The 507036-nt window shown below is 40.0% G+C and overlaps 10 protein-coding genes across 17 annotated transcripts; 8 read left to right on the forward strand and 2 right to left on the reverse strand.

The window, feature by feature from the left end:
• The first annotated feature begins 27099 nt into the window (after nucleotides 1-27099).
• Nucleotides 27100-31775, forward strand: commd3 (COMM domain containing 3). Its single transcript, XM_071485416.1, has 8 exons — nucleotides 27100-27277; nucleotides 28197-28308; nucleotides 29372-29435; nucleotides 29558-29592; nucleotides 30402-30462; nucleotides 30556-30612; nucleotides 30719-30772; nucleotides 31566-31775. Exons 1-8 carry the CDS (start codon nucleotides 27139-27141, stop codon nucleotides 31623-31625), a joined length of 582 nt encoding a protein of 193 aa, XP_071341517.1. The 5' UTR covers nucleotides 27100-27138; the 3' UTR covers nucleotides 31626-31775.
• Nucleotides 31776-32241: 466 nt separating this feature from the next.
• bmi1a (bmi1 polycomb ring finger oncogene 1a) lies at nucleotides 32242-43048 on the forward strand. Of its 2 annotated transcripts, none has more exons than XM_071485415.1 (10): nucleotides 32242-32528; nucleotides 37319-37453; nucleotides 37617-37713; nucleotides 38340-38395; nucleotides 39129-39176; nucleotides 39405-39513; nucleotides 40387-40426; nucleotides 40745-40843; nucleotides 41015-41095; nucleotides 41729-43048. In XM_071485415.1, the coding sequence occupies exons 2-10, from the start codon at nucleotides 37342-37344 to the stop codon at nucleotides 42071-42073; spliced, it is 987 nt and encodes a 328-aa protein (XP_071341516.1). In that variant the 5' UTR covers nucleotides 32242-32528; nucleotides 37319-37341; the 3' UTR covers nucleotides 42074-43048. The 2 variants fall into 2 exon arrangements, with proteins under 2 accessions (XP_071341516.1, XP_071341515.1); XM_071485414.1 differs by lacking the exon at nucleotides 32242-32528 and adding an exon at nucleotides 33124-33491.
• A 1958-nt stretch (nucleotides 43049-45006) lies between these two features.
• On the forward strand, nucleotides 45007-50505 carry spag6 (sperm associated antigen 6). Its single transcript, XM_071485420.1, has 11 exons — nucleotides 45007-45202; nucleotides 45291-45386; nucleotides 45464-45630; nucleotides 46545-46728; nucleotides 46862-47067; nucleotides 48285-48458; nucleotides 48561-48713; nucleotides 48852-49043; nucleotides 49423-49539; nucleotides 49680-49825; nucleotides 50358-50505. The coding sequence occupies exons 1-11, from the start codon at nucleotides 45178-45180 to the stop codon at nucleotides 50419-50421; spliced, it is 1524 nt and encodes a 507-aa protein (XP_071341521.1). The 5' UTR covers nucleotides 45007-45177; the 3' UTR covers nucleotides 50422-50505.
• A 2472-nt stretch (nucleotides 50506-52977) lies between these two features.
• On the reverse strand, nucleotides 52978-84302 carry pip4k2aa (phosphatidylinositol-5-phosphate 4-kinase, type II, alpha a). Of its 3 annotated transcripts, XM_071485422.1 has the most exons (12): nucleotides 83683-84302; nucleotides 83240-83587; nucleotides 70018-70115; nucleotides 69700-69796; nucleotides 67996-68148; nucleotides 67383-67529; nucleotides 66325-66363; nucleotides 62207-62323; nucleotides 58697-58810; nucleotides 57997-58237; nucleotides 57600-57703; nucleotides 52978-57485 (listed from the first exon to the last, which is right to left on the reverse strand). In XM_071485422.1, the coding sequence occupies exons 2-12, from the start codon at nucleotides 83378-83380 to the stop codon at nucleotides 57405-57407; spliced, it is 1332 nt and encodes a 443-aa protein (XP_071341523.1). In that variant the 5' UTR covers nucleotides 83381-83587; nucleotides 83683-84302; the 3' UTR covers nucleotides 52978-57404. The 3 variants fall into 3 exon arrangements, with proteins under 3 accessions (XP_071341523.1, XP_071341522.1, XP_071341524.1); XM_071485421.1 differs by having other exon boundaries at nucleotides 83240-84302; XM_071485423.1 differs by lacking the exon at nucleotides 62207-62323 and having other exon boundaries at nucleotides 83240-84300.
• Nucleotides 84303-85400: 1098 nt separating this feature from the next.
• armc3 (armadillo repeat containing 3) lies at nucleotides 85401-94556 on the forward strand. 2 transcript variants are annotated; one of them, XM_071485417.1, is made up of 18 exons: nucleotides 85401-85554; nucleotides 85784-85840; nucleotides 86024-86141; nucleotides 86587-86712; nucleotides 86905-86973; nucleotides 87179-87354; nucleotides 87576-87770; nucleotides 88594-88777; nucleotides 88938-89090; nucleotides 89176-89284; nucleotides 89983-90232; nucleotides 90494-90630; nucleotides 90862-91030; nucleotides 91298-91392; nucleotides 92713-92796; nucleotides 93036-93203; nucleotides 93531-93693; nucleotides 93973-94556. In XM_071485417.1, exons 2-18 carry the CDS (start codon nucleotides 85793-85795, stop codon nucleotides 94177-94179), a joined length of 2451 nt encoding a protein of 816 aa, XP_071341518.1. In that variant the 5' UTR covers nucleotides 85401-85554; nucleotides 85784-85792; the 3' UTR covers nucleotides 94180-94556. The 2 variants fall into 2 exon arrangements, with proteins under 2 accessions (XP_071341518.1, XP_071341519.1); XM_071485418.1 differs by lacking the exons at nucleotides 85401-85554; nucleotides 85784-85840 and having other exon boundaries at nucleotides 86119-86141; nucleotides 86587-86785.
• A 226-nt stretch (nucleotides 94557-94782) lies between these two features.
• Nucleotides 94783-97626, forward strand: msrb2 (methionine sulfoxide reductase B2). 2 transcript variants are annotated; one of them, XM_071485425.1, is made up of 5 exons: nucleotides 94783-95057; nucleotides 95692-95789; nucleotides 96269-96345; nucleotides 96606-96753; nucleotides 96984-97626. In XM_071485425.1, the coding sequence occupies exons 1-5, from the start codon at nucleotides 94934-94936 to the stop codon at nucleotides 97113-97115; spliced, it is 579 nt and encodes a 192-aa protein (XP_071341526.1). In that variant the 5' UTR covers nucleotides 94783-94933; the 3' UTR covers nucleotides 97116-97626. The 2 variants fall into 2 exon arrangements, with proteins under 2 accessions (XP_071341526.1, XP_071341527.1); XM_071485426.1 differs by having other exon boundaries at nucleotides 94785-95048.
• Nucleotides 97627-97919: 293 nt separating this feature from the next.
• c8g (complement component 8, gamma polypeptide) lies at nucleotides 97920-102573 on the forward strand. The gene is made up of 7 exons (XM_071485424.1): nucleotides 97920-98242; nucleotides 99358-99503; nucleotides 100084-100154; nucleotides 100235-100342; nucleotides 100505-100609; nucleotides 100958-100993; nucleotides 102352-102573. Exons 1-7 carry the CDS (start codon nucleotides 98060-98062, stop codon nucleotides 102369-102371), a joined length of 669 nt encoding a protein of 222 aa, XP_071341525.1. The 5' UTR covers nucleotides 97920-98059; the 3' UTR covers nucleotides 102372-102573.
• A 1310-nt stretch (nucleotides 102574-103883) lies between these two features.
• On the forward strand, nucleotides 103884-105586 carry LOC139625449 (lipocalin-like). Its single transcript, XM_071485427.1, has 6 exons — nucleotides 103884-104045; nucleotides 104307-104446; nucleotides 104554-104633; nucleotides 104724-104837; nucleotides 104939-105040; nucleotides 105155-105586. Exons 1-6 carry the CDS (start codon nucleotides 103950-103952, stop codon nucleotides 105172-105174), a joined length of 552 nt encoding a protein of 183 aa, XP_071341528.1. The 5' UTR covers nucleotides 103884-103949; the 3' UTR covers nucleotides 105175-105586.
• Nucleotides 105587-106936: 1350 nt separating this feature from the next.
• cntnap2a (contactin associated protein 2a) lies at nucleotides 106937-445334 on the reverse strand. 3 transcript variants are annotated; one of them, XM_071485431.1, is made up of 31 exons: nucleotides 444776-445334; nucleotides 441917-441983; nucleotides 440086-440174; nucleotides 437376-437516; nucleotides 430536-430638; nucleotides 296964-297074; nucleotides 275300-275493; nucleotides 258122-258269; nucleotides 249778-249830; nucleotides 249316-249466; nucleotides 247342-247526; nucleotides 243923-244066; nucleotides 242582-242843; nucleotides 228630-228779; nucleotides 219366-219528; nucleotides 211522-211628; nucleotides 208374-208493; nucleotides 207335-207450; nucleotides 205421-205505; nucleotides 165634-165790; nucleotides 162480-162607; nucleotides 150136-150306; nucleotides 142707-142925; nucleotides 139547-139576; nucleotides 136535-136771; nucleotides 132214-132447; nucleotides 131339-131472; nucleotides 124241-124334; nucleotides 112775-113059; nucleotides 110303-110374; nucleotides 106937-109446 (listed from the first exon to the last, which is right to left on the reverse strand). In XM_071485431.1, the coding sequence occupies exons 3-31, from the start codon at nucleotides 440101-440103 to the stop codon at nucleotides 109247-109249; spliced, it is 4212 nt and encodes a 1403-aa protein (XP_071341532.1). In that variant the 5' UTR covers nucleotides 440104-440174; nucleotides 441917-441983; nucleotides 444776-445334; the 3' UTR covers nucleotides 106937-109246. The 3 variants fall into 3 exon arrangements, with proteins under 3 accessions (XP_071341532.1, XP_071341530.1, XP_071341531.1); XM_071485429.1 differs by lacking the exon at nucleotides 440086-440174 and having other exon boundaries at nucleotides 444776-445330; XM_071485430.1 differs by lacking the exons at nucleotides 139547-139576; nucleotides 440086-440174 and having other exon boundaries at nucleotides 444776-445329.
• LOC139625732 (complement C1q tumor necrosis factor-related protein 3-like) lies at nucleotides 231809-233107 on the forward strand. Its single transcript, XM_071485911.1, has 3 exons — nucleotides 231809-232157; nucleotides 232353-232448; nucleotides 232531-233107. Exons 1-3 carry the CDS (start codon nucleotides 231899-231901, stop codon nucleotides 232806-232808), a joined length of 633 nt encoding a protein of 210 aa, XP_071342012.1. The 5' UTR covers nucleotides 231809-231898; the 3' UTR covers nucleotides 232809-233107.
• Nucleotides 445335-507036: the final 61702 nt, after the last annotated feature.

The following is a 507036-nucleotide window of genomic DNA, read 5'->3' on the forward strand; positions in this document are numbered from 1 at the left end:
GTGACAGGGAATGTGATTTTTAATAAATTTTGAAGTAATAATTCCAATATTGATGTTAAATACAATTAACAGACCATTTAAGAAATGTACAAAGACATCATACATTTATTTCATTAGTTTACCCGACAGGGGAAATGGTCATTGATCAACTGAAAAAAAAAAAACAGTAAATTTGCCAGATTTAGCCTGGAAGGCTAATTTTCATCTGGACAGATGTCAGAAAGATGCATGAAAATAGAACAAAATAATTTTCAAATTCATATACACAACATTAAATCAATCAGATAATAGTGCAGAACACATCCAGCAATAAAAATGCTGCGTGTATAACATGAAGTTAGCTATAATATATATAATATGTAAGTTTATATAAAGTACATACTATAAAGCTGAATCAAGCGGTGTTTTTCTGATCAGGTGTTTGTTGGGACACATTAGCTGATTGGTTGAAAAATAGGTTAGTTTTGTTAATATAAGCAGAGAAATGAGAAAAGAAATTGCCAGTTAAATGGCTGTTTCCAGTTATAAAGTTGGCAATAAAGATGTTATTAAATTGTTTGGTGAAAAGAGTGAACTGACTTACCTGGTTTGTTTTATATGGCATTAATTACACTGAAAATAATGGGAGATATGGCAGCAGCAGGATGTGATTTATTCAGCAATGAGGGGGAGGAAAATGAATAATCATCAAGCTAAGCAGCGCCAATAGAAGCTGAACATCTTTAAATTTAAACAATGTGCTTCAAGGCTCCTGTCCCAACAAATATGCACACACCCCCCAAAGCTGATGACTTCCAGCTGCCAAGAAACACCAGTGAGTGAGTGTGTGTGTGTGTGTGTGTGTGTGTTTGGAGGTGGGGGCACGATTCGGCTACATCTGCTTCTGTCCTGGTAATTAAAAGCTCACTTTCCTCCTGCACCCCTGCTCCCCGAAAAATACACCCACCTCACCCCCTTCAGGAGTTTTCAGTCCCTCACACACACACACACACACACACAATCTAACCTGCATTCAACAACACAACCCCCCCCCTTTTCTTTACCCAAGCACTTGCTCACTCACCCCTCCCACCTCCAATCCCCCAACCCCTCCACTCACTATCAGCCCTGTCAATCAAAGCCAGGCTGTTTAAACACCATACACCCCTCCACCACCACCACCTCCTCCACCACCCAGGACCCTCTCTTTCATAAGCCTCCACCATCAGAGCCACCCATAATAACAGCACTACCCATGCACACACACACACACACACACACACACACACACAGAGCAGAGCTGCTGTGTCCATCATCGATCACCCTCCCCATAGAAACCCTCCCTGGGGCTGGGAGGGCTCACCAGCTGATGGAGGACCCCTGTGTGCTGCCCGACCAGGTGCCTGATCGCAAAGTCAAAACATTACTAAGCCCTGGTGTTAGGAGACAGGAGATCTCTCTCTCTCTCTCTCTCACACACACACACACACACACACAAACACACACACGGAGCAGATAGTGGGCCAGCAGGAGGGTTAAGCCCTGGATGATTAGACAAATGTAGGGCAGATATCTGTGGCCTCAGAGGCGAGCTGCGCTGCTGTCACTGAGGAATGCAGTGCAGCTGCATGGATACCTGCCTCTGACTGGGCAGGCATGGTAACTTTCAGTTTCTGCTTTCCAGTGATTTTTCCTCTGCTTCAAAATGAGGCATTTTAATTTAATTTATTTTTCTTTGCATTTTACAGACACATCAGACAAAGCAACAAGGCTGCAGAGCACAACTGCAATCAAGAAAGCTTGAAACAAAGGGAAACGTGGAGGTGGGAAAAAAAAGGGCTTGATTTGACTCTGGATTTTATTTGTTTTGTCCTGATTGCATCCATAGTTACCAAATGACACATCTTGAAATGATTTGACTGAAGAAATTTTACAACTGCACTGTACACACACATTTTTATTACATTCACAATTTAGGTAAAACAACCTAAGTTATGAGAGTAGTTTGCCACAAATAAAAATGTTTAGATCTGCCTTGCTGAAAGGCAGAACTTGACTAGTGTGTAGATCCAAAAGACCACGTAAATCAAACACATTAAAAACAGGATTTTGCCTAAATAAAATAGTTGATGTAATTAGGATGAACCTAGTGTTTAGGAGTTCTCAGCTATATCAACAACTGCTTCCTCCACGACCCACAATTAAAGCCACACCTTTACAAGTGTCTCATGCAGTCCGCACAGCTACAGGGGCAGGATGCCTCTAATTCATCACAGTCCAATGAAAACCACATGTCTCCAAATTTTACATTTTTCAGACAAACTGCTCCTCAGTGAATGAAAAAAAAATCCTTCTATTTTGTTACATTAAATAAACCATTAAAAACAACAACAACAAAAAAAAAACAAACCCAAAAACGCCACAAAGCTGAAAGGAAGGCTGTTTTACTTATATTCTGAACAGTTGAAAGTTTGGAGATGCACAGTTTTTCACAGAACATTAAATTTCATATACTCACAGTATTTGTTCCCATCATCTTTCCCCATCTTGCAGTGCAGTGCAGACGCCACATCCCAGCCGAGCAGAAATGAACGCAAAACCATAAAACAAGTTCACCAAGTGCCATGAGTAATTCCTACACAGGTTTCGGCATATGTTTGGTAATTCAGTTAAATTATTTAATTAGACCTCAGCCTCAAAGAGAGAGAGAGCAAAGAGCAATAAAGCTGAGAGAGGCTCCGGTGTAATAAACCATTAGCAGGAGGAGGCAGCCGCTGGTGTGTACAGTAATGCAGTGTAAATCATCACAGAGTGGCTGCTATTAGGAGGCTTAATCCTGGCCAGAAACCTGCAGTCAGCTGCCAGGGGCCCTGATCCGGTGCCGAGTGGAACCAGATCTGGCAAACAGAGGTGTTTAGGGTTGGTGTAGGAGGAAGAGGAGGAGGAGGAGGAGGAAGGGTACAAGGAGAGTGCAGGGGGAACAGCTGAGGAGATTCCCAGGGTACATGTGTGCGGATGGATTTATTTGTATGTGTGTGTGTGTGTGTGTGTGTGTGTGTGTGTGTGCTTGCCCCCCACAGGTCTCTCTCCTGTTGGATAATGGTGGCGAGGAGAAGCAGCAGGATTCAGCCTCATCCCTCTTCATTCTTAGACAGCTCGTATTCTTCTGCTAAGTGACTCTCAGTGCCACCCCCCTGATATGAATACACACACACACACACACACACACACACGCATCCACATCCCTCCCCGGACCCTCTCTCTGCCTCTGCCTCCCAGCTGAATGACACCTAGCAGAGTTTCCTTGAAACTCCTTAATGCCTCAACAAAACATATGTAATGTTGGGGGATGAACACAAAACTGAACAAATTACAGTAAAAACTGTATAAGTAAACTTTTATTTTGAAAGTCAAGTCAGTTTTGTTTATATAGCTCACAAAATGAAAAAGTCTCAGGAGGCTTTACAATCTGTACAACACCGTCTATCCTAAGACCCTTCCTCATTATGGACAAGAAAAACCTCAATGTTTGAGTCCCACTGTACAACATACTATAACTATAACTATGACTATAACTATAACTAAAACTATAACAACTATAATACTACATACAATACTTTCAGTTTAGATCATTAAAATCAAACTGTGTTACAATCACCATCAACACTAACTCACCATAGAATACACAAGGAACCATACAGTTAATGTTGTCAGCGATGAATAGTAGCAGCTGAGAAACAATTACGAAAAGAATAATCTTTAGAATTATTTGATATATAAATATCAAATAATTATAAAGTGGACAAGGCTACAGGAATTTATGAAAAAAGTGATTACAAATATAATACATTTTATATGAATGGATTGAAAGTCGTTGTAAATTTAAACAACTAAGCTAAATATTTGCAGAATAAAAAACAGAAAAAGTATATTTGGATGAAAGGTCATTGGCTATAAAAAAAAACAAATGTATGTTGTTAAAATGAATAACAGAATATTTAGAATGATGAAGATATTTGTGACTGTGGCTCGGGAGAAACAGAACTGGAAAAACCAAATCTCTCTTTTCTATTCAGCAACTGAGCCTTTTATCCCTGTTCTCACTGACCACACAGTCCCCAGTCTGTGTGTGTGTGTGTGTGTGTGTGAGAGAGAGAGAGAGAGAGAGAGATAGATAGAGCTCTATCTATCTCTCTCTCTCTCTCTCTCTATCTATCTATCTATCTATCTATCTATCTATCTATCTATCTCTCTATCTATCTATCTATCTATCTAGTTTAAATATTCATTTGTTCATCTTTGTCTTTTTGGCTATAACATCAAAGCCATATTGCAAAATAAATAAATAAAGTTGTTTTTTCTTTCTTTTTTTTTTTTAAATTACGTACATAATATAAGTGTAACTCTACTGTTCATGTAGGCTATGTTTTGATTATATAGGCTATATTTAACAAAACTTTTATTTTGAAGGTTTGAAAGACTTTGGTCCGGTGCAAACAACTGGACAAATAAATGAATAATACAAAAATAATAATGGTCTATTAAAATCTAGTCTTGGTATAATATAGCCAACTATATCCTACAAATAAGTTTAGATAATATGAAACAAATTCAGTTGTGTGGTATGTTCTGTCCAAATGAGGGAAGCATGGAGAGAGGAACAGTGTCGGAGAGCTGCGGGTCCCCGGGACTCAGCGGCGCCTGCTTCGCTCGCCTGCCGCACGGAGTGACGCGCTGCCCGGTCAGAGAGCTGTCCCCGCCACGCTGCTAGCGGCTCCCACTACCGGCGAGGAGAAAGGAGCATCCGAAAACCGCAAGGAGGATAACTTCGGTGTGCACTAATGAGCATGTTCACTCAGCGGTAAAAGGGGCTGATTTGAATAAGCGATTTTTCTGTTGCCTGCTATTCCCCTTTGAAAGGGGAAATGCAGCTCTGCAGCAGAGATCGCGTCTGCCGAGGGAAGAGTTCACAGCAGCAGCAGCAGCAGCAGCTCTGCAGCCCAGTGAAACGTCTGTGCCGTGTGGGGAGACTCCCCGTTATATTGACGCACATAACCTACGATTTACAGCAAATCCAAAACCTTGCTAAATGTTGGACGAAGCTACAGAATCATCCACCCACTCCCCGAAATTATTGTTGCAGAAAAAAAACATTACGTTCATTTACTAGGACGCGATTAGACTCCACTGGATTTGGCGAGTGTTGTGATGTTTTCCATCTATTATAGCAAACATGTAATGTGCATTCAGCATCATGTTCTTTTATAATGAACCATCACGGCCTTTAGAGAGGGTCTAGTGGGGTTATGATGTAATCTGGGCGTTACTTATGTCAGCTTATGATTTAGTTTGTATCACTTTATTAAAATCATATTTTATCAATTTTCCTAAATGGAGTTGCCATGAGCTTTTGGTGATATTGTGTTACTTTAATTAATTATCCTACCATGCTATCCATTATATTATTACTACAGTATATTCCAGTAGGATCAGATAGCCCAGATGATCGTTTTGCTGTGTTGTTTGTCTAGTTGTAAAAGGTACAGCCTCTTGTGTGTTATGATGACCTCCAGTCTGTTGCTTTGAAGACCATCGACCAGAGCAACCGACTGCAGGGAAGCCACATGACCCTCACAGAAATGCACTAAATTATGTATAAATTCACTTAAACTCATTTAGAATTGGCATTTTCCTTTGGCTTCCATGTGTCATGTTGTTTTAAAAGTGTAATATGTCTATCTAACTGTGGTAGTGTGGGAGAAATTTTGTGTACCTATTTATATATTAATTTATATTTATTTACAAAAAATCACAAGTTAACATAGCCTGGTGGTTTTACATTATACGCTGTTTGAAACAAAATGGAAACAGAATAAATAAAAATAATAATTAAGGGATAAAGGAAATTCATAATACACACAGAACTCAAGTGTAGACTAAAGACACACAAACACACACAGAAACAGTGCATTTTCCCTGAAAATACTTATATCCTGCCTACATTGTATTTCCCCTGTATTTCCTATATTTACCATCAGGATGAATGGGGCTCTGGGTGAAGAATGAAACACCATTACAAGGACAGGTGGTGCTGGCAGAGATGAATGCAATCTTGTGGGGTAATAATGAATGTGACGGGATATAGATCTGAGATGAGATCTGGTTTGATCATCAGGTAAAAATAGATCAGTCACTGGCAGATCATTACTGATAATTACTTTCGAATGGTTGGCTCTGTGAGAGGTCTATATCATTAAATAATTCCAGCCTTGGTTAGTGATGGCAGGTTGAAGGAATTTCATGTGTGTGTGTGTTCATGTATAATTACATAAAAATGATAGAGTAGAAGAGAGGTGTATTATTAATTATTCCCTCTTTTGTACATGTTGTCAACTGAGAAATTTGATTTTAGTATTCATTAAGCATTTGTAGTTTTCATGGACGACAAATTATCAACCTGAGGAAATCAAATCCTCAGATATTTATCCCTCTGCCCCGGTATGTGCGCATTTTTATGATTAGCTAATAAACACCAGGGGAAAACTGCAGAAAGAGGCATGGTTTCACACTTACAAACACTTAGGGGCTGCCCTGAGCAGTTCAGGGATAAGTGCCTTGCTCAAGGACACTGCCGTGTATTAAAAGGTGTACATCCCTGTGGAGACTGGAGCTAATTTCTAGTATTGAAATCTGGACATCAGGATTGAAGAGGAATCAAACCACTGCTACCATCAGGATAAATGAGCGAACAACAAGCATGTAAAGAGACCTCGGATTTCTCCAACGGCAACAGCTGTTAAATGGTATATACCCAGGCTGCATAATGGTACAGGCTGATTTCAGTGTGTGTGTGTGTGTGTGTGTGTGTGTGTGTGAGAGAGAGAGAGAGCCCTCCCCCTCCCCTGTGCCTCCACCTATCAACAAGCCTCATTTATTATGCAGACTGGAGACCCCTGGGCTGGAAGGGAAGGCTAGTGTGTGTGTTTTGGAAGTGGGAGTGTGTGTGTGTGTGTAAAACGGGGGGGGGGGGGGGGGGGGGGGGGGGGGGGTTACATTTGATGCCCACAAGAGCAGGCGCACATACAGAAACACACACAGCTGATTCAGTTTCCTTGCTCACAAATACATGCGGTGGGAGTGAGGGGCTGAGAGAGGTACAAGGCTGCAAAGAGAGAGAGAGAGAGAGAGAGAGAGAGATTTGTGTGTGCAAATAATTGTGTACGTGTGTGACTTGTTGCATCAACTCTTATGACTTTTCAAAAATTAGTACAATTAGTCATATGGCTGTGAAGTTTTTCAGGATTCATAACAGGTAAGAGTGTGTGTAATGTTTGATCCTATATGCACACAGACCTCGAACAGCACACACACACACACAAAAGACCTGGTGTGTGTCTCTCTGCTTGTGTCTCTGTTGTTTCCCCGTTAACAGAGAACACAGACGGCCACACCTGGTGAACTCTAAATACACCTCGCTTTAGCCAATACAAAATGTTAAATTAATTTTTCACAGCAATTAGACCTTAAAAACAGTTGTGGTGTGTTGATTGTATGTGAGGTTTATTTAAGCAGGCAAATAAACATTTTTATCACTAAAGACGGGGAAATATGATCCATTAATTGGCAAAAAAAAAAAATCTTAAATGTTTTTTCTCAAAGGGCATTTAGACCTTAATACTATCAGAAGCGACACACACATGTTGTAGTGTAAGCTTTACAATTCCCCAGCAAGGTAAAGCAGAACTGCTCATGTAAAATCCTTTTAAGTGGGGGAAACTACATTTAGTCAGGTACTTGGTCCTTTACTTAAAAAATATTGTACTTTTACCACACTGCATTTATTTGACATTTATAGTCACTGCTTTACTTTAAAATTAACATTGCACATAAAACCATGAGCTCATAAAATACAGTACATTATTAAAGAATAAAGCAGTGATTTCCAAGCTTTTTGGCTCAGAAGAAAAATAGCATCTGGTTGGGACACATGTCACATTTCAGATGTTTATGAACTGCTAGGTCCACTAAAGAGGCATTTACCCTCCAGACGTCTCCGGTAGTTTCATTTAAATAAATGAATAATAATAATACATATACAGTTTTCATAGAGAACATAAACAAACCAAATAATAAAAAGAGAGAGAGAGAGAGAGAAAAGTTCACATGTGGATACAGATATATGTTGCATAACTTTCTTTTTTCCAACTCCATTAAACATCTCACGACCCCTCATAATTTATCTGTTGAACCTTGGGTTCAGCTCTAGGTTGAGAAACACTGGACTAAACTGCCTGACTGTATATGTTGTAGATAAAGGTGAGCGGTGCCACTTTGCTGTATGATACCAGTTGTAGGGGTTCATTTATTTTAATACATATTCTTGATAATACTTCTACATTTTTACTTAGGTAGAATTTTTTATGAAGGACTTATACTTGTAATGGAGTATTTTTAAATACTTTAATTGTACTTTTACTTGAGTAAAGGATCTAAATAATTCTTCCACCTCTTAAAGTGTCTCAGGTACAAAGAACATAATCAGAAAAAGTATGTGTAAGTTTGCTCCAGCACCAACTTTATTACTGATCAACAAGCGACAGTTTCTCTACTCCTTCAGTTTGGTCTCCTGATGCTGTTATAGTAATACACTGTTATACCAAAGGCACTATGTAACTGAACACATGCATATCTGTTTATCACTGGCTGAGTTACATACAGACAGAGCTCAATAATTCGACACACTATACATGATTATATAAGGGTATAAAATAACTAGGAAGTGTATTCCCATAACCGGAAGGTATTTTTTTGATATTAAAAAGTTGTATTCTCCATTAGTCTCCCTCATTCCAAGCTGTTGACAAGCATTAGTGGCACATTTATAAAAGCTGTGGTCTAATCTTTTAAAAGTCCCAGGGTAATGTTGGAAATGGCCAGAGGAGAAGGGGAGAGGGGGATGGAAGAGGGATAAAGGGAGAAAGGGGAGGAGAGAAACTCAATCTAAAGCACCAGGTGCACCTTTTGTCGACATAATCTCCCAACCCTTGAGACCGCGCACACACTGGCCAACATATACAGCCTTTCATACGTACACACGCTGCTTTTTTGACCAGGGGATTTGGATCCTGCTTTGGCTCTGGTCATATGTAATAAGGACACTCAGGTCACTGGTTTGGTCCATTGTGATTTAACCACACTGAGGTAAAAGCAATGGGAGAAAGCCGTTAACTTTGCATTGCAGTGATGATATGGATTTATCACGACAAGTTGACAAATTGTACAAACTGAAGTTAAAAGGATTCCTACAAGATGAACAGGAATCAAATGTCTTGAGTGAAAATGCTGTCACATGTAAAAACCCACATGTGAATTTAGGGCACATCTGTTACTTGAATTGTTTTCATGTGTGAACCTGTTATCACACTGTACTCTGACATTGAATATTTCTGCCTGGATAGAAATAAAAACTGTTCTTAATATTGTTGTTCATGCAAACTTTAGTTTTGGAAACATGTTATTTTAACCCACATTTTATGAAGCAGTATATGAACTATTAATCAATGGTTTGTATAACACTATTTTATATAACACCATTTATAATGTAGTGTTTATTCCAACTATAACTCCTCATATGAAGCATGAATCTTTGATAAAATATAATATTGTTTTAATCATATGCACATTTATTAAAGGTTTTAAACATGACTGTGAGTTATAGATGTGTATAAACTGTTAGTAAATGATGTTTATTTACTAAATTTACTCATGTGTGTTAATATATATCATTACATATGTTTAAATGTTGTCCAGCATTCGTTACCTGTTTCTGCACAGGTTCTCAGTATTTCATATCATGTTATTATGTTCAGTATTCATACTTCACATGAGAAGTTACAGATACATAAACACTTAAAGTGACAATGTGTCACTTTTAAGAGAAGAAAAAAAAAGCTCTGTTCCTTTCGCAAATAAAGAGTGGAATTTATACGCAATAAAACTCAGCCTTACTCAACTGACACCACTCGGCCTGACTTGGTCTGGTACAGCCGACGGATCATAATGGCTAACGTTATAGCTCACTTCAGATATAGCAAAGTTCACAATGTGTTTGCTAACTCTACGTGTGCTACTGTTACACTGTTTTATTGTTACTTGTGACCACAGTCTCAGTCTCACGTTAACATATCCTTATATTTGCTTACAACTACATTACACTGTATTATAGTATCTTACAAACTACATTATACTATAATACTACTATACTACTATAATACTAAAAGTACCTGTGACTATTTTTCATGAAACATTAGCAGATGCAGATAAAAACAATTTCTTTAACAGAAGGAAATACAGAGCAACAGTGGGATGAATAAACTGCGTGTGTGTGTGTGTGTGTGTGAGTGTACAGGTATTACTCATGTTGTGGGTATGTAAAATCTGGTTCACATTGTGGGGACCTGACCCCATAATGTAAAGCATTAAAATTTTAGTTTAAGTTAAGTTAAGGGTTGGAGTTAGGAAAGTAGTGGTTATGGTTAGGGCTGGGGTAGTCATTAATAAAAAAAAATGTCCTCTAAAGTCATAGAAACACGACTGTGTGTGTTAGTGTGTGTGTGTGTTGAAAGGTACAAGACCCGAGCTCGCCCATTGTGAGCCTACAGTCATGTATTGATGCCTGTCAATCAGTCCACAGGGAGGCAAATCAAATATCTGTCATTAGAAAAAAAATGTTGTTTTTGTTGTTTTGCAGCCAAAAGCTTGAAATTTGAAAACCTTTGATTGTGCAAAAACACAAAAACACACCTTTGAATAACGTTACAGGCCACGTTAATCAATGGCTCTTACCACAGTGGATTTAAGCAGACTGGGCGCCCCTTGTCCACAATCCCTCACCCGTCATCCTTTAAGCTCGACCCCTAAACTCCTGTAAAGCCTCAAGTGGGGACAAAGCCAAGGACGTAGCAGGCTGCTCATTGTGATTTAATCTCTCTCTGCCTCTCTCTCAACTGCCAGAACAAACATCAAACATGGCCTCCTTATCAGGGCAGCCCTGCTCTATCTATCTATCACCAATCAATATCTCCTGTTCTGTGTGTGCAGGCGTGTACGTGTTTCTGTTTGTGTGAAACTGGTCTCGAGGGCTGCGCTAACTAAGGTCAAAGATCAGGTATAACCCTCCAGCGTGGAATGACAGATGTGGCCCGAGGAGAACAAGATAAAAGAAAGGGAGGGAAAAAAAGCAAGAGGGGGGAGATTTATACCAGTTGCGTGTGTTCTACACAACAGATCATAAACAACATGAAGTGTTGTTATTATTGCTCCTGTTATTTCTGCAGCAGGTATAACTTTGCCTGAGGCAGCAGGCAGACACCAGATCAGCTTACCTGAGCGAATGTCAGCCTTTAACAATGGAGTGGAGGCTGTGTCACTGTCCAACTAAATCACCAGTGAAAGTATATCATCACACAGTAGCACTTTATTAAACACTTCCGTCAGTCGCAGGGAATAAGAATGATTATCAAAAGGCGTTGGCTTCATGTGCTTCCTGTTTGCGGCGAGAACCAAATGTTATGCTGAAGTCTTTGACCACACACACACACACACACACACACACACACACACACCAGAGCTAGTATAGATGCATGAGAGCCATTTTCTCCCCTGCACAGACGTGAATTAATATGGGGGGGGGGGGAATAAAGTAAGTGTATGCATATGCATTGAGGGGGGCTGCTGAGGTGATGTGACACTCTGTCTGTGCTTCTATTCACCATGAAACAGCTCCATAAAGCTGCAAAATGATGCCAGAGCTGCAGCCCGCTGCAATGGCTGTTAGAGATAGATGGAGAGAGAGAGAGAAAGAGGGAGAGAAGGGGGGGGGGGGGGTCAATCCTTTGTTCTGTCAAGGACTTAACACAATCAGAGTGTACAGTGTGTCAGGAGCGCACAGGCATATATCAACTTCAATCTCTTTTTAATGAAAAATCCTGCCCTCTCTAATATGTGCAAATTAACCTCTTCTCCTCCCTTCCTCGCTCCCTCCTCCCCTCCTGAAATTTCCCGTCCCCTCTCCCTCTCCCTTACAGGGGCCCCTCAGCTCTCGCTCTCTTCTCCACCCTCTTTTCTGTCCCTCTTCTTCCTCCCTTTCTGCAGCTCCTCTCTCTACATGCTCCACTTTGGCCAGTTTTTCCATCTCTGAGGTGAAGGCAAGAGCAGGGAAATATTGGAAGAGACAGAGGCTCCTGCTTCCGATTAGCTTGTTGCTTTAGCCACCCAACCCCCACGGCCATTATCTAGATCAGTTAGTTGTAAAAAAAAAAAAAAAAAAAAAAAAAAAAAAGGATTAAAAAAAAAAAAACAAAGCAGAAAAAAACATCCTAAAGTCAGTGTCCAGCAGAAGCAGCATTAAAATTCACCCTCCATCCTCCTCTGCTCTCTTTGGTTTTCATCTCTTCGCCGAATCATGCTATTACCCTGATTATCCTGATGAGTTGGTCAGATCCTCGCCTTCTCATTCTGCCCATGCTGATCGTAATTTAGAAATTACACCTAATGAGGAATTTTTAAAAACATGGCGGCCGCTCTGTGCTGCCAGCTCCACACCGTTCCCTGCCCTAATGGATTTCCTGGTATGGAATCCATTTTTCCCCCCTTTCTGCCCTGCAGGGGGTCCGGCTAGCCAGGCCCTCCCTCCCTCCCTCCTCCGCTCTCACCCCCTCCCATATCCCCTACCCTCCACCCCCTCCCCTATTCCACTAATTGGGGGCGACTGGTTTTGGTGAAAAGAAGTCATAATCATTGTTTCTGCTGCTAATTTAAGTGGTTAAGTGTACGGGATCAGCTCGCAGAACGAGGAAATGAGTATGATTAAATTTACATTTTTTAATCTTAACAGCTAAAGTGCCAATTTCCTTTTTATGGTTTTGCTGGAGGTTTTTGAAAGTTAAACTCCATATGGCAGTTTGCACAAGATAAATGCACATGTTGGTGTTTTTGCAGCATGTCGTGTTTTTTTGGTTTTGTTTGGTTGAGTTTCTTACATATATTTAAGCAAAAACACTTAAAAGCAACAGTTATGATGCCAAAAACAACTACTTTTGTAGATCATGCCCTGATCTTCTGCCATAAATGAAGAGAAAGGTTAAAGACAGACAATCAAAGCTTTTTCACATTTCTGTTTATTCTATGGAGGAATTTAATCTGTCAAATTATTGTGGATTATAGTTTTCATCTGTCTGAGCACTCTCACAAACACCTGTACGTGTGTGTTTGTGTGTTGGGTTTAGGGGGTATTTCGTAGAAATGGGGGGAAGACACACACACTCACACAGGCACGCATGCAAATCAAAGCCATCAACAGCTTGTGATGAAGTGAGACATCGTGGCATAAACAGAGTGTGCCGTTACCATGGAAGCCACTTTCACCTCACAGGCCGAGAGACAGAAAAACACAAAGAACCAACGAGACGGGGAGGGAGTGACAGAAAAACAGTAACAGACAGACAGACAGTGTGTTACGAGCTCTCCTCCAGCAACATTTAATAGCTTTTCAAACCCTTCTGAGCTTTTCACTAGTTTCCTTTCCCTGGGAAACAACCACTGCATGTGTACAGTAAGTGTTCCAGAGGAAAGGAGAAGTTCATTGAAATGTTGTTTAATAGCTCGGTGAACACTCACAACTTTAATGAGCATATCACAGAGCTACAGAAGCAGACATACAGCGCATGTTGGAGGGTTTTTGTGGTCTTGGAGTCAATCCTGCCACATTTTGGTCCCTTTTTACTTAATTTTTGATGCCACTGCAGGTGTCAGCTTTGTTTACGATAAGTTTTAACACATTATATGTAAAAAAAAACAACAAAAAAAACCAAAAAACCAAAAAAAACCAATTTGATTTATTCTTCCTTTTCTCAGGCGCTGGTTTGAAAATTCACGGGCAAATTTTCTACCATTGAATAAACATTTTACTTTATGACAAGAGAGATAAACAAGATTTCAAATTCACTCAGCTAGAACTGGAACAAATAAGTGTGCCTGCATTTTCTGCATAGCACTGAATGTCCACTTCACTCACCAGTTTATAATAATCAAGTCTGTTGCAGGAAATTGAACATAGTGACCTGGTCACAGGACATCAAACAGGCCGTCTGAGCCGGGAATCACAAGCAAGGAGTACTCCAGATATCTCCCTTCATTTGGCAGAGACACTAATGACAAATTTCCTTCCTTTATACTTTATAAATGATTCATCTTAGCCAAATGGAAACCTTTATCCAGTTAATCCAGCTCATTTTCTCTCTCAGAGCTGTAACAGCAGGTTACATAACTTCTACAAAGGGCAGGACAGAGATTGCAGAAGACGAAATTAGCTTAGACCTGCCTTTAAAATGTTCCACCATTGTTGAAAATTCAAAGTAAAGAGAAAAATGTTCATTTCTGCTTATGACGACATGGTTTGCTTTAGGTCCAAAGTCCATCATGTCACTTTGTTTGCTTGCCATTTCCTTGCAATCAGTAATTTAGCATGTTGGGATTTTTTTTAAAAGATCCTCAGTGCTTTGTCCACCTCAAAGCCTGATTGCTGCCGAGTGAAAGAAGCAACTAGACTCCATACCTTTTCCGCAAAGGTCGGATGAGCAAGGCCGCTGTAGCGATGCTAGCTTTGAAGGTTTGCCAGAGAGGCTACAGGAGGTAATCAGAGGAAAATATGTCCTCTCCTCCTCCTCTTCTTTTAGACCTCCATTAGACCAGCCTGCCTCTGTCTGGGAAAATTGATTTTCTCCCTCCCCTCCTCCTCTCCTCTCCTCTCCTCTTTTTTTCTTCTCAGGTTCCATTTGAGGCTTGTTCATCTACTCTCAAGAGCAGTTCTGCGAGACAGAGAGAGAGAAAAGAAAATAGTTAGGCCACGACAGGTTGTTCACACATATAGTTACCCACCCCCAAAAGCAGCCACCGGGGCTCGAGACTCATCTCTGTCATCTGCAGACACACAGGGGCCTTCAGTGGGTTGAACCCATTTCTTTCCCCTTTTTCTCTCTACTGATCCTCATCTGCCTAATCCTTTCCTTCCTCCGCTTTTCATTCTCCATTTCTTCTTCTTTCTGTTGCTCTTCCACCACTCTTCACACTTGCATCCTACCCCCCCTCTCAGAGCCAAGTCTAGGATCAATGCACCATTGATTTTCCTATCAATGAACATTAGTATGGATCAGACTGCTACTTGCACTGCCCTGCCCTGAAAACTACACACACACACACACACACACACACACACACACAGACATGCACACACACACACACAGACATGCACACACACACACACACAGACATGCACACTCATGCACATACATGCATGCACACAAATCGCCTGTTGCCACAGGGACTCCAGATTTCATCACTGCTCAGCTATGAGCACAAAAAAGGACAAGCTGGATGCTGTGGACAAAGGAAAAACAGCAAGGAAAGACAGCAATAGAAATGAAGGCGGGAGGGATTGATAAAAGAGAGGTTCTAGTTGAAAGCACAGGAGCCAATCAATGAAAGGAGCGACAGAATGGGTAGGAAATGAAATCAGACTGAGCAGAGTTAGTGTTTGTTTCTGCGCAAAGGAAACAGTCATTGGTCAACTGCCTGCTAGTCGATTCACTGCAGAATAATTCAGTCTGATTGGCAACCAGCTTGGGCTGCTGATAATGGCTGCTAATCATGACGGTGAATGGATGCGTGCACTTTATACATCTTTGGGTGTCTACCTCTCCAACATAGACAAGCACGAACACACACATCTCTGTCTCCTCACCCAATAATGGGCTCTGAGTCAGGTGGAGATTGACACTTTTCTTTCTGCTGTGCTCCTTTTGTGTCCAACATTGTATTCATTCCGCACAAACCAATGGCGGCCTCTCCAAGAGCGCATTTCTGCGCACATCAGCTACATTTTGTATCACCAAACAATGAATCTGTGCTTACACTCAGCATCTTCATCTTCAATTAACTCTGCATTTAGGGAAAAGTGGAGGGAAGAGAAACAGGACATATTGTCTATTTATTATGTGACCAAAGTAGCCAATTGCACTGGTACACTGTCAGTCAGTCTACACTGTAACTGTATAAATGATGTTTATAATCAATTGTCCTCTCTCTCACAGTGTGAGAGGCCTTGTGTGTCTGCAGTATGTGACGTGTGTAAAGGATCTTGCATGTTTCATGATCACATTTCCTCATATCATCTCTCCCTCTTGTCAGTGACAGAGAAAGAAGCTGTGTAGACTGGTCTTGATACAACAAAGAAACATCCGTCTTTGGGAGTGCTTGCATGAAAGTTGATCCTCCGCTAAGACCCCCTGTGTGAGGAAACTGAGAAGCCTCAGGGCCGTCCTTCACCCTGCCTGATTATAAAGCGTTTTAATTTGGGCTGCAGTGGACGGCTGCCTGTCTCTATGTCTGTCTCTCTGATTGTTTTTGTTATTGCCCTGTCTGAAAGCCTGCTCAGACATCAGGTATATGTACAATATTTAATAAATTTATCTTTAGAAACACTGGTAAACTTAATTTTTGTTATTATTTATTCATTTTGCATAATAAGTCATCCGGCAGTGTATATTTAATTAATCAATAAGTCATTATTATGTATGCATCTATGTATCTATCTATCTATCTATCTATCTATCTATCTATAATTATAATTCTAAAACATTGATAGTATCAGCATTGGAGTCGTCCCTATAGGGGCTCTGCTGCATGAGTGCCAAATATGAATTAGCATAGCATAGCAATGTTGACCATACTGTTTTTTAATCTATTACTGGCACTGAATGGAGGTAAACATGTTGGTTTTCCTACATAATGTCTGATATTCACTGATATTTTAGTAAACATGACTTGATTCAAGCCTGATGGGAAATGTAGTTTTCAGGACATAGACGCTTGTATTTGGACAGGCAGAGGTTGGTGATCGGTAGCCACTCAAATGTGCAAACAGCCTTCAGAAATAAGAAGGCTCTGTGAGCTGACTTTCACATCATGTCAGCGCCGTTTCAGAGCATCACAAAACATTCTTTTACAGATCTTTCACAACAATGTCATACAAAATCTGCAAAAGCCTTTTAAGCCCAGTTGTTATCATTTATGCCTGTTGCAGCTATCAGACTGACCTTGAGTTTAAATGTCTGCATTTCCCACAGACTATAGCAGAAGTGGGCTGAAAGAAAACAATTATATTTTTTCTTGTGTAACAACTGTACTTTGGGCTTCAAAGCCTACACCCCCCCCTTTCATTCCTCCTGGAGCCAACGCAAATGACCAAAAATGAGAGTGAACTGTGGACCTTTAGAAAAAGAAGGAGAAAGGAGGAATATCATTACTGGATCAATGACATTTCTACACCTATTGCAGAATCTCTGCTCTTCATTGACTGCAAGCCTCACCGACACACACACACAGAGGGGGAGAGGGGTGGGGTGGGGGGCAAACAGTAAACTTGTGGGAGCTGAAGAACACAGGGTAGCCCGCAGATTTTTCTGGCAACATGTCAGCCCAGACCATAACCTCTCTGACCACAAAGTTCAATTACTCACTTAGCTGACTTTGATCCAGACCTCCGCCCCTGATTGAGGCTTTTACATGTGGACTGAGTAAAATGAGCCTTCATCAAGCTCGGTCCTGAATAAACCACTCAGCAGCAACACGCAGTCGTAGCGTTGGCAAATCCTTGTCTGATGGGCGCATCGTGAGGAAAATCTACGACTTTCAAACCAACAGCAACAATGTTTAAAAAAAAAAAAAAAAACAACCAACAGGGCAGTGATTAACTTCAGAGCTTTTATAATGATGAAAAACAGACGTGAGGCTTGTTTTTAGGTTAAGATGCATTTGTAGAACATACCAGTGATTTTAATTTAGGCACAAGTGCAGCAGTGCGTTGCCAAATATGTGAAACTGTAAATGACCCAAACTGCCTGCCGTCACCGGCAGGATAAACATGGCGGGTCCATCGTGAGAATGTGTCTGAAAATAAGCAACAACAACAACAACCGTGTGTCGTTATTTGTATGTAGTTCATACATTTTGAGTCAGCGAATCGCTAAACTACTTCCTCGATTTGTACGACTTACCCGTCGTGCTCAGTTCGTCGCCGCGCTCCCGGTGAGCCGAGCACGGGGTGAGGGGAAATCAGGCTCCTGCCAGCGGCCGCAGCAGCGGCAGCAGCCGGCAGGAAGCTGCTTTTCACCGGCAGGCAGGAGGAGGAACAGCTGCCCCTGTGTGCCAAGGGAAACACCGGCTCTCTCGTCGTTTATGTAGCCTGGAAAATAAAATATGGCTTCTAAAATAAAAATAACATTTTAAATAAATGATGGTATGAATAGTTTGCTATTCTGGCCAACAATTTAAAGGTTAAGCTACAGACACTATAAGATATTTATTTTTTTATTATTTTTTAAAACGGTCCACCGAAATTAGCTGAATAGAAATTTCTGTAAAAATGTAGTTTCTGTAATAATAATAATAACAATAATAATAATAATAATAATAATAATTTCTGGGTCACCTAATGAGCTGGATTTTTTTTTAATTTGTGAGTGCTTTATAGTGCTGTGGCATTACATAATCTTTAATATAACTAATAACAACGACGCCAAATATATTTTCAAAATTGTGTGTTGTAGGCTATATTTACTACCAGATTAGCCTATTGTTATATTAGTATATTAGATGGTATATTTTAATATATTTTTAATTCGCAGTCACAGTGCGCCCTTGAATGAGCCCTTTTATTGAATTTTACATCAGGTGATATTTGCATTTAATATCCCTCCGCCACAAGTTGCCCCTGCCATATTGTAGCAGTGATAGACAGGCTTAAAGGACTGTAATTGCAATCACACTGAACCCCAAAAGAAAGCTTTTATTGTCAGAGTAGCCTATGAGCAGGCACACACACACACACACACACACACACACACACACACACACACCATGGGTAACCAAGATGTATTATTTTAGGCTATAGATGTAACATATACTTCTATACAGCATGGAGCTCTAATACATCTGTCACCTTTAGGGTTCCTGCTTCTAACCAGTGACACTGACTGGTGCGCACCCTCATATGGTGATGCTGGTGGTGATGGTGGTGCTGGTGCTGGTGGTGGTAGTGATGGTGCTGGTGGTGAGGGTGATAGGCTATTGAGATGGTGCTGGTGGTGATGGTGCTGGTGGTGAGGGTGATGGCTATAGAGATGGTGGTGGTGGTGATGGTGCTGGTGATGGCTATAGAGATGGTGGTGGTGATGGTGCTGGTGGTGAGGGTGATGGCTATAGAGATGGTGGTGGTGGTGATGGTGGTGGTGGTGCTGGCTATAGAGATGGTGCTGGTGGTGATGGTGGTGGTGGTAGTGGTGGTGGTGCTGGCTATAGAGATGGTGCTGGCCATAGAGATGGTGGTGGTGGTGGTGATGGTGGTGGTGATGGTGGTGGTGATGGTGGTGCTGGTGGTGATGGTAGTGGTGGTGATGGTGCTGGCTATAGAAATGGTGGTGGTGGTGGTGGTGGTGGTGGTGGTGGTGCTGGCTATAGAGATGGTGCTGGCCATAGAGATGGTGGTGGTGGTGATGGTGGTGGTGATGGTGGTGCTGGTGGTGATGGTAGTGGTGGTGATGGTGCTGGCTATAGAAATGGTGGTGGTGGTGGTGGTGGTGGTGCTGGCTATAGAGATGGTGGTGATGGTGGTGATGGTGCTGGTGATGCTGGTGGTGCTGGCTATAGAGATGGTGAATTAGAGCGAGCATGCGCACTTTAGTAGAGGTGACTGAGCCATTTAAATTTCCATATATGTCCTGTCACAAGGGAGACCCCCCCCACCCCCTTCTTTTCCTCACATACCCCCTCACACCCCCTCACACACACACACACACACACACACACACACACACACACACATACCCCCTCACACACACACACACACACACACTCACACACACACACACACACACACACACACACACATACCCCCTCACACACACACACTCACACACACACAGCCCCCCCCCCCCCCCCCTTTCTTTGTTCCCCTCCGATGGCTCCCTCTCCGAGCCCCCCACGGGACGCGGACACGCACAGACACCACTCCACTGCCACCCAGCGGCCGCGGGGGCGCGCGTGACCGTGCGCGTGTGCTCTTTGTTCGCCCCGACCCCACGTGGATTTTCCATCACTCGCTATTAAACAAAACAAACAACAACAACAACAACAAACAAACAAAAAAAAAAAACACGTCAGCGTCTTTTCAACTTCGTGACATTTCTGCAAACGCGTTCACGTAAAACGCCGCTGAATCCCGCCATCTTGCATTCAGGGTGTCGGCTGCAGCTGCGCCGCAGCTCAACCATGAGCCCTGCTGAAGTGTCCTTGAGCAAGACACTGACCCCAGGCTGACCGAGCAGGCGGTTGGGGGGTGGGGTGGGTGGGGTGGGGGGGTCTGTCCTCCTCAGATTATCATATTATCATCAGAAGGATGCATCCCCGCTTCATCCTTGGCATCATTTCTTGTCACCGCCGTTTCTGAGTGGCTACGCATCAAAATGATTCAATAAAGAGGGGATATAGGCTCTGCAGGACAATAATTTAATTAGCTCTATATATAACCTAGTTAATGAGGTACTTAACAAGGAGACGTTAATTACAGATTCTATAAGGCCCTGCTTATTTCTGCAGGGCATCCTCTCTTCTCGGCGCCTGTAAGTGGGATTAATCAATTATCATTTTGCACATTCTGATTCATCCGCGCCAGTCTGCTGATACAACCAGGTTCATATATTTCTCATTGACTTATTTTTTTCATTTATAATCTTTGATTCCATAATTTGTGATTTATGCAGACGGTTCCATCACAAAAGATCAAGTAGTAATCTAACAAAATGCCACATGTGACCAACACGCGCGTCAGGAAGTGTGCCATGGGATATGATGATCGGTCTGTCAGTTAAAAATAATAAGTAATTAAAAAAAAAAAAAAAACAACAACAACAACAACAGCCTGAGCATTCAAGGGAGAGGAAGGGAAGGTTTTCTTTTCCAACAGGGGGCAGAATCACTCTGCAAAAACCTCCCTGGTTCTCTCTTTCTCTCTCCCTCTATCACACACACGTATGCTCAGGCGCAAGCACATGCAAACACACACGCTTGCACACTGCAGGCATTGCTCAAGAGCTGTTGTTTTTCTCGGCAAGCAATTTTCACCTCCTACCCAGCTGCCTTAAAAATTACCTTTAAATAGCCTTATACAAATGTGAGCCCAGCATGTGTGCCCTTTGTTTGTTTAACAAATAAACTTTTGAACCAGATCAGGTACGTGTTGATTGGTTTCAGGGTTTGTAACATATTTTAGGTAATGAAGCTGAAAGGCTGGTGCCTGGGACATCCACATTTTTAAAAAAGTGCTAAAATGGTTAAACACAGTTGATGTTTGACAAAGTGCAAAGGCAAATTTTCTTTCCTCCCCGGAGATGAAATTAAGTTCTCTTCTCAGGTTCCTGTTTGAAATTAGTTTAAAGTTTCAAAATAATGACCTGATATGAATCACAGTGAATTAAGTTTTTTTTTCCTTCCTAGGGGCCTCACTGTTACATCAAGGTCCTGACCCCAGAGCTGCTTACTTGAGAGTTGTGGTTTCATGCTCCTCCATGCTTAATTAAGGTTTAATTAAAGCAAAATCAGGATGTTTGGAGCTTACAAATAGTGGAAGAAAACATGACAGGACAAATGTATAAAGGGGAAAACATTTTGCATCATTGCATTTGTTTCTGTTTTATGCAATTGATAAATGGTTCAGACAATAACTGTACAGATTTCAAATAGGTGTAATATGTCTACAACAAATTTTCCACATTCGTTTTTTGATGATTTGTGGACTGAGTGCAGGTCTCCTTCACTGCACTGCCAAACAATCAACAGCTAGCTTTGGTTTCTGTGATGGGACTTGTTATGTTTCTAACAATGTGTAGATTTTTTTTTTTTGGTTTAAAAAACGGTTTGGTTAAATTCAGTAAAAATGTCAGTGCTCGGTGTAAGTCACAGTCATTTTATAAGGAGCAGCCAGGACCAGAGATGGCAGGGTGGTTTGTTGGATCTCCAGGCTGGGCAGACACAATCTGATCTGTTCCAGATATCATGGATCTTTCAGGACTTCTTGTCCTTTTGAGTCTCTCAGATATGCAACAGGTCGATTATCAGAGTCACTATAGGCCAGACCTTTCTTTTGAATTACATTAGAAGAGTTTGGGACCACATGTCATACAAAACAGTTTTATTGAAGGTAATGTGATTTGGCAGACATGGATCAGAAAGAAGAGCAGGCTATAGATTTTATTTCATTTTTCCTTCCAGAATATTTGCCCATAACAAGTAAAACGTGATTAATGTATGTTTAGACAAGAATTAAGAACACACTTTTGCTCAGCATGGCATTTGCTAATAATCATAATTTCTAGGAGAAAGTCAAAGGAGGAACTGATGATAAATGGATGAACAAACCCTTAACTCATCTTTTTCTAAAGGTAGAATTAAGTGGATTTTTCCTTGGATGTCAGGGTCTTGAATCAGACGGACAAATTAAAAAATTCAAAATTTCCACCTCATAAAATTCGACATTGAATTGATTTATCTCACCAAACTAACACCAACCAACTAACTTCTTAAAAAAATATATTTATCTATATACATGGCACCATTTCCTTATTCACTCGACCTTACTGAGAGTTAGGCCACTAAAATTTACGAGACTACAAACTGAACTGATTTTTTTTTTTTTTCACACTTTCGTGTCTATCCACAAACGTGGAATTATCACGCAATTTTGCTGTAACCACATTTTTGTCACAGGCAGCTTCTGCTCTCAGAAATTTGAGCCATGAGCTCAGCTCTCTGCATGAGGCTTGTAACTAATTGTATTTCCACTGTACGTGTACACTGTAGATGCTGTGCAGCGTTAATGGCATCAAATATAATTAGGGCTAAGGTGGGTCCATTTGCTGGGTCATCCGTGGGAAAGAGACCAGTCGGCTCCTCTGTTTTCATGTTGCTCTGTCACAGAGAGGGAGATTATTACAGGGGGACAGTGCAATAGACTGCAACAATGCAATGCAGCAAAGGCCAGTTACAGCTCGTGATTGCCACAGACCGACAACATGCTCTGCAGGTAGCCGGAGCCTCTTGGATCTTTCATGTTAAACATGAATCCATCCGCACGGAAGTCACTGATGCTTTGGTTGAAATACGCGGAATTTACTGTCATCTTCAGCTGTGGGGGAAAAAACAAACAAACAAACAAAAAAAACAAAAAAAAACCAGAATCAACAGAAACAAACTTAAAGTTGCATCCATTTTACCAACCCTGGCTCCGTATTGAAATGATATTCACTTTTTAAATATATTGTTTTGGAAGTAGAAACAAATCAATCGATGAAGCCTGGTGATAAGCTCTTGCTTATCCTGTATCCTTATGATCCTCAGTGCAATAAATCGAACCTCAGTCCTTTCAACAAGTAAGGTAAACCAGGGCCGTTGTTGGCATCTGTTCGTCGTACTTATTGCTTTTGAAAATGTGTTCCCTCACAACGCACACATTTCCCAAGGTCATATTACTGCACCGTCTTCTTAAAGGGAATGATCAGTCAGACAGTAGAGGGACATTACCATCCAGAATAAGTGACGTCTCTATTTACGTTCAGCCAACAGTAAAAAGAAAAGTAGGATATGATCAAGTAGAACATATTTTGGTAGAGATGCAGAACAGCGTTTCTAACTGTGAAACTTTATTGAAATCAGCGTTTCTAACTGTGAAACTTTATTGAAATCAGCGTTTCTAACTGTGCTACAACTTCTGCTGTAGCACTTCAGTGCACTTCAGTGCCACAACAGAAGTTGTCAATATTTTCTTCATTTCATGTGACTTTTAAATTTAACTTTGCGCAACTAAAACATTTTTGTGTTTTGGACTTTAGGGTGAAAGGTGAAAGGTTAAAGGTTATCCAGTTATTGGATTGGATAATGTCAGCTGACTGCTTTTGGCTTTAATATGATACCTTTGACAGTTTCACGAGATGACAGGTTAATAAGTCTATAACATCTGGGCAAATCATTCATCTTTCAATAATAAAGAAATTATTGAAAGATTTCTTTGTCCGTCTGCGCCAGAATATATTAAAAAGGGTAAAAAAAAAAAAAAAAAAAAAAAAAAAAAGTGAATGTGGCTTCACCAGCAGTGGCAAAGCAGCCTGACTTTCATTCTGACAACAGGAAAACATGCGTTTTGATCCGTAAATAGGAAAGAAGCAACATAATAATGACAACAACGGTTGACCTGAAGCCAGCTGTTCAGTAAATAAGCTGAGACACCGAAACAGGAGCGTTAGGCTGAATAGAAAGCGTTCATTTGTGTGTCTGCCCTGTCTTTTTTTTTTTTTTTAAACAAAGTTATTCGCATCGTCAGCTTCTAACTGAGCTGAGTTTTATTTTGAAGGAATCAGATAAGCCCATAACGAGGCTGCATATGTTAGTAGCCTACATCAGGCTTATGTAGACGGCAGAGTCCATAAGAAGAATGTGGAGGCATCTCGGATTCCTACAGTCGGTGTGAACGGGACAAACTCTGCGAATCAGGTTTGACGACGCAGGTTTACGCTGAAAAATATGATGATGTAATATGATGCAAGAGAAAAGGGAGGTGGGAAATAAACGCCGCGGTGGTGGTGGTGGTGGGATGCAGGTCGCGATAAGAGACATATCTCGGAGGAAAAACGAAACAGCAGCGAGAGAGTGAAGGGTGATCTATTTCCCAACCCGACCTGGAGCCGGAATGGACTTTGGACAAAGCGCGGAGTCAGAGGTCACTCCGATAGCTGCAGCGTGTGTGGCCGCCTTCTCGTTTCTGGATAATGAACGACGGGCTGCCGGCGAGCTCACTGGACGCAGCCTGAAATGAATTCAACAATTTATAAAAGTGATGCACGGCGCATCCACAGGCAACACTTGAAAATAATAAAGGAGTTTAACCCATTCACTGCGCCTGGTGGACAATGAAAAAAAAAAATGATAATAATAAAAAAAAAAAAGGACAGTGCAAAAGCTTATAGAGCCAGATTAAACAGGACAGGGTTGTTAACTGCACCGAAGAGTTACAATGTATGTGTGGGGAAATACAACAGGATAAAAAGAAACAATTGCTGAACAATTTTCTGAAACATTTGGTACAGAGGGGGGCTTTGTGCCCATGCCCCACCCTTCTCCAGATATTTATTCTAAAGTGCCCATATAAGCCACATGATAACAGCCTGAACTAAAGCATCAGTGTTTCTAACAGTTTGGCTGCACACTGAAGAGCAGTATACACCACTCCAGCACATCTACATGCAATACAATGCTACACCTTATAATGCAGTTATGGTTTTCCATGCAAAAAAGGAATTTCCTGTCTTTGTAGAGCTAGTTGTCATGGCGTTCCAAGTCTAGACTGCTTTACACACTGATTGCACATATTTTACCCTGACATAATGGAAATTTAAAAGTGACCTACTCTGCTCACTAACACTCTACCTCATGACTGCCTCAAGACTGTAGCTGGGAAGTTCCCTGCATGAAAAACAACAGCAGAGGCACGTGTAATAGAAGTTAAATGTAACAGAGTTAACACCGTTGCAGGTTTCAGTCGGCTCTGGAGGTGTCTTCATTAGTTAGTGCAGAAAACTGCAGGGACAAGGTATTTGAGGTCAGACCGGAAAAGGATCAGTGGTGCCTTCAGTTTCCTCAAGTCAAATGCACAAAATTACACATCTCAACTGTCTTAAAATCCTTTATTTCAACTGCTTATCTTGATCTGTGTTTTAAAAAGTGGAGACATTTGGTTTTTACTGGTTTTAACTCTTCAGTGTACTTAATTAAAAGAGCAGCTGAAACTTATATCAACATAAGGACTGAGTTACACTGTTTTGACAGGAGCTGTGGTATAGCCATCATTAGCAAAACTGTAGGAAAACAACACTTTTGAAATGAAGCTGTAAACGGGCCAGTGCCGCCTTCACTTTAGACAAGCAGTGTGCAGTACAAATTATAAGATGTTGCACATCCTTTCACACAACACACATCTCAACTGTCTTAAAAATCCTCCATCTGTTTAGCTGAATCTTTAACAGGAAACCCTAATGTGACACATTAGGTTTGCACAGGTTTCAACTCTTCCGGCTACCTAATAAAAACATGAAGTCAACATCATGTCTGTGCTAAACTGTAACAGGTTTCAAGAGGAAATGAATAACAATGATTTGTGCAGCGAAACTGTACAGACAAAACTTTGGCAATTACAACACAGAGGGACGGAGGCTGCCTCAAGAGGAATAAGCAGCAAATGTACAAAACACCTGGATGATGTATGTTGTTTTACACACATAACTGTCTCAATTAAAAACCCGTCATTAAAAAATCCTTCCCTCTGTCTTTCCATCTCCTATGTGTTCAGTATATGGTACAGCTATATTTGAGGGTAGAGAATGTAGGTTTTAGCTGGTTTCATTGAACTTAATGAGAGAAAATCTGCCCAAAGTTGTACATTCAGTGTATCCTCTGCTTTATTTGACGGGAGGCAGCGTCCCATAAACCAAATATCCAAATATCATTATAGGGTAATCCAAGATTTTCTATACAGAGGTGAGTGTGTGATTACTTGTGTGAATGATAGACAGATAGATCCTTGTTATAGTCTTATGTCTTATATAGATGTCAATAAGACTTCAGTGGAATACAATCTGTGGGGAATATTTCTGCTTTAGTTTAGGATGAAGTGAACAGAAAAATCTCACACGCTTTAATCAATTTATTTACTTATTCATGAATTAAATGATAGTGGGTATCATTTCAGTGACCTCTTTCATGAGCCCACTTTGAAAGAGTTTGTCTTTAGCCTCTGTGCTGCTAAGTGCACTGGCGCTAAAGCAGCAAGTGATCCCATCCCGACAGTGATGAAGCCCCAGTGCTCCCCTGGATGTCCTTCCTGAGATCTCCTGTCTCGGCTCCTCGGCTCCTCGGCTGCTCGGCTCAGCCTCTGCTGCTCCACACGCAACATCAGCTGATCCGTCACGTGATCTCGTGTCGTGGGTCACCCTTTGCAAAATGGAGTTGTCTGAGTCTGTGCAGAGAGGGCTGCAGTCTCTGGCCGACCTGCCGTCCTTCGACCAGAGCGGCTTCCAGGCGCTGCTGGACGCGTCTTTCCGGAGCCTGCTCTCCTCTCACGCAGACCCCGGGGTCCTCGGTGAGCTGCCGCCTCTCCCCGCCGCCGCTGCCGCTTTTGTCTCCGCCGCTGCTTCCGGTTTCTCTCCGTGTGGATGTTTGGAGGAGCTGCCTCGATGTTGGCGGATTTGAACCGCTCTGCTCTTTCTCTCTCTCTCTCCCTCTCTCTCTCTCTGCGAGTCGCTCGCCGTCGGGTTCCCGGTGTTTATATTAGGATCTGTAACGAGGCGAGGTGGCTCGGCGGCGCACGGGCGCCTATCAGCAGCGGTCCTAGCTCTCTCTGCTGCCTGTTTAACATTCAGCGGCAGTCACACAATCACACGGCCACTCGGGATGCCCTTTGTCATTATAACTGGCATCAGGTCTACTCAGCATATTAGAAAGACTATGTTAGACCATTTAAACCACCGTCAGTCAGAAGTGATAATGGATACACAGCCGATTGTCCGCCTGGAGAGCGACAGTGCTCTGCGCGTTGTTGTGCCCGGCGCTCGGCTTTGGATGGAAGCGGTAAACACAAGTCTGAATGATGCAAAGATGACAACAGACTTTGGTCGGCTGTCTCATGCCCACAGCTCCTTCTCTGTCGTGGCTGCTCCGGTTGTTTTCACACACCATGTGTCCAGCTTCTGCGGCATCACAGCTCATTTTAATGGTAGAATTATTTAGAAAGTGAAATGTTCACCATACAAACAAACAAAGGACCCCCCCTCCCCCCCCTCCCTCCCTCCTCCCCGGCTGATGCAGCTGAGGGGCCCCATTCACATGCAAATCATCATTGATTTCCATTCCACACGTCAATCTGGAGGACCCAAGTATGGATCGCAAACTTGCATCATTTCTACCAATCAAACGCGTCTGTTCTGTCCATGGAGAGAGCAAGGCTGCAGAGTGGCATCACACATTTTTCTTTTTTTTCTTTTCTTTTTTTGTGGTTTCAGATCAGCCCGAACTGAAGCGGATCGACCAGATCCTTGTGAAACGGAGTCACACTGCGGCGACCACCTTCATACTGGAGGCGGTCAAACAAAACGCAGACAAGTCAACGATGAGGTAGGTGACACCAGGCAGAGCAGAGCTTCCTGTAACGTGTGTGCCGCTGAAACCCCTGCACATGCTGGTGGCGAATCTCTAAAAATAGGCTTATTGGCTGTCAGTGCATGGCTATGAAAAGTGTGCTCATATTACACCGTTTGGCAGGAAATATGTTGCACTATCATGCTGTTTGTTGCTAACCATATCACATGTAGGGACACCGTTATGTTATCTGCCATTTGCATCTCCCAAGAGACAGTGAAGCTGATTGCTGCAGGAAATTAAATTCATTAAATACGTTAAAACAACAAAATGCTGCACATGTGCATTTCAAATGCTGCGAAGCGATTTGATTCACTGGAGGTTACTGCGCTGACATGAGTGAATGAAATGCTGTTGTGCTCTTAATGTGTGGCCTGTGTGTCCCTGATGGGATGCCCTGCTTGTGTAACAGCACCAGTCTTCCCACAGTTAAACAATGGAGTTAGTCTAATTAAGATTATTAAACAACTTAGAAATTGCCTGTGATGCAGCATTGTCTGTAGGTTTTATGGAAAAGCAGATGCATGCAAATCAGTTTAAATCAGTCTCTCACAGTTGTCCATCCCCATCGCCTTCACATTTTGCTTTTCTGCAGTTGTCTTTGGTTGTTTATAATTAGAGAAAGGAAAGTGTTATTTGTTCAGAAAGTAAAGGATAAACCTTCTTATGGGTATGATCACCAACAAACAAGCACCAGTATACAGCGAGGATCCTTTACACTTCCAAGAATTTCCTTTTCCTTCTTGTTTTCCTTTTTACTTTATTAAAAAACAAAAAACAACACATGCTTTTAGGTTGTTGTGTTTTTCTCCATGTTAAGACTGCACTTGATGTGTGATTGCAAAACCTGCATTTACTTGGACAACGCAGACATCAACATTCAACCTACATAGGATTTAAATAGAACTGACATGTTTGTTTCTTTAAAAGGGGAAAAAAATGACATGGGTTCCAATGAAAATATGTGAAAGAGAAAGTGTGATGTAAATGCAGTTTTGAGACATTAACTACTAAATAAAGTGTTGTTTTGTTCTTGCAGCTCCTGCCTTGAAGAGCTTACATTCAGTGCAGAGAGAATAGAAATATTCTATAGTGCATATCAGGTACATTTCAAACAATGTTGCGCATATTAAATCTTTTTTCTTTTTTTTCTCATTATTTTCATGTGGTCTTCTAGTTGTGGCAGATTCACCCACAACACAATGATGCTTCTTTTATTTTGCAGAAACATAAAAAAGAACTGGAACGTCTGTTAGCAAGGTAAGCCTGAGATGCTTTGGAGCTGTCAGTGGGACAGAGATTTGTGGAGGTGATGTTATTTCTAAGGTGAAGAGGTTGTTTTACTCAGATGTTTTAAAGCTAGAGGTTTAACACTGTGGAGTTATTAACTAAACGATTTTGCAGATTCATGGCTTACTGATGATTTCAAGCTGGAGGTCAATTTTTATTCGACTCTACAAAACCATTCATGACATTAGATGTGCGGAGGGAAAAAAAAATCCCCGCATGGGTCAACATTAATAAATAGATTTTGACCCGATGTTAAAAAAAAAAAAAAAAAAAAATCTGGGTAGGAGCAAGCAGCCCAGTAACAAACAGAGAGGGTCTTTCTGAATTTGCGTGTCAGGTCGAAAAAAAGTGAAGGAGCAGGATTTAATGCAACGTAAATGCTGCTTTACTGATGCTCCATTAACAAAGCTTCTCTGTGTCTCCAGACTGGTTTAAAAACAGTTGCGGGCAAATAGTGTAATTATATAAAACAGAGAAAGCCTCCCGATCACTCACAATTATTTTAGCAGACACACAACTTTGGAACATGTGCGTAAATAATCCAAAATCGCCGGTTTATTAGGCAACTGTTAAAACGCTGAGGAGACGCAGTTACATCCCTGCTTGTCCTTCATCAGTTGGATCTTTAGATTGCCTCTGCCATAAAGCGAGGATTTTAGATCGACGCCAATAAAGTGATATATCTTGTATATGAATTTACCTTCCTGTGCCCGGGCTCATTTTCCGTACAATCCTTGAAGATCACAGAGGCAACAATGTGTTTTCTCTTCCTCCTGCAGCATAGGCAGGCGGGCACCTCAGGTGAACGACGCGTCGTGGCGTCTACAGTATCACATGAAGGTATATCAGACCCGCTCTGGAGCATGTCGTTTGATAACATGTCACAAAAAAAAAAAAAAAACAAAGTTTATGAAAGTGTTGTTCTTTCGACAGAACGGACAGGTCGATAAGGTCAACGAGCCTTTCTACTTGATTTCACTGAACACGGAGGTAACACTCAAATCCAGCTGCATACACCTCCACCTTCATGGCTTTCCCTGAATGTCCGGTGTGTTTCTGGGGGGTGAAACAATGATCGTGTTTGTCCCTTTGTTAGAATGAAGGATCCTCGGAAGATATCAACTTCACTTGCACAGTGGAGCAGCTGCAGGTAGGGGAAATTATTGTGCACACTTGCTTGTTTGCGGCTCTTGATCTGTTGGTGTGTTTCCTCACTCGCAAACGAGCCTTTACGCACCACATCCAGCCTCATTATCAGCAAACCAATAAAAAAAAAAAAAAAAAAAGATAGAGGGAGACTTGTTGAGCTGGTTGCTGTGGGGAAGTTTTTCTCCTCTTCAAACAGGGAATCTCCCAAAGAAATTACACGTGTTACGTTTTATCAGTGTGTCTGCGAGTTCCACATAATAAATGAAAAGGACTTTCAGGGGGATTTCTGCAAATAAAAGGCAGTTTCATTCCTGCGTCATCGCAGCGCTCCATCTCTTTGGATTTGGTCACGTTGCTGCACCAAAAATAAATAACAGGCTCCAATAAATGGGTTTTACAGACGCTGAGAGGTTGAACTAATGATGATGAGTTAAGATGACCTATGAAGAAATGTTACTTCATTATGTAACATGCCTGATGCCTTTAGAAAAGCTCCCTTCATCCGCCTGATGTGAGGGTTGAGCCCTCTGTAAATCGTGCGGGCTGCAGTCAGATTCGCGATGCAAAATAGTTGGTGAATTCATCTTCAGGCTCTTGTGACTCTCAGTCTGTCCAGACTCAATGTAAAATTCTGAACGCAAGCTAATTTGCTCCAAATCTTATTTGTGGTAAGTGTCATTCATAGCGTGAATATTTTTTTTTTTTTTTCCTGTTATTATTTTAGGTTGTCTCTGCCGGAAACGCTGCTGCGTTTTTATTCCCAGTGAATATGATCAGTGCTTTCTTGTTTTCAGGACTTGGTGGGGAAGTTGAAAGACGCTGCCAAAAGTGTGGAGAAAGCCAGTCAGATGTGACGTCGGTGTCCGGTTTCCTCGCCCTGAACTTCACCGGTCTCCAGCGGCTTTGCTCTTCTCTGTCTGACTTCTTTTGTACCTGAGATTGATAATGACGTGTGTGAGACAATAATTGTTCCAATTTGTGTTTGAATTAAAACAGAAAAATAACCTCCTGCCTGTGCTTTGATTTCACATCTGGACGCGTCCACACACAAAGGAAAACTGTTGCTGGTCTTTTTAAGAAACGTCCTTTTGGTGGGAGAGTGTTTTTAAATCAACTGACCTGACGGCTGTTGTCATACTGTAGATGGGTGAGAGAGATGTTTGAATACGGAGTCAGTGAAGTAACTGGTAGGCATGTGTTTCCTCAGCACTTAACCAGCCTGAATAGGATTTTTGCCATAGTTGCGTGACAGCAGTGGAGTCTATTTTGTGTCCTGCAGCATTTGTTGCAACAAGAGGCTCAGTCCAGCTTTTTCCGGAGGACTCGGGCTGATGGGAGCTATTTTTTACAAGACTATAAATATAGGTCTTTAACTTTGTTTACTAATTTGTTGTATAAAATATATATATATATATACATACTTCCCCCTTTTTTTAGACTTTCTCCTGCTGTCTTCATCCACCTCAGCTGAGAGTTTGAAGCTCCTGAGCAGAAGCGCCACAGCGGCTCAGATTCCATAAACATCCGCGGTGCCTTCATTTTCCGCGGCGCTGGCTGAGGGATAAGGGCTCCAATTCATCTAGTGGAAGTTTTTTTATTTTTTATTTTTTTTATTTTGCAGATGTCAGGACAGCCCGTGACAAAGGTTTGACACCAGAGCCATTTGTCACATGGACGTAAGTGCGTGGGGTTCTTGAAAGCAACGATCTGCAGAGATTAATCAGACCCGCTGCTGCTCCGGTAGACTTCACGCTGAAGTGAGTGCATTGAGGAATTTCCACGGTCAAAACGACACGGACGTGTGTGAACGTGTGCGTGTGCTGCCGTTATTTTTAACATCAGAGAGAGAGGGAGAGAGAGAGAGAGAGAGAGAGAGGCGAGGGCACACTCATCAGCCGCCTGGTCTACTTTCTTACATGGAGCTGCTGAGGCGAGAGAGAAAAGACAGATCGGTGCCTGGATTGCGGTTTTACCTGACGAAAAGTGAAACAAACTATATGAATGTGTGGCATGGCTTAATTTAAAATCGTGCGTCATACACCAGAGACAGCTAGAATACACCGACAGGACTTTTTAGGCGCCTTTAAGCAGCCGCCTGGTGTCATTTCAGCCCGAGCGAAGCGCAGACTGCTGCGCGCTTTACGGGATTTCGTCGGTAAAAAAAAAACAACAAAAAAACAAAAACATCCTCCATGTGTACATGCGTGTGTTTTGCGTGTTATTTTACATGGTGCGCAGTAGATCTGGGGGGAGGGGGGGGGGGCAACAGCGTACACCGACAGTAATTCCTAGGCACCCTTAAGCAACGAGACCACGTGACCAAAGCGGGGCGGTCGAACTACAAGCCATTTTGGGGACGGTGTCAGTTTCCACCGAGCACACACACACTGCTGCATATTACTGGGGGTGAAGCGAATGTTTTGGAGGCAAAGTTATCGGTGCCGAAGTGGGAACCTTTCCGAGCCGAGGCCGGGGGAGCGGGCTCTTGTGAAGCCGCACGTCGGATCCGCACACGGCGCGTACGCGGGGAGGAAAAGAGGGAGTTTTTTATTCGCACATCTGAAAATGCGCTCTGGTCCGCCGTGCGCTCTCCGCCACTGACAGCGTCTGCAGCCTGCTTCAAGATGGCGGCTCGGCTCCTATTCATTTTCTGCTGATCGCCTCCCAACTTTCATTGTCTATCCGCCTCAAGACCCACCGATTCCCAGCCCAGCCTCCAGGTATGTCTTATTCGATATCGTCCCTAACTAACGGGGGCGGAAGGGGAGGTTTCGGGGTTTGTGCTTTTGTGTTTTTCTACGCACCGATCCAGCGGTGGATGTGGAGCTTTCAACGGTGGCTGCGGCGATCACCGACGTGGAGCTCCGTGTGTGTCTGCGCACCACTTTTTTTTTTTGCAAAAGATGTTCCCCGCTCGGGCACAAACGTGAATTAAGGTTCCCGCACACCCGGTCCCGCATGATCTACTCCTCAGTGACGTGTCCGTATAAGTTGGTAGCGGTTGGCTTTTGCATTGCGTCGTTTGGATTTAGGTAAAGTGGGAGATCTCAGGCGAACCAGGCTGGGTTGGCTGAGATGTTAACAGTAGCAAGTGCTCCAAACGGTCCTTGTGTGCTCCTGTGTCCATACAGCGTGCCCATCTTATAGAGTTGGGATGTTTGGGGTGTTACCAACTGGGTGTTGTGTTGGTTTTCGGCGTATGTGAGCAAATGTTGGATTTATTAACTTAACTTGGATTGCTCCCACGGACGTGACAGGGAGGGCGAACCATTTCAATTGTGCATAAATGTTTCACGGCTGCTTCTGAGGAATCTCTGGACCGCCGCTGAACACGCACGGCGGCTGTTTGTGTCCTGCTGTGTGGATTGCGTGGATTAAGAAGGGTGCTTGAGTTTTTGAGAAATTTTTAAAAAGTAGCCTGCATGGGCGACTCGTCGGCCAGGATACAAAGAGGTGGCTGTGTCTCAGCGAGCAGCCACGGCACCGGTAATTTCACTTAAATTCACCCGAGCTGTGTCCAGCGCAGGCTGTGGGTTGACATTAAAGCTCTTCATGGATTTCCACATTTTCTCCTCCTTATATTGGACGCTGGTGCGTTGTGTGAGTCTGGCGACACACGACTGACAGACATGAGCCAGGGCTTCTCCCTCATGGGGGGGGGGGGGGAATAAAAAAAAAAAAAATTATCATTTTCCTCATGAATGCTGTTGGGGACCCTGTGTGTGGTTAATGGTTTAAAATGAATGTATTTGCCCCCCACCCCACCCCCTCACCCCCTCAGCCGGGACTGCAGGTTGACAGCCTCGCAGGTCTGTGAATAGAAGTGATAATGGACTGGATGGGTTACAGTGTGTAATGAGAACCATTCAGCAAACAGAATAAAAGTTATTCCTTTGTATTGACTCTCACGAGTTTCAGTCATGGGGGGCGATTAGGAATCTCCTCTTATTTAATTCACGCTTTTCTTAAATTCACTGACAGCGGTTTAAAATGGGCTCTTGGTTTTTCCCCATTGCCGATTTTAATTGGGTTATTTCCAGCTGCTGTTGATTTAAGCGTAAGGGGAACCTTTACAAGAGGAACTGGTCTCGTTTGGGAATAAATGAGGTGGGCAGGACTGTGGGTCACTGCAAGAGCAGAGACAAATCTCTACATTTGCTGATGCTTTATAGAGAGAATGAAATGTTCAGTAGCTGCTGTGAATTAATTGTCATCACCACGGAGCCCTTAATTAAACGTAGCTATCCGTTTAAGAGGAAGCCGTGGGGTGTGTGGCTCACGTCTCCTGCGTGAGATCGAGGTTCGTGTATTGATAAATCCACGATGGGAATCTGCACTGTTTGTTGGCTGATGCAGCAGCAGCAGCAGCAGCCATTCCTTCCCAACACGCATGAACTTATTGGGCTGTGGATTTATGGAGTGATTGGCCTGAAGTCTTATAAAGTGAGCACCCAGCTCCCCCAGGACAGAAGGAGAGCAGTTGTCCAAACACCAGTCAATCGATTAATGGCGCAACAGGCTCCCTGCATATATGTGGACATGATCCATCATCATCCATGTGTGAGGCATCCTTTGAACTGAGTCTCTGTCCAAACTTGCCCGCAGTGGTCTGTTCAGAGGCGGCCAGGAGAGGTCGGTTGGAGCATTGAGACCGGCCGGGACTCGGGCATGGTGCCGGCTGTGGCTCCATAAAGTAACAGTGCGGGTTCCGAGCTGGGCTGCCTGGCTGTCATCCAGCGTTTAAAGAGGGTCAGCTCCTCATGTCCAGTCTTTAGGCTGCATTTAGACTTTTAATGGCTGCGCTTTTATTTCTCCAAATGACAGCAACGGGCGCCCCGATAGCTGTTGCAGCACATGCCTTTATTATTAAGCTCCGACTCGGATTATTGTTTTCTAAGCATCCAAGATAAATTTGCCTCATGGCTCATAAATATCGGAGGAAATGAGAAACCGATGATGCTTTGGCTCTGGTGACTTATTTCTCTGTTTGGAGCTTCTTTTTTTTTTTTTGTGGCTCAACACGATCAGGTTTGTAAAGTTAGCCGCCCCACAGGCAGAAAGACGTCTGATAAAGCCTCTGTGCGGGACTTTAGCTGACCATGGCGCGGAATAAATAAGTGCGATCCAGTGTGCGCTTCAACTTCGGCGCAGTCGCAGCTGTCTGGCCATGTTGGCGCTGGTTGCTGCGCACACGCCATCAAGAAAAAAAAAAAAAAAAACACGGCGCAAAGCGAACAAGAATGAAGCTGAGATTATTCCCAGAGTTGGACACACGCACACACACACACACACACACACATAGGCTACACACACTCTCTCCTCTTTGTGGTCCATAAAGATTTGGGGAGCGGGTATATACGCGCCGGATGGTGGGTTTATTTGCCCCCTTTCGAAGGAATCCCCGCAGCCCGTTGAACCGATACGGGCTTTTTTTCCTCCACAAAATGGCAGCCGTGCTGTCGGCAGCCTGGCAGTCCAGCCGCTGTCTGTGTGTGCGCCTCCGGTCCCCGCTTGTTCCCGCTCTGCAGCACCGGCAGCTCGCCGTGTTGTTGTTTTGGTTTGACATCCTGCCTTGTTCTGGTCACTGGCGATCAGCCATGTGGGCTAAAAAGCAAAAGGAGTTGCCATAGAAACGCTCAGGTCCCCCACCCCCCCCACCCCCACTGCCTGTGTGGCACACCTGACGCAGTGAACTGGTGTCTCCTATCACCCCCCCCCCTCCCCTCCTCACCCCCTCTCACCCTCACTCAGCCCGGAGCGCCACAGTCCATGTTCCTTGGATTATTTTCCGCCAAAATTTCCCCATTTTCGGCCAAAAACAAAAAAAAAAAGAAAAAAGGTTTGAATAAAACTGGAGCGGTCACCAACAAAATCCACCAGTGTTTGGATGGTGTCATATCACCTCCACGGTCTTGATGCTGAATTGTTGTGCTCTGTTTTATTTTCAGTAGCTATCTTCTCCCGGGTTTCTGCCGCGCTCCGAGTTAGAACCGGAGCTGGGCTCAGGCAGGTCAAAGCGCCGCGCCGCGCATTTAAACCCCAAACTATCAAACCCTTCCGATGCAGAATGACTTGTGAGTTATGAAACCCGAGATTTTTTTTTTTTTTTTCTGTGCCACATTACTCATTTTTGGAACAGAAACGCTTTGATCGAAGCCCGTTTGATGCTGATTGTCAGACCTGACGCTGATTTCAGCTGAAGCGAAGGAGAGCAGCTCCGGAGCTCCATCGATCCATCGATCCCTCGGTAGAAGTGATTGATTTATGATTATTCGCCGCGGCTCGGTCAGGTGACTCCGCGGAGCTGCCGCCTATCAATCTGCCACCGAGCACCTTCCCCTTTGGTTGTTATTGGATTAGCATAAAAGATGATGTTGCTTTAACGCAGTCAAACAAACAGCAGCCTTTTTTTTTCCCTCCTCCAAATGGTCAGACCTGCGCTGCGAAAGAAACCTGCAGCTCCTCTGATGCCTCCTCGCTTCCTCCTTCACGCATTGTTTTGACCTGTTGTGTTTTCTTTTCTTTCTTCCCCCCCCCCCCCACGCAGGATTGTTGTTCCTTTCTCTCGCCATGCATCGAACCACCAGGATAAAGATTACTGAGCTCAACCCTCACCTCATGTGTGTCCTGTGTGGAGGATATTTCATAGACGCAACCACCATAATCGAATGTCTTCACTCATGTAAGCAAGCCCGCAAAAATGATAACCACTCCTCTCTGGGTGTGGAAGGAAAATGATGCCATGGAAATGTAACGTTTGATAGAAAGTGTTGCAGTTCAGATTCAGGATATCCTCTTAGATGAAATCTGATATTGACTCCCCCCCTTTTGTCTATGGTTTGCAGTCTGCAAGATGTGCATTGTGCGCTACCTGGAAACCAGCAAATACTGTCCCATCTGTGATGTACAAGTGCATAAAACCAAGCCTCTGCTCAACATTAGGTGAGAACTGTGGTGATTGAATTCTCTGCCAGATCCAGCATCTTTTTGTTTTTCTCATCCCCCCCCCGTATTTTATCTGTTGTTTGGGAAAATGAATCTTTTGTCACTGTTGTGGACTCAACAAACTTTTGTTTCCTCCTGCGCCTCTTCTTGGGTTGAATTGATGCAGGTTTGACAGCTTTTTAAAAATGTTCTCTCTCATATATAAAGAATTAATTTTTATGCATTTGCAGTGTTAAGCAGCCGTGGCAATAGTTTGAACATTATTTGTTTCCTGTTTTCTCACCCTTTGTGGTTTCCCCCTTTGTTGAACTGCTGGATCAGCCAGCAATTGGTTTGAAATATTCAGACACTTGCAGACCACCTGTATAATATATGAGAGATTTCCCACAGTCTTTAACGGCAGCCGTTGTCTGCGTGCTATAATGCAACAGATTGTGTGTTAAGGAGTATATATCTTAAAGCACAGCATTTACAAACATAAGCTGTCATTTGTCTTCTTATCCAAACGATAACCCAATAGGAAAAAATCAACCATCTAAATCAGTTTTCTTTGCAGTTTTAACTGAAAATGTTGACATGTCCGGTACCTCAGTGATGTGACTGAAGTTTCTCTTCCTCTCTAGGTCTGACAAAACTCTACAGGACATTGTGTACAAGCTGGTCCCAGGCCTCTTCAAAAGTAAGAGCATGACTGTGGAGCAGCCTCTGCGTCTCGCTTGTTGCCTTTACTTTCATTCTGACTCCGTATTTGCAAATATTCTCTAGATTTTTCTGATTAGCTGTTTCATTCATAGTCATCCAGCAGCACTAGTCCACTACAGTAACTGTATTGAACTGTAAGTTAAATACAGTCCTCATCAGTTTACCCCTCAAAATACGTACAGAAATATTAAAATATGCTTTGGTATGGATGCACTATACTGTTTGAGGCTTTGTACTGAAAACGTATGATGTTTTTCAGTCTGGTGTGTGTTTTAAAGATGTTATTAAACTGATGGTGATACTTTGTAAAGGACTGCCTTTGTTTTGGGTTGCACTGTAAATGCTGTTGATGAAACCTGTCAAACTAGGTCAGGCTAAACTCCTCTTGTCTCATTGCCAACTCTTATATGTTGATTCCACACCCTGACGGTGATAAAACTGAAGCGGAGGTGGCAGGTTTGGAGGCAAAGGCTATTTTTTTTGTTTGAAATGAACCATAATGTAATGTTATCAAATATGTTGAATCAAAACATTCATTTTGTCAGTCCCTGCCTCTACACTGATCATGTTGTGTTGAACAAATGTGTTCAGATTTATTGCTGCAAATCACATGGAGAGAAAACAGAGCACCATCAGATGTCGGTTCATTCAGTATTTGTAACCTGAAAACGGACAAACTTGTAATAGCTTGCCTTTCTGAATGTCCTCAGATGAAATGAAGAGGAGGAGAGACTTTTATGCGGAGCATCCTGTAGATGGTGAGTTAGAGAGCATGGTACTGATGATCTAATTCCTGTTTGGTCACCACAGTGAAGATGGAAACACTTTTTTTTTTTCTCCCCCCCCTTTGGATGAGAGGATGGTGTTAATTTCCACAAAACATTTTTGCTTTATTGCAAAAGTAGTTCTCTAAAAATATGTGTTCATGTTATAAACCTGAGTTTCTGTGTAGTCACAAGCCCATCCACATGTGTGTTTTTCCACAGCTTCTAACGGATCAAATGAGGATCGAGGAGAGGTGGCGGACGAGGAGAAGAGAATTATTACGGATGATGAGATCATCAGCCTCTCTATTGAGTTCTTTGATCAGAGCAGGTAGGCTTGCCTCGCCAGTATGTATGTGTATTAAAGCAAGTGATTATTTGTTATAGTCGTACTGATGCAGCGTTGCTTTTAATTCTATATATATATATGTGGAAATGCTTTTTCTTAACAGGCTAAAAAACATAACATTTAATTCAGTCACAGAGGTTCTTTTTATGAAACGTCCTGTTAATAGACTTAAAAAACATGAGTTACACAGTAGTGGTTGTTGAGTAATGTCACATGTTCCATTGCATTGTATTTGCATATTAGAGAGTCATTCTCTTAGACAAAATATAGCATTCAACTGATTACATCCAGCCAGAATGATGGCGTTATTGAGTGTTTATGGACCCATCCCTTCCTGTGGATCAAAGTGTCCAGTTCACTAGTCACCAGTTCATTACTGTTTTCCAAGATAAAAAAATTGGCTGTGTTTTTTTTCGGTTTGTTTTTGGTTCTGTTTGCCTGTGTATGTACCCTCCCATCCCACCTTTATGCAACCACGCCAAGAGATTATTCATTATTTTACTTTGTTTTTTGCATTTGTCAGATACTGACAATAGCATCCTTGCAATACTATATGAACATCGTAACAGCTGTTGACATGAGTAATAAGCAACAGCTAATTTATGTGTTGCATAATGTTTGAAGGAAAAAAGTAATATGAGTGGGAAGAGAAAAAAAGAATAAAGCAATTAAGTGTCCTTTTCTGATTCCGTAGATTATGTGAGGTCCACAAAATATATATTTTTGATTTTAAAATGTTTTTAAAAATAGTACTTCAGTTTTGTTATTGCATTTATGTATGACACTGAGACATGAAAAACATGAATATTGCAGACTTGTAAAGGTCTTAATATTTTTGCCTTTAACTCTGTGCAGACTCGGAGGTGTAATGGAGGACAAACAGTCTAAAGATCAGGTACTGCAAGTTGATTTTAGCCACATTCTCTCTCATCATTATTTTTTTTTACATCCTTTTTAACCAAGTAAAGATGAAACATGCTGCGGCTCCTTCTCATTCAGCAGCTAATGAATATTTACTTTGCCAACTCTGCTGAAATCTGTTGCCAGTGTGACTTTCTCCTGAGAAACAGTGAGATGGTTTTTGTAAAGCAAACTCTTCTCCTGATTTTAAGGTGGACCAGCCTGTAAAGATTGTAACACTTTAAATGACATCAATGTAGATTTATACAGATGTACTGCAAATGTATGTATAATTTTGGATGTACATCTGCAGGTGGCTAACAAGAGGTACCTGCAGTGTCCAGCAGCCATGACAGTCATGCATCTGAGGAAGTTTCTGCGCAGCAAAATGGACATCCCAAATACCTACCAGGTCTCTTTTTTATTGTTATATATTTATTGATAAGATTTTTAAATGTAAACCTGTCTTTTCAAGAAAATGATGATATCAGGGTTAAATCTTAGGTATCTTACTTAACTGCAGGTATATTTACTCTTTATTTCTGTTTTTTTTTTTTTTGTTTGTTTTTTTTGTTTACTCCAGGTTGAAGTCATGTATGAAGACGAACCTCTGAAAGATTACTACACATTAATGGATATAGCATATATCTACACTTGGAGAAGGGTAAGACTTTTCTGGACAATAGAAAGACTTGATTTCAGTCAGTTTATTCAAACTGCTGCTGAGTCTTACATCCTAAATGTCCTTATATTACCCATTTATTAAAATGTATTGCAGATTTGATTCATCTTGTTTTGTCAGATAGGTTTTGTTAGAATCATGTCCATCTGGATATACTGTAATATCTTGTGAGTTAGAATTCAAAATACTGTTAGTATTTAAAAAAAAAAAAAAAAACAAGGCTAACTCCATTTTCTTTACCACTAAAGTAGTTACTGTCCAGACTTGAAATTACAGTGTTGATCATGCAGTTAGGTTGTATTTAGATTAATGTGGACTAAGTGTTTTACCAGGTGGAGCTCCTATAGGCTATTTCATTTCATTTTATTGGCACCAATTGCAGCAGTTTGGATAAAGCATATTAAGTGTTTTTTTTTTTTTTTTTTTTTGGTCAAATATGGGTTTACTCCTCTTTGTCCCACCCGGTGTTATACACCAGACATTAATGTGTTCAATTTAAAAATATTCTTATTTTTTACATTATTATTTCCGTGAAACACAGACAGGGGTGGGTGTATGTATCCTAGTGAAACTGTCATTTAATATAATGTAATAGCTTTACTATCGCCACCACAGAATGGCCCCCTGCCCCTTAAATACCGAGTCAACTGTAAGAAGATGAAGGTGAGCCACACGCAGCAGGAAGGCCAGAACAGTGCGAGCAGATCCGGACCAGAGAGCGACTCTGCCAGCGACAAAGCGGGGAGTCCCGTCGGGGCTCCGTCCACGTCCTCGTCGCTTCCCAGCCCCGGCACACCTGCTCAGTCCCCGCACCCGCAGCTCCCGCACGGCCCCAGTAACGTCAACGGGACCCCAGCCGCCGCCCCTCCGACCCCCAGCCGGTCCTTCACCCAGTTCGGCAGCGGCGGCACCAAACCCCGGAAGGTCTCCCTGAACGGGTCGTCGACCTCCTCCGGATGACGCGGGGCTCCGGACCGGACCGGACCAGCCAACGCCAGACTCCCGCTCAGCTAATACTGTTTTCATGCCAATGTAGTTCCATTGTGTAGACAATGTTATCTCTCTTTCTCTCTCCATTTGTTGTTATAAATATTATGGCATCATATGTAAGTTTAAACGTAGTGGAATCGGAGACATTTCAAAATAAAAGAATGAGGAGGTTGGGTGGCGTGGGAATTTTAATGAGAAAGCAAATTTTGATGTTGGGGGGGGGAGGAAAAAAAGAGCGTTGGAAAGCAGAAGGCCAGGCATTTACCCCCTTTTGGAAGCTACATCTTTATTTTACAGAAGCGACTGAAAATAGTCTTTTATATTTTCTTTAACGTTTTTCAAATTCAGCGTGTTTATCATGAATATTTCATGTGTGTTGGGATATTTTGAAGCTGTCAGTTTGAACATGCATGCTCATGAGAACACTTTTCCTTTAAGAGAGAGGATCCTGCGTGTTTATCTCACCAGTTGGACGGGTTTGTTTTTTTTTTGTTTTTTGGGAGCTTTTCAGGCATGGATCTTGTTCCAATGAAAGTTATAGGCTAAATACATTTGTATAGCGCTGTTGGCTTCACGGAAAATGCCTATGGAAGAAAACTTTACAACTTTTACTTTGCCTTTTACTGGAAAAAAACAACTTTCTTGTAGCTGCAGTGGAATCGAATTGCTTATTTCCCACGTCGTTAGCACGGTGTAAGCAGTTTTAGAGAATCCACGTGTAAATAGAAACAAAATGCATATTTAATCAGCGATCCCCCCCCCCCCCCCCCCTTTTGTTCTGAAGGAATGACTTGGGCTCCTGTTCAGCTCCATTTCATGCTCAGTTGACAGATGTTTTGATGTCTCCCGTGTTTTCCGTATTTGTATCGCTCGATTGTATGGACAACTTATTGTATTGTTACTGTTGCACAGTATAAAACATCTAAATAAAACATTTTACACTTATGGAAGAAGTCAGCTCGATTTTGTTTTTGTTTTTTTGTTGTTTTTTTTTTTTTTTTTTTTTTTTTTTTTTTTTGCGACGGAAGCCCATCGGTCAGTCTGACGTGTTGTGCGTGAGATGAATGAAGGACTAATTGAAGGGTGCAGACGGTGCGCAGCGCCAGATGTCTGTCTGAATCCGCGGCGGAGGATAACCGAGTTAAACAGGCAGCTCCGAGCAGTCAGGAGGAGGAGATCTGGCCCGTGATCAAATCATGTTCCTGAAGGGGCTACATTCAATTAAGACAGAAGCCTTTATCATTGTTTTTTTTGTATTGATGATTTATCACACAAGTAACTGCATTTCACTGCACCGCAATGAAGCGGTTTTAATGGAATTTTTAAAAAAATAAATAATAATAATAATAAAAAAAAAACTAAACTTCCAGCCAATTTGTCTACGAGTCCACGACTGATTGCTGTTTTTTTTTTATTTTGTAGGAATTCATTTTGATTCTTAGGGAAAGTTGTCATTTGCTTTGGGTGAAATCATTAGGCTACGATTTGAGGGATTTTATGATTACGCGAGATGCTAAAAGTAGACGATTTTTAACGAATAACATTTTTATAATTATTTCAATTTTCTTTTTTTTTCAATTTTTTTTTGAAGGGGGGGGGGTGTATTGAACTAGTCTAATTGTAAAATAAAATAAATCTAGAAATACACACAGTTGTGATGTTTAAACCACCTATCTGGACGACTCTAAAAGATGTGTTAATCAAATCTAGCTTTCCAACAAAACCAGATTGAACCTGAATTGGTAAATCAGGCGGGGGTGGGAACATAAGAAAATCATACTGTGGTCAACAGATGTAAGAAGAACCCGTATTACGTTATTAGTGTATTAACATATTTTATTTCGCAAACAAGGTTTTACAGAGCAGCTCCATTACTTCATGAGAGACAGAAATAAAACGAAAAATAATGCTTATTTTTGATTTAAGACATGGAAGCATCTGCCCTGTTGGGGCTCAGCTTCCTGGATGATAACCAAGCTCATTCTATGATGCCCAATCTGATACTTACCTCTCCGTAAAATCAGCAGCATCCCGCATTTACCTTTAGCGTTAATACACAAAATTAGGAAAATGAACTGGAAAATAAACACAATCTGAGGGTGATCCGATCTCACACAAAGAGCCCGAGCCTAGGTGCTGGTGGGTTTGATATTTCTTTTGAGTGACATACAAAAATGTTGCTGGGACGTCAGGCAGTGGGCTGTGAAAAAACCTCGTCACCTAATCGGCCACTCATATATCTCTGTGCCTGATTGGACCTGCTTTTGTTCATCATTTTAAAATAAGCCATTTGCACATAGGCTATAGGTGAATGTCGTCATTTCTTTTATCTTCCTTTATTCGGGCTACTTTCCTCTTCTTACACAGTGGGGCACAGCATAATAAAGGCTACAATGCCAGCGGAAAGAGAATATATCATGTTTCGATCCATCGCATTTCAGTGACATTTTATAATTTTTATCATAACAATGATAAAGTCGACTCAATCCATATCACTTCTTTTAAACCGGGTTTACAGAATGCTTTACGAAAATGAGAGGACTGCTCCAGGCAGGTCATTTGAGGACACGCTCCTCCAGCAGCCGAGGCGAGCAAACCTGCGCTGAAAAAAAAATCCTCCTGAAAAACTCTGCATCGGCTCATATGTTGAACTGTAGTCGGCGTTTGCTGTTTCACTCTGAATCGTGATGATCGATGATGTTGTGAAAGTGTGAGACATACCCGCGGTTGTCTTTTAGCGGGAACAAAGAGCTGCTCTAACTGATTTGAGGAAGCGGACAGAGCTCTCACTCTGGACAGATTCCCGGCCGCAAAACACGAATGTGGGGATCAGAGAACAGCGGAGTGATCCCTCTCCACAATAGACAACCTTCGTTAGGCGCTGCAGAACATTCTACTTCCTGTCTGTTGCCACGGCAACTCTTAACAACAACACCACCTAACCTGGATACTGCTTGGGGGGAAACGCTGCACTGAATCCTGTGATAAATTTACTGTTTCTCCTGGGTCGCAAAAGCGATTCAAAGGCGTGAAGAAGTCTTTGAAAAGAGGCCTTTTTTTTCATCAGAGCGACAATGAGTCAAAGACAGATTATTCAAGGTGAGATTCATGAGCTGTTTTGATTCATAAAAATGAGAGTGACCTGGTGTTTCACGCTGTGAAATCCTGTCCTGTTTGTGCTTTGCAGTTTTCGAGCAGTATCAGAAAGCAAGGATGCAGTTTGTGCAAACCATCGCTGATCTGGCAACCAGACCACAAAACATAGAAATCCTCCAAAATGCTGGTAAGAAACAGAATTGATACCACTAAAATTTGTTTGCTTCAGCTGCTGTTTCCAGTGTCTCCTCTCTGCTCCTCCAGGTGTGATGTCCATGCTGCGTCCTCTGATGTTGGACGTGGTCCCCAGCATCCAGCAGACGGCAGCTTTGGCTCTCGGCCGCCTGGCGGAACACAGTGATGACCTGGCCGAGGCTGTGGTGAAGGAAGACATCCTGCCCCAGCTGGTCAACTCACTGGCCTCGCAGAACGTCAGTATCTCACCCTTTATCTCTGGGACATACCCTGACTGCTGGTTTGTTGCTCCTGGATATCTGGAGCTGGTGGCAGCTTGTCTCCACCCCGAAGAGGCTGGTGTTAGAGAGGGGAGAGGGAGACAAACAGAGGCCGTCACCCTGCGGGGACTCAGGGTCAACCTCCTGAATGTGAGAGTGTGTTTTGGGCCAACTTGGCAGTTCGCTCGGGGGCTACTTCAAAACCTAAGAGCCCTTTACCATGAGAGCAACCAGGCCTTTGTTTTCTTTCTCTTTCTCTCTCTCGGCCCACTCAGAGGCTGAGAATGGAGGGAGACAAAGTTTAGTTCTTGTTATTAATGGGGCATTGCCGTGTCAGGTAATAATCTTGAAATCTGACAAGAATTCAGTGTTTACTGCTGAGTTGAATTCACCTCCAGTGCAACATGTAGAAAACACTAAAAAAAGGAATATATGTTTAATTATAGACCTAGATTTATAATTATAGAATATAAAACACGTACAAACATTTTCATTATTTGCTGTAACAACAAATGTAAAAGCCATTTTATGTTTAAAAGCAATTAGCAATTACTCTCTACATACAGAGTGTTATGTTGGTTCTGTGAGACCCTAAGCAGTGAGAGATTACAAACAATATCAACAAAACAAGGTTAAACGGTCTCAGGGAAACTCTAGAGTACATTAAGTGCTTAAAGAATTTAGTTTTAAAAAATGAACAATTAAAGAAATATAAAAATAAAGCATATTGAGCATATTGTTTTTCATGTAGTAGAAAAATATAACTGTCCTGTATCTCATTTGTAATAAAAGTCTAGTGTGGTTAAAATCCTCCATTTGTTATCAAACTAAATGAGGTTTCTGCGGGGCCATGACAGCTGATGTGTGTGTCTGTGTGTGTTTGTGTGCAGAGGTTTTATAAGAAAGCAGCAGCCTTTGTGCTGCGTGCAGTGGCCAAACACTCCCCTGAGCTGTCCCAAGCTGTGGTGGCCTGTGGGGGGGTGGATGCCCTGGTTCTCTGCCTGGAGGAGTTTGACCCCGGGGTGAAGGAGGCCGCAGCCTGGGCTCTGGGCTACATCGCACGACACAATGCACGTAAGGAGGACACACTGATGTGTTTGGAATGCCATGATTTTTTCAGTGTATCTCAGTGTTTTGGTTTGAAAATATGTTCTTATTTCATGTATGTTTATTTTCCTGTTTTCCACCTCTTTCCATGACCGTGCAGCGTTGTCACAGTCCATTGTGGATGCAGGCGCTGTCCCCCTGCTGGTGTTGTGTCTCCGGGAGCCCGAGATGGCCCTCAAACGCATCGCAGCCTCCACCCTCAGTGACATCTCCAAACACACACCAGAGCTGGCCCAGACTGTGGTGGACACTGGTGCCATCGCACACCTCGCACAGATGATCCTCAACCCAGACGCAAAACTCAAGGTAGGCCAGCTCAAAGAAACATTTCAGCCAGCAGCTGCTGCTTTAACTCACATCATGATGCATGATGGTGTAAATGAAAGGAACAATTTTATGAAATTACAGAAAATGTTTTTAAATTTTTCTTTTCTCTGTAAAATGTTTATAAGCTTTATAACAATGTTTACCAGATGAAAATAATTAATACCTAAGACATGCTAAATATGTAAATATGTTAACTTCTGTGCCTTCTTTTGTTTTGATTACTGAAACCTTTAAATAATAATAAGTGAAATACTTTTCTTTTTGTATATAATTTCTCTGGCAAATTACAGTAGGTTACTGTTATGTTATCATATAATGTCAATGAATGATTTTAACAGAACATTCTACATCATATTTTTTGGAAATATTACTATTTTATGAAATACAACAAAAGAAATTATGTATATGATAGATAATATTTGTGGTTTCTATTGGGCTGTATCTCATATTTATATATTATTATCTATTTTATTTCTCCATCTTTTTGTCCCTTTTGCTCACTATTTAAACAAACCTCTTGCCTTGTCTGCTTTCTATGTGATACATGATGATTTGTGAATTAATCAAAGTGATTTAGAAAAAATTGTCTGGCTTAATTTAACACAAAAATACAGAGCTGAAATATTCTGTCATGAATAAGAAACATTTTTCACTAGGCATGTTAAAATCTAAAATATTCTTTTGCATTTTGAATAACATTAAGTGAAAATTACCGTTGTAGTAACTATGGTAATTTTAAGTAAACATAGGCTATCATTGTTAATAAAACCTGCCAAGATGGAATAGAATAACAAAACTGTGTTGACACTTTACGAATCTTTCAAGCAACACAATCATACAGAAGTCAGGTTTCTATCAGTCTTCAAAAAACCTAAAAATGTGGTGAAATTTGAACTAGTGGGCACCCAGTCTTGAAGGAAATTCTATTAGATTTAAAGAAATGTTTTGCCAACCAATCCAAATGTTAAACATTAACATTTACTGATGGTAGATTTTATCCTTTTAAAAAAACAATTGAAATGTTCAATTTAACTAAATCAAAAAAGCTTAAAGTGTAGCTAGCTAATGTGCTCGGTGAAAAACTGTGACATTTCAACATATTTGCTGGACAACCTTTGGCATTAACTCCATTTATTTTCCAAAAATGTGATTCCTTACTTCTGGAGATATTCAGACATGTTTTTGTCTCCATCCAGAGGCAGGTGTTCTCAGCCCTCAGCCAGATCAGCAAGCACTCGGTCAGCCTGGCAGAGATGGTGATAGAGGCTGAGATCTTCCCTGCAGCAGTGGCCTGCCTCAGAGATCCCGACGAATACGTCAGGAAGAATGTCACTACTCTGATGAGGGAGGTGGTGAAACACACACCAGAGGTACTACACAGGCACACACACACACACACACACACACACACACATTTGTAGGCACAGTCATCACTGGCAGAAACAAAGTAATGTGTCTGCGTGTGTTTCCAGCTGTCCAAGGTGATTGTGAACTGTGGTGGTATGGCAGCAGTGATCGATTATCTGGGCGATTGCCATGGCAACCTGCGGCTGCCAGGGATCATGATGCTGGGATATGTGGCCGCTCACAGTGAGAACCTCGCCATGGCTGTCATTCTCTCCAAGGTGTGTGTGTATTTGGTGGATCTCTCTTCATGTGGCAGCTAAAACCCACCTCTAAATCCAGAGACATTCCTCCAGGTCCAGTATCTAGGTCATATTGACTGAACCAGTCCTGTTGTGCTGTGTCCTCCTGTCCTGCAGGGGGTGCCCCAGCTGGCCCTGTGTCTGTCTGAGGAACCTGAGCACCACATCAAGGCGGCCACAGCCTGGTCCATCGGGCAGATAGGACACCACACGCCTGAGCACGCAAAGGCGGTGGCCACAGCTAACCTGCTGCCTAAACTGCTGCAACTCTACATGGACGCCAGCAGCTCAGAGGACCTGCAGCTGAAAGTACGAGCTGCTGCTCTGCAGGCCGCTCTGCACTGAGGCTGTACAATGAGACTTTAAGCAGAGCTGAATCACAACTGAAATCAAAGTCAAACTGTTTGCTCATGCTTTGCTTCTCAAAAAAAGAAAGATTTTTGATTTCCTTTTTTTTTTTATTTTGGCTGTTGAATTTTTTAATAAAATATATACCAGCTTCTGTTTATAGCAATGAGAGAGGATAAGACAAACTCTTTTTTAAAGCCATACATGGAGATGTTTGAGCCACAGGTCAAATGGGGTTAAAGGTTATTGTAAAGGTCTAAAAAGTGGAGAGAAAGGGAAAAGGTTTACAAGATTTTACAAAGAATACATTTCATTCCTCTTGTGTCCTTTTTCTTTTCAGAGTAAGAAGGCTCTGAAGAGCATTCTGCAGAAGTGCACCTACCTGCCTGCCCTGGAGCCCCTCCTCTACGATGCCCCGAGCAACATCCTCAAACATGTGGCATGTCAGTTCAGCAAGGTGAGTGAGTCCACGACCGGTATCACAACCCGCATCAGTAATCTGCATTTTCAATCTAGATAAATGTCAGTGTTCTAAATGTTGGTGATCCAGATCATGAAGACCTACACACACCTTGTTCTCCCATCCTCCCATCAAAGGTGCTGCCTCATGACAGTAAGGCTCGGCGTTTGTTTGTGACCAGCGGGGGTCTGAAGAAAGTGCAAGAGATCGAGGCCGAGCCTGGCTCTCCTCTACAGGAGTACATCAACGCCATCAACAGCTGTTTCCCTGAAGAGATAGTCAGGTACACACAGGCACGCTACAACACATACTTTGTCGACATCTACACCCTGTGTGTGTGTGTGTGTGTGTGTGTGTGTGTGTGAAACAGTGAGAGCCGTAAACAGTAATCTAGGACTGACTCATCCGATCACATGATCATATAGACTGTCATTTCAGAGATTTCGGAGCTGTGTGCTGACTCAGTTGGAACTACTTACTTTCTCTATCTGAGCTTTCCTTCCACTATCAGCTAAAATCATAATAAACTTTATTCTTTAGCGTTTTTCAGGATAACAAGATGCTTCAGTTCCATAATGATCACAAATAAAATGAACATCAAAAATACTATTATTAGTTAGAATTAAAATCAAGGTTACATGTGTATAAACTCAACAGACACAAATAAATAGTTTAAATGAGGTTTTGAAAAAAGTGGATCATAGAAAAGTGAATTCGAGAAGCAAAATTCAGCACTAGCTGAATAATAATTTACTTTAAAAAGACAATTTTAAATAGAAAACTTTTTAAATTGCGTGTGTGTTTTGTTATTTCAGGTACTATTCCCCTGGATACTCCGAGGTCTTGTTGGAGAGGTTAGAGACCTACCAGCCGGCCTGAAGTCAGGTCACAATACACACCCTGTTGTTTGAACATGCACTGTACAAAACGCTGACAGTAAATTCAAGATGTTTTATCAATTAACAGTTTTTCCATCTTTTATATTGTACTGAGGTTAAGCTTTTTTTTTTTTTTTTTTGCACCTTTAAATGCATGTTGGCAGCTTACATCAGGCCTGAGTAGGATACACACCAGTGTCATTACCAGATGTTGTGCAGGAGACCGGAGATAAAATAAAAATCAGCATCCAAATGAAGCGTCACTTTTACTTGAGGTGAAGAACTTTATTATCCTATTCCAACAACTTCTGCACTTTCACAGCCAGTGTGACATTTTGTGGCGTTTCCTGGAAGCACATTTCTTATGCCCGCTAGAGAGGTCAAAGGTCAGGTTCATTGACAGAACAGCAACCCTGGAGGTGGTAGGGAATTTGGTGCGTTGCAGGCTGAATACCGACACATGGATCGGTGGATTCTCCTTGTTTGAGACCAGCTCCCCTCACAGATGGGCATATAGACCGTGGACGTCGGTTTTCAGTGCAGGCCCGACTGGTGTGTTCTCCCGGTGTTTCATGCAGGAAAACCCAACAGTCTTGTATAAAACGTTTTCCAACAGTGAAAATAAAACATTAAAAAAAATATAGACAAACTAAACAGAATAAAATACGGCGTAGACTCTACCTGGGATAATGATATGCTGTCCGTCTCTGCTGTGGTTTGCAGGGGTCAGACTGCCCCCTGGCGGCCGTGACCTCTCACTGTGGCTCAGCTGCGTGTGTGCGTGTGTGTGCGTGTGTGTGTGTGTGTGTGTGTGTGTGTGTGTGTGTGTGCAGCAGCAGCTGCAGCACACGTTGCGAGCAGCTCTTTTGTTTGTTGTCCCCGCTCGTCCTCCACATTGTACTGACGGTGCACGGCAGCCTCCGCCCCCTCACCGCGGCGGGGACGTGGACACGCAGCTGCCGCCAACTCCTCCTCTTTAGAAGATCGGATTTTATGTCCATATAGGAATAATTCCCTTTTTCTCTCGCTGTCTGTGGTGTGTCATTCTGAAATACTTCATGGTCAATTTCACAAGCTGCAGAAAAGCAGGGCGGCTTTTCTTTTTTTTTTTGTTCGCGTGTTCTAAATAAATCAGATATCAATTATCAATCAAATCAGTTTATTTCCGCATGTACCGTGGTGCAGAACAAAATGCACAGGTTATATTTAATATTTAACATCTAAACAAAGCAACGTGATCGAAACCTAGCCCATGTATTTTTCCTTATTTCATTCTGTGGGATACAAACAACAGACAGTGTTTTGTGTAACGACGCTTCCTGTCAGACTTTATTCTTTATTCTCATGTGTTGATGTCGAATGGATAGACGTGAACAATTCGTTAAAATCAAAATACTGACACTATAACAGACCAAACGAAAATGGGACTTGTTGGGATAAATCCAAATAGCCCACTTTAAATATATGCGACACCATGAAATGACACACCCCGCGACCCAGTCTAAGGTTGAAGTGCTTCGAGATGTTTTCCACTCTAGAAAATAAATCTAATTTCTTTTTTTTTTTAAATTTATTTATTTATTTTTGAAGCGCTGAGTGACGGGCAGGAAAAAAACAAAAAACCTCTCGTACCCATCATAACAGTGGACCTTTTGTTTGAAATGAGCAAAGAAAACAGTGGATATTCCTGAGTAGCAATAACAAACACTGTCATGGATAAATATGCTGTCGTGCTCTCGGGCTAATACAGTTAAATGTGGGAGATATGTTGCGTGTGCTGGACACAGTCACTGTCTGGCGTTGAGTCTCTTGAGTGGAAAGACTTTGGGTCACATGAGGAAACATTTCCATCTCATTGATGTATGAAATCAGACTGAAGATGAGGCTGTTAGAAGCGTGTCGCTGTAGTGTAATTTTACCACAAAATTATCGGATTGTTTTACGATCTCACGCTTTCATTAACTAACAATCGCCTTTTTTTTTGGGGGGGGGGGATTTGCTGCCACTCCAGTAATTTCTGCCACAAGTTTTAATACAGAACATATTTGCGCGCTTTTTGCTCTTACAGGCTACGAGCTATTCATTCGCCTCATTCATAAAAACAAAACAAGGATAGATAAATAAATACATAAAATTAATCACCCCGACATTCATCGCTATTTAAATCTAATTAATTGCAACATATAATAATAACTTGCACAAATTCATATCCTCAACTATCAGCTACAGATATTGATGAAATGCATTATACTACATTGTGTCAGCAATAACTGGGGTGAGACTGATGCACAAAATTTTTAGGCAAAAATAAAAAAAATGTAAAACAGAGGAATGATTAAATGAGGCCAGTTAAACCGTCTAAAGCTCTTTTCCTTTCACTGCTCATGTGAGTCATTTTTTCCTCTCTCTTTGTAGACACTAGTTGTTAAAACCACTGTGAAATATATCTTCTCAAACATACAGTTGTGATGTAGTACACAAAGAAAATTAAACAATGAAGGAATAAATTTAGGACACGGGGTTGTAAACAACAAAGGACAAACCATCAGAGGTAAACTTTGAGTTAAGCAGAACAAGTGCTTTAATTGGTTTGAGTGAACGCTTATGGAATGGAGTGTATTATTATCATCAACATCATTAAATGTGAAGAACAATAAACATACAACATCATTTTGGCCTTTCTGCCACTGAAAGGGAACCAACCATTGTCAGACAGCAATAAACACACACACTCACATACACACACAATAATGCTTTAACCAATGCTTAAGTCTTTTAGATGGAGTCTAAAAGTACTTGGGGCTGTTGTGAGGCCAAAGCACATTCTGCAGGGAAGAGATTTCCTGGTCTGGCGTGTGTTGACTTGACTTCTGCATGCAAATTCACCAGGTTCAACTATTTTTAAGCACTTCCAAAAAATATTGTCGTCCACAAAGGTTTGCTGAATTTTAATTTTAAAGCCAAAAGGAAATTTCCCCAACTCTGCAGATGTTGCCTGGCCTCCCGTCATTTGCATTTGTAATTGAATTTTCCCGTAACACTTGATAAACCACATGAACACAGGGCTGTTTCCCACAACTGTGGACATGTTCACATATGAGCGATGCATATCTCGCTCCATCTCCAGGTAAGGAAAAAAACAAACAAACAGACAAAAACAAATTCAGTTCAAACAGATACATTATAAGATACACAATGTTCTTCAAGCTCATGTGGGGTAGTTCTGACTGCTGGAAGATGCTTTTGGCAAGTTAACGCTGGCAGCAGGTTGACTGGTGGGTGGGGTTAATGGGTGAAGGAGCTCATTCATGAGAGAAGTCATTAAAGCAAGGACTTATTCATTTCAAGGTACAGCAGCAGGCCACATGTTATTATTGTCTTTCATTTGCATCTGTTAAAAGCCTGGCATTGCTTTCCTTATATGACATCCAGAGTTATTATTCCAAAAACAAAACAGAAAAAACCCACTCTCCCAGCATGCACTGCTCTGTTTCTGTGTTGACATTTGCTAATGTTGGACTAAAGCAAGCTTCCAGGGCCAAACAGAGCAAATCAGACTAGAAGATGATTGTGTTCCCTCGTTCTGTTTTCCTTATAACACAACCTATGTACATTAATAACAAAACAGCCCAGTTATAGTGAAAGAACATAGAAATATCGACTAACTGCTGACTCAAGATGAACTATCAACTGATAATCTCCCCAGTAACAAGCAGGTGGTCTGGGTTACACAAAAAAAATGGAGGTAAGGAAGTAAGAGAACATAAACCAGTTTCAGAAATGAATGGGAGTTGTACATTGCAGCTAAGTGAAATTCTGGACAAAAACAGTTAAAAATATCACATTCCTGAAATGTGACTGCATCTGTGGTTAGTGAGTAAATGTGATGAAGATGCTGACAGGCTCCTGAGGTGGAGGGGAAGCTGCCAGTTAGCGAGGACAAGCGTGACAAAAGCACAATCACAACACACATACTCCACAATGCACTTCCACACACAAACGTTCTTTATAAAGGCAGGACCAGCGTGACCGAAGAAGGGATTAATATCAGCACACCACCTCCAGTCTGGAGGAGAGGGATAAGGATGCCTGTACACACTGAATAATCTGAATGGTGGATCTGAATTTACAGAACGGAAACAGATCCAACATCTATAAATTTAAGACAGCTATTCACTTTTTTTTTGTCAGTTAAAACACAATCATTACAAAGGTTTTGTTTAACTGACTGAACAAAAACTAAACACGGGGTTTAGTGGAAGATGGTTGAGCAGGGGGTTGAAAATAAAGTTGGAAACAATGCATGTCAAAGTAAACACCCTATTATTAAAATAACCTTTTACCTTTGTTTTAAAAAAAGATTACAAAATATAAAATTAAATAATTTTGGAGTATAAAGGCACACATCTTGCACAGTGTATACAATGAAGAACAGTTATTTAAAGCATGGTAGGGAGTATTTTACGCTGAACAGCTCACAAATGTGGTTAAAGTGGAGGGACACAAAGAGAACCCGAACAGCCAGCAACACAGACTATAGAGGGCGAAGGAAACTTAGTCCTGTGACATGCAAATTTTTTTTTTTTTATGACTTTTTCTTTTTTTTTTTTTTTTTTTTTTTAAGTACATACATACATACATATATATACATACATACACTATATATATATATATATATATATATATATATACTAAGCATTGTATCAATTCAAGCAGTATCATTCTTCATTTACCACAGCACCATCATTCATTCCCACGGGTGGCTCCTTTTTAAATACAACTATATTTCATGACTAAAATCCAATGTAAAAATATAAATGTGAATATAATCTATGATATCTAAACAAACATATTGTGATGGAAGCTTTTTGCATGGGTAAGAATAGTCAAGGAGGACGACTTTACTTGTTTTAGTTGGTTATCCAGAGAACGTCACACGCACAACAACTTTTCTCACTTACATACATGTATATTGCATTTCCCTTATTAAGACCATGTCAACTAATTGGGATCATATTCGTAACATTTGGTTCCTTTCCTCTTGTGCAAAATATACAAAAAAAAATAAAAATAAAAAAAATAAAAAATCCTCAAACAAAAACAAGAAATTCTTACCACATCAATTCAGAAAACCGCCAAATTCAAACACAGATAAACCACCTTTAAAAATGTCAACAATAATAACAAACAACAACGAATAACAGACTCACAGCTGAGGTTAGAGAAGAGAGCGATGCTGTTGGTGTAAATGACTTAACAACATGTATCTTTACATATGCAGCTACTCTTCCCAACCTCCCTCCTCCCTGTTCTCCCCCCCCCCCCTTTACAATTTTTGAACACTGACACACACACACCGTTCGCCATCACTGGGTGTGTGCTGGTACGATGCTGGAGGTAAACCGTCTTCTGTTTGCCCTGAACGCATGAGCACAGTCACACTGTTGCCTGGTCCCAAAGCCCACCACGACAACACTACAGAGCAGTTCTATAAGGATCGGAAAGGTGAGTTCACAAAAGCCCTGTGAACAGAACTTGTCTCACTTTCCCTGTCTAACAATGCAGTAAGTTCTTCCCAAACAGTCCCTGTAAGTAGGACGCACGGGTGAGAACTGACGGAGGAGACAGGATTTGAGATCAGGCTTCTAAGATTCAATTCTGAGAGAGCTGAGTTCCTTTTCCTCTTTGTTGCAGCGCATGTAACAGAACAAGAGCTCCTAACCTCGAACAACAAATAAAAGTGCAACATTTTTGTTTATTTTACTCATAAGGTGCTGATGGCAACAGAAAGTGAAGGGCTGCTGATGTTTCAATCTGACACCCTATATGAATTATAACAAGGAGCGACTTATTCTTAATCGCTATAGCCACACAAAACTTCTGGGTCATTTCCTGTTACAGGAACAGAAACCATAACTAACTAACAATGCCCGATATATTCAGAGTGAATGCAAGTAAATGACACTAAAGAGAAGCTGTTAACTCAAATCCCTCTTCTTCTCATTTTGAGGTACATATTCTTACCTCAGTCGTTCTTAATCACATCTCAACAAAGCAAAAGGGACAAAGCACTGAGAGACACTATAGTGCAACTAGTGCTGATACAAGCATTATAATTTATTGCAACAAGGGAATTCATCTCAGCTAATGAGAAGTGTGGTTTGAATGTGTGGCAAGAGGATAACCCAGAAGCTCAATTCATTAACTGCACATGAAGGACCGGGAGGGGAGGGTGAGGTGTCTAAAGGGAGGGTGATGGAGGAGGAACCAAAACAGGAAGATTTGTTTGGCTGAGTACTTGTATAGCGTTTGGTGGGGGTCTGGCTGTTGGCCTATTGGAAGACTGCTTCCTACTTCCTGAAATGAAGCAATTGCATTAGGCGAGGCTCAACATAAACTTCCTCTTTACATCCCACTCAAGCCTTTACTTTGCAAGAGGGACCTTGTGCTGTAATCTGATCTCTGCATTCCCCATGACCTCACACTATACCACTTCATACCCTCCCCAGTCTCCCCCTGAACGTCATAAGGGAAAGACAAATACAAACATCAAAAATAAAGAAATACATGGTGCTGGATGTTATGTTAGAGGCAATAAAAAAAGCCATATTCCCACATAAACAACCACACAGACAAATTATATTAAAAAAACGTAATGACTACAACACTTTCAACTTTCAACACCCTTATCATCCAAAGTATCACATGAACAAAACTCAACAGAGGAGAGGTTAAATGTAAACGAATGATGTTTTTTTTGTTTTTTTTTTTAGCTGCAGAGCGTGGCACCCCACTGAAAGAGAAAGAGGAAAAAACAGGGAGGAATGAGGAAAATGGATGAGGGAGAGTGATACAAAGCCATCACAGCACCTTATTAATTCAGCCTCTCGATGGTTTGTCTCTCCGTCACTTTTCTTCTCCGCCCTACTCCCCACTTGCCCTCCCTTTCCCATGTGCCTCTGTGCCCCCTGTTGCTCCTGGAGGCTATGACAGGATAGTGGTGATGAAATCATAAAACCTCTTGGAGTACTGCTCTGGATTCACCGTGGAGATCTCCGCTCCGGCCTGCAGAGGGACACAGAGACAGATGACATTCACTGTACATAGTATATTTGTCTATAGTGTGGCATTATTTTTTGAACAGAACCACTTAAATAGTTCTTGTATGCAACTACACACCCCATGTTTGACTGTCTTGGCGGCGTGGGCAGCTTTCTTCTTGGCATCATAATGCTGCAGGATGTCTATGACAGCCATGAAGTAAACCTCCTTCCTGGGAGCACCTGAAGTTTAAAACAAATGCACTGAAAATGAGAATCTACATATCTGCACAACAGAAAGGAACAAATAAAAAAAGAAAAAAGAAATCAGCTACTGTTAAATCTGACAAACTAAATCCTTAAGATGCTTTTGACAACAGCAGGTCTGATAACTAGAATAAAAAGCCACATCACCAGTAGGGGGAGCTCTCAGTACTGTATTTATTATTGAACTGTTGGATACAACCCTCAAAAGGCAGAGGTTGTATTTAACATTGTGCTGTAAGCCTGAAAAGCACATACACTCGGCTACTCACTATCATTGCTTTTGATGGCATAGACGTCAATGGAAGGATCAAACTCTCCAGGTGACAGAGGCTTGGTGCTGTCCAGGGTGTTGCTGGGGCTGTCAGGGGGCGTCCCAATGCCCCCTCCGTCACTCTCCCCCTCCTCCTCCGCCTCATTGTCCTCGCTCTCCACCTCCTCCTGCTCCGATCGCTCCACGTCGTGGATCCCCACCAGTAGACTGTAGTCCATGAGCTTCAGCTGGGCCAGGAACTGAGGATGATGGAAGGAGGTAAGAGTAAGATTAAGATTACGATTAAGATATCCTATATTAGTCCCACAGCGGGGAAATTTGCAGCATTACAGTGGACAGTGCCTAAGAAAAAACTGCAAATGTCAGTAGGACAGCAGAGGAAATGAAAGCATGTGTGAAGATGGAAGGAGAAAAGATAGCAAAGAGTAGAATAGAGAGAGAGATGAAAGAGTGGAGCCAGAGAAAGAGGAAATGCATGAACTCTGACAGAGAGAGATTACACTGTAGGACGGGCGCCCTTTACAGCAAGATTTCGTGCCTCAAAACATTTAAACAGATACATCTTGCTACATTAAATGCATTAAAGCTATTGACAACAACGTAAAATGCTAAGCTGCAAGTCACCTAAATTTTGATGATGTTCTCACTGAGTTGACAGAAAACCATATTTTCAGCCATATTTCATTGTTGATACATACCTCCACATCTTTCCTGAGCTTCTCCAGGAACATTTTCTTGTTCTCCTCGTTAATGTAGATCTTCTGCCCGTCATTGATGAAGTCATTGTCCTTGTACGTGGGCAGCTCCTTGGCCTGCCCATTAGTATTGGAGATTAGCGACCAAACAAAAAACAGTCAAAACCACAAGACCAGCTGTTCAAACCTGAGAGGCATGGCACTGTAGCTAGCAGACCTGGGCAAAAATGTGTCAGAATTCTGGTGCTTGAATCAAGTGTCAATTTTTGTTTTAGAGGATGAATAACAAACATCAGTTCATCCAATCACACAGTTAGAATCCTTAAATATATTTCAATATTGGTCAGGATATTCGACAAAAAGGTCTAAATCTGAATAATAAGACAAGATTTAGTAAAATTAGTAACACTAGCATCAGTGTTCTTCATCCTTTTTCCCCAGAGTACTTAAACAACATTTTAATATACTGTGTTATTCAATAGATAAGATCAGGGGGTATTTCAAAATGCACAATGACAAAGATGAATTCTGATCCTAGAAGTGAGTCATGTCAACACTGTGTTTAAATGCATCTTCCTGACAAGACCATCCTGCATGTTGAAATACTCCACTGACATAATGAGGCTTTGAGCCTGTGGTTTGTTAGATAAGCCTGTCTGATTCAGCCAAATGCAACATATATCACTGGTAAAATGACTTGGCCAACAAAATACAGGCAGTCTGTCCAAACCAAGGCTGACCTCTTTTCAGGCTAAATGATCTGACTGTATAAAACAGTACATGCAACATGCTCACAGCAGGGCACAGATCCATCTGATGCACTGGTTTTCATATTTTCCATATTGTTTATAGTTTTTTATAGTTTATATATAACTGCATTGACTTCTCAGCACCATGAAACACAGGGCACTCAGCATTTTTGTGACACAGGTTTGGACATTTTTGCATTAAAAATGCATCTGGTAGATCCATACTCTGTCTGAAAAACAAAAAACCAAAAACTTGTTGGACGTCCAACTCAAAGCCATGAAACGTCCTTATTCACACTCGACTGGACACCGAAAAGCATCCATTTTATTAGTTTGATAAAAGAGTATATTCTCCCGTAGACAAATGATACTAACCTTGTTCATCTATGATGCTTTTCGGAAACCAGACAGTGGTTTGCAGCTAATTCAAACTGTGTCTTATTGCTCTGTAAAGCCAGCATATCTTTCTGACGGATTCCCACTATTCAGCCTACCACCACGATGAAGCAGTTTCCTATTTAAGTGTCTTTCTACTGGGATTAACGGTCTTCTAAACCAGGCTGCAAAACTGCCAGCAGCCTGTAGGGGGAAGAGGTGTTATGTGAAGGGGGGAAAGGGCCTAGCTCTGAGTCACTGAGAAAAGAAGAGAGCAGGAAATGAGGTAACAGGGCAGCAGCAGCGGTTTAGTTACTACAGTGTTTCTATGGCAGCAGGAGAAGAGCAGCAACACATAACAGCACTTGATAGCACTAGAATGGGCTTGGACTGCACACACTGACACACATACAGTGCATACACATAGAGAATACACCTTTACACAGATGAACACAGGAATACATCTCACAAAATAGGACATTTGAGCATATATATACAGACATAGACCTCCAATTTGCAATAAATATGGGATGAACAACTTGCTAGACTGAATATAGATGCGACATAAAAAGTAAATGGAGGACGCAACGCAAGGCTGACTGCAGAGTGAACATGACCTGAAAGCATTGTACAGGCCTGTCACCTAAACTGACACCTCAGCCCGCACATCCACCCATCTGTCTACGAATCCATTTTCAACTGCTGTTCATTTCAACGCAATAGTCGTTTTACCTGGTTTACTGCAGCTTACACTTTCTTCCAGTCACGCAGAGGATTTTATCTGTTGGCCTGCTACTGAATTTCTCGATTACAATGACTGCAATGAAACGTGTCTGACTCTTGAGTGATGCACGACATTTAGGTAGGTAGAAGAACAGAAATGTACATTAGAGGCAGGAGGAAAGAGTGGGTTGTTGATGAGCCTTACAAAGCTGTGTGACAGGGGAATTCCCCTCCGGTTTTAAAGAGCAAAATCTAATTTCTTTTCTTTCATTTTTTATCTCCAATCAGCTGGTTGGAAAATGATTCTTGGCCTTTGACAATGTTGTTATCTCAGAGGAACAAAGCCGTGCTTTTCTGTAGGATTTGTTCTGTACAAACATTGGGGTGCTCCTCAACCGTTGTATCCAGTTTCTGCATACTACTGCTGCTGTCAGGTGCAGATTACCATCCACCATCAGGTCTGTTAAAACTTTCTTTTTGTGGAATACTTTGATCACTTACTAACAAATCAGCAGATTCATATAAACCACGTAGACATGCAAGGCAACAAGAACCAAGCACTCTATGTGTTTATTCAGCACTGTTAAACATACGGTCTGAGCTGTGTGGATCATTTTTGTAGAACTGTTTGGGTGTGTACGAGTACGAATTGTTCTGTAAAAGAAAACAGTTCTGGAGAATGTAATCCAAACATGAACAATAAATCAAATGTGCTTCTAGTAGTTTGAACCTAAATGTGTTTGTCAGATGTTCCCTTTAATGACCAAAGTGTTGCTACATTAAAAGCAGAATTTCTGAAGCCACTGTGGGCGTCAAATGCTGGACCCCTGAAACTAGAAACAAACTGAGAACACAGGTAGAAACTTTATTCACTCAAGGATACAAACAATACTTAACTTTGAAGGCTGTGGATATTAAAAAAAATTACAGAATTACAGCTTCCTACCACCTCCATCCCTTAAACAAATCTGACTCATCTCTTAGACTAGCTTTTAACGAATGCCCTGAGGCACCTGCTCACCCACTTGCTAAACAAAGTGCAGCAGGGAGCAGGACATGGAGCCAGGAAATCATTTCTTCTTTACTGGTTTAAAGGACAAATCTTAATATGAGTTCTGTCTTTATTACTGCTCTTGTTAGCACGGGTTGGTTAATGTCATTTTCTTTTCAAGTTGTACTGTAGAATATTTTATGATATTATGTGACTCACTAGTTAGTTTCGGTTTTTAACCAACAAAAGCAAAAAATTCTCCCCCTGACATTTATCATCTTTCCAGCAGTGTAAGTTTGCATTTCCTCTTTTCGTCTCTGGTTTCTGATTGTTTTTTTTGTTTTTTGTTATTTGTTTTTTTGCGTCCCTCCCATTAATGCCGCCAACTTAGTCTTCCACTTCTTGCTCTCCAGTGTTTCAGATACATGTAGGTGCCGTTGAGTGAATGGTGAGAACAAAAATGAACTGTCTGGCAAAACTAAAACTGAATTTGCTGACAAGTTGAGCAAAAGGTGAATGCAAATGGATGAAATGTGTGCAAAATATGGCCTTGAAATAACTGTATCAGCTGGAGAAGATCGAGGAAACGAAAATGCTCGGCCGTACAAAACAATAACAATAAAATAAGATTGGTTTAATAGATCATGCCTGGTATATGAGCCCTGGTTCTCTTACATCTCTTACGTGTTTCATGGCGCAGTAAAAGCGCGTGGCAATCCGCAGTGTTTGCAGCCTTTGCTGAACGTTACCAGATTTGGGCCGCGGGGGCACATCCTCTGGTGGGGGCGGCTGCTAGAAAAGGGGGAGCGAGGGAGGGACGGTAGGGGGAGAGGAGAGGAGAGAAGAAAGGAGAGAGGAAGGGAGGAAGGAAGTTGGAAGTAAAGGCAAAGTGTTTAAAATGTAACAGAACACAATTGTTTTTTCAAATTGGTAGAGGGTTGGAAAGGGCATCAACGCGAAAGATCCGTATGACCCGTCTAGATGTTTATAATCCTTGGATAACTTTCCAATGACTGGGTAAAGAAAGTGTATGTCTGTGTCCAACAGGTTTTTAATGTAAAAATAAATATAATTTTTGCAATTTCATGTATCAATAGGATTTTAGACTCTGTCCCAAAAAATATGGACTAAATGTCAAAATTTAAGACTTGTAATGTATGTATGCATGACTCTGGTCGGCCTACACTGGTATTATGACTGCTAGAGAAAGGAAACAGCCTGGTAGTGGTACTCTAAAGGATACTAGGAGCTGGAGGTGAGCAGAGCGAGGAAACAACTGTAAACTACTTTGCATTCTACGAACCTGTGTTCTCAAACATCTATTCAGGTGTGGTACCATTTTTACTGGCTTACAATACTGGAAAAGGGACCATTAATAAAATATCAAGGCACTTCACACTCAGTCATACCGACACATTAAAGCCATGTGCCCCCAACGGAGATACCAGCCGGTGCTGGTGTGAGGAGAGAGAGGAGAGTAAACAAAAACAACAAACAACTGCAGCGGAATGCTACTGAGCACAGACCTAGAGGAGACACAGGAGATATTCCACAAACCAAGAACCAGTAGCTATTTAATATCATACAAACACAACATCTAGATTTTCCAGGTCACGAAAAAAATAAAAATAAAAAATACTGCGAACGCACAAATCACCCACACCAGTGTTGGCTAAATTGTGGGTCCTAAATGGGTCATTGACAGGTTTTTATAGTTAATCACAAATAAAATAAACTTGTATAATCTGATGGGCCTAAATAAGACCAAATTTACCTAGCTTCGGCTCTAGTTAAGATCATTAGAGAGTAAAAGAAACTAAAATAAAAACCCACTGATCATTTGCTGGAAAGCCACTTGTTGTTGTTTATTTGCCAAAACCCTGGGGCTGCAGCTACAAGAACTGCAAAATGTATTTTACTAAAAGAAAAATACATGTATATGTGGGTAGAAAAGAACATGTCCACAATATGCAACAGAATGGGGGCTGGTGTTCATACACATTGGACTGTGTTAGAAATAATGTAACTTCAAAATAGATGCAGAACAACATTGTATACCATGCAGATGCATGCATGAAAGGGAGAGGGTCATGCAGTCAGGAGAGAACCCTGCCATGCTTGTTGTTTGTGTGTGTGAAGCAAATTGAATACACACACACACACACACTAAACCGTCTTAACAAAACACATTATTTTTCTCTTTCATTTGGCTTCATGAACCCTCTTCTCTTGGCCAGCTGCAGTGTGTGTGAGTGTTCACACTAGTGGGAACTAGTGATGGTGTAATGTTAGATGCACATACTGAACTTTAACAACAGAAGAATTCTTTGAAGGAAACATTTATTCATAGCCACTGAGCACCTTTACAGGGTAACTGGAGGTTAATTTAAGCATGTCAGTATGTAAAAACCTGTTTCATGTGGAGAGACCAGCATGTCTCTTGTCAGATCCTTGTCTTTAATGTCTGAGCCTTGTTGCGACTCTGAGACCTGTTGTAAGTCAGGTGTGAACGTGTGTGCACATTCAAAAGTATTTGTGTGATCACCTTGTGTATTCTGCATTCTGCATGCGTGTAAAAAAAGTAAAGACTTCACCTATGGAGGTGATTCCTGTGTCATGCTTATTAAGCTGCATTTCATTTAAGGTCAAACAGCCAAAGAAATCACCCTACACTAACAGCAACAACTTGTCTTAATATGTGAGTTAAGGTAAGAGACAGAGGTAGTTAGTGTTGGAAAATAACATCTTCATTCAGGCAAATGTATTTGCTTCTTAATATGTGTTGCTAGACTATAAATGGTGTTTCACACACAGCTGAGCCGCAGACAAAAACAGGTCACACAGCAGGCTCACATGTGTTAAATCCTCAGCTGCTTTGTTCTTCCACTCATCTGTTAACCCCAATAATGTTTTGTGTCTTCTTCCACTTACAGTGTGCTATTTTTAGTTTGGGGATTCCCTAAAGTCCGCCATGCCTCACTGCATGGTGCCACATGATTAAGCCCCTGTAAAACCTGGTGGAAAGTTCAAACCCCTCTGGGTCAAAACTGTGGAACTCTCATGTACCTTTTTAATGGTCAGATAAATCTTTGCAGTGTGACGTGTGGAGACATGCAATGAAAAAAAAAATCCCTTTGGACAGCCATCCGCTTCCAATAATGCAGAGCTAACAGGTCAGAAGAACAGCACTCCAAAGTCACAGTATTCAAAGATGCTCTATCAGCTACAACAGGTCAAAGCATTCATCTAAAAGAAAATATTGACTGTATCTATGAAAATATCAATTTCTATTGTTAGCTGATACAATTTTAACAGGAAGCAGAGTGAACCATCAGGTCCTTCACAATTTCAGTGACGATTCGTTTTTCACAGCTGACTCCTCCCAAGCAGAGCGACAAACTCAAAACAGCCAGTTTCTCGCACCAAACAGCAACATTTCCATCACTATCAAACACACAAAATCTCTTGCTCATATATACTGCTCACACACACACACACACACACACACACACACACACCAGTCAGTCAGATATACAGGTGTATAGGAAACACACCAAACACAGGACTACTCTAAATCTTGAGACAACATCTGATTGAATAAAACTCTAAACCCAACACATCCCCAGACAGACACAGACACACACACACACAACTCTGAATCTTTCGCACACAGACAGCAAGCAGGAGAACTGATGGAACAGCAGAAGCGAGGTTAGAGGGGATGAAGCAAATTAAAGAAAAACAAAGAGCGTGCAGGGGCTAGAGGGGAATGGGGTGATGAAGCAGGTGCTAACTGAAGGAGATGGATATTGGCTACTGTCATCCCCACCCAAAGAGAATTAAAAGCAGACGCCAAAATTGTGTTAGCTGGGTCATTTGGGTGATGACAGTAGGCCTGGAATTGTTTGAAGCTGTGTTGGCTATTGAAACCACTGGAAACACAGTCTGTTCTCTCTCTCATTCTCTAAATGTCCACATGGCTTTTAATGGACATGGAGTTCAAGTAGAATAACTGACTCAGTTTTAGTACATTATGTCAGTGTGTAAATTACCTTAAATGTTTCATGTTTAGTGTACTTGTAAAACAATGTTCCCCAGTTCCTTAACACTTTTTAATTGCCCTTGTTCCTTCCACAAAAATAACATCAGAATTGAGATGTCAGCGGTGCGCAAGTGCCCATCTGTTCAATCTACACATGACTCTGACTTTCATTGTCACCAGAACCAGCTGTCCTTTCAGCAACATGCCTCCTGATGTGCTGAAAGGGCAGTGGTCTGTTCAACAGTCAAAAACAGTAGTAAGCTATGTGAGTGAGGGAGTAAGCTATGCTTACTGATTCTCTTGTTTTATTTACTCCACAACATTAAGAAAGTGAGAGATAGCTTCACTGAGTGCACAAGAAAGAGTTTGCATATTGACATTCAACAATGTGTGTGGTGTGGATTGATACACTTGTAAAAGATCAGTTCTGAGAGCCAGGTGAGGAACGAACACCTAAAATATTCCAGACACGCATTCAAAACAGGCTGGCGGTGTGGATTGTCTTGTTTCGTTTGATTTGTTTGTAAATTTATGACATGTCTCTAACTGTTGCTGTGTTAGTTTGATGCACCTTTAAATTGTAGCACTCTGGTTTCATTCTTTTTTTTACAGTCTTTATAATTATAATGTCGATAAAAATTAGTATTATTGTTATCTATTTGAAGTATATGGTCTGACTATGTTTAAGTTTAAACTCGTGTGGTTATGTACTGTATAACAGTGGATCACGGATCACGACAGGTGTCTGTACCTTCTCCTTGTCACTGGCCTCTCTTGCCACAGTGGAACCCTAGAAAAAACAAAAAAGGAAATTACTTACCACAACCCAGTTGCAAATAGAAGCACTGGAAAGTCTTGCTTTAGTCTTTCCCTTACCACCCTTCTGACACTCATTCCTGCAGATACTCATAACCCTTGTGCATGCCTGAACACAGAGGTCCACCCAGTGAGGCATGCAAGGTGCAATGGCTTAAAATGGCTTTACTCTGTTGTGAGACAGGTTACCTTTCAGCCTGACACTCTAAACCCTGTTTTAGAACATTTATTACCCAATGGCTAGTGTCTGTTATATTAAACATGCAACCAAACCTCATTTGACTTATTATGGGTAAATTAACAGATGATTGTCATGTTGTATATGAACTTTACTAGTTGAAATACAAACAGGCCTTTTTGTGATTTTTGGAAGGACAAAAAATTACAACCAATCAGAATGCAGCATTAGATCGACCAATCAGAAGCCATCTTTGAAAAAATTCGACCAATCAGAAGCCAGCTTTAAATCGACCAATCAGAATGCAGCTTCGAAAAAACTCGACCAATCAGAAGCCAGCTTCAAATTGATCAATCAGAAGCAGGCTACGATAAAAATTCGACCAATCAGAACACAGCTTTAAATCGACCAATCAGAACACAGCTTCGAAAAAAAAAAAACGACCACTCAGAACGCAGCTTTAAATCGACCAATCAGAAGCCAGCTTTTAAAAAAATCTACCAATCAGAAGCCAGCTTCGAAAAAATTTGACCAATCAGAAGCCAGCTTTAAATCGACCAATCAGAAGCCAGCTTTAAATCAACCAATCAGAGTGCAGGTTCGGAAAAAAATCTACCAATCAGAATGCAGCTTTAAATCAACCAATCAGAAGCCAGCTTTGAAAAAATTCAACCAATCAGAAGCCAGCTTTGAAAAATAATAAAAAATATAGATTAGATTTTTATAATGTCTTCTCATATTTGTGCCTATCTGACCACTTTTCCTTTCCCTGCTTCTTTTTTTCCTTGCCCTGTTCTCCCATCCTCCTCTTTTACCTTGAGATCATATTTTTTGTAGACAGAAAGGCGGTGGGAGAAGACATTGCGTGTAACAATCATGTAGGTCTCATCTCCATCCACAGTGAGCCGGTACATCCCCAGAAACTGAGGCAGAAGCGTGTTGCCATGGCACTCCACAATGAACTACCAAAAGAGAATGAGGAATATTAATTTATCGCCATTTTATAGCTGTTCACAGTCTGCAATAGAAGGGAGACTGTAAGAAAAAGAAAAAAGGTTTTTAAAACACAGCACGATGACTTAGTGTTCTTCTGCGATAAACTCTACGGTGATAAATAAACAAGTGGCCTCTAACCAACTATAACAGCTGTCTCGGGAAATTACATGAATCTGTGCATTTTTGCCTTTATCATAGCTGTGAGTGAGAGAGAGAGACAGGATCATTAAAGTGGACACTGTGCAACCAGGCAGATGGTTTGAAAAGTAGTTATCTGAGGTCTCACCGAAGAGACTGGCATTTAAGGGATTTAATACAGTCAAATTCTGAGATATTTTGAGTTTCCTTAAGACACACAATTTTTGAAAGCCTATCTTATCAAAGGATCAAGGCTTGAATTTTTTAAATTACTGTAATATAGGCTGTTATCACCTGATGGTATTTCTTTAGAATGTTATGCATTTCGGCCACATCCTCGCTGCTGATGGTCTTGATAACGTAGCGTTTGTCGTAAGAAGTGTGGAAGCGCGCCCCACTCCGTCCCTGGGCCTCACTGTTCAAGGGAGCACTACGTGTCAGAGAGTTCTGTGAACATACAGAGCAAAGACAGAAAGGTAACAATAACTACGTTTATCAGGATGTACACAATGAAATATCAGCAGTTTATCTTATTTGCTTTTTGACAACCCTTGCTCATGCATTATCTGCACTGTCTTTAGAGAACTGAGATAATGTCTTATTTACTTGTATTTAAATGTTTTGAATGTTCCACCTGACAAAATACAGAAAAAGAAATTACATTTTCTCATTTACTTGAACAGATAACAGAGCCTCTCTTCCAATGTATTTGGATGAAGCTCACAGTAAAGCATATCCTAGCGCTGCCTTCTTTGTGCCTGACCAGCTCCCAGTCTCCACTCTGAACATATGGGATTCTGACCCCTATGCCTGATGCCTGTCCAAAGCTACACACAGACACAAACAGCTGCTGCCCAGACTTTGGAGCTCAAAAGTAACATGATCCAGCACCCCTGGCTCAATGCCTCATTCTCCAAGAATTCCTGATGTCCTCTGCCCTTAGTTCCCTCTCCACTCTTCAACTCTTAGCATCAATTGCCTGTAGACCCAAAAAAAATTGTTGCACTAAGCACTAATCAGGAACACTAAGAAGCCCACCTATAGTCCAGGTCCTGGTGGAACACTGCAGTGGTTTGTGTCACAGGCTGAAAATTTTTAAGAGGCTCTTTGCCTGAGGCTGGCACAGATGAAAAGCTCTCAAATAATACGAATGTTTTTGTTTTAGTTGGTCATTTACCCCATCATGAGTTTATTATAAAGTGGGGAAAAAGTTTAATCTGTTTGCACTTCAGTTACCCTACCAAAACTGAATTTTATACTGCAAGCACTGCTCATTAAAATTAACGATTACTGCTGCATCTCATCAAAAGAGCAGCCTTGCAGCTGGTGGTGCCCATTGACTATAATAAGGAATATTACCAGTGTAATTAGAAATAATGCCAAAAGGCTGGTTTTAGAGCAAGGTCAAAAAGAAAAAAATGGACAAACCGATAAACCTTTTGACCACAATATGACTAGTGCATCGTGTAATAAAGTAGTTTAAGGTTGAGAATGTTGCAACATTCCTTTGCACTGGCCAGTGTCTTAACACCCCTGACTGCCCACTCACTGCAGCCATTCGAACCCCAATGTAAACATGTGAGAAGGACAGCTGCACTGAGCTGGGACACAATGACCTCCAAATGCTGCCAACTCACTGCCTGCACTGGGAATGGGGATTTACTAGGAAAGAGTGGAAAATAAAGGCAGACATGGAGTGGGCTGAAACAAAAGAGGGAAAGGAAAAAGCGCAGTAGAGCAACACTTTCCTAGTTAAGACTGATCAAATTTGTAAGGGTTAGGGTTAGGGTTAGAGAATAGTTACATGTGTGCTTGCAGTACCGTGTGGCTGCGTTCATTAGGTACAGCAGTGCATTATGTGCCTGTCTATAGTAGCTGGCACTCTCTTGTCTTGCAGTTCACACCAATTAAATTGTACAAAGTTGACAAAAGAAACAAGGCACTTGACCCAGAAGTGGTAATAATATCGCTGAACATTTGTGATACTATCTTTCATACCAAGAAGTCCTGATCATCAATGCCAAACCTCTCTCTGAGGTTTCGAAACACCAGAGGGCAGTACTCCTTGAACTTGAAATGGCTGGGCATGTTCTCCCTGTGGACGGACACACACACACACACACACACACACACACACACACACACACACACACACACACACACACACACACACACACGACAATACAAGTGACATATTTTGAGAGATGCTGTGACGACTAAAGAATATTTCAAGAAATTGTGAAGATGAAATATATTCTACAGTGTCAAAAGTTTTGTGAAATATCATGATTATAAAATATACTCAAAAGACCTTACTTGTTGAAGAGGTGGTTGTCCACTTTGATCTTAGAGTAGGCTTTGAAGTCATCTGGCATGAGCATGATGGGAATCTGAACATGGCTTAATTCATTTATCTGGGCAGAAAAAAACATAGGAATGACGGAGAGATCAGTGATTCATCTAGGAGGACAAATCAGTCCAAAATATGTCAGTAAAATCACATCACATTAGAAATGCTAGAAGTTTGGAATCAAACAGCCGTAAGACAGGAAAAAATTAATATTTCACCAAGGGAACAAGGACAAAACATGGATAAAGATCATTACTGCTGACAAATATAATTTGAAGATTGGTGGGATCAACATTGAAAGGAGTCCCTGCAAATGCAGTGGCTGAGCAAAAGTGGAAAAAACATTAACTTCATCTGGATAGCATCTGATGCAAGTCTGGCAGTGAAGCTGTGCAACCAATTCTCAACACTGCTACTTTGATCAAAATACCACTTTTCTTTTTAATATTTCCTATGACATGTTACTGGAGCATCTCAAAAATGTCAACACAAATATCAACCACATGTTAGCTGTGTGCTTCACAGCTCAACTCATTTAACTTTTTTCACAATGCAATATTATCCAACTCAATAAAGTGCATTTCTCCCCACATACAGGCACAAAGGTCAGCTATCACAGAACTTCACGTGAATACTCAGATGACTATGTCGTATTTCTGAAGTCAGTTAAGAGAATGGACACGTGTACTTGGTTCTGGTGTTGGGAAAAGGGTGAAGCAGTTGGCCAAGATGACAGTGGGTGCATGTTAAACTTCACCACCTTGCTGCACAAAAGCTTCTCACATTATTAATGTTGTTTTTCGCCTGTTAACCATCTCAGATAACTGAGTAAAATGTGGTGTGTTCCTTTACAAAACAAAAATGCAAATATATACAGTGCAAAGATAAACTTGCACTGTATTTTTTCCCTAATCAAAGCAATCTGTTATCAGGACTAATTTATGATTCAGGCCAAGAGTTCTGGTGCAGGCTATTACTCAATACCGATCTTCAGCATGGATCACCTTGTGATGTGACCAGTTTACAGATGAGCTTTTCAGGATGATGCTGTCGACAGGGCTGAAGGATAACTGTAGGGGAAAGGCAAGTGGAAATGTTGCCAGAAGTGCTGAAGCTTCAAGGTGCTTTCAAAGTGCAGACAAGATGCGACTGTAAGAAACACTGAAGAGTACTTTCTGAGTTTCAACAGTGCTCATATTTTCAGTATGTCATGTGGCATATTTGAATCTTATGTATGATGATAATTAAACTATAATAACCAACTAATTTTGACTGCACATTTCCAGCAATGATAGCCATTCAACAAAATGCTAAATTACCGGAGGCTTGAATAAACCTTGAACAATGAATAAACAGTGGGGCTTCAAACACATAAGGTACATTGCAGGAGTTTCCATTTGGAGCTGGCCATGCATCACATCGCTGTAATACATAGACCTGACATTTGTTATGACTCAGGCACAGCTTGATACGCATATGATGGGTGTGTGTGTGCTTACGTATTTATTGTTGGCCCAAGGCAGGGCTGCTGGCAGGTTGCTTGAATCTATTAATAGTCTGTCATTCCACCAATCACAGTTGTAATCTAGGTACAGTGAATAAACACAAATACTGTGAATGACGCTAACATTAATCACAAAAACGTATGTGTCTCTCTCCACAGTACAGTCCCAAATGTACTATAAGCTTCCTACGTTGCTCGGATTGTGCAGACAAAGAAGAGGTGGTGTCATATCACTATTTTAGATGCTGTCTTAGAAGAGCTAGCCCATATTTTGACCATTGGGGATTGTCTTTAGCCCTGTTATGCTGTACAAGTGTTACAGCAGATGGTGGAGAGAATGGCCTCAGCATGACTGACCCATGAAAGCATTTGGCATACTTCAGGTTTGTGTGTGTAAGAAGTGTGCTTTTTAAGATACTATGCCTTAAATATGTCAACCAACTTGTATTAGGTTATAGTATAACACAAGATACAGCAACAGGATCAATACAAAGATACATCTTTAAAGCAAACAAACAAGCTGATGATTTTGTTTTGGACCAATACCATTAAATTGCATTTAGTAAAGCTTTAAATTGGATGTTCACAATCTTTACAGCCAGCCACATTTGACAGTGGTTCAGTCTAGCATATCTGTTTGTCTGATAGGAGATTTTCAGCTAAACACTATTACCAACATAAGGGCTGCATGCTGCCAGCTCCTGTCTTAGGTATTGAGTGTGTTTAATTGTTTGTGCTTTTAAAAGTGAGCCAGATCAATCTGCTTTACTTCCAGGCTGTCAACAAACAGTTCCTATAGTACAGGATTGATACTATTTTTAACACAACATGCTATCATCTCCACAATGTGGTAAAAAACAGACAATCAATGTTACTAATTTCATAATTATTTCTGTAGTAATTATACATCTCTGCTGCCTTCTCCACTGCTGTCTGTCCTGGGTACCACAGCACAAAAATCACATCAATCATGAGAGTGGGCCAGTGGCAAAATGTAGAAGGCATAGATCACACACTCGACCAATGGGAGAGAGTTCAGCCCAAAGGCTGTTTGGGGAACTAGTCCTGGATCTCTGACGAGTTCACTCACTTAAGTCGAAGTCTTATGGCTTATTATACAATCCTTAAAGTTAAAACTAGGTTTAAATGCAGTGTTTGAGTCATAGATACTGACTAATTTAAGAGGGCATTAGATTGAGTAGATAGTCTTCCAAGGTCAACCTATTGTAATAGTAATGCTTAGATTATTTCAATCCCTTTTGTTAATTCAGTGAATACAATGAGCATAAAAAAGAACTCTGACCTACTGGCTTGACTGGTCAAGTGTAAAACAAACCTTACTGCTAGACTCTGCAAAAGCTTGTTCAATGATGTGCAAAGGTCTGCCTTTGTACACTATTCCGACTTTGCATTTAACAAGCTCAGCAAATGTGTACTCGTTGAGCGCAGCAGCATTTCAAGGCTGTTTCCTTTGGCTATACCACTATAATGCTGTCTTACTACAGGGCAGAGCCACAATACAAACTGTACTCAAAGTATTCTCCAGGATTAGTGTAAGATTTCAAGCAATTGAAAGAAATAGAAAGAATAGAAGAAAAGAAATAGGAGGATGAGAACATAGCATTACTGTGCATCAGAAGTAGGATTAATAACAAAAGAGAATTTTTAGGAAGGAAACCTTGGAGATAAAGACAGAGAAAAAAACATGTCTAAAAAAAGAGAAGAAAGTGTGTCTGAAAAGGGAAGAAGGCATGGAAAAAGTGTTTAGCAAGACAGAGCAAGCAAAGGATCCAAGTCCACAGATGCCATATCCGAGTATGTTTAAGTGCCCTGGTGTGACAGGCACCAACGTCACAGTGATGCTATAGCACAGATGCACTCTGGGTACTCAGTGGGGAGATGTCGCCTCATTAACAAAGCTGTGTTTCACACAAGGGCAGAGACAATGCTAAAGACACACACACTGTGAGGTAACTAGTGTACTGGTTGTAAATGCAAGTCACAGCAACAAAATTATTAACACACATGCATGCACACATAAACATGTGGTAAAAATATGTTTGATAAAAACAATTATAATAGATTCCTTCAGTAGGCCAAGTAAACAATTTGCATCAGCCTGAAATATTCCAACACTCCACTCCTGCACCCATTTTTGTATTGCTACTGTTTTAGTGGCAAATGTTCTTTCTCCTGCAGTGAAATGCACGCTATGGTAAAAACTGTAAAAGAGAGAATGAGCGCCTGTGTCAGAATGAGTACATCAGCCTATTTTCACAAATAGTTTTTTTGACAGTCAGTATTATGTACCCATTTTTGGTTTGGATAGTAGGCAGAGCTTTGATTTTTAACATGGTACCGTCGCCCTGCAGCCAAATATTTTTGCTGGTGCCTACGCAGAGGTGTGGCTAATCTGGTATATCGACCTGACCATCCCTTTTAGCGCCTAATCCACATTACAACATGCGTAGTGTTTCTATTTTATCTTCTAGGGCTCTTGTCATAATTTCTATCCTGAGCATAGTTATGCTTTTAGGTTTTGTTTAATCAGATGCAGCATATCTGCTTATCTTCCTGGAGCTATCAAACTTGCAGACAAATTTCACACCACCGCTTCCTGTTTGTCTCCATGGTGATGAAGACTGGTTTTCCGGCCCACTGTGAAGCAAGTGTGTGCTGTTGCTCCGTTGGACAGGAAGTTGGTGAAGAGAGCGTGCTCTGTCAGCAGCATGGCATAGCGTTATCTCTCTGAACAATTACAGATGGATGACTTGCACTTAGCAGATGACAGCAGCGTTGACAGCACAGAGATTCTAACACCTTTAACACTTGTTACAAAAAAATTAGCTTAACAACACAAAGGAATTGGGTTATTTCTTAAGTGCAAGATATGGAGGGGTAATGAAAATATTAGAGTGGAGAGAGGCTTCACCTGGAGTTAAAAATGAAGAAGCAAGACTAATCAGGCATGCTATCAGGATATGCAGCCTGGAGGGAGACATTTAACAATGAACAGGAAATCTATGCCTGTCATCTGTTTTATCTTTTTTGACTTCTGATAACTCAGTTAATGACTATTAAGCTACGACTAGAATGTGTTCCTCATGTAAAACGTCTTACTGCGATGTGGCAATTCTGTCAAGTTCCTCTTGAAATGTACTTTTATTAGTAAAGGTCAAAGATCACATATTTTTACACCCATTCCAAACAGTTCCTCAATAGCAATATCTTCAGACACTGCCCAATCCAATCTTTATTTACACGCAATTTTTTCTCCTATACAGTTCAGCTGCAGAGACCCCACTTGGACTACAGTAAGCACTGATTGTCTTCATAAAATTATTGAAATATATGATTAAGAACATTTAATTACTGATGGCTAAAACAGTAGTTCCAGCCTGCTTTACATTGCTCCTTAGTTTCCTAACAAATAGTAGTTTCCATAAGTTTTAATAAATAATGGTTTCCTGAACAATAGTGTCACATGGTATTTGACAAAATATCTCTGAGAAAAGAACGTCAATATTGAGTGTGGCAAAAAGGTATAGACAGTATTTGGTAGTTGTTCCGATTCCAACACTAACATCAGAAATGCCTCCGATACTGCCTAGAACACTGGAACAAGAATCCAGTGGGTCTATGCACAGACACAATACCACATAAAGGACTAATAAATTTTGCAGTTTCACACCCAGATAAAATGGCAGTTTCCCCAGAAGTCAATTCTCTACGTTGCTCTAAAACAGTAGCCTACACAGGAAGTTGTGCTGTGTAGCCACTGGCAGCTACTGTTATAGAGCAGCAAAGAAGAATTGATATCTGGTAAACAGTTGTCAAGTATGAAAAGACACAAAATGAACACTGTAAGCTGACTACTTGATCACTCTAAGCAAATTATTTAAACAGCATTTGAATAGGAATGATTCTGTCCCAAGCTTTTTGATCCATATAAGCCGTTGATCACTGTAGTAGTTTCCACTTTAAAAAGAGGTTCTATGGCATTCATGTATTTGTTCTTTTTTACAAATGTTTTAACCTCAGTCATGCCATATAATAATGACAGCAATCATCACATTCATACAGGGTTAGTAGTATACAGCTGTTAAAATATTTTTTAATGCTTGTCTATCGGATCGGTACTAGGTATTAGCCAAAACATGAGTTGATGTATCACAATTGGAATCAGTAAGGAATGGGATCAGAACATCTCTAGCATTGGGACTGTCTCTGATTACATCCTCAGATAGGGTTAGGGTTATGTTCAGTTTATGTTCAGTTTTAAACCAAGCACAAAGTGACCAGATTTAAACCCAATTCAGCAAGGCCTGCTGACATATAACTGCTGTTTACATTGTGCCCTTCATGCTTCATATATTGTGCACTCCATGTTTCACTTGTTCACGGTGCAATGGTCTTTGCAAGTTGTAATTCCACAACATTACATTGCAGCCACAACCTCAAAAAACCCCAGAATCTATCACAAATCAATAGGTGATTTAACTCACTTTGAGATAGCATTCTATATTCTAAAATCCTCTAGTATAATATAAGCACAGAACAAAAACCCTGTTCTCTACCCATTCTAACATTCCCATATCTTACTTTTGGGTCCTAATCTAGACTTAAAAAAACAAACAAACAAAAAAAAAAACAAACAAAAACACACACACATTGATATACTTAGTTCGGACTCAGGTCTGATCTCGAGATGTTTGCCACCCTCTCGAGCTTTTGGTTTTATTTTGAATTGGACTGACTCTGTTTTTGCCATTGGTGTTGCCCAATTCAATCTTGTAAAAAATAGCTCAAGGTTCCCTTCTGCTCTTGCAATTCTGCCATGAAGAGTCAGGGAAGTAAACAAATCCAGACCAATCTGGAAAAATAACATCGGACAAAGAGCTGTCTTTTTAAGACAAGTGAGACAAATCAGAACTGTAAAAATAAACAGGAGAGTTGAGCAAATTTTGTAAAAGGTCACAGCCACAGAGAGAGAGAGAGGAGAGAGAGTGTGAGAGAGAGAGAGGGAGAACAGCATCATTATGTGCTATTGTATATTTTCCGTTGAAATCATCTTAGAGCATGCCCAATGTTATAGTGTGAAGCTGTCAATTCTATGGGTGAAATGGGACAAGTTCTAAAGAAGCGACTCCTAGGCTGAATGGCACACTACCATGCACTTCCTCTAAGCCTATTTACAACATGTTAGAGTGTAAGTGGCTCTAATTAAAATGTTATCAAGACTGACTGATCATGCAATTAACCAATATGTTGGAGTGTAAATACACTAGACAGGAATGTGGTTTTGCAATCTGGCAAAAGCTATACTGTAATCAATTCAGTGCAGCTGTTTTTGTGGTATTTTTATACAGCGACAGCTTCCAAACTCATCAACGTGCTCATCAAAATGTTATCCCAAGTAGCACACACACACATCAAGCACCAACAACATCAACAGTCAATTTAGGAAATGAAAAACAAACCACTGAACCTTAATCAACTTGTCCATATGTCTGGCATACTTCCTGACCACAACATGACAGAAAATATTTGTACAGCACAAAGATATTCATATACGGTGTAGATACACCCAGCTAGATGGACATTTGCCCTTTAACAGTCAGATAGTGGGCATCAAAGGTCACATATAGCTGTAGTAGATTGTACCAAGTGTGGACTTGACCTTTCACTGACCACTTAACAAGGCTATTGCATCATTAGGTGACCTATTATAAATCACAGAATTATTCTTAGCATGTAGCAATTTTAACAATATCCACATAAAGACAAAAACAGCTTATCCCAGAAACCAGCTGTAGCCCTAAACACAGCACAACAATGATATCTGGGTGTGTGTTATCAGGGGTTCATTGGCTATGCCATAAAAAGGAATGAATATATAATAGGACAGGTAGGAAAAACAGTAGAGACTAGGAAATCCAACATTATCAGTGCTTTATCAATAAATGTAGATTGTCAAGGAAAATCCTTTTAAATCACATCTAAATAATAGCTGATCAAAGCATGTTGTTCAAGGTATTTTAAATGCCTTAATCGTACTTATATTATGTACAACTCATTTTATAACTGGTGTAGTAGTACACTCGGAAAATGTTTTTATGAAACTCTAAGAAAAGGTGAGCACATCTTCTGCTTTAAACCACAATGATCAGCCCTGACCGTGACAATCTGTATGTGACCTAATTCTGTGGAGCACCTTTGACAACTTCAGTGTCAGGGTGTGTTCCATGTTCCTCCCGCTCACAGCCACAGCAGAGGGGTCAGCCATAATGAGGACACACTGACAAAAAAGTGAAACAGTGGTGAGGTAAATCAACTGCTGCATTTGTGTATGTGCAAGTGAGAGAGACAGAGACACTGAGAGAGAAACAGGGCCTTGGACATAAGCAACCAACTACCTGAGTAAGACACCTTCAGCATAATTAAAAGCTTAAGGAAGGTAGTTATCCCTTGAATTGTTAGATGTCAGCATTCACATCAGACACCAACAGGTCATTCAAGTCTATTTTAGTCAGTGTCAGTCACTCAATCACACTCACTCAAGTGCTGAAGGAAGGAAAAATGTGTATTACCAATTCTAAACAGTGTATAATTAAGATAAATATCATTCAATGCCTGCAGCTCCTGAGGGGCTAACTTCTTTTGCACCAGACATGCTCCTATCCATGTTGAAACAGTAAATGACAAATGACTAAGGTGGAAATAGGCAACACGGAAATTATCGTTCTCATCAACATATACGCACATACTTAAGACACACACGCACGCACGCACACACACACACACACACACAGACACACACAGACACACACAGACACACACAGCTCAGCAGGTCTACTGTTAAGTCAGTTTTGCAACAGGCCAGCTATTAAAGGATACAGTCATTTAGACTGACTGTGCAACAAACAGGCTTATGATATAGGGCTTGTCCTGCTGAGTGAATCAAACTACTCAGCAATACGTCGCATCACATTCTGCCAAGTAGCGTGCCACAGCAGGGCCTGTGGTGAGGGGGACAGACACACACACGCACGCACACACAAAAGCAAGCATGTGCATATTCATCTGCATTAATGCAGGAGTGAACACAAAAGAAAAAGTTGTGCTTGTTTCTGGAGACACACACTGGAACAAACCACAAGACGCTTCCACAAGTTCCTCTATCTGTCACTGCCTGAGGGTGCCAGGATGTAAGGCTCCAGCTTTTCTGTTTTCCTCAACCATAATAATCACACATATTAGCTGTAGGTCATTCCTGCAGATATTTATAGAAATCCCATCTTATGCAATCCACAGAACCAGACTCAGCTACTCTGAGTCAGACAGAGAGGCAGGACAGAACAAAGAAATGGGAGAGAGAGGGGCATGGAATGAAAGTGAGCCAGATAGACAGACACAAAAAAGGGGCTATGACAAAAATAGTGAATGAACCTGCAGGATGGGGAGAGTTAATGGAGGTACAGAAATAAAGGAGTGGCACTAAGAAAAACTAAAGTAAAACCTAAGGAAGCACAAAATGCAATGGAAAGAAAAGACTTAAAATTTAGATCTGAATAAGATTTTAGTCTTTTAGGAAAATAAAGATTTTTTTTTTTTTTCCATTTCCTAATTGTATGCTAAAGAGGGAAACTGAAGCTGACTACGAACTCACCCTTTTCAGCCTGAACTGCTACCATATAATGAATGGCCTGATTTTTCTTGAAATGTCAGTTAAGTGGCATCATACTTTAAAACAAAGGGTAAATATTTATAACAAATCAACTCAACTCAGCTCAACTGTCCTCTTTACTTCAAAAGGACAGGTGCCTTAAACTGTGCCAATGCTGCTTTCCAAATGGTGACAAATCTACACAAAAGCCAGCAGTGGAATACAATCTGACATATTTCTATTCCAGCAGTGCACTTAGATATCACAAGGACTTGTGCGGTAGAATTGCTGTAATATAGATGTGTATCACTGTTCAACTGGCTTTTGTAATAACTCATAAGGAGTGTTTCTTTATTAATCATAATTTGTGATCTCAGTACAAGAAAATAGGGCCTAAAGAGACCAGACCTATTCTTTATTTCCAAATGTCATGTAGACTTATAACCAGGAAATGCTTTCATGATGATGACTTTGAGATTGATCTTGTAGGCTCTAGTCTGAGATTTTGCACCCACTAAGCTTCAAGGGTGCTTACAACTGAGATTTCCACTGAAAAAAAAAAAACTTTTTAGCTTTGGCCTCAATCCATTTCTGTAAAACCATGAGCTGTTTAACCTATTTAGGCTCCGACAGCTGCAAGTAAAATTTCAAAGTATTAGGATTAAAATAAGTGTCAAAGAAGGTTATTTAAGGCAAGTGGCCACACACCTTTGGCCATATAAAGAAATTTCAAGATACATAATCCTGACTTTTCTCTGACATTACACAAAAATTATTCAGATAACATTCAGGAAGTCATGGGCCGTAAACATCTCATTCATTTCTATGCTTTTCGATACGAATTTTTACTCATTCTACATTACACCCTTGCTTCACTGGACCAGTAGAGCAGAGTATGTGTGGCTCTCCTGCATTGTCCAGAGTAACTAACTGCCCAGTCTCCCTTCTTAGCAGTTTCAGTTGTTTCACCACTGTGTTCCTACAAGAACCAACACTGTAATAAGTCTTGTTTTTGAGAAGTCAAAGATGGGTTTGACTAACAGGCTACAGTGGATATAGGGTGTGGGGGTTACATTTTGCAGCACCTGTGGGTGTGTGCATGTGCTTGCATATTGCCTCTGCAGTCTGGTTGCATTCTCAGGCTTCCCCCTTTATTCATTCCTTCCCTTTAAATCATTCAAGATTTATATATCAAAGGTTATTTTTGAAAACCGTATGTTGTTAAGTAACCTTACATTAACACTTACAAACTGCAGCTTAAAGCCCCCAGCCCAGCCCCCCTCCCCAGCAGTAACTCAGTTTCTCAATCTGGTGACCTGGCATGGAATGTCATTTTTATGTTGCCGATGGTATGAGAAAAAGAATACCTTATTAAATGATGAGAAAAACAGCAGGAGAGTTAGCCTAAGGCATAAGAAGGAAATGTGCTGGCGGCAGCCCTGCTCTGTGTTATGCAATCCAAGAGAACAGTTTGAACATGTAGATCCTCCAAAACATGTAAATTTTTTTTTGGTTGAGAGACAGTTACCTATTAGTCCACAGTTTTGACACACATAAATCAGACGGAGGAAGTTTATGGACATCCATGGACAAACTTAGATAGGTGATATAAATGATGCCAATCAATTAAACTTTGAATTCTAGTTTTAATTTTGTGTCAAATTCAAAATGAAACATTGTTAGAGTCTTGAAAGACACTGCATGATATAATTATAATAATAACCTATGTTTCACTAGCTTCTGTGACTCAGAGCAATCTCTCACTCAGCATTTCATTTAACAGTCTTTCTGAAAGAAAAGTGTGTTCCTGTGACAAATCTGCATCCACTACAGCAGTTCCTACAAGAAATTGAAACCTTTGTGATTTTAACAAAATTAAACAATCTTTACTTTGTGAGAAGTGAAAAAAAACCACAGTTCCTGTAAGAAACTACAAGCAGGAGTACTTAAGTCATAATAACTTGCTTTCATCAATATCTATAAAACTCACCAATGATCTCTTCTATAGTCCATTTTTCAGCTTTTAAGTTGTAATCTCAGCTGTCTAGAAACGTCTAAAGCACTCTGTCTCTCTGTCCTGCTGTTATTACAGACATGTCTGAGCTGGCTGTGACCCCTTGACTCACTCAGGGACTCGGCTCTTCTGTCCAGCAGTGATGTTTAGCCCGTGAACATTTAGGGTGTATGGGAAATGGTAAAAGGTTTGAAAATGATTGTGCCAAGGACATTTACAAATGTAAGTGGGATTATAAATTATATGGGTTTCTTTCCACAAATTTCAGTTTCACTTTGGGTCTCTATAGGAAAGGATTTTTTTGTGTTTACTTGGATGACAGTCTAGCTAATAATAAGGCTGATGTCATATATAATGTTGATCTTTCTTGGGCATTTTAAGTGACATTTGTGTGTACCTTATTTTACCCCACAGTGTTAACACCACAGCCAGGTGACTGTAATCCAACTACAGAGGACATCTTAGATACAGAATAACAGCTTTGAATCTTTAGCTGTCTTGGCCTCACATACACCAGGCTATCTAGAGGCTGTACAATCCATACCAAACTGCCACCTAAACAGTAAGCCAAAAATCAAATGTTGCTGTTTAAACTGACAAAGCCGACAAAGCCAACATGCTCAATAACGATAAACTAAGTCTTAGAAAATGAATCATAGTTCAAATACTGTTAACATGTTAAAAAGAGGTGTGATCGTGATTGCGTCAGTATGAGTTTTTCGTCAGACATAGTATACAGTATGTAGAAAGGTAAACTTTTGTAGTGATATTTACAGTGGTCATTTAGTTACAACGTGTTTATGCTCAATCAACCCCATTAAATCTGACCTATTAACTTCATATCAAATAAATATTAATGTTCTTGTGACACCTATTGTGAAACTAGTCCAAAATATTTATATTCCTACTGAGATTAATTAATTCTTTATTAATTTTCTAAAGCAGCCATTCTAGCTGTACTCTTTCATACTATCTGCTGGCCACTTCCACATGCAACAAAATCAAGCAGAACAACCACAGGCAGATATGTTTTATATAAACTATACCGTTGTCATCCTTGATACCATGAGCCCCACTGAAACAATTTCATACAAACCTATAAATAGAAAAGTTTGTGGTGAATGCATAAATGAGTGCTGCTGCTCACTTACTGCTCATCCCGTTTGTTTACATGTTGGAAAGCAGTTCTGCTCAATCTAAAATACCACATTAAAGGTTGAGTACACAGGCTGGCTTTACTGTAATAACTACGTTATGATTATCAGACAGGCTGAGTGAATGGTGAAGGAGAATGTAAGAATTAAGGAATCTAAAGAACTATGGATTATATAGCCTTGGTCTATTGATAAAGCACCATCTTTGAGTGTTATTATAATATGTATAAAACATTTGTAAAAGGATTAATACTTAATATATAAAGAATATTTGTATGTCCCCTGCGTGCTCAAGTTTGCTCTCTCTCCAACACATGAGTATTGGCCCAGTGCAAATATTCAGTAAAGGAAGAGAAAGAGAGCAGAGAGCAGAGATAAGCTGTCCTGCATGGGAAGATCTGCGCTCTCATGACACAGAGCCCTAGGAGCTTATCCTACATGTACACAACAGGAAGCCAAAGAAGAGTTCACTGCTCAATCACACACACACACACACACACACACACACACACACACACACACACACACACACACACACACACACACACACACTTACTTTAGTGCATACAACAAAATCAGGCAATACTAATATCATGGCACAAAACTTAGCAAAGAAAACAACTCATGATTTACTGTACGAATCCAGCACACTTGGAGCCAGTCACACACTTGCGGTGACAGCACTATAGCCAACTGCTGGACAGCTGTCATCTCGTACTTGTCAATCATTTGCTGTAACACAAAGGCTGACATTTGACAGCAAGTAACTGAGGCTCAATGTGGCACATCAAAAGGGACGAGGGAGACATAACTGGGAATCATGATATGAGGATTAGATGGTCTGACTCACCGAATGGTTGACTCCCCACATAAGCACGCTGAGCAGAGGGTCGCTGGCACGGAAGAGCTTTACTTTCTGAGCAACGAAGTGTTTTTTCTTGGTCTTCGTCTTACTCGCAATAGATGCGGCAATGCTGCTCGCCGAAGCCATCTTTAAGCAAACTGACTGGTTAATGCAGTCTGTACGATAATCTCGACAGTGTCTTCTCTTGAAGCTGGCACAGCGGCCACCGGCTCACGATTCAGTAACACCAATACTGCTCATTTAGCCAGCTCGCAAATCAAAGTGCCCCAATTCTTTTCTTCATCCAACGTCCCACACAGCTTCACCGACGATATGGCCCTTTCTCAACAAGGACTGATATGGAAAAAAATACGATGTGTTTAAGTTAATACTGCTGCTCTCCTTCGCCTAACAGTCCTCCGCTTCCCTTAGCCCACATCACAAGTCACCTCTCTTCCTTCCTCGACTCGCCTGGAGCTCTCCGCACCCCTGCGATGTAAGGTCTCACTGAGCTGGCGTTAGCATAGCCGAATAGCTTGCTAGCTAGCGAACACCAAAGATAAATTCTGTAAAATTAATAAACGTACAAAACGGGGGGGGGGGGGGGGGGGGGGGACGTTAAGCCCCGTGACAGCGGAGAAATGACAGCGCAGCCTTAAAACAAACAGTTAAAATGACACTTTAATAATGCTGAAGAGCTAACTAAACGATCCTGTCTATCGGCTACCGTTGGTTCCTCCGACCTTCCTAGCGAGCCAGCTTTGTCAGGTTAGCCAACCGACGGCACAAAGCGGAACGGGATTCCGCTCAGCAGCTAGCTACCGTTAGCCTGCAAGCTAACTACTAACACTTAGATAGCAGCCCGCAGCTAGCAAGCGGCTCGGCTATCCTCCTACGCGTTTGTGGTCAGTCCGCAGAGACGGCTGAGGTGTATCCTGTCATGTCCTTGCCCCGTTTGAATTAAAACGCCGAGGGGCAGATATTTAAATGTGCAATCAACGGGTGGTCAACTCAGTCTGCGGCACTGAGGTTCATGTGTGCCGCTGTCAAATGACAGCTCGACAGAGGGGAGGTGACAGCCTGCGCTTTGCAGTGTCTGCTGCGCTGATTCGCTGCAACCCTCCCTTCACCGGGCCTATGCTACTTTTCTGTATTTTTTTTTTTTTTTTTTTTAACAGCCTTTTAATATCAGTCTAAATGTGAATTTACCAATTTCATATTGACACTCGAAACGTCATGAATTAATCAAAAATCTCTACAGCATTAACTGTGCATGTGGGAGCGTACATGCATGAGAGCAGGTCTTTGCTTTTTTGCCTATTTTGCAGGTCGTGTAATAATGCATCGGAAAGAATAACGTGCACGTCAACCCAGAAATCCCCCATCCTTGGCTCGCTTAGCTGGGATTAATCAGAGGCTCGTTTCAGGAAGCGGAGTGATAAGGTCCCACACCACCAGAGGTGATGTCTTTAGAGGACATTTGATTTTCTGGTGCATACTGTGCTGTTTCCATTGGCACACTGCTGTGTCAGTGCCTCTCTAAGAGCAGGAGGCTTCAGCATGCTGATGCTGTATAGAGCTCATTTGTTTTATGACTCATTCTTCACAGCAGCACTTTTACCTCAATACTGTTCCTATGACCTACACAGGGCAACACACACACACACACACACAATGCACTCACTCACACGATGTCCTAAAAAAAATTCCCTTTTGATTTTTCAAGATGTCCCCTATTTATTTATTTTTGATTCCCATCTGTTTATGCAAATGTGAGTTACATGATTATTGTTTGATCAGCACACAAACTCAGTTAGAGAATTGATTTCAGTCTATTTCTAAAGGATTCATATTTTTCTTTTTTTGCTGTCTTTTGAACCGTTTTGTAATTCAGCATAGACTATCACTGTGCGTTTTACTGTAAACTGCAGTTTGCATTTTCACTGCTGTGTGCATGTATCGAATAAAATCCTCAAGTAAACGTAATTACAAGTCCCGACTACATTTTCATCAATGTCAGTCCTGCCAAAAACATGCATGTCAGTCAGCTCTGTCCAATCCAGAAAATAAAGTCAATAACGTCTTATGTATATTTATTGCACATAAACCATCTTGCCAATACAATAATAACGCAATCTATAACTAACAGGTTCAAAATGATAAATGTTCAAACCCTTATATAGCCCAACGTGGCACCCGTTGCCTAGCAACGCAGTGTCACCTTCCTTTTCCACAACACTAAACTCACAGTGTGGTTCTTCTGGTCGGCTGGCATGATAATTATAAACCTTGAGCTTGTCCCTTAGTTTGGAAAAATATAGGTAAGTCGTAGCGACTGCTGAGACATTGAACTACAAGCGTGTTTGTATTGTAAGCGTCATTTTTGAACAGTGTTACTAGCCAAGCCAAGCTGAGTAGCTGGCTAAGCTGTTTGGTTAGCTTTGTAGTTTCAGTTGCTAGGTCATGACTGCATTTATATTTCCCTACTTACCTGTGTCTAGTGTTACCCCTAACACTAGACACGTTTAGTTAAAAATCAGTTCTCTCTAGGAACCCAGAATGGGAAAGAAAGCGAAGAAGGAGAGCGAAACTCCATGCAAGGAAACGGTGAGACATTAATGTGATTAAAGCCTTGTCCTCTTTAGCCTTTGAGAAAGCCTAGCTAACGCGTTTCTGAAAGGCACACAATTTTGTGTCTACTGAAACAGGCGCACATACCCTGAAAACATATACCGTGCATCTCAGGGACAGGATTAAAAAGCATTTACATCTCTCTATCACTCCTCACAGTTTGAGGCACTACCTGTTGAGGGTAAAACCCCAGCCACAGTAGTCCTGCTGCTGAGCTCACCAGAAGAGGACATCCTAATTAAAGCCTGTGAAGCAATCCACATATTTGCAGAGAAAGGTAAAGTTGGCTACCACTGCTAACCCGCACATACATGCATTTTTTTTTGATTAATGAGCAACCCTGCAGCTGAAAATCACAAATTTTACCACTTGTCTGATCTTATTTCGAGACGTTTATTGTGGGTTCTACACTATCATCTGATATGTTTTCACTCTACCCACATTAAAACATTTGTATACTTTTGTACATCAAGAGCAGCTGGCATGTTTAAAACTATGAACATGCTCTTTGTGATAAAAAGTCTTTTAACCTTAAAAGAAAACTTTTTAAATGATGTATATTATCATTTTGAATGTTGTCTAATTTTAGCTTTAGGCCCCACATGAGCTATATTCCTTTAAACCTTGCTCACATTGTCACTAATAATAAATCCATACTGACACTCAAGTTCTGTCTGGCACCGTGCTTAAGTTTCCTGTTCACTGTCTCCCCCTGTTGCTAGGAGATGAGAACAAGGTTTCTCTGCTGGAACTTGGGGCATTGAAGCCTCTCTGTCAGCTCATCGCTCACAACAACAAGCTGGTCAGACGCAACGCCTTCATGGCTCTGGGCATCATGGCCATCAATGGTGTGTCAGACAACACACGTCATCAATGAAGACTTGCCTACGCAGGGATTTGATGGTTTACAATGCAACTCATGTAACTAGTGGCTAACTGACATGATGATTTTAGTTAGGTTAACAGACTGAATGACTGGCTGATGGGTTGGCTCACTGAATAACTGAGAGGTTAACTTTGTCTTTTGTTTTCTTTGAAAGCTGATGTTAAGAAGGCTCTGAAAAAAATGGATGTCATTCCACTGATTATAGATAAACTGTCGCTTGAAGGTGGGTAATTTTGATTGTAAGATGAATAGGCTCCAATATATATATATATTTACTTTTCTTTCTTTCTTTTCCTTTTTCCTTTTCTCAGACACTCAGACACATATTTGTTACATGCAGTCATTATATACCACATGCCTGCTTATGCATTTATATTTCTTTATGTTTCTGATTTTTTACATGTATTATCTTTTCTCTTCTATTCAAGAGGATATAGTTGTCCATGAGTTTGCAACACTGTGCCTTGCCTCACTGTCACTGGATTTCATCTGTAAGGTCCAGATCTTTGACAACAAGGGCTTGCCACCTCTAATTCAGCTTCTATCCAGTCCTGACCCAGATGTTAAGAAGAACTCACTAGAGATCATCTTCAACCTGGTTCAGGTTACTCAAAGTCATTAGTCTGAAGGAAGGTTACAGGAATAATATGTTTATAGGGCTTTTTTATTGTAGACAAGTATAAGTTGCATTTATCTGTATCTCAAAAGTCACTAAATACAAATTTTTTTAATAAGATATAGTCTTGGAATTGGATTGGAATCAAATGGAATGGTTCCAAATTCTCATTATCCTCTTGTTCACTATGTTGCTCTGTATGTGTGAAGGACTACCAATGTCGTGTGGCGGTTCACGAGTTGGGCGGGATCCCTCCACTTCTGGAACTGTTGAACTCAGACTTCCCTGTCATTCAGCATTTGGCTTTAGAGACACTGCAGAATGTTACCATTGATAAAGATACACGCAACACCTTCAGGGACGACCAGGGATTTGAGAAGCTCATGGATATCCTTAATAACACGGTAGGTGTGTGTGAGTGAGACAGAAACATGCTTTTGTGTGGGGTGTAATAACTAATAATAACTGCCTACCAACTGCATTTTTAACTACTGCTCACAGGTGGTATCAACTTCCTGATGATCTCAAATGCAGCCCAAATCTAGGCACTTTCAAATCTAAAGTAAACACTCCGCTGTTCTCTTATGTCTTTGGTTTCTCTTCTGCATTTTAATTTCGTTTGCTGCACTCGGGTGGTAGCTTACAGTACAAGTTACTACTGCAGTATGACTGTGCTTCTGATCCATTACTGTTTTTGTCTATTTCTATTTTATTTCATTCTACATGTTTCATTTCTTTTTTATCTAATTCTACCTTAATTGGTCTTTCATTGTGTTTTGTCTTTGAATGTCATTCTGTAGCTTTTCCTTGCCTTTGGAAAGCACTTTGAATTGCCTCAGTGTTTGTAATGTGCTATATACACTGATAAGACACAACATTAAATCTGGTAACTGGTTTTAATATTATGACTGATGAGTGAATTTTTGACTAAGTCAAGCCATGAAGCCATGGAAAAAAACAAATCTACAAAAAAAAATCAAAATCTCATTAAAAATAGTTTAGTATGAACTCTTTCAAAACAGGAGTTACATTTATCAGCTAGAACATTAAAACACTCACCTGTTTAATTGAAACACTCACCTGTTTTAATGTTGTGGCTGATTGGTCGTAAATAAACTGCCTTGCCTTGTCTTGCCTATGAATTCATTTTATGTTTGCACAATTAGCTGGACATAAAAATCTAAACTATTAACACTGTTTCTATCCCTGTATTTTTAAATCTTACAGGACTTCAGCGACCTTCATGCTGCTGTGTTATGCGTAGTGGCTAACTGTTTGAGTGACAGTGAGAGTGTACAGCTGATCCACAAGGATGGAGGACTGATGAGGCTGATGGATTTTCTTCACACCACCAACAAGCCTGAAATCCAGTCCAGTGCTGTAAAATGCATTGCCCGGGTTGCTCAGAGCTGTAAGCTAGAGGGAGACAAGAGATAATACATTTCTTTTAACTTTTCACCAATAGGTTTGAAAGTCACGAGGGGTATATGTAACACCTACTTTAGCTGTATGTGTTTTTTGTTTATGTTGCTGTGTGTGTGCATGTATATGGATGCATGTCGTGTGTTTAGCTGAAAATCGCAAACTGCTCCATGAGCTTAATGTGGAGAAGGTTCTGGTAGAGCTTCTGTCTGTGGCGGACGTTGCCGTGAAAACATCTACCTTCCAAGCTGTGGCTGCCATGAGCTTCCACCTAGCCAGTAAAGACCGCTTCAGAGACCTGGGTAAACAGACATTCACATAAGCACCATATCATCAATGCCCTGACCACAGTGAAGTGTGAATGTGTTGCTTTTTTGTGTGTTTCAGGTGGTGTCCCTGCGGTAGTACAGGGGCTGAGCAGTGAGAGTCTGAAGCTGAGAGAGGCAGCAACTCAGGCCCTCTCTAACCTCACACGTAGCAACTGTCTCAACACATTGTGAGTGACTGACCACCTGAATTTATATTCACACCACTATTCTTTTGAAGCAAGTATTTTGGTCCTATTACATAAAGTAAATGTCATTGCCACAGTAAGTTATAGAAAAAAGAACTAGAAAACTTAATGGTACTTAAGAGGGTGCATGCTACAAAATATTGATATTATAGCTTATTGTCAAATGTGTGAAACAGTCAGTATAAGTTTGCAATCTCTAAAACTGAGGTTTGAAGGAAAATGTACTTTATAGTTGAGTGGTATAACCTCCTCTCCACTATTTCACAAATGATTTAATGCTTCATCTGTCTCCTCATAGTTCACTCTCACTGAAAATCTCTTTACCTCTCTGCACTCCCCTTGTCTCTTCCACATTTTTATTCTCCAGACAAATCCTCTCCGCACCCATCCTCTCTCACTGTCTGACTTCATATTTCAATATTACTGTCTCCTTCAGTTCTCAGGACACTACCAGTTACCTCTACCTCCCATGCAGCATTCCTTCACTATCCCTGCTCCTAATGTTTGTTTTCTCCTATACACTACTTATCAGTCAGATGTATGATTCTCTTGTCCCATACTCATTACATAAACACCATGTTACCATATGCATGTATGCACACATGAATGTGAGAGACTGCATGTATAGACAAATCTGTGTTTACAGTAAATCTCCTATCCATTTCTATGGTATCTTCCAGTGCAGTGTATGAGGCAGGAGGCCACGAGATCCTTGTTCAGCTGCTCCATGGAAGCTGTCCCAGTACGATAGCCAATGCTGCTGCCACGCTTGGCAACATGGCAGGACAGGAAGTTATCCGCTGCAGCATCTTTTCACATGGAGCTATACAAGCTCTGGTAGAGCCCTTAAAGTCCACAGATACACAGGTCTTGGTCAACACCACACAGTGTTTGGCAGTGCTAGCTTGTGACACAGAAGCTAGAGCAGAGGTTGGTGTTTGTATGTGTCTAATTACTGCTGCCTTGTTCTCATGATTGCCAATACAAAAGTATAATGAAATTATGAGATTTTGTTGTTTTGCATAAAGGAAATATCAGTTAGCTTTACTAATACAGTTTTAATTTTTAACCCACAACAAAAATCTGTGAAACAAAAAATGTTCATTGTAAGCAATAGTTTCTTATAAATTTTCCTATGGTATTTAATATGCTTTCCCTGAGTAACTAAAATTCGCCTTCTGTCCCACATAGCTTCAAAGTGCTGGAGGCCTTCATCCACTGGTGGATTTGCTGCAATCCTATCACAAGGAGGTGTTGCACAGTGCATGCTGGGCCATTAATGTCTGTGCCAGTGATGAGCCCAATGCTGTAGAGATGTGCAAATTTGGGTAAGACACTGGATGTCATTGCTGAGTAGTTTAAAGCACTACAATTGTTGTACAAGTGTTGGAGCAAGTAATCTCTTGAATAGCCAGTAGATGGCAGTATAGGACAGGATTAAGTGTGGTTATGTGATTAAGTATGGGTCATTTTGTCCATTTGTTCATTTTGCTTATACATGCTTTTTATATTTATCATAAATTATCTGTATGTGCTTGCTGTGTTTATGCGTATCTTAGAGCCCTAGAAATGCTCCAGGAAATCAACCAGTCAGTGAATCGTAGCAGCAGTTTCAGCAAGATGGCCATGATCAGCCTGCTCAATTCCAACTTGTCTGTGAAATACAGCCTGACAGGTCATTTGGCCTCCACTGACATTATTAGTGATGGCTTCTACGATGCCGGGAAGGTGTGTGCACTATTGCAGTTTATGTGCTGTAGAAGGCAATTTGAGGAATGTAAATTAAATTGGAATAAACAGGTGTTTCAACTCCATTATTTTTAGAACTTAAACTTGCTGTTAAGGTTTCAGCAATGTGATCACAGTAACAGGAAATTTGATTTCTTTGCTTCACAAAGAACAGATGAAATTTTAGCATTTTAGATGGTTAGCATATGAGGCTCATTATTTCATGAGATAACATGGTCTTTCTCTCTCTCTCACTCTCTCTTTTAGGTTCCTGCAGGTCACAGGATTCTGACTCTAGAGGAACTGTCTAGGCAGCCAGTCAACCAGCACCGGCCCATCATTGTTGTCAACCCAACAGCAGAGTATGAGTCCAATATCACAACATATGGATTAAAAACATTGTCTTAAAATTACATACATTGAAATATCAAATGCATTTCTTATCATGGCTTTCCACACATCCCTTGGTTCTTTGGTTTTACATTTCAGAAAGCAACTCCAAACTATTACAACTCACTTAATCCCTTACACTAAACATAGAGCAGGAAATTAACCAGAGCAACCACACAGATAGTAGTGGACCATTACGTTCCTGCACTACCAGCCACATCATGTTGGTTGTTGATACAATTTATTGTGGCTGTTAGATCACCCTCCCCTTGTCTGCTCCAATCCAGTGCTTCACTTTCCTTCCTTTCTCTTCTCTTTTTTTCTCCCTTTCCCCTGTTGCCTTCATTGTACCCTATTAGTGTGGCCTCACAGGGTAAATGATCCCTTTTTTTTAAAGATGGCAACACACGCAGAATAAAAGAGCCTTTGTGTTTAGATGAATTGACTTTAGAACTTACACACACAACCATATGCATGCATGCCCATGAAGATGCAACTCAAGATGCTTTTACATAATACCCCTCCATGTGGACTGAGACTAACACAAACACACACACAATAAAAAACACACTATATGTTTTAAAGGCTGTACATACACGCACACACTAACGCTTTCAGCATTTTGATGAATCAACATTGCCAAGGAGTGGAGTACCCCCTTATGGGACCTCAGGTCCACCTCATTTCCACTGTGCCCCCCTTCATCAAGCATACACATGCAACATCTCAGGCATTCTTAAGCAGGGTGTTATGTAATCCATCCACGGGCTTATCCATGGCTTAGTACGAGACAAGTTCAAATTTTCAAAGCAAAATTCCTCATACTAGAATTACTTAAAGATGTTTTCCCCTCTTTTGTCTCCTGAGCAAACATGGTGATGGTTTTCATCATATTTAAAAAGCAGAGGAAAGTACTTGATTGTAAATCCTATTTGTTTGATTGTGAGTTTAATTGTAATGTACAGTACGTAGTACAGTAATACTGTGTTTGGATACATTGTCAAATTGAAGAATCATTAAGTTTTAGATGTTGGGTCATTGGCCACCCTTACATACACGCACAGTCCACACAGACAGTACACTAAAACACACACCATGGTCTCAAGTAAACATCAACACAAACTGTACTTCGATATGATCATACAGTTGGGAGTACTAATAATAATATTTAACCATTGTATGTTGAAGTTGCTCATAACATGCTTTCTTTTTGAATTTAAAAAAGAACAAAACACAACAACACTGTTGTGTTCATTTATATAAACCATTTCTTTCTTGTCCCTCTGTGGCAGAGAGACAGTGGATGTGCCAGAAGAGAGGCAGAGCAACCCATCAGAACCAGACACCAGCAGCAAGGGAGAACGCAGAGTCTCTGAGTAGATTATTATACTGTACTACACTAATATTTTACTGAAATGTATGTTTTATCCAAGAAAATGCACAATGCGCAATGTATAACTTGTAACTAAGATATATATATATATATATATATATAGAGAGAGAGAGAGAGAGAGAGAGAGAGGGTTCTGTGTAATTTATACACACATTCATACTAATATAGAATCTGAAGTAAAATCACCATTGGTATTTTTAAATATACTGTCTCTCTCTACAGGAAGAAGAAAGACGGTGACAAACAGAAAGATGAGAGCCAGCCTGCGTCTCCTACAGAAAAACCATGGAAGATGATGGATGATGTCTCATTGCAGGATCTACTAAAAGAAGCCAAAAAATCCATCCTCCCACTGAATGATGAACGAGAGCAATATGCTGCCTTGGCCAGGTGATAGATTAATGCAGGCAGGATATAACCAACAGGCAGAGATGTCACTAGGAATAGAGAAGAAAATCATGTCATATTAAATGATTGGCAGTAATTGTTATCTAAATCTCCAGAAAACTTAATCAACACACCTTTAAAACTGTTTTTGCACACAAACACAAAAATGACACAAGAGGCATGAAACAGCATCAAGCAGATCCAGATACATGGTTGACACACAATAGATAACATACCACTGTGATATATCAGGATACAAAACAAACCCTTGACAAATGTTGAGGGTTTCTGCATTGTAACTGGTTTTGTGTGCATGGATTTGGGTGTCAGGCTGGTGAGTGAGGCCATGGGTGGAGCAGTGGAGATGGAAAAGTTAACTGAATTCCCATGGGTGCTGCACCTCAGCGAGCTCAAGTTTCAGCTTCAGTCTAATGTTATTCCCATTGGGATGATCCGCAGGGGAATCTACTGTCATAGGGCTCTTCTCTTCAAGGTAACACTGACCTACCTACCACACAGCATGATCAGCTTTTTTTTTTCCACTGTGCCAATCTTTTACCTCTTTACTTAATCACTAATCTTTTCCTCCTATCTTCCCTTCCTTTGCCGGCCTTACATTTCACCAGCATCTTTTGACATCTCTTTGAGCTCTAAGTGTTCCCCATCCTCCACTTAAAGTACTTCTTTCCCTGTTTTCTCTTCCACTCCAGTTTCTCTTGTTTCCACATACCGTAATTACATCCCAACCTGTCTCCTCTCTCTAACTTTTCAGTGTCTGGCTGACTGCATCGGAATAAGCAGCACACTTGTTAGGGGCGAATACAACCGGGCTTGGAACGAGGTACTCCTCTTCAGTGGGAATCCTTCCAGCAAAGGGCGGTCTTCACAGCCCTGCCGCTTCATAGTAGACCTTATGCACCAGCCTGGAAACCTGTTGGCAGCCAATACCCCCGCTGCTGTGCAGTATCAGACGATATAGACCAACACTGCTGTGTAGAAATACGATAGTATTCAGTATAATGCTGTCCCCTGTGTGTATTTGTTGGTGCACCACAAAGTAAATGGACAATTAATCAAATCATGAGTTGATTCTTTTGGTGCATGCACAAGCCAAAAAGAAGAATGTTGTGTGTCTATGAATGAGGTTTCTCTAGTAAATGCACTGACTTAACCTTTGGCTCTTCCACAGGGCAGTCACAGTGTTGTAACTACAGGTTAAGCAATGGCTCAACAGGGTCAAACTTAAGCAAGTTGTTCAGCAGGTGGTTTTTACCTGATGTTTCTGCCCAAACTGATGTCAGAAATTACATTTTGTATCATTTATTTTGCAGGAGACATATTGCATGTTAAGATTACTCAAAATCTCATTATGCTTAATCGTGACTTCACTGTTCACTAATAGGTTTGTTGAAAAATGTGTAACATCTTAATATTTACCACTGGCCTGATTTATTTTGCCATAATTAAAGCTCACTCCTTAGCATTATGATGCTCTTTGCACAGAGCCTAGCAATAAAAAGGCAACGAACTCAGTCCACTTTGACCTATATTGCTTGAAGTGTGATTTTTGACCCGGTCACCCTGCTAACAGTCTGGATCAGCCGAGGGAAGACCAGCGCGAACTTGCCGCGGCGCAAACAATCCAGACGCAGCGAGCGCACTTGCGTGGCACTGAGTCCTGCTCTTGACTGAGGCCACACAGACTCAACACAGCAGCGGCTGCAGCAGCGAGCATGTCTCGATTCGTCGCCCGTCTCTTCGTTGTGGTTTCTCGGCGCGCTCCAGCCAGAGCCGCGGTGTTTCCGAGGAGGACCCCGGTATTCATCCGCCCCGTTTCCACGTCTCAAGGTACAGGGGGTGCGTTTGGTTTCCTTATTTGGTGCTTGGTGTGTCGGGTACACAGTATCCCAACTTAAAGCTGCCAATCCCCGCAGGTGCGCCATGCTGTAGCTTTCTCACGGATGTTGGATATGAGGGTGTTTCAGTTTGTTGGAAGAGGCAGTTTGGTAAAGCTGCGATAAGAAACAGGTGGCAACAGGTTGTTGCTTGTGCAAAGAGGACTGTTAACAACAATGGTGTCTGTTTTTCTCACAACTTATGCTTAATCGTTAATTTCACTGTTTACTGACAGTTTTTGTTACATCTTACTATTTACTATAGGATACTTTATCAGCTGGGTTTGGCAATAAATTGGGGATTAGTTGAGTTTTATAGTTACTTTAGGACTTTTTTGTTGTCACCTTCTTCACTGGCAGCCTCCTTACCTCAAACAATGTGTGTTCCAAGTCATGTGATAAACATTTTACCAATCTGGTTACAAAGTCCACAGGGTCTGTGGTCTAATGTTCTGTGGAGGTGTGTCATAGATGATCTGCTCCCAGCTTAATAAGTTACGTGCTTGTTTGAGTGACCTACCTCTTGTATAGTATCTTAAATGGACATGATGCCAACTCCTATATGACCTCCTCAGTGTAACCTGTGCTCTCCGCAGGCCTGCAGTCTCTCACACGGTATGATGAGACCACCGACTGGCAAAAGAAACTCACCCCAGAGCAGTATGTAGTCACCAGAGAGAAAGGAACTGAGGTGGTAAGTTTCATATGTGAACAAATACAATAATGTACCTTAATGCAAATGTAACGTTATGTTCTGCATTAATAAATGGAAATGCAAACATGCACATCAGCACAGGGATTTGTGTCAAACCAACACTAACTCACTCTGTCTAGACTGACATACATTCTGTCTCAGAAACGTCAGCACAGTTCCAGGTGGACTTTGATCATCACTGTATCGTTAACCTAAGACAGGAGTAATCTGCTCAGCTACAAGCCTGTGGTATATTATGAATTAAAAAGCTGCTTGATAAACAGCTGAACTTGAAGCACAAAGTGATTCTACATGTAATAATAATAAGAATTAGGACAAGTCACTGTATTGCACTCACAAAAACACGAGCTTAAGGACGCAAAACTATTATCATGCTGATACTCAACTATTAGTCTTGTGCTTCTGCTCCTAACACTGTGTTTTGGCGTGTGTTTGTGTGTATTTGTGGCTGCTCTCAGCCCTTTAGTGGGATCTACCTCAACCATTATGAAGTGGGGATGTACCACTGTGTCTGCTGTGACGCTCCACTCTTCAGGTAACAGTTTGCAACAAAGCATTATAGGGATATTTCATACACACATTCACACACACACACACACACACACTTATTTTTTACATGAGTTTTAATTTTTGTATAGGCTTGATTATCTGTATAAAAAGGTCAGACCACAATCTTTAACAGAAAATACTGCCATTTCTGGCACAATGATGTTTAGATGGAGACTCACTCCACCCACTTTTGTTAGTTGTTTATTTAAAAAATGTATTAACAAATGTTGCTTCCTCTCTTGATAGTTCAGAGGCTAAGTATGACTCAGGGACAGGCTGGCCGGCATTCAAAGAGGCTCATGGGACATGGGAGCGGGATGAAAGCCACGCCTCCATCATTCGTCGCCCTGACAACAGCCTGGGTAGTGCTGGGACAGAGGTCCTTTGTAAAAATGTGAGTTGTGTTCTGAGCTATGAAGCTCAAGTTCACTTTGCTTACCATAGCTGCTATAGCTAATATAACATTTTCTGCAGTTTTTTATAAAGGAGTATAGGTTGGAATTAAAAATGTGGATCTCATTCAGAATTTTTCATTCAGAATTTCATTCAAAATTCTCTAAAAATACAGCCATCATTTTTGTATTTTTGGTTGGTTTATGATGTTTGTTTGTGTGTGTTGTACAGTGTGATTCCCATCTTGGACATGTGTTTGATGACGGACCAGACCCAACAGGTCAGCGGTTCTGCATCAACAGTGTGGCCCTCACGTTTAAACCCAGAGGAAATGACAAACCTGAAAAGCCTGAGGAAAACTGATGAACATGAACTCATCTAAACCACTGAAAACACACTTGCTGTATGTTTCTCTGTAGGCTGGTCCTTTTTACAAGGCAAAATGAAGGTCCAGAGTCAATGCATTCATATCATGGTTTTGACCAACACAGGTCTGGAAGTGAGAGGCTTTGTGTGGCACAAAGTATTTTAATGTTTAAATTTTGGTGTAAATTGAGAGAAACTCTTGTACAAAAAAACATTGGTTATATGCACTGGAGAGAAGACTACAAATCTGCTAATTCACACAAACCCAAACACAAAGTGTCACGTCAAGTACTTAATGAAGAACATACTCCCTACCTTATTCATGCTATTGTTAAGTAGAACATTTTGTTAACTGAATGATCTTTAAAAGAATGACTTGAAACTTTATTTTGGGACATAGTAGCTAACCCCAAAAAATAAACTGTCTTTAACACTGTATGTTGTTGTCTTCATGTCTGAACAATGTAAAAATACACTGGCCCCAAATAAAGAAGAATACTTTCTTTAATGTATGACATTACTGCCTCTTGAGTTTTCTGTTTGGTGCCACATGTACAAATGGCTTGTCTGTTTTAGTAATTGAACATACCTGACAGATAATTTGTCAATAAATGCATATTTTATTTTATAACTCAGATTTATAACTCAGCACTAGATGAGTATTAAATGCTGCCCTCTATAGTTCAGGTGTACATACTACAATACTGCAGTATGGCCCAATATCTGCCAGTAAACCAAGTTAATATGTAACATTAAAGGCCATCCTCTGTTTCACATTGTTTGTCTCCCACTCTCTGTTTGTTTATGCAAGTCTTCTGTGTCTGTGTGTCTGAGTGAAGGGGTAGAGATCAGACAGAGACAAGAGACAGAAAACCCAAAAGATAATCAGGAGAAGGATACAGGAAGCTGAGCAGTCAGTGTGTTGTATTGTCAGAGCCAGGATGGCTGGAGTGTGGCGATGCATGCTGGCAATGATGGTGTTGATGTGTTTGTGTCTGTGGGGTTACAGTGAGGCTGTAGGGGGGGCTAAGAGTCGACCGCGACCCCAAAGACGACCTCCCAAGAAGCCGAAGGTTGAGCCCATTGACGGGACCCCACCAGCACAGAACATAGACATACAGCGGGTAAGAAACTGATGGGAGAGGCAGAGCATATAAACTACTTTATGTGTGTTTGACTGTGTATTATTACTTTATTATTTCCATATCTGTGTATTAAGTGCTGCTTTGAATAATAATTTCTAAGTTGCCCGGGTTGCATTTGAACTTCTACTCAATATTAATTGTGACAAGGCCAGAGAAGGTCTCATTTAACAGTTTGGTGAATTAGTGGAAGCCTGTTTTCAGGCAGTGATTGCAGCTGCAGCCTGAGTGCCCCACACTAAAGAGTTCACTGTGCTGTTACCTGACCTTTGCACACTGACAGTTTGATTTTGTTTCTCACTTGTTTGAACCACAATAGCACAATCTTACATACAAATAGGACAATGGAAACCATATATTAACACAACAGACCATCCAAAAAGGTGTTTATTTCTTTGAGGAGAATGTGAGAACATGGCAAGTGAACTTTGTGGATCAAGGACATTTTATACCACTTTCCATACACTGGCTAATCCAGCAAATTTTTGTCCTGAGTTAACATATTATGAAATGTGAAAAGACACAAAAACAGCTAAGAGTTCAGTGTTATCTCAGGGGGTTGACTTGAAACATTCTGTCCATGTACACATAGTAAAAAGAGAAATGTTTTGGCAAATAAACATATTTTTCAAGAGCTTCAAACATAAAAACATATGAGTCTGCTTGGTCATGGGTTAGTGTGGGGGCTGGTGATGTGGACATGCTTGTGTAATTAAATCAGCATCGTGTTTAAGGCAATAAGGGGGATTTTCAGGGAGATGGAATTTTAACAGAATCAAAGATAATAGAGCAGGACATTTGAAACAGATCTCTTTTCAATAACAGAGCAGAGAAAGCTTCAGGTATTACCCTAAATATTCCTGGTGATACCCTGCTAAAGTAGGGTATCATGATCATGATCATTTGGTCAGTCTCCACAAAAAAAAAAAAAAAACCCAAAAAACTTGCTTTAGTGAGAGATGTAGCAAATCCAAAAGCTTTCTCCCTAACTTCTTTTCTGTTTGCAAATGTTATGACTGAGGCTCAAGAGATATGTGTAAATGTTGCTCATGTTTCCCGTCTCTGTCCACTGTGCCTGATCCTTGTGGGTGTTGCAGATGACAGGAAGATGGTATCTACTGAACACTGCCTCCAAATGCTCCTACCTGATAAATCATGGCACCAGCGTGGAGCCCACTGTCATGAACATCGCATCTTCCCCTGCCTCTGACGGAACACTGCTCATCACCACAAAGACACGACAGTGAGTCCCACGGTCTACATACGTGAGCGCGTACTGTGCATGTAACGCTCACTGGCACTTTTCAGTACTGTCATTCACCAGTTGAGGGGGTAAATGAGCCACAAATCCACACCTCCACTCACTCATGTCCTGCTGACTTCATGCTCTAACCACATGTGCTTGATTTTATTTGCGTGTCCAAAAACAGGAAGAAGGAGGCAGAACAGTTAAGTCCATCAGCTTTCCATTGTCATTTTAAAAACTTTTAGGTCAACTTGACCTGGCTTTTGTGGAAAGACAGGGAGTGCAATTCAAAAATTGAATGGGAAAAAAATGTTGTTTTTGTGGGGCATTCTGTGAGATCTTTGTTGTGATGTGTGGGTTATGAATAGTGTTGGCAAAAGCAGAGGAAACATTTGCTGTTTTTGCTCTTTTTAGCATGCAACATTTGAAAGCTTGCTCAATCACAGGCCTGAAACAGAGACAGGACATTAGGTTACAGAAACCTGCACACCAGAAAATACAAAACTTCTCTTCTCTTCTCTTCTCTTCTCTTCTCTTCTCTTCTCTTCTCTTCTCTTCTCTTCTCTTCTCTTCTCAGTAATCACCAGTGTTGGGAGATACGACAGGTCTACTATCTCACCCCAACCCCAGGGCGACTAACACTTAAAGGTCAGTCCTCCTACGTTATTACTTATTAAGCATGATAGTAATTCACTCTGTCTGACCATACTTTCTGTTGTTTCCCCCAGGAGCTCGTCCAGAACTGAACACAGAGATAGTGATTGGAGAGACGGACTATAACTCGTATGCAATCATGTACTATCAGAAGCAGGGCAAGATAACCATTAAGCTCTATGGTGGGCTCCTCAGTCATGTGATCTTTGTTTGGTATTTTAGATCTGAAAGCCAGTTGGTGGTTGTGGATAGTCTTGTTTTACATTGGTAAACTGAGACTGCACTGTGTGTTAAAAAAAGGCTTTTGTGATGTCATAATGTTTGCTTCTGTGCTTTGTATGCAGCCAGGTCTGTAGACGAGCTAGACGAGCCATTGTTGACCAAGTTTGAGGAGCTTGCTGAAAAACAGAAATTGGGACTGGCATACCTCTTCCCTTTCCCCACATACAGTACGTCCACATCCATCAGAAAAAACAAACTGAATAAATATTAATAACAGTAATATTTTTATGTAAGCTGGTATAATAAGCCTCAGGGTCCAGAGTACAGTTCAAACATGTCTTCAGTATTCAGCATATTTGTAAAAAAGTGGTTTGGATATATTGTGCTACTTGTCAAAATAAGATTAAAAAAATCTGAAAATATTGCATAACAATGTGATACAACACTACAGCTATGCTTACTGAGTTTTTTCAGTTTGAGGTGGACTGTCACTAATGTAAAGGACTGAAATGTAGTCATATAGTAAAGCACTTGCTTCCTCAGCTCCTTTAAATAACTGTGTGTTTTCTCTCTAGGTCACTGTGGTGATGTGGACCAGGATCATATAATCAGTAAGTTAACTGTGATTTTTTTTTAATAAATATGAAAGAAAAACATTCAAATTAAGAAGCAGCAGAAATTATTTACTAGAGAGAAAAAGCTCATAACTATGAAACAGATTATTTATTTAATTACCATGACATGTCGACATGTGTAAAATGCCATTTCCTAATTCTGAAGAAGGTCCTCTAGAAAGTGTGTTATATTTGTCAATGTAGATTACAGCCTTAATGTATACTGAGTATTTTCACAGGTCATTGCTGTAGATTGAGAAACATATTCATACTATGTTGTTCTCCAGACTTATTTCATGCATTTCCTCATGTTTGATCATGACTGTGAGGAAGCTCACACTGCATGTTGATCACCACTCTGTGTGCTTGTGGCTGAATGAGAAACTATGTATTATCCTGCCCTGTTCATTCATATTATATGTATATTATGCTCTGTAATTATTAAGTTATTACTGTGTGTTATCTAAGTTATGGTCACGTTCCTGCAGCGATGCCAATGAGTCAGATTACACGACAGTAATTGTATGTAAATTAAGAAGTCTAATGGAATTGATAAGATCTATTGTGTATGAACAAGCTCTTGGCCACTGGATTATAAAATGTTATTGCTTTATTACTGATGTTGTAAAAGATGACATCAAAAGATGTTGAATATTAGCTCATTACAAAGTTGATATTTTGGAGTTGGGAATAAACAGTAGATGATTAAGAAAGGAATAGAATCAGAATCAGAATCAGAATCAGAATCAGAATCAGGTTTATTGCCAAGTATGTTTTCACGTACAAGGAATTTGTTCTAGTGAATGGTGCAGAGCGCACCAAAACACCGAGGCAGCCATCTGCGGCGCAGATACAATGTGGGATTCGGGAAAAATTAAGAGGTCACCTTTTACCTCTCACATATAATGATAACATTTCAAAATGTGATAGCATATATTATATATTGTACATTATATATGTTAAATACTTTTATTTGCTATTATTTATATTATAAATAGAAACACTTTGTTGGTATGTAGATGGGTGTTTACAATCGGCACTGTAATATTTATGTAATGATACTATGATTTAATTAAAAAAGGCTGAGTGCACCAAAATTATTTGAACAGGCTCTTATATCATGCGAAAGAGAGAGAGAGAGAGAGAGAGAGAGAGAGAGAGAGAGAGAGAGAGTGCTCTGAACTTACCAAACACTGTTCACGTTTGCTCCTCCAGGCTGTGCATGTGTTGGTCTCAGCTTGTGTAACAGTCAGTTTTTTAAACTTTGTCAGCTACATTTTATCCAATCTCTACTGACTGATGAGAACATTAGCACAGCCTTTATGCAATTAAAGCTGTCAACCTTTGTCTTCCAGACTGTGTCCCCACATGTTGAAGAACCAGAGCTATGCAACCAACAGATCCAGTGCTCAGCAGTTCTAACAACTAAAGTACATCTATCAACTGTATCATTTAAAAATGTGAATATCAGCAAGAAAAGTTGTTCAGAGACTGCACTGAAGTCTTCAAATTGTGAAACTGTCAACTGTAAATGTTTCCAGTTACTGATAAATAAAACTAAATGGTGCAAAAAACAATCTTTTCAGTTTTAAAAAACCCACAATGAGCCTGATCTGCCACCAACTGTCTCTATGGTGAGATGCCACTATCATGCAGTTATCATTATCATGTTAAATCCATCCTATCTTTTATTCTGAGATTTAACATTCAATGTGTCTGTGTGTGTGTGTGTGTGTGTGTGTGTGTATGCATGCTTTTGGGTTGTGTGTGGGGAGTCAAAAGAGGGGGGTTGGGGTGCAGTTAATGAATCCCAGATGTGGATCCCAAAAGGGGTTGAGAGAGTTTGGTTACAAAACTAGGTTACCAAATGTGCTTCCTACTGCTGCCCCTTGCTCCACCCAGCACTGTGTGTGTTTTTGTGTATGTATGTGTGTGTGTGTGTGTGTGTGTGTTTGTTACACAACCAGCTGATTGCAAGTCAGTGCCTGTCTTGCCTCCAAACAAAGGGAGCATTGAGGAGTTCATCAATATATTTAAGTAAATGAAGAATTCACAGGTGATCAGCACTTTATGTAACGCACAACGATTATTTAACACAAAACTGAGATAATGCAGCATTGAATAATAATAATCAAATAAATGAATCCAATTCAGGTTAATTTAGTTGTTAGAAAACTGAGAAAAACAAGTGAAACATACTGTGTCTCCCTTTAATGCTTCATGTGTTTATGAACCTATTAACAGTGAAAACAAACTCACTGTGATCTGGGTGACGGCCTGCAAGAACAACTCAATCATTCTATGCAACACTGGCAGAGCTTTTAATGAGAAACTGACTGTGAAGTTCTTAAATACCACTGCCTCGGAGCTGCTAGCAATGCAATAAATATTTACTACAATTGGTTTATTATATCCAGCAAATTGTAGTATGTGCTGAAATCTTATACCAAGTGGAATTTATTGACTCGCACATTTGATCTGATGCTTTTTTGTCTCTAAAGTTTAGCTAAAGTGCACCTGATCTCTTGTTTCTGGCTGTGTGAGTGTGTGTTTGGGGGCTTTCATGTGCCATATGGTGAAAAAATTTGCACTCTTACTAAATAGCTGTTTTGATAGTCCAGGCATGCCTGAGCATTTGTGATGAAGGAGAGGGAAGGAGGAGGAGGAGGAGGGGTGTTAAAAGAGCCCTATTATGTACCCACTCTCCCTTTTCCTACCCCCGCTTGCATCCACACGTGCCAGTTGTGTAACTGTGGTGATTTGCAAGCCAGTGGGTGAGGGCCAAAGAGTTTTTTGTAATGCAAAAGGAAGGAGGCGGAGACAGTAGGAGGGGAGTAGGGGATGGGGAGAAGGACTCTGCAGGATATAAGGAGCCTCCACTCGCCTTTATTCCTTTACATCCCACTGACACTTCACTCACCGCTGGAGAAGCTCAGAACACAAAGGAGAAACCATGAACAACTCACTGCTGAGAATGCTGGGCACCTTGATGTGTGTCCTGGCTGCCTGCGCCGACGTCGTCCCTGTTAAAGACTTCAGCCTGGAGAAGGTAAGAGACAGAGGAAGAAGTATCACAACTTCAACAGCACAGTGATTTGTCTGTACTGTCCAAAATAACTCTACTAATGTAGCCTCTGTCAGAAAGGAAGGGTTCAGGATATGTAGTTGCTGGATATCTTTTGTGCATTTGCTCATTTTTAAGAATATGTTATGTAACAGATAAGAGTAATACAGGTGCTGCACTTTGTAATCTCTTGAGCTCAGTGCTTTGATTCTCCTTAATTCTTTTTCCTCCTCTTCTGTCTTTTAGATGGCAGGCAAGTGGTACATTGTTGGCTTTGCAACCAACGCTCAGTGGTTTGTAAACCACAAGGCCAATATGAAGGTGGGAACTGCTGTAGTAGTGCCAACTTCTGGAGGAGACCTGGATCTCTCTTATGCCAACCTGAAGTAAGTGATTAATGTGTAATCAGATTTTCAAATTAAAACATCCCGATGATTCTCTTGTGGGGAAAAAAAGGAGAAATAAACTAACCTGATGCTCTTGCTTTTGTTAGTGCTGATGGCACCTGCTGGAGAATGACTCATCTTGCTAGGAAAACCGACACTCCTGGACGCTTCACCTTCCACAGCCAGAGTGAGTAGAGTCCACACAAACCCGCACATACAGGAGAGACATTAACATATACTTCCAACGGCCTGACCTGTGTGTTTCTGCTTTAATCAGTTTGGAACAATGACAACGACATGCGCATTGTTGACGTCCTGTATGATGAGTACGCACTGGTCCACACCATCAAGACAAAGGATGGAGTGTCCGAGGTCCTCAATAAGCTTTACAGTAAGTCTGGGTCAATCACAGCTCAGCGGGATTCTGGGAAAACATTGCGTGTTGAATTTCGGATTTGTTGAAGATTAAAGCAATTGTTTCTGTGTTTGCAGGTCGTACTCAAGACGCCAGTGCTAACCTGCAGCAGAAGTTCACACAGTTCGCCATGGAGACCGGGATCCTCCCAGAAAACATTGTTATCCTGCCTAAAAACGGTAGGACATTAATATAGCACAATACATAGAACCTTTCTTTATAAATGTATTGCGGCTGTTGGTGTAAATAGTTCAGACCTTTGCTCACTGGCCTCCTCTTGTGTGTTGCTACAGGTGAATGTCCCGAGGTCTGAGGAGTCCCCTGCCCCCCCTCCTTCCTTCATCTCTTGCTGTCTATCCAGTCCCAGGCTTTCATCTCACAAGAGCCTTACACCCCACCCCCTCACTGTGACGTCTGCATAAAGCTGCACCTGAGACAGTGACACTACAGCATTTTACTCCTGTCCAGTTCCTGCTGCATACCAAAGACCTGATCCTGATCCTAATTCAGACCTCATTCTCTGCAACCTGCGCATTAACTGTGGCATTAGAGAGGAACAATAAAGGGCTGATAGTGAGACAGGGAAGGAATCTACAAATGATTGTGAAATGCCAGTTTACTTTTTATACATGATTGTCTTTTGTAACTTCTGATTTGTTTTGATGTGTTTTATGTTTTTGTTGAAATGAACTCAAAGCCAATAAAAATAACAATAAGTGACAATATATCACAGTTAAGGGTGATTTCTTTTTTTCTTCTTTTTTTTTTAATATATTTGACCACATGTAAACCTACTGTCTACTGCCCCCTAGTGGCAGGCATAAAACTTCACTCCCTGAAATGTTTATCAGAGAGATTTGTTTAAAAAAATATGAGATAAAGTCCGCATTTAAGAGCCAAGCACAATTCTTGTTTTTAGAAAAGTGTACTTATGTTTGAGCATCTATAACCCTATATAAGAAGTAAAAGATCATATGCCTTTGGAGGTTGACTGTGGGCCCTCTAGTTACTATAATGAAGACAATAAATGGAAATATGACCCTTGAAAATGCCTTGGTTCTACAAAGGAAACAAGAAAGCTGTGTTTTATAATGGGCCAGAACACCATGGAGCTCTATAGTATATGCAGGAACACAATGTGACAACCAGAAATGTATTTGTCAAATGCCAGTGATGAGAAGAGGTCAGCAAACACAGCTGAGTGCTCATACTTAGGTCTTATTTTGCTGATCAAGTTATCCAAAACAACAACGCAGGGAATGAGTGAAACACACACCGACCACTGAGCAGCTGGAGGACCAACAGTACTATTGAATTTATTAATTTATTTGGTGAGCTGCTGCTTACAATTGTCCTGACAAGGATAAATAAAGTTTTATTGAATTGAGTTACAGTAAATTGATGCTTTTTTTTTTTTTAAACTTAATGTCTGTATAAAGCTGCACCATCTGACCACAAGGGGGCAGCCTATGACCTGTCTCAGTCAACCCCTCACACTGAAATGTTCATCTAAGGCCAAAAAACAGATTAAAAAGCTAAAAAGAAATATAATAATAACAATTTGTTTAGAAAATAACTGCGTCTCATAGGCCTATAGATAGATTAAATAGTTTTTTGGTCATTTCTCTTTCAGTATGTGATAAATAGAGCAAGGTCTGGTATTAAATTGCTTTCTAAGTAACCCAGTTAGAGAGTCTACGCAGTCATGACTCATCCCTTTAGACTCTGTGTCCTTCTTATTCTCACTCCTCCCTCTTTAATCTCCTGGATTTATATAGACTTATTCTTTAATGAATGTGCTTCTTAATGATCTTTTTTAAATTCATTGCATTTTCACCTCATTTGGGTGAAATGGGGCAAGACAGAAAAGAGTCGTGGTGACATGCAGCTGTAGGTCATGAGTCAGCCTCACAGCCTCAGTATCATCAGGATTATATGGCTCAAGCTGCAAAATGTCCCATGAATATTCTCTGCCACTTGTGTGTGACTTGTGCTCCATAATGCTTTCTCTGTCTGAAGATGTCTGCACGCCAACTTGTGCTAACATGAAAGAGACACACAGATAGAGACTCATATTAAAGATCAAACACTCTTTATTGAACTCAATAGAACTGAAAGCAAAACATATGGGTTATGATTTTGTTTCCGGAGCTGATAATCCGTTATCATCGTCGTTATGTTCAAACCACATATCAAGGGCATGTGTGCGTATTTATGTATAGTCTGAGTAATATAATTATATTAAAAAAGGAAAGTAGTGTCACTCATGTGCCTTCGTGGAGTGATGGATGGAGGTCTTCTTTGAGGCTGCAGTAGAAGGCAGGTGGAGCTGACTAGCTGTCTCTGTCTCTGAGTGACGCACAGCTAGCACTCAACCAGGAGGCGATGATGATAATGTACAAAATCATTCATGTAACACGGTGCCATGGCAGCAGTTTGACCAAACAGACATTGAAGTAAGACAATGAAATAGCAAAGTTGGCAGCTGGTTTTAACTGTAATCCACTGTACTGTAAATGCTATGGTAAGGAAAACAGGTAAACATAACTGACAGGAAAAATATATGGTTAGAAAATATAATGTACATGTACATTTATATGATATACATCTTCTGAATGTATATTGGACAGCAGTGGCACTGTTAGAGTGCAGCTCAAGTCATGGCTCACAAAGTCTCCTCATTGTGAACACGCTGCTCTTGCGATTGAATGAACCACCTTGATTCATGGCTCTATCAAACATGCATGTTTATGCGTAGGCGTGTTACAGTAGGTAGGTGTAAACCTCATGTATATTGTGTGGTGTGCAGCTCTTCTGTACATCAGTGTAGCTGCTCCTGCTGCAGAAAAACCAACACAGCTTGCCATGGTCAATGTTTTATGGGATTTAAGAGAACTTTGCTGGATTTTTGGCCCAAACATTCTCTATTCAAAATCAAGCTTTGATTGAGATTCACAGGAACAAAGTGCCATTCAGATTAGGACACATGGAAACACATGAAAACTCTGTTCAATGAGAATTCATGCAGCAGTAGTCAAGTTTTTGTAGTAAGCCTGTATTAAGTAGTCCGGGGCAAGGCGAAATGGCTCAACACCTTGAAGGCACATTGAACTAATAAGCCAATTATCATATTAACCTCGTCCCAGATCTTGAAACAAATATTAGCATTCAATGTTTTTTTTTTTTTTTTTATGCTGCTTCAACCACCTAATGCATCAATACAACTCATTTAACGTCAGGCAAGTTGTTCGATCGTTTTTTTCTGGCAGTCATTTTGTCCAGTATAATAAATCCTGTTCTTCTGACCAACACAGATACCCACAGATTCCTGCATGCACTGTCAGTCTAAGATGTAAATTATACTTAGAAATTCCTTAACTCAAAGTCAAACACGCAAACATCTGAGACGACTGGTGAATGACGTAAGACTCAAGTGTTTGGCAAAGAAACAAACCGACCTCTCAAGTCTGAATGAGTAAAGGCTCATGGTTTCACCGATTCCAAACGAATAGAAAGCTGCCATGCTGAGCTAAACCAACCATGGAGTGTCATGATTTCCCATCATGCTCTGAGAAACCCCTCTCTGCCCTTCTTCAGAAAGGAATGTCCCATACAATCGAATGTCATACGATTTAAACATAAAACTCTATATTTCACACATATATAATGGACAGACTTATGATATCATTGTAATATAGATATGAAATTTCTCATTAGTGTTTATGTACTGGACTCTGAATAAATCTTTTGAGAAAAAGAAAAAAATAACACAAAATATTGTATTTACAAAGGGACTTTTGGCATCCATATTCAACTCTATATTACCACACTAATCATGGCATGTCATTTGACAGGTATGAGTGTTGACAGGCTGGTGCAACCATAGCCTGATAAATTAAAAAAAAAGGGGTTTGGCATGTTGATTTGATCATTTTTGATATAAGATTTTTGTTAAAAAATAAAATCAAAATGCAACAGAGACTGGAAATAAATCTGTGCTATCACACCACCCAGTAAGTATAATTATTTGTCATATACAGTATTCAAAGAACTCCCAAAAACTCCCAAGCACGATACAAAGAAGGACAAGCCGGTTAGTATATACATGTACAGTCTCTTATAGCCGTGCTCCGCTGAGTAACTGTCCGTCTTCTCTGTCTAATACTCTGGATATATAAAAAAACAAAACAAAACAAAACAAACAAACAAAAAAGATTCCTGTACATGTCTTTCCCACTTCCCCACCCACTGGGAGATTATTGTCCTGTTGAACGGTTGTTCCACCATCTCTCCCGTGACTGGTCATTGAGTTACACCTCCTCCATTTCTGCGGCAACTGGTGGTCTGACGAGTCACTTCCTCTCTCAAAGTCCTGTCATTGGCTGTTAGATGAACCACTCCTTCTTTGATTCGTCAATGGTTTCTGGGTTATCGGTGCCAATGATGGCCGTGTCCGCTGATTCTCCAGCTGACTCCCCGCTGCCCTTGGCCTCGTTGGTGTGGTAGGTGCCTTTGTGACGGAACATGTAGCGGATCAGGAACACCAGGGTACATAATATGGTGAAGATCACCACCGCAATGATACCTGCAGAGGAGAAACACATCATGTGTGCAATAATAAGGGGGCATTAGTTTTAATCACAGGATTACTGATGATACTTTGCTCTTAACTTTGGTGCAGGGTTTTTTCAGTGTACAGCTGAAAGGATTTTCAACTGTTCTAATAATCGTTTAATTTCTGCAGTCATCTTTTAAAGCAGGCCTGAGGCCTTTCTGTGTAGAGTTTGGATGTTCTCGCTGTGGCTGCGTGGGTTCCCTCCAGGTACTCCGGCTTCCTCCCACAGTCCACAGACATGCACATTAGGTTAATTGGTGACTCTAAATTGCTCGTAGGAGTGAATGGTTGTTTGTCTCTATATGTCAGCTCTGTGATAGACTGGTGTCCTGTCCAGGGTGTACCCCGCCCTCACCCAGTGTCAGCTGGGTTTGGCTCCACACAACCTTGTACGGATAAGAGGTACAGATAATAGATGGATGGATCTTTCAAATATTACAAACTTTCTCTCCTCAAATGTGAGAATTTGTTGCTTTTCTGTGTCATATATGTTGGCAAATGGAATAACTTGTTTTTTTTTCCTCGGACAAAAACAATGAATTTGAATACTATTCAGTATTTAGCCAGTGGTAGTCCACAGGGAATACAATACCACTTCCCAACGATGAAATGACAATGATATCTATATCCTTTTTGCAATAGATAGATTTTTGCCATGGCAGCGGAGGATCAGGTAGACTACTTTTGAAAACAACACATCTGTGCTCTGTACTGATCCACAAGCTGATATTCATGTTATTTTTGAGCATGTACTGTTGTTGCCTCTTGACAGCTCATATACAAATCTGACAAATGCTACTTTCACAAATGTGACAACATTGTGTACCTCCGATGATTGCTGAGTCCCTGTTGACTCCATCAGGAATCACCCTCTCCTCATTAAAGGGGAACTCAGCATCTGGATGCAGAGGGAGAAGAAGGAAGAAAGTCAAACCATACATACTTACATAAAAATGTAAACAGAATAAAGAAATGTTCAACTTATTTTATGTAGCCAGAAGAGCTACACTAGACCAATTTGCACACATTAAAATACCAGACAGATAAATGCATTCCAAGGTCAGGAAAATAACACCATGTCACGCTGCTCTTTTGCACCGGCCTAAAAATAGAGGCTTTGGTGATTTTTCCAAAGTAGAAAGTCACAAGGAATAATTTCATGCAAAACTTTTACTGAATTATAACATCAAAGTTTTGCTGTTTAACACTGAAACAAAAGCAGAACGCACTGTGATGTACTATTGAGGAGCACTGGGACATCACTTGTTTGCTTCTATACTGGCTCCAGCTTTGCTAAATACACACATTAGTCAGTCAACTAAACGTACACATTAGTGTTATCTATAGGGATTGACTAGTGTTGTTTATTTAATGCGTGGCAGCAGTGTTTTAAATATTTCATTAAAGATCCATGACAGGTTAAGAGGTTAATGACAGCTGCTGCTTTGCCCGTCCACTATAGTTCTCTGTCAGCAGCAATTATCTAATTGCTCGGATTCTCCCTGAATAGACTAAAGTGGAGAGTGAATGAGTGAAGAGAGAGATGACAGGTTGAGATGAGTGGAGGAGGTGGTGAAAGATAAAGAGAAGAATTACAAGGAGAAAGATGATATTGTTGAGATGTCTGTCTTATTCCTACTGAGGAGCAGACGTAAACTCTCAGAGTGCATAATCTAAAAATGCGCACAAACAACCTGCACATACACACACACACTCTGACTGCTTTACCCTGCAATGAGCTGTCAGCTATTTCTGCTGCTGAGTGCATAGTCCTCCAGAGGAGGAGGCTGAGAAGGGAAAAGGCGGTGAAAATAGAAAGCAATAGAGGACAGAAGAGCAATAGAGGACTCATTATAGTCTGTCTGTCTGTCTTTAGTCTGCCTGGATGTGTTTGGATATCCTCACACATGAAACAATCAGAGACAAGGGCGGAAAGACGAGAGGAGAGGACCAATAAATTAAAAACTTGAAATGGAAAAACTGAAAGCTAGGAGGATGGGAACTGAAAATCAATGAGGAGTCAGACAGTGGATTATTATAGATGATATCTATAGAAAATGTAAAGCAGAATAAATATTGATCCTTCCTGTGGAAGGATGGCGGAGAGCTGACTGTGAGTTTGGACCTGGAGTCCAGATCAATGGTCTGGATCGATCTCAGAGAGCTCAGCACTCCCAAAGGCACAGTTGGCACTAAGCCTGAGGAAAACGGCTGCATTCAGAATGACACCCTGTAACACTAAACTGCTGTGGAATCTAACATTAGACACAAGAGCACAGAGGTCTGTGTGTGTGTGTGTGTGTGTGTGCGTGTGTGTACATGATCATGTAAGTCCAAAATAGAGCTGGAGTGTGTCACTGGGTATGGGATCAATTACTGTTTGTGTATGTCCACATATGTGTAACAGTGTGCATCTGTATGTCCCTAAATGTGCCAACTTGAGCTGATTCAAACAGAATTAATTTGCAAGTGTCAACTGTGTGTAGTAACTGTAGGATGTCATTAGTTGGGTGCTCATTATTAAATGACTTGTGATTTCCCAGCAGAATGCTGAATGAATACATATTTTACATTCAGTGCCTTAGACGCTGCTGTGTCCCAGTGCTGCCTCTGGCACTGATCATAATTCTAATGTGGAGATACGTGTGGAGCAACGAGGCTGTGAGGCTGTATTCAGGCACAGTGGTGCTTTGAAGTAGATGCTAACATTAGCATGCTAACATGCTCAGTGACAATGTAAACAGGTATAGTGTTTGCAACGGTCACTGTTTTAGTGTGCTGGCATGCTAACATTTGCTAATTGGTGCTAAAATGCAAAGTACAGCATGGGCTAATTTCATGGTAATCTGTCCAATAATGTTTCACTCAAATATTAACCTCATGGTGGTGCTACAGGACAAGTCAGGGGATGACCAAAGTGATTAGGATACATTGTCTATAAACAATAAATGTCTGAATATCCACAAGCTGCTGAGATGTTTCAGTCTGGACCAAAGTGGCAGAGTGATGTTGTAATCCATGCTGCTAGTATGGCCAACAATGCAAACACATACTGTAAAAAGGTCACACTGTGTTATGGCTGGTTGTTTCTCAGTTTGCAGTGTTGTTAATTTGTGTTAAGCTGTGGTTATCAATTTTTTTCTGCCACACAAAAGGGCAGAGTGACACTTAGTGGGTCTGAATTTGACTTTTTCACATAAATGTCAGTCTTTTCTTTCATAAGCATTTTGCATATTATTGGTGAGGAAGAAGGAGTGACTGACAGCAACATCTGAAGTATGTTTAAGGTCATTCTCACCTGTGTTGTCCAGATGCCAGGGATCTGTTGCAGCAGACATTGGTGGGATGGTGAGAGGTGACGCCCCACAGTTGGACTCCACCAATTTTCCTTGGTAAGACACTGGTGATGCGCCTGCAAGTTGTCTGTCCGACTGACTGGCTGTCGGTGTGGCCTGAGCCTGTGTGGCTGTTCTCAGAGCAGACTTGAGCGGGGCGACTCCGTTGAACTGTACTCGTGACAAGCACCCGATGAAGCCTGGGGTGTTGTAACGCTCGATGAGGACCGGGTCTATGTGTCCGGTTTCTGTACAAAGACAGATGCTGGAATCACTGGGTTGTTTTAATGAACACATCCTGTTTGATGAGACTGTCAAACCAGTCTAAGATGACGTTAACTTATGAGGAACCTTGGCCATAGGTTCAGTTGACATTGCAAAGAGTTGGGGAGACAGAGACAAAGAAAGCAGAGAACAGACCAAAGCAACAGGACTTATTACCCGAAACACAAATATATACAAAAGATAAACACACACAGCGTACTCTCTCTGAATGCTCAAGCTTCTACGTGAACGCACATTCACAAACCAAGGTTACACTCTGGTACTGGTAGGCACAAATTTTGCTGATGCACAGACACAGGAAACCAATACCCTGCAAACCTAAAGCTACTGGAGAGAATGTGAATCCGCACAAATGAGGAGTGGACAGAGAGAACGAAGATGAGGAAGATGGAGAGAGCAGAGGAGAAACTTACTCTGACCTCTAATATCAAATCAAAGGATGAATAATGAATTAACACCCCCACAGTGTCTCTGTCTCTCCATCCCTGTTTCACTCTATTCATTCTCCTATTCATTGGATGCTTTAGTAGCATAGGGTTTCATGCAGTATGTTTCTAAAGCAGAAAGCAGCAACATGAGTCTCAGTCTCTGTGGTACAAAGAGAGGAAGACAAGATCAGGCTTCTATAATAGTACTCCATATTCACTGTGGTTTCAATCAACACATGTTGCTTGTTTCTCCCTTTCAGGCTATGGTCGTAATAAGACGAGTCTTTATCATGCCTTTGTCAATACATACGGATGATTCAAGCCCACACAAGATTTTATTTTATACTCTATTTACCAGAGTGACCAACGTGACAAAATGTCCCTTATTTTCCTCTCATGCTTTCAGTAGCTGTTACTCATGTGTCTAATCCATATCTAATACTGATATGAAGTGAAGAAACTATCATCAAATTACTAACAAAAACAAAAGTCAAACAAACAACTAAGTTGAAAAATCGGCTAGGCTGCTTCTAGTTGTCTGCTGTGCTAACACCTGACAGGAGAGTAGGTGAATTACCTGACGTCCGCTTACTGCCACAGCAATCCAGACAAAGTCAGATGTGTCTGTTCAGATTCAGTGATTTTCTGCACCTTTATCTCAATCTCACTGTCTGTTTGTCTGACTCCTTTGATTGCCATCTCTTTATTTTTCAGAGGAAACACAAACACACTCTCACACATTAACCAACGTCTAAACTGCGGCTGGCCCACTAAGCTCAGTCCAGCTGGTGCTATATCCCTGTTCAGTCTGTCAATCACTGTATATTGGCTGCTTGTAGGTTAGACCCAGTATATTTTCCATTGTTGACAAAGACAGTTATTTGGAGCTGATATGGCCTAGGGTATTACTTCTAACCAATTTAAAAGAAGTGTTCAAACATTTTTTGTCTTATTTAAGATCATGTTCAATCATCAAAAATCATTGCTCTGCTAAACATGAAAAACATTGTCTTACATCTCTGAATAAGAGCAGTCTAAAGATGAATTACGCTGGTTTAAGCATTGCAGTTCACAAACACAAAGCACACAAACGCACATAACTGCAGAGGAGATATGAGAGACGTGAAACAGCAGGCAGCAAACAAGATGATAAAAAAATCTCTCCAACACAAACTGCTCAGTCAAGACAGACACACAAACAAACATCTTCAGACACGCTCCACTCTGGCACAAACCTGGACTAAATTCAAATCAGCCAAACGGTCTTCAACACTTGTGCAGGGCTGCAAAAATATCCTACTCCTTCATATGAACTGTGGCTGCGTGAGCAGACACAGCCTGGTTTTAATTTTTACATGCCTGGCTGCTCTGCTGCTACATGACTGCGCCACACCCAGAAGGGACTTTTTGGACAATCCTGCAGCAAAATATGAACAAGGGAGATCTAACTAGAGTACTGCTGTGTGTGTATGTGTGTGTGTGTTTACTTAATGAATCATGTTATGTTAGATGATGGGGTTCTGAGTATCTGGACATGGCTTATAATGTAATTCTCTCTCTTTATTCCATTTTGATGGGTCCAATACAAGTGTGTGTATGTGTGTGTGTGTGTGTTTTTGCACACTATTGATTGTGATGCCAGGAATAGAGCTCAGCGCTGGTCCTTCAATGTATTCATCATCTGACCAGACCTCCTACAGACACTTACATTGTGTGTGTATACTGTGTCTGTGTGTGATGAAAACAATCATTTTGCAGACACCTGATACAGGTTCTGCTGCTTAGTTCTCAGCCAGCACCGCTTTAGTTTCAAGATGAGGTATAAACGCTGCGTTATATTAAAACCCAAATGTGGCTCAGCATCACACCTCTGATGAGGCACGGGCCAACTCCTACAGAAACAAGAAAACTGTGCCTGCTGACCAACACTTCACCACCATGTGCATAACGTGTATATGCAAGTGTACATGAATCATGCATGCACAAGCATATACGTGTGGGTGTGCAGTATACGTGGAGAGGCAGACACACTCAGACAGGAAGGAAAGAAGTGCCTCACAGCTTTACAGTGAGCCCAGTGAGCAGAATTCTGAATACAGCCTTGAATACAGAGTATGAGTATGAATATAAGTCCTCTCTCTCCTGTACGCCTGAACCACTGCTGATCACTGCAGAGGCCTGTGTGTGAATACTAATGGGCTTTCTGTGAGGAGTATAACAAGCTGCTTTGCATACAATGCCAGTGCAGAGACAATCGCCAACAAGCTTCCCTTGTTTCTGATTGTTTTGGGGCCAGTGATTTCACAAGGGAGTGTTCATTACAAACCAGATGATTCCAGTTAAAATAACACCCACGTTCCTCATAAACATCACACACATAATATATAAACTGAGGGCCAGGTTGTCACTGATAAGAGGCCTCAATGGATTTAATGGCATAATATCATTTAGTACTAATGGAAGCACAAGAGGTTGACACAATAACACAGTTGCTATTACTGTCTAATAAAAGTCCATGTATAAGCCCAATTTGTGAATGTTTAATTTATATGAGACTGTATTAGACAGGTGTTGGTTCAGCTTTATGAAATCTTATATGCCATACAGGAAGAAAGGAAGTAATGCTTAAAATAAAATGCAATGGAATACAAGCACAGCACGAGAAGGGCCTAAAATAACTTCAATCAACATGTCTGTTATGGTCTCTCGACAAAAAACTGAACGTTATAAGGTTCATGAGGTGACAAGACCAGTTTTGCAGTTTTCATGGAGAGTGTGGCCAAAAGAACCTGAAATATCACCTTGTTAGAGCCAGTGATCGGATGCTGATCTAAAGGCTTGTTCTTTTACCTGCTCTGGTGGCTTCTAAAGGGGCTTTTCAGACTAATCAATAAAACATGGACAAGTACACACAAACCAACAGCTCTCCATACACTAGAACAGAGACTAATCCATCTGGCTTGAGACTGCAATAATGAAATGTACCATTACATATGATTACAACTAGGCTCTATATTGTGACACACCATGTGCCATATGTGACATCTACAACACACACACACACACTCACACGCAGCAGCGACAAGGTCAGCATGTTGATCAGAAGATTGCACCTCCTGATGGTGTGTCACCAGGGTGACCAATGACATCCCATGAATAATTCAAAAAGTGAGGTAGCACACAAAACTGTGAGGAGAGGTGTGGTGCGAGCAGAGTGGGTAGGGGTGTATTTTGGAGAGGGGTCAGAGGGGGGAGAATTGAAAATTGAAAAAGATGGAGAGAACTGCAGAACTAGTGGGGAGGGAGGGTGTGACTGCCTCACCAAAAAGGACTGGTGGTGGTGGTGGTGGGGGGGGGGTGGGAGGGTGGGGGTGGGGGGGGCACGTGAGAGGAGGACGAGCAGGAGAAAAGACAGAGCAGAGTGTCTCTGTTGTGTGTGTGTGTTTGTGTCTGGGCAAAAAAAAAAAAAAGAGTGGGAAAGAAATGGGGTGACAAGAAGGGTGCTCAAATGGAGGGGCAGAGTAGAGGAGATCAAACACAGTTGCCATGGCAACAAATGGAAGCTGATGTAGGGGGAGGGGGGTGTTAATGAAAGTAAGATGCATTTGAGACACATCAAAAGAATATTAATGTGAAGCCACCTACCACACCCTTTGTACCAGAAAAACAAATGATACATGTTGTAACACACACACACACACACACACACACACACACAGGCATGCATAAATACACATTGGTCACTGGCTGATGTATAACAGAGAGGAACAGAATAAAGGAAAGAGAGAGAGGCAAGCAGAAATTCAAAAAGAAAAAATGAAAGAAAGCAGAAAAACAGATTAAAGAGAAACATAAATAAAAATTAAGTGAGAAAGAGAAAAACTGTGAGTGGATGTGAGACAGACATTTTTCCTGATGCTCCTATACTCTGTGGATTTATTTGTGTTATCTGTATATTTATTATTACAAATGACATTCTTAATGGTTTCCTCTTGAACAATATTGACATTCATGATTTTCATGGTGCAAATATCTTCTTCTTTGCTCATGTCCAGTGTAAAGTTTCATGACAAACCAAAACACTGATGGACCCAACTCCTCCTCCTCTTTGGTCTTTGCTCCTCATACACTTATCAAATAGCATTTTGCTGTAAATGTGGTGATCTCCTCTAAACTGGTGGTAGGACTGTTTTGAATGCATATGAAGGGAACCAAACTGATAATGTACTGCCGTGAACAGAAACATGTAGAGAGCAGGTATGGGGTGGAGAAACAGAGAGTGATGAATTAAGAAAAAGACGGTGAGGGAGGTGGAGAGACATGACAGATAAATGAGATAAGAGCTGCAGCAGATGTGTGACTGTTAGTTTTAGACATGGAAAATAAACCTGCAGTTGCAACACCTACCCATACTTTACACAACACATGCACACACGCAGGTGTTTTCATCACTGCCGCCTCTAGCTTCCTCCAGACTTAACAGAGATGCAGCAACAAGCAGACCAATTACTAATAACACACTATCTGTGAAGGCTCATTTTTCCTGCTGACTCAGATAAACACCAGGTTTCTGTGCAGTTTGCCTGTAATCCAATTAATCATGGGGTTAAATTGAACATCAACAAATGTGACTTCATGATGAAGATGAAAGGCTCTGTTTCTTGAGTTTAGCTGCAAATCCAATTTACATTTTACGATAAAAACCTTGGCATAGTCATGCATATGCAATAACACATACAGATGAAGACACAGGTACCCACACACACACACACATACGTGCACACACGCACACACACACATACAACTGTAGTTACCTATGTGAAGTTTGCGTTAGTGTCTGTGAACAGTTTGGGAGCCAAACCAGCTTCCTCTCTTCTTCCACTCGTTCTTCCTCTCTGCTACGTGAAATCTCTTAACGCGGCACCACATTGGCAAGCATCTCTCTCCCTCTCTTTCTGTCTCTACCTCCCTCCATCCCTCTCGCTCTCTTTCTGCAGTGCAGTCCCACCCCCACTCTGGCACAGCAGCTGGAGAAAACCAGGATCCCGGATCCACACTGGCGTGGATCAGGACTGACCAGTCTAAAGTACAACTAGTGGTAATAGGCAGGGAGGATAGTATGATGTCATCCTTAAACACAGAGACCCAGGCACGTACAGGTGCGGTCATATCGATTAAGAAGACATACTGAGGTCATAGAGATTATACAATTACCACACAGAGATACAGTGCTCTGAGACAGATAAGACAGAAAACTCCTCTGTGCTTTCAGCCTCATTTAACATCATCAGTGCTTTAATCAGAGTCAAGATGTCTGGTGGCACAAAAGACAGGCATCGAACCAGTGACTGCCTGGAAAGAAGGAGACTGATATAACTTCATCCTGACATGCTTCAGACAGTGGTCAGGCAGTGGACTCATCTCTGCTACGTAAAGCTGAGTTTTCAAAAGCAGCAACCCCAAAAGGCATCAGCACCAGGACAGCAGCCTAACAAAATGATTTATTAATGCACTGATGTTTCATGCAATCGCCTCCCTCAGCATACCAAGTGGCATCTGTTCCAGTTGATGTAGAACGGTGAAATGTCGGGTAGTAACAGGCTGTTTAATTGGAGTGAAGTCATGCTCATCATTTTTTAAATAATTAAAAACAGGCAACACATTTCAGGTATGTAGACCCTCTGACAAACTATATGTTAACCATTCAAACTATACACTGTATTTCAAACATGCTTATGTTCAGTTAAAAAAAAAAATGTTCTGGATGAAAGTGGGGAGAGACAAATTGTTCAGTGGACAGATCAAGACATGAAATGACGACATTCATTACTTGTGTGCAGGAAAAACTTTACTTGTACAGGCAGACTGAGAGTTAATGGTTGTTAAAACACAGTAAAAAACTAATTATCTTAATTCATAGGGCTGTTTTCTGTAAGTCTGCAAAGTACTCTACCAAAAAGTTGGGTCACATCATGCCCTGGTGAAAATGACTCCTCACCACATTTGAGAGCCACCGTGTGTTTGAAGAGAGAAAAAAAGCCCAATTTCAAATAAAAGCACATGAAAGTGCACAACCTGAGAGAAGACCACTGAATACAAATAACAGCCTTAAAGCCTGTGTAAAATAATTGGCAGCACCCACAGGGAGTGACATGTTCAAGAGAGGCTAGGGGAATAAAAAATACAAGAGAGAACTCAGAATTTTAGTGAGGTACTGACGCACATGTCCTTTATAACCAACCCTCTGGGCTATAATCATCTGTCTCTGATAGCACTTTCACAGTGTCACTATTTCTATTACTCTCTCTCTGCCTTTGGCTCTGAATCTATTCCGTTAGATAGACACACTCATGTACAGTCCAAGCACACACACACACACACACACACACACACACACACACACACACACACACACACAGAGGCAGATTTGTAGCACTGAGAACTGGGTTGGGAGTGTGCCTGCTGCTCTGGCTGATGTATGACTCATCTCCCCCATCTATTCCACCGGGACACAGAGATCTAAGGAGGACAGACCCATACGCAATACATCAACTCACCCACCCACACACACACTCACACACACACACACACACACACACACACACACACACACGCACACACACACACACACATATGCACGGATGCATGCATGCATGCATGCATAAAAAAAATTAGGACTTTACGTGCATCCCTACATGTATTAATATGGTTTTGTTAAGTACTGATGTAAGGACACAGTTATCTTCAAGCACACACTGCACACTGTTACATTAAGGATCAGACTACAGCAGCATATTAGAATGTGCTGAATCATCCTTGTGCTTCATGATCAATACCAATTTAATACAACTACCCGGGAGCAAACACTGCAAATCTCATGACCCTGAATCTGAGATAGACACTGACAGCTACAACCAGCAGTAACCTGAAAAATGAAGCTAACACAACATTAACAGTACCAAAAGCTGCAGTTCACATGTTTACATCCTGGTAAAATAGCCTCTATAGCTAATTATCACCTTCATGACAACTGTATGAGGGTGAACTTATATAACTTACCTATTTAAATTTTATTAAGGCATAAAGTTATCCATAACTGAGGACATGGTGGTTTTGAGTGACAGGTGGGTGCTGTCACAGTTGGCTAAGGTCTGTGATTAGTTGCTAGCTGCCTGCTCAGCATCACTTTAGCTAATTTGAGTCACTGAATGTGACCTCTCCGCCATGTTTGTGGTGTTGGTGCTTTTTGGAGGATTTCTCATGCAAATATTTGACAAATAAATGTGTTGTTGTGCAGTTAATTGACCAACAGAACGTGAGGAACTCTGTGCACGTGTATTTTGAGGTCAGTGAAATTCTAGCATTGTTTTTTTTATGTTAGCACTAAATAGCAGGTGATGTCTATGCTCACAATACCTGGCTTATTTGCTTAGCATGTTAACTAGCTTATTAGCCAGCAAATGAATGTGTCTCAGGTTAGCCTTCTTGCCACAAATATTAAACAGGCTCTACTCGCACCCCACTCGTTGCCCATTTTTGGATTAGCAAGGAATGAGGTGGAGTCAGGCACCGCCAAGGTGGTGATGACGGAGCAGCCCACTCCGAGCCATCTTTATATATAGTCTATGGCTACAACAAATGAGCTGAATATTGAACATTATACACATATAAAAAACCAAACTGGCATATGTTGACCCCAACATTGTAGTCGGTTCTTATTTTACAAACATTCAACCTTCCCTGATTAGAATTCACCTCAATCTGTATTACAAGTCTTAGGTTTGGCAGGTGTATAAAGGAGGGATGTTACTGTAACAGTTATTTTCATGATCAATGAATCTGATAATTATTTCCTTGATTAATTATTTGGTCTATACAATATCAAAAATAGATGAAAATACCACAGTGAGGTTGCAAATGATCATATTGGAGAATTATAGTGTGTTTGTAGTTTTCCTTTCAAAAATGAATTTCAATAATTAATCAATTATCAAAATAGTTGCTGATAATCCTGTTGATGGTGGGCTTAAATTGGAGAGAAAAATCTCAATACAGATCTGGCTCTTGGGTGACGTTGAGGAAGACACAAGTTTCATGCAGATAGAGGAAGAGTGCACCAAAACTTACACGTATTAGTTATTTTTCCTGCTATACCCCTGTGTGACCTGGACTCTATTGTTTCCTGTTTTATTTTGAAACCATTTTACCTAGGTGTCTGCTATTGCTTTACTTCCTGCCCCAGTGTATTTTCCATTTCTGTGATTACCTGCTCTCTCCAAATGTGTTGGACCTGTGTCTTGTTACTTCTACCCCTGAATTAATGTTGATAAATAGTTGCTATTTGTAACTCCAAGTAGCCTACACCCATGGATGGATGATGAGACAAAGGATCCCCCACTCAGAAAGACACCCAGACAGAAAGAGGATGTAGAAAGACCGCAAACGATGATGGCATTGCATCATTTGTGTCTTTTTTAATTGTTTTAAATCTGGATTTGTATATTTGTGGTCATTTTGCATCTTGTTTTAGTTATTTTACGTCTCATTTTGAATCCTGTTCTGCTTGTCTTTGTGGTTTTTTATCATCACTTTATCAATGCTTTGCGTCTCTGTAGGATTGTTTGATTGAATCACCTACAAAAAATTTAGGAAGCCATTCATCAAGCTAAAAAGCCAACTATCTATTACCTTCTGACTCTGATAGGTGTGGGGCACCAAGGGTGGCCAATCAGGTTTCATCCTCAGCCATCTTTCTGGCATCACCCCTGCTAACAATCAGCAGACTGTTAGGTGATAGAGGAGATGTCACTGTGATCTGTGTGTGTGTGTGTGTGTGTGTGTGTGTTGGTGTTTGCTGTATCAAACACAGAGTCTCTGTCTCCCAGAAATAGAGAATCTGATAGCTCAGCTGTCTGACAGCCTCTCTTGTCTCTGTGGTCCCGACACTGAAGTGGAACAGATCTGATGAGATGAGCAAAATCCAATTTTTTTCCCCCTCTTTTTTCCTCTTTCTCTTTAAAACCCATTATATAATTATCCTTGCTCTGCCCAATTCTTTTATGATGTTTATTACAATATAGAGACTTAATAGTTGAGTCTGTTGATGTGTAAAGTGGAGGGCCACATATGAGGGGATGCCAATATGAGTTGGTTCTGTTTTGCCCTATGACGTGACTTTGTCCTGTGTGCCCTTAAAGTATCCAAACTGTGTTAGTTTGGCAAAGCTAGATGACTGTGTTCTGTGTGTATACATGCATTCCCAGGGGGTCTTGTGGTGTGTGTAGCAGTCGATACTTCTGGCTGGTAAGTGAAGTCAGCCATTACTTCAACCTCACTGACTTTCACAGTACTTGAGGTAGAGGACAAAAGAGAGAGGAGAGGAAGGGAAGAGAAAATAAGAATAGGATGGAACAGAAAAACAGCAAGGTGCAGCAAGGTGCAAGTTAATGAGATGGATTCTTTCACAGGTAAATTATAAGTAATCAAAGAAGCTAATAAAACCGACCAAAATCGAGCCATAAACCACTGCTACCACTTAGGAGAAGCTAAATAGGTTAAGGTAATTGGCTACTGATAATTAGGGTAATTATGGTGATCAAATGCTAAGGTACTGGGGAAAATTATGTGGGGATTTCTTAAGACCTACAGCCTTAATAAGTCCAGAGGTAAAAATACTGATGCACAGGATTATGAGTCACAATTTAATCAATGTCAGCACTGCGGTGCCAGTATTTCCTTTGCGTAATGTGTCAAAATAGTGGCTTACTAACATCAAAAGGTTTGGTGTGATGATCAAATACTGTGGGAAATCTGGAGAGTTTAATACTCAGCAACCAAATACCAAGGTCATTTTAATGATATAAGAGACAGTTTCCACCCCAGATTTCATAACCTTATCAGCCACAAATGTGCATGGACATCCATATAGGTAGAGATGGATGCAGCTGGGATTAGTTTCTGCACCAATAACCTTTAGCAGTCCTCTGGCATTCTCTAGTGGACTTCATGTGTAATTACAGCCTCTAATCTACTGAGCAGCAGAGGGGGAGATGGTCTTTGTGTGTATCTGGATATCTGTGAATTAATTAAACTCCTGATGTGCTTTAACCGTTAATTAATGTTCATACATATATGTTTGTGTTTTAAGGACCCATTGAAAAATGAGACGGTTTATCTTTGCAGGAAATAACAGAAATAGAATAGATTATAATGGTCACATACAAAGAATATACAGCTCAACACATACATACAGAACAGAAAAATGTTTACAGCTGAATAGCTGGTCCAGGCTTTTACTTCTGGACAGGAGCAATGAAAACCAACATGACCCTGTGATAGAGGGACTTGTTTCACCCAAGTGGATTAATTTGTAGCACCAGTTGTTATATTAATAAAATACCTAATAAATAAAATACATATTTAACTTTCCTGAAAGCAATAGCATCTGTCAGACTCTTATTATTAATAATAATTAAATAATTCACAGTTAAAATGATCACCAGAAAGATCAGACATAAACAGTCAAAGAGCTTCTAAAAAGAATGATGATAGACTGGGGTCGGATTGGTATGAGCTGATTTACAAAAAGATAAATGTGGCAGAAAATATATATGATCACAATATTTGCACATAGTGACTATTTGTGCAGTTTGAAAGTGGTTGAAAAAGTGTAAATTCCTACAGAGCTGTGAGAAGAAATGATTCAGACACACTTACCATAGACTTTACCCAAGAACAGTGTCTTGACCAGGTTGAACTGTGTGTCTGAGGCGTCTGGGAGGGTGTAGCTGACTGGGGGGTAGTGATCCAACTGAAACAGTGGGAGAGAGAGAAAATCTATTAGAATCTGCATTTTAAAAAGAGTCAGAGCCTAAAACTAATGTTAACAGCATTGTAAAAAGACCCAGACTAGCACATTAGGCAGAGTATAGAAGAAGATGATGAAGAAGAATTGGTAATTCATTGCTGCCAAGGATTGCAAAACTATTACACAGCTTAAGCAAAAGCTCAATGGCTCCCTCTTGTGGTTTTAAAATGCCCAGAACGCTCCAAATAACCACTCACTTAACAAACCCTCATCACTCCCATGAATCATGATCAAAGACAGTTCATATGAATTTACTTTTATCATCTCTTTCTTACGACAGTCTTTCTTACAATCATTTCACATGTGAGTGATACTAAATGTGTTTTAAGAAATGAAGAAATGTTTTATAACAAAAGTTTTTCACAGTTTACATTGTGTCCAGAGGGTTGAAGTTGTATGGAAAAACGCTACAAACAATAAACTGAAAATCTAGTTTGAAAATCAAGTTTTAAAATGTGCCATTTAAATTATTATCTTTCTCTGATCATTCTCTATAAACTTTGAGAAAAGGCATGAAAATCCTCATACTAAGTGGTGTTTATCAAATCTCCCGATTCAAAATATCAACCAGAAAATCCTGAATATAGGACAACTGCTCCGAAAGCACATTTGACACTATCATGGTTGCTCATAGAAATCACAGCAGACCAAACGATTAAAACCTTTTGTTCATAAAGCTGTTAATTCTTTTTTTCCTTTTAGTTTAGTCAAGCTAGTCAGAGCTGAATGTAACCTGAAAAGTGATCTTCCATAATGATCCTGTACACAAACAGCTCTTCGCCACGACTAGAGATAAATGATCACACATTAATTAACAATATGCCATTCCTGAAGTCTGTGGTGGGTTCAAAGCCCAGACAACTTAACAGAAAAAGAGAACCAGCAGCATGTTTACAAAGAACATCAGTGGAAGCTTGAGAGCAGAGAGGGTGATGGAGGCAGGGAATACATGACTTTAATATCCCTGCAACATAATTAACTTGTTATTGCTGTTTCACTGAAGTTTCTAATTAGCTTGAAGGCTGCAGTTGGCGCTACTGAAGAGAAGCGTTTCGACCCCACAAATTAGTTTCTGTGTGTTCCAGATATAAAAGATCTTCCTTCCTTCCCTCTCTCTGCACACAGGAGAACTGGATCTCAGCATACATCAGTCTGCAGAACGCACACCAACTGCCCCAGCCAGAGAAAGGGAGGTTGATTGAAAACAATGACTTTTGGTACTGCGTGTTTTACTGGAAATTTGTTCCACTGATGTGCTGAATAGCTGTCGTGGCCTGTTAGCTGGGAGCTGAGCTGGACTGTCACTAAAGGGCTGAGAGCTATTTGTATGTGTGTGTAGTTGTTCTTGTTTACAGGTTTGAATCAGTAGAGTCCTCTCATATAGAAAATTCTCTCTACCCCTCCAGAGTATTTTCTCCCTCTCGCTCTCTACACACATGCAAACACACACGCAGCGTATCCTAATTTGATTCATTCCTAAAGCCTGGTCTCAGTGGAGCATTGTGTGGGTTTTGTTTTCCACAGTGACTGGAGGGTGGGATAATGGGGAACAATTAAATTGCGCTCAGCTTATTTACTTTTATCTGAGAAAACAAATTGGCTGCACAGCCAGGGAGGGCGGTCTGAGTCTCGAAACCCCACAAAAAGGTCCGCAGAGGCAGACAACCGGGGAAGAAACCTCATTTTACCAAACTTTGTCAATTACAACTGCAATTATTGGGATCCTTTCCCTTTACACTGAGCCATTTAGACAACACAATTTTCTCCTCGAAGCGCTATTGGCGCCTCTTAGGTTACATAAAACTTACATAAGCAAAGTAATCAGGGGTTAGATAAAGAGAAACTTAACAATGGGTGAAATCTATTTCCCTGACTATATGCTCAAAAAGAATCTAATTTAGCCAATGTGCTGTATATATTCAAAGTCATTTACACTACACTGAGAACTTTTTGCTTTAGTGGCGACTCTGTTCCCTTAATGATATCTGGAGGAGGAGCAAAGTGCAAACAAATGCTAATTTCCTTTGTTCGCTTGAATAAATAGTTTAACATTATTATCAAGTGAATTACTGAATGACTGTCTTGTCCCATTGGCCAGCCATTCACACCACTATTACCAACCACAGAAGCACCTATCAGTGAAGAGGAGAGGAGAGAGGAGAGACGTGTGATGCCTGAGGGGACTCCTCACTTTCATCTCTAAACCCTCACACTGTGCGAGAGGTTGAGAGAAAGCAAAAGTCAGAGATAGAGAGATGGGAACTTATTTTGATCTTGCCTTGGTATGCCTTTGATAGTGGGTTTTCCTGACGAGACACTTACACACTCCTTAAAAATCAAACACTTGCTTCTTGCACTGCACTCTGTATGCCTGCACATAGATTTCAGCAGGTATTTGTGTGCACATGTAAATCCACAGCTTGAAGAAAGCCCCAGGATTATAAAGGGGTTAGATAAGATAAATACACAAAAGTGATATTTGTTATCATATTTTCTCGGTCCTTTTTTAAAAAAATCTGGAGACGACATCTGTTTTCTTTCAACCTTCTCCTCGCTCTGACTCATATTCTGTCTTTTTCTTTTGTTCTCCATTTCTCTCCTGTTCCCTTTTCACTCAGATTCCCATTACTTCATGCCTATTTGTCTTCTCACTTGTTCTCTGCCATGTCTTTAAACTAAACAGTCGCTTGTCTAAATGCCTTTAAGATTTGCAGCCTGATAGCAGAGAAGTGAGACCTCCGCAGCCTCAGGTAAACACTCGACTCCCTCTTTTACCCTGGAAATTGAATTTGATCCACTGGCGGGCTGACTTTTATTGCATCTGACTCATATCACTGCCTCTCACTCATGTTGTTATATCTCAGATGAAAGCAGCTGCAACAAGGCCTCTGATGAGCATGTAAGCAAAATAATAATGGGGTGGTTAAATTACAAATGCTGATGGAAGGTTGTAACAAAATTGGCATTTTAGGCTTTAATGCATAATGCAATAATGTCCAATCCAGTTTCAAATGGAGTGTACACTTTATCTTAGATATTTCCTTTTGAACATTCAAAATACATTATTTAAACACTTCAGCATTCAGGTAAAGTTCTGACTTTGTAAATGATGTTATACTGAAGCTCTGGCTAATGGTCACATTATAGAAAAGGTCTGGAGAACCATGCAGATGTTTTGGAATATCATTTAAACCTGCACTAAATTTTCGGCTATTTAAAGACAGCAGAAATAAGTTGCACCCACAAAACTGGCATATTACAACCCTTTAAGTTAATATAGTGAACCTGTCAGATATCAAGCAACATTAGCAGTAATTTGGAGTAGTGTTGGGTGCTGACGTACATGGGGTGTATCACCGTGGACTTTTTCTGTCTCAAGCCACACCTCAGGCTGGGTATCATTTTCAATGTCAGTACTGATACCGATACTTCCATATGTAGGATTGAGACTGAGGGATGTGGGATTCCACAAATTGGGATTGAGAATGTGTAGTTTGTGTCCACCTGATCTGAACTGCAGAGTCGAGTGATGATTCTCAACCCCTTAATATACAAGCAGTGATTATAGCTACTTTACTATTTTTGAATTAGCACATCGTGTGGCAGACAGAGGTGCTCAGTACATATACAAACAAATCTCTGACAGCGAATCTTGGAACTGAACTGACTTTACCAAATCACCATTGATACTGAATGAATCAGTAGCTTTTAGCAGCAGAGCTCGTCATTCCTGAGAGCGTGCTGTTATCAGCTCAGCCATAATCCACGGTACGTTACTTCCCTGTTGCAAACCTATTAAAAGACCACGAAACTGGCAGAAATAGTGATAATCTGATAACTAGTTTTGTATTGAACTGAATGTTATAGCTTGGACTGGCAACAGACTGAATTGATCCTGAACAGTGTGATCACAATGATTGATTTGTGCCTTTGACCACTGATGCATTCATTTACTGATGTAAGTACTGAGGTGCATTTGAACAGTGATGTGACTGTTTAACTTGTGAAAAGAACTACGTTGTCAGTGACTGTGAATTTTTGAATTAAACAGAATGACATGATTCAAATTGATAAGGTGATTTGTGATTTCTAGCTTGAGTGGCAGAACATGCCCTTTCTTCCTGAATCTAGGCCTGTTGGTACACAATAAAATTATTATTTTTTTTATTAATATGGTTCAGCTACCTGTGGTATGTTGCTTTATTCGTGACTCATGGCGTTGTGTCATGATAAAAGGCTGTTTGATAATTAGCATCTTTTTTTATGCAATATTTGCAGCTGATAACACCTGTTGGTGCTGCCCACTCACTGCTGAGACCTGCTCAGTGTTTCTGTTGTTGTTGTCCAAAGCAGAATTAATCCTGTTTCTCGTGTCTCATTAATGTGAGTGTGAGTATAGTGGTTGCCTGCTCAAAATAAATAAACTATTACTAAAAGCCCTCAGGGATGTGTGAGAAGTTAGATGGTGGGAGGTATGAAGAGAAGTGGGGTGGACAGATGAATTTAAATAATTTTTGTAGTGTAGCAGTGTGAAGCCTGTGCAGTGAGTTGACCTGACAAAATCTCATTTGTGCATGCATGTCTGTTGGTATGCATGTCCACATCTGTTTATGGGTGGATATTAAGTGCATGTTTGTACCTTGAAAAAAACCCCGAGGCAGTCAAGCAACATGAAAAAGTTTTACTCATCAAAGTTATCTTCATTAGCACACCTTCAGGCTTTACTTTTCATGCCCTATCTATAAACATCATCTATTTTCACTCTGTATCCTCCCCCACAGTTCCCTTACTGATTTCTTTTATTCTTAAATCCAAATTACCACATCATGTCCATCAGTGCTCCTCTTAATTCTCTTAACGCTCTCTAATGTGTAAGTGCTGTGCGTATCATTGTGTGACAAAGAGATTCAAAGGATTGTTATTTAGAGTACAGCTTGGGCACATGGGGAGTGGGAAATTGGGGATATGCATTTGATAGTTAATAGTTCAGTCACACACTGCACACTGGGCTGAACGTCGATATCTCCAACCTAGACATAACTAAGCTGCAATCAAGTATGTGTGTGAGTGATGAGCGAAGAATCTTGCAGTTGCTCCAATCACTTTCTGTGCCAGTAAAAAGGGATGTGTTATGTTCAAGTGCTCCCAGCGGAGTGATCAGCAGCTGCAGGTCGTGATTTGTTCAGAAAATGAGAATGATTTCCATTGGATGTTTTAGTTTAATTTTCTTGCTGTCAGAATTTTTCACTGTAGTGTGTGAATGTAGGTAATGAGATTCCAGTATGGATGAGGTTATTGCTCCATGTACATTTGGTGAGAGAGAGAGAGAAATAAAAACTTACAGTATGTAGAAGAGGAGGTGCAATGATTATTTGGTTTGCTAGTATAGTGTGATTCATTCTGGGCGACATTTTATTGCACCTTAATGAAAGGAACAGTAAAGGGGCTTTAATGGACCTGTACTTATCACGTTAGGGAGTCACATCTTGATCACACAACCAATAAAATATTCACTGTCTATTATGCATTATATGCATTAATTTCATCTTATGTCCTAAGACGAATGCAAACAGAATTTATATTCTTTATATGCATACTTTCTAATGTGGACATATAGTGATTGGTTGTTTTTTTATTCTTGTTTATTTAATTGTTCCTTTATATTCCTTTTTCATGTTACATGCTGTTGAAACATTCTGTTTTCTCATTTATATCTCTTAAAAAAAATAAAGAATTCTTTATTTTAAAGTTTTAAGGTGCCCCCTTTTCTCTGCCAGGATTCTTAAAATAGAGGTGATGAAGAACTGGACCAAATTGTGGCTACAAATAACCATAAGTGTCACCATAATATACCATGAATAAGATGATAGTGCAGATAAGATGAAATTTCATCGATGCCAACAGGGAAATTACTGGTTGTGTCAGTGTAAGTATTACAATCCTTAGAGAATAAATAGTGCAGAATGTAAGCAAATAGTTGGAATATTAATAACAAGTTTATACAAAATTATACAAATGAAGCTCTCCACACAGTTCAGCAGTTTTTGTAAGTGTGCAGAAATAATACACATTACATGATCTGCAACCATGGCATTCAAAGTATAAATTCTACAGGAGGACATGCATAAGCAAACTGTTTATAATTTTTCTGTTTGATTGTCATTGCAGAGGGCAACACATTTCTTGGCAAAACATAAACTGCCCATGCAAATACAAATTTATTGTGATCTGGATGCAACCAATAACTGGGTTTTATAGGCAGCTACCATCCACTTAGATTCCTCCTGAAATTGCAGCATGCAGTGAAATCTGGGCATTTTACCACAGAACAAAGCATTTAATAGTTTAGCGGAATTCTCTCTCCATCCTTGACAGCTACTGACTGAGGCTTGGCCGTATTGATCTGCACTAAGCTGTTTAGCTGCACAAAAATCAAGAGCACATGAACAAACACACACAGATACACACAAATATACTGTATATAAACAAACACACTGTCATGCACGGGCGCATGCACAAATATGCACACTACCGCTCTGTCTCACACACTTGCACACACTTAAATACCAGCACAAGCAACGCCTTGCGCTCATACAAACACACACAGATCGATGCACTCTCTCTGTTGCTATACTTAGGCTGTCTACTGGAAGTGGATTAACAGTGGCAAAGGACAAGCCGTTTCATCACAGCAGAAGACAGAACAGGACATTGCACTCCCCTCTGACTTATTGCAAACCATCTGGTCTTGTGTGATTGTGTACTTGTGGGTGAGTATGTGTATGTTATGTTTTTGTGTGGATGTTGCTAGATGGCAATCCCCTGCACTCCATGGTCGTAAGTAGGATTTTGAAATTGACACTTACGTCTTTGGGCTTCTAAGCATAAACTAAAAGCCTAACGTGTGTGTGTGTGTGTGTATATGTGTGTATGTGTGTGTTCTGTACCTGGATGGTGATGCTTCTGTTGACACGGGACATGTTAAAGCTATGAGGCTGTCCATTGGCCAGGTTCCGCTGGTCCACATCAATTGTAAATGGCTCCTTCAGACCTCCCAGGTTATACCGCACTTGCATTGAACCTGAAGACACACAGGGGATATTTTGGTCTGGTTGCATGAAACCTCATAAATGCAACAATTTCTTTCCACTCCTCTATAATGATTTAAGCATGAGTCATCAATAAATACCTGATTAAATAAAATGAAGTTTCTAGACATTTCTCAAGCAGTGGCTGTAAGAACAAGATTGCTGACGAGTTCATGGGTAGTGCATTATTACTTGATGACACATACAACATTTTTACATTCATTTCCTCATTAAAATCAGTTGTTTTCTTCCAAAATCATTTTCATTAAAGTGAACATTTAAGCCCAAAATAAAGTTTTCTTTTCGAAGTGATGGTGCAAGAAGGGGCGAGAAGTAGTGGGGGAAACACTGAATGATTCAGAAGACCCACAGCTTGACAGGGGATTATATATTTACTGTCTCCGGGCGCTGCGTTAGCAGGAAGGCCAAGAATTTCTAGCAGCACCCCTGAGCAATGTGATTATTTTGCGGTTTTATTTGTGCACATCAATTGCTGAAACGCTAGATGGCACTGTCAAATTTTTATTACTTCTATTTTATCAAAGCACTTCGCTGCCTGTCAGCTGCTCAGTGGGAGGCTGCTAACTGAAAAGGATTTTTGGAGATTATACAGCTTTCCAAACTGTGCTGCAAGGGCACCCTTTAAAATGTACTTTGCAGCACTAACAAGCATTACTCCAAGCAGACTTCTCGCTTGTGATCATCCGCAAACTGCATGTGTGTGTGGATCTTACCATTCTGCCTTAACACTACAGCCAGAAAGTCCTGCGTCTTGGAGCTGACATACATCAGAACAGCTGGAGCGCTGGATGTGCTGAAACTAAAAGCTACTTCCTCCTTTGTCAGATTTACTTCATGTGGCGTCAGCTGGTGCGTCGTAACCTTTGCGTCTCTACTGGCTCCTGCGACTGCTTCGGGCATGAAGTTGTACTTGATCAACGTTCCTGCCTCAAAGAAACCCCCAACATCTGCGTGGGATAACAGAAGAAATGAGAAAGAATTTGAAACACACACACATATAATTCAAGCAGGTGAACACAAACAAATACAGAGAGAGAGAAAGAACGAAAGAAAGAAAGGAATAAAGAAGGACACCTTCAATCGAAACGAAGCCATGGGGAGGTGCTCAGAAACTCACACATGCCAAGACACAACAGGGTAGATGTATCATATTGCCAGAGAGAAATAAACACACAAATAAATATGGCTGTGTTCAGGAGATGTAGTAAAGTGGGTGTTAAATTGCTGTGCTCCAGCATCTGAAACCAAACAATACATTGTTTACCAGTACATTAACAGACCTAATGGCATATTCCAGCCATTCCAGGGGGCTTATTGATTCTCGTCATCAAGTGTTGAGAAGAAAGGGCCTTATTTTTCTATACGTCTGTTATGCTGTTTGTTTCTGTTTGTATGTGTGTATGTGGATGCATGCACGATGTCCGCGTGTCAGTTACAGAGGAGATAAAAGACACAATATGCGTGAAATTAAAGAGAATAGTTACAGGGAAAGCCGAGAGCCTAGGGTTGTGTGCTTTTGGGTCTGTGTGTGTGTGTGTGTGTGTGTGTGTGTGTGTAAATGCCATGGAATATGCCTTGACATGTTTGCCTTCCCTCAGTGGCAGCAGTGAAAATATATAACTACACCCCTTATGAGAGTAGAATACTAAGTGAACACATTTATGCATCTTATTTTAAGGCTTCACTTCACCCATCGTCTCCCACCGGACACAGTACAATAAATACTTCAAGCTACATTACTTAAATTTAATAGAAGGCTTATTACTAGAAAATGGGCAAGTTCTCTGACTGGTATTGGTGTATAGGCAAATCCTCGCCTCCATTCAGCTAGACCCTAATTTTATCCTCCATTCTTCTGTGTACTGATGTAGTTTCAAGCTTTGGAAGTCTGGAGAGACCCATTTTACCAATTGTTTTGTGTTAACCAGGCAGAGAGCTTGTGAAGTTTTCAAATAGCTGACTGTCTGTCGAGATTCCTGCTGCTGAGTATTAACTGAATCAGACTCAAATTCGACAAAGTGCAGTATCTCCGTCAGAGCAGCAACATGCTTGATTGAATTCCTCACATCAGTTACAAAACACTCTGTGAATAAACAAACATTGTGACAAGCTTCAATACAGCGTACCATGGACCAGGGACATCACAACTAAAGTAAAGTTCTTCTTACCTCAGCTAAATACACCAGTATTGACTTTATTGGTTTTTTTCCACTTAGCTTGTTTTATTCATAGCAATGTAACTTTATTTATGTATCATGTATAGAAAACTAGTTGAAAATGCTGATCTGGAACTTTTACACAGCTTCTTAATTATGTCTGTAAACCATTTAGAAGAAATGTTTAAAACTGTGAATTATTTATATATTCATTCATTTTCAAACATGCATACTCTTTCAATGAAAATAGCACAAAACAAGCTGGAATAAAATCAGTGGACATGTAAATAAACTGTATACTTGTTTTATTTCTTACATTTTTCTGCTTTATTTGTGTTCCACAGTAATATTTTGAATGATTATCACATAGCATTTGTATTTTTTTCTTCTGTGTAATTTTTCTTATATTTTGGGCACCTGGCAACTTTATAGTTTGTTAGACGGACAAAAGTTACATCATAATGAAAGTAAGTCATAATAACAAGCTAATGTTAGCTTTGTTTGGTTCAGTTAGCTAACTACCAGAAGAGCTTGTGCAACGGGCTTCTTGACTAAAAACACTTTTAATTTTATCTTTTATTTTAAACTGTAGATTATGTGAGACCTATATGTAGCCTGTGTCGGCCTTCTCTGTCCTGCTGAGATAAAAGGAATTTGTGTGAGCATTCAAACCTCTACAGGTAACAAGTATGTGTGTGTTTTTGTGAGTTTGTGCGTGTGTGTCCACTTGTGTATGTACATGTGCACACTGGCTTCATGTGACCCTCGAAGGCAGAAAAGCTGAAGAATGAGAGTGTATAATAATAATACAGCGGGGTCCCCAGAGCAGTGTGTAAATATGGATACAATGGAAATGCACTATGCAATTATGGCTGGCTTCATGTATTTTTCACTCACTGGGAGGATGGGGAGAGAGGGGGAGATTGCAGGGAGACAAAGGGAGGGATTCAGAATAGGAGAGAAAGAAAGGTGAAAACAGAAGTGGTGAAGAAGAAATAGCAGTTGGGGGGGGGGGGGGCACAGAGGAGAGGCAGAGCAGCAGGTATAAATGGATAAAAAAGGGATCAAAGAGGGGGAAGAGAAGAGGCAGAGAATGAGAGGAGGGAGAAACCACAAGTAAAGAAAAACATGAGAAAAGAGGAAGAGGAGAGAGTAAAATGAGGAAAATAGAGAGTGGAAAAAAAAGAAGAGAAGGAGGAGTAGATTCAGAGATGGAGAAGTGGAAATAGAGGAGAGGAATAGGCAAAGGTGATGAAGGAAAGTGGCAGAGGAGGAGAAGAAACAAGCAAACATGGAGATGACAAAAGAAGAGAAGACTTAGGAAAAGCAGGGGAGTAGCACATAGAGAGGCAACAAGATGAAGGGATGGAACTTAGATAAAAAGAAGAGGAGATAAAGGATATGAAGAAAAAAAGGAAGGAAGGAAGGATGTGTGAAGAGTGAGGGATACAACGACACATGGAGGAGAGACGGGCAAACAAAGACGAGTGAAAAGGAAGAAGAGACAGAGGAGGAAGAGGAGCGTCACATGCTATGCACAAAAACAAACAGACACAAGGGTGTGCTCTCTCCCTGTGTTTGCCCCTCTCTTTTTCTTACATACACACAGACAGACACATAAACACACAGACACACAGACACACACACACACACACACTCTCACACAGACAGTAATCTCTATTCTCTAAATCCTGAAATGCCTGATTGGTTATGACAGAATTCAGAGGAAGTCTTTTCATGTCTTACACTAGCATATCACCACACACTGTCACCCTCTTCCACACCACATACACACACACACTGACACACACACTCTGCTTTTCTGTCATCTTGTCACCCCCCTGCCAAGTGCACAGGGAAAAAACACTATTCGGCTTTAGGAAACAAATTAATTCACGTGTCGGGGATCAACTCTGACTGGGAGCTAGCAGAAAGCCTCTGACAGCACTGCTGCTCTCCTCCCCTGGGCATTTTATAAAAACTTGTTTTGGGAAGTAGAACTTTAATAGTGTATCTAATGAATCCCTATGAAACAAATATGATGTATTAGTAATACGCAACAGTGCAGAAGCAGAGTTACAGTGTGACATTTCTCATCTCTGAACTTCAAAAATCTACCTTTTTGCTTAGTGAAGTGACTTGCATTTTATTTTTCTAGTTTGATCTCTCAGCTCTGCATCTGCACAGTATTAGCATTCAGTAAGTGCACTCTAAAGTCAGGGAGAATTGGTGGGTAAGCATAATATCACTCGCAATCGATGCCTTTTATCATAAGCCCAAACACTTTCAACACGACAGCTCCAAACTGAATGGGAAGTGAGGACAATCACAGAGCACAGCAAAAATCACAGTGAGTTGTCAGACAATGACGCTCATTGAAATATGACTGCTACAGCAGTAACCCTGGTGATACTTGACACCAGCATTGTGAACTAAAGATAACACCCTTTTACAAAAATGCCTGTTAAAGTTCTTTGAAAGATGTTAGCTGAGAGATTATGACTCATCCTAAATTTCTGAGCAGAGAGGTCATTTGTCAGCTTTGATGAAGGGAATACAAACACACACACACACACACACACAGCCATGCTCCGAAGCCTCATCTTGGCAGTGCCCTCTCCATATGAACTCTCTGCCAATTTGATTCTATCTCTCCTTCCTCACATCTCCATTATAGTGTGGAGTCACTGCTGCCAAAAAGGAAACAAATTCCGACATGAAAAAAAAAAACCCCAAAAAAACAAAAAAACAGAAAGTTGACAATAGTTGAAGTTTTGAAAATGAAGAGCAGTGTAATGCACTTTCGGAGGCCTCAATAGTCCAATGATCCACCTATTCAATTAGAGACTGATATAATCTTACCTAAAAAGCCTCTTACCTCTGGTGCAGAATGGGCCGTCGTAGGCGGTGGAGGTGCAGTCACACAAGTAGCCGTTGTACCGCTCCACACACTTCCCTCCATTCCTGCAATACATCCCAAAACTGGTGCAGTGGCCTTGGCAACCAGGCTTGACCCCAGGCGTGACCTTGGCCCTCTCTTCCAGGTCCAGGGTGACGCCGTTCATCCGTAGGGCTCGGATACAGCCCAGGAACCCCCTCTGTCCCCCTGCAGCACCTGTGAAGCAGGGGAGAGAAGGGAAGGAGGGAAAACACAGCAGGAGAGGGAGGTGTCGTCAGTGTAGCAAGGATATGCAGCATTGGGAAAATAAGTGGAAAAGGAGAGAAAACAAATAAAGAGAAGGAAGGGAGGACAAATGGAAGTCAGAGTCACAGAAGTCATTTTGAATGCAAGAGGCTCTGTTTTAATCTCTTTTGGAAACGTTAATATCCTAACGCCTGGAGGAAGCCACTGATGTCACGTTAATCGTTCCGGCTGTGACGCTGCTCTTGAAACAACCTTCAACTCGTTTGATTTCTTCACTAATTAGAACAGCCTAATGAACACTGTGTCTTAATGAATATCTCACGAGCAAACACGAGCAAATAGATGCATGAATGCATGTGAACTACATACTACAGCCCAACACACACATTTAAAACAGACCACACGCAGCGTACCTGATTTGAATGAGTCAATATGAGCATTAATGCTTAGCCTTAGGGTGTCGATAGCCATTCCTCTAAAGTGCTTCCATCGTCATTCTGGCCTTGCACCATTACAGTCTAACTACCCATTAACTTGGACAGAGTGGGGGTGTTAAATAGATTAATGTGCACCTAAATGACTATGGCAATAAACACACTCATAAACATACACCCACAGGTATAGATTCAAACGTATACAAGTGCACCCACAGAGGATGGTTACACTGCCTGGATAAACACACAAGTATGTATGCACGCTCATGCACACTATCATTAACAAGAGCCGGGGGGCTTTTTAGTTATTAAAACCTCTCAATTGCATCTTTTGGATTACAGAAAAGTATCCATTCAAGAAGACATGTTAAGGAGATTTGAGCATAGACTCTCGCTCACGCAGTTTCCGCCCTCAGCAGCACTCTCACACACAAATCTGCTAGCTTAGCCACACAGGTGTAAAACACACACACACACACACACACACACACACACACACACACACACACGCATAATAAGATTACTAATACATATACATTCTCTCCAGCCAATACATTATTCACAGATCAGGGCTTTCACATGCTTTCTCCACTTTCCAGTCCCACGAAGGATTTGACTTTTAGTAGACCTGTTAATTAATCTATGTTGTACCACTGATTGGCTGGAGGTTTCTGCCACCTGTTTACCCAGGTCTAAATCAGCCTGATTGAAAGGACAGCAGGCTCTGAGGCCTGTGGAGACCAGGGCAGACATGTACACATACACACACAGACAGACAGACAGATGCACACACACACACACACAGCTTTTCTCTATGACTCACAGAGGGTGTGTAACAGAGCCTGACTGATACTGACTTGCGTCAATATAGGCTTATCACAGATAAAATTCATTTTGGTGAATATGGTGTCAGATGCAAATTAAACAGGTTGTGCAGAAAATTGCAACAATTGATATTTTCTTGATGTTGTTACATATTGTGTGATGTAATCATTATCCACGTCAGTATCTTTTATTTTGTTTATTTTACCTTTTACTGTATAGTCAGTTGTAAAATACCCTTGTTACAACCAAATTTGAGGGAAAATTCTTTTGTTTATTAGATGATATGTCATAATAAGATTATTAGTATTTGAATCAAAAATCAAATATCGGTCAGTCTCTAGAATATACACACATACACAAGTACATGACTGCACAGGAACATTGACATGAATGCAGAAATTCAGACACATAAGCAGTAACAGCAGTGAAACACACACAAACACGCACACATTTGCATTTATTTATTTAGAGGTGTGATGTGTTAGGCTCAAGGGTAAATTATTCTTTAATTTCTAAGTGCTATATGAAGGCAACTGTACTTGCTTGAGGTTCTTGGAGGGGTTTGACCTCTCATCTGAATGCTTTCTTCAGTTTCGCTTCTTCAGTAGGACTAAAGTTATGTAGAACTGAAAAAGGCTTTCAGATGAGAGGACCTGGATGGCTGAGAATCTTCACAGTCTATAATGATGTGCTAATGAGGAAACATTTCATATTCATTAGGATATATATAGTGCACACAAGCACACGCATATACACACAATTTGCAACTGTCAAATTCCTAATTAGTGATAAAAGTCATAAAATGTGATCTTTTGACCTTCACTTTGTGTGTGGATGTGTTGGTGTGGATTCTGCATCACTGAATAATGAAGAACTAATGAATAAACTCACAGTATGCATTTAGATGCTGCATATAGTTAAGGGAATAGACATAAGGTATTCAAGTACACAAGTGTGTATGCGGACTGCTCTTTTGAAAGCTGATCCAACCATGCAGATAAATTCCCTATTTATGCCAACAGGCTGCACATCTGCTGCACTGCTGTTCTTCCCGTTTTTCCATTACCATCATTTAAGTGGGTTAATAGAATGGTGGTTTGTCCTATTTCTTTCTGTTCACAGTTCAACACTGAAGAAATCCTGAACCCACTCCTTGTTTAATGGGAGATTTGTATCGGCTTTAGATGAATATTTTGATTCATCTGGTCTAAATATCCTTTCATAATTCCTCACACCTTTGTCTTAATGTACTATATGAATAAAAACATAGCAGCTCAAGAGCATGAGCAGTTATATTTTAGAAAATTAATTCTGGCTCAACTTTTAATCACCACTAGTGTGGAGCTGCAGCTGAATTTGATGGTGGTTTGAACATTAAGTTAAGTTCTTGTCCTCTCACATGTTTTGGTGTTTACTGTAAAAAATTAACAGCTGTTACAGAATCAATGTCACAGACATTTCACTGTACTCATTAAATGTTACCTACTGTCTTGGCAGGTGAGTGAGGCCGGTTTCCCTGTGACAGGAGTCACACACATGCAGTGAGCAGCAACAAGCAAGATGTCGATCCATGATGACAGAGGCAAGGAAAAGAAAGACCAAAGCAGAAAAGAAAGACAAAACAATGCGACCATGAGAGAACTGAGCAAAAGCATGCAAAATCATAAAAAAATGTGTGATCGTGAGCCTTAATCAAGAGGGAAATCAAAAGAACAGATGGTTACATTAAATGAATAAAATGTGGCAAGATTTATAGTTATGTGGATGTATGAAGTGAATTGCAGAACTAAAAGTTAACAGTGTGAAGTAAATGACAGCAGGCTGATGGTATAACATTTACTCTCGAGGCCATTAGAGCAAATGAGCCACCATGCAGTAAACACTAAAGCAATCAAAAGCTTGATGAGGAGCATATTGATTGAGAAAGAGAGAAGGAGATGATACAGAGACAGATATGAGACCCAGGTGAGAAAATAAAGCTCCCTGTAGCAGGGGCGCACTGAAAGAATAATTCAGGCTGGGAGTTTTACTCTATCCCAGACCACCCTGTTCACTCAAATTACCAGACCACTAATTTTGTATGCTAACCCTATTTGTTGACGTAACGGCCTACCAGACTTACGACATTTGGCCACTACATTAATTTTGGAGGGAAGTTACCCAGATTACAAAATACAAACATTTGTGACTGACCAACAAATATGAAAAAAAAGTTTAATAAATATCTATATTTATTGTTGGTTTGTTTTAGCTAGATAGATTTAGACTGCATGTCATTAAAGGATAAAGGGAAGGCAACATGCTATATAGTCACAGCAGAAACCCAGTGTAATCTATAATCCAATTATGTCAACTAGTTGACAGAACATCAAGTGGTGTGGTAGTTTTCATGTGAGCTCTTTGTCTCTGAATGAGGGTAAACAAAAATAAAACATTCTATCAAACAATCAAGCATTCTATTTATGATGGCCATCATCTAAGGCAAACTCAGTGTTATATAGCTATAGACATGGCTGGCAGGAACAGCTCTGCAGCAGCAATGCTGGCAGTGTGGACACACACTGGCGTGCCAGCCGCAGCTGTTCAGCGAGGTAGCTGTCATACACAGGTGAGGTATAAGCAGTGTGACCCAGGCGTGAGAATTGTGCCCGAGGTCCATCAGCTCATTCCTGGTTGTTGTATTATTGCTGGTCAAGTTGACAGTTCACAGCAGCACAATGACCCAGGCCACCCACTGCTCCTGACAGGCTGTCTGCCACTGCCCTCAGGTAGTTCTTCCCTGTGTGCTTATGTAGACACATTCAAACAGATCATTTCTGGGGCTAGCCTCTTTATTTATCATTTATTTGTTATTCCCAGTTGTATTCTTTTTAGGTTTCTGGCTTGCATTGCTTTTTTCTACCTACCTACTACCTTCAAACAGCCACACAAATATCAATCAGGCACAATGTGTGAAGTGGCAGGATGTTCGATCTAAAAAGGAAGCAGGCAAGTTGAAACAAAATCTGGATGCCTGAAGCCCCCCCCCCCCCCCCCCCCCCCCCCGCCCCCTACTCTTTCCTGGTGTCAGAGGCCACATCTAAACCACTTCCCTTTAGTGGCTGTTCCCCTTCCTGTGTGTCACACTGCAACTTCCCCAAGCAATCCTCAAATAAGGATTAACCAGGGATTAGAAATCAGATATGGGGAAAGTGCTGTCACCTCTGTGGCTGTTATTACATAAAACTATTCCCCTGCTCTATCTCTATAACCTCCACTATTTTTTGTGTTTCTAGAATTGTATCCTGCTCAAGCCGTCTCCTGCCTTCCTTTGGCAGAAAAGCCAGAATACACACATGCAAACGAGATGATTGCCGAGGTGCTATCTGGAAGCTATTATATTCCCGGTTTCATAGCCTCAAGTTGCACAGTGACTAAACCTTTCGTGTCCCTTTCCATTTCGCTAAATGAAAGTACAAATACACCGAGAGGCAAATTGAGACATGATAGGGTGAGAATGTTTCAGCAGCGGTCGAATCAGCAGAAGTGATGAGACGATGAAATTATATTATAAGCGGGGATCAGGGGGTTAAGGCTATCACATCGGGATGCCTGATTGGAATTTGTAACAATCTCCTTTGGGCAGAACTTTTTCCATGAGATAGTAGGAACTCTGTGATCCGTCTCAGCACTTTTCCTTGTATCCGCAAATCCCTAAAACTATTTTAGCCCCAGAGTTTGGTTTATAGTGCATTGACAGCTCAGCACAAAAGGTATAAGGAACAGAGAACTGAAAGCACAGGAAGAAAACTGGCCAGATCTTCTGCCATTTGAACTCCTGATGAGCTTCAGAGACGCTGTGTGAAGTAGTAGATTAAGTCATCAAGAACAAACTAGACCCATTTAACAAAATGTAGGCATAAATGGTGTGATAATAAGGGCTTGATCTGTCTAATAGCTGAAACAGAATGTGTGTGTGAGAGAGTGAGAAAGGCAGGGGATTGATATCTTCTTTGTGCTGTAATAGTTTCTTAATCCAAAGTAATATAAATGCTGAGTCAAAGTATCAAAGAAATGACCTCTGTAAGTGAATTAAGTTTTAGTCACATGGCCTCACAGCCAGCACAGAGGCTCAGTTTTGACTTTAATAAAAATATGATCACTTACAGAGATGAATTTTCGAGGACATGCGTGTGTCCTTGTGTGTGCATATTGTAAAATGTGAGCTGGCTCTATGTATCTATGTGTGTGTGCACAAGATGGATTAACATTAACTTAATAAACAGTGGCTGCGGCTAAGCTGGACTGAAGCCTCTCCAGAAAGAACACAATGATTTCCAGTAAAGGCTGGTACATCTTTAACTCATGAAACAATCAGACATCCTCACAGTGGGTGTCAGTATCTGAGGGCAGTGTTACTGAAAATGCAGACAGCAAAGAAAGTTTTTTAATTAACAGTTCAATCCAATTATGATTACAGGGAATGATGTGTACTTTTGCTTTCCACACATCAAACTTCATAATTATGGTGTGTTTGTCTCTGTGAGTATCGCACCTCCACAAAGCAGATATTAAATGTTGTAATCAAATGTGTGTATGTGAGGTATTTTTACACATGAGAGCTGTTATTTGTTTGGATTATGTGGGAGTATATGTGTGCGTCTTACCCACGTAGAGCTGGCTGAACAGCTCTAGCCGTGTGTGCCCCTGTGCAGGAGCGAGCTGAGATGCCCGATAGGTCTGATCCAACTGAAGGACTGCCTCTTTCACGTTTCGCTCAGCCATCACGCGATGCCATTGGTCATCATTGAGGGGCATGGCTGCATGCACCGTTAACTCCACAGGTCCGTTTCCAACATCGAAGGAGAAGGAGACCACCTTAGGAGCTGCAGAAAGAGTGTGAGGGAAAGAGATCTTAGTTATTGAAGAAATGTATAAAACCACATGAAACAAACAACTTTCCAAATCCCATAACTCCTTGTTCTGTCATAGTCCACGCTGCAGGTAAATGTGTGTTCAATTTCTAATCTAATGGCTCATTTGTTTCAAGGCCATTCATTTGGCTTGTATAGATTTCAGCTTTGCAATACGCGACTGCTCACAGCTTTGGACAGGACTAATCTCACAGGGAGTCGATATATGCCAGGAACTGTTGACTTTGCATGACATAAAGTTGTATCGCAGCAGTTTCTATGTGTGTTAAGCTGTTTTTTAACTTAGAGAAGTTTGCTTAGTTTCGTTTAAGAAAGAAGCCAAAAGCCAAAGAGAGAGAGGAAACAGACATGAGTTGAAAATAAATTAGATTGTGTAAAGAAGAAGATGAAATAGGGAAAGATGGCCTTGTTTTTCTGCATGATTAATCTTCATTATCTTAACATGAGTGGATTTGAGTGTGTAGGCTGTTGAAACATCATAAAGCCATAAAGTTTTTTGTTGCTCCGTATTTCAGTAGCCTGATTTTTCAAATAACCAACAGGGGGCACTGTGATACTGTTGCACCTTTCAACTATGACTGGTCAAATGTTCACTGATATTTCTGAAATACTGTGCATGTGTGTGTTATGACAGAAAAGGATTTGAAAAAAGATGCTGAGAATCTGTATGTATGTGTGTGTATGTGTGAGTGAATGTGTTCTTATCTCCAACTCTATTTGATTTAGTCAGGTAAATAATCTCTCTCTCTCTTTTTTTTTATTGTTTGCTGCCATTTTTTTGCTATAGTTTTGCCGTCTGTGTGTGCACATACTGGACTTGTCTATGACTGTTTGTGAGCAGCCACCATGGATATATTTTTCGTGGTTACACTCTTTATAAGTTTATGACTTAATGGCTTCATCATGCTCAGAGCTATCAACCTCAAGCATGCCATTTGGCAATCCGAACCGAGTGGACAAGCAGATGGATCCACTTTTTGTTCACGATTTAAAGGTGGAAATATTTAGGCACAAGGGATCGGGTCAAAAATTACTCCACTAAAGTGAGGAAAGTGAGGGAAAAGAGGAGGCATCCACCAGAGATTGAAATATCATAATTTGCGGCACATCCCGCTTCCCCCTGTAATCCTTGCAAATGTTCAAAATGATGTTAACTGTTTTATAAATCTTTTATTGAATCTGTCCTTACATTCTGTATGATTGCCTGGTCTGGTAATTTGAAGATGACAGACAAAAAACATCTGAGCCAGATTGTAAAGGTGGCTGCTAAGGTGACAGGTGTCCCACTGACCCCACCCAGAAATGAGATAGAGCCATTTGACCGGTCTGCGCGGCAGCTGGCAGCTCAGCTCACTGTTTGAATCTGGGCACTGGCAACTGTCTAAAAGTCATGCAAAACAGTGCAGCATCAAGTATAAAGATATAAATGCTTAAACTTCTGTCAATATTGACATTCAATTATTCATTGGCTCAGATAGATTCTCTACAATTCAATTGTTCAGTTCATTTTACAGAAACCATGGGTGTAATAAATTGTAAGAAATTCAGATTTATCACCATTGTAAAAGGGCAAGACAGCAAAACAGTGGCGACTCCCTACCTTTGAAGCGGCTGTTAAGTCCAATTGTCTGTCTATTCCTTAATTATTTATATTCCTTTAGCCCTTGATTCAATCAAAAGAATCAATATGTTTTTTCATAAAAGTTTTCTAAGTTGTGAAGTTCACTGCAGACTCTTCTTCTACAACTTCTCCACTTCTTTCAACATGAAAACAAATTTTTCAAATTCTGGTTGGGGGGCCTTTGGGTATCCTTGTTTTTGTCCTATTTGCCATTTGTGCTGTGACTGCAGTCTGGCTGGCTGACTGAAGTTGCTGATCTGGTAGATTAAACCTCTGGACAGAAAAAGGTAAACCCTGTGAGATAACTTTGGCCCTATGCCTTTGAAAGGCCTGGGGCAATGATTTTTGGTCCCACCCACTTTAAGTCAAAATGTGAAATCAAAAATCCACTTTCTAAACAAACACATGTGGCTATGGGGGTTTCTGTCCCAATCCTAACCAGTGGTTGAGCCAGCTAACCCTTGGATAACTCTACTGTCATGGTTTTAGGGCAGTAACCCTTTCATATCTGAAGCAAACAAGACAGCGAATGATCCTAAAGTTAGAATTAGAGAGAGAATTATATCACAATAGTTGCTAAATGAAAGAAATATAATTTTTAAACATTTAACATGCTGATATGGTTGGCCTTCTCTGAAGGCCTGTAGATAATAAACAATTGTATGAGTACATGAATAATGAATATATTTTCCAACTCAGTGGTAGGTTTTTCATCATTTCTAATTGCAAGACATTGATTATTTGGACTCACAATTTTCTGTGTCAGTATATTCACTGTGCTTGGATGGGAGATGTTCACTGAATGCTTGTAAGTTCAATGTTTCTGACCTATGAAGGGAATGAAGCAACAATGACGCAACAATGAGGGAATTATTTTTGCTGCTAGAAAGACGATTTGCGGTTGTCAAATTAAAACTCAATTTGACTGCCTTCTTAATGTTTGGTACTACTGTGAGACTGCTGTATAAAAGCTATATATTCTGGGTGGTGCCATATGGTGGTTATTGGCACTAGTGTGCTGCAGTCATAGAGATGATAAATAAACACTTCATAGCTCTGTATGTTACTGCATCATTATAGTTTCATTAGGCTCAAATATTAGAGTGGATAAATTTATGTAGTCATCAATTGGGAAATGCACTTTCTCCTTTCTGTTGCCCAATCAATATGCTATTTCTTCTTTTCCCATTGCTTTCATCTAATTATCTTCTTTCACTCCACCTATTCTTCCATTCTATGCTGTTACAATACGCACAGTTCCTCTGTTTCGTTATTACCTTTTTCCAGTGAGTTTATCCCTTCATTTTTTCTTTCATTTTGAGCTCTTTGTTCGTTTGTTTGCTTGTACTTTCATTTCTCTCCTCCTTTTATCCACCCCCACCATCCCTTGAGTCAACCTCCCTTCCATGTGTATTCCTTTCTTAATACTTTTATTTCTTCATTGTTTGTTCATTTGTTCCTTCATTTACTGCTTGCTTTCTCCTGCCTGTCACTTTATCCTCCCTCCCATCCATCATTAATTCCTTCTCCACTCTCTTCCTTGATTCTGTTCTTGTAGACATTATACCTTCCTCTAAGATGAGATGCAAAGACGCTAGAAATTATCTCAGCAAAAGCCTGTCTGAATGTGCTGAGAGCATTAGCCTAACCTATAAAATAAATATGAAAAAATGCTTGAACATCCAACTACCCACAACAAACAACTCAAACAGACAAACAGATTCATGAATGCATAGAGAGACACAGAGTATAAGCCCTCTGACAGTCTTTAGTACACTGAATTAATGATGTCTGTATGCACAGATCAGGTCTGCAGAGTAAAGAGCAACATCAGTTATTTTAAATGCTGAGAGAAAGCCAGATATATATCAAAATACCCCAATAGAAAAAAAGCTACAGAAATGTTGTTATAGCAATGGTAAATGGCATGTGAGTGTGTGTGTGTGTGCGCGTGTGTGTGGTTATTTGTGTGTTGTTTTCGTGAAACTGCAAACTGCAAAGCAGGATGGATGCCCAACAACTTTTTTTTAATATTCCATCCACAGGCAGGATTGAAACCTAAAGTCCCCTCTGAGCACAGAGCTTGCCTTGTGTATTTGCATAGCTGTGATGGATGTCGTAAGGGTAAACATGTGCGTGAATGTAATTTAGTGTGTGTGTGTTTATACTAGCATGTTAGCCTGGAGAAAACCCAGTAAAGCTTTTTATTTTTGCGATTTATTTTTCTATTAATCTTTTAATATGGAGGCTGAAAGAGCCAAGTTCTAAATTATGCGTCAGCACAGCACAACCAAACGATGATAAATAGTGAAAAATATTATGTATTTCTTGGTGGGAATGATCACTGCTTGTGTGGATGTGCATATGTGTGCGTGAGTTTGTGTGTATTAGCTCTTCAGTGTCTTTTCTGTTATACTTGCCAATTTTTTTTTTTCTGTTTGTCTCATTTGCTTTGTTAGCCTTTTGCTTTGTGTTTTTTTACCTTTGGGTTGGCTGGAACAGTCTGGGCCCTTGAAGGAGGGAAACTCAATTTAAATGCCAGTGAAATTAAAATTGCCACAGCAAACCTGCTGCTGTTGACACGGAAACAAGATTTAAAGCAACTTCTTAAAAGCTAAGCATCTCTGTATGATAAAAGGGCTCTTCAAATAAAACTTTTTCATGCTTATCAGCTTGCATGCTCACAACGCAAAGAATCCTGTGTATTTATTAGTGTGTACATAGACCACAAATAGAGTGAGATAAAGATAAACTTCTGTCAGTTTTTTGAAGACGAAACTGAATAAAAACTTTCTGACATCCTGTTGCTTTTCTCCTTAGTAGATAACTAGATATTGTTTTAACAAGCCAGACATCTGGAAACTTAAAAAAGCAAGAGCTGCTAAACTTTAGATTTAAACTTTCTGTCTGTCGGGCTTTCTCATAAAAAAGGGCTATAACACAGTTTTATAAGCCGAGGTCTCCACGGGGAAAGTACACTTCTTAGCTGGATACCAAACTGAAAATATTTATAACCTTTCGGCAAGACTATCACTGAAACTGCAGCGTCTTAAGGACTCAAAACATGGCACATACTTTCCACTGATCCACAGAGCACCCCAGAAGTCAAGCATTCCTGTATTTAAGGACATTTCTATCGGCCCTAAATCCAGTTACCAGTCCAGTACACATGGTTCTGAATACATCTTTAATGCTGCCTCTCAATATGTCTATGCCTACTTCTTTCCATTAAGATTCAAAGAGGAGTAGTGGTCACCTGATGACTTTGAGTCTGCTGAGGTCACAGTAATGTGTGTTTTGTACAAAGTCACGTGTGTGTATCTGTGAGTGTGTGTTTATGTGCTTTGAGCTCCTGCAATGGCACAACTATGCTACTCTGGCTTAATGCTAGTCATTTCATGCCCTGACTGGATTGCAGCAGATACAGTTTTTGCACCAGCAATAGGGCAGAGATTATGTGTGTGTTTATGTGTATGAGCGTGTGTGTGTGTGAGTGCATGCGAGTCGTTTTGTGATTGTGTGTCTAAATGTGTGCTGTGGGGCAAAATGCAAGATGATAGCAAAGGAGAGGGGAGAGGAAATCGATGTGGGGGCATTTTGAAAGCCTCCGGAGACACACACACACACACACACACACACACACACACACACACACACAATTCCTATCTCCTCTAGCCTGCTGTGCAACCGTGACAGACTAGATACATACTATATCTTTGTGTGTATGTGTTTTTTTTGCGCACATTTGCAAGATTCTTCTTTTTTTTTTTTTTTCTTCACAAGAGTGTGTGTATGTATAGGTGTGTATCTGACTACCTCTGAAAACCCAGTTTACCACGAAGAGAAAATGAAAATAAATAAATAAAAGTAAAAAGCTTATGGAGCTTTTAGGGCCACATACCAGCTGACATAATGTCACTCAGAGCAACGGCTTTAAAAAGCACTTTGGCTTTAAAATCATCTGTCAACTTTGTTGTCCATTCACCGCTTGGCATTTTGAAATGGCAGGTGAGGCGCATCAGCAGGAAACGGTCAGCTAGCACCTTTGACACTAATTGGTCAAAATTCCTTTGAATCCCAATGACATGCAATTACTCATCTATTGGTGGCCATGCTGTGCCAGAAACCCCCTTCACAATGCAGGTTGGCAATTAAACTGAGGCCACAGATTTTAACATTCTGGATAAGAGCAGCTCCACTTTTGGCATGTTAATTTCAGCTGCTGGAACATGATCACAGAAACCTGCTGTATGACTTGTCAATCAGAAGTCTCAGAGAGAACCTAGAGAATGTGGTGCAAAGCTGTTTGCACTGTTTGGTATTTCAAATGTTTTGTTCTCCTCTCCTCTGTCGCCACTTCATCCATTTTTCTGTTACACTTGACATTTTAAAAAAAAAAAGCCTTTACACATGACATTGTATAGTGAAAGCATGTACAGTATATACTCAAGGGTTGATTCAGATAGCTACTTCCATTTCATCCAGTTGATAAAACAGCTGGATGGGAGATAAACTAAATGAATATTTTGTTTGTCATACAGGTAGTAGTCTCATAACATTTAGCTGGAGTTGACTGTTGCTTTTGCAGGTTAAAATGACAAACACAGCTGCAGATTACATCTTGTGTATCTTATTAACATTAAAATGAAACTCTTGGCTCTGAACTAGTGACTGTGCTTTCTGCAAGCCGGTGTCTGTGGTCTGCCAAAGATCGCTCCCTCTCTAGAACCACTCTATGATTATGAGTTGACTGGGTGTTTTGACAGTTCATCTGAGTCCTCTCTGCCAATGAGCTAGAGGATGTGAGGCCCTGTTCAGACCTGGCTTTAACATCTGTGTCAGGTGGTCTGATCACAAGTGGACAAGTACAGGTATAAACGCCACCAAGACACATTTGAGATCCGTTCACTCAGACCACATTCAGAGGCAGTGGTTTACCAAAGCTTAAAGTTAGTTGATTTTACTTTTTAAATGCAACACATACTGCATATATTTTTGTGTGTGCACGCACAAGCATATTCACAGTTTACTTATTTCACTGTCAGTGTTGTGTGACCCTGTGTGCAAGAATGATTTTTAGAAAAAGAGAGAGAGAGGGGAGAGAGAGAGAGGCTGTGTGTGTGTGTGTATGTGTGGGGGTGTGTGTCTGTGTGTCTGAGAGAGGTTGTGTTTTGTCATCCCTGAAAATGGGTGATTTGGTTAAAGAGAGGTTCATAATGGACATAATTATTGCACACACCAATTACCTTAAATAAATAATTGCTCTCTCTTGCAATCACACAAAGTAGTGTGCCATAATCAGGACGGCAAATGGCTGCTGCTGATGTGTGTGTGTCTGCATCCGACTGTGTGTCTATGTGATTCTGTGTGTGTGTGTGTGTGTACGGGGTTACAGGCTGGACCCAGCACTATCAGACTGACTGCTGGATTAAACCTCAAACAAGGCCAGATAAAAAGCCAGAGTGAGACAGAGAATAAGAGACACAAACACAGCAGGAAATGACTCTAGTGTACACTCAGAATCACTCAGATGACTCTTACATTTTAGTTCCAAGCGAATGAAGTCAGTGTTGCCCAGGTTTTCCAGGAAGACGCCGTAGGGTGCGCTGGTCTTGAAATAGAAGGAGATGTCAGCACTGGTCTCACCCTGGAAGGTGGCAAAGTGCAGGTAGGATGATGGGGTGGTGAAAGATGCAGCGTTCCAGTAGTTATCTGTTAAAAGAAAAAACTGAATTACAACTTTGAACCAACTCATCTCTCTAGCACTTACTGTACCCTCATTTACCACTGTGGTAAACACTATAACCCGTTCAGATCTGATAAGCTGCTGAACAAATTCATTGCAGAAACGGTTTCATTTGAAATGGCTCTGCAGCCATTTTCATTTCATTCCAATGAGCAATCAAACTATTCTGGATAAAACACTTATGTCACATCCATTGTTTAAATAGGTTTATTTAATATCTCCTCAGTGAAAGTGATTTCATCACAAGCTCTATTTTTATGCAGAGACCTTAACCTGCAATTTCCTGCAACTTCCATAATATTCAATAGAAAGTTGTTCATATCAAAATAACAGAGCAAGACCATTTTTCCTTCTAAATGAAAACCTGAGAAGAGGATGAGAGAACATGGAGAAAACGTTGCAGGATTTTTGATAACATTTTTTCTAATGACTTTTGAACGAAGCGAAACCAGCGACGGTTAATGAAGACAAAGTAGCAGCACGCTAAACAGCTGCTGATGAATTATCAGACTGTGGCTGATGAAGTGACTTCTCTGCTGCCTCCTATCCCCTCGCCATGTCTGTGTATCACTCTTATCACTCAAGGAAGACAAAGGGTAGGGGCGAAGAAGAGGAGAGGAGAGCGTGGAGAGGACAGCTGGGGAGAGAAGAAGGAAAAAGAGGAAGGGGGATTGAAGAAGTGATAGAAAAGAGGAGAATAAAGTAATGTAGAGAGCAGATGACAGGAGAGGAGGAGGAGCTGGGGGCCTTATGGAGGGCAGGAGGAAGAGGAGGAGAGTGAAGGCTAATGTGCTAATGTGGTATCAGCTGTGTGAGATCTCCTTGATGCCTCAGAGGATTGGTCGCACCCCCTCCACCATAACCCTGGAGAACAGGAACAGTGGAGCAGAAGGGAGGAGTGCACGTGTTACGACTGCAACTAATGATTAATGTAACTATCGAGGAATCTTTCCATGATTTTAGTGACCTGACATGTATCTATACATGTGCAAATGTTGTGAAAAACATAAAAAAATATGTATCCTGATTTCTCTAAACCCAAGATGACGTCTTCAAACTACTTATGTTGTTCAACCAACACTCCTAAACCCAAAGATGTTCAATTTCTCATCATAAAAAACAAAGAAAAGTGGCAAATCCTCATAATTGAGATGCTGGATCCAGGGAATGTGTGTCATTTTTTTCAAGATAAGTTCATGTTTATCCCTAATAAAAAAAAATGCTGCTGATTAATTTTCTGTCAAACAACTAATCAGGTAATTGACTTATCATTTCAGCACCAGTGTGCTTCCTTTCAGTGTGAGCTGGTACTCAATTATATGTGCAAATGCGTTCACATGTACGTGTTTGTGTTAGTGTATCAGCTAAGTGTAGGTTTGTACCAGTGTCCATGCATCTCTGTGTTTGTGTGTCTCATAGTTCAGCACGATAAGCATTCCCCAGTGACATGGCTGAGCTCACCACCTAGAGATGCCGTGTTTGTGATTAGGTATTAGGTGATAATTTGGAATACTGTTGGCACATCCAGTCACTAAACGGGTTGATTCTGGAGTTTATGATATTTCATATTCATCATTCATTCATTCATCATTACATTATGATGATTACAAAGATGATTTTTGTTTTGCTTTGATGACTGTAGCATATGCAGGGGCCTAAGACACGGAGACACAAAGTGTCTTCGCAGTTTGTCAGCCCTCACAGTACAAATATGTTATAACCTCAAAAATACATGACATAACAGGTCTTATTTGGTATGATATCTGTTTTTATGCACTGAATGAGACCTTAAGAGCTTCAAGGAAAAGAGAGAAAACAAGGCTGACAAAGACATAGAAGCAAGAAGGACACAAGAATATAGAAATATATCTGGGAGGTGAGTCACGCTTCACAAGTAGGGAGAGAGAACAAGAGGGAGAGAGGGAAATGGAAGGTTATAGACAAGGAGCTCAAAAGGGATCCATGGTGTGAGAAGCAAAGGAGAACAAGAAATAAGAGGGTTGACAGAAATGGAGTGCTGGAGAGACAACATTGTTTTGGAAGCCAAATCATAAACCACTGATTTACCCTTGTGCCAGATTCACAGATGCAACTGGTTGGCAAGGCTCTGTGGCACATTTATCACTCCCATATTGAAATATTTATCAAACAAATGTTTTGAAAAACTGTTCCAGCACATGAATGTCTTTCCTGACTAAGACATGACAAATATTAGACTGTAAGCCATAATGCCTAATAACTTGATGTTTGAAGGCAAGGCAAATTAGGGTAACGCCAAACCTTTAAATAAATCTGCCATGAACAGCCAACTGGCACACAGGGAGAAGGAACTGTACAACACAAATCGTCACTCCCAGCTCGTCACATATGGATGCTTGGTCAGGGCCCCTTGGCATCACTTTTTAATGCACTGGGTTGAATGAAGTGCCACAGTCATTAACAGCAGTGGAGTCACCAGGGGGGTGGATGGAGAGTGCACAACAAAAGCGCTTTGGTTAAGGTTAAGGAAAGTTTGTGTTGTGGCTTAATACAGAAAATAATTTACTGAGACTTCAGAGCAATAATGCGCTCTCGCTCCAGAGAACAGGCTGTGGCCTGCTTGACTCACGCGCTAATGCAGCAGAGAACAATGGAAGTCTACTGGATTATCCTGCATGTTGAAAAATGATGCTAAAGGGGTACCCAGTGTGTTTAAAAGTGATGCCAAAGGCTCCTGACCAGAAGTCTGTATGTGAGAAGATGGGAGTGAGACTGCCCTGAACTATAAACTCCTTTGTGCATTCACGCATTTTCCCTTATGCTTAAGACTTATGGTGCATAAAAACAAGAAAGTCTTTTTGGAACTATGTTCATGGCTAGGGATGGGTGCTTTTAAAACAGGCGTTGCTCAAATAGAAACATGGTAAATATAATAGGTGGATAATATCAGCGTTTAAACATCATTGTTATGAACATTTAGCATGCTGCTGTCAGCCGTTTAGCTGAATGCACTGCTGTGCCTAGGCACAACCCCACGGAGACGCTAGTATGGCTATAGAGCCGCTGCCTTGTTAAACTGGCAGTCAGCAGAAAAGCTGAAAAATCTGACGTTGTTGGGGTTTTTCTCCTGCTTTTCTCATCCTGCATTGTTGGATTGTATTGTCAATTCAAACACAGTGGAGGGGTTTCACTGCACCTAAAGTAAGGAAGTAAATCGACACATTCAAGCAGACACACCAACACTAACTCCCCTGCAGATCCATCAATTAATTTAACTGAAAAATAGTTTTCCATGTATCACTAAAAGCAGCTGTCGACCTCTGGATTTGGCCACAGCTGTGTAAAAAAAAACCAAACCTATGAACAAAAAAATCAGTGCCACTGACCTGTTGAGGCTGACATGATGTTAGGTACAGTGTGAGGTGAAGTTTGGGTCTGGAGCCAACTAGATGATTCATTTGTCTATAGTTGACCAGATGGGTTATATGCCAGCACCAGCAGATGGTAGGGATGACTGACTGCCCTGTCTCTGGTCATTAACATGGACATTTTCAGCTACACACACACACACACACACACACACACACACACACACACACATATCCTTGTTTTACTAGATTTGTGGGGAACTGTTATTGAAATAATGATTTGCCTAAGCCCTAACCATCACAATTCTAACCTGAAGTCTTGATTATCAAATGGCCATTTATACGTGTGGGGTCCAGCATCTTGGTCCCCATAAAACTGTCAGAACCCTTGAGTTTAATGAGCTCCCGGTTTTCAGACCCCATGAATACAGTAAAACAAACACACATTCAAATTCATGTACACTCCTTGCTGCAGGCAGAGTAGACAACACTTATACTACCACAATAGCTCATATTAATTAGCTCATCCCCACACATATTGCATGTACAGACAGTGCGAGGCGTAATATCACAGTAGAATAGTGAGATTTAGGATCTCAGGCCTGATACACCACTTTTCTGGACCAAATACACGCCATGCCATCTCATGTAACTTTTTCATTTGCTACTTATTCTGCTATATACTTCAGGTGCAAAGTGGTTTTTCATCAAAGGACTAAGAATAGCCCTTCTCATCTAACAGCAGAAACAGCACCTGTCGTGGAAGGTAATGCCTCTGACTAAGAAAGTGCCCCTGAGGGCATGGTTCTGATAGCATTGTTCAAAACACTTGAACCTACATATATAGCTCTGCAACACGTTGAACTGTGGCACATCACACATATATTTCTGTCCATTGAGGCTTGTCTTTCATCTCATCTGTGTGTAATTGAGCCCTCAGTGCCATGTAATTTTATGGTCTCAGTATTGTATATTCACAGTAAATGTAGCATTTGAATCTTAAGGTAATTAGTTTATGGCTGTCATCTGAGACCTGCGAAACCTTCAGTCTCACTTTGTAATTAATTTGCTTGTCATACATTTTTAGCACTAAACTGTCAGAGCCCAGAACTACACTAAGTTGGCAGTTTATTAGGAACAACGAGCTAAAACTAATGCAGTCTAATATAACAATCCTGCAATAAATCCTCCTTTCATGACGATCATAATGCCCAGTGTTCAGTTTTAGAGAAAGACGAATGAAAATGAAAAATTAGGAGAAAAAAACAAATGGATTGCTGATTATATACCCTACATGAAAAAGTTTAAATCATCAGACCTTCAATGTTAGAAAGACATCAGTGAGAATATGACAATTATATGTGGGCATATGAACAGTGACAAATGGATACAAACCAATTAATTTGTTTTGAAATATCATAGGTGACCCACGAAGAGTTTCATTTGTGGCCAGTCATGAGGCCAAACATGCCTCATACCAAATGCACTACATTATAACAATAGAATATATGGTGCTTTGCTTCATCTGCTGTCATTTATTTTCATTCCCTTCTATTAAAATGTCCAAACCCTTTTAACATCTATAAATGAGACTAATTCCTCTCTGTCTGCCTGTGACTGTATAGGCTGCCATGAAAGTAGCCATGGAAATGTGCTTCATTAATGTCAGGACACGTATGTACACACACACACACACACACACACACACACACACACACACACACACACGCACACACACACACACACACACTCATATTTGCTCTTGTACCCACCAGAGAAAGAGACAGTAATACACATACAGGAGCATGCACATTCACAGACACATAAGTACCTCCCTACTAAAACTTTCCCTGACTGACTAAGACATTAGTCATTTGCCTATGAAAACCCATTATATGGCCGCCGATCATCATTGCTCTTACTGAGACAGAGCTCCATACGAAGTATGAGATGCATCAATCATGCACGTTGTACCTATTCACGTGTGAAATTTTTAATATATGTTTAATATGCCTTAATGGGCAAATTTATAATGTATGCACTATGGCGAACATACCTCAAATTCATCTTTATTTTAAAGTTAGTTTGTTAATTTGGTCACTCAATAAAAAAAAGAGTCTCACACACACTCAGTCACACAAAGTGGATAATAGAGTAAGACAAAGAGAATATGACTCCCTCCGATTGACAGAAGGATCCATCTTCAGTAATTGTGCCTGCCATACTGTGACATGATAGACCCACACACACAAACAGATGTGATGTCATGGGTCATTAAATCATGGTTTGTTTGTATGTTGGCAGCTTTGTGATGAAGGGACGTTAGTGAGAGCGGCACCAGATTGTTGATGAGGGGACCCTAATGAGTGTGACACGAGTGAGGAGAAAGGGTAGGGTTTCTGTCATGTAATGCACTTCCTGTCTGACCAGACGAATGGACAGACAGACTGAGGGTAAACATTATAGTGCACGAGAGATGTATAAGCATTCTTTTGTAGATTTAAATCCAGCACTTTCTCTCTCTTAAACATGCAGAGTATACATATCTGCACTTACAGTCTGCTGAGATTGCACAGCTACACTCTATTATTCCCTTTAGTATGAAAAATGAGCAGTCAATAGATAATATATGAAGTATTATCATCATAATGATCGTGTCGCCTTGCACTTAAGATGAAATCCATGTTTGCTTTCCCTTTCCACAGGATATTACTTTCCACAAAACCTCTCTGGTACTTTGTTACATCACACAGCAGATACCAACATTACTTTTGCTCTATGATGTTTTAATCTATTTTTTCATAGGAGATAAAAATAAACAAAGAGAGAGGCAAGGGGAAATCTCAAAAGACAAAATCATTTAATAGAAGAATGTATATTGTTCTGTTCTGAATCTGTTAATGGTTAATGCTTTTGGGAAGTCAGAATCAGACTGCGGTTGCTTTCATACCTGCGGTTTGGTTCATTTGCTCTGGACTACAGAAGAAATGATACATTGCCTTTTACTGTAGTTCTACTCTGCATCTTGTTTAGGTCACAATCAGGAGGGAGAGAATCATAGCTGGTCTGAGGCAAATTAAGCAAATAAAGCAGCTTCTTGGCTCCTGCAGCCTCCAGGGTGCCTCCAAACAGATTGTACTTGGGGTCGCAGAAAGGCTTTATTTGACAAGGGTCAACTGACACCAATAGCACACACCAGACATAGGTCTAGTAACCTGGATGGGCTGATCTGAGGGAGCAAACGTTATGAAATTTCTGCTTTTCTGAAGAATAGACCTGCATGGTGATGTATCCTGACATGTCAGCATCAAGTATTTTGATGTGAACTGCATGTCGCTGGGGTGCTACCCTTTAATCCAGCCCTGCAGCTACTGAATGGCCCCTTGTAAATCAAGCTTTTCCTTATGGTTGTGTGGTTTTACATCATTAGAATAAAGTTTCCATTATCCAATTGACTTTCATGAGTTTGCCCGAAAGCCCACTCAAATTCAGAATGAGAAATGTTTCATTTAGTGTAAGTTTCATCAGGTATAACAGATGCATCAGGAATGCGATGCAGTTAATCCATGCCAACCTGACAGAAACACGATACAATCTGCAGGACTGACACGCTGCAGGTAGATTCAGCACAAAGTGAATAGACCAGGCTCATGAGTTGTGGAGAAAGAGAGGATGTCAATATGATAGAGCTTCAGAATCTGTGTGTCTTCCAGTTGACCCGATGTCCCACAGAGAGCAGTGTGCCAACAATGATTAGAGGAACAGACAGGAAAAGAAACAGCAAGGATTAAACTGCCTCTTAGTGTATGTATGTTTGTGTTTCTGCAGTATCCGATAGCTGTTGTTTGCCTGAGAAACAACCAAAACTACAGGGAGTAGTTGGTAGAGAATAAAAGGATGAGAGGATGAGTTTTTAAATGGAAAGTCTCTGAATGGTGTTCAGATGCTGCTTTATGCACTATTTTGTCTAGCCACACAAGCATACATTAGCAGAAATGCTAGTGCCTACACACAAGGAGACACACATGTACAAGTGCACAAACATATACATAGTTATTTTCCACAGCGGAATAGTCAAGATAAGAAAACCTTTTCTCTGAATGATTGCCATGTGAATATTCGAAATGTGTTATTTTCACACAGGCCTCAAGTGCAGCTCCAGAATAACAATGTGCTCCATTGTACTCTGCTACGCATGAAGTGTTTTCTTTTGTTCTCTCTCACGATAGTTTTTAATTAAGACCCCATCCAAACCACCAACAGAACATTCTTACAGTCAAAAGAGGTTTTTACTTTCCAAAAAGTTTGGCTAACAATGTCTGATTGTATTGTACAGTCTAAGACATACTGATAATGCTTCATTTCCACTGGGATTAAAGAAGAAGAAAGACAACATTTTCCTCCACATGTGGAGAGTAAAGATAATTAAGACCAAAGCACTCCCTCTCTTGCTCTCTTTTTTTTTTTTGATATTACAGAAGGCTGGTTTCAGGCTGGTTTCAGACCTCTGAAATGCTGACCACATCTGATTCCACATCTGATCTAACATGAACACGATATCAGACTTAATAACAAAAACACAAGTCAGTCCAATTATCAGGTAATGGCAATGCAGAAGTCCATTGTACGTGTAAAAAAAACATTAATTAGTCACATTTTTATCTGCTACTATTCTAAACACCTGTAAATAGTTGTTGATAGTTGTTGATACTAAGAGCCATTTTTCCTCAAATCTTTTAAATGAGTATTGTGAACAATAAACGGCGTCATATCCAAGATGTCAGAATGAACTGGTCTCTGACTTGACAGACGAGACATGAACAATAACAAGAACATGAACCAGCTCTCACTTTCATCAGGAACTGATGAAAGTGAGTAACCTATGGGCTGCTGTGTGACTACACCACAGTGACACTTTTTTATTTTCTTTTTGGTTTTGCAATAAACTCAAAGATTTTAATTATTGTCAACTCCTCACTGATCTATAGAATTATTTTCTTTACAGAATGTGCCAGAAAACCTGTGGATGTCCATGACTGACTGACTCCACACTGCTGACAGGCAGAACAGGCACAACAGTAAACCATGTATCCTTGACTGCAGTCAGAGGTTTCCTAACTAACTGGTTCAGAGATGTAACCTAGCAAATAGAGTGACAATCATCTTATTGTTAACCATTTTGTGTAAATTGTTGCTTGAAATGCAAATGTTTTAGCAGGTAGATAGCGTCTAGGTTTTCTGTGTTTCGCTGCCTTTGCAGCTGTAGTGAACTGCACGCAATGCAGCTGTCACTTAAAATGGCCAATTCAAGTAGTAATTTAAATGTGAGTGTATGAACGTCGCCAGCTATCGCTCTAAGATGCCTTGGACTTTGCTCACCAGAATTACAAAATCCTTACAGTTTCCCTCTGTTACATTTCTGAATACATCAATAGTAATGGAGACCAGTGACATTTACTTGGTTTTTATGAGTTATTTTCACTCAGTACAGAAAATGCATTATGAAGGGTTGAGTCAAGCAGACTGTGAGGAGATTAAAGAGAAGCAGAAGCCACACAACTTTTACAAGGGTACAGTGCATTGTCCAACAACCTTGAAAATGATCTCTTACATTAACTTGCTGACTTTCAGATAAGAAAATGTATCTTATGGGACCCAGTACGTCTTATGCACAGAAGGTCATGAGTCAAAAGTTTTTGGTTTTGGATATTCTCACTGTTAATTTATTCAGTTTTAATTGAATTTTGGAAACACTCCAATCTGGTTTTAGGCTGCTTCCCTGTGTAAGAGGCAGTGCTTCTAAAGGTCACAAATGGCCTTATTGGCACAAAAGATATGATATTATATATTATTTAAGATCTTTTATTCCATTGTCCATATTGTTTTAGCATTTCAGAAACACTACAATGGTTGAACAGGCATAACAGAGCAGTCATAACATAACATATCACAAACAATACCCTTGAAGTGGACTATTTATTGCCAACAAAGAAAACTGTCCTCACAACACAACAGTACAGAATGAAAAAACAGAACAAGAAGAGAGTTGATCCTTCAGAGTTCAGCCTTCCTGATATTCCTACGAGGATTAACACTGGGTCAGGTTCTATCTCCACCCCCAATAGCTTCCAAAATAATCTGAATATCCCCTCAAAAATATGGCAAATCGGGACACAGGGCATAACTGTAATAAGGTGGCTTCTGTCGAGACACATTTATAAGATTGGTGAGATTTCCGGAAACATTCAATTTTGTCTTTGAATAGTGCAATCTGTGCAATAATTACATTAAACAGTGTTGTGCATTAATCGAACATGTACTGTATGTATATATTTCAGGCTTTAGCTCCAAATATTCTGTGACAACTATTCACCCAGCTCTGCCCCCATCTGCCTTAATGATGTTAGTTATAATTGGGGCTATACTCTGTAATGTTCTGTGCAGACAAGAAATGATATTTTCAGACCCAGTGAGATGTTTCAGACAACCATCCAATTTATCTGGCCCTGCGCTCTCAAAGTCAGGAAAGTGTGATCTCACTCCTAACATGGAAATATTTAAGGATATCCTGTTGTGGAAGAGCTTATTTTTCTTGGAGCTGCTGGATGGATGCAAATGCCCCTTCCAGGTACAGAACGCCAACACTTGACATTCCCATCTCGCTCCATGCAAGAAAAACAGCATCTGGATTGGAAGGAGCAAATGAGGGATTGCACAGAGAGGATAATAAGAAGGACAATGTCCTGTCTTGTAATTTGTTTCCAAATGCTTATGGTGTTAGAAATGATTGGGTTGTTACTTTGCTTAGTGGCACAGGCGATGAAATGACTGCCCAGACAGTGAAAGGTAAACTGTCCTCCATCTCCAACCCGTCAGATAGCACTACCATACCATCCAACCAGTGGGCAATGGAGCGGATGTTGGCAGCCCAGTAATAAATGTGAAATTTGGCAGAACCAGCCCGCCTCTTGTCTTAGATTTACTAAAATGGGCTTTCCCCATTCTGTGTGTTTTATAATCCCACACAAATGGAAGACTAATGGAGTCTAAGATCCGGAGACAATATAATAGCTGTGGGAGAAATATCATCTTAATAGCCTTTGTTCTGCCTAATAAAGAGATTGTCAACCTGATCCTTTTTTTTTTTTTACAAAGTAGTTTAAACTTTAGCTTTAGTTAACTGTACTAGTTTTCTCCCTTAGGTAGATTTGCTGTAGGTCAACTTCTTCCAGTGTAAAGTCATTGATAGCTTACAAAGCTATGGTTTCAAAGAAACCTCCTATCTACCTTTCATGAGCATTTTGAAAGTCTGCTCAAGTACCATTAAGTGCTTGTCCAGGAATTTCCCACAACTTAACATCAAATTAAAAAAGGCCCCTTTTGCTTCCCCTGACTGTTTAAAAACTACACACAATGTCAACTGGGGATTTTTAATAAGGACCATAGTCAAGAGACTGGAGGTGTTCTCTTGATTCAACCTTTGATGAGCCTTTCACAAAGGTTATGCAGTCATGCCTCTACAACAAGCTGAGAATTATTCGAAAATGAAACCCATCCTCTCAACAGCTAAGTTGGAGAAGGTCATTAACGCAGATATTTCCTCTTAATAACCCGCAGCTCTCCTTCCTCACTCAAAGGTCCTTTTTACACCTGCAGCTAATCCGAAATGTGGAAACCAGTTTTCATCCTCTTGTGCAGACTCCCTGTAAAGTTTGAACTTCTTTTTAAGATCTTACTGGTAACTCTAAAGCGCAGTGTGATTTGGCTCCTGTGTGCATTACTGACCTTTTAACTTCTTTTGAATCAGAGCACACCTTGATATCCACGTGTGGAGCTGTGTCGTTCCTCACTCTCGACTCACAGGGACCAAGTCTCCATTGGGGTTCCAATATTATGGATGATCTTACATTAGCTGAGTGAGCTCAGTTCAATGTATACAGATCTATATAAGTATTAGATAAATGCTATTGTTACCGTGTAATACGTAGTACTGTTATGTAATGTCTTCATACTAAATCTTCCAAAAAATTATTATTAACAGCAAAGAACACATTCTTAACCAAATTTATTGTATGCACTGATTGTATAAGGACTATAATTAATTATTAATTATTTTCAGTATCAGGTCATTTACAGATTTTTTTTTTAATTTACTGACTAAGCAGCTGGTTTATAAAATAGAGAAAATAGTGAAAAAAAGCCCTTAGTGACATCTTCTAATTGATTTCTTTTAGGTCTGATTAACCAATTTAAATTCAAATCATTACATTCGAAATACTGGAGCCACCCATTCATTCAACGTAATGCTTATCCTTTGAGGGTCGCTGGAGCCAGTCACAGCGGGCATTGGGCAGGAGGCAGGATACACCCTGAAGAGGTCATCAGTCTATCACAGGGCTGACATATAGAGACAAACAACCAGCCACACCTAAGGGCAATTTAGAATCGCCAATTAGCCTGCATGTCTTCAGACTGTGGCAGGAAGCCAGAGTGCCTCTGGGAAACACATGCAAGCACGTAGCCAGCTCAACTCATTGATCAATCACCTACCATCCTAACTGAGTTTCCAGTGCCTTGTAGCTCAAATAACCCTCAAATACACCACTGAGTCAAGCACTTATCTCAACAATCATCTTCACCATAATGTCTGTTCAGTTTTTCGTCCAAGTGAATCCTGACTCTGGATGTTGATGTGGTTGCATTATATTTACCAAGCTGCCCATTAATCAAAATAATATAGAGAGCTGCAATTTCATATTACAGTACGTATGTATCCTCGGCATAACACTTACTGTCTCCCTGGCAACGGAGCGGTCCAACTGTCAGCTTGGCCAAAGATCCCGGTCTGTTAGTGTCACCCACGGCAACCTGGCTGACTGGCAGGTGTTCCTTATATACCAGGAGACCAGAATCTTCTCTCCTGTAAGATGATGAAAGACACATGCAGAAAGAGGTAAAAACAAAATCCATGTTAACGCTGTTTAGTCTCTTCACTTAGTTTTTTCATCTGTAATTTCTGTGTGAAACACTGAGTAAGGCAGTTTCATGTTATAGATCTTTCTTCCAGGGCTGTTCGGTGGACTCAGGACGTCTTGGAGGGGCTGCGAGCTGCTGTTAACCTTTGCTCAGCTTATTTTTCTGATAACTTATGATCCAGACGTCCGATAACCAAAGTCCTTCATCCAGTTAAAACTTACAAAAGTCAATTTTGACTGCAATGCTGATGCATGTATATAGAGGAAAATTACACTGAAACCGTTACCATTGTTAAAAATCACAGATTTCTCTTGGTTTGCTGGAAACATTTGGGTTTATGTAAGTACACAACTCTACAAAGTATAATGGTCTAGTTGTTTTTAGACATTTTAATGCAGAAAAGTTACATATTAACACTTTTAAATCAATGTATGATATGAGAACAAGAGTGAGTCTACAAAATTAATCAATCAAAAAATTATATTAATACAAGGATACATAGATAATATAATTCTTTACCTTCTCTTGCTATCACATTAACTAGTCCACTGACAACATCAAAACAGACAAGAGTAGAAATATTAAATATGTAAATCATAGCCTTCAAAGTGGTAATGAGTTTGAGTTTGACATGTTTTAAATTATTCACAGAACTATTTGATTTTAATTATTTTTCATTCGATACAATTTGGAAAAGAAACAGTGACAGAACTAATTTGTGGTTGTGTGTATGCATGTGTGTATGAGTGAGCATGTGAGCAAGCATACATGTGCTGTGTGTGTATTTGTGTGTGTGTGTGTTTCTACATGTGCTGCCAAAAATAAGGGTAATGAGTGGAAATACAGTTATATGGGTAATATTTCAAAAACTCACTCAACCAAACAATGAGAAATTAATGCATACAATATTAATGGAGAGAACCAGACAGAGTAAGGCTTATTTGTAATCTCGTCCGTTTTAGAGATGAGGCAGGAGACATGAAAGCAAATGAAATCTCTCCCACTTGCTAACACACAGTAATTACTCACATACAGTTTGCACAGGCACACGCATGCATGCACACACCCACAGACAACGATGCAGTTGGTTTAATGAGAATATCCATCAGCTAGCTAAAAGAGCTGTGAAACACAAACTGTTGGTTCTGGAGGCAAACTTCCCTCTTAAATAAATGCATAATTGATGGTGGCATTCATCATTCAGCCCCTTCTGCCTTTGAACTTAGACATCTCATCATACTGTCCAGCAGAGGCAGATTCTGAGCTTGCAGATCAATGCACACATTAGCATTAGCAGTGGTGACAATTTCAGTTTCAGCACGGTGAAATTGTGTATCAACTGCCATGAGTATGACATTTCACTTTTGAGTTCAGTTGATATAGCAATACAATCTTCTTGCTTTCTGGCTAGATGTTCTGTTATGCAGTTAAGTCCCTTGAGGCAAATTTGTGGGTTGAGATATTGGGCTGTATAAATAAAACTTGACTTCTTTGAGGGGGCTTTGCAGGGATTCATATGTATTTGTGAATGTCAACTAAAATTAATATATCTGTGATAGAACATGTACTTATGAAGTCTAATAGGCATAGTGACCTTTACAATCTCATTTTAAACTTAGAATATTTTAGAAACAGCCGCATGTCTGAATGACAATACTTAGTTAATATTGTGAAAGTGAAACATAAGTTCAACCAGTTCCTCTGATCAGCTGAGAAAATCTGTGAGTGCATATTCACCATTCTAAATTCATGGTAATATCTTTAACAGGAGGTTCCTGATTTCATATGTAGTTAAAAGCAGACTGGCATTTCTAGCCAGCAAGAGTCAAGTTGGCCTGCTGAAATGAGAACTTTTGTTAGCAAGTTTAATCAGCTGTAGCTAATGAACTAATTAAGTTAATTAAGTTAATTAATTTTAATTTTGTGAGATGGTTGAAAACTCAGTCTATGCTCTTGATTGCCACATGCAGGATATCGTACTGAAAGGACAAGGCTATGAGAAAAAAAGTCTGCTTTCCCAACAGCTGATGACTTACACACAAGACATGGATATAAAGCAGTGTTATTGTTCTCACAGGGTAGAAGCAAGAACAAGCCAAGTATGGTATTATGAAAAAAAACAACAGACTGTTATTTTATTCTACCATAACCCTTTCTGAGTGCTTAGCTTACTATATTAAAACACTTAGTACTTGGATAAGTGATACATAAATTACAATTATGCATTATTGTTTGTATTTTCAAACAATATGTTTCACTATGTTTTACCAGACAGGTTTTTTTTTTTAATGTAATCTGTAATCGCACACAATGTGGTGATATAATACTTACTCTAACTCTTAGCCTTTGATGTAACACTAACTTCCTACTAGTAACCTAGTTACCCCAAGTTAGCCAGGCAGGCTAATCTTTGTTATGTGTGTTAAGGAGACATACACACATCCTTTTGGATTTAGAAGGGATTAAAAGACCCTGCTCTCCAAACTCTTTGACTCTGCCAGGCTTAGCTATGAATGGATAAAAAGGAGTTTAGCACACAGTCAATTGTCATTGCAAATATTTTGTATTGTAACATTTTTGAAGGAGAAACAGACACCATTTCTATAAGCATGATTATTCAACAGTATATGTGCTATAGCACCTCGGATCAACCAGAAGTACTGTGGCATTATTGATGGAACAAAAAGTAAAACTAAATTAAACTGGATACAGCTGGATACTCAATGGAGCATGAAGCCAAATGCACATCAGAATGACATGAAGAAATAGATGTGCTGACTTAGCTCTATGAATGTCCCTGTGTAACCTGCTACGCTCCACTGCGGTGGGTGGACTTGGTGTGACTGAAAATCTTTTATTGCCAGCTGTTTCTGCAGACTTAAGTGCAAAGCTGACACTGAGAAGAAGTTCATCAATACATTACAAGTTGTTTGTGCGTCTGCTGAATGTGTAGATGACACACGGACTTACAATTGTGTGAGGTCGGCGTCACAGTTGCAGTCGTATTTGGGGTCAGTGCAGTTCCTGTCGATGCCACAGGCACATTTCTGGATGCCGGGTCCTGAGCCGCCCCAGTAGAAGTGCTTCTCGCTGCCCCGGCCCACCCACCATGTGTAGGGGGTCCCATCTGGGGACCAAACACAGAGAGGCACAAACAAAAAAAAACTTGTGAGTCCCTGTCAAGAAAGAAAACAATTGTGACCCTACTGTTTTTTTGGTGAACTATAACGCTCACTGTGTCCCTCACAGAAACATAAAGCAGAAACAAAAAAACAAACTTTTGTGAAGGATATAAAGTTGTGCTGCAAAATAGACCAAACTCTTTCCAATTACAAGCGATTAATTGTTGAGTCACTGACTGTTTGAGGCTTTTGTCACATTAATGTGATTTATATGGACAACTAGCAGCTGCATGTTGAATGTAACTCACTCGCACAACGTTTAACATGTACTGGATGGCAAATGCTTCTGACACAGGCAGGCACACTTAGTCACAGATCACACCTCTGATTTTAGTGATCTATTGAAAACAGCTTCATCTTTGGCAATATTGTGTGTGAGTCTGCGTGAATGTGTGTGTGAATATCATACCTTTGTGTCTGTATGTGTGCGCGTTTCAATGAATGGATAAAAGGTGAAGGATCGTCGTTTTTCAATAAGAAATGTAATATTGTTTTCTTTGCCTTGGATAACGTATTCTGGCATGGGACAGTAACTAGGCAGAGAGATGGGTGTAAATATTTTGGTGGCTGGCAATATATCACAATAACAGCAAGAGAGAATGAAACAATATTACGCTTCCCTCTTTATTCTCTGAATATAAGCTGCATTGTCAATATCACTTTGTCAAATTCCATCAGAGACAATGAAATCTCTGGAGCCACATTTTTTACAGGAGAGGACTGAAGCAGACTTTTGATGCAGCACAATTGCACTGAGGTGTGATATACTGTATTATTATACTTTTGATCTTCTGGACTGGGGCTAAACTGTAGGAGGAAGCTACAGATGTGTCTGTGTGTGTTTAAATATATATATATATATATAGTGTGTGTGTGTGTGCATGTGCGCATGTGTGTTTGGCCTTAGTGACCTGTGGGTTTATTGTCCTCATAAAGAGAATTAGCCTCATCTCTCTTCAGGCCACTGTTCAGACAAGCCATTGTCGATAGGATTACCACTGTCTCCTCAAGAGACTTCACAGTTCTCTCCCTTTGAGTGTACATGTATGTGTGTATGTGTGTGTGTGTGTGTGTGTGTGTGTGTGTTTATGTTGTTGTACTTCAATACAAGTGTGAACCAAGTTTCATTTTGAGACCTTCACAGTTAGGTCAGTGAGGTCCCCAATCACAGCCAACCTAGCTAAGCCCCCAGCTGACCAGAACGCCATCCATTTTGTCCCCAACCGAATTAGTGAGTTTCATGCCATCGTCCTTGAAGCTGCTCCGTAGCCACTTTGAACAACTACACCCACTTGCCATTCACTTAAGTGGGTATAGTTATATATGTAGTTATGTGATGTCTTAGCCTAGTGACGAGAAAAGCAACAGAGAGCAACAGAGTAATGAGAGAAAATATCCCTGCATCAAACGTCTCCAAATCCACAACCCTCTTTCTACAGCAAACAAAGACACTATAGAACAAAAGCAACATGTGCTCCATCATTTGCCTGCTGCAGGCCATAGCTCTATTGATGGAAAACATGCATTAGATAAATAAATAATGGGCTGCCTTGTACTAAGAAAAAAGTTTCAAAAAGGGTGGTCAGGCTCACATTAAAAAGACAAGAGTCACCCTGTCTTGTGTCTGAGGGGCTACCAACCAAGTAAACAAAAACATACAGCATGCAACAATGAGTTAATGCCCCTGAAGCCCTAATTTTCAGTTTCTGCTCGGCCTCTCGCTAACCCTGCTATGTCACAACAAAAAAAAAAAATCAAATTAATCCTTTTCTCTAGTTGTTTTTCAGGATGAGTAATCAAAGAAGACAGAGGGGAGAAGGGGAAAGGAGAGGAGGGCATCAGGTGGAATGGGAGCTATGTATTGTGCCAGTTTAAGTCTCCTGTGTGATTCGGTTAAAGCTCTGCCAAAACAAACAACTGAGGAGTGGAGGAGTGGAGAGAGAGAGAGAGGAAGATGGTGGAGGGGGAGATGAGAGAACGACAGCATGGATGGATGGAGATGTGAGGAAGGAGAGATAGAATCATATTGGCAGAGAGTTCATATGGAGAGGCCATTGCCAAGATGAGACTCAGGAGCATGGTTGTGTGTGTGTGTGTGTGTGTGTGTGTGTGAGCGCGTGTTTGTGTGTCTCGAGAAGGACAGTGTGTGTGTGAGTGAGAGAGAGATACAAGTCAGATTTTTTTCATTGGAATATTTTAAGACAAGTATAATAATTTTATAACCCTTTATTACTTCATATTCATTCAGTTTCTGTTTCATACCATCAACATCATCTGACAGTTTTCACATGCACACTAGTACCTGTCACATATTATCATTTTTAAAACCCTTTTTAAGACATAATATGGAGCATAACCTGATTATTCATATCTCAACATGGTAGGGATTTGTTGCAGGGATTTTGTGGAACTCCTATTCCCAGATCTCGGTAATTACTTTGATGAATTAAATGTTATAATAGCCGGTAGAAACAAAGTTGTAATAAACTAGAATTATCCATTAAACATCAAAGGAGGAATACATAAACAAACATTCCAAGCTAAAATATCTTGTCTTAATCTTCTTTATAATCTTACTCTTTGCAGTGCATCCATCTTTACCCCTTCCTTTCTCTCTCTCAGCCAAATTCCCAGCAAACATGCAAAATGTTCTCAGGAGAGGAGAAAACAGACATGGCAGATTGATAAGGCCTGGGGTTGTGTTCCTCTTCTGTCCTCAGGGACAACCGCACAACTCTACTTATTGTGATGGCTTTATCTATCTGTTATTTCAGCAACACACACAAACACACACCTATTTATCTCCCTTCTTATCGAGAGAGGTTAATGTCTGCATCTTCATCATGTCCGCTGCGTTTTGTACGAAGATTCCCCAAGCAAAGACAGATAGAGCAGGAGAGGGAAAGACACAGACACGCAGAAGGAGAGAGACAGTAAGAGGGAGATAGGGGTTGTGAGATAAGAATGACAGCAACAAAAGACAGCAATAAAAAAAAAGAGTGTGAGAGAAAGAGTGCGATCACTGTCTTCATTGTGATAAGAGTCCTGACAGTTTCATCCGTCTGTCATAACGATTAATGCTATAGCCAGACAATTAGATCCAAAATTGCACCCACAATACTCATATTAGTGTCAGAAAGATGACAGCCTTTCACTCTGCAGGATGGCTACTGAACCAATTGTCATCCATATTGCTCATATTAAGCCTAAGCTGTGTAGAGTATTGGTCCCTGGAGTCCACACCTTAAGACAAGGGTTGGGCGAGATGATGGTATATACTGTGCAGGGAAGATTTGGAAACACTGTTTCCACTGTGGTATCCAGCCCTTAGTGTTTCTGTGATGTATTTGAGGCAGCCAATGATCTCACCAATCCAGCTGCCTCACAAGGTAATGTGATTTGGGAGGAAGGACTGCTTACCATGTTCTCACGTGATGTAAGAAAGACAATTGGTGGCGGTAATGCACTACTAAGTTGGCTTGCTACTGCCGCAGAGGAGATGGAGAAGAAAAATGGAAGAAGTTACTGTACGGTATGGTTATTTTAAACCAGGCATGGAGTAGCTAATCGGGAGCCACAGGAAGATTCCTGGTGAGCTTGTTGTTGGGCCACAGGGGTTGACAGGGTTGGTAAAATCAATAATTTCAAAACTGGGTCAAGTAGGCTGTCGCATTAGGTTCTTTAAATAAACTCTGACAACTACTGCAAGTTCATTTCAAACTTTTATTCAGCATCAATTCCCCTTACAGCTTTTAGCAGCAGGCTAATGGGTCGGTGGCTCGATGTGAAGACTGATAAATGAAGAGAGAGAGAGAGGGAGGAAGCTAGAAGGAGAGAGATCAATAGCACAGAGTGTGGTCATCAGCCCAGGAAGCAGGCTGCAAGGCTCACTGTGGTTTTGTGTGGTCGTCATCTATACAGGCTGCATGTGATGGTGTCTCCGGATGGGTTTTGGGGGACCAGTCCAAGTCAGAAGTTCCAGGTTGATCTCTGTTCCTACTCTGACCCTCTTTCAAACCACTTCTTAACAGAATTTACAGAACAATTACATATCGTGATGTACACCATTACCATGATATAAAATTACATATACCGCAATGTAAGATTTTGGCCACATTACCCACCTCTACTCAAGACCATGTCCAGATGTAAAGGAAAATAAGAATGCATACATACAGTATCAGTCAAAAGTTTGTACACACTTTCGCATTCAAATGTGTCCAAACCTTTGGCTGGTACTCTATGTCTACAAGAGCTACATCAAATCTGTATCTTGTGGCCTGTTACTGTGTTTCAAAAATTAGCTAATGAAAAATACAGAGAATAAAATACCTAATATAGAATTTTTAACGGTTCATCTGGATCTGCACGGCAGCTACTTAATCATGATGGATGGATGATATGGCAGATGATTAAACTGCATCATTATTGCACTGAATCATTTTTTTTTTTTCCAAGAGAGGAAGTAAGGTTGGTAGGTTACTTCAAACTTATCACAGATTGGTCTGCAGTACACAGAAAGTTGTATCCATAAAATTCATATTATCTTTTACAAGTACTTGTACATGAGCCACACTTCATATCAAGAGGTCACACCCCTGCCAGTCAGAGCGTGAACTGAAAGGTCAGCGGATCCAAAGTGGCACTCGACATGCTCAGCCACTCATATTTTTAGTCTGAGAGATGATGACTTTTAGGACATGCGGTCAGTTGGAGCTGAAATTGCAGAATGGCAGTCATAACCCTTTGATGTGGGTTTCTCATAAACCTTTCCCAGACATCACCTTTTAGTTTGCACCTTCCCTTGAGTCATTACACCTAAAATAGTGGTCATTATTGACTCCCATTTACACCGAAATCCTCCTCTGCCCCCGCTGGGTGACAGTTGTCAGAGGGCAAAAGCACAGTATAGGTGCAAACACGCATTATGCAGGCGTGTGTAGCATGTACACAGTTCCCCTGCTCTCTACACTGATCTCTAAGGACTGTGAGAGTGAATGAATACTCTTCCTCTCTCGCCTCTAACAAGAGCAACTACTTTATTTATTTATTTTTAAAAAAAAAAAAAGGCAAGAATAAGTCTTACACACAATGCCAACCCCTTGTCTTTGCTAAAAAAACACCCATCAGGAGACACAACAAGAAAGTTCACACCCATTGGTACACACTTATGCCCTTGCTCTCACTCTGAAGGCTCCTGGACAAAGACAAGACTATCAAACAACACACTCACGCACACACATATTCTCAGTCTCGGAGAGTTTTTATACAAAGTCGTGGATCAATTGGTCTGTGTCAGGGCAGTGTTGGTTTCTGCTCTTTGTTGTTGTCATTTGCTTGCCTTCCTGTTTGTTGTGCAGAAAGCCTGATGTCTCCACTCTGCACCCGCTGGTCTTTGTTAGCCTCCTATCCTCTTAACATCTCTGTTTTTGTAGGGAGACTTTAGGGAGGCGTATTAGCCATGCCCCGGGATCTCTCCCAAGAGCTACAGATAATGCAGTGTGTTTATTGTGTGTGTGTGTGTGAGTGTGTGTGTGTGTGTGGCTATGAGAAAAATAGATAGAGAGCATTTGTGTGGCTCTGTCTTTGTCTCAGTCCTTTTGTTTATCTATACGAGTCCAAGTGTGTCTGTGTATTCTCCTCTCTGCTCCTTTTAATCTGTCTCTGAGACTTTGTCTGGCCCCCCTGTCTCTTTCTATTGTCTCTGTCTCTCTCCTCCCGTAGACCACCTATCCATCAATTTACTCTGAGAACCCCTCCTACCTTCAGGCTGTTCCACCATTTTCATTTTGGCCTTTTCTACTTTGTGCTCCCCACCATTTCTTTGCTCTCTCATATCACCTGGTCTCAGAGGCCTCTTTCTCCCTATCTCTCTTCCTGTTATGCCTTTCTACCTTCTCTTTGCACTCCTTTACTCTTCTCCCCTCCTTCTCTCTCATATCGGCTCCGCACACCTTTTCCTTGCATTCTAATATCAGCTGGCCTCAGTGGCCTTCCTCTCTTTCTCCATGCCCCATATCTGTTTATCTACCCCATGTCTCTGTGACTCTTTCCTGGCATCTAATCTCTTTATGTTCTCATTAGTCCCGCTCTAATCTGCCCTTTAATCCATGCTAATTGCAAACTCCTCTCGCTCTGATCCTGATCTGACGTTGTATTTGAAACACATCCCGTCCTCCCTGTCTGTCCCATATGGTTTGATCAGTGAGGGGCTACAATGCATACCAAAATATAAAATGCCTGTGCTGCGTGAGTCCTTGTAATTCTTCACCCTTGGTTGAGTATATGTGGGTGAAATGAAGGTCTGAATATTCTGAGGTAATTTAAAGGTACTCTGTTGAGTTTTGTTGACCCAAGAAAACTGCACAATTCATTGTCTGTGCATGGTTTGCATCAGGTTTTGCAAAAAAACGTGGTTTCACTCTATTCCACTCAACAGTTGGTGGAAAATAAGTGTCCAAGAAATGTAGCAACACACTAACGAAGGCAAGAAAGAAGAAAACTGCTTGCAAACAAACAGGATGTGAACAATGTGCGTTTTTAATTCTTAAAAAAATCTGCTCTGCAAATGTTTTATGAAGAAGGAAAAGCATTCAGCATGTTCGATACGCCTTAAGCCTTTTGGTCAGAAACCCTGAATGCAAACATAACTTAATTTCTAAAGCACTGCACATGGAACCTTTAAGTATGTCAGAGGATTCAAAATGATGTGTGTTGGTTGGTATCTTGTATTGTAAAAAAAAAAAAAAAAAAAAAAAAAAAAAAAAAAAAATCAAGCAGCCCATTAATCATTAAATCAAGCAATTGCTATACTCATTTCACAGGTACAGTTGTGTCCTTTAGACAAGCCTTACATTATCTTTAGTACTGTACCACTAAAGGACCTTTTCAATCTGAAATGCAGGGAAATGAAAATAAATGGGAAAACATGGCTTTCTTATGCTATCGGATGTTTTTGTTGTTGTGTCCTCTGTTGCAAAAAGCGAATTCAAATTCTATAAACCCTGCATTTTCATGGTGGAGGGAGGAGGTTAAAGAGGAACAGTGCAGAAATGAGTTTGCTGTTGCCTGCAGTGCAAGCAGTGCCAGATGAGACATCTCCGTTGTCTACATCAGAACGCACAGCAGACACGCCGGGGAAGGATAATGAGTTATTTCAACAGTTTCTACCTGAGAGCACCCATAACGGGATCCACCTCCCTGACAGTTCTGAGGCCAAGCCTCCTTCCCCCACCCGCTCTTCAGCACAACGTTATGCTCTAGTAAATTCACTCTGCATAACTCTGCAGCCATCTACAACTCTTCACAGGTCATCACCAAGTGTATCCGGCCATTAAATGAAAAACACCTCGGAAAGGGGAGACAGTGGGAGGATGGGAAAATTAATATCAATGGTTGTGCCCCTAATTGGCTTGTCTGCTTGATAAAGGACACAATAACCTGACTCTGCTGCAATTACCCCCCCCCCCCCCCCCCCCCGACTCCTAAAGTAAGCACTAGAGCTGGCATGTCCATACACAAACAAAGGCACAAAATGAAGAGAATGTGTGCACACAAAACACACACATCTGGCAGCCATTGTAACTGACAAAAGTGTAAGCTGAAGACCATAAACAACCATAATCATCATTACTGCAGGGTAATCTCAATCAGTGTGTGCGTGTGTGTGTGTGTTTATGACTATAAGTCAGATTTAGTGTCGTGTCCCCTCAGGTCAAGGCTGATGGACAGATGTGTCATGGGGAAAATGACTCCTGCCAAGACACTTTCGTTTTTCTCTGTTTTTTTACTCACACCATCCATCTCCCTGCATATCCGTTAGGCTCATCATATGGATGGGGATACAGTGAACAACACTCATAATGACAGAGGAGGATGAACAGGGCATAAACAACTCCATAGAGGAAGAGAGCAAGAGGGAGAGGAAAAGTGAATCAGAGAGAGAGAGCCTGGTGGAAAGGAGGGGGGAGTTCAGAAAACATGCAGTTAGAAAAGAGAAAAAAGACAGAACCGTCAATAGGACAAAAAAGAAAGGAAATATTCACAAGATGAGGATGTGACAAATGAGAAGGGAGAGGTGAAGAACTGGTCATGGCAGAGATGTTTTGAGGGATTGTGGGTGACAGAGAGAAAACAAGTGCAACTTCTTCACGGTCTCTCAGTGACATATCGCTATATTAGAATATGATGAGAACTGTAGGAGTCATGAGAAAATTCACAGCTAAGGTGTGAGGATTCACGCCATAGTTATACATAAACTGTCAGCTTCCAACTTTGACTAAACTTTATCAATTAGACACTATTCAATCAAGATGAGAAAAAGTGTGGCTCCGATAATTATTTAACTTCATGAGGTAATTTCACAATGACTTCATTTACAATGTATTTAATTACATTTAACCAATACCATGATCTTTCCCTAACCTAAACCAAAGTGCTTTTGTTGCCACAGATGGGACTCTCAATGTGAACCCTGGTCTCTGGTGTGACAGTTGTGTGCTCTAAACACCCAGCATCTACCCCAACCAACCCACAGCCACTCTCCGGCTGTTAATAAATGAAGCGCTTCATTCATTCGAAAAATATGTTGCCTCTGAACATAATGCAGCCAGCAATTTCCTACAAGACATATTTGCTGTTGCGGTTTATTTGTATAGAAATGCAATTTCCAGCAGACAAAGGTTGGCACAGGACAAATAGACTGAAGAAAAACACGGATATAGCCTCTGTGATGTCATCCACAGGGTTTTAGCTCAGATTTCAGTTTATCAGACTCTGCCAAAGCAAACATGATAAGCATACATATCCCTCTTGAGCGTTAATATTTATTAAGAGGAATAATTTTTGAAAATTGTCATCAAAGCACATAACAAGATGTTCAACATTCAGCGGTGGTGTTTGCGCCTTGGAAAAGACAAACTCAAGAGGATTAGGATTATGGAAAGCACAAAGATGAAATGGCATTTTATAGCACTGTCATGCACGAAAAAATCGAGTTGGATCCACTTTCCAGTTTTAAGATACAATGTTGATTCCATTAAATTAATTCAGAATAAACTAATCTTCAGTTACAGACCTGATCACAAATATCTCAGACATCATAGAGAGCACTGAGGTGCATACAAGCTATAAACTGAATGCACTTGTGTATATGTGCCCACGCACTTAAACCATACAAGCAGGCACCCACGCACCCATGACAAAAGTCTAAATTTCTTTCATGTTGCTGTGACACAAAACAACAGAAACAAGTCTCTCTAGTGTCTATCAATTGTCAAAGAAGCTCTTGCTGGATTTTGGCTTTGTATTACTCATGAAGGGGATGCGCATCCTGCTGACAACTGGGTGCTATGTTCATCTCTGCACCACTTTGTTGTCACAAGCATGATGGATTTCAGGCTTTTATCCTTAAAGATGTTTTTTTTTTCTGAAATCCAGACTCACTTTTTTTTTTTCCCTTCTCGCTTTTATGATCCAGCTGTGCTGCTATCCAAACAACTGCTACTCCATTTCCATTTACTTTTTTGTCGTACTCTCACGTGGTGTGATCAAACAATATCGAGTCACATCCTGGGCAAAATTTATTTAAGCGAGGAAAGAAGACTGTGAAAAAAAATAGATGGAGACAGATGTGTTGTCAACATTCATCAAGGAGGACTGACTCCTGCTTGTGTTTATGTGACTCTGTCTTTTGCTTCATTCCTGCCAATACTGGTTTGATGGTGTTACGGAGATGTAGCCTTGCTTGTGGCTTAGCCCTGGTGATTTGTGACTGTATGTCTGAATGAGAATCATTGACACTGGAATATCAAAATGTTCTGGGCCTGAAAATCTCAAGTATACAGTACAGTTCTGCTGGTTGTTAGCAAACGGTATTATGTTTGGAAGTTTTCATCATTGCATCAGCCTTGAGAATCTCTTGCAGGCATTTATTATCGTCTTAGATGCCAGGAGCCACAGCTTTGAAGAAAAAAAAGGTTGGGCTGCTTTAATGCTTTAGACATTTCAGAGGTATACAAGGTGTCTTTCAAAGGAGAACAAAGAATAACCTTTGACATCCCTCTCACATCCAGCATGCTGCATTCTTCTCCTCTGCTTCATTCCTACCTTGCTCTTTGTTTGCAGTCGATCTGTAGGTGAAGAGGTTGACCTCAACGGGCCAGACACTAACCCACTGGGCTTCTCCCTGAGCACATAAAGACCCAGCAACCTTCTCTATCTTATGCTACCTCTCTTACACACTCAATCTCTATTTTCAGCTTTGTCTGCTCTCTCGGTTGCTTTCTCTTTTCCCCCTTTGGTATTCCTGTCTCCCCATCTCTCTGTTCCCGCTTCCCCTCTCTCCCTCACCGCACTGCTGTCTCCATCTTAGCTTGAGTTATTGATTTCTGTAAAGGTTGACTGCTGCTGCTGCTGCCTCTCTCTCTCTTTTCTCTCTCTTTTTAACTCCCTCCTCTTTCCTCTCCTGCTTTTCTATCTTTCACCCTACCATTAAAAAAAAAAAATCACTTTCTGTCACTATATTTTTCCACTCCTTATTGTCTCTGAGAGGGACAACTAGAGGCAAAAACTTCTAGACTCTGTCAGTCTACATTTGTATGTCTGGTCCTTCTTCTTCCTCCACTCCTTCTGTTCCTTGACACGGCCTGACAAGGAGTGTGCTTGTGTCAGTTATGCAACACTAGACAGAGCACATGGTTTGTTTCTCTGAAATATCCTATAGCACATATATCCAAATGTACTCAGATACATTTGTCACAATCCGTGAAGAAATCAATTTTAAATCCTTTTTCAAATGTTGCTCCGAGCTGCAAAGATATGAATGTGAAATCAAAACAAAATAAATGCTCAAAACAAATAAGGCAAGTACTGCATTAATGTAGATATTTGGTAAATTGGCTACAACTCAGATTAAAAGAAGTTCAATCCTTTGAGGAGGGTTTTAAGATGGAATAAAGAAATCTCTGCCTCTCTCTGTCTCTGTCTCTCTCTGTCTTGAGTCCATTAAGCTTGCTCTGATAACTAGAAGTATGGGTATGTCTAAATAATGCATGTATAAGAAGACAGACATGACAATGGGTATAAACAAACCTCTATCTAGGGTAGACTTTAAGCAGGTTAGGGCTATATATTATATCCAGAATACTATGTGTCCTCAAGTAGAAGCCCTCAGCTTGATTTATCACAACAGTGATTTGCGACAGTCGTCCTCATATACATTTACGTGCTCACAGATTTACCTCAGATGCTTCCCTATAGTTTTTGGAAGACCTTATTGCATGCATTTGCAAATTAATGAGGGAAAACGGATACTGCTGAAACTGCTGTAACAGGTAGGGCTTAAAGATACAGAGTTCATATTGATGCCAACCATGTACAGACAGGTAAGTTGTCTATAAATATTTATCAGTGCATTAATGGGCAAAGTTAATGGAATGAGAAATAGGTAATATGATTGTGTTTAACACAGCATGATGATTAGGTTGCGACATTAGGCAGCAGAAGCACCTCTTGTTTTAAAGATATTCCATACTTCATATTTTAATACCACACTTAACCCTTACAGACACTTGAGATGTGTCTATGGACACAGTTTGCAATTTTGCAAATTTTGCATCTGCTAAACGGACCCACTGAATTATCAGGCTGACTGTTAAACATGAAAAATACAGCTGTTGTTTGCGTTAGTTAGTCACTAATTCCACACTAAATGAAATTAATCAAATATTCAATGAGAAACCATCCGACCTTTCTACCAACAGCTATACTGTTGACTCTACACTTCAAAGAATGAATTGAGTGTTACACAGTTTCTGTTATACACAGGAAGTTATTAATAGGATATGAAATTGCAAACTTATTTCAAACAAACTTAACATTATTTTCCATTCAAAAAACACTTCACATAAATTGAGGCTGTAAAATAGATATAATGTATAATGAATACAGCATTATAACTGTGCTTTGTATCATTATCATTTAATAGGTCATGTTGAATTGAGCTAAAAACCCAAAGTATTTTGCAACAAATTACCAATTTATTTTCACACGATTATACTTAGCAATAAGTGTTCCTCACCTGCCCATCATTCCCTAATAACCTGTCCATGATGTCTTGGGGAACATGATGGCCATATTAGTAATGAGGACGTGGCTGACAGGTGAGGCTGCACCTGGCTTGTGGAAGCTCATTACAGAGTCTTAATGATGTGCTGTGTTCCATAATTAGGAAACTTTTCTCTGTCCAATCTCCCTGTTTGGTTGCTGTGCTGGCTGTGGGCAGCACAAATGCTTTGGTTTGGTTTGGTTTGACAGCTCAAATGCACAGTGTCTGAGATCTGTGGAGCACTCATTGGATGTGCCAGTGGAAGGTCCTGTAGGAGTGTACATGAGGACACATACAGGATGATAATGGGATATGAGAAAGAGCGAGTTGGGGGCTGGGAGTTGGACAGTTTGAAAACTCAATAGTGTTAAATTCTGTGTAAGGGGCATGTATTTTCCTTTTTTTTAACTGAGCTTTATTTAGCCATATATTCTGTGTTATGCCGACTATCCTGAGAGCAACTTCCATTAACGATGCTGTCTGAGTGTTTGTGTGCACAGTGTATGTATACTATGTACAGGCCTGTGTTGGCCAGGGTTGTTTTGGTTGTACTTGTCAATGAAAGCCAGAATTTTGTGTTTCCAAGTTTGGACTTCAAATGAGGCCTCCAAACTTTTCAAGCTAGGTGATAAGTGAAATAATTTAGTTTGTGCAAAATGACTCTGCATTTCAATTGAGTTTCAAAGGTTATGGACATCTTTGCGGAGCTCTTCATGTCTAACCTTCTGTGAGCCAATTAGTGCCAAATGCGTTGGGATGCATTTATTCAGGAAATTGTCCCAGGTTTAGGACCGATCATAAATATGAGCATCACTGAACAAAGTAACAGATTAATTACACCCAGTGAGTCTGTTTCTGTTTTTGTTTGCAAGATAGACACCATTGCATAAAATCTGGGCACTTCTAAAATAAACGAGCCAATCATTATGGCTATTTCTGTATGTGAGGGAAAACATAATCCACAGTATTAACTGTTATACATGGTGATTAAATGCTTTGAGTGTAGGGTAAGAGTGAGTGAGTGAGTGAGTGTGTGTGTGTGTGTGTGTGTGATGCTGTGCTAGTTAATGAGGGCCAGAATGATTGAGTTGAAGTTTGTGGGTCCTGTCTCGCTGCAGAGGAGAGCAAAATGATGAATACACTTCAATCACTTCAAGACAGGCCTTCATCATTTGTTGGAACTGTCAGACAGTTATCAGGGCTCACTGTAGGCAGCTGGAGGGGGGCCTCGTCCATAATTGAAAACTGAGTTTAGAAATGTCACATGTATCCGTCCATCTAAATTTCAAGCCGGGAAATCCCCATTGGCACACAGCATGTAGAGGCCTGACAGTACCTATTAATCCAAAGTTCAACATTTTGGTCAATAGAGACAAAAGCCAGTGGGGGATTTGTTCATTTTTAACAAGGGGCCAGAAGCAAACCTCAGTACTTTCCTGATATATCATTCTTTGAAAAAAAAAAAACAAAAAACTTTTCTGTCTTTACTGTGTAACCATTGGCGGTCAACATTATCTCGAGATGCTTCTATTTGTGTTTTTTAACAAATTTAAAGCTACTGCAGCATCTGTCAGCCTTCAGCATTTGTTATTCTTTGATAGCTTCTATTGAAACCAAAACAGCAGATGCTTTAACCTTTAAATTGCCAGCTGAGCAACCTTTATATTCCCTGGTGCAGAACAAGGCTGCTCATTTCAAAGACACAAATTGAGCTTTATCAAAAGCAAAAAAGAAAAAAAAAATCAAAATGAGTCTAGGGCAAGGGCTAATCCTTTGACTTTCCCATATGCCTTCTTTTACAATCCATTATGAAGTTATTCTCTACTATATGCATTCACCTTAAAGTATCTACATCCAAGGTCTAACTCCTCCACAGTGGTTTCTAAGTGAGGAAAATAGAACGCTAATCTATTCTGGTGTAATCATGCTTTGACCTGGCTAATGGAGGCAGCATACCCCAGGGCAAGATGTAATCAGGAAGACAGTTAATAAAATGAACAAGACTGCTTTACTGATCTTACTAATGTCCCTGACCTTCCCTGAGGGACGCCACTTACTCACATGCAAGCTCACACTTGTACATACATGAATGTGCCTTAATGCTACATATACATCACATGCAGTCTCAGGCATGACCATACAAGTAGGCTGATTAATGTAAACACATGTAACAAGGAGGCAGCATGCTGCAAGCATTAATTCCACCACATCATTATTATGTCATGATGCTTCCTCTTTAAGCAGGGATAGTTGAAAGGACAGATGAATCATTTGCCCACATCTCACTAAAACTTTCACACAAGTTCAAACTCTGAGTTCAGAGGACAATTTTAAGGCATCATCTATTTCTGTCTGTGTATGTAGTTTGCAGCTGGAGGGGGATTGTCTCTACCCCATGTCACACATATCAACTCCAGGGAGCAGAGTCACGACTTCATAAACAGCTGTCAATCAAACATCGGTAATGACTGACAGAGCAAACGTACATGTCACTTAGGACCGGGCTATATTTACATGAATAACATGGTAAGCATAGAAATATTAACACAGATCTACATATAGGTTGAAGCGTGTGAATAAGTGCATGTAACTCCAAATGCATACATATAAATATAAACAATCCTTCATAACTAGAATAAAACTAGTCTCTTGAAATACAAAAAAGAAGACAAACAAACAAAACATGTCAAAAAAGCCGTCAGTTCATAATCCTTCATGGAAGTTAGACTTAGGACTGTCTTGACTGCAGTATATGCAGTTTGGCTTTAACCTTCCACACCCATGTAGGCTCCTGTATGTTTCCAATTAACTACTCTGACCAGCTGTGTTACACTCTCCAGTCTCTCTTTTCCTCATCCTCTGACTCTCAGTCAGTTTTGTTAGTATAAAACACCATCTTTCACACCACATTGTAGTGAGAAAGCTTTCTACTCTTTATCTTGTTGCTATGGGCTCTGGTGCCTTTTTAAAGTGATATTTTCCTACTTGATGTCTGAGTACTTTTTAGTTGCTACTGTAACAGATCTCTTGTTTTCATAGAGACACAATTTCAAGACATTTCAAACCTCATCCTAAGATAATAATAAAAGAAAAAAAAAGTAACAAACACTGGAGAAAAAGCTTTTCTCGGCTCTTTAAGTTGGATATACCCTTTAGTAATTTGTTCTGAGTTATAGTTCATTTGAGCAAAACAAAATCTGCCCTTTCAAGTTTAGTATGTATGTCAACATGATGTAACACTGTATAAAGACAGAATATTACAAATATCTTGTAAATAAAAATGATGCAATGTACTCTCCTGCTTGCTTCAGCAAAGTGCTTTAATGGCACTAAGTATGTTTAAATATTTAAGAGGTGGGATCTTGTAGTTTGCTACTTAGTCTTATATATCTTCTGTTATTATATGTACAGTCATTCAATAAAAGATACCATGACATTAACATAATTGCAAAGTTTGCCTGTAACACAGCCCATATCTGTAGATACAATGCAAAGACATGCATGACATACAGGACTATCCCTGTGCCCATGTGCTGAACCTCAGTGTAATGATAGACCTCAGTCACTCTCCAATCATGGTTTTATGATATTAGCAGTTTAGATACAGCCTCAGCTCTACCCTTGCGTGGGATGTACTTCAGCCACTCTGTGGATTACAGCAATGCATCAAGGTGCTTGGAGCAAAATGAAATGTAATTCTCTGGGTGCTTGAGGGAAATACAAGACGAGGGGTCAGGAATGATTTCTTGTTGGAACATGATCACTAGCTGCTAAAGGGAAGTTGTCCCGAAGCTCTGACATTCCCGAATGGCAAAGTCGCTGTCATAATTCTTGGGGTTCATTCTGGGGATATCATTTCCAGGAAGATTATGGCTGATGAGTGATAGGCTGTGTGTAGTGTGGAAGAGTATGGAAGTCACCTTGTCAGTGCAATATCACCCTTTGACACCTTTTAATTAAGGCATACATGCATGAACGCATGTATGCACATCCAAATTAATACAGCCATATAATGGACACTGACAGTTGTAAACACTATTGACAGTGCAAACGGTTAATGACAGAGTCTCAGTCTGTAAAAACTGGTGGGAATAGAGAATGAAAAATACACAGACATGCAGATTATCACAGATTATCTGTGATTATATTCTGGAAATTTCATGAGTATATGATTCAACTATTTATCTATTTTACATATAATTTAGTAAAATACTTCCTGTTGCAGCTATATCTGGATTAGTGATATTGTTTTCATATGGACAGTATCCAAATACAGGAATGATTGTCAGATGGTGGAATGCAGAAGTCAAACATGAACACTGTCAATGAAATATTCATAGCACACATACATCGTAGGCCTGAGTGTTGCGCTATGAGCCAGTGATAGACATTTCATCATCAGCAGCAGGAACATTTTTTGATGGAAAGTCAGATAGTTTTGCTCCTTCACTTGCTCATAAACACCGCCTATCATATACTTTGATTATGGAGCATGCTATGAGTGAGCCGCAAACAGCCAATCGTTTAACAGCCGCGTTGTTCGGCTGCACCAACAATGACAGAAGCGCATGGAGTGTCGGAGCAGCAGGTGAAGATGGTGAGAAGGTTGTTAACAACAGGACAAGTCAGGTGGCCAGTACAGCACTATTTAGATTTTTTGACATCTAACTAACATCTGCTGTAACTCAAGAAACATCCCACAGGTCTCCAGTCTACAATAGAGCTGTACTACTTTTCTCCTACTGGTTTTTATTTAAAATAGGCAATAATCAATAATTATTGATAGATTGAAATGATTTTTTTTAAAATTATTGTCCAGCCTTAATATATCAGAAACCAACTTAAGCACATGCACACACTGTACAGTAGGATAACAGAAATAGCAATTAACATAAACTAGATGGATGGCCAGCAAATACAATAGTGATAGTCTGTTATGACCTTCATGGCTGTTGGCAGTTAACAGTAAAAAGAAATCATATCTGGGAGTGAGTGGGAAAGAGAGAGGGAGACACAGAAAAAGACAACGAGAGAATACGGTAATTGGACGGCGGGACGATATAAGAAAAGAGAAATACTGATATTAAATCACAGTGGATGGGTCTAGAAGCTGATCCCTGACTAACAAGGCACAGCAACACACAACGCTGCTCAATGCTTTTTTCTTCTTTCATTACATTCTCATTGTATTTCCACTCTTTGACAACCTCTCATATGTAACCTCCACACCTCATCACTTCAGCTGTATTGAACTGAGAGTATGTGAGAAAATATCCAGGAAACAGAAGGAGAGAAAAAGTTTTCACAGCTTCCATGCCAGCCCCCACTGTCCGTATGTGTTCTTCTCCTCCTCCTTCTTGACCTGGACCTCCATATATCCTTTTCTCTTCATTTATCTGCCCTGTTGTTACATAGGGACCACAGTACTACAAAGAAATGGTAATGTATCACAATGGGAAACCCAAACCCAACTCACTTCTCTCTTTCCCTCATAGACTTGCTCCATTTCCAACTTCTCCCCTTCTTTCTTTACTTTTCTATTTGATTATATTTCTGCCTTACTTTTTATTTGTCTTTTCTTCTGCTTTGTCTCACCAACCTCCACTCTTTTCTCTCTTCGTCTGCATCCATCTGACAGTATGAAACATGACCTCTCACTTTGGCTGAAATCCCTGAAATCTTTGTTGTGTTTTTGAAGTGAGCACACGCACACACACACACACACACACACACAGGCACAGACACACAAACACCTGCAAATACCACACAAATCCCAAATGCTATTTCGCACTGCTCCAAAACTGGAGGAAGACAAGGGCTTATTGAGATGAAGCATGGGGCCTTGGGGGTGACAACGTGGGCATGATTGTCTGCTCTGCCAGCCTCCTCCTCCCTGACACTCTAAAGAAACTAAACTCCACTGGCGACCATAGCTAACCACCAAGGGAGAGAGAAAGAGAGAGCGGTATTTCAATTCCTGCCTTTTGCAATTCATCACCATCCTCTAATGGCAAGCTGTGCAGTTAAGCTATCTCTTGCTGGAAGAAAAACAGGGCTTCTTCAATCAAGCTGTCTGAAAAAGTATGATGGTGGTCAACCCAACTTATATCACTCCTATATACATATATATATATATGTGTATATATATATATATATATATATATATATATATATGGGCTTAAATTCAAAAAATAAAACTACAAATAAGAATAACAATGAAATGCATGAATAAAAATGGACTGGATTTGGTTAGGTACAGCTGCTAAATCAGGTTATTTCACACCATACACCCTCTACTGACGAATCCAGAATACAGACAGGAGGATAAAGAGAGAGCAGTGAGTGAAAAGAAAAAAAAGAGAGACAATGAAGAAAGCTTGATATTGAACAACACACAGAAACAGAGAGACAGAGAGAGACGTGCGGGTGGAAATCTGAACATTTTGAAGCACCGATCCAGAAAGGCTGAACAACAAAGTGATTTCAACTGTTGGTGTTAGCAATAGTCATGCTACGTTATGTGATCCTGTTAGCTTTCCTGAGTTATTGTACTGTAAGCATTGTGGGGCGGCAAGCACTGAGGAGGCAGTAGGCTTCTCAGAGCCACAGGGATAGAAGGCTAAATGACAGATGATACACAGATTTAAACACCACAGGATAGCCCAAGGCAAGCTGGGAGCTACAGACAAGTACCCTTATACGGTAACACAAACAGTGCAAGCGCATACTCAAACAGATAAACTCTGAGGGACTCATATATTGGGCATGCACACATGCTGCTGTACAAGCACATACACTCATAAACACTTGCTGTGCCTCATTTCAGGGGCTGCCTCCTTTGAAATCTGCATTTCAAGACCAAATGCATCACAATGGGCTGACAAGGCTGTCAGAGAGCAACCACTGCATCCTTTTCATGCCTTGCTTTATCAGTTGGTTTCTGACTTTATAAACTGACAAAGACTACTGAAATGCACCATTAACTCTGGTTCCTGTGAGAAACTCACAATGAAGCTATGATGACTCCTCATTTAGGGAACAGGTGCAGGATCACTCTACAGTCAGGAGTCCTCTGACAGCCACACCACCGTATGTCATGTCCTTTGAAGGAGTTGCCCCAAAAATGCCTGCTAACATCCCATCTACACTTGCACCCACAGAGGTGCCTTGATATCATGGTGTGAATCTAATCGCAGTTTACGGCCCACCACATGGCACAAGTCTTCCAGTGCACCCTGAAAATGGATTATGATAATTCCATAACTGTCTTGCAAGAGGCACTCAGGAGGAGTTGTACGGAAACATCAGTAGACTCCCCATAACCTCCTGCAGAGGTACACAGCAGGGGACATCACTGGAGAGCTCCACGAACACATACATCTGCACAACCTTTCATGTCCCTCTTCTCTCCTTTTCTTTCCTTGTTATAATGTTTCCATTGCTTCTATATAAATACATGCACACCCATACACACACAGCCATGGCACCTTTTGACATGGGTGAAAGCTTTGTGACAAAATCAAGTCATGTTGTGGCATCCATTGTAAGTGTGTAATGTTACTGACAACAAGGACAATAAAAAACCCATGGCTTCACATTGAAGCAGAACGGACAGAGAGCAACATGGCATTTCAGAGTCTCCGGCTGTAATATTTCTCAGAGTGTTGTGATGGTGTGCTATTTTCCACTCCACAAGGCACAAAACCGCTATGTACCAAACAATGCACTCTCTCAGTGAGAAGTTGAAGGTCTCTACTCGAATTACAATAAAACTGAAAGTGAAAGCATATAAAGAAAATAACCTCAGCGTCATTTTCCTTTGCAGTTTTGATAAGCTGTGTTTGTGCAAAGAAAGATGGCCAACAGTAAGGCAATGACAGAGACAATGAGGCACTAGAACACTAATGGAGACGCAAGAATTTTAGTGTGTCTAAAGGGAAACATAAACCGTGGAAATAAATGAACACGATAAAAAACAGCTTTGACTGGAGAAAATTCAAACCAGAAAATCTAACATGGTCTGACATATTTGGATAGCATAATGTTTATGAGTGCCAGGTGACCAACTGCACTGTTGACATTGAGAAAAGTGTGTGTTAACAGCTCAAGAAACAACATAACCTCAGCACTGAAATTAAACAGAAATGGTCTGAACACATTGCTTTCTAAACAATGACACCATGCCACAACCTCAAGATTAAACCCTCAACACTTCGACTTTTTATGCCACTTGAATACTGACACTTTACCACTGTGTTTCATTTACATGCAACAAAAAAAATCTGTAACTTATCATTCGCACAGTGTGCACTTCTGAAAATGCTAATTGTCATTTAAAAGACTTTAGAAGTGTTGGGAGGCAGATTGAGTTACCATCAGACAGAGCCGGGCCAGCTGTTTCCCATGTTTCAAGTCTTTGTGCTAAGCTAACAGCATCAGCTGCTGCTGTGGGACTTACTGAGGCTGGGAACTGTGGGACTGTACAGCATCTGGATGTGTCCTACATAAAGAAATGAGGTCACTGAAGGAGGCCTTTTAATTTGTGAGCACGAACAAATTTGCCTGGATTAAGCCCCTTGAATGGCTCATTTTGTGTTCTCCTCTATTTGCTTGTTGAACACATTTATGGCTATGAATTCAGCAGCTCTGTGGTCTGACTTAGGTTTACTCACTGAGAAAGTAATTTGGACCTCAGGTGCTAAGCACTCTGACTGGACTCAAAATGTATGAACTGAACTGCTGGTCTGGGTTGACACCGACCTATGTGAGTTAAGGAGCGCTCACAAATTACATCAAACTCTTTGCTCCTGTAATTGGACGGGATTAGTCTGGGCTGAGAGAAGCAGCCCTAAACATGTCTGAGCCACAGACACAATTTGCATAATTCAAAACCACAGAGGTTTGTAACAAGTGAGTTTGAAAAATGAATAACAAAACTGGGGGATTTGGTTAGGTTGGGTCCAGGTGCTCAATGAGACTAAGATGGGAACTTGATGTCGTGGTCAGAGAGATTTGCCCGTGTTAATTTATACACAAGTGAAAAAGTGTATATTTCATTAAAGACAGCAGCTCACAATTAAAGTTTGGATCTTTGGGAGCAGGAGGTTGTGGTCAGTATGTGTCTCTAATAGAACAAGACAGGTACATGGAGAATAATTGCTTGCCTGGCAGAGGAGAGACAATCATTGCTCCTTTTGTTTTGTGCTCCCCACAATTTCTCTTCTTCCACAAGCAAAAATAACCAATGCAAAGGAAAACATTTCACAGAGCCAGTGGAAACTTTTTACCAAACATATTCTCATGTTGCGCTTCAGTCCACTTCAAATGGTGGAGACCACATGTTCTTTTGTTGCACAGACAAAAGAGGGTAATTTGAACCCAGTCCCCCAGAATCCTTCACCATTTCCCACTGGGTGCGAAACCTACCCATGGACCTAACAAACAGCTGCTATTGGTCACTATGTGACATGTGACCCAGGAAGCCACCAGACCAACAAAACCCAGCTGTGCCCCTTTGTTCTCTCCTCTCTTTCACCCATCTGTGGGCAGCTCTCAGCACCAAGGTAGACCTGCTGATACGTGGACTAGCCTTCCTCTTCTCTGCAGGCCTGCTCAGAGCAGACTGCTACACTGCACTCTTTCTCAACGGCAGTGACGCGAGAGCCTGCCTAAGATTTATCAGGAGTGAACAAGTTTAATTTAACGCCAGCGGCTGTGACACAAAGTCTGCCAGTTGAACTTCACAAGTGACAGAGGCCACAAAGCAGAATTATCGGTAAGAGGCTAACTCTGTAAGGAGAACACAGGAGAACTCCTCAGAGACACAGAAGCCACACAGGCAGACAGGCCTTTACCCCACCAGCAGCTGCACGAGCTCACTGGACTTTACAAAGCGGCACAGTGGAAAGGACCTCTCTTCATCCATGTACTGTGTAACATTGACTGGGCCTAACCTAGCACAGCATAGCACAGCTAAGAAAAGAAGTGTTTAATCTTTGTCATTGTCTTGGTTTGGTGAATGTATCCACCAAGCTTTGTTGTGATATATTTTTGTACGTTGTTGGTTTGCCACACTGGTAAGTTAATGTTAATGCATGTTTCACACAAACAAATACTTGTAGCACATCCATTACTAAGGCTTGTATGAAGCTAACCTCTCTTTTACCCTGGCACCTTTAACCTGCTTGAATTTGCCTAAAACAAGGAAGCACACGCTCCCTCTACCCCACATGACACGTGATCCCAACGGACACCTCTGAATCCATCATCTTGTTGTAGTTTCCTTTGTTTAGGTCACAGCTGTGTCCCAATACAGGGGCTGCATCCTTTGGTTTTGGTTTGCTTTTGAAAACCCACTGCATGACAGGCTGTATCATTCCGAAGGCTTCTTCTAATGCAGCCTTCTTTTCCTGGGCAACCACGCACACACACACACACATGCACTGAGGTTAATTATTATGATAATTATATAGGTTTAAATTGATAGTGTATTTTGAGACTGAATTTGCTGTCCCCATAACTGCTTAGACAGATTCATATTGGTCTGAAAAGTTTGGTTTGTTTATCTATACCTAATGTTTTGTGCATTACACATACAGGCTACCGAGTGGTTAGTTTTTCTGATGTAGGTGTACATGCATGTCAGATGTCAGCTGGCCATCAGATGTAGTCACTGAGGAAAATTCAAGTCCAAATTGAAAGACAGGACAAACAGAGCTGTAAAGCATTTGATCTGTCGAACAAGGTCTTATCATACTGATGATACTGATCTCATAAAACAAGGAACTACCACCACAAATCTGTTGCTTTGTACATTTCAAGTTTAAAATTTAAACTCTGAATTCAAATACATTTAAGCAGTGATCATGTGAGGTCAAATAAATGTATGCTTTGAATAGTCAATTTCTATACTGCAGTAACCCAACCTGGGACTGTCAGATCCTTTCCCTGTGCTAATATGAATTCTGCAACACCTTCTATACATTTCCTAAGTGATAACACTGCATTAAGCTAAAGTCATACAGCGTCTTAATCATCTTTCACCTCAGCTCTATTACTGCAGTTTTACTTTGGCAGCCAAGCCAAGGAGGGAAAAGTGTGTAAGGAGGCCCACTGCAATGCATCACTCTGGGATGAACAGAATGAAAACCTAAATTGAAAATGGCTTCCACCTTTGTCGGGTCAATGATCTGTGTGCGTGTGTGTATGTGTGTGTGTGTATGTTAAAGCGGTAGACAGTGAACGGGGTGAAACTGCATGTAGAGCACTTTTTTAAGCAATGAAGCGTATCTGCATGAAAGGCAGGTTGAAATCTTGGAATCCTTGTAGTTTGTTAGACATATAAATTGCCTTTCACGGTGCTACATAAATCAGAGAGGACTATGCAGGCGTGGGTTTTCTCTCCCTCTTTTTTCTTCTGTCTCCCTCCCACTCATCCTTTTTTACTCATATTCCTAAACAAATACATTAGCCCTTCACCTCCACTATTCCTTCTCTCCCCTTGCTGGTGGTGTAACTGTGTGTGTGTGTGTGTGTGTGTGTGTGTGTGTCTTGCCATCTGACAAAAGCTGCTCACGACAAGCCAAGCCTGCCCCCTCTCAACACCCGTCTTATCCGCTAACATTGTGCTCCATCACGCTGTGGTTCACTGGACCCCTCCCCCCACCAACACCACAATCCCCCGTTCTCATCCTCACCTCCAGCCTGCAAGCTGCTTGCCTGGCCTGGCTCCATCCTTCCCTTCCTTCTCCCACTCACCTTCCTCTCCTCACCATGCTCTCTCATTTCCTCAACCCTCCCTCAATCCCACCCATCCTCGCTTCATTTCCTCCTCCCTCCTGCCCTCTGACTCTCTCTTACTCCCTGTCACCCCTCTCCCTCCCCTTTCCCTCCTCAAGTGTTTATCTCACTGCCTGTTTCAGTCATCCAGGCAGCCAGAGGAGAGACAGAGAGCTCTCTCCCCCAGGTCGGTGACCCTTGTCGTTGGGACAAACTGCCCACTGCTGCTTGCCTACACAGCTGGAAAATTAAGGACTTGTGGGGATGAGAAAGTTCAGAGTGTCTGTGTGTGTGTGTGTGTGTGCGCCTGTGTGCATGTGTGTGACAGAGTGAGAGAAGTACTCGTAGATCAGTCTGTGTGTGGGACAGAGAGGGGCACAGACAGATCGATGCATGTGTGTGAGAGTATTTAGAGTTTGTTCAGTTTGTTCAGTTTGTGTTTGTGTGCTGGTGTGTGTACGTGTGTGTGTGTGTGTGTGTGTGTGTGTGTGTATGTGTGTGTGTGCGAGAGAGAGAGATCAGGTTAAACAGTCTTGTTTAGGGAGGAAACATGCTGCAGATGGTTGTGGGTGTCCAGCTGTTACTTCATCTAATGGGTTAATGAGTATCACAGCATCTATCCAACGCATCTCCTCCTCTCTTTGTCTTTCTCTTTCTCTCTCTCTCTCTCTCTCTCTCCAGCTCTCTTCCACATTTGTTTGTTGGCACACGACCACACGATTATTTTGCAAACAGAGTAAGTGAACAGCAAAACAAAAAAAAATTAAAAATGAAAACTGCGGATTTTTGATGACAAACATGCTGTTTTTTTTCTGTGCAGGTATAAACTACAAAGCTAATGCACAGGTTATTTTATTGTTGCATAACATCACTGCTGCTCTTTGATCTTAATCCAAATCTATTGCCCCCCGGAGGCTTAGAAAACACGAAACGGAGTTGAGATATTTTGTTGCCTTTGACAAAATACCCTCGCATGTGTGTCTGATTTAAAATACAGCATAAAATCTCAAAACTTACATGAATACATGCTCTAAAACCATCCAAACCTGAGTGTGACTTTTTAAGGTGAAATGTGTAATATTCAATAAAAGCACGCCAACAAACTCAGATAGCTGTATGCAAATTAGCAGAAGAAAAGACCATGTATTGTGCAAGCAAATACGATCTTCACCTGTCTTTTTGATTTTGAAAGTCTTTTTCAACATTGTGACTGGGCTACATAAGTATGACTCAGAATACCCATATGTCTCTGAGCAGAGCAAACGCCCCGGACGCATGAGACACAAATTGTACATTTGGATCTTATAAAGCTTCAGAGAAGAAAATGTGCTTTCATTGAGATAAACTGTCTCTTTAATAACCAGCCTGCAGTTCACAGAGACACATATATTTAAACAAGACTATTATATGGCTGGACTGCATATGGTCAATGTGCAAAATTGAGGACATAGTTGAAATCTGTTGTGGAACTGCTGTAAACACCATCATCATCATGTCCTATTCTCTCCTCCTCAGTGTGCTCACATACACAATATTTTAATACAGCTGAACTCCCAATAAAGCTGTACTCATTTACATGTTTTTCTGTCGTCAGACAACGAAACAAGTATTAAACAGTGACTGAAACATGGACAGTAACACTGCATGTTGACCTCCAAGCCATTTCCAAGCTGCTGCTCTGCTGCTAAAAGTTTAAAGACAAAGACTGTCCTGTGTTTTTAGCTGTATTTAAAACTAAAATTATCACTCAGTGAGAAAGTCAGAAGCAACATCTTTCTTATTTTGTCTGTCACAGCATACAGCCTCTGTCTGAGATCCATAATGGGTTTCAACTAATTCATTTCCTCAAAAAGGGGGTTTATTGACCTCAACTGCAGAGGGTAACAGGCCTTTATTTGGTGCAGGCTTGTATTAGAGGCAGCTATTTATTTCTAATTTCCTTTGTTTAACATGTATAATTGATCATAGCAGAATTTTAGTACAAAGCCTTGTTTTCATTCATAACATCAGACCAGACACCCTCTCTTCAAAGCTGCATTCTTAATCATACCACCTGTCATTTTGTGGATTATTTTCATCTTTTATCTTAAGATACTTTTTTAAAAATAAAATCTGCTTTGTTGTGTATGTTTTATCATGTTTAGTCAAAGTAAATGGACACGTAATGGAGGGGCTTGGATACAGTAGATCTCATCCAGGGTATCCATAATGGTCAACCTAAACCCATAATAATCCCTCACAAGTTAAAGTTAAATCCATCCAGTTTCGATGTGTCTGTATTGAACAGGTGCTATCATTCCTTTTGTAAAACACACTCAAATGATCGTTTGAAAAATGTTTTTTCATTCAGTCGAGGGCCTCCATGCCTTGCCATATGGCTACCTTGTCTGTTTATCTAACAACAGGACTGTGTTATTGATTTTTTCTTCTATTTTTTTTCCTCTCATCTTCACCCTGAAACTCCAGTGTGTTAGTATTTCTGTGATGAGGCTTTGTTAAGGCAACTGTTTATCAGTAGAAACCAAATCCAGCCCTAAATTTCTTCCAGCTGAGAGTAAAAGCACTGACTACTTCTTAAAAGCAAAAGATGGTACAGAAAAATAAGGTCCTGAACAATAAAAATCCAAGCAATTACAAAATATTAAAATATAACACATAATGATAATCACATACCTATATGATATCAACATTGTATCCATAATGTGGTTTTGATTCATTCTGTTTAGCACTGAATCATGTTTGTAGTTTTGGCCATCATTCAGAGCACTGGGCGTCTGTGCAAACTAAATATCATATCATACAGGTTTTAAATAAGTTCACATTTTTATCATATTATTGGGAACTCAAAAATTCAAAGGATACGGCTGGTGATATTCTATATTTTTATTGTTATCAAATCAGGAAAAAGTTGGTCTTTGTTGATAACAAGAGACAAAGAAACTCACCATATTTATCCTTTGAAGTTATTTCTCCAAACATCCACTGTAAATATTCATTACATCTTGAAGATATACTAACTGGTGTAAATTCACACTACCATACTTGTGTGGCAATACAGTTTTATAATGCAATAGCAAAGGAAACACTATTGTTCCAGTAAACATAAAATATACATGGTAATGGATTTAGTTAAGTTTTCTATTGTGCTGCTTTTTGCTGTCTTTTTCATTCTTTACTTTTGAATAGATTCCTATTTGCACAGTTACTGGGGGTATTGAATAAACATCTTTTCACAGAGGTTCTATTATAACTGTGGTATCCAGTTATGGCTAGTTAAATTGTTCCTTGTGACTCTCTCTCTCTCTCAAAGTATGAGATTAATTAAGGAGCCTACATCTATGACTCAGATATTAGGGCTATGTCAAGTTGATCACAAAGCTGTCATTTGCTGATACGCAGGAGGATGTCATATGCACGAGCACCCAGGAATCGTACGTGTACACAAACACGCAGTGTGACACATGAGGGATACGCACATAAAAACACACACAAACAATTGGGGCTGAGTATTTACAAGAGAATGTCCTATGGTACATCAACATCCGATAAGACAAACATCATGAATATTCATTAGTTTGTTTATTCTCCCTGTGTGAGAGACAAGACAAAAACCGCTCCACAGCAATGCGTTATCAGCACAGCGCAACGCACTCTGACACAGGCACGAACCGCACTCTGACATTCGCTGACATCAGTATAAACACACTGATATTAACACAATGCTACATACAGACATTAGGTTCATGAGAAAACAGAAAAGGCACAAAACAAAGGCACAAACAAACACATAATGCTATCAAATATCTATCAAAGACACACTTTTTAGGAGATAGGTGCACACTGATGGACACTTGGAGCAGATTTATTTCACACAGATACAGTATCTCTCAGCCTCCCCCCTCCCATATATATGACGACGGCAAAACTCAACTTTGTCTCTCTAACTTTCCCTGGGTTAATTTAAGAACCCCTCAAGGTCAACTTGGATAATCAACTTTCCTCTCCGTGTTGCTTCATTAGCACCAACGAGTGATATTTCCTCTGTCTTTCTCCTGTTGTTTTTCCAACTGGTCTAATCTCTCTGTGCCCCAATATCCCGCTGTAATCCGAGAGCTGTGCTAAAACTGCCTCCAGTGATCGCTACATACACACTCACTGATGCCAATAAACTGCTCTTGCTGATGCAGACTCACTGCTGCATACATAAACACTACTGCCTCTGAAAATACTCCATGGATCATAATGTATATGAATGTATGTGAGGGAGGGACAGGTAAAAAGGCAGCATGCATATAGAAATGCATGGATGCACTTCTTCATAAAGGAGTGGGATCCTCATGCTTGTGTGATCCATCACTGAAAAGTCTGTCTGTTGATCAGTTCATGGTCATAAACCACCGTGCATCTGTTGTCCCGGGCAACCTTGAGGAGGACAAATGGAGATCCGAGGATTGTTTAGGAAAGCTTCATAATTGAGATTAACCCCTCAGCTCACCACAAATGAGAAGACAATATTATAATTACTCTTCATGTGAGCTGTTTCTATTTTTCCATTTGCTTTTTATCTTTTCGCCAGGCAGCGGCCATATGGTGTATTGTTTATGTGTGTGTGGTTGGCGTGTGTGTTCGCACGTGAACAGGAGCAAGTGCAGCTCAGAAAATCCCATTAAGGAGGATATGAATTGGTTTGCTGTGTTATTCAAGGCTTTCTGGGACATTAGTACCAACATATCTTTCAATGTCAGAGCGAGTGGCAGAAAACAAACTAATCTGCTTCTACTTCTTCCCGTCTTCCTCCTCTTTTACTTATTTTCTTCCCTCTCTGTCACTCTACATCAATCTTTGTCTCACACGCCACCTTGTCTCCATTTATTCCCTCTTCTCATTGCTATGCTCCAACAAGATGCAACTTCTTCCTTCGTCCTTCTTTCTGTCGGTCCTCTCCTTTTCTCTTCACACAATGAAAGTGTGTACAGGGTCATTTTTGGGAGCTGCACACAGGTTCCAATTATGCTTAGTGTTATGCTGTCAATATGTAAACTTGTGAAGTAAAAACCAGGGAAAAAGGATGGTTCCAGATCAACTTTCTCCCACTATCTTATGTGCTCACAGACAAATAAAAAAATAAGATGCATATATATATATATCCTGGTCTCCGAGAGAAGTACACAGAGGATTAAGGCCAATTATGCTCTGTGTATACTAAAATCCAGGTGCTTGCTTTTTTCCTCAAGAACAACAAAAACACACAGCTATACACTGAAAACACAGGCACACATGCTGACTGTTGTAACAGCTGCACAGCATTTTCTTCTTTCACATAGAAGCCCAATGCTTGTCTGTATGAAAGGTGCACTGTGTTGAGTATGAGACATCACAGAAAATTGCAAAGATTGTTTTCCTGTTAACTTGATTGCTGTTCTTCACCACAGATACAAAGTATGTGAGAATTACTGTATACGAGCACATTACCTACAGAGCACAAAAGACACAATAAAATCAACACTGTTATTAACGCTGTAAGAGATCATGATAGAGTTAACAGCAGAAACCATCGCAGTAAAAGAGAAAATGAACAAGACAAGAAATTTTGGAGCACTGGTAAGATTAAAAGTGACAGGTAGAAGTGGAACAAGAGTTGAGGGGAGGTGTCCAACAAGTTATTTTAACATTTGCTCTATATGTGGAGGAAAATTGGACTAGGCTATGTTTTGTGGATGCTGGAAGATGTCATAGTGAGTCTTCTGCAAATTTCTGTGCTGACCAATACAGACACTGATGAGGTTGTGTGGTGTAATCACTAAAATAAAAATAAATAAAGTGGCAGATACCTGCCTAAGACTCTCCATGACATCTTCCACCATCCTCAAAACACAGTTCTAAATTTCCTCCACATACTAACCAGGTGTTGCAAGAACTTACTGGACATCTCTCCTTAACTCTTGTTCCACTTCAGCCATGATGTTTCCTTCGCCAATTCAAACCACTGTCACATTCACACTACACATGCTGCACAAGTCTGCATCATGACTACTTACTGTTGTCCATGCTAAAAAGCTCCCGCCAACATAGGCATTGACAACTCAACCTGGGCAAGAAGGCTTCAGACCTTGGACCTTTGGATTTCACTGTATTTCCACATTTATTCATTATTTTATTTATTTCTCTTTATATTTTCAGATTTATTTTATTATTCTTTTACAGATTTATTCTCTTTAATAGGATTAGCTACTTTTGCTAAATGCACGAGGACCCACTTGTGCGGCAGCTCAGTGTAAGAACAGTTACATCTGAATCCCAAGCAGGGTAAATTCCAGTGACCTGGACCTTACCTTAAATCACACAAAAACACAAACAACACAAACACAAAAAACAAGAGCATTTACCTCAAAAAGTAACTGTCTGACTTGTAAAGTATCGCTTAATTTGAAAATGAAGGTAGTGGGTGATGGGAGATTTTATTTTGCTGCAAAGCACTTGAATATCTACTTGCCCAGATGAAAAAAGACAAACCTGGCCACATCATTATCACTTTGCATTAATGAGATTTCAGTGCAGATTTGTTAAATCTTAAAGGTCAGATCTGTGGCGCATTAACACAACAGTGTATGACAAAAAAATGCTATGAGGAGACAAGCCCTGTAGCCTATATTTTATTCATTTAATTGTGAGTGAACCAACAACCTGACTTTCAAAAACTCTGTGTATTCCTTTGAGTGACACACTGAACCGCCAGAGCTATGAAAATGAGAATTTCCCAGAGGAGATCAATAAGCTATCACGTTCACTTTATCATCACGCAACGCGCTTACATCAGAGATCTCGCCCACTTGAATGCTAACCATGCAGAGCTTCTTCTCTCAGGAGATTCAGATTAATGCTGCCATCTAACAACACTCTCCACCCAGTAATATTAGGAACATGGACATCCACAGGGGATTCACACTGATAACAACGAATACACACACACAACCAAGTGACAACACACTCACAGACATGCACACACATTCCTTTGAAGGGAATATATTTGGTGCATCAGCTAAAGTGCCTTATGAAACACACACACACATGCACACTAACACACACACACACACTTCTACTCACACCATCATAAATATAGTCAACACTGGTGGATTGGCAATTCGTCTTTAAAGACAGGAAGCCAGAGCAATAATACATGTTGTTAGTTTGATTTGTTGGAAGCTCTCTGTGCATTAATGCCTGTGTGTGAGTGTGTGTGCGTGTGTGTGCATTGTATTAGTGTGTGTGATGCCTTTGTACATGTAATGCCTAGGGCGCACCCTTGATGAGATGAGATAATAATAAATATATGGGAAGGAAAATGTCTAACAGTGAGAGAGGAAAAGAAAAGAGCTGCAGAAATAAAACAGGAATTGTATGTTTTTTTTAATAAAAAATTATTCGTCTACTACTGGTGTGTGTTTTTTTTAATAATATCTGGGTTTCTGTGAGTTCAGAGACATAATGGGCAGGAGTGCACAGCATCTATTTTCTTGCTCTTTCTCGAAAGATCCTTATTGTTTGGGAATTTCTTCTTTTTACAGTTGCAGCTTTGTGCAGCTTAAACTCTCTCAACTAAAATACAAAATGAAAAACATACTGCCACGCCTCTTATAACTCACCTGAGCTTCAGTTCTAGGAGACAATTAACAAGTTTAATGTCTTATGTTGAACTGCAATCCACACAATGACTGTAACAAAACCATTAGCAGACTGTTCATAATATGATGTGCTTTTGTGTATAGATTATAGACTCCCTTTGCTCTTTATATTGACTGATGTCTAATTCTGCCTAAAAAGAACAAAGGCAGGAATCAACTGTTCATGAGCACTGTTTGAACCAGATCTGAAACAAAAGCTTGTAATCAGAGGTGTGAGGTACAGCATTTTAAAACATCAATGTCTATTCTTTTTTATCAAGACGGACAAACATTTTTATTTGCATAATGAACTACATGTTAAAACTATTTGAGGAATTGAGAAAGTGTCATTATCCCAATCACTTCTGTAATTTGAGAGCAACCGTTTTGGAAATGAATCCAAAGGCTTTTAACACTAATGACACAAAAACAAAAACAAATTCAAGTCAATATTTAATTTCAGAAATTTAAAATCATATTAAATCCAACTAGGCTAAAGTATTACTTTTGTTGCTTGCCTTTTCATCTATTGTAGATTAAGAAAAAGGTCAAATAAAATAAAAGTTAATTCAATGCTAGCATTATAAAGAATGGACACATACTGCCCAGCTTTTCCATTTTCATTGACAATTTTTGATTTGTAGTTCTAATTATGCGTCCCTGACGCTACTTATGTAAAAGATTGAACCATAGCAATCACTGAGCCTAAACACTGAGGAAGCATTAGCTAGAATGTTTGTGTGTATTATTCTTCTGCATTACAAATGGATAAATAAAGGTGGACTTCAAAAGTCTACTTCTACCTTTGTGTGAGAATCAGTCTACTTCTAGCAAAACAGGGCCCTGAGCACCTCATGCCATTTGATCCTTAGCTGTATCCTGAAATAGAGCGCTAATTTCAGGTGCCGGCAATTGCAGCAGGTACATCAGACAGATTCCTCTCAAGGGAAAAATATGAGAATGTATAAACTATTTTGAAGGAAAGCACAGTACCTTTCATAGAACATTATTTATATTTTTTATTTAATTTATAATTGTATATTATTTCTAGCCTCTACGGGAGGGAATTAGCTTAAACATATTCTCGCTTGATTGATTTTTAGGAAAGTTTCTTGAAGATAAGGCTTTTCTTAATTAATTCGTATGCACATTTTAACAAATGCATTTGTTTCTTCTGCTCAGGTAAGCTGCTCAGATAGCTACTTATTGTCTCTGCTTGAGTTAAAACAGAATTTGCGCTCTGTGTACAGGGAGAGGATATTTAACATGCTGTAGGAACGCTACGGCCTGTGGGCAGCAGGCATGGTTCGCTCATTTACATAGGCAAACACACATAAGCACTGAATGAGAGAGACGGGGACGTACAGGCTTTGAAAACTGCACACACACACACACACACGCACACACCAAAAGCTTCACTAGCATCTGGTGTTGTTTTTACAAACAGTTACGCCACAGACACCATCCATCCACACAGACTGACATCAGACAGATTACACACTTTGGCCATCGCTCAAAAGGGAGCTCCCATAATACATATAAAAAACTCTGCCACCCATGGGACCCTCATGAGTTTGTGTGACTGAGAGACTGAAGGAGAGAAAATGACAAACACAATGAGAGAGAGAAAGGGGGGGGGGGGGGGTAGAGAAAAGGAAAACAGTAAAGGAAATAAAAGAAAAAGAAGAGAGATGTTGCCCTGGCAAACACCTTATTACTCCAACTTAATGTACTGTAAACTGTTATACACTTTTCCTTCGACACCTGTGCCAGTGTAGCTATAAGCTGTAAGTGTGGCACTCAGGTAGACAGACATGGGGCGGGATAAGACACACGACTCTGTCAACCCAACATATGACAGCATTATCCCAGGCAATGACGCATTACCAAGGCAACAGCAACCAGAGAGCACACATTATGGGATGTAAATGATTTGGGCTCCTCTGTGACGGATCACACTTTGTTGCTCTATTTCTTGTACAGTCTTTCTCACTGAACACCACTTTGTCACAAAAAAGCTCACTCGCTTCACACAGACAGACAAACACACACACACGCACACAGACACACACACAAACACACACACAACCCTGCAGTTTCCTATTAGCAAACCTTCTACTACGACCACCACTGATGTCTTCAAATGTCTCCTGTTCTTACCTATCTGAAATGGAAAAAGGGTTTCAGGCTAATTCCATCCATTAATTTGCTGTGCTATATAAAGCCTAACTTTACATGTCGGCCTCTTATCAACTGAGCAAACACCCCCAGCTCCCCTGCCCCTGGAGTGGGGGTGAAAAAGCTGCCTGCAACCTTGAAGGGTGGTGGAATCTCATCAGTGCATTTAAAGCAGGGAAAGATAGGAAGATAATTTAACGTTAATTAGCTAGATGGGTACGAAAAGGAAGGTAAAAAGAAAGGCGGACACTGGGGTGATGGGGAGAGTGAGAGACGCCTGAGGACTCTGGTGATAGTTCTCCTTTCTCTTGTATTTCAATATATTAGCTCTTGTTCTCTCTTAGCCTCCGACTTGCTTCTTGCCTACAGCGCTTTCACAAATTAATGACACTGTAACCAGAACATTAGTCTGGTAATGAAAGACGTGGCACAATTGGGCACAACAAGCTAGTAAAAATGAAGAATACATACAAGAGATGTAAAAATAAAAAATATTAAACCAAAAAAAAAAAAAGCAGGTATGAGTTGACTCATTGCAGACAGATTAAAGATTGTGTATTTTACAATAAAACATAATTAGAGACAGATTTTTACAGTTCAGTTGGATGTCAGCGAGCCGTGTTCACATTTCACAGCAGTGCACCATTATTGGTACCTGTTGTTTTTGTAAAGAAACACAAGAGCTGAAAAGCGACAGTGAGAAAGAATAGCGGGAGAATACCAATTGTCTGCCACTGCTGCATTTGTAAAGGTTAATGATGAACATCAAAAACGACAAACAACAGAAAAAATAGCAACTGGTTAAATAGTGGTGCTGAATGAAGTCATTAGGGTGTAATGCAAGATCTGTGAGAATGTGTGTGGAATATTACTGTGGCTGGCTTGCTGTGACTTGTGAGGTAATAACTGAGATCAGAAGTGCCCAGAAGGAACGGACTGTAACAATACCGCGCATACACACAGCCTCATTATCTTCAACCACACTCATCTCTTATCTCTGACCACCCTGGTTTCTTTCCTATCCTCCTGTGTCCTTCACTCTCTTTCCTTTTCTGTCTCTCATAACCGTTTTAACACAGCCTGTGTTTCTGCGCACGGTTGTTATGGGTAAGACTCTAATACACCAGGCTTCTTGAGCCACGACATAACACAGTCAAAGCATTTACAAAACCTGCTGCTGAGACACAGGTCAGCTCGTGTGTTACGTTTAATTTATCTGACAATAAATGATATAGGCTATTCACTCCCTGTGAGCAGTACATATTCATTCATACAATGCTGAGGGAAACTCAATAAACAAAAAACAACTTGTTTACATTTGGTGCTTTAACTGTTGTTGTCACCTCTGTGGTAAGCAGGTTAATCACTGTTCCACTGATGGACCAACGTATCATGTGCTTATCAGACCTTGATATCAAGGTCAGTAGTGTTGGCCACAGCACAGACCCTTTGCTCAACCTGTGAATGTGGTGTGTTGACAGCTTTCTGTTACAGGAGAACAGGGTTTTCATTTGCTCTCCTTTCATTCTCTTCACTCTGCAAATTTAGTTTTCTTCTGTCCATCAAGTCATTCTATCTAGCTGCCTTGTCTCCTACTTACATGCCTTTTTAGCGACCTGTAACATTTTAACAGCCAATAAATACACTAACATAACAAAATTCTATAATGTCATTAACTCCTGAAATAATGGCACTTTTCATTGATAGCATTTTTTATGAGGAACATATTAACTTTACACATGACTGGACAGAAATTGCTTTGACAATTGTAACTTTATGACATCACCACAGATTAATTGGATGCTGTTTTGCTGACAGGAAGTGAAGGCTTTTCCTCGCAGAGAGGAAAGAGCTAGATATGCAGCCCTTTCAGCAATCTCATTTTGAAATAGTCAGAATATTATCTCAATCCATTAACATTTGCTGGAGTGTAACATTAACATTTGCAGACGATAATTTAAACTTTTATGTGTAATGCAGTCATTGATAGAGCAATTTATTGCAGGTTACAGAGGATTCTATCCAATTCCTTTATTATGTTATTATAGACATGCACCTCTTGTGTCACAGCTTGCTACTGAATCACATTACAGGTCCCTGACACCCATTAGCAAAACGGTGAATCTGAAAAACTTCGCAACATTAATATTTGCAAAAGGCACTTGTTAGCTCAGCCAGCAATTTAGCCAAACCTTCTTCATATAAGCAGAAAATGTGTGTGTCTGTGTTGCCTCTAAACACTGTGTGTAGTAGGCACATGTCTTGCTGAAACACAGTTCACTGGATTAATGAGCTCATTTATCTGATAGGAACATTTCTCTCTTCATTAGTCTGGATGCTATAAATTATGTTATTAACTGCTTCAGGCAAGTCTGAGAAATAAAGAGACAAACAACGTGTTTTCATAAGTTAACAAATCTCAGTCTGAGTCAAACCAAGTATGTATATCCATGTGAATAAAGTTGGCCGTGTCTGTGTGTGAGTGAGAAAGAGACTGAGTGGGAGAAGAGTCGAATTAATATAGTAAAGTATGTTTAATCTATATGTATTTTTTGGGTTGCTGTGTGTGGTTGTACTGTGAGACAATTTAGTTTCACTGATCAAAAACTTCAGATTGTGTATCACAAGGTAATTTATTCAACAGAACTTTTATTCATTTGCACCATTACTCTAATTCAGCCCTGACAACCCAAGAAGTTATGTTCTTATTGGACAATTCTGTGCCTCTCGATTTATGTCAAATGTCAAGGCTGAGCGACGGTGCAGGAAGTAGTGTGCCCTTTGTGTAGTGAGGCAGAAAGTAAGGGTGGTGAGGTGGTGGATCAGCATGTAACATATCTGATTTCATTCTCCCGAGAAGAACAACATAGGTTTGAACCAAAGGTGTAGATTACTGACTTTTTAAAGCAGCCTGCTGTGCATACTGACTTCTAGTTATGAAATTGAAAGAAGGAATGAAATTGCTTTGTCATTTTAGATTGGACTTTGTCGACCTTTTGAGCCAGCTGTCCTCTGATGATATACAGTAGTCACAAGCTTCAGCATATGCTTCATCCAATCTCCTCTGCAGCTGTGAGTGTGTGTGTGTGTGTGTCAGAGAATGATAGATGTGTGTTTTTATCTGTGTCTGTATCTGGCTTGGTTGTGCAGGCTTTGTGCCATTGGTTGTTTACAGGTCGTTTACGCTGAAAGGAATGATGCTAAATCATTAGTGAAGGGTGCTAATTCTCCTCTTAAAGCTGTGATTCCAACACTAATGGAAATAGTGTTTAACAGAGTGAGTGAAAGGACAGCGGCAGAGAGATACGGTCAGGGGGAAAAAAAAAAAAAAATTAGATTTAAAAAGCAAGAAAGAAAATAATGTGAGGTAAAACTGGAGGTGAAGAATGGGAGCAAGGAAAGACTGAAGGCTTGAAATGGTAACTTAGATGAGCGCAGAGAACAAAGTGAGAATAAGGGAGAGGTAAGTGTAGAGTAAGTGGTGAGAATTGATGGGTAAAAATTGATACATCTGGATGCAGAAGCTGATGGGGAGTCATGGAGAGAGGAAGAGCAGAGATTCAACAGGGGTTGGGGGGGATATTGCCTGAGTGTGTCCCTTTGAGGCTTTGTGTTCGTGTTTTCTGCATGCATCAGAATCAAACTCTCCCATTATTTTCACCTTGCAAATGAGTGGATGCTGGACAGGGATGAGCTTTGTGTGTGTTTGCAGGTGCATGATGTGTTTGAGTGAGAGAGAGGTAATAAAAAAAATGATAAAAGGACAGAATACATGAAAAAGGTTAGGAAGGGGTCAGACAATTAGGAAAATTACTGCCAAAGTCCCAAATTAAGGGTGTCACTGGTGGCAGATTTTAATTTCCATTTAACGGTTCATTTATCTCCAAAATGCCAGCCCCAGTGTAATAGATGAGATCTGGATGGGAAAAAGGTGGAAGTGGAAGACTAGCAAGTGTGTGTCTGTGTACAGACACGTGTGTGTGAGTATGCCTATGGTTCACAGTGGAAATGCTGTTGACAGTGTAATTTGATGAAAGCTGACAGCTAATTTATGAAGCATATTTTTGGGTAAACGCTTTTTCCCGGTCCTACTCTGTCCGTCATTTTAGACTGGTAATTGGATTTCCCTAACTTACAAGGTAGTGAATTAAGAATAAACTAGTTAATGAAGGACTGACTGACTGTGTTTGTGTTGTTGAGAGAGGGGTACTCGCCTGTGTGTATGTGTGTGTGTATGTGTGTTATGTACAACAGCATTTGAAGTTTGAGAGTAAAAATAACACATTTACAGAATGTGTGTCTCTGTGCATGCAGACAATGTTTGTGGGTGTAGATGCCATCTCTCAGAGCAGTGGAGGTTAATTGCAAAGTTTTGGTCTGCTGCACTAATACCCAACTATTACTAACCACCTATTGCTTTATTCCTACTCAGTCAATCAAGGACCATGGACACACATATGTACACACAAATACACACACACAGGCATACATCTAACAAACCTGCAATCCTCTATGCCTCCCTCACCCTCTTTCAATTTCTTCTCACTCAGTCTAATTGGCAGGATTGTGTTGTCTTTATGAACTGCTATTCTCTAAGGTGGGTCTTTGTGTGCACGTGCGTATGCACTATATGTGTGTGTATATGTGTGTGCGACTGTGTGTTGGACAGAGGAAATGGAGGGAAATGGCAGAAAATGGTTCTGACAATGACAGCAAGCTTGTTATTCTCAAAGCGAGAACCACACAACAGTGTGAATACACACACATACACACACACACACACACACACACACACACACACAGATGTCTTCCTCAAATAAAATATTAGACTAAATACCAAGCTCTGACATACACAGAGCAAAACAAGAGCAAAAATGCTGCTGCCTATGTGTCCTCTGTCACCACCACCACCGTTAGCTGCACAGCTGCAAACCTTCCTCTCGTTTCTTACATATATAAAAACAATTCAAACTCCTGCTTAAACTCCACTAAACCAATCATAAAACAAATCAAAGGTATCTAATCCAGGGCAAATCTGGCACAATTCAGCCATATCACAAATCAGCCAAACTAATCCAAACCAAACTGACACACCAGGCCTCGCTCAAGTACATTATAGCCAAACTGACTAATGTAAATAAATGTAATCCAAGTTAATCTACTCAGAATGAGCCAGCTAGGCCACAACTCATTTCCAGTGGTCTGTTTCAATACTTTCCTGTGTAATTCCAGTGCTGAGTAAAGGCAGGATGAGGGCAACAGTTCAAACATTCAGATGGATGACAAATTAAGAGGCAAAACCAACAAGGGGTGTCGTATTAAGGAGTTGGGTCATAATGTGCAGCTAGAACAGCTTTAAAGCTCCTCGGCTTTAAAGCTGCAGAACTCACATTGAGGGGTGGAACAGCAATTTTCCAAAAGCTATTTGCATTTAGTGATGTGATGAAAATCTCCAGTAGGTGTTTGCTGGGTTAATATCTGGTAAACTCAATATTATACGATTCCCATCATTTTCATGCTCATCTTTCTTTATGTTTGTATATTTCTGGACTTTCTGTTCATGAAATGTTTTTATTATGTTGTTTATGTACATTCAGGTCTCTATTGAAAATTTGATTTCTACCTTAATGTGATTGTCCTGAATGAATAAAGGTAAAATAAATACTCGTTTATTCAGATTTTTCTTTTCATTTGTCTATAGTAGTGCCAGAAAGGATGGAAGGAGAGGGGACTCGATATGAATTTCCCATCAAAACCTGACTATGTGACAAAAAGCAACCATTTTGTCTGTCTCAAGGCTGTGTACTTGTATTGAGTCAGTGGTGAATAAAGATGCCATCTTCAGGCTTTACCTGGAGTGTTGAGCAGTCTGGACTTTTGACAGCTGTAGGCGATTTGCTGCTCACAGTATTCTGCACTGGTGGTGATAGCTGTCACCTGGAAACATAAGCATGGATAGTATCATTTTATCATATCCAACCAGACAGGTCAATTTCATGTAAGAGTAAATTACCGAGCTTCAAAATCCAACAAAGTGCAGTGTGCCGTTGTTTTGATTTGGAGAAGCTGAAAATGGAACAAGGGTTCCTCACAAATTCAGAGGGAACATAATTACAGGAACGATATGCTACTCAAACCCTGTCATCTCATGTAGCACAGTGGTCTTGTACACTGTTGCAAGTAGAAACTGCTGTCACTCCTCACTGGAGTGTTGAATCCTGTGAAGTTCACACACAGTTTGTTTTTGACTGTGAGTGACAACCGCAATCTATAACCACTCACCAGAAAGATTAAATTATTGACTCCTGAGTGTGAGAGAGCAGATTCAGGAGGTCTGAACTGTATGTAGCCGAGCCACAACAGACAGCTGGTCGAGACATGAGGTGAAACACTCATTATGTCGGATCATCACTGTGCATTTGAAAGAATAAAGACTGAATCAGTAGCATGAGGATGAATTATGTTTTTTTCTCATTGCAGCCACAAGCTGTGGAGGATATGATGCTACTGTTGGTTACTGTAGGTTTGTCAAAACAGTTACAGTAAACACAACGGTTTCTACCATGAATGTTGCCATAGTTACAGACTTCATTTATTCTACATATTTACAACCATCACAAGATCCAAGGAGCAATGACTCACTTCACTCTTGTTAATAATATCTGCAAAACGAGGCGTAGCCAGTCAGATTAACACTGACAAGCAAGAATTTCAGAATACAGTAGATCACACATCTGTCTGATTTCTACACTTGGTTATTTCGCTCAGGTTAAGAATATAGAAAGCCATTCCCCAACTTGGATAGTTTGCAACTACTGCTCAATGTACTTGTTTACTTGTTTTCAGAGTTCACAGGATTCTCAGAGCACCATGTTCGCAAAACCTAAAATCACAAACAACTCAAGGCACAGCTCTGCTAGAACAGACTCGTTGCTATTAGTAAATTAAGCAAAAAAAAGTTAAATAATTAGTTATAAACCTTCAAAAATGACATAATCTACTGATAAAACCTTTTTTTTTTTGGCTGGGCAGTTATTAGGAAGTAGAGACTGAGGTGTAAATGTGTGACTAAGGTAGTCCTTCTTGCATACACCAGTGCTGATGGCCAAATACAGGGCCTGGGATTGAAACAGCAATTAAAAATGTGGAGGTAAATAATTTTGAGTGCTTGTTTTTCAGATTTTAGTCACAGAGTTGTCAAATATTCACACATAGTTGCAACTACTGGCCTCTACGGATCACTGTGAGTGACATGTAGGCGTATGTAACAGGGAGGAACTTCTGATCAGCAAACATCTGAGTAGGTTCCCTGACATGGAAAATGTTGCCACAGACAGCAGTGTGGGAGGAAAAGGACACAAAATCCAATCTACAATTGTGTTAGAAAGTGTCCCATAATCCATGTTAGAGATGCTTTCAAATGTTGGATATTATCATTTAAACAAAATAGATGTTGACTGAGAATTTACCTGACAATATAATGTGTAGTCATATTTGCAAATTCAATGAAGCTGACAGCAAAAATGTAAAATATTCCTTGAAAAACTCCCATGCCTCTCATCCTTCAAAAGAGGATGAAGATATTGAGACCCTCAGGATGAAGCTAAGAGCCCGATGGCTACAATTTAACTACACCACATATTATACACCTATCGAATTATATATTTAAAAATTTTTTTTTTCTCTAAAATATCCATAGAAGGATAACATCACTTTTACTTTGTGGAAACAGTAGGTGTGGACAGGTGTAAATTCATTCTTGTTACCTGGTCCATTGAAGCACTGTAGTTGACCTGTAGGACGGTGCGTCTCTCTCTGCTGGAGCCAGTCACTGTAGTTTTGGGTGGCAGGTTGTTCATAACTGTCGTCCATACTTTGTCCTCTACACATACAAACGCACAAAATAGTGTTAGACATGCTAATATTGTGAGTTATAAATAGAGCATGGCAAAATAATTATTCTTTAACTACAAGAATCAAACCTGGAAACAATTTGTTTAATCTAATTTATACAAATTACACACATTTACATACAGTCCACTCACTCACATGCTGATATATTTACACACAGGCATAGACCCAAAAAACAGTAGTTCAGCTGCCATGGCAGTGAAGTTCCTTCTGTGTAATCTAAGTTACAGCCATGACACTTCAGGGTTTAATAGGCACTGTGTACTGTTATAACATGAGCCAGTCACTAAGACATCTCCCCGTTCATTCACACTGTCAGTCAGGGAGTGTGTGTGTGTGTGTGTGTCATGTCTCTGAAGGTGTGTGTGAGTGTGCTATTCAGTGTGACTAAGGGGCTAGCCAGTGGAGTGCAGTGACATTTCATTAAAAGTCTCGCCTTTGCTCTGCCTGCGTGCTTTTCTGTTCCAGACGATCTACTTATTCTGCTGTGTGTGTATGCGCGTGTGGAAGTGGGCAGGTATATGTGTGTGTGTGCGTGTGTGTGTGTGACAGAAGTGTCACTCAGACCATTGGAGCACTCTTAGGTTTACATAACAAGTCTGTTTCATATGTTTGTGGTGTGGGTGGGTGTGTATGTGTGTCTGTGTGTGTCTGTGTGTGTCTGCTCCTTCAGAGTTAAATGTCCGCTGTCACAGTGTTGCCATGGAAACCCCAGGTATAGAAGGTTAAGAGTACTGCTGTCTGAGGTTAAGAATGTGGAGGGCTGGAGAGTTTCCTTCCCTCACAGGTCACTGGGGCTACACGGAGTAGGGAAGTGTGAACACACACAGTCGCACACGCACACGCACACACACATACATACAATAATGATTGCCAGCACTCCCACATACACACCTGTCATGTTGCAGTTGACTTTGAAGGGGCCAAGAGGTCCACTGCCATCGGGGTCGATCCAGTAGGTGTCAGAGGATCTGCCCAAATGCTTATAGGCCTCACATGATGGCTCATAGACAGCTGGGGGGGTAAGAGGAAAGATGAGCAGCTGAAGGAGGAAGAGCACCAATGAAGAGTTTGATCTTGTGTATTGCATCATAGTGACAGGCATGTCATTGGTTTGAATATTAGGTTACTTATTTTACATTGTCCACATTTTGTGATAATGATTTCACAGCACTGCTGTTGGATGGACGGAAGTGGAGAGATGATGTTACTATTCTTAGCTATTCGGCATTAGTGGTGCAAAAACATGGTCAGTGTAGCCTGAAGTTGGTGGCAGTGGTTTTATCTACAGTAAAATCAGAAGAGTTGATCCCCAGCTGAACATGAAAGTCAGAGATTTGCGTAACTGCCATTCTCATTTTCTGATCAGAGGGTGGCACTGGAGAAGCGGTCATTACAGTAACCCACTCAAACAGACTTGCAGATATCTTGTGTGAGGTTAGGAATTACAGGATAAGTCATGGCATATACTGATACCACATGCTGCCCACAGTAACAACAGTATGACACATCCATGTGTGTGTTTCCCTGCCTGTATTTCATAACACTTTGATATATTTTTGTTGTACAATGGATTAAAGATTAATTACATGTTAGAATTTTGGGACTTTCATGTAGTTGCTAAGTCTCTGTCCAGCCCCTGTCAAGAAGTGATGTCTTGTCCCACACACTATAGCAATTTATTTGACAACATATTGATGTTTGTGTTGATCTACACACAGACAGACAGACAGACAGACAGAGAGGGGAGGGGAGGAAGTATTACACTTCAAAGAGAAAGAGAGTGTGACCTGGTGTGTAACTTTCTTGATTGAGAAACTCTTCTCAGTGAGTTTCAAAAGAGAAAAAAAAATCATGTAATTCTTCTCTCTCTGACTTTGTTTAGCATTAACTCTTGATTGGACTTATAGATTTTCTTTTTTTCTAACATCCCTCAGCCCATTTAGTGCTGAAGTTGCTTGGAGAAAGTATGTCCCCTTCAACCAAATACCAGTGTTTGGTCGAACTGACCCTGCTGAACTACTTCAGAAAGATCACTGCCTCTGGTTCAAATCCTCTGTCTGTAACACAAAGGAAGTTAAATATCTAGCATTTCTTCCTGGATTGGTTTACTTGTGGTGGAACACTACACAAAGATTCAAATGTCAGCAGTTACAGAACTTTCAAAGGAAGAAAAGTATAAATAAAACTATATAAAATATATAGGTAAATAAAAATGTATGTTTGGATAAGATGCTAGGATGGTAGTAACGGTGTTTAAGAGCTTTATTACGATTCAGATAGACGCAGTTAAGGGTTGTAAGACCTATGTTTCATTGTAACCTTCACAGAGCTGGAATACGATCAGTAATGAACCCAAAACCAAATAATATTATATATGAGACGATATCAGCAGTTTACAACCTATAACTGGGCACTAACCAAAGCCAGTTCTTCTTAAGATGCCCTTCCATTAGCACGAGCTGTAGCTACTGATTCAAGCAATGTGTGTCAACCTAGGGTCGTCAGATTGCTTTTTTTTAATCCAACTAACAGTTCAAACCAGCTGATATCCAATGCACAGTGACATAAAGCAAAGAAATGCAAATTCTCAAACTGAAGAATTTGGAATCAGCAAATGTTTGATATTTATACCAAAAAAATGACTTAAAAGATGAATCTAATTATTGACAAAGTAATTGTTTCTCCAGCTATTTACTGTTGCAGTTTCATGGAGTTTGGTGTCTTGCATGAGACAGATTTTAAACAGAATGGTTCTATCCAAGAAATCCTGACTTTTAGTCCCTTGTATGGATCCAAAAATCATACATATATGGATAGATAGATATCTTCTTTACATTAGACTCTACCTGTCCAGTAAATGCCCACATCCTCAGACTTTCACGTCCCTAGTTTCTGATGCAGGCATTTTTAGTCTTTAAACATAAGAAAGTATTTCTGATGACAAAACCATTTTTTTTGGACACATCCAACACATTTATCGCTCTCAAACTAAAAGCCCAGTTTTGAGCTTTTCTTTTCTTTTATTGAACCAGGGAAAGTCCTGAGCACAGTAATCTTTCGAAGGTTTTTTTTAAGGCCTTTTAAAGCAATGCTGTGTTAAAACCTACAAAAGGTGCAGTCACAGCCTTCCACTTCTGCTAAACATCTCCACTGAGGCAAGAATTTGAAGCTCAATGCCTTGATAAAGAGAAAGTCAACAGTGGTTGTGAAGGGCAGGGGAAGCATTACTCGTCCACACTCCCTATACCTACATTTTACTGGCTGGTCCCCAGAATCTACACGTGACTGCCCAGTCCCAAACCAGGCACCCTCATCTCCAGGTTACTGCTTTGCCTTCAGCTATATCTTATTAGTGAGTAAGTCTCTTATAAATATTGACACAGCCAGACAAAACAATATGTGGTCACACAAAGACATCTCTCTTATTGCCTTCATTACATTTCTGTGGTTTTATCTATCTATGCTTTATTTCCTTTCTGGTGTTATTCATACTCCTGTGTCCCTCTGGGTTACAGGGCAGTGGGGGGATCTTTTTCACACTTTTTCTCACAGTTCAGTCATATTCAATTTCTTGTTTTAGGTTGAACATACACAATATAGGTAGAAGTTATATCTCTCTCACCCTCTCTTAAAATAGAACAATAATTGTGGCATATGGAAGGAGGGATGGCATTCTTGAATTTATAAGCCTTTAAAAAAAACACAGAAACTGGGCTTTTCTCTCTTTCTGACTCGGCTGTCTTTGTGTGCTGGTGCTTTTTGTGGATTGTCGCTTCCCAGACCAGAACAAAGCACAGAGCACAGTCAGTAAAGCCTGGCCTCTGAACACTTCAAAAGTTAATCTGTCCCTCTGCTGAGAATTATGGCTTTGGAAGGAGGAACAGCTTAATCACTCAAAGGCAGACAGAGGAAGGCCAAATCAAACAAACACACAAGAAACAGAATACAGTTGTATTAATCTGAGGGGGAAAAAAAACAGACGGGCAGGAACACACAACTGCATGAACACACACACACACACACACACACTCATACTTACAAGTGTGACATGTTGCTCCAGTGTGTCCTGTTCCATCACAGGTACAGCTGAAAGTATCCCACGTCTGTTTACACCGGCCGCCGTGTTCACAGTGATTAGGCATACACCTGGAGAGAGAGGGAGAGACACAAAGAATGTCTAACATTTACAAGACACGTGCTGCCTTAAAGAGACGGAATAACGTGTTTTCAAAGGTCAGAAGCACACACACACACACACACACACACACACACACAGCTCACTGCCACTCTACTCTAGTATACTCTACCACAGTGTTTCAGGAAACTGATTTAAGTGTGGTTATTTTGCATCTAACAAAGCATCTAACAAAACTGCCTGCTTGTCAAATGTGAGAGATGTTTCTATATTCTGGCAAAAATACCTTCGAAACACCAGTGTATAATGTTCCCAACAAGGCCTTAAGCTGCTCTGAAATCATCCTTCTTTCTTTGTTTTGAATGTGTCATTAAATATGCTGAGTAACTGTGGCGAAACCTCAATATGGACTCTTGGGAGGCTGGCCTTGAGCTAAAAGAGAGTCAAATAAACCATTAAACAACTATAGTGGAACTTAAAACACTCCTGTGTAAAGAAGGGTATAATGTTCATGGGGAGCATCCTCCTCTGTGGCGCAGATTACATCAGAATATCCTAAAATTGTGTACAACAATGGTAGGATACAGGATGAACTCTTCTAAAGTACAAAGAATTACATGAAATTTACATGAAAAAAAAAAAAAAAAACTGTGATAGTCATCATAAGGAGGAAAACTGGGCCCATGTGATTCAGGCTGTTATATGTATTAATCTGAACCTCACACACTGAGATTTTCTTTTAAAGTCCCTTTAGCTAGGATGGGCTCCTTTCCAGAGAAATACATAGCTGGACTGATGCAGAGAAGCAACAGTATCCCACTGAGACTGCACAAAAAACTTTCTATATCATAAAAAGTGGATTTTATGAGTTCAGATTCATGTAGGCTTAACAACTTCACTGACCAAATGTACATTAGCATGCAAAGGATGCTACACATTCTAATTCAAGAGCAGTACAAGACCAGCAGTAGGCAGCAGTAAAGCTTGTAATATTTATGATATCCAACAGTGAGTGCAAATATTTCAATTTATTAAACATAGCAGTCAGACACCCACCACCTTAAGCTATTGTGACATGGAGTAACCAGTGGGTTGCTTATTTGAAAACACATTATTCCCTCTCTTTTGGCCCTTTGTCAACTCTACAATGGCCTTTTCCACAATGACTGTAGCTTTTTGACAACATTTTTATAAGGTACAAGTCTGAAACATGGCTATTATGTCAAACAAACAAACAAATAAATAAATAAATAAATAAAAGATATATATATATATATATATGTATCCAAAGTCTGTAGCAGCACAAAGAAAAGATGTGATTGCTAATTTGAAATGTCAATAATACAAGTGTTTTCATTGATCTTGAGAGCATTTGATTGAATGTGGCAGTGCAGCACGGCAGGAATTGCAGGTTATCTGGTTAACAGGAGGCAGTTATGAGGTGCAATAAATCACTATTTTATACTTATTGATTTGTGTGACAACAGTAACACAACAATATGACTAAAATTGACTAAAAATAACTAAATTACATATCTACATGGACTGAAACACAATTTCAGTGATCATAGAATTGTGGTTTATTGTGTGAATTATCTATGCAGATGGTGGCTGTAATGTACAGTTTTCCTGCAAGACGAGGACTATCCACATTTCAAATTTCCTGGAATTCAGGAATGCAGATGCAAGTAAACATTATTCACTTCATTGTGAATACAGCAGGAATCACACAGTAGTTAAGACATACCCGTTTCTCTTGTTGAAATTTCAATAACAACTGAAACCCTGAACCCATATAAGTTCTGTGGGTTGGTCTGTCTGCAGGCCTCTTGGGTATGAGTCCCGAGGCACTGTTGTGTCTCACACACAAACACACACACACACACAAACATGCATGCATGTATATATGTATTCATGCACAAGTTATGTGATTAAATTATCTGAGTCTGCTTCTTTGAATGGATCAAAGTGATGATAAGAGGAAAGCCAGTTGGGGGGAAAACACGCACTGACTCATGAGAGCTGCAGGAGTTAAAATGTTGAGCTCTTCTTTAGTCATGTAGAGAGTAGGGTAGTTAAACACGACAGAGATGCTCCATCTCCGGAGGGAGACATGATGATCATTGTATCATACTTACAGTGACTATGAAACTGATATAAAACTGTGGGCATGTTCATATGATATATGATGATTTCACTGATAGTAAAGCATCTTTAACTGAATATCTTTGTGTGTGTGCACTTTTTTACTGTATTATATGCATACCGGGGCTATGTGTGCATGTAGATGAGCAGTAATGCATGTGTAGCTGCTGTAGAAAAATGACATTTCAGGATATTGTATTCTCGGTGACAATGTTGACTGATGCAGGAAAATACACTGTAAGTAACCCTACTACACTTGTACCTGCCTGCCATTCTAACTACAAAAGGCATTTAGGACCAAGAACTTGTAGCTACCTGCTTGGCTGTTTACAAACTTAAACCTGTAAGTGCCAAAAAGCTGTAGCAAAGTCGCTACTGCAACAGCACTTTAGAGTAATATAAAAAAAATATATAAAATGATATATAAATATAAAAGTGAGCTATTCACCAACCTGTCATTCATTTTCCATACAAATAATTTTAAACCTTGACTTCATGACTCTTCCATGTACTGCATTTGAAAAACAACCCAAAAAAACCCCAAAAAAACTTATATGCCTGTGACCATGTGAGTCAAGATGTTTTGTAGCTTCAGCAGGCTAACAAGTGCAGATAAAATGCTGTTGTGCTTTCACAATGAGGTGCGATTGACAAGCACCGAAAATCACGAAAGGCATTATGATCAGCGAGCTGTGAGCACTGAAGTACACCGATGATATACTGTATGCTCTGAGCTTTGTACGAGACAAAAGCTAAATCTACAAAGAGAATGGAGCACCTCTACAATGTGTGTATGCTTTTATGTGCCACTGCATGTGTTATTGTGGTATCCTTACATTGTGGGATATAGGAATTTGCATGCACACAGCTTTGCCCCTGTGTTTGTGAGTGTGTGCCAGTGGGGGTGTGTGCGTGTGTGTTTTGCTTCCTCCACCATCTCAGCCCAAAGAGAATCCCACAGTAGCACAGCATTGATCAAAAAGGGGTCAGACAGGGCTATTGAACTGCCTTCAAAGACATTCTTATTAGTTAGATGGTAACACTGCACCCATTCATCTTCCATGGCAGAACAGGGCCCACCTCAAGTGCTGCAAGCCTGACACACAACAAGACATGCACACAAGAATTAATAGAGATTGGCAATACTACAACCAGCTGGTATAGGAAATAGTTTTAGACATTGTAGGACCTTCACAACAATTTGCTCTAAAAATCTGACCAAAGTGAGCCCTGACAGTACTGCAAATGCACCACAAACAGCAATAACAGTAATTATGTACTACAGTGTCATACGTTTCCACTGCAGTGTGGTTGCAGTGCCCCTGTGGTGTAATTGCAGTAAGAACACAGTATCGTCCAAGTCTCACAACAACCACATAAATTTCCACCATGCTGGTCTCTTTTCTTCCTCCAGGTGTCACGAAACCATTCCCTCATCACTACTACTCTATGTCGCGGCAGAGAGGAGACCCAAAGCAGCTTGTGAATTGTCTCACTGATTTCATACCACACAGGCAGCGCACCGGATAAATAATCCTAACCTTTTACACATAGGGTTTCAGATTTTTATTCAAAGATCCGTTAATCATGGCATACACTGTCAGAGAAATATTAAACACCATGAAAGCTACAGTTACAAGCACAACTTATGTGAACAATCATTTTAAATGTGATATATCTCATGTTGTAAATTCAGCTGCATCAAATTTGATATTGTCCATATTGTTTCCTTCTGTAATATTAATATTATGCATGTTTGTTGAAGATATACATTGTTCAACCCTATAATCCGACAACAGCAACAGATAGAAATGTAAATAAGAATGACTACATGAGGAACTGGGCCGCATTAAAACATAGTTTAGATGACCAGAGAGGTCAGGAACCTGTCTCTAGGAAGTTATGTTTTTATACAGCTGAACTGCAACAGCAAATACCTTTTGTAAGAAATGTAATTACTGGCTGGATTATGTCCAGAGGCAACATATTTTTGTATGAATTAAGTGCTACATTTATTAACAGCAGTTGACAAAGCGCACAACTGTCTGACCAGAGACTAGTTCACATCCAGAATCTCATTTTTGGTTAGATTTAAGCAACGTGCTTTGGTTAAAGTTAGGGAAAGAATGTGGTTTTTGATAAATATAAATAAACATGCGTCTGAAGTTGCAGTGAAGATTTTCTGTATTAAAACACGCCACTATTTTCCCCTTATTTTGGCACAAAACAAAGACGTTGTCTGTGAATATTTTACTGATATGTTCAGTATCAATGTGTTTATGACTTGCAAAATCTTCATTACATTATAGAAAATGTAATGCTGTCAAAATTATGTTTCCTACAAAATGCAATTTCTGTTGCAGTTTAGTTGTACAGAAGCATAATTTGTAGGAGACAGGCTGCAAGGAGACAGATGGGAAGAATGGGCTGATGCTTATTAAAGTATCGGGATGTCTCTGTAGTCCTATTCAGGGAGTCTTTTTTCTCATCCTGGATTTATATTTCATTTCAGCTTTCCCTTGTGAGGTTTAATGTGAAAAAGAAAAAAAAAAGAAAAAAAGAAAAAAAAAACATATTTGAAAGAACTGCGGCTTCCAAATTCTTATCCTTAACAGAAAGCAGAACGACAGTAAAACATCAAATGTCATATATTAAGTTTGCTTATAACAGCTCATCATTCAAGTTCAGCATCACGCAGTGCCTGTCATTTCTACTAATGTTTGATTTAGACGAAGCAATGAATCTAGCTGTTAACAGTTTGCAATGTTAAAATGATCATTTCACTAATGCAGCATGATTCATGAGTGATCTGAACCAACAGGACCCAGACAGGCTGATCACCGCTGAAACCACCAAAAACGAATAAATAACAATTTCTAATACTGCAATAATATAAGAAATACTTCAAATCAAATGTGTAACATGACTGATCTGAACATGTGCAGGGTGTTTTTTTGGTATCACAGTTCATGAGGTAATTGCCTGTGCTGTTTTCTATGGTATTTTGTATGCACAAGTTATTTTGTGTGGGTTTGGGGATTGGAGCACTAGAACAGTGATTCTAGGGCAGAATCAGAGCTTCAGCTTTTACAGCTTTCTCATCATTCATATTAAACGTCAACTAGTTGTTCTCACAACACAGCTACTGTCATTAACCTGTATTTTGGTTGAGTATGACAGACAATGTAGTGATAAATAATACCTTGCTCCGTCCTTCGCTGTGCGTGTGTGTGTATCTGTAATTATGCACACAAAAGATTAGTGATGTATGTGTTAAGACAAAGTCAGAGACAAATTAAATAGATAATTAGAAAATAATTTTTAGCTAACTGTCAGTTATCATAGCTATGATATAACTGTAAGTAAATGGGTTCAGCTCGAGATGTGAGCCTGGCGGAAATATACATATAGAGATAGTGATAGTGATAGTGAGCAGAGAGCCACAGTCATAAATGGCCCCAGTGAACACACACCCACATATCCACACACACACCCACCCACCCACCCACCCACCCACCCACACACACACACCCACACACACACACACACACACACACACACACACACACACACACACACACACACACACACACACACACACACACACTCATTTACTCATATGCAGTCAATCACAGTCTTAGGTGACCATGTACTAATCTGAGAAATGCACAGCAGTAAAAACGGTAACACTCAATTACAGTGACAAGATGTCAGTAAAAATAAACTGGGTTTACGTTTTGCATGTATTTTTTATGGCTCAAGGTTTCTATTCACTGGTAAACTGGTGACTGTTTCATCATGGCCATCAAACTTTGAGTGACTGCAGGAACACCAGCCAGCTCTCTCCTTCCCCTATATTCTCAGCAGCCTGTGAAAGCTTACGTGTGAAAGGCTGTGTGTAAGCTGAGCACCACCTACATACGTTATAGTGTCACAAATGCCATGCTGCGAGAAAAAACATGTTGCAGTCACTGTAAAGGTGCGCCATTATGCGTATCCGTGTATGTGTTTTAGCTCATAGTTGTGATTTTCTGTGCCACAATCTCATTTTTTCGGTTCACTCTATCTGCTCTAATAGCATCATTTTCAGCTGCAGCAGTCAACTGTTTTCAGCCAAAAGGCTTTACAAACCCAATATAGAGTACCTGCCTAGGGCACCAAGCAGACAAAGTAAGTGACTAGCTGGTGAGCATAGTAGAAAATTTAGCATCTAAGGAGACAGATATTTCTCTCAGGAATTAGTGGAAACCAAATACAGAGCTTAAAGGAGAGTAAATATTGGACATACATTTGTCATGCAGCCAGAAACACAACACCAAACTAATGCCAACATTGCTCCATGTCTGCTGGATGTGTAAAGTAAGCTGGATTCTAATAACTCTCGCTTATTAACTTGAAATGTCTCATTATGTCAATCAAACAAACAAACAACCAAATACCCAGTCAATTAGAACATCTCAATTGTGCATGCAGTGATATAAAACACAAAATAAACTCGCAAATAGAAAAAGCTGAAAAAAGCAAACTTTTAATTGCGTTGCTTTTTCGGCATTAACTGAGAACTTTTAGGAAATAAATTGAATTTAAATTTAAATTAAACATGTCTATCTGTGTTACTGTAGTTATGCCTAAATTGTGGCATAAACTAGAGTATCCCAGCAAACCGGACCTCTCTTGAAGTGAGGACAAAATTGATCTAAATCAAGCAGTGGCAGCTGGTGTCTACTTCTCTGGGCAAGGATATTGATGAAGGTAAGTGTTATTGACAAAGCTGAGCTGAAAACAAATCGCCTAGTTCAGGTAAACTGCTGTTCCAGGCAGCACAAAGAGAGCTCCTAATTGTAGCTTCCCAGTCTCGTTCACCTTAACAATGCAATCTTCACAGTTTCTAATAGTCACTGAAATCTCCCGTATATCCAATGCCACTGAACCCTTATTTGATATAGGAGAAAGCTTACTCACTGGAGGTTGAACTAGTCTACAAAGTTTGAATATTTTGCACAGTGTTAGGAAGCACTCACATTGAGCTCAAGGCATGGATGATTCCATATATGGCAAATTTATCCCAATGTGTTTTTCTAGTCCATGACAAGGAAATAAATTGAAATGTCAACAAGTGGTAATGAATTCTTCCAGTGAGCCAACACTGGGAGATGGTGTGCAGAATCTCAAGCTGTGGTATACTTGGCAATGAAATAGACCAACGAGTGGCTCATTTTTGATGTTTGATTAAGATCATACAGTGTTTTCTAAGGATGAAACACTCTCTTTACTTTCAGTTTAAAGCAAAAATAAACATCCCCTTACACCATGAATCCACCCCATCAATTATATCCATTTATCAGTCTGACAAGCACACAAAAACCAGCCAGACATAAACACATTCAACAACCAGAGCCCTGAGTCATACATCTCTGGATAAGAATCCAGAGACTCTACATAACAGTCTTGTTTACAATATGACTCTCTCAATTTAAAACCACTTGATTTATGATTTGTTTTTTTGCTCTGTATATGACTTGAGTATTTTCATTTATGAATGACTGTGTGTGTGTGTGTGAGTGTGTGCGCGTGTGTGCGTGTGCAAGAATTATCACTCCTACCTGTCTATGATTGCACACATGTCTAGGCTGATATTTTCAAAGGCTCCCACAGTGCCTTTTTCCACTGCATGCAAATCAGCAGGCTGATCATCCACCAGGATTGCCTGCATGCAGCCCTGGAGGGAACGCCGGGAGGGCGGAAAGAGGGTCTGCAGAAAATACCCTGAAACCAACACAAGAAACAAACAAAGCATTACACTTACATAAATACACACATACATACTCATTCAAGTTAATGGGAAAGTGATATTTAAAAAGCAAAACAAACAAAAAAAATAAAAACAAAGGGATGCACAGCAGCTTGTGTTTGAACAATGAAGAAAGACTGCGGGAAGAAGAAAATGGCTTCTTTTGATGCCAGATTTAAAATACATCATGAAAAGAAGACCCTCTGCAGAAGTAGACATCAAACTTAACAACAACATCATCCTTGACAAGGAACAACAGACTTGCCCAGTGCTGGGTTATTGTCACATTTTACAGCCATGAGCCTTCATCAGTCCTCTTGTTTTAGACCTTCTCCACAAGGCCCATTAGCCTTAATACTGGTGCTAAGGCCGCAATAGACCAGAGGACATATAGCTTTTACTATATACAATACCTTTATGAGATACAAGAGTCAATGGCCCATCCAGAGGTAACACTGGGCATTGACTGAAACGGGGACAAGGCTGGGACAAAACTGTGTGCACATGGTGGCTGTGTGTGTGTGTGTGTGTGTGTGTGTGTGTGTGTGTGTGTGTGTGTGTGTGTGTGTGTGTATGTGTGTGTGTGTGTGTGTGATAAATCTTTTGAACAAATAGCCATAGATATAGAGTGGGGGTGTGTGTATTCTATGTGCAAAACTGTCTTCATGCACATGTACATTATAGGAGAGTACTGTATATAGTGTGTGTGTACATCTACAGGTGTTATTACAGTGAACATGTACTGCTGGATGTATGACATGAGAGCCTGGAATTCAATCTTTGCCAAAACCACACAGGTCACTCATAAAACATCGCTGTTTAATGACACCTCCATCATTGTGATGTTATAAGCTGTCACAATCCCCAGCATGCCTATCAGCCTCAAGGCCAAAGCATCAAACAGGCTTATTATAGAGGGCATATGCACTCTGTGTGTGTCTGTGTGTGTGTGTGTGTGTGTGTGTGTGTGTATGTGTGTGTGTGTGTGTGTGTGTGTGTGTGTGTACCAACATAATTGTAGTTCAAATGGCTGGCTGACAGGCCAGCAAATAGCAAAATGTGTGTGTCAGCGGGTGTGTGTTGGTGTTGGGTTCATCCCTTTTTCTTCACATCTTCTGATTTTCATTTCCACCCCAAAAGTTTTTCCTGTCATCCTTGCCATCTGTCTCTTCTCCTGTCACACCTGTCTGCTGTCTTTCCAGAGGACTGGGAGACAGACAGACAGAGAAAGGAGGAGAGGGAGAGAGAAGATGGAAACAGAGCAGACTACAGCTGGTTGGCAGCACTTTGTGTCCCCTGGATTGCATATGAATGCAAAGGAAACACAGCCTTCCTGACAGTTTGGCAGAACGAACGGAGCAATGCATGGAACGATGGATGGGTAGATGGATGTAGGTTGCTAGGCTTGTTTACTGGGTGTCACCTATTTTTAGTCCATATACTGCTCACTTTGAATGGTGAGAATTTTCACTAAAAATGTTCATGTCACTAAAACTGTTTGTTTGCATCTAAATTTCTATTGAAATTGAAATGTTGCACTTGATACATTTTTGATCGAAATTTTGAGTTTCCATGCAATCCTTCAACTCTAATTGCAATCCTCCATTTGTAAGTGTCCTTAAGTAAACACTCAACACTCAATGTGCATTATGATAATGTGTATGTGCATATAACATGCATAATAGCTGAGAGGAAATGTATCCAAACTGCAGTCAAGCTTTAAATTTTGTCAAAGCACTATGTTTTCTCTTCTTGTCACTCAGAAACCTTGACCAGTAATGACCATTGTTAGCGTGTTGTCTTGCAGTGCCCCTTACTGTCAACAAACCTTAAGGCAATTTTTCTTCTATATTTCTCAAAAACGTATCATTGTATTATTCAGAAAGCAGTAATGCAGCTGTACTGAGAAACAGGGGATGATACAGACTGAGATTAATGAGGTGGAGTCCAACAGAGAAAAACACTTGAGACATAAATGTGGTCATACATCTGTACATCCTCAAGCCATCACACACACCCATAGCTTCAATCCAAGTTAAGATGTCTGACAAAATGTAATATTTTTGCCTGAATACGATGATGCTCTACGGTTTTAATTTGTTGTATAAACAAAGACTCTATCTCTCATAAACCCCTAAGGATATTGAACAGCAGCAATAATCCCCCGCAGTCTTCCTGGCACTCTATCACAGCCCCCCTGTTGTGCCCAAAGAGCTTTTCTCACAATTCACACTGGAAGACCAGCACTAGCTCTCTTCTACCTGAACACATCAGACAGGCATGGCTGGCTCTCAGGCTACAGAACACTTGTTTCCACATCTCAATACATTTAGGGGGGATGTATCTTCCTCCAAAGGAAACAGACTGGAAATCTGCCAAAGCGCTCAGAGGAAAACATTAAACAAATATTCTGGGGATGCAACTCTACACGCATTCGGACGAGAGAAAAAATGTTGCCAAAAACAATATGTAGTTCACACAAAATCCAAAGTCACACCAGGAAAAATTGTGCTTATCTACTGACAACCTGCTGCTATTTCTCCCTGAGCTATTTCCCTCAACTGTAAAAATCTGTAAAACTCTGTAAGACACCTACAGCACCTTATGGAGCACAGTCAAAAGCAAAATAAAATCTATGCATGTCAAACATTACTGTACACAAGCTGTAACACCCATAGCAGATGAGTAACAGTATATGCATTGATGCACACATAAGTACACAAGGAACACACATGTGGGAATCAGAGTCTCACGGCTAATTCACCACAAGCTTTAACATGGAGAGGAAGAGGTGCCAGTATGCTTGGAACATGCTATATTTTACAATTATCACTATCATAATGTGTATTAACTATAAATACATGTGTTAGAAAGATTTTTGTTTACATTCCAGTTGCATGAAAAAGTGCACATAATGCAGTGATCACATACTTTAAACCAAATGGAGTCACGTCAACAGTTTATTTTAAAAGGTCAAAAAGGTTTTGCTGCATGGAATGTCGTACACTGTATTGGAAAAGAAATATCATTTATTCATGCACATAGAATAAATGTGAGGGAAAACATGACGTCTCAAAAATGATGGAAAAAGAAGCAACGAGCAGAGAAATGCTGTCACACTGAAACAACTCAGAAGAGTTATCTGAATTTGGTGAGGAAGTGGGGATTGTAAAAGTAATAGAGGAAATGCTGCAAACTTTTTTTTCCCACAGTTACCAAACACCAGGGTGCTTCAGGGTGGAACGTCCCATAATTGACTACTCCCTCATTAGTATATCCATTTGTCCGCTGCTCCTGCAGAGAAAAGAGCGTGACTTTATGGCCTTGTGTATGTGCGTGTGTGTGTGTGTTTGTGAGAGTGTCCATCTGTCTTCCCTCTTGAGAAATTCAATTTGTGGATGTCTTGTGTCAGTCACTTACTAATTTCTCTAAGCGCAGCGTCAGGAGTGAGAAACTACTCCCCGTAAAATAGGCTTTGGGTTCAGGAGACTGCTTCTAAAAGCAGACACTCGAAGGATAGAGGGGTGGAGATGAGAGGAGAGGAGAGGAGGGGAGGCAAAGGAAGGGGCCGACTCGGTCAAAGAGGATAAGAGGGATGAGAGGAGAGGGGAGAGGATGAGGGACAAAAGAAGAAAAAAAAAAGGACAGAACATAAACTGAGGAATTGGAGAGAATGAAAAAATGAGGGAGAGAGTTAAACTGGAGAAAAGAAAACAGAGAAAGGGAGAATTAAGCAAGAGGGCAGAGTTGAGGGTGATGACAGAGGCTCAAAGCCTACTCTTTTCCTTCCTCTGACATCTAAAGTATAATAACCTGTAACTCTGTAACCATGGGTTTAGGCGGTGCCACATGAATTTTAATGCCACAGAAGCAGAAAAGCTGGGGCAGTTATATCTAAAGCACCATCTAAAGCATCTCTCGTCTCTTCGGTACCACTGAGGTCAAAGACAACAGTTCTCAAGGAATAAGTCAGTCAAGTGTATGACAAACAAAAGTGCAGGACTCCCACTCTTTCCTAGAGGTCATTTTCCAGGACTTTTTCAGTGATGATCTAGCTCATGACAGACAGGAATCATGCCTCACATCAAAATGTTCCTGTGCTGTAGGCTGGTGCCTGTGTTATATAATATACAAATGGGTGGTGGTGTCAGTCTTCACTAGACTTGGCTGAATTAATAAATGTGCACTTGACTCTGACTGCTGACGTAAAGACTTCTGCTCTAATTTCAGCCTGCTTGCTAGCTCCTTTTCTTTTTGGATGCCTACACAACATATTGACGTCGAGGATGGCTCTGCTTGGTGTTTGGCCACCTCCAGCATTTTTACACAGTCCAGGTGTGCCTATGGCCCATTTTAAAATATGGATTAGGATGTTTTATAACTATGTGCTAGCTCTTGCTGACGACATAGGGGATAAAAGGAAGTGTGCTCTATTCATTCACACAATCAGTGTGTGTGCCTAAGTTAAATGCTGTGGTAATAGACCGGTGAGACAACCACCCGGTATGTAGCCGCTCTACGCGAATGTGGAGAGAAATGACCAATGCTCGAATCAGAGAGTGCTTGCTGCTTGTGGACAGACTTACTCTTGAGAAGACACTCACAATTTCTGCTCAGATTGAAAATGCAGTTGCTGAAGCTAAAGCTATGGCTACAAGCGGAGCAGAAGTTAAAGCCGCTGTCGCCATGGTGCACGGGACCACTTTCTGTATGTACAGAAACACTTTTTCCAGTTTTTCCAGGATGTGTGGGAACCCTGATGTGTCTCAGTTAAATGTCACTGCATATTTTCACCTGAGATCTCTCAGGCAGTCTTTTTTAATAAAACTAGGATTAGGGGATCATAAAAAAATATTGTCTGACATAAAAACTGCACATCATGTTACAAACGAAAATTTAAGAAAAGAAAAAGTATTAGCTGTATAATTTGCATTGCCTTGAAACTCTTTGGGAATGGTACTTGAGCTGCATAATGTCCCATTAAATCCATCAAAATACATTAAACATAACCACTTATGCAAATTAGGTAATTTATTAAGTTAATTAAAGCATTAATTAGCACATTTTTTATGTCAGCATGCTTGTCTTCATATTACACATCAATGGTATAAATATTAATGCTATCTAAAAGCATTAAGGAGCTCTGTTATGTTTAAACAAATAGTTATCCTCAATTAAAAAGAGTATTTATGCATTAAAGTGCTTCAAAAAATCCGTCACGTGTCATGTTTTTGTTGCAAAAATGTCTTAACTCAGATGTGATCGTCACTGGTAGGACAGACAAACAGTTGCTGGCTTTTCTTGAATTTTATTTTTTGTGCCAGGCAGTGAGAGACCATCACCAGCCTCTTGCTAATTGTTTTCCATGTTTCACATTTAATGGAGACAAGTTGGTCTAGAGAAGACTACAAGTAATCCTGGCCCACTAGTGATATTCTCTCACCTTTAAAAGGCTAAGATCACTGCAGCGTTACCCACGTGTACATGCACACTCACTCACTTTCTGTTTGATTAAATACAGACTGATAATTATCTCACATAATGCCTCTGCGTCAACAACCTTTGTGTTTGTGTGTGTAGGTGCAAAACCCCTTGACAGCTTATTAGCTATTCTATATATGTATATATATGTACACCTTTATTACTCTTTACAAGGATGAACTGAATCTTTCTCGCTATGATCAAATTATACTTTAAGTTTCAAGCAAAGCACGGTGACGAGTTTGTGTAAATCAGACTGGATGTATATCCCTGCATGTGTGACAGCCAAGCTTCACCATGATACTAATTAGTCCTAATTTAGTTTAATGTGCCGATTGGCCATGCTTAATAAAGACTAAGCCACAGAGGGAGAAAAAAACGTAAAATGAAGAATATGAAATGAGACAGAAACACTTCCCAGTTCCTAGATTAATTTTTCATGTAGAGCAAACACTACAATATGTTCACTACACGCACCACAACAAGATGACGAGAAAACAACCTAAAAGAAAACAGCTGATATATTCCTACTGTATTGTCAAAATGAGTGTATGTAGAGCTGCATCTGTTTACTCTAGTCAAGTCTGTGGTCATTGATCAAGAACTGTTGACAATAAAAACACCAGACTGATGCCTTGAAGCCATGATATTAGCAGATGGCTACCTGGATGACTGCACCTACATGAATTACTCTCAGCAATTATGTGAAGAGTCGTCCTGTATATAAAAGAACAGGGATCGGTCATGATACCGAGGGATTTCTGCTAATTGTGGCACACTGACAGAATAGTCTCGGTCACACAGAAAGTGCTGATGGGATACTGTTAGAGAGCTTTAGGACAGCTTAATGTGCTTGGCCTCTCTGACTCACCAAGCTGAGTGAATCAGAAGGAGTAATTGAGGGCAAACCAAGGGCTAAACTACCTTTTGTACACTCACAATATTATTCAGTTACCTCTGTGCTGGGATGGAAATTAGCCTCTGAATGCAACCAGGTAGAGTGTTTTGAATAAATGTTCTAGATATTCTGTCTGATCTGTGCATCTCTCTCTCTCTCTCTCTGTGGGTGTGTGTGTGTATGCATGTGGGCTTAGGAGTTTCAGACTATTTGGTCAAAAACACCCACACACTCTGTTCATACAAGTTCACAGACATGCAAACTCACACTAAACCACATACACACAGATTCAGATGTCTTAAGGCCCTGGATCTGCAATAATGGGAAGGCAAGGCATTGAAATAACAAAAAATCTGGTTGTAAAATTGGAGGATGGTGTATGGATCATTTTTTCCCACTAAAATAAACAAGTAAAACCAAGTCTAGTTGTCAGGTGGAACCTATTAGAGCTAAAAACAACCTGCATATATTGCACCTCTCTTATGAAATAAATCTTGACTCTGAACTGACTGAACTCAGTAATTTCAGAAATGTCTTCTCCCCTCGCCTGTGAAGGGGTGGCCACTTTGTACTCCTTGCCCTGGTAATAATCAGCAGTTTTGTATCCCCTGCAGCCATCACACTTGTGTTTAGCACCAGGCTCCCTGCTCCTCAGCATTCATTATGTCATGTAAAATTAACAAGTAAAACCCCAGTCACAGTAGCTGCCAATGCAGCCCACACACCGCCTCCGTCAACAGGGAAAAACCCTCTGAAAGTTGTATTTCTCTGCATTGTATAGATGCATGTGTGTGTGATTGTTTATATGTGAGGGAGTGTACATGCAAAACAAATGAAAGTCACCACACACAGGATTCATCTGTGTATGACAAGCAGACACAAAAATGATGCATATAGCACACACACCTCACATACATATGTGTGTACAATATGTGAGATGTGTGTGTTCGGATCCCTGTATTCCCTCTGGTTACATACAGGTTCTGCCTCTGTGAGTTTATGTCTCATTTTCACCTTTCCTCTCAGCTTCTCAGCTTCTCTTCCTTTCCTCTCTCAAGCCTTGGTATCATGCATTAGCCTGCTATCGTTTTTTTTCCCCCTGCCAAAATCTTTGTTTCTTTTCATGTCATTCCTGGTTTCTGCTTTCTCTCTTCTTCACTATCTTTTATCCATCTTCTCCATTTCACTCTTCCCTTTTCTCCCTTGCTATCTGTCTCCTTTACCCTCTTCAAGGGTTAAAGACATTAGAGATCCTCTCCTCTCAGCTAATATTGATTCTCAACTCAGCTTACCAAAATCAATAAATCACCAATTGGATCAAAACGGAGACTAGAGGGTGAAAAGGAAGAGAGGAGAGAAGAGGAGAGGAGAGATAAACCAGAAAAAGGAAAGACAAAGAAGAAAAAAGTTTGGGTAAAAGAGAGATAAGAAATAATAAAAGCTTAAGTGTTAGTATTGAATTATTCTGCAACACCCCAGACTAAAAACTAAAAAAATCCTTGTAACAGGTTTTGAATACTTTTCCACTCGCCCATCAAGGTCTCACAAACTTTGATTTCATAAATAAAAAGTACAGAGTCATCATGGTCTTAAGGGAGATTCACTCACCATCAGTGAGGAGTAAATTAAGATGGACAACAGAATACAACAATCTGGATGTGTGTGTGTGTGTGTGTGTGTGTGTGTGTGTGTGTACGTGTGTGAGTTTCAGGTGTTCTGATCCTTATTGACTGGTCTGGGGAAATGGTTTTGCTTGATGGAGGAGACTGAGCTCAGATAGAGCGAGATAGAGAGAGAGAGAGAGTGAGTAAGAGAGAGAGAGAGAGAGAGAGAGAGAGAGAGAGAGAGAGAGAGAGAGGGAGGCCTGATGGAGCTATCAGAGTCCAGACTGTTTCTCTCAGTTACTGTAATTTCATAGGTGCCCACACACCCAACAAACACACATGCTCACACCCAGACACACACACAAAGTCAGACATGCACACTTAGATACGGACCATCTTCCAACAGACAGACAGCAGCGTCTAGCATCATTAACCTGGCGTCTTCCTAATTCAGACAGATTGTGGCTGCTGCATGTGTATATGTGCATATGTGTATGTGTGTTTTCCTCTGTGTGGTTGTGTATATCTGGTGGTCTAGTTGTGTCTGCCCTCTCGCTAAGTGAGCAACTTCCTAAACTCTGGCCACTGGGATATAGATTTCTAGTGAGATAAATGATTTGTAGACATACTTAGTCTACACACACAGAGACACAGACACACGCATACACACACACAGAGTTGGCATAGTTCATATATAAGTTTCACTGAGCCCTATTTCACTGTCGACTTAATGTAGACTAAAACAAACTCATTTTTTCTTTCTTTTTTTTTTTTTTTACAGAATGTTCTATTAAACTAAAAATGTAGACAAAAAAAGTCTATACACATTAACTAAAATAAAAGCAGATTAATTAACAAGTATTTTGGTTTGGTTTCTGGGTCCTTGGCAAATTTTAGGTATAATCACAGTAAGCTGAAGTTCAAGATGCATTTCAATTTTTCATGGAAATCATCAAACACAGTCTATTGTAATCCCTGGCCTCCCAGATGGGCGCTGGAGAGCAGTGTGATGGGCTGGTAATATGCAGGGGAGAAAGTGAGGTGTGTGATGCTCTTGTCAGATCTATGGTGATGGTACGGGGGTGACCCTTACCTCCCAAGTGATAGGTTCCTCCTGTGGTGATGATGAGAGGTGAGGTGGAGCGCACAGCAGACGCCTCGTCGCCATCTATTGTCAACATGGCAAAGTTCTCCTTGGCAACCAAACGTATTGCATGCCATTGTCCGTCGTTAAGGCCTGAACCTGGAGGGTGGAGATAAAAATGTCTTCAGAAAATGCACGCTGCAAAAATGTCTTTTGCACAAGTGTAAATTAAAAACATCACATTATAGAAATGCAAATCCTTAGTTCGTGCAAGATTTCTTGAACCAGATTTTCCAATGAGATCACAATAATTTGAACTGACTGGCTCGACACTTCTATTAAAAATGCAGCACCAACTGAACTTTACAATGATGAAAAAAGGTGGTGTGCTGATTGACGTTACTTGTACTTTAACTAAAGTTCAACACTGGCATCTTTTGCTGTTCTGCTATAACAAAGTTAACTTTGTTATAGCAGAATATAGAACATCATTAAATCTGACTAGAATTTAAGGAAAAGACGACTGGATGACTCATCATGGGTGAGAGGTATGTGGGTGGTTAAACTAGGAAATAAAATTTCTCTCTGTGGCTATTGTCGCTCTGTTTACCTTCTATTCTGTCATACAGCTGTTTTTTTTTTTTCTACAGTGAGTGCACCTCGGTGTTTCTCTCTCATGCCTCCATCTCAACCACCTAACAAATGTGGCGTCAGACAGGGGTGATACTAACTAAAGATCATCTACCCACCTCACCCACATTTTTTCCTCACAAACTTTACATATTCTCAAATGTATGCCAGTGCTCCCTGATTCGTCTCGTCTTTTATTCTGTTCTCTCATTCCTTCTTTCTCTCTCCCCCGTTTTAGCCGAGTGCAGCTTCCAGTCTCAGGGCCCCTTTGTCTCAACTCCATTAACTCTCAGAGAACCCTCTTTGCGTCTGAGTACCAGAGTGCATCAGTGTGAGTTCTCTATCTGTGCATGCAAGCTTTGAGCACTCTGTGCAAGTGTGTACAAGTCTGAAATGTGGTGTGATGTCTGCATAGGTCAGTGTAGTGTGTGTGTGTGTGTGTGTGTGTGCGCATAAGTTTTGAGTTCCCCTTTTCTCTCTCTTCCCTTGTAGCTGTGCTCCATTAAATATGAGTGATGTTTTGGAAAGGGACATTACTACAGGAGCCGAGAGAGAAGCCAGCTCACTCTCATCACCCTCTCCTCAATACATCACCTCTTACTGACATCAATCTCTATTCATCCTTCCCTCCCTGCCTCACTTTCTGTCCCTGATTCTTTCTTTCATCTCTCTGTCTTTATTTCCTTTCCTATATTTCTGAATTTCACTTTTCCCTTTTTTTTTCTATTTCTATACCCCTCTCCTCTTGTGGCCATCTCCTGCAGTGACTGTCTTATTTAATTCTGCTCAGCTTGCTGCTTCACTGACTATAATACATCTGAAGTGAGGACACTGTAGTTAAGTTCAAGGCACGGTCACGTGCAAATCAGTCTCGGCAGAGTGCATAGACTCATGGATCTGCATGCAAGTCAATACATATGTTCCCTGGCATCCTGCGTGTGTTAATGTCAACCCATGTGTGTAAGAGAGTGTGCAGGCTTCTGCTTTGTGTGTGGCAGTTTCTGTGCGTGTCTTTGCCATCTATAAGGCACACTTTTACGTTGTGTACTTTCTCCCAGAATGCACTTGAAGAGCCTGGCTTTCATGTTAGCAGGGAGTCTACACTAATTAATTCAAGGGTGTAATCATGGCAGTGACCAAAGAAACTAAGAACCAAGCTGGCCACCTGCTGATGGGGTGTGACCGCTGTGGTCTTCTTCATGGTTACGCTGCTTAAATACCCACAAACACACACAAACACGCAAACAACAGTACAAACATTTATGTTGTAAGGAATTGAATTTTACAGACGCTCTGTCAGAGAGTAAAATATAATGATACTGTTTAACATTGCATTTTAGGTGTACTTCAGAAGTCATGAACCAAAAAGTATTAAAGTAAGAAAATGGGAGGATGTGTCTGCTTTGGCTTGATGACAACAGAAAAAGCCAGTTCTGATAGGAAGAGACCTTGATGTGCGGACAGTCAAATTTCTGACTATTCACTGGTTTGATGTAATCACCACCAAGCTCTCTGCACCACCCCGTCCTTCTCTATAACCTCTTGAATGTAATGGAAAATAGATACTGTGTAACCTTGTGTCCCCTCATCTGTTTTACATCACCTGCAATAGCTTTGAATGATGAGCTTATCAGTGATAGCAGTGTTATTGAATCTTCACATTCACTGTGGCACACACACACACACACACACACACACACACACACACAAACACACACAAACAGACAGAAGCGCCTGCTGAAACACACAAACAAATACGTGGTGCAGCCTCTCTTTTTCTGTCACACACCCCAAACACACATGCTCAAATCACGCACATGCCAGCTGTCTACCACAGATAAAAAGAGCACAGATAATGATGAAGAGTTGAAGAAGGAGGAAGAGAATTGTTCAAATTTGACCAGATAAGGCCGTTTCATGGCTTGCTTTGGGATTGTCATTCATATGGAGGAGCCTGATAACAAGGTGATGGGCTGACCAGTCACTCTGTTTTTGTTTTGAATGAATTCCAAGTTAAGAAATCGCACTGTGGGTTCACTTGCTTGATCTCAAGTGAAGCCCTCACTTTGACTTTTTTTAAAAACTGTGACGAGAGTGTCTTCCCAACTAACAAATAACCCATTTAACAACAGAGGAGCTGCAGATGATTTCACATAATAAATAATGAAATGTGGATCTAATTATATCAATTCTGAATTTTAGAATTATGTTTGACCCAGATGTTCATTTTATATTTTGGCAATATGAACACTGTAATCTAATGGAACAGATGATGTAGTAATTCACTGTGTTACATTTGGAAGCTTTTTAGTTAATCCAGATAATACACACATCTTTAAGTTTAGTGTACAGCCTCTGTCCAGCTGGATAAACATGATACCATCTGCATAAACAAGATAAACACTGAGGTTTATGAGAATGTCTTTTTGAAAACAGCTGTGGGTATTGCATCAGTCCGCCTTCCTAAATATGGTCAGGGACAGTCTCCTTCTGCCAGCTTTGCACAAGATAAATAACAAGAGAGAGTTATTCTTGAACACTCGTGCTCACAACACCTGTGGTCACTCGGGGTGGATGTGCAAAAAAAAAAAAAAAATCTGATTCCATTTCATTTCCTAAGGGAATTTGTGGAGGGGTGAGGTTTTACAATGAGGGGTTCTCTGCTGCTGGTGGTATTGCTGTTCTGTCTTTCTGGGACATGGGCTCAAGACGAGAGTGCCGAAACTGACCAAGGTTTAGAGACGAGTGGCCAGACTTGTGCTGATATCTGGAACGAGCTGAGAGCTCTGAAAGACATGATGGTGGAGCAGAGGGTGGAACTCAAGAATACCAGGGCTGAACTACAAACCCAGAAAGACAAGGTGGCTGGTCTTGAGAAAGTGAATGCAGGTGGTAAATCAGTTATCGGTTAGAGGAATGCTAAAGGGATCAACTCATCTGCAATTGGCATTTTAGTTTTTGCCATTATTTAAAAAATTTGTAGAATTGTTGCAGATTAGTTTTCTACTGATGGACTCATCGCTTGACTTAAATTAAATTAAATTAAATTAAATTAAAATCAAATATTTCAAAAATTCTAAACAACATTCAGAATAACTACAGTGCTGGAACAGAAGATCGGACCATTTAATACTGAAACTACATTCATCTACAGGAGAGTTTTCACAAATATTGGCAGGGCTTATAACCCAAATACAGGTAGTGTATTCATTACCACAGGCACCATAACATTACCTGGGAGATGGACAATGTTGAGATCTCTGATTCTTTACTGTTGCAGGTATCTTCACAGCACCTGTTAAAGGAGTCTACTACTTCAGATTTACTGCCTTCAACAACGCTGATGATGAATGGATGGCAGTAAATTTATACCATAAAAGTCAGAGAGTTTTGCACAATTCTGAAGTAACTAATGGTCATACTTTCATTTCAAATGCATTAATTCTCCAGCTGGAACGGGGAAGTGTGGTCTATATGCGTCTCCAGGAAAACTGTGGGCTGTATGATGATCCTAGCACTTTTAACACTTTCAGTGGTTTCCTACTGTATCCTCTGTGATTTTAAGATATAGGTAGATATCTTTGAAAAAGGCCTTGAACCATCATGGGAATGATTCACTAAAATCTATCAAATACACATAGTTATCATTTTACTGCAATGTAAATGTAAAGTGTATTTGTTTACCAAAAGACTCAATTTTGCACTTTTCAGGTGCATATTAAATTCCATTCACGCACTATAACTTTCTGTACTGTCCTTGATTACCACAAATTGAATTTCTACACATACGTTGACTCTTGACTCTAATAATCAAGCTGACATTGAGTACAGCGTTTTAGGAGTACGTCTCAACGTCCCTCCACTGATAGAGCTTCTGTTTCCTGTTATGCGTTATTTGGCTCATTACTTGATGCTGTATACAGTCGGTGAACTTAATCCAAGTAATTTAATTACTCACTTGCATAAAATATGGATTAACTGCAATATTCTAAAAACTTTATTAACATCAAGCACTAGTATGCGTATAAATATGGGCTTTGTCTCACACCACTTTCAATAATTAGGACAATCCATATTTACTATTGTGGCACATTTTCAAAGTGTGATACCTGTTGCATTTTTCACAAATACTAACATAAATGACAGCTATCATTTTAATTAAACAAAAAGAGGAAATTAGTACATTTCACCACCATGTTTCTACAGTAGCATTGGCCCAGAATGGACAAACCACGACCATGACTCAAGCAGTTTACGTGACTGAGATATAGCAAAGAAAGGAACTCCATGTATTGTATGTACTGCTCTTGGTATGGCTCAACATCTGTGGGGAAAACTACAGTACGTTTGCTGACTTGACCAAAACATTTTAACATGCAACAGAGTGAAGCATAAACTATACAAGGACAGATGCACTTATATAATTTCAGTGCCACATACCTAATGCTTACATTTGAGTTAATAAAATTAATAAAATTATTTAATAAAAAAAAAAAAACCCTGCTTCTACTGTGACTTTTGGTATACTGAAATAAAGAAATCTGTATTGTATGTACTGAAAAAAAAATAAGGTTGGACAGCACTGTGTCTTTGAAAACAGTATGAGAGACAGAGCATTTTATCAGTGTTCCCTGATTAAATTGCTTGTAATGACAAAAGCGACAAACTGTACTGCAAATATCACATAGGAAAACCTGTTGGATTTCTTTGCATGTACATGGAAGAAGAAATGAGTGTGTGTGATGGAAGATACTTTTTATGTAGTGAGTCAACATCAGGATGAATGTGGACAATGTCATGGGGCTTCTTTGAAAAAAACAAACAAACAAACAAAAAAAACAGAGCCAATGTCTGTAGAAGTCCCAGTATATAACACATCCCTGCACATGCATATTGACACAAGATGCACATGGCTCCTGTTACCATGGTAACTTCAAATATGACTTTAGCACATGACACATGGTGAAGTCAAAAGAGTACCAACACAAGGAAGCCCTCTGTGAACCAACACAAGGAAGTCCTACCTAGTATACCAGTGCAGCAAGTCCTTCAAGCCTTTATGTGTAACAGTACCTGATCTTAAACATCCTAAATACACTGATTAACATTTTGTTGAAGGAAAACTGGTTTGACTGATACATCACCAGTAGCTGCTGCAGCTGTGACGGGCGTCAGGTTGCATCTTTTAGAGACCTACTTAAGCAATTTTATCTTCATTGACACTGTTAGTTTATCTGTTGTAGTTGTTTCTGACTGGGACAAAGGCTCAGGTAGAGTAAAACCGTCAAAGAAAACCTAACAAAGTATAAAGAGTTTGAGCCAATGCACAAACAGACAAGTGGGCGGAACAGCACCGCCAACCCTGACACCTGGGCTGAGGAGTGTAGAAACTTGGTAATAGGACAGAGGGTGGAGCTGCCTGTCACCAAGACTCAACATCAATACTAGAGAGATAAAGTGGTTAATGTGCAGAATGAGAATACAAACAAATAAAGTGTCGAAACTAATGCTAGAGCCAGCTTGAAGTTAATGCAAATATCACTAAAGAGACATGCAGTCTGTTACAGATGTTAAACAGAGTAACTGAGTGAAAGCCATACATTGGATCTGAATACATTTTCTGTTCATTTACAGCTATTTGTTACTGTCAGTTTCAAATCTGGGGTCATGAATATCAAGCACATCAAGCACATCTATCTATAATACAGGGTGTTAGGACACACACAAAATAAATAGTATCACAGAGTTAGAAAGCCAGACCCAGAAGGCCAACACACCGGATTCAGGACCAAGTTATATCCTGCTGGTTTCAAGGAGGTTTGTGTGCGTGTGTGTGTGTGTGTGTGTATGTGCCTGTGTGTATTTGTGTTTATCGCTCTATGTGTAAGTGTGCAAGTATTGTATTTCTATTGATTTCAGCTATATTTGCCATGGGGACCAAGGATGGATTACAGACATCAGATAAATACAATTTTGAGAGCAATGGATGAGCGAGAGAACTGAAATAAATACATAAATAAAAATAAGATTTAAAAAATGAAGCAAGTTGTAATTATTCAGGAGGACACGTCAATGTCAAGAGTATACAAGGACACAAGTGGAGCAACGCTCAGATTGAGTTAATTATTTTTGCAGTGACTTTAACTGCTGTTCTTGCAAATAGCCAAATAACCACACAACAATATGTTTAACAGGAATTTAACCATAATGGTGACTATTTCCATAAACAACTAAATACACCATTGGCTCAATTAATAATGAGACCCCATGGCAAATGAAAAACAAGGGTGGGAGTTATTATAGAAGACAGGTACTAATCACTAACAATACTAATCACACTCTCAGAGGTAGAAACTGATTACACTGGTTTTAGAAAGTAATAAAAAACAATGATCATATCATCACGTTACACATGGTCAAGAAATATTAATATTGGCTAGGGATGCAAATGTTATGCAGTTTCTTTACATCAGTGGTTGACCACATTAATAATCAATAATCATTTGTACATTAGCTAAGATTGAAGGTGTTGGACATCTAAAGTCTGACACATTGTCCTTTAAAGGACTGTAAATAACCCCTAAGGTTCTCAAATAAACATGAAACAGGTTACCTCAATCTCCCCACAGTAGACTCAGGTTTTACTGGTTTTATAGAAGATAAAATGTAAAACCTTATCTACATGATGTGATTGACTTGTGTGTTGATAACTGTAGCTAACGTTAGAACAGCTGCTGGAAATGCCTGCTCAGATGGGACAGATGTCCCAAGTGTGCAAAAAAACTGCCATGCAATCACTAATGCCAACATTTTTGCAGTCCATGGCTTTAGCGTGAGCGTCAGTTGGCTAGCTGAACTAGAAAGCAGCCAGACAATAGCTGCGTCTCAGTTCAGGGGCCGCATCCTTCAAAGGCTGCATGTGAAGACTGGCTGCGTCACAGCGGTGGAACGAGGCTGCTGAGGGCTCCTTCAAATGTGGCTGAGAAATTCCTCCTTCATTTCACGGACACAGATATAAACTCTAGAATTTTCACAGCTCTGTGCTGCAGTGTTCATCAACACAACACACACAGTGAGCACAGAAACCCATGCTGGGACTTATTTCTTTATTGGATGGCATATTTTTTTAAGCTTGTGTGGCACTTAAGGGTGGTCAGCAAATGCACGTGTAACTTCAACTCATTTAAAAGCAAGAGGAAGCACCTCATGGCACAACCAGTAATTGTCTTCTGCATTGTCTGATATATTTATCAATAATCAGTCTTGACTTCCCTCTTCATGGCTGTTCCTGATTTTTTTTCTTGTTCCATCTCCCTAGAGAACATATCCAGAATATCACACAGTGCAACAAACCATTGTAAGACTGTAGAGTGTGGATATCATTTCTGTAACATTATCATTCTGCTCCTCTTTCTGCTCGCTTTCCTTTCTCCTCCCACCTCTTATCTCATACTCACTGCTCCTCTTTTCTACTCTCCTTACCCCATCTTTTCTCTCCTCTCCTGTCCTCTCCTCTCCTCTCCTCTCCTCTTGTTTCCATTCTGTATTGATCTTGTATGTACAGTATAAATGAATTTTGTCTGCTATGAATTTATGGGGCCCTCTGGCCTTCATAAATTTATCCTCCGCCATCTCCTCCACTCCTAAATATTCTGTCCTCTAAGGTAGTTTGAAGAGCTTTGCACATCTTTGCTGGTGGCAAAAGGCCAACCTCACAAAGCCTGAGAATACGACATATTAAGCCTCGCCTACACACTTGCACACAAGCATTTGTACTTCTATCCTTGTGAGGACACTCACTGACAAAATGCATTCCCTAGCATCTTTTCATAATCTTAACCATCACAACTAAATGCCTGACCCTAACGCTAACCTAAACCCTGACACCAAGTCCTCAAACAGCCCTTTGAAATTGTGAGCCACTCACTTACCTAATATGTCCTAATTCCATAAGCATAACTATAATTTAACTCATACTGGTCCTCACAAAGACAGAAATACACACACATGTGCAAATGCACACAGGCACAGGGACACACACACACACACTCACACACACACACACTCAGGGGGAATGAAACAATATAACATTATAACTGGGGGTGGCTGTAGTGTGGTTTTCCCCCTCATATCTGTGCCTCAGGCCTTTCCATTATTGTAATACCTTATGCTTCCTATTCGGACTGTGCAAGTAACCTTGTGTGTGTGACTGATAGTAATTCTGCATCTCAAAGGAACTGATGTTATTACTTCTAGCTGAGTTGATGGGTGTAAACGCTCCCATGCAAGAACATGTGCACAAACAAAACACACACACACACACACACACACACATAGTTTCAACAAAATATCTCTACTTTGGGTTCAAAGACATAATACTGAAAAGAATTACTAGGTGCAACAATTATAAAGAGCAAGAAAGCAAAGCGGATGAAAGAATTACTGTTTCATGATATACCTGTTTTAGAAAACTATTACAGAAAGGAAGGATAACAGAATCAATATACACGGAACATTTCTGATAATGATATACAAATGATGTGAAAGATATGTATGAGAATTAAAAGGAAATTTAAAAATAAGCAATGACAACATGAAAAATTGGACATGTTGGTACTATTTTACTGCTGGTGTGAATGGTGACAGCGGTGCAATACATATGACTGGGCAATAAGCTTTCTATTTTCAAACAAGCACTTCTAAATTTGCCTCAGGTCAATCATCAACTGTATTTATGATTACCTTTCCTTTTTGTTACTTGTCACTGTCAAAAAGCATGCAAGGAGAAAGAGAGCTAAACCATATTTTCATCTTTTCTTGATGCTATAATATATTTAATTCATTAAGATTAATTATCACTGGATCTTTTGTCTTCTTTGACTACCAAACAGAAGAACAAAAACGTATTTACACACTTTGTTGCATGAGAACTCAAAGGAAATTAGATTTCTTAGGAGACAGCGAGAGTATTGTTTCCATGGAATCAATGCTCATATCCAATAATTTGATAATTAATCAAGAGGGTGTTCAGAGGATAGCATCTTTAACACACATACTCAAAAATAAATACTAGCACTCAGCAGCTATCTGTATCAGGTTCCAAGGGAGCCTTTTATACTAGCTTCAGTTTTTTAGATTATTTCATGGTGGGTAATGTGGAAAACAGGAGCTTGATTTATATCAGGGCACATCAGAACATACTTTGGTCCTGCTGTATGGTCGTTAAGGCAACACTTTACTTTCCAGCTCTACTTTAACAGAGATGTTGTGTAATTCTGATAAATGAGTGATGAAAACAGAAGAGAAGAGAAGAGAGATGGAGAGTTAATGAGTAAGTAAAAGGAAAGTGATGGGAAAATTAGATCACAGTCCCTGCAGGAATCACAATTGAGTACCCTCTATTAATGGACACACAACACCCACACACACATTGCTACAAAGACATCCACAGTCTAATCTAGAGCGGTCTCTCAAAGGCCTCATCTTCCCTTTAGTTTCATCCTCTGTCTCTCGACTTGAGAGGAGGAAGTGAATGAAACACAAATAGTGTTGGGGCAAATTCTTGCTCTTGCACACACAGACAGGACCACACATTCATAGACACACACATTTTGTATGCATATTCTTGTATGAATAAGTGTGTATGCTAGGGTTTTTTGTGTGTGTGTTCATAGTAGCAGGTGAGATCTACCTATTGCTCTGTCTCTAGTCAGAGAGATAAATTAACTTTAATGACCTGGGACCCACTGTGGTGAGAATGAGGTTATGAAGAGATATTCAGGTGACTGGACGCTACCACTGATAAAACTTTTTAATTCACCACTTCCCTTGCTTCATCTGGCCCCACACCAACCCCCCATTTTTTTTAACCGCACCTGCTGATTCACTTGGGTTTTGCAGAGAAAGCACTTTGGAAAGTACAAGCCGATATTTGGAGGCGAAGGCTACAGTCATGCGTAAAAAAGGTAGATGAATTATAATAATCCCCAGCACAAACATAAAATTCTCTGCAACTACTCACACAGAAGACTTAACACAGCCACAAGAATCCTGCAACATTCATTAAGAAGATTTTGCTAAAGAGCAGAAAGTAGCCTGGATATATTCTACTAGATAATGTATTAGCAGACAATTGTCTGCCATTACTGACACAGCCAGAGCATAAACACAGTGACACAGACGTCCTATTGGAGTCTCATTACTCACCACCTGTCAAATATCCAACATTGATTTGCATTTTTGCCTTGGTTTGATCCACCAACTCGTGAGGAAATCAACTACCTGGATGTCATTGGCTTGTTAGATGTTTCTCTCTAAATTAGGCTCTCACTAATTCCATGTCTCTGCCATTTTCTACAAAACAGTGAATCAAACCTGAGCTGCAAGTAGGGTGCTCATTCTTCATAGAAACGGGAGTGCTAGCAACCTCTTGACTTTACATAGAATCAGTTGATCTGATGTGAATCTAACAAAAATAAACTTCATGAAGGTTAAAAAGATGTTTCTTCTTTAAGGTTCCTCCATTAATGTTCCCATCTTCAGATAATACAGTTTATATTAGATAAGGTGGTGTGGTTTTGTTTGAAAGTAGGTGGGAAATTCAAACATTTTGCTCTCCTGTTTTCACATCACACTCCCAAAGCGGTAAACATCGGGTGGTGCATGTGACATCAGATTGGCTGTAGCTAATAATGTTTTTTTTTTTTAAAGAGTTTCTCTCAGACTCTTCCTAGTGCAGATAACAGCCCAGAAGAAAATCAAGGCCTGATACATTGTTGACGTAAAGTGTACCTCATGGGGAAGCCTCCCTTCCGGGTGGTTCATTTCCCACTGTGCCACAAAAGAAGGTTCATGGTGCACATGGCTCAGTTTCGATCTGGTAAAGAAAGCCATGATTTCATGCTGTGAGCTGAAATCATGGCTTTCTTGCATATTTCTATTGTTTTAAAATTTAATTTGAACTTTATAGGAATTTATCTGCAAAGCCTGACCTATTCTGACAATGCAAAAGACACATTTCATTTTCCTTTTGTTTTCAATTGTATAACCCCACTTGTGTCCTCTTCCCTTGAAAATTAAGTCACACAACTGTATTCTATAAATGTACTGCATGTCAGCCTTAGATGGTTGAATAGTTAAAAGGGTTAAAAGTCACAAATGAAAAGATCGGTGGATTAGATTTGTATGGTTTCACCTTCCAGCAGATGCCTTATTATATATCTGAATAAGCTGTCGCTAAACAGCTTCATCAACAAATGATCCCCACAGGGAAAACAAAAATGGATTGTATAGTCACTGTAAGAACCTCTCTTTTCTCTCTCTCCTCCTCCTCTTTAGTGTGTGTGCATGTCTCTCCCCACTATATTTGCCATTAAAAGGGACTAAGCATTTCATTACAAGTCTGCTGAGCTCCCACTGTGTCATTGAAGCCAGAAGCCAATGTGGCTTTCTTTCTTAGAGATACTAATAAGTGAATCAAAGGAGGGAGCACGTGTTTATGTGTGTGAGTCTGTGTTTGTATGTCTGTGTATTCTAGTAATACTGATGTAATCTCAGGCTCAAGCCCAATTAGCCTAGAGGGTAACTATGTAATAATCCCTACCCCTGGGCATAATGGCCTATTAAAGCAGCAGTGGACAGAAAAAATGAGTTTGTCTGAGGAGAGGAAAAGAGAAGCAGAGTGAAAGAAGGAGAGGGAAGAAATACGAGGAAGGAAAGAAGGGGAGGGTAGGAGAGGTGGTGATAGGAGGGAAAAAAAAAATCGAATGAAAAGGGCCATTGAAGGCAGGCTTGTTGAAACCAAGGTCTCATTTACCTTTATGATGAATGACTTCGAAATTTTTGGCTTTCTGTGCAACTCTCAAATAAAAAAACAGCCTGTCAAAGCCTCTAGTTACAAATCTTTAGACAGCCTTCAATTTAACGTATAAACATCCTTAGCTACAATGGGAATTTGTTTACTTTGTTAACTGTCAGTCATGTCAGAGGAGGCAGAAGATAGGATAAATCAAGACCATGTCAAGACAGAGACAGTGGAGAGGTGAGATATAAGAGACCAGGAGGAATATTTGACACTGAGACTGTGACCAGAGTAATTTTGATGGGACAATGTAGTTTCTATGCTAATGCTTTAAAATTAAAGACAGGACTTTGAAACAATAAGCAGAATACCAATACATATAATCAATGTTACTACCCTGTATCACAGAGGATTTTTCAATTTTTAAAATATAAAAGTATATCTGTCTGACTTTGAAATGGTGTCAAAGAGTAATGAGTGAAATAGAGTGTAGGTTCATCAAGATGAGTAAAGTCGGCCTTTCAGTCAGCAATAGATGCACCGCTCTTCTTTTTTCATTATATGAATAGTTGAATTGTTGTTTCCATGTAACTTACTATTGGTTTCTATTGGTTATACTGATTACAGTTGATCAGAATTGTGATCTAAGGATGATCTAAGGGCTCTATTTTAAGAGTCAAGAGTATTATTATTAGCACAGTCTAAAGCAAATGCATTTAGGACACGTCCATATCACTTTTGCTATTTTAACGGCGGAAAAAAACATTGTACTTCATCTCTTAGTTAATGATGAGAGTGTTTTGGGCGTAACATGCAATATACCAATCAGAGTGCCATCTTCCCTTCCATTTAAAAGCCTTCCGCACTTGCACTTTGGTGAATTGCTATTATAATGGTGCAGTGTTTCACACAGAATCCCCCAAGCGGCAAGAAAGGGCTGAGGGAATTAATGCACATTCATCTTTTATGCTATATTATGAGAAGTGTAAATACATTTTTGGTTCATTATAAAAATGTGGTGGGACAGTTTAGTCTAAGTGATGAATGGGAAACACTGTGGCACACTCTGCTTGTGCGTAAAAGGCATAGTGTATATGGGTTGTGCGCCCACCTAAGTAGGCGAATATTACTCTCTTGATAATGCACCCTTAAAATAACAGTGAAATACTGCCACTGACTTAAGACCAGTTTTTTGTTGATCGATTGCACAATCACTTTCCACCTTCTCAAGATAGCTATGCACTAAGAATGCACTTCATTTTGAGACCAACACACCCATGGGTGCTTTGATGGGTGCCCACATTGTTTAAATAGCAAATACACTATCTAAACAATGTGGGTGCTGGAAGTGAGAATCACAACTGCGTTGGTCTGAAACTAGCAAAGGCACTTGCTTTGCGCCACTTTGCAGTGGGTGTAAGATAAGGCCCTAAGTGTCTTGCACTGTAGTGTTATTGTAATGCTAAACAAAACGACTTCACAGGTAAATTGGTGACATGTCTTTGTGTGGGTGTATTTGTTGACAACTCACCTGATGATAAGTCGACCTGGTAGTTTCTGGATGTCTTCGACACATTGATATGAACTACAATCTTGCTGTCCTCGAGGGACATCTCCAATGTGCCATCATCAAGATTACTGAAGAGGAGGAGCCCATCAGGGTTCCATGTACGAAACTGGAAACCCACAGATACTATGTTGTGACCGGCTCGACCTGGCAGCTGCAGGAAGCTGGTGGCATTGAAAAAAACTGGGAAGGTGTGGGTCTCCAGACAGGAGAAGGACAGGTTACGCTGTCAAGACACAGATTTAGAAACAGGGAGAGAGAGAATGAGACAAAGAGAGAAGAGTCAAAAACAAAGTGAATCCCTTGAAAGTGTGTGTATGTGAAGCTGACTGAATGATGTAACTGTCCTAACACTTCAGAAAATCTTGTATTTGTTCACCAGGCTTTTGTTGCTTTGAATCTAATGTCTGCATGTTTACCTTCAGATGTTCCTGACTGAAGCTAGTTTCAAAGACTGATGCTGCTCGTACATATTACAAAAATGTGTCTTTCTGACTCACCCGGTCTTTGAAACCAGGGTTGAACAGTAACCTGGCTGATGTTTGTGTGCGGGATGAAAACAAACACTAGTGTGGAATTGAGGTAGTAATTATCACTGAGCTTCTCCAACCATGTGCTCTTAATCAAATCATTAGCAAATGCACAATATTGAGCTGCCTTACCAACTAAAGATGATTCCTGATTACCTCTGTCTGCAGGGGTGTGTATGTGTGTTTCGGAAATTTGAGAGCGGATCTGTTTTGATTAGAAAAGAGTGGCTGTGTGAGTCATCAGAGAGAATTAGAGGTGCAGCTTTAATGAACTTGATTAGTGTCTCTATTTGTTCAGTCAGTTCACCAGAGATTGAAGATGATATACTGGATGTCCACTGTTGAGGAGGAACATTAGATGGAGAAAGGTGAGCGCTCTGAGAGTTTACAGTCTATGAAAGACTGCTTAGTAACTAATTTAAAGGATGACAAAACACTTAATGTGCTAAAAGGTACATCCAGCAGTCATCCAGAGTGCCACTGTTTGATGCGGAGAAGCAAGGCATTTAATATACTCCTTATTCTGTTGAGATAGGCTGAAAACAAATTCTGTCTTTGCAGGTAGCAATAAAATGGCAGTCATGATGTCAAGAGGGAGCGCAAAGACAGGGGGCAAACACATAGAGGTGCCACTGATAGGTCAGTTGTTTCTGATTAATTATGAATCTGTTACGCTATTTTTGGTGCAGTGAATAATTTGCCCCCTCAGTCAGGTCCGATATGAAGTTAGTGTCACAATAATGAGCATGTTCAGTATTCAGCAGATTTCCCTTACAAAGCTGGAGGTGTCTAGCTTCTTTCGGCGGGCCAGGTCTGTAATGTTGTCTCCATTGTAGTTGATGCTCTCCATGCAGCCTTTAAAGTTCTTCCTCCCTCCTCCAACTGGCTTCCCACTGTATGGCATCCCCCCAAAGCTCAACTAGAGAGACAGAGGGCAAAGGGAGGTAAAGAGAGATGGAACCTCGAAAAAAGACTTAAATTATCCTATAGTTTCTTCCTCCTGCTGGAAAATTGCAAGAAGCTTCACGAAATAAAAAAAAACAAACAAAAAAAACAAAAAACAAAACTATTCTGGCGTTACTGTTCAGTCGCTCGCACACAAAGAGGAATTACAGTCACTTTTATGGACATTTTAATATCATATTACAAATCATCAATATAAAAGACACAGTCTAAGAAAGAGCATCAAATAGATTATTAGGAAAAATGCCACTGATAGATGTGGTGCTAAGAGTATCTGTGTTATGAGGATGTGTTTGGATAATGTTTGTGTGTAGAGGAATGATCTGGGGGTTCATGAAGGTCTACCATTTAAAGCCAAATTAACTGTTATGATGACAACAAAGTAAGAGAAAATGTACAGTTTAAGAAAGATCAAATTTACATTTATAACTAATTGGTGGAATCAGAACATGCGAATGACAAATACTGTAGCGCCACCTTTAGGCTAGTGTGAATGAATGCACAGCGGTATGGATAAGGTACTCACTCCTCATTAAATACATTCAAAATTTAATATTGGTGTAAACTCCAAATTAAATCCCAAGGTATTTGCTCTGCATTACATCAAGGACAATATTGAAAAATCAACAGTCAGCTTTTTTTTTTTTTTAAACCAAATACTTGCCACTGCTATTTACCAAATACCAGTGATCTCAGACTATTGGACCCCACTGTGCATTATATACATTTATATGTGCCTGCTGGCGCAGTGAGAGAGAGCACTAAAGAGGACAGTGGTTTGTGGGAAACAGATGTGCTCAGAGGAGGGCTGAGGCGAGGAGATGGAGGCTAATAAACAGGCATCTGGTGGGAAGCAGTGAAGGACACAGAACTGATGAAAATGTAAACTGAGTTTCATTTTTTTTCAGTTGCACATGTGTACAGTTCTTTTTTTCTTTTAGCCATAGCAGAGGTCTTAGGGAAGACAAGATGATGGAGGGTAGTGTGCAATTACCAGTCGATATGTGTCTGTCTATCTCAATGTGTGTGTGTGTGTGTGTGTGTTTGTATATGTCTGTGGTGACGCTCCAGTAGTTTTAGTAATTACTGCCAAGGGTAGACACAAATGCACCCAGATATTTAGTCTACTGGCTTAAATGGGAGCAGAAGACACACAAAAGATGTGTATCTGTGTGTGCACACAATACAACACACAAGATGTGTGTGTGTGTGTGCGTGTGTTTGTGTGTGGACTAGATGGAGTACAGTGGTACACTGTGAGTAAAAGCTAGCCACAATTTCACAGTCTGTAAAGAGACTCAGTCAGGCAATAACGCTGCCAGGATCCATTCAGGGTTCACCACAGGCAAGCCACATGCACACGTGCACGAAAGCTCCTGGTTCACCCTATAGATTTCCCTGAAGAACCCTTAATTCAGCAGCTTCAGTTTAATTGGACTGTGGTTTGTCCTGCCCCATTTCCCCGTATCCTACTTAACACTGGAATACATCAGCCATATCAGCAATACATGGTAAAGGTCACACACAAACATATCAATGCAAACACACTCACATACAAACACAAGCGACCCCATATATAGATTCACCATACACAGCTGCACAAGTACATTTCATAGCGATTATGCATTCCAAAATCAATTTCCTCTTTTAAGTATTATTAGCTGAACTCTTTGCGTTCCCTTACTGACTGGCATTAATTATGTGAGTTCCATGGATTAGCATTATAGCACAATGTGAAACCAATATCTAATTTCCTTTGTGTTATCAATGTAGTGTACAGACAGAGGAGGCCATGCTACCACCAGGTTATGGTTTAAAATGCAGTTGGAGGACCAGTCAAGACACTTAGCATGGTTGTCTGTCGTAGCTTTAAAATAATTGGACAAACATGTTGAGAATCCCACAATTTTGGAGGGTTCAGATTGCAATTGCTAAAATTGGTAGAAACAGTATTCTGTGCTGAACATCAGCATTATCCAAGGCTCTTAAACCAGAATTATCACAAGGACCGTATTCACAAAGCAACTTAACGCTAAACATAGCTCCTAACTTGTAGATTTAGGAGAAACTCTGAAAATTAATGGGCGTGTCAGTCCTAACTTTAGGATTGCTAATCTTTTAGACTAAGGGTAATTAATAAAATTGCTGCTGTCATTAGGGCTGTGAAGATACCACAAGGTTAAGCTCCTTACCGTTTTTTCATTTTTTTGCTGGTAGAAGTTAAAGGAGTGCATGTGGTGTATGATATGAAATATAAACACAGTAATCATTGTTTAGTTGTCATTGACTGTCTCCCATCTAATCCACAGAGGTAGATTCCACTTGTGGCGGTGGAGGGGTATAGTGGGTGTGTGGGGTCAGAGAGGGTTGATCTAACAGAGCAGTGTTTTGAGCTCTCATTGCGCACAGGCACACAGAGAAGACCGGTTAAGTGACAGGCAGAGCCAATAAAAAATTTATGGATTTCTTCCAATGGCCATGAGAGACGGGTTCGTTGTCTGTGTGTGCACGTGTGTGTGTGCGCGCGTGTGAAAGTAACAGAGAGAGAATGAGAGAAAGTGCTGCATTAGAGGTCTTTTATGTTTTTTTTTACATGCGAATTACTGTGGAAGTGAATGGACAGATATGGGTGGGGTAGAGTGCTATGTCACCAAACAATAATCCTACTCTTCTCTAAAGTTAAATCAGAATTTGATAAATTGAGTGTACGTTTTTTCTCCTTACTAGACTGGCAGGGTCCTTAGCAGTGAGAAAGTTTAACCCACTTTGTCATATTAGACCAAAATCAATATATTTGTTCATTATGCAGTAGCCAGTGACCTGTGTAACAGGCAGTACTGACACTAGGTCACACACAAGTGTCACTCAGCAAAGCTGAGGTATCTGAGTAAATCAGCTGACACTTTAGCTATTCTCTTCTTCCATGGTCCCCAGTTATTTTTCCGCGAGTGAACTCACCCATGACTGCGTATCATTTGGCACTGAAAACAAGTTTTGTTATTAATATGATGTCAAACAGATATGTCTTATAAAAGAAGACATGTAGCAAACATTCTTTGTATAGTTGTATACATGGCATATTTCCCTCTCATCTCAGTATCTGTACATGTACTGCCTGTTTGGTATTAGCATTTCAGGCTGGGCTAACTTTTATTTTTTTCCAAGGGAAGGTCACCATTCTCTGTGTTCTTAACATTCCTGTTGGTATACTCAGGATCCTTTGCTTCTCACCTCATAGTCCAAATCTAGATGATCAAACTCTCCATTGGTCCTGAAATGCTGAGTGTGTCTGTCCAAAGTGAAGTTGACATTACGACGATAGCGCTCTATCACCACCGAGTGCCAGTGATTGTCATCCAAGAGGCTGCCAGTGGTCACAGAGGTATGTCCCAGGATAGAGCCATATTGGTTACTGCCTGTAATTAACAATTCATAATAATATCAATTACAAAAACACACGCTTTGGACACTGGAAATTAAGTAACATAACTGACAAACCAATAATTAATTAAAATGTTGAGTCAAATATATGTAAAGAACAGCTGAGTATGTTTTGTCAAGCAACACTTGAAATGAGTGTGGTTTTAATTATCTGGGTAACAAGGATGAGTAAACCCAACATGAGTAAACCCAACATTTATATGACTGCTCTGGCGGGTATTTGCCAAAATAGTCAGAAATCATTTCAGTGCCTCACAAAAGGTAACCTGACTATACCTATACCCTCTGTATGAGTTTCCTAAATGTGTGTTATACATTTACATTTACTCATTCACAGCTGTGAAATGTATGCAAGATTACAGGTTGACTCAATTTTACAGCACGTTGCACAAACTGATTCAGGTCTTTGTACAGCTTTTTCACATGTTTACAAATCAAGTCATCCTCACATACATTAGAATACAATCATAAGTAAATTTGGTAAGAATTTTGACAATAACAGGACACCTGTCATTTCTTTAACAGCCTGAAGTGTATTTATGCCGTAATAGAATTCAATTAGTTTTAAGACTGGGTGTGGGAATGTATCACCGCAGTTGTTGCATCTGTGCAGCAGTAAGACATCTTAAAAGGTTAAACCATTCCTGTCAGCAACACAGCTGGTCAACAGTGAGTGATGCTCCACACACTTATGGATTGTTGTCGCTGTTGTTTACCATGTAAAGGATAAAAAGCTGTGCTTTGACACTTTATCTTTGCTCCAAGATAATGTTACCTTAAGCGACAGCATATACATTTTGTACAAAACATAATTGCAACCAGATGATGTTTATAATTAACATAACAAGGATATGTTGTTAATTTACATATTTGGCAAGTCGCAAATACAGTGATACTGCACATAACTGTAAAATGCTCATAGACAATGTACACATGTGTATATGTGCGTGTGTATGTGTGCGTGTGTATAGATAGATAAATAGATAGATAGATAGATAGATAGATAGATAGATAAATAGATAGATAGATAGACAGATAGATAGATAGATAGATAGATAGATAGATAGATAGATAGATAGATAGATAGATAGATAGATAGATAGATAGATATGATATACATGATTTACATTTAATCATAACCATAACCATGATCTTTGCCTAACCAAAGTGCTTTTGTTGCCTAAATTTAACCACAGACTCTGAATGTGAACCCCAGTCTGTGGTGTGACAGTCATCTGCTCTGTACGGATGCTATCCACCCCAAACTCATCCTGGGGACTCCACTGCTCTTAATAAATTTAGCATTAGCATTGATTCAAAAAATATGTTGCCTTTAAACATAATCCAGCCAGGGATTACATTTCCTACAAAACTAATTTGCTGTTGCAGTTTCTGTGATTAGATGCATCACTTCTAGGAGACAGGGTTCCTGGCCAGACATGGCATGAACACAATTTCGGGGTTACTGTCAAGCCTAAAATGATGGTGATGGTTATCCTGCAGACCTGTCAATGAGCTGTAAACACAACCATATGCATTAGACTGAGTAACCATTAAGTCCAACTAACAGACCAGAGCTGGACCTGGTATAACTAGGCCTTAGACATATTACTTGGATGTTTCATATCCAGTATTTCAAGACTGCTGGAGTTGGTGTTGAGTGTTTTGTTTTCATAAAACATGTTAACAATTGATTGACATCTACATCAAAAACCTGGCAGGAGACCTTTGCCTCACATTGCTTTGTAAGTAAATGACGCCCACCTAGGTTTATCTGCAGCAGCAGCTTAGCCTTGTGAAGCTCCAGGGTGATGTAGTCTCCCTGCTGTCCCTCCCCATGGAGAATCACACCCTCGCTCTCTGACGTCTTGAACCTCAGTGCAATCACATCCTTAATGATCTTCATCTTCTTCATCTGTACAAATGTAAACAAATACCATGAACACAACATGGTTGTTAACACCAGGTGACTAATTTTCAATAAAAGAAATGTAGAAAAAACAAAAACAATACTGTCTTTACTTTAAAAAACTTTAGAACTACATTACAAGAAAGTCTCTTGTCTCCCAGCTGTCTGGTCAGAAACTACAACACATTTATTTATTTCCCATCATATTATATAGCTATTCATAATTTTTTTTATGATCTAACCTTTATGTACTAGAATGACTTAATGGGGAGGTTTAGTCAAAATAACATACAATATCAAAGTGGAAAAACCAGTACCTTAAAACGATATGAGATTACACCCTGTCCATCAAAGTTGATCACATCGGCCCCTAAAACAGACAGAGAGAAACAACAGAGGTACAGAGACAGACAGAATAAACAAGGAGACAAGGGATTATTGATCAGTGATTTAAACTTCATCCCAAACTGACCAAGAGCACAATGAAGCCACCCTTTTCTACACCTGCACCAACAGTAATGTGCTGATACGCAGCTCATGATGTAGAGGGGCTGTTGAAATGTAATATCTACTGGTTGTATTTGCCATCTGAATTTGCAGGTGGTTAAAATTGGCAACTTTACAGGTTGCTATTGCTGCAAAAGACATTTTATTGTTTCAAGTGATATTGTGCCCAGTAGGCGTTCTCATAGTGGACATTTTGATATTTTACAATAGTAAAAGCAGAAGTGTAAATAATAAAATTAATGATGGCTGAATATCATTTAGCTGATTTGGTTTCAGGGTCTTGGTTTTGTACATGTTGTCTCAATGGTTACTGAATCACTGGGAAAGTTGAATAAAACAGAGCCATTGTTAAATTTAATACTTAAACCTGTGCTTTTTTTACTACCATGACAAGTCTGCTGTGAAAAAGACCTGTAGTGAGCATTTTCAGTGGTTTTAAATATTTGCCAAATAAATGCAAAACAGATGCAGCGTAAAACAGTGCTGCTGTGAAAATTGCTGTTGACAGTAAATTTAAAAAAAATTCATAGCACTTCTCAAAGGGGAGTGGGAAATGTGTATGTATAATGCACATATGGATGTGTTTTGTTTTTTTTTTCTTTTTACACATGGCAACTCCTTAAAATAGGGAGATAAAATGATTTTTGACTATTTGTAAGAATTCGTGAACCAATGAGATGTGATTGTTACAAATATCTAAACTTCTAAACAGATACACCCACAGAACTGCTGGTGTGTGGCCATGTTGAACATACTTTGTCACAGATATAGGTGAATGTACATCTGACATAATACATATATTCTTCCAGGTGCTGGACAACTCTGTCTATAGGAAGTTAAAGATGGACAAAATATCCTCAGTTACCAAGGAGCAGGAAACTTACATTATGTGTCAAATCCAAACATACAGTATTTGGCATGCAAGAAGATTGAAAGAATATTGGTTGGTGAAGGTAGAGAGGAGTGTGCAGGAGATGATAGGATAACAGGGCTTGGGAAAGATTGGATCATCTTATATACAGACACACTCTCGCACAGGCACACTGCCTCTCAGTCTTACGTGCTCTCTTGCTTCTTCACATGACGCACGCACACACAAGCATGCCGAGCCTGTCCTTTCATGATAAACACCTGGGGAGGGGGGCAGAGGAAATTACATCCGTTCCCTTTGTTCCAACTTCAGTGTTTCTGAAATGATCCCATGCTGCCTCTCGCTGGGTACAAATACATGCCTTTCAATCTTCGCTGCTTTCCCCTTCACTCCTCTCACTCTTCTCACACTAGTTCTTGCTCTCTATTTCCCCTTTCATCTTTCTCCATTACACTGCCCTCTGCTCTACTTCTAATTTTTACCCCCCTTTTTAGTTTCTCCTCTTCCTTCCATTGCTTCATTTGCTTTATCCCTCTCTTTCTCTCTCTCTGGCTTTTCCTCCCTGCTCCTCTCATCATCTTTTTCAGTCACGTTTATGGTACAAACAGTGGTGGTAGCTGACAGTTTTCCAATTGTTTTATGAGATCTAGGTGTGCTGCTCAGAAATGGGTTGCCAGCTGAGCTGAGTCCTTGATGTGAGGAGGGAGACTCTATGGAGGATGGAAGGTTTTTCCACCACCTGCAGACCGTGAGGTGATGTGGCGAATAAGAGAGAACAAGGTAGAGAGCTTGTGATGGAGAGTAACAGGGGAGGACTACTTAGTCTCTATCAAGGGCAGCTGTGACCGTCATGTACACATGATGGCCAAGGTTTTCAGACCCTGACTCAGGAGACCATGCCGTTTTGGACCCTGAACCAGATGGTGGTTTTCCACAAGAGATGTGACCCGAGGGTAATCGAGATACCCGGATGCATATGACAGCCAATACAATCTTCAAATAGATGGTAACAGCAGTTATTATCGATCAGGGGTCTGAAAATTAAAATTTGATTTCAGTGTATCAATGTAAAAGCACCTGCAAAATGGTTAAGGGTGTAGGATGTGAGGTGTATACAACTACAAACAGCAACAATTTGACGGCTGTTGATAGTATGCCAATGCTTTCATTAAGTGAAATATCTGACTTGAAATCATATCTATGTTTGGGACATTTGGGATAATGATTACACTATGTATTCATGATAATTTTCTATTTCAAAAGGACTAAATATCAAGTGTTTATACTCAGTTATCCTAATTTTTACTATGCATGCTGTCCTTCAGACTAAATGCATCTTCTGCCTTACTTTGGATAATTGCCCAACAAAACAAAGAGGACAGCTCTCAAAGAGGAAAGCTTTCTTTTTTTTCTCCACATAGAGAACTTGTAACAATCTGTTATTTGACAGCAAGGGGAAGGATGATCTGCACAGCCAGAGAAAAAGTGACAGAAAAAGGCTTTTCTTCTGTATTAATTATGGAGCCATGCAGGTCGTTGTACCCCCAGACAAGCCATGAGAGACACACTGGCTGACATTAGCTTGGCTAAATACACATGTGTCACTGCAGCAACCTGCTCATTATTTTTATTAATCAGCCAATTTAAAGCATCATCGCAGATATGCCAACTGCAAGGTAAACTGAAGGTGCACTAAACTGGCATTTAGTAGATATAATGTTTAATTGTATCCATGGCAACAAGTATTATCACACAGATAGCAAACTAGGTGGCTAGAAGCAGAAAAGGAGGTCATTTACAGTACGACCTACCTGCGTTAAACTTAGGATTTACCTGCTTCAAATAAATAAAGGTTCCATATATTTACATTCGTGATTTGTTGGTCGAACACAATATTCAAATTTTAGATGTTTAATAATAATAATAATAATAATAATAATGATACTGAACTGTAACACTATATTTACACCTCCCTTTTCCCCCATACGTATTGCACTCCTGAGCCTGAAGGCTACAATGATGCTCTTTTAGCTATTTATGTGTTTGGCCTCAGTCCTACTACAGAGATAGATGCTATCCATAAACGAAATTTACATAAATACATTTCTTCGACTCGACAGATGATGATGGTGATACATCATCCTGACAACAGATTGAAAGTACTGTGGGCATAAATAGGCCACAGGTTGAAGTCAGATTTGATATGCTTGCATCCTTTTGAAATTCTGCTTGCATGAGTGTGATTGCGTTTGTGTAGAAAATTAAATTTGTACTACTCTGTTTCTGTCTGACTCCCCTTTCTCTCACATACTGGCTCGACTATTTCCTGACTCATCTATGAAATAATTGATTTTCTGTTGATCCTATGTTAATCAAAATGGAAATAAGCATGTAAATTTCACAGCATGGTGGATCATGTCTCCTTTGTAGCCTCTAGCTCTGGCATAGACACTCGTTCATTGCACAGTCCTAGATGAGTCATAATATGGTACTGCATTTAATTATCATACATTTTCATCTACAACTGACATATTTTGTGATTATGCTGGAAACACTACATCTACAGTATGTTTATCTGCCTCCTTCTCCTCCTACCACTTCTCTTTTGTGCTTTCTTCTGTCATCCTCTTTTCGTTGTCATTTTCCAACCCTGTATTTTCCTGTCTTTTATCTTTGAATTTGGGAAGCAGGAAAATATTTACAAGAAGTTGATTCTAAGAGAAAGGTAGAGTTGGGGAGTTTGGGAGTGAAGAATGGGTAGATGAACAGACAAATGCATGAGCTCTCATTTCTGACTGAATGCTGAAGAAAGGAGCAGTGACAGCGTAATCATGAGAAAACACTGCGGGCTTCAAAACACAGCTGACAGACAACTCTGAAAGATGACGCACCCAACCAGGGGGTGTGTGTGTGTCAAAGTGTAAGTGTGTCTGTGTGTGTCTGGGTGCGGAAGTGTCTCTCTCTCTTTGTGCTGTGAGTTGTAAGCATGTGTTTACCTGATGTATTTATGGTGTGTCTCATCTGACAGATGTCAAGGCGTGGTGGACAACATTCATATCCGTCAGAAACATACACATTCTCTGCGTTTATTTGGCCTAGAAACTGATATGTTCTTTTAATAGTACTAATGTTTACCTAAGACATTGTCAACCGATTGCTCTTTCTGTCTTGTCAAATGACAATATACTGAGATAACATCAGCAGTAGTTGGTGCTGAGGCAGAAGAGAGAGCAACTCATTATGTATTTCTGTTCAAATTTTTCTAAACCTCCGTCTAATTCTACAGTTGTCTATGTTTAGGGAATTTGGAGAGTAGAATATTTGTTATGTGGTATATGGCTTATTGAAAGAGAATATCTAATTAAGAGAAAATTTACATTTATACATTCTTCAAATAAATAGTTCTATTTCAAAAATCTAATTTGGACCTAGTTTTATTTCTTCATAGCTATCACAGCACCTTTTTCACAGCAGATATTTTGACTTGTCCTGGCAGAAAAAGCACAGGTGTTACTGCTCCAACAAGTTATTCAACCTGAACAATCATACACATTGTTTGTCCCTACTCACTGATACAAGCCACAGCAGTGCGTCCTGAAGTAGCACCCCTACAGTGTACCAGACCTTCATTGTCATGGTTACAATAATAAACATGCAGGGTGTACCAGCAGGGGTGTACTAGACCTTTGTCAATACAAAACATGCACTTAAGCTTGTGAAACAATGATGGTTTGATTAGGTTTAGGAACAAAACTATTTGGTTAGGTTTACAGGAAAATTACAGTTTGGGTTAAAGTAAATACCTTGTTAAGGTTAGAGGACCTTCATCGTAATGGTTATAATAAACGTGCAGTTAAAGAAATTATTAAAAGAAACTATGATTACTATTGGTCTCAAACAGGAAGTAAACAAGAGTTTCCTGTGTCAACGTTCTGTGTTTTGCTGACTCCATCCACCCAAACCCCTCCTAACAGTGAGTGACTAAGTGTCAGTGGATCTTCACTGGAGTGTTTAATTCCATTAATTTTCTATGGGAATGGATCACGTCTCTTGGCAAAGCATTGTGGGATTCCAGTTGAAATGGGACTGGAAGTTGAAAGTTGACAAAATTTTAACTTAATGTAAATGAGGGCAAAATTCACAGTTACAGTAAAGACCCACTGGAAATGAACAAATTGCACAACATTGCCTGCAACCTCTTACTTGTTGCTGTGGCGGTTTCAATGCTCACAAGCTGGCAAGTAACTTGCGCATTGGCAAACATTGTGTAAACTAGCAACGTACATTTCTACAACAATTTATGTGACATTGTCAAATCACAACTTTGTTTTGGTTCTTGGTTGCACCACAACAGCGGGGCCAGCCCTACACAATGTGGAATGTGCCTGACTGACTGAGTGATCATATTTCCACCACTCATCAGCCAAATGCCCCAGCACCAAGTTGGCGTGACTGGCTCAAGCAGGTTCTCTTAGCGTGGTGTTTGCAACCTGCAGTGTTGCTAACTCTGAACACTGCTGCAAGATTTAGAGACTTTTTTCAAACAAGACTGGGTATAAAACTACTACATGGCTTGACCGTATATGGATGCCAACTGGGAACTTGTGGCTACACCTTTTGTTAAGGGCAGTCTACCAAGCCGCTCTGGTTTTCCGGCTGCTTGGGGACTGCAGAGAAGTGGAGGACAGCTTTACTGAGCTACACTGAGCCATGCCTCCATTTCAGCAAATAAAGTATTAGGCAGAAGAATAGCTAAACATAAGACACACCTAGCAGAGAGAGCTGGAGAGAGGGTGGGAGAGAGAGAAGCCATCACTAACTGCTAAGCTAAAGAAACTAGCAGATCTGAATAGCATGCAAACAACAGAAACACCACAACCAGAAATGAGACAATATACTTACTGCAGCAAAGCAATAAAAGCCCTGTTAGGAAATAAAGGGTTTCTGCCCACTGAAATGCTAGAGGGCTTTTTATTTGAAATGGTTACAGGAATTGCCGGTGCACCCAACGGCTTCTCTAAACTGGCAGCGCACTGATCCGAATCTACTACAGGTAATACATGGACTGTAGATAAGTACCTCAAACAACCCCACATAGTATAATCTGAACTCTCACGAAGTTATAAATATTTGAACGTTCAACCTGTCCTCTTTGGTTGCTTCGCTGGCCAGTGCTGCGTCAACTGGAATCCACAGTGCCTTGCAAAGTGAGTAGTTTGGTTGCCATAGAAAATTAATAGGCTTGAACTCTGCATGGTGTCGCACCACTCACAGTGGGTGTTCACCATAACCTGGACTTTGTTGCTCTAGGTTTTGACACCACCTAACTTCCTCCTTTCCTCTTGTAATAAATAATACAGCCACTAGAGACTAACATTAAAATATAACTGTGGGTTGTAATTAGCTGCTTGATCAGACAACCTATAGGGTCATTTGGGGGCGGATAATATCTACTGTTAATATTAATGGTTGCTCTGTTCTATTCAGGTATCACATGACAGTGTGACAGTGAACCAGCATGAGCAATACCAGTACGCTGAAAAAGTGCTTAGGCAGCAAAGGAAATTGGCAACCTAAAGAGATGATATTTTATAATGCAAAAAGCTTTCAAACAGTCAGATGGCAATTACAGCCAGTACGTACTGAATTTTAGGCCTTTGCAGCATATTATGTGAATAACTGACACGCTGTTTGAAGACTGACAAGTCCATGGAGAAACTGTATCAAACTAAATCAATATACATTATACCTTATCTTTAGTCTGTCTAATCTAATCTTAAAAAAATCTTTTAAAAAGCCAACTTCAAAAATACTCTGCAGGTATTATAGAGAATGTAGTATTTGGAAAATTATAAGTAAATATTGTTCATGAATTATGAAATAATCAAAGCAGGGCGTGTTCTAATTGCCACCTGCTTCAGTTTTTCTGCATCGGACTGATGGTGCCCATAGTTATCTTGTCATAGTTTTCAAAAATATCTTGTCTGCCTTCTTTATTGTCTCCTAGAAGAACCAGTAATAACATAATTATCATAGTGAGCTTGCCAGGCACTATAGAGAGCTGAGGCTAAAGTAAAATGTGCCTTTAAAGAAAATGTGGCATTAAATAAAAATGCAAATGGCCCTAAATCAAACCCTTTATTCAGTTTATATAGTCAACATTAAGATCTGTGAGACCAAAACTGCTAGAGTATATAGTGGTTCTAGTGATTCTAGTAAAAGAAAGTACAGCAACAAGTTGACTTTATCTAAGCACAAAAGCAGCCAAATTTATTGAAAATTAATCGTATTCTGGTTGAAGTTGTTTGAGAGTACAGTGGTATTTGTGTGTGAAGGGAGAGGTGGTGGGGATACACTTCTTCGTCTGTGTGTGTGTGTGTGTGTGTGTGTGTGTGTGTGTGTGTATTTTGTCTTGTCATTTCTTATCATTACTAACTTGCTTTTCTTTTACATGGGTAGGAAATGAAACAAGGGAAATATAATCAAAAGGCTGAGGACTGAGTGGAATGCAATCCATGCCCTTGTATTCACACACAGACATACACACTCAAAGACATATCCACACACAGTGTAATCGCATCTCTGGAATGAAAGATGTACGCGTGTCACTTATAACAGTAATTTATGCAGAGCCTTAATTGAAAATTGTTATCAAAATCAATTTCGCAGCCTTTAATAGGATGAGAGCAAAGAGGCTGCGAGATAGTTAGTTCCCTGGATGATACATTTGTTACAAAGCAGGAGACAGTGCGTGAATGTCTATGTATCCATATGTGTATGTCTTTAACTATGCACTGCATACTTCAATAATGAATGAAATAACATTTGAATGAGACTGATTTCACTGCCAAAATGGTGTTGACTGGACAGATAACATCAGAGTGTTACAGGAATTTAATACCATCCAGAGGCCAACCCTGACTTTTAAGCTTTGCTTTGACCCCCACCCAAAAAAAAAAAAAAAAAAAAAAAAAAAAGGTTGATTTGGAGACTTGATGTCATCATCTCAAATCCCTGTAAATTGACTTTGTTAAGACTTCAATTTGAGTTTTGAGTTTTGTATTTTTCCATGCAGTTTCACACCAGGTTTGTGTTTGATTCTTATACAAAAGTACATTAGCTCATAATGAAGAGAAATCCAGTGTGACATAATTGGAGCTGACAAACCATCATTAGGCTCTCCCTATGGATCCATAATAATACATGTTAATAATACTTGTTGCAGTACAAACAGGTTCACATTGTAGGTGAGTGTGTATGTGTGTGTGTTTGTCTCGACTCACAGTAGGAACAGCCATAGACTTCTATGCGCAGACCTATCCGTCCCTCCTCACTCCAGTCCAGCGGGACGAGCCTGAGGAAGCGAGCCACAATCTCCTGCTGCAGCTCATGGCGGACCGCGCTCTCCGAATTAGAGTTGCCAGAGAAGGCCTGTGAACACAAAGTCACGTTCACACTCATAGACACACACTGAAATTAAAAACATCTAATCCTGCACAAACAGCTTCAGGACTTAGAACAAGAACGTGTGTTCACATCCTGCCCTGAAGGTGCACACTCACAAAATAATACATCCAAAATAATAATGAGTCTACATATCTAATATGCCTGCTTTAAGACAGTCTGAGTGCAGAGGATTTGAAAAGGAAATTGTGCATTGTATCAAATTTGTTATTTGATACAATGAACCTCCCTAGTCACATTGTTTCACATTGAGGCTGATTCATGGTCCTCAAAGATTAATGGCTTGTAACTGATGAGATTTAGATTTCCTTGTCATATTAGTATGCCATGTTCTACACATTCAGCTGGTGCAGTGTCTGAAAATCCATCCTCAAGAAAACAATTTAAAATTTATTGTCTACGAACAAACAAAAATATGTGCACAGCCAGTGAGAACATTGTGCTTCAGCAAAATTACCCAATATCTGTTGAGCTATTTACTGTAACTTTGTGCATGAGAAACAAGATCACACTGATGAGGTTTTTTTTTACTTTTATTAATACAATATTCTTGCCTTATGAGTATCTTTAAGGTACATGTAAGATTTAACAGTTCCTCTTGTGACTGGGGCAGCGGTGATGATGAGGAGATAATAACAGAAACCATAAAAAGTCATGATTTAAGGACACAAAGCTATATTTGTTTGTTCTTCATAAATATGATGGCAAGATTTACTCTTTAAGATTTCAGTAAAGGTAAAGCTTACTTGAATAGGTTCCATTATTATTATGATTTTATTATAACTTTGTCTTGATTAGTATAAAGCAATGACATTATCAAATCTTGTTGGAGATGGGTGACTAAATGTATAAATATTGAATGAGCATATGTGTTTTTCTTTTTCACACAGTGGAAAAGAGAATCAAGACATTTAAGACATTATTTCTCAGAAACCTAAGGTGGAGAGTACCCAGAAAAAGCTCTGGCTAAACTGACCTATTATTTGGACACCTCTCTTCTCTCTTTTTCTCTTCTCCTTGCACATCATGATGTAGAGACCTGTAGAACCTCTAACTGCCCACTAATCCACCTCACCACAGTCCCTGAATTATTTTCAGTCCTCTCTGAAATAAACACCATACGCACCATAACCTGTCCCCCCATGATTTTCTTCTACACACATAGGTACAGAGCAGCTGGCACGAACTATTGTGGAAAAATATTCATTAATAGCCTAGCAGGTAACCGGACGAGCACAAGACACTTGGTAGCCATGTGTTATTTTAGATAAGACATGAAGTGGGCAAGGCAGTGGATGAGTGAAGAGGGAAAAAGCTCTGTATAGACAGTCTGCTTTGAGCTGACTCCTCGGTGACCCAAGCATGTAACCCTGAAGATTTGCTATCTGCAAAGGAGTAGACGGTGAAGAGTTCACACTAAGCTCAGAGCCGCTGAACTTCAGCTGTAGCGAGGGGGTGGAACGAAGGTGAACAGTGCCTCTATCTCCTCTGTGCCTTTACTGCACTTTCATTTTTAATCTTTATTTATCCATGAAAGGTTAACTGAGCACACAAACACACACACAGGCTTTTTTATTAGTGCCCCGCTTCAAATTCACCCAGCTCCACATGAGTCATCAGGGAGCCCTTCAGTATACTTTAACTGCAGCTTCTCCTCTCTATAGGTGCACAGGTCCTGAAGATCTGGGTCAAGTGACTTTCTCAAGGGATGACATGCCGTTTTTGAGAGATAGGTTTGCAACATATTCAAAAGGTACTGCACATATGTAACCAGCCATTAAAACTACAATTATATCTAATACAGGTTTCCTGCTGGTCCTGTCAGAGCCACAGCTATTTAGAAAAAGGAAACCATTTGTCCTATTTTCACTCACTCCCATTTTCTGAGAGATGAGAATGTGGGATAGCTTGGTTTTGAGGAAATTTTGACTTTTCCCTGCTCTGCATTCAGTTTGAAGATGTGTCCAGTAGCGAGATTAGCTTTTCTAAGTTTATGCAGCACTATGAGATCAAGTAGCAACTCTGGAGGAAAAAGTGTTTAATTTTTCCAAAGACTGAAAACTGATGTAACTACAAGCTTAGCAATTTACACATCACAATTACAATCAAACATAAGTCTACACAGTATTTTTTCTGTACATATCCCATTTGGCCTCGGAACGCCTTGGGATGCCCCAGCAAGAGCTGGAGAGCATTGCTGGAGAGAGGGATGCCTGGAATTCCCTGCTTAGCCTGCTGCCAATGCGACCAGACCCCGGATAAGCAGAAGAAAAAGGATGGATGGATGGATTGATATTTCTTCTAGCTGCTATATGAAGAAAACCCTGAGAAGTCCATATGCTTATTTCTAATTTTTATTTTCTAACCGTCAAACATCTAAAAGAATTAGTTAAAAATGTCCCCAGAACTGAAATATTTGTTTGTACATTTCTCAGCTTCTCTCTCTGCAACTTCTTGCTCTCTTCTGTTTGCTGTGAAATCTTCCCCATCCTCCTTCTCATCCTGTGCTCTCTGTTTTATGTTTGTCCTTCACTATTCTGTTTCCAAAATGCCTGTGGCCCTGGATCAGGATTGAAGCACAAAAAGCACAAATGTATCAATTTGCATGCACACATGCAAAAACATAAGCATATGTGCACACAGACACAATCACCCGCACACCACCTTGCCATTTCAACCTTTCTGTAACATTAAAACCTGATATCACCCTTAAGCTCATTTCATAGTTGGAAATAGAATCCTAGTAAAACTCTGAAGACTGTATATCTTCTGAGGATTTAGCTGAATGCGTGCATTAGACTTTACTTCTTTTTGTCCAGCTGACACGTTCCTCTCCTTGCCCTTGTCAAGGTATAAGAGAGAGAGAGCGAGAGAAGGAAAGAGAGAGGGAACAAAACAGATTTTCGTCTCCCAAACCTCCATCCTCCCCATCCCCACTTTCCAGCTTCCTTCTTTTATTTCTCCATTGTGTTCATCCCTCTATTCGGCACTTATCTGTGCTTGGCTGAATGAACAGCTCAATTCAAAAGGCATTACTATGCAGAACGGAGGGCAGAAGGTAGGATAGGGAAGAGAGGAGGAGGTAGAGCGGGGTGAAGAGGAGGTAAAAGTTGTGGATGCTGAACATCTTGCAAAAGTCTGTCTAGTCAACCATTAAATTCCCTCTCCTCCAAAGTCAAATCATTAACCAGCAAACCAATGAGCAATTGTGAATTTGTGTGTGTCACTGCGTGTCATGTGTATGTGCAACGGTTTATGTCAGCATATGTGTATGTGTAAGTGTTAGGCAACTTGAGAGCTTAAACACTTTGACGTTTTGTTTAATCAAGAACTGAGGTAATTTACGGCAACAAAGGCCACAAAGTCCCTGAGGCAACTTTCAGTTTTTACTCTGTGTATGTTTATATATATATATATATATATATATATATATATATATAGAGTAAAACTGAAAGTTGCCTCAGGCACTTTGTGGCCTTTGTTGCCGTAAATTACCTCAGTTCTTGATTAAACAAAACGTCAAAGTGTTTAAGCTCTCAAGTTGCCTAACACTTACACATACACATATGCTGACATAAACCGTTGCACATACACATGACACGCAGTGACACACACAAATTCACAATTGCTCATTGGTTTGCTGGTTAATGATTTGACTTTGGAGGAGAGGGAATTTAATGGTATATATATATATATATATATATATATATATATATATATATGTGTGTGTGCTGGTTTTTACTATTTTTGTGGGGTCCGAAAACGGAACACGCTATACCTGCAGGGTCCAACAGTTTTGTGGGGACTAAATTGCTTGACCCCAAAATTCTAAATAGCTGTTTGAGGGTTTTAGGATTAGAATCAGGTTTAGGTTAAGGTTATTCAGCTGTGATGGTCAAGGTCAGGGGCTAGAGAATGCATTATGTCAATGATGGGTCCACACAGATATAGTAAGACAAGGATGGGCTTGCGTGTGTGTGTTCATGTGTGCATTTGGGAATCCTAAGTAGACTCAAATAGAAAAATATTTGTTCTTATTCTTTGTACTCCTATGAGGATGTGGAAGTTTAAGAATATTAAAAACAGAACTTGCTACGATTTAAAAGTTTAAACAAGCAAAGTTAGTAAAGAAAACCTTGGACGAGAATAGAAACATCGCAGAGGTGTCCCATGATTTTAGCAAACTATGAGATAAGTAAAGGAAAAGCAAAGAGAAAATTTGACTTGGGAAAACAAAAATAATGAGGGAAGCTGAGAGCCAGCTATTCTCCTTGTTGGGCATTTGGAACAGCAGTGCTGCTGTCATTCAGCAAAGAACAAGCTAATCACTTTACTACAGCTGGTCAACAAATACCCCTGTGGTCTGTTCTGTCTCACCACAAACGCACACACACCATTTGCAATTTAAACAAGATACACATGCATGTTGCCATGCTTGTGTCTATACACATATCCTGTCATTCATGCACTCAACACACATACATATAAACTGATTATTTACTTCCTCAGCAGCAGCAGCTATCCCTCCTTCCTCCTCCTTACACACTTACTTATTCTCCTTGGCTGCATGTATTTAATTTCCTGAATGTGAATCTGTCATTTCCGTCTGTGTGTGTGTGTGTGTGTGTGTGTGTGTGTGTGTGTGTGTCAGTGAATATCTATCTATATGTATGTGAGTGTATGTGTGTCTCTCTGTTTTGACAGCCGGAGACAGGCTTTTCCAGAGAACAGATCTCCAGATACTGAGAAACAACAAGTGAAAGCTATTTTCTGGCGTCCGCTTGTTGCTGCTGGACTCTTTGTTAGACCAGCCCAGAGGCAGGGCCATTGTGTGTGTGTGTGAGGATTTGTGTGTGTGTGTGTGTGTTCCTTGCTAACAGAGACAGGGGAAATCACTCCGGCCTGGTCTGGTCTTTTGTTTTTATCGACAAGTGTACGGGACAAAACAGAAGGGCCGTAGAGAAATTTATGTTTCTGTGAAGCCCTGTGGGTGGTTGTGTTTGTGTGGGTATGTGCCTTTACTCTGCCAACAAAACAGGACAAAGTGTAGTAATGCTAAATTTAAGTCATGAATCCTTAAACTGTTTTAAAGACACAGAGAATCATAGTGAATTTGAGTGTAACGGGGGGGGGGGTTATTTATTTATTATTATTTATTCATGCATGTCACTTGTCTAAAACCTAAAATACAGTGGATCTTGTGAACCAGCCTTATTCAACACAAAAAGTTGCCATATTGGAAGAAGAGATTCTTCATCTCCTCCAGCCAACCATTTCTTGACACTTGCTCACACAATTAAAATTCTGGGCTACACAGTCAATCAAGCCTCCCACTAGGGGTGGAGACCACAACCAAGTTCTGCTGCAGGCAGAGGCTAAATGGATTTTTGATCTGGGTGTGTGACTCTACACAGGCTGTATGAGGAACTTCCTCTGAGCTGCAACTTGTTTCTTCTTGTTCATTTCTTTCTGTGCTTATAAAATAATTTTTCCCTGTATAGTTTTGATTGTCTGCTCTTCCTTATTAATGAAAGTATCAGCCAAACGTGTTTTCATTTCTTCTAATTACTATTGTTTATTATATAATGTTCAGGCTTATCTCCCTCAGTTTGTATTTTTCTAGAAGCTTTTATAATCCTTTATATCCTTTATAATCCTTTAATATTACTGTGGCTGTCCCAATGAAGACCTCACATCAAGTCTGCTGTTTTCCTACCTTTTTTTCATTTCTAGCATCTTCCTCCATTACCCTTAAATGCTATTTGAGGAAGAACACTGACCTTGAACTGCACTGCATATCTGCATGTTTCAGTGTAGTTATTTACTGTATATGTGTCTTTCTGCACATCAGATGATTTAAAACATAGTTTTATTTGTGCAGGAAAGGTATTTTGAACATTCTTTATGTTGTTTTTATTGGGGTCAGTACATTATTATATGTCTTTGTGCCCGTTATAGCCATGTGGCAGAGCATTCCTCCTGAGTTCAGTCTCTCATTAACTGCCCACACCTGCTGAAAGGAGCTCCCATAGAGGAGGTAACAAAGAGAACAAGAGTCTTTTCTTTGCTTCAAATACATTATTAGGGGAAAAAATTAGGAACACTTCCAGAACATTTCATGCAAAATACTTTTTCATACAATTTCCATTTGGCTCATTAATTACTGTAGTGCAATCAAAAGAGAGGAACTGCTCTATAAAAATCAAACATTTTAGCATCACACTATCATCAGTATTTCCTCCCCTGGCTACACTACATTATCATTGGTGTGAAAAATATTTCCATGCATTGAATTAAATTTTGCAGACACACACACACACACACACACACACACACACACACACGCTCACAGAGAGAAAGAATAGAGTTTTAAGAGCCCATTACTCAGGCTGTGGACATTTGGCACCTATTCTCCCTTCTGCTCACCATAGACCAACACTGATGGAGTGAAGACAGCCTCCCTGGCTCTGCCATTAATCCTCAAATGCTACAAGGAGCTAAGTCACTGTGTGCATGTGTGTGCTGCAACTACTAACCTTTTATTAATTTATGTGTTAGAGGATGTCTGTTTTGACATGTTTGAGGAGGCCTGGATTTCCAAGCCTCATTCATGTTTGACTCTTTGTGCATCACACCATCTACTCATTTAGAGCTATGGCTTTAGTTGTAACACCCACAAGAACCGTTTGGAAAGAGGCAAGTTCTGTTCTGCAAAATGAGTGAGACAGATGTCACTTGTCACCGTCTGGTTGATTGAAGAAGACAAATGAGACAAAGCCAGTCCAGTCAAAAACGATGAAAAATGTGTGACTTCACTTAATTTTACAATGCCTTGTTTTGTCCACTGTCACATACACTGTCATGACAGTATTATAAAAAATTTATGGCAACCACTTAAGTTGTACCACAGGAGACTTCCATGACCCACCGGGGAGCATCTTCTCTGTCTGTTTCAGTTCATCATCCTCGTTATTCACACTCAGCTATTTTTATCCCATACAACTCTTATCTTGAATGAACTGACATTAAAGAAGCTGATGTTCAAGTCCTGTGAAGTCACTGCAGCAGAGCAAGATACAAAGCCAAAGTTGGAAGATCAAGATCAATGTGCCCCTCTGTGGTCTGATTATTTCAAACATTTTGGACTAAAATGTTGGATGTAATCATTGATTTACAAACACCAATGGAAACTGGCCAGCAATAGTCAATGCGAGTGAATCTGTGGGTGCATGTACATGCACTCATGCATGCAGGTGCCTCACTGCCTCTTTTAGTATGTGTATGTGTTGATTAAGTCATGATCAAAACAAGATGCTAATATTTATAAATACACACATCAAACTGAATGCTAACCTCTGAAAGATTTTACATTAATATCAAATGAGTGCACCTCATTTCCTCTGACGGAAATGGATCTCCTTTGATCCCTCTCCCAATCCGTCTCATCAGCTGGCACCAGTTGCACTTTGGGTGGTGGCAATCAATCAGCTCCATCTGCGACTTATCTCATTACATGGTCTTGGACCACTGGCTTGAGTTCAGCAGTGCTTGGTAGAAATGTATTCATCTTTACGTAACATTTTGTAATGGATGTTTGTCTCCAGGACAATTAATAAACAATGAGAAAATAGGTGCCCAAGAATTCTCTGACAGAACAATGATGAATAAAGTGTTTCCCCTTTATATGCATCTATTCTCAGGGACAGTTTGTTGTTGTGAGACACCACCTAGATAGAAACAATAATGCTGTATATGTGACCATCTTCACAATATGGATGTATGAACATCTGGTTGGAATATATATGGATGATGGATGATGGATGGATGGGTCAACAAAATACAGGAAAATGACACAGGAGAGTGGTGTTGGATTCCCATGTGAAAGTAGCAGTTTATGTTGTTTCTATTATCCATGACCATTTGACAAAGTTAACCACATTGTAACCATGACAACAAAGATTGTCAAATGCTGAGGAAGTTTTAACCCAAATCATGATCTTTTCCTGAACCTAACCAAGTAGTTTTAGTGCCTAACACTAACTGAGTCATGGCCATTGTTCTACTAACCATGGCAACAAAGGTAGGTATGCTGCTGTTGGTACAGTCAGGATGTTTATTATTGTAACCATAGGGGATCTATTTCAGGAGACACTCCTATGGGTCACATTACAGGGTTGGAAAAAAAAAAAAAAAACACCTTTATGGTTGTTCAGGTTGGAGGACTTGTTGGTAATGGATGTGGGAAGTAATTATAATTTAAGCAAAAATTATCCAAATTCTATTTACATAATATCTCCCTTTCTCCTATTCCTGTTATTTTAGTGCAGTAACACTTAATTCACTCTCCCACTCACACAAACACTTCAGTTATTCTAGACTCATCATAAGTGAAGCTCTAAAAATATTATATGTGATGTCACACTTTAATTAAAAAAAAAATATATATAAAATAATAAATACAAAGTAAAACTATGGTAGCACTCCAGCTGAGATCTGGAGGAGCCCTCGTGATCACTCAATTACAGGCTGACATTTAGCAGGCTGCAGATTTGCCAGCTAAATGTGAACTTGCAAGTGAGGTAAAAGGCAGTCACATTATGTTCTTTATATCACAGGGATCATTAAGGCCTATCTGGGTATGATGGAGCCATGTACCTATTTCAAGAAAGTGCATTACTGGTATATTGTGTGTAATTCCACCAAAACAAGCTGTTGGGTACTGCAACCCAGTGGTTGAGGTGCATAATATATAACCACAATGTCCCTGGTTTGATTCCAGATGGGAACCTTTGTTGCCATGTCATTCTCCTTTTTCACTGTCAAATAAAGGCAAAAGTTTACCTTTGGTTGTGGTATGATGGTCCTTCGGTAAAATATTTTAGTATTTAGTATTTTAGTGTGCCATTGTAACCAAATAGCTCTTAGAGGTGGTTGAAACTGGTCTGTTGTTCTGATATGTAATTACTGTAGCCCAAGACCTGTTTTAACTTTGAGACCAGTTCCTGTATCTTCATATGCACCCCACCTTTATAAGCACCTTCATTCATATATGCAAAATTTTTTGAGAACTCTTATTTTTGTCTTTAAGACACTAACCATTGTGTTGATTTTCCTTGCTTTAATGCTGTCATTTGCTTTAGTACTGTCTCTTGTACCAATGTACACTTACTTTCCTTTCCTTCTGCCTAATGTAAGCCCCTCTAGATGAAAGTGGATGAAATGGAAATGTATGAGGCACTGGACTTCTGTATATAATCAGATGCAAAAATGTGGAGGATCTATTATGTTCATTTCCAGCTCCATATTTTTATTTATTTATATGAACATTTATTTTTATGCAGCCCCTCAGTTAAGCCTCAGACTTAAACAAGTGATATTAGCTCATGTTTTGGTAACTATTATGCCCATTATCTGCTTATTGTGTGACATAAAAGTGGATTTAGTCTTTCAATTACACTCCATATATATATATATATATATATATATCCTTGTTAAAAGATGTATGTGAAATGCACTGAACTGAAGTGAAAAATGTCTGCTGTCTGGAACAACCAAAGCTAACACTACCAGTAAACCTGCACCGTTGGTTATTTGCATACTGGAGTACATTAAATGCCTTTAATGCTAGTCAAGCAGACTGTTTTGGGGGAATGAGCTAAGCTTGGAGAGGACAAGAGGTCATAATATGCCCTCTGAGCAGTTTCAGGGCAGATTGGAGGCTACAGTGAGCCGCTACAGGAAAGTGAAAAGACAAGCCAGGGCTAGCTGTTTAGCATGCTAACTTCAGTAGAGGAAAAAATGTGATAGAGACAAGAGTTAACATTGGTGTTGCTTTCCACTAATGGAGACAGTTCTTGGTGATAAAGGAATGAAGTTTGATGCTGAATTCACAACGTTTCTGCTGACTATGTAGCAACAGCAAAACTTACAAATAGCTCCTTTGAGTCTTCAGCTGGGAAATTCACTCAAGTTAAAAAAAATCAGCGCTGTATTTTCATTATTTTGTTGTTTCCTTCTTCAGAGGAAACTGTGTAAAAAAATGTGTGAATATTATAGATAATTAAACCAAGTTGCAATCTGTAAAAAGTGAAAACCAGAGGTAGGAAGTAAATACATTTACTCTAGTACAAGTACTGTTTTAGAAACTTGTACTCTGCTCGATTATTTTCAATTTGGGAGACATTTTATTACATTTCAGAACTTCCAGTAATTACTGGAACCAAATCAGGTCTCAAATCTTTGTTTCTTCATCAAACTATATTATTTACTGTGAATTTGTAGTGACACTGACTCACTGGAGACACTGAGTGATTTTGTTAGTTTAAACGTTCACACAATGTGAGATGTGAGATGTAATCTTGTTTCGCACTCACTTTTTACTTTAAATGAGTTTAAATGAATCATTATTGGTGTGGACTACTTATTGTTTTCTCAAACCAACTGTAAATCAAACTCATTAACTAACCTTTTGGTCTTGAAGACAACTGAGACAACTCGGAGGCACTCAGACAAAGAAATGTGAAATAAACATCAGACTGACGTGTGGAGAAAGTTGGGTAGAGAGAGAGAGATGCAGTTCATTGGTGCATAAATCCAGGTGCATGATTTATCAGTGCATGCTCGGCAGCTTCTGAAACTGAATTAGTCCATACCACTGAGACACAGAGACTTCACCATTCATCTACCTGACGAACCACAGCAGCTCTGCCCTCTCAAGAGGACACACACCTACACAGACCTTTGTTCACACTTACACACAGGCCAGCAAATCAACACAATCACATTGATATATACAGCCTGTAGCACGAGGAGTGGAACAAATTGAGCTCTTTCGGTGGGAGTGAAGCGTTATATCCCCACTGTGTTACCTCATCACACTTCCTGTCCCCTTTTTAGCAAAGCTCCATCACAATTTTATCTGGAAGTGCCAGAGCATTGTAGCTAAAATACCACAATAAAGTTGCAAAAGAACAACATAATGAAGTTTTGTCACTTTGTCAACATCTTTTGTCATTTCCTCCCATTAACACTGGGTGGCAAAAGTCCCTTTTACATGAATTTGGTTCATTCATGTCCTGTTCAAAGAAAACACCTGTAAAATGGTGGCGGATAGTTGTCATCTGTTTTGTGTTCACAGTCACTAATGATAAACAAACCAGAGATGTGAACATGAAATCAAATAGACTGGCACATTCATTAGATAGTTGTGGTAACTGTCATTCTGCAGATCTTACAGCTGTTTAAGATTCCATATGTCTGTGTAGTATTTTGCTGATACATCAGCCACAATTAGAACAAAATTTTAATATTAGTGAAGCAGAAATAGAAAGTTTTTTCCTTATGAACTAAGATAGCTGCACTCCATAAATGCAAAAAGAAATCTCAATACTAAAGCCTGGAATTGCCATTTTACTTCTTTTGCTGGATCGTTTTGCCAAACACATGCTCAGCAGAGCTTCTCCTTGTCCTCTTGCAGCTGTCTTCCTTTGAAAGCCACAGTGTAATTCAGACATTGTCCCCTTATCAGTTTGAATAAGACCACTCACACTACCCTTAATTAGCCAAATTAAGCAGAAAAATGTACTAGAGTTCATTTGAACTGCACCAGACAGGTTAGGAATGAGAGCAATCAGTGGATCTCATTAAGAGCAGTGCCTCTTAAAGATGGTAGAAGAAGATCTGGGTGCTGACCTTTTTTTTTTTTTTTACAACTGAGCAATACCTGAACAGTTTCCCTTTGTAACTCACTGGAGCCACCCTTAAAAGACATGTTTCTACCATATATAGGCTACTAGGACACCAGGCTGCAAATGTGTTAGTCTCACATCATGTGAAGATCCAAAATAGCAACCACTAAATGATATGTGTTAGATTTACAGGCCTGTCAGAGTTATGGGTAACTATAATTCACTTGTCTTATGCCTTATGCCCCGCTTTCGTCAAGTCTGGGCCAAACTGGCTCACAGGCCAGCTGACAAGATAACAAGGTCAGTAATGTGTTTCCACGCGCAGAGGCTTGAAAAATTATTTAGGTGCTATATCACCATTAATCTCAAAGATCCTTTGACTCCATGATGTTTATTTACAGTAAAAGATTTTTTTTTTATGCCAACATATTTTGATGAACGTTAACAGCATGTACTATTGAATGAATATAATCATTTTGCTTCATAGAACATCATCAGATACAGTAGTTACAGATGTAGCCTCCTATGTTACAACACTTTTTTAGCCACACACTCTTTCCCCTGTCTGGTATAATTTACAGAGGTGTCTATCCCCTGACACTACCAAAGACACACATGCAAAATATGAATTCAATCTAACCCTGTGCTGTCTACATACCTTATGCCAGGTACAGGCACATGTGAATGGAAATCAAAACTTTTTTTGGAGGAAGTTTTAAGTTACAGGAACTTATGCTAATAAGAACTGTTATAAGACCAAAACTTACACATAGGTCTATTTTTCACTGGTCCACTGTCTCCATTTAATCTGGTCTCAGTTTAAGACTTGCAGCCATGGCTGTGCTAGTTTATTAGGTACATACGTTACTGTCAACTGACCTGGTGTACCTGCACCTTCAAGCTCTCATCCACATGAATAAACCATCTGACAACGTGAGAGTGGGCCTGCTGGCATCGGAATGAGTTATAGTAAACAAGTGTGTGGAAAAAAAACGTAACTTAAAATGTTTGTTAGGTTAATTGGGTTTTAATGTGCAATCACACAGAGAGGGTTTTCCTTTTCCTTTTCCTTTTCCTTTTTCACACAATTCACCACACACTGCATTTAGCTTTTAATGTTCCCTCCGAGACACACATTAAAGTGCAGAAAGCACCGAGGTATCAATCTTTGACGGTTAAACTGAAAAAAGACATTAAGATGATCACTTGAAAGGTTTCCAAGTCATACATTTTGATGACAAATTGTTACCTGTCATCGAGTACTCCAAATTTCTAAAACATATGACTGTAATTTTTGCAACTGTCACCATTTCACAAATGATGGTTTTCTGAGGGTGCATAAGCAAATCGGTGAATCTTTTTTCTATTGATCACTATCATTATCGGAGTGCAATTTAGCAAACAAACAGTAAATATTGTTAAAGTACGCTGTGGAGTTCTCATTCTAAACAGACAGAGTTTGCCTTCAGTGCTGCACACCAAATCACATTACATCATTACAATCTGGCAAATATGATAAATACAATTTGTTCCTCTAAAGGCGTTTGTAAATCCTGATTCTATAAATGTGTCATCCTTTTTGTCCTCTTCTTCTCTTTGGGCACATTCCTACATTTTAGAGCCTATTACCACTCACTACTATTACCAACCTCTGTAGCAGACAGGACTGTGTATCACATCACCCCTGTGCCTGAGTGTGTGTAGATACAAACTATCTGGACCTGCTAATCAACACATTGCTCTATAACACACCAGAAATGGGAAATTCCACCCTCCATTTACTGTAATAGTTAAATGGAAACTCGATAAGAAATGATTCATACATAAATCCATTTCATCTTCCATTACAGCCAATAAGTGCTCCCCTGTCAGTATGATTACTGTAACAGCCTCTACTGCCCTCTGGTATAGTAGCTCTTTTTTTTAATTATCATAGTGAATCACAGTCCCAATGATCTTGCTAGTATCACACTTGCTTTAACTGAAAGTTGTTTACTCCGTGTGGCAGAGAAAGAGTTAAATCATCAGTGTGGCGCAATGGCAGACGGTGATTGGTGGCAAAAGGGTCCTGAATAGAAGCTTCATGCATAAGAATGCAGGACAGGTGGTTTTCTCTCTGGGGATCGCTGTGTGAACCTCATCCATTGGTGAATGGGACTGAGTCAAGTGTGATTGAATGGGCTGAAACAGGGGCTGATGAAAGCTGTGTGTGTGTGTGTGTGTGTGTGTGTGTGTGTGTGAGACAGAAACAGGAAGTTGGCTTTAGCGCCTACCATCCCCACCTTTGATCAATAGCAGTGATGGCTCCAATATTATCACCACTTACACACACAATCATGAAGGTCTGAACTTGTGCAGAGGCACATTTTAATTATCAGCAAGTTTTAGCAGGAGTAGAAGTATGTGTGCATGCATGTTGATTGCTTGCATCCCAAAGCGTCTTCTAAATAAGATAAGAGACAGAGAGAAACAAATGGTTCTGGTTTTTCTTGTTACTGCACTAAGGGTTATTGATGGTATATGCCCAGCTTGAAATTATTGGCTCTGTATTTGTTTACATAAGCAATATTTTGAATTACACTGGCGATAAATTAAAAAGCAATATATATGTCATACATCCAGGCAAAACTGAAAAAAAGTCTGCTATAGTTACAAAAACACCAGAGAGATTAATGTGTTTTGGAGTATTTGCAGAAATATTAGAGGCAATGAATCAGGGTTAATGGCAGAAGGAAAACACTTCTGAATAAATAATAATCGGCAAACAATTATGGGGCAGCACACAAAAACTGCAGCTTAATTTACTTTCAACTGTAAAAGATCCATATTTGTCACCACAACCAGTCCTCGCAGTCTTAAAAGACAGAATAATGATGGAGCTATTTACTGCAAGGCTTAATGCAGAGCTAAATACCCACAAATGAAAATGAACACATGCAAAAAACAAACACTGTACACACTAGTATGAAAATATGAAAACACATTATAACTGGAACTTATAATTCTATGGCGTAGCAGCTGCATTTCAGGAATAAAATTTGAGGGACAGAGAGTTTTCCCTCAGTGACGCCTGTCAGGAAACACTTCCCTAAGCTTGCGTACCATCTGCAAAAAGCTGCCCCAGTGAAATGCTTTTCTTCGAATATTAGGCTATGCAGTAGGTGATTAAATCTAGGATAGGCTGTATTTTCACATTCTGATGTTTTTTGTTTTTATTTTGTTTGTTTTTATGTTTTTTTTTTCTTCTCGAGATTTCTGCTGACCAAGCCCAAGAGATGAGCTACCATCAGGCTCCAGTTCCATTTAATACCATCATCATAAAAAGCAGTCACTCATTGAGCTCAGCCTCTTCAGAGTTTTGTTTGTCAATCCTTGCTTACAACACTTAGTGAAGCCGAAGGCAAGCTAAAATTAATTGATATATCAAACTGTAGATTAGAAATATTGATGATTATTTTCCAAGCATGAGAAACAAGGTCAAAAAGGAAGAAAAGAACCAGATTCAGAAGCTGATGAAAACTGGCAGTGAATGTGAGTAATTCTTTAATTTGGTAAAATAAACATAGCAGCATGAAAAATAACAATGTTTCACAGGAAAAGCAACTCTGAATTAAAGTACACTAAAAGTGTAGTTAAGTAGAAAGCAAAAAGTAAAAACACAGAAAATTGCTTTTGTGTTGTAACCAACAGTCGGAATGTGGTATAATTTCATCTAAGCAAGCATTTAAGTGTTTTGTCTGCAGCTTAAAAAGCAGAACATGTTTCAACATTTTAGCATTCTGGAGAAAAAAATGTTTCCTCAGATTCACTATTTAGTTACACCCTGATCATAAACAAGGGTCAAAAGGGCTCAGCAGGGTTTTCTTTTTTATCCCACTTGTTTTCAACATTTAACTTATAGAAAGGCAACAGAAAAATAAAGACATGCAGTATATTTCTCACAACCTTGAACAATATGGTTCAAAGTTACTCTACTACTGCTATAAAGATCTCTTGATTCATTTAAGGTATATCCTTGAAATTATTTACACTATTTAGAAGGTTTCCTTCTCATTTTTGCTGCATCCTCCTCTATGTCCTTGACGCTTGTGTACTTGCTTTTCTTCTCTTTAGACCTTTAGCTAAATCTGATACATCTGCAACATATCGATGCAAATTAGCATGTGTTGTCCCTGACCAGTAGATCAGTAAGGTAAACTAAAGTACATAGACCTAATGGCCTTCTACAGGAGATAATTACCTGAGAATCCAACTGTGGTAGGGTTAATAATGCTCATTCTCTTTCTACACTTCTAGCAGATGCTTCTAGCAGATGAGAATCAGATAGACTGGGGTAAAAAAAAACATACCCTGTCTGACTCCACTAGTGGAGCAAACAAACAGCCCCCTCCCATTTACTTCCAGGTCCTAGACTTCTGCTGACTGGCTTGGTGCATCAATGTTATTCATGACAGGGGTATTTTTCTACTCCCCCACTCTCCTCTAGCTGAAAGCCCATCTGTTATTACCTGTAGCCCTCCACCAAACAGATATAGTGAATAGTGTGGGCCATTAACTACATTAGCCAGTGATCATGGATTGTCAGATGTGCCACTCGCTTGCTAACAATGCGGTGATGGAGGTCTGTTGGTTTGGAATATGAGACGTAGATGATACAGCCAGAAAGAATTCACATCCATACAATGTCAAAGGATAAAGAGCCAGTGGCTCATTCCCAAATGTTGTTCTCACACTGTATTTTCCATCTAGAGCCCATCAGGGCTTGAATGAGGTCTGTGACTGAGATGATACAATTGCTTAAAACTGAGCTAATTAATTGATGAATATTTATGTGCACCACTGTGGCGCTCTGAGAGCGTTCCTCCCACACAAGGTTTTCTGCTCTGGGTTACGGTAGGGTGAAAGAAAGCCTTCACATTTTCATAATAATGACAAGAAAATTTATCTTGTTTTAACAGCAGAGTTTCATTTAATTTCCTCTTTTGTCACCGTGGAAGTATTTCCCTTCTGAGCAGTCCTAAACACCTACATCTTTAGTCATATATTCATTTCTACACAAAAAAAAGAATTAACAGGTGAAAATAAAAAATATAGTTATAAGACCAGATATTTTCCAGAATAGTGGATAAAAATAGCTCTGGATATGATTTATATATGATACAATGATCAACCAACGTGACTTTAAAAACAGGCTGACTGTAGAGCTCTGTGTTTGATGGTCTTGCTGTCTGTTCCCTTTCTAACAGCCTGTGGCTGTTGCTTGTACAAACGCACATACTGTGTACACAAATACATCTCTTGTTCACTCACCCAAATGTTGCCATCTTGGTGATATGGTTTCCAGTTCCGCCCTGTGTCACTGTAGAGAACACGGTACCGTGTTGTCCAATCAGAGCTGCTGTAGCGACCCTGTGTTGCTATGGCGCTCACCTGCTTCCTGGAACCCAGGTCTACCTGTAGCCACTGGTAATGGTCACTGTCCAGAGGTGACCACCCACCGGCACCTGCAGAGCAAGGGACATTTTATGAGAGGCAAGTCAAAGGTTGTCTAGTCTTCAAAAATGTTACTTTGCTTTAACAGTGTGAAGTAGAGGTGGGAAAGAACATCCACACGGGAATATATTGTATTACTTCCTCTTGCACATTATCAATACACTGCTGCCACATAGATATTTTCATTAGAAATATGCATGCGCTCTAAATGGATTCCACCGCCAATTTGCCTACCAGAGTCACTACTTCATGACTCCTCATGGTGACGCTTATGAAATGAATGATGGTAAACTTGTGGTGAAGACGAAGAAACTCACAAAGGGAACATAACAGACAGCGTGGACAGCTTGAGAAAATAAATCACAGAGGTCCGTCATCTTTCAAGTCGGACGTCTGGGCCCACTTCTGCTTTTACAACATGCTTATGGCACAAATAAAATTGATAAAGACCACGCGGCATTAACGAATTGTGTAGAATTGTGTCCACTTTTATACAAAACAAGGTGATTATCCTTGTTAAACACTGAATATGTTTATTTTTATGTGTTTATTTTCAGGGAGAAATGTGTATTGTTGTACATTGTTACATCTAACTGAACATATACTGTGAACCTGACACCACAATGCAGTGAAGACATACATGATCCCTGCGTTTTGCCCTTCTAAGGGTATTTTCTTCTTCACTTACACAGATATCATGATGTATTGCAGAATCACTATATCATGATATCATCATTACTGTGGGCAACACATTGTGATGGTGTTGTGGTATCATGAATTTCTCGCTGAATCCCCCCCCCTAGTGTATAGTCAGTGTAATAATTTTATAGGAAAATGGCTTGGCCCTGGGGTAATAAATAAAAAGTCACATATTTGGCAGTGTTCTTTCGTCAGTGTATTATTTGCAAGAGCTGTCTGTTGTGCATACACACCGGGTTGCCAATGTTCAGGGCAGACAAGCTCTTGAGTCCAAGACAAGCAGAGAGACAGCATGGTACCACCATAATGACATTTTATAAAGAGAATGTGTTACAAGGTTATAGTCTGTACTGTTATTAATGGTCAGTGTCCAGCAGAGAGCGGCCCAGACATCTGCTCCAAGACAGACATAGGAATAGTGTGGGAGAAATAATATTTTTCAGGGTTAGAGCCTGCAGACAATAAAGATGTTTCACAAGAATGGCAAATACACTCTTCTGAAGTATCTTATAATTATTCACTCTCCAACAACACAGACACTTCAACTTCAAGAAAAATGTAATTTGCATGTTTGACATTTCAGGATGGATTCCTTTGGTTACTGGTACGCAAGCAGCATTTCCACCATTTTGGAGCGGCAGCCCACCATTGCTTCAGAATCGTATGAAATGTCATTAAGTCGCAATTACACAACTTCGCAGAGGGCTTTCAATTTGAAACAAAGGACACAGGAAGTGGAGACTCGTCTATGCATCCTTGCACGCATTTGACCCAGTCAGTTGTCTGTGGTCTAAGTGGCCGATGAGACAGAGAGAGGAGAAGAGAAAAAGGCAAAGAGGAGAAACAAAAGAAAGCACGGCTCTACAGTAAAAGCATTTCACCTGCATGTGCAAATTAAAAGATGTTCGCAAACTGTAAAATGGATGTGCAAAAAAAAAAAAAAAAGAGTTTTACAAAAGCCCAAGCAGCCTCTTATGCTGATCTTACACCAAACAACTTTTTAAGGGATTTCACTGTCATAAGTTTTTAGTCTTGGCTCATGAAAATAGTGATGTTCAATGACACACCAAACAAGAATCAGCAAACCAAGTTGATCCAAGTTGAGCATTGAGGCACAGGAATTTTAACCTTTGGTGCAGGGCTTGCATTAAATAATAAAAATAATAATAATAATAATAATCAGCTACATCGCCTCATTTTAACAGGTGCTGAGCATTGCTTTCGGTGGTTAAAATGACAATGACTGCTGCTGGTACATCATATTAGCTGTCACTAATTAATATTAATTCCGTCAGTAACTTGATGTTGCTTTTGCTGAGTATTGGCAACAGCAACCTCTGCAGCCACAAGTTGGAATTACAGGATGCTGGTTCATTAAATTCTATTGGGCTCTGAGTCCAAGCGGCCTCGAGCTTCACATGTTGCTCTGCTGTAGCAAAGAAGCTAATTAATGAGGACCGGATGAGAGCTGCCACCACATTTGTGAAAAGGATTCTTTTCAAATTGGCGAAAGGTTGTGGAAAAATGGAGACAGCATGACAAATCATGTTTTCATCTTGAGGCTCTGAACAAGATTGCCAGGTTAACGAACACACCAATCAATGCTCTGCTGCCTGATATCGTGGCAAAAGAACAAAACACTGCCAGGATGGCTCTTGAGCTGGCTTTTAGGGCAATCAATTTTTTTAGCCCGTGAAGGGCTACCTGTGAGAGGCCAGTGTCATTGTGACAGAGTATTATGGCAACTCATGAGCAGCTCGCGAGTGGATGCTCAGGAGAGACAATTCGATGTCAGACACAGTGCAGAATGAAATACTTGAATGCTTTGCACATGGTGTTCAGTGCAAGATAATCACTGGGGCATCTGACACTCATTACTATGGGTTGACCAGAGAGGAACATTGGACACTGGGCCATCTGAGCAGTTCTACTTTCAAACCTTCAAACCTTTCCCAGCAGAGTGTATTTTTTTTTTTTTTTTTTTGGGCTTTTTATGCCTTTATTATAGCTTAGTGGAGACTGACAGGAAAGGGGGTAGAGAGAGGGGAATGACATGCAGAAAAGAGTTGGACTGGTCGGGAGTCGAACCAGTGACTGCCTGCTAAGAGCATCTTGCGCTCAACATGGTATGCGCCCTAACCACTCTACAACTGGGCCGCCCAGCAGAGTGTATTTTTGAGATTTTATAATGCACCTGACAAAACATCAGTAACCCTCTTTCTCTTCTTGCAACTGAACCTTCTTTAGGAAAAGCTACAAGGTTACAGTTTCATTGGTGCCAGCAGCTTTGTTTCCTCTGGGATGCAAGCACAACTTAAGGAGATTTGCCCTGGTTCATTATTCGTATACTGTTGCAACCATGCTCTAGAGCATCGCCACATTCAGGCAGCAAAGTGCAAAAACTTGTACCAATTTTCTGGTGATGAAGATGTCGTGCAATATTCTTGGGTCCAACAAGGTGGTGTGTGAGGACAAAATCAATATCAAGGATATGCCATGCCAATGGCCCACACTCCAGCAGGATCCAGGTGTTCATGCTGAGATACAGGCAGAAGTAGCGGGGCTTTGCAAGTAAGCTATGAAGGGGAGAACTGTCTTTGGGCTTCTCTGTTCTGAGTTAGTATCTAGACCTTGTTGTGGCAGGAAGTTTGCAGAGTGCATACACTCTGCATATGTACACTGTGTACATATGCTTCAAGAAATCATATGCGCACAGAGAGGATGGAGCTGTGGAGGAAATTTTGGCTAAGACAAAGGCATTTCCATTAGCAAACAACCTATAGTTGCCGCCAGACTCTAGCAGACAAGCAGGGCACCATCACCAAGGGAGCAAATTCTCATGGACTCTGCAAAGGGGACATAGAGGGGCCAAGTTGATTTTCCTTCAGCTTCCCAGTAACATGGATGTGTCTCTACACTTGCAACTGAGGATGCTGGAAAAAACACCAAGAAACACTCTGCACAGTCCAGGAACAATAAACAATGAATGTCGTGTAGCATATAGTATGACGCCATTATATAGACTGACTTTCTCTCAACAATCCCAACTCTGAATAACAGTCTCTCTGCCCCTAGTAGCTAGTAGTTCATGTTCAAGCAAACAAAGCCTATCAATCGCTCAGGCAACAAAAACAGAGATGCTAGTGACTAGTCCCTTCGCCTCTGCCATGATATCCGTACTGAGAACACTGAGCTATGTTTTTTTCTAACTTACTACCACTAACTAGATGACGACCCATAATTGTGGGTGTGCCATAGTGCTGTGAAGCACTACGTGCTACTTACAAGAGATCATGCTCTCTCAACCTAAGTTATGTAGTGCAAGAGCAGGCGATAGGGCGCAGAGTGGTAATGAAATGGGCAGCATTCTCCCTGTTACAGTAAAATTATTTGAAGCTATTATTCTAAGGTATAATAGTTGCCTAATCTTGCATTAAGTGGTAAGAGTGATATCATTTGGCCTCCTAGTCTACCTTTTTGTATATAGCTGAGGGTTATAGAAAATAACCCCCCGAGGTGGAATGTTTATGATCTCCTATACAGAGGAGGTGCACTAAAGTTAGAAAACATTTTTCCGAGATGAAATATTGCTTTGAAGAAAATGACCATCTCTAAAGGCATCAAAGGAGAGTGTTTCAGTGCCATTTTCCCATGGCTACAGTGTCTGGTGGAATAGATGGCTGTGTTTGTTTCATAATCCACTCAGTGGCAGTCAGCATCCTTGTGCTAACCTGAAACCTCATGGCTCTGCCTTCATTGCCAGACAAATTCTTATGTGCCCTCCAAAAGTTGCACCCCTTTGCACCTCCAGGTGTCTACCTGAGGCAGGGCCAAAACTCCCCTGGACCTTGCAGGTTAAATGAGCCTCTGGTTAAATGGTGTGGAAACAAAAGAGCAAGGCAACTGCTAGACAGAAGGGAAAGAAAAATGTTGGACAATATCCCACTGACCTGATTTCATCTGAAAAATAAGAGACAGAGAAAAAACTAATTCCAAATTTGTACTAACTGTAGGCTTCTGTGAGGACAGTAGCCACCGTATAAATACACTTGTATTTGTTTTATAATACAAGTAAAATGAGAAAGAGTGCATAAAACAGATGTAGGGACCAGTGCACACATAGACACACCAGGCACTGAAGATGTATCAGTGCATCAAACAGCTGAGCCAGTAACAGAACAGGTCAGTAAAATGATTATCAGGAAGAGTGGGTGGTGGATGGACTGCGAACTGGCCATGTCACGGCCGTCTTCCTTGATTCTCGGTGATGGATTTTCTTTTTCTAAAGGACATAAATACAGATAAGACATTGATGGTCTGGAAGCAAAAGTGAAGGAGAGTGACTGATTTAAAAGTGACAGGGAAAGAGAGAAAACAGAAACATGGGGACAAAGTGAGAGAGTGGGAGATAATAAGACCAAGAAAGTACAAGAGTAGGAGAAGAACGCCAAGCACAGTGGAGGAGGCTTGAGAGATTATATGATATCATATGATAAAATAGAGGCGAGGTGGTTTGCGATGTATCCCCTTCCCTTGACAAAAATCCTATATCTTATCCAATTACAGAGCCATTACACTCTAGCCCCAGCGTTGACAGATAACCAGGCCCATATAAGTGGAAATGTCAATACCTCAAAAAACCCGTTGAAGCAAAGCCATTTCCCTGGGGTGGGGGTGTATCAAAAGTGGGGAGAGTAGAGGGAGGGTGAGGTGAGGAATTGGGTACAGGAGGGGCATTGTGATAGTGATAAGTAAATAGACAGTAGAAAACAAAGATTAAGAAGATGAACTGAGCGGACAATGATCGAGGCAGCGTGGCACTTTGAACAAGATCAGAAGATGGGTGTTGGAAAGAATGACGAGAAGGTGTGTGGTGTTGTGGTGGTGAGGGGATGACAAGTGAGAGGAGGAGGCAGAAAAATGGAAATGTGGGAGAGTAAGAGAGATGAATGAGGTTAACAGAAGAGGGAGTGATGAGAGGGCATTTTATGGCTCTGGTATGGGTGGGGGGCAGAGATGAGATAGCATGTGGATGAGATGAAAAAAAAGGACAGGAAGGGAGCAATGTAGTTATGGTAAAGAAGGTGATAGATGAGCACAAAAGTGAAGAGGGGATGAGGAAGAGAGCACAGGGCAAAGGATGAGAAACTTGGGAGAAAGAGAGATAAATGGAAGCCATTCAACACCGAAAAAGGGGCACCGTCAAGTGAGAATTAGTCTTCAGGTGGTTTTAAATGACATGGAATAGAAGCAAAGATTGGAAAAAATATGGCTAGAGTTCAAGACAATAGGAAAGACAGAGGAAAGTGAGAAAGGAGCAGTCAGAATATACAGTATGTGCAATGTGGCCATAACTGCACATTCCCCAATAATGGTGGGGCATTGAAGGTTGGTATACAGAAAGTATTTTAGTGTCAGCTCATCTGAAAGTTGAGCCACAAGAGATGTGTGGCTCCATTTCTGTATGTATCCTCAAAAATACTAAAGACACACCCATACACTTTGTTTTGTCTGAAGGGGTTGGTCATTGGTCATTATCTAATGACAGTAATGACCCATGAGATATTTTAATTTCAAAAACTGGCTATCAAAATGTCAAAATGCATTTATCCAGTGAAAGCTGACCTGCCAAATCTTTCCCCAGTCAAAACCTGTTTTGTTGGAGCTGCTAATGTTCAGTTTTCCACTGTTGGCCATTGAGAAACACAAGCAAACAGTGTTCAAGGCCACTTAAACAGTAAATTTCCAACATTATCTACCCTGCAGAGCTAATGCCTCCCTGACCACACTCACTGGTGCCTGGTAAACAGCCATTCAAACACAAATTGCACAGGCAATTCACACTCCCTGCGGCTCAAGCATCTCTTAAAAACTTTACAGATTTGTAATTGATCACCTGTCCACCAACCTGCCCTCTGAACTTCTTGCAGTCCCAGCCACCTGACTCCCATAACCACCTTTCTACCAGTCTTTTATTGCAGATTAGCCACACTCTGTACATACAGTATATAGCACCTGCACACTAATACAGGTTCTCTGCCAGAGTGAATGTTGAGTCCAGTTTGAGTACATCCATGAGTTTGAAGACGTATCAGACACACAACAGTTCATAATACTACAACACAGAACATTTTACACTTCTGGAAAGTTATCATGGCAACAATGATTTGATTCTCAATCAATTCTCAACTAGTGCTGCACAATTAATCAAAATATAATCAAAATCGCTGGGTCGGCCCGGTAGTCAAGTTGTTAGGGTGCTCTTAGCAGGCAGTCACCGGTTCGACTCCCAATCGGTCTGACTCTTTCCTGCATGTCATTCCCCTCTCTCTACCCCCTTTCCTGTCAGTCTCCACTAATCTATCATAAAGGCACAGAAATGCCCAAAAAAAAATAAATAAATAAAAATGTGTATATATATATATATATATATATATATATATATATATATATATATATATATATATATATAAATAATCAAAATCGCAATATGGCAAAATGTAATATCCAAATCACTGGAGCTGCAATTTTTTTGATCAAGGGAAAATGTTGTTGTTGTGCATCCTTCGCACCATAAGCATTGTGGTGCTACAGAGAGGCCCTGGCCTATAAATCATATTCTCCACCGTGCAGCCCTGGTCTCAACAATCCCAACCCAAACATTAGAATTACAGCATTTATGTTACAATGTAATCACCACTGGTGACAAGTATCAATTTTGATTAAAACATGCAGGTGTTCTAAACAGATTCCCTCGCTGACCTACCAGACCTACCGGAGTCACCACTTCTCCTCATGGTGGCGCCTATCGATTGAATAAGGGTGAATTGAAGACGAAGAAACTCACAGGGGGAATATGGCAGACGGTGTAGACCACATGAGAAAAATTACTGAGGAACTATTTTCTTTCAATTTGAAAATCTGGTCTGGCTTTGGCTTTTGCAACTCTTATGGCACAAATAAAAACCAGAAAGCCTCCAAAACACTCTCACGCGCATACACACACACACGCACACACACACACACATACTGCCAGACCAGGCCTCCACTGGAGAGAGCAGGTCTTTCACTCTTACACATCGACACACACCTTGGCATAAACACACACATGCATTACGCAGACTCAGTGGCACTTTATTGTAATCAGCACAGCGCACCAGGAAATACGAATCTCGAAAAAACTCCCAAATGTAGCAAAGAAATGTTGCACTTGCATGAGGTGGGTTTTCAGACTATTTTTTTCAAAGCAATATTTTGCAAAATTGCTATGGAAACATTTTTTTTACATTCAAGTCCTGCAAAAAAAGTGTAATGGAAACCCAGCTAGTTTGTGTGTTAAAGAGGCACTAACCTAAGAGTCTATGCACATTGTTTTATCTGAGTTGTGAAATTCTGTGAAACACTACAGTGCAGTGAATAAATACAGGATTTTTGCCTTTCAGGGATGTTTTTTCCAGCTTCACTTATACAGATATTATGATGTATAGTAGATGACCATCCTTATCGTAGGCAACGTATCATGATAGAATCAGATCGTGAGTTACTCCGCGATTACCACCCTAATGTGACATACCATAAATATGAGCTGTTTGATTGGCTAGTGCACTGCACTGCTTGATGATGTTGCATTGTGTTGTGTTGAAACTTTTTTTAAATGGATACTTCAGCCTGTCTTTCCCACAGTCTCAGTGAAATGAATGAGGTGACTGTATTTTAAAGAAGTGCTTCTGTAAGTCTAAACGGGGCTTTAAGGGTGAATGAAAGGACAGGGTGACGGTTAGGAAAAAAGGGGATGAAGACGAAGGATGGAACAGACGGCATGTTAGGGTTATGGGGTTACCAGAAGGAACAGATGGGAGCGAGAGAGAGGCAGATAGATTGAAAAGTCCTGAGAGATGTAAAGGTTCAAAAGATTGTGAAAATGATGGCAGCATTTCGGAAAGATGGACCAAAAAAAAAAAAAAAGTGAAAAGAGAGCTTTGGGCTAAAGAGCTTGATGTTAGAGGTCAGGGGAGGAACAAGGGACATGAATCGAGGATGAGCGGGAGCCAAAAAAAAAAAAAAAGAGCAGGAACCAGAGAAGTGAAATGGACAAATGCTGTCATAGATTGGAGTGGAAAGGAGATGCCTGGAAAAGAAGAACAGATGAGAGTTGAGAGAGGAGGAGGGGCGGCTTGACAGAGGTTGGGGGTGGAGGGGTGAAGAGTGATATAAGAAGACAAAAAAAAAAAAGAACAGAGGTGCAGTGAAAGGTGAAAGCCAGAGGGAGGAAGGGGAGAAGTGAGAAGAGGTTGACAGAATAAAGTGGAGATGGAGGAGGCTGCCGAGAATGGAAGGTAAGAGAGTGAGAGAAGAGGAGCATCAGCGAAAGAAGAAAAAGGAAAAAAAGGAAGAGAACGAGGAGGGGAGGACCGTCGGGGGACTGTCACCGTTCTCTCGCCTGTCACACACACAGATGTTCAGGGAGGAGAGGAGGAGCAGGAGGAGGACAGACGAGAGAACAGGGGACCAGAGAAGGTCAAAGAAACCACCTCTGAGGAAGATACGAAGAAAAGGAGAAAGGCAAGTAACAAAAAGAAAAAAAGATCAGGAGATAGAACCCAGGATAAAGGACGGACAATAAGTACAATCCAAGAGGAATGCAGAGAGAATAAAGCCTTGAAAGCAAAAGAGTTGATAACAATCTTGAAAGTACTGCAGATACCAAATCACTTTCAATGGATAAGAGACACTTAGAGCGTGTGTGTGTGTGTGTGTGTGTGTGTGTTATTTGTGATATTTGAAGTCTGTAGACTCAGTCTGTGAACTCAGTACATTGAGGCATTAAGCAATGAAAAAATAATTACAAAGGTAAACTAGGAAAAAAAAAATAACACCATTCAAATGGTCTGAGTCAGACAGTTGGAACACTTAGTTAAGTAACTGATTAGTCAGCAACAATCTAATAACTGATTAATTTTTCAATCTTAATCTACCAAAAATACTGACCAGCTTTCTAAATGAGAGGATTTGTATGTTTATAACTGTAAATAGAAAACCTTTACATTTTCAACTGTTGGCCAACAAAGAAGCAAGATGAAAAGGCACCTCAGACTCTGGTCATGAACATTTTCACAGTTTTATTATGACATTGTGGTTACTAAACAGTTGGTGGATCAATGAAAAATGACTGATTAATTAATAATAACCCCACCCAGTCAGAGAGATCGAATACCCTTTAATGAACGTAAAAACAGCTGAAAATCTAATCAGATTTTTTCTCTCACTGGGGAAATACTCTGGTATTGATGATATACTTGAGCAATTTATCAGCTCATCCTGCAGTGGCTTAAAATCTGTCTGAATGGACAAAGCTCCCATTTACATCCCCATCCCACTATTCTACAATATATCCTTTTAATTTTTGATGTGGAACCAGTTCCTGTGGCACTGAGGCTGGCATTTTTACCTTAACACCACGTTAGAAATCAGATTACTCTGCTACCTGAAGGCTACCTGATGAAAATGTTCCTGTGTTGTACCCTTCACATGTCTGTACTGAGACACTCCTTCTGATAAAAAGGAGCTAACCAAGGCCAAAAACATGGTTGGAGTTTCTCCAAGCTTGCAAAACAGGGTTTGAGCTATCTGTGATGACACAGATAACCCAGCGTTGTAGCTGTAGCAGCACAGCTGGAGTGTCTTACAGTGGAATGAAACAGATATCAGGACTGATTGGAACCACAAACATTCTCAGAAACAACCATACAAGTGTGTTGTGTATATGCAGTACATGCACACACAGGCGAAACACCAGCTTTTATCAGTTGTTCAGTTTCTCAGTGGAATAAAGCTGTGTAGCTGTGTCTGTGGGCTGTGAACAAACTGACCATACAAAGTTAGTTATTGCCCGTTTTTCACAAAAAACAATAAAAATGAATGTACAGTAAAAGCCACTGAAAAGTCATCTTGGGAATGTGGGTTGCACCAGCAGCAATGTGCTAATTGAGTAAAGGCAGGGGAATTTAATGGGGAGAAGATCAGTTCCCAAATTTTTCTGGCATCTGTTCAACACTCGTTAGGCTGTTTACATCCTCCTGCTGTTTTTTAAATACAGCTGATCAGAGTCTCAGGGTTGTCCATCGCTCCTGGGGAGGGAACTTGATAATATACTTAAAATATGTACTGTATGGATAATCCAGAGAAAGTTAGAATGTGAGCACAAATGTGAAATTAGGCGTAAATCTTTGTATGTGATGATTACAGCCAAGCGGAGTATCATAAAATATGTGGTTTAATTCAACTTCCTGACTGAGTAAGTAGCTTCTACAGTACTGATACAAAATGAGTCAGAGAAGAGGCAAAGAGCAACAGTGGAGAAAAACAGAAAGAGCAAGTGTGCAAGATAAGGTAACGCAGGAACAAAAGTGGGATCATACGAGTGAAACTGTGTGCGAGAGTGCAAAAGAGAGATAAAAGATTTCTAAAACACAGAGGTGGGAGAGATTTTCAAGTCAAAGACCAGAGTTCAGATAGTGACTTCAGACGGAGTGACTTTGGATGGGTGACGAGCAGCTGATGACAGGCATGACACACGAACAGAAGTGACAGTGGCAGATCAGAGCATCAAACAAGAACATCTTTCTTCTGTCTTACTGTCAGCATGGGAAAGTGAGTGGGCAGAATCCGTTAAATGCTTTCATGCCTCTGTACTCGCTTTTAGGTACTGTATGTGTGTGAGAACATTTGAGTGGGTTTATCAAAGTTGCCACTTTTCACACCAAAACCACATTAACAGTATTAATTAATTAAGATGCTAGGCCACGAGGAAAATGCAGCAGAGAGAAAACAGCTGGTTAACCCTCTGCTAGTACTTCATCTTTCTGTCATGGAGCAAAGGGAGCGGATGGAGACAGAGTAATTTAATTAGGAGCGGACCGCCATTATCGATGGATGACTGCAACAGCTAGAGACATCAAACAATTTTGCAAGATGACAGAGAGTGAAAGGCAATGCATGAAAGGGGAGGGAGAATCGGGTTAATTGTCCAGCAAGTCAGAGCGCATTTGTATTGCAGTACTGTGATGCCTTTCATGTGAATGATGAGGAATACCGTGTAACTTTTTAAAACTTAGGAAAAACTTGGAAAAGTGTGCATCAGTGTGAGAATGTGAGAGAAGAAAAAATAGATAATGAGGTCTGGGAAGAAAGAAAGCAGACAGGCTGAGAAAATGGAGTGTGGGATTGAGAATGTTACTGTAGAAAATAGAAAGTGTATGGGGGGAAAATGAGATGGAGAGGGAAAAAGAGGAGACAACGATGTGATGGAGGGCAGACAGAGACAAGAAAGAGCTGAGAGGAACACAGAGGAAGAGGGATAAGGAGAAAGAGAGGAGAAAAGAAAATGGAATGTAAGGATCAGTGGCCACGTGTTTGTGATTAGTGGCCCAATCTCATGCTTGGCCACGTCTACACGGCACAGCAGTGTGGGGGCACATGCATGCTCACATGCGCACAACTCCATAGGGATATTCAAACACACACGAATCAGTTCACCCATTCATCTTTCGCTTTCTTCACACACAAATTGTATTCATTGCTCTCCTCTGTGATTGGCTCTGACCAAAGCCCAAATCATCCTTTGACCGCTTCACTGAATGAAGGCTGATTCAAAATGACCCACTGTCAACTGCAGAGATAACAAGATGCACACACAAGGAAATTTCATAGATTTTTTATTTTTATTTTTTTTTGCGATTATGCAAGACTTGTACTCTGAGATCCCTCTCTAAAACTTATTGCTGGATTTCAGGAGTTACACATTTGCGGCTGAAATTGTCAACCATACATTGTTCATCACTTTTCACTTTCACTGCTTACTGTCCATTTCAGTCTGTTCACACACCTCCGAGGCCCCTTCTCTCTCTCTCTCCATGTCTGCCATTCCTCCCACACCTCCTCTCTTCACTTCTTCACATACTCTATTCTCTTTTTAGGCTTCACCCTCTCCATGCCTCTTCTATTTTAACCAATATCTACAAGGCCTCTGTCTTTGGCTGGAAGCACTGAGCAGCTCAGTCATGTGGATATGTGACTAGTGGAAACTTATGTGGAGATCATCTCTCTACTGCTGAAGGTTAAAGCAGGGTTTCTCTAACATTTTGGAGTTGTGGAGTTGTGATAGTTGGGGCCTGACTAATACATCGACAGGCTGATTTTAATGGGTAATTCAAGCTAATTACAGATAAACAATAATAAGTAACAATAAGTAACAAATTAAAGTAACTGAGAGGCAGAGGTAGGTGCTTGAACTATTTCATTACCTAGTTAATTCATAAAATACTGTTGGTAAGACACTAATCCTGTATGTGAGTTACTTGTATGCTCTGCACCATACACTGACAAACTCGATTTTACATTTATTTTTGCAACAGTAAGACAATTTTAGTGGGTAAATGAAAAATGACCTCAACATTTCCTCTGTCGTGCAGCAAACAACACCAGTGAGGGCACTGTAGCCTGTTTGTGCTGTCATTGATTCCATCCGCTAAGTACCCCTTAATAGGGCCCCGGCCGTTCTGAGTCGATTTGATTGCACTGTCATGTCAGCCTGTGTGCTGCATTTCTGTTTCCCTCGCTGTTTTTAGAAACAATAAAAGAGCAAAGAAAAAATCCAGATCAGGGAATTTTAAAATCAAAAGGTCTCTCTTGCTCTATCATTCTCTCATCTCTCTCACTCTCCATATAGCACCTCCATACAGCCTATAATAGGTTGCATAAAGGCCCACTACAAGTCCTCACCCTCTCTGCAATGAGCCATCAGCTCTGCGCCTGACGTAAGTATAATAATATAGTTAAGAACAATTGTATAATGTCCGCTGTGGCTGTGGAGGAGTTTTGCAAAGTTTATGAAAATTACAACCCACACATGGGGTATCTTCGGTTGTTCTTGGAAACTAACTGGGTGCTTTGACTATGAAAGCACAAACATTTAGCAGTTCATGGTTTCCATGTCTGTAAGGCTTTGATGTTATTTTCAATATCTGACCAAGTCTGCGAGCGTCCATATGGTCCATATGCACACATCTGCATGCAGCTCAAAATTTGAAACTGCTCTAACTTTCTGCACTATATGCACCAGAGGACGCTCATTTCATGCACTATACATATGGACTGTTTATTTCGCTTCCTTGGTCAACTTCTTGTTATGTGGTTGCCCACACTTTTTTTTTTTTTTTTTTTTTTTTTTTTAAACCTTTTCACATCGCTCAGCCAAATACAATAAGCAAAGGAGTCTCTTTTCCTGCTGTCGGTAGGTCATCATCATGTTGAATTGCCAGTGTTCCACTTCAATGAATGAATTATATATAAATGATATATAAAAAATGTTGGACATTATATCAAACAATTATTTATCAATGTTGAAAATGATCAGTGACCTATCTTCAACCCCAGTGGTCACGTGGTTGAGAAAGTCTGAGGTGAAGAGATGTGACGAAAAGATTCTTTTCTACATCTTAACATCTCTCTCTCTCTTTCAGAAAGGGTCTCAGAATGGAGAATGTACATTTGGGGGGAGAGCAGAGTAGAAGTCACAGCAGTACGCAGGTTTCCATCCAAATATGTTGCAAATTTTAACCAACCATTTTCAACTCAACGGCAATATACAGCAGCAATAGGCAAAGTTCGTCCCAGTTGCTGTTACCACCTGCTTCTATCCATCCAAGTCTTTATGCTACATCCTGTCGGGCTGACGGTGCTGTTGGGCCTGACGCCACTGTAGGTCGTTTAGGAGAGGATGGGACTAAACAGGTTAGTCTGCACACCTACCCTAAAAAACCTGTTTGGGAGTAAGAATAGACGTTTCTCTCTGTCTTGCACCAGAGGAGGGACTGGCTGGAATACTCAGTGAAAGCACAATTTTAGCAGCCAAACTGTTATTCTGGGTCAGGGGAGCTGTTTCGACTCAGCCTTCACCAATAAAGGCTTCCGTGACTGGAAACCAATAAGGGCTTCCACCTACATCAAAGGAATACCTGGCATGTTATACTATGTAGAGAGAAAAGAAAGCTCGTCAGTAGAGGGTAAAGAAATCTCCACTTCAATAAATACAGATCAAATAAAAAGAAATTGATATTATGTTTCCGCTATGGTTGATGTCATGGAGATCCTGGTTACCAATCAGTCACCACTGAGGGGTAAATTTGAAAATATGGAGGATTGGGGAAGTGGACTGTTTGCGTTTTTGCAAGGCAATTGTGAAGAAGATCGATGGCTCCTGATATCCTGATATAAAGTTGACCAAACCAGAGACACTACTGGAACAGAGAATGCTACTATTATTTGCTTCTTCAACGAAGACATGCTGGTGATGATCAAATACTCACCAATGTCATCTGTTCTCAGTTTAACAAAGCAGGATGGAGCTGCAGTGATGTCATACCACTAAATGGTCCTACCGTATGCATGAATGTCACTTGGTGCCCCCCTGTTATAAGCCTTGTGTCCCCTTTGGAAACTTGTTCAAACGCTGACCCTGATATTAACCACCGACAAAAGAAAATGCAAATGAATGTGCGCTTTCATGCACCACTTTTGAATATCATATGTTTGTTCATTGAGAAAAACACTTTCCAGTCAGCTGCCATTAATTCATTGCAAAATAAAAGGGCACACGAGATAATGTCATTTAAAGAGCAAAACTCAAACCTGAAATAATGAAAACAATGTAGACAACATAGTGGAAATATGACATTTATGTTCGTTTCATATTGTTATTTTTTTCTTACTCCTTAAGCCTGTTTCCATTGCATATTGTTGAATTTGCTTTCATAGATTTGTGCGCTGACAAACATCATTCAGTTTTATAATTTTGAGGTTTTCTCAAATTTTTGGCATTTCCATATTATTTTTCTTTTTATGTGCAAATTGAAAATTAGAGAGAAAAGGATGAGCAAAAGTCTAAGTGGTAGAACAAATAACCAGAAAGGAGAAGAAATAAGGGGAGAGGGAGAGAAATAGAAAGGGAACAGGTGGATGGAGGGACATGAATGTAAAAAAAGAAGAAATGGAGGAAAAAGGAGAGGGAAAAAGGGGAGATTGAGGAGGATGGTGAGAATGAGATATTAACAGATAGAGGGAGGGAGGATAAAAGAGAATGAGTGGAAATGGGCACACAGACAAATAAAGTGTCAGAGTCTTTATCAATCTATTCTGTCTTCAAAACCCGGAGGCATAAACTGTTCCTGCTTGATTTATACTATCATGAATATAATAATGGAAACAAAAAACAAATCTAGTTTATAGTACAGCTGATGTAATAATATAATATCCTGCATCAACAACTGACAATCAAACTGAACTGGTCTTAAATAAGATGCTGTGATGTAATTTTATAAATAACAATGTATAAAGTAACAGCTTGTGAGTGATTGTGTTTTCCAAACAAAGAAAAAAAAAGACACTTCACAGTATGATGATGAGCCTGTTGGTAAAGAATGTGTTTAGTTTTTAGGAGACAGAGACAGAGCATTTATCAAGCTCCCTCTTTGAAGTAAATACACAATTAAAGCAATGTGCATGAGCCTATTCCTATTTAGGTATTTATACACTACATGCACACAAATATACCAGCTATGCACATAGAATTACTAATAATTAACACGCACTCACATTTATGCACACATACATGGATACAGTGTGTGTGTGTGTGTGACAGTAGATAGATGAACAACCACACAACAGACCAAGGGCCTGGTGACTGGCTGGCACACAGAAGACGGCTGCCTGCTGGAAAGTCGTTATGGCATCATTTTACCTCTCTCACACACACAGACAGACATGGAACATGCAGCCAAAAATGGATATACATACAGACGCACACACCCTCACACACATACCCATTGCCTAAAAATCTAATAGCTGTCAGCATTCACAACACAAGCTTAATATGAGTGGTGTGTCCCATTGATTTTCTGCCTCCCCTGTTCCATAGCACTGGGAGATTGGAGTAGATTGGCTTATCAGCACACACTCATGCCACACTCATGGCACATTTGGCTGCCAAATTGCAGCTGCTTGGAGGGACCCCTCCTTATATTATCACTGTGTGGGTATGAGGTTATAATCCTCGAGTCTGTGCTTTTGTGAGTTGTGTGTGCATTTCCATGCTGCTGCTGTATACACCACCAGGCAAAAGTTTAACAACGCCTCAAATTTTCCAGCTGTAACTTTACTTTAAAACCATGTTACACAAAATATTAATCATAACAGAGTATTGTTTGGAGGGGAAATTTAAAGAAATCCAAACAAGGCAGAGCTGTTTTTCCCCAATAGCATAATGATAATTGGTGCAGCCAAACCATTCTCCGCAGCACTGCAGAGATAGGTCTGGCTATGAAAGACTAATCCCAAACCAGCTCCTTGGGGTTTGAGTCTGCAGACTGGTGGCCTTCCATCATGTGGAGTGAACCGTCTAGTTATTTTCTTTTAATGTTTTGCGTCACTATCTTGCTGGAGGATGAACCCCAACCAACCAGTCAGGGTTCATCATACAACCAGTCAACAACTTCCTGCAGTACAGTATTGTCCTAATGCATCAGAGGGTGTACTAACACAGTTTTTGTCAATACTACCTTAATCAATAAAAGTAGAGGCACCTGTAGAAACTGCTTGCATTGACTTCCAAGGCTTCATCAGAAGGATGTAAGTTAACCAATTTCTTGTACCCTGAAAAAGGCTTTTCGATGCAATTTATGTGATGTTCATGATTTTTCCGTTTTTGGTGACCACAAAGTTTTTTCTTTAACCTTGGCCAGTTAACTGCTTACCTCTACCATTTAAGGTTATTCACTACCTTGAACTACTCAAATATCAATGAAAACCAGAAGAATGAAGGTGTTCCAAAACTCTTGACCGTTAGTGTATTTGGCTCTGGGAATACATGTGTGGGGTGCAATCCTGTATTTTGAGATGCTCATGTCCCTGACACTATCGGTGTCCATGTGTGGACTTGTGTTTTTCAGGCCTTTGAGTGTTCCTGTGAATGTGGGGCTGAGGCTCAGGAGGTAGAACGGGTTGTCCAAAAAACTGGAAGGTCAGTTATTCCGCATGTCTAAGTGTCCTTGGGCAAGACACTGAACCCCAGATTGCACCCAATGTATCATCGGCTTATGTTACTGTGTGTACGACAGGTAAAGCACTGTTTGAATGTGTGACTGAATGTGGCTTGAAGGATGAGTGATTGATAAGACTAGAAAAGCACCTTATATATTATATATATATATATATATATATATTATATATATATATATATATATATATATATATATATATATATGCAGTCCATTTACATGTATCATACAAACTTGTTTTCTCCTCCAGTGTGTGTTGTATGTCTTCAGATGTTTTACTGTTATTCTAACCATGCACAGTACATGTATTTGTCATGCCTGTTTGTTTGAATGTGTTTATTTATATGTGACTGTGTACATTTGATGTCTGTGTTTGCATTTTGAATTGATGTGTTTTGCATTCCATTTTACAAACTGACAAGAAAACAACAATGCTGATTTCAATTTTGAGAGGCATTTTCCTTTAGAGCAAAAAAAAAAATCCATTTGGTTTTGAGAAAAGAGAAAATCATTTTATGACACATTTTCTGTCCTTGTGGAGGAGTTTTTCTTTCTGTCACTTCCTACAGAACTTACTCTGCCTTGCTTTTTCTAATCTTACAGTGCATCCGGAAAGTATTCACAGCGCTTCACTTTTTCCACTTTTTGTTATGTTACAGTCTTATTCCAAAATGGATGAAATTCATTTTTTACCTGAAAATTCTACACACAATACCCGATAATGACAAAGTGAAAAAAGTTTGCTTAATTTTTTTGCAAATTTATTAAAAATAACAAAAATATAACATGTACATAAGTATCCACAGCCTTTTCTCAATACTTGATTAAGCACCTTTGGCAGAAATTACAGCCTCAAGTCTTTTTGAGTATGATGCTACAAGCTTGGCACACCTATTTTTGGGCAGTTTCTCCCATTCTTCTTTGCAGAACCTCTCAAGCTCCATCAGATTGGATGGGGAGCATCAGTGCACAGCCATTTTCAGATCTCTCCAGGGATGTTCAATCGGGTTCAAGTCTGGGCTCTGGCTGGGCCACTCAAGGACATTCACAGAGTTGTCCCGAAGCCACTCCTTTGTTATCTTGGCTGTGTGCTTAGGGTTGTTGTCCTGTTGGAAGATGAACCTTTGCCCCAGTCCGAGGTCCTGAGCGCTCTGGAGCAGGTGATCATCAAGGATGTCTCTGTACATTGCAGCATTCATCTTTACCTTGACCATGACTCGTCTCCCAGTTCCTGCTGCCAAAAAACATCCCCACAGCATGATGCTGCCACCACCATGCTTCACTGTAGCGATGGTATTGGCCAGGTGAAGAGTGGTGCTTGGTTTGCTCCAGAAATGACGCTTGGCATTCAGGCCAAAGAGTTCAATCTTTGTTTCATCAGACCAGAGAATTTAGTCTCTCATGGTCTGAGAGTCCTTCAGGTCCCTTTTGGCAAACTCCAGGCGGGCTGTCATGTGTCTTTTACTGAGGAGTGCCTTCCGTCTGGCCACTCTACCATACAGGCCTGATTGGTGGAGTGCTGCAGGAATGGTTGTCTTCTGGAAGCTTCTCCTCTCTCCACAGAGCAACGCTGGAGCACTGTCAGAGTGAGCATCAGGTTCTTGGTCACCTCCCTGACGAAGGCCCTTCTGCCCCGATCCCTCAGATTGGCCGGGCGGCCAGCTCATGGAAGAGTCCTGGTGGTTCCAAACTTCTTCCATTTACGGATGATGGAGGCCACTGTGCTTACTGGGACCTTCAATGCTGCAGAAATTTTTCTGTACCCTTCCCCAGATCTGTGTCTTGATACAATCCTGTCTTGGAGGTCTACAGACAATTCTTTGGACTTCATGGTTTGGTTTGTGCTCAGACATGCACTGTCAACTATGGGACCTTATATAGACAGGTGTGTGCCTTTCCAAATCATGTCCAATCAAATGAATTTACCACAGGTGGACTCCAATCAAGTTGTAGAAACATCTGAAGGATGGAAACAGGATGCACCTGAGCTCAATTTTGAGTGTCATGGCAAAGGCTGTGAATACTTATGTACATGTGATTTTTTTTGTTTTTATTTTTAATAAATTTGCAAAAATTTAAAGCAAATTTTTTTCACTTTGTCATTATTGGGTGTTGTGTCCAGAATTTTGAGGTAGAAAATGAATTTAATCCATTTTAGAATAAGGCTGTAACATAACAAAATGTGGAAAAAGTGAAGCGCTGTGAATACTTTTCGGATGCACTGTATATTCAACTCCTATCATACTACATGCTTTATACTAACAAGATGATGACCTCATCATCAAAACACAGTGTCATTCTATGGAGGACACAAAGACACAAAGGATGCAATCAAACTTAATATCCTTTTCATGTATTTCCTCCGATACTTTGACATGTCTCAGTATGTACCCATTTTGGTACATTCAACATTGAGTCAACATCTGATAGAGTTTGCCAGTTTGCTGTTTATCATAGTGGTGGTTCTGTCTGCCATATAGTGTCATTTGGATCATTGGAGAAAAAACTGCACTGAGAAAGACAAGGTTTAACCATTGTATTTTTAGATCTTGGGGGTTAGCCAAGATCACCTCAACAAGTCATTTTGTCAGGGTAATGAATCTTAAATTGTTCGTCTTTTTAAAAGGTGAGCAAATCTGCCCTAGGATGAGAAAATTTCACATTTTTTAGTCCAAACTGTTTTGAAAAAAAAAAAAAAATCTTGAACCAAGTTTACAACCAGTAGATAAATGTGCCTTACTCAGAAACACTTCCTTTTTATCTACTAGTCCAAGCAGATAAAGCTATTTTTGAAATAAGAAATTCCATTAAAGCCTTGCGTGGAAGGAAAATAAGATACTAAACTGAATGACTTGGTGTGAGTGTATTTCACACTGTATCTATGAATTGTTCACCTAGTTTAACTACGGTATTACTCCAATTTTTCAGTACAACAACACTCTCCATGGAACCAGACTTCAATGCTTTAACCATTACATGTTCCCTAAGGACCTCCATCTCTGAGGAGATTGGATAAAAAAAAGAGAAAGGATGCCAAGTTGTATATTTACAGTCATCCATTGTTATTGTCATTGACAGTTTAGTCTTTATTTCTTTAATTCTTTCCCCTTTTTCTTGTTCATAGGTATCATGATTAAAGGAGGAGTCTCAGCAGTAATTCTGTTGGTATGATTAAACACACCAGATTACCTTGCCTTTATTTGCCAGCTCTGAGCTCTGTTTCCTCAGCTGTAGTGTGACTATATTAGATAGAAAAGTATGAATTATTAATTGTATAAACATAGAGGGGTGTAATTGTCTGGCCCTATCTCTCTCTGCTGTGGACTGATGTGGAAATGAGCTCCAGTCTGAGTCACTGAGATAATGACTGGAGCTGAGTGAGGGAGAAGAGGAAATATAGAGAGGAAAGTAAAAAGACAGAGAAATCAGAAAAAGAAGGGGGCGGCAAGAGCAGCTGTGCAGCACTATGAAGCATGTCACTCTATGAAGGCTCGGGCATTTATCTCTCAGTATGTTATCTGTAAAATCACTTGTAAGGATGTATGTCCACATGTACCTGAATATATGTACTTTTCCGTAGTATGTGTGAATGTCCAACCCTTTATCATCCGTGTGTGTGAATACTTGGATATCTGCAGGTTTTTTTGGTGTCTTTGTGTGTGAGAGTCTACCTCCTCTCCTGTTGAGCTTGGCATATCCGGGTGCGTAGCCATTGGAGAAGACAGATGAGCTGGTGAAGGCTGTGTGAGGCAGAGGAGAGGCTAGAGCCTCATCACACTTTGCTGTGGAGAGAAAAAAAGTATGAAGAACCGAGGAGAGATGGATGAGAGAAGGAGCACAGGAGAGGAGAAAGAGAAGAGAAAGAAGCAGTGAGGGAAAATGGGACAGACAGTTGGAAAGAATGATGGGGAGGAGTGAAGAAAAAGAGAAAACAGTGAACATTAGTATATTTTGCAGAAAATTCATCAAAATTGGCCATATATATATTTAGACAATGAGAAATCTATGAAGTAGTTAGCAAAATCCCAACATTGTTCATTAAATGCTAAGTAAATTCTAGGATAAAATCTCCTCAGCTCAACTTGAGCACACTCAGATCAAAAATCTGTATTTCTTGTATGGTTTCATTAGAAATATGGGCATAGCTAGGTTGAGGAAGCTGTTTGTGGGTCAAGAACTAAGTCAGGTCAGTTAAACTTGAGCCACAGAGGGCAATAAAAACTTTGTTGAGTTCACAAGAGTACACTGCATAAATATCTCCTATAACAAGCAAGAGGGCCTTGTAAAAAGAGGCAGATGCATACTTGATTTAGAAAAATGGAGAAAAAGAAACAGAAACGTGAAAAAAGTTAAACCCTGGACTGGCCCAGTCTCAGATTTAATAATTAAATCTCTGATCTGTCATATTCTGCCTTGGTTCACATACTGTCAGGTCAGTTTTAAAAGTAAAATCCCATCTGTCATAAAGAACAACTGTAGCTCAGGAATGAATATGTTGATAATTCAAGAAACATTTTTGTCCAGACAGCCCTTTTACTATGGTGAAATAACAGGTGATGGATGTTGGTTACCACAATATAAAATGTTAATGTTTGGTTGTATAAGGTAGGTTTTACACAGTCCTGTATGCAAATCAATCATTCCTTGAAAAAGGAGTGAGCATTGTAATGCAAAATACAACAGCTTTATAGTGGTCTTTTCTGCAGTGTGAAACCTTGAATGTAATCATGCAGACCTGACTCCAGATACACATTTCCACCTGGCAAACTGGATGAACTGTGTACCCAGTGACTTGGAGTAGCCATGAGGAAAATGATCAGAAAGAGTTGTACTGCTGCTCAGTCTAAACTGACCTGAGTGTCAACCCACAACTCCAACCCCAAGACAGCGACTACAGCGGCATATATATGAAACACACAAAGGCAGCAAAAATCACATTGGACAAATACAAAAAATACAGTATATTTCTGACACACACACACACACACACACACACAGAGAGTTATGAAGTCACTTTCCTTCCTCTCTTTCAATTTGCCCCTTTCACTCACTCATACGCACAAACAAAAACACACTCGGCTCCTCCAGTCCTCCAGTACATTAGGCTTCACACAGAGAGAAATTGTGAATGGTCTGTCAGGCCTGGTAGAGGCAGTCAATAGCTCTCTGTCATGCCCCACCGTGTGTGTGTGTGTTTGTGTGTGCGTGCGTGTGCGTGTGTGTGTGTGTATGAAGGAGAGATTTAGAAGAGAGAGAAATGTTTGTCTTTCTGTGAATGTTTGTGTGTCGTATGCTACTGAAAGTCAGAGCTTCTTGGGCTGTTGGCTTCTTAGACATATTACTTTTTGTCACAGGTGAGCTCACAGTGAAAAAAATAATACCATCAAGCATTATAGTGTGCAACTGTGTGTTTCTGTATGGAAGAGGAAACCAAGCTTCTCCTTTATAAACACACAAAAAGTAATGACATCTGTGGCACTTTGACCTTGCGCTGACATAGTAGTAAAATTCACTGGCATACATAAGGTAACTGGCTCGCCGTCATAGAAATGAGCAGTGATGTACCCCAGAGCAGACTGTCCCATAGAGGTGTGGTTGGGTAGTGTCAAAAATTATAATTGCACCTGCATGGTCTGTGTCATGATTTAGGCTATGTGTGTAAATCATAGACTGTATATTAACGTCAGTGATATTGATCAGTCATAGGTTTCTGAAGAGTGGTTTTGAAGCTCAGAGTGGGCTGCTCTGATGTCACCATCATGGCAGTTCCTCACTGCGCCTAGCTTCTGGCTGATCCAAAAATGGGCAGAGGTGAGGTGTGTGTGGAGCTGAGACTTCGGTGCATGCCAGTTTAATAACTGCGGCAAGCATATGCTCCCGTTAGCATTGTTAGAACAACTGGGCATCTTGCTCAAAGGCTAACAAGGCTAATTCATTTGCTTGCTAATTAGCTAGTTAACCAGCACTTGCCATTTAGCGACTTTGTTACTAGACTTTATTTCAAAACAGAACCTAGCTACAAATCTAGCGGCTTTTTGGACAAAGGTGAGTGACCGGCAGTGTGTTCAGTGAGAGGCAGAGAGATGGAGCAGGCTATTCACTCCGTAATCTGACATAGACATGAATGAGCTGTGCATGTGCAGGCTGTGCACCATGTGAGAGAAAAAAAAAGTATTCTGTTGCTTCGAAGTTTCTCTCCAAGTTACCATTTTAGAAGTAAATATAACCGAAACCACAGAGCAGGTGTTCTCTTCAACTTGTGAGTAAGGTGATTTTGTCAGACAACATCGTGGTTTTAAAATGAGGATTTTAACAGAGCGTAGCAGCAGCTTGGAAATGGCTTGGAGGTGAGTGATAGTTAACATGTAGTCTTAATGGGCTGTGTTTAAGTCACTATTTCACACTCATCCTGTTGTCTGACAACAGAAACAGCAAAACTGGTAAAGGAGAACAGATTTATGAGAAATTCGGTTTTATTAAAATATTCTATATGTGAGAACAGAAAGTAGGAAAGAAGCGAATAGAAAAAAGAATAGAAACTAGCTGACACGGGATAGAATGAAAATACAACGTGATAATATAGCTAATTAGCATATTATGTCTAGCTCCAATTAGCATCTCAAGTCGGCTTTTTCTGTTGAAAGTAGTTGGCAACACTGGTTAACAAACTGAGCTAACAAGTCAGGTATAGTGAGCTGCAGACACTGATACCTGCTAATTACTGCTAACAAATAAAACAATGCTAGAATTTAATTCACCTTAAACAAACAAAAACACAGATTTCCCCACATTCTGTTAACCTCTCAATTAACCACACAATAACCAATCTATTTGCATGAAAAATCCTTGAATAGGCACCAATAACATAAACACAGCTGAGAGTCCCATTTAGTGAATTAGCTGAGGTGACGCCTGGCAGACAGCCAGCGGTACCAACTACGTCCAACTGAAAGTAGCTAGAAAATGTTTGAAAAGTCGCTAAATGTCATTATACTAATTAGCATATCAACGCCATCATCGCGTTGTATTTGCATTCTGCCATGTGTCAGCCGGCGTCAGCCCTTCATCTATTTGCTTCTCTTCTTTCTGTGATTTTAAACAATTGTCACGTACAGGGTGTCTCTCATTCATTCACACACGTGCAAACAATGCTTTTCCTGCAGCTTTAGTCTCAAGTGTGTTTCTATACGTTTCTCAGCGATGACTTCTTCCAGCTGCACATGAACACACACACACGCACACACACAGGCGCACGCAAACACACAGGACCATAGAGCAGAATAAGGGCTTGGGGGGGGTGGAATGAGAGGTGGAAGTTAAATGCGAGAAAAGTGGAATTTAAGGGAAAGAGGTGTGGAGAAATATACAGTGCATTTCTTCAGTGCCTCCGGCTATTTCCTTGGGGCTCTCTTTACTCTCTGGTGGGGAAAAACTGCTATGTGAAAGGAATTAAGTGATCATATGATTAAAAAAAAAAAAGGATGCCTGTAATCAACTGTCTAATGCTCCAGTAGAATATACAATTGCTTTTGAAGAAGTAATAATGCTAACAATACAGCTATCAGTTACTGAATTATGTGTACATACTTGGGTGAGAATATGTTTTGCCTGTGAAATCAAAAACCCAAATATATTCAGCCATTATCACATAAAAGTCTGGAAACAAAGGTGTAACAGTGTCTAATTGTGATAATGGCAACCCTTCCTGAAGCAGCAGTGCCTCAGGAGGGGCTACCTCATTTTGTTTACAAAATGAGTGCCTAGATTTAAATATATTTTTGCTCCCATGAAGCTTGCATTGATTTCGCCACAATAGTACATGTGCATTAGTTGACATCAGCTGATCTTAAATAATGGTCTACAGACATTTGACAGTTTAACAGGTAGGTTAGTTAAGCTCTAACATACAGAATGCATGCAGTCCATTGTACTGTCCTATACGCCCTCCCTTCCAGTAAAAGATGACAGTACCAAGCAAAGGTAACAACAACCTAACAAATGTCCATGGAAGATCAGTATTGATGTTTTTCTCTTTACTGCCTCAATAAACTTGAGGCTTCTTCCTTTAAACTGGATAGTTTTGATAAAAGTACTTTAGGTCTATAATCAGCAAATATTAAAGTCCATGTTATGCTTTAACATACTTTATCACAACAGTTGTTCAAACAGTGTTATAGCTCCTTTGTCAAACCTAAAGCACCTCAGTGATGAATCACAACTGTCTGTCTGTAGTGTACAATCTTCTGTACAGTTAGTATGTCTGTGCAGTTATATATACACAGAACAGCCACCAGGTAATTCTGTTGTCAAGGAATCTATTACCTGCATTTAAATCTATTGTTGGTTATAAAGATGAAGTTATAAGAAATTATGTTTGCACTAAATGTCACACAATACATCTGAATTTCAAAGAATGATTGAAATCCCACAATATGCTCTGAACACCTTTTGCTCTTTCAATATTAATAAGAATGCTGGTCTGGTCATGATGAGGTGACGGTGAAAAAGAAAAAAAGCACATTGCTGTGAAAAGGAAAAGCTGGCTGCCATTGGAGTGAAGCAGACACATTGTGACATGTCTGGGAAGAAAAATAAGGCTTTTATCGAGGCTTCAGTACTCTGTGCTGTATGATGAGCTTAATTTCTTCAATATGTGGCCAGTATTTGAAAAAAACCTGCAACTTTTTTTTTTTTTTTTTTTTTTTTTGAATCTGAATTGTCTGTATTTGCAGACATATGGCCTGTTTCACACTTCATTAAATACAATTTCCTGCTGTGTAGGACAACAAATAGTGAACAGTGATCTTAACAGAGAAACACTGCCTTTCACTTTATATATATCTGATTTGGTCATAAATGAAAAGAAAAACAACTGAACTTACAGTGCCAGAGCTATCTCTATGTTGGACTTTTAGAGCTGAGTAGGGAATTTGGGTTAGGCTACGGCCTTGAAATTACTGGCAATAAATCAGACATTGTCTGTTTTCCCATTTTTCAGCATCCTAAAGGAATGCACCTCTCCCAACAATAGTAATACACTTAAGTGATTTATTGCTTTGAGCTGATTAAATGGCAGTGCAGGGTTTCCCACATAGGTAAACTGCATGTTTGTGAGAAGGTTCAGCCTCTGTTTTTTTTTACCTGTTACTAATTGGTCTTTGAAAGAGACCTACGATACATCATGTCTATCAATAATTCACTGATATATCACAGGGCAACCTCCTCCAACACACACACTGTAGCCCTGTAATTTAAAGGAAAATAGATTATCAAAGTAAATGAATTAAGTAATAAAACAAAATCCCACATGCTGCATAAAAGAATAAAGTGGGATCTGTCAGTCAACAGTGAATATACTGCATGTTTGCTCAGTATCATGTGGCGAGTGCACAGTAATAGAAAAAAAAAAGGTAGAAATCATTCATGAATGCAGACCACATGGTCATATTCATGGCTCAAGTGTGAAATCGTACCGGCTGATATTTGCCCATGTCTAACGTGTAAAGTAGGGTTCTGTATGTTCTGGTACTTTAGGGCAAGCAAATGACTACAATATCCAAGTGCAAATGTCAGCCTATTCCCCTGAGAGCAAGAGACCGATAGTTTTACACTGGGTGGTATGATAAGAGAAGATGGAGGAACAGGTAGGGGCAGTGGGGGAGGCTGGGAGAGAAAGAGAGAGAGATAGACAAGATGGGGAAAAAGGAAACAGGGAAAAGAAGACGGGTAAGAGCAAAGCAAAATGGCTGCCTACCAAAACCTTCTTAGTGACATTTCCAGCTAGGTAAATAACTAGGATGTGGAAAAATAGCAACCAGGAGATGTGTCAGCTGGCTGCCACCAGTTGGGAGCACAGCCATGGATAGACAGAGTTTGGCCAGCTTGTTCAAAGGACTTTACATTGCTGCCACATCTCTGGAGCTAAAGGGAGTTGGATACAAATAGAGTATAATACATCCAAGGTGATATATTCATGACATCCTAAAGATCGGTTGGCATAAAATCAAAAACTGCAGCCACAAAACTAAAGTTTGGCATCCAGAATGTGGTATCACACAAAAAAACTGGCTTTAATAAATTGTCATACCTGCCACATTGGCCCTTCAGGCAAATAGCCCTGAAAAAGACAGTTTATAGCAGAGAGGCCAAACACAATGCATATTTGAAAATCACCAGATTAAAAATATTTTTACTCTTTTTTTCTGGATGGGCTTTATAAGCAAGTCTGCCAAAGTCTCACCTTTTACATGTTTTAACATTGTTGTCAATAAGTCAGTCAAAACAGTGAAGAAACTTCAGTATTCTTTGAAAAAACACAACATAAAGCTCTGCTATTGTAATCTAATGACTGTGAAAGCATGTGTCTGCAGTTTTGGTTTGGTGCTGTCAAGTCTGTCCTCTCAGCAACACTGAATGGGACTTGGGGGCTTTTTCTGGACTCGAGTCATGAACACAGTGGAAGCTGTCAAAAGTGCCAACAGCTGCATGGAGATTCAGTCTGACTCTCCAAACTGCCAGTGAGTGTGAGTGTCTCCATCTGTGCATGCCTCTGGTCCCTGGTGTGGCTGGAAGCACTATCTATTCCCCGTGATAAGGCAGGTTGTCTGCTGTAAATGACCAATCAGCAATTGTTTGATCAAACAAAAATTAATACTCCTCAACATAATTGAAAAGTTTGTCTAAAAAGGCTGATAAAGCATTTTCTCAGCTTATTATTGTTGGAAATAAATGACTGTTTTACTTAACAGCCTAAAAAAATATTGTCACCAACAAACCATTAAAAATCATCATCAGAAAATATTTGTTTTCTGATGCTGATATTAGTGTAAACAAAGGCATCAGAGAGCTGACACCCGCTGACTGTCACACAGTATACCTGTGTCCGTCTGCATTCAATTCCTCTCTGGTAATATAGCAGCATAATTTAGCAAGGTAACCTGAAGTTGCTTATCTTCTTCATAGGGGTCAAAGAGAAAGAGTTTAAAAACTGGTCAAATGGCCACTCACTAATTAGCAAGCAGCTACATACGCATGTTGTCCTGTACACCTGGAATTGCATGACAGCAGCTCCCTAGTGGGTTTCACAAAGAGGTATAAGACACAAATTAACAGATGTTCCGCAGCCTAGAAAGGGCCTTTCTAATTGGCATTACAGATGGTTGTTCCTACCATTTGCCACTGTCTTCAGTCTAAAACAAAAATTGTGAAGTAAACTAAATATATGTTGTCTTTAACTAAACTCGTGTGATGACATTAGAAAAGTGTGAGTCAAAAGTGCGAGTGTGGTATATGATAGCCATGAACGCGTCAGCAGGGAGGAAGCTGTAAAGTCATATTTTAAAAGAAATAAAGAAAAATTCACATTAAGCAGCTTGCTAAACTGTACCGCATTGCATTAAAAGAATGAACTGATTTTATTCAAATGGATCTGTTTAGCTGTGACCTTCAGGCCTTGGAAGTTCCCACGGTGTTTGAACATATCACAGTCCAATGAGCACCAGCTAAATAGTCACAAAGCAGCCATAAGCTCACTTTTCAATTCAAACCAGGAGGACAGGACATGACAGGCACATTTTCATAAAAGACGCAACAGTGACAAAGTGGAATTTCACTGTTGACTGTAGTCAAGTGCTAAGTGCTAAGTGCTAGAAAAAGTAAGTGAAAACATCAATCAGGCATAGACACAATGTGCATATATGTTTGTTCTACATTGTTTTTTGGCTGATGCCTAAAAACTGCAGTGTGTTTTTTCTGATGAGAGATAGTGCGCTGATGTACACAGCATTCATATATAAACAAAAAACACTGATTTTCTGACAGCTTGACTCACCCTTCACTAGATTCCCTGCTGCTCCTAAGAATGAATAACAAACAGCTTTCCTGACACTGTACAACATTTTCATTCAGGATATACAAATCACATATGTCAAAGTGAATTCATCCAGCGTGTCTTCAGTTGTGTATTGCACATCCTGTATTGCTTTAAATTCAATACAAAGTTACATTTTGCACCTTTGTGTGCAGGTCTCCCACAGCCTTGTGGCATGAAATAGCAGATGACAGTGGAGTGAACAACAATCATCTGGACCCCAGGGTGGGAGCCCATTCAATTTCAATTCAGACAATACCCCAGTGGGTATTAAAATGACCATTTAACTCTCTATGACAAGGTGCCAACTTTTCTAAATGTGAAATTTGTGCAGTGAAAAAAAGCTGAGAGGGAAGGAAGGGTTATCATATTTTTACAGAAATAAAATTCTCTCAAAACAAAACATTGGCAATTTTAAAATTGCTGAAACACATTTATTTTAAATAGGATGATAATGAAGGTTTCACTGAGGGAAACTGAAATCTTTAGTCTCAACACTACTATTGGTCTTAGGAATGAGTTGTTTTTCAACTGTGCTCTTGAAAAAATATGAGCTGCTTCCTCCAGCTCTCTGGCTCTCTCCGTTTAGAAATGTATATAGTGTGTATGTGGAACCTGACTCACTTGGCCTCGGGGTGAAGTACCTTGTTATTGTATTCTCTATCTATTCATCTCTTTCACACTTCTTTTTATCTTTCCATCTATTCTTTCTACTTTTTTCAATGTCTGTTCAGTGAGTTCATATGTGAGTGGGTGAATTTTCAGATGTAATTAGCTATTTTTTCCTCTCTCCTTCTTGGAAGATGTTTTATTAAAAACAAAATCTCCTCTCATGCTGCTTATTCACTCTATACACTTTCACTCTGGCTTATTTCTCTTTCAACACTCCCATCCCCTGCCTTTCCCGACCACCCTCCAACTACCCACAACCACCCCCAGGCTTGCCAGCTCTTTGCTTGAGCCGTTAATCTAAATTTTTTGGTCCAGATTCATTTTTCATGTCTTGGAACCCTCACCAAACAATTTTTGTCAACAGATCTTGTGCCCTGTGCCAATGTGAGCACAGACCAAGCGCATAATGAGATGTTTTGGATGGAGCAACCACACATATAGAGAGACATCCAAACACAAACGCAAAGACACACACACACACACACACACACACATTCGTGCGCGCACACACACACTCACACACACAAACAAATACCTTTTCTTTCCTGCTTCTTTCTACATCTGTCAAGTGAAATTTAAGTTAACTTTTGATATGTTTCAAAACAAAAATACTTTCAACAGTTCGACATACAAAATAAGGATCCTAGCGTCATCAAATCACACAAGAAAAGCAGAAAACTGCAAACAATGATCAACTGTAGACAAGCTGATATTGTGTTTTGTTGTCAGATCTTGTTTGGCTACATTTTGTTCGAAGGCAAAAACTATTACAAATATCAATAGGTTCTCTATGAGACATTGTGTTGGACGGATATTTTACAACCAACATTTGGTCTCAACAAACATTTCAATGCCAAAAGCCACTATTCATCAGGGTGACAATTGACAATTTGACAGATTATAATTTACATGAACTACTTCAGTGGAAACCAAGCTCTCAGTGTGTCTTCTGTGTCCCACTCTCTATTCCTACCCCCTTCAAAAAAAAAAAAAAATCAGGAAATCATCTGGCAGCAGTTCCCACTCTCCTAATCAAGTCCTTGCAGCCAGTTTGTTGTAAGTAACGTAGGCCAACACTTTTTCAGTTTGTCCAATAATATATCCATGGACCTTGTGAAGTCTAACATTCAGTTACCCTGGCCAGCACAATAAACCTTTGTGAGTCTGCTGTATTCATCTATTATTTATTCCAGTAATTAAAGGCCTGCTCAGGATGACTGATTCTCTTTGTCACTGGGAATCCATGGAGCCTCAGGCTGGTTTATGGGAGGTCTGTGGTGACAGTACACCCCACCCCGGTTGGACTCCTCTGGTGTTTTTGATGCAGTTTTGGAAAGGAAGGTTGGACAGGGGGGGCAGTGAATACGTGTAGTTTTAGATGAGGGAGTTTTAGAGAGAGAGAGAGAGAGAGAGACAGAGGAGTTGAGACTTTAGAAGAAATAGAGGAGAAATGAAAAATGGGAAAAATATGATGTGATCTATTTTAATAGTAATCATATTTATCCGAGTGCACTTGATATTTTTGTTCATATTCTGTGTGAAGCACACTATGTTCAAAGGAGTTAGGTGAAGTGGAAAATATGTAATAAAGGTGGTGTGGTGAATAATAATTATCAGCTGGCCATATTATTTTTCTCATTCTGCCTAGTGTCAGCTGGTTTCACCTTTTTATCAGTTTGCTTCTCTGCTACTCTCTGTGCTCACATATACAGTATTTTAATAAAGTGAATTCCCATTAAAGCTACTTCTGTTGTCAGACAACGGAACAAGTATGAAATAGTGATTGAAACACGGCCTATCAAGACCACATGTTAACCAGCAGTCACTTGACCTTGCAGTCATGGGGAAATGCTGGTGTTTCTGTTCTATGGAAAGTAGATAAGGTTTGTCCAAAGAGGTGATGCCATGACTTTAAAAAAGTCATGGCTTCTGAAGAGACGGTTAATTTAGCAACATAAATGTTAAATTAGCAACACTGCTTGTTTGTGCCAAGTCATTTTGAAAGAGCAACGATCAATGGGGAAACTCCAACATGGCTGAGCAGTGCTGTAACCTTATTGCTCAGCCACCTGACATTCATTCATTCGTTCGTTCATTCAGGCAGTGACATTCACATTTATAGGGTTGACCCAGCTGTTGTAGTCAAGCCAACAACAGAACTATTTAAGATTTAACACTGTTAATGGGGCCCAGCACTTTCCTGGGTGCCATGTGTCTCACATTTGATGGTTCACAAGACATATAATGTTGTAAAGTTGTAATCAGTGTGGTTAGTTTGCAACAGGGTAACCCCCATTGAGTTGCAAATCTGATGCTCCCCCTCTGATGTACAGGGCACAAATAAAATGACCAAACACAACCACACGAATGATTTCAACATATCAAAACCCTGCTGGTTCTAGTCTTGCATAACACAGCAATCTGTGGCCAATCTGTGTAATCCTAAAGTAATTATTCAGTCAATTAAAACCTGCAAACTTGCACCATTTAATGAATCAGTGCCCATTTACATAAAAAAACTTAGAAACTTAAAATTTCAAAATAAGTATTCATTCAGTGCAACATTTCAGGAATGCTGCTCAAAGCCTGCTGTCCTTTCATTTGGTACCTAAACAACTTCATCAACACCCCATCACTCTGCATTTTTGTCTCTCTCTGTCACCCAGTGGCGATGTACTTGGCTGTTTGACCTGCATACTAGGTGCCAGGTCAGATCAGTTATACCTGCCTGATTCAGTGAGCTCTCAACCAGGACTGATCTGCTTACAGCTGCATGAAGCATAACCCTCTGTCTCTCATTGATACACTCTACCTGCAGGAGAGTGTGTGTCAATATGTGAACAGGTGTGTGTTTCCGTGTGAGCTCAGAGGAATGTCAGGTTAAAATTGGAGAGAGCTCAGCCAAATCACAGAGAGAGAAAAAGAGACAGATTTTGGGGGGGGGGGGGGGGGAGCAAATTGCATGGTAAAAAGAAAGAGCAAAATTAGGGAAAGTGTTTGCGTGTGTGTGTGTGTCTGTCGTTACATTCATCTTGTGTGGCCTGAAGCATGGCTGATAGCTACTGTGTGGCAAGTGGCTCCCTTAATAAATAGGGTGGGTGTGTTAAAGGCTAAATCCATATATGTAAGTGCAGGGCAAATTTGCACCACAGCTTTTATTCAATTTGCACCCACAATCTGCATGCAATTAGCACCTGATTTACTAAGGGAGCAGCTCATTACACAATCAACAACTGGGACTGCCTTCTACTCATAATTTTGAGTGCAGGAGAGTACAAAAGATCAGCAGGTTCAGAAAAGAAATCAAAATGTAATCATTCTTAAATAGAAATACTCAATAGTAAAGCAAAATCTTCCAACATATATACTTAGTAAATTAAGTCAGTCTGAGTAGTTTCAATGGAAATGAAAAAGGGAAGGAATGAGTCAAGCCACAACAACCAGCAGTGAAACACAGCAGTAGAGACAGCTGACCCAGTTGAACAACTGATCCAGCAAAAGCACAGATTTGAACAGGTGGAGCGTGTAGATGGTGTTGATATGGCCAATAATTCACCAGCATCCCAAGGTAACTCCAGCGTATGGCACACTATAAATGACAAAAAAAAAAAAAGAGTGCAATTGCCACACTGCATGAGCAGCTCAAACTGCAAAATGTGTCTTCTTTATTTGTTTGTCTGAAGTCTAATTGATTAAGTTATCATTTATTTACGGTAGTTCTGTGTTCAGCTGTGTGGATATTTCCTTTGTGTGCTGTCACTGTAATTTCATAGGGTTCATTTTAGATTCTCTTCCAAACTATACAGCACCTGCAGAAATTTCCATGCAATCTTGCCCATGTAGAAGTCAGTCAATCTAAGAAAATGGACCGAGTCACATTTTTCTCCTCCCTTTTTTGGGTTAGTACTTCCCTGGTTACACACAGTGTTCATCACATAATGGTCAAACTATACTTCCAGACTGGCACACCTGTTTCATGCATCACATTCACAAATGGGGAACAAAGAAACAAAAGAATCTTTAGTTCAGCACATCTTGCCCTAAGAGATCTTGGTAAGTAATTATTGTATTTCCGTGCTAAAATTGCAGAACAGAAAGAAACAGAGGATTATTAATTATTTCCCATAGTTCCTGAGGTGGGAATGGCTTTCATTTCAGAGTCCATTAAAATATCATCACATACAGACCATGGTGGGATTGTGGGATTTGGCTTATTGGTTAGTGGGTATATTGGTTTCAAAGCAGATCTAACAGAAACAAAAGTGCAACGACTGTCTGTTTCAAGAACACTGCTGGTATAAGAAAGGTCAGTAACACTGAGGTTAGAAATTTAGAAAGACGTGTGAACTAGGTACTGACTATATTTAGTTCAATAGTAAATACTATGCAGGACATCCTCCAACATTTAATGTAGCTGTAAGGATTTGTCAGGATACTGTTCACTGACAGGTTGTATAACTTGGGTAACCCAAAAAAAGCGTGTTGTCAGCATAGTGTCAGGAAAGTGACACCAAAATTTTACACGTTTAAGAAACATGCTTTGCTTAAAAAAAAAAAAAAAAAAAAAGGAAAAAATGGGGCATTCAAATTGTTAATTTGAAACATTGATTGCATGAAAATAAATTAATGGCTTAGTTATCAGATAATTGGGAGAGTGAAAATGTGTTACAGTAATGCCAATTATGCAGTTTACAGTATTTAGAAAACGAACAGGCTGCAGTGGCTATTCATCCAGGGAAGCTGCACGGTTGAAGGATTCTTTGGCTGTCACTCTGTGCCAGTTGTAATTACGGTTGATAAGCATAATCCATCATGGCCAGAAAGTGAAATGGACAGACAATCTATACTTGCATATACTCTCAATTACACTACTGGATTGCAATTAATAACTGGTCTTGAGCAAGTGAAGTCATTTAGCCCCAGATACCCCATGATAACTAAAGGTTTACTTAGATATAAAGTTACACAGTATATGATATAAAGGTTTAAATAATTCCTTTAATCTGACTTTTCATTATATGATGTGATTGAAAATATCACTTTAGAGCTATGCATTTATGTCCATATCTACTCTCAGAGGACAGTTAAAATCAATTAGTTGGAATTTGCCAATTGATAGTGGTGTGTTTCTATAATTGTAACTTGTCCCAGTCTCCAGTATCAAGTTGCACACATACGCACACATGCACACACTCCCCCTCCCCCATATCACCACAATGAGAAATTGTAGCATGAGATCCCATGTGTGAAATTGTCTCTGGTACATCAAAAACATGAACCACAAGAACCACACTGAACAAATTTAACTCAACAAAAAAAATGTTTGTATTTGCCTGTGTGTGTATGTGTGTGAGCAAGAACAGATGTACATTTCTACAGTGTGTCCTCATCATTTCCCAGGCTACATACTATTGTTATATATGTGCATAAAACCATATATGTGTGCTTGTCTATTAAGGTGCATGTGAACATACACTCTTGGGGAAGCGTTAAGTGGAACAGCTCAAACTTAAGCCTGAGAGACAGATATCAGACTGGACCAGACCCATGGAGCAGTTGAGACAGTGCATGGGAAGAAAGGTGAAGTAAAGAGGTAGGTATTCTTTTATACATTTGGCATTTACAATATTATAGACAGCGACAGAGATATGTAGCTAGTGTTAGCATGCTAGCTTCTCCTAGAGGCCAGGAGAACTTGTGCTGTTTTGTATTTTCATATGTGTTTTTGAATTGCCATCATTTTTTAATTTACAGCATGTTTTTCCTCATGGAAGCGTTTCGGCCTGTTCATCACGTTTGCCCTGTCAGCTGGTTTCTGAGCAGTGAGAGTAATGATACGGGTTCATTAACAATTGAACTGAACATTTTCTTTTACCTGTGTATCTGTATGACTGACAGTTGTATTGATAGCATTGATAGCATTGATTTGGCATGGCACTGGGTCAGTTTAAAAGAAGTAAATGTTGGTATAGCTTAGGGGGTACAGTGGTTAGTGCTGTTTCCTCACAGTAAGACGGTTCCGGGTTCGAGCCCCGGCCACTCTGTGTGGAGTCTGCTTGTGCTCCCAGTGTCTGTGTAGATTCCCTCCAGGTACTCTGGCTTCCTCCACAGTCCAAAGACATGCACATTAGGTTAACTGCCCATAGGTGTGAGTGTGTCAGCCCTGTGATAGACTGGCGACCTGTCCATGGTGTACCCCACCCTTGCCAAAAGTCAGCTGGGATTGGCTCCAGCCCCCCCACATGACCCTGTAGGGATAAGCGGTATAGATGATGGATGGATGGTATAGCTTAGCTTGCTACATTTCTCTGGGTGTAGGCTAAGTTTAGTGAAGCCTTATTTAATGCAGGGTAACTCCAACACTGCACAAGTGTATCACAACTTTCAGCAGACGAAGGAAGCAGAAAAATACACTGACATACTAAATAATAAAACATGCCCAGTTTGTTTCCATTTCACACACGGTGAACACCTGTGCTGCGGGTCAACATCAGAGCATTCAGTGAATCACTGGCTGTTGGTGTGGTCTGGTTGGGCCTCAGTCATTTCCTCTATAGAAGTCAGGGAGAAATCGTGAGCCCCTCTCTGGTCTCCTGTGTGCTCATAAAGATGATTTGCTGCCAATCTGGCAACTGAAGCCCATAATATCACTTCCTCCATTGCTCTCCACCCCTTTGTCAGCCCTAAACTCCGCCATACTGAGAAACAATATGTTCTGACTGGCAGTAAAAGATGAATGCATGGAGGGGATGAAGGAGAAAGGGTGAAAGACAAAAGAAAACTTGTGTATCATATGTGTTAAAATCACTCATGCAAGCACTTGCTTCTACAGAGGTACATATGCACATACCCAATTAACTTCTTTTCAAAATAGTCCCATGCTGGTGCCCAATATGGCCAGTTTGCCTTACAGAAAGAGGGTGTTGAGGGGAGGTTGCTGAGGGCTTTGCATGTTACAGTTTTAAAGTTTAAATATTTACAAGTGCCAAAGGTTTTAAAAAATCCAAATGTAAAGATTTAAGTGAGATTTGTAGTTACCTTCTGATGGCTTTCAGTGGTAATCCAATGCTCACAACCTCTACAGCTACAACTTGAAAATTAGATGAGTAGCAAAAGACATAAAATGGTGATTATGTGTCTGATATACTGAAAAAATTAAGTCTAGTTATTTTGGTAGACCATATTTTTCACAAGCTACTTGTTCCAAACACTGGAGGTCCTGAATCACAACTACTAAACTGATGGGCTTAAATCACTGCTATGATATTCATGACAGTTTAACTTTCATCCATCAAAAGTGCTGACTGGTTAATCAGGCAGCAACATTTCATTACAGAAAACGCCTCATTCTGTTGGTCTGGTTGAACTGTGAAACCACATAGTCCACTTCATGGAGTGGTGTTATACACTCACGCTTCTTTCTCTAACCTTTGGCGCAGCAACAGCTTAAAATGAGCACATTAAATAGTCTAACCAACAGACAAATTGAATATAACGTGACATTCAGTGCTGGTTGAAAATGAGAATCCTACTACTTGAATTTTTTTACAACATTTTCATACATACATATGCATATACAGTATACAACATATTTGTAATTTTTGTTGACAGTTTTATTAGCTGCGAAGCTTAAAAAAAAAAAAATACGATTACAACCTAATCCTGTTTATCCCCACCTATGATTCTTATCAAATACATTCATTTTTAGACCATGGATCAATTCTTAAAGTGGACAGCATAGTGGCCCACTGATAAAGACATTGTCCTTCAAACACTGGATCCAGATTGAAACCTCTCTGTCATCAAGCATCTGCCCCACTGAAGTGTCCTTCAGTAGAAAAGTGAATCCCAACATGGGCCTTAGGGGAGCTGCTCCATAGCTGACCCTGACATTTGGCTCTGGCTGTGGCATATATCATCAGATGAAAACTCTAATGATAAATAACTATGAATTGATGTTAGGTGTTAGGAATTAGTGTTGGCGATTTAACTGGACTGCACTAGTACCCTCTTGGCTTGGGTATATATATTTTTTCTATCTTGGACTCAGGGCTGGTTGGAGAGAGAACAAGGAGTGCATGAAGGACTGTGCGAGGTTGATAGCTTATATAATCCTATAATCAATAAGTCCTGTTTTCACCAGATGTGCTGCACTCCAACCAGAGAGAGGGATGGGGGGGAGGAATGGAGAAGGGGAGGGAGGCAAGTCAAAGACTGATATGCCACAGCAGAGGAGAGACATGCTGAGACCAAGATGGGAAGATGGTGACATTTTTAAAAAAGGGAATAAATTGTGGTCATTTTGAAATATCAAATTATCAGATCCACTATGGGTCTCAAATAAATAAATATAGTGAATATTCTGAGTTCACTTCTGAGGCCATTAAACAATCTCTGCTGCTGATACACACAGACAAAGAGACAAGTTTGAAGCAACAATACACAATCACAAACACACAGGCAAGCACACACATATATTTTAGTGTTTGATGTTGTGTGTACATTCACATGAATGCACTTATATATAGAATATGCATGCACACACATATGTGCACTCATGCTAAAGGAAGTCCAGCAGTAATTAGAGGTGAACTCTATTTGCTAATGACCTTCAGCTCCAAGACCCACGGCAGGCTGACAAATTAGGGTTCTCTTTCCCAACCACGCAGGGGCTCCCACAGGTTAATGGGAATCAGGGGGCCGAGTGTGTGTGCTTGAAAGACAATGCTTTTGCTTGTGCATGTGTGTGTGTGTTCATCTATACTGCAGGGCTAATGGAAACCCAAGCTGTACTAAGCCCCTGCAGTGGCTGGGGTTCGCTAACAGGGATTTAGCATTGTTCTCTGTGTCAGTAATACCTGGCAGCGTTAACAGGAATTAGCATTGCTCATGGCCAAGCAATACAAAATGAAGCTTATGGTGGTTAGCTTTGTTTGTGCTGTGGAAATAAAGCTCTAACTGTGTTTGCTTATCATGTATTAACTGATGTTTCTGGAGCAAGGGATGTTAACAATATCCACTGCTCTCAGATGAGATTATTACCTTTGCTGCTAATGGAGAGGATTAGAAATTGGCTACATTTATTTGTGAAACACTGCACAGTTGCGGTGATATGGGATGGCTCTGTGGGCTTTCACACTCCCCTCTGCTTGTCTCTCTTGAACTCTTCCTGTTCAGTTCTCATGTATTCTATTCTTTTATCAAAAAGTATAAGGCATCTCTGTGTTTCTCTCTTTTCTCCAGCCAGTTGCCTCCTGATTTTTCCTCACACCTTTCACCTACAAAGTCACTCTGCCTGCCATTAATGGCCATCTTCTCCCTCTCCATCTCTGTCTCTCTCTGTCTTCCATCATATGGTAATTTTTTCAGAGGCAGGATATGGTGAATATGGATTGCTTCTGAAGACCCTTGCTCAAGGGAGGAGGATAGAGATGGTTAAAAGAGTGTCGTGATGGCCCTTGATGGAAGGCAACAGAAATGAAGAAAAAAAATCTTAGATGTTCTAAGACAGCAGGAAAATTGTGCAGAGGAAGAGCATAACAAGAAATTATTATGAGAGTAAAAGACATAGATGAGAAGGGAGGGAAATGAAAATGACCCAGTTACAATGTGGATTCCAGGAACAATTCATTAACAGTGAAAATACTGATGCACACAAATGAAGACAAAAAAAAACTTCAGCTACCTGTATATTCTAGGTTAATTTTCTCACCTTCCAAAAAAACTGAGGATACCTGTATCGTGTGAGTGCAGTGGTTTGAGCAACCAATTAGATCCCGTGATGCAGATGTGAGTAATTTTCCACATGACAGGAGGAAACAGTAGAAGGTGTTGTTTACCTTGATGATATGTGTGAAGTCTGGTGTTAGCTCAAACTCCAGTAAACACCTGCACCTCTTCTTCTAACAGCTCTCTCTTTTTTCTTAAAATATTCAAAACATTTTGCAAAGGAGAAAAAAGCTCTGAAAAAAAGTCCCTAGCTATATGTAGATCAATTTTTTTTTCAGTTTTTTCATACAGTTGGTCACTAATCTCAGTGAGTAACTCAGCATTTCCTGTAGCCGATTCAGGATGTGAAGGAGAGGGCTTTTACAGCAGTATCAAACAGCCACTGGAGCTATCTGGATTCTATTGACAGCAGCTTAACAGCAACACACTTAACTGCGACTCCAACAGCACAACAGAAGAGAGTGGACAAGAAAATGGAAAACTTGCAAGCTATTTGTTTAATGATAATCAAACTCCAGACCACAGTGTCAATCCCAAGAGCTACAAAAATTAGTTAAAGCTGAATCTGGTGAGCCTTTAAAAAATGATGCTGCCTTTCTAGTGGCCTTTTCGACCACACTTGTTGAACCAATCAGTTTACAGTGACCGCACAGCTCGGCTGAGCGTGGAGAGGGTCACAGATTGGCTGTGTTCCCAGGCAGGGCCATAATATTGTGGGTCAGTGCAGTTATCCCCTGATGTGAGCACACAGTGGGAATGCATGCATGCACAACCAAATCAAGGCACGCCATGGTGTAAACTAATGTGTGTGCCAGCCCTGAAATAAAGGGACATATGGCGGGGTGGCAACATGTAGCGCTCATTGATATGGGGCTCTGTACACAGTCCAAAAAATTAATAAAAAATAAATAAATAAAGAAAGTTACTGAAGAACAGAAACACACATACATATACAAATAATTACACTGGCAACACTGCATAGTGTAGTACACTGATATAATACACACACATACCTGTATGTGCACGTGTCTATGTGTATACACAACAGTCACACCCACAGAAACACACACACACCTTGACATCAAAGACCATGGCTAGAACATCCTGGACATTGCAGAGCAGTATAGAGAAAACAGATGAGTGAACATCAGCTTTACACGTTCATTTTTAACAGAAATATTACCTTGTTATGTTCCAAGTCTTTGGTAATTAAAGATGATTAATTCTGAAATACCGTTCTGAGGGGGAACGAATGTGAAGAGCAGTTTGTCTCACTGCTCATTAGCAGTGCAACCGTGCAGTCTGCAAAACACACACCATAAAATGGAACAAGGAGCTTGAGTTTGAGGCTTTGAGAAATGGAACTAAATAATTGAAAAGAAGAAAATTACAGTTAGTCTCACTACTTTTTTAAAAAATATAATTAAAGGCGGTAACTTCTGAAAAATATTGTATTTTCATTTTTAAATTAATTAAATATAAAGAAAAAATATTTTGATGATGTGGTGTAATTGCTACTGTGTAGCTGCTCTGTCATTCTTCAGCTGAGACACGGTGAAATTTTTTAATTAGCATCATGGTGTATCATTAGCTGGCAATATTGTCCTGAGATATTTTTGCCTTTCATGTGGAATTAGTCCCACTATGCAAGAAACAGCAATTTCTCCTTTGCATTTTCCACATGGAAAAGGCATGAAATTAAAGTCTCTGTGATGCTATTAGTGGTCTGGAGTTAATGGTCTCAGCAGCCACAAACTGAAAGTTGTTTATTTTAATTGAACCATGCTCTGAAGTAATTTTCATTGTGGATGCACAAATATAATACATGTCTCTTTGTGGATTTACTTAATGCTTTTTCAGTGTATGAATCTCAAGAATTGCCATCTACTATTTGATTTACTGTATAAAGCATGTTTCATAGCTCAAGTGGCGTGGGGAGTAGTACTTGTCAAAGACAAACAGTAAAGTATTCATTGCTGTAAAGTCTCACCAATTTGTATCCAACTTTCAGTGTTTGAGCGGCCAATATGTGATGCAGCGTATTTGTGCGTGTGTATTTATCAGGAGTGTGAGGAAGCCTGTGTGTGAGTGTACACACACACACACACACACACACACACACACACACACACACACACACACACACACACACACACACACACACACACACACACACACACCTTGCATTAACTTTAATAATCAAAATTCAAAAAACAAGTCTTGGCCCTCAACTTATGGGGTCAACTGCAAAACTGTTGGACCCTACAAGTAGCCTCCCTCCTTTTCAGAGCCCATGAACACCCTACAGTGCACACAAACTGTGAGACACACAGTGACAAAAACACTGGAAATAGCTTGAGTGCTTGTATGTTGGATGCATAATCCAACATACAAGCACAAGTTATTTCCAGACACAAAGACACAGATATGTCCATACGCCCTTTCTCTCTTCTTCTACCCCTCTTAATTGGGAAATTCCTCTCAGGCACGGAGATCTATAGCGATAACTCTAGAATTAAATAATGTCAACACATTTGAAAATAATTAGTTCCCTACTGGGTCGTTCTTAGCTTAACTGACAGTGTTGTGTGTGTGCATGCCTGCATGTGTGTCTATCATAGAGCCATCTTTGTCTTCCCGGTATAAACTCTAAATTGCTCAGTGTGTGTGTGTGTGCGTGTGCATGATTGATGGAGCTGCAGTGGTACTGCAGAGAGAGAGGGGGGGGGGGGGGGGGGGGGGGGCCTAGGTCAGAACACAGCAGCAGTAAATGCTGAGTAGTTGGCATTGAGAGGCAGAGACAGAAGGTACTACAGAGGAGGAGAGGGTAAGATAGGATAGGATAGGAGAGGAGAGGAGAGGGTAAGCAAAGGACAACTGGTCATCTGTCAAGAACAACTCTGTTGTAGCTCATACATAAGTAACAAGTACACAGCTAATCTGCACCAAATAAAGCAAATAAGGAGAGGAGCAACATCTCCTCAGCTTCATGTGAAGCAAACTCACAAATGCAACTGATGTGATTTGACATCATCTGTCAAAGAAATAATGATGGAATGATCAGATTTCTAAAGCTCATTTCTAAAGCTGAAGACTCAGTTTCAAAAAGTCATTTCCCCTGTCACAAACCGAGTCACTATGAGATTTAAGAATCCAGTGGAGAAAACAAGAAGGGGTCAACAGCTCTACATTTTTCAACTGCCAGGAGTTATTGGCTGCTTTTACTCTGCCTTGTAAACAAGTGATTAACTTGCAAGGTTTACCTATGAAACTTTAAAGGTGAAATTAAACCAGTAATATAGTGACACAGGGCCTCAGTAAAATCTCAACATTCCTCATAAAATAGCATATTTATTTGGTAATTATCTGATAGTCCAACATAGTAAATTGTGACGAAATATACTGTTGTTGTTGTTAGTGTTGCTGAAATGTATCCATTACTACTACATACTATACTCTGGTATTTTGACAATCCTCCTATATATTGTCAAGTGGACATCTTCATAGGGGGTAGTACAAAAGGTAGGTGAAGTCTGGGAAAGTATATACCAGGGGTTAGCAAGTAAGTTTGGCCATTTTTTTTCTAACCCATTACACGGTGAGCCAGAACATAATCAAAGGCTAATTTAAGAAACTGATTGATAAAAATGCAACTTAAATTTACTTAATAACTGTTAACATGTGGCACTGTGGCCCACAGTCACATATTATACATTTGACTGATTCATTGAACTGGTGTTAATTTTCATATCACACATCTCATGTCCATTATTTCAGAGGTTAGGCTAACCCTACCAAATAAGCGACAGAACCTTTGGAATGTCCTGTAAGAACATTTCATAATAAAAGCTAAGAGCTTGTTTGAACTAAAGAATTGCAGAAAAAGCAAACTTCCTTGCACTTTTATTTTGTAGACAAGATAAAAAGATAAAAATCACTAAAGAGGAAATGATTCAGTGGGTAACTGTTGGTGCCATGACAGCAAGCTATCGTCAAACCAGATGCCTGATGTGACTGTTTACATCTGTCATCCACTCAACATGGACAAAAGTATGATGAGCATCTTTAGGGGGGAGATTCTCTATTTCTACATTAGTTTTAGCTTAATGTGAGTCTGTCAGTTCAATATTGTAAGAAAATAAGATTATCAAAATATTCTTGCAGGCCAGATATTTTTGCTGGCGGGCCAGTTTTGGCCCGCAAGCCGCCAGTTGCCGACCACTGGTATATACATTGCCAGCTCTGAAGTTTTTCCTTATCCTTTTTTGACAATCTTATCCCTCATCCTATCCCATCCAGAGTCCATGCGCTTTAAAGATGTACCTGACAACGTGATGTGGCAGTAACAGTGGAATAGACGGGAGAGAGACAGAGAATGGAGAGAACATGTTCCAGCAATGGAAGAGGGAAGCGAGAAAGGTGTAGTACAGTATGTAGACTCTACAGAGCCTTTGGGACCTCACAGTTTTTAGATAGGATGTACAGACCTGAAGTTCCTGAAAGAGCTGCAGTACAGATTTTTTTTTTTCCTTTCATTTCTGTCCATTGATGTTATTCATCTGAGTTGCAATTTGTTTCCCCTTTTCCTCCACCTTTACCCTTGTCCACTCAAAGCTGACTCTGGGTACTGTGCAAGAGGAGCATGAGAATTTTAGTAAAAGGAATTGTCATAATGTGTCAAAAAACTGATGAAAAAATGGAAAAGAAACACCCTGTTTATCTACACAAATCTAAACCAGTATATGCTTACTTGACAGCTGGTTGATTTTCGCTGCCCTTTGTATAAATTTAATTTCCCAAATCTGCCTGTCTTCCTTGGTAATGCTGCATAATGATAAGCATCCTATTATAAATCCCAACAGGCCTACGTGCTGGAAAGGGGCACGTCAGCTGGTTTGGAAAACCATAACAATGAATTATCTCCTTTGGAATGTCATTCACTTTGTCCGCTGTGGGTGTGTCTGTACATGTTTGTCAGCACTTGAGTGCATGTAGCGTGTGTGCATTTGTGTGTAGAAATATGTGGATCACATCCTTGTCAGAAACATCCGTCATGGGAATATAGCCTGTAGTGAGAGTTTTAGGACCGTCATTCTCCGAGAGAGGAAATAGGAAGGATGTTCTGAACGTGCACTGGTTCCACATTAGAATAGCCTAGAAGTAAGAAATCTACAGTATATGGCTGTAAGACATGTCATCTATCAGAATCCTTACATTCGGAACCAGCTCCAGGGGAATATTTCAGTGCAAGAGCTAAAACATGTTTTTTTTTTGTTTTTTTAAACATAACTTACTGATTTTTACAAGTAACCCAAGATATTCAAACCTACAAAGCACTGTGATATAACAAAAGGGAGCACAAAATCTGTACCAATTTGTCTTACATCCAGTTCTGAAGAGCAGGTGTGCAATGAAAGAGAAAAGCGTCCACTGAGTGAAGAAGAAACAGCATTTTGTTCTCTTGTTGTTTGAGAAAAACAATCGATGGCAATCTAAGAGTTGACATCAGGACTCCTCTCACTTCTAATCAACTAAACATGATAACACGGATCCAGTCAGTATTGGCTGAGTAGTTTCGCTGCTCAGGGACTTAATTTAATAAGAAACCTAATTAGAGGAGACAGAGAGAGACTGATATGTCTAAGGCACAGATAAACAAAAATAATTATACAATGGCAATTTTAAAGTTAAGTCCTAAAAAGAGATTGTCTTGTGATTAGGGAAAAAAAAGCTTTGACTTATTTTAACCTCACTATGGGATGACAGATAGGGACAGGTAGTGTCTGGAAAAAACCAAACACAGCATCTGGATTGTGAGACAACACAAACTTCAAGCCTTGGAGCTCTTATGTTGGTTATTTGAGCTAAATACTGCTAGCATGCTAACATGCTCACTGTGTCAATACTAACGTTCTGTTGTTTAGCAGGTGCGTTTACCAAGTTCACGATCTTAGTTTAGCATTTTAGCATGCTAACATTTGCTTATTAGGACTTAACACAGAGTAAAGCTAAGACTGATGGAAATGTCAGGACACTGGACAAACTGAAATATTGACCAGAGTATGGTCTTGGAAAGCTGGAGGGACATCAAAATTGTTTAAAGTCAGTAAAGAGGGCATGGATGTCCATTGCTACAAGATTTCATGGCAATGCATTTGGCACTGATTGATCGTTTATCCTCCACAAATGTCTGTACAAAATTTCATAGTATGTAGTGTCAAGAAATTTTACTAAAAACCTAAAAATGTGGAGGAATAGTCATGGATTGGCCAAAGTCGTGATCTTCTGGTATAGTGTTTGAGATATTTCAGTCTTGAGCCACATTGCTAGCTTAGCTAACAAGTTTAGGATTTTAGGTTTTATGTGAATACCTAACCTTCGCTATCCTTGGATCTTAGTTTTAGCAATACTTAGTGATAAAACGAGTCTCTTACATTATTATTTCTTTGTTTATGGTAAAGTTTTTTTTTTTTTTTTCCACTTGCTATTGTTTAGACACCAGGAGGAATTGGGCAACTTGGCAGATGGCACAGTGTTGAAGCAATGTGCAAATGGTTGCTCTGGAATTCATCTATTTGAGATGCAGAAACAGGGAAATGTTACAAAGGAGAAAACAGCTGCAGCTTTGAAAAAGTCTCTACGGCTAGAAGACAATTCCTCTGATACAGGGGATTTTTGCCACACAGAACACTCAAAATTATATGCGCCATCAGGGACAAGAGTCATATGTTTAATGAGAAAAGTATGACAAATGCAGTATCCATAAAGAACAAGCTGAGATTATTTTTATGTCATTGTCTGTCTCTAAGTTTTCAGATCAAAAATGTTCACTCTACTAAACACACCATACATCTTGTTAATGAACTTGGAAATTATTTGGGATGGTTTCTGTTTCTGCACACAGACACCTGTTGTGTGATAGTGAGCATGTTAGCGTAATATGTAAAAACATGTCTTTGCCCGTGAAGCTTAGTCTGACTTTAGAGGCCTTCAGCATGCACATAGCAGGCAAACCTATTATTGGTAAGATAGAGATTTAGTGCAGACCATCAATATTCAGTGTAAGCCTAGAAAAGTCCACCCTCAGCTCTTATTATTATATGGCAGCCACATTTATGTTATCTGGAAATGTAGATGGAAGGGGATGTTTTTTCCCCCCCAAACCTAGTTTATAAATGTTTAATGGCATATCACCATCTTGGTTTTGATATTAAGATCTGTTTTTCAACACACTAAATTATGCAAAAATATTTTTATGTAAACACTGAGCCTGGTTCTCAGAACAGCACTACTAAAAGGGAAATAATATTACATGAGCAGGATAATATAAAAAAAAGAGGGCTTCACCTTTTAAAACTAATCAGAGTATCCACATGTATACCTTAAATAATACATCTCATTTAAATATGGATGGTACTGGCATTCTTAGTCTCTGGCAGAGGTACAGGAGAGACTGAATGTGGAGGATGACTGATACACAAGGGTGTAGTAAAGACTGGAAACTGATTATTTCAAAGCCAGAAAACTCTGCAGGGAAGTGAAGCGATTGCTGAGTCACTAGTATTGATCAATACGCATATCAAACCCCTACAGATATATTATAGTTTACTGTCATTATTATAGCTCATTTTGAACTGTGGGAGAGAGTGTAAAGCCCCAAAGAGAAAAAGTGTTTGAAAGACATGGGGCATGGACCAGTGCAGTGAACCCACTGAACAATACATATTTGCCGATCAAGAAGGCCAAGTCCAGCTTAGAGGAAGGTGTCAAATCATAATTTATTGGATATCCATAACCCTGTGGTCAGTGCCCATGAGATTTCAGACGTTTTTTCGTTGACAAATGGAAAACATCCATCCTGAAGCTTTGTCCTCATGGGAACCAGAGCATCTACAGCAAATGTCATGGAAAGTAAGCCATTAGTTTTCAAGCTACATTGCTGTGGATTAAAAAAAATATCGTTTTTCCTTTATGCCAATGCTTGATAAAGGGTTAGAAGGGCACCAAAACTATGCTCTGAGAAACATGAATTTTATGGGAACTTCAGCGGTCAGATCAGCAGTTGACACTTGTGCAGATATGCTGGACGGACAAGAGGATACAGTATGCTTCTTAGGCCATTGAAAAGGCCTTCAGCTTGCTCAGCTGATTAAATATATTTTTAGGCTATATGTGTATATATACACATATACTATATGTGCTGAGATCGCCACATTTACTGCAGGGACATAGACACCTAGTCTGCCAGTTTTCAGTGTGGCACAACATCTTTTTCAACTTCACTCAGTGTCAAAGCTCAGCACCTCTCTAAATCACAGGCCAGTGTCACTCCAACTCCGTGACAACCTGTTGTCGCATAACTATGGCAATGTCATATGAGATATCCATTGCTCATTTTGATTTCAGTGCATTAGGCAGATGGGTTGGTCTATTTAGAGAGTGTGGGGCTGGTTGTAGCCTATAGAGCACCCAATTCTCCCACGCTTGCTGTTTAACTGACGCTGGAGCAGATTGTTTATGACAGCTTTCCGGCTGCAAACACCAGACCGTGTGCTGCAGGACAGCTTCTATTACTCCAGTACGCATCAGCACGAGCATGTACACATACACACACACACACACACACACACACACACACACACACACACAGAGAGAGAGAGAGAGAGAGAAACACATAAACAGGCTAACAAAGACAAAAAAAAGATCAAAGCAAATGTTCATACACATTTTCACCCACACAAGTTCATATGTACATATATTATAGAATACATTGCAAACGCCTTATCACTTTCACACATTCCTACTGATGTAGCCATCAGAGACATCCTTCTTTTTACATCAAGGCTCACTGCCTGTCATGCCACAAAAAGGATGGATTGGACATTTTTAAAATTCTGCTCTTTTGACTGCTGTCAAGAACAGTTTTTGTATGAAAGACGTGAAATTTGTGACAGTTTGTCTCCTCTGCTGTAATTTCCAGTGATAAGTAAAAGTACAGACCAGGTGGAAGGTTTGTGAAGGGGAAAGTTGCATAATGAGCCCCCCACGAAAAGATTCCCATGTAGCCACACAGTACATGGTGGATGGTAAGTGAAACATGTTGAAACGTTGTTGAAATTTGTCACATTACAAGAAATTATACACATGTTCCATGTGATAAACCCATGATACATATGGATCTTTTTTTCATTTTTTTTAGTAATCCATGAACGTTTATTGTATTATTTAAAAAATGACTAAAAAAACACATTAAAAATCTATCAACAACACAAAAACAGGGTGAAAATCTGGCTTAAAAAAGACCATTAGCAAAGCAACCACCATTTATATTTTTCCTATTGGGATACATTCTGGTGCATAATCAGCAGCCCATTTGCATTTTCTCCCCCTTTTTTTTTCCTTTTGAAATCAAAGAAAATGCAAATCAGAGGAACAAAATGTACAGTTTCTATGTACGTCTTGTTTTTATGGTCCCCTTTATACCTAATGCAGAATAGAACAGCTACTCACTTAACAGATGTACTAATATATCATCCACAATTCAATATTATAATTCTAGGAACTGGTCAATATTTCTTATATTCCAGTGGAATGAATGGATTAATCTGTTTTTTGCAGTATGTAAATCGATGACTCCAACTGACAAACACTTTGAATTTAGGTGTACACCCATTCCCCCTCCTCCTCAACACATGACCTGAAGCCACCATCACCACCTTGTCTCCTTATCTGACTGTACTGCATATCAGGGGAGCTGAAGTCTCAGGCTGGGATAATTCCACTTTCAAACAGGAGAAAAGAGGAGAAAAAGAGTGTAACCAGATATTGGAAAGTGAAGCAAGTCAGGTGTGCCCTGCACTTGATAGCTGCACACACAGACATAGCCACAGTTCTCTCTGTCCTTCTGTCTCTTTTTGTCTCTGTTTTATCTCCCTCTGTTTCTGTACTTCCCCTCTTTCCCCCCGATCTCTCCAGCTTTGTATTTCTCACTGCATCTCTCTTGTTGTGTCAGTGTGACAGAAGAAGATGCGAAGCTGTTCCCGTCAGCAGTGTGGATAAAACAGTTGACTCTGCGCTCGCGGGCACAGTGAGAGTGCTGGCTGAAAGCCCTTTCCTTTGCATGAGTGTGTGTGCAAGTGTATGGCGTGTGTTTGTGTGTATTTGTGTGTGTGTGTGTGTGTGTGTGTGTGCGCGAGTGCTTGTGCACACTATAATAGGTAGAGGAAAGATTGCCTTGGTATACTCCTGTGAAATTCCACAGTGCAAATATATTGTGAAAGTTGGTGGCCGGTGTCAGCTGAGACTCTGATTGGAGGTATTTTGTTTGAGTGCTTTTTTGTTTTACATGTCTGTTTGCCTTTATGTTGGGGTTTTCTGTGTTACCAAAAGTGGTGGAGTTGAGCAAATGAGTTGGCCTGCCAAGTTTACAGGGAAAGTCTTCAGTCTGTTTCCGGCTATAGCTGGATATAGCCGACTTACAGCACAGTCACAGAGTTGAAAACACTGCTGACTGTGCTGCTTTTGATGCCCAGGACCAGATGTTTCATCAAATGGTCATTTCTGTGTTTATCTTATGTTGCCCCAAACACACTGATGCCACATTTTACATGTCAAGACAATGGCTTTATATTTATGTGTAACATGGTGGCTTGTGCCTGTCATTGTCCTATTTTTTAAAGCTTAGTTAATTGCCCTGAAAAGTAGTTTTTTTTTCTGTCTTGCTCCACACTTCATATAGAGTAGCTTGAGTTCTCCTTTTGAGAGGTAAAAGCACATCTAGCTTTGTGGTCTTGTCACAAATGACATGGAGAAATTCAGTGTAAAAATAGAGTAAAATGCCTGAATCTCCAAAAAGTTGTGATAAGGCCAAGTTGTAGCTGGGGAGATTGGTTCTTCACACCAGGAATCAAGTAAAATAGCACATAAAGTCCAGCTAAGCTCAGGGTTTACTTCACATACTGTATATGTTATGTTTAATGCTGTGTGATCTTAATGAGATTTATGTGGGAGCTTGTCTTTCGTTCCTGTGAGAATCTAAGGTCAGGGGTAATGTTCATACTGTGGGTGTTGTGAAGCCCTTGTGAGGCTGTAACAGTGATTAATAGCCTATAGAAATAGAGCTAGAGCTAACATGTAGTTTAATGATGTTTCGTTTCCTTCATATTTTTTTTCCTTTCTCTGCATATTTTTAACTACCTTGTGTTTTTATTTGTTAATTTTAGTATTTTCTTTAACTATGGTCTTTTACTTATACTGTATTATTAAAAATCAAGACCGTATATTTTTACAGTGGAAACGGGAGATGGCCTATATTTAGGGAATACTTTCTTTTAAGAAGGTTTTTTATCAGTATGGTTCATTTTTAACAAATTCTTCAATCATAGAAGTTCTTGTTGCCAAAAAAAAAAACCAAAAACAAAATCACCTGTTTGGGACCTGGCAAGCCAGGGGACCAAAACAAAGCAATTTGCAAATTTATAGTGCCAGCAAAAGATTCTAACACTACCAGTTTGCATGAACATTTGCAAATACACCATCCTGCTGAGCATGCTGCTGTAAGTCTGAACCCTCCACATGCATTCTCCAAATGAACAAACAGGTGAGAATAACATGCTATTAGATGATCAGGGTGCACAACCACACATAAAGTTTTCGGTGTAGTTCTCAAATTATTTATGAATTGACATTGCTTTTCGATTGGACAGCAACCTATAAAGACAGCTTAAATGTCATTTAGTCACTCACTTAGCTCTATTTTGTGAAAGATGAAAATCAATGCTGCAATAAAGTGCATAATATGGTCCAACTCCAACTGTGGTTTCAATTAGTGCACTTTGAATTTACCAAGTTGAATTCTGAAGGAGGCAGACCCTTAAATTAGCAAAATAAAATGACAAGAATCATCCAAAAAAATCCCCACCCAAAAAACCAACTGGCCATGGATTCAATGGTTGGAGCCAATATAATCTATCTATCTATCTATCTATCTATCTATCTATCTGTCATGTTTTGATGATGCAGAAATCCCCGTGGACTGAAACAGGCACTAGAACTCGTGGGATGTGAACTTGTTGCAAGAAATGCTTTGTTTTGTTCGATAGCTTTGATGTTTGAATTGAATAGACAGGTTTTGACCTTGCTTCCAGGACTTTCTCTGTTATTTTCTGGCACACATCAAGAGACACTGAGTTAAATAGCTTTGAGATAGATGGTGAGAAACACCCAGCCTACATTTGACTTGAAGGTGCTGGACTTGCACCTAGCCTGGACATCAATCAATCCTAAACTGATAAATGCATATTTCACAGTGCCCTCTATGGTAGAATACTTTTTTATCACTGGTATCTATTTCACAGGCTAATTTTGACACAAGGCTCAGTCCACCTGGGCCACATAACAGTTTGGTGATGGTGTTTGTGTTTTTGCATGAAATATGAAGCAACTAAAAACAGGACAAATTAATCATGTAAGATCAAAATAAAACATGCCTGTAAACAGTTCTTGGTATCTTATACTTTTGCCTCATATTCTGTTTGATCAGACACACAAATTAAAGCCGCATAGGCCAATAAACAAAATTATATGTCAGTTTTTCAAAACATATGCAAATTAAGTTTATTGCTGAAATTTGACAGTTATTTGGCAGTTATTGTGGCTTGTTTTGATTATATTTTATATGACTTAATTTGATGTTGCACAGTGCCATGAAAGAGAGTGGACAGCACAGGAAAAGAGAAGAGTGACATGGAAACGCTATCACAGAACATGATGTGCACTTATCTCGCCACAATGTGAAACACTGAAATACTGCCCTCTAAAAAGTAGATAGTACTTGAAAATGAATTGACTTTTTGTGAAGGGCATAAAAAAAAAAAAAAACATGTAAGATGGTGGTTGCAGTATAGTCATCAGTGAAGTAGTGAGTTTACTGTACAGTGGTATATGGTTATTGAATCAGTCAAGTCATTTTACTTACAAGGCTCATTTTAAAACAAGGTATTAAGATGCTGTATAGAGGATTAATAATTAAAATGAATAATTAGAGTGAATACATAATGAATGCATGAAATGCAAAGGGCATGGGCAGAAACATTAAGAGAGAAGAGAGAATAAGAACTCATATGAAGTCCCAGTAACCTTTCTGCAGATTGAAAAACTAAGTAAAAGATCAGACGAACGTTTAAAACTGAAGAGGAAAAATATAATAGGGGTGAGTAAACTATTCCACAGCTGCAACAAAGCACAATCATGCTTGGATTTTATCTGGCACTGTAGAAAGGACAAAATTAATTGGACAGAAGATCAAAGGGTTTGAAGGTTCGGGCCTGGAACAGGGGCAGAGTAAAGTGGAACCTTGTGATTCTCTGTAAAGTGAGAGCACAGAGAAGGAACTAAAGTTCCCACCTCTCATTTTGTTCAGTTTTTTTTAGGGAGAGAAACTACAACATCACGAGCGTCACTGCCAACCACATGCTTGACATGGTCCGATGGAACAAATCAACAAATGTTGAAGTAGAAGTATAACAAATATTACAAACAAACAACAAACAAATTTAAGTCTGTTAGTTATGTCAGAAGAATCTAAAACTGCGACACATTTCAGTTATTTTCCCTTTTGTTCATTATGTTATTATATATAGCATAAGACAAAGATGGAAGGCCTTATTTGATTTATATCAAATAAAATATCACTGGAATCATTTTTATTTGCAGAAATAAGGTTAATTCATTTCCAGCTCCACTTGTTCTAGCTCTAGTGGCAGATATACAAATATATTGATATTAAAACTCTCCAAATGATTGATCTTGATATTAAATAATAACTCAGTCTGAGTCATGCAACTTTTCTGATGGTGCCGAAGGTTTATTTCCCTCAGTAAAAGTCATTAAAACACTGGAGTAAACCAAACATGTTTCAACAATGCTCTGTGTTACAAACATCTGCTGATGCTGACTGCTTCAAATGTGCTTCATTGTGAAATTTATAATAGAAGTAAGAAGATGGTGATGATGGACCTCCAGCTGGTTGAAAACTAGAGACCCTCTTGTGGGGGGATCACAACACCCACGACGCCTGATGTTCTGACCCATGTTTACTCAGTAGTTATTTCAACATTTTCACCAACAGTGGCAGCCAAGATGGCATTGTTTTCACCTTGTGACTCTGTGTGTGTGCGTGTGTGTGTGTGTGTGTGTGTGTGTGCGTGTGTGCGTGTGTGTGTGTGTGTGCGTGTGTGTGTGTGTGTGTGTGTGTGTGCAGTCAAAAAGATTACAAACCGGGCCTTTCCAGTATGAGAGGAACTTTTTGTAAGTGCATTTGTTTTCACAGTTGTCAAAACATCTCTACAAGCTCAATATCTGTTTTTTTAACAAGTGCTGCAGATTTTACAGGGAAGATGTTTGTGGTTGATCCTCATGACAGCTGTCTTTACATTTCTGACTCACTGAAATACGCTCTTTAAGCAATTTTACACCTCCAATTAATTTTATTTCCACCACACAGCTTTTGTGGATGCACATTATCAGCCCTCTGTGGTGCTGTCAGGGTTACTGATGGGACACATGTGTGCACCATTAGCAGTCTAATCTGGTAAAACTAATTTCATAAAGCCCTATAATATTTTGGACTGTGTACGACGGCCTGCAGCTTGAAGGTTTTTATTTTATTTATATAATAAGTTCTTCACTGGTTTGATTCAGTCTTTGTTTTACTGCACTCGTCGCACTGAGTAGGTAAATACCTGGAACATGGTTTGCCAAAACTGAAGAACAGTGTTGCGCATAAATTCACTTAATGAGCGCTATTAATTGAACATGCTCATTTTCTGGTGAACTGAATGTATCAGTTTGCAATGAATGTGAATGAATGATTCACTCAGGTGAAAGTGAACAACACTGACGCACCAGAGGGTAGCGGGAGTGCCCCAAAATCTGTTTACCAACTGCCACACAACATCAGAAGAAGGAAAACTGTGTTTTAAGACAGCACCTGAGGATTTCCGGCACCCAGCATGTGTCCTGTGTCTAATGCTGGCAATGAACGGCTTTTTAAGAAGCAGAACCCCCGCAAAGCAGCTGGTCCTGACTCTGTCTCTCCATCATCCCTGAAGCACTGTGCTGATCAGCTGTCTCCAGTGTTCACGGACATCTTCAACACCTCACTGGAGACCTGCCACGTGCCAGCCTGCTTCAAATCCTCCACCATCATCCCTGTCCCCAAAAAACCAAGGCCCACAGGACTAAATGACTACAGACCCATTGCCCTGACCTCTGTGGTCATGAAATCATTTGAGCGCCTTGTCCTGTCCCATCTCAAATCCATCACTGACCCACTCCTGGACCCCCTGCAGTTCGCCTACAGAGCCAACAGGTCTGTAGATGACGCCGTCAACATGGCTCTCCACTTCATCCTCCAGCACCTGGACTCCTCAGGGACCTATGCCAGGATCCTGTTTGTGGATTTCAGCTCTGCCTTCAACACCATCATCCCGGCTCTGCTGCAGGACAAGCTCTCCCAGCTGAGCGTGCCTGACTCCACCTGCAGGTGGATCACCGACTTCCTGTCTGACAGGAGGCAGCACGTGAAGCTAGGAAAGCACGTGTCTGACTCCCAGACCATCAGCACTGGATCCCCACAAGGCTGCGTTCTTTCTCCTCTGCTCTTCTCCCTGTACACCAACACCTGCACCTCCAGCCATCAGTCTGTCAAGCTCCTGAAGTTTGCAGACGACACCACTCTCATTGGACTCATCTCTGATGGCGATGAGTCTGCCTACAGGTGGGAGACTGAGCGTCTGGTGACCTGGTGCAGGCAGAACAACCTAGAGCTAAACGCTCTGAAGACAGTGGAAATGATAGTGGACTTCAGGAAGAGCCCAGCCCCACCCACCCCCATCTCCCTGTGTGACTCCCCCGTGGCTACCGTGGAGCATTTTCGCTTCTTGGGAACCACCATCACACAGGATCTCAAATGGGAGCTAAACATCAGCTCCCTCATCAAAAAAGCTCAGCAGAGGATGTATTTCCTGAGGCAATTGAAGAAGTTCAACCTGCCAAGGACTATGATGGTGAACTTCTACACCTCCATCATTGAGTCCATCCTCACCTCCTCCATCACCATCTGGTTTGCTGCTGCCACGGAGAGGGACAATAACAGACTGCAGCGTATCATCCACTCTGCTGAGAAGGTGATTGGCTGCAATCTTCCGTCCCTCCAGGACCTGTGCGCCTCAAGGACTCTGAGGCGTGCAGGGAAGATTGTAGCTGACTCCTCCCACCCTGGACACAAACTCTTTGTGACACTCCCCTCTGGCAGGAGGCTGCGGTCCTTCAGGACCAAAACCTCTCGCCACAAAAATAGCTTCTTCCCATCTGCTATTAGCCTCATCAACAAGGCTAGAGAGCCCCACTGTTGCTGATCAATTGCACCAATCACCAGAAAAAATTTCTTGTATGTGAAAACATACTTGGCAATAAAACTGATTCTGATTCTGATTCTGAACATTTGAAGGACTTTTATGAATAAGTCAGTCCAGATTCCAACAGAAAAAGTATCACATTTTTATTCGAATTGTGTTGGGTCTGAAAAAACTAATCAGAACGTCAGCCACGAATTTTGAAATGACACACTGGGCTGAAGAAACCGACAACTCCTTTGAAATATCTGTGAGTGAATGATGATTGAGAGAAATCATTAAAAAAGGGGTCAGACAGCCACAAGGTTCCACCACAAACTCCGAGTGTATAAACATAAAACATATACTCACATTGGTTTTTCTTGGCTTTTAAAAGTAATCTCTGTCTGTGACCCTATAGTAGTATGCAGCAATTCATTTAGTGTGTGAAGTGGCAATGACCAGGACCTAGGGATGAATGGGTTGGAGGAGCTTCTATTGAAAAAGAATAATAATAATAAAAAAACTGAAGAAATGAACATGAATTAGTTTATTTTTTGGACTGTGAACTTAGTTCAAATTCAAAGTTGTAAACTATGAACATGAACTAGCTCCTTTTAATCTGAGTAAAGTGAACTTTGAGCGAGCTCATGTGAAGCATAAACTTACACAACACTGCTGAAGAAGGTGTTTCCGCCGGAGTGTCTGTCTCTGTGTTCAGTTACACATTACACACTTCTGACTTCTGATCCTTTGTGTGTCTCTTACAGAACACACCTGACTTGCACCTGGACTGCAGGTGCTTTGAACAGTGGTTAATTAGAGAGACTTGAGACTTTTTTTTAATCACCTCTTAATATTGAATTAAATATCTACCCCCACAAGCTTGGAACATCGGGGCAAATCATCACTTACAGTCGGTTATGTTTCCAAAGTTGTCTGCTACTGTGTTTAGTTTTATTGTGTTAGGAGCAGATTTTCATTGTTGGCAATACCAGTAAATCACACCATAGATTAAACTACAAGATTATTACAGCATCATAAAATTATATTATTGAGGTGGGCATTCAAAATGACTAAAATATGTATTCTGTCCTTACTAATCAATGACATGGTCGGTTAATTATTGCCTCCAAACAAACAAATCACTGAGATTTTAGTCAATTCTTGTTTTAGAGTCCCTCAGAAAACTTTCCTAAATTAGTTTTTCCCCTTCTTCTTCACTCCTAGAAAACAAAAATGGCAATCATCAGTTCAGTTCAAATGTGCCCTCAGCTATAGAGGTTGCTTGATCAAAACTACTGGCTATACAATGACTTTCTCTCCATCCCTTGGCTCAGCAATTAATGCACATAACTGTTCACTGAAACGTAACCCACAGGGGACGGTCTGCAGCAGCAGGAACAAACACACACATACACCTTTTTTTTAAATCTTTTATCTGTATTCCATGCTGACTCTACATCCTCTGCCTCCCAGTCTCCCAGTCCTCTCCCTCTCCATCTGCCACTCTTTATTGACAGCAAAAGCTCAGTTCTCTTCCCTCATCCCTATTGTCTGTGCCCACCAGCAGAAAAGGTGACTCACGCTGTAATTCAGATATTGATGTTTTGATTGTTCATATAAGAAGTTGGATGAGGACAGTACATTCATTTGTGTTTATTTTGTTACAATGTGTGCCACTCTCCCCCAGAACTGTAAGTGGTTTAGTACAATCCTTTTCACTAAAGCCAAACCCTCGGGCATGTTCTGGAGCAGCTTCGAAAAGAGACACACTTGGCTTTTCTTCTTTTTTGCCTTTTTTCGCCTTTTTCATGCTGAGTTTAAATTCTATGTCTCGTACTCCATTCTGCCTGTTTTCTTTTATCTCGGTTTTCTACCTGCCTTTATCCTTAAAGGGTGACATACTTCTCTCTGTTGAGTCTTTAACTTTTGATATTTTTGCTCCCATGTGGTAGTAGAGAGTAAATTTAACCTGCATAACCTTGTAGACACTATTATAGCCATGTTTGCAAAACTTGTCTTAGTATACTGCTCACATTGCTGGTTAATGTGTGGAGTGACAATATCCTGATAGTTACAGTATCATAAAAAACGTTATGGAAGGTAAAGGGTTAACAGCAGGGAAGCCAATGCAACATAGTCTGCAGGTTGTTTTTTCTAAAGAGAAGGAAACACTAAGAGGAAGATGTGTCAAAAAAATGAAAAGTGATGAGGATGACTGCAACAATAAAACAGGATACAAACAAATATTCAAATAAAAACAAAACAGTACAATTTGATTTATTGCTTTCTCTAGTTAAAAGTTGTTGGGAGGAATTTAAATTCACTTTCAGTCCGAGTTACTGCACACATCTGTTCTTCCTGAGCATTTTTCTTTTATCAGAGTCATAAACCATAAACCTGTTCCTTGCTCTTGCACACACTCAAGCACATTTTCAATTAAACTCAGACATACTTGGAGATGTACACCTTTACACAACAGTACTACACACTACTATTACTATTCTCACAGTAGATGGCAAGCTAAATGTGCTTATGCACATTTAAATAGATTGTTTCAGCAGGCATAATATATAGAATAAAATATATAATATATGCACCTCTTGCTTATAATGTATTGTTGTAGCAACCCCCCCCCCCTTTTTAGCTACGCTGTACATTATGTTAATCTCATGAAAAAAAGTAGTGCCCTGTGGAAAATATGCTTTTAATTCTACACGTGCACATGAGTAGCACGTGCACTGGAGAGCAAAGGCTAAATTTCTATTGTCAGTTGTCATGTTTATTAAGTGAGCTATATGCAGAATTAAAGAGGAAGAAAGCACCAAAGCCAGAGAAGTTTCTTTACTTGTCTACAAAAAGAAAAATGTAGATCCATCAGTTACTTCTCATGCACACACGCACACGCACACAAAAAAAAAAACAAACAATATGGCTGAAGACAGTAACCAGACACTGTGGATCAGAAGGCTAATATGTCCGGCACTGGGTCTGGACATCTTATAAGTGATTTTATCTGTCATTATAGGACATCAAATGGGAGGAAATCCAAAGTCTAAACTGAATTTACTGAGTAGGGTATTGACCCCAGGCTTCTGTCTTTCTTTTCAATGTTCACATTTCTTGGTTGCTTCTCCCTCTCATTCTTTCTGTCTCTCTGAAAGAAATGGTGGTCGACTCTATCAGCCCACTCCAATAACAGCTCCAGGTGGCTTTAACTTGGGACTCCTCAACCTCTGGAGTTTCCTTAAGTTTCACAGTGGCTGATACATGCTGTGTGTGTACTTGTAACACTTTGTGTATAATTGCTGTGGGGATATATTTCACAGTACTATACAGATACTGTGTCTGTGGCCTCTCAATGTGTATTTCAATTTGTACTATATCTATAGCTATGCACTAATCTCTGTTGCCAACATGCCACCAAGTTGTGTATCAATAACGACATCTGAATATACATCTGTGCATATATACACATACACTCACCATGCAACAACATACTAATACTGGGTAGCGCCTCCCTTTACTGTCAAAACAAATTCAATCTTTCGTCGCATGGATTCAAAAGAAATTGGAGGCACTCCTTTGAGAATCTGATCCACGTTGACATGATTGCATCACATAGTTTCGGCAGATTTGTCAGCTGCAAACTGCTGCTGCAAATCTCACATTTTATCACATTTCAAAAGTGTCATACTGAATTCACTATTCATGTGTTGACTGGGTAGGCCATATAAGTTCACTGAACTCACTGATCATGAAACGAGTCTGAGATGACTGGAAGAATTTCCTGACCTGTTTATCTGCACAATTTCATGGCTTGCACTGCTGCCACATGATGTGCTGACTGGATAATTGCATCAATAAGCAGGTGTACAGGTGTTCCTGAACACCTGTAAAGTGCTCGGTGAGAGCATGTGCGTATACAATACATGTACCAATACAATCAAAGTGTGAATATGTATACTTCTGTGTTTGTGTGTGTGTGTGTGTGTGTGCTTCCAGCCGCCTGCTGTTCTCCAGTAATGGAGAGCATGTGGTAATAATAGTGATCTATCACAGCGATAGCTTGGCACTGCCATCCACAGTGAGAGCAGAAGCTGCAACAGCATGGGACTGCAGAGATGACAGTGTAACAACAATAGAAAACTAAGAGCTGAGTTAAACAAAGGGACGGGCTTCCTCTATTCGTCCTCAAGAGGACGAAAACACAGACAGCATGTATATACATACTCTCAGAAAAATTCACTTCCTCAAGTCAAAGAGTCTGAGATTTTGCATCCTACAAACTATTGTGGGAAATTGACCTCTCAAGTTAGTGGAGCTATCCCTGTTACTACATTGCATTTACTCCCATTCTTTGCGGATAGCCTCACCCAAACCTAAAGCTTAAATCACTCCTGTCAACCACTTTTGATGTGGTTTAACATGTTACCATTTTTATATATTTCACAGAACTAAAACACATTAATCCCAAAGTGCTACAAATGCTTATATTCAGCACAAACTCAGCACCAAGAATCTGAGAGCAGTAAGAATGTCATTGATCTATTTTTTGTTGCAATAAACTGTGAACATAGACTTTTCAGAAACCTATTTTTAGAGGTGCTGAGATATTTTTAAAACAAGAATAGGTCAAAAATTTGTATATGGCTGGATGGCCAATGTGCATGGCTGATAGAAGTGTTGTGGAACCACTGTAAAGAACTCCTTTCAATGGAAAATAGCTAAAGCCTGCTTGAAAAGTGGCTGAATAAAGCTAGATGATGGAATACGCTAAATATACTGTTCATGACATCATCTAGTTGTATTTGCATTCTGCCCAGTGTCAGCTGATTTCAGCTCTTTATCTGTTTGTTTCTCTCCTTTTCTCACATAAACAGTATTTTATTAGAGCACAATTCTCAATAAATCTGTTTTCATTTACATGCTTTCTTTTTTTTTTTCTTCCATTGTGAGACAACAGAAAAACTATGAACACGGATCATTGAGACCCACTTCTACTCACTTCTAAGCCATTTCCCAGCAGCTTCTCTGCGCCTTTTAAATCCTGATTTTATAACCGCAACGTCATCTGACAAAATCACCATGCACATATAGTGAGGTAAAGAGGATGGCTGTGCTGTGGTTTCAGCTATATTTACTTGTAAAATTATCACTCAGAGATAAAGTTAGAAGTGACAGATTGTCTGTCTTATTTTGTCTCACACAGCACACAGGACTTCTTCTTCAGGGTAACAGGCTGCTGCTCTGCATCGCTGCCTCTCACTGAACAGAGGCAGAGGGAGGTAAGCCTCTCACTGGTGCGGCAGCACCGGCTACTTTCTTCTATGGGAAGTAGCTAAGATTTGTCCAAACAGCCATCAGATTTTTAATGTTGCTAAAGGGACCTAAAAATGAAAACTGTTGTTCATCCATTGTAAACACCCCCTGATGATTTACAGTGACAGAAAATGTTGAAATGGCAATGAAATAGCAACAACCAATGGGAGGAGTCACATTCCAATAACACACCCCAACTCACTCACTCAGTCATGGTCACTAGCTCTGGATCATGGCCAGTCCAACCAAAAGCACATTAGAAACATGTTTGCCTAAGACTTTTGAGCTCTAACCCATGTGACATAGGTGTTGGCTACACACAGGTAATTCAATCATTCAGAAATTTCATGTGGTTTGACTGCAAATGTGAGACTATTTTTTCAAAGCCAGTGGTGTACACAATACATATTGATGATGTCACAACACATAAAAGGTCCCAAAGAGGCAAAACACACACACACACACACACACACAGACACACACACACACACACCATAGTTATATTGACCTGCATCTTATCTAGTGAAAGAAAAATACATTACTACAATGTAACAAAAACAGCAAATATTGTGATCAGTTCTGCGGGATCATCTGCAGAGATGGTGTACCTCACAATGCATGGCCCTGTTGTATCTCAGCCTGTATCAGCCATGTGTAAACAAAACGCCATCCTTTTGGCTGCAATAAAAATCCAACCACAGGCTCCATTCCTGCAGTGATAATACTTATCAAAACCTCTGATCACCACAGAGAATGTGAACAAAAGCTACCGTTGAGCAAAGTACAAACGTCTGAATCGCTGCTTCCTAAGTGTAATAAAAAATTATCTTTTCCTCACATTAAAAGTAAATCCAGACTGGTTACCTGGTAAAAAGCTGTCATGTTTGTGTTTGCTAATCATCTCAATTGTTTTCTTAAAATAGCAATAGTCTTAAATCAAATCAGATCACAAAGTTTAAATTGTTGTTTTTCCAAGTGAAATCAACAGTCATAGTCATGTGAACACAATTTATATAAGACTGACCTTTTTATGATTACATCTTTTATGATACATTTTATCATGTAATTTTGTTTATTTGTCAGGTTTCCATAGAGCCAACTGTGTCTCCTTGAAATTATGTTTCTATGCAGCTAAACTGCAACAGCAAATGTGTTTTGTAGGAAAACAACTGTGCTCAGATTACATTTTCTATAAATGTAGTAAGGATATGTTGTTGATTTATGCATTTCTGGTGCTAAATATGTTGACACTGAACATATCAGTAAAATGTTCACAGACAATGTATTTGTATTTGTAATACAATAGCGACTTGATGTGACTAGAGTATTATTCATTTTTGTCATGTTGTTGAGGTTAGGGAAATATCATGACCTGGTTTAATACTAAAAAAGTTCAGTGACTTCAGATACAGCATGTTTATTTACATTTAACCAAACCCCAATGACCATTCCCATCTTTACCACAGTGCTTTTGTCCACCCCAACCACCTCCTGGCAATTACGCTGCTGTTAATGAATGAAATGCTTCATTCATTCAAAAAATAAGTCACCTGTTAACATAATACAACCAGCAATTATGTTTCCCACAAAATATATTTGCTGTATAGAAATGTTATTTCTAAGAGACTGGGCTGGTACAGCACCCCTATTACTGAAATTGATGAAGCATGGCTTATTATTACAGTATTACAGCATGAATTTTCATTGCAGTTTTGATTCACTGATGGAAGCAAAACACAAGGTCAAACAATCTTGTGTTTAGTTTGTGGAATAACATAATTGCCTAATTAATGTGTAAGTAGCATAAATTTAGTGCATGAAGACACACCCGCAACACATTACTGCTGCAAGAGAATGACAACAGTGACAGCAAGTCTTGTTTAAAATGATCTTTTTCATCAGGGGCAAATGCATTATGTTCCATTGGCCTGACCTCTCCTTTCAAAATATACAGAAATGAGAAATAAGAGATAGAGAAATCAAATAAATTGAAAGCAACTACGCAAACTCATCTTCTTGCTGTAACTTGAGGCATATAGTTAACTCAAGTCAAGGCAATCCATTAAAGCAGCACATGCATTTACTTCCATCCAACATCATCTCTCTGACAAAGAAAAGTTGATCCTGAGGTCTTTATACAGGCTAAGAAGTCCGACAGACAGAACCACTCTCCAACTCCAACTCTCACTCCACATACTAGCTTACGCTTGTTTCATTTTTTAGTTCTTTCACTGTCTGTCTGAGCTGCCTCCATATTCTCTCACATGCTCCATCTTTCATTTCACACCTTTTCTCTCTGTGCCTATCACTTGTCTCCATACTATAGTTTTTTTTTTTTTTTTGCCCTTCCTGCTTATTTCTCATTTGCGGACAATTTCAATTCATTTGTGGACAATTCCTCAAATTCTTTCACTACCTGTCATCACACTGGCTCGCACAGCTCAAGTCTTTATTATCTGATGAACTACTATTTTTCTGATACCTCAGGTCCCTGATGTTGTTCTTTCACTTACCCACAACTAAAGATTTGAATTAAACAAAAAAAATCTCAAACTAAAACACATACAGTGCAGCATATAAAGTTGTCGGTTTTATTATGAACGTGTTCATTAAAATAATCACAACACAAAATGACTTCAGAGACATCAGACTCTCTCTGACAGCAGAAAATATCAATGTTGCATTGTGTGCTGTCCTCTGTCTAGCAGGTCATATTTTTGTTTTCAACATCCTTGAATTGCAATGTCCTGTTGTGCTTTTAAAAACTGTGACTGAAATTATTTGTGGCTTTGTGATAACACAGCTGCTTCAACTAGACTGTGATGTGTATGGCACAATTTACATCACATCCCGGTGTGTACATCATTTGTTTCTAGCCAGGGGATGTAGTGTTTGACTCTTTTTCCTGGATTCAGTCTCAGGCAGCCGTTTCTATCGCAGAGGGTGGGATGACAAAGTAAGCACTTAAAGCGGAGAATGGCTGCAGCACTGATTGTACTTTTGCTATGTTACTGGCTTTGAAAATAAACTTTGAGGCTCAGGCATCAGACCAATTAAAAAATATATAAACTCGAGAGCAACAGAGCTCCGTCACTTACATTGCTAACCATTACTGCCTTTGCAGAAGCCGAAAAGAGCATGGAGAGATGGGCAGTAACAGCTTCTGTCTTCTTGTTTTCTATTCCATATGTTTTCTATGTAATGTATTTATAGTATTTTTCTTTAGCATAACTTAGCATAATTGTGGAGATGAACGTTCTAATGGCCACAGTTCGACAAGAGAGTTGAGTAGGTGTTGTGCATGACTTAGAGTTGCATGACAAGCTACATGACTAAGAGAAGAAAGCACTGAGGTAAACCTGAATGCAAAACATTGTTGTAGTGGAATACTGAGCTAATAAGTTTTAAGGTTCAATAACCTTCAAACCTCTAAAAATGCTGCTCAGGACCGGATATTTTTGGAAGGTGTTTGAGGTTTGTCAGGACCAATTTCAGAAATTTTGACATGTCACAGAAGATGAATGATGGATGGCTTCATTCAGGTATCATAAAGCCAGGGCACTGCTATTGTGCATTCTGTTTTAGGACTATGGCTTATTGGCTCATTAATGCTATTAGTTACACCTCAGCGTTCCCTGCCGTGAACAGTCAAGATGTAAACAACGAGCCCATTAGTCTGTGCAGCAGGTTGAAATAGTTAAGGTTTGTCGCGAGGTGACATCCAGTGGCTGTAAAAGGCAAAGGAAAAATTTTGATGACGAAGTACATAAAGTGACAAAGTCTGAGGTAAGAGGAGGTTGTGGTGGATGGATGAGTCAACAAAATACAGGAATTTCACACAGGAAACTGATGTTTAATTTGAGTGTGAAACTAGGGATTTGTTTCTTTTATGCATGACCGTTTGACAAACTAAACCACATTGTTATCATTGTAACCATTACAACAAAGATCGTGTGATGTTTAACAAGCACTTACTTTAACCCAAACCGTTATCTTTTCCTAAACCTAAGCAAGTAGTATTTGTGCCTCAACCTAACCAAGACATGATGGTTTATTACTGTAACCGTGGCGATGAAAGTCCGGTACATTGCTGTCGGTATACTCCATGAGTTTATTATTGTTACCAGACCACCAAGGTCCTCTACACCTACCACCGACATGGTGAAGAGAAAAAAGATCTTTTGCTTTAGCTTCACTGAAGTCTGTTGAAAAGCTGTTTAGAGCACTGCTGTCCACCAAATACAATGTTACACTGGCCCATACAGGAAATTACTTACTTCTTACTCTTGATTGAAGGCCAAAGAAGACATTACTGTACGTTCACACAGAGACAAGTGTGTGTTCTGCTAACTTTGCATTCGTATTGTTGGCTATATGAAAATGAATAAGTGGGAATGGGAGAATGGATCATCCACTCAGGCAAAACGTTTAACATCAAACACACAACACATACACTGTTGTTGTTTAACTACTAGGGAAACCGTCATTTAAGAACAACACAAGATAAAGAGAAAAAGGGGGTCTCAAATTGACATTATAATATAATAAAATTGTTTGAGTGCTTTGGCTGTATACGTGCTGATGCATATACTACTGATGCTCATATACACAGGCACAAACATACATACACACACATCTAATGTATCCATTTAAATGTTTACTGGGAAATGAAATGTAACACAGTGTAATATGGTGTCGCACATCTTCATTTCACTGGTGAATATATGGAATTCATTATTTAAAGCTACTTCTAAGAAGAAAGAAAAAGTTTCAGTTTTAATGAGCCTTCTGGACCTGAGAGCCTGTTTTTGTGGATTTAAACTTATAGTTGCCTGGAAGTTTTATGGACCTGCCATCACTGATCCACCTCCATTAGTCCCTGTGTAAAGCCTGGGGAGTAGAGACGTGCTTATAGATTGTCCAGAGAGCATTCATTTACAGACTAGCAGGCTGAGCTAATTACCACATAATAAAAAAAAAGTTGGCATACATATCTTATAACAAAATTAATAATAAACTACTCGAACAAATTTTTCATCATATATACATATATATATATATGTATGTATGTATATATATATATATATATATATATATATATATATATATATATATATATATATATATATATATATATATATACATACATATGTATGTATATATATATATACACAATGTTTGATTGGACAGCATGCCACAGTATGGGTGCTGTCTGTTCGGGGCACTGGCAGGTTATCACTCTGGTTTTGTGACACCTCCCTCTTGGCTCTCCATAGAAGAAAATGACCTTCCCACTCAACTCTCAGAAATGCAGAGTCACTCCCTTCTTTGCCACAGAGGCTGCAATCTCATCACATCTTATTCAAGAATAACTTCTCAGCTACCTCCCCCCATTTAATCATATTCTCTTTCATCACTCTAACTGCACTATATAAATCTCACCAGTATTTCTGCTCAACTCTTATTCTGTCCTAACCTTACACTTCACACCTCATTGATGTTGCACTTAAGTCATTCTGTCCCTACTGGTAAAAAGACCAGGAAAAAGAGAGACCTACATCTAACCTCAGTAAAATCTAAGTTACCCCCTATGTTATCCCTCTAAACCTCTTGTTTTTACTGTGCGCTAAATTCTCTTTGTTGGAAGACTTTAAACAGCATATTTACACCGTTACAAAGCCCAGTTTAACTCGTCCTTCAGCATCACATTGTCTCTGCTCTCCTTTTTTGGCTTTATTGGCAGTAAAAAAAAAAAAAAGAATGTAGACAGACCATCTTAGATTTAAACACTCAGTAAAAGGGGCAGGATGACATAAACAATAAAGAACAAAACTGAAAATGTATTCACATATTGTGTGACTGGAGCGCATATACTGTCATTGCCTCATTGCTGGTTACCCAAAAGAGGGGCTGATGTGATTTTGCCTGTTATATTTTAGGAGGCAACAAATATATGCACATAGGCTTCATAAGGTTTCATTGAAAATGAGAAAATAACCTTGTCAGTGATGTGCTAAAATTAGATAAATGGAAAAAAGCTAATTAAAAGAAAATAATATTTTCACAGCACTCCATTTACCAACAGAGAATTAATTTTAGTGGTTTTAATGTACAATACCAGCAGTGGCACTGGCAGTGTAGGAGCAGATTTATTATAAAAAAAAAAGAAATCATCTTTGTATCATCGCCCTCATTGCATTAAGGCATGTTCACAGTTCTGTATGCAATGGTGTAATAAATCTGAGACACATACTGGAATTGTGAGACACAAGAATAGTTCAATTAAGGAGTTTTATAAGAAATGTATAATGCAGTATATTTTACTAATACATGATGTCAAGGTCAACTTTTCTTATTAAAGCAATGTTCTACCTTGGGACAAAGTTAATTTCTTGTCTCTTTTTTCAGTTATTCGCCGTCTTTGTTTTGAGTTAAATTAAATCACGGGATTGTATAACTAGCAAATCAGTGTCAAGGACATTTCATATTTCGTGCCATTTTGCTCAGGGTTAGAGTTAGGGGGCTGGTTAGGTGCTGCTCAGTACAAAATTGACATGATGTGAAATGACATGAAAAGCAAACAATTGGTAGTGATAACTTCCAAAATGATTTATTCATTCGCCATTTGGCAAGAAACAGGCCTTGGGGGTGGACTGTCCTACCTGTTCTGTCTAATCTTTAGCTTTCTCTCCCTCCTTGATTTTAGCTTTATTTCTTGTTTACTCTCTCTGTCCCTTTTGTCAGTCTCTCATTTTCTTAAACTCGCCGTAAACTGCTAATGATAGCAACAGCCTTGAGCAGGCTTCCCAATGACAGAACTAATGACAGGGCTGCTGCAACAATAGCACATGTTAGTAACTGTATTTGCATTATGCATTATGTATTCATGTTTCTGCTCTGCCTGTCTTTTGCACCACTTGTGTATGTTCTGCTCTGGAGCATGTTTAGCCTTTCCCCACCTTTTCCCATTACTGTCTCCTACTCTTCCTTCCTCCCTTCTTCTGTCCTTCATTCCCCAGCAAGGTGATGTGTCTAACGAAGGACGAGTGTGGCCCAAAAAGCATGATGACCATCACCAGCTGTACCCCTCGTCTCTCTCACTGTCTGTTGCCGTTGCTGCCTTTCAGCTACTGTACTCCCCAGCTATCCTCATTTCTCCTCACCCTCTTTCACTCTTTCAGTCTGTCATTTCCTCTCTCACCTCGTCATCCCCAATTCCACCTTCCACCAGCTGTTGGAGTCCTAATAGCTGTCATGTTGATGTGAACGGCCTAGGAACCTTTTTGTCTCACACCTTGCAAATGTGACTCATTAAAGTGGAGGGTGGGGTAGGGGTGGGGAAGGTGACAGGATTCAGCACCAAGCTGCGCCATTTGCCTGCGTTCTCACTAATGAGTTGCTGACAAGCCGATGTCCGGAACGTCCGTACAAGGTGGTCATAAATGTATAATGGCATTAAGAAGTGCTTGATCACGACAAGCCCAAGGTGTTTCACGCTACATGGTGGACATAAGTTGAGACAAGGCAATGAATACGATTAATAACTTGAGGAAGTTCAATCAAAGCCAGTGGTTTCATATGGGCACAAATAGAACTGACTCATGATCTAAAATTCTCTCGTCCAGTCATACATGGCTGGCACAATCGCATTTAGAGCCACACAGAATTGTGTACAAAACGATGCAATCTCCACATGCACAGATGTGACAAGCACAGGCAAAAACTTGAACACTGTCACACACATCTGCCAATCACATTTAGAGACACGCAGATATGTGCACAAAATTATGCACTGATGCAATCTCCACATGCACAGATGTGAATAGTGCGCACAAAAGCATGAACACTCTGGATCTGAAACACCATCTGCTTTACTCTTCTTTCTGCCAAATTTCAAAGACACTTGTAATTTCCTTTTAAACACCTGAGACAGACAATAAAGCACAGACACTGACACCCACAGATCCAGACTCACAAAGGCTAATCGTGATGCTGAGATGATAATTGGACATGTAGAGTTTATAAAGAAGACAATTAAATCTGTTCTGTTCAATGCAGAGATTAAACACAAGTTGCAGCAATTCATACCTCGGCAAAAGTGTGACAAATTTACCAGAATTAACAATAAAAGGAGATAAAGAAAGCAATGAGAGAAAAAGACATGGCATGATAGAGAGAAAGAAATTTGAGAGGAGAGAGAACGAGTCTGTTGATGTTTAATTACACGTCTTACAACTGAGCCATGGGAAAAATGACCAGAAACACCTTCAAAATCGGCAGTCACTTTGCCTTCCAATGTAAGAGTAATGAGTTGTTGCATCTTCTCTTTTCTGAAACCATTTTAAAGAAGGCAGCTGAATGAATGTGTGTGGAGGTTTGATATTATTGGCAGAGTGCCATTCAGCAGATACGCAAATGGTAGCTTTAGGCAAAATCAAGGGAAAATTAAGTTAAAGCCATCAAAAGCCTATTCAGTGTGGATTTAACTTCAGCTTGTCAGAAGCAATCATAATGATGTAATCAGTTTATTTAGCCCATAAAGACAAAATAATATGACTATAATTTTCTGAGAAGGGTAATCAAGCCACTATTGCAAAAACATAATTGTTTGTCAATGTCAAAAGCCACATACAGTTTAAAGTTTGGTCTGTTGATGAAAATACATTTGACAGCTTTAAGAAAGTAAAAATGGACATGAAAAAGATGGTAGAGGGGTGGGAGCCCACACAGATAAACACACGAGAGAGACTTACCTGTAGATGTCAGTGGAGGCCACATGGAATATGGAGAAGAAATGAGAGAGATTTCTTTTAGAAGAAAATGTCAAACACAAGCTAGCCCATTAATTTGAACACATGATACATGAGGATCCTCAATCATAATTCATTATTCTGACAATAAATGTTATTCCATATCAGTATCCATGTCCACATTTATCTTCTTAGTGCTTTGACACAAATTTGCAGTGTAGTTTATCATCACATTCCTCCAGTTTGTTATTCATTTGATTTATTGTACAAAGGAATGGGATGATGTAAAATTATTTTTTTTAAATGTAGAAACTTAACCTCTCACCTCCTCTTTCAGTCTGACAGCTGTTTGCTGTAACAACTTAATTTTTAGTGTCAAGGTGCTTCATTAAATGCAGTTGAAAAAGTTTTAGACACAAGGTCAACCAGGGGCTGATTTATATTCTTTTGCCCTGGTTCAAACTCTAACCTTGCTTACTGTATTTAATGTTCCCAAGGTTCAGTGAGAGCTGTTGGCTGCCTTCTACCACCACAGAGACAAATCTCAGCACAACTGCCTGAGCTACAGAGCACTCATTTAAACCTGCAATTAAAACACAATCTGCAGCTCAAGACTCCAGACTTCCTCTCCTGACTATGTGTGGTGAAATCTAAGATTTTGTTCACCCTGTTCAAAGCAGGCAAGTAGCTCTTTATTCAAATAAAAATATATTCACAGTGAATGTATTTATTTTTGGCTTTAAATGAGGGAGTTTTTTTATTAGTTATCCAGTGGAAAAAATCTCAGTTAATGTGCTGACTTCACACAGCGCTGTTCCTGGCATCCGAACTTGGTTTTCTCAGCTTTTTTCATTTTGTTCGAAATTTAAAAGCCCCCAGAAGCCTTATTTTACCCATGAAAATGAACAATATTAATCTCTGTTCCAGGAGTACATTAGTATGACTTTTCTCCCTCAACTTGACACCCTCGACATATTCTTCCAAATAATATAAAATAGAACAAACTGGTCAGAATAATACAATAATCATACAAAATAAGTTTGGGTTAAAGGCTCATGTGGCTGCCTCTGCTTGATGTGATTTTATCAAGACAAACGAAAGACGGCCATGTAGGTAGTGTGTTGCCATGGTGATGTGCTCATTAACAGCTGTTAAGCTTCATTACTTCCTGGTCATCAGCCCAGTGACACTGATTCCACACAGGGACAGAAGCACAGTATGTAGTCACACGCTCACACTCTCTCACACATGCACACTCACACTCACCCACACTCATGCAGATTTGTCATCTTGAAAACTGACACATAGCAACTGGTCCTCTTCAGCTCGCATCTCATGTTGTCGAAGAGTATGTGTGTATTTGTGTGTGTGTGTGTGTGAGTGTGTCATATGCAGGGCAGCATGACTTATTAGCAGCTCTGTTAAGGTGGAGGATCTGATCTGCCAAACACAAAGCACCGCCTAATGTAGCAAATCACACAAGCTGTTTACATGTAGTGCAGTAACCTGGTTAACATAAAACCTCAATAATCAATCATCAATAATCAGATTTCTTCTCTACCCATTGCCATATCTATTTAACCTGCTACAGTATATGCAAAGCATTTGTTTTGGGGTACATCTTTTATTTTGTCTTTCATGATCATTTTTAGTGACACTGTGGATTTAAATATTTTGGTAATGATTAATGAGCAAGTCTTTCTTTGCAACTGCTGCCGCTGTATTTTTTATGTCTGAGATGTTTGGGGCAGGTTTGATATGATGACGGACAGAGTGGTGCTGCTGAAGCATTTCTGCATTTTCATTAACAACCAAGATGACTGCCGCTATTGTGAAGAGGTTTGGTGAATCTGTCCTGCATTTGTTGGTAAGGACGATGTGTTTGCCATACTATGAACAGGATTTGGTAAAAGTTTAATTAACTCAGTTGTGTGTTTTTTTCTGTCGCTCTGTATTACATCATGCATTTTGTTGCTCTGATTGGTTGTAGGTCTATCTGGCTGCGTCCTGAGGGATTTTGGTCTGTGACTGTTGATAATGCCCCTTTGAATCAAAAAATGAAGTTTTGCATTTGCAAATGGGTCTGGAAACTTTCAGCCAGGCTATGGTTTCTCAAGTTAATGCCAATTAAGAAGTAATGTCATTGCAGAGGGCTGACAATCAGCAAAATATGGATAGGCATAATTATGTGTAACATACTGATTGATTGAAAAAAAAAAAAAAAAAATTCAAGGGTTATCATGCTCAAGTGAAAACCCTTGAAGATGTTAGAAGATGAAGAAGCTCTACACACCTAACATAAAACCAAACAACCCTAAAAGCAAAAACACATCACTGCAATTAGAACTAAAAATAGTAAACTGCCACATCAAAAAACAGGACAATTGATTGCAGATTTTATTATAATGTTAGCCTGTTCCATTAAAAAGTCCAAAACTGACTTCTATAAGACTCTCTCATATCTAAAAGCTGGATGTATAGTGGAAGGCTGTTCCGCAACATGTTACCAGCTTAAAAAAAAGGCACTTCTGGCAGCATTATTCAGTCGAGACACTTGATAACATGAACGCATGGACCATTGTTATATGAGAACTGGCAGCTGCCCCTCTGAATTCATTGCTAACAACTTGAGTTTCTGGGGATGCACTGAATTAATACTGAATAATATTATTTTGCATCACCTTTAATTTCTGCTGAAGCTGAAAGTGGAAAAAGCTTTGTTCTGCAAAAGAGGAACTTAAGTTTGCTGGCACACTTCGAAAATATTTCAGCAGCAATAGATTGTGCATGAACAAACACCTGTGCATAAATGCACACTTTCAAATGCACTTGACACAGGCCCATGTACACATACACATGCCTTCATCCTCACTGCCCTGCTGGCAGAAAGGTCAGCTGAGCAGAAGTCAAAATATAATTATTTTGAGGCACACAAGTGAAGCATTGGAGACCTAAATGGACAGAGACTGCTCTAATTACACTGACTGACTTCCTGAGGCGAAGTTGGTCTCTTTCATTACCTTGCACAACGAGAGGTGGGGGAGTCACTGTAGTGTCTGGGGCTCTATAGGATGTGTAACTTTATGGGTTTGATATGTTTAGATAGGGGCCCCAAGTCAGAGGATGCACTGGGAGATGGGTGCTTCTCTGTTTAGGAGAATGTGGCCTTTTTTGGTCCTAGGTCTAGGGGTTTTGGAAGATGACTGTCCTTCTGAATGAGGCCTTTTATGGTATGGATTACATACGTTGTCTTAGGTTCAGGAAGGCAACCAACTCATATAGATGGGGAGTTAGAGTAGTTATGCAGAGGAGATTCACATTGGCTTCGACTCCTCTCTCAGGCAATCTCGAGTGCTTGATTTGATGCTGGACTTCTTTGGAATAAACTTCTTTATATACAAGCAAGACGGTGTCAGCGGAGTTTTCTTCATCATCATCACATCATCGCTGCTTAAGAAACAACATCACCTCTCATTTTTAACCATGAATACTTTAACTCTGGTATGACAACATATTACACCCAGCCTTTAGTGCTCTTGCATCATGCACACAATCTGATTGTCTCTCATTAAATTACATGTTACCTCTATCTCTCTTGCTTGGTGCTCATTTTAAGGTTACTATCTAAACCTATAGTCGAAACTCACAAGGTTTTGTTGAAGACAGTTAATACTCCTGCAGCTATGATCAACTTACAATGGCATAAAAAGAAAGACTAAATATATTTACACAAAATATGACTTTTGCATTTCGCAACACTAAAAGGGGAATCAGGACTCGTCCACTGTGGTTAGTATGGTAATTTCTCTCAGGATGTGTCCTATTATTTCTGCTGACAATATGTCCTCAAGGCTCTGAGGAGTCTGACAAAGATTGCATCACCTGGGAAAATGACAGTGAGGCCAGGTTTTCCCTGACCTGGTCTACCAGTCATAAAACGCCTCAGGATCTCATTATGCCGCAGGAAAGGACGGATCAGCTGTCCACTTAGACAGCCGAGTTGGGCCGCTGCATGTAGACCAAATTCACCTCTATTCTTCTCCTGAAGATCAAACATTAAAGCTTGCATCATGTCACACCCAGTGACTGACCAGACTGTGGAGCTGACAAACAGTAGGTCAACAACCACGTTGAAGGAGACACTTCTTCTTCTTACAGGGATATTACACCATTCACTAAACACTTTGAACTCCTCCTCATCCTTCCAGGGAAGCGTTAGCTGAATGGGATACATTCAGTTAAGTTTCAGTGTCATTGTCATAAGTGCGATCCAGGTTTCGTGAATGTGTTTGCATATATGTATGTGCCTATTTTATTATGATATTGTGCAAAGACATTGTATATGACAGACAAGTTATCATAGAACGGCCTTTGATATATTTCGAAGTCACAAAGTTAAACAGAAGCAGAGCTCTTTATCTTCCTCCGCACATTAAGCAAATATAACTCTTATATATATCATCTTGTCAGTCATTGTTCCACATTACTGCAACAAATTCATTGCACCTGCTGTATAATGTTTTCATAAGTTAACTCTCAGAGTTAACTTACTTTCAAGTGCAGAAAATGATCTATATGTACATCTTCAGATGGATGACAGACTAAAGGAAAAACATGATGTGAAGTGTTTTAGGAAGGTGTTGGGCCACCATGAGCTGCCAGAACATCTCCAGTGCTCAATGGCTTTGATTCTACAAGACTCTGAGCTCTACTGGAGGATGAACACCTTCTTCCAAAAGATATGCCCTCATCGGTCCAAAACCTCCCATAGGTATTCAACTGGGTAAAGGCCATAGCATGAGTCACATCATTTACATACACATCAAGCTATTCAGTGATCCCTCATGCTCTATGGATGGGAGCAGGATGGGAGAGAGAGAGAGAGCGTATGTAAGGAGACAGAAAGAGGAAAAACATGTTACTGCCAAAAGTTATGGTGGAAGCGTGGTCTTCAACGGATGACAGAGTTTGAAAGCTACCCTGTAATGCTCCATCTCTGTTTCTGTGCCATACCTTCCTCTCTGCCCTTGCAGTAACAGACTTTGACAGGGGATAGATGGATAGCATAGGTAGACGAATGGAAAGAGAGAAAGACGGGGATAGAAGGATAAGCAGAGGGCTGGCCTCTTATTCCCAATGCAGTGTCAGCTCTGCCATCAACTCATCAAAACTGCTGACACACTGCTGACGTCCCTCTCTTTTATACCTCTGTCCATATCCCCTTATGTCCATCCATCCAGCTATCATCCATGTCACCTGTCTGTCTAACTGCCCTTCAGCAAAAACCTATGTACTCTATCTATCTATCTATCTATCTATCTATCTAATATTGTAGCAGAAAAAGAGAGGATACAAAATTGCATGTTATGACAGAAAGCAGGTATGAGATAGAAGAGTGATTTATGTTAAAAACATGGACAAGGAGAAGAAGGGATAAGAGGGCAGGGTGAGGAGGGGGGAGTGCATCTTCACGAGTTGACAGTGACATTTAGTGCATAGCCAGGAGAGTCAATGGAAAACACTCAGAATCAGAGACCACACACGTTCACTGCACACAACACATGCTACACACACACACATACACATATACACATTATGGATCTGTCCCTTTCCCCCCAGAGATGGATTATTGTAGCACTTCATTCTGAGAGACAGAGGGAGGGGTAAGCCTGCAGGTACAGGCAGACAGGCAGGAGGGCAGACAGAGTATCAGGCAGACAGATGGCTGTGTATACATGCAGCAGGAGAAAAATTCAAAATGAGACACATGCAGAATGCAAAGTGCTGTGCAATGGAAAATACACTCCAAATGACAACTTTAAGTGCTGTATGAAGTGCTTCGGAAAAACAATAGCATTTTGAAAATGAGTCACTCCAGACAGTTGCTTTCTGCTGGAGAGCTTTAAAGCTGCTTCCAAAGTAAAACAAGTATGGCAAAAAATGGGGAGAGAGACATACAGCGCTCTGGTTTAAGCAGCAACTATATATGTGACTTAAACAAAAATCCTGCATTTCTCTGTCATCTTTAACATCTGCCTCATTGCTTTTCTGTGCATCTTTGTGCTAGTTAGTTTCCCACGACCTGCCCTTTCCTCATTTACTGCTTCATAGTTATGCATACCTGCTTGAGGTAATTCATCTGCATCTGTCAACAAGCCTCACTGTCTTATACAAAATTATATTAAAGTCTCCAGGACCCTAATGTACAGTACATAGCCTTGTATAGAATTCATACTGAAACATACACAAAGCTGGAAAACTGCACACATGCCAAAAAATTATGTTGGTATAACACTGTGTGCAGCAGGAATCCACACACTGTGTCTTTTTACATCCCAAGCAATGTGAAATTGAGAGCATATGCTTTTTTTCTTGTACATCATGCACTTTCTCTTGATTTAAGTGACTAAAACATTGTTTTTGATATACAGTACATGCACATGCAATGCAGCAATGCACTAGACAAAAGGCGAGACTGTCCTAATCTTTTCTAAGTTTATGCATTAGTCTATCGACGGACGCAAACGGCTCTCACAGACAAACACGGACTTGTCTGAAAGTGCTGATTCTCGAGTTCAACAGTAAAAACATGTCTCTAGCTTAAACCATTAGGGACTAATAACACTCTAAAGACAGCATGATATTTGGGGGCATATGCACTCCCATGAACTTCAGAGGAGTTGATTTTATATTAATCTAACTTAATAAATTTATTGCTTACCACACGTCATGCACCCTGTCAGCTTGTAGCCTGTTTCCAACCGTGCTGTTTGTAATATATTGTGGCAAGGTGTCTTGGTTGATCCAAGACACCTTGCCACAATATTAGTCAGTTGCATTTGTGCATCGCATATTATTAGCACAATGATGAAATGAAAATGTTTCATTAACATAGGCAAATTCATCCTCTGATGTTGCCTTTACAGAAGCGTGTGTGCAGACGATCACTCCGAGTACATTAGGGGAAACTGGCTCTGGCGGCAAATTGCGCTTCAGAGTGAGCCTGGTCAACCACAACCACATCGTATCTTAAACAGCTAATAAGCGAGTGGGCCAAAGAATCAGTGTTCCCTTCTAATTCTGCCATTGGCTATGTCCACTAACAAGGTCCGAGCTGTTGTTATTAGGATATGCACTGCATCCATTTGTGCAAGCTTTTATGTCCACTTATTTAATTGCATACACATCGATGTGTATTTCTGCCTAGTCAAGCCTTGGTGTCTATGCTGCCCAACTCATTTAGATGAATAGTTGTTTTCATTTGTACAGCAGACTCATAGTAGCATCACTTCCATGTGTCTCCAGTTGACTTAAACCATTAGAAACATGTGTAGAAGCTGGCATGGAAGAACGCAAATTCTCACACCGATTTCACTCTTGATACATCCGACTGTGATGCTGTGTGTAACATTCTGGTGCGTATGCAACATTTGTATATTAGGCCCCAGGACTCCAGACCCAAAACCAAAGTGATGACAGAAACTACCCAGTCATGAACAGAATAAAATAAACAGATGTGACCTCTTCCCTTCATCCTGTCTGAATCCACCCTCACCATACACACAGATTTTCATAGAAGTTTAGTTACTCCTCAGTGACACTCAGCATTTTCTAGTATCATTTACATCTGTGTTGCTTTTAATTAGCTCAGCAAGTGCAACAAGATTGCTCCGTAAGCTCACTAATTATGCAGTTCATTAGAAAATAACAATGTTGACTAACAAAATAAGAGGTGCAAAATTGCTTGCAGGAAGGGGGTAATGTGTGCAAAGGTGTAGGTTACACCTCACACGCATAGTATATGCAAGGTGAAAATACATTTATTTCTTTCAAACACAGAGTTTGGAAAGAAATCAGTTACATTCACACAATATTTAATGTCAGAAAATGTCACATTCCACAGACATTTGAGGTTTTAGATGATGTTCAAAACCTATGGAAATATAAAACAGAATGTCGTCCATTGCCCTGGATCATTTTTGTGATATCAGAACATTAAAAACAGTTTCCGAAATGTTTTAATGCAATTTTTTAATGCAAGTCACAACAGCAAAGTAAGTAGCAAAACAATGGCACACCAAGTCCAGATGTGAGGGAAAAAAAATGACTGTCAGCTCCGTGTGCAGTCAAAATGTTACGCATGGAGGCAGTTGCTGGCAAGCTACTCTACGAACACACCAACCATTGTCTCTCTGGCTGGCAACATTTTTTAGAAGGAGGCTCGTCAGAGTTGCTGCTGCTCAAGGCCTCACCTCAGGCAGGGAGCAGGATTCAGGTGTAAGGATGCTAGTAGCTTAAACATCGCAACGCAGACACATACTGTACGCCTCGTGCGCACACACACACACACACACACACACACACAGACAAATATATGTAGACACAAACACATGTAATTATCCACATACGTACACAGATCCTTGAATATGTCTCAATGTATTTTCTCTGCCATTTAGAAAGAAAAAAACCCACACCCCTGGGCACGAGCAGAAATGAACATGCATATGCATATGTGCCTGTAAACTTCCCAACACAAACACACACACACACACACACACACACACACACACACACACACACACACACACACACACACACACACAAACAAAAACAGCCATGTATGCCTGTTTAGCAGTCAGTCCAAACTGTGCTGGGAGTCTCTTACTTACCATATGACCTTTTGTCACTTTGCCAGTGACATTTTAAATGTGCTCTCATTCACCTTTGTCAGCAGCCTTGTCTACTGGGTGCTAAACAAAGCAGAACTGCTGAGGGATTTATAATGACATAGAGCATGAGAGAGACAGATGATTGAGAAACTGAAAGAGATAAATAAAACAGACCCAAATGAGAGGAAGGGGTCATTGCTGAGAGCAAGCACAGATAAAGACAGGTGGAAAGATTTAGTAGCTGGGAAAGCATTAGCTGAAGTAGTGTATGAGGGAGCAGAAGCAGAAACAGAGAGACAGTTCAAGATGAGAGAGTCCAAGAAAGAGAAAGATAGCTATTAAGTGAGACATAAATGTAAGAAAAGATGGAGTGAAAAAAGGGATGAATCCCTAGAAAAGAGCAAAATGGCAAAAGGTGGGGGGAAAAATGAAAAGACAGAAAGAGGCAGGAGGGACTGATAACATGAAGTAGCCGAGAGCAGAATCTCCGAAAAGGGCAAGGGTGGGAAGAGAAAGAAGGGGAGCGAGTGAGCGTGAGAAAAAAGAGAGTGTAAGAGGGCGAAAATAAAAGAGCGAGGGACGGGGTGTGACGCTCTGGAAATTACTGCCGTCTATGGTGGAAATGTCACAGATATGTGAGGGCCCATTTCGGAGCTGTGATAATATGTGAGCGCCATTCATCTCCAGCCAGAGGGTGTAGTAGGATCAATAGAGCCTAAGTATTAATAGGGACCCCTCTGCTGCATTAATAAGACAAACTAGCACCAGCAGCACTCACTGACATAAAAGACATTTCCTCTCTTTTCTGTTCTTGCATGCCTGAAAGATCACCATGTTGACAGCAGGGTAGGGGACAGTGTTGTTTAACCTAAAGGCCTGAGATCACTGGATTACTGCTCTGTAGCTGTGCCGGACTCCCTGTGGAGGTGTGGCACGTAGAAAAAAAAAAAAAAGATTTCTATGTCTGGAGATCAATGAAGAATCACAAAAATAGCACTTAAGTAGAGAAAGGGTGCTACCTGTTTATATCACCAGTTTAAAGTTGAGGCAACATATTGATGTAATTGCCTGCTTCCCCAGTGCTATTCAATCTTCAAGGGCATGTGTGTTCTTTCTCTGCCAGTTCATTGGACACAGGTATGAAGGGGGCTTGAGAGGAAGACTGGGAATTATAAAGGTCAAGGGGGGGTTTGCGCCTCTGTCAGCTTCTGTTTTGTCATTCCCCATAGGCAAGTTGACATTTTGACAAAATGTTCAAAAGGACAATTAGCACATCAGGGGGCAGACTTGCTAATCCGTCCTCGCTTTCTTCTTCATCAGCCTTAACTGTATCATTCTTCAGATGTGCACATGTGTCTGTGTGTTGGCAGGTCAGCTGTGATTGTGTTCATTTGTGTGGACTTATCTTGTCCTTTCATAAAGTTAATCCTGTGGGGTTTAAGTGATACACTCCCACAGCTCATAACACAAGATCACTTGTGTGACGACTACTTGTCAGGAGAGCTTCACAACTTCCTTGAGGTTTGTTAAACTGTCTGACTGCCTGATTTTAACATCATTGTCACTGATAACCGGCTCAGATTAAGCACCTGAAGATGAAAAACAATAAAGCACATATTGTCTTCTTCACAAAAGAACATCTAGCAGACAAGGGAATACATTTGTTTTCCTCACACAGTGAAAAAAACAGAAATTCTTTACTCTTTTGGGGGATTCTTCTGGAAACATTTTCTCAGAAGACATACATCACTTTAGCCCAGGAGTACTCAGACAGTGAATCTCTCTTCTAGCTCATGCTGGAGGATGACCAGATCCTTTCAGGCATGCTGAGAGATGCAGTCCCACCACCATATCCGAAGTCTGCCCCAAGGTCTGCTCCCTCTTGGCACGACTTTTTACACATCCATAAGGACTATTTGAAGGACATCTTTATCAAAGGAACAACGTGCTGCTCATGGACTACTTATTTTTGTACTGTACAGCCTACAGTCTATTTGCACAATACATGTGAGGTTGTATTGTCCTCTAGCAGTCAGAATCTACCAAAACATGTCAAAATAGCAGCTGTATTGTATATACAATACATATTGGACTAATATTACATTAAAGTAAAGAAACTGATTTGGAAATTCAGCAAATAAAGTGGGTTAAAATGTTAACAGATTTGTCAGCTGAAATTTAAATGAAGTCCCCCTGTTCCTGTAGATGCTTTGATATATCAAAACTTTACATGAGTTCTGTTAATAAAAGGTCTCAGTGCTTTGCTCTAAAACTTTGGTTGTACCAGCTTCAAAACTGTTCAAAGAGGCAGCTTAAGTCTCCTGTGCCCATCTTTAAAGCTGACAATGATAATGATCCATGTAATTAAACACAAAGCCAAAACCGGAGATAAGATGCATCCATACATACACATATGCGCTACCATGCACAGTCATGATCCACACAAATCCAGTTGGGCACCCAGATTAGGCAGTGACATTCATACAGTAAAACGGCTTCATTATCAGCAGCATAAAAGAATGATTGCACAGTGTCACTAAACATACTCAAGAATGCACTGACATGCACGTAGACATTGTGTCTACTTGTATGTGCACACTCTTGCACACACTCACCCGGCTTTGCACACATATGTGTAAAGCACACTGCTACAGAGTAGAAAAAGACCTCAGGCAGTCCACAGAGGGAGCTGATAATGAGAGAGGGAGCAGGGGGACAGAAGTTGGGAGTGTGTGAAGCAAGGAAAGTTGGTTCTCACTTCTGAGGCTGCAAAGCCCACATGGGGAAAGAGGCCATGTCATGAACAGTGAAGCTCTGAAGGAAATGTCAAATCACTGGTGTTTGAAGCTGGGGACGTATGCATGGCTATGAGTGCAAATGAGGGCGTGTGCATATCACATAGAGATAGTTAAATTGAAAGGAATCCCAGTAACGCATGCACAGCTATATGCACAACCATGTGTGTGCGTGTTTGTGTGCCTGCATGAGTGTGTTTGTGTGTGATTGAGGCCTAAAGCACTCAGTCAAGAGTGTAAGTGGGTGATCTGAGGGCATGATTTGATCAAAGGCACTTTGATCATGCGGAGGCCCGGTCCAGTACAAAGTACTGTATATGAGTTTGCTTCATGGCCAAACCCACACACACATGCTCACACATATGTACACGTGCACTCAAGCAGTGGGATAATGGGAGAGCAATAACACTGGGGGCCCCATGTAATGGCAGCTAAATTTAATCCCATGACAGCTCCCAACTTGAGTGGAGAAAATCAATCAATGCAAATGGAGGCTCAAATTGCCACAGTCAAATGTTAAATGACTAGCAGAAAGACGTGGCACTGCATGAGGCCAGTGTTGGTCTCTTTCATTCTGTCTGACTGTCTCGTTTGCCCCTCACAGTCCAGTCATTGTCGTTTTTAGGTATTCAATTCCAAAATATTGCATCAATCTTGAGGAGCCAAATGATTATTTTTACTCTGTAATATTCTGCAAATCTGTGGCATTGACTTCTAAAGCAGCCCAGAGCTTCATTTTTACAAGCAGACAACATTTTATTTTTTTTTTCTTTATTTTTTCCGCAAATATTCATTGGACTATGTTGCCTTTGTCTTCACTTGCAGTGTTAATAATTGTTTCTTCCCAGTCTACATGCTGTATCCACAAAGGTGAAATGTTCACCTTGGCACCTCTTTCCTCAGTTTATCACTTTTTTTTCATTTGTGTTCGTCATCCACTGCATTTGTATTGCCACCACACACATCTCAGACTTTATCTCTCTTCCCCTCTTTTTCTTCCTGCCCTGTAGAAACACAAAGCGAACTATCTTCTCGATCATTTCCTGTTCACAGTAGCACTTTTACATAAATATCTCTGCTCCATTTTTTTTTTCCTTTCGCTTTTTTTCCCACTGTTTTCTTCATGTGCCAGCTCCATTGACAATTTCTGTGACTGTATTGTCACCTTTAGCTCTGAAGGTGACGACACGTTACAGCGGTATAAAGTGCTGTGATTAAGAGGAGTAAAAGCAGCTGTGGTTTGTCAGTTGCTGGGAAAAATCACAAAAATCAGACACTTCAGTAATACAACACACCAGCACTTGTGCTTTTGATGTCCCATTCAGACAGGATTAATATTTCAGGGGTAATAAAACATGTTCTATGCTCCTTGGTAAAGTAATTATTCTGGATGTTGTTTCAGCCATTATGAAATTACAAAAAAATTGATATTCTGTTGGAAGACATTGTGACAAATATTTGGACTTTTATTTTCTCATTGCTCTTTCAGAATACCTATTGATAAATAGTTACAGGTAGAAAGGGAATAAAGCACACTACCAAAATGGTTACATGTCTATAACTGGGAAGAAAAAAAAAAAACAATTAGAAAATCTTGCCAAAAACACAAAAATATATATGCATTTAGTATTTACAACCCAGTGTTGTGTGCCATCCTCCTCCTTTCTCCCAAACACTAATATCTGTAGCTGGTGTGTGGCGTCCGTACCTCCTGTTCGCTTACAGATTCAGCTGACAGCAGACAGTGGAGTGCAGGGGAAGTGAAGTGAGAGCGACATGGAAGTGTGAATGTGTGGCACTGGTGGTTCAACATGCTTTTTATGGTGTGTGGAAGAGTCAGCGCCAGAGAACAAGCACGGCGGCTTTCATCTGGAAAAGTGAGTTCAGCAGCGCAAGCACAGCAGCCCAAGTATCCATGCAGAAAAATGCCCACAAAACAAAAAAAAAAAAAGGGTAGAGGGAAAATGTTTTTCTCCACATTGTATGCATAGACATGCACATAAAGAAAAACGCACATAAACAGTAAATATATGCGCATTCATTTACAGTCTAAAGTCATAGGTTACTTATGAATCCATACATTCTTCATTCATTCAGCCATGATGAATATTCAATGAGGAGATAAAAGGGGGTTAGCCCTGCCACTCCACCTCAATGATGTAATCCACTGACACCACACTGGCCCAGTGAATACCACAGACTGACATAAGCACTGGCAACATGTCTGTACGTACAGGATCTGTGAATGTAACTGTCTCTCTCCTCACTTTGAATGGAAACATCATGAAGTGCCTAAACAAGGACATTTTCATTGCCTGCTGTATATTTGTCTCTATCTGCTAAAAACCATTTTAATCTGTGAGTTGGTTTAAAAAAAAAAAAAAAAAAAAGAGAAATTCACAGCAAATTAGATGGTTTGTCTACATAAATGTGGTACAAGGCTGACAGAGCATTTGAGGATTTGTTGAGGCTTAGTGATTCACACATATGATGAGTGTTAAGATTTTTCACACACTGCATCAGAGCGCTTTGATCCTTCCTTTCACTTATAATCCTGTAACCCTGCCCTTTGTGTCAGGGTGAGTCTTTTCATATGTCCTTGTGTGCGTTCACAGTGTGTGCGCGTGTGTCAGATGCCTTGTTTTACTACATTTGTGGAGTCTGAAAACTGGAAGCCCACTTTACTTGTGAGGTCCAACAGCTTTGTGGAGACCAAAATGCTGGACCCCACAAGTTTAAATGTTTGATGACTTGGTTTTATGTTTAGGATTTGTTGTTTCTTAAACGGCGATGATGTGAAGATGATGAAGGAAACTCTGCTGACACCGTCTTACTTGTATATAAAGAGGTTTATTACAAAGAAGTCCAGCATCAAATCAAGCACCATGGATTGCCTGAGAGAGGAGTCAGAGCCAATATGAATCTCCTCTGAATAACTGCTCCAACTCCCCACTTATATAGGTTAGTTGTTCTCATGAACCTAAGGTAAACATATGATTTCCTATAAAAACAGGAAAAGGACTTCATCGCATAAGATGAGGAAGTCATCCATCTCCCAATGGCACCTAGAAATTTTGACCTAAAGCTCTTAGCTAAGGCCCTTAAATCTTTTTGTCAGGCATATAAGGAATGTACTAAATCAATGATGTATCCCCACTAATATAGTAAGACAAGTGTGTAAGTGTGTGTGTGTGTGTCGAGAGAGTTAAAGGGAGACGTTTATTAAACTTGAGGGAGGACTTCTGTTGTGATTTGGTGCTATATAAAGACATAGACAAATCATCTATACACATGCAGGAGCCTACGAGACAATAGGATCAAAGAAAAAGGAGGCATTCATAGATAAACATATCAAACATCTTCATCAACACAAGCTCTGTTAGTTGCAGCACTGTTGGTTAAATAAAATGAAAATACAGACAACAAACAGAGCTTTTCTTTTCTTTTTTGCTCTCCTTCCCTCCCTCGCCTAACTCCCCACATTTAATCTGGCAATTGCACTTTAAGCAAATGGTTGCTATGCTAATTGGCTATGATCACCAATACACAAACTTGTCCGCTGCTTGGACTGCCCTCACAGGACACTATTCTTTCAACTAGTCAAAAATGTCACATGAAGGGATACAAGGCATGTACTGAGTTTACTTGTTATTTTGTGGAATCTGTAGGTTATGTCTGAGGCCACCTCGACTCCTCATTCGTCTCACTGGGATGCCAACAGCTCTGAAGCTGCTGGGAGAAGAATTTGTCCGCAGTGCTCTATTTGACTGCAGTTTGAAAAGATGCCAAAGTTGATTTCTGTTGGTTTTACTCTCCGTCTCCCACACACTTGACAAAAACCCTTTGATTTAATCTCAACATAACACCTCTCACCTCGTTCAAGACACATACAAAAAGTCTTTCTCGCTTTGTGTGCTCTTCATATTCATGCATTCAGAAGTGGCAAAATAAATTCTGAAAGGCTTGCTAATCAATGTAGCTGCTTAACCTGCCCAATCTACTGCTCCCCCACCCACAGTACAGACAAAAGTCTCCTCTTATGAGTATGAGTGCCTCAGAGAGAGAGAGATGGAAGTGCTAGAAAGATGTTTGAAGTATGAAGTATGATCCGTGCACTGAGAGACAGGAAACGAACACAGACAAGAACAGAGAGAGAGAGATGGTTGAAAAGAAAGAGAAAGAGGAAGAGGGGAAACAGGAGGCCGTTCATTTGTTCCCTGTGTGAGGTGTTAACATAACCTTTCTGTAAAAGCTAATGGAAGGTGTCAGCACACACACTATAGAAGAGAGATAGAGCACAATAAAACAGCATGGAGCACTGAGGGCAGATTACGTGCATCAGGCTATGTGTCCATTTCCTCTCTCATTGATCCTCCATTGCATGCTTAACAGAGGTATTGATTATAAATTGAGACTTGTTCTGCCTGAGCTGTGCATATCTACCTTTTATCAAAAAAGGTCAAGAGGCCACTCCATGATTCACATTATGTTTCAGTCAATAGAACAAGGGCCATTCCCTATGATTTACTCGCCTCCTTTGTCTGGAACCATAATACACTCAGCAGGACTCTGTATCTCACTGAGAATGTGTTAAAACATTGACAGAGTGAAGGATGCTACCAGGAGAGGTTTCTCATCAGTGGACTAGGGGTAAAGAAGTCATGATGATCCTTCCTAGCAGGGAAAACAAATCTAAGTTGGTATGCGGCTTCACAGCTGAACCTCGAAAGGTGAGGAGGAAGTCAGTAAAAACTTTCCTCCGTGGTATCAGTTTGTGTTTGCAAACAAGGAAGAATACTGCATGTGAAGTAGGAAAGTACACACTGTCAATATGTGCTTACACAGTGCAGTGACCGTTATCTCATTAACAGTTCAATATTCAGCTGACCCAATAGCTGAGAGGTTAGGGCACATACCACATGAGCTCAAATGCTTTTAGCAGGTGAGTCAGCGGTTCGATTCCCGACTAGTCTGACTCTTTCCTGCATGTCATTCCCCTCCTCTCTGCCCCTCTCCTGTCAATCTCTACTGTCCTATCAAAATAAATGTCCAAAAAATATCTTTGAAAAAACAGTTATTAATATTTTATTGAAAATTTCTAGTCATCATCATCTTATTTCACTTCACTGCTTTGTCATGACATTAATCGTAATAATAGACTCTGTTTGTTGGATAACTGTTCAGGAAATAGTGGTCCACAAATTTAAAAACTCTGCTGTGACACACAGACTCACACATAAAACTAATGCAGTATAATACAACAGGCCTGCTATAAATTCATGAGGATTACAATGTTCAGTGTTTATGCCTTGACCTTGACCTAGGTTATGTTACCATAACAACAGCGGTGCATTCATTATTTCCTCTGCCAGTTAATAATCCTAATACATCATGCTTGGATGGGGATAAAAAGTAAACAAAACGCTGCCATCTTGCTGTCACTGCGTCTTAAAATGCTCCAGGATGCTTTTGCTTCCAGTGACTATGCATAGCTGTTATACTGCAGTGATAAACTATTTCCAATTTGCACAGCTTGGGTCTAAAATACTCCCACACTTCAAATAAGCCTGTGCAGGGTTTGCAGCTGCAGCTTGCATGCTTTGATCAGATGCAGCCATCTTTGAGATGCGCCATTGTCGCAATCGATAACGCCGGTTACGTGGATGCCTTGCCAAAGCCCTAACTGACTGTCATTTAATGTTTCTCTTTATATGTTTCTCCAGAACTGCTCATCCAAAAAACTCTAGTCTTCTCATATTACACTCTCACAAGAAAGAGGATAAGTGCATTTCCCAAAGTGTTTAACTATTTCTTTAATTCTTCTGCCTGGTAGGGGGTAAATTGTTGGAAAGTCTAAATATACTTTGGCTCAACGAACAGCTTGCTTAAAGCCAAAGGATTTTCGCACCACTACAAACACTGCATGTCTATGAGACTCTGTGGCGAGTAAACCACTGAGTATTTGCATGGCTTTGTGCCCACATAACGTGGATGAATAGGTCCACTGTCCTGCTGCAAGAATCTCCTCCCTCTGCAATTCAAGAAGGTAATTGAGTGCTAATCGAGTGCTTCCTCAGAGAAGAAAAACAACATAAGCAAATGAAAACACAAAACAAAACACTGGGCGCCTGTTCAACATTCAACAGATTCAACACTTGTCAGTGAACAACTGTCAGTGTCCATCATGAGGTTGTGAATGTCTCTCTGGCCAAAACAGATATGACAAGCTTAGTCTATGCTGCGATCATTCACTCCCCCGCTCTTTCTCTCCTCGTCTGTCTCCCCCGACTACTCTGTCCCTGTCCTTTCCTGTATATCTCACTATCATCACTCTATTCCTCTATTCTTTTTTTAAATTCTTCTGTCTCAAATTTTCCTGTATAGCCCGATTCTCTCAGCTGCAGTTGTTCATACTCTTGCTCTTACTCATCTGTCTCTTTATTTCTCCCCCTCTTCTCATTTCTGTATGCAGGTCACCAAGGCTGTGGGTGAAGAAGCACAACAGCACGAGAGAGAGCAAAAGAGAAAGGGACACAATGAATAGTAATTTATCGGAGGAGAAAGCGGAAGAAATAGCTTCCTTCCATCTCTCTCCTTGTATTGCCCAGCAAGATTACACATAATGTATGCACACCCACAAAGTTGCTATGAGACAAAAGGGCAGGGAGATAGGCAAAGAAAGAGGCAGATGGAAAGAGAGCTAGAGGGGGTGACTGAAGAAGAGAGACAGACAAATCAGGGTTCAGTTCACTCATACAGTTCTTCCAAAGTAACTTCATGTGAAAGGAAGCTGTGTTACTTATGCATTACTTATTTCCTCCTTTGTTTTTTATTCTCTTTGCTGCATCCATCACACTCAAACACATGCAAACTTCTCTTATCAACATTAAAGTACAATAACAATTACCATGGGAATGCACCAGTGGGATTTCACTCGTCCTTTTATAGGCAGGAGGCTGCGCAATGTGTAGAATGAGATCCTGTCCGAAACCAATTTGACTGAGATAACGTACTAGTAAAACCGCGAGGGACCACCATTCCAGGACGATGTCATTTTTCTCCCAAAAGAAAATCAAACTGCATACTGATTGAGGAGTTCAGATGACATATCTTAGTGGTTCAGACAGTTTTATTAATACACTGTCTCACTGACAAATACGCTGTTTGATCTGCTTCAGAGAGAAAGAAAAAAAAAAACTGATCTGCTGTAGTCCCCCCAGAGCTGAAAGTGCTATCAATCTTCTTATTGCACAACAGTGAAGTGATCAAAGAGCTTAATTGTCTTTCTTTCAGGAGGAATCCTTGAGATGGAGAGAGACTATATGAGTTTAAGTCTGCCGTGACTTTCTCCACCATCCTTTCTGTCTCACAGTGTTATTTTCTGTAAAGAAATGGAACACAAGTGTAAACTACCATAACTTCATGTTAGTTAAGGGAAATAAATTAAATAGACACTTATTTGTAGTCTAACTTTAGTCATCTCATGCAACGTCTTGATTTGAAATTGATACAAGTACTGTATATATTATAATTTGTTTTGAAATAAAGCATTAAATACTCCCCTGGGGATTATGTTCCCTCAGGAAAGAAACACAGTCATGTTTTCCAAGTAGCCCCAGTGGCATTTTCAGTTAGTTTAAGTGTTAATCTTGACATCAGTGTTGATGACTGAAAACATAATTGGCTGACAGCACTGATGAATCTCATCAAAACCTCCGTCTCTCACTTGCCTCCATCAAATGGTTCTTGAAAAGAGCAGCCAATCACCAAGCAGGAACTGATCCTGTCACTCGTTCGGAGATGGAGAAGCATGTCAAATAGATGGAGGTTTTATCTTGTTTAACCTCAACAAGACGCCTGACACTGCAATTGCTAGATTAAATAACTCTTCACAAGAGTCTGCGTGTGTCCAAGAAAGACAGGAAGACTTGAAAATGCATACACACACAGCAGACAGCAGCTGCTGCTGTCACAAAGAGCAGGGGCAGACTGATAAATCTTGTATGCAAACTTTTAACATAGTTGTTGTAGTTTCAAAATGAATAAAGATTTAGAAAACTTCACAACCTATTTCTCATTGAACATATTGAGGAACATGTTTTGGATGGCCATTTAACTCAACGTTTCTTTTCCCAGCAGTGCCCTTAAAGGCTGCTATTCTCAAGCTGCATTCAGAGACATCTAGAAAAGTCCATCTTGAAATCAAGACATGAGCAAAGGGATGTTTTTATGAAATCCGAAACAGTGTGTGTTGTATAGTGTGCTGAAGTGCAATTTCAATGCTGTTGTAATGTGGTCGACCTTTTACGTCTTCAATCCAACAGGTCTTGAACAACTGCACAAGTTGCCTGCTGCTACCCTCTGATATGACCCAAATGAGTGTCTGTGACTTAGTGCACCTACCAGCAGCAGGAGCTATTAAAGTAAACACTTTGTTAATGTTAGATGTCCTTCGGTGTCATGGTTACAATAGTAGACACATGGTTATAGAACAATTGTTTTCATGATTAAAATAAACAGCACTGACTGTTTGTTGGAAATAGGAAATGAACAGCGGTCTGCAATGCTGAAGTTCGGCATGAAATTCGTCACCACACAACTACTTCACCTGACGTCCTCCTTTGCTCCTGTCATCATGTCTGTGGCCACTAGAGGGCTTGTAGAGAAGTTGCTGAAAAGGTTGATTCTGTGTCAAAGCTAGACGTTGCTTAACAATAAAAAGTAACTATGGGTTGTAATAAGCTGCTTCCACAAATGACTCATAGGGTCATTTTTTTACGGGGAGACAGTCTGAATAATCCCCAAAATCACTGTGTGGAGCAAGATAATGCCTATGCACTCTATTAACCCCAAGATATCCAATTTTAGGGCTGCACCATTAGTCACTACACCAAATGGAAAATCTCATGCAATATTTTACAATCTGTACATTTCCTTTGATCTGGCATGACAAACTTGGAAAGTTTTGACTCTATAAGTATTCAAAATGTATTCACAAAAAAATATATATATTCATCACAATAACCAAGATAAGTTGTAACATCAAGAACACATGATCTCTTATTTTCAGAAATATTTTGAATATGTAGAGCAGTATAGCCCTTCTTTCTCATTTTAAAAAAGTGTACGTAAATGCTTTTTCCCAGCCTGTGCTGCTTTAGAAACAATACAGACAGGGTTACCGCTATATATTGTATTCACTGATTCTTCCTACATTGGCCTGAAGAGATAAAGCATATACGACACATAAAAACAAACACACTTGCGCGCACGCACACACACACTCTTTGAATCTTTAGAACAACAGACTTGCAGTGAAACAGTGTCGGCATAATCAGAATGGAAAGCCAGGTTGAGAGCCCTCTATCCAACTGTCTGGTAAAAATGATAATAACACAACAGTATTTGGGTCGTGAGGAAGACTCAGACAGACTCAGGGTGAAGAGGGCACACCTACTTTATGAAGACTATTCTTCAGAGTTTGACAGCTACAGTCAACCTCAGACTCAAAAGTATATATGAGTTTAAATTATTATTTTCCAAAACTATTCAATCCAACAACTGGCTGTGCTAACACTACAAGCTTCCCAGTAGTCTGTAGAATCTGTATATGACCATAACAATGACTGTGTATATAAAGTGTAAGCACATTTTAAGATGCATGAATTAGAGGATGTGTGAGGCAAGATTTGTGAGAATGTTTAAGAACACTGTCTGATGAGCCCGTGTGTATGATCGTGTACATGGACACACATAAGTGCACGTGTATGTGTGTGCGTGTGCGTGTGTGCGTCTTTGTACCACCCTCCACCCACAGGCTTACAGTCAATCCCACTTTGGCAGAGTAATGGCCCAGGTCTTGATTGAAGTTACCCTTCATTAGTAGGAGAACAACGTTAAAGAAGGGATAGTTTGGATGAAAGTATTAGGCTGCAATTCAGAGGGGCTGAGTTCTTTATCAAGTCCTATATGAGAAAGAAAGGGCCTAATGGTTTGAATTGCCGGAAAATTATAGCTGTGATTCACACTTCAAAAGACTGATTTTCCCTTGGCCTTTCTGCTTAGATGTGTTGAACTCTCTTTAGATCGAGGCTGAACATCCCAGATACACTTTCAAACCCTAATTTGAGTTCTTTGCACTCTCTCATCTTGACCTCTGTGCTTTTGTAAGAATCTAAACACACTGACAAAATTTGCGCGGTATACTGGTTGTAGAAGTTACCTCAACACCCCATAAAGGGCTGCAAAGGTTTGTAAGGTTTTATGACTGTGTCTATGCTATATATTATAAGATGGTGTTCTCTTGAACTTCATCATCACAGCCCCAGCAACAAGCTTCAAACCTTATATTTAACAAAGTATCAAAATGTCCAAGTTCAGCAAGTTTTCGTGGAAAGGAGACATTACTTAAATGAGATTTTCACATCAGCAACAGAAAAACTCTACTGAGGTGTCCTTGAGCAAATTAAAGAGGGGTTGGACACAAAGGCTGCTCATATGCCCTGGCCTCTTAGTAGAGGGGTCAGAGAAAAGCCTCCTTTGAACAGAACCAATAAAGTCTCACAAAATAGACTGCAGGATATTACAAACAGTTTAAGATGGTAAATGGAGCAACTGTGTGGCATCAGCAAAGAAACCCTGCAGTGTTTTTTTTTTAAATTTTAAACTTTCTTTAAACTCAAAGAATTGTCACCAGTCCTTGATTTTATGTAACAACACACAAAAACACACTCACAGTGCAGAGCAATTAACTGCACGATTGTTGTTTCTTTTTGAGAGGCAGTACACAGTCTAGCTTTTCCACATCCAGTATAATAAGAATCCTAACCTGTGACCTCTTGCTTTAGACTTAACTACTGCCTCAGGACATAAAATCTTGCAAAATTAAAACCACTCAATAGCTGATGAAGACTGAATAGCAAATCAAATGCTATTTTCAGGTTAATCTACTGACAAGGTTTCAAAGGCCTTAACTGTGCCAATTAGACATGGTCTTCTTTCACATCTTCAAGCACCTTTAAGGAGAGCGGGGGCTCATCAGTGCTCCCCCCTGCTGTGAATGTGTTGCAGCAAAGACCTGGGGTTACAGGAAGTAAGACATGATGCAAGCCCCCTGCAAATGGATACTAAGAATCCTTAGTGGCTTCTGGTGAAGAAGGGGTAGTACTATTTGAAACAGTGTGCATGTGTGCATGTACCTGTATGTGTGTGGTGGTGGGTGTGAGGAGCTGTCTTGAAGGATGCAGAGGGCATCAGTGGGGAAGGGAACACAGAGCACGGTGGAAGACTGGGGAAAGCATGAGATAAAAAAACACAAAACAAAAAAAACAAAAAAAAAAACACGGCAAGACAAAGAAAGAGTGAGAAACAAGCAGAGAGAAACAAGCTCACCAGCTGGGAAACCAGAGTTAAAGTAAGGAAACAGACTCAGGTAGACAGTCCTGCTTTCAACGTGACACCTTTAAACAACTCACTACCCTCTTCTCTTCTCACCTTTATCTCCATCATCTCTTTAGTCTCTAGGCCCTTCTCTCTACCTCTTATTCAATCTCTCCATCTGTCCTTTTCTATCTCTTTACCTCTCTCTACGTCTTAATGTCTCTGCCCATCATCTTTTGGTGTGTCTTTCCCCATCTCTGTGTTTCAGTCCTAACATCTGTTCTTTTCCCTAAACCAATTAAATGTTGTTTGCAGTTATCCTCTTCACTTTGCATCTCCTGGTCTCAGAGAGGCTTGTTTGTGTGTGCGTCTGCCTGTTTGTTTGTAGCTCTTGAGGGGAAAAGGTGCTTATTTTTTTACAAAAATTTAGATGTTTTCTTTTGCACGCTAAAAACTCTTGTAGTCATCACCCTCTGCACACATATACACAGGGGGGCAGGTTTCGTACTCTGAGGAATACCTCTGTCAATCTTTGAGACTTTATTCCTACCAAAAACATTTTATCATTCTTGAATGCACAAGTGAAAGTGGCAACCTCCACTGTGGATATAAATAATGTACAGAACCCCTGCTGTAACAATACTCAGAACCATCTTTCACAATATTCCTATAGAGACAAAAGTGCAGGTAGGGTATGTTAACCTTCTGTGTGAGATGTTGCATGTTTAAGTCACTTAAAAGCACACTAGCTGTTGTGGCACTCTTCTGCAGAACACACCCCAGTCTCTCTCAGGAAAGTTCCCGGCACAAAGCAGAATGCCATACTGTGATGTTGATCACATAGCCAGGCTGCTGTGATGTGCATTTTAAATGAGCACCACTGTAACTACTTCTGTGTCAACCTTGTGCTGCTTTGGAATGCTGCACCTCCACTCAGAGGCCCTTTGGGAAGAATGAGGAAATGCGGAAAATGGAGAGAGCAAGAAAAATGAATGAAGACGGAGTGGAAGAGTGAGAATGTAATTATGAGAGAAAGGGTGACAGGGGCGGGATAAGAGAGAGACTGAATGAGCCTTTAGTGAACAACCAAGGAGCTCTCTATGGTGCTGAACTCACAAATGACTCATGCAGCAGAGACTCTCCATTGTCCTGTATATGTTCTCAGTATGAGCAGCCGTGGATCCTTAGATAACAAAGATGCAGTAACAGTAGAAATAACATCAGTCTAAGAAGAAATTAAGAAGATGTAGAAGCATCATGACAACAATAAAGAAGTATTGTTAGTATACTAAGTAGCAGCACAGGTAGCTGTAAAATTAATAGCTGTTGTAGTACAATAGTAGCAAGAGGAGTACAAGAGCAGCACTGGCTGTCGTGGCAACAATAACAGTGGTAGTTTCAGTGGAAATAATACCAATGAGCTATGTTGCACTGAAACAGTTAGTTGATGGACAGAAAAATAATTGGCATCAATAAGGAGTTATTTTCCAAACAAAAATGCCAAACATTTTATTACTTCAACCATTCAAATATGAGAAATTGCTGGTAAATTGAAGACATCACCTTGGAACTTTGAGAAATGATAATAGATATTTCAATTTTTTTTTACTCTATTAATTAATAAAATAGTCTCTGTTTGTGTTGTGAGAAAAGTGAGGATGCCAGTGCTGGACTGAGCCCATCACAATCCAACAGTGGACACCATTAGTTTACACCTACACAGATTAAGGAGTCAAAAAATATCTGATGCAAAATGCATTTCCTTTCCATCTAGCTGAACAACATGACTCCAATCAACAAATATTATCTAGAAAACCTAGATTTGCCAACATTATTTGTTAATTAATGTTGAAAAGTCAAAATGTGGATTCTGTGATATATATAATACTACAGGATTGACCTTGAGACAAAACAGTGGTACAACAATAGAGATTCTGCTAAACACTGCAAAACTTACAACTCTTTAGATCAGTACTCGAGGCATGATGACAGTGATGTTTTTGCTGGGTGATTATGAAAGAAATGTGGAGAGATATCCATGGAGAATCAATACAGAAAGGCTGGTTAAAGCAGACATGTTGACACAGGACTCTTCTTCTTCTCTACTCCTCCTCATTCATTTAGTTTGCATTATGTCTTATCCACTCACCTAATTTTTTTCATTTTTTCTGATCTCTGTCTTTTCTCTCATTTCCTTATGTCCTTCTCTAACTGTCTAACCTATTTGTGTCTCACTGTCTATTTTCACTTTTTGCTCATAGTTTCTGTTCGTTCTCACTCTGAAGCAGACCATATACACTAAAAAGTGATGAAGTCTAGACAGTCTAGTAATGAGATCCCTGTGACTCATTTCATCTAAATAGGGCACGTCCTGAGATCCCTCCGCTTCTGTATGTGTACAGACACACATCTGCACGCTGCATAAATGTGTGTATGCATCTGTACGTCAGTGTGAAGCTTATGTGCATACTGTAAGTGTGTGTGTGTGTGTGTGTGTGTGTGTGTGTGTGTGTGTGTGTGTGTGTGTGTGTGTGTGTGTGTGTGGCTGAGAGTGTGTTAGTTTAACAGGAAAGGTGGTAAGCAGAGAGTCCCTGGGAGAGCTGAGAAAGGTATCCAAGCAGCAAATTAAAACTGGCCTTTTTCACATTTAACTGTCCATCATGAAGGATGGATTTAGAAAAACCTCAAGCATTTAAAGAACTGGAGAGGAAACAGACACACCCACATGCATGATGTCACACAGCTTAGAAAGTATACAACCCCCACCCCTTCTCCCCCAACACCACCACCTCCACACACACACCGTCCCAATTTCTCTCACATCATTAAGCACGGAGTATTATCAATACCCAATTTCAGCCCCATGTAATTAGTCCATATAGATTAATTATTGAGTACAATCAGGCGGCAATATCTCAAAAACTGACATCAGCGATAAAGCCATTTCTGCTGATCAAACATCTGCTGATGGGAACCACTGTAGACAATGGCAGCTTCCTAAAGATGGGTTAGCACTATACAGTTTCTGGCAGATCTCCTAAATAAATTCAATGTAACGTTGCATTCGTAAGGGAGAAATCTGCAAGGGCGAGTTTCTAGGAGTACTTCTGTTCCGGTCTTTAGAGACTGATTTTTCCTCTGTGCTGAAAGTCTGCCAGACTGTGTCTCAGCAAAACAATGGATTTGGCAAGTTATTATTGTTCCACTGTATTCAGGCTGGGTTCATTGCAGATACATCCTAACAATACCAACCAGCAATCAGTATGAATATGTACATTTGAAGTATATTTACTAAAGACTTATATATCTATATGTCATGTTTTCTGCATGTTTCATAATCCGTCATGACTTATTATTCAATAATAACAATGTAAACAACCTTTTCTTTACTCACAAAAACAATGTGCTAACATACACCTACTGCAACTGGCCATGCTGCAATGGATATTAAGTTAATGTTAGAGTTAGCAGAGGAGAAAATGACAAATTATATCAGATCTGTATCAGATATACCAAGAGGTAAGACATCGATCCATTTAACCTCAACGTGGGTTTTAATGAGAAAAATATCTAAGCCATATAAGGTCAACATTTGGCTAATGTTATTTAAAGTCAGTGTCGTGTCAAAAGTGGACCCGCAGTGCCAATTTTTTGACATTTAACAGTTTTTCATTCGTGTCCCCTTTTTCAGCCGCGTTGTATTGTATTTCCCGTCTGTATGTAAACATATTAGGTACTTCTTCTGTGCACTTTGCAGGATGTTGTATGTATAATGTTTACCTTGTGTCTGTAAAACTTGTAGATGACAGCACAATCTCTCTTGTGAATACCAATTCCTCTCAACCAATCATCATGCCTTAGCTTCAGGCAATACAAATTAATCTTGCAGTGTTCATCATCGTTATAGTGAAAATAAATTAAAACCCTACCAAAAAGCCACCAGAAAAAAAAATCCCCTCGAGCCATTTCGGAAAGGTCTCAGAGTTTTACAACATAACTGTGTGATGCAACTGATACAGAATTGATCAGTAATGGTATCATGTTAATTAATTCAACATTGTTGATATACACATTTGCTGGTGTGTAATTAAAGGAAATTAAACTGTTTCATTGGTGTTTCTGCAGAGATAAATTATAAAGATTTTTTGTACTTACAGAAAATTGAATGTAAATGAAATGTATAAAACATACGAAAAACCACTTCTGTTCCCTGTATCTTTGTGTTGGTTCCCACCACTTATCATGTGTTGGGAGAGTTGCTGCTGAGGTGGAAGTTTCCAGCCGATGTGTGCTTGCTTTTCATTCAGTGTATTACCTCTTTTATAATGAGGCACACAGCTAAAAAAGAGAGCTTGACAGAGGGGAGCGAATGCAGCCTCCCATGAGCATTACACTTCACTCCTAAGTTTACTGATGCTCTAAAAGAGGCAGCCTTGACAAAATCCACTGCTCCCTTTCTCCTGCACATTTCCAAACCTGTTAGAAGGAACTGTTGGTCATAGTACCGTAGGCCATTGCTCTATTACAAACGCAACCATTACAATATTTTGATTGCACAAAATCTTCTATTTCTGAGATCAATTTTGCACTTTCAGCAACAGTAAATAGAATCCCCCCAATAACGTGCTTGAGTGCAATGGCAATAGCAGCCACTCCTCCCAGTCTCACATCCTCCCTCTTTCCTCATCTCTCATCATTCTGTACCACCAGTAGTGGCTCAATTATGTAGTGACCACAATGGACTATGAATACCAATTTGAAGGGAGATGGCGGGAGTGGGGAGGGGTTGAAGGGGGTGGGGTGGGTTAGAATTCCTGCTAGCCAGCAAAATTGAGAACGACAGAAGCTTGGCCTGGTTTCCCCTCTCCGGCGCCGCTGTAATTCACCTTGCATCACCTCTATCTCATCCTACACTACGCTGCACTTCAATCTGCCACTACGCCTCTCCCTCATCTTCCACTCTTTCTCTCTATGCCCCCCCCCCCAACCTCCTTCCCCACCCTCATATTAGTGATTCAAATGTAAATGATACTTCAAATAATTATCTGACCTGTTGCCATCAGGTGGAATGAGGATGCAATCTGTGCAGGCAGGTTCTGGAGTGCCCCTCTCCATGCCCAGTGTGTATATTTGTTTGTGTATAATTGTGTGTACGTGTGATCTAATCTAAATTCCCTGCAAGGTTATGGTTTGTGTGTTTACTGTGTTTATGTATATGGCCTCTCAAGACACCAGTATATATATCTCTCTCTCTCTCTCTCTCTCTCTCTCTCTCTCTCTCTCACAAAGGCACACATCAGTTGGTTGCTCCACTTTCTATCCTTGCTCCCCCATACTTTCTATCCTTCCTCCCCCATCAGCCTTCTCTCTATCCCTCTATCTGTGGGAGGGATGAGGTGACCATCTGTTGTTCAGAAAGAGCTTGAAAGGGATTGAGGGGAGAGAGAGAGTCAGATAGAAGGGGGGAGAGCAAGCAGTGCTGTGATATTGTAATTGCAGTCAAAGTAGAATTGAACTGAGGGGAAAAGAGGAGATATGTGTGCTGATAGTGTCACTGCAGTCGAAGGTAGAGAGGGATTAATAGGGACTGAAAGAAAGACTGAGTGAAAAACAGAGGGACGGAGAGGTGATATGATATTGTCATTGCAGTGCGGCCGGCAGTGGCAGCCCCTTAGTCTTTGATTTATGTCTCCTTTGCAGTGTGTTTGTGTGTGTGTGTGTTTGTGTGTGATTTATTGTTCGTTAACGCTGAGGAATTAAACCTTGTATCCAACTGAGCTGCGCACATCAATTACCAACCCAACAAACGGCCAGGCCTCGCCTCAGTTCACCTTTAATGAGAAGAGGTGGCAAGTGACACAAACACACACTCACGCAGACACACAGTGATACAGACTCATGCACATACACACAAACACTGAGGCCCCCAAGCTCACACATTACTTTACAAACATTTATTTGCAATATGTGCAAACTTGCACACAGGTGTGAGCACACAGTTCTCTTGGTTACACATATATTATGAGACACTGAACTTTAATTGAACTTTAGTCAAGGCTTTCAACATGAGGAGAGAAGCATGTGTGCATGTTGACCTCCAGGTGAACTTCATACAGTGGCTCCCACTCTAAATGAACTAGATTAAATTAACCAATATTGAATATCCTTCAATAAGACTTTGATTTCAAACAGGGTAGTTTAAGGGTCTATCTGAGAGCCAATTAAACACATATAACAAGGTAATCTAATGAAATGTTATTAGCATAATACTATTATCTCATTTGCATCAATAATAGCTCCACAGGTTTCAGAGAGTTTCCTGACCATATGCAAAACAGGATCTGGAGCATAAACCGTGAGAGATATAATTTGTGCTTTGATACCCTGTCAATTCAATTTGACTTCAGGTAATTTGTTTTTGAGTGGAGCAAATAATATTAGAGGTGTTTCTGAACATGAAATGACAAAGTCAATGAGAATGAAGGAGGAGATACAATTACCATCTCTGAAACAGACGTTTGTCCAATATAGGAAACTAAATGTTTGCCTTTCTAGCAAAAGAAAAAAATTCTGGCCGAGCCAGATGTGTTTTCCCTACACCTTGGAGTGAGTAATACTTTGCTACAGTGGCTGCCACTGTGAGAGAAAAGTCATATTTACTTAGTATGCAGGCAACAAATAAATCCTACTCTGTAGGGGTTAAGTGAAAGTGCCTATTAGAGAGGACATACAAGGCTAAAAAACCCTCCTCTTCCCTTGATTTTCTTTTTCTTTTTTTTAAATGCGACAACAGTTGAAAATACATTTATGTTGATGTTCTTGTTAGAAATATATGCAAGCAGTTTTTTTAATGAGTACTTATTCATCTTTGGGATGAGGAGGGATTTTCTACCCTAATATGTCAGGAGAAAAGAGTGCTTTGCATAAATCAGACTAAAAACCTCTAATGTTGTTTTTCATTATTATTACTGGTTTCTTTTTTTATTAATTAATTTATTTATTTAGTCACTGTTTGTCTTGGGCCCCCCTCGACATGCCCTTATCAAAGTGGAATGACCAGAAACTACTATGGTTACATTAAACCCCAGGAATTGTCTGACATATCATTAAAGGTTTTACAATCCCTCCTCCCTGTCTGTAAACCCTTTCCATCTCTACTTCCAGCATTTTTTCTTTATGTCCGAACATGTCTGGCCAGATGTATCCTAGATAGCCAGGCAGGGCATTATGACAGCAAGGATATAGGTCACTAAGCCTGGAAAACACCACTCAACAGACTTGTTGGGAGGGAAAGTGAAAGAAAAAAGAAACTAACAAGGGCTATGTAATGAAAAATGTAGGAGGGGGAATAGAAGTACTGTAAGTAAGAAAGATGGCAGAGGGATGTGATGTTGAGAAGGAGGAAGGTAGGATAAGGAGGGAAGGAAAAAGTGAAGCGAGATATAGTAGAAGATAGTGACAGCATGAAAATCCACTGGGTGATTTGCTATTTCTTCTCTCCCTCTTTCCTTTCCAATCCTCTTTCTCTCTCAGTCTCTCAGCCCTCTCCAGAACAGCTAATTACATGTATTCACTTTCCAGACTAAGTTGTGGAAAACCAGTGCATCTGTGCAAGTGTTAAGAGCTCACTGGCATGTTTACTTATTTTTGTACTTCACAAATCTGCACAGGAAACACACATGCTGGGAACACATTCACGCTCTCACATAGATTTCCCATTAACACTTGCACACAGTGACTGAAACAAACAGCCACACTCTTGCACTATTGAGGAGAGGACACAGAAGAAGAGAGAGAGCATGACACAAAACAGAGGAGTGACGGAAGGAATAAACAAAAAAGTCTGTAGAGAAACCACTATAGTGAAAAATAAAAAAATTTTAAGACTGAATTCATGGCCAAATGAGTCACAGTCACGACAGTCCATAAAATTTGAATGAAATGGTGTAAAAGTGGGATTTATAATGATACAATCAGGAGAAATAATATATCAGAATCTTTGCCTGTTCAATTGTGGTGGGAATGAGGTCTGAAATTGCCAGAGCTGGGATGAAACACAAGGGTATAATAATTCAATATATGAATCCATTCCATTTGTGTATTATGGTGGTGGTTGTGCTAGTTCTGCTCTGTGCATTCATTTGTGTGTATATGTGCCCTGGTATTTCTATCTCTGTGAGGACTATGTTAAGTTTTAGATGGGAGAACATTTGGGAAAGTAAGGACATTTTGGCCTTTCTTAATTTCTTCAAAAGGTTGTCAAAGCTCATTTTTGGCCAGGGACTGGGTATCAAATGACGTCTTTGTTTTATTAAGCTTTATCCTTGGAAAGTTGACTGATTACCTTTAGTGTGCCTCATCTTTCAGGAAAGTTTGCTCTATTATTATCAAAATATTGGTGCTGAGGTGCTCCCAAACTGAGGCTTTGCTGCCATTAGATACTAAAGCAGGGGAAACTGTGTCTCTTTCACATTCTCCCCATGTTTGTGCATGCTGGTGCAAACTGTAACCTGCTACAGACCTGCTTTCAAACCTCCTACCCTCCACCACCCCGTCCACTGTCCATCCCCATTAACAGCTTTGACCAAGCTTTCATCCTGATAACCTGACTTTGTTACATGTCATACCCTTTCTCCTGCCTGGTTTTCTAAGCTCTACATATTGTCCTCTATCCTTCATAATAAAGCAAAGACCACAAAATTAAACAGAAGTAGTTTGTGTTCTTGGCATGATGTGGTGCCAGTGTGAAGCTGGGCAAACTAATGGAGAAGGCAGGACAAATCCTCAGGGTAACACTGTCAGATGACACTGTGCACTGTAGCTGACAGTCTCTGAGCACAGACAGGGGACAGCAATGCACACACACAATTACCCAGAGCCAGATAATGCATTTTCTTCAGATAGCCAACTCTGATGTCAACTCCGGGACAATAAATGGACACAATTTACAGCCATATATTCACATTTACAGTATCCTCTGGGTTTAGACAGCATGATCAATATTCACAAAAAACAAATGCAAATGCACTTTAAAACACACAGACACAGGCAGACATGTGTGAACATACATGGACACACACAAGCTCTAAATGTTGTTTTTCCCAAGCTACTTCCAACACGCCTGTGTAATGGCTGCCATGTTATTACAGACACCGGTTGGAGTTTGACACCCAGCACTATATACACATGCATGTGCTGTGAGGCAGATGGGAGGAATACACACAAACTTGGCTGAGATACATGGCCCAGCTGAATATAGAACAGACACATGCCAAACAAAATCATACGGAGACACAATCACACATCATCTTGATGAGTTCACAGGTTAATGGCTTACCCTATTGTATGTTAGCCACTAGCTATGTAAAGCTCCTGTATGTGTGGTCATTTAAAGATTGTGGACAGAATAAAATTATTGAATGATTCTTTCATGAAATTATCTGACTACACTTTACAGGTGGGCATTGATGTTTTACTACATATATCTTTGAGAGGGTTTAAGCAGAAGTGGACATTTTAGCATGTGTTTCCTCTATACTTCATGCGTTGCCTGAGGCAGTGAGCGAAGATAGAACTGGTTGGTTACTGTTGGGCCTCCTACTCTCCCTCACCTGGACACATGCACATGACAGAGGAGGCTTCACTTTGACATTCATACAACAAGTCCACACTGCCCGTCAGTCGAGTTGGTGCACACTGTCCAAAGAGGCATACATGGAAACAAGGTCATAAACATCAGTGGTCTTTAGCTGACATGAGTCAGTGAGGAGGATACAGGCCATTTCAATACTCAATGCTACTAACTGTCTAACGGTCTGCATAATCATTATTATATTATAATCATGAGTCTAGAATCAATCTCCTGACACTGATTATTTCGCTGCCATGTGAGACTTATAGGCCTACAGGCTGCAATGCAAACACACAATATCAGTTTTTACTAATGTAAAGTACGCAACAAGCTGACAAATGTGAAAACAGATGAGTGAATTGGTGAGTGGATATTCAAAAAAGCCAGAAAAAGAACTGATGGAAAAATTCTAACAAAAACAAGGCTCACCCACAGTCCACGGGATAATTACCACTACATGCAGGACTGTATCCTCTGTTTCAGTTTTTCTGTTTCTAAACTGTTGGAATTAGTAACTTGGCCAAGACAAGGTTTTCTGCCTTGCTCAAAGTAGACCAGGTTTATGGCAAGGGAGCAAACTTTGAATAAGGGTTGCTATAATTCATCTGGTTATGCTGTAAATAATGTTGTTGTGTCGTGTCTTAAAATCTTGTTTCATGTGGCCCTTTTTAACTTTGAACACCAGCTGCTCGAAATGTCTCTGCATGGCCCTGGTGGGTGAACAAAGCACATGACTGTTGATAAATTGCAATACACACATTGTGTCCGAAGTCACTGCGAACCTTTTTTTTTATATTATATCAGAGAATGATCTTTCCTTAATCTTAATTGAAAACTGTGTCTAAACATAAGCACAAAAAGTTTAATGCTGTAGTCACTACTGGTGGATATTGTACTGCAGGATCAGGTATTCTAATTAAATATGCTGAACATTTTACTGATATGTTCAGTATCAATGCATTTGCAACCTCCCAAATGCATAAATTATTCTTAGTACATTACAGAAAACCTAATTGGTTTGCAATATCAAATTGCTTATTCTTTTTGCACATACATTTCAAAACATCGATATGGGGAGAGCCTCCCCACTATCAGCCTTTAAGATGAAACAGACACAGTTTACAGTAAATTAGTGATTAATTAAAGGAAAACTTGCTCTTGAATCTAAATGCATTCACCTTTTTGCCACTTCACAATTTAGATGTCAATAAAGGAATTAGCTTTGGTGCTTAAAGACCACTTCAAATCCATTTAAACTGTTTTGAACCTCAATATTTGTCCCAACTTAATGTCAAAACTGAATCTAATTCCTGACATTTAAGAAAAGGTCTTTCATTATTATGCATTGATCACAATCTAATTTTGTATGGCAGTCCTTTTGTTTGTGTGTATGCATGCTGCATGACAATGAATGGGTGTGCGAGAGAAAGCAGCGGTGCATGTGTTAATGTTCGTCAGACATTATCAGAAAGTCATCCACCCCTCTGACCATTTTTATCTTGTCCTAGATATCTGTGGGTCCTGTAGGCATTTATTTTACATGTTTCCTAAGATGGACTCCAGCTTATAACCACTGCAGTGCGGGACATCAAATGAGCTCTGTCCAGAGATGTATGGAATGTATGTAAGGGCTGTTGTCCGAACAGCTAATACTTGAAAACCATCTTTAGATTCTGGAAGGTGAGGAAGACAACAAGAGTGAAAGACAACTAAATGAAGTTATGCTGATTTGATTGGCATCGCTGGTTTACAGAGCTACTACAGTATCCCTTTGACATCCACACATACTTGTTCCAAGTTAACAATGAGTCCATGTCGTACTCTGACCAAGGCATAGACAGACGCACAGTGCACACACCGTCCATCACCTTGAAAATAACTGATTGTTTGAAAGCCTGCCACGCCTGCAGCAACACATTGCAAGACATCATTGCCTTTCACAGATCACAAGATAAGGCCCACCATGTGACAGTCCCATAACTATGAATCAATCTGGGCAAGATGGGAATTGTATTGATTGATGTTGCCTGCATGTCAGATGGTTGGAGATTGGAGCAGAGTGAAGGAGTGTTTGTCAAATCTAAGAGAGGAAGCAGGAGAGGAAGGGCTACAGAGAGCTCAACAAGAAGACACTTAATGAGATAAAAAAAATTATATTTGAGAGACATTCTGGCAAACACAAGTCCAGGATGGAGCCGATCCTGGCACATGACTCTGCAGGAGGGTGTCTGAGTGTGCCCAGTGGGGAGTCTTGAGTCATCAAGACTCCTTGCTGGGGCGTGTGGAGCTGGGGCGCTGCGGTGCTGCCATGCTAGATGAGCAACACAGAGAAAGAGGAAAAGAGCAAGTTTACAAATGGGAAGAGGCATGACAGTGAAACTCAGACGATGATTGGATGGGTGAGATGAAGTGGGAGGTAGGGGGTGAGAGTGGGAGAGAGTGGGAGAGAGTTGGAGAGACTGGACTAGAGAGATCGGCATGAATGGGGACTTGGCTCTGTCTCAGCCTTGAACATCCATAAACTTCAAAGAAAAAAATGAATGAGCAGAGAATTTAAAAGCATGTTTGTGCGAGAGTAAAAAAATAAACAAAAAGGAGAAAAAGCGAAGCAGATGTAAAACCAGACACACAAATCATGTCATGTCTGAGCAGGTAAATGTGAATGGAGAGAGAGAGATAGGATGTGAACAGGTTAAAAAGAGTAAATAGAGCTCGAGAAAGTAAGATGAACTGGAAAAACAAAGAGGCATCCTGGGGTCTGACACAAACATACATATGTCTACTGTACCTGAACTGAACAAAACACACACACACACACACACACACACACACACACACACACAAACACATCACAATCCCAGAATCCCTGAGATGTTGTAATAGAGGCAAGTGTTTTCCATCATTCCTCAACAGCTCTATTTGGGTCTGCAGTTTGATTGCTCCTGCAGCCTGTTGGCACACATGAAAGGTGCTGCACTGAGCCAAATTGGCAAAGGATGCTCTACTTTTACTATATTAGTTTTTTTTTTATTATTATTCTTACAAAGAAGTCCAATCAAGTTGTGTGTCTTAGTTGTGCAGCTGTTTTCTTTGGCTTCAGTTTACACAATAGAGTATTTAGTATGGGAGATATTTTTGTATGATGAATACTCTCTGAGGTATATAATTCTGTAAATTGTCTTGTATGAGCCTTGAGCGAAAGCAGAGTATCCAAATGCAATGTTCTTCAATTTGTTAAAATTTCAAGACATTAAATTTTAATTGCCTTGAAGAGTGAAGTGTCTCTAATTCGCTGTGGTATTATTCCTAAACACTGCTGAACTCCCAGCGCCCCAAACCCAATCAGGATTCATTGTATTCAGTGAAAAGAGCGTGTGCTATAGCAGCTGTGCATTGTAGGCACACTGCAGGCATTTACTAAAGCCTGCACTTCAGGATATTGTGGCCAGACTGCACACAGACTGGTCTTATCACCATACAGATCTACAAGTCTACAGAGACACTATGTTAAGTACAAAACCAGCCAACAGATAAGCCAAACAACCCAAAGCAAAGTCCCAAAGTTTTGCAAATATTTGTTGTAATAATTAGGAACTTTCCTCTTACAAATCTCCGCTGTGTAGACTGTACTTAAAGCTTTCAGCTTTAAAATAAGACAAATCCTACAACCTGCCACCTCATTACAAAAACAGTCATGAGCTCTTGTTCCTGTTAAACAATAAACAGGAACACCCGAAGAATTTATGCTGCCGCACACATTCCCTGTTCCTGACCCTCAACTGGCTCCCTGTCTCACATACATAACCAAATCTAGCAACTCCATTGGCCATAAGTGGTGGGACCATACTTTAAATTCAACTGATCAACAAATGCTGTGCAAATAGGGGCCAAGATAAGAGCTCAATTCAACAAAAATACCAAGGTAATTACTGCTCTCTGGCTTAGTCAGAGCTATAACTGCAACATTTGTTTAGACGTGTAAATGTTGTTGCCTGAAAAAAATTCCCTTCATAGTCACTCATACAAAATCATAGGTTATTATCCAGAGTAATTTAAATTGTTTCCAGATTTTGGTGTTTCAATGGAGACAAAATAGCAGAAATTTGATTAGATAACAAATCAGAATTACGCCCCCTTAATGGAACAATGGAGGGCTCTTGGGAAGTAGAAATACAAGAACTGCATTAAATCAAATATATTCCAGTTGATAATAAAAGTCAAAGGTGCAAAATATTGGATTTTATTTTGCACTTTTGGGGCTATTGGGAAAGCAGCCAGGATCTTTTGACCTGTGGGGATTCAATACGGAGCTCTGGCTATAATGAGGAAATTTTCTCTTTTGTAACCTTAATTTATTTCAGCTTGGATGAGGGCAAAGTGCTAAAGTTCAAAGAGTTTATTTCTCTAAATAACGCAGCCACATTAGCAAAACCACAAACAGCTAATAGCCTTTGGTCTAGTGATAAAAGCTACGCATAACCTTTGGCCTGCCTGATAAAAGCTGCCAATCCCATGAGGTCCATGGTGCCAGTTCAATGATGAAAAGTTAAATGATGGGAAAGGCAAAGAGGAAAAAGGGGGGGAAAAAAACAAAGATTTAGAATATGCAGGAGAGAGAAAGGAGAAAAATAAAGAAATGATAAGGCAGTGAGAACTTTTTCTATGCTGCGGTTCATAAGAGTGAAAGTAGGGATAGTGCAGCCTCTGTAATAACCTCAGTGGAATATTGTTAATAACTGTTTCTGGTTCTCCAGCACTACGACTCTAAATACTGTGGGACTGATAAGAAATTAATACCGTGTAACTGAAACTTAAGTTTACATTTAATTTGAAACCTGGAATGACCTGTATGAGCCCAACAGGTTTTGTAATTGTATGCACTGTGAATTCTTTCATAATCACACAGTGAATTGTTGTAATTCTCTGCAGCAAAGTTTCGCTTTGAAAGCAATTGAAGGATCACCTTGGTTGGGGTAAAAAAATAAAGATATTGAAAAAGCCTCTCTGTTCTTTATTAACGTTTATTGAATTTATGCGTGTGTGTGTGTGTGTGTGTGTATGTATGTATATATCACACACGAAAACACACACGCACGCGCAGACACACAGTTAATCAGCACTATGGTATAAATATTATTCCTAGGGACAGGCTGGATATCACTTTGCAAAGCCATTCTTGTTTTTGCCAAAGTCAGTGTTTTGCCAAAAATTCAATTTAGTCTGGAATCAATGAACATTTGGAAGTAAGGGAGAAGTGTAACAGTGTGTGTTAGCCCCTATCAGCCAATTCAAAGCCAAACCAAAATTTGTCTCTCCGGTGGGTGTTCTCTTCCTTCTTTATGGAGCCAAGCAGATTTTAGGATAATTTTTGATAATCCCTGCATATGAATTTGTAACTTTTAAAACCTAATGACTAATAACTTACATGAATTCCCTCAGTTTTATTCTTATTCTCTTATTTTGTTTTTGGTAGCAGAATATTTCTCTTGATAAATTATTAACCTCAGATTCACCTTTTTTTTATTTTGTAACCAATTACTTAATCACTGTGTCTTTTGGCATTAATCATACAAAGCCAGTATGGCTTTCAACTGGATAAACTGGCACATCAACAGCTGTTCCTGTGCATTTTTACACTGGAAAAAAATAAATGGTAAACAAAAACATCATGACAGTTGCATATTTGATGAAAATAGTCACAAATATAGACAAGTGAAATGCTGAATGTATCACAAAAGTAAAAATACATTTTGACTCCTACCAAACACTGTTTACACTTTCTTGGCTTTCAACAAACCATGAGGAGACAAAGAAAGTGTGAGTCTGGCAGCAATGAAAACACTCGCTGTCAAAGTAACTCCCCCCCACCCCCAATCACTCACAAAAACACATACAGAAGGGAATTGTGAAGGACCAAAGGCAAAAGAACTCTCTGGATTCAAAGAACAGACTTCAATGCCCCCTCTGCACTGAGTATCTTACCCTCACTCTCTTTCTCTTTAAAATAGCTCTCAGTCTCCTCCAAAGTACAGGTCTCACCTGTTTTTCACTCTGTCGACTATCCAACACCTACTCCACTTCTGCATGACCTTTCATCGCAGCTCCTTAATCTCTCCAAATCAGTCTTTCATTCTCTTTTTTGCCTCACCTCCCTTATTCCCTCACTTTAAACTGATCTGCCATTGTGCTCTCAAAACAAAGAATTGCCCCTTTTCTGATTTGGTCTTTTGCCTCCTCCTCCAACAACGCTCACACTGTGCTGATCCTTCCCTGCTGACTCCACTGTCAGAGCTTACATTGGACTCCTGATGATAGCTATTCACTAAATTTCACTGCACTCCTCAGTGATCATGCTGGGACCACAATGCAAGCACAAGACTGTATGCAGCAGACCTTTAACACATTTTACTCCTTTTAAAATGACTCTTCTGTTGCTTTAATCACCAATATCTGGTTTCATTTTGTGTCACTCCTGCTGCCAATAATACTTCCTCAATGCTGTTGCAGTGGTGAAAAGAAACTACAATATTACATAAAGAGTGAAAGCCACCTTAGTAATGAACTTTTTGTGTGTTCTGTCTGTGCAAAGCCTTTGCTTTAAAATGATAATAATACTACTACTACTACTAATAATAATAAATAAAAATAATACTTCTTTAATAATCATCAGAACTTTTATCAGAGCACAAAATAAGCTGAACATATTTGCAACTGTCACAGCTGTCAGTGGATACAAAGCTTCAGTTGAACAATTCTGCAGGTTCTGAGATTTGTTGCTTTGAAAAGTCATGCTGTAAAAAACACTTCCACCTCTCTCTCTCTCTCTCTCTCTCTCTCTCTCTCTCTCTCTCTCCTGCTCAGCAAAGTAAGACGGCGGTATACAGGTACAGGTGGTATACAGGCGTGTGTGCAACACGTCTTACTGTCAATTCAGTACAGCAAATGAGGCATATTATTGTAAGCTGTTGTTTTTTGCAAGATGTTCAGTTTCTTCAAAGGACTTATGTTGTTATTGCGTAAATGTGGCATCATGACTTTCTGTCAATTCCAGGCTACAGACGCCTGTCAACATGTCCTCACCGTTTCTCTTTCACTGTAAAAGTTAAAATGACTCGTACTACTGTAGCCACCAGAACAACAATGACTACTTCTATATTACCACTACTGCTGCTGCCTCTATATCCAAGATAACATAATAGTAACCTCGGATTCTATAGGGTGTGTATTCGACTGCTCTCACTGTGTTTAACAGCACAGCACTGACAGCAGGCTGCCAACACTAAAGTATTTTCTGTAATTTGAGTGGAGTGTTTCCTCCCAAAGGCTGCTCATCATTCTTCATCGCACTGCAAAAGAAACCGGAGGCGATAAAGCACACACTCACAAGATCAGTGTCAGAGTCCTAAGCAGCAAAGTGTTTGCTGCTACTGGAGGCAAAAAATCATGATTATCCAATGAAAATTATGTGACAAGTTGTTCCAACCTTTACGGTGAGAAACACAGTGGAGGGGAAAAAAACCATCTGATGCTCAAAGGCAGCTGGTGATTCTTTAAGGCCCGAGGGTTTGACTTAGCCCAAGTGTGCTTTTTCTCCTTAGTTCTCCTGTTTCCTCTCCTCTTCACTTTTTTTTTTTTTTATCACCACTAACCATCACACCTTAGACTGTTCTATCTATCCATCCATCCATCCATCAAACTGGATTACACTGTATGTGTGGGTGTACAGTAAATACCTTCAAATACCCATGTGCTGTTGGTACGCAAATGCAAAACATTTGCTAAAATTACCATTTAACTCAGCAACTGCTCTTTGAGAGCCTGACATACAAGCACACACACATGCAGAGATGTGTACAGTTAACTCTCGTAGTAACACCTGCTCACTCACACTCTCACAAGCACACACAAAGTATGGAAGTACATAGCGCATGGCTGCTGGAGCAAATAAACACCAAAAACAGAAGAAAGCTGAAGAAAATCTGGAGGCAAGAGGGAACAGAGGAGGAGGTGAGGAAATAGGTAAACCCTGGGAATACGAGACTAAAACTGTAGCCAACAAAGACAAACAACAGAAAAGAAAGACTTGTAAAGGTCAGAAAAGGACAGTACAACAAAGAGGCAATCCAGCTGCTTTTTCAGCTGTTACCTGTGTCGGAAAAAACAGATTATTTTTGGACACGATGCATCAGTATTTTGGCTGCTATACCAAGCAGTAGAGTGCAACAGGAATATATAGCTTGCTGTGTCTGACAATATAAGGCTGTTGAAGTGACAGACACATTGTGTTTCAATCTAGGAAAAAAGAAAGAAATCTCTTCTCCATCTTCACCATTCATCTAGCTTTCTATCTTTTCCAAATTTCTGTCCTCTATATCTCATGCTTCTGCACTTTTTCACTTCCTCTTGTCTCCATTAGATACACATACGCACACACACACACACACACACACACACACACACACACACACACACACACACACGAATGCGTTATCTGCCAATTTCCCAATACACGGTGTGGCATGTATAAGCTGAGTCAGCAGGGCCCCACATTTGAATGGCTTTCTGATTTCTGCTACAGCGGCAATCACCTCATGAGAATCGGGTGTGAATGTGTGTGTGAATACTCTCTCACAAGCTTGTGTGTGTAAGTGGTTGGAGATAAAGCTATGACTCATACTAAATAAGACCCTCAAAAATCATTATCCTTTCTTTTCCTTGTTTAGTTGAAGCACAAAAGAACCCTGGGCAGGAGCAGCCCTGAGGGGAACAGAGAAAGAAAAACACTCATTTTCAAGAGTTGCTGCAATAGTGGACTTAACGGTTGATGCCCCACGCACGCTTTTGTAAAGAAGAAAATTTTCAGCTCCAGACTTGAGCTAATTCCTGCATCCGCGAGTAAACAAGTGTCTGCACATTTCTCCATCAGAGAGTGTACATGAGGCTCTGTGCAGACGTCCATGTACCCTCCACTTTGTTGTACTATGGCCACTATGTAACATGGGCACCAACTGCACAAGCAATGTTCCAAGCACACTCCCAGCAGACAAGAAATAAGTATAATAAGAACGATAATGCGTCTGCAGCTGTCTGTTAGCACGTCTGCAAAGGAGTATAAATGAAGCCTTAAAGGAAACGTAGTGATGGAAATAGTGTCTTTGTGATAAAACATCCAATAGTTTTCCAGCAATTGCAAGTTTTATTTTGGCTAAGGATGCAATAAGTCCTTGAAAATATGGGTAGTTTTCACTCACAATGTGTCATCTTTTGAATTAAACCACTTATTGTAGCGATGGGGGAATCAAAAATGGCTGCTGCAGGGCTGCTGAATGTACTAACAGAGAAATAAATTGAAAAAAAGAAAAAAAACCTCAAAGTCTTTCTTTAAAGAATAAGTGCAGTTGGTCCAGTTAATTCTAAACTAATAATGAAATGGAGTAAAAGAGAAAATGCCCTGCAATGTTGTTATGCTGTAATGCCATGGTGGTATTTCAATAGGAGAACTAGTTTCTGTGTTCCAAGACAAAGCTAATTGCTAACTTAATTAGTCAGCTGTGTTATATAAAGAGTCGTTTCTGAATGTCTGTGAGTTCTTCTGCACACAAAGTCTTTTTGGGTCCGGTCACATCACATGATATATGATATGCCTCATTTCTTTTTCATGTCAATACATCATTTAAGAATACCTGCATGAAAAGCAGTGATATGAACTGTATATCCACACACACATCCACATCAGCACTTAAACACATCAAACAAAGCCACATCAGGCAGTTTGTGATGTAAATCTGACCTTGCTGGAGACTCTCAGGAGAATGAACATAGACATTTAAAAATCAAACACTGACACCAAGTTTAATCTGCTCCATTTAATCTGCACCATTTTCTGCTTCATGTGAATCTGTTCACAGGAGAGAACGGGAGAGAGAGATGCAGAGGAAAAGAGTGAAAGACAAACGTAAGAGGATGCATGCAAATGTGCTGAGTGAAGTTACATTTTCAGCATACATACCACAGTTTGCCATGAAGGTACGGCAGTGTGAACAGACCAGCAAAACAGCTGGAGAGAGGAATAACGCAGAGAAAATGAAATACAGAATGAGAGCGAGAGGAGATATGAGGTGGCTGTAGTAGTTCTTGTTGACAGAGCTCTGTTCTCCTAAGCCAAGATCTAAATCATCCCCACATAAACACCTCCAGGTTAGAGGGATTTATTCAAGATATATTTCTTTCATATATATATTTTACCCACCCAATCCTTTTCTTTGTTATCTTTCTGTGACTGTATTTTTCTTTCCCTCTCTGTCTGCTTGCTGTCTCTCTTCCAACACCCACACACTGTCTCTGTACTTTCCTCCATTTCTTTGTATCTCTGCCGTTCTTTCTGTGTCATTGCAATTAGATGAAATGCAGGAGTGCGGCCTCCTATACGAATATGCCCATGGTTCACATGTTAACCTTCAAGTCAGAGGGAATACACTCAAAGTTCATTCAGCCAGTTTGTCTGAGCCCTATCCGCTTGTTGATTCTTCACCTCTGCCATCTGTCTCTGTGTCTGTCTCCCAACTATTTCTTCTGTAGTTCTTTGTCTTTGTCTCAGTCATTTCCTTTGGTGCTCTCTGTATGTTAGTTACAGAAGCATTTGAAACTTTTAAAGTCGTCGTCAGTCAGCCATTTTATCCTCAGCAATTACCACCTGCAGTATTTTTCCGTCATACTCCTGCTTCTCACAGATTGATTTTGTCATATGCTGCAAATCTAGATTTCTGCTGAAGTCATCGTTGCTCAAGTAAATGTGATGTAAAATGTTGCTCGTGTATGCCTCTAAATGGCCTTCAGGCTTTTCTAAGTTTGCTTCTTCTTTACCCTTTCTTCATTTCCTCATTCTTTCCCTTCTTTTCACCTTTCTGTACAGGTCTATTCTTCTCTATACTCATTACGTTGATGATAAGATGCTTTGTTTTTTTCTGCCTTTTGCAGTTTACATTTCCCACTTCATGCTCTAAACAAAAATGCTGGTTAGGACAAGAAGCCAGTCAAGTAAATGATTTAATAAATAAAAGAATGAGTGTCTAACATTTTAGATTTTCAAAACAGCTACAATTCATGTAAAGTCACAGAAATACAAAGCACACTGAGTGTCCTGTTTGAGGACATACACAAGTACAAACATGCCCACAAGATGATCAGTGGGCACCTCCTGTGCAGCGAGGACATCTCGATTCAGGGCAAATCTCAGCACTGAAGTCTCTACAGATGAAGAGTTTACAGATTGAGTTAATGTCTAATCTGGCTCCAAGAAACCACTGCTAATATTTTACATGTTGACATGATGCCACAAACATCTCCCCCTCCCTCCCTTTCACTCTCATGCTGTTTTCCACATGTCCATCTCCTGCCTCGCCCCGTCCCTGTCCCTGTCCTGTTTCCATGTCTCCATATCTCATCATTTAGTCAACAAGCAGCAGAATCAGTCGAGCTTAGACTGACAGACTAAAAAAGGAGGGGCCAAAAATAATATGTGTGGGTTGTCTCTGTAACTGCTATAAGATACATGAGCACATATAGTTCCTTTGTTGCCTTCATGGCCCGCTCTTCAATATTTTATCCTGTATCCATGGGTTAACATTATAACCTCAATTCAGCCTCAATTTGTGTGTTATGGGCAATGATTGTACTCTTAATGAGTCGTGTAAGATTTCAAAATAACATTTCTATGCAGTAAAAAGTAGCCTAAGTGAAAGATAATTTATTCTTTTTGCTCTGTAAGCACTTCTCTCTGCTTGTTTTAGTTGATGCTAATTTAATGCACTTGCAGAAAATTATACACATCAAATGTGAATTAGAAGAGCCAGTGTGTAATGCACCACAAGCTCCAGGTATCAAACTACCATCTAATGAGTTAGAGTGTTATTTTTAAGTTTGTTGAAAAAACATGGTGACACAGAACACTAATGATCCCGGTTTAACCTTTCTGGTTTGCTTGTTGGCATCAAAGCATAGATGAGTTTCTCATTTTCTACTGATGTATTTTTTTTAGTGATCATCAACAGTGCTGAAGGCGTTTTCTGCCGCCCACTGGTGATACTTAACATTTAATTTAAAAATGGAACTTTAAGATTTGTATTCTGAAAGCTCTCTTGATGTGACCATCAGTCATCGCGTCACCGGATCCACAAAAACACATTAATAAAGATTATCTGTCTTTCTCTCACCTCACTCTCACGCTCTTTCAAGTGTAGCGAGCACTGTCTTGCTCTCAAGCTCCCCTCTCTGCCTCCCTGTCTGATTTTTTCTCTGCAGATTCCACTCCTCTTTTAAATTCAGCCCATTTCCAAACGGCACATTTGCCTTTCTGAGGTGAAAACCTTTTGGCCTTTTGCTCACTAGTCTCTGAGGTTCAAAGCTGCTAGTCTAGACAGTTGCAATTTGAACCCTGAACTGTGCCACAGCGCAGCTTGGGCTGAGCTTGGGTCAAATGGATTCAAGACTGGCCTTGACCAATTAAACATTCTGTTGGTGGGTACTGTAGACACATAAAATTTGCTGACTCGCATTTAAAATTCATAGCACGTGCACACTAATGGCCATGGTAGTGTTAAGTCCAGACATATACACATGCTGTACGTGCACACTTTCTTCTGTGCAGTGCATATTAGATTGTCTGCTGCTGCCGTACAGCTTTTAGTTTTCATTTTCATGCATTTTTTGTGCACGTGTGGACTGTGTGTGCATGTGCATTCTTGTGCATTGTATGTTTGCATAGGTGTGAAAGGGAGATACTAGATAAAACACGATCCTGATAGTATAGAGTGTTCTCCCATGATCTACACTTCACAAACTTCTGAGTTCCTGGTTCATCTGTTCTGCTCTGCCCACACAAAGAGAGAGACAGATGGGAAAACAGAAAGTACGTAGCAAGTATATTATACAGTATAATAAGGATTATGATATTTAGCAGACGTTTCTGATAAAGAGACAGGCAGGAAGAAAGACCAACACTTCTCTACACTTGAATTTGTCTAACAGTACTTTAAGTCATCCTTTATTTCATTTTTCCAGATCTCCTTGCCTGTGTTTTACTTGTTTTTGTTTTCTTACATATCCTTCCATACAAGACAGAAATAACTGGTTCCAAAAATTGAAGACATTGGTTCAAAGGTATGAGAGCAGGCAGCAGAGACAGAGAAAATTGATTTGATGGCCTCATACCTCCGTTAGCGCAACTGAACAAAAAAACAGTGCTCTGCGCGAAACAATATAAAGAAACACTTGGGGGGGACTCAAATGTATATTATACATTATTTCTTTCCATCCCAGTATGAAATGGAATTTCTGTCCTACCCGCTATGTTGAATAATACTTAAAAATAAAACTGTCTATCATAGAAAAGGGATAATATGGCTGCAAAGCAGCAGTAATGCAGGCATGTAGGACACGAAGCTATAACTTGACATCATAGGTGAAGTTTAAAGATTTCAAAAGTATCCAGGAAAAGTGAGCAACAACTATATCAGAGTAATTTATTTTTTAGGTGAAATCCTGTTCAAAGCACCAAAAGCAATAATGAACAACAGTTCACAACATTGTTATTGTCTAAAATGACTTGACCAGGATTCTGGCTAATGAAGCTGAACAGGAGGCTACAAATTATAACACACAGTTGGACAGCAACAGTGACACCTGTGTTCTCAACAGGGTATACAGAAAACTAGGAATCTGTGTGTGCATGTTCATACAGGAAAGCTGCTTTCATGACTAACAGCAAGTCACTGAGATAGAAAAAGAACATATAACACGATACAAACACTGTAGTAATAAATACAACAAGACAGAGTCAGGGTGTGTCTGTAAGCATCGTCTGAAACATGATAACTCAGGACTGCGTATTGACCAGCTTGATTCACTTCCTGTATCAGATCCAACAGCATGAGACATACCCTCATGAGAACAACAGCATTCCACTGAGAGGGAGCAAAGACTGCTGACTCAGGTCATGTGGCTTCACACAGGAGAGAGGGATAGAAGAGTAGGAACAAGAGAAAGGAAGTGAGTGCTGTAATAAGGTAAAAGCATAGAGAGAGACAGAAGGAGGAGTGGGGGAAGAAAGCATACAGAGGGAAGGAAAGCAAAAGAGAGAGAAAGGTAAGTAGACGATGTAATCACTGACAGGCATATTTAGAGATTATACAGCGCTATGCAATATCCTAATGCCAGGAACAGAAGTCTATAATCTACCTTCAAAGTTTTCTCCTCACCAACATATAAACAGTATGCCATTAAAAGGTGCTTTATTATATATTCAATTTTAAAAGTTAAATTGCTGCTATACAGCCAGGCGTGTGTGTGTGTGTGCGTGTATCTCATCATGGCAAAATGTGGTTCTGAAGACACCTGCAGAGGCAGTTTAGAGAATTTTGGCAGGTGTTTGTGTGTCACATTGTCGTGACAGTCCAACAACGGTGCAAGATACAGTCATGAAACTGGTGTGTAGATGGTTGTGGTCCAACATTATGGTGTGGGTTGGAACATCAGCATGTTGACAGGCATCAAGTCTTATGTGACAAGATGGTCTTTAGTTTAATCTTGTCTAAGCTGCTGTTTTTTTCCTTTCTTTTTTGGTAAATCATTGCCAACTAAAGATGAAATGCAAACAGGGATGATGTACTGTTGCTCACAAAAAGCCCCAGTAGTCCCAGTTAGGTTTTTCTGCCAAATTGCCGGTTAATTACAACTCAATAGACTGTCTGATCTACAAGAAACTACTGCACATCATAGTCTGTATCTATTTGTAAGGTGCTAAAGTTACTGAATGGATTGCTTTTAAACTACAGGGAATGGTTAATAAAATCTGAGCATTAAATATTAGTTTAAAGATCCATCTGTGAGGACGTTTCTGTAATGGAAGCTATTTCCTGGCATCGGTTCATTTGCTAATGGTAAAGATCAATGCTAATCATTGCCAGCATACTGAAGGACTCGCCCCTACATCATCACAATATTAGAGGAAATTGCTGTCCCAGGACAGTTGGTAGAATGTGAACAGGGGTAATGTTGCTATGGGACAAAAGCAGCAGCTGCTAAATTGTAAATACTCTGGTGCTGCTTTTTAACCATAGGAGTCAGTCAAATGTAGTCTATTTCAAATGATGTGATATTTAAAGGAAGGTGCAAGGTTTGTAAAAGAGTGTAAATGTTTTCATGTAGATAACGTTGCCAACCTCTGCAAAGTGTTGGTTGACTGCATAGATGAGGCTTATCATGGATGATGGGGGGAATCAGAATATCTATGTTAGACTTGACAATGAGTTCAAACACTTCAGTGATCATCTTCAACCTATCTACCTCTATACACAACAGTTTAGACTATTCACATAATATCCTTGTTGGTAATCAATGTTTCACCATCAGCACAAGCATAAAAATATCATTAATGGTACATGTTGTCAAAGATCAAAGAAGAGCCTAAAGATAATTTTGGGAAAAAAGAAAAGTGATACTTAGCTAAGAGATTTGATATACAACAAACAAATTCTCACAGCCCCAACGGCACAAGTACAGATGCTTGAACATCAATGCAGACATTCTGGGTGGAGTGATAAGCTATTGCTCAAACAACCTCTTTGTTGCATCAGGATGTTCTAGGGTCAGAAAACCAAAATGTGAGACATATAATCAACTGAGAACATGACAATGTTCTGTGCAATTTTGCAACTCAGGATTATAGTCAGTAGTTTCACTGTGAATCTGTTAAGAAGAACGGTCTCATATATCGACTTTCTTTTCATCCGCTCTCTCATCTTTTGTCTGGTCTGTTAAAACACTAGTCAGAGACTGCCATTACCCAAACTGTTACATTGCACTGAATGCCTATATGCCGAAAACTCAATAACTCATGCTCGCATGAGCATTTTGTTGCTTTACTTTGGCTGGTTTGCCATGTTTTTATCCCGGATGTTAACTTGCTTTTCACAGACCAATAACAGGCATGTGAGAAGTAGATCTGATCAGTTATACTTCTGTAGCAGAAAAAACATATTTTCTTATTACTTGGAAATTAACAAAAGAACATCCTTGACTTTTGTTATGCTTCATGCCAGATTTGGTACCATTTAGGCTCAACAACCTCAGCTGAAAGGGAGATATGTCCCTTCTGCTCTACTGTGGCTTTGGTCTGTTATATTCTGATACAACATTTTACTACATTAAAAACTAAAAGATGTCAAGTTTGTTCAAGATCAGGCTTCATTTTTTTAAAAAACAGGGTAAGTCAATTTAGACTTGTTTCTTTTTTGTTTTTTCTTTTTACTTTTTGTGTTTCGATTTTAATGCAACAACTTCTGTAATTATACATCACACTACACTATACCCTCTCCTCATCTTTGCTCCTCTGTCTCATCATGTCTCCACCGTTGCTTTCCTCTCACTGGACTCCTTTAGTTTGTGCCCCAGGGGGCTGCAGGAGATGTTTTTGTCCTTCGTCTGACACATTGTGCTCCTGTGATTTATACCCCTGCACCTCTACCTCTCTCTTTCTCTCTCCCCCACTGTGTCTTTCTGTCCCATTCACTTCTACCTCCTTGTGGCTCTTGCTCATTGTCCATTTCTTTCTTATGTGCCTCAACACACATACACCTGCAGCCACACTGACACAAGGACATGTGCGTGCACACTCACATACAGAAATAGCCCCAAGCCTCACTGAGTGTAGGGGGGAAGTCTCTAATCCTGTCCCAGAGAGAGTGAGCCTGCTGGGGGATTAGAGTATGGCTGTGGGTGGTTCAAAAGATGGAGGGCATAGAAGGGTGGACAGCTAGAGAGAGGGTGAGAGAATGAGTAATACCTCTTTCAGATGGACACAGTGTTGTGAGTAAAGCCTGTGGTGGCAGTAGATCTGAATGAATCAATGCATGTCATTAAAACTGACTTCTGAGCCTCCTTCCTGATCTGGATGGAACGCAGGTCGTAGACAATAGCTTATGTGAAGAGGCGTTTCTGTTAGGAATGCAAATTTCATTTCAACTTTCTGATTCTTCAGTGTTAATTTAATGACTTCCCAACTCATCTATAGAGAGACACAATGAGAGTGACAAGTGGGCAAGTGTGTTGTATGGAGATGGAACAAGCATGAAACAGAAAACCAGACCAGAAACTCAGCTTTCTTTACTATTTACTGAATGAATTCCAATAGGTATGAAGCAGGAGGAGATTTGAGTATTTGAGAGAAGTGATGAGCAAGGAGTAAGATGTAGCAGCCGTCTCATAGAAATGGGGTCAGAGGTGGGACGCACTCAGTAGACCCACCTCTTCCATGTCTCTGTGTTCCGCTGATCTAAATATTTCTGCTAAATTTCTGCAACGCATAATGGACATTTTTCCTAAAAGCTGCATGACTTTCAAATAGGATTTAGATGGGAATAAATGAACATGCACACTTAATGTGTGTCTCTGAGTGTGTTTGTGTACAGAGGAAGCAATCATGCAACACTAATTCCACTCTCCACTCTCCAGCAGGTTCCCAGCATGGCAGAGCAAACCAGTGGAGATGGGTGTATAAGTTTATCCACCCTATCTCCTTGCATTTGGGGCGATGGAGGTACAGTGCAACAAACATCAAAGGCACTATTATGGATGTTCATAGATTCATTTTTCACATATGGACAGTGCAGCTAAACCCAGTCATCCCTGCTGCCATGAAATTTCAAGTAAACAGAATACAACAGTGCTTCTTTCTAATTTCTCCCCTCCTTCCTCCTGTTTGGCATGGCTCCCGCACCAACACTACTTTGTGACAGGAAACAGCATGTGCGCCAGTCTTTCCTTTGATATGGAACATCATGAGCGGTTTTACTGCACCGCCAAACACACCAGTGTCTGAACGGCATTCAAAGGAAGGACACGGTCATAAACCTGCTGCTTTGTTTACATGAGCGCAACACATTCAGACATCCGCGCCATAGACACACATGTTAAGCCACACGTAAACACACACACTATATATATATACATATATACACACACACACACAATACTCTCCCACTAACGTCAAAGGGAAAGTGGAATATACAAATGCAGGTCATGTGTGACTACAGAGTAAAACTGAAAATAAGAGTTGGAATTGATAGTTCCATGGTTTCTGTCAGAACATCACATACATGCTAAAATACGCAGCATCATGGGAATGAGAATGAGCTCCCTGGAGCTATTTCTTATGATTGAGATGTCTCACACAAACTTGCACTTTGCATGTGTCATACCCCCAATTACGGCTCCCAATGACAGCAGTCGGCCTCATTTAAAAAAGGTTCTCATGCACAGATTTTATGCTTGGGGCCAAATCCAAGCCAACGTTGTGGCTTATAAAAAATTGATTATGAAAAAGAGTGTACTGGATTTATTTTCCACATTTTGTGAGGCATCAAGAGAAATAAACAACAGACTACCACTGCCCAGGGTGAGACAGCCTTAATAGTATTTTCTCTTATGGTCATACACTGAAATCAAGAATAATGGTACAACATGTCTTAGCCCGCAGTGGCCTGATAATATACACTGATTATTGCCGCTATTCTACTAAATACTGATTTGAATGAGTCCCTGTTTTCGGAAAAACATGTTGTTTTGACTTTCCCAGAAAAAAGACAATCATTGAAGAAAATACTGAATATCCAAATGTGTTGTTTTAATAAAAACATACAATACACCAAGACAGATTTGATTATTGCAGTGACTTTGCATCATGTGCACTGAATATACTTGTACTGTAATGACAGCCGACACAAATTGCTTTAAAGAGCAATAAATATCATCCTGATTCGGTTTCCCCTTGTTCTGACAGGTTTTTTTTTAATGATTCAGGTTAACTATGAGACTCAGCTACGGTACCAGTATAATTTCGTATAAATTCGTGTCAGACGAGGCCTTATGTCACATGTGCATTATGATAAAATAAAACCCAAATGATCACTCATGAATGGTGATTGCAACACATCTGAACCCTATCTATCCATTTGGATGTGGCTACAAATTATATGTGGGGGAGGAGATGACAGCTGGCTGGCTGTGTGTGTGTGTGTGTGTGTGTGTGTGTGTGTGTGTGTGTGTGTGTGTGGACTTAAATCCAAACCGAATGCAGATGATGGGCTTAATCCGGCCGTTCAGTAGGTCATGCTGAGGATAGCTACTGTGTTTTAAAGCTGACTTCATCTTACTGACATATCCCACATCATCAGAGCAGCATATATCCATGTATCCATTTATCCATGTGTCCATGTATCTATACAGCCACTGTAACATGATTAAAAATGGACTGTTGCACTACACTGATAGGTTGAATTTCCTAATTCCCCACAATGTGTACATTTATCAGATAGAACATAAGGTGGACAGACAGGAGGAGATAGACAAAGGCAAAATGAAATGAAAGAGACAGCAGAGGTGGAAAAGAGCACAAACAGAATTGGTGGCAGAAAGAGAGGAAGACAGGGAGAAACGAAGAGTAAGAGTGGTGTGCTCCGTGACTGACCCCTGTTACATGAGCCCCCCGACAACACTAGAAACCTGTTAACAACAGGAGTCCATTTAGCTTGGAGTGACTACAGTAGGGGTCCAGAACTGGACTCTGTGCCACCCTTTCCATTAGTCACAAAGGGATGTTCACACAGTATGAAGAATAACACACACGCACACGCACACACACACACACACACACACACACACACAGAGGTATAAATAAACACAGGCACAAAAAATACATTCACAGAAAAAGGGATGTGCACCCTTTTTCTCAGAGGTCATGAATGTTCACCCTCTTATCCACTTAGCCCTCTTTTTGTTGCTGAGTTCCTATCACAAAGTTCACTAGAAGAGAGTACACAATGGAGAAACTTGCATGAGAAGAGGACTTGTATCCTCCAAGGAAATCAGCTGTAAGCCCAAGAAACAACACTGGTGAGGAGAGGAGAGCAAACAGGGAGCAAGAGAGAGGAGAGAAGTGATGAGAGGAAAGGTTAGAATTATAGAAGATGAGAGGGATCTTCAAATGTTAAAATTTTAAAAAGGTCAAAGTTGAATACTGATACTGTGTTATTATTTACACAGGACCCTCAATAAAAATGCAATAGCCATTCCATGCGACTCCAAGTAGAAAGCACCATACTGTGATACCTTTACCATCAAACATCATGATTTTAATATCAACATTTAAGTATATAGCACATGCTGTTTTCAGTACAAATATATAAATACAGTCTATACAAATGATAAATTGCAGCTGGTCAAAGCTGACATGTAGCACTTCTCTCAGTAATACTGCTTTCTTGCTGGGAAATAAACTATTGATCCTTTCTGAGGTGTTGTTGCCCTATTTCTGTTCAAAGGATGTGCTCACATGTTAAGTCAAATGTTGTCTCTACCTTCACAGAACATTTAAAGATAGAAGATGAAGATTGATTGATGATGTTTCCCTCTGCATAGTCATCTTTGCAATGAGGTTATTACATACTCGACGCGATGTTGTACATAGAGCGAAGTCCACATTATGACAAGGTTTGGGTGGATGGATTATTATTTCAAACCACAATCTTCTCCTTAAATCTCAACAAGTAGTTTTGGTGCCTAAGCCTGATCAAACTGTGACTGTTCCACAACCATAACCATGTGTTTATAATTGTTTCCATGATGATGAAGATCTGGAGCGCCCATCGCTGGTGTGTGCCTACAGGTCGTACTATTGTTATCATGATGACAGAGGTGTACCCCTACTGGTCAGGGTAGGGACAAGCGACCTGCGTGGTTGTTAGAGTGGGTGGACTTTCTGCACGGATGTATACCATCAGCTAAATTTCTAAATTTGGCCTCTACCCAAATGCTCACTGTAGATAACAGCACAAGAAACCTGCATAATTTGTATGAATTGATGAAAGTTTGAGTTGAGCTAAAAGGACTGCAAGGGTATGGCTCATAACCAACCCCAAATGTATTGGAGGGAATTTTATGCATGCGTCTGTACTCGCATGTCAGAGAAATAATTATGATGAAAAATGAGAACAAAGAAATAATATTAGCCTTAGTTATAGAGTTCTCCAAAAGGAACAAGAGACAGCTGCTAGTGACAGAGTGAGCATTCAGAAGAAGTACAAACCGCCAAAGCTACTGGCAATAACTCTGCATTTTCTTTCACTTTGTCACAAGCAAAAGAAAATAACTGTTCATACTCAGACACTTTCACAAAAATATATAACCAAATGAATATGCGGTCACAGATACAGTTAACCAAGCAGATATACCCAACCACAGTTGCAGACATATACATGCACAGACGCAGGCCTCCAAAACAAGAACAAAAATATAATCAGAGGCTTTGTCTAGCTGATAATGTAGTTTTTAAAATACGTACAGTGCTTGATGGTTTAGTGTGTGAGTATGTATATATGTGCATCTGTGCAAGTGTTTCTGTGTGTTCACAGACTGCATTTTCTATATCTTTCTTAGTTATCTTAGTTCTCATAGAAGACCTTCCATGCAAAGACAAGAATTTTATATTAAGAAAATGATATTTTAAGAGATAGAAAAGGCAAAATACAGCAAAAGAATAAAGGAGAGTTGACAAATGAGACAAAGTAAGAGAGTCAAATAGAGAGAAAGAAACCGAGACAAGGTCTAAGTGATGAGACGGATGAGGCAACCACTGAGTGACAGAATGCCAAGGAGAGCGAAGGAGACAGAGACAGGGAAAAGAAAGGTTCGCCTTAATGTTATTCCGAGCTTCAATCAGCGCTCACCCTGCTCTGCTCTCACCCAATCATCGTAGCAACACACTCACACAAACACACAGACATGTACAAGTATCTTTCTGCCCATCAACCTTGGCCTGACAGTCTGAGTGCCATGGCAACGGGGAGAGAAGAGAGAACTGAGAATTTTGGAAATGGATTAATGCATAGACTGAGAGACATATGTACACATGGAAATGTAATGAAAATAACTGGTTGGCAGACAGGTGAGTTGGTCACACTGAAAAGCCAACTGATGCAGAGGGGAAAAAGTCTGTTTAACGAAAGTGATAGACGCAGGAAGACCAGTGCTGAAGGAATGAGGGAAAAAGGGGTAGACAGACATGAAGAGAAAGTGATAAAGCCTGGGTTTAGACAGGCCTTTATGGGTTCACAGACACAGACACTCTTTGAAGCTGTGAAGAGATTTTGGGCTTACAACTCTGACAACAGTGACTGGAGAAAGACAGAAATTTGATTGAAGTTATGCACACAGACATGATGAGATACCAGAAATCAAGGAAACAAGATTACATCAAAGATGGATTTTGGAAAAAAAAAAAAAAAAAAAGATGGAAGATGAAAAGAAAAAGAGATGTGCTACAAAGAGCTACACACGTTCCATCATGTCATAATCTGAATAACATTTTTTGAAAGTCATCAGTGAAAGCTTCACACCACAGACTTTGGCTTTGACATCATTAACGCCATCTGTTTGCTGTTAGAATTACTGAACCGCTTTCCCTTCTGACCTGAAAATCAGCTCACCACAGCAAAGCTCAAAGGGACACAAGAGTGGAGAACAATAAAAACATAGGAACATGTTTGCTCTGACAAAACTGATTTAACTTAACTTTTAAACTGTGTGCATTGTGAAATATGGGGAGATTTTTTTGTTAGGTTTTGGTTTTTGACATTTTTCCCCTTCACATGTGGCTAAAATCGCCATCATGATGCTGTTTGAAATGTAGTTCTCTCCCAATGAGACCAGAAGTGAGTTTGGAAACTGCTGGGTGATGTTGTGAATTAGGCAGGTTCAGGTTGGTCCAGCTTGTTCAGCACTGAGATTGGTTCTGGGACTCCACAAAGTACTGATGAGCCAGCTGGAGTGTGTGTTTCCCCTGCAACTGTCCATCTATCCAATTAAATCCAATTAAATACAGCATTCACTCTTGTGGCAAAAAAAATAAAAAAATAAAAGACTGAGCACTTCAGGCTGAAACTGTAGGAGCTTGTCCTCCAAGTGGAATAAAGTTAAGTAACATTAACAGCAACCAAAATGTTGCAGGTACAAGTGAACAAAGGTGCAAAATAAAGCATAGAAAGAGAGCAATCAGCCAAAACATAATTAGCAGACACAGCTTGTTATCAAAACAGAAGTGTAGTCCAAAATCCCTCTGGAGAAAATAGTGGGGATTTTGAAGACCAAACAATGAGTCAGTTCTAGCGCTACATGTTGTTCCATGGGACCAAATACATGAACCATCTTCTGGGAGTCAGGAACCTTTGATTATCAGTTATTGCTTGGTAATAATTTATACCACTGTTTCTCAACCTTTTACAACTAATGGGGCACTTGAAAATCGCAAAAATGTTGGCAGCCCACATCTGACCCTGTGACAATAGAGACCAAAGAATAAGTTCTCTGGGTACTTTTTATTTTAATCAGAATGAACAAACAATCAGGCCTGAACTGAGAGCAGGGGAAGCTCAATTTTTTTTGGTTTCACAAAGATCGCTTGTCAATCTGTCTACTGACTCTCTTTCCTTTTAATCCTTCCTGTTGCTAACCAGCTATACATTTTAATACCACAGTTTTTTGCCATGGATGGAGACAACATAAAAGTTCATTGGCTGGTCACAGTGATAGGCCTTTTTTTCATAATTCACCAAAATTCTACCATTTCGCAAATTATTTGTTGGCCCACTAGCAATACAATTGCAGCCCACCAGTGGACTCTGGCCCACAGGTTGGGAGCCACTGACTTAGCCATTTGCCATTAATTTTTGAAACTGTCCTCTAAAAAAATGAGCCGATAGGTCATCAGCACAAGCAGCTTATTACGACCTGTACTCACATTTTATGTTAGGCAACAACAGTAATCTTGTTGCCTGAGACACTAGCAGCCATAGTAATTATGGAGAAGAGGAAGGAGGAAGTAAAGTGACCTAGTATAGAGACCAACAAAGTTCACATTAGGAAAAGGTTGGGATGGATGGATGTATTGATGAAACACTGAGACCTGAAACTGCTGCTCATTTCACATTGTTCTAACCATGACTGTTTGACAACCTTAACTGCGTGTTTGATATTGTAACCATGACAACTGGTATTAATATGCATCTCAGGTGATCACATTGTGCTCCGATTGTGATCCGATCACACTGACCGGCTCACGTCACATCCTTTGCTCTCCACCATTTGCTTAGCCATTGCTTCATAAATTGCTCAGTTGCCATATGAGTTGCTAAGTTTCACTCGTATACTTTCGACAGAACTAAACTGAAAGCAAACATTTCGCCTTATCTTTACTCCATCTATGAGTGTCTTGAGTAATGTCCACAGTTGAGGACAAATGTTTACTGGCTAATGGCTGCTAACTCCTACCTCACTGGTTTGGAACAATTACGCATGATTATGTATTTGCACTTGTGTCCAGTGTGGTCACAATGCGTCCCCGCCCACCTCCTGAGGTGGTTTGGCCAACTGCATCACAATCCCTCCGCAATGCGTCCTGGGTGCGTTCACACCTGCACTATCACGTGGTCAAACAATATCCGATCACAATCCAGTCACCAAAAATATATTTTAATACCGTGTGAAAATGGAGCATAACTAAAGACTTTCCACCACATGGATCAGCAGCATATGTGCCCCCTGCATCCTTTGGCTTATGGATGCAAGAGTAACAGTAAAGTCTCCAGAGCACACAAAACCTCTCCCTCTGCACTCACGTGTGCTGCTTCATTATTTCCAAGCCCTTCAGGCGTGAATTTTGCTAACAGCAACCTCAGGCTTTATTTGAATAAAATCGATCTACTCTTGATTACGCCGCTGAAAATTGTGTCAACGCATGACAGCGTCACACCCTCAATTTGTTCTAACAAGCAATAAGATGAGAATACAACCCAAAACCCAAATGGTGAGTGCGGAAGTGCAAATAAACGCATGATGGAAACCACACACAGAGACATGCACAGAGGCATAAAAAGGAGGACATTTGCTGACGCAGAAACATGTGGGCAGATAAACATAAATCCCTGAAAGCTCGCACACACAGAAAGACACTTCAAACACAGGCTCATTAGACAGCCTGCGGAGTAGGGAGAGGGAGTGTTTAATAGCTTTGGGCTTCAAAACACAGCACACTGTTGAAAATATGGATGCTTTATTCATGACATGTGTGTGTGTGTGTGTGTGTGTGTGTGTGTGTGTGTGTGTGTGTGTGTGTGTGTGTGTGTGTGTGTGTGTGTGTGTGTGTGTGTGTGTTTTCTTTTAGCTCTATCCTCGAGACAAGACAATGATGTAATTTAAGCTACTTTTTCAAATGGCAAGTTGAAGGGTTAGATTTTGGCCTCAGTTCAATCTAAGGTTCATAAGAGGACATACAACAGATTAAAAAAGTGTGTCTTATCAAGTATTTGTGTCTTGTACTTCTGTGTACTTGAACAGAAATTAAATTATAAAATGTGAGGGCGAGTTATCTATCCTTCAAGCCAATTATTTTCAGTTCTTAGTGGGAAAAAAAAAAACAACTTCATTATCAGAGGATTCAAAAGTTTGTCACACACAAAACCAATATTAGTGCTTATTTTAAATATTAAAAACAACTGAGAATTAGATGAGTTAACTAATTGATACTGATACTCTATTTGTTGCTTTTTTCACAACGAAATCTGATGCATAATCAGCGGTTCATTTACGTTGCCTTCCCATTTTTGTCTTCACCTTCACAAGGCAGACATTCTGCAACGGGAAACATCTTTTGGGAGAATGGGGACATATAGTTTAAATTGATATGGTTCTTGAAATTCAAATATTTTTCAGTGAAACAAAAAAACAGTGAACTATGTCTTCCACAAATGACAGTCCTCGAAGTGAAGTCTGGGTGTGCAATGGGACTTAACTGGGAAAATACAGAGAAGAGAAAGCTAATATATTTTACACCTTTTGGAACCAGGTAGCCACATTAGCCACAAAAAATACTCTCTCGCTTTCTCTGTGTGGGCTTCCATCTGCTTCACTGCAAGGAACTGTTTCCTCTCTCTGAAACCATTTATTGTTTATCTCTTTTTGTCTTGCTCTCAATCTGTCCCCCTCTCTTTCTCTATGCCACATTGTCATTAGCTCTTTCTAACACTCTTTATCTATGCAGTACACAGGAGCTTGTAAGTGCATAAATAGACAGTTTGAGGTCTCTGTCCTGCACGTGTGTGTGTTTGTGTGACTTGTAAGTCACTTTTCAGTAGGTGTTCAGAACTGTCTCTGCTCCTGCAGAGGATTTGCTTTAATTCATTTTGCACCACACGCTCTAGTTGAACCTGTGGCTTCGGTGCCTGTGAATGAGTCTGTGGGAGGGCGTGCATGTGTGTGTGTGTGTGTATGCACATGTGAATGTGAGAGATTGTGACCATTTTCTTTTATGTGTGTTTTGTTCATCACATTGTGGCAGGTGATAAAGAAAAAAGGGGGAGGTTGAAAGAAGATGAACAGAGCAGAGGAATCAAGGAGAAATTAGTGAAAAGAGACGAGAGCAGCATTTGGTGAGGGAATAGATGAGAGAGGCCGCACTGAGCAGAAGTGAGTAGGTTGCTTTCACAAAAGAAAAATTTGAAGAGGATTTGAAGAAGAAAAAGTCAAAGTGACTCTTAGGAATATGAGGATTTTAACTCAGGAACAAGGCCAATAATGAACGAATGAGGCATGATGACAATGATCTCATCCAAATCTTATAAAGTGTAAACACGACTCTCCTGACACAGTCTCATTTTGACATTATGGGAACACTGTTTGTAGCTGGAAAAGAAGTGTTATTAATTTGTATAGTGAGTGAAACCAGGACAGAGAGCAAAAGATGAGAGGAGTGTCAGAAAAAACAGAGATGATGAAAGACTTAAAATGAGAGGGAAAAGGAGAGGTGATGGGCGGAGGGCATTTTAATCATTGTAAGGTGAAGGAAAGTAAGGGGAACAACGAGGAGGAGTGATATATTATTCATAATTAGCCGACATGTACATTATTTAACAAACACAACCTCAGTGGAGGGGTGCTACCTGTAGCCACCCATTTCCTATTAATAGGAGCCTGGAAGAGCTGTCTTTCTACGTCTATACACCACAAAAACCCATCACACAAAGATGCACTGTCACATAAACCCCAATACACTGCATTCTGCGTACAGCAAAGAAAGTCTCATCACGTGGAAAAAAAGCTCTGCAGGACGCCAAATGCCAACGAGCATTCCTTCACGTTATCCTCCTCCCTCAGTACAGCAGGTTACAGCTGTTTTGTTATACTCTGTCCTTATAGGCATCAATATTTACAGCCATACACAGTTTTGTACCCAGCCCTCACAGGTGTGGGGGGAAGGCCCTGGGCATACTTGGCTCTGGACAAAACAAAACTATGAACTGTAGAAAAAGAAATTAGATAGTGTAGCGGTCACAACCCCTACCTCTAGAATCACATGTACTCACTGGCCAAGGATTGAGTCTCCTCTCCAGTGCCTCCCCTGCTCATTGGCACAACTTTCGCAATAAAGAAATAGTACCGAGGAGTGTGGACTGCCCATGCTTCTTTTAAGGAAGACTGCAGAGTATAATCCTCAAGGTGGGTTTTCTTTTTTTTTTTTTGTGAATGATTTTATTTTTACCTTGCTATAAAAATGTTTCATTTTTGACACTGTAGATGTACTGGGATTTTAGTGGATTTGTCTAGCAGGCCATTCTTTTAGGGTTGTCAAACGGGTGTTCTTTTGTCAAGAGGGAGACCTGCTGCTGTTATGGTGCACTTGAAATGGTGAGTAGTCATTCACACAGCTTTAACAAAGAGTGTGTGTGTGTGTGTGTGTGTGTGTGTGTGTGTGTTGTGACCTTGGCATGAGTTATTGTTTGTTTAGACTCATATTTGCCTCTAAGCCAGTTGTTTGAAAGCACTTTACATTACAGCTCTGAGATGACAAGATAATAATGGAGCAATATTGTGGTAACTATAGAGATGACAGCCATGGTAATATTAAGGTTTGGTTTTGCAACATGGTCATAATGGATCAAAAACTTCAGTAATATTGGAGGCAATGTGAAGTAAGTCTAATAATGGTTTGGTAGTAATAGGAAAAGAAGCAAACAACAGGTTCATGCTTACACAATCACATGGGGTAATTCCTTCAAAATCACAAGGAAATTTAATCAAATCACTCTGGGTAATTTGCAAAAAGTAATCTGAAATGTCTTTTTCCGCACAATTTCAAACATTTATTCTGCTTTAGCGCATTAGTGTCACAATTTCACTTGTTGAACCACCTGTTATTCACTGTATTACTTTAAACTAAATACCAAAGGCCAGAGTCATTACATTGAAACACAAATGACAGCTTCTGTGTGATAACCATAGATCAGGCTTGGATATGCTAAAGAAGCATTTGCATATGGTAATAATAGTATCTGTCTATATATCACAGCCAACTTCTGAAATCATCTCCAAATGAAATCAATAATAATATTAGATAATTACAAATGCTTGACAGATTTGGCTAAATTACTATTACTTCTCCAGATCATGTTGCAAGGCAAAAGCTAAAACCCTTGAAGCATAACTGACAGTCACACCACCAGAAGAAATACAGTGAGGACTATCACAGTGCAAAACGGTCTTGACATAAATAAGTTCACTCTCTTTCTCTTTTTAAAACAGTATGAGATTTTGTTGTTGGATAGAAATAAACCTCCAAAATATAATAGTACCTTGTTTTCCGATAAAAACATTGCCTTTGTTATGATGTGAAAAGTGTGTCTTCAGGTGAACTTTGATGTTAAAAAAAAAAAAAAAAATCTACTCAGAACCACTTTCACTCAATAAATGCAGGACAAATAATCATCATGTTTCAGTAAAATGCTGTGTGAAGGTGTTTCCTTTACTCCATAATATTAAATTTCCATTTTTTTATATTAAATTATTAAATTTGAATTAATAATAAAAACAAAACACACTGATGGTCTATTACAAAAAGGCTAATACTCTTGAGCAGTAATCTGAGATACTACCACTCGTATAGATCCTTTTTTATGCTAATGCTGTTTTGAACAAGCTGTATTCCCAACATTACAAAACAAAAACAAAAGAAGACATATTCATATGGTGTCAAATGGAATGCCTCTGTCAATTAAAGCCTAAAATGATCCCTGTTTGGAGGAAACTTAAACAGGGAATATTGGAAATATTATAGTCTGTTTAAAGCATTTGATACTGTATAACTCAGATCAGCACAAGAAACTTTTCTCTGATGCCAGCAGATGCATCAGTTGCAGAACAAACACACAACAGCCACTCAAGCCAGAGCTCTGAGATTCTGAGCATATGCCCAGTATATCATAACTTTCTTATTTATGAATTTTACTATCAAAATAAGGTGAGAGTGAGGTCGTGTGATCATCCATCCATTTACTTGTGAAATATGTGGATTGGCATGACATCTGGTGTTCAGTTCTTTTTGGAAGAGGATACAGTCTCTTCTTTTCACCAGCTAACTAGGTGCTTGAGAAACAAAGACCCAAATGTGAATGAGCAATTGATGAAGCCTATTAATGCTGTGAGGAGCAGGCAGCATATTTTTGTTGACACCATGACCGTTCATCAAGCTGTACCCACATGTTAGTAAAATGTCCACTATTTAATTCACAACTAAACACCATACCAGATATCACTTCAATAAATCTAATGATTATGAAAGTAGCAGTTTACTGGATTAAATTTTTAAACACTGGAGAGGTTCTGCACTGAATTGACTGCTTTCTTGTTCTTAGTGTATGCAGGATGAAGGAAGAAGGAATGAGGAAATGTACTGCGTATGCCCACAATCATTCTCCACTTACACCTCACCCATATATCGCATATTGTATAAACTGGCAGACTGCTGGCAACTGCATTATATTTCATTTATCACTCTACAGTACACATTCAGACATCTCCTCTTGGGTATTCTTTAAATACATCTTAGTCAAGTACACCCCAATCATGAGCATTTGTGCTGCATTCTGTTCTTTAGCAGCATATGTCTAAAACATTATTTGTTGCTGAATTAAGAGCAGAATTTCCCACTGTGGGCCCAGACAAAGCCACAACTATCAGTTGTATCACTGTGTCCCTCAGTGACCAGATGTGAAAGTTCTGTACTGGCATTAACAATGGAACAAGTATGCAGTGCCTTTTGTTAAGTAAATATATCAACACAACAATGGAAAAACAAAAAACTCTAGTAAGATAATTGTGATATTGAGATGAAAGAAGATGAACATTTTTAGAATTCTTGAAAAGTTGCCATTTTTACCTTACATCAGTGTTTTGTCAGCTAATAGTCTAAAGTTTACTAATAAGTATAGTGGAGTTAATGTACAACAGATCTTTCTAGAATATTCTTGCATTTTAGCTCTGACATTACGCGCCACTACTAAAAGAAAGTTTAGGATGGTTTTACTCAATAGTGACAAATACCAAATACAAAAATAATACATTCAACCAAGTGTAATTAAATGACATTACGCCTGTGAAGGTAATGTTATTTGTTACACTTGTGAGTCATTACACTACATTGCGTCACACCACGGTGAAGTTGATTTTTTTTGTCCTGTCTCCATGTCTTGTCTTGTCATTTCCCGTTTTATTTTGAAAGAGTAACTCTCCTCTCGTTTCAGGTCATTTGCCCTCCCTCGTGTGTCTTGGTTTGATTGTCTGAGTGTTTCCACCTGTCCTTCGTTACCATGTGTTTAAGAGTCTGTGTCTCCCCTTGTCTTGTGCCAGTGTGTCGTCTATGTCAGTGTCTGTATACGACCATCCTAGCCATCCACAGTCTTGAAACAAGTCGGTACCCTGTACCTTTTGGTTTATTTTTCTAGTTCCTCATCGAGTGATTTTTTGTTATAGGTCTCTTAGTTTGGTTCCTCCAGTTTTCAGGAGTGATTTTTGTTTGTTCAAGTGTGAATTAGTAATAAAGACCTTTTTTTGAGAACACTATCCTGCATCTGCGTCCTGACTCCTAGCCTGGGTGTGACACATTGTATCTGACATTTATTAACAATTAGCAGTTTGGACAGTCGTGCATTTATGTGGATCATGTGCCTTTCTATGATTTATGCCAAAGCACCAAAGAGATTGAGAAATATTTGTATATTTATAATTTGACAAAAATCATGATTGCATTATAGAGAAAGGTTGCCATTATGTAAAATAAGTAATAATTATTTAAAAAAATTGAAAATTAAAATAATTGTAATTAACCGGTTAATCTGATGTGTAACAGGAATGTTAAATAACATCCTGCATTTTGCTGTAATGCCTCAACAATGCATGGTGGGGTACTACATTTGCAGTAACAACCTGTAGAAGCAGTTGCAGGGCTAAGAGGTATAACACACATTTGACAGCTGTTCACTACAGTTAGTCTGGCGGCCACTGAACAGATCTACTGGAGGATTTAGAGGTTAAGTGTCTTGCTCAAGAGCACTACGAGAGCACTACTGTTGCTGGAAAAAGGAAGTGCACTTCAAACTATTCTGATACCCAATGTGGCAATTTCATTTTATTTTATATCATCTTGCTGTGATTATGGTGTTGTACTTGAAAAATTCATTCTGGATAAAAGCATCATTTAAGTGCAACTAGACAGACTAAGAGTCTAAAATGCTAGATAGAGTGCACACAGATGCTGTTAACAGAGGGTTTTTTTGCATAAGCTGCTATCAATCGTAGACCATTCAATTAGCTATATGAGAAATTGATATCAAATAGTGTGCTTAAGTAATCTCAACTCTTTTATGCAGCTGCCAAACAGGAAACAGGAAGTGTAGGAGAAAGTAAGTTTGTCTCATACCACCATAACACATGCGCTGTAAGTAAACTGTATATCCTATAGACCAAGATAAGAAAAAATGTATGTCTACACTTTACATAAAATGCTAACATAGTGAAAAAGTTCTCGAGTGAAAGGTCATTGAAACATCACTGATGTCTCAAAAGCTATCGTCAACAGCTCTGTGAGGCTTTACCTTCCATCTTAGTTTACCATGTTAGCATGCTAACACTGGCTACATCTGAGGATAAGATTATTATTAGATGTGCAAAAAAAATTGGATTAAGAGAAACTGTGACTAAATAATGGAACTACCTGAAAGGTTAGTGAATATAAGCTTTTACAAATCATCCTCATAGCACCATGGATGTCTGTTCAAAATGTCTTGGCAATCTATCCAATAGTTGTTGACATATTGGTGCCGTTTAAATTGTCATGATAATCCATATCATAATTATCAACACAGGTTTTCAGTTTGTGGTCAATACATTTTATATAGCCTACTACCAAATTCCACTTGGATGCATTTAACACAATCCATGTATAGATGATACTTCATTACTTCCTAAATAATCTATATATACAGTAGCCTAATACTATGTGATGTTACAGTTTAACATCATATGTTTAGTAGTTAACTAATACAATCTCATTGAAGTTTTCAGGTGAAAAACCCACTGTCACTCTATTTTCAGCCTCAACCTCAAATGCACAAACAAGTCCAGTTGCACAACAAGCATGCACAGGGGTAAATAAATACTTCTTTCTCTCTCTCTCACACACACACACACACACACACACACACACACACACATACGACATTAGGATGATTTCACAGGATCGCCCATTACCACCCTTTGAAGTGTGTGAGTTGCTAATGGTTTTGGAACCCATTCAGGGAGAGTCTGTGGCCTGTCTGTCCATTAGCTGGCTGACACACTCCGCTGACTAAACACAACACTTCCAGTGCCCTTGTCCTCTGGTCCTCTCTCCCATGCCCCCCTTCATCTAGGATCAAAAGAGCACACTGAGTTTGTGTGTTTCTGTGTCTATGTTAGTGTTTGTGTGTATTTATCTGCATACATGGAGCATAGGTGCACGTGTCATTGCTTGATTTTGTTTGAGCAGTCCAGAGGACCTAAAGAGGAAAGCAGCAGATGATGCATATATATTCTTCTCCTGTTTACAGTAACACATTAGGTTTGGTTAAACAGTTTGATGAACACAGACTTTAATTCTTTTGAAATGACCAAGTGAATACAAATCGTTTTATCTAATTTGCGCATTTGGTCTAAGTGTAAGCTATTTAATGGAACATTTCATTCAAATTATCGTGCAGTACAATAATACATAAAAGACACTTTAGTGAAGTCATTAATGGCCAACTGACATAATCTACGTCAAACTGAAGCCCAATACATGTGGCAGCCATCAGGTTTTAAAGGGCAAAATGTTCCTCATGTTACTTTCAAAAGGAATCTTACTACAGTCTCTTGCCAAAGTGTAACAAGTTTGTGGGACAACTGATTGCTTAAACTAACTACTTTGTCCATCTGATTCATATTAATGACTGGCAATTGCCCTTTTTTCTGTTACAACTTATGTTACACTGGTTCCATCTAATCTCTCATTCTATACTTAGAGGTAAAGAATCTGCGTGAAATGTCTTTTTTTATATTCAGAAACTGTAGCAATCTTACTTTTTACCTTTTTTCACAGTTGTATCTCACATAATGACAATGGCAGATTAATAAAGTCTTAAACATGAAAATATATAATAAAAACAATGACAAAGATTATGGCAACCCAATCATAAGATCATTAAGTGATGGCTGCAGAAGAGCTGATGGGATGAACACTGTCAGAGGAACAGAACTATTTGAAATATATGTAAGTGAATAACAATAAATTACACAATGAATAACTATTGCAAAGTTTCTAGCAAAGTTGGATGCCTATTCCACTGACCACTAAGGACTATAAAGACTTGACTTTACACCTACACAGAGACAACACTAGCTTCACATCCTGTCAAAGAATCCGACCCCACACTGAGCTTTTAGGGCAGCACTTTGCACTGTGTCCTTCAAAGAATGCCAAAGAGCATTCACCTCTCTTCTGCTCTCACAGTCAATCGATAACACACTTTTCTGCCTCCTTAGTAAAAAGAAAAGATTTCTGGTGTGTGTGTGTCTGTGTGTGTCTGTGTGTGTGTGTGCGCGCGCACACATACACTTAGTCAAGAATCTATTCAGTCAGATGTCCACACTAGTTGTAATCAGAAAGCTTGCATATTCTAACCATCACCCAAGCTGCTGAGATACAGGAGCATGGCAGGGTGCTGACTGAGTAAATAAATCTATAAATCAGATTTGATGTTTCGTGTGTGTGTGTGTGTGTGTGTGTGTGTGTGTGTGTGTGTGTGTGTGTGTGTGTGTGTGTGTGTGTGTGTGTGTGTGTGTGTGTGTGTGTTCTCTCTGCCATGTATTCAGTCAGCAGCTCTGTTTGTTCCAGACACAGATTAAAGAGTTGAAACTGATCTGTGATCAGCCATGCTGTAATCCCCTCCATGTTGACCATCATCATTTCATCTCTAGACATCTGATAAAGATGCCATCAGACAGGATGAGAATTTATTAAGAAGTAATAATAATAATAATAATAATGATGATAACATAACATTAATCTAGATAAATATTTTAAATAATTTTTAATAAATATTATCAGAGCTTTAAGAAGAGATTGAAAGGAGGATACTGAGTTTGCCTGTCTTACATCCTTTGACTTCCACAGCTGAGGGACCCAAACAGCAAAGGCCAAGATTTTGTGTTAGTATGGCTGTGCCAGAGGATCTCAAGCAGCAATCAGGCTTATAGGGAGTTAGTAGATCACAGATATAGGCAGGAGCCTGATCATTCAATGCTTTAGAAACATGCAGTAAAATCTTAAAATCTATTTGAACAAGCACAGGTAACCAGTAAAGGGCAGCAAGGATTGTGATGTGGTCACCTCTCTTAGAACGTGTTAAAAGCCTGTTGAAAGTGTTTTGTGTGAGGTGTAGTCACTGGATGTTTCACCTGCTGATGCCAGAATAAAGGGCATTGCAGTAGTCCAGTCTGGAGGAGCTAAAAGCATGGATGACCTTTTCTAGATCTGCAGATGGAAGGAATGACCTGATCTTCATTAGATACCTCAGTTTTACAGAGCAGAATTGCACGTTAGTCACCTGACGTTAGTCACCTGACAACTCTGAGTTCAAAATACCGCCTAGGTCTCTTTTTTAATTTATTAAGTAAGACACCCAAATTAGACAAGAGATTGTTAATGCTGGGGCCAGGTGGTGTAATTATACCAACTTCTGATTTTGAGACATTCAACTGCATGAACTTATTGGACATCCAGTATTTAATTTCATCAAGGCAGGAAATAATAGATTTTCAGAAAATACCGTCCACTGATAGCAATGGAAATCAGTACTATGTCTAGGCATGGTTTGCTGGAGTAGCATGCATACAGTCAATAAAGGAGGACTGAGAATAGACCCTTGTAGGACCACACAAAAGACAGAGGCAGGAGAGGATGGCTGATTAAGAAAGATCCACTGTGTCAAAGGCTGAACTGAGTGAGTCACTGGTGCTGTGCTGAGTCAAAACCAGACTGATTTTTTTTTTTTTTTTAACCAAAAACGATTATTGTTTATAAAAGACATCAGTTGTGTGGAGGCAGTTTTTTTCTGACATCCTGAATAAAAAGAGGAGCTTAGAGATGGGTTTAAAAGTACTTACAACAGAAGGATCCAGTCAGGGCTTCTTTAAGAGTGGGTAAAATTGGAAGGAAACATACCAGCAGACAAACAGCAGCTAACAATAGCTGAAATATCTGGACCAACTGTCTGAAATGCTGCCTTTAAAAACCAAGAGGGAATACAGTCTGAAGGGCAGGGGGATGATTTTGAAAGTCCAAGTGAATTATTTTGAAAGTGCAACAGAGCATTCCAGGGTTGTGTGAGTTAGTCCTGAAGATGGGTAAGAGTCAACATCGAGATCTCTGAATTCAGTGTTAATGTGTTGCAGAATCTCCACTATCTTGTTAAAGAAAATAAGAGTTTTTTTGCTTCTTTTCCTGCACACTGGACAAGTGGACATCAGATGTTTAAGAGAAGCAAGGGAATCTGTGTGCTTGTCCTTTTATTTATATTCTGCCATCCTGCATTCTCTTTTTAAATTCTTTATTATTTGTTTAAATAGCAAAGGCAAAATGATTTTCACTGTTGCATCTGACAGGGCTATAGAATCTAAAATATTTATGTTGGGACTATTAAACTCGCTGACTTAAAAGAAAAAGTGCTTGAGTTGGTGTGAATCACTGTGGGGGTTTAGAGTCAGGAGACATAAGAGAAGAGCAGTGCTTTGTTGGAGATGGCTCAATCAACAAAATTCACATATTCAACACATAAACCATGAGAGCACAAGGTGAAGTGTTTGCCCTTTGTAATGGCTGGGATGCTCAACATACTGAGTTAGATAAAAAACAGTCTAAAAGTTTGATAAAATCAGAAGTAAAAGAGGAGGAAGAGGGGCAACAAACATGGCTATCAAAATCCAAGATGAAATACCAATTTTTCAGGGGATCTAATATTAAGAAAAAAAAGAAACAGGGGTTTCAACAGGAGGTACATTTTGGTTTTACACACTGCCGGTCAGTGATCCAGAACAGGAATGACGGAATTAGTGTGGGAAATTCAACCAGCAGTGACAGCAGGACCTGCACTGCCAGGGACAGGACTATGAGGTCTACAGCCAGGATGCTGGACAGGGTTCTGCCTGGGAAACCATCAGTTATGGCTGACAGCAATAAAGTCTCCTGTTTCTTTCCTATCAGAATGCAAACCATCATTTTTAAAAAAGATCCCACTTGGTCTGAGAAGGAATCCAAATTTCGAATAAAACTCATCCTAGCATCCAATGTTGCAGACTAAAATAATGGCTACAATGATCAGAGCTTTCAGTTATAGTGGGAGTTGAGCACAACAGGACTCACTTCTTACCCATGCTTTCAACTGTGGAGCCCAGAGACTCAAGTGCTTAATGTAATTTAATTGATTGCCTGGACATGATGTCATTCATGCCATCATGAACTATCACAGTTCGAATAAAGAGGTAAATGAGGACCTAATGATAGAGCCTCCAACAATTAAAACCTCAGGCCACTCAGTTTCAGAGTTTCCACTGTACATATTGTAGAAAGCCTCAGACTGAATTTTGGGCAGAGAGTTAATGAACTTGTTGGATGCAGCTGAGCTGATTGATTGACTATCTGATGTTTGCGTGGAGAAAAGCATGGGAGGCTGTGGTGAAGAAGTCACTGAAAGGAAGAGGTTGTCAGGTACCTCCTGTAGGAGTGACACACAGGGACACTTGGACCCCATGTGGACAGCAAGCCTGTTGGCATGGTAGCGCTCTAATTACAGACCACACATGGTCCACTCCGTGAGCAGCAGGTGAAATGAGGCAGGTGAGAATAAGTTTGTGAGTGGGTTGGCCTAATCTCTACCAACACCAAAAGGATCTAAGAGGGACATCAGCGGGAGTTGCCACAGCTTCTGAACCCAAGATCCTCTGGCTTGAGACAGGCAAGCCATGAACATAGCTTTGTCTGCCACTGAAGGAGATCCTCTATGAGCCACTAAATTGATCACAGATCAAAACATCAGTTGGATAAGGAGTAAACGTACTTGCTTGTGCTCCAAACAGGAGCCAACAGCGGTGAAACAGCAAAGGTCCAGCTGTGGAGTAGAAACTTGGGACCAGGCCCGCTTCAGATAGATCTGCTTTTGTAAGTTTTAGTGAGTGGTGGCTTCCCCTTGTGGTAATGTTTAGTCTATTACAATTACTCCCAAATATTTACATTTGGGCTCACAGTTTGGAAATGTGAAGCACTCATTAACCAACAGTTTAAAAGGAAATTAATTAAATTCTAGATTAAGCAGCTGAGCTGCTACAAGACTGACCTAACGCAATCTACTGCTGGGCTGCTCTCTTTAATATTGTCTTCATGGTAGTTTCAGTAGTACTAAATTAAGCTCACTGTTAAACTTACAAAGCATATATTAATTAATTGATTTGTTATTTGTCCTTCCACTCAGACCAGGATTAACCTGAATTATTGCTGGAGAGCACATTAACAGACTGTATGTGGAACGAGGGGTGGTTCATATTCGAATACAGAAACATTTTCCGGAAACCTAAAACCTTTCAAGAACTTAAGAACTTTACTCACAAGCATGATCTTTTTACAGTCCTGAATATCATTGACTAATCAAATGCAAGCAAAGCAAGAATCTTACTTAGGGAACTGCTCCAAATACAACTGGTTGCTTGTTTAATAGCAAAAGCCAGTTCATAGTTTTCACCTAATGTCACATCCTGGACACCCACCTGGAGGGCAAAACAATGCTTTTATTCCAGGTTAATTTAATCAAAATTGTGAATAGTTGTTGTTCAATCAGACTAACTGACAAGCCCGGATTGTGTTTCTACAAAATCCCATCCAAGAAAGAGAACCCAGAGAGGAGCAGATTGTGTGGATTTGTGCTATTAGATGTGCCTCCATCCCTGGGGAGGGCAAAGAATGGCAACAATCAAAGTACACACATATTTGCAGTGAATAGATAAGCTCAAGTAATAACATTATTGTATTTTTAGTCATTATACTTTTACATAATTGTTCTCACATGGTTCATTTTTGTGTACCAAAGCAACCAATCTTGAGGAGTTATGCCAGCTAGCAGAACTGTTTCCTGAGTTGACACCGGCTGAAAGCATTTCTTTGCATAGTAACGCAATGCACCAAAGATTGCTGCCTGAAAAGTGCGTTACTGTGCAAGTTGTCTGCATGTAGATTTAAGGCTTTGTGTTTTTGTATAAGCCTATGAATGGAGTATTTTATGGCTGTGTTAAAAACACATTCCCTCACCATCACTTTTGTGGTTGCGTTTGGCCTACACCCACCAGCAGATCTCTTTCTTTGAGCCATAATGAAAGCTATCTTGCACCCTTCTGCATACCCTAATGTCCTTATGGCTGCCATACAAGGCTCGTTCCAGATACAGGGCTCATCAGTGCATGCAACGCCACTCAGCTGCTAGCAAAGCATACAGTATGGTGCCTACATGCAAACACAAGGTGCCTTACCCTGCCATAAAAGTGCAGTGGCACCAGTCGCTTCTTCTCTACAGCAACTCAGGCTGTCAGTGGTGGGTCATTTAAACTGTTGGAATAGTTCACCTGACATTGGAAAAAAATTTTGATTTATGTTGTAAAATACTGCGTCACCCTAACTAAAATATTACTGCCTCAGCTCTACTGCCCTGGAATGATGACTACAGTGACTCAGACTAGCAACCCATGGATCAATGCTATGTAGCGAGCTCACGGTAGCTAATTAGCACTAAACTTTCCTTTGACAATAAAGAATTTCTTGTCCTTCACCTTCCAAATGGCCACACTATTGACCCACCCAGAAAGAAAACACGTAACTGTACTTTCGTATACTTTCATCCTGGCAGCAGTGTAAGAGGAGGGATTCTCCACTAGATATGTTAACACTGCTGAGGTGGAGCTGTGGCAGGGACTTTGAGAGGTAATCTAAATATGTTGCCAATGTTGGCTGCTATTTTAGAAGAATTCTTTGCCCTTAGGTCCCTGTGCCAGTTATGTGACTGAAAACTATGAATAGGAAGAGGAATTAAGTAGAGTTGAGTTCGAATGCCTACATAATGGGCCAATGTCCTGAAACCAAGGTGCTAGCAACAATGATTCTAATTTGCAGCATTTATTGACAGAGGAACAAGGTCAGAGGCATTTTAAGACCACAAACCTCAAACATATCTCTGGTTCCTCTAAGCAGATAGCCATTATACCCATTATGATTTGGTTAAGTATCCTGCTGTATAACTGTGCCATTTAGTAAACTATTCTATAACACCTGTTATAGACATTTGGAGAAGTAGACAGGAGTTCTGGCTGTGGACTGGGTCAGCAGAAAAACACTTAAACGCCCACCGAAAAAGCTATTGTCAGATGACGTGTACACTTTGTGTAGAATATTTTCACAGCTTTATCTTGCTGTCAAACAGCCTTCTCCTTTGGAACTACTACTTCAACTGTTGAACTACCATATTACTATGCACATGTGCAGCTATGGTGCACAGTGTATTACTCTGCAGATCAGCTGCTTGAGTCAGACAGAGCGTGCTTGTGCGTAATAATACGGAAGTTCAGTGGTTGAGGAAATGCAGTTAGGAAAGGGCATTTTGGCAGCAAGATATAGTGGTGAAAATATTCTAAATAAAGAATACACTTCAACTGATTTTGACTTTGTGTCAGCCTGGCAGAGCACTGATCTGTATCAACAGCAGATAATACACTGACTACAGATAGGTATCTCATACAACCCCATGTCAAATAGCCCAAACTACCACTTTAAGCTTTGGTCAAAGAAACTGCCCCACACTTATCCCCACAATACCACCATAGAACTGGTGACAAATACCTCAACATGTACACTTTGTCTGAGAAGAACTGTGGGCCCAGCATTGGTGACATGGTTACCAAGGCTTCTGTCAAGTAAATTTAATTGTTGCGTCAGTGTTGTCTTGACCTGATAATCTAGACAGCTTGAGAGAAAGGTGAAACGTACATAAAGGGGAGATAGGTAGACACAGCAAGATAAGGAGAGACAAAAAGGCTAAGGAAAGGAAAGTTAAATGGCCAAGATATGAATGGGGAACAATGTGGAAAAAAAAAGATTGAAACAAGGTGGCATTAAATAGGGATAAAGAAGATGTGGGTAAAAGTAAGGGGCAACTGGGTGAAAAACAACAAACAAAAGAGAGGAGAGAGAGAGAGAAGCACATCAACAAAGACAGATGAGGACCAAGAGGAAGAAAGACAAAGAAAGCCACAGTTTAAGAACAATACATTAGAGGGTGGAGAGAAAGCAGGTGAAAGATATAAAGAGGAATCAGTGACCCCTGTCTGACTAATCTTAGCTCATACTGTAACAGCACCTTGAACTAGAGCTAATGAACCACATCCACATCTAGCCTCAACCCTTTCTTTTTCTTGTACACACATACAGCTATTTTTATTACACAAGCATTCAGGCCTATAGACGCACATACATACACACCTAGCCTCAGCTATACAGAGAAATTCACATAAAGAAATAAAATCATGTGGATACCTTAATCGACTCTTTGCCTGCCACCCACACACACACACACACACACACACACACACAGACGTTTGCGCATTCCATGGACCCTTTCCCTAACCTGACCTAATTCTAACCAGAACCAAGTCTTTACACTCAAATAGCCCTTTCAAGGTGTGTTAGAAAGTGATGACTGGCCAAAATTTCCTCACTTTCTCAAAATGCTCTCACTCTGAAGGTGTAAAACTCAGACCGGTTCTCACAAAGACACCCATACAAGTACACACACACACACACACACACTCATTCTAATATGACTCAAAGCCAGCTCGAATGGTTTGCAGAACAGACTATGTACAAACTGAGTTTCTTCACATTCACTAAAGAAAAATTACATATACACATACAGACACGCACATGTCGGGCTTTCTATAATTCTGTAGTCTGAGAGAGAGAGAGAGAGAGAGAGAGAGAGAGAGAGAGAGAGAGAGAGAGAGAGAGAGAGAGAGAGAGAGAGAGAGAGAGAGAGAGAGAGAGAGAGAGAGAGAGAGATGGGGGGAGGGGGGAGTTAACAGAAATGTTGTTCTCATTAAATAAGGCCACTATACACACAGCCAAGACACAAGTCATGTCCATAGTCTGGACATCCACAAGCATATACTGTAGTTTAACTCTACCAAAATATACTGTTGACACACACACAAAACCACAAAAGGTTATGTTTTTCAAGTGATTGGCTGGCTACAGTGTGTTCCCATACTGCCTCTGTATTTTTCCTCTGAGTCTAAAGACAAAAAGGAGGCATGTTTCTTCAGTGGAAGTAGCCCAAAGATTAATTCACTTAATCTTGGCCTGTAAATTGGGTATTCAAGCGGCTTAAGAAACAAATTGAATGCAAAGGCTGAGAGTAATAACAACATTTGTCTTAACGGCAGCACAATGCCCTTTTCCACAGCACTCTTCCACATGAGCTAGTGTCTAGATTTCCAATATCCATTTTGACAGAAGTGGACTTGTGCATATGCATGTGTACGTACGTGCACTGTCTGACAAACACACACTCATTCTCTCATGCACATATTCACACATTTTGACTATGCTACCTACTGTATACACAGAGTGACAAAACGATGGAGAGTGGAGAACACAGACATGGTGAGACTCAACATCAATGAAGTAGTGTATGTGTGTGTGGCTAAGTGAGACAGCTGAACAGATGTTGTGCTGTGGTTTTTAATGTGTAATCCCTAGATTCATCATGTTACCCATCAGGCATGTGTAGATCAAAGGGTTAATGTTGCAGAATATAGGTTAAACTCAAATGGAAAGACAAGCAAAAGCAACAGTTTAAATCTCCACTGGCAATACTCTCAATGCAGATTCAAGACTTACAGAGAAACTTTTTTACATGATCAATAACTATTTAATTAATGTTATTAACTCAAAGTCTCATTAAATCACCGTCCTCACTATTACTAAATATTGTAGGAATGATTAATCTGTGGTTTCAAGCAAAAACATAAGATGTCATGTTTGATATTTCTGACAAACCAATATGTTGATGTCTAATATAACACTTGCAGCACGGGAAAACCTGTTTTTCTCAGTGACTAAAACTCTGACCTCATTTGAGGACAGCAGTTTATGTAGAGCAGTGGATATGTACAGTATCACCGTTCACATTATGACACAATAACATCTCTCTGCAGCTTTGATTATCACATGACTTTTATGATTAGGCTTAGGTATTTTTAATGGATTTCATAGTCTGGGGTACCCCTATTTTTCTGATTTTTTTCTGTTTTTATTTTGACCTTTATCTTGGTATGTTATTAAGGATCACTCTTGCTTTCCAAGTCAGGGACTACATCAATCATGCTAAATTAGCTCAAAGGTCAAAATAATGATTAAAAAAATGATTCTATTTTCTTAAAAACAGTGCTAATGCAAGTGCTAATAATAGTGCTAGTTAATAGTTAATTACGTGTATCATTAGGATGCTGGCTCGGGAGCAATAAGTTTGGATTTGAAACACACACAAAGCACAAGACATATGACAAAAAAACAGGTCCAGGGAGCAGTCCCAGAACACATCACCAAGGCGTTTACTGCCTCCATATGGCAAGAGGAACTCAAACTCAAAGTAACTGCAACTGCAACTCAAACTATTGTATACCCAGACAGCTAACCAGTAAGTTTAAATATAAAATCAATCATTGACTGATGAGAGGCTGAGCTTTAAAACAGGTGAGAGGTATACACAGTGATATGTATTGAATCAGTAACATGCAAGTAACATGCAAAACAGGTGAGAGGTATACACAGTGATATGTATTGAATCAGTAACATGCAAGTAACATGCAAGTGTAATACATGCTGTAAATTTTCAGTAAATGCTATAGTTTACAAACAAACAATAATGCAATGATGCTATTATTCTGCTAAATAACAGAGTGCCTCTGGTATTAGTTTAGATCCTCAGTAACTTGTTGTATGAACTAACTGTGTGCATCTATTATTGATTTTACAACACTTCTGAATGGACTGACAATGAGAACAGAAAAGTAAAGCCTGAGTTGTAATGCTTGCCCACCATGACAGCGCCTTGGATTCAGTCCCTGCATATAATTGGCAGTATTTGTGGGTGGGATACCAGTGAGGGATCATGTGCTCCTTGGTTGCTGAACACAATACAAGGTATTTACACTGATGCGTGCTCTAGCATTGGATGTAGTTCACTGCTCAGTGTGTCTTAGCCTTCTCCCTGCTGCTGACAGAGGTGCTGCTTTTGACAGTTGTTTTGACACCGGTGGGGTATGGGTCAGGTTCACTACAGTACACAGCTTTTAACTGCTCTTTGACACACTTTTGACAGACTTCCTTTACCCTGGAGCAGCTCAGTTCTGGCATAGTCCCAAGATCAATCTAAGGCCTGTTGTTATACCGTATCTATTAACTCCCTCTTAGTGATTTAACAGGTACATTCAAGACTAAAACAAATAAGATTTCAATGCCATCCTGCACAGTTTTGGGAAAACTCACAGCAAAATCAACTAGAGAAAAACAAGGAGAAGCTCAGAACTAAATACAGATGATTACTGTCAAGTTTCCTACAGGTCTGATCAGCACCAACCTCAAGTCCAGTGTGTTCCCATCTGACACAGAAAAGATTTAAAAAATGAACAAACAATGGAAAACATGATGATTGCTTTGGAAACAATCAAATCTAATTTGTCCTAAATTATCCAGCAAAATTGGTTTAGTAATAAAGAAACAGCCACTGCAGATGCAGCATCTTGCTTCATATTACTGCCCACTGTAATTATTGGTCAGACCCACAAGTTTCAAAGGTTGGAAAACCACAAGGGGCAGGTTCACCTGCCTGACTCAACTGACTGTCAGTGGATTTCTAAATGAATATCATGAAGCAAAAACTGAGCTTCTAAGATTCCAGCTGGCTTTGCATAGGTTGGCTCAGTGAAGTCTAGCCCCAAGTTACAGCTCAGGATGAACTGAGGTAAGCAGAGTATCACCAGCTAGATCCAACCTTTTTTGACCAAAAAAAAAAAAAAAAAAAAAAAAAAATTAGGGCTTTATTTTGCTGTCCTCATCTTTCACTTCTCATGTTTGTTTACTGTTATTCTGATTATATTTGGTTTTATTTTGTTTTGGTTCAGTTTTTAATTATTTTGAATTATCTATGTTATTTTTATCTTATATCTTTCTGCTGTTCATACTGGTTCCATACTAATAGTTAAAATGCTGATGGTGATGATGAGGTGTAAGTGGATTTTAAGTCGATATTCATACCAACTGAAAAAATAGAGTGTGATCAATCAAGTTGTAAAAAAAGCCAGGTATTTCTATTAGGTGACATTGCCTGGTCCAATCTCCAACTAATGCAATGACTGCACAGTAATATTGAATGACAAGGTGTCAGAAAAAATTCTCAGCTCCTGACCGTCTTTTTCCTCATGCTGCCTCCCCTCATCCGTCTCTCTTTTCTGATAAATGCTGCCTCTTCTCTTGTCCTTCTCTGTTGCTCCCTCTATCCTGCCAGCCCACGCTCCATCTCAGAGATCCTTGTCTAACGAGGTGGACAGTTTCTGACAGGTTCTAATGAGAACACATTCCACTAGAATAACTTTCAGATCCTGCATATTTATACACACACGCACACACACAATCTCACACAGTGAAGCATTTATGCACATATTTACATATCTGTGCCTATACATGTGGATGCACAGGTTTGGGTTTCAATTAATGCGCAGGTTTGCGTGTGTGTGTGGAGGACAGAGAACAAGAGAGATGGTCTATATGAGCTGCATGGTGTGGGCTTCTGTGTATGTGGGAGAGTGTGTGCATGTTACGTTACTGCCATTGTTAAGGGAATTATGCTGCATGACTTGTCAGTTTACATTTGTATCACTGTGACCTTGCTCCCAAGATAAAACATAGATAGTCTCACAGTAGCATTCACTTACAAGAGAGAAATTGCAGTTCTTCAAGGATACCCGTATAGTTTAAGTATAAAACTGTCGGGGAAAAAAATAACATACACGGTGGCTATGACAGTGCATATACTGTTAGATGTTTCCTATGCCTTTCTATCTATAATTTTATATATATATATATATGAAAATCTGCAAAAAGCCTCTATCAGTATTTAAATTATTATTTTGTGCATTTGGGGAGGCAGAGTGAGGGGGAATGACACGCAGGATAGAGCTCGGAGCAGGATTCGAACCAGGGCTGCCTGCAGTGAGGACTACAGCCTCAACACATGGGGCCGGTGCTCTACCCACCAAGCTAAACATCGCCCCAACTTCATATACATTTATTATCAGATGCAGTGGAATAAAGAGATTCTGATTCCCTGTGCTAAGAAAATAAAGTGTTTTGGGAATTATGAGTGTTTACATGATACATAAATATGCAATATATGTATTTTTCTCTCAGACATACTGTCATGTGTTCAAGTTTTAATGTGGTAAAACATTCATACTCTGTTGGGGCAAGCAAAATTTAGAAGCTGTATGAGACTGAAAGAGGAGAATGCAATGTGGCTGTGTGTGCTTGGCTGTGATCCATGTCAGTCCAGTTGCTGCGCTGAGAGTTTGGGTGGGTGAAAAAGAAGAGAAAAAAATACAAGGAAGGAGGAAGGCGATTAGGGCCAGATAATAAAACCACTAAGGAAAGCCAAGGAGGGATAGAAAGAATTAGAGATACTTACAGACAAGAAAAAGGGCAGGAGGCTTGAGGTATAAAAACTGAATGAAATGATGAGAGAAAGGTGGGGGCAAATGTGGGCTAAGGGAGAAGGAGTAAGAATGACTGAGAAGAGTCATCAGGGGTGGTTTGGGATGAGACAGCTGAGAGAAAGTGAGCAGAGTTTTTTGATTGGATCTTTTAAGAGATAAAGAAAGGCTGGAAAAGCGAGCAAGGGCTTGAAAAAAAATGAAGATGAGGCTAAATAACATTTATTTAAAATACAGGATGTGCAAAGAAGCAATAGATAAAAAAGCAGGAGAAAGAGAGCAATTTGGACAGAGGAGGATGGAAGAGAGAGATGGCAGTGCAATTAACAACTACACCTTGTTTCCTCACTAAATACACAGGGGCAAAACATAGCTAAACAAACATAGCTAAACACCAAGCAGTACATTGACCTAATCTGAGGCAAACCAGTTTGCTTCCTCAGGCCTTAATCCTATTATTACCACCTCCTAATGGGACAGACACACACACACACACACACACACACACACATTTACTTGTACTTCAATCTTTATGAGGACACTCATTGACATAATACATTCCCTAGCCCCTTACCCTAACCATCACAACTGAGTGCCTGACCCTAACCTTAACCTAAACCTAATTCTAACCATAACTCTAAAACCAAGTCTTAACCCTCAAAATGTGACTTTAAGGTGTCTCAAAAACTGAGGACCAGCCAAAATGTCCTCACTCTGTTAGATTAAATACTTTTTTGGTCCTTACTATGTAGCAAGTACACACACACACACACACACACACACACACACACACACACACACACACACACACACACACCTCTCAAACTCATCTAACAACATTCATACAACAACAACATATCATAATTTTGTTGCGCATGGTATCAAATGAATAATATTGAAGAGGAGCAAACCCTGACTTGCCCTGTGTGGCCCTGGAGGTGCAACCAGACTGATGTCTATGTCAAATGGCCTGGCATGCTTAATGAGATGAGAAAAGGCTAATGTGATTCTATATCAGACAGGCTCTAGGGGCATCCCATTTAGCCACACACAGTGTCACTTACACAGTGACTTAAAGGCACATCCTTTACTTTTCACACACTGGATGTGGGAATGTTAAAAATTTAAACCCTGTCCTTCACATACGGAGAGATGGATAGCAATGGAGCAAGGAAGAGCTGAAGAGTTTAAGGCAGATTAAAGAAAAGATTTGCTTTTTTAAACGGGTTAGACTATCAAAATTAAAAAAAAAAAACACTAATGTGCCAGATATCTGTGCATACAAAATATACTTGAATGATGTCATGCCACACATTAATACATTATATGTAGTGAGGAGATATTTCTTTTTGAAATTTTCTGCGTGAATCATCTTTATCAGAGAAACATGTTAATTTGCACTGCAAGTGGAAAAATTAATGTCTCAATGATTGAGACATGGTAGGTGGTGAGACACCTGTTGTAGTGTGTCTGCTATAACAATAACAAATGTGACAACTCATTAGAGCATAAAGCTGAAGAACAACGAGGACAAAGGCAATCTACTTTTATTGAGTTGTGTGAGCAGCTGTGATTGTGTATGCACCTTTCAGCTTGTGTGAGTTTGCATTTCTGAACGTTCTTATATGTGCATTTGTGTGTGTTCATTTAATTTTGTTGGAGCAAAATAGCTCTTCAGCAATTGATATCACTGTGCTAGTCAATTAGGTGGTACTAGAATGCAACATAAACCTGACAGATGCTTCAGGGCAAGTTTGTGTGGGAGAAAATCCCCAGTTTACTGCTCAACATAAAATCATTTGTGGAACCATACATGCATAAAAAAATAAATGAACATGCAAATGCACACAAGCCCACATACAAGAGGACAAAACATCTCTTGTTACTGCTCCCTCTCTCTCTTATTTTTACATTGGTACACTTACCTCAGCATTTTCAGTGTGCACTTGGGAGACTCCACACAGTCGGTGGGTCAACCAGCCCATTGACTTTTAATATGTGTGTGTGTTTGCCCCAGTAGGATGAAAATGTTAATCTTTTTTAGTCCATGCCTCAGACCATTGGTCACAATGACATCGTCTGTTCCCCCGAGTGTTTCACATCTAGTCCCTGAGAAGGGATAAAGTCGGTGCTGCTGATCCGATTCAACATTCTGTCTCTCTGTGTGTGTGTGTGTGTGTGTGTCTCTCTCTCTCTCTCTCTCTCTCTCTCTCTCTCTCTCTCTCTCTCTCTCTCTCTCTCTCTCTCTCTCTCTCTCTCTCTCTCTCTCTCTCTCTCTCTCTCTCTCTCTCTCTCTCTCTCTCTCTCTCTCTCTCTCTCTCTCTCTCTCTCTCTCTCTCTCTCTCTCTCTCTCTCTCTCTCTCTCTCTCTCTCTCTCTCTCTCTCTCTCTCTCTCTCTCTCTCTCTCTCTCTCTCTCTCTCTCTCTCTCTCTCTCTCTCTCTCTCTCTCTCTCTCTCTCTCTCTCTCTCTCTCTCTCTCTCTCTCTCTCTCTCTCTCTCTCTCTCATGTTGCAGTTTTATGCTAAAATTGTTTAAATTCATTTTCTCCTCGTTAATCTACACCCCATAATGACAATGTGAAAACAGAATTGAAACATTTTTTTTTGGCAAATTTATTAAAAGGAGAAACTTAAGTATTCAGACCATGTCCTCAGTACTAAGTACCCTTGGCAGTGATTACGGCCTCGAGTCTTGGTTTTGATGCAACAACCATTGCACATCCAAATTTGGGGAATTTTTGCCATTTTTCTCTGTAGATCCACTCAAGCTCTGTCTGGTTGTATGTGGACCGTCAGTGGACAGAGATTTTCAGGTCTCTTCAGAGATTTTTGCGTCAAGTCAGGACTCTGGCTGGGACTCACTTCAACAGACACAATCTCTGTACTTTGCTCAGTTCAGCTTTCCCTCAACCCTGACCAGTCTCCCTGTCTCTGCCATTGAAAAACACCCCCACAGCATGATGCTGCCATCAGCATGCTTCACCTTTGGGATAGAACTGGGCAGGGGATGAACGGTTCCCTCTGGACATGGCTCCTACAATTGAGGCCAAACGGTTCAATCTTGGTTTCATCAGACCAGAGAATCTTGTTTCACACAGTCTGAGAGTCCTTTAGGTGCTTTTTGTTAACTCCAAGAGGCTTTCATGCGTCTTCCACTGAGGAGAGGCTTCCATCTGGCCACTCAGCCAGAAAGTCCAGAAGTGATGCTTGTCCCTCTGGAAGTTTCTCTCATCTCCACAAAGGATCTCTAGAGCCTTCCCCAGAACTGTGCCTCAACACAGTCCCGTCTCTGAGCTCTGAAGGCAGTTCCCTCCAAATCATGGCTTGGTTTTTGCTCTGATATGCATTGTCAGCTGTGAGACCTTATATATACAGAAGTGTGTCTTTCCAAATTATGTCTATCAACTTATTTTGACACGGGTGGACTACAATCAAGGTGTAGGAACTTCATGTGTGATAACAAAGGGACTACAGTACATACGTCATACCTGGGAAGACTCTGGGCTGTAATCATTGCTAAATGTGCTTCAACTAAATACAGGGTAAATGACCTGAATACTTACAGTATGTCAATGTGATATTTCAGCTTTTTATAATTTTGTTAAAAATCCTAAAATTCTCTTTTCACTCACAGAGTGTAGATTGATGAAGTGAAAATTCATTTAAACAATTTTAGCATAAAGTTGCAACATAATAAAATGTGATACGAACTTAATGGATCTGAATATTTTCTGAATGCACTGTAAGCAAATAAATTTTACCTCACTACTTACAGAAGAATTTAAGACATACATATGTTACTTTTTCCTCCTTATTTGTGTCATGTGGCTTATGATTTTGCAAAATAGCCTTAAGTTTAGTATAACATATATTTATAGAAGAGCATTTACATGATAAGGACTTCAGATCGACTTTCTAGTTTGAAAGATTCAATGGGTCCATATAATTTCAATTCCATTCATTAGGCTACAAGTCTTTAAATCAGCCTTGTTCAAGCCCCCAGCTGAAGAGTCATGTAACAAGACACTGAATGTCTTCTTGCTCCAGGGACACTGAGGCTGACTCAGTGAGACCTGCCAAATGAGGGATGCAAGAGGACTGAAGATTTCCATAAAGGAATCAATAAAGTTTTATAAATAGTGTTGCCACTGTGACACCTATTCGCTGTGAGGTCGCTCTTATGAGCAACAGCTTTGAAAGATAAAAAAAAACGCACTGACCCCCCCCCCCCCCCCGAACTCCCCCTGTCTCTTTACTCTTCTGTCACACTGACCGACGCACGCACAAACGGCTCATAGCGTCTCTTCGCTGTTGTCTGTCCTATGGGATGATTAATGAGGCGCGTCCCCGGACACATTCAAGAAGCCCTGGCGGTCACCGGGGGAATCAGTCACACCGAGCCCTCAGAGTCGGCTCAGTCGCCGTCAGCAAGATCGGAATGACACCAAGCCGAGTGCTGACGATTCCAGTAAAACAAAGAACCAATCGCTTTAACGATGGATGGGACCGATAACAGCACATTAAATCTTACAAATGTCAGGCTGCTGGTAGGTTTCAAAATACAAACTACAACCTAAACGAAATAAGTAGCCTACGAATAAGCCTATATCCCACAATATACGACAAACACCCTGAATCCCTATATCTATGTCATTGTGAATATTAGAGTAATAGGTTAAAGTAATGTACTACAAAAATATGCACTGTCAGGAGATGTGCTGCCTAAACAAACTCGAAAATTACAGGTTGTTAATAGGCAAAAAAGGACTATATAGGACATTCCGAGGCTTAAAGTGCGGGGATTTAACTACGCAAAAAAAATCCATCATTATCATCATTTGAGTTCTAAAAGTTGCCTCCAAGTTTTTCAGTGACCATTTGCTGAAAAATAAAGTAGTCTAAAATAGGCCCAGTCCCGGTAATTGCGGAGAGACTCATGCAAATTCAGATTGCATAGAACAATTTACATCAGATTGCACAAGCAATAAGATAAAGAATAGAAATCTTTAATTTGCCCCTGGGTCACTAACGGTGAAGAATCAGCTTCCAGGGTCCATTAGAGCAGAGCTCCCCCATGAAAATTTGGAGATTCAACAAAACCTCTGCATTTGGATTTCTTCGGGGGAAATGCAGTGTAATGATCTGAAAACAAATGCAATGTTCTCATATAACGTTAATGAAGAAAGGGCTGAAGAAAAAGAAAAATAATAACCTGACATTTGTGGATTGATTTCAAACTTTTCGTGACTCAAATGCACTCGGCCCCAGGGTTGAGACTGCACAAAAGCAGCAAACCACAGCTGGCATGCTGAAATGCCATTCAGCAATCCAGCCCTTTTCTGAAGGCACTGAAAACCGCTGATCAGAATCACCCAACGGGCATAAAATCCCGGGCGCTAAAATCAATGGACCAGAGACCCTGAGGAGTTAACACGTGTAGGTCTAAACTCAGAAGGTAAGCCCGCTCTCTCTCTCTCTCTCTCTCTCTCTCTATCTCTCTCACTCTCTATCTCCCGTCCCTGCTGCAGCCTGGCTCTTAAGCTCCAGAGATTACCAGCTGGCACCACCGTGGGGATACCTGCAGCCCCGCTGCTAAACGCACCATCTCTGCCTTTATCCTGCTCTGCTCCAGAGACAGACTCGCTCTGTTTCCCATCCATGTCCAGTCTTACCCGATGGGCGCTTTGTGACACATCCAAAGATATAAAATAAGAACTTACGGGTTGTTGGCAAAGCTCCGTGCACACCGTTGACATGGCAGAAAATCCAGAAAGCGACCGGCAGTAACAACGTCATTCCCTGGGCAGGACGGTGCCGGTGCATCTTCACGACCGGTGTGGACGCAGCAGAACGGAAGAGGGAGAGGAAACACTCAGAAAAAACAGCAGGGTGGCGGTAACACAAGTCACTCCGTCAGACTCGCTTCGCAGTGGAGGACTGGCAGAGAGGAGACTGGCTACAAGCTCGCTCTCTCTCTCCCCCCCCCCCCCTCTCTCTCTCCTGTATCTCTTTATGTAGGTCTCTCTGACTCTCTCTCTCCCTCTCTCTCTTTCTCCAATAAAGAGATGATGTAAGGATCGCGCAGACAAACAGGCTGGCCTGTACTTGCAAGCGGAACGCACTTCTCTCTGCAGCTGCCTCGCCTCCTTATTTAGCGATCCCCGACTGAGACAAAACAACAACTACAACTACAACAACAACAACAACAATAACAAAACCAGCAACAACACCCGCGTCTCAACCTGCACAGGACGAGAAGACGGAGTGCGTCTGTATTACACGGTGCAGTCTCCAGTAGTTCAAGGAGGCATGACTGAGCGCGGCTCAAATGCACTAAACTGATTTCTCCTCTCCAGCGCTCCGGTGCGCTGTCCGTGGTGCTGAACTTCTCTCAGCCTTACTGGCTCTCCCTCTCTAAATGTCTTTCCGTTTCTTATAGCCAGACAGTGCCCCCCTCCTTCTCTTAGTGGTGGTGGTAGCCTTGTACTCGGTGCACTTCACACCAAAAGCTCTAAAAATTTACACACGACCTATGGTCACTCTCTTTGTCTTGATGTCTCTCTTTATCTCTTCTAATGATCTGCTTTCAATGGAAAAAAAAAAAAAAACAAAAAAAAAAAACGCTTTTTGGGTTACTGCAGTTATAAGGATTCATTAATAAACAGTCCTACACATTTGTGATTTGCATCTCTTATTCCCAACAGACAAAAACAATCACAAGCTATTAAGAATTTCAGAAGTTCACATGATTTTTTTCTACAAGGTTAATTTAGAATTTATCTCAACAGACAACATCTTTAAGGGCTGTTGTATAATCTGCACAAAAATTCCCCATAATGACAGATTAAAAAGTTTTTACATATTTATTAAAAAAGTTGATCCTAACTGATGAGACATCTGTCAATGCTCTTCTTGGATATACCTGTATTAACTTTGTACATCTCAATTTTATTGCTTCATATTTCATAAACTTGGATTATGTGTTTGGGGAGAATATCTGCAGTAACAGTTAACTTAAAGTACTTTCCCAATTTCCAAGGGCTTGGGGCTGGATTTGGCTTGGCCACTTTTAATTTAAAGACATTACACTTGTTATTTAGCTCTACAGATGTGTTTAAGGTGACAGAAATCTAAGTCATAAATGTAAAACAAAGGACGTATTGAGCTATCTGTGGCTCCTTCCCTTTCTGCTAACATTAAACAGTAGTGAGCTGCACAATGGAGAGTTTGTCCTGTAGGAATTAATCTCAGCCACACTTCTCTCAGAGTAAACCTTTGGGTCATAGCTGCTGTGCTGGTTCTCTAGTTTTATTTGTTCAGTTTGTATTGGTGAACAGCTCTAGCGGACTTTGGTCCAAATGTTGTGACTAAACATAAGTGAGAGAGGGATGAGCTCCCAAGAATGTAAAGATATTTTATTTTTTTTCCCCCCCAATGTATTCCTCTGTTTACATAATTCTCCAAACTACAGACAGTTCCTTTGGTTTTGCTCTTTTACCAAGAAAAAATCTCAGCCACTGTACCTATCTCTACTTTCCATTGCAATGATGGTGATTCATTTGTGTTGGTGATGTTTTTGCTATTTGAATGAGAACGAAAATCTAGAAATATCCTCCAGAAGCTGGTGAAAAAAAATTGTTTTCATAATGACAAATTGCCTTCCATATCTGGCTGTCAGCATTTGTCACTATCATGTCTCAGTCACTGTCATCTGTCCAGAACATAATGTGTGATTATCATTACTACAGGGAACATTTTTCTAAATGGAGAAAATTGTAGTCGAAAATGGAAATTTCATAACAGACAGATCCATCACTGGTAATGTCTAATTTATTTCTCCTAATGAAGGACTGACTATGATATTCAGCATACCATTATCATGGATGCCAAGCCATGGGTCAAAAAGGTGTTACTGGATTATCAGTCATGTCTGTACAAACATAAACAGTAACATATTTCATATTGGTTATCAACAGCATACAGTATTTACTACTGTCATTTTCTCTTAATATATGCATTATTAGATTGAAATTAAAAAGATACAGAGCCATGATGTATTTATTTGCCATACCACTTATCCTTTCAGGGTCAAGGTGGGGCTGGAGCCAATCCCAGCTGACACTGGGTGATGGTGGCATACACCCTGGACAGGTCACCAGTCTATCACGCTCACATTCACACCTATGGGCAATTTAGAGTCACCAATTAACCTAACCTCTGGATTGGATTTTGGAAACCCATGCAGGAGGGAGGAAAACATGCAAACTTTAAACCCAGAACCTTCTAGCTATGAGGCAACAGTGCTAACCACTGCTCCACCATGCTGCACCAACAGAAATAACATTCCTACGGTTTTACAAACATCATAAGAGTTTAATTCACAATAAAATCTGTTGAATTTCATTTAATAGTAGGAGGCACGCATACAGCACACAAAATAGAAACAGATGCAAACCTTATATAGCGCTGCTGGTATTAGATCACCAAAATATTTAGCAACAGGAAACCAGCATTATCTCAAATTCTATTTTATTAAAATGTTGTCTTTAAATTGGTGTCATCTCTGAAATGGTTACAGTAACTGTGAGTTACTGATATTTACATTAATTCTTCCTAACATGCATGAATCGTATGAGTAGCATTACCTGGCTGGCTCATTAGCTCAGTAACTAAAGGTAAAGATAATCTTTTTCCTCAAGATACAACAAGGTGAAAAGCTGAGGGAAATATGGTCACAATCTCCCCTTCTGTTGTCTATATAAGTGTTGAATAACAGCCAGAAGTGTTTTTGCAGAATATTACAGTGAAGTTGACCTTTGAAAAATTATTCTATTTATTAATAGAATAAAATTTCATCATTTTATTCTATTAAACATTTGTGTTCAGTTGTGTCATAACTTCAGTTTTGTGAGGTCACAGTGATCTTTGACCATCAAATTTTAATCAGTTCATCTTTCAGTCCAAGTGAATGTTTGTGCCAGATCTAATGAATTCCCTATGGGCATTCCTGATATATCACATACACAAGAACATGAGGACTGCCTGACTTTGAACTTTGACCAACAAAATCTGGTCAGTTCAACTTTCAGTCCAAGTGAATGTTTGTGCAACGATTGTCTTGAAATATCCCATTCAAGAGGTTGAAAACTTTTTTTTTTTTTTTTTTTTTTTTTTTTTTGAGGTCACAGTGACCTTGACCTTTGACTACCAAAATCAAATCAGTTCATCTCTGAGTCTAAGTGAATGTTTATACCAAATTTGAAGAAAAGGATACTTACTGAGATATTGTGTTATCAAGAGTGGGACAGACAGACAAATATCATGACTCTTACCACAGCTGTTGCCAGTGTGGAGGCATAATGACTCTTGACTGATGTTTGCAAGGTCACTGTAAAAGTCACCAACTTTTGAGGTTTCTTAATAACCTAAAACAGTGTGCTATTTCCTAATCTTTCTGCTCATTTAGCCTCACTGTAACAGCAGTGAGGTCACACAGTAAGGAGGCAAGTGTGATTGGTCCTCCTGTGCACAGTCAACGCGCTGACTGGCTGGAAAGTAGAATGGTAGAGTGCCAAGTTAGAGACTGACATTGGAGAGTGAAGCTTTTCTTTTTCCTTAAATTATATGGCCAATACATTGCCATGACTTCATATCTGTGGTCAAGGATGTGCCAAATAATGCACAATGCTTATTTATATTGTTTTCTGCTCTCTCCCTTTTCCTCTTTTTTTTTTTTTTTTTTTTTTTTTTTTTAAATCTTTCTATAATTTTCCGTGTCTCCCTTTCCCTCCTCTGCCCGTTGATTACTCCATCCACCCCTTCACCATGCCTTTTGCAGTATGACAGTGCTCTTTCTCCACAAGGACTGCAAATGGGTTTGTCAATATGTCATGCATGGTAATTTACAGCCATCATTCATTTCATAAAAATAACAGTGATGACTGATGGCCCATAGATTTGGAACAAAAAAGTTGATGACAGCAGTGATGAATCTCCAGAGGAAGGCTGTTTTGTTAAGTAAGACGCTTGTGAGAAAAGAGCAATTTTCACAGACAGCTGCTACCCTGGTTGGCTCACTGCTGTTATCTACCCACTGTAGGACAGAAAAAAGGTTCTGAGGTGATGTCATATGTGTTCGGGGATCATTAGAAAAGATGACACTTTTATCTCTCACAAACAATGAGGAAAAGTCTGTTCTGCTAAACAGTTCTCTTAAAGTCCCCCTGCAATGAAAACCAAGTTTTAACCTTAACATATTTTAACCTATATGATACAAAACATGAGTGAAATAAACAGTCAACGTTATGACTGCATATTTCCACCTTGGAACCGCACTGTACCAATGAAAATCACATAAAGACTGATTCAGAAAGCAAGGGCTGAAACTTTGTTGTGCACCAAAAACTCTCACTCTGTAGTGGCAGACTCCTCATCTGAGTCTGGGTCTGACTGAGGCTCAAACATGTGTGGCTGAATCTCTAATGTTTCCTTTGGTAACCATCTTGATACACACTGCTGGTCAACCTAGCACAAGCAGCAGTGGTGGGCGGTGCACAAGGCCTGATCCAGAATTTCTCAATGAAGTAGTAAGCATAGATTTGCTTCCAGTCCTTTTTCAAGGTTTTGTTTCTCATTTTTTATGTAGGAAAACTATGTTAAAGAAAATATTCATCATAGCTGAGTATTTATTTATTTTTTTTTTTATACATACTTTAAAATGTGTCTTGAGTTTTAATTGAACAAGTTTAAGAGAAAAATCTATGGTCTGTTTTAAGAGGGGAAATTACTGTGATGATAACGTGTATTATTATAGTTCTGACTGCACAATAAAGTAGAATCTCAATAAAGTTAAAACGATAGACTTTATTTAATATACTGTAGACTGGAGAGAAAATCCTGGATAAGCAATGTAAGTGGTCTAAGGTAAAGAGGGAATTCTTAGCTGAATACCCAATACAATTTGAGAGCTGGCGACGAAATTGCTACCCCAGGGAGGAAGTCAGGGGTGGTCTACAGATTGATTCGATGCTTTGGTAAAAGTAAGATAGGATCACAATAATCCCTCCTCTGTGATTTCATCAAGAACACCTATTACTGAGTTATTATGGAAAACTCAAGTACACAATAGGGTCAAACTACCTGTTTCATTTGGTGTACAAGTGCAATTGTTTTAAGCATCTTTGAGCAATAAGCAAGTGTTTTATCTAAGTGCCCATCACTGCTGCACATGAACGATAAACTGCATACACAAATCCTGACGTCTTTAAATCACAGGCTCAGGGTTAGTCGTCAACTCAAATGATGCAAACATAACGCTCCTACAGCAAAAAAGTTCTTTACATCGGATAAAGTTCACTCATAAAAATCTGAATAAGCATAAAATGCTGGTTCAGGGTTTTAACACTCATGATCATGCTTAAATGTGGCTGCCATCAACATCAGCTATACAGTTTTAGTTCATTTAATAATTTTGAGTTAAATATAAGAATAATTCACATTGTAATGAAATATGTTTTGTTAATTAACAAATATAATTACAAACATACACTTAACACATGTCTAAAAAGGACTTGTCTAATATTATCTTAGCGGAACCGATAATTTTATTACGGCAGGGTTAGGTCATTCTTATTTGTCGCACTCTATTGCATTATCACATGAAGCAGAGCACCTTCCAGGTTAATGCCTTGAAGGATAATGCTTCAAGTTATGTTGCTGTATAGTGATATTCATGAAGATTTGGATTAACTGAAGACTCTTACAGTTTGAAGTTAGTGTGGCCAATGAGGTATGCAAGGTTATCTGTTCGTTTCTACATTAAACTTATGGCTATTGGATATGCTAACAGGCTAGCTAATGGCTAATATGTGAGGTCAGTTCATATGATAGCAACATAATAACCTTCCAAGGTTTCAATGAATGTAATTCTAAGTTTAACAACTTACTGCCTTTGAATTTAATGGATATGAGCTATATTTTGTGTTTGTGGGATATTTGTTTTAATGGTTATTCTCAATGAGAATGCTCTGTATTGTACCAGTCACAAAATATGATTTGTGTATTTCATTTTATCCAGTTCTTATGGCATACAAAGATGTGCAAATAAATGCCTGTAACCAAGAGAATGCCTTGTGTCCATGATTAAATTGGAGGAAAACCACACTTACAATATGTCACAAATAATATAGCTGCCAGATTTCATATGAATATTAAGTATGTTAAGTCACATAATGACATCTGAAGTTTCATTCATAGCATACCTCCTGATATCCATGGATATTTTAACTGTAAACAATCACAATTTGTCATGCCATTCCTAAACATGACTCACATAATTTCCAATGCAATACACAAATAGGTGGGAAAATATAACAAGTTTTGTTGTCCTTTTACTTTTAATTGCTTAATAAATTATAACGGAATCAGTTTTATGCTCACACATCACTACACCCAGCATGCATCCTGGTGCAATGCTGCCATAATGTCTGAGAATAGCAGTTTTACATCCTTTGTGAAAATTTATATTTTTGGTTTTCCTGGCCAGGTTTCCATGTGCTTACCTTATTTGATGAGCTTGGCCAGGTAGCAGGATGTAGAGGTGCTGTCTTGATTAACTCTCTGTATACACTGTTGCTGTTGATTGGATGTCTGCAGACTTTGTAGCAGAAGTATGATGTGGAGATGCTACCTTGTTCCTTGACCTGCAGATATATTTGGCAGTTAATTTTAATACATATATTACAATTAAACTGTCACTTTTCAGGATGAACTCAGATCAAAATAATCCAGTGGGTGGCAGTTCTGCAAACTGGTTAATAAGAGAGGTCAGGGGAAAATGGTCAGGCTGGTTTGAGCTGACAGACTATCGTAACTTAGATAACCACTCTTTTGACATAGTCACATAATTATGTGATGAAATAATGTCATAGTAACTAATAAAGCAAGTACATTTTATCTGTTTTCATGGGAGAATTGCATGTCATTTTTATCAAACCCTATATTTCAATTTCATGTTATGTATTATTTGCAGTTGAATATGTCACACCCATATAAACCTCTGTAAAATCACATAACCCCCTTTGTTCATGTTATGTTTGTCTTTCCACTTGTATTTTGAAACTAGCTGACATTTGATCATGCAAAAGAAAAAGTGTTTTTTTTTTTCCCCCTGTTTGACTGGCAATTATACCAGCTTGACAGAAAAAAGAATAATGATTCTTATCATCTTTGTAATCTACAGCAGTTGGAAGGTAGTCTATAGTGACAGCCTTTGCTTTACTGTGGTGAGTCTCTTTACAACCATCTGAAGGGAGCAGGAATCAGTCCCACCTGCAGTCTCTAACACAGCAGATCTTCTGGTTACAATTTGTACATCCAGCACCAGACATTAGGAAAAATAACAACAGTGCAAATCTGTGCAGTAAACTTGTCATTGTGATTGTTCTACACTTTGTAGTGTGGATCAACAGGCATGCTGGATACTGACACACTGAAAATAGTTATTAGAACTTCTCCCTCCACTAATAAATCCTTTAGAAGCGTCTGTTCCTTACCCCACCCCACCCACTGCCTCCATCCAAAACAGTGGGTAACCAGAACAATAATTAGTTAATCAAATGGCAATTTTCTTTTTAACAAGTCTGGCCAAAGTAACACCTGGAGCTCTGCACACATACAATGCAAGTGGAAGTGTCACCAAATCACAAAAATGATTTGACAGCTTGCTCAGGTTTCATTGTAGTGTTATTCTTTAAATTCTAATCTATTTGTGGATCACATTTATGTTGCTATTTGAAGATAAATCAGACAACAACATCCCAGACAACAATAAGTTCTCTCCGAGTAAAGCTGTTGACAGGAAACTGTCAGTGCATCATGATGGGGAGAGTTTTGTGTTTAAGGGGGATAAAAATAATGACTATACTGGCCATGACTGACACAACCACTAATGCACCAACCTATAATGTATGATATCACATTATTTCTGATCTCACCCCATGCACCTGGCCATTAAAATACTTGTGTGCTTTGCACACCCAACACACAGGGCAGGGCACATTAAGCTGCAGGCTTCATATAGGTGATAACTTGTGAAAATAAAAACTTACTTATGAGATAATTGTGTTCATACTACATGTGTATCTTAACCAACTTCCCAGAGGAAAATTTTACTGCTCAAAGATTGCTCTGCAACAGCTCAGAAGACAGAACTGATTCTCATTTCAGCCTCATTTTAGTTTCCATTTCGTGGGATATGTTTCTCATTTCTCTCCTAAAATTTACTCAGTGAAATAGGTGAGAAAACTACTGATAGTGAAATTTTGTTTTGGACCTATGTCTAACCTGTACTTGTATAACTGACACTTGACAATGTGATGATGTATGCCTTCTTGCCTGGCACCAAGGGGTCTAGCAGATATGCAAGAAGATACTGATTTATAGTAGTCAGGAGTTACTATGTATGGTATATTGTCAGAACACATGTTGCAACCTACATAAGATCTGTCTTCAAGAGTTGCTCTTTGTCAATATTTCCTGAAATCATGTTTGCTGATTATTGACCCTCATGGTCACTGATAATAAAACGTTCAACTGAGCTTCTACCTTCCAGTATCGACTATATTATTCCATGTCTATCAAATTCTCCTGCCTCCAACAAGTTCTTCTTATCTCCTCAAGAAATCATCTTTACAACTACCAACAGGAGTCATACTTGAGACTTCAGGGAGATAACCTGCTGAACTCAGCCCAGTGTTTTTCTATATATAAACTAACCCTATACCAAGGGGTGTTTCCAATATTTTGCCCACGCCATTCATATGAATTAGTGTTGACAAGATATAAGCACCACTTCTCAGTTTATCCCCACACATTTCAACATTACCACAACAACAATTACAGCCTCCACAATGACCATTAAAATAGACCAACAATTATCAAACGGATTCTGTAAAAACTGAATATTATAATCCTCATGAGGAAAAACAAACCCAAGAACACTTTTACAAATGCTAAAACCCTTTATTGAAATGGCCAAGTTTACCCAATATACAGCAACACTTAATAAAATGCATTCATTTTGAACAGAATGGTAATGGGGCTATAAGCTTGACAATGGTGATCTCTTCAGAAATAAGCAGCTGCAGATTGCCTTGAAGATACATTTTGTAACCGGTGCTGGTTGTCGTAAACAGGCTGTCTGCCCCTATAACTTACTAACAGAACTTAAGGTACAGGTGAAACTGATGCCCTCTCTCCAGAGCTGCTCACCTGGTGATAGCGAGTCATGTGTTTAACGATTTTTGACCTTCAGTTTCTCAGTGTCCATCTATCCATAGTACCACAACACATGATGTAAGCTGCAAGAATAAAACAAATTAGAAATTAGTTCTTACATACAGTTACGGCATTGTGCCTAGTTGAAACCATTTACTGAATTTTTACTGGGATAACGGTTAATGTCCAGTCTTTGCACTGAGCTCATTTAACTTCATGTCTTGGTGTTGTAGAGCTGCAGTAATTTCTGACCACGACATGATGCTGAGCGCATAAACTTAACACAAAAGCCACTAATTTTCCCCTTTCCATACATAAGAAATTTTTTTTAAAAGTGTTTGTTGGAAATTATCCTTTAGCCTGGCATAACTTTTGGATTGCTTGGATTACATTTTCTGAGCTTCATTTCCAAAATATGGTGAAACTACAGGCTCTCAGCAGTAAGGTTATATTTGAATGAAGTGTTCCTGCCACTGCATTGCTAACTTAAGTTTTGAATGAAGTGGATAGTTGCAGGAAATGTGGAGAGACAGGGTGATATTTGGGTTAAATTCAGAAGTTCAATCCATCCCTATGTTACATTTTAAAAATACCTGGACCCAAATGCAGACACAGATCACCAGATGCTGTTCAAGAATCTATTTTTTTCCATTTAAAAATTTAAACATGGATCAAAATAGGAACAAAAAAAAAAAAAAAAAACATCCAGTTCAGGCAGGAGATAATCCAAAAACAGGCAGGCAAAACATAAAAACAATAACTAACCGAAAACCAAGGAAACAATGGGGAAAGTCAACAACACAGGAACAAAGTGGGATAACAGACCACACACACACACACACACACACACACACACACACACACACACACACACACACACACACACACACACACACACACACACACACACACACACACACACACACACACACACACACACACACACACACGACAAGGTTGACTGAACACAGGTGAAACACATTAGGGCAGGGCAGACAAACTTCAGGGAAACAGGACAAATACAGGAAGTAAAAACAACAAAAGACACATGAAAGCTACTTCAAAATAAAACAGGAAATAAACCAAAAAGTCCAAATAAAGTCCAAAAGTGCTCCAAACAAGCAAACAGCGTCCATCAATGCAAACCACAAGTCGCTCTCACAATGAAAAACAACTACAAAACAAATCAACTGCTGTATGACCTATATCACATATACTACAAATTCTAGTAGGTCCGCTTGGCTGTAAGTCTGCAATATTGATCTGACGGGGGTGAGACAGGGAAAACGAGATGAAGCCACTGTGTGTCATACGCATACTTAAGAAGAAGCCATCTGAGCTCACCTGTTCCCCCAAAGATAATTAAGTAACCTACTCCTCAATGTTCTAATGAATCTCTATTGTGCTTCACATGAGTCGCACTGAACTCCTGACTGAAATTGGATAAATTTAATTTTCATAGCAAGGGCACACTAGTCACAGTACATGATGTGCAAGTAGAGACAATGATTCAGGCCAATTTTAATCACATGCATGGACTTCACATTGGGATGTGACTGTTTGGCAGGATGATTCACACAATAGGTAATGCAGTAAAACCATAAGGAAACAAAAATAATTCAAACATTGAATATAGCTACAAACCCTGAAACTATGGCCAAATTTGGGCAGATTTGGCCAAGAATTTGAGTGGAAGGAGAAGGAAAAAAACAAAAACAAATAAGAACATAATATGTACATAAAATAAAAAGAACTGTGTAGTAAACTACCAATGATTCAGTTTGTCATCTTTGGGTAAGCTGAGGTCTAGTTCACAAAATCTTACCTTCTTTGATGGGTTGTGGAGTCTTTTGAGCATGTCGTCTTTATAATTATCCGCTTGGTTTTTCATTCTGTAAAATACATGAAAGGAGAACAAGGTTTGATTTTTTAAAAAGTGGCCCTTGCTTAATGTTATTATTTCATTATGTCTCATAACTTGTTGCAGTAGTTTTTTGGGTTGGCATCATTTGTTACACAGATTTTCTGCTAAATTTAACCATTGATTGTAAAGTTTCATAAAGCTGTGATTATCCTTGAGACTATGATCTAAATGGTCTCACTACAATGACAGAGTAACTATGCGGGCTAAGATGAGTATACATAAGTACAATAAGGCTCATTAGAGTCACAGGACTCTCAGATTTCCAGTCATACCCAATGAACTCCAGGACTGTTTAAGGCCCACAGTATACAGAAATAGTTTCCTACACCATTACAGAGTGGGGTGAAAAAAAAGCATTTATACTGCATGCAATAAACTGCCAGATTATTGCCCAAACTGAATGTAATTAGCATAAAGTGGGCATGTGTGCAAAGGGGACTCCTGTCAGTACTCAAAGAAGCCATTTTCATTCATGAATCTTGAGATGGGATGTCAAGGGAATCATCTTAAAATGACTAAGCCAGTTTTTCTATCGCCAAAATTAACTCTGGAGCATTATTTATTGCTACCAACATAAACAGAGGAAAGACAGCATTTTGGCAGAGGTCAACCTCTTAAAACGATTGGGGAAGCCAGCGACCTCAGCTGAGACACTGTCTTACAGTCAGAAGGTATAGCAGGCTCAGCTTTTAAGCTACAGCTACAACTTGCGGCGATTCTCCTGTGTTTAGACCTTGCTGCAGTAAAAGCTTGCTAAGTTCACAGTCACATGTGGTCCAGGCTTGAGGCTTGCTAACCTTACCATTTTCCACATGTGCAGACCGTATTTTTAAAAAAGAATTAACATAAATACTTATCTAAAAGTCTAACCAAATGTCACTTCATTTTATCACATTTAGATTATTCTTTTGCAAGGGCTCGTGGTGCTTCCCCTGCCTTATGTAGTGCTTTCCTCTTCTTCTAATCTGTTTCTTAGTAGACTGGTAAACTGCTTACACTATAGTTCTCCCAGTATTTTTCGTATGTTAAGTCAGCCCACCTTGAAAATGAACTATTCACAATGCAGAGTGCGTAACAAACACCGCTCTTGTCCGAAGACATTTTCTAATCCTGACTTATGCATAAAATAGTAGTTTTCTTGCTCTTGCAGTATTGACTAGTGACACCGACTCAAAAACAATTAAGAGCAGCAAATCATGAACAGTCATGTGCTCTGCCATTGTACAAATATGAGTGACATTTTGCAGCCCTTTTGAAACTGCTTAACTCAGCGAGGATAGTTACATCTCTTCACACTTTTTCATAAACTTTAGTTATTATCACGATTCATAAGGCATTACATTTAATCACCTGTGACTGCTAGATTAGTTGCATGGCTGGTGTGTGCAAGTCTTTACGATATGTGACTGGAGCTTTAGAGTGCATGTGTAGAGTGGGGATAGAAGGCGACGCTTTTATTGATTTTCATTTAGAAACAAAGGTTTCTTCACTGTGTATGGGCTTTTTTGTTTTTGACATTGCAGCCTACCTCCCTTGCCATGTAGTGCCAACTGATGAAGTGTAAATAAAGTTAAAAAAAAAAAAAAAAAAAAGAAATTTTAATGACAGTGATTTTGCATCACATTGTACTGTCTGAAAAAATAAATTTGTTGTTATATGTGAGCAACAAGTCACAAAAGCAGTAATCAAATATTAAAAAAGGGAAAAATAGTACATAACAGGAAATGGAGTAAAATGCCCTTCACTGCTTTACAGAAACCACGAGTTTTGAATTGCAAGGGCCAAAACAGTCACGTCCTTGTTTGTTATCAATCGTTATTTCTTGGACATTTTCTGATTTTCTCTGAGAGGGGGGGAAAAAAAAAAAAAAAAAAAAAAAAAAAAAAAAAAAAGCTCAATATAAAGCTTAAGTGGAAACTGTCAGGTGTACTTGACACACACTTCAGAGCTTCTGTGTCATACATAACACCTCTACCTCTTATATCTCACTTAAGTTACCAAGACAGTTCAACACTTGCTTTTCAGCTCAAAATGATAGAGAGAGGGGGGAAAAAAACATTTCAAGACAGTCAAGTTTCCCACAGAAGACAGTCTGATTTGTCATATCAGAAGAAGCATGGATATAACTAATAATTATTAACACAAGCTCCCCTCAATTTAGATTTGGTGGTTAGCCATGAGGCAGCAGCTAGAGCCTTAATCGGTACACCGAAAAGCAGCTACAATTAATGAGATTAGTTGCACCTGTGCTGTGTTTGATGAGTTAAAACATCCAGTGTATGAACGCCAATAAGTATTATATCTTCATCATATTTTAACAGAGTAGCTCTTGGGCTATCCAACAAATAGTTTAATTCTATAAAACATAACTAAGCCTGTGGTTAATCCCAAATGATTTGAAATCTCTTGCTAGGTCAAAGCTGGTCCTGAAGCCTGAAAAAATATTTTAGCAATACCCTTACAAAAGGTTTGTCGGAACCCAGCTAAGCTTTTAGCAGATGCGTTAGCTAACATGCCTTAGCATTAGCTTCTTTGAAATGAAAGCAATAGGAGTGACAGTAACTTCAGCTACACTGTGCTTTGTATCATGGCTCAACTGTGACTCTAGTTTTTTTTTGCTTTGTGTTGCCTTGTGTGTATGTGGCTTCTCTCACCTGGCTCCTTGCTCCACCATAGACTGCACATATGCAGTCACTCCATGATGTCTCCAATATAAATAATAAAGACATGTAAATAAAATAATATTGGCGTTTCACTCACCTCAAAAAAAGAGAAGCACAGACTTCCTAACATTCTGTTATTTGTCCAATATTTGCATGTGAAATCCTCCAAAAGGCACCAACACCACAAATGCAGCCAAGGGATGTTCAATTATGGATCATTTCAAGCCACACCACCACCATTTGCGGAACTGTAGATTCTGGCACGACCGTGTCGACTTCATTTTTCAGCCCCAGAGGTTGCAGCTTGGGCTCCACTCCACACCTGCTGTTAATCATCTCATCAAGCTCGCAGTTCCCCAGGCTTTGCTTCCACTCATTGCAAACTGTTGAGTATACAACGCAGTATATATGCTTTCGTCCACTTAGGCTACCTTCTTGAGTCTATTCTAGTTCAAGTAGTTGTTTTCCTCCCATAGTTCCTAACCAGTACAATGCCCAGGACACCAGTGCCTGCCTTCAGCCAGCAAAACTGCAGCTGCAAAACTCCCTGATTTCACTGAAGCTGCAGACCTCCAGCTGGAATCCGCCGTTCCCTGCTTTTCCCTCCACCCCATCCCCTGCCCTCGCCTGCCGCCATCTCCCCCTTCCCAGTAACCAGCTCAGTTACAAAAGTCCCTATGATTAAGTCTGTGTTGCATCTCCCTCGCATTTTTGCTACATTTCCAGAATGACAGCTGTGTGTTCCAGCACAAGCATATTGTATGGTAGAGACGAGCACCCAGGTATCTGTACGCAACAGTGCTATTTGCACCTGGGATTTAGGCTCTCCTGGATCACTTCAATGAGTCACATGGGAGAAGTTCTTTCAGAAAGGAAAACAAAATATAATAATACAAATTAAAAAAATAAATAAAATTAAAAGAAAGATAACAAATAACTATTTCTAAAAATAAGTAAGTATCAACTTTTGATTTTATGCAAGTCAAACCCCAGTCTCATGGGGTAAAGTCAAAAGCCTTTCTGTGATAGTAGAGTTTAATAAGCGCCTGACAGCAGTAGACCTGGCGTATGGCTCTTCAATGGTGTATAACAATTTGCACCATCCTGTACGCATTTCTTTAAGGGTGCAAAAAATAAGGTGCTTAGGGCACCACTGACCACCAACAACCCAACAGACACGCCAGTGGACTGCAATATTTGCAATATTTCTCCATGACACATGCAGCTTTCTCTCTTTCTTTACCATTGCTCGACATGTGTGTAATACCACACTTCATGGAAAAAATATGCAATACTATTCTTGCAAACAATCTGAAATATTATACCTCATGTAAATACACTAATGATGCAAATATGTTTTTTTTTTCCTCTCTACCTATGCTTATACCTACAGCACCTTTGTTTATATCCTGCTTCTCCTGTAACAAAACACAAATTTATACCCATGGGATTAATAAAGTTCATTTTATCTTATAATAAAATATTTCATCCCTATCACTCCCAACTTATTGCACTTGCTCTGTACTCCACGTCTGTCTTTCACTCGCACTGTGCGTGTACTGAGAGAGAAGGTAGAGTGCTGCTATGTTTGACTCCCAAAAGAATCACAGTGGAATTGACTTATGTTAATTAACGACCTTTGGTGTCAATCGTTCCAGGGACTATTTGCATATTCTCAAAATAGCACTAGAAGTAGGGAAATCAACATCTACACTTCTGTGAAACCCTGGCTCTCTCTTGCTCTTCTCCCTTCATACACATCATAGCATTACAATACAAATCACTATGCATGTAGTGCAAATCACTGTAATCATGCAGTATGTTGATTTGCATGAGCAAAAAACCTTTGTCACCCCTGTATTGGTATATTTGTTGTCTTCCTTTGTAAAATAAAAGAGATAATGAACCAAAGTGTTCATTGTATGAAGGAAAAGAACATGATTTTATCACCAACATCCACACTTATCTGTCATACAGTACATGTTCACCTGGTACAGTATCAGCACCTAAAATGCAACAGTATTTAGGATCTTGCACAGTGAACATGCAGCTGTGACTGACTCTAGCAATCAAACGTACCCTTGCAGTTAAGGGGCAGCATCACCACACTTTTATTTAAAGAATTTTATGGACCAACATAAGGCAAAACAGTGTATGTCGCCCAAAATGCAAAAGGGAATATTTACCCATTTGAAAAAAAAAGGCTTGTTGTATGTAAAAACCATACTTAAATAATGGTTTGAGTCACTGATATAATGCAGAAGAAATAAAATGTCCCTGTATTGCACACATAATATACATAATGAACTTTATGGTGCACATCCATAACCACACATAATATCAGTGATGGAGCTCCCTTTCAGCCTCAGTGGTGTTTAAAGAATTTCTTAAAAAGCTGCAGTCACTAGTTCCAACCTGCGACATCCACCCCCAAAATTAACAAGAGATCCTATCAGTGCCCATGCATTGTCTGTTATCTGCTGTCAGGCCCTTCTTATCCCTAATAGAAAATCCGGTTGCAATGATTGTCGAGGTCTGTCACTGCCACATAAGAGTTTCTCCAGGAATATAGTAATAAAAGAAAACGTGGATCCACAAGTTAAGTGAAAAAGAAAATAGACAAAGGAAACTGAAAGTTGCTGAGGTTGCGCTTCTCTGGATAAATCCAAACCCAATTTCAATGGCCGCTCGGGTCAGACAAGTTTCTTTTCTCTTGGAAGACAAGAGACAGACACAATCTGCACTTACAAGGAAGGGTGGTCTTTTAATAATGTCACAGCATAATTGGTTTCTGAAACATTTCATGGCCTTAATTAACTAAATGAGCCTAAAGGAATCAGTGAGGGGCAAGGGGAAGAGAGGAAGAAGGGAAAAGAGAAAGGAAAAGCAAGTAATAATACAACCGATAGAGATCAGATACCTTATCTCTTCAGTTCACAAGTCTGCTATTCATTCCTGGTCCTCGTCTCCACCCTTCACCCACACTCTCAATAGGTTTCCTTCTCTCAACTCAAATTAATCTACTTCACATTCAAAGGCTGTCTCGAACACATGCTGGGTAAAAATTTGCAGCCATGGAGTGAATTTTTGTGGTGGCTCCAAACACTTTAAATGCGCTTCACATATTTAACTGTAGCCTCAACATGTGGAGAGGATGACATTTTTCAGGTCTCGAATGGATTGCCAGAGTTTCTATCTCAGGGGCTGATTTGTGCTTTTGTTCTACCCAGTCTCCTACAAATTTCATTTATATGCAAGTATTCTGCATTGGTGATCTCATTTTAAGTGGCCTCTTGTGCAAGTCAAACCTGTAGACTGCAGAAATTTTTACAGGATGATCTTATCGTTTTTTTTTACACAAACATAAAAACCCATGCTACACGATACAATCACAAATAAATAAACACACTGTGACTTAAATCCTAATCTATCTTTAGTCGCCCAACATTACTTTCGACTGCCACACACAGATGTTTTATGAGTAAACAGTCAAAAATGATTGCTGAGAACATTTTGGGGCTTTTCCCAAGAAAATAATTAGGCCTACCATGGAATAAGGAGGATTTGTTTTTTAAGCCTGTTATTTACTGACCGATTCTTCTTGTTTGGGTGGTAGTACTGGTACTGGATCTATGTACAAAGCAAGAACATCAAAGAAAGACAGACAGAAAGAAAAGGCATTAAACTGGATTCTGTGCTGGCAGAATGGATTGCAGTTTGGTCCAATCAAGTTGATGTTTTGTCTCATTACAGGAATGACTAAGGCCCTGTTCACACCTGGCATTAAAATGTGTCTCCGTATGTGTCTCCAGTGACCATTTGTGATCAGATCTCACTTCCCCACTCTATATGCAAATAAATAAGTATGCATTGTTTTTGGCTAATCCAGCTTGTCAATGTGTTTGAGAGAGACACATTTGTGTTCACACTGCTAAAAGACCGTGGCCACATGTGGCCCAGACCACCTCCGAATGCGGTCGGAGTGATTTGAACTCACGTGTACTCAGTGCGTCTTGGGTGTGTTCACACCTGTACTTAGAGCTGTCCACTTGCGATCGGATCACCTGAGACGTATGTTAATGCCAGGTACGAACAGGGCCTATGTTGAAGTGTGGGCTGCATCCTGTCATATGATTACACTGTACCCTGTATATTCTGCAGCACAGATAATGAAAATGTTGTACGGTAAAGGCTGTTGTACATATTCAGAAAATTGCTGATGCCTGTGAAGGGTTTTTGTTTACACATGACTATTGCTGGAAGATATACAGCAATTATGTCTTGGCTGAACAACATGATTACTTCCAAGTTACAACTTAAAGGAAGATGAGATTAAATACATTCTTATGAGCAGTATGTGGTGCAAAAGTTTTGTTTTTGACCTAGAAAATAAATTTTGAAATAAAATGTTTTCAATATGTATTTATCCCTCAGTGTGACTGTTCTAAAATGAAAATCTTAAATGTCATATCTTTGAGCAAATACTGCAAATTTTTAAGGAAGGAAATACTGTTTCTTAGACCTACAACTTTGCATGAGTCGGTCTTATTGAGTGCCACAATCACAGAGTTTAATTTGTCCACCTGACAGATATGCTGTGATTTCAAGACAGTGGCTTCAGATTAGCAGTGTGCTCACAGTCATTTTCTGTTCAGCACTGAGCTGAGTTTGCACCTATAAAAATCTCCCAGGTACTGTCATGAAGAACATGGTGGCAGGGTGGTGTACAGAGGAAGGAGACTTTCCTTTGACCACAGCAGCTGCTTTTTGACACATGTTGGTTGCATTGGACAAACATGTGCACAGTGGTGAGTATATACAACAAGCAGCAAAAAAATAAAAAATAAAAAAACCGGACACAAAATCACAATGTCCAAATGGATAAAAAGTGACACTGAAGTCATGTAAACATAGATTTTGTGTTAATACACTCCTAAAGAATTGTCAGCTGAATACCCTCATCTTAACTCTATCTATGAGATATCTAGAAATCTCACTGAGTTTATTAGTTTATTATTCCTCTCTCTGTCCTCATTCTGCAGGTATCTCTGCCTCTGGAGCAGCAGGATCCAGATCCACCACTACTCATCATTACGATTAACCACTGTTATCTGTCATTATTATTGATAACACCATTACCTACACAGCTGTTCCTGGTCTCTCTCTCTATTCTGTTGGAGGTTTCTTCCTGTTAAAAGGGAGTTTTTCCTCCCCCCTGTCGCCAAGCGCTTGCTCTTTGTGGGAACTGCTGGGTTTTTCTCTGTAACAAAGTAAGGTCTCGGCCTTACCCTGTAAAGTGCCTTGAGATAATGTATATTCTGATTTGGTGCTATACAAATAAAATTGAATTGAATTGAATTAACTCCTTGTCCTCCTTGCCCTTAACTGCCCCTTTGAGTTTCCTCCTCACAAACTAACCTTAAAGTAATCACTGATTGGGATGTAATGCTAATTTAGGAAACCTTTAAGAAATTGGACATGCTTAGATGCAAAAGACACAATATTCACCTGTTTGAAGAGCCACAAAGTACCAGGGCTCCACCATAATTCTCTATGCAGGAAAAACCCTGGGCTAAGACATTGTGAGTCAACCTATAGGTGAACTTTATATTCTTCTTCACAGGTGCAGCCAATCCCACTGTAGGCTTCAAGGAGGCCAACCACAGGCTCATGGGAAAAGGATGGACATCAAAAGACACACATAAGGTCAGGGACTTGAGGTTATCACACTGCACATCTGGCCAAGTATGCAAGTATGCATGTGACTCGGGTACAATTTCTTCCATCTCATAAATCATTTCAACCTTTCCCCGATGCCAATCATATTTTGGTATATTTTGTCTTTATATGCTGAACTGACAATGACAGACTGATTGTGCTGAGCACAAATTGTGACTGAATCAGGTGAACAAATACGTTATGCCGACATAACAAAGCAAGACAATGCTATAATTGTGTTTTGGAAAATTAGACGTCTGCTTAAGACAGTGTTCTTTAGCAGAGTAAATTTGTGAAAACAGACAGATTGAAGAAGTTGCTCAGCAGATACTCGTGCAGTGCATTCCATGGAGAGTTACTGACTGACCTATAGTTTGTGGAAGAGTAAGAAAATTTAATATCTACCTTGAATGCCAATTTTTCTTCAAGTATTTAACTGGTTGTATGATTTTATGTGCTGCTGGTGTGTTTAAAGTTCTCATTTGTAACATCCATTGAGCATAGTGTGTAATTTCTAGTTCAGCTCTGCTTGAAGTAATAGATGTTGATCTTTTGATCTCTTACAGTTTACATTCAGGTGAAATACATTTTTTTTAATGTGAAAGCAGTCATCCAATTATGTTTATGAAGCAGCATTTTTGGACATTACTTTGTCTCGCTTTATGACTGAGTGGAGAACAAGGGCCTGGAAAATTGAAAACACTAATTGCATTTTCAGCGTGTGATAAAAAGAAGGACAACTGTTTGAGCCAGAGACCTGTAAAGAACATTAAAGTCCACAGAGGAGCTTGAATCATAAAAAGCTGTTGAGCTCATTAACTTTCCCTCCTTCCTTCGCTTTTGGTTTTTTCTCCTTCTGATACCCTCTTACTTTTTTCTTCCCAGCTCTCTCCCTCCCATCCTTCTCTTCTAAATGCTTTCCACCTACAGAACTTTGTATATTTGAATCACATTGTTGTACTCTCTTCACCCTCTCTTTCAGTGAGATGATTATAAAGCATGTTTAATCTCAGTTGCTTATTGTTAAATGCTAATGACTGATCACATTAGCCATGTCCTTTATCATCTCAAGTGCCACAGCGACCCCTAACTCAGCCAGTCCCATCGCCTACGTAATTAATGAACGTTCCCGTTAACGATCTTATGCACATGCACTACTGACTGATGGAATGTTTTGGGAATGTGTTGCCGGGTCACTGTGGTTATTGGGCATCTCATTAATGATGGAATGTTCTCCCCCTAATGAGGGGGTGGGTAGTGGCGCATGTCCGAGCAGGTGTGGCTGAGGCACGAAGAGATGGTGATCAGCTCACTAATTCCATTTTGATTAGCCATCATATCTGAATGAGGATGTTCCTCATTCACTCAAATGATAAAGTGAAGCGGAAGGAAACTCATGGTGTTAGGTCAGCTTAAGGATAAATGAAAGATTTGCATGACAACAACGACTCCCTACTCTGGGGACGGCAGTGCTGGTGTGTCATCAACTATTGGATGGATAGCTGAGAGATTTTGTACAGATTTTCTTTCTGTATTCCCTCTAGGAACAAAATGGTGTTTAAATTTTTATTTTTTTCATTAACTGTCTGACCAACTGGGTACAAACTGGGTACAAATATCCATGTTCAGCAGAGTTTGAATCATAATGGCATTGATCCTCCCCTGACTTTCACCACAATTTTCATTTATCCTGAGAAATGTCTCAACATCTACATGATGAATTTGTACAAAACTTTGTACAGAAATTTATGGTTCCCAGGCAGTGTATGGTAATTACTTTGGTGACCCCCTTATTTTTCCTCTAGTGCCACCATTTTGGTGTTTTGAGACAGTTGTCTCATCCACTACTGGATGGATCACCATGAAATCAGGTACACACATTCATTTCCCCATTAGAATGAACTGCATCAGATAAGAATTTTTACTTTCCCAGTGATTTGGTTCATGGCTAAATACCTGCAAGACTAATGGTTTGTTGCAAATGTTACCATGCTAACTCCACTAAAACATGGTAAACATTATACCTGCTAAACAATAGCATGTTAACATCATAACTGTAAGGATCTTAGTGTTGGGGCACAGGTAGGAGCAATTTGGTTATTGGCTTATCATATTAATGATTATCAGTGATAATCACCAATATATATATAAATGTTTACTACAAGTAGTAACCTCGGGGCACCACCCTGTCACCAGGGACCAATGACCAAATTGATGGCTCAGAATACAGTCTCAGAAGGTTGGTTGAAGGGTAAATTCGAGCACTGACTGTTGTGAATCCAGCTGTTATCACAAATATAGTCACAATAATCACAGACAACAACTAGTTAAATTATAACAGGATTTATTAATAAGAGTAATAATTATTCAACATAACATTACTTAATATTAAACCGATTATAATTCAACTATAACTAAAACAAACATTGGTTACTAACTAGATGATTACAGGCAAAACACATATGTACAACCGTGTGTGTGTGTGTGTGTGTGTGTGTGTGTGAGAGAGAGAGAGAGAGAGAGAGAGGATGTGACGAGGTCACGTGACTGACGCGTCAGTAGGAACCAAGATGGCGGCAGAGTGAGGTACTCGCTAGAGCCAAGATGGCGGCTGGCCGCAGAGCGTGAGTGGCGTGAACACGAGAACAGTGGGAGGGGCCTTGAGCCTCACGTGTATGACGTGATCACACTCTCGGGCCTGAATGTGAGAGATGTACATGAGGTGTGTGACTGGGAGGAAAGAGGGAGAATAGAGGTGAAGAGAGGAAAGAGTCCACAAGAGATCGTCACCACAGGACGTGAAATCAGCTGATTGCACAGCGATGTACGTCGGATCCTAAAGAAGAGAGACACAGCAGTCTGTGCGCTCGGCCTGCGAGTTGGAGACTGTGACCTGGGCTTGAAGAAGTTCTGGAAAAAGGTCAGATGTTGGCAGATTGCTCCCTTTCAGCAGCCGAGTCGCGGAGAGAGCTGGAGGAGCTCTCTACTGTACCTGGTGCACGGGAATGAAGCGCAGGAGGAGGGTCGCAGCGCAGCTTTTATTACCTGAGTGACGTCACCGGGGATCCCTGCTGGGAATGCCTGGCCTCAGCCAATGCCGTTGCGGAGTTTTCTTTCAAACTCCGATTTTACACCTAGGTGTGAATTGTGGGGGTGGTTTTGGCCCATAGCCTGGAGGGAAATGTAGTCCACTCCTTTGTTCTCCCCACGAGGCATGGCTCGAGTCAGGCCTCAGGAGAAGCACGCGGGCCTCTCTATTGTTCCCTTCAGGATGCATGGTTTGACACTCAGGCCTTGGAGTGGCTTGTAGGCCTCTCCATTGTTCTTCTCAGAACTCATGGCTTACGATCCCAACATTAGCATGCCATTGTCAGCATTTAGCTCACGGTACTGTCCATATAGCTTTACAAAACTGCTAAAGTGACTGAGTCCTGGTCTTGTTTACTGTAGGTACCAGCTCAACCATGAGGAAAAGGTGGAACCAAACATGTGGAGAGGCCGTGGCATGATTCCCAACTAGCTTGCCTGAAAGAAGGCAGGCAGGGAAAATCCTGGTCTCTCTCATGCACCACATTCAGTATTTATTTTCTTCCTTGAACCGCCTCCCCTCTTTTGTCATCGTTCCAGCCTTTATCGCTCTCTCCTGCAAAGTCCAAAACTGACTCCCCTGCTCTTTCTAGCCCTCAGTGTTTGTGATTTTGCTGTGAAGGCATTTTCTCTGTTTGTGGTGGCCATCCGTCCATAAACTGGATTTATAGTAGCAAATCCAGGGCCGTCTTAACCAGTTTGTCCTTACTAACAACAAATGTGTGTCTGAGACAGCAAGTCTGTGTTTGTGTGTGTGTGTGTGTGTGTGTGTGTATGCTATTTGTTCCAGGATTTTACTTCTCGTTTTGAGGCTGAAGGTCATGATGCCTCCTAATCCATAATGACTGACTGGCTGCTGGCCACTTCCAAATATGGACAGCTGCCCTTTTGCCCTTGTGCTACTGCAGTCCTCAAGTCAAAAATCCCTTTCTTGCTTCCACTTCTTCCTGTACCCTCGCCCCCCAACATCCAGACACACAGCTTCTCTCACCTTCCATCCAACTGCCAAATCTCTACAATGCAGCCCCAAAGAATTTACACTGAATATGTCATACAGGTCTTTCTGGTTTAGATGAGACTGTAGTTTTGAGGTCAACAAATGGAGGTTTAAACACACATGAGATATAATATTCAGTGATGTGTCTTACCTTGACTGAGAATGAACACAAGACAAATAAAATATGCCCAAGAGATGAAAAGTTAACAGTAATTCTGTCTGCTATCTTTCATAGTAAGATACTGCACTATAACACATATTGCAAAAAGATATGATTCAGCCTGACATTTTTGCAGTATAATCATTTTTCCTTTTGAAAAATATCATAATACTCAGTACCTTGAACTGTTCGAGAGAGTGTAACTTTCACAGTTACGTTTAATAATGGGTACATTACCCAATCGCATAAAAATGTAATGGTCGCCAGAGTCTTCTTGATATTACAGCAATATTTTCCTTGGAGAATTAGCCACGCCATCTCACATTTTAAAATATGCATAGATTTGGTAGATGGGAATTGATAAGTGCTACCTTTCACATTCATGTATTCACATCCAAGACCAAAAAAATCTTAATTCACCTAACACCTTCATTATTTCAACCGCTGTGAACTCAAACTCACCTCACACAATACCTTTCAGTATGATGATCACCCCCACCCACCCATCCACCTTGCCCACACACGGTTTTATTATTAAAACTATGACGATTTAATATTTTCTCCAATGATGGTAATGTCTTGTCCCAGGTAATTCCAGATTCAGTGCAGTGTGGAGTGTGGGGCTAATGGGAAAGTGACCAGGGCTAGAGAAAGATAGACACCTTTTCAATTACTTTGGATGGTAGAGGACAACCCATTCCACTATATATATGATTGGCAATAACACCATGATAATTAGGAGGTAGGAGACCAGGATTATTTCACATCATGTTCTACTTTTTTTTTTTTTTTTTTAATAAATGCCAGTGCCCTTTTGCCTTTAAGGGGTAACGCTGGAGGGACTGAATCAACTACTACTACAAAAAAAAAAAAAAAAAATCTACATTATATATGTCTGCAAGATTGGGAAATGTAATGTCTGCAATGTTTAGCTTAGCCTCTAGGATAAATAAATATTTCATCTGTGCTTTCTACCCTTTAATTATCTTTTGTAGAAAATGATGAATTTGTAAAAGTTTACTTTAAAACTTTACTTTTTAAATATGCCTTAACAAATTTTGTAAACAGCAAAAGGTCATGAATGAGTATCCTTCACATACTTAGCATTTTGTAATTTTGTATAGATTTTATGGGCCAGCAGTGTATTCATCAACAAAACACCATTTAGGTTTAATTTTTTACCATCAACTGTGCAGGGTGATGTTTTTTCAGGCAGCTGAATGAAATTTCCCCATTTACCCAGTCGAACTCAGCGTGGGTGGTAACTCAGCGTTGTGTAATGCTGTATGATGCTGTGCAGATACCAAACTGCTTCTCAACTCCAGATGTGTCTGCAGATGTCACTTGTTAGCAATTTAATGGCAGGTGGTGATGTTTTTTATGGCAACTGCACTGAACCGATGAACCAGTGATGCATCGTTATCCCCCATGAGAATAAATACCATTATCTGTGTACTGAGATGGGGGTTAGTGATTAAGAACTATTACAGGATGAACTCACCCAAAATGCAGCAATTAGCTTTTTTTAACCTGTTTTTATATATGAAGAAGTTTAAATGAGCAGTTGCTGAGTAATAAGCTCAGCATTACCCTGTTTCGCATTCATACATCCACACACATTCACGGGAAAATCCTTTCTTTTTATTGTTGGAGCAGTGGGAGCATTAAGTGCCTTGCTCGGAGGATCTCAGGTTATCACAGATACAATCAATCTTAAAAACACACCAAGATCCAGTGTAAATGAACTGAATTTCTTTGCAACATAAGTTCAATAGACAATAAGTAACACAGTCCAAAGGCCTGATGAATTAGAAGCAGCAACAGGAAGAACTGCCAACAAACAAAGGTGTTATCTTGGGTCAGATAGCTCTGTTTCTGCCTGAGCCTGCTTGTCCCAAAATGGCTCCATTAGCAAATACAATTTCAGCCGTTACAGATGACTGAAAACCCTATCAGAAGGGAGCACACATTGCAGGCAAACTGAGAAAATCACACAAACATGCACGCGCATAAACACAGCACTACCCAGAGGCAGGTGTGCATGCTTGTACACAACACACACAAAGACACAGAGAGACATGCGCGCACACTCTCACACACAGACAGGTAGACAGCAGTGTTCTTTTCCTCTTAAACATCTTGATCCGTTGCCAGTCTTAAAAGCAGCCTACTGAACACAAGAGAAAAAGGCCAAGGATGCATTATATGAAGATCATGCAGAGAAATATCAGGGAAGAGAAAGCTCACCTGCTCATTCCTCCTGTATCTGAGCTGTTTTTCTGATTGTGAAGCAGAAATGCGGGGAGAAAATGGAAATGAGGGAAGCAGAGAGTGGGAGAGAGCAAAAAAGCAAAGAAATGGGAAAATAAAAGGGTAAAATACGTGAGAGAAAATAGGAAAGGATAGAAAGAGAGACAGATAAAGGGGAAGAGATTATGTACTGTTGGCGGATCTTGTTTCTCAACCGTGTGTCAGGGTGAAATGTGTTGTGTTAACTAAAAATTGGCCCTGGCTAAGCAGAAAAGTATTTGTCTCGGTCGCTGGCAGGGGATTTGTGGTGCTGTGTGGAAGGCTTAAAGAAACATTTGCCATGATTTTGTGTATGCTACTCCCATCTTAAATGTTGGCTGAATTTAAAAGAATATCCTATAATTGATTTGGAACAAAAAAAGCAAATTTTCTACTTGCAGATAAACCATAAAAATCTCCAACCAATGGCTTCTCTTTGGATTGGGCAACCACAGAACCACATAAAATCATCAACACGCCGATAATAACTCAATAAAATACCCTAAAGCAATGTTATACTTTCAGCCTCTGTAACCATAAATCATCATATACTGACCACAAAACAAGTGCAAATTTACTTAAACACTGGTATTCACTGGTATTCTTTTTGTTTTTTGTTTTTTTGTTGTTTTTTTTTTTGCCACATGGTGCAGTGAAAACAAGCTGTAAACACAACAACAACAATTATCTCCTTTTAATTTGATTTACGTGAACTTGTTGGCAAAAAGTTGCCTATTTAGGGATCCAGCAGCTACAGAGTAACATTATTCATCATTATTCAGTATCTAAATCTAACATTCATTCCATTTTTGCTCTGTTTTTAGTCTCCAACTACTCTTGATGGAAATATCTGGCTTCCCATACACAAATGTAATATATGTGCATATACTGAATTTTGACATGTATGTATATATAAAATAAAAGAACATATGTAAAAAAAAATGATACATGAAATCAGAAATTGGAACAATTTTGTATATTGACATGCATGTCTAGGCCAAACAAATATTTACATTTATCTATGTATGCTTGTATTGTAGACATATGTAAATAAGAATTTTTTTAAATCAATAAGAAAAACATATATAAGCATAACAAACTTATGTTGTTTTAATTAACTTACATATACATAGTAAATACATATTGTTAACATAAATGGTCACAACACAATACCACAAAACCATATAAATATTCATCATGTAGACATTTGTAATATATGTACATATATCCCCTTATAGGTGACATATATGTCAATATCACTCTTGATATAGGGAGATATGTGTCATAAATGACATTTATGTTTGGGTTTTTAGCATCTAAATCTTTCAATCTGCTTAAAGTTGTTTGCTAACTTTGTGTGAAAGACAAAAGACAAAGAAAGACGGTGCAGTATAGTGGGCTTTCAGAACCTTTTTCTGAATAATAGCTGCCATACTGTGTATGACAGTAGTGATGTAAAACATTAAAATTGCAGACCAAAATATCAAAACAATATTAAAGGGATGAAAGACATTGAAATGGTTCATGGACCTGAGGTAAACTGCAAAGTCTGCGCTAATTCTCTGATTTGCTGTAACTAAAAAATATTGATTAAAACCTAGCCTCATGTTCATAATAGCACTGGCTATTTCTTAAAGTGTATGCATGTTTCCCAATTAAGTTCCCAGTCCCTCTGTGACACAGATTGTCACCCTCTCTCCTGGCATGATAAAATTAACAGACAGATAGGGAGACTCATTGTAGCATCCTAACTCAGTTTGTTGGCTTACCAATGTTTAATGCCAGTGGCTAAGTCTAATGATCTAATGAGCTAATGATCTGAGTATAGCAGCCAACGGTGCTGCCACCCAATGCTGCTGGCTCACTGATAAACTGAGAGAAACAACCAATGCCAACGGGCTCACTGGTATAAGTACAAGGACTCACTAGTAAACATATGAGTCTAAACCTAGGTTCATCTTTACTATTCCCTTTAAACAATGGATCAGTTCTGCACAACACAGTGAAATGCTAATTTTGTAAACATGAATGTAGACAATTCTCTCATTAATTTAATAGTGTAATTTTGGCTTATTTTGGGGTTATATTTGAGTTGAATGGGTAGATGTCATTATTTATTCAAACTACAATCAGCTATTATCAGGGCAGAACAAACACTCTACGGATGGGAAGATGGAGGGAGGCAATTTTTTTCAGATAAAAAAGTCACAAAGGAAAAGCATGAGAGACAGTGATTACTGAGAGGAACTCAGTTTTCTCCTTGATTTGCCCTTGAACGTATTTCTTCTACCTGGGGTGTTCCTCCAAATTGACTCCTCTAGAGGCTTTACACAAATGGTATAATGAAGTGATGGTGGTGGATTTGTACAGTTTATCTACACTCATTCAAGTCGGCATGTAAATGTTGTATGAATTGAGACACCTTACACTTTCCTCAGAGTGATGAAACTGAAAAAACCAGCACATTTCCACTGGTGGTGGTGTGTGTGTGTGTGTGTGTGTCTGTGTGTGTGTGTGTGTGTGTGTGTGTTCTTTACATTATTAATTATGTCTGACAGTCTGTATTTTCCTTATTCTCTTTCCAAATGGAGACATCTGCTTTTCATTTAAACCTCACAGCCATAGGGATCCCCTCTCAAGACACACGCACATCTGCTTTCACACACAAACACACAAAGATATGCTCAGGAAGGCTATAATTATTGCCACTAATAAAGGGAGTGTTGTAAAATATCAAAAACATGAAGAACAGCACAAAGTGAAGTGTAAGTGTGACAATAGGGACGACAAGCTTTCGAACCTACAGAGCCCCTGATGAATTTAATTTTAATATTTCTTACAACTTTCCAAATTACAAAATGGTCTGTGTCACATGTGAGGAAGACAAAGTCTTATCATTTAGAATAAGAAACTTTGCAGTCTATGTCATAAATGATTCAGTCATTAAATATAAAACCTTACTGTTAAAGCCATGACATCTGATCAAATGTTTCTCACATTGTTCCAGTTCAGTACACTTAGCAATGATTTGTGAAAAAATTAACAAGAAAGTCAGTACCATCAAATACAAATGTCAAGGGATTAAAACCTGAAATTACTCCATTAACACTGACTCACAGACCAACATTGTGTGGAAACACTAGCTGAGAAGATTTGATGTGAAGCTTGTACAAAAATCACCTCATGTCAAACAAACTACAAAGCTTTTCACTCCATTCTTGCTCTGGGATACATTTAATTGTGTTTTCACAAATTTTGAAAATGTTCGATTAAAAACCCATCATGAAAGAACACAGTAAAATATTTCTGCTCCAATTTGCTGAGAATGGTGTTCTGGCCTGCTACTAGATAATTATAAACTAATCATTGGCTCAACCAGGTCAGTACATGGCCAAATTAAAATAGGGAATAACTCCATGGGTACAGCATGTCATGTTTTAAGTGAGGTATAAGTGCAGAGAATACAAAAAGCCCGAACTCATCTAGCACACATGCATGTTGCTTCAGCAGCATACAAACATTCAGAGGGCAAAAAGGACAGTTTCTTCTTCCCACCTAAGAGTATCCAAGAACATGCTATTATTACATATGATTGAAAAAAAGCTACCGGTCTTGATACTGTGTATCTGAATATGTGTCACTGGAATGGTTGTATGTGTTTGACAAAATTTCAAAACAATCTGGAAATGATAGTTTTGCCATATACTTTTGCTACTGTATTCAATAACATAAACAATCAGCACATTGCATTCAGGCAAGCCAGCTCCATCGCTAGTCCAAGGCATGTTGGCTGTATGATGGTAATCTTTGCAGCTTGATGCATCAAGGAGATGGACAATGGACAGTTAAAGACATTAACTGGTTAACGTAGTGTAATGTCATCCTGAAGCTGTCTCCTGGAAAAGATGTTTATAAACCCACATGACCCACGCTCACATACCACCAACTATATTCCTAGATAAAGCTGTTTTATATCTCTCACAAACATGTGTGAAAATTGTCTTACTGAGGACGATGCATAATACCTGTGCCTGGGACTCTGAGGGGCTTCATACTCTTCCATGACTGTTTACTTCTCCCTACAATAACACTTGAAATAAGGGGCCCTGCTGCAACCGTGGTTACCGTGGTTACTGCTGATGGGAGTGGAGATGTGCACTCACTAGGCTAAAAAAGAGAAAAACATTGCACTAGGCTGACCTGTGACTGACCTTGTATGTAGACACTTACTGAATGAAGAAATACAGAATAACTGGAAAAGAAAGGAAGGACCTAAAGGAAGACATTTCTTCAAGGCTCAAAGGCATGGATCACTAGAACACTTCAATAAACACAATTAACAAAATCTGTCTCACCTGTGCTTTTCCTGCTATGACTAATACATGTCCGCTGTGTATTTCAGATACTGGAGAGTCACTGAGGGGAGTTTTGAAGAAAATCTCTTCCCACATGTTGTTGATATTATTTTCTTGTTACTTGAAGCAATTTTCAAGTATCTGCAAGTCTCTGAGTTGAATGGAGGCCAATGACTATGAGAAGGGTTGAAATTTGACCTAAACGAATATACAGGAATGGTCTTTTATTGCATTGCTGTATGGGAAAGTGTGGCAGATGACATGTACGCAGCGAGTTCTTTTATATAATCAACTAATGGGTTAAGTATAATTTTTACAGCGCCATATTGCACACATAATAGTTGAACTAGCAGCAGACAATCTGACTAAAATGTGTGTGCTGTGCATGAAAAGGTTCAATACCACAGTTGTGTAGGCTTAATGTTGGTGAATGCTCATACCAGGAGTCTGACATGTCTGCAATTTGGATGTCTGTGTGTGTGTGTGTGTGTGTGTGTGTGTGTGTGTGTGTGTGTGTGTGTGTGTGTGTGTACGTACACCCATATGTCAGGCTCTGGGACTGAACATTTTTGGCTATTAGGTCAGTGTGGCTGACTCAGCACTTCAGTATTTTTGGGCTTCCATTCAGGGTTTCCCTCACTCTTCCGTCCAGTCACTCCCTCTGCGCTGCATCTCTTTTATCATCCTTATGCACCTCCGTTCTCCCGTGCACCCCATTTTCCACTCTGAACTCTTCCCTCTAATATTCAAATTCAATCACTTGTTCCAACTCTTCAGCTCTGCGTGTTTTCTTTATTACTTTAATAAAACTCCCCTCCTTCTTCTTCTGCTGGTAATGAAAGCAAAGGAACATCGTCTTAGTGGGTCCTCTTTTTCAATTCATTTCAAAACACTGTACTACACAGCAAGGTCAGTGTAGTACAATTACATAATATAAAAATTAAAATTAAAGATTTGTAAAAATAGGCAATTGTAGAATATAATAGCAGAGCAGTGCAATAAAAATGATTACACACAGTGTCAGTCTATTTTAAGGTATAGTCACTGTATAAGTATATTAGTATCTGGATGGAGCCAGGACCAGTCAATGTAATAACCACGTGAGTGGGGAAGGGGGAGTGGAGCGGGATAGTCAGCAGTCAACGTGGTAAGCCGAGTGATGGGTGGGAACTGGGAAGCTGAACAGCCTTGGTAATGAAGGTTGTCCTTCTCTGTGCCCTGCAGCCTGGGCAGCAAAGCCAGCATCCTGAAGGCATGTTTGGGGTCCTGTAAAATCCTGCCAGCTAACTAGCATCTGCTGCTCACATGAGGTGGTGAGGACTCTCACAGGAGATCCAATAATTGCGGAGTATACTTTGATTATGTACTGCAAGCGTTTCCTTTTTTGGAGGCTGATGAGAAAGAACTAGCAGGTGAAGGAAAATGTATTGACACAGTCCATGAAGGACTCACAAAGCATGATGAGGATTTTCTTACTGACCTGAAAGGAATTCAGCTTCTTCATAAGGTACTGTCGCTGCTGGTGTTTGTACCGAATTTGAAGAAATTCCCTCATGGCGTTACATAGATATCACATTAACAAGGCCAAAACCATCTTTTATGAGGTCACCTCGACCTTTCACCACCAAAATCGAATCCGTTCATTGTTGAGTCGAAGTGAATGTTTGTGCAAAATTTGAAGAAATTCCCCGAAGGCATCACTGAGATACTGCATTCACGAGAATGGGACGGTTGGACATCTGTATGGGCGCATGGGCAGAAAACATAATTCAATTAACCGCACAACAAGCCATATATTTGTCTGACATTTGCATGAAAAATCCTCCGAAAGGCACCAACACCACAAACATGGCCAAGGGGTCACATTCAAATTAGCTGAGGTGACACCAAGCAGACAGCTAGCAGCTACTCACTGCAAATCAACAGTGAAGGCCCCACCTGTTACTCAAAGCCGCCATGCCCTCAATCATACATAAGCATTAATAGAATTTAAACAAGTGAGTCATATAAAATAATTCAGCAAATGTACAGCTGTCATCAAAGGCTGTCATCAGCTGTAAAGACCATGCTGTCACCTCATTTATTTCTGCTGTAAGTTTGGGCATTTTAACATCGGAGTCTGTGAGGATGGACTCGCTGTTGGGGCCAGCCTCAAGTGGCCATTTAAGGAACTGCAGGTTTTGGCACATCCCCACCGCCACGATTAGAATCTGATTCTGTGGATGAAATGGCAGACAGTATTATTATTATTATGCTGTTATCGTCACAGCCCTAGTGAAAGAGCACAACCTTGCAGAGAACCAGCTGAAGTGTGCAGGAGATCAATGAAGGTGTTAATGGCCATCACTCTCTGTGATCTCTTGGTGAGAAGTCGGTTATCCACAGAGTTAAGCGGTCATTTTGGTGACAACACCTCTGACTGCAAGATATGCTAACTGAAGTGGGTCCATCTTTTAATCTGTTACCTTGGTGATATGATTTATCATCACTCCTCCATAGCCTTCATCACAAGGGAAGTGAGAGCCATAGTGCTGAGGTCAATCAGTGCCTTGATGGTACTCTTCTTTGGCATAGGAAAAGCTGATGATTGTTTCCAGAGGTGAGGGACTGTTACACTAGTCATGGAGCTGTTGACAGCCAGCCCCTAACTGCTCTGCACAGTACCCGGGGTACAACCAATGATGTTGTCTGGCCCAGAAGCACTATTCAGTTCAGTCATCTTTAAGGGTTCACACTTCCATGTTTATGGTGAGGGGGGAGTGCACACATGATAGCATCCAACAGGTTGCTGCTATCTGACTTAAATCTGAAGGAATTGAGGCCATTAGGGAGTGGTGCTGGGCTACTGTGTGCGACCTGAATGAGCTCGCGGGTGGTAGCAGTGTTCACAGCTGCCATATTCTTGAGGCCTTGCCAAATTTCCTCACATGAAAGTTTGTTCCACTTTGTCTATATATTTCAGTTTAGAAATACTGATGACAAGCTTGACCTCTCTGTTAACCTCCCTTTTCTACTACAGTATAAAAAACTTTCTTTTTCCTATTAATATGGAGGAGTTGTGGGTGGCATTTGGGACTGGCAACAACTTCAAATACATACCCTGCCCAAGAGATAGCCAAGTCTCTGGGTCCTGACTGTGTTCCATGCCTTCATTGGCTGTGACAAAGTATCTGCATTTGCAACCAGGAACAAGAAGAAAGCATAAGATAGCTTTAATGCCAATGATTTATACTAAACTGTATAATATTGCTCTACTTTTACAGTCACTGTATTCTCAGGGTTAATGAACAAAAGGATTAAGAACATAAACTGGGCACCATGGCCACCAAAAGGCCTTTTGTAATTGCCCCATTTCTGAAAATGTTCAGGGGCCAAAACTGTACAAGTTTCAAGTTTTTATGAAAAAGTGAAGTCGTTTTCATGAATAACGAGGTGAAATAAAAAGAAATGCCATTGAAAACCACAATGGAATAAATTTATGCCTTTATCAATGAGTCAATACCTACATTTTCAAATTATCTGTCAGCTGTCAGTTGTAAGGAATGAGACGGGATCAGTGAAGATCACTGGCTGCTCATAGGTTTGCGTTTTGTAAGGTAAGGTTTGTGGCATGTAGAGTAAATCATTTTAAATTAATACATAATTATCGTTAAAACATGCAGAGTATTGAAATAAAACAGCCATTTCAGCATCCTGAGCTTGAAAAATAATAATATAACTGATAAATATTTTTTGAATTGATGTGAGGTGATGCCAGGGACACAAATTTCTCACCAAGCTGAACTCAAAAGTTGCAGCCTTGATCTTTATATAGCTATTTATTCTAGCATTTATTTATTTTATTACTTAGTTCATATTTACTTACCTATATTAATTTAAATGAAAAAGCATTCAGAGGTTTTAAGAATGCTGGGAACTCCAACAACACATAAACTAAAGCCTTGACAGACTCACGCTGCACAACCTAATCATATTCTGTATTGTGATTGCATCTCAGATTCTCAACAAGGTTGTGGTGTTGCCACAATACCTCACAGTCCTCCAAAGGAGAGTTACATTTTCAAATAATTAATTTGTTGCCTTATTACCTTTAATTTAAGGGTCACATTGTACAGAGCCCATAAGTGGACATACAGAGAAAACAAATACCTACATATTGAAGCCACGTTTTACGAGAGTACTAGTGCACTCAAACTCCTATTAGATAGATAGATAGATAGATAGATAGATAGATAGATAGATAGATAGATAGATAGATAGATAGATAGATAGATATAATTTGTTCCCATATTTTGATTAATTTGTTTGCATGTTTTCCTTTGTTCTTGCACATGAGATAAATGTAAATACAGAGAGCCAACACAACAGACCAGCCTTTGTCCCTGAGGCATGAAGTTTACTGCATCTCCTTCAAGTATCGGTAAATTAAGTTGATTGAGTTTTGAAGCAACATTAGTAATTAATTATTTAGTACAATTAAATTAAATACATAATACATTAATTAGCCATTAATCATGAAAACGTCAATCATCCTGGAAAGAGATACCCCGCTGGACTGCTGTGGCTCGCATGCATGTGTGTCCACACCGCCAGCAGTGCTGCTGCAGTGCTACTGCAGTGCTGCCACTGCCAGCCCCATCAGTCTATACTGAGTTTGCCTCTAATAGTGGTCATCAATAATATAATGTTTGATTTTATTTCATTAAACTCATTCAGAGTAAGAGAGAGAGAGAGGGCACACTGCCCTTCACCTTCTGCTAGCTTATTGACATTATATAATTATATGGCTATGTAGTACACATGGACCCTCTACATTATATATATATATATATATATATATATATATATATATATATATATATATATATACCCTGGTGAAAAGGTCTGTTGATAGTCATATTAATATCAAACCAGCTGCATTACATAGTATCACATTACAACTGACACCTTTCACTAGAGTTTCAATGATTATGCTACATCTCAATATAATATAATTTTAACCATTTTAGTAATTGCATGTTATTAAAGGGGAAAATGGAGGCTACATATGTGCTGTATAGTCGTAGCACAAACCCATTATAGGCTATAATTGTACTAGGTCAATAAGAGAACATAAGGGCAGGAGTTTTCCTGTGCGTTCTCTCTCTCGCACTCTCTCTCCCTCTATCACTCTGAACTCCGAACAGGTATAATGAAATGAAGTCAAACATTCTATTATTGATGGCCATTATTAAAGGCAAACTCAGTGAGGGAAGATAGGGCTGACAGTAGAGCCAACGCAACAGCGATGCTGACGGCGTAAACACACACACATGCAAGCAAGTAGTTCAATGGGGTAACCGTCACACGGGTGAGGTAGACGATTTGTTATCTCTTTCCAGGATGATTGACATTTTCACGATTAATAACTCATTAATGTATTATGTATATAATGTAATTACACTCACTAATTGCTGACTAATGTTGCCTTACAGCTAATAATCAACTTAACTTATCGATACTTGAAGTGCACTTCATGCTTTAAGGAGAAAGGCTGGTCTCTTGTGCTGGCTCTCTGTATATAGACTTATCACATGTGCAAAAATTAATGAAAATGTGGGAATTAATTGATGAAAATGTGGGAATGACCTGTGTCTTGTGTACAAACAACAATATTTTGAGTGTTCAAGGTAGTAAAACATGGCCTCATTATGTTTTTGTTTCCCCCCATTATCACTCAGGGGCTCTGTGCCATTGTCATTAACCACAGTGGAATACATTTATCTAAACTGATCCTTTGTGTAATAATTAAAGGTATTTTATCTCAAATGACAAATAAGGAAAATGGAAAAAATATTGCTGTCTTTCATCTGGTAAATCTGGCATCTGTGTTTCGAAAAGGCTACTTAAAGATTACTCCACATTATATGCATGGATGGTTACAAGCAGGGATGCAAATATGCATTTTAAACTGTTCACATTTAGCAGTTCAAGGCAATGCCAGAAAGACAGATTTTTCAGTTTTAGTGGAATGAACATGCACAGACAGATCTGCACACACTCTAATAATCCTTGACTTCTGCAAGGGTGGAAGTTGTGCACATGTACTCATATTTCCTCCCATTATAGATCAGTTGAATTCTGGTTACTGGAAATTACTGTTGCTTACTATAGGTACTCCTATGTTTTGCAGTAAAGGAGAAAAATAGTCAGGGTGAGGGCTTGAGCAGAGAAAATATGGTAATAATTAGATGTATTTGCAACTGTCAATGTAAATGTGAGGAGAAATTTGTTCTCAAATGTTTTCAAGAGAGAAATATGTTTTATTTCACATTGAGTTAAATTTCAGGTGAACAAAAATATATAAATAAGATTCTTTATGTAAACCAACATGTATATGTGTGTATGTACCTCCATGCTCTTGTGTAACAACCCGGTCTCCTACAAAACTTTGTTTACCTACTATACTGAACTGTTTTCCCAGTTACACGGTGGCACATAATCCCTCTCTGGTGAAGTTTAATAAAGTTTGATAATGCTATAGTCTCTACAAGGAGATATTGTACTGCATCACTGACTCTTATTCCCCTCATAACTTTAATAGAAAACGTAATCCAGTCCAATTATGTTCCCGACAAAATATATTTACTGTTGCAAATTAGTTGTACGTATTAAATGGACTGCACTTATATCGTGCTGTTCTAGTCTTATTGATTACTCAAAGCGCTTTACACTTACAAGCCACATTCACCCTTTCCCTCACACATTCATACAGTGCTTTGCTGTCAGTATCCTGTCGGTATCCTGCCCAAGGACACTTCCACATGCAGACTGAAATTTAATCCAACTCTTTGGGTAACCCTTAATATGCAGGCTATTAACTATGTCAACAGTCAAGTAAAATCATTAAAATCAGTGTAATGAATAGTTGTAGTGTTATAATTACCGGGAATTACTGTAAATTTGAGTAATTGCAGGATAAAATTGAAGCAGAATAAAGAGGACTGGTCAGTAATTACATGGGCATTAATTGTTATATTAATATATTATATATATATATATATATATATTAATTTCCACAGTCTTATGTTCTAATAAGCCAAGAAGAGTGGAAGTCACTGCGACAGTTGTTTACCAAAAGCAAACAGTAGATGCAGCAACCTCTGGAAATAACACTGTAGTTAACCCAGAATTACTTTTCCACTGCCTGTAAATATATGGGCAAGTTTCAACATGAGCAAAGTAACATCATGGTAGCAAGAACTTTGAGTGTAATTACTTTTCCATGGCCTGTAAAGTGAAGCCTGCACGGTAACCCGTTTGGATGAAATATGTTAATATTTTTCAAATACTAAATAGAGACAAGTTAGATAAAATGGTAAGGTAAGGTAAGGTAATGGGTAATTCCCTTATGATAGAGAATAGCAATGCAGTATCAAAATAATTGGATGTCAAGTGTCCAGTGTTTCCATTAAATAGTTTCATAGTTTCAAAATAACCTATGAAGGGTGTGTTACTCTTTAAAACAGAGCTGTACTGTGTGAAATCCATCAGTATATTTGTGTTTTTATAGTTTGTATGGTTGTTAGAATTGTTAGAGAGTAGTCCATCATCACTTCATCATTATATCGCAATAAGTTCCCTAACAACAAATCAGAGATAACAGCTTTCCACACAAGTATTTTAATACATATATCAATATTCACAAACATGTTATTTTCTGTGATGAACTTAAAAATAGAAGTAATGAACATGATCTAATTTTAATTCTACTTAAAGATTTAACAAAGAATCCCTTATTGCACAACACAAACTGTTTCTATAAAAAATGAGTATTTACATATTTACAGAATGCTCCAATGTCTGGAAAAAACAATAAGTAGTTTTAACAATTAATGCCACTTGTAGAGAAACTATATACTGGCCATATAGTGATGTTTGTCACACTGAAAGTTAGTTGTCATGTGTGTCAGTGGGCACAACAGTTATATTACAGTCCCACACACCAGGAGAGATGAACAGAGAAAAGTCAGACTTCAGAAGAAAGATCCAAGCGTCAAACGAGCACAGCATCATATCACAGGTTGTTTTAGTTTCAAAACTGTTGAACACATTATCACATAAGGCAGGCAATTAGCTTTGTGCTACTTCACCAGAGCCACAAGCCAGGTAGTGTTAGCATGCTTGCTGTTAGCTGAAACTCTAGCAGTTTTCCATTCGATAAACTTGGCTCACCAGTTCATGTTGGACAGTTGGAGTTGACACTAAATTGATGTGGAGAGACTTTAACGTTATATTCCAGCCGTCATATTCACTGTGAAAAGATTTTATGAACTTGAGCAAATACATTTGTGTTGTGTGTCGGGAATAACGGTCATTTGCAAATTGACAATGAACACACAACTTATGTTCTTTCTACAACTGAAATGAAACCTTGTTCATCCCAACAATGTTGCAGAAGTTCAGTTGCAGGTTGCTTTGCTTTCATCTTCTGTCCACTTCATCCCAAACCAGCTCCATGCTGGTCTTCCATCATTTGAAGGCCACTGTCAAGTTCTTTCCTCTAATGTTTTGGGTGATTTTGCTGTAGGATGAAGCCCTGACCAACCAGTCTGTCTTCCTTTGTAAGTTGCCTTTTTCTCACCATTCTGATAGCAATGTACAGCACTACTTCCCGCAGTCCAGGATTGTCCTAGTAATGCATCAGAGTGATGTGCACTGTTGAAACTGTGTAGTAAGTTTGTTTCAGCACTGCCTCTGTACAGACAAAGTGTTTGGAAGTCATCACCAATTTTGAAACGCCTGCGTGTTATTTGCCTTAACTTTCAAGGCTTCATTCATCTCCTTTGCTGGAGGAAATCTGTAAGTTAACCAATTTCTTGATCCCGGCTTTTCTGTTAAATGTACATGATTTTTCAGTTTTCTGATTACTTAAATTTATTTTTGTTTTACCTTAGGCAATTTACTGCTTACCCCTGTACCATTCAAGGTCATTCACTGGACTTGAGCTGCTTAAGGTTTATAAAAACTGGAAAAATGGGGGTGTTTTAAAACTTTTGACCAGTAGTGTATAAAAATAATTTCTAGAGGACAGGGCTGCAGAATAGAGTTCTTTGGATGAACGCTCCTGCATCATATTGCATATGCTTTATTACAAATCTTAAAGCTCCATATAGTTGACAATGTCTCATTAATTGGAAGTAAGCTGAAGTTAAACTTTAAGTTTAAAACAGAACCTTGTGCTGTTTCTTTTTTAGGGGTGTCTTTGGTCTTTGAAGTTGGTTATCTTCTCACCAGCCTTTGCAGCCGTGGTAGCTACTGTGCTTAAAATTAATCCATATATTAATAATGTCAGAGTTCTGTCTCTCTGTCTCTTTCTCTGGGATGCAACTTTAGAAGTTTTAATCCATGCATAAATGATTAGAGAGTTTTGTTACCAAAGGATTATCATTTCTATCCCTTCTGCTCATGTAGTAAAAGCACTATATACTCTAAACTTGACATAGGGTGTAAATTAGTTTGTTATGGCTTGATTGTGTAGAATAAGGATGACTGGACCATAGAGCCACAAGCTGGTGTGCCCATTTAAACACAATGATCCAAGAGCCATTTAACCAGTTACTGAGAAAGTGAGTTGGTAGATTAATGGATGGAGGAATGTATGATTTTTCAGCACAACAAAGAAACATATACTGTATATTTTAATACATTGCCATGCATATCATAAACAATAATACGTTTGCTTGCATTATGAATGCATATTGATTATATTTATTCATTTATGGATGGATTGATACTTTGCCTGAGCTGAAACAGAGAACACCAGGGACAGAGGGGAAGAACGGTTGCAGAGACAGATGTATACAGCAGCAGATAAGGAATGTGAAAACCTTGGAGGTTAGCAAATATTAATGTTTATTAGTAGATAAATATTCAAATGTATCATCCTCTGCACTTCTCCCTCAGATTTTGCATGAGCAGGACTGGGTTAGATGGAACACAATTGTTTTTAAAGAAGCTTAGATTTCATTGGACTTTTTTTTAAGTGTGAAAGAAAACAATTGCCTTATTGTTAATTAGCTAAAGTGACTTTTGCAGTGTATGTCCACAAAGTTGGCGATTGTAAGCGGGAAAACCAACATTTGTGTGTGCAAAAACAACTGCTTGCAACAATATAATAGTTTTTCAAAACAGTAAATTAGTTTTCTCAACATTTAGTTTATAATCACATTGTTTTGCCTGGAAACTAATGAGAATTTTACAAATATTCTCCACATAAACAGGCCTATGAGGGCTGTTGCTGGTCCAGAGCTCACCGACATTAACCACTTGCATGTTGCTGGTTGTTACAAGTGTTCCCAGAAACCTGCATGCTTTTCTTTTCCAGTTTAGAAACGGATTCTTCATCACTTCAAGCTTCTATCCACAATTACTTTGTTTCTTTCAGAGGAACAAGTCTGAATCACGTCTTCAGCAGCCAAAAAGTCAACAACACAACTCCAGAGAGTTTGACAAATGACCCCCATGCCGGACAGTTCAAAGATAAAATTTCACTTGCTCCATCTATAAATCATGTGTTAGAATGAATGAGTTTTGCATTCAGCTACTGCCTCACCTCTTTTACCGTAAATTTCCTAGCAACACCAGATTGGATTTCTGTCTTTCTTGGGGCTAAGAATAACTTCTTGATAATTGCCTCCACAGCGAACAAGTTCTGTATGCAGATTGTCAAGTGCTCGGCAAAAAGCGGGAAAGGATAATTATGGGTCAATTTATACCTTTTAATAATGCTCCAAATGAACTCCACCATGAATTTCAGTTTTTATTGACATCCTAATAAAAGCTATTTTACTATTCTCCTCCCCTACTGGTAGTCTGAATAAGCTCCATTGTTGTCACTGCTGAAGCCACTGTTCTGCTATTATTATGTGATTGTGTTCATGAGCAGCATTTTCACCATTGACTATTGGACAATACATAAAATGTATGAATGGCCACATGATTGAAATGAAAAGAATATTCTCTGAACCATTTTTCTATCATGTGATTTTATATCAAATACATTTGTAGCACAGTACCCTGTATTATAATTAGTGATGTATTTATTAGAAAGACTTTGAAGACAGGTCAAAAATCAATACCGGGGCAATTATTACAAACGCAAATGTTGCTGAGTGGCTGATTGAGTGACTGACTCATGAAGTTATACCCATGCTCATTTGAATGCTGCCTGACTAGCACCTTTGTTGCCAGATTAGTGGACTTTTCAGATAGTATTAGAAACTCTTTTTTTTTCCTTTTTTTTTATTTTTTATTTATCATCTTGCAACAATAGAGGAAGCACCAGGTCAGGCTTTCCCCCCAACAGGCTCACTTCCCTATGCTGACGTGAATGAGCTTCTGACTTTCTCTCAGAAAGCACAGCTGTTGTCTTTAACTTATGTGCTTGGTGACTGTGTCAGACAACATTGCAGTTATAAAATCGGGATTTTAACAGTGCAGAGTAGCAGCTAGGAAATGGTGGGGAAGGGACTGCTGGTTAACATGTATCTCAGAGGATTGTATTTCAGTCACTATTTCACAATTTCATACTTGGAACAGTTTTATGGGGGATTCGACTGAATGAAAATATTGTACTTGTGAGCACACAGAGTAGGACAGAGGCGAACGTGTGAAGAGCTGAAACCAGCTGACGCTTGGCAGAATACAAATAGCCTATGAGATAGTCCAGCCATAGACTAGGTTTTGACCTAATCTTGTTATCTTGTTATTTGTTGTAAATAAATAAATAAAAACAATTGATTTAACTGTGGACATTGTCTTCAACCTATTAAGTACTAATTGTGACAATTATGGATTTTAAGATAAGTAAGATGTCAATATTTAAGTTCAAAGGCTAATCTAATGCCATTGCATATAATTTTACATGTATTCATCTGGTTTGTTTGTGTGCGTGTGTGTGTTTGTGTGTTTGTGTATGTTCAGTAAACAGCTTGTTCAGTGCCGGTATGCCTCTGTTTTTATTGGGATGAAAAACATCATTCTGTAGTCAATATCTAATTTTCCTGTTTTGCCAGGTAGAACAAACAAGAAAAAATACTTTCCCAGCCTTTTTCCTGATAAAGGAAACTTCATTTCTTTCCTTTCTCTGTCCTTCTTCATCTCTATCTTTCTGTCATGTGTTCTTCTTTTCCCCCTCTCTGCTTTCTATAGTCTTATACACACATTCATGCTTAAAAAACACATGACTCAAAGTCTGCTCTTCCTGACCACAGTTCGTGAATCTGGGCGCTAACAATAAATCCATTTGGTTCCAAATTCATTAGTTGCCCTTCACTCACTAATCTTATGCTGTACTCACCACTCTCTGCTGAGACTTAAGTAGGTCACATTGGCCTAGGGCTTAATAGCATGCAAATAAACAGAAAGACAGTAGACAGTGGCAAACACCTACTCATAAATACACAAACACATAATTTCTGAGGTGTAACGGTGTGTCCACCTCAGGCTCTTGGCATTTACTGAAACAAAAACCTGAAAATTACAAAACACAGATAAAGTAGCCACACATAGTCAACCTGCTGCTTCTCCGTGTGTGCCTGCTGCAGTGTGTGCCTCTGTGGCCTGCACGTTCACGTTAGTGTGAGTGCACATGTGTGAGATGTATGTGGATGAAGCGTTGTGTTATAAATTATAGAGAGTGAAAGAAAATATGTATTGCGGTGGAATGGATCAGCGAGGCAAGACATTAGTATTTTTGCCCTACTTTCCCTCTAGCTTGTTAAAGGCAATCGGTCGGACAATCTGTCACCTGGCCTGTAACAGCTCCCCTACTGAGGCTTAGGATATGGACTCACAAACACACACACATACCAGTGACCACCAAGAAGGACACATTCAAATGATGACCCAAGGAAGGAGGTAAAAAGATATTTTATGAATGGAGATCAAAAGCGAACTAGACGGATACTGTGTAGTTAAAACACATAAAGGGCTCAGTGCTGGTAGGTACTGGTGTTCTGAGGAACTATGTGGAGGGAATAATATGAATGTGTGTTGGTGAGTGTTTAACTTTGTGTGTATGCATGTTTAGGTTGTTCACATTGCGTATGCAGCAGGTGTGCACAGTGTCTTGTTGTCATAATCCAAACACCATAAAGTAAAATCAAACAAGAACAAGAATGTTCTCTCTCTGCCAGAGAGAAAAGGCTCTCAAGGACTTTCTCTATCTTTCCTTTAGCTTTTAAAGAAAAATCCCACAGACAACAGATCCACAGCAGAAATAAAGCCTCTTACAGAGCCCCCTTTAGCCGTCAACTGCACTGACAGGATCAGCCTTAACGCTGCACTTGATTTTTTTCAGACTTCCAAGAAAGGTAAGAAATGAATGTCTACCATCTGCCACCTCTTTGTCTCGCTGGAGATCAAAAGCAAACTAGACAGATACTGTGTAGTTAAAAGACACATAAAGGGCTCAGTGCTGGTAGCTACTGGTGTTCTGAACTACGTGCAGGGAGCAAGGAGCCAGGCTTTATGTCGTTCTGTCCTGCCACTTGAGCTCAATGTTATTTCTCAAGTAGCAATGTGGTGCTCAGTAGAAGGTGGTCTTTCTTAATACACACGAGAGAATCGTTTTTGTGATTTTCTCTCTTCTTTGGCAAATCAAAGTCTGCGCTTTCAAACACTCTTATTTGATTATTTCAATATTGCACGATGATGCTATTAAAGATCTTCACCATTTATATTTCATATTTAGAAAAAAAAATGTGTTCGCTTGACCAAGGATAGGCACCGAACTGCTCTTTCAATTTTCTGTTGCCAATAACCAATTTCTTGATTTACAGCACTGTTGTGATGATTACAATTTGTTCAGTTGAGTTTTTATACTACTACTGTGCCTTGCGCACAATGTATGAAAGCAAGAATATGATGTTTTGCAACACCTGCAGTTTCAGGTACTCGCCTCATAATTTGCATCAGTTTGATACTGTTTCCTGGTATTTAGGTAAAAATGGCAGTTATGCTCATTCAGTCTGGTTTTTCCACCCTTATGTTCAGTGCATCATCCTATCATGTTAGCCCGTGTAGCTGAGGCTTAGTGGTGTGCTGTTAGAGGCCTGTACCACAAAGCAGGACAAAGGAGGCAACTTCAGGTTTAAGCCTGGGTTTTCGGGGTCATGGTGGTGGTTCACTTCTTACCAGGGTAAATCACCATGGTAACTAATGCTGGACTCCTAACCTGCTCTGGATCACATTCATTTCAGAGGATCAGAAGAAAACCTGTCACCAACCCAACTACTGACCAATCACATTACTGGAAAATCTAAATCATATAATTAATATATATAAATAATAATTTTACAAAGTAGTTTGAAAACTTTTCTAAGTAGCTTTACTTAGCCAAACCAGCTTTGCTGTAGTTCAATTTCCTTCAGTGCAAAGTAATTGGTAGCTTGCAAAGCTATGCTTTCAAAATACCCTCCACAACAATGGTCAATGTTAGTTTCAGTTAAGCTAGATAATGAAAAGATATCCTGGGTATGCTGAACTTGCTTCATGGTGGAGGCCTCAGGACAAGGAGGCAAGCAGTTCTTGCCCAGCTAGAAACTGACATCAATTAGAACGATACAGAAGTGAAAGCAATATCTCTCCTTACATCTCATAACAGAGTTCTGTCCCATAAAGGATGCATCTTATCACATTGCATTCATTCCCTCATGTGGCCTCGGTGGGCTATTGTCCCTGAAAGCTAGGTTAACTACCACATAGATGGCTGTGTCCCATTGACAAAGGCTGGGGCTTGTCAAGCAGACAGGGATCACCCTGGGATCTTTAACGGATGACTAGCTATATCTAGCCACAGACAAGTGTGCTTGTCAAGATGCCCTTGACTCAGCTTTCACCATTCTGAGATCAGTTATGATATTGCAGCATCATTGTACACATGCACCATGTCTTTTCTTCCTAAGCATTAAGAGGCAGTAGTAGCAAGTAAATGAGCAAATTAATAAAATCAATATAAATTGTCTTACTAATCACTTTCGTCAACGTGTGACAACAAGAAGTTCTGGTGAGGTGGGTGAGGTGGGGTGGTTTTTCTCAGTCTTCTTTTCTGTAGTTGGTTCTTTGGCTCTACTTGCTGTATCTGTAACAGTCACTTCACGCCACTGGTCTACGAGAGCAGATATGGATAACAACCCCTCACCCTTATGCCCCAGCAGCAAGCAAGGTCAAGCTAATGAGGGCTCTTATAAACCTGAGGTGATGGGAGGAAAAGGGGGGGCAGTTGCTGATTATTGAGCTTCTTTGATGAAAACAACCTCTGGAAAGCAAAGCTGGATGAATCAGTGAGGATGGGAGAAAAAATGAAGATGGAAAAAGCAGGGAATGACTGTCAATGATATTAAAGGCCTCTCCTGGTCCACTGATGAAAGACTAATAATGATAAATGCTTCTTAAGTCTCCCTCATTTTGTACCGTTAGATACACACACACACACACACGAATGCTCATGCAGACGTACAAAACCATTTCACTAACCAATACTTCAACTCTTTCAAATAAAACCAAGTCAGGCTTAAAATATGGAAAAAGTGTGCAAGAGAAATGGAAAGTGGAGACAAGTTTTGAAAGATGGCACTACTGGGTGTTTTCATTCCGTGCTTATACACTGTAAGTATAAATCATTTATAATACTGCAAATCACTGATGGGTACATGTGAATGTAATGAAATACATGCATCCAAAGAGAGGTTACACCAGACACGGGGACATTAGATTTCTATGTTATGTTCTGCAAGATGTTGTTTATGCTGGTGTTCTTCTCCTTTAACAAATATCATGGGGGAACAGATTTGAATATGAAAGCAAATGCAAATGATTTTTTGCCGTATGTTGGCATTTGCAGAGATTTAACCATCTCTATTTTTATTTTAAAAGCTGAATGTAGAATATTGAAATGTGAAGTGCTGTCAGTGTGAACAAGGACGGATGTATTTAATATGAATCCTACTGTATGCGTTATAAGTTGTCTGTTGCTTCGCACACAGATGAATCAAGCTGAAATATGAGAATCCACACACCTCGCATCAGTCACAGTGGGTCTCCTAACTGACAGCGTCACTGTTCTGTGCTGCATCACAGCATAAACCGAGTATAGCTTAGGGTGTTTAAGGTATAAAGTCATGGATTCAAATTACTGATGCAAGCATAAAGTCATTCTCTCTTTCTCTTTAGTGCGCAAACACACACACACACACAGAGGCTACTGTGTATGCATGCACGCAAGGGCATTTACACACTCACATGCACACAGAGACACTCTCCCCCTCATATACCAGTTGCCTTTTAATTTTGTACATTCAGTTCAGTGAGTGAGTTGGATTCACTCCCAATCTCTCCTTGTCTCTGTTGTATTTAATGACTTCTGCCTAATGTCTCCATAAGCTCTCGTGAGAGGAATGAATGCCAGGTAAGACTGCAGGCCACATCACATTTCTGCCTCTCTCTGCAGAACTACACGGTCTGCCTACAGTAATTATGAAAACATGGGAAGAAATTCAGCACCAGTGTTTGTGAGGGGGGGGGGGGGGGGTGGGGGGGGGGGGGGGGGGTGCATTAACTTGGGGCTTGTATGTATGAACGAGTGTGTTTATTCTAATTCGTCTCTGCAACTTGTGTGTGCACAGTATTTGTGTATATATTGAGCTACTCAAGATTCAGTACCGATATAAACAGCTGACAGAAGGTAAGAATTAAAATCAGGTACATTACTGAAAGGCATCATTTTCATTCTGTTTCCAGAGTATGACTTGAGAGAGAACATTAATATGTGCTATAAAATGAAATGATTTTCAAATTTTATCACAATTGTACGCTGCTATTATGCTCCCAGTGTTTACCCTGTAAAACGTGAAAAGCACATAACAATAAATGCTGATTGAAAAAGCATCATTTGTGTCTTGCATTTTATCGTTCTTTTCTTTTTCATGTTTTTCTCTCAATTATTTATGGCTTTTTGTGGCCTATGGGAATTGTGATAAATGGCCCAATTCTGAAAAGATAAGCAAGTTTAAAAAAAATGTTCTGCTCAGGGGAATCAATTTGACTGATGGACCGGCAGACAAGGTATTATCAGCTCAAGGCTGTTGTCCTGTTTTGTCTGTTGTTAAGCTGTTAGAACTCTCACACACCAAACCGGCAGTCAGAGATTTAGTTACACGGGGCCACTGTCATTGTCTAACCATTATGAGGTGTGTTTGGCACAGTTGGTAGTAGCTGGATCTTATTTTGCCCTTATACTTGTCAATTGAACATGTTGAATCTGTGACGAAGGCGGTCCAGGCTGTCCAGTCAAGGAAATCACTGATTTCTTACATTTAGCCTAGAATCTCCTTATTTTTGCCTTTACACCTTTTTTTATGAAAGGGGCAATTTGTAAGTTTTCTCAGCCGTTGAACGTGGTTACTTGCCACAAGTGGGTGGTGGTGATTGTTGCCTGACAAGCTGACTGACGAACAAGTAATGTAACACTTTACAATGTCAGCTTCTACTTTTACATCTATTCTTGATTCATTCCAGACATGTAACAAAACAGATTCGCAGCAGTGTCTCATTTTGTCTGTCTGCAGTAATTTTGGATTGGATTAGTGACTACTTCCTGTCTTAGCAGAAAGTTAGATGGGATTATTGATACCAGTAACATGTCTGCATGCTAAATGAGGGGGGCAAAAGAAACCAGAAACCTTGTCAGTATAGAGAGCGAGAGTCCGCATTAGCATAATCAATAACGGTGCTGTTCTGATTCATCTGCAAGTCACTGATTTTGGTGCATGTATGGCTAAGTCTCTCTGATGTTTCCTCTTACACCAACCATCTTATTATACACTGCTTTTTCACCAGTCAACCTAGTGCAAGCAGCAGTGGTGAGCAGGGCATGAGGCCTCATCCAGAATTTCTCAATGAGGATGTGAATGTAGATGTGCTTTCAGCCCCTTCCTCCAGCCCCAGTTTTTTTTTTTTTAATTTTTAACTTTTTATTTTTCACATACTTTAAAATGTGTAAAATGTGAAGGGTTGTTAGAGCTGTTAGACAGGCGAAGCCAGGGTGGGAGAAGACAGCTGTGAGGTATGTAGGAGAGGGGCTTTCCATGGAGATTTGTTGTGTATTTTTCCATGTTCTCATGTTTCCTATGTGTATGTGACAGAGAGAAGGCAAGATCTGTATCAAATCACATTTAACCTCTCCATCCATCCATCCATCCACCCCACCCCCTGCCCTCCACCCACTGATCCAGAAACACTAGGAGAGAGAGAGAGTGTAAAAAGTGAGTGAGTGTGGGTTATTCACACATGATTTACCACTCATATTAAAACAGGAATATATTATAGTTCAAATTCAATTTGAGCAGAGGGTGGTGTCAGCATTTTCCCTGTCATCTCCAGTGATGGCAAGAGACTGGGATGGATGTGAATGCCTTCTCTTATTTAACTCTGTCTGACTCTCCTGTGGTATGAGCAAACACACACAGGCAGAAGCAAATACGTACTTGACTTGACACTGACAGGGGGGGTTCTTAATCCAATCCTGGGTAACATTTGGGAAATAAACTGTCCTGCAGCCTGAACTGTGGAGTGAAACAATTGCAGGAAATGCAGGTTAGAAATATTTCTCATCTGACAATCCAGTGCTTTAGATTTAAGATTTTCAAACGGCACTGCTGTCATTACTCCCCCTCAGTCACTGTTTAGTCTTGGTGCTTGCATATGCAGAGATTTGACTGACATGATATCATGTACATAAATTTACAAAATATGTACATAATACATTATACCGATGACATGAACTGCATAAAATAAAGACTTACGTATTCTATGCATATGGGGCACTCATGCAATAATAAAAAATCTGACACATCATGTGACTCCTGTGTGTGCATGTGAATAAGTCTGTCGGCCACTTGCAAATTCACAAACGTCATCCACAGAGAGCAAGTGAAGTGGTGAAGTATAGTGTGTGTGTGTGTGTGTGTGTGTATGTGTGGCCGTGGAGCATGAGGTCATACTGTACTTAGAATTACATTTCAGTCTCATGGCTAGTCCCCTCACTGACAGCAACTCAGCAAAACAAAGAGGCTACCACAGGGGTAGAACCAACATGGAGTTTAGAAATATTAAAAGTAGTCTAGCAAAGGAAAAAGGTCAAAGGGCAATAAAACTGACAATACTGTGGTACAAGAGTGAAAGAAAAAAAAAGAAAAAAGTATTAAATATTGCTCGGGGTTTATTTTAGTAAGTGTAAAAGGATAAAAAAGAGAAAGTAAGGGGAAGCTTGGACTGTGTGGTGTGGTGTAGCCTGAAGATTTCATTATACAATAGATGATAAGGAGTGATTCTGCTGTCTTGCAGCTGACAGGAGGATCATTTCACCACTGAGGACCCAGGAGGGAGAATAGTCCAGACAGGGCGCAGTGATAGCTTGGTCGCCACAGGGTAGAGACTGCTGAGCACCTATTAACTACAGAGTGCAAAGCTGGAATATAAGGTTGAACCATTGCCTGGAGGCAGGGGGTACAGTTGCTCTCCTATCCTTTCTATTGTTGTCAGCACTAAGGTGACTTGGAGGAATTTAGGAAGATTGACTGTAGTTTAATGGGTGAATTGCACAGCACAGACAGAAGCACACAGCTGAGCTGACAGGGGGTCTAGTCGGGAAATGACTGGGGCTTGGACAAGGACTTGAGTTGAATCCCTGGTGAGAAAAGGCTGGATTTGACAGATGTTGTAAATCTTCTGAATCACGTCGTGGCAAAGTCAGGTTTAAAAGGTCGCTGGTGGTCACACTGGGATCCTCTGCAGTGAAGGACTGGGGTCACTGGAGTGTTATTACTGAGGCTGTCAAGGTCTTGCTGAGGCGAGGATTTGCAACAGAAAGGGAGAGCAAAAATGTTAAAGGTGCTTGAGCTACACAGCAAAAAATCTACAAAGATATGTCAAACCATGTGTGATTTTGTAGAAAAGAAAAAAGATATAGGTAAGATTAGTTAAGTGCCCCACATATCTGTAAGAAAAAACCAGAGAGATGCACACCAAAAGTAAAAAGGCAGTAGAAAATTGAAGTGACATTCAGAGAAACTCCTCCCCTTAAAGAGTGTTAACAGCTAAAAGGAAGGCAATTACAGTCTGTTGACTGGCTGACTGGGTGACTGTGTAACACGTGTCATAATGATATCAAAGCATGAAAGCAGGCAAAGGGTATGAAAAGCCTGCCTATACCATTGGGGATTCACTATGACTACATTTCCACTAGTCTAGTACCTTTGAAGGTGATGGAGTCCTTGTCCCGAAAGAGTAAATTTTAGTCTGGATTTAGGGTTCAGCAATGTTTGTTTGTAATTGTTTTTCAGTGTTGAGCATCTGCTTGCCATACAAAGCTGATAATGCATCTATCTCTGCCAGACGACTGTCTGAAAACAAAAGTTTGAAGAGGGTGAACTTTTTCAAAGTTTGAGTTTTCATCATCCCTTTAGTCTACAGGATAAAGGAATTTCTTGTGTTAAACAAATTCCAAGAGGACTCCAACACTGAAGCTTCCAGTGTCCTGTATTATGATGGATCAATTGCAACAGCAGAGGCTGTGGTCCTGAACTATAGTCCACATTTCTGTCTTCAGGAGGTTTATGTTCATATGTGAGATACCCCCAAGTGCTGTGATTTTTTCCATTAATCCAAAAACACCCAAAAAGAAAATAAATCTTTCAAATGTATAAATAAATTATATGGATTCGAGCTAACATCATATTTTAGATGTTCAAGTTTATGTCAAGAGAGTTTATGTCAACTTCATGTGAAGATTGAACTCTCAATCCAGTGTTTACGTTTTATTAACGTTTGGGTTCATTCCTTTCATGCTTGTTTGTTAACCATTGTTCTTCTGCCAGTGCTTAGTCACCACAGTAACCCCATGTTAAACATCACAAAGCTATGAAGTGTGGATAATTCCCTCGGGCAAAGTTCGCAGAAATGCAGACTTATGGAAATTGTGCATAAAGGACCTAAAATGTCTGAAAGAAAACCCCCAAAAAGGATGGACATTGAGATTGTGTCTAAGACTCTGTTACTATGGCTGATATCATTCCTCCTGGCTGAGTTTTCTTGCAATAACCACAGCAATTGATTGATGAGAGACGTGCTGCCTGAGTGTGCACCGCAACTGGGCTCACGCAAAACACTAAGCTACGTTAGATCAACCTTCACCGACCCCCCACATCCCCCACACTGCCACAAATAGAATCTAATTTTGTGGATGAGATTGGAGACAGTCAGTGATCACAAAACAATGATTGTTGTGAAATAAAAACATTGCGATGATTTGCATTTGTAATTTGTAATTGCTTCTAAAATGAATGTCTCCTACACGTAAGGACTACTTTCAGTGCTAGGTGCCTTTGTGAATGACTAATTATTACTATTAATTAAGAACCTAAAGTTAGTACTGATACGTTCATTATTTTCTGAGTTTCAGAGCTACCTTTAGCCTTAAGATGCTTTGTGAATAGGGGCACAGATGTACTTGAAGTGGCCAGAAAATGGAAATTTGAAAATCTAAAATTCCATCACAACTGGGCAAATCCCATTTACCAAGGGACATTGTGCGATTCGATCTAAAGCTCCGGAACAGTTTTTAATCAACCTCTGTTTCAAAGGCCAGGAATGAACTGTGAATCTTATTCATATGAAGAACTTATTGCATTTTTTGTCACTGAAATCAGTTGTTCTAAAACATTTGACATCAAACATCAAACCTAATATTTACTTGACTGACAAATAATACCAATACACTGACAACAAGCATAATCCCTCCTATGAAAACTTTGCCTGTGAAGTTCTTTCGTGCTCCACTTCCACCGCATCAACTCTGGATTTTAGATTTGTGTTATTCCATTTGCCAGTCATTGACAGGAGTCATATCTCTGCCTAAGAGCACTCATTGAGGGCTGAGGCAAGGAAATTGGCTCATATATATGCAGAAGTTAAAGGTATGAATAGCATGTAAATGACCAAATGCATCAGATTTTGCCCTTGTAAACACAGCAAACACAGGTGATTGCTAATAGGAGCATTTGTGGTCAACCCTGGGAGGAGAAGGCAGTAATCACAGCTCGGCTCATGTTATCGGGCCTGGGCAGAAGCACTTAGGATTCATTATTAGTGGGATTTCTGCGAAAATAACCTTTGATGATAAATGTATGTGAGTTCGTGATGGAGCATACGGCATGTGGCGTCGGTATGTCTCCACGTCCCACACTTTTTCTGTAATGGTAAGTTTGTGATGGACCTTGGTGCTGTCTCCTCTGCCTTGGGAGACTCTTACTGTCAAGTTCAGTGCAAATATTTCAGTGCAATTGTAAGCTGCACTCACTTGCATTTTCATGATGAAGCATGATTTTCTTAATTTTAGATCATCATAAATTTATATGCGCTGTATTTAAATGTTATCTTCACAAGAATTTTGATATATGTTCCCCTCCATGATGCCACCCCCACTTGCACTAATCCCTTTCTCAGTGAAAAGCCTCGGAGATAGCTGTGCCGTATGTAAACTTTCATTTCTTATCATTTCCAGTTCCCACTCTGACTCTTTCTTAATACTTTTTAATACCCTGTCATTTCCTGGTGGAGGGCTACATGCTGTCTCAGCAGCGGACAGACAAAAGCAGCGAGGGACATGGAGAGCGATTCAGGGGCTTAGTGTCTATGGGAGGGTGACCCTATATTGTTCCAAATGCATAAGGGACCAAAAAGAAAACTGGTGGATGAGGAGCCCTGGCTTAAAGCGTAATGCATAAAATGAATTTCTTACCCGCATCTACTCGTTTGCCACTTATTCACTCTAATTCCTCTCCTCCTCCAGCCTCCTTCCCTCCTTCCATATCTTGATCCTGTTCATTTTTCTTTTGGTTGCACGGTGCAGAAAATTGATGTCATAGCAAGATCATGGGTATATCCATGTGTATGCATATGAAGACAGTGGGACTAAATTAGAAATAGTGTAATAATAAGTCAAAGAGCAAAAAAAAAAAAAAAAAGAAAGAAAGAAAGAAAAAACAAACAAAAAACAAATGTGTGTGTGTGTGAGAGAGAGAGAGAGTGTGTGCTTAAGGTTTTTGTGTGTGAGAGAAAGAGATGGTGTTCCAGGTTTTAAAGGCAGGTATGGTTGCAGAACGCTGAGCACAGTTAGCTTTTCTCTCGGTAATTGCTCCTCGCCGTAAATGCTAATTTGGTGTCATGACTGCTTGACTGAGTCCCAGATGGGATTTTAAAAGTACCCAGCCTCCGTCTAATTTCATTCTGTTTAACCCGCCCATCCACAGGCTCTTTGTGCATGTGTTTTTATGCGTGTGTGTGTGTGTGTGTGTGTGTGTGTGTGTGGGGTTGTCTGTAAACTTCAACTTAAACCATCCATTCTGTTTATGACTTAACAGTTTGTGAAATGCCTGTGGTCCCCCTCAGTATTCTCCATGTTTAAATTAATCTATCGTTGTGCTTTGAAGCCAAAACTCCCCAGAGTGTAATCCGTAATGCAAAATGAAAAAAAAAATAAAATCAGTACATATGAGTCATGAACCATGTAGGACATATTCTAAAGATGTAGAGGCCATAAAAAATATATGCATCACTGCTATAGGTATAAGCAAATTGTTAAATAGCCATTTGTTTTTCTGTTCTTGAAAAAGATGGCAAGCGCTGTGTGATTGATGCCATGCTGCTGTACTGTCATTGAATGCCCCCAAGCAAAACAATTTAAAGGAGTTAGAAGGTTGAAAAGAGAAATCAATTTTTTGCTTTAACAAGGGATTTAAAGTGGAAACTTTACACCTGCAAGACACTGTTATTACCAGTGTAATCTGCAAATCATGGACTATAATGTTTGAGATCTGTTTTTGCAGGATTGTGTTCATGAGTGTGTGAGTGCATGTGCAGAAGTTTGTGTGTGTCAGGGGGTTATTTCTCACTGTAGGTCGTCTTCTTTTTACTGTCAGTCTGATGATCACTCTGCCGGCACTCTGTGTGTGTGTGTGTGTGTGTGTGTGTGTGTGTGTGTGTGTGAATGGTCATTTATTGGTGTTCATGGTTAAGTGTGTCAGCTTACTCTTTGTATGTGCCTATGGATTTGCCTACATGCGTTCCTAACTTGAGCATACTATAGCTGGTTTGGCTGTCACCCAAGGGTGCATACTGAGAGCAGCCGTATTGTTTTGCAAACACAGTACATGCTTTTGTGGCATCTGAGAAGTGGAGGCTTTAAGCTTGGAATTCTCCATATGGATTAGTCTGTAACAAACCCAGTCTACCACATGCCTCTGGCTCCTAAACATCCTCCACTCATATCTGTTGGCTTCAGAAAAGGGGGTTATTAAGGAGTACATGGTGGCTCATCTCTGTCCACATGCCCACTTTCATTCCAGACGTTTTTAAACAGTCTCTCTAGATGGTGGAGCTGCGGTGAAAAGCATATTTAAGGATATAAAATGGGCCCTTCCAGCAAAATGTTGTTGAAAAGATCACTGAAATTTAACAGAGAGTTCATCAAATATACATAGGTTTGGTTGAACGTGAGGAACTGGAGGCATGTGAGCCACTTTCAAAGATGTAAAATGTGCCTTCCTGCCAAAATATAATAGATGGCACACTGACATAGAAGGAAGAAGATGCATTTTTAACACACCTCCTAAAGCATTAAATTATTTAAAGCATAATTTGAATATGAACACAAAATGGGATGTTTTCACAATGTAAATCAGAGGTTATTTACAATTGTCTGTGTTTGATACTCACAGTATATGTTGATTAAAGTGGATGTCCATCTTTGAGTACCAAAAAAAAAATTGAACAATTTCTGTCAGGTGCTTGGTGTGTGCAACATCTGAATGGCAGAATTTGTGTGCTTTGGTGAACAAAGAAAATTTGGTTTCAGGGGAAGTTCAGTGGTTGATTTTTAGCAGGATAATTGTTTATTGCATTGCATATTCATATTTAATTACACTGCTTTAATGTACAAAATATTTTCTTTCTTTCCCAAAAAACAGACTGATGGGATAAGCCTAGGTGAAAGCTGTGATCCTCATTTAATTTCACTTTTTAAATCCACCTTGATCAGTGCAGATGAATGAAGGGAGATGACTTAAATCAGGATTTTAAAGGCTTCATGCCCCTGTGACTTAAGATTGAGTGAGAGAATGAACAATATAAGATTTATGTGCCTTTGAAGGGGCTTTGATCGAAGGTGCCAGGCTAGTTTGAGTGTGTAAAGAACTGCAATACTGCTGGATTTTTCAAGCTCAGCACTGTCCTGTCTGTGTGTCTGTGCAGTCCATTTCCCAAAGGACATGACAGTAACAGCAGGACTGTGGTCAAAAACGGCTCATTAATGAAAGAGGTCAAAGGAGGCTGACACACACTGAGCTGAGTAACAGACAGTCTACAGTTAGTTATTTGAACGTCCAGCTCAATAATTGCCCCAAAAGACCTGAAAAGGAATGTCCGAGCTGTTGACATAAACAGTGTTTGGCAGCTAACAGCTTCACAGAGTTCAGCATCTTTCAGAGGCAAGAAAAGAAAACCATTGTTATAGTGGACTATGGTGTGAGTATTTGGGCTCTGGGGGGTTGGGGGAAAAAATGCCAGGACTGATAAACCACAATTCCTGCTGTTTCAGTCAGATAAACAGAGTAGGGTGTAGAAAAATAAAACATATCCATACCACAGATCATCATTGCAGGCGTCCAGGATAATAGTGGAGACATGTTTGTGTTTTCATGGCACATGCTTGGTTTCCTCATCAAACTGCAGAAATATTCCTGTGCCACAGGCTATCTGAGCATCACTGCCAGTGAGGGGTAACTTTATGGACTGAAAGTCAACGTTGTAAATTGTCTTGTGGGTTGATGATGCATCTATCACCCATACATTATGTCTCTTGAATAAAAATTGAGACAAAAATGAAACAAAAAATACTGGTCAGACTTATCAAATTTGATTGTGAATAATGAAATTTTGGGTCATATATTAATGGTCACAGTGCATCCAGGCTGCAGCTGTGCAAGATGTGCAAGAAGCAAGGTACAGAATTGGGGGAAACATACACATGCAGAGGATATAAATATAATGCATTGGAAAAAAGTTGAGCATTTTTCTTTAAAATTGTATTTATTATTATTTTATTCTACATAATATATTATTTTAAATTTCTATAGCTTTACATTTTTTTTATGTTTCATGTGACTCTAATCTCCCAGGATTTTTTTCTGCAAAAAGTAATATTTCTTCTGCTGAGATAAAAATCCGTCTGAGTCTTTCTTTTGCTGTGAGAGGCACTAGGTCATATATATGGCATTCTCCAGGAGGGGATATCTCATTAAGATTGGCATTAGAGGTTTTCTCTGAAATGATTTGTTTCCGGGGTGAAGGAACTGTGCTCTCTGAGGGAGCCTTCCAATACCATTATCCTTGGGATCACATGCGGTCTGTTGAATATCACCATATCATGTGTTGTTTTCTCAGTTTTCTTCTATATTTGCTTACTTTCTATCTTCACTTTCTTTCACTTCTCTCTTTTACATCCGATGAATGCAAATCCGGCACCTGTTATCTCCTGAGCGCTCTCAATATGCCATGCATGTATTATGGGGCCAATTTTTAGATGTGCAAGTGAAATCTTTAACTGTATGTGAAAAAGTGAGGCGATAAGGACATCAATAACTGCTGTCAATATGATATATCTGTATGTATTTTTTTTCCTCTCAGCTCATACACAATTATGGCATGATATAAGTATAGCATTTCCTGACATTGGCAATGCTTCGTGCTTAGAACTCTGCAAAAATAATACTTGCATACTGCATCTTTTTCACCTATACTTGCATATTTTATATTTTTTCTCTGTATGAAGAGTCAGGATTGAGCAATCATTCTGTGTTTTTATTTTTCATCTTCCCAGCATTCTAATAATCTTCCACTACTTTCCCTCTTGGGCAATGGTGATGAAGCATATCAGGTTTAGAGCCTTGCAGAGATGCAAAAACCCCAGGTAAATTATATGGTAGCGTAGAAATGATCATTTTGTGTGCAAGTCTGTGGGGAGGCAATATCTCAGCGGTAGGCAATGAGCAAACTGTACAATCACAGAGAGACTAAATTGATATAGCCTGACATGTGGAGACATTACTCTCTTGAACTGAACCCATCGAATCTTACTATCGTGAACTCACTGTCTTTTTTTCTGTATAATTTTCTCGCATCAACAAACAAACAAGTAAACATTCACTTACTTTTCCTTACTTGTATTAGTCTGTGGTGCTGCCTTGTTCCTTGACTGGAAAAAAATCAGTAGCGGTGGCGGCCGGCAGGCAGACTTACAGGCAGACAAGCTGAGAAATTCTAGATGAGATGAGTCACAGACGGCCAAAATTTTCCACTCCAGAAGTCTTCAATAATCTTTATTGACCACCTGAGAGCAAGACAGCAATGATTTGGCATGGTCATCCTGCCAAACCTCCTACATTGTTCTCCTTTTCTCCAAAAGAATTGTTTAAAAATTGTGTTGTTTTTTTTACAAGTTTCTGAGAGTGCTGACATGAGGAGGGAAAGGTTGGGTAAAGTTTCTGAATCTTGGCACCCAGGTCTGAGGAAAAACACACTTTGAAATATTTGATCAATATGTTCCTTCTATTGATGAACGGTTTGTTACAGCACTTGTTTCTAATTGTCAGCTAGTCAGTTAGCAAACCAGCCAACCATCCAGCTGGCACCTCAAATGCCAAAAAAATGAAGCAGAAGCAGGTCAGTTGTCTTACTGATTTGTCAATATTGATGAATGACTTGATTCTTCAGTATAAGCTGGATGATGAAATATGGCTTCAACCAATTATTATCTTAGCTCCTAATTGAACTTTGCCACCTGATTACACTAACGAACATGCTGCTTGAGTTACTATGAAAGGTGGGGGCGTGGCATTTATTTATAAATCTATTCTTAGATGAACCTCTAAACCTGAAGTTACCTTTAACTCTTTTAGGCTTTTTTATTGAAACCAAGTGGCAACCCACTGTAATGTCACCTGTTGGTTTGTGTCCAATTGGTGCATTTTGAGGCTTCATGTTTTCAATTTGGTTGTTGCCATCCCAGTTTTTTGAAACCAAAAGAAACCATATTTGGATGAGAAAGTCGAGCTGAAGAGGAGTGAGGGGTGGATCTGACCTGCTCTGTACTCTATCCTGTTAGTCAGGCAGTGTGTGGTACAGTTGATCAGTCACACAGTAGCCAGGCCCTAATGCATACCCTGGATTATTGTCTGTTTTACTCTAAATGGAGCCATAATTTAAAAAATGAAAATGCTGTTGTATTGAAGGAGACTTGAAACTAGTGACTGAGACCATAAACTAATTTTACTGAGGTAATAAATCATGTATCAAGTTTTGATATTTATTTTCATTTTTCCATAGAATTCAATACAATTAAAGACTTATATTTGCAACCAGTGCAATCGCCCCCTGATGGTCATTAGGTAGAAGGCAGATTTAAGGCACTTGTGCATTGGCTTCATTTTTCAGAACTGCAGTCTATGTCGATTTTTAAATAAAGTCTATAATTGAAATCATCGTCAGTTATAAATCGCCCTCTGCAGGACAAAAAAATGATCATTCCACCGTGGGGTTCTCTACAGACCACCTGGCTCTTATTCGCAATTATTAGAAGAATTTGGAGAATTTATCTCAGGTCTTGTTACATTCACTGACGACATTGCAATTGTTGGTGACTTCAACATTCACTTAAATAAGACCTGCGACCCTCGAAGTAAAGCCTTACTGGCCATTAATGACATTTTTGGTTTCACCCAGTTTGTGGCTGAACCTGCTCACTGCAGTGGTAACACTCATGACTTGATTCTGTCCTGTGGGATAGAGGTGTCTAGTCTGACTGTCTCTCCCATCACTTCTGCCATGTTTAATCACTTTCTTATCAAATTTGAAGCGACACTAGCCTGTCCTCATAACACCAAGTTCAAGTTTATTTACCACGCAACACACTGGTCCATCAACTTCAGCTGCTCTTGGTGAGCGATTACTGGTGGCCCTGGCTCCTTTCACTGTAGCGACAGGCTCTGTTGAAAATTGGACCAGTAAATTAGACACAGCTCTGTCTAGTCACTTGGACTCCATTGTTCCTCTCACCACCAAAACTAGATTGTCAAAGAGGTCTAAACCCTGGTTTACTGAGGAAACACGTGGTCTGAAGCAGGCCTGTAGGAGAATGGAGCACAAATGGCATAAATCAAAATCAGAAGCTCTGTATCTCCAGTGGCACAAGTGTGTATTGAAATACAAGTGTCCTCTCTCCACTGTTTGACACTGTAGCCAAACTTACTCAAAAGCAGCTGCCTCTTAGCTCTTGCAGTTCATGATTTTCTGCAATAAAATGGAGATTCTATAAAATCAGCTCCAGCTTCCTCTGCACAACCAGCTGAGCATTATGTTGAGTCCCAGATAGCTTTTGCTTTCACAAATTCTGAGATTATAGCTCTTGAATCATTGTCTCAGCCGGTGTTGGCTTCTAAACCCACTATCTGCCTTTTTGACTCTTCACCAGCTAAACTCTCCAAAGACCTCTGGCCAGTCTTAGGACCTTCAGTGCTGAACATTGTTAATTTATCACTGACTACTGGCACTGTCCCCAGTAGTCTTAAAACTGCTGTGGTTGAATCTTAAGAAAACACACCTTGATCCAGGGTTGCTAAAGAAGTATTGACCAGTCTCAAACCTTCCTTCCTTTTCTAAAGTACTGGAAAGAGTTGTGTCTTAGCAGCTTTCAGCCCATTTGCCTAACAATCATCTTTTTGATCCTTTTCAGGCTGCCTATAGCGCATGTCACTCCACTGAAACAGCACTTACTAAAGTAGCACATGACTTTCATTTAGCATCTATTCTTTTCCTATTTCAGGCTTTGTACTTGTTACCATTCTGGTAACAAGTACCAGAATGTTCCAGTTCCGGTCAGCCTCAGTCTTAATACATCAGTTAAACCTATTGTCCATGTTGATTACAGATTACTGTAAACTTTCTGAAAACCATTGTGTCAGTCTAACTGTTTGTTCCCTCGAGTACATGAGGCTGTGTGCCCCTCTGTCTCACTTTCTCTCTCTCTCTCTCTCTCTCTCTTCTCCACCTTTCTGTCTCTCTCATAGTTTTGTACTTTCTTGTCTTTGTCCTCTCTCCTCCTGTTGCTCTCTGCAGGTATTTCTGCCTCTGGAGCTTTAGAGTCTGCATATGTGACTGCAAACCACCAACCACCCCCACAATTCTGCTGAACACTTGCTGCTACAACTATTATTATTATTATTATCATTATTATTATTATTACTTTATAGCTCTGTGGAACATGCATTGTGCTCCTACCTCCTGCTCGCAACCAGTGGAGGCAGATGGCCGCCCACCCTGATCCTGATTCTGTTCAAGGTTTCTGACTCTTAAAAGGAAGTTTTTTCCTCGTTACTTCTGCCAAGTGATTGCTCATGGAGGAAATTGTTGGGTCTACATAATCAATATTACAAAGTTCTAGAACTGCTGTGTGAAAAGTGTCCTGAGATAACTTCTGTTGTTATTTGGTGCAATATGAATACAAATTGACTTGATTTAACTTGTAGAGGACTTGACCTATGTACAGTGACCTGAGTGGATGATCCACCTAAAGGTCTAAAGATGAGGGTGGAAAAGGGTCAGTGCAGGGCAGGCTGACAAATCCAACAAAGGCTATACTTTCCAATGGTTACTGTCAAAACTTTCTGCTGGTGACCAGCAAACATAACCATAGCTTCCATTTCATCCAAATGTCACAGCAGCGGTGATGGAAGACAATATAAACACTTCCCACCTTCCTCTATAAATACTGGCGAAGTTATCTGACTGGCAATTTATTTTCAAATTTATTACAGTACACAGAGGTGAAAGTAAAGTAACTTGCACTCATTTTAACTACATTCCAGGTTATGCCACATATAAAGGTCAATCATTTGAGAATTAAATTGATTTGTTAATAACATTCCTTATCATTAAATTAAAAAGACTGTGAACTATAGCCTTAAACCCTCATCATGGCTAAAGCTTCAGGAGCCCACTGGCAGATCAAAACACATTAACCAGGAACACTTTGTTCAGCTGGTGCTGTATATCATCAGGTGTCTCTCCTGCAATGTCTCATCAATTTATTCATCTCAACAAATTGACAGCTTTCGAAATTTTCATTTTCCAAACAACAAACAAGCAAACAGACTGGTGTGATTACAGACTGCTGTGTTACAGAAAAAAAAACTGAAAGAATGAGTGGAGAAACATAACAAATCAGATACCTCTAAGTAATCTTATGATGAAACATCTATCCTGATGTGAGTGGTGTCCTCCAGGATGACAATGCCCCCATCCTTAGGGCACAAGGGGGTAAGTGAATGGTTTGTGTATGAAAATGATGTGAATCATATACTATGGCCTCCACAGTCACCAGGTCTCAACCCAGTTGAACACCTATAGTAGATTTTTTACATGTTAGACATCATTCTCCACCACCATCATCAAAACACCAAATAAGAATACATTTTGGAAGAATGGTTTTTCATCCCTCCAGTGGAGATGCAGGGACATGCCAAGGCAAATTGAAGCCAATCTGGCGGCAAGTCGTGGTCCACCACCTTACTAAAATGGGTAATTTGTTGCCATGTCTGTCTGGAAGACAGACATCCAGCAGAAAGTCAAGTGAAGAAGAAATCTGTCAGGATGCCAGAAACTAAAAATAATAATGTTTTGCTGGCTGCTAGCAGGCTACCTGTTAAGCAGGTAGTGTGTTTTTAGAGTTTGTTAAGAAACCCAGAAATCTCAGGACCTGATAATTATTGATTCACTGGTATTGTCCAAAAGTTGTTAACCCTTCCAAATTACTGTATATTCTCGCTGGGAGCAGGTGATGGGGATGGTCACTTACCATGAGCTTCAGCCATGATAGTGTTTACAATGCAAGAGATTATAATGCACCCTCTGAGCAGACCTACTTCTTCAGGGCAGACTGGACACTACAGCAAGTGGGCCAGCTGGGCCAGATCTAGCGAGTTAGCATACTAATTGAAGTAGAGGAAAGGAAATGATAGAAATACAAGCAAAGCAAGAGTCAACATTGGCATTGCTTTCCACTGCTCACTGAGACAGCTCTTGGCAAGTAAAGGAATGAAGTTTGATGCCGAACTTGCAGCATTTCCACTAGATTGGGAAGTAAACAGCCGCTAACGCTAATGTTGCAATAAAACTTACATATAGCTTCTTTAAAATTCATTCATGTAAATATCAGCATAATGATATCTTTATTATGTCTGATATAGTCTACTATAACGACCCTGAGAAGTGTCTGTTAGCTTCCAGGCTACAGAAGCCTCTTGTTGGCACAGTGGTAGTGTCATTGCTTTGGGTGCTTGAGCTCATAGTTTTGTGTCTGATCCCTGCCAAGTGCTTTTAATACTGTGTCACAATTTTCCATGTTGCATCTTTTCAGTAGACATTTTTCATTACCCCCATCATGTATTTTGTTTAATTAATATTATAGGTGCATGGCTCAAGAGAAAAAGCAACCCATACTTGTGAAAATACTCTAAAAGCTGCTTTTTATTGACACATCCTCAATAGCTATTGATTTTTACCCGGTACAGAGCACCGTAATTCTTTAGCTGCTGGTGCATCAGCTCTGCAGTCAGCAAGGCAGGCAAGCCTGTCAATCAAGACAACCATTCTGCCAGCCAACAAACCTTCCTACCTGGAAGCCAGTCTGTCAGCCAGTTACCTCATGAATTAGAAAACCAACAGCCAGCCATTCTCCAACTCAGCCAGTCAGTCAAACAATTTTCTTGCATCATTGTTTTCCTAATTAATATCATATATCAGAGACATAAACCATCCGGTGTACTACCATCGGAGGGGGGGTGGGGGGGTGTGAGTGTGCATGATGTTGTTCACAGTACCTTCAGGGCAAAATAATGAAACAAGTACTGTTATTCAACATTTGGAAACAAGTCATTTTAATGCAGCATACTATCATATTTAATTACAGACTTGTCACGTTTTCATGCCCCTTTTTTAATAAGCAGAGAAGAAGAAAGAGCCAGGGAAGAGAGACACTTTTGACGTATGCCGCTAATAACTCCAGAAAAAGATTTCTGTCCCCATTTGACGTGAACTAAACTTAATTCAGAGGCCTGTAGAGATTTAATGCATTGCTCAAGGACACAAAATGCTTACTGACAAGGGGAGGACAGGTTCTGTGGCGTGATGGCCTCAGATTTTATTATGTATGTGTCAGTGTTTGAGTTTTTCTTGATTCTTACAGTTTTCTCAATGAAAATATTCACACATCCAAATGTCTTAGACACAGGTCCATTGGAAAGTGTCACTTCAGTCTTGAAAAAAAAAAACATCCTACATCCTAACAATTTTATTTTTCTAGACCTATGTCTATCTGGGTTTGTATCACAGTTTTCCAGCATGCCCACACATGATTGTATTTCCATCTCTAAGAAGATCAAGCTGATGTAGTAAAGTAAGTCTTATAGGTTAGGACTGCTCAGAATATGCATCTGGCAACAGGGGGTGAGTGGTAAACTTAAGAGATATATACAAGTACTGAATGAAAAATGCATAATTAAAGGGATAGTCTGTCATTTTGAGCTTTAGAGGTCCTGGGAGACAGATTTTATCAGATTTTATCCCCTGTGGACAGAAGCAGCTGCTGTCTACTCGCGGAGTGAATGAGTGTGCACTGTATGTGTGTGTTTTGCATTTGTGATGTAAAAAAACATAGAAGAGGAAAAAAGCAAGAGATGGTGAGCCAAGACTGCGTGTAGTGTGTTAATGCATATAGGTTGCCAGTCACTACCCTGGGATATGACCCATAAGAGTACAGATTACCAGAGGCAAGTGTAGCAGAACTTCATTGTCATGGTAACAGTAATACAACTTGTGGGAGTGTACCAGGCATACTGGCCCTATAAGCATGCAGTCAGGGTTGTGGAACAGTAACAGTTTGGTTTGGTTTAGGCACCAAAACTACTTGATAACATTTTGGGAAAGATCATATCTTGAATTATAATAATTGCTTCCTTAAAGTTAGAGGTTAAGGTTGCAGGACAGTCATGGTTAAAAGGAATAATGTTAACTATTAGTACAACTCTCAAAGTAATGTTTTTCAATTGCAAACATACTATTTGAATGTAGTGCTATATTTAGTGACAGCATAGCAGCATTTATTGACAGTATAAAGCCCACGACTGTCACACCAGAGACTGGTGTTTGCATCCAGACTCTTTGTGAAAGATCATGATTCTGTTTAAGTATTTAAGTAAACACGCTGTGTCTAAACTCATTGGGAACTTTTTCTGTGACTTCCAACTTTGCTCCTGTAATAAATACTTGGGCCACTAGAGGTGACCTAGCAATAAAACGTAACCGTGGGTCATAAAAACATGCTTGCACAAACAACCTGTAGGGTTATTTTTTACAGAAGGGCAGTCTCGATGGAAGAGCAGGGTACAACACACACACACACATATGCAGACACTCTTCAGGAATATTGCTTGTAGGTTAAATCTCACCCCAGCAGCAAGGTAATCTGTTCCACTCTGTATCTGACAAAAGAAATCTTTCTTCCTTCCTTCCTCTTCCTTCCTGTGTTTCCTTCTCTCCTTCCATTTTCTCGATTGCTTGGTTTATCCTTCCTTCCTCCAGATCAGACTTCTTGCTTTTTAGAATAAGCTATATTTCAAAATCTCATTAAAAATAAAGATTAAACATTCTTAATATAAAAGAGAAAACTATGAAATATATACTGAACCTTGATCAAATCAGCTCTAATAAAAGATCATAAAAGTGACTGTAACAGTGCTTAAACGGAACTAATCTCCCTGGCCTGGTAAGTTCAAAGTCTCCAGGCAATGATACAAAATTGTAATCACCCATTATCTTTCCTGTGTTTTTGGACAGGGAATCGAAGTGTTACCTTCCCCCCTTCTTACCTCCAGGTTTCATCTGCAAAACCAACACAGCTTAAAGATAAAAGACATGAAACTAAAACTAGATTTAAAAAATGGTACAAAAACCAGTTTTTGGTGTGATGTTGATTTTTTCTTTTAATCTGCATCAAAATAACTATGCAAATGGGCAAATATGCAGTGATATCAGTGGGCCACTACTCTTTAAACCTCAATCAAAAGTTTAGAACAATCAAAAAGGTATAATAGGAACTCAATTAAGGATCAGCTTAATTTCTAGTTTCCATTCCCTCCCTCCAGTTTTTGTCTTTGCCCGTTTACCTGCCCTAATGCTTGCCTGATTCAGCTGACTTACTCACTAACTTCTTTCTGACGTTCCAATTTCTCCCACCAAGCTTTTTGTAAAACAGTATGCCCAGGCTCAAACTTGATTGAATCAATTTGCTAAAATTAGAAGATGAAAGTACTTGCAACAGTAAATCAATAGTAAATACTGGCAACAACAACTCGGATTAATTAAAATGGAGTCGCTAAAAGTCGCCAAAAATTCTGTCTTTGTGTTCTATGAATGATAAGCTACATTGCAATAAAGCGAAGGGTCTGTCTTTTCTCTGTCACACACTTGCTGATTGTTATGGTTTCTATTGACAGCTTTAACAAAGACCCAGAAACAATTTATACAAAACCAAAAGTAAATTTGAATTACTTTCCCCTATTGGCGCAGACAAGAGACTCTCAAGGTAATCATACACATTGAACAAACATCACAACACATTTACTGAGCCTAAATAATCCTCTGATCTTTATAATGTTGTCATCACTGAGCACTGACTTAATCCAGAGTTCTTAAATATGAAGTGGAAGAGGCAACAACCTTAATATCTTTAAACAGCTACAGATTTAAGATTCATGTGTGTGTTGATGTGTGTGAATTTGTCAAGAAGAGTGGACAGACAGATGTTTTGTTCCACTGACTGTTCATTTAGAAAAATTAATTATTCAAAATATATATATGTATATACTTTTATTATATTATATTATATTATACAGTATGTGATTGTGAGTTTGTGAGTATATGTGTCTGTTTGTGGCTTTGTTTTTACTCTAACCATGAGGTCCAAAAACCAGGGGCTCAGTATACTCGCGGGGTCTGACAGTTTTGTGGGGACCAAAGTGCTGGAACCCACAAGTTTAAATGACCGTTTAAGGGTTAAGACTTGGTTTTAGGGTTTAGATTAGAATTAGGTTTAGGTTAGGGCTCAAATTAGGCATGTGGTTGTGATGGCTAAATTGGGGTAAGGGGCTAGCGGATGCAGTATGTCAGTGAGTGTCCTTAAAAAGATAGAACTCTAAACTAACTAAAATGTGTTGAGTTCTGATCAAACAAATGCATATTTCCTTTACACTTCATTACAAATGAAGTATGCTGTGTTCGGCAGAAAAATGAACACAACCAATACAAACCAGCTGTTCCTTTCCTGCATCTTAAGCAAGTTGTTCTGGACAGATCTCTGCCACAAAAAAATGGCTCTCTTGCCTTTTGGTTCTCCCTTTGGCACTACTTTTTAGTTTCCAGTATATTATTAGTATGTTTTTCCAAACAAAGTTGTCATGTGAGTAAACCGCAATTTGGAGGGGATGAAGATTTAAAGCTGCATATTGAAGCTGAGATTCAAACATAATCACAGGTCCTTAACTAAGCTAAAAAGTCTCCAAATCATAATTTGCTGAGTTTACAGCACAATCTGTAGAGTATATAGTGAATGAGGATTTAAGCTACGGCCTGAGGACATATTTTATGAAGAGAAGTTATTACTGCTGCTCTGTCACAAGTTCTCCCTGCTGCTGAGGCGTGAGGATTTCACAGGTTCCTGCTCTTTACCCTGATATTTTTGCCACATAAATTTTGGCAGCACTAACCGGAAGATTAGAGACCCAAACTTGGGACCAGAAGATTACCAGTTTGAATCCCTGGACATGCTGTGAAAATCTGGACGGGGAGAGAGGAGAGGCATCTCTTTATCCTGCATGAAAAAGTTCATTTAAAGCATGGCCTTGGGCAAGGCACTTGACCCTCATCTGCTCCACTCAGGTTCCAATAGTAAAAATCTGTTCTGTATTTGGACTTAGCAGCTTTTTGGTATGACTGCATAGAAAGTGTGCAGCAGGGTGTAGCTGCAAAGGGGTATAAACTCTGAAAAACCTTCTATCAGCTAATAAAAGCCTTCAGTAAGAAGGATTTTCTTAGTTTTGGCTAACACACTCACTGACATCTGTCCATCCCATGTTCTGAAATATAATCCAGACCTGGAACCATTTGATAAATCTTTCAATTACTTTAACTTGAGGCTTCCCAGAGTGCAACAGTGACTGAGGATTTGGATTGAAGGGAAATCAAAAATGGTTCCATTATGCTATAGAAAATTACCTTATCTTACTAAAGGAACCCAGCTATTTGAGTAAGATCAATCTAAACCAAATCCAACCCAGAATAGATACAAATGTGAGGGATGCATAGCCTCAGCACACTGATCTACACTGTCCTTAAGTCAAAAAGTATTTTTTCTTTCTGTCCTTTTTTTTTGCTATCTCTCTTAGGTGTTTTTCTAAAGTAAATTCATCATGCAGCTGTGGTCTGAAAGGTAAGCACAATGTAACACACTGGTCTTTTTCTCAGACACTTACTGTATGAGGAATATCCCACAGAGAGTGCTCTCACACACACACACACACACACAAATAACCTCAGAGAAACCCTCCCCTGAGATTACACTGCTCCATTTAGCGAAACCAAAACAAAAAAAAAAAATTCTCTTCACCCATGAAAGAGAGAAGAGATGGTAAGAAAAACATGGGAATCACAAATAGTCCTCCCTGGAGGACAGCAGTGAGATGTCAAGAGAGTTGTTGTCGGAGTTTCATTTGGTTTGTGCATTTAAATTGTTGATAATGCAGGAGCCAGTGTAACGCACTCCAGGGGAATTACCCATCACTCAAGGTTCGAAGCACCTACGAAATTTAGTGTCATAATTCTAAACAGACAAGCAATATCAAGTCATTTCAGTCAACCTTAGTATGCACATGAGCACCCCAGTTCCAGCTGGCTTTGTACTGAAAACAGCAAATTATAAAAAGAGGTATTCTGACACAAGAAGTACATCTTTGAACCTGTCAACATTTGTGAGTTAGTGATTTTAAATGCTGCCTATAAATACTCTGTTCTGTTTGTCCCACTAACAGTAACAACCACTATTCTCAGGATACACCTATGGGCATGTATGCACACCCTCAAACAGACCCTCCAACCAGAGGGCAGTTTGCATGGTTTTCTGTGGTCTTTCCTGATTCCTTGTAGAAGGTGCGCTCAAGCTGTGGGCATCATCCGTTGAAATAACTAGATCTTCTACTGGTCCCCCACCCCCCCACCCACCTTGAACTCTGTTCCTCTGGATGTATATACACATGTACATATACACTACACCCTCTTGCACTATAGACATTGTAATACCATAAATTCTAAATTATATATTTATTAGATGTGTAAATTCTATATTTATCAGTGTTGCAAATTCTATACAGTACTTATTACTTCATCTTGGATTAAGTAAAACTCATGACAACTGTACAGGGGTGAATTTTTATATAACACCCGTTTAAGGGTAAATTTAATTTTTACTATCCAAACATCTGACAAATAATATGGCTTGCTGAGCGGTTAATTGACTAACAAAGCATGAGGAAGTCTGTGCTCCTGTATTTTGAGGTGAGTGAAATTTTAGTATTATTTAATATGTTAGCACTAATTGGCAGGTATGGTTGTCTGTGCTAAAAAAAAAAAAAAACAAAAAAAACTGTCAGGCACAGCCAAAACTGTAACAGCTCTCCGGAAACCTATGGGTCATGACACAGAGGCTACATCCATCCTTACATACAGGTTATGGTTATACTGTGCATTTAGCCATCACTAGCAAACATGGAAGGAAGTAGGTTGTCACACACACTGGAAAACAATAGCATATTCTCTTTATCAGTAATATTATTAACAAATGTAGAGTTAAAAATGCATTCAATGTGCTTTCAGGTGATTAATTATCACTGTTGTAAAAAATTAAACACTGCTATATACTTTTCCTGGTAATTTTAATCTCATAGGCAATATAAGCATACCAAAAGAAGTGAATTTCACACTGATATAAGTTTCTAAACAATACAAATTTCACTATAATCAGTTAAAATCATTTGACATCATTCTCCCACACATGTAATTACTGAACCTTGAAGGTGTGTTTTCAGTTAATTAAGGCTGGGAATTTCAAAGTGTCTTAGAAAATGTAGTTATAAAGAATCAATCCAATATTTCAATTAAGGACAGACAAGGGAAAGGAGGGGGCAGAAATCTTTTTTTGTGGGGCGAGAGACAGGAAGAGACTTCAGGGATACACAGTGAGTCTTAGTTATATTTAAAAACGTATTTGAAAATGAAAGAGAGAACTGAACTGAATTCGATTAAGGCCATTTTAGATTGGCAGGATTCATAAGAGAGGATGCAAATGAAAATAGAAAAAGATGAAATGAAAGATACAGTGTTGCAAATACTTCTTCGGAGGAACGGGTGAAGACTCAGATGACACTTCATTCATTAAACTGATTGATTCGTTGTCAGAGTTTCGGTTGGTCTGTGTGTTTAGACAACACAGAACCCCAGAGACTGCGCAGGAGAGGGAGTGAAAGATCAATGGTGTTTTCAGGAAAGAATAAAGTGGGAAGGGACAGAGAGAGAGAGAAAGATCATCAGAGGAAGTGAGATAGACAGAGGGTGTGTGAGAGAGTGAGATGGGGATATTAATGACATATACTGAAATGAAGTAGTGAAAGGATTTAACTTTAAAACAGCTCATCAACACTCACATAGACCAAGATCTATGACAGGCTATATCTTATATATTGTTTATCCTGTATCTGTTTAACAACAATTTTCACACACACACACACACACACTCACACACACACACACACACACACACACACACACATACATAAATTGCAGAAACAACAAGACTGAGTGGACATATCATAGATCCACATTGTCAGCAGAAGCACACAAGCATCACTGACAATGAAAGCCCTTCTCCCCAGTATATACACTATATTGTATTTCATAGGCCCCAAAAACACATTGCCCCCATGACAATAACATTTTGAGAAAAAAAATGTTTTTCTCTTGAAGCACTGACCAAACCACTCATCCTTATCTTGTTCAGTACCCAAGTGGCAAACTTTGCCCTGAAACAGAAAATTCAATAGAACACTTTTTACATAAAGAATGCCTGACACCAACCCAAACTTTCCTTCTGGCTATCACACTGACCACTTAGCTGGATACAATAAGAGGCATTTAGCCTGCGGGCAATTATAGTTTTTAACAATTGTTTTCACATTCCTCTCAATACCATGCCCACGTTTTCTAAACTCTTTTGAGTGTATGAGTATACAAACATATACACACTTGTTTCACCCAAAAGTGAGTCATACTGCTGTAACTATAGCGTATGCTCTCTCCCATAAGACTACTTTGTCAGTTAATGTACAATGAACTAAAAACCAGAAACAACTTGGGGCATTGCAAAATACATAAACTATGTGCTTCCCCATCCTCTATTCTTTCATCCACAAATATTTCAAGCAGTTAAAGAAGATTTAGATCTGTTGGTTTGCCACTCACAATAGATGCCATGACTGAGTGTTGTAAATATACGGTAGACTGTAAATTTTTACTGTGTGAAGTAGAAACAAATCACAACAACTGTATTTTGACATTTCTTCTCACAGTGCGACACGCTGTAGAAAAAGAAAAATACAATCAATTACATTACATTCAGTAACAAGGAACACCTGGGGAGGTCATTAGCTGAAATGACAGCTAGGTTTTCAGCAGTATATAAACAGCAGTAGACTGATGTTGATGTTGATGATGTCTTCAGTGACAACTACATCGATATTTTCCCTGTAAATATTCACATTTCAACAATCGGAGTAATCTGTCATTTTTCACGGGTATAGTTTAATTTGTCCGTCACAGTGCAGCATATTCCCATCCACAGTGATCTGAAATTTGAACTGAAAGTTCCCTGTATGTAACTACATCTAAACGTCTGTAGTTGTAATTTGCTGTAGTTGTACAGAATTTTGCTGGTGGTAAATGCAATGCAAAAATACACCATTTAGTTCACATAGTCTACTGATATGGTGAATTTGTTAAGTGTTTTGGAAAAGTGGACATGGTATTGTTACAACACTGGAAAAGACTGTAAAAAACTAATTTGAACCAAGAATCTATGCAAATCTTATTTTCTAAAATTACAGCCACCTGCAGGTTTCTAGATCTTTAAAGGAAGTGCTGGTGCCCTCCTGCCACTGGTGGTCTTAGCAAGCTGGTCAGGTTTTGACAAACAGGTTCAATTATAGGCAGAATAAAATAATAATCAAATAGCACAAGATATTTTGTGGTAATTTCCAAAATTGCTCTTTCACTTCGTCTTTGTTTTGGCAGGTATTCAGCGTTCTTACATGTCACCATCAAAGCGGTCACTGGGCTGCTTGTGTTCCTGACCTTAACATACGCTGTGTACGAGTCCTCTGTCTGTATCTGTCTAAAATAACCCTTGCACACAGCACTGAAAGTTTGCCTCCATTCCCCCCTGCCAAACCCCAGTTTCTGCTGTTATCTGCACCGCAGGGAGCTCAGAAATCTCCTCCCACGTGGCATCACCAGGCACCATCTGCATCATCCCTCACAGCACCTGGCAGGGCCCACAGAAGCTCCCCCATGAAACCCTCCAGCAGTTTCTGGGAGGTCAGTCCAGTCCAGCCTTTCTATCTCTGCCCCTAGGTGACAGAGGGTGTGCTCCAACTTTGTGATACCAGCCTTCACAGAAATCCGCCTAAGGGTTGTACTACACACTAGTGGAAATATTCATTTTTTACATGATGGACCTCTACCACACCCACATCCATATGCTTTAAACCCCATATTATATCATTGGCTAATGTATACTTCAGCAGGCGCCAGGCCCTCACGACAGAATCTGAGGCATGTGTGATTAATAACCCATAGCGCTCATTCTTGGCTTCATGTGGGAAAAAAAAAAATGACTGTCCAGAACTAAGCTGCCAGCCCCAGTCCTCTCTAAGAGCACATCCATTGGCCCCCTCAGCAGATATGAGTTTATTCTAGCTGTTGAAAATGTGCCACCCTGCACTCAAGGTCAGTGTTTATCCCTGCTCCTGGACAGGCAGGTGAGGGATACCAACCCTTAGGCAATGATATTATGACCAAAAAGAAATCCACCAGTTTCCCCTGGATATATGAGAGGAAACCTCTAGGGGGATTAAGTACAGCATGGTAATGCCACAGGGAAGAACCTGCCAAGTTGTCAATAATCACCACCCTTCCCATGTATTGGGAGTTAAAAGTGCAGCCATCTCCTCTTCAACATCCTGGGTCTGATCACCTGTAATATGCCCTCCTTGTTCTTAGTGGTCCATTGCAGAGAGGTATATCTAGAGTAAATTAAGCCCTGTCTCTTTCCACTGAGGGCCATTTGTTAACTGTGAGAGCAATCCCTCTCCAAGCGGTACATTGCACTGTGTTGTTTTTACCCTAGTTGACCATGGCAGGAGACTCTAGTTAAAAAACAAGTAAGAAAAGAGACTGTCCTCCATTGCTCTTGTCTTCTTCATTCCTATCTAAAATGGGCCATCATCATTGGCAGATAAAAAAGAAAAATGGCCTACTTAGCTCTAATTCAGCTGCACATACCCCCTGCAACTTTCTCAGCTTTGGTCCGTGTAGGAGTTGACCCCAAACTGAGCACAGCTGTAAGATCCCATTAGTAGCCTGAACTGGCTTGTTTTAGCTGCTTCCTCCCTTTATCAGACATAAAAGAAATCATTATAAGTGAAATAAAATGCTTCACGAATACAAAACCTGAGAGCATGATGGAAAAAAGCAGACAGGCACAACGAGATGAAGTAAAGCTGAAAGCAAAGGAAGAGACAAAAGGGAGCCAAGAGAAGAAAAAGACAGCCGGGATGTGAGGCTGAGACAGATAAAAAGGAATAAAGGAGAGACAAAGAGAAAGCACATTAGTGGGGGCAAAAGGAATAGGTGAAAAAAAAATGACAGAAAAGAGTTAAGGTAATGATAGGGATTATTAAAGGTAGAGAGAGTTCATAAGGGGGAGAGAGAGTCTGAATTTGCATGTCAGTTAGTGTCCCTCTTTTTTTTGTTTTATTATCCGTCATAATAACAGGTGTATTCTGCCAGGGGTGAGCAGGGTAATAATGTGACCCATGTATCTGCTGATAGGGGATATTAAATTGAACTCAACGCAAACACATTCACTTCACCATGGTCCGACCTTGAATAGAAAATAAAATACAAATGTCCACAGCCACAGTCCCTCACTATTATGTCTGTTAGCAGGTGGTAATTTTGGAAGGAAGGACCGTGCATGTTTGGCTCTGCTTTAGTCTCTGCTTTAGCAACTAACGCTAGTGCCACTGGTGTGACCTAACATTACCTTGCTGTGTCTAGCACATGAGAAGCTGGCAATAGCTCCTCTGGTTCTAATGTGCCAAATAATGAAGGCAATTAGCTGCACAAGATAGATAGCCAAAACCTAGAGCCCATCCACAATGTTCTGAAAAAAGATAATTAAAGAGCAATTGGCAGGAGATTTTGATACACTTCTAACATTACCTTGTGCAGCTGAAAAAAAAAGAAAGAAAGACAGAAAATGAATTCCTGGCAGAGATGTTTTTCTGTGGTTCTATCACCTGCCAGCTGTAATTTTGGTTGAAGGACACAAGTGACACAAGTTGGGCCTCATGGGGATATATAGAAAACATAGATTGATACATTTTAACTAATCAGTGATACGATGTTGCCAAAATTAATTCAGCATCTTAAAGTGATAGTTCAGGTTATTTAATGTGGGGATGTCTGATGTACACATCAGTGTGGAGTCAGTGTATTACCTGCAGAAGATTTGGATCAGCGGGCTCCCAGTATAGAGAAGCAGCCATTGTTTTAGCCACAGTGCAGTAGTTCAGCAGTTCAACAGTTGAAAAAATGTGGTTTCTAAGGACAGGGTTGTTTGATGGCAAGATATAGCGGTGAAACTATTCATAATAAAGCATACATTTTAACTGATATTGTTTTTTTTCTGTGGGCTTTTTTTTTAAAGTGGCAGATGTTTTTGCGGATTGGCCCTGTCCACAGCAGCACAATGCTGAGCTTCTGTGCTGCTGCTTCCAGCTGCTTCTCTGTTGTGTTTGGATAGAGCTTTGCTAGCAGTTTTTTTTTTTTTTTTCCTGATTCTAGTCTGAGAGCAGTATCAATCTATTAACTCTCAACCAGAAAGCATATGAGCCTATTTCCCAAAATGTCAAACTACTCCCTTAATAAGTTTATGGATGAAAAATCTTCTTATTCCACTCTGACTGACAGTATCACATATATATTCTGTATCAGCTTGTTCCAGCTCATCATCGAAGCTTGATGATATTTACTCTGTGTGAAATATTCAAACAAAACAGTTCATGTTTTTCTTATTGCTGTACAATTCCATCAAATGAAAGTATTATAGATGTTGTATGAATCAATTTATACACCTTCTCCAAAATTCACCCTGGTGTGGTTGGTATCAATGGTAACTTTTGGTTCCCCAATAGAATTTAAAATAAATATCTGTGGATTTGAACTGATTTGAGTTTGTGCAGACTGATCCTGGCCAGTCAACGACGTTTAAATGGTTAAGTAGCGCACATGTTCTTCAGTCTCCTATTTGATGTTAGATCAAGCAGTAAGCTTCCTTCCTGCCACAAAGTGGCTGCATTTTAAAATTTACCTAGACCCTTGCTTTACCATGACCAGTGACCCAGTTTTTCTTGCTCACTACCGAGCTACCCCCCAATAGTGAAGCAGAAAATATCATATTTGGGAATTCCAAATAGAAGAAGTGAGGGGAAGAGGCATGGAGCTATACTGCATCTGATATGAGACTGACAGAAAGATAAGATGAATGTTATATTAAAGAGAGAAAGGTATGAGAAGAGGGATATAAGAAAAAAGTAAATATTAGAAAGATTGATGGACAAGAAAGGATGAGGTCATTAGGTAGATGCAGTGAGAAAGACAGAGAGATCTGATCAAACATTCAGGTGGTGTGGCCTTGTAAAAAAAATCCCTGCCAATGAAGAATGCACTCAGCCTGGAATTTATTCATAGATGTATTTATAATGCATGCCCACAGAATGAATGACTTCCCATGAATCTGGGCATAGAATGTGTGTGCTTGTGTGTGTAACCTATACATGTCTCTGCAAAACTGCGTGTTGAGTGTGTATATGATTTCTTCCCATGTGCAGTCTGTCTAGAAGACAGCACAAGCACTGACTGATGAGAGAACGTTTGTTTTAACGAGCCTCCAGAGTGGATTCACCTTGAGAGAGATTTGGTTTCTCACATTACACTGCTTCTACTGCTGTCTGAAGATATCTGAGGCATACAGCATCAGTCCGCAGCGTGTGTGTGTGTGTGTGTGTGAGTTTTGCTTGAGTGTGTTTGTGCGGTATGTGTGATTTTTTTATTAATTTTTTTTATGGTATGTCTGTGTCTTTGGTCTGGGCTACCTG

Source organism: Trachinotus anak, unplaced genomic scaffold (assembly GCF_046630095.1).
Source record: "Trachinotus anak isolate AG129_WGS33_773 ecotype Australia unplaced genomic scaffold, CSIRO_AGI_Tana_v1 ptg000009l, whole genome shotgun sequence".
Taxonomy (NCBI): Eukaryota; Metazoa; Chordata; class Actinopteri; order Carangiformes; family Carangidae; genus Trachinotus; species Trachinotus anak.

Excerpts from the sequence above, each read along its gene's own strand:
- commd3 (XM_071485416.1), top strand. The coding sequence starts at position 27,139 with ATGGAGTTGTCTGAGTCTGTGCAGAGAGGGCTGCAGTCTCTGGCCGAC. Across the intron at positions 27,278-28,196 it reads CGCAGACCCCGGGGTCCTCG|ATCAGCCCGAACTGAAGCGG; the intron begins GTGAGCTGCCGC and ends TTGTGGTTTCAG. Across the intron at positions 30,613-30,718 it reads TGATTTCACTGAACACGGAG|AATGAAGGATCCTCGGAAGA; the intron begins GTAACACTCAAA and ends TCCCTTTGTTAG.
- bmi1a (XM_071485415.1), top strand. The coding sequence starts at position 37,342 with ATGCATCGAACCACCAGGATAAAGATTACTGAGCTCAACCCTCACCTC. Across the intron at positions 39,177-39,404 it reads TGCGGAGCATCCTGTAGATG|CTTCTAACGGATCAAATGAG; the intron begins GTGAGTTAGAGA and ends GTTTTTCCACAG. Across the intron at positions 40,427-40,744 it reads ACAAACAGTCTAAAGATCAG|GTGGCTAACAAGAGGTACCT; the intron begins GTACTGCAAGTT and ends GTACATCTGCAG.
- spag6 (XM_071485420.1), top strand. The coding sequence starts at position 45,178 with ATGAGTCAAAGACAGATTATTCAAG. Across the intron at positions 49,540-49,679 it reads TGGCATGTCAGTTCAGCAAG|GTGCTGCCTCATGACAGTAA; the intron begins GTGAGTGAGTCC and ends CTCCCATCAAAG. Across the intron at positions 49,826-50,357 it reads TTCCCTGAAGAGATAGTCAG|GTACTATTCCCCTGGATACT; the intron begins GTACACACAGGC and ends TTGTTATTTCAG.
- pip4k2aa (XM_071485422.1), bottom strand. The coding sequence starts at position 83,380 with ATGGCTTCGGCGAGCAGCATTGCCGCATCTATTGCGAGTAAGACGAAG. Across the intron at positions 58,811-62,206 it reads CCATGAAACACGTAAGAGAT|GCCAAGGAGCTGCCCACGTA; the intron begins GTAAGAGAACCA and ends ACTAATGGGCAG. Across the intron at positions 58,238-58,696 it reads AGCTCAGGAAAGATGTGGAG|TTCCTGGCCCAGCTGAAGCT; the intron begins GTATGTATCAAC and ends CATCATCCTCAG.
- armc3 (XM_071485417.1), top strand. The coding sequence starts at position 85,793 with ATGGGAAAGAAAGCGAAGAAGGAGAGCGAAACTCCATGCAAGGAAACG. Across the intron at positions 86,713-86,904 it reads GGGCATCATGGCCATCAATG|CTGATGTTAAGAAGGCTCTG; the intron begins GTGTGTCAGACA and ends TTTCTTTGAAAG. Across the intron at positions 91,393-92,712 it reads GTTGTCAACCCAACAGCAGA|AGAGACAGTGGATGTGCCAG; the intron begins GTATGAGTCCAA and ends CCTCTGTGGCAG.
- msrb2 (XM_071485425.1), top strand. The coding sequence starts at position 94,934 with ATGTCTCGATTCGTCGCCCGTCTCTTCGTTGTGGTTTCTCGGCGCGCT. Across the intron at positions 95,058-95,691 it reads CACGTCTCAAGGTACAGGGG|GCCTGCAGTCTCTCACACGG; the intron begins GTGCGTTTGGTT and ends TGCTCTCCGCAG. Across the intron at positions 96,346-96,605 it reads TGTGACGCTCCACTCTTCAG|TTCAGAGGCTAAGTATGACT; the intron begins GTAACAGTTTGC and ends CTCTCTTGATAG.
- c8g (XM_071485424.1), top strand. The coding sequence starts at position 98,060 with ATGGCTGGAGTGTGGCGATGCATGCTGGCAATGATGGTGTTGATGTGT. Across the intron at positions 98,243-99,357 it reads AGAACATAGACATACAGCGG|ATGACAGGAAGATGGTATCT; the intron begins GTAAGAAACTGA and ends TGGGTGTTGCAG. Across the intron at positions 100,610-100,957 it reads CTTCCCTTTCCCCACATACA|GTCACTGTGGTGATGTGGAC; the intron begins GTACGTCCACAT and ends TTTTCTCTCTAG.
- LOC139625449 (XM_071485427.1), top strand. The coding sequence starts at position 103,950 with ATGAACAACTCACTGCTGAGAATGCTGGGCACCTTGATGTGTGTCCTG. Across the intron at positions 104,046-104,306 it reads AAGACTTCAGCCTGGAGAAG|ATGGCAGGCAAGTGGTACAT; the intron begins GTAAGAGACAGA and ends TCTGTCTTTTAG. Across the intron at positions 104,634-104,723 it reads CTTCACCTTCCACAGCCAGA|TTTGGAACAATGACAACGAC; the intron begins GTGAGTAGAGTC and ends TGCTTTAATCAG.
- LOC139625732 (XM_071485911.1), top strand. The coding sequence starts at position 231,899 with ATGAGGGGTTCTCTGCTGCTGGTGGTATTGCTGTTCTGTCTTTCTGGG. Across the intron at positions 232,158-232,352 it reads AGGTGGTAAATCAGTTATCG|TGCTGGAACAGAAGATCGGA; the intron begins GTTAGAGGAATG and ends GAATAACTACAG. Across the intron at positions 232,449-232,530 it reads GGCTTATAACCCAAATACAG|GTATCTTCACAGCACCTGTT; the intron begins GTAGTGTATTCA and ends TTACTGTTGCAG.
- cntnap2a (XM_071485429.1), bottom strand. The coding sequence starts at position 441,982 with ATGAAAAACCAAGCGGATAATTATAAAGACGACATGCTCAAAAGACTC. Across the intron at positions 297,075-430,535 it reads CGGAGCTTTGCCAACAACCC|CAAAGTGTGATGAGGCTCTA; the intron begins GTAAGTTCTTAT and ends TTCTCTCCACAG. Across the intron at positions 165,791-205,420 it reads CAGACTGCTCAACACTCCAG|ATGGGACCCCCTACACATGG; the intron begins GTAAAGCCTGAA and ends TTTGGTCCCCAG.